Source organism: Balaenoptera ricei, chromosome 5, assembly GCF_028023285.1.
Source record: "Balaenoptera ricei isolate mBalRic1 chromosome 5, mBalRic1.hap2, whole genome shotgun sequence".
Classification (NCBI taxonomy): domain Eukaryota; kingdom Metazoa; phylum Chordata; class Mammalia; order Artiodactyla; family Balaenopteridae; genus Balaenoptera; species Balaenoptera ricei.
The window spans coordinates 29,550,093-30,096,291 of record NC_082643.1 but is presented as its reverse complement, the minus strand read 5'-3'; the positions used below and the strand labels follow the sequence as shown (position 1 = coordinate 30,096,291).

Sequence of the window (546,199 nt, the reverse complement as noted above, 5' to 3'; positions counted from 1 at the left end):
ACATATCTAGAACATTTCATCCAAAAACAACAGAATATATATTTTTCTCAAGCACACACAAGTCACAATAGGTCACAAAACAAGTCTTAATAAATTAGAAATTAATTACAAGAAGAAAAGTGAAAAAAATCACAAACATATGGAGATTAAACAACATGTTACTGGGTCATAAACAACATGACCAATGGGTCAAAGAAAAAAAAAAAAGAAAAGCTTGAGACAAATGAAAATGGAAATACAACATATCAAAACTTATGGGATGCAACAAAAGGTGTCCTAATAGAGTTGTTCATAGTGATGAATGCCTACATTAGAGAAAGAAATATGTCAAACAACCTAACTTTGTACCTCAGGGAACTAGAAAAATAAGAACAAATGAAACCCAAAGTTAGTACAAGGAAGGAAATTTTTAAATATTGGAACAGAAATAAAAGAGAGAGTAAAGAGACAATAGAAAAGATGAACAAACTAAGATCTATTTTTTTAAGGTAAAATATACAAAGCTTTAGCTAGACTCAGCAACAAAAAGGAGAGAGGACTGAAATAAAATCAGAAATGAAAAATAGATGTTAAGACTGATACCACAGGAATACAAAACAGTATAAGAAAATACCATGAACAATTATATGGCAACAAATTGAGCAACATAGAAGAAATGGATAAATTCCTATAAACATACAACCTACCAAGACCAAATCATGAAGAAATAGAAAATATGAACAGACTGATTACTAGTAAGGAGATTGACTCAGTAATCAAAAAGCTCCCAACAAACAAAAGTCCAGGACAGGATGGATTCACTGGTGAAATCTACCAAACATTTGAAGAAGGATTAATATCAATCCTTCTCAAACTCTTCCAAAAATAGAAGAGGAAGGAACACTGCTAAACTCTTTTTTACAAGGCCACCATTACCCTGATATCAAAATCAGACAAGGACATCACATAAGAGAAAGTTACAGGCCAACATGCCTGCTGAACAACAATGTATTAATCATCAACAAAATATTAGCCAACCAAATCCAACAATATATTAAAAAGATCATATACCATGGTCAAGTGGGATTTATTCCAGGGATGCAAGGATGGTTCAACATCTGCCAGTCTGTCAATATAATACGCCACATTAACAAAATGAAGTATAAAAATCATAAGATCATCTCAACAAATGCAGAAAAAGCATTTGACAAAATTCAACATCCATTCATGATAAAAACTCTCAACAAAGTGAGTATAGAGAGAACATACCTCAATATATCAAAGGCCATTTATAAAAAAAACCCACAGCTAACATCATACTCAGTGGTGAAAAGCGGATTTTCCCTAAGATCAGGACCAAGACAAGGATGCCCACTTTTGCCACTTTGATTCAACATAGTATTGGAAGTTCTACCCAGAGCAATTAGGCAAGAAAAAGAAATAATAGGCAACCAAATCAGAAAGGAAGAAGTAAAAGTGTCTCTATTTGCAGATGACACGGTATTATAAATAGAAAACCCTGAAGACTCCACCAAAAAACTGTTAGAACTAATAAATGAATTTAGTAAAGTTGCAAGATAAAAAATCTACATACAAAAATCAGTTTCATTTTTATACACAAACTATCAGAGAGAAATTAAGAAAACAATCCTATTTACAATTGCATCAAAAAGAATAAAGTACCTAAGAATAAATTTAACCAAGATGGTGAAAGACTTGTACACTAAAAACCATAAGACATTGATGAAAGATATTGAATACATAAATAAATGGAAAGATAGTCCATGCTCAGTATGAGAAGAATCAATACTGTTAAAATGTCCATACTACCCAAAGCAATCTACAGATTCAATGCAATCCCAATCAAAATTACAATTGGCATTTTTCAAAGAAATATAACAAACTCCTAAAATTTGTATGGAAACACAAAAGATCTCAAATAATCAAAGCAATCTTCAGAAAGAAGAACAAAGCTAGAAGCATCACACTTCCTCATTTCAAACTATATTACAAGCCTCTAGCAATCAAAACAATATGGTATTGACATAAAAACAGACACATAGATCAATAGAATTGAATAGAGAGCCCAGAATAAACACACGCATACATGGTCAATTAACTTACGAAAAAGAGCCAAGAATATATAGTGGGGAAAAGAGAGTCACTCCAATAAGTAGTATTGGCAAATCTGGACAGTCACATGCAAAAGAATGAAACTGGACCACTATCTTACACCATACACAAAAATTAACTCAAAATGGATTGAAAATTGAATGCAAGACCGGAAATCATAAAACTCCTAGAAGAAGACATAAGGGGTAAGCTCCTTGACATTAGTCTTGGCGATGATAATTTTGGAATTGACACCAAAAACAAAGGCAACAAAAGCAAAATAAACAAATGGCATCAAAATAAAAAGCTTCTATACAGCAAAGGAAATCATCAACAAAATGTAAAGGAAACCTACAAATAGGAGAAAATACTTACAAAATATCTACCTGATAAGAACTTGTATTGAGAATATATAAAGAATTCTCATAACTCAGTAATAAGACAAAAAATGCGATTTAAGAAATAGGCAAAAGATTTGAACAGGCATTTTGCCAAAGATACACATATAGCAAATAAGCACATGAAAAGATTCTCAGTACCATTTGTTGTTAGAGAAATGCAAATTAAAACCACAATGAGATATCACTACACACCTACTAAAATGGCTAAAATTAAAGAGTCTGAAAATACCAAATGCTGGAGCAACTAGAATTCTCAAAATCACTAATGGAAACACAAAACCGTACAGCTGCTTTGGAAAAGAGTTTAGCAATTTCTTATAAATTTAAATATACACCATATGACCAGCAACCAACTCTTAATCACCTAAGAGAAATGAAAACGCATGTTCACTAAGACCTGTATGTGAATATTTATAGCAATTTTATTCGTAATAGCCAAAAACATGAAATTACCAAATGTTCATCAATGGTGAGTAAATAAACAAATTGTAATATATTTATGAAATGAAATACAACTCAGCAATAAAATGAAAACAACTAAATATAACAAGATGAACATCAAAAGTATTATGCTAAGTGAAAAAAGCCAATCACAAAAATTCCATTTATATAACATTCTAAAAAAGGCAAAAGTACAGAACAGAAGTCAGATCAATAGCTGCCAGTACTGGGGGCAGAGAAAAGGAAGTGATTGTTAAAGGGTATGAGGGAATTTTGGGGCCTATAGGAATGTTCTGTATTTTGATTGTGATGGTGGTTGTACTACTATAAACATTTCTCAAAGGTAACTGAACTCTACACTAGAGGATATATTTTACTGTATAAATTATAACTCAATAAATCTGACTTTTAAACAAAGCAAAAAACAAAGAGGATATGACTATGGAGTAAATTTGGTCTGATAACAGTGTTATTTAAATACAGTTCTGTGTATTCATGGTTATGTATATATTTATATGTGTATAGAAAAAGCTCTTAAATGTTCTAAATCGAAGTGTGAACTGTGATTATCTCTAGGGAAAGGGAAAGGGGGAATAATTTTAATTTTATACATGTATTGGTTTAAAATTTTCCACGTACATGACTATATATTGTGTGTAGGTGTTTTAACAATAAAAAATATTAAAGACAAAAAACATTCTGCCACCATGGTGTAAAAGTGATTCCTTAACCATTTTCATTTCAAATACCCCATCTCATCTCACTCCATTTAAAAAGTGAGATTAACCATGAGAAAACTTTTTTTTTTCCTTTTAAAAGAACAATTCTAGCTTTGAAATTCTAAATCCAAATAACACATCTTATTTTTTTTCCTCTGAAACTGTTTCTGTAATAACAGCATTTTCCTATAGTGTCTTCTTAAATTAATTTTAAGATACCTTAAAAAGATGTTTGGAAAGTTTTGTGGGAATTTTTATTTTTTTTTATTTTTTTTTATTTATGACTGTGTTGAGTCTTCGTTTCTGTGCGAGGGCTTTCCCCAGTTGCGGCAAGTGGGGACCACTCCTCATCGCGGTGCACAGGCCTCTCACCATCGCGGCCTCTCTTGTTGCGGAGCACAGGCTCCAGATGCGCAGGCTCAGCAATTGTGGCTCACGGGCCCAGTTGCTCCGTGGCATGTGGGATCCTCCCAGACCAGGGCTCGAACCCGTGTCCCCTGCATTGGCAGGCAGACTCTCAGCCACTGCGCCACCAGGGAAGCCCCTGTGGGAATATTTTTAATCAAAATGCCCACATCTTTGAAAACACTTAGGAAATTAGATGTATCCAACGTAAACCTGTCGGGAAGGTCAACCGAAAAAAGAATTTACAATCAAATGCTAAACGGCCGCACTGTTATCCCTTCTGATAGATTTAATCAAAAGGTTTCTTTGGTGGTTTCTCCTTAAATTTCAGTATGAGTCATTTTTATTTGTGAAACTGAAAACAAATCTGAAAACAAAATCAAGGTTTTATGATGACAGATGCAAATCACAATTGCATCAAATGCTAGTTCTTATCTATAAAAGGTCCTTCCATAAATAATGCAGTGAGGACCACTCACTGAGAAAGTATAAGTATTTACAATATTCTCGAATTCCTTTTTTATCAAAATGACAGTGCCTAAAATACAACATTCCCTAATGTACCACAATTACTTGAGCTTTCAGTTTCTCCTTTAAAAAACTGCTGTGGTATCATCATGCCTTTTCAGTTTTTCATACTTTCTAATAAGATTCCCAAAAAGTGGTAAAAAAAAAATTGTATCCAAAGTTACAGTAAGCAAATATCTTTGTTCCCCAACATTTTAGGTAACACTGATAGTATCCTGGTGTAGATATGCACTGATCTAATTTTTAAGGGACCCTTTATCTTTATTGTCTCCCCTTACTTCTTCTCTTCTAGGGGCTTTCCTTTCCTCTCATAAGATAGTGATAACATATCTGCACAGGAATGACGGTATATATAGAAATGTAGAAGACATATTTGGTTGACTTTCAAGAGCGTCATTTAACGGTGAAATATAGGGAGTACTTAGAAAAAAGAAATGAACATAATTTCCATTAAGGTGAAAAGCATTAAGTGCCTTCTTTCCAAAGTTACTTTACCCAGATACTTTTTCAAAGAATGTATTATATTATCATTATTACTAACTGGTATTTATCTCTTCTCCCCACCACCCTCACACACACACACGTACCACAGAAATTATAAAATGTGCCCTGGAGAGTAATGTGGCCATGCAATTATTTACAGATTCTTATTTTTTAAAAAAAAGATGACCCAAATTGACTGAAAATCAAAGAAAGAAAAAGATTCAAATGCTTTAGATTTCATTAATACTTCACTAAAAATTGCTTTGCTTTACAAACCTGTTGCTTTTGTTTCTAACTTCTTAAGCTCCATCTGAAATAAGCATTTCTTCATAAAATCATACCCATAAACTTCATGAAATTGCAATTGATTATATTGTTATCTCAAAAATTTTGAGTATATATACAATAACTTTATATTTTATATTTTATATAATTATATATTATATATATTTATATAAATATGAATTGTCTCAGTAGTTTAAGAAAACATTTTCATTGTTATTCAGAAAATCTAATAGAATTAACCAGGGTGAATAAATTTGGCATCAGAGAACAATTAGTGTGTCACCACTTTTAATTCCTAAACTTTAAAACATGTTCTGCACCCACTAGTGGTCAAAAAAATGCAAATTAAAACAAAAATGTAATCGTAATATTATACCTATCATATGATCAAAATTTTAAAAGAATAAAAATCACCAGTGTTCCAATGCTCGGTAAAATAAAGTGGTAAAAAAAACAATGTTTTTGATCTAAATGCAATTTGACAGCAGGTGCCAAAAGCCTTTAAAAACTTTTTGACCCTGCAATTTCATCTCTAAGAGCTTATCTGAGGAAATAATCAGACAAGTGAGAAATGTTGAAGGTGCAAAACTGCTTATTGAAGTTCCTTTCTCATACTGGCATAAGAACAAACGAACCAAACCAAGATTCAACCTAATACCCAATAATAAGTAATTGGTCAAATAACTTACAGTACCTTCATACTAGGTATATTAGTTTTCTGTTGTTGCTGCAACAATTTACTACAAATTTAACATTTATATTTACATTTATATTACTGAATATGCATAGAAGCAATTCCTGAAAGATATTCCATAAAATGTTAACAGTTATTTCTAAAAGGTAGAGTTTTAGAAAAAAAAGTCAAAGAAACAGATAGAACATGGAGTCCAATTTAGCTCTGCCCTGTGACAAATGAGATACCACACTGCGCTCTTCTCAAACTATCTCAATCAAGATTTAATGAAGGTTTCTGGACACAGTCTGGAAAAGAAATGCTCAAGTAAAGCCTGAAAGCTCCTCAGGCATAAGCTGCAGAGGCACCGAGAGGGACACCCAGCACCTCCTGAGGCGGGAGAGGTAGCGAGCTCAGGGGCTCAGTGGGAGGAGGACCTTCAAGATGGTGGAGAAGTAAGACATGGAGATCACCTTCCTCCCCACAAACACATCAAAAATACATCTAAGTGTGGAAGAGCTCCTAGAGAATACCTACTGAACACTGACAGAAGACCTCAGACTTCCCAAAAGGCAAGAAACACCCCACGTACCTGGCCATATGGCTGACAGGTCTTGGTGCTCTGACTGGGTGTCAGGCCTGAGACTCTGAGGTGGGAGAGCTGAGTTCCAGATATTGGTCCACCAGAGACCTCCCAGCCCCATGTAATATCAATCGGCAAGAGCTCTCCCAGAGATGACCTTCTCAATGCTAAGACCCAGCGCCGGTCAATGACCAGCAAGCTCCAGTGCTGGACTCCCCATGCCAAACAACTAGCAAGACAGACACACAACCCCACCCATTAACAGAGAGGCTGCCTAAAATCATAAGTTCACAGACCCCAAAACACACCACTGGACGTGGTCCTGCCCACCAGAAGAACAAGATCCAGCCTTATGCACCATAACACAGGCACCAGTCCCTTCCACCAGGAAGCCTACACAACCAACTGAACCAACCTTACCCACTGGGGACAGATACCAAAAACAATGGGAACTACCAACCTGCAGCCTGCAAAAAGGAGACCCCAAACACAGTAAGTTAAGTAAAATGAAAAGACAGAGAAATACACAGAAGAGGAAGGAGGAAGGTAAAAACCCACCAGACCAAACAAATGAAGAGGAAATAGATAGTCTACCTGAAAAAGAATTCAGAGTAATGATAGTAAAGATGATCCAAAATCTTGGAAACAGAATGGAGAAAATGCAAAAACATTTAACAAGGACCTAGAAGAACTAAAGAGCAAACAAACAATGATGAAAAACACAATAAATGAAATTTAAAATTCTCCAGAAGGAATTAATAGCAGAATAACTGAGGCAGAAAAACAGATAAGTGACCTGGAAGATAAAATAGTGGAAATAACTACTGCAGAGCACAATAACGAAAAAAGACAGAAGAATTGAGGACAGTCTCAGAGACCACTGGGACAACATTAAACGCACCAACATTCAAATTATAGGGATCCTAGAAGAAGAGAAAAAGAAAGGGACTGAGAAAATATTTGAAGAGATCATAATTGAAAACATCCCTAATGGGGGAAAGGAAACAGTCAATCAATTCCAGGAATCTCAGAGAGTCTAATACAGGATAAATCCAAGGAGAAACACACCAAGACATATATTAATCAAACTATCAAAAATTAAATACAAAGAAAATATATTAAAAGCAGCAAGAGAAAAGCAACAAATAACATACAAGGGAATCCCCATAAAGTTAACAGCTGATCGTTCACCAGAAACTCAGCAAGCCAGAAGGGTGTAGCAGGACATATTTAAAGTGATGAAAGGGAAAAACATACAACCAATATTACTCTACCCAGAAAGGATCTCATTCAGATTCGACAGAGAAATTAAAATCTTTACAGACACGCAAAAGCTAAGAGAATTCAGCACCACCAAACCAACTTTACAACAAATGCTAAAGGAACTTCTCTAGGCAGGAAGGACAAGAGAAGGAAAAGACCTACAATAGCAAAGCCAAAACAGTTAAGAAAATGGTAATAGGAATATACATATTGATGATTACCTTAAACGTAAATGGATTAAATGCTCCAACCAGAAGACACAGACTGGCTGAATGGATACAAAAACAAGACCTGTATATAAGCTGTCTACAAGAGACCCACTTTAGACCTAGGGACACATACAGACTTGAAAGTGAGGGGATGGAAAAAGATATTCCATTCAAATGGAAATCAAAAGAAAGCTAGAGTAACAATTCTCATATCAGACAAAACAGACTTTAAAATAAAGACTATTTGAAGAGACAAAGAAGGACACTACATAATGATCAAGGGATCAATCCAAGAAGAAGATAAAACTATTGTAAATATTTATGCACCCAACATAGGAGCACCTCAATACATAAGGCAAATGCTAACAGCCATAAAAGGGGAAATAGGGCTTCCCGGGTGGTGCGGTGGTTAAGAATCCACCTGCCAATGCAGGAGACATGGGTTGAGCCCTGGTCCAGGAAGATCCCACATGTCGCAGAGCAACTAAGCCTGTGCACCACAACTGCTGAGCCTGTGCTCCAGAGCCCGTGAGCCACAACTACTGAAGCCCACATGCCTAGAGCCCATGCTCCGCAACAAGAGAAGCCACCTCAATGAGAAGCCCGCTCACCGCAACAAAGAGTAGCCTCCACTTGCCATAACTAGAGAAAAGCCCACGCACAGCAACAAAAACCCAATGCAGCCAAAAATAAATAAATAAATAAATAAATAAAATACAACATTAATGAAATTTTAAAAAAAGGGGAAATAGACAGTAACACAATAATAATAGTGGATTTTAACACCCCACTTTCACCAATGGACAGATCATTCAAAATGAAAATAAATAAGGAAACACAAGCTTTAAATGATACATTACACAAGATGGACTTAATTGATATTCATAGGACATTCCATCCAAAAACAACAGAATACACTTTCTTCTCAAGTGCTCATGGAACATTCTCCAGGATAGATCATATCTTGGGTCACAAATCAAGCCTTGGTAAATTTAAGAAAATTGAAATCGTATCAAGTACCATTTCTGACCACAATGCTGCAAGACTAGATGTCAATTATAGGGGAAAAAAAGCTGTAAAAAATACAAACACCTTCAGGCTACAAAATACACTATTAAATAACCAAGAGATCACTGAAGAAATCAAAGAGGAAATCAAATAATACCTAGAAACAAATGACAATGAAAACACAATGACCCAAATCCTATGGGATGCAGCAAAAGCAGTTCTAAGAGGGAAGTCTATAGCAATACAATCCTACTTCAAGAAACAGGAAACATCTCAAATACACAACCTAACCTTACACTTAAAGCAATTAGAGAAAGAAGAACAAAAAATCCCCAAAGTTAGCAAAAGGAAAGAAAGCATAAAGATCAAATCAGAAATAAATGAAAAAGAAATGAAGGAAATGACAGCAAAGATCAATAAAACTAAAAGCTGGTTCTTTGAGAAGATAAACAAAATTGATGAACCATTAGCCAGACCCATCAAGAAAAAAAGGGAGAAGACTCAAATCAATAGAATTAGAAATGAAAAAGGAGAAGTAACAACGGACAATGCAGAAATACACAGGATCATGAGAGACTACTACAAGCAACTCTATGCCAATAAAATGGACAACCTGGAAGAAATGGACAAATTCTTTGAAAAGCACAACCTTCCAAGACTGAACCAGGAAGAAATAGAAAATATGAAAAGACCAATCACATGCACTGAAATTGAAACTGTGATTAAAACTCTTCCAACAAACAGAAGCCCAGGAGCAGATGGCTTCACAGGCGAATTCTATCATACATTTAGAGAAGAGCTAACACCAATCCTTCTCAAACTCTTCCAAAGTATAGCAGAGGGAGGAACTCTCTCAAACTAATTATACAAGGCCACGATCACCCTGACACCAAAAGCAGACAAAGATGTCAGAAAAATAGAAAACTACAGGCCAATATCACTGATGAACATAGGTGCAAAAATCTTCCACAAAATACTAGCAAACAGAATCCATCAGCACATTAAAGGGATCATACACTATGATCAAGTGGGGTGTATCCCAGGAATGCAAGGATTCTTCAATATATGCAAATTAATCAATATGATAAACCATATTAAACTGAAGGAGAAAAACCATATGATCATCACAATAGATGCAGAAAAAGCTTTTGACAAAATTCAACACCCATTTATGATAAAAACCCTCCAGAAAATAGGCATAGAGAGAACTTACCTCAACATAATAAAGGCCATATATGAAAAACTCACAGCCAACATCATTCTCAATGGTGGAAAACAAAGCATTTCCACTAAGATCAGGAACAAGACAAGGTTGCCCACTCTCACCACTATTATTCTACATAGTTTTGGTAGTTTTAGCCACAGCAATCAGAGAAGAAAAAGAAATAAAAGGAATCCAGATCAGAAAAAAAGAAGTAAAAGTGTCACTGTTTGCAGGTGACATGACATACGTAGAGAATCCTAAAGATGCTACCAAAAAATTACTAGCGTTAATCAATGGATTTGGTGAAGTAGCAGGATACAAAATTAATGCACAGAAATCTCTTGCATTCCTATACACTAATGATGCAAAATCTGAAAGAGAAATTAAGGAAACACTCCCATTTACCACTGCAACAAAAAGAATAAAATACCTAGGAATAAACATACCTAAGGAGACAAATGACTTGTATCCAGAAAACTGTAAGATACTGATGAAAGAAATTAAAGATGATACAAACAGATGGGGAGATATACCATGTTCTTGGATTGGAAGAATCAACATTGTGAAACTGACTATACTACCCAAAGCAATCTACAGATTTAGTGCAATCCCTATCAAACTACCAATGGCATTTTCCACAGAACTAGAACAAGAAATTTCACAATTTGTATGGAAACACAAAAGACCCTCAATAGCCAAAGCAATCTTGAGAAAGAAAAGCGGAGCTGGAGGAACCAGGCTCCCTGACTTCAGATTATACTACAAAGCTACAGTAATCAAGACAATATGGTACTGGCACAAAAACAGAAATATAGATCAATGGAACAGGATAGAAAGCCCAGAGATAAACCCATGCACATATGGTCACCTTATCTTTGATAAAGGAGGCAAGAATGTACAATGGAGAAAAGACAGCCTCTTCAATAAGTGGTGCTGGGAAAACTGGACAGCTACATATAAAAGAAAGAATTTAGAACACTTCCTAACACCATACACAAAAATAAACTCAAAATGGATTAAAGACTTACATGTAAGGCCAGAAACTATCAAACTCTTAGAGGAAAACATAGGCAGAACACTCTATGACAAATCACAACAAGATCCTTTTTGACCCACCTCCTAGAGAAATGGAAATCAAAACAAAAATAAATAAATGGGACCTATTGCAACAAAATCTTTTGCACAGCAAAGAATAACATAAAGAAGATGAAAAGATAACCCTCATAATGGGAGAAAATATTTGCAAATGAAGCAACTGACAAAGGATTAATCTCCAAAATATACAAGCAGTCCATGCAGCTCAATATCAAAAAAACAAACAACCCAATCCAAAAATGGGCAGAAGACCTAAATAAACATTTCTCCAAAGAAGATAAACAGATTGGCAACAAACACATGAAAGAATGCTCAACATCACTAATCATTAGAGAAATGCAAATCAAAACTACAATAGGGTATCACCTCACACTGGTCAGAATGGTCTTCATCAAAAAAATCTACAGACAATAAATGCTGGAGAGGGTGTGGAGAAAAGGGAACCCTCTTGCCCTGTTAGTGGGAATGTAAATTGATACAGCCACTGTGGAGAAAAGTATAGAGGTTCCTTTAAAAAGTAAAAATAGAACTACCATATGACCCAGCAATCCCACTACTGGGCATATACCCTGAGAAAACCATAATTCAAAAAGAGTCATGTACCAAACTGTCATTGCAGCTCTATTTACAATAGGCAGGACATGGAAGCAACCTAAATGTCCATCGATAGATGAACAGATAAAGAAGATGTGGCCAATATATACAATGGAATATTACTCAGCCATAAAAAGAAATGAAATTGAGTTATTTGTAATGAGCTGGATGGACCTAGAGTCTGTCATACAGAGTGAAGCAAGTCAGAAAGAGAAAAACAAATACCGTATGCTAACACATATATATGGAATTTTTAAAAAATGGTTCTGAAGATCCTATGGGCAAGGCAGGAATAACGATGTAGATGAGACATAGAGAATGGACTTGAGTACACGGGGAGGGCGAAGGGTAAGCTGGGACGAAGTGAGAGAGTGTCATGGACATATATACACCACCAAATGTAAAATAGATAGCTAGTGGGAAGCAGCCATATAGCACAGGGAGATCACCTCGCTGCTTTGTGACCACCTAGAACACCGGGATAGGGAGGGTGAGAGGGAGACACAAGAGGGAGAGGATATGGTAATATTTGTATACATATAGCTGATTCACTTTGTTATACAGCAGAAGCTAACACACCATTTTAAAGCAATTATACTCTAATAAAGATGTTTAAAAATTACTATTAAATTACTATTTAATTACTATTAAAAAAATAATAATAAAGAAATATAAAATAAAAGGTAGAATTTTAGGTGATGTAAATTTTTTTTTTAATTTTCTGTATTTAAATCCATGAACATGTACTTTTGGCATATTAATACATAAATAAATATAAAACAAAATAATGTCTGGACTTTTTCTGTTGTGACCTTGGGGGGAAAAATTCCCTCATTTTTGAACCTCTGTTTCTTAATCAGTAAAATAAGCTACATGATATTTTTCTCATCCTATCCAATTCCAAGGGTTTCTGATTTTTAATCGGCCACTCAACTCGGTACTCAGATTCAATCTAGGTTTAAAGAAAAAAGGAAAGAAGGAGGAGAATCTTCAGGAAGGAGGGAGTCCATTGGTATTACAAGAAATTGTCTTCATTTTGTCAATTTCACACATTGTAGAAAACTATAATTGCTTTTTAAGGTGACAGTTCATTCAAGACTGAGGTTCCCAATGCAGTTATTTATTCACCTCTGCTAATTGTCCAGATGCTGTAGTTTATTCTAGCTTTAAAACTACATGTCCTGAACTGTCATTATTGAAGCAACAAGCACTGAGGATATTGTAAACTACAGTAGACAAGACAGAGAAACTACATCCATGAAGCCAATATTCAAGATGGAGAACACAAACGATGTCTTATCAAGTGAGTACATAAACAAGACAGATTGTTATAAAAATTTGAAGGATATAAATGAGATGCACTAGATAATAATGTAGAAGGGCCATAAGGGAAGGACTCTCTGGGGAAGTAGAATTTGAACTGAAACCTACACGATCACTTCACATCCATTTGGATGACTATAACAAAAAAAGGTAGACAGTAACAAGTTGAGGAGAATGTAGAGAAATTGTAACCCTCACACATTGCTAACAGGAATATCGAATGATGCAGCTGCTTTAGAAAACAATTTGGCAGTGCCTCAAAAAATTAAATATAGAGTTAACTTATGACTCAGCAAGTCCAGTCCTAGGTATCTTCCCAAAAGAAGTGGAAACATACGTTCAAACAAAAACGTGTACATAAATGTTCACAGCAGTATTAATCATAACAGCCAAAAAGTAGAACAACCCAAATGTCCATAAACTGATGGATGGATAAATAAAATGTGGTCTATCATACAATGGAATGTATAATGGTTGCACACCTTTGTGAATATTCTAAAATCACTGAACTGTACAATTTTTAAAAGGGTAAGTTTTATGATATGTGAATTGTATCTCAATAAAGCTATTATTTTTGAAGTAACAATAAAAATAATACGGGATAATGATAGTACCTATCTCACCTATCTCATGGGTTTTATCAAATTTAAAATGAGTTAATGTGTGTAAAGTGCTTAAAGGAAAATATTTGACCCATTGTAAGTGCTACATAAGTGATAAATAAAATTTCCTGTCAAGGTAAAAGTTTATGTTTTGGTATACATTCCCACTCCTTCCAGACACATAGTATTAATGGAGTAAATATAAAAATAATTTGCAGTATATACAACCAATAAAATGTAAGTATTTAGGATGTGATAAATCATATAAAATCAGTAAGAAAAAAAACACAACAGAAAAATGAACAGAGTATAAGAACAATTTATAGGCAAAGAACTCCAAATGGCCCATAAAAATATGAAAGTATAATCAGCTTCACAGTTAATCAGGAAAATTCATAGTAAAATAAGAAGATACATTTTATACTCACCCACTTTGGCAAAAAATACAAAATTCTAATAACCTCAAGTGTTGATGAGGATATGGAGAAATAAACATTCTAGAGAACAATTGGACACTATCTAGTAAATTTGACATGACACTAGATAATAAAATTGAAGATACTTAGAATGTATGAACCAGAAATTCCATTTCTAAGCACATACCCTAAAGAAGTAAGGAGACAGACTGAGAATTTTTATTGTATCCTTGTTTATGGTAATGAAAATTGAAAAATAACTATTAAAATGAGAATGGATGCACTGTGGTACTCCTACAATGGAAACCATATACAGTAGTTGATGAATGAACTACAGCTGCATGTATTAACATGGACAAATCTCCAAAAACATAATTTATACAAAAAGAAATGTTTCAGAATGATTTGTACATTATATGTATATATATAAAATGATGGGTATAGTTTAAAAAAATTTTTAACATGTGAAACAATGCTGTATATTTTACATATGCATATACATGTGTGTAGCTAAAAAACAAAAATAGCATGAAAATAATTAACAACAAATTCAGGTTAGTGATTACTTCTATGGAGGGAAGGAGGAAAATGGGATCATGGAGGGATACACATGAGGCAGCAATTATATCTGTAATTTTGTATTTCTTTAAAAATTCCTAACTGAAGTAAATACAGAATAAGGTAAAGATTTGCTAAAGGTGACTGGTAGGAACATGGGTATACATTATATTTTCCAAACTAGCCTATATAATGTTAAAAAAGAAATAACAAGGTGGAGTTATTCCACAGACAGCAAACCAAGACTTAATGGTATTTTCAATGTCTCCCAGGAACGTGGCATTTAAACAGACAATCTGAGATTTCCTGATCTGTACTAGTGAAGTAATCTGTATAATAAGACCCCTGCCGTTCCTTTTCCCCAAAAAGAAGATGACCTGGCCTGAAATAACTCTGTCTTTTCTTTTGTTAATAATTTCCTTGCTCCACCTACTGCTTATAAAAACCTTCCATTTCGTACAACTCCTCGAACTGCCCTTCTAAGAACTAGATGGGATGCTGCTCGATTCATGAATTGTTGAAAAAAGCCAATTAGATTTTCAAATTTACTCAGTTGAATTTTGCTTTTTACAAGATTTGGTGGCAGTGACGTGATCAGCATTTGGGGTCAATGAGAAACACAAGTGTGGCACCCTGAGAACGCTTTTTGTGTTCTCTTTCTCGCTATTTCCAAGGGGCCATCGTTGAGTTCCTCTTGTTTTGAGCTCTGCTCTTCTTGCATTCAAGCTCCCAATCTAATTGGTTTTCCTTTACTGAACAGGTCAACTTGAGCTGGTAGATGATTCTGCCTGAAGCCCAGTTGAGCTGGCAAACCATACTGCCTAGACTCAAGCCCCTAGCCTTTCAGACTGAAATTCCCGGGTTTTTGAGTGGATAACCCCAGCCCTTGATTCTGCTCCCAGATTCCACCTTGGGAACTGCTGATGGTTTAGTCCGCAATTCCCTATTTCTTTGAAATCCATCCCCAGATTCCACTCTTGGAACTTGGGGGCAGCCGCAGTTCTGCATTTTGTTTCAAATCAGTCCACAGTTCCCAGTCCTTGGGGTTTATTGGTTCAATCCTTTTCCATGTCCAAGGTTCCACAGGCATTGGTAGTAGTACACATAGGGCCTTCTTTTGGCCAGCATGAAGTAACATCTCTTGGTTCCTTCCAGTATATTCACATGTTCATATTTCTTGTTTCATGTAGATAAAGGCTAATTGATGATGGGATCCTTTATATTCAGAGTTGGGCACTCCACCTTCTGGCACACCTGCTTATTTTATGACTGGAACTGTGGTGCCGAAAACTGTGGATATCTACAAAAATGGCAAAATTTTACTCCAATTAGACAAGATCACTCATTTAAGAAATGTACTTGAGAGCAAGGGATCTCAAGGTGAACAAATAGAATGGGATGCCTATTTTAACTGGTACACAGACGCTTACAAAAGGCTTCAGGGTTCCAAAATGTCTTCATTGAAAGATTCGTTACAAACGGCTAATGAAAAATTAAAGATGCAAAAGGCGTCTAAAACAACTCCTAGGTCTCTCCCATTACACCCTCCGAAGGGTTTATCATCAAAACACTGGCTCAGAAATCGAGATTGTCCTCAAAGGCCCTATGCAAATTCTTCAGTGCCCTCCTATCTACCTTCAGAAAGGCCCCAGATGGGCTCCTCCCAAAGTTGATGGGACTCTGAGGGTTTTTCTGGTAAAACTGCTTTGTTATTCCCTTAAACAGAGAAAGGAAACTAAAATTAAAATTTACGAGGTTATTTAAAACTGCCAGAAATATTTATTGTTTGTCCCAGCTGAAACCTGACAAGATATTTGAGAGGATTTAATAACTTTATGATCAGAAATTTGGCCAAATTGGAAGCTGATAACCAGAGCCTGATAGAAAATTTTTTCAAGCCCTCTCTTCTAAGCTAAAATAAAACTATGTGCCCAGAGGGAAAGAAGTAAATTAGAGAAAATGTAGTTGGAAGGGTGAGTCAACCTCTTTATCATTCAGGCTGCAATCCATTTCTTTGGGGAATTGGAAGCAATTGTCTTTGTCTTGCAAATTTCTGCTGCAGGGCCAAACGTGTGGCTCTAAAAGTTCAAAGGTCATCTGCATTTTTTTTTTTTAACCAATTCCCCAAACCTTGCCTATACCTCTCAAAATGCTAAAAAAAAGTTCAGAACATCTTTAATGTTTTTCCAGATTTAATGAAATCTTTTCTCTGAAGCTATCGATGATTTGGTAAGATATATCTTTGGGAACAAAGATGAAACATTTACTTTTTTCTCCCTATCTGGTCCCTCCAGAATTCAGAAACTCTCACTGAGTATTCTTATTACCAACAAATCAGTCTTAAAAAGAACTTATATGACCAATCGCTATTCTAGCTGCACTTATATAAATAATCAGGCCAAGTTTAATACAAATAAATTAGTTTTACTGTGATTATCTTTGGTAAAAAATGGGGCTAATTGTAGAGAGAAAAATTACAATTGCACCTTTGTATATATAAGATTCTAGTCCTGTTAATTGTCTTCAAGGTTCTGTTACATACCTGTAAACTGGACTGGATCCTAAATTCTTCTGGTTTCCTCAAATATCTGGCTATGCTTCACCAAACTAAGTTCCCATCCTTCTGATTTGGAATCACTAAGAACAAAGATAGCTCTTGAGCCCTGTCAGAAGGGATCTTACCAAGTACTCCTGAACACTGATGCTGCTGAAAAACTAGAAAGCATTAAGCCTTTTATATACATCTCACAGCTAAAGAAGGCTCCACCTAATATCTGATACAGACACTGAAGAACTCTGAATCAAATTGATGGGGAAAGGAAATAGCTGACAGGTAGTCTACAAGGTAAGACTGCCTCCACCCAAGATAATGGATCAAAACTTTATACTTTAACTGAACAGGAAACTCTTTCTCCTTCTTTTCCTTTTCTTTACTCCAGCATTTGCTTGGAAAGCTAACACCTTCATCTGTATCTCCCAGGCCATTGCTAAGGGCGGGGGTAACCTTTCAGATTGCTGGATTTATCATCAAAGATTCTGATCTATCCATAATTATCTAGATCATAATTGTCCCCACTCACTAAGAGATCTCACCAGCAGCTCCCATCTTTGCAAGGGATTTAGGATGACTCTTTATTTCAGGCTGTGAGATTCTCTTCCCATACTCACTAAAAACCTGACTATCTCCTGGACTGAACAAGTAAACACAGAAATACCTGTGACTAAATACATTCCCTGGTTAAGAGTAAATACAAATGAAAATATACTAAGAAACCCCCTCTTAACTCTTGACGATATTACAGATTCCATTGCTAAGGCATTGGCTTGCCAGAATAGATCACTAGCCTCTCTGGCCAAAGTTGTTCTTGATAAAAGATGGCCCTTGATTATCTTTTACCAAACAAAGAGGTGTCTATTCTGTGGCCAACACCACCTGCTATACCAGGACTGACACTTTTGGGGAAGTTGAAACACAGTTATGTAAGATCACTTGATCAAGCCACTTGGCTTAAAGGGGTGACTCCTTCAATGGGGGTCTATCTCTGATTGGTTTGGGTCTTGGGGACTATGGCTCCAAATTGCACTCTAAATGTTGGAAATTATCCTGCTTATTGTAATCATAATAATCCCCCTGGCATGTTGTATTCTCTCAAAAAGTTTAAATGCTTGTGAAGCCACTAACCACCAAGCAAATAATCTCTCTAAGACTGGAACATCAGAAAAGAAACAAAGAGAATGACGGATTTAAGGATAACGAACCTGACTCGTGAATGTCATAGGGATTATGGAAAAGCATCATGACCTATGGATATCACATCAAATATGAAGAAAAATGAGATAACTACAGAGAGGTATGAGAATGGTGTTAATTCTTTAATTTTTTATCACATCTCTCAGGCTGAGAGTTTGATCAAAAGGGGGAATTGTTGAAAAGAGAAGAAAAGAATAGAAAAAGAAAAGAAAAGAAATAACAGGTTCAGGGTGGATTCATTTGTCTCCACAACAGCAAACCAAGGCTTAATTGCAGTTTCAACCTCTCCCAGGAATGTGATTTTAAACAGATAATCTGAAATTTCCTGATTAGCTCTAGTGAGGTAATCTGCATACCTTCCCCCCAAAAGGTGACCTGGCTGGAAACAATCTTTCTTTTCTTTTCCTGATAATTTCCTTACCCCACCCTCCCTTTGCCTATACAAACCTTCCATTTTGTAAGGCTCCTTGGAGCACCCTTCTGTTTACTAGATGGGATGCTGCCCAACTCATGAACTGTTGAATAAAGCCAATTAGATCTTCAAATTTACTCACTGAAATTTTAGTTTTTAACAATAATAAAGAATAATTTTTAAGAAGTAAAACTTTTTAAAAATTCATGCCTTCCAGCCCACAATCAAAAAGATTATTTTTGAGTCACAAGCACTAATTTTTTTTTTTTTTTTTTGATATTTCATCCATTTTTGGTGGAATTTCTTCCCTAATAGCCTCAATGACTAAGTACTTTTGGTTGTAATTAAATAACCATTTAATTAAGGATATTTTAAACATTTAAAAAATGAAAATATACAAGATAATTACAAGTTTGCAATAAAGTTCCTTTCATGCACTAAATTTTTACTATGAATGTATCAATAATATTCTAGTTGCTCTTCCATTTCTAGACTTACTGCAGAACTTTTTTTTTTTAATCAGCTTAGACATTTTTAAAGTCATGCAATGATTCAAGGGGGAAATTGTTCAGTCAAATTTTAACATCATTCTTTAATCACAATTTAGTCAATTTAGGTTAATCTACCCTTTTAAAAAGGTATTATTGCTATAATCAACTTCTAATATATTCTTAAACCTCTGACTTTTTGATAGACATAAAAAGAAAAAGGAATAGTCTTCATTCTTCCTTTACCCAGTTAATCCACAAGAACCAAATTATGTGAAAATAACTTAGAAACCATTAAATTCCCAATAAAAAACTTATGGAGAAACATAAGCTTCAGAATTTAGTACAATAACTTAGCTAACAAAGCAAATAGAATGTGATTAGGAAAATCAAGCTCACTCTCAAATATATACAGGATGAACAGAACTCTCCTTTTTTCAAACCCTCCAGATTAACAATTTAATATTTTCTTTTTAAAAATTAATTAATTTATTTATTTATTTATTTTGGCTTCATTGGGTCTTCGTTGCTGTGCGTGGGCTTTCTTTAGTTGCGGCAAGCGGGGGCTACTCTTCGTTGCGCTGAGCAGGCTTCTCATTGTGGTGGCTTCTCTTGTTGCGGAACACAAGCTCTAGGCATGTGGGCTTCAGTAGTTGTGGCTCGTGGGCTCTAGAGCACAGGCTCAGTAGCTGTGAAACATGGGCTTAGTTGCTCCGTGGCATGTGGGATCTTTCCGGACCAGGGCTCAAACCCATGTCCACTGCATTGGTAGGTGGATTCTCAACCACTGCACCACCAGGGAAGCCTGTCACAATTTAATATTTTCTAATGGTTATCCAGTTAGTCAAAAAGCATTAGAGAGAGATTGTTTTATGAGAACAGTGTAATAGGCTGTGAGTACATATTTTTTAATAGGCCACAATCTCTACTCTTAAGAAGCATATATAGGAGCTGAGGAGTAAAGACTGCATAAGATACACTTTGTAAATACAATGCAACACATTAGCAAATTATTCAACTCCAACCTCTTATTTCTAATATACACTTCAGATCTTAAGAATAATGACACATCATTATATTTTATATCTAGCTTACAAGATTATGGCAGAATCAGGAAGTACTCAGAAAGTTTGGCTTTGCTGCCCCAGACACTTGCAATTCTATTCCAGTCTTTCTTCAACAGCCAGACACCCTCAAGATCTTATTTATTTATTTATTTTACAATATGTGTCAGATACACTATGCATCAGTTTAAAATAGCATGTTTAATAATAAGCATGCTAATAATAATTATCATTTTGTATCAGTAAGATTAGGCTACATAATGCAGCAATAAGAAATCTCAGTGGCTCACAACAACAAAGTAGATTTCTCACATATTATATGCTGGCTTTGTGTGTTGTTCTTCTTCATAATCTCTTTACTCCAGAATCCAAGCTGAGGAAACACCTAACTGAGACATCACTATTCTCATGACAGAGAGAAAAGAGAGAGTGGTGGACATATACGGTGGCTCTTAAAAATTTCTGCTTATAAGTTATATATATATATATATATATATATATATATATATATATATACACATCATATCCACTCACATTTCATAGGCCCTCCTTCTGCACCTGGGCCATGGAGAGGTCAGAAATCCAGACCCTTCAGATCAGGGTTTACTGTCCTCATTGATTGGGATGAGGCCCAATTCTGATTTTATTTTATTCAAGTCTATTTTTCTTCCTTCTACCATCAATCCCAAAGCTCACTTCTTTCCTTAGGCACATCACCCCCTACTCTAGTGTGCCTTAAGGTGCATGTCCTTGACAAACATAAAGTGTTGTTAGGTGTATGTTTGTGTCTTCAATGGACAGAGAGGAGACTGTGCCGGATCTTGTGTCCACCACATTATAGCTTTCCATTCCCCTAGGATTAAAATTGTTTCCAATTTCCCATCCTACAATCTTCGATGAGGACGCTTGTACAAACCCCTCCAGGACTATGTATAAGGGTCTGAAAGGTATGCTCCAGAGTAGGGGTATCAGCCAAAGGGCACACAGGTAATGTTACAGAGGTTTGCCCAAAGGTTCTCTAAGGGCACTGCACCAGTCACCCTCCCCCAGTAGTGTGCTGGAGCCACCTTACACAGCTTTGCAAGAGCTAATTGTTAAATTTTAAGAATTTTACAAGTTTATCATTAAATACAGCCATTATTAAAAATTAAACTTCATTTTATTGTATTCATTTTACTACTTTACCTTTTACAATGTATTTTACCTCATTTCACTGTTACCCATGCTCTAGATGTTATTTACATCTATTATAACTGAACAGTGGAAATGCTATATAACACTGTACTACTGTACATCTCATCCCAATTCCACTTTCATTGATGTCACATTGGCAGCTTGAACTCAGCAACACTGGAACCATTTACACCATGGATATTTGCAAATGCTACCAATCAGGGCTTGACTGATTGCTTAAGGTCTCTGCTAAAATATCACCTACTCAGACAGGCCTTTACTCACAACTCTATTTTTAAAAATACACATGCATCTTCATCACAATAACTACCTCCTTTACTCTTTATCTTCATAGAATACTCACTTTATCTATGTGGTTACTTGTTTATTTCCTTATTATTAGTCTCCCTCACTGTTAAATTAACATTTGTTAAGTAGAACACAGAGTGCCAGATGACAAGGAACAAAAGACCACAAGAATAATTGAAATAAAGAAGTTTATTGCTCACAGGTCTTGTGCAGTACACAGCACATTTTGAAGGGCCACACTGGGAGGCCAGGCAGGGTACAAGCAGAGAGAGGGGCAGGACCTGAGGCACATGCCTTTATGAGCATCCATGGGTGGAGTGCTCTAGGGTTCTGACTAAGACCAGATTGGTCAATTCAAATCAAAATAAGCAGGGTTTCAGTAAGCTCCACATAGGTTCTTATCTAAGAGGCACACAAGGAGAAGGTCCTGGGAAGTAGAGAAGACTGTTTATCACAAGGGCTGTTGGGGAAATCATATCAAGAACTTAAAATTACTTGTGACTCTGTTATCGAGGGCATGCTTTTGCATAAAGGGAATAGTGTCCTTTTAAGGCCCCTGCGGGTTGGTTAGCCAAACAAAATGGATGCCAAGCCAGGAATACCTTGGAGTAGCAAGGCTAAACTCTCAGTACCCACTAACATTAGTTCTCTGAGGGTGTGAACATTGTTCATCTTATTCACTGTTGTAATCACAGCACCAGCATAGGAACTGGCATATAGTAGGTTCTCAATAAATATTTGTTGAATGAACAGATTAATGGATGTATGTGAGTGAATGAATGAATAAACTCAATGTTTGATACTCATAAAATTGGAGTAAAACTAGGTATGGAAGAAACACTGGAGCAAAGCCTAAAGGACCACAGCAAGACATCCTTCATATTCATTAAAATAATAACTTTTATTGAGTGCCAGCTGTGTGTCAAATCCCGTGACTACAAAAAGCTATAAAATGAAGATCCATCCCTGAGGCTCACAATGTAATTAAGGAAATAGAATATACTTACAAAGAAATTAATAATAATAGAATGTAATAATTTCATGATTAGTAAAATATCTTTAAGTGGTACAAGATGTTTCAGCTTCATGCAAATTGGTGTGTGTAAATATATATATGAGAGATTTTTGTAATTTTCACAAATAAGTGTAATATAGGGAAAAAAATCAAAGCAGACTTGTCAGAACCAAAATGATCTGCCAGTAATTTGTTGTGTCTTACAACACAATACTCAACAGCATTCAAAAAAAAAAAAAATCTAGTCTCTCAAAAATGTACCATAGCAATGTCCAGCATACAATAGTGAATTATTAGATATATGAAAAATTAGAAAACTATGGCTGATAACCAAGAAAAACAGCAGGTAATAGACACAGACCTGAGATGATGTGCATTTTAGTATTAGCAGACAAGGGCTTTAAAGCAGATATTATAAATTTGTTCATGCGCCTAAAGGAAGAGATGATCAAAATAAGTAAGCATATGAAGAATCCAGCAAAGAAATAGAAACTATAAAAAAAAAAGAGCTGAATGGAAGTCTTATAACTGTAAATTATGCTGATATATATTTTTAAATTCCCGGATGGGTTTAAGAGTATATTGGAGACTGTAGAAGAAAGTTATAATGAACCTGAAGGCAAATCAAAAAAAATTATCCAACAGAACAGAGAGAAAAATAATTGAAAAAAGGTAACAAACTTAGTGACCTGAAGGATAATATAAAATGGTCTAATGCATATAGTATAAATAGAGTCCCAGATGGAGAAGAGAGAGAAGACAAAGGAAAAAATATATATACATATGTATACATAAACATATATATATGTATATGAAAAAATAATGGCCAAAATTTTCCAGCTGTGTTGGAAAACATCAACTTACAGCTCCAACAAGCTCAGTGAACCCAAACACAATAAATACAAACTGGACAACACCTGGGTACATCATAGTCAAATTACTGACAATCCAAGTTAAAGAGAAAATCTAATAGAGAGAAAGGTACATAATATACAACAACACAAGTCATGGCAGACTTCACATCAGAAATAATGGAAACCAGAAGACAATGAAATGATATTTTTAAACTGCTGAAGGAAAAAACTGTCAAAGAGAACTCTCTGTCAAGTGAATATATCCCAAATGATTGGAATAAAGACATTTGAGGGGACTTCCCTGGTGGCACAGTGGATAAGACTCCACACTCCCAATGCAGGGGGCCCAGGCTCTATCCCTGGTCAGGGAACTAGATTCCACGTGCATGCTGCAATTAAGAGTTTGTATGCCACAACTAAGGAGCCCGCCTGCCACAACTAAGACCTGACGCAACCTAAATAAATAAATTAAAAAAAAAATTTTTTTTTAAAAGACATTTGAAAATGAACAAAATCACAGACAACTCAAGATCAGCAGCGCTCAACTGGTAATGAAGACTATTATGAAAATAAACTCAAACCACAGATTGGGAGAAACTATTCACAATACAAATATATGAAAAAGGTCTTATACATAGAATACAGAAAGAACTCATACAACTCAATATCAAGACAATTCCAATTTACTAAATAGGCAAAAGACTTGAACAGACACTTCACAAAAGAACATCTACAAATGAACAATAAGCACATGGAAAGGTGCTCAACATTACTAGTCACCAGGGTGATGCAAATTATAACACAATGAGATATTACTTCACACCCATTAAAATGGCTAAAATTAAAAAGATTGATATCCCTAAACATTGGGCAGGGATGTGAGCAACTGGAACTCTCATGCATTGCTGTGGGAATGTAAAATGGAAACTATTGGAAACTATTTGGAAATTATTTGGCAGTTTCTTATAAATTTAAGCTATTTGGGAGATTAACCAAGATGGTGGAGTAGAAGGACGTGCCCTCACTCCCTCTTGTGAGAGCATCAGAATCACAACTGGCTGCTGGACAATCATCGACAGGAAGACACTGGACTTCACCAAGGAGGATACTCCACATCCAAGGACAGAGGAGAAGCCACAGTGAGACGGTAGGAGGGGCACAATCAGAATAAAATCAAATCCCATAACTGCTGGGTGGGTGACTCACAGACTGGCGAACACTTATACCACAGAAGTCCACCCACTGGAGTGAAGATTCTGAGCCCCACGTCAGGCTTCCCAACCTGGGGGTCTGGCAACAGGAGGAGAAATTCACAGAGAATCAGACTTTGAAGCCTAGTGGGGATTGATTGCAGGACTTTGACAGGACTGGGGGAAACAGAGACCCCACTCTTGGAGGGTGCACATGGAATAGTGTGCGCATCGGGTCCCAGGGGAAGGAGCAGTGACCCTTGGGGAGACTGAACCAGACCTACCTGCTAGTGTTGGAGGGTCTCCTGCAGAGGCGGGGGCTGGCTCTGTTTCACCATGGGGACAAGGACACTGGCAGCAGAGGTTCTGGGAAGTACTCTTTGGCATGAGCCCTCCCAGAGTCTGCCATTAGCCCCACCAAAGAGCCCAGGTAGGCTCCAGTGTTGGGTTGCCTCAGGCAAAACAACCAACAGGGAATGAACCCAGCCTCACCTATCAACAGTCAAGTGGATTAAAGTTTTACGGAGCTCTGACCGCCACAGCAACAGTCAGCTCTACCCACCACCAGAGCCTCCAATCAAGCCTCTTAGATAACCTCAACCACCAGAGGGCAGACGGCAGAAGCAAGAAAAACTACAATCCTGCAGCCTGTGGAACAAAAACCACATTTACAGAAAGATAGACAAGATGAAAAGGCAGAGGGCTATATACCAGATGAAGGACCAAGAAAAAAACCCAGAAAAACAACTAAATGAAGTGGAGATAGGCAACCTTCCAGAAAAAGAATTCAGAATAATGATAGTGAAGATGATCCAGGACCTCGGAATAAGAATGGAGGCAAAGATTGAGAAGATGCAAGAAATAATTAACAAAGACCTAGAAGAATTAAAGAACAAACAAACAGAGGTGAACAATACAATAACTGAAATGAAAACTACACTAGAAGGAATCAATAGCAGAATAACTGAGGCAGAAGAACGGATAAGTGACCTGGAAGACAGAATGGTGGAATTCACTGCTGCGGAACAGACTAAAGAAAAAAGAATGAAAAGAAATGAAGACAGCCTAAGAGACCTCTGGGACAACATTAAACGCAACAACATTCGCATTATAGGGGTCCCAGAAGGAGAAGAGAGAGAGAAAGGACCAGAGAAAATATTTGAAGAGATTATAGTCGAAAACTTCCCTAACACGGGAAAGGAAATAGCCACCCAAGTCCAGGAAGTGCAGAGAGTCCCATACAGGATAAACCCAAGGAGAAACACGCCGAGACACATAGTAATCAAAGTGGCAAAAATTAAAGACAAAGAAAAATTATTGAAAGCAGCAAGGGAAAAATGACAAATAACATATAAGGGAACTCCCATAAGGTTAACAGCTGATTTCTCAGCAGAAACTCTACAAGCCAGAAGGGAGTGGCATGATATACTTAAAGTGATGAAAGGGAAGAACCTACAACCAAGATTACTCTACCCGGCAAGGATCTCATTTAGATTTGATGGAGAAATCAAAAGCTTTACAGACAAGCAAAAGCTAAGAGAATTCAGCACCACCAAACCAGCTCTACAACAAATGCTAAAGGAACTTCTCTAAGTGGGAAACACAAGAGAAGAAAAGGACCTACAAAAACAAACACAAAACAATTAAGAAAATGGTCATAGGAACATACATATCGATAATTACCTTAAACGTGAATGGATTAAATGCTCCAACCAAAAGACACAGGCTTGCTGAATGGATACAAAAACAAGACCCATATATATGCTGTCTACAAGAGACCCACTTCAGACCTAGGGACACATACAGAGTGAAAGTGAGGGGACGGAAAAAGATATTCCATGCAAATGGAAATCAAAAGAAAGCTGGAGTAGCAATACTCATATCAGACAAAATAGACTTTAAAATAAAGAATGTTATAAGAGACAAGGAATGACACTACATAATGATCAAGGGATCAATCCAAGAAGAAGATATAACAATTATAAATATATATGCACCCAACATAGGAGCACCTCAATACATAAGGCAACTGCTAACAGCTATAAAAGAGGAAATTGACAGTAACACAATAATAGTGGGGGACTTTAACACCTCACTTACACCAATGGACAGATCATCCAAAATGAAAATAAATAAGGAAACAGAAGCTTTAAATGACACAATAGACCAGATAGATTTAATTGATATTTACAGGACATTCCATCCAAAAACAGCAGAATACACGTTCTTCTCAAGTGCGCACAGAACATTCTCCAGGATAAATCACATCTTGGGTCACAAATCAAGCCTCAGTAAATTTAAGAAAATTGAAATCATATCAAGCATCTTTTCTGACCACAACGCTATGAGATTAGAAATGAATTACAGGGAAAAAAACGTAAAAAACACAAACACATGGAGGCTAAACAATACATTACTAAATAATCAAGAGATCACTGAAGAAATCAAAGAGGAAATCAAAAAATACCTACAGACAAATGACACTGAAAACACGACAACCCAAAACCTAGGGGATGCAGCAAAAGCAGTTCTAAGAGGGAAGTTTATAGCTATACAAGCCTACCTAAAGAAACAAGAAAAATCTCAAGTAAACAATCTAACCTTACACCTAAAGAAACTAGAGAAAGAAGAACAAACAAAACCCAAAGTTAGCAGAAGGAAAGAAATCATAAAGATCAGAGCAGAAATAAATGAAATAGAAACAAAGAAAACAATAGCAAAGATCAATAAAACTAAAAGCTGGTTCTTTGAGAAGATAAACAAAATTAATAAGCCATTAGCCAGACTCATCAAGAAAAAGAGGGAGAGGACTCAAATCAATAAAATCAGATATGAAAAAGGAGAAGTTACAACAGACACCGCAGAAATACAAAGCATCCTAAGAGACTACTACAAGCAACTCTATGCCAATAAAATGGACAACCTGGAAGAAATGGACAAATTCTTAGAAAGGTATAACCTTCCAAGACTGAACCAGGAAGAAACAGAAAATATGAGCAGACCAATCACAAGTAATGAAATTGAAACTGTGATTAAAAGTCTTCCAACAAACAAAAGTCCAGGACCAGATGGCTTCACAGGTGAATTCTATCAAACATTTAGAGAAGAGCTAACACCTATCCTTCTCAAACTCTTCCAAAAAATTGCAGAGGAAGGAACACTCCCAAACTCATTCTATGAGGCCACCATCACCCTGATACCAAAACCAGACAAAGACACTACAAAAAAAGAAAATTACAGACCAATATCACTGATGAATATAGATGCAAAAATCCTCAACAAAATACTAGCAAACAGAATCCAACAACACTTTAAAAGGATCATACACCACAATCAAGTGGGATTTATCCCAGGGATGCAAGGATTCTTCAATATATGTAAATCAATCAATGTGATATACCATATTAACAAATTGAAAAATAAAAACCATATGATCATCTCAATAGATGCAGAGAAAGCTTTTGACAAAATTCAACACCCATTTATGATAAAAACTCTCCTGAAAGTGGGCATAGATGGAACCTACCTCAACATAATAAAGGTCACATATGACAAACCCACAGCAAACATCATTCTCAATGGTGAAAAACTGAAAGCATTTCCTCTAAGATAAGGAATGAGACAAGGATGTCCACTCTCACCACTATTATTCAACATAGTTCTGGAAGTCCTAGCCATGGCAATCAGAGAAGAAAAAGAAATAAAAGGAATACAAATTTGAAAAGAAGAAGTGAAACTGTCACTGTTTGCAGATGACATGATACTATACATAGAGAATCCTAAAACTGCCACCAGAAAACTGCTAGAGCTAATTAATGAATTTGGTAAAGTTTCAGGATACAAAATTAATGCACAGAAATCTCTTGCATTCCAATACACTAATGATGAAAAATCTGAAAGAGAAATTAAGGAAACACTCCCATTTACCATTGCAACAAAAAGAATAAAATACCTAGGAATAAACCTACCTAGGGAGACAAAAGACCTGTATGCAGAAAACTATAAGACACTGATGAAAGAAATTAAAGATGATACCAACAGATGGAGAGATATACCATGTTCTTGGATTGGAAGAATCAATATTGTGAAAAGGACTATACTACCCAAAGCAATCTACAGATTCAATGCAATCCCTATCAAATTACCAATGGCATTTTTTATGGAACTAGAACAAATCATCTTAAAATTTGTATGGAGACAAAAAAGACCCCGAATTGCCAAAGCAGTCTTGAGGGAAAAAAACGGAGCTGGAGGAATCAGACTCCCTGACTTCAGACTATACTACAAAGCTACAGTAATCAAGACAATATGGTACTGGCACAAAAACAGAAATATAGATCAATGGAACAAGATAGAAAGCCCAGAGATAAACCCATGCACCTATGGTCAACTAATCTATGACAAAGGAAGCAAAGATATACAATGGAGAAAAGACAGTCTCTTCAACAAGTGATGCTGGGAAAACTGGACAGCTACATGTAAAAGAATGAAGTTAGAATACTCCCTAACACCATACACAAAAATAAACTCAAAATGGATTAGAGACCTAAATGTAAGACTGGACACTATAAAACTCTTAGAGGAAAACATAGGAAGAACACTCTTTGACATAAATCACAGCAAGATCTTTTTTGATCCACCTCCTAGAGTAATGGAAATAAAAACAAAAATAAACAAATTGGACCTAATGAAACTTCAAAGCTTTTGCACAGCAAAGGAAACCATAAACAAGATGAAAAGACAACACTCAGAATGGGAGAAAATATTTGCAAACTAATCAACGGACAAAGGATTAATCTCCAAAATATATAAACAGCTCATGCATCTCAATATTAAAGAAAGAAACACCCCAATCCAAAAATGGGCAGAAGACCTAAATAGACATTTCTCCAAAGAAGACATACAGACGGCCACGAAGCACATGAAAAGATGCTCAACATCACTAATTATTAGAGAAATGCAAATCAAAACTACAATGAGGTATCACCTCACACCAGTTAGAATGGGCATCATCAGAAAATCTACAAACAACAAATGCTGGAGAGGGTGTGGAGAAAAGGGAACCCTCTCTTGCACTGTTGGTGGGAATGTAAATTGATACAGCCACTATGGAGAACAATATGGAGGTTCCTTAAAAAACTAGAAATAATATACTTAAAGTGATGAAGGAGAAGAACCTACAACCAAGATTACTCTACCCAGCAAGGATCTCATTCAAATGTGATGGAGAAATTAAAACCTTTACAGACAAGCAAAAGCTGAGAGAGTTCAGCACTACCAAACCAGCTTTACAACAAATGCTAAAGGAACTTCTCTAGGCAAGAAACACAAGAGAAGGAAAACACCTACAATAACAAACCCAAAACATTTAAGAAAATGGGAATAGGAACATACATATCGATAATTACCTTGAATGTAAATGGATTAAATGCTCCCACCAAAAGACACAGGCTGGCTGAATGGATACAAAAACAAGACCCATATATATGCTGTCTACAAGAGACCCACTTCAGACCTAGAGACACATACAGACTGAAAGTGAGGGGATGGAAAAAGATATTCCATGCAAATGGAAATCAAAAGAAAGCTGGAGTAGCAATTCTCATATCAGACAAAATAGACTTTAAAATAAAGACTATTACAAGAGACAAAGAAGGACACTATATAATGATCAAGGGATCGATCCAAGAGGAAGGTATAACAATTGTAAATATTTATGCACCCAACATAGGAGCACCTCAATACATAAGGCAAGTACTAACAGCCATAAAAGGGGAAATCGACAGCAACACAATCATAGTAGGGGACTTTAACACCCCACTTTCACCAATGGACAGATCATCCAAAATGAAAATAAATAAGGAAACACAAGCTTTAAATGATACATTAAACAAGATGGACTTAATTGATATTTATAGGACATTCCACCCAAAAACAACAGAATACACATTTTTCTCAAGTGCTCATGGAACATTCTCCAGGATAGATCATATCTTGGGTCACAAATCAAACCTTGGTAAATTTAAGAAAATTGAAATCGTATCAAGTGTCTTTTCCGACCACAACGCTATGAGACTAGATATCAATTACAGGAAAAGATCTGTAAAAAATACAAACACATGGAGGCTACACAATACATTACTTAATAATGAAGTGATTACTGAAGAAATCAAAGGGGAAATCAAAAAATACCTAGAAATAAATGACAATGGAGATACGACGACCCAAAACCTATGGGACGCAGCAAAAGCAGTGCTAAGAGGGAAGTTTATAGCAATACAAGCCTACCTCAAGAAACAGGAAACATCTCGAATAAACAACCTAACCTTGCACCTAAAGCAATTAGAGAAAGAAGAACAAAAAAACCCCAAAGCCAGCAGAAGGAAAGAAATTATAAAGATCAGGTCGGAAATAAATGAAAAAGAAATGAAGGAAACAATAGCAAAAATCAATGAAACTAAAAGCTGGTTCTTTGAGAAGATAAACAAAATTGATAAACCATTAGCCAGACTCATCAAGAGAAAAAGGGAGAAGACTCAGATCAATAGAATTAGAAATGAAAAAGGAGAAATAACCACTGACACTGCAGAAATACAAAAGATCATGAGAGATTACTACAAGCAACTCTATGCCAATAAAATGGACAACCTGGAAGAAATGGACAGATTCTTAGAAATGCACAAACTGCCGAGACTGAACCAGGAAGAAATAGAAAATATGAACAGACCAATCACAAGCACTGAAATTGAAACTGTGATTAAAAACCTTCCAACAAACAAAAGCCCAGGACCAGATGGCTTCACAGGTGAATTCTATCAAACATTTAGAGAAGAGCTAACACCTATCCTTCTCAAACTCTTCCAAAATATTGCAGAGGGAGGAACACTCCCAAACTCATTCTACGAGGCCACCATCACCCTGATACCAAAACCAGACAAAGATGTCACAAAGAAAGAAAACTACAGGCCAATATCACTGATGAACATAGATGCAAAAATCCTCAACAAAATACTCGCAAACAGAATCCAACAGCACATTAAAAGGATCATACACCATGATCAAGTGGGGTTTATCCCAGGAATGCAAGGATTCTTCAATATACGCAAATCAATCAATGTGATACACCATATTAACAAATTGAAGGAGAAAAACCATATGATCATCTCAATAGATGCAGAGAAAGCTTTCGACAAAATTCAACACCCATTTATGATAAAAGCCCTGCAGAAAGTAGGCATAGAGGGAACTTTCCTCAACATAATAAAGGCCATATATGACAAACCCACAGCCAACATTGTCCTCAATGGTGAAAAACTGAAACCATTTCCACTAAGATCAGGAACAAGACAAGGTTGCCCACTCTCACCACTATTATTCAACATAGTTTTGGAAGTGTTAGCCACAGCAATCAGAGAAGACAAAGAAATAAAAGGAATCCAAATCGGAAAAGAAGAAGTAAAGCTGTCACTATTTGCAGATGACATGATACTATACATAGAGAAGCCTAAAGAGGCTACCAGAAAACTCCTAGAGCTAATCAATGAATTTGGTAAAGTAGCAGGATACAAAATTAATGCACAGAAATCGCTTGCATTTCTATACACTAATGACGAAAAATCTGAAAGTGAAATTAAGAAAACACTCCCGTTTACCATTGCAACAAAAAGAATAAGATATCTAGGAATAAACCTACCTAAGGAGACAAAAGACCTGTATGCAGAAAATTATAAGACACTGATGAAAGAAATTAAAGATGATACAAATAGATGGAGAGATATACCATGTTCCTGGATTGGAAGAATCAACATTGTGAAAATGACTCTACTACCCAAAGCAATCTACAGATTCAATGCAATCCCTATCAAACTACCACTGGCATTTTTCACAGAACTAGAACAAAAAATTTCACAATTTGTATGGAAACACAAAAGACCCCGAATAGCCAAAGCAATCTTGAGAACGAAAAATGGAGCTGGGGGAATCAGGCTCCCTGACTTCAGACTATACTACAAAGCTTCAGTAATCAAGACAGTTTGGTACTGGCACAAAAACAGAAATATAGATCAATGGAACAGGATAGAAAGCCCAGAGATAAACCCACACACATATGGTCACCTTATCTTTGATAAAGGAGGCAAGCATATACAGTGGAGAAAAGACAGCCTCTTCAATAAGTGGTGCTGGGAAAATTGGACAGCCACATGTAAAAGTATGAAATTAGAACACTCCCTGACACCATGCACAAAAATAAACTCCAAATGGATTAAAGACCTAAGTGTAAGACCAGACACTATCAAACTCTTAGAGGAAAATATAGGCAGAACACTCTATGACATACATCACAGCAAGATTCTTTTTGACCCAGCTCCCAGAGAAATGGAAATAAGAACACAAATAAACAAATGGGACCTAATGAAACTTAAAAGCTTTTGCACAGCAAAGGAAACCATAAACAAGACCAAAAGACAACCCTTAGAATGGGAGAAAATATTTGCAAATGAAGCAACTGACAAAGGATTAATCTCCAAGATTTACAAGCAGCTCATGCAGCTCAATAACAAAAAAACGAACAACCCAATCCAAAAATGGGCAGAAGACCTAAATAGACATTTCTCCAAAGAAGATATACAGATGGCCTACAGACACATGAAAGAATGCTCAACATCATTAATCATTAGAGAAATGCAAATCAAAACTACAATGAGATATCATCTCACACCGGTCAGAATGGCCATCATCAAAAAATCTAGAAACAATAAATGCTGGAGAGGGTGTGGAGGAAAGGGAACACTCTTGCACTGTTGGTGGGAATGTCAATTGATACAGCCACTATGGAGAACAGTATGGAGGTTCCTTAAAAAACTACAAATAGAACTACCATACGACCCAGCAATCCCACTACTGGGCATATACCCTGAGAAAACCATAGGTCAAAAAGTGTCATGTACCACAATGTTCATTGCAGCTCTATTTACAATATCCAGGACATGGAAGCAACCTAAATGTCCATCAACAGACGAATGGATAAAGAAGATGTGGCACATATATACAATGGAATATTACTCAGCCATAAAAAGAAATGAAATGGAGGTATTTGTAATGAGGTGGATGGAGTTAGAGTCTGTCATACAGAGTGAAGTAAGTCAGAAAGAGAAAAACAAATACAGTATGCTAACACATATATACGGAATCTAAGGAAAAAAAAAAAAAGGCCATGAAGAACCTAGTGGCAAGACGGGAATAAAGACACAGACCTACTAGAGAATGGACTTGAGGATATGGGGAGGGGGTGGGGTGAGATGTGACAGGGTAAGAGAGTGTCATGGACATATATACACTACCAAATGTAAAATAGATAGCTAGTGGGAAGCAGCCGCATAGCACAGGGAGATCAGCTCGGTGCTTTGTGACCACCTAGAGGGGTGGGATGGGGAGGGTGGGAGGGAGGGAGATGCAAGAGGGAAGAGAAATGGGAACATATTGTATATGTATAACTGATTCACTTTGTTATAAAGCAGAAGCTAACACACCATTGTAAGGCAATTATACTTCAATAAAGATGTTTAAAAAAAAAAAAAAAAAAAAAAACTAGAAATAGATTTACCATATGACCCAGCAATCCCACTACTGGGCATATACCCAGAGAAAACCGTAATTCAAAAAGACACATGCACCCGAATGTTCATTGCAGCACTATTTACAATAGCCAGGTCATGGAAGCAACCTAAATGCCCATCAACAGATGAATGGATAAAGAAGTTGTGGTACATGTATACAATGGAATATTGCTCAGCCATAAAAAGAACGAAATTGAGTCATTTCTTGAGACGTGGATGGATCTAGAGACTGTCATACAGAGTGAAGTAAGTCAGAAAGAGAAAAACAAATATCGTATATTAACGCATGTATGTGGAACCTAGAAAAATGGTACAGATGAACCGGGTTGCAGGGCAGAAGTTGAGACACAGATGTAGAGAACAAACGTATGGACACCAAGGGGGGAAAACTGCGGTGGGGCGGTGATGGTGGTGTGCTGAATTGGGCGATTGGGATTGACATGTATAAAGTGATGTGTATAAAATTGATGACTGATTAAAAAAAAAATTAATCTATTTGGCATTTTCTTATAAATTTAAACATATTCCTATGCTATCACCCTCCAACTCCACATTTAGGTAATTACCAAGAGAAATGAAAATGTATGTCCATACAAAGTATGTGAATATTTAGAGCGGCTTTATGCATAATAGCCAAAAATTGAAAACAATGCAAATGACCATCAACAGAATGGACTAACAAATTGTGAGATATCCATGCAGTGGAAAATTACTCAACAATTTTAAAAAAAGTATTTGTGTGTACAGATATACACAAAACATGAATAAATCTCAAAAACATTAAGTTAAGCAAAAAAGTCAGACCGAAAAGAGTACATACCAAATGAATTTATTTATTTAAAATTCAGTAACATGCAAAACTAACCTATGATGACAGAAAACCAGAACAGTGGTTGCTTCTGGCAGGTAGGGATTAACTGAAAGGGATCACAGGGGAACTTTTGAGGTGATAGAAACATTCTCTACCTTGACTGGCTACTGGCTATATAAGGCTATACACTTTTCAAAACTCATTGAATTGTACATTAAAAATCTGTGTTTTATGGTATGTAACATTTACTTCAAGAAACAAAAATCACTGCAAAATTTTCAAAAAAATTGGCAACCCAAGTTTTAAATTTATGAGGAGAAGCAAAGCATACAAATAGTGAAGACACTGTTGAAGAAGGAGGAAAGGAGTAAGTTAGGAAAACACTTTCTGCACTAAAATCAAGACATTATAAATCCACCGTAATTTTAAAATGTAGTATTTATAAATGAATAGCTAAATTGACCGATGGAATAGAGAGGCCCAAAGCAGAACCACACACAGATGGAACCTTGATTTATGCCAGAGATGACATCGAAAATCACTGAAACAGATTACTCAATGACTAGTACTGAAAGAATTGGCTATTCAAATGGAAATAAAATTGGATCCTTACCTTAATACAGACACACAAAAAATAAACTCCAAACTGACTGAAGATTTACATGTGAAGGGCAAAACTTCAAAACTTTTAGAAAAACATATAAGAGAATACTTTTATGACCTCACGTTAGGAAAGAACTTTTCAAACAAAATATACCGATAAACGTGACACATTAAAATTTTAAATTTCTGTTCATCAAAAGACATCAAAAGCAGAGTGGGGAAACAAAAGCCACAAAATGAATGATAAAACAAGGATAAACAGAATTTGTGAAGCACTCTTACAAAACTGTAAGTAAAAAAGATAACCATCACTCCCTAAAAAAAAATGGACAGAAAGCAAATAAACATTTCAGAGAAGAAAAAATTACATAACAAATAAACAACAAAGAAAAACACAGAGGAAAGATGTCCTACTTCATTAGTAGCACTATTAGTTCTTCCTTTTTCATTTATTATAAAAGGGGGTGGGTGACGCTTTAAAAAAGTAGAGATGCACCAAATTACGTGGTAACACAAAATAAACAAATGTTAAAATCAACATTCAGCCAAATCTAAGACCAAACCCTTAGGTGACCACCATAGATTGAACTTCTCAGATGTCAGAATCTTGGGATTTTACCCCAAAAGTGGTTTTTAGTATAATTTTTCATTAAAGCCACTAGTAAAATTTTTTAAATTTGACATAATATAGGAAAATCAGTTCCTCAATACTGTCAGCTGATGGATTGATCCTGAGTTCACCATACACTTCATCTGTTATACTAAATAGATTCACTCTTTCAACTGAGGTTGGTAGATGGACATATTTAGAAGTTCTTCATTTTTGTTTAACACTGTCTTCCTTTATTCTATATATTCTTTGTTATGTCTAGATCAAAGATGATCTATTACAGATGTTGTACATGATTTGGGTTGTTTTCCCACCTTGTCAAATTGAACAAGGCAAATTTAACATTTTACTTTTTATCCATCCTTCAAGATGTGAAGAATTTCTAAAGAGAACTTTTTCCTGAAAGACTCATGGCCTAAATGGAATTAAATAACTAAAAAATACTGTACAATAAGAATAGTTTTAAAGGTAATTTTCATTAATATTTGAATACTAATACAACTTCAAAGATTAATTCTAATCTCTATGCTATGATTTCTATTATTCTTTCTTGTATTATTTAAATTTTATAAATATTCACTGGCTCTAAGAAGATATAATATTCTTCCTAAAGTTATTTAGCTAACATATTCTATCTTAATATTAATCTTTATTTTATATCTATTTCCTTATATATTTATTATTTGAAATATTCTGGTTATTTTTGTATATAAAATAATTTCTACAATCATTAATTATTGTTGCATTTTACTTTTGCAATATCATTTACATTTATACTTCAACAGATGGATAGACTATCAACATTTAGAATCTACAGAGATGTTTTTCATCCCAAACTACATATAGAATGTAATCTGTTTGAAAGTGAATATGCAGGTAGTAGTAGTAAATATGAATTATATGCTTTGTTCTTGGCATTGTTATGCTGATTCAACATGGTTTAACTTATATGACCACATTGCTGAATGTTTAGGGATGACAGTTGAAGTAGACATTTGTCTAGTCATCCTTCCAAAAGCCTTAGCCTGAACCAAAGACAAAAACGTTGGCCAAATATTTTAGCTAACACCAAACTATGGTGCATCCCTAAAAGGAAGTATGTAACCAAACATCTGTCTCCTAGACAGAACATTATACCCCATATCCACATAGATATATATAGAAATTCTTTATCTCCAAACTAAATTTTCCCAGATACAAAAACATAGAGATGGAATATAAAGATGCTCAATGGATTGTCTTATGGTTGTTTTTGTTCTTGTTGATAATGATGACTTCTTATCCATAACCCTCTGCCACTTATAAAACTTCATAGCAGCCTCTCACCACACATAGCCATATCCCATGCTCAGTGTACTTCCCCCATGGTGATAGCACTGCTTCAGAATAGAGTGGACAAAGTAGGCTTCTTGGTGAATTCTGAATAAAAGACTAAAAACAAGATTATTTAAGGCATAAAAGGTATCGCTATAAGTAGGAATCATTGGGCTAGAAGCAAAATGGTAAAAATAGAAAGAGAAGAGGAAAAGAAAAAACACGTTCACAATAGTTTAGCTCAGTTTGTGCACTATTCTAAAGCGAACAAACTTCCACTTGTATCAATGGAGACATGAGAATTAACTCAGAGAATAGATCATGCACATTAAAAAAAAAGAAAAAAAAAACCACCCTAACGAATGATTTGCCTTGAACCTTCAGACCTCACCCATTTTCAAATTGCCCAACCCTAACAGAGAAGCAAGAATATGATTCTCAAGCATTTTGGTCTCAGGGGGCTTCAGATTCTGAAAAATTATTGATGACCCCAAAGAGATTTCGTTTATGTAGGCTATATATATTGATACTTACCATATTAGAAATTGAAAAAGAATTTTTTAAAATAAATTTATTTATTTATTTATTTATTTATTTATTTATTTATATTTCTGGCTGCATTGGGTCTTTGTTGCTGCGTGCGGGCTTTCTCTGGTTGCAGCGAGTGGGGGCTCCTCTTCATTGCCGTGAGCGGCCTTCTCATTGCAGTGGCTTCTCTTGTTTCAGAGCACGGGCTCTAGGCACACGTGCTTCAGTAGTTGTGGCACACAGGCTCAGTAGTTGTGGCACGCGGGCTCAGTAGTTGTGGCACGCGAGCTCTAGAGCACAGGCTCAGTAGTTGTTCATGGGCTTAGTTGCTCCGCGGCATGTGGGATCTTCCCCAGCCAGGGCTCGAACCCATGTCCCCTGCATTGGCAGATGGATTCTTAACCACTGCGCCACCAGGGAAGCCCTGAAATAGAAATTTTAAAAATGTTTATTTTAAACGTTTTAATAAACCCATTACATGTTAACACAAGTGGTATGCTTTTATGAAAACAACTGCATTTTCCAAAATAAAAAATTTAGTGAAAGTGTTTTAAAGTTTTGCAAGTATCTTTAATGTCTGGCTTAATAAAACACAATTGGATTCTCACATCTGCTTCTAAATTCAATCTATTAGCAATATATTGCTTTGAACTATTATAAAGAAAATCCAACCTCACATAGATGTGCAGTTGAAAAAGGGTGGAGTATTTCACATTCTTCTCAGATAATTGTGGGTATTCTTCTTTGATACTATACCAAAATTTAACAAATGATGATTTCATAAAAGTTGGAGGATTGACACTACTCGACTTCAAGTCTTACTATAGAGTAATCAAGACAGTATGGTATTGGCAAGATAACAGACAAATTAGATCATTAGGACAGAATAGAGCACCCAGAAATAAACCCACATAAATACAGTCAACTGATCTCTGACAAAGCAGTAAAGGCAATACAATGGAGCAAAAATCATCTTTTCAACAAAGGTGCTAAACCAACTGGGCATCCACATGCAAAAAGATTAATCTAGACCCAAACTCATACCCTTCACAAAAATTAACTCAAAATGGATTATAGACCTAAATGTAAAATGCAAAACTAACTCCTAGAACATAACATAGGAGAAAACCTAGATGACCTTGGGTATGATGATGACTTTTTAGATACAATAGCAAAGGCATGATCCATGAAAGAAAGAATTGCTAAGCAGAACTTCATTAAAATTAAAAACTTCTGCTCTTCAAAAGACAACATCAAGAGAATGAGAAGTCACAGACTGGGAGCAAATATTTGCAAAAGACACATCAGATGAAGGAGTGTTATCCAAAATATACAGAGAACACTTAAAACTCAACAATAAGAAAACAAACAACGTAATTTTAAAATGGGCCAAAGAACCAAAGAGATACCTCACCAAAGAAGATATACAGAAGGAAAATAAACATATGAAAAGATATTACACATCATATGTCATCAGGAAAATGCAAATTAAAAAAAAAAATGAGGGGGCTTCCCTGGTGGCGCAGTGGTTGGGGGTCTGCCTGCCAATGCGGGGGACGCGGGTTCGAGCCCTGGTCTGGGAGGATCCCACATGCCGCGGAGCAACTGGGCCCGTGAGCCACAATTACTGAGCCTGCGCGTCTGGAGCCTGTGCTCTGCAACAAGAGAAGGCCGCGCGATAGTGAAAGGCCCGCGCACCGCGATGAAGAGTGGCCCCCACTTGCCGCGACTAGAGAAAGCCCTCGCACAGAAACGAAGACCCAACACAGCCATAAATAAATAAATTAATTAATTAATTAAAAAAAAAAAAATGAGATACCACTATAACTATTTGGTCATTCTTGGCCAAAATCCAGAAAAACGATAACACTAAATGCCAGTGGGGATGTGGAGCAACAGGAATTCTCATATATTGTTGGTGGGAATGGAAAAATGGAAGACAGTTGGCAGTTGCCTACAAAACTAAACATACTCTTGTCATACCACCCAGCAGTCATACTTCTTGGTATGTGGAGTTGAAAATTATGTCCACGCAAAAACCTGCACGTAAGTATTTATAGCAGCTTTATTCATAAGTGCCAAAACTTGGAAGCAAGCAGGATGTCCTTCAGTAGGTAAATGGTTAAATAAACTATGGTACATCCAGACAGTGGAATACTGTTCAGCACTAAAAAGAAATGAACTATCAAGCCATGAAAAGACATGGAGTAATAGTAAATGCATATTACTACGGGAAAGAAGTCAATGTGAAAAGGCTATATACTGTAGGATTCCAAATATATAACATTCTGGAAAAGGGAAAACAACGGAGACAGCAAAAAGATCAGTGGTTGCCAGGGGTTAAGGGTGGAGAGAAGGATGAATAGGCGAAGCACAGAGGATTTTTAAGGCAGTGAAAATACAATGTATGATATTATAATGGTGGATCCGCTTCATTATACATTCGTCCAAGCCCACAGAATATACAACAGCAAGAGTGAACCCTGATATAAACAACAGACTTTGGGTGATAACGATGTGTCAATGTAGGTTCATCCATTGTAACAAATGTACCACTCTGGCAGGGGACGTTGATATTGGGGGTCTATGCATGTGTGGAGGCAGGGGGTATATAAATCTCTGTACCTTTCTCTCAATTTCATTGTCAATTTAAACTGCCCTAAATATATATATATTTTGTTTTGTTTTGTTTTGTTTTGTTTTAATTTTTAAATTTAACTTAAGAAAACAAAACAGTGGAAGGTTACACACAAATCTAACAAAAGTCGGTCTGGGTAATAGGGAAAACAGAGACATGAATGAAAGCTAGACTTGGAAACGTATACTTTAGTAGATTCTTAAATTTTGTGTCACAAAAATTATGTATTGCCAACTCATAACAAAATAAAGTAGCAAGTATATAATATAATCTTTTTTTATAATCACACAGATAGAATAGAGCAAAATATGAATGACACTTATCTTTTTGTGATTTTTTTTCATTTACTTATTTATGATTTTTATTCTCTTTGTTTACTTATTTGTACTTTGTGAGTTTTCTACAATAAATATGTATTATCTGTGTAATTTTAAGTAGTATCAAAAACTTATCATCTGACTTCCCCAAATTAATGGAGAATAATTCAGTAGTATCTCAGTATAAGCACTTTGAGCAACCTCAGGAATGCTTATGAATACCTGGCTCCGCAAAGTAAATTTTCTCTATATGTGTTCTGCTGAAGATCCTGTCAGTGAAGAGTACTCAGTACGAACCTTAAAAGAGCAAACTGCTTATTATTTTCAAACTACCAAATGTATTTTTAAAAATTTTTATTTTTTCTTTATTTTCATTTTTTATTTGTTGAAGTATAGTTGATTTACAGTATCATGCTAGTTTCAGGTATACAGCACAGTGATTCAGATATATATATATTCAGATATATATACATATCTATAATAGATATATATATTCTTCTTCAGACTCTCTTCCCTTATAGGTTATTACAAAATATTGAGTATAGTTCCCTGTGCTACACAGTAGGTCCTTGTTGGTTATCTATTTCATATATAGTAGTGTGTATATGTTAATCCCAACCTCCTAATTTATCCCTCACCCCACCCCATTTTCCCCTTTGGTAACCATCAGTTTGTTTTCTATGTCTGTGAGTCTTTTTCTATTTTGGAAATAAGTTCATTTGTATCTTTTTTTAAAAATATATTCCACATATAAGCGATCATTTTTTAAATTTTACACCAATCTACTTTCTTTCCCAGAAACCAATTTCACTACTTAATATCTAGTTAATGGGTGAAAGTTGCATTATATGTCCATTCACATTTATTTTTGTGTTGAAAGATAAAACAGAAATATTTCGTTTTCACAGACTCCCCTAGAATATGTTTTATCGATAGTCTCGTCTTTACCGCTTAAACTCATTTGGATTCTCTTCCAATACTTGTCCATTCATAAGATGAAAAGCGTAAAACTATTTTATTAGAAATATTGATTTTAAATTTAAAACTGTTGAGAATAAATTGCTTGTTTAAGAAAAGCTGGAGGGGAAACAGCAAACTAGGGTGTTCTGTGTAAATAAGCACTGTTAGGGCATGCCATTCTTATAATTTCTGTGAACAGATAGTGTGCAATCAAGTGTAATTCTCTGAACCTCAGCTGCAAAGAATAAGGAAAGCTGCAGCACAGTATTGTCATAGTCAATGTCTATCAACAACTTAAATTCATGGTACATACATAATACTAGCACATTCATTGTTCTCCCTCCTTGTCCACTAGATACACTGGCAAATAAGCATTTTGCCAGAGGAAGATCACAAAATGCTTTCAGAAAATGTCTGCAACATACTCTAAAGGAAATAAAAGGAGCCTTTAATCAGGTCCAATAAGCAATGATCCAATATCCTTCAACAAACACTGCTCCAGCTCCCAAAAAACTGGTCTGTCAGTGCGCAGGAAGGATTCTCCCATCAAGTGCTAAAGGAGCCCTTATCAAGGAATGACCTGAGTTCTTCCTAGTACGTCCTTCAGTGAAGAGATAAACACTTGTCTCCAAAGAACTTCCTAGAACTCTGCGCAGTGTGGGTAAGAGAAGGCTGAAAAAGTACAGCCTCCTTTAAAAGAAAAACAAGTCATGCTGTGCGGCATTTTAAGTGTAAGCGTGGTAATTCGTATGCTGGTGAATGCCATTAATCTGGAAGTTTTCAGCAAATACTAAATACATTCATTTCTTTGTTAGATATTCCACATAAGTGAATGTTACTAATTACAGAAGCCATTATCTCAAAGCAGTTTTTTTTCCATCCTAAACATGTACAAAGAGTCTATCGCACCACATTATCATTTTTTAAATAAAGAGTATTATAAACATAATTTCACTCTTTAAATCTATGGAGACTCATGTAAAGTCCTATGAAGCAAGGATTGAGGGGTGTAAGGCTGTCTGTTCCTATACGCTACATGCCACTGATGGCTGGGCTGTGTTTTTATAGTTTTTCTGTCAACTTTTTGCACTCCTCTCTTCTCCCTGCTATCTGCTATTAATTCAACTTACTAACAGTATGTGCTGCCTGTTTTTCAGACACTGGGTGAGACCTGAATGGTAGCGCTCAACTTCTCTTACAGATCCCAGTGTGCTCTGGGCAGGTCTTTGGTGTTCAGAAGCTTTTGTCAATTACTTCCAGGCTTAAGACAAAATATGTTATAGGTTAAATCTGACTTCTGGAAAAGTGGTGGATTAATTTAATATAATTCCAGAATTTTTTTAACTGTTTCAACATTCTAACCTGCATATTGTCACAAAAGACAACACTATAGTTAAGTCAAAATTCTATGGCTTGGGGACTTCCCTTGTGGTCCAGTGGCTGGGACTCTGTGCTCCCAATGCAGGGGGCCTGGGTTCAATCCCTGGTCAGGGAACTAGATCCCACATGCCACAACTAAGAGTTTGCATGCTGCAACTAAAGATCCCGTATGCTGCAACTAAGACCCCCCAAATAAATAAATAAATATTTTTTAAAAACATTCTATGGCATGAAAAAAACAAAACAAACAAAAACAAAATGAAACAAAATTCTATGGCATAATCTTCTCAAGGTTGTCACTGCTTTCAAAATGATGAACTCCGTCAGGTTCCCAAAGCGCATCCCTCAGAACACAGGATATTCATAGGTGATATAGTGAGTAGTACTACTTAGAACCAGCTCCGGGGTCTCTATCCTAGGCACTCCCCATCACCCTCAGTGCTCGGGGCTTCCTCAGGACCAGGAGGGTAGACTTTGGATGAAGAGACTGTGGTGTCTGCAAACATGCAAGCAAAACTTCTCCTGGGGTGGGAAGAGAAGTGGGAAAGAGACTCAGAAAGCAGAGAGCCAGGGCACAAAATGCCAAGGAATCCAAAAATTCTAAATGAAAGTCTGCATTCCAGGTCATTTTGTAGGTATGTCAGTCAAGGTAAGAACATGGAACACATTTTAACAATTTGTTAGCTTAATGTATAGCTCTTAAATATATTGGCATATGATATATAGGTGTTCATTTGTACTTATGTTTCAGCAAGGCAATTAACTGATCCACTGTAATTTCTACAAATTCTGTGAAAGCAGAGAAACTTCTTACCTTGTTCACTGCTATAGCTCCAGGACCAAACACATAACTGATGATGAAAAAGGTACCCCAGGGTTAAAAAAAAAAAAGTTTGAGAAATGCTACCTTTTGCAGTCTCCTTTGGAGGATTAACTGTGCAAATTAGCATTTTAAAGGCTTTGAGAAGCTACAGTTTTAAGCAAGCCGTGCCCACCTCCCCACCCCCCTGCCCCCCACCCCTCCACCCCTCCACCCCACACACACACATCTCCCCACCCCCCGGAGACCTTCTCACATCTACTTTATGGTAGAAGTCTTTTAGGAATTGATCAAATCGATGACATATATCTACCAGCCCACTTTGGGAGCAACTCAAGACACCTGGAATGGACATAATTTACCCTCAAATACGGTCTCAGATACAATCCAAACATTACAAAAAGCTAAGAAATATACTGGATACTCTTGAAGGAAATAAATATAAGATTTTCTTCTTCATGAACAAATCAAGAATTTAATGATAGCAAAAAAAATAATCTTTTCCTGGAGTTTTTCTACCTGAGAATAGACAGTTTAGAGAGGGATGCAGAGAGAAAAAGTAACAAACCTATCATATTAAATTCAAGGTGAGAATAAACATCCTATAAATTTTAATACTCATTCAACACCTCGTTTATTAATTTAAAGGGTAATTTATTTGTTGTCACTAATCTGGATTCAAATGCTGACCAATTCAGCACTTTTAGTTTAAGCATGAAGATCTATTGTAATTAATACCGATGCTGATTATGATTAACACTTGGCATCAGAGCAAGGCAGAGTGGGAAATTTACATTATAGGCCTTTAGTTTAACCTGGAACTACAGATAAAAGTGGGGATGTATATTAGGACTCTTTCAGAGACAAGTCAAATATATCCTATTCAAACTGGCTTAACTACATAAAAGGAGTTACTGCCTGATGTAACTGGGAAGCATATGGATGCCATTGACCTTGGAAATAACTGAATTAAGGAATTCAACTCACTCCTCCCTCCTCTGTTCTTCTGCTTCTTTTCCCCATTCCCTCTCCCCTCTCCTCATGTCTCTTACTCTTTCACACAGCCCCAAGTTATAGCGTCACAGCTCAGAAACCCCAAAGGACAGAGCACTTCAACTTTCGGTATATAAAAACTCAGGGAAAGAAGTCTCATTGGCCAGGCTTGGGTCACATGTCCCATTAGATCAACTGCTAAGACCCAGACAGGTATGCCACTGCTTGACATCAATGACATCATAGGGTGAGATAAATCAACACATGGCAGGTAGTCTTACCAGAAGAGGGGAAAGGAATGCTTGACATACAGAACTTCAGTTGTCCCAGGCAGAGTGTAATTCACAGCACTCTTCAAGTGTCTACAAAGGAGGATGAGAAAGATCATTAAGAATTAACTTCTAAAAAATAAAATTAGATTTAAAAAAATAGGATAAAGATGTGATACATATATATACAATGGAGTATTACTCAGCCATAAAAAGGAACAAAATTGGGTCATTTGTAGAGATGTGCATGGACCTAGAGACTGTCATACAAAGTGAAGTAAGTCAGAAAGAGAAAAACAAATATCATATATTAACACATATATGTGGAATCTAGAAAAATGGTACAGATGAACTTATTTGCAAAGCAGAAATAGAGACACAGACGTAGAGAACAAACGTATGGATACCAAGCGGGGAAGGGGTGGGTGGGATGAACTGGGAGATTGGGATTGACATATATACACTACTATGTGTAAAATAGACAACTAATGAGAACCGGCTGTATACCACAGGGAACTCTACTCAACGCTCTGTGGTGGCCTAAATGGGAAGGAAATCCAAAAAAGAGGGGATATGTGTATACGTATAGATGATTCACTTTGCTGCACGGTAGAAACTAACACAACATTATAAAGCAACTATACTCCAATTAAAAAATAAAATTAAAAAAAAAAGAATTATCTTCTAGTCAAGAGGTCAACAAGGCAAGTCAGGGCAATAGGGAAGAAACAGCTTCAGAGACAGAGGCACACACAACAGCTACCCCTTCCTAGTTATGCTACGGAGACAGACTAGACTAGTTTCTTGTCATGGTCTCTCTGAGTTCAGCCTCACAGTCAGAAAAATGAAAAACTGCTTTGAAAATAATTGTAATGAAGGTGAAAATACATAGGTTGACATTGGTAATTATTTACTTTGCTTTTATGTTATCCTGATTTCTTATGAGGTCATTATCTGATGAAAAGGCACATAATAAAAGCTCCTTCTACCCGAATTCCAGCACAAACTATTGCTAACTCGCTATGTGACCTTGGATAAGTCGCTTCATCTCTTTGTTCCTATAATGTAAGAAGTTTGGACTAAATCATCTCTCAAACTTCTTTTGACTATAACATTTTATTATTATGTGGAAGTGTTTTTACAAAGCTTTAGCTACTGTGCTTCAAAAATATAGGGCACAATAAATCCAACCTCTTTTGTTAGTGCTTGCTGGTTCTCTTCCCCTTGAGTCCTTCTCACAGGATGAATTTGAAACTTTTCAGTTTACCAATGTGCTTCTTATATATACCAAGACTTTAAGCTCAGCTCTAAAATCAAAATGCTAGTATAAAAAACAAAAAGAATCGCTTTCATTTAACACCTTCACAGAAAATTTTTAGCTATTAAAATTTAGCTATATAATTAAAACTTAAATAACCATTGTAATGTAAAATAGATTTCAGATAAAATCTATCCTAAGGAAAAGGCAGAAGAGAGGTTTAAGGGAGAGATTGAAAAAGAGGAATAGGATGTATGGGGAGGGAGAGGAAGCAAGGAAGAAGTGAAGGAAGGAGAGAAATAAGTTGTTTAGCTTTAGGTAATGTGGGAACAGCCTTTGGAAACCAAAAGCTCAGTGAAAACTGTAATTTGAATTTGAAAAATACAATCAAGGAAGGCAACTTTTATCATCCCTTATATCATATGTAATGTCTACTAAATCTCCCAGACAATAAACAGAGATCAAATTATCTTTATTATACACACTCGTGCTCCTCACCTTCCACCCCAACCTCCCAATACAATACAAAAGTCCCAGGCAGCTGACTTAGCCGCCAGCCACCTACACTGTGGGCTGGGCTGCATGCGTTAAGGAGTCTGAGATGCAAATGACAAATTCTGCTCTCTAGATCATGCTTGACATTGCACTAAGCAGTATGGTTCTTCCTGCTTTGCCTTCAGGGGATAAAATTTTGCTTTCACATTGGGTGAACCAACTTCAGAGTGCCCTTTCTCAGGACTTCCTATTATGTGAGAACGATAAACATTTCTTATTATTAAAAATGTAAAAGTTGACTTCAGAGACGGTGGTCACTTGAGTATATGACCACTCAAAACTGTAACCTATAAGAATTGGGGGATTTAAAAGGAGATTTGTATGGATAACATGCCCAGACTAAGGACCCTACAAGGGCTATAGTCCATGGGTGTAAATAAACTGAATGTCTGGAAATACCCAGCTTAGCTGCATACAAATATGTAAGTGGAACATGTTCAAATGTCTTATTACTTTGAAAGCAACTGCTTTCCATGCCCAGAATGGTGGCTACAATTGACTGGAGCAGAGCTCCCAGCTCCTTGAGGTGCCTCAGATCTCTCATCTCTATACAAATTCTTGCAGGTTCCTAGGTCTGCTGAGTATCTTTTTAAAGCCTTGCTATACCTCTGTACTCTCATACCTACAGCTCAGTAAACTGTGTTATCGCTTACTTCAATAAGTGGGCTTATTGAGCATTTGAAGGATAACTGAAGATTTGAGTCTCTACCCATCCCTGCAACAACAAAGGGTGAGTTAATTAAAAGCTTAACTAATTTTCCTCACCCACATGGCCTTTTCTTGTGGCCTGGCTCCCAGCCAAGTCCTGAAGGGCAGCCAAAGCTGCCAAAGCCAGCTCCCCAGCTGCTGGGAAATGTGGTGCTCAGATTATTACATAGTGGCCAGATTACTATATGTTAAAAGCAAATAAAACATAGGTTTTTAATAGATAACTGACGCTTACTAACATGTTATCATTTTCTTAAGTTTATTAGCAGTATGAGGTTCTCATCACGCAAAACCACCACTCTTCACATCCACAGTTGTTAAAGCATGCAGTGGCTGTTTCTCGCCCCAAAACATTTCCCCAGATATTGAACTGACATGTTTTGCAAATAATAAAGGTGAAACCATCTTTGAAGCAGTAGCACAGAAAATACAATCATACAGCTCCACAAAGAGAGTAGAAGAGAAAATTTGCCCAGTTGGTGACCTATTAAATTTCTCAAAACTGTGTTGATTCTAAACATAAAACCATTTTACCATTTTTGTAAAATAAAGGAAAATCTTTTCTAGTTCTAATATTCTGCTTTCTAGAAACCAAAAGAAATGATCGATTCTCATTAAAGGGATAGGGGATGGAGCATTGTTTTTGCTGAGCCAAGAATGTTTACAGTAAATGTGGGTAAACCTAAAATTCTTGAGCAAATATATGTATCAAAAAGCATGTTAGGGACTTCCCTGGTGACTCAGTGGTTAAGAATCCACCTGCCAATGCAGGGGACACGGGTTCGAGCTCTGGTCCGGGAAGATCCCACATGCCGCGGAGCAACTAAGCCCGTGCGCCACAACTACTGAGCCTGTGCTCTAGAGCCCATGAGCCACAACTACTGAAGCCCGCGTGCCTAGAGCCTGTGATCCACAACAAGAGAAGCCACCTCAGTGAGAAGCCCGTGCACTGCAATGAAGAGTAGCCCCCACTCGCTGCAACTAGAGAAAGCCCGCGCAGCAAAGAAGACCCAACACAGCCAAAAATAAAATTAATTAATTAATTAATTAAAAAAAAATATGTTAGTTGAAATGGCAAAGGCATACAAAGTTCAATGGCAAAACAGAATCTTTCCTTGAACCTCCATGACAGTTATCTCATTTCTCCACTTGACCTTAGCAAATAATTATAGTTTCACATAAGCCAAAATAAGATCCAAAGAAAGGAAATTCTTCATCCTACCTGTGTCACTTCAGGGTATGTGCTGCAGGGTGAAGGGAAGAGTGGGTTGGTATAAACCGCTATCTGATAAAATGTAAATTGCTGCTCCAGCTTCCCTCCTGCCAGAGCACGTGGGACTTGACTCCACGGCTCTCACCATTTGCTCATCATCTTCTTCAGGTGTCTCTCTCCCCACAAATCCATGAACTTTTCAAAGATAAAATATGTCTTTTATCCCCAGCATCTTTCAAAATACCTGAAACTCAAAGTTTGTTAAACTAATGATTTCAATGTTCAATTTACTCATTAATATAGTAATTCCAGGAATCTTGGTTTAAAAAATCATATAATGGGAAAAACAAGGTCTCATATCTCACTCAAACCATAAATATAATAGCAGAATTCCCTAAATGACAATTACTTCCAGAATATACCTATAACCACAGGTTCATATATAAAGCCCAAAAAGTGTAAAGGAAACTAGAGAAAAATACTCTGTTAATTTCCTTTCTATGCATCTGTTGATGGAATCATATTTTGAACTACCTTCATACTCTACACATTGAACTCCTGGCTACCTGGAACATCAGATACTAGTGTCTCATTCCCTGGTTATCGACCTCCTGGATACCAGACATTTGACTTGTTTCTGATACCTGGTTCTACATTATAACCATTTAGGATAGCATAGAATGTGAATTATTTTATCTTCAATTTTCTCAAGAAACATAAGATGAATTTCCACCTAAAACGCTAGTTTTTAAAAAAAATACATTTTACGTGATTAATACAAAAACCTAATTATTGAAACTAGAAATGACTTTCTCAGCATATCAAATTATCTCTTTTATCCTTTTCAAGATTATCCTTGAGACAATAGATGAGCATCTTCAAATATTGTACACATCAATAGTATTAACAAATAATTCCCTGAGGTAGTATATAATTATTATTTTCTTCATTTTGTAGATAAAGTGATTGAGAGAAACAAGATTATTTTCCCAAGTTCTCAAAAAAAATAGAAAATGTAACATTAACACACCAAACCCTCTGGTTATCACGGATCCTATTTACCTCCCTCCAAAAAGGATTTGAAGTTATACACCATAAATGGTACTCAGAACTAATGTTTTCTGAGTACCTAAAATGTGCTGAACGCTGTGCTAATAACTCAGATAATAATTAAAACAATGAAGAAAGTAGTGTTGGTCTCATTTTACACATGAGAAGACTAAGACACAGAGGGGTGTTTTTTCCAGGATCACATAGATAGGAAGTATTACCATCCAAATTTGTTCAGAATTTGAACCCAGGTCTTTCCAATACCAAGGCTGATACCATTTCCTCTACAGTATTCTAACATAGGTATAATTAAACCAGACGCACATAATCCCAAATGAATGAATGAATAAATTAAAAAAAAAAATAAATAAATAAAAGACAAACCATAAAAAAAGCAAGCTATAAAAGGCTGGAGAAAGAGAAGATAAATACATATTCCCAAAATACACATATTGAAAAAAACCTATTGCATTTTAACCCAAATCTTAGGTCTGCATTATGAGCCAAGACAAAGAGGGAAATCAGAGGGGTAGCAGCTCTTATTTATTTAATAAAAAGAACACTGTCAGTCTATCAAGAAGGAGAAACAGCTTACAAGTTCTAAGAGGGATTTCTTATGTATGTCACAAACTGAACCTCATACAGTAGAATCCATTTTCTCCATAGCAGTTATCCAAAGATCCGGAGGTGTCATTCACATAGCTGTTTCTTCACAGACACACTTCCATAGCCAGGTACAGGCAAACCAAAAATAAGGCGCTGATAGCACAATTGAAGAAAAACAACAATGTCCCCATACAAAGCTCTAACTTCCTCAGATCATAAGATCTGAGTCTTTCTTTCTCATCTCACATTCATTAGCAAAACACCTTTCTGATAACAAGTAAGAATGGGCCTGCTGCCTCTGCCAGAACTACTGGTCATTCTTTAAGTCATTTAGCCTGTCAATCAATCAGTCAGTCAACAAATATTTATTGAATGCCCATCATGTGCCAAGTACTGTGCTCGGTACAAGTGAGCTCGACAGATCTTGTCCACTTTGAGGAAGTTGACTCTTTCGTGGAGGAAACAGTTTACCTAGTCACCCAAATACTTATATTCAAACTCCAGTACTTGTTATGAAGGCATTAAAAAAGTGCCAGGAGAATAAAGCAGAAACTAACACACCATTGTAAAGCAATTATACTCCAATAAAGATGTTAAATAAATAAATAAAATGAAAACTAAATAAATAAATAATAAAATAAATAAAAATAAAATGCTCTGAGAGCCAGTAATAGGGACATGATCTAGCTTAGAGCAGAGGCAGAGAACAGGTTTAAGAAATGCATCACTCCCTGAGTTGAGTTCCACGCTCCATGAAGGCATTTGACCTCACCCAGCTGCCTGAGCTGCTTAAGCTTTATTACCAGAGGCTCTTTCCCTAAGCCCAGTACTATGACTGGCTCAACTATGGCGGAGTGGTAAAGAATTACTTGCAACATCATGAATTTTCATTCACACTGAAAGGTGATATTTACATTCAGTACCAATCCTTCAACAACCAGAGTGATTTGGAAAAGGAGATGCAGAAAGTGAATCCATACAAGATTGATATAGGCTTAGTATATTCCCACAGACCAAATCAACACAATACAGTGCATCTGGGAGCTTTCCAGGCTCAGGAAAAAGAACTGGTGTTTGACATTGACATGACAGTCTATGACGATGTGAGGAGACACTGTAGTTGTGCAGACATGTGTTCTAAGTGCTGGACCCTCATGACGATGGCCATATACATCATCAACTGAGCATTGAAGGAGGACTTTGGATTTAAACATCATCTCTGGGTATATTCCGGAAGGAGAGATGTTCATTTTTGGGTCTGTGATGAATCAGTTAGAAAACTGTCCTCTGCAGTACCTTCCGGGATATTTGAATATTTGAATCTTGTAAAGGGTGGTCAGGACGTTAAAAAGAAAGTTCATCTAAGTAACAAAAATTCACCCTTTTGTCAGAAAATCTATAAACATAATGAAAAATACTTTGAAGAATATGCTTTGGTTGATTAAGATATTCTTGAGAATAAAGAAAACTGGGTTAAGATTTTAACCCTTGTTCCTGAAACAATGCATGATGAACTTCAACAAAGCTTCCAAAAGCATTACAATTCACTTCAGCATTGGGGGCATTTGAAGAAAGCAGCCAGCAGATATCAGAATAACAGCAAAAATGACCCTAGCTTGAGTGGGAGATCATGCTCCAGTACTGTTTTCCACAACTGGATTTTAATGTTAGCAAAGGAATCAATCATTTACTGAAGAGCCCTTTTAGTGTTCATCCTAGAACAGGTTGCATTTCTGTGCCTATTGATTTACAGAAAGTGGATCAGTTTGATCCATTTACTGTCCCAACCATAAGTTCCATTTGCCATGAATTGGATGTTAATTCCACTAATTAAGAAGAAAAACAGAATAGCGCTGAAACTGATATCAAACATAGAACCAGAGATTATAAGAAGACCAGTCTAGCTCCTTTTGTAAAAGTTTTTGAGCAGTTTCTTGAAAACCTGGATAAGTCTCGAAAAGGAGAACTTCTCAAGAAGAGTGATTTATAAAAAGACTTCTGAAAATAACTACTCCCTTTATACCAATGTGGATATCTTCTACCTTCAACCAAGAATCAAATACTTCAAGAGCCATTTAACAAATATAGCAGAACTAAAAAAAAAAAAAAAAAAAAAGAAATGCATCCCTGAAAAATGACATATGAGCTGAGATCTGACTTGCTTGCCGATTAGTCATTATGTGTACAGTGTCACCTTAGAGACCAAGAATTAAGTATACAAAGAAGCCTAACATTCACAACTTTGAAGAAGTTTAAATTCAATTACACAGAAAAGACGTGTACACATGAGAAGTTTAATACAAGAAAGCATTAGAAAGGCATCAAATATGTGGCACAAATAAGTGGTAAAAGGCAAAGGGACTGATGAATCATTAGGGGCTGGTGTAACCCAGAAAGAGTTCTCAGAGAAAGCAGGACAGGATGTAGACCCTACAACAATGGTTTTCAAATGTTTTTGACTAAAACACACAATAAGAAATACATTTTACTGAGTCAACTTTGCTGTTCAGTAGAAATTAACACTGTAAATCAACTATACTTCAATAAAATTTTTAAAAAATTGAAAAATATATATTTTAAACTATGGCACAATATAAACATACAGATATAAATAAAAGTAAAACAAGTTTCATGAAGCAAAGCTTGTTCTCACAAAATGAGATCCAATTGATTGTTTCTATTCTATTTCATTCTCTTAAATTTTTCTTTATGCTGGTCACAATCCACTAAATTAAGTTCATTACCCACTAATGAGTCACAACCTAACATTGGAAATTTCTCTAACAGAAAATATTTCTGCACACAGTAAAGGTCCTTCATGAAATAAAAGGAAACCCAAAAGTAATTCTCACCTCTTACAAAAGTGATCCAAGCCAGCATGACCTCTAACTCTTTTCCACCATTCCTTCTGCTTCTCCTCATTTCCAGTTGCATAGCTACCTTAGCAATAAGAAATCCACACCCAGAATGTGGCTACATCACATATTTACATGATAACCTACCACCTTCTAGCACCACCAGCAGCACCAGCCTGATTCTTAGTCGGAATGTATGAAGCTGCTTCACAAGAGCATAAGTGAAGGTTGCTATCAGAGGACTAGATCAAGATTTCAGATCAGACCTACATTTTAGGTCCTGAGGCTACACATAAACACAGGGAATTTATCCATTAGTCCCATATGTTTCTTCATGAGCATTCGTTTTTGACCCAATTCAGTTTTCCAAGGTCAGACTTTTTAAAATTGATCAGACCTCCAGTTACTAAAGATAGAAAAATATATATCATGCAAAGCTGGCTACCAATTTTCCACAAATTTATGGTGATCCCTCATCAATACCCACCAATGTTGATAAACTTTTCATCTGGGAAGGAGCTCTCATTCTTTAGTCATGCCTAACTGAAATACTCACTTTCATCAAGTATAGACTTAACAAAAGCCTCCAAAAATTTGCCCTATAGATTTGACCTAAGAGCCTAAGAGGAACAGTGCTCGTCATCACCAGCTTCATAAACAGTTCACAGACATTCCTCAGTGTTTTCTTTTTTAAGGAAGAGAGAGTTGTCTAAAAATAAAATGTTAACTCAAAACAAAATAATAATCAGTCTGAACCAGGCAGGAATCAGGTTCAGAAATGCATCCATTGCATTTATTGATACAAATGATGAAAATATATTTATTGATCAGGTATTAAAAATTAAAACCCAAATTAATAAATATACATTTCTCATTTTGCCCTACCATTTACAAGCCTCCTTTAAAAGTCTGGAAGAATGGTCATCTTAGTCTGCTGATAGGCATAACTAATGTTAACAATCTGGGAAGGAACAGGGGAATTCCTCAGCTGACATATATGTCACTGTGTTTCATACGCACCTGCTAACCTACCCCAGTACCAACATTACCAGGGGAGATTGGAGATGCCTCCTGGCCAATTTGGCTCACTCAGGAGTTTTTTGTTTGTCTGATGTGTGTGTGTGTGTGTGTGTGTGTGTGTGTGTGTGTGTGTAATCTGAAGAATACTGATGGCATTTAATGCTCTAAAGCTAAACCAGGAAGGTGAGGATGAATGCTCATTTATGTCTACTCTTAACCAATGCCACTCCAAAGGGCAGCAGTGTCCCTAGAATTGTCATTTTCCTTAAAATGAATCTTCATACCTGCATAGGCCCCAATTTTAGGGCTAAGGCTCCTCTAAGAATGAATAAGAGGTCTTTCTGTAAAGCAGACCCGTAAAGTTATCTATGAGGTTTTCGTGACTAAACGACCTGTTAATGAGATTTGGATGAGATCTGATTATTCTTCCTTCTTTAGCGCCAAAGATAGTGGTTAAGTAGGATTTACATTTTTAAACTTCCATATAACAAGCTGGGACCAGGCTGCTCCGGTCTATTTAAATTATTGCGAAGGAATGAAATGCATTCACTTACTAATTACTGTATTTGCTCTCCTACGCGTCTCGCTGTTGATAGGTCAGGGGTGGGAAAGGCAAACTGCTGCTACATCTTTTAATCAAAAGGCAAGGTGAGTTGCTTTTCTCCGGTTCTTCGTGGCGTAATTTGTACATTTACAACAGGAAGGGCTGGCTTCTGCCAGGGGTGGCCTTGGGGAGTCCAAGGAAGCCCTACAATGCACTTCCAGGGTGGGAGTCACCGGAGGAAAAGGGCCTTGGAGACCCCGGCGCGCAGTCGGGCCGCTTCCAGGGCATCGGGCCGCAGCCGTATGGCCAGCTAGACGCCTGGGCGGGCCCGTCTTCCTCCGCCAAAGTGGGCGGTGAAGGCACCTCCCAGGCCTCTTCGCTCAGGTTTGGGAGAAAAGGCGACAAAGGCCCGAGGGCAGCCGGCCGGATGGGAGGACGAAGCGGCTGCGGCGCTCAGCCATCGCGCCCGAGGTCCCCGGCGGGGCGCAGGCGGGGGCGCTGCAGGCAGGCGCGGACTGCGCGACCGGGGGCTGCGGCGACCTCCCAGTCCTGGCGGCCAGGGAGGGACCCCGGGAAGGCCCTGGCACCCGACTGGCGCCCGCCTCGCGGCCGATCGGTGGGTGAGCCTGTGGCTCCCGAGGCTCGAGACGCCCCCCGCGCGGCTGTCCAACCCGGCAGCCGCGCTGCGCCTCCCGAGTGCAATTTGACCGGTGTGTCCCCGGTCGGTCGCCTAAGGCCACGGCTGGGAGGACAGCGAGGCCGAAAGAGAAAAAGGGAATGGGGTGGGGGAGGGGATCGGGAGCGAGGAAGCGGTGTCATTTACACCAACCGGGCTCTTTCCTGACCCAGCCGCTCATCTGTCACCGCTGTCTCATTCCTGTTATTTACATCTGTCTTTAGCATTCTAATTACTCGCTTTATTACTTTAGCCTGAAGGAATCCTGTAAAAAACAACGGAGATGAGGATCCTACCACACAATAAAACTGCCCAAAATCCCCACTGCACATTATACAGAGCACTTGAGAATATTTGTGCTGTTATATGACCTCAGTATGTCCTTAGATTGATCCTATTATATCTTTCTCTCTTCTCTTTCTCCGTGTGTATGTGATGAACTCTGTTAAGGTGTGGAGTGTAAGAATAAACTGTTTAACAAATGATGAAAATAAGATTATTCTTGGAAGAGGAGGTAAAGGGGGAGATGGGTCTTCCCTAAAAAGACTTTGAGGTATTTGAACCAACCCCATCCAGGTCCAGTTCCTAAACTCTTGGTTTTATTTTTTACTTAATCTGATAAAGTAGCGCTATCTTCACACACAAGCTAAGGCTGAAAGAATCTTAGAAATTTGGAGGAGAGAATAAAATGCCTAATGTCATTCATTATCTTGCATTAATCTCTGAGTTCCCAGAAGGTCTCAGGAGGGGAAGTGAATTTAGAGTAGTGATAAGAAGTGGGGTTAAAAAATCATGGTGGTTGGAATGCTTTTCTTTTAATGTGAGATTTAGAATGGGGTGCAATATCTTACAAACAAACCCCTGATAGCAAGGTTCACAGATACACTCAGTACTTGAATCCAAAGGAGGCTGATCTAACCTACCAGAAAATTCAGGACAAAATGCAGCTTTCTGTTATTTATTCCTTCTAGTGGAATTATCGTTGCACTCACTTGCAATTTTCTGGCTGTACTAATGTTTGTCTTTATTGTGTTACACTAACATAATCTCCTCCAGAAAATAAAATGACAAAATATATAGATTTTCAGATAAATAACTGAGGTAATTTATTGGCCTCCATGCTCTTCTGATGGTGTGGTTGATAGATAATGTAATAATATGTACATAATTAAGCGGGTTTACTATACCTGTGTCAAAATAGGTTCAGGGGCAGTAGCTCTGTCTTTAGGCCTAGGGTTTTCTCAATGGATATTTACTTCCTCCATCCTGTGGAATAAAGGGCAGAACCTCAGGAAGTAAACAGCTAGGCACTAAGTGAGGGATGGAGGTATGAAGAAAAAAAAAAAGAAAAGAAAACTGGCAAATTCTCTTATAAAGGATTTTAGATTAGAGCCCATTTTTTTCATACTCCCCATCCCAAACCTCATAAGGTTCAGTGAATAGATGAGAAGAAAAAAAAAAGAAAGAAAAGAAACATTGAAGACAAACATACTCCTTCCCAGAGAAATGAATGACTTACATCCAGGTCAAGGAGCGGTGGGGGGGCTTCCAAAACACCTTTGCAGGATCCAGAAATCTTCCTTCAAGGGAGCATGAAGGCTTCTGGGAAATCATTAATAGCGAACTTGGCCACCACATGCCCCCTTGCCCTGGCTTCTGGAGGTTGCCCATTCAAGGCATGGTGTACTTGCTCTTCCAAACTCATCTAAATTACATCAATAACAGACCGCACTCTTTAATGAGCTCTCAACTTTAAAGACTTGAAAGATATTAACAAGCCGCTTGACAAATGGTGCTTAGAAGCACATTAAAGACGCTGCTAATGGAGCGCATAATGACGGCTAATTTTCGATCAGATATAAATTAGAGCCCCAACAGTTATTTGCCTTAAGGACTTTATGTAAATGATTCTGTTCTGTATAAACTGAAAAGCGAAGAGAGCCCTGCCATTTTGGCAATCCTTGTGGATATGATTAATAGATCTGCAAGAGAACTGGGCAGAGACAACTGATGGCATTTCCATCTAAAAGTCAATGTGTTTAGGTAGTAAATATGATAGCTTCTAGAGTCAATGTGTGCTTCTTCTTCAACCGAAAGAGTAAAAGACGTCCTTGGCATCTCCTCCACATGGTTAAAGAGGTACACAAAAGAAGATCATTCAGCCTCATCTCCCTAGACCTGCACCTCACACCCACCGAGATACCCAGAACAGCCACAACTTTCTCCTTCACTGGGACCCACATCTGCGTTATATGCTCCCTAAACACACATCCCCGCATCATCTTCAAAGACACCGTCAACTGTACTGGGATCTACGCTCTATTGATCACTTTTTAGAATCCTTTCGCTGTGAAATTGCTTGAGCTCTCATTCCTAGCTTTGCACACAATTCAGGTTCTCTAAGACAGTGCTGGGAAGAGGAAGGGATTGGGAGGAGGAAAGTGAAGAGGAGGAGGGGGGGGAGGAGGAAGGGGGAAATGATGATGGTAATGGTGAGGTGGGAAGAAGGGGAGTGGAAAAGAATGTGAGAGCAGAAGAGTTCAGATAGGAAAGATTGGAGGAACTCTAATACCTACCTAACTTAAAGTGGAGGAGACATCTGTAGCTTTGCTTTTTCTTTCTTTCTTTCTTTTTTTTTCCTTCTGTGCCTTCCACATTTTAAGAGTTAAGTCTCAAGCCATCAGAGGGTATAAAAGGGTTTGGGGACTGATTCTTCAAGTTGATTTCCTTCCAGCCTATTCCTGCTCTGGTGGTTCATGGGAAGCTTGGAAGAGGAGTTACCCTAAGACTGTGTTACCTGTGTCCAGTTTCTGCTTTATCACGTCTATTTGACATCAGCTGGGGTGATTGCCACGTTTAACACTGGGATTGCTTAGAGCTATTTCTGGTTGCAGTTTCAGAGATAACATCCTTTCCTGAACAAGGGGAAAGAGTTTGCGTAAGAGTGAATTTGCATAACCTGAAAAACCAGCAAACTCTAGCTTGTCAATGACTTGTTTATTATGAATTACAAACAAACAAAACCTCAGCCTTTCTGCTGCAGGAAATTCAAGCATTACTGCATCTCAGGGCAGTTTTCTCTGCCTTACATACACAATATAAATATGGATTTGGGGGGAGGGGGTCGTTTTTTCATAAGCAATTTGTGGGCGGTGTTAAAGTTAATACAGAAATCCTGCCTCAATAAGGGAGCTATTTCTACCAGTGACACCAGCTTCTAAGATTTCCTCATCCAAGCCATTTGAGAGCTAAGAGTAATGAGAAGAGCACAGGGGAGGGGAAAATGGAAGGGTGAGGCGTTGAGCATTAAAGAGATTTCTCCTAGACTGATTAAATCATTTTATCTTGCAGTAACTGATACCTAATAGCCAGGAGTTAAATGGTGGAGAGTAAGGATGCTTCTTAACCATCATTACTGAGTTATGAAGTAGTTTTAAATTGGGGTACAATAAATACGATTGCTCTCATCTTCCATTAATCCGTCTACTCTTCCCTCTAACCCTCCTCCCCAATCACACACACTTCTAGGGCTAACAGGACACGGGGGAAACATCTGGACATTTCTTCTACCCACCAGTGTAAGATTCTGCAGCAATGGGAGCAAGTAGAAAGAGCAGACTCAGCTCTCATTTTGTCTGACAGCAACATCCAGCCTCCCCTCTGTTTTCCACTGGCTGTTGGATGCTCCGTGTGATGGCAGAATTGGATGGTAAAAACTAACTTGGAAAAATAAAACTTAGAATTATGTGAATAGCAAAATTAATCACAAAACTGCAGAACTCTGATCTCACTGGGTTGGGAGAGAGAAAAGTGGCTGAGCTTTTTAGAATGCCAAGCGATGTTTGGCACATTACAGTTTAGAGAGCTGGATTTGCTTCTTCTTCCACTTTTTCCTCCTGCCCAGAGTGGATAAATCATGTCACCTTTAGGGAATTTTGTGATTTTACTTACAGTGAATGAACTCATATTCTCAAGATTAATTCCCAGCTATGTGGTACTTCCACTCCTCCTGGGGACACATAGAGGATACCTGACCAAATGGGGCCGCTCTGGCTCCCTGTGATGTGCCCTTTCTATTTCATTATAGCTCTCTTTTCTCTTTTGGGCATCTACACTATCTAAGATAGGGAGACGGCAGATGTGGTCACTCTGCATGTCTTCCTCTCCCCAGGGAAAAGTAGAGATCATCTCCTATTAACCACCCATCTCCCCCCATACTCCCTCTTTTTCCTTGTTCACCTCTCAAACTCTGAGTGAATCCCAAGGGGGATAAAAATAAGTCTTACTGAAAAAGAAGGCAGCATGAGGGGGAAAAAAATCAATGAAATGATTTAGGAAATGGAAGAATGGGCCCCTCTGACAATACTGTAATTAAAAGCTCTCAGGGCTCCAAAGTGAAAAGTTGATGAAAGAAAAGTGCAAGTTGCCAACTGATTCTTATCTAACCCATTTAGGACCATTTCGCGGAAGTTAGAGACTTAATTTAGGGACGTGAACCCCACGTCCTCAGAAACGACTTTCCTCTCAAAAGGAATCAGAAATCCTAGCTGGGCAGCCAGGGTCTGGGTTCTCTTCCCCACTCACCACCCAACCCCTAACCCCACCCCAAAGACCAAAGACTCTGGAGGAAGAGGAGAAAGCGGTTGCCCTCATTCTGGCTCCAGGTGAAGACGTGAGTGGCATTGTTAATTAGAACCTCGAAGATGGTACCAAAATGACACTTACAACCGGTGAGCCAGGCCGCCCTCTCCGGAAACCACACTGAAGTCCGGGAGAGCCCAGAGCCTGAAGCACTGAATCCTGATTTCGCAGGGAACCCTCGATCTAATTCTGGCTCCTCACCCCCGCTGAGTCCAGCCACAGGCCCTGTCCTCACGCCCATCCTGGGAGCCACAGACCGCTTCCCTCTCGGAGCCAGAGGTGCTGCCCCAAAGACACCATGTTTGAGCTCCGCGTAAAGGCAGGATGGGCAGGAAGTACACCTGTGGCAAACAGAAGGTCAGAGCCTGTTGGTGCACTAAGAAGAGGCACGCACGGAGTCTCGAGAATCTTCCCAGGCGAATCGCGTGTCTTGGATAGACTAAGAAGGAGAGATTTTGAGTGAGTTTGAAAAGTTTCACCAAGGCATGCGGGCCCCAGGGAATGGCTCTGAGTGAACCTGTGTGTTGGTGTGTGAACGTCCAGCTACATGTGTGTTACTGAATGACAAACAACGAAGAAAATGCCCGCGTTGCAGCAGGGGATCTCCACTTCTCTTCCAGTCTGTGGCTTCAGGCCAAGCCTGCAGAGGCTCGGTGTACTCTGGTCAGAGGTGTGCCTCCCCCGCACCGCAAAGTGATTTGGTTCGCCTAGGATTGGAACAGAAAAGGTGACTATTCCGGGCAAGAGTCAGGGGGCTTCCTGTGACATCTACCCTTACCTATATGGGCCCTGGACTGCTGTTGAACTTGGAGCATACGGTGACTGCCCCCCACACAACAGGATTACTGCCTTCCGCCACCTTCGCCTCCAACACCTTACACAAGCAGGCCAATAACTCCCCAAGCCAAGGACCTACTCTGTCCCTAGAAATCAGGGAGCCTCCACCCCTTTTAACCAAAATGCACAAAGATGCAGACTGCCATTTAGCAAAGCCCTGGGGGCCCACTGGGAAAGTCGGACTGTCTGGCCCTGTGTGTATTAACCCTCCATCTCCTGGTGAGTCCACCAACCTCCGAGTCACACAGGCCTTCTGAAAATGCAGTCACTACCCCAGCCACTCGTGCAGAGGGTGTTGATTTATGCCTTCCAATCACTTACAAACCCATCAATTACTTGTTTGATTTTTTTAAACCAAATCCTACCGATTAACAGGACGACTTTGGCATCTTACAAGTATTCCAGAAGCCAGTTGACTTCTTTCAAAAATATTGGACGCATACTTCTCATTTTCTTGTAGCCTCAAATTATTTAGGGAAATCTGGAAGCTACAAGAGAACCCGCCCATCAAAAACAACAAGAACAACAACGACAACAAAAAACTCACCAATAGGCACACATTAAGACTTTGAATATGCTCCCAAGGTCCAGAAAATGGGAGGGTTATGGGGAAAGAGGAACTAATGTGTTTATGAAGAATTATAACAAAATTTGAAGAACCACGACTCAGACCCTAGGGGAGGGTGAGCGGACGCAGGGTTCCGTTGGCTACTGCGAAGTCTGGGGATGGGGGAGGGCTCTTGCTTTCCGCCGAGTGACAGCTGGAGTAATGGCTGCAGACCCAGTGCTGGGGCGGGGGGGTGGTGAGGCTGGGTGGGGGCAGTAATTACGATCCAGGCTCACCCGCCTCCCTACTTTAGAGCGAATGCGTTCCTTTTGCGCGTCCAGCTGCGCGCTCGGCTAGCTGCTCGGCCTCGGGGCATCCTGGAGCCTGAATCTCTGGGAGAGCAGGGGTGAGTGCTAGAGAACTTTAAATCGAGGTTCCTAAAAGGCTTCTGAACTAGAAAGTTCCCAAGGTCTCAGCCTTGCAGGGCTGTGGAGTAAAAGAAGGCTGAGCAGAGACTGCTCCGCGCCCAGCAGCCCTCCACCCCTCGGCCCGCATTAGGGAGCCGGCAGAAAGTGAGCGGTGGGGGTCGGTGCTGAAGGGGGTAGCAGCCCGGGAAGCAGCGATCCATCTGATCTGGCTGCACAGGACCGAAACCCTTCCACGCGGGTGGAAGGAAAAGCGAGGCCAGGTGCCAGCCTAATCCCACCACCTCTCCTCCCGGTCCACAAAGCTCAAACCCTCAGAAGGCGCAAGCGCTCCCTTGGGCCCCGAACCTGAAGTTAAGCGTACACCGAGGGATCCGCGCTGGGGAGGGCGGAGAGGAGGGGAGAGGGGTAGGAGTTAGGTTCTCCACCTCCTCCCGCCGCCTCCCTCCCGCAGGCTGGAAGCCTCACGTAGTCTGGGATTTTTTCAGAATAATTGATGGGTCCAGTTCTCCAGAGCTTTCCCGGAGAGAGCGCGGCGGACCGCGCTAGAATTTAAATAGAAGTGATTAGTAAAATGCAAGGGGGCGAGGCGCCCGGGCCTCTCTTTCTCGCAGGTTCCTGGCTGCGCGCCTGGCAAGGCGCCTGCTCCCCGCAGGCTCTGGGGGCCACGCGGGGCCAGGGCAAGCTCGTCCGGCGCAGAGGGCGGCTCTGCTCCCCGCCCCCTAAAGCTGTGCACTGTAACAGTCACCCCCTCCCAATCAGTGTCTCATCAACGTGCACCCGGACCTGGAGGAGAGGGGAATTGGGACTGGCAGGCAACCCAAGGCCGGCGGGTGTAAGTGATGGTAAGCCAGCGGGTGGGTGCAAAGACCTTGATTCCTGTGCACCGCCAGAGCCGGCCAGGCAATCACGAAGCCTTAGCCTTGAACAGAGAGGAAAGCCTCTCGGTGACCACTGACCCCGCGCCCTGGTTCTCACACGCACAGTTCCCTTTCGCTACCGCTGCCCTCACCGGTAGGTCCTCGCTCCAGGCTGCCAGGGTCGTGGAACTCAAGGCGCCCCTTCACTTACCCAAAGCTCTAAGAAGGTCCCCTCCACAAAGAAGTGACCTAGGCTGGGGAAAGCCTTCGCCTTCCCTCTCTCTCTCACATCCCTATCTCATCGATTTGTTCCTGAAAAGGGGGCTGTGCATTCTTATAACGTCTACAGCCAATTAATATTGCATTAACTCTATTTAAAAAAAAAAAAACAAACAAAAGCACCAGAATACTGCACCCTATCAAAGCCATCTATTATTCACGGAAATGTAATTGGAGACCTAAGATATGTGTGTTACAGGCCAATGGAGGAAAACAGAGTCGTGACAATATTTCAGAAAGGAAGGGGGTCCGAGGGTATCTAATATTTAATTTCAAGTCTGTGGTTTTCTAATTCGAGATTAAAAGCAGTCACGTCTTTGAAGCCAGACAGTTGGTATAAATGTACAGTTAAAATATTCTATTCCACAGTCCCTAGACAGAGCTCTCTCCTCGTCCCAGCCTTCATTAAATTTTTATTATCATCCCAGACTAGAGCAGGGAATGAGCGGAAAGACTGTCCATCTAATTGCAATTGATAAAAAAAAAAAAGCTCTTAGATTCCCCCCTCATTTTAATATATTAACAGTAGTTTTCTTCATACGTCCAGTGTTTCCCAGCCCTGTGATACACACACTTTATCACACAGATACGTTTTCCACTTTCCAGCAGGCACCAGGCTTGACTGTCTTCTCTGCCCTTTGAGAAGGCCTAGGGGTGGGGTGGGAGTGGAGGGAGAAAGGGTAGTGGAGACTGGTTTCAGAAAGTGATGCTATATGGGGGAAAAAGAAAAAAGGTGACATCAGTTCTTGAAGCATCTGGCGAAAGATCAACGAGAGACAACATTTGCACTAAGCTGGTTCTTCCTGTAGCAAGATGAAAGCATATTGTTACCCAAACAAAACAAACAGATTATTAGACCAGGCTGCATTTTTCGACAGCCTTTCCACTGTGTGGGATGAAAGCAAAGCGTACTATTTTCATTTTATTTCTTTCTTTCTCACTGCTGCCCCCAAACACACACACGCACACACGCACAAACACACAGACACCTCAAAACGTTTGTTCTTCTTGAGCCTTCTTCATATGCTACTAATCGGACTGTCACACCAGATGCCTGTATGTGTGTGTGTGTGTGTGTGTGTGTGTGTGTGTGTGTGTGTCAGTGTGAGTATTCAGGAAGCCTGTCTCAACAAGGGTACTTCAAAAATTTTTGAAACTGGTGTAAATAAAGCGTTTCATCTCTAAGTAGAATAAAACCCACAGTTTGCTTTCTGAGCAGCTTCCTATTATCACATCGCCACTTAATTTTATTTCTATTCTCTCCAAGTTAAATAGAAAGACTGGCTCACAAGGGAGCTGCCATGTGCCTACAGACTGGGGATGTCAAGCAGAGAGACTCACTGTGCAAACTTAATTTCAATTCCCGAGGAGGATTTCACATTCCGGCTGGCTGTGACCCACAGTAATTAGCTGAGATAACTAATGATTACTTACTTATTCCTTGTAATTATCTGGATTTAATAATACGCTGTGTAATTTATTAATTCGCTCATAATAGCCTTTCAGGACAGGGAATGTCTCCTTTAAAGGAGAAAAGCAGGGAAATTTTAGTGATTATTTTTTCACATTGTCATAAATCTGTCTCCTGACAAATGCAGACTTCAGGAATATTTCTATCATCATAACTATCCGGGAACCTTTGTCTTCCTTTTCGTCCTATCAGGATACCAATCCAACTTCTTCTTCTTTTTTTCCTTCTGTTGCAGCCCCTCCCTCCAAGGCTAACTAAAAAGTAAAGCGTAGTTTTGAGTTCTAATGTGGGCCATTTACCTAGAAATATAAATTGTTGTTGCCAGACAATTGAAAGGATGAATTTCTAAACTTACTGTTATGGCTTGCTTAGAAAAATTTGAGCTTCATCTTCTGAATAATATACCTTTTAAGATCAAGTGAATTTTTTAATGCCTTTTCCACCATCTCCTCAAGGGCTTCCCCAACAGATAGATCAAAATGAATTGATTCATTTAAAGTTTAAAATAAAGCATTTTTACCCCCCCCCCCCAAATTCCAATTCTCTTGGCAAAAAGAGGTCCCAGAATCTGTCCTTGATAGTAAAAAAAAACTTAGTTACGTATTGTTATTTATTTTTAAAATACATTTTATAGAAGATAGAAGAGTGTTACATTGAATGTAAAGCCCAGTTATTTCATTTGCTTTTTCATATTTCCATTATTTTTCCCCAAGCTGTGTATCAATGAAACTTAATCTATAAAGAACTGACCAACTGATTTAATGTCAAATTTCAAAAAAAAATTGCAGATAATAGTATTATCCAATTGGTGTAGAGAGTACTTAGCTCTCAACCAGGCCACAATGATCTTTGCTATTAGTCACTATTCCATTCCATTTTAGACTTAAATGATTACCCATTGAATCATTTGGATCATTTGCCTTTAAAGAAGTTAAAAGAAAATAAACTACATAATTCTGAAACGTCATATTGAGGAAGATTAGGTATGCAGCTAAGTCAATTCATAAAATACCGTTTTCTGATAAAATAGTCATTGTGGACCTTTAGGGGAAAAAATTAGGAAAGGAGTCATGAATGCCAATGGATTTGATTGATATGACAAGGGTCTTCAGACACAATTTGCTATTTATCTATCTGAGTATTTTGAAATCCAATACCAAATGGATATTTCTCAACAGTTTATAAACAGATCCTTCTAGTTTTACCTTTAATTTCTTCTTTAAGACCAATCCTCTTCAAATCTCTTTGTTTTGGTATATCTCTGCAACTATCATTCACTTAAAAACTTTCAGAATATATTTCTTTTTAAAGTTCTGCTTTTCTCATAAAACAAACACATTTAAGCAGGCTTAAATAATGGATATAATTTCCGTTTTGTAGGCAAGAAATTTTTTTTACCCTTGTGATAACATCAAGAAGATGAACTTAAAATGTGATAGTTGTAGAAGTCCAGGAACACAGGAGACAAAGAACAGTTGAGGAATGAAGGGGGAAATATAGGTGTTCACTATCAACTGTTGAAGTAAATGGATAGCTGCTTTCCTGTCATGTTCCTTACAAAAATCTAGGACAAACGTGCATACATGCAAGCTATCATATATTTCAAAATGCACTAAAAAGAACACCTATTTTATTTCTATCCATTATATTTCTTAATTTCTACTACTTTTACAGTATTTCTCTCTTCATTTAAAGATGTTATATTTGTAGAAAGAAAACACAAGCACACCTGTCTTTCCCCTAACTGACTCCCCTTCCTCCTAACACACATTTCCTGGATGCTTAGTTAACAGCCACATATGGGAAGGAGGAGGCGTTATTTACTGAAGATAATTTTTATTCTAGATCAGAAAGTCTGGTTTGCTATACATTCAAGCCAATTAATTCATTTTCTGCACTCCAGAAAAAGTAAGCAAGCAGAAAGTTCTCCAGTTGGCTAGAACTGTATGGTCAAACGTGTTGGAGCAAGACTGAGTGATGTGGTTACTATCCGTGGTGCTGAAACCAGTACCTAGTACAGTGAGATTGGAGACTGGCTGTTTGAAAAGATTTTCAGGAAAACTGAATCTAATAGTAGGGGGTAAAGTGGAAGAAAGGACACTCAGCCTTCACAACACAGAAATAAAATTGAACTATCAATATCACTATATATGAAATTACAATTCTTTCTTTTAAATCTCCACAACTTTCTATATTTCCTTAGATATCTATGCAATGTATCTCATTATTTCTAAATGGACATATGGATTTTGTTCTTTCAGATGCCTTTTATTCAGTTATAGGGAAAGACGTCCCTCCACCCATTATCCATCCAACTTTCAGAACTCTTTTTGTTACATCTGAAAGTCATAATCAGTTTTCCAACAACATTTCATTCCAACTTGAGCCACTATAACAATTTTCATTGACTCATGGGATGTTTCCTTACCTCATCCTCAAAATAAGAAATATTCCAAGACAGTTCCATATTAGAGAGGTAACAGCTCTGGTTAGCAGAATTACCCATGGAGGATGGCCTGATTCCTCTCTCTTGTTGTACCTATAATTAATATGATGCTTTCATCATTAATAATGTAAATATCTAAACCAGAGCTTTCCTGAAAAATAAAAACTTTGAAAACTTAACTTGTTGCCCAAATATTGTAGGAAGTCTGAAAATTATTAAAATTTGTGAGGAGGTTTTTTTAAACTAAGATCAGAAAAATAAAAGTCAGTGTATCAAATAGGCAAAATTTCTTTGTGCCAAACCACCAGTAGACAGACTTCCGCCAACTCTGGCGTCTGGATGAGTCATAGAAAGGGGGCAAAATTTTGCTCCCTCTAACCACCCAGGATTTCTTCCTCAGCCCCACTCTGCCTCTTGCAGAATGTGAGTTTCCTTAAAGGTCATGGCAATGGAGAGAGAGAGAGGGCAAGAGGAAGAGAGAGAGAGAGAGGTGCTTTACTTCATAACCCAGTAACCTAGGTGCTTTGTGCTCTGGCTGTGGGCACTGCTCTCCAGGAGTGGTGACTGAACTGAGAACTCTGGTGGGCCCTCCCCTAGGTCTCAGCCAGGGTGTCCTATTCCACCAACCAGGCCTTGACACTTGCCACACCCATTCTCCCAGTGCTGCCGAAAACTGAACTGGGTTCCTTTCTTTTACCCATGCAATACCTCTGCTCACAAAGATGGTCTTCGCAGAATTTTGCTGATCTGGAGAAAGAACTTCAAGAGAGGTATTTGGAGCCAAATGTTGTGACCTCATCTGGGCAGAAAAGCAAAGCACCCTGTGAGATGAGCTCTGGCTATGAGAAGGCTATTATAAACCCTGTTCTTTTATATTTTCCTAGAGAAACACCCTCTACTAAATCCAAGCCAGACTTTGGCAACAACCACTGCATTATAAACCATTAAAATGTGTTTCTGCTTTAAAAAAATCCCCCATCAAAATAATTCCCATGTAAATGATTTAAAACAACATCACATTTTAAAAGCCATTTAATTTCAATAGCATATTTTAATGAAAAAAAAGCAGCATACTTTGCCAATGAAACATTAAAATCATCTCTTCATGAAAGACAATCAAACAACACCAAAAATAACTTAATACATTACCATAGTAAATAAACCATCTATTAACAAAAACAAGAAACCAGGTCATATACAGAACTCAAGACTTCAGAGAGCCTTAAATGGAACAGCAATACAGCAAAATTTGTAAGAATATATCTATATGTGCATCATTTTGAATGAAGTATTTACAGTAGATAAGGTACCAGTCGTCATGTACCTAATTTTTGTTGTTGTTTCAAAAGAATTCTACCAAACAATGTGAATTTACAAGCAGTGCACTGTCTTTCTTATAGTTCAAATTTGTTTTCCTACAAACAAACCTCCGAAAGGAAAAACGGAAGGATTCTTGTAAATGTTAAAATGTAGTCAACAGAGCAATTGAAAACTAGAAGACTGAAATACCTTGGTGAAATCTTAGAATCTGGAAGGGCAAACACCAAGTGACAAATGCACCTAAAGCTAGAAAATGATGTATCATAGTCATGCTTCCAACTGCTTGACTTCTTCTCTTCCATTAGAGGTGTGTGTGTGTGTGTGTGTGTGTGTGTGTCTAAGAGTGAGTGAGAGAGTGCCTGTGTAGCAGGGACAATGTGGGAATCCCCATTAAATATGTAACGAAGTAAACAATACTTTGGAGAGTGAATCAGGTCTACACGATTAAGACATCCATTACTGAGTGTCGACTCACAAATCAGAACACTACCAGTAAAAACAAAGAAAAAGCAATCTTCATTCAAAGTGAGAATATACAAATGGGCCAAAAGGAACATAGTATAAGAGGAAAGCTGTAAAAATTCAGTAAACTCATCAAACAAAAAAAATTTTTTAACTTCACTAGCCATACGTTCTCCCGTTTTTGAAGAGTAAATAAGTTTAATTAATTAGAATGTGCACAAATTAAGTTGCTAGAGAGATAAATTAATAATTTACAGAGGGTTGTTCAGCAATAATCTAATAATAGCTTTCAAGATCAGTGAACACAGCAGGCGCAACTCCTTCCTTAAGCATTAACACTTTAGAGAAGGAAGAAGGGGGTAAGAACCACAATAAAAATATATATATAATATACAGTGTAAATGCAGAAAATCTGCCATCTTTTTTTTTTAAATTCAAAATACTTTAGAGATGTCTCTATCACATTAAGCATCAACTCTAGTTTAAAGTTTCAGTCCTGAATCAATTTCTATTTCTGAAAAATAGCTGCAAAGTGTACTTTTAAACTTGAACAAGGGTGATGTCTTTAGGAATAAAAACAAATCTTACTTGATCATTCTGGGGGCCTTTTAAAAGGCTGTCTCGTCTGCCTTCCTGCAAACAGCCAGCTCCAGACTTCCTCTGAAGAGGCCGAGGTGCCTTTTCCGGGTGGGGTGGGGTCGAAAGGGGCAACTTTGCTACAACTTGACAAATCCCTTCTTTTGTTACTCTTTCCCTTGAGAAATCGTTTCACATTCTCACCGGGCTTGGGCTCAGTGGCTTGCTCGTTCGCTCGCTCTCCAATCCTCGCTTTCTCTGGATTCACATTTAATGGAATTGTTTCTCGTCGCGAAAAGTGGGGGGGTGGGGGGTGGGTGGGGGAGAGGCAGGAGAGAGAGGGAGGGAAAAGAGGAGATGAGGAGGGGCCTGTCCCTGGAGAGGCCGTGGGTCTCCTAAATGCCCGCGGAATATTTCATTCTTTTCTGTTTCTGCCTCTGGTTGCAGAACCAGACGCGCACCACGTTCTTCTTAAGGTCCAGCTTCTCAGCGATGGCGGCGATCTTCTCGGAAGAGGGCCGCGGCTGGATGGCGAAGTAGGCTTCGAGCGAGCGCTTCTCCGGCGCCGCGATGGACGTGCGCTTGCGCTTCTTCTCTGCGCCGTTGAAGAGCTCCGGCTTGGTGAGCTTCTCGCGGTGAGACTTCTCCGCCTCCTCTAGCCACGCTTGCAGGATGGGTTTGAGCGCGATCATATTGTTGTGAGACAACGTGAGAGACTCGAACCTGCAGATGGTGCTCTGGCTGAGCGAGCCCACGCCGGGGATCTTGAGGTTGGCCAGCGCGGAGCCCACATCGGCCTGGGTCACCCCCAGCTTGATGCGCCGCTGCTTGAAGCGCTCGGCGAACGCCTCCAGGTCCCGGGGGTCGGCGTCCACGTCGCTCATGCAGCCCATGTGTGAGGGCAGCCCGTGCGCGTGGGCCATGCTGAGAGCGGCTTGGTGCATGGGGTTCATGGTAGCCATGGGCGGCGCGTGAGCTGGAGTGGACACCACGGCGCCGTCGGGGCCCGCCATGGCACCCAGCGCTAGCCCGGGACTCAGGTGCTCCAGCAACTCGCCCTCAAGCGCCTGATGCGGCTGATGGTGGTGATGGTGGTGGTGGTGGTGGTGGTGGTGCGTGCCCGCCAGCGCGGACGGGTGCGAGATGGGCACCGACGAAGAGGAGGCAGCCGACGTGCACGGGATGGTATTCATGGTGTGGTAGGTGGCGTCCGGCTTGAAGGGGCTGTGGTGGGGCGGGTGATGGTGGTGGCTCTTGCTCTGGGAGACGATGTCCACCGCCGCCAGAGCCTCGGCGCGGGCCAGCAGACTCTCATCCAGCCCGCCGAATATATTGCTCTGCAATTGCAAGTAAAAGGCACACATCACTCTCAGCGGGGAATTGTGCGCACTCTCTCCGGAAGCTCCGGCCCAGAGCTCGACACCGCCGCCGCGCCTACAACATTCCCAGAACGTTAAAAATAAATTTAAAAAATAAAAAAATAATAATAACAATCCTGAAACTAGCAGGTGAGGAGGAGAGAAGGGAAGCCACGGAGAGAAGCCACGAGTGCACGAGGAGGAGGAAAGTGAGCCTGCAAACACAACACAACACAACACGCGCACAGGCAACATTCCAGGTCTTAAAAATTAATATGAAAGGAAAGACCCGCTGAATACATAAGAGAGAGAGGGGGGGAAATGGGTTGGAGGTGCGGGGTGATTTGCTGTGCAGACATGAAAAAAACATCAAGCAGATAAAGGGGGCTGTCAAAATGTGCCTTTAAGCGGTGATTATGCAGAAATACGCACCGGTGGGGTTGGAAGACACGCTCTGCGCATCGCCTCGGAGCCCCCGCCGCTGCCGCCGCTGCTGCCACTGCTACTGGAGCTGCTGCTCCGGCCTCCACCGCCCCCGCCACTGCCGCCACCGCCGCCAGCATTGCTCGAGCTGCTAGGAGAGCTGGCGGAGGGCGCCGCGGGTGCAGAGGACCCGGGCGAGGCGCTGTGCAATGCCGAGTACTTGGGCTCCACGTGCAGGCTGCCGCCGTGCGGCATGCTGAACGCCTGCTTGCTGTTCAGGGACATCATCATCATCTTCCCGGCCTGCCCGCGCGCTTGTATGTGGCGCACGCAACTGGCCCCGGTTGCCGGGACCCTCCGCAGAAGCGCTGGGCGAGAGCCGGAGCGGGGAAGGGCGAGGCAGAGTTGCTCTCACTCGCCGGCGCTCCGAGCTCGGCGCGCCTTGCCCCGGCTCCGCGCTCCACCGCTGGCTACGAGGTCAGTCTGCGCTGATGCTGGGCTCCGCTTGGCGCTGGCTGCAGACCTGGGCACGCGAAACTGCCCCGCGCTTCGCGGCCGCCGAGTTATACTCCCCTCTCCCCGCGCCTGCCCCCGCACCCCCGCCCGCCCTCCCTCCCTCCCGCGCGCCCCCGCCCTCCCCTGCCTGAAAGCGCAGGCTTCTCCTGCTCGGATTCTGGCGTCGCCCCTTCTCCCTCTCGGCTTCCTCCAGGCTTTGGTCCTTTCTGCTCTCCCGACACCCGCCTCCCGCTCCCCCGCCGCGCCCTCCACCTCGCCTTCCTGCCCCCGCCGGCGCTCTGATGCCGCCTCCCCTTCCCTGCGCCCCGCAGCTCTCACTTACAGCAGTGCCCCTGCTCAAACCCACGCCCCCCCGGCCAGGTCTGCGCTCCAGTCGCGGGGCACTTCCTACCTAAGCGCCGGCCTCCTGCCCCTCCTGCTTCTCCCACTCCGTCTCCGTCTCGCGGGGAAAAGGAACTACTAAATAAAGTTGCGGACCAAGGCAGCCTTGGGTGGGATTTTCCCTAGACTACAAGGAACGCCTCTTACCTAGCTGCCTCCCCCGCCTCCTGCTTACCGCTAAGTTCCAGGCCTCCGCCCCCAACTCGGCCCGCCTCTCCCCGCAGCTCGGGTGACCCTGATCCCTGGCTCGCCACCACAGTGGAGAACGCGGACCCTGCCGCCGACCTGGATCCTCTGCTCTGCTCTGCGCTTCCGGCTGGTACGAGCAGCCCTTGGCGCTTCTCTCTGCGCCCCCTCGGCCTGGCGGGTGCCTGGTGCCAAAGAGACCTGGGGTCCGCAGGGCTGCAGGGCTTTCTCTTACTCGGTTTCTCACAGCTCTCAGCGGATTGGACGGCAGAGGAGAGTGCTCCGGTCGCCTGTGCGCATGCGACTCCTCCCCCCCCCCACCCCCGCCAGCCAGACCCCCGTGTACTCCCCCAACGCCACCACCGACAGACACTCCTCTCCACCCTCTTTTCTCTTCCTCCGGATCTTCCTCCTCCTCCTCCCTGTCTCCAGTGCAGTGTGAGTTGGGTCTTGGGCGGATCCACTGGCAAACCCTGCCACATCATTAGCCACAATCAAAGGAGGAAGGGGCAACTGACGGAGAGGCAGGGCCAGAGATCACAGAGCGCATGTGCCGCAGAATATCCCCCCACACACTCACCCTAATAAACACACACACACGCCCTCAGGGGCTGGCACAAGCCCCACTTATCTTCATTTCCACAGCCGCTCGGTGCAGAGAGCCTATTTTTAGCCAACACTTTGCTCGCACTTTTGTCCCATCGTGGACCACTTTTCTTAGAAGTGGACACACACTCTTAGTTCCATTTGTAAAAGAAGCAGACAACCTCTCCTACACACACACGCGCCGCCTTCCTCTCCTCCCCGCTCCGGTCTTCTCTCTACTTTCCTCTGTGCTGGGGCTGCTGTCACCTCCCCAGAGCGCGGGAGGAGCGGGGTACAAGCGAGGGTGGAAGGCCCTAAGACCGGGACGCTGGAGCCCGCCGGTGGCCCGACCCGGACGGGGATGGCTGGGAGCAGGTGCAGGCACACGGTGCCTGGGGAAGGCGAGCAGGTGCGAGAGCAGGCGGCAGGCCTGAGAGGCGCTGGCGCGCGCTGGGACGAAACAGAGTGGGAACGAGCGTGGCGAAGGGGGACCCTCGAGTGGCCAGCGCCTGCAAGCCCCGCGGCGGCGGCAAGTAGGGGGTCTCTCTTTCACCCATGACCCCTGCGGGGCGAGATGGCAGGTTCAAGTCGGGAGCTCAGTCCTCGGGAGTCGCCAGAGTACTAGGCAGGCTGCCGCAAACGGCGCGCGACGGGCTCTGTCCAGGGTGCTTAACCCCCTTGCAACCCCAGGGCATGCCTTCCTCCTACCTTATGTGGAGGAAAATAATAAATAGCAGCCGAAGGGAATTCCTACCAGCAGTGTTCCTGAGCAGAAGCCCGGAGAAGCCTGGACGCGGGACTGGAGAGGGGGTGTTGACATGAATGAATGTGTCTTGCGCCGGTCGGTTCAAGTAAGTGCTTAGGTGTTTAATTTCTACCTCAACAACAGCCAGGGTAATTTCAAGGAAATAAAAAAATGACATTGCACAGCTCTCTCTGTCTCAAGATTCGAGAAATGAAATAAATCAAAGTTAAAGGCTTGAGTATCATTTAATTATAGTGCGAATAGCGCTTTGAAAGAAGTAGAACAACATCTCTAAACAAATTATGACTGGGCCAGGAAGGAATTATTAGATTGAAATTTCATTTAGGCTCGGGAGACACCGCGCTTCACTGTGTAATCTGCTATGCCTCATCTGATTTGTATGCTTAATTCAGCTTGACGAATTTATTAGTTTTCATAATAGTGAAAAAATTGAGCAGTACTATGGGCTAATGCATTGTGTGTACTATAAATTGTATGTCATCGTGGAAAGGCTAAAGTCTATAGAAATCTTGTATTAACGTCGGTATAGGCGGGAGGATTTTCGTGCAAACCTTGGAGAGGTTCACGCCGAACTCCAGTGTTGCTGGGTCTCACTGGTCCATTAACGTATCGTCATACTAATTAGACTACTTCATCAGTGATATAATTTCAAACTTCAAATTATGTTCTAATTAACAAGGGTTGTCCAATCTGCTTAATCTTCAAAAGGCTTTGGATGGTCTAATTAGTATAAACTGTTGAGCATCTCTAAAGCCTAAAAAAAAAAAATCCATTAAAATATTTTCGGTATGTATTCTATCAATACTGTGTAAGAACCAAAGGGCTAAAAGTGAGAGTGGAGGAGGAAAATAAATGGAAGGCAAAGGTCTGCATCTACCAGTTCCCCCAGATTATAATACTAAGTGAATCACGGGAGAAACTTTTGGGTATTGCACCTCCTAAACAGGGTGTTTATGTGTTTAAATAAAGGCATAAGAATATCAAGGAGAAAAAAAAACCACAAGGGGAAAAAATTCTTCTCTTTCATTAGGTGCCTAATTAGATGTAAAGTGAAAAGCAACCCTGAGGAGTTTCCCAAGCATTATTGTGGCATCAGTCAGCTGGACTTGGATTGCAAAATCAAATATTTGGGGGTGTTTTGAACCTCTCCCTCTCCCCTTCCCCTTCATTGAGCTTAATTACTTGCAATAGTTGTTTTAATGTATGTTGTCACCCGGGAGTATTGAGAAATGCATGTCGTTAATACGAATTAATCTTGATTTTAATAGCAACTGACAACTGATCTCCAAAATGCTAAACACTTGTCACCACTTCATATGGTAAATAAGGGAGTAAAATAAATTCATGAAGTAAAGAGGGCACTGTTGAAATGACTGGACAAACTTCGTTTGATGTGGAATTTAGTGATGAAAACTATTTTAAGCAGGACAACTCCCAAGAGAATATTTTCCTGGTGGCTGAAATCAATATATCATTAAATTAATTCAATATAACTTTGAAAAATCTTTCAGATACTTCTCAGTGATATCTCTAATTCCAGACAGAAAAAAGGAAGCCCTTTATTCTAATTATCAAGGTGAGATAAATTAATATGTAGTTGTAGAGCAAGTCAAGAGTTTATTTACCCGTATTCACTTCCTCTTAGAAAACATACATGTTTTCAAAAAGAGGTCAGAGTTCGATTTCTCCTTTTCTCACTCAAAGTGAAAAGTGAATAGCAGTGATTGTGTTGTATTAGAGTGAAAATGCAATTCTTCTTTCATCACCACGACTTGCAATCTTGCAATCTCTTCTACCAGAAGTGCCCAGAATACCAACGTCTTTGCGGTGATATCAATAAAACCCATTTCGGTTTTGTCCACAGGCAATGTTGCGAAGTGCTCCAGCAAGCGTGGAAGCTGCTTTCTGAGGAAGTAAAACTCCAGCCCCCCAGGTAGCGGAAACCATCTAAACAACCGAAAGTTGGGAATAAACCCAAGGGGTGGCAACAAATGGCCCAACATTGGAAATCTGCTTCATATGACTTCAACGTACACTTTTATGTCCCAGCACCTATCTGTGCTGGCACCTATGCACACCCTCAGATCTACCTAATAAACTGAAAACAGAGAAGTGATTTTTTTTTTTTTAAGTAGAGAAATGGAAAATGAATCAACTGTGTGTCTACACGAGGGGCGCCTTTTCTTCTCGCCAAGCCTCTTTGTTTGACAATAGCTTCTGTCCCACCCGCTGCCAGATGTGGAGAGACATGACAAGCTTCCCTTCCGACAGGCGAGGAATCGCTTGAGGTTCCACCCAAGCTCCCGGGCAGCGGGGTCCCTGCAGAAGGTGCCCCCCACACCCCGAAATCGGCCCGCAGCCATCCCGAGAGGAGAAATCACTGTCTCCTCTCCTGTATCTGGGACCTAATTTAGTACTAAAATTTTAAGCAGTGCATTCATATTTTACTGGACCTAATGTGTTTTATTAAATTTTAATCCATTAAGGGCAGTGTGATTTCTCCGTATTTCAGACAGAACTGAGTTGGATTACAAGGAAGATTTCTTAAAAGAGAGATCTGACCTTACTCATGCACCATGTCCATCTCGGGTAAACAGGGTTTGAGGGAGGAAAGAGGGAAAGGATGGATTCTCCCCCATCCCATCTCCTCAAGGTCAATCGGCTCTGGATTCTGAATAGAGTCAGATCGTCTGAGCTCTCTGCACTCTGTAGCTTGGGGCAGAAGGATATGGGATGATTAAACTCCTCCATGGCCTCAGCGGTACCAAGAAAGAAAAAAAGGAGGGAATTATCCCTGAAACTGAGACCTCTGGGAGCGCCCAGAGAGCCTGGTACAGAGCAAAGGGCCGGGAGGGAGAGCTCTCCTGGGTTTCGTACATCCTGGGGCTAAGTTCGGGGAGTATGGGTGCGTTTTGCTCAAACACCTTTCCTCTTCCGAGCACGTCCACCTCTGCTCTCGTGTTTGTCTCTAACTTTCTCTCTCTACTGGCTCCCCCGTGAGCCCCAAGTCCACCTCGCTTAGAGATTCTAAGGAGCCCCTCTTTCGCCCAAAGCTGCCAGGCACCCCCTGTGGCCGAGGGCACAGCCTCGCCTCAGTGCTTTCCTGGGTAACTCTCTCTCTCTCCGCCTCTCACTGCAAGCACTCAGCAAGTGTCTCCGGAAACCTCTGCATCCGGCAGTTCCCAGGCCCTCCTGGATCAAAATTCGGGCTCGCCAACTCCTGCCCTCCCATCAAGGCCTGGCAGAGCGAAGCGAGGGGCGGGGGTAAAAACAAATGGCCACTGGCGATCGGGAGGACGCACTTTGAGGGCAGGGAGAGACCTGCGCCAGGGCCAGGCCCCTGTAGTCGCCGAATGAGCCGAGTGGGGCTCTCTCTAGATAATTGTGGACTGAGGACAGTGGCCGGGCAGGGGACAAGAGGATGAGAAGAGGCAAGGTAGAAAGGAAAGTAACGGCTCCCTCTTTCCCCGGTGGAGGGAAAGGCGCAGAGCTGAATTTCAAAAAAAGCAGACTGGGAAGAAGGGACGCGGGACGCAGCCAGCCCCAGGCCCGCTGGATGCCTGCGAGGTTCCTAGACGCCTTCACGATTCCGCAGGGTAGGTTGGCTGAGGCCGAGGGTGGCGAGGAACCCGCACGCGGGGACTGCTGACTCACCCACTGGAGTCGACCAACCTTTGGAGCAAACACAACAGGCGCCGAGAAATTAACATCGGCCGGAGGGAAAGCGTGAGTCCTCCGTTTCCAACTCCGCACTCCCCAGAGCGCGGGGACGCACGTACTCAGGCACGGACACACACACAGGCACGCTCACACCCGCGCATGCAGACACACAAGTGCTAACACTCACGCACACTCACTCAGATTCACACCTGTTTCTCCCCTCCCCACCTTCCGTGGAAGGGGCTGGGGGGGAAGAGACAGAGCTCCGCGTTCTTGTCCGCATGCAAGAACCCCTGTGTTTACTTTCCCCGACGAAACTGTTATTTTTCGTCGTAGTGAATTTCCTTGGTCCGTGTGTTTCTCTTCCCAAAGTTAAGTCCAGTCACGAAATCAAACTTAAAGCATTGGAACAATCAATGAAGACTTTTGCGATCCATGGCGCCTTGCGCTTCCTGGAACTAAAATAAATGCAAGAAATCGAAACTTAATTACTTGAAAGAAATCCAGAAATCCCTCTGCATAATTTATCCAGTCATTTTTCGGAGCGTTGGTGTTCGGTGCAGTGTATGTTAACGCTATACTTTGGGCCAAGATCTGGCTTCCTTCGTTGATTCCTTTGAGGTGGCTGCAGCCGGCCTCAGCCAGGAATTTTGCCCTGCACTGGGCTCCTCCTTCTTCCCACTCCTCAGAGCTGATCTAGTAACTTTTTTCAGAAGTCACCAACTGTAACGGTACAAGAATCTCTGGGGCTGAGTGTTGCGTGTAGTTTAAAAATAAAAAATCTCACCCGTTCTCTCTTCTTTTTGCTCACTGGGGCTGTACTTGAATTTGTGTGAGTTGCTTAACACTAGATCTGAAATCAGTACCCTTAGTAAATACAAGGCAGGAACATTTCTCTGAAGGAACAGTGCCCCATCAAAAAGTGCCATTCTGCTGGTGATGGAAAAATTGATTAAAAGGTGGACTTTTTTTTTTCTTTCTCTCCAGGGAAATTTTCTCTCTCTCTCTCTCTCTCTCTCTCTCTCTCTCTTTCGTCTTTATCTTCCTAAGGCACACTGCTTGAATATTTGTTCTGACTAAACTACTCTTCAAAGTATTTTTAGCTGGACCACAAACCCAGGACAGTAGTTTCTTGCTCTGATATCTGTTCCTTTCAGAGTCACTCATTTTCTCCTCTCCTTTGGTTTCTAATTACTTGAGAATCTCCATATCTATAAAGTGCCGAAAGATCTTCATGTGGGAGCACTAAATAAAATAGATGCTCCTGCATTCAGCTTAAAGATACTGGCTAATATCAAATGACTTTTGTACATGTTGTGACTCTGACGTTACGTACCATTGGGAATTTAGAAATTTCGTGATTACTAAAGCTATGGCTAGTGGATTTGCAGAATAGAATGGTCCCTGAATCTATTAGCATGGTGAGGTTGATTCCAGAAAGACAAGCTTTCTCATAGACACCTTATAGAAATCTGAAGTAATGTTATGAAAGAATGAAAAAATACACTGAGGAACAGCTTGGAAACTGAAGTACATTTTGATTTAACTTACATTAACAGAAATGTAATGTAAAAGTGAAAGGATCTAACAAAACCATTAATAATTAAAAAATAATTACAGATAGTCTATCCTTACTATTCATAACCACTCAACACTTTAGACAAAGAAAACGGAATACTCTTAATGGGAATGAGATGTGAACAGACTGCTAATGAGAAGTTAACGAAGGACTGTGCATTTGTCAAAGGAGAGGAGTTTCCTTGTTTCCCACCCCCCCACACACTGTCCCCACATATTTTAATTCTCTCAGAGTTAGCTTGGATCTTCCTCTTCATATACACTGAGTGTCAGAGTTTATGCAACAGAAATCTCTTGAGCAATTACAATACAGACCTTATCGAATTGTGGAGATCAGGGGCACCAGATGGCTTGTCTATTAACTATCCTCACTGACAAATATTTATAGGTGCCTAAGAGATCCATGCTTCTGTAATAGATTTTGGGTGGACAATCCCATCCCACAAGGATTTCACAAAATAATGACCCTCTAAAGACAGCAGTTTGTTCCCTGTTCTTGCTTGTGATCACTTTTTTAAAAAAGATGAGTCATCCTTTAAGGATTCATTGTCATCCTTTTTCTTGTACTTCTCACCAGAGGTGTTACGTTCCAGTATTTTTTTTAAATGTGTGTGTATTTTTCTTTTACCTAAATTATATTTATTTTCTTTCCAGTATGTGTTTTTCAATGTTCCAAGGCTTTAGAGCAGTTTTCTACACTTAATCATCCAGTAAACTTTTAATCATGCACTAGAACTTTAAAAAGATGTTGGGAAGGAAGATACAGTGACTCCATTCTGATTTTCACTGCATATTCTTCTTTATTTTGTTTGAGAGACACATGGGACTGCCCTAGAGTGCTCCGTTGATGTTTGGAGACACTGGGAGGAAATCAAAGCAGCCTGGCGGAAAGCAAACTTCACTGCCTCTTTTCAGAGATAAAGGGAATTCTTAAAAAAGGAGAGATTTGCAGACATGCAACTGGAATTCAATGAAGTCATGGCTGAGGCATCTGCTGGGAAGCTACCAGGAAGTGGAGACCTACAGCCCATGTCAAATCTTTTAAATCTAAAGAATTTGAAGCTTCCTTCCTTCCCCATCCCCAGATAAATTAGAAACGAAACAACATGCCTTTTATAGGAAACAGAAAAACCTAAGGAGAAATGCTAATAGATTGCCTACAAAGATTATAAATACTTCTTAGCTGTATAAATATGACCTGAGTGCGTAAAGCATGATAGGGTCCGTGTAGGCATCCACTCTGTTTTTGTTTAAATGCAGCAGAAGGACACCATGACAACAATGACAACAAACTCACATTTAAACATTTTATCCTTTCTTAAAATTTTACATATTGCCTATGATTTGCCTGTAAATCTCATATATATAGAAGTGAGCAAATCAATCATAGAATTATAATATTTGTACCTAAGGATGTGTTGTTGTCTCTGTTTTCCTTTCTCTCCTTTATACTCATAATTAGATCATCAAGGTAGAGTTCAGCTAACATGTGCTCTGGAAGATGTTATAACTTTGTGCCTTGACTAGTTTTTCCTGACATGCACTTAAGACATGAAATCGCTCTAGCATTATGACAAGCAAGCTGTATTTGAAAGCATTAAGATCTCTCCTCTTCAAAACACAAAATCTATATATTTTGTGATGTCATGTGCTTATTACACCCCTTCTTTGCTTGTCAAAGCAAGGCCAAAGAAGGCATTGTCAACATTGTGCTTATCTGGCATATTCCTATACTCATGTTCCACTGGTTTCTCCTGGACTCCACTGTCTAGTCTGGACCATATGACAAGTCATTTCTATAGTAACCCTGCTAGAACCCTTAATCTCTTTGCTCCCTTACCTTTCCCATATCAACCTTACCTTTCCTGTTTTCTCCACTTTTGCCAATAGGCTGCTGATTTCACTGGCGATAGGAGAATAGGCTAGTTTCTCTTTAAATTATAATTTATTGTATATTCATGCTATCCATCTGAGATATATATATATCAGATTTATACAGATATGTATATCTGTAATAGCTTGAAACTCAATTTCATTCTGATGTGCCTTTCTCTACTGCACAGTCTGTGAAGCTAAAAACTACATTTCCCAGGCTCTCCTACAGTTCAGGTACTGGTTGTGACCGAGAGGCAGAGGTGTAGCTCAGTTATTCTCTTTTGGTGTGAACCTAAGAGGAGTGGTACTTCCTTAGAGCCAACAGTTACGTGCTGCTAAGATGGTATATTCTTGAAGTCTGGAGTTTCACCAGTGCCTTTCTTATTCTCCTCCTTCTTAACTGTGGGAGAGCCCACAGCTTTCCTGGCAGACTAGTTCTGCACTGTGGCTCTGGGTGTTGTTCCAGAAAGTTCAGTGTAGAGTTTGTGACTTCGTTCTTTCCAAAGATGTGTAAGCACCTGCCTGTATGAAATCTCTCTTTGTTTAAAATAAAGTAGTTTCTGTTATTTGCAGCTACCCTCCAACCTATATTCCAGCCTTAACCTTATTTTCTCTACTGCTTAGTATCCTTTTTACTCGCTGTTAATTGACTCTCCATCTCATGCCCTACAGTGTCTACTGCAAACATTTTCTACCTCTGCCATCATGATTTTGAGCATAAAACCTCACCTCACAGTTTACAAATAAATTATTTTACTGCCACACATTCCCTTAAGTTTTCTACTGCCACCTAGGCATGTTTTCTGTGTTTTTACCCAGTGTCTCCTCCTTCGATTCTCCCATAAGTGTTCGCCTCCTCCTTCAAGTTAACCCTTTAATGTGCTCGTGATTTCTATCCTCTCACCACCTTCCGAACCTTGGTCTGTCAATTTATTCTTTTTCTTGCATCTTCAATTTTTCCTCTCCAGTCTCTCCCTCTTTACCCTACTAATACATTCAAGATGTTTTGGCCATAAAATTTAAATAAAACAAAAACTCTTTACATTTCTTTCCTCCAATATCTCTCTTCCTTTTGCCATCAGATTTTTGCAAATGGTAGTTGCATTTACTACCATTCATCTGCTTTCATCTTATTACCATCCAATCATTTCTTAATTTCTTAACTCTCTACTGATGCTGCTGCCTCATAGGATACCAACGGTCTCTTAGTTTACACACTCTGCGGTACTTGTTCCAAAAGCGTAGGCTTCAAACTTGGAATTTTGTGCTAGTTCTACTACTTATTGACTCCAATTCCCATTTTACCCCTCTGAAAATCGTGGATAATAATAGCATATTCTTCCCCCAGAGTACTGAGTGGATTAAACAACACATAACATGTAAAGGGCTTAGGATATTTCCTTGTATGTGATAAGTACTTGATAAATACTAGCTAATAATACAATACCAATAATAGTCATTATGGAATGTGAGGGCTGGCAATTCTCTCTTTCCTGAAATGGATTGGCTTGGATCTCAGCCTGTGGTCTGTAAAGGCAAGATTTACCAACCTCAACAGAATCATCCTTTAAACCAGGTTTTGGCCTTTCTCGTTATTCTTGTCCTATCCTCTCCTGCCCATCAAACAAGGCCATCACCCCAGTGATCCATCTCCCCAAGGCTGTTCTATCAAAAATGTAGGCTTATATATCATTTATTCTTTAACTCAGAGACACATTCAGAGAAACCAGGGATTAATTATTATTGATTAAATGCTTTATCTTGCTCAGAAGACCCAAAATTTTGTCACCAGGCTTCCCCTACCATTTTAACATGATTTCTAACTTATTTCCTTAAAAAGCTAATAAATTTTGAAAGAATAACATACCCAGTATCTACACCTAAGCATATGGGTCCCTTTCTCAAGTCAAGAGTATTCTGTACATCTACCTTCTGAGACAGTTTCCTTTCTTCTTTTCCTTGGCTACACTCCCATTTTCTGAAGGTAGTGATTACCTAAGGATCTATAAACTCTATTTCTGCTTCTCCCTTGCTAATTAAAGCATTTTCATAGCTTCTACTCTCACCCAAATGCCTCCACAAACGATATTACTCTGATGTCTTCTGAAAGTCAGTTTCATATTCCAACAGTTTACTCAATTTCTCCACCTGGATGCCTGCTCTACCTTCAAACTCAGTCCCTACAGACCCATACCACTTTATAATAATTCACTTATGAAATGTATTACTTTCCATTTGTATAATTTTTTATTCTTGTCTGATCTCCTAGATGAGACTGTGAGATCCCCGAAGACAGAGTCTATGTTTAACTCCTTCCGTGCCCTTAACAAGCTTATCATCGCATCCTGTATAGAGTAGGTGCTTGATACTTATTCGCTGGCTGACAATGGATGATTGTTATGATAGCAACTGATGAGACTGCTGTGCATTAAAATCTCACCAATGCTTATTCTTTTCTGAATCTTTTTAGAACCTGACCTCAAATTAACAGGTAAATGAGAGACTGGGAGAAAACATTTGTATTGGCTAAAAACGACAAAGGAAAAACTAGATCATACAAAGTACCCCTGCAAACTAACATGAAAAGAAATATAATAGAAAAAGACATAAATAGGCAATTTATAGGTTGGCAAAGCCAAGCGCTAACTAAGATTGGAGAAGTGCCAAATCTCGCTTAAGTAACCACACAAATGTTAGTTAAAACAGTGAGGTGGGGGCTTCCCTGGTGGCGCAGTGGTTGGGAGTCTGCCTGCCAATGCAAGGGACACAGGTTCGAGCCCTGGTCTGGGAGGATCCCACATGCCGCAGAGCAACTGGGCCCGTGAGCCACAACCACTGAGCCTGCACGTCTGGAGCCTGTGCTCCACAACAAGAGAGGCCACGACAGTGAGAGGCCCACGCACCGCGAAGAAGAGTGGCCCCCGCTCGCCACAACTAAAGAAAGCCCTCGCACAGAAACGAAGACCCAACACAGCCAAAAATAAATAAATAAATAAATAAATTTAAGAACAGTTTAAAAAAAAACAGTGAGGTACCAATTTATAGCTATCATCTTCATAAAATTGAAAAGTTAGATAATACCAAAAGTTATTAAGGATGTAGAATAGAAATCATAACACAATATTGATAGAAGTATAAGTATTGGATGGCCATTGTGAAATGCAAACTGGTAATCTTTAGTAACACGACTATGCAGATAACCTCTGACCTACCAATTCCATTGCTGGGTTATACTCCAAAGAACTTTTCCTACAGATCCAAAAGGTAATATTTGAAGATGTTCCTATCAGTGTTGTTTATAATGTCAGAGAGGTAGAGGCAGCAGATAGAAGCAATGACTCTTATGGCAATATAGAAAGGCTTTAAAAGGTTGAGTGAAAACTGAACACTGTATGTAATATAATGCTATTTTTATACTTGAACACAAAAAAAAAGCTGTGTATTTTTCAAGGATATATATATATATACCCACAAAGATAGATTCAACTCATTAGCATAAGTGTCATTGTCTAGTAGGAATGTAACTGGGAAATAAATTCATTAAGATACATCAAAGGCTTTAAAGGTTCATTTTCTCCTATGAATCCCACTTCTAGGAATTTCTCTTAAGAAAACAATTTGTTTTCAATGCCCACAAAGATGTAAGGCAGCTTTGATTATAAGAGTAAAAACTGGAGAGTGTCCAGTAGCAGAGAAATAGTTTAATAACTATAGTACAGCCATATTATTAAATAGTACTCAGCCACTGCAATCATGTTTTCAGGGAATTTTTAATGACATGGGAAAATACATTCTTTAAGAAAGAGCAAACATGATATAAAACAAAGATTCTTTTTGTTCAAAAGAAGTATATAAATACACAGAAAATAGTGAAAAAATAAGTAATTTGAGTGTTGCATTGTGAGAGATTTTAATTTCCCAAATTGTCTATGATGAACTGTATTCCTCTTATTACCAGAATTACATGTGTGTACAGATTTAGATGTAGTTATAGATATCTTTCCTAGGTTGTATACTTTTTCCTATAAGATTCGTTGCACCTCTTATTTAAAGTGCTGTAGCTAAGTGATCCATCAGCTGAACTCATTCACTAACACTAGCTGTAGTGAATATTTATAGATTGGAAATGGTATTTAATTGACTTGAGAAAGATGAATTTTGCCATCTAAATTTTATAGTGCATCTCTGAAATGCGGAAAAGCTCACAGGATTACATAGAGAAGCCAGCCTTGACTATCACATGCTTAGCTGGGGACCCCACAAAATGATCCTCTAAATATGGCCTAAATCATTTCAACTGCAATCCATATCGCCTCTCTTTGCCTAAAGCAGGGTCCAAGATGCTCCCTAGGTAGCTAAGAGACAGGGACAAGAAGGGGTATGTTATCAGACTCCTTATTTTCACCCTTTCCAATATTTTATTAGGGAAAAAAATACACACTTGATTAGTTTAAGGGAAAAAATACACTTTATTGAGAAAGTATTAAAATAGCATCTCTGTTCTCAGAGGCAAGATCCATTATATTCTCTACCTTGGTTCCCTAGCTGATATACACAAAGGAGAACTTTTGCAAACTAGTTGTTTTTTTTTAATTGAAAAATTAACACACAATGATGATTAGATTTATGCTCAAGATGGTGCAGTAACTTCAATCTTTGACTACCCCATTAGTTGCCAACACGGCAATGTTAGATAAAACATAAGAAAAGAAAACCTCATAGGGCTTTGTCTTTATAAATAATTTGATTGAGAAATGTATTATGAGATTCATGGGCTCTTGTGAGATGGAGGGATTTACTGATGAAAATTCAGAATGATGGCTAGAGAAGAGATACTTACATAGTGTTTATTGTCTAATCAGTATGTGTGAAGATTCTTTCTTCATACTATGCAGGCACCATCTCTTCCTGTACATGACCAGGACCATCTCTTCACATTCTTTATTGTTAAATATGCTCTTCCTGGCTGATTTCATATCTCCCATGATAAGAAAATGATAGCTCTTTAGAATCTGTTTGTGTTCATGAGATACAGATTTTCTTGTTCTGCAGTGTCTTAATACCATTTACTTAATGTTAGCTTCATCATTACTCATGAGTCTGCATTCTCCATCCTGCCATCCATGAATACTGATTTCCGTTGACTCTCTCAAACATTGTGTTGTGCTTTGTTGATGATGACCTCAAATGAAAGTCATACTCAGAGCATGCTGAAAAATGTGAATTATAATTTGTTTTCTGATGATGTTAAATTTACCTTTCAGAATTTTATAGAACAAAGGTAGAATAACATATTTTCCAACCCTGTTTTCTCTTGAACTTTTTAAGGCCATAAACAGTGCCTTTCTAGATTGTACAGTGTTAACTGTACCCCTGCCTTCCACATACCACCACTAACAAGGAGGATAGGTGAGGCCCCTATGGGCAGAGAAAAAGAGTGGTCTTATTCACTCAAGGATATCCATCCCTAGTTCAGCATGGCATAAAACCAGTCCAGGAGAACATGGCATCTACCTGGGAATAATGCCAAGAGAGGACATTGATCAGAAGAGCTTTAGCATTGTGGACCCATGATTTCAAAATCTCTCAGAGGAGGAAGGCATGGCCATCCAGAGGATGCCTGACAAGATGGTAAAGATGGTGAGATAACCACTTTTGGTTTCAGGGACAGAAGACAATCAGTAAAAGCCTGACACCCTCCCCTTCTCCACTGCCCTTGGGTGTTGCACACCAGAGATGACATTGTGGTTAGAAGACAGATGGGCAAAAGTCAATACACAGTATGAGACACCTGACTCAAGCCCCAAATCAGAGTGTCAACAGCATTCTGGTGACCCAATCTCATACTATCCTGTGAAAGAAATACTACACAGGTCAGCAGTAATAATCCATTTACTAAGCTGCCCTCCTGGAACAAGAATAAGGCCACAGTAATTTAGGATAACCCATAGGCTCCAGTCCTGGGGGTCTTTGGTGTATCTGGTTGAAACCATGCATAAAGTAGAAGGTAGAAGGTCTAAAACAAGCTGAGGATGAAAACTGGGACCAGGGTCCATGCAGATCCCAGTACAGGCATGAAGACAGCCCTGCTGGCTAAGTCCCATTTTGGCAACAGAAGAGGAATTAGAATTTTTCACAAAGTGCTTCTGGCAACTAGGACCCATGCAAGACAGGGTCTGAGCATGGCAAGCCCTGTCTGGATGATGCTACTGGTCCTTGCCAACTCAAGGCATCAGAGGATGACTTTAAAAATTTCAAGGAAGGTAGGGAAGTCCCTGTCCAGTGGTTAGGACACCACGCTCTCACTGCTGAGGGCCTGGGTTCAATCCCTGGTCAGGGAACTAAGATCCCGCAGGCTGTGTAGCACAGCCCCAAAAAAAATGTTTTTTTCTTTTAAGGAAGGTACACCAAAGCATAAGGCTCCTGAAGTGTGGGCCTGGTATAGTTCCTAGTTTGCCCTGGTTTAAAAGCAGTATTGCCAGGATGGACTGTGCCTGAGAATGGAGAGCTTTTTTTAAACAATGTAAGGCATTCATGAAAAAAATTATCAATAATACAAGGAAATAGGACCAAAAGACCAAAAAATAAGGAGAAAAAAACAGATGAGAGAATGGACCCTCTAGATGATATAGATATTTGATCATCAGACAAACACTTTTAAATAACTGGGATTAATAGTCTTAAGAAAGTAGATGACAGTTATAATCCATAAAAAATCAAATGGAAATACTGGAGGTGAATAAAATAATAAAATATGTTTAATATCAGGTTAGACACATCAGAAGAGAGGATTATTGGCCCGGAATATGGGTCTGGACTGAATCATGGAGAGAAAAAAGATGGAGTATGTAGAAAAAACCTGCAGCTTCAAAAAGCTCTATGAACTTCCAACAGGATAAATACAAAGAAAACATTATTTAGTCACTTCATAGTAAGACTGCTGAAAGCAAAGAGAAAGTCTTAACATAGCAAGAGGAAAAATGTATATGAACTTCAAAGGAGCAACAATAAGACTTACAGCAGACTTTCTGAAGAAAATATGGGATGAGATCTTTAAAGCACTGAAAGATAGTTTTCTGCCAGTCTGTAACCCAATAACTGGGAAAGGTGCTTTGAAATGAAGACTTTTCAGACAAATACCAAAAGAATTTTTCACCAACAGACCTCTACTCAAAGAAATTCTAAAGTGAGTTCTTCAGGAAGAAGAAAAATGATTCAAAAAAAGCAGCATTTAAAGTCATGAAGAATTGATGAGCATTGTAACAGATTAACACAGAGTGAATATAAATGTATGCAGAATCAAAATATATGACAACAATAACACAAAAGAGGGGGAAGGGATTAAATAGAGTTCAAGTGTGTTAAAATCCTTGCATTATCCAAGAGAGGATAAAAATCTTAATGTATAGTTAACTCTATTAAGTTAAGGATGCGTGCTGTAATCTTTAGGTAACTACTAAAAGAATAATAAAAGCTAGTAGAGAGGGGTGATAGAATTTTTTAATACCCGATTGACCTAAAAGAAGTATGAAAGTAAATAATAAGGAACAAAGACCAGAGGCAACAAACAGAAGATAAATAGTAATATGGTTGATTTAAACCAAATATACCAGTAATTACATCAAATGTGAATGGACTAAATATTCCAATTAAACAGGCATCCTCTAGACAAGACAAGAGGTTGGCAAACTTCTATGTAATTGGTCAGGTAGTGTTTTAAGTTTTGAGGGCCACCTATGTCTCAGCTGCATATTCTTCTTTGTTTTTTGTTTTTAACCCTTTAAATGTGTAAAAACTATCTTTAGGTGGCAGGCAATATTTGGCTCCCAAGTTTGCCAATTCTGCTCTACACAATCATGATGATGATAATGATGATAATCATAATAATATCTACTTAGGGCCTACTATGTACTGGGAACACTTATCAGAACATTATACGTGTAAATTCATTTAAATATCTATTTCACATTATTATAATGCTATAATCTCCATTTTACCGAAGAGGAACTTGAAGCATAGTTATGTTAACTAACTTGCTTATGTCTTACAGTGAGTAAAATAACAAAACCAGGCAGTCTGGCTACAGAGTTAACCTTCTTATTGAGTTGATTAGTAGCATGCCTGGCTAATGTGTGTTCCACAGGAAAACAGTAGCATATGATTAGAAGGATCTTGCATCTGAAGGCTAGAGATTAGGGCCAGTTGGGGACTTGAAATATCCTAAAAAAGGTCCAGATTCCAGTAAGAATTATTGAGTTTTTCAATAATCAAGGCTGTTGATTTATGCCACTTTTAGTGGTAGCTCAGAATCTATTTTCCTTTATCAAATTTAAATTATTTTTAGTCTTCAGGAAAGGACATTTCTAAGATACCCGTTGTCCCAGTATGATGCTGATCTGCATTGGATTTTAAGACAATCTAGTTAACTGCCTGTTCTACTTCTATGATCTTACAGATAGGCCTGGATCAACTATAGCATGTTGGCCTATAAATTTCTTGTAGCAAGTGGCCTAGATTAATCTCAAAATGGTTTGGAAGTTTGTAAAGCTGCAGTTTATGTCTCGACTAATAATGTTTTCTGTGTGTTTTTTAAAAAAAATAACAACTATAAAGTCATTTCTTGCTCAAATTACAGGTTAATGTCTTTATTAGCTAGTGTGTAATGTTTAAATGTTTATCCAAGATCAATACACAAATGGTCATCTTCAAAATCTTTGAATTTTTTTATTTCTCAAAGATCTTATAGAAGAAAAGTGGATACAATTAAAATGTATAGTTTACAAATAACTATAAGTGTGAAGACTAGTTTTACCCTTTTCTTTCTTTTAGAAAAAGGCAGATGAAAGAAAATGTTTAAAGTAAACATTAGTGGACTTCCCTGGTGGTGCAGTGGCTAAGAATCCGCCTGCCAATGCAGGGGACACTGGTTCAAGCCCTGGTCCGGGAGGATCTCGCATGCCGCAGAGCAACTAAGCCAGTGCGCCTCAACTGCTGGACCTGTGCTCTAGAGCCTGCGAGCCACAACTACTGAGCCCACATGCCACAACTGCTGAAGCCCACGTGCCTAGAGCCCATGCTCCGCAACAAGAGAAGCCACCACAATGAGAAGCCCGCACACCAAAATGAAGAGTAGCCCCCACTCACAGCAACTCGAGAAAGCCTGTGTGCAGCAACGAAGACCCAATGCAGCCAAAAATAAAATAAATAAAATAAAATTTTAAAAAAGTAAACATTAGTGATAGCAGGATGCAATGAATTTTTAGTTGAGGTTCAAATGTCCAATTAAGCATTTTATGTACTGTAAGTATATTGAAGACCCTGAAGTATATTGTCTGAGAGTTATAAATTAGGCATTTAAAAAGTGTCCTAGTAAAATTTTACCATACAGAGTCTAGGATACAGACTATTTCCAGAGCCAATTTTACCAATAAATTAAAATATATTCAGTAATATCATGTCCTTATTGATTTCTCCCTGAGAGTTAATTTAGCTCTTAAAATAAGCACTAGTGTTATATTTTAAAATATTATTTTGAACAGAAGTAAGTCTGAAAAGAGATACTATAGCATCAGAAAGAAACAAGTCTCCCCTTAAATCTCAGTTCATTTTGTGCAACACTAAACCCTGTAAGTAAATCACTTACATATGTGAAACCATTAAGTGAATCAAGCATTACTACAGTGAACACACACACAAAAAGTCTGATTCCCTTTGGCATTAAATATTTAAGTGCAAGTTTAAAGTTTCCATCCCCTTACAGATGGGATGTTTAAAAGCCCCAGTGGTAAATTCATTTAATTTTGCTTGTTTCCAGTCTTCATTACTCTGGCAACTTCAGTCTCTTACCAAATAACTGTCCCTATCATTTGGCTGAGTTTCTTCCAGCAACACAAGAAGAGAGGAGGAATCACTGGAGATGTTCTTACTGAGACCAAACATTTGGGGTTGCAGTAGTTGGCAGCTTTTAATTATTCTTCAATAACAAGAGCCCTCAAAGAAGTTTCAGGGGCAGTACATTTTGTTCACTGAAGATTTCCCTATAAAGACATTTTCCATAGGAAAACAACCTGCACACCTCTTTATTTTTTTAATTTATTTGTTTTTCCTCCAGTTTTATTGAGACATAATTGACATACAACAATGTATACATTTAAGCTGTACAGCATGATGATTTGACTTACATAAATCATGAAATGATTATCACAGTAAGTTTAGTGAATGTCCCTTATGTCATATAAATACAAAATTAAAGAAATAGAAAAACATTTTTTCCTGTGATGAGAACTCATGACTTTTACTCTCTTAACAACTTTCACGTATAACATACAATCTACAGATTCAATGCAATCCCTATCAAAATACCAATGGCATTTTTCACAGAACTAGAACAAATAATTCTAAAATTTGTATGGAAACACAAAAGACTCCCCCCGCCCCTGAACCTGAACAGTCAAAACAATCTTGAGAGAGAAGAACGAAGTTGGAGATATCACACTCCTTGATTTCAAACAATATTACAAAGCCACAGTCATCAAAACAGTATGGTGCTGGCACAAAAGCAGACACATAAATCAGTGGAACAGACTAGAGAGACCAGAAATAAACCCACACTTATATGGGCAAATAATCTATGACAAAGGAGGCAAGAATACACAATGGAGAAAAGACACCTCTTCAATAAATGGTGTTGGGAAAACTGGACAGCTACATACAAAAGAATCAAACTGGACTGCTCTTTCACACCATGCACCAAAATAAATTCAAAATGGATTAAAGAATTAAATGTAAGACCTGAAACCAGAAAACTTCTATAAGAAAACACAGGCAGTACTCTCTTTGACATGGGTCTTTAGTAACATTTTTTTTGGGTATATCTCCTCAGGCAGGGGAAACAAAAACAAAAATAAACAAACATAATTATATCAAACTAAAAAGCTTTTGCACAGCAAAGGAAACTATTAATAAAATAAAAAGGAAGCCTACTGAATGGGAGAAGATATTTGCAAACAATATATCTGGTAAGGGGTTAATACCAAAAAATACAAAGAACTCATACAACTCAGTAGCAAGAAAGCAAACAATCTGATTTAAAAATGGACAGAAGATCTGAATAGGCATTTTTCCAAAGAAGACATACAGATGATCAACAGGCACCAAAAAAGATGCTCAACATCACTAATCAACAGGGAAATGCAAATCAAAACCACAATGAGGGGCTTCCCTGGTGGCACAGCGGTTGAGAATCTACCTGCCAATGCAGGGGACAGGGGTTCGAGCCCTGGTCTGGGAAGATCCCACATGCTGTGGAGCGACTAGGCCCGTGAGCCACAATTTCTGAGCCTGCGTGTCTGAAGCCTGTGCTCCGCAACAAGAGAGGCCGCGATAGTGAGAGGCCCGCACACCACAATGAAGAGTGGCCCCCACTTGCCGCAACTGGAGAAAGCCCTCACACAGAAACGAAGACCCAACACAGCCATAAATAAATAAATAAATAAAATTTAAAAAAATAAAAACCACAATGAGATAACACCTCACATCTGTCAGAATGGCAATTATAAAAAAGACAACAAATAACAATGTTGGCGAGGATGTGGAGAAAAGGGAACCCTCATGGACTGTTGGTAGGAGTGTAAATTGGTGCAGCCACTATGGAAAACAGTATGCAGATTCCTCAAAAAATTAAAAACACAATTACCGTACGATCCAGCAATTCCACTCCTGGGTTTCTATCAGCGGGAAAGAAAAACACTAATTCAAACAGATACATGCCCCCAGTGTTCATAGCAGCGTTATTTGCGATTGCCAAGATACGGAAGCCTCTGCCTGCACACTTCTTTAAAAGAACTGTCTGGATCCTCTGTCTTTTCTCTTTCTTTATCCTGATTGCTTCATTTCCTTCATTCCCTTTTTCTTTCAGGGTCTTCTGCTCCCATCATCCTCAAAACCAGCTCTCAGAAAAGGCTCTGATATATTCGTTCACACTGAGGTGTAATTGACTTGCTACTCTATCAGGCAGGTATCATGAATCACTTTTTCTGGGAAAATCTGCATTTTAATAGAATTTCTCAAAGTGAATGTCTAGTTGTAAAGGGTCCAACATTAGCAAAGAAGACAATGGTGGAGAAAGAGAAGCAGCCCTGAAATCATAGTATGCAAATTGCTGTTTAGTCTACCTACTTGTTAGGGTGGACATGACAAAAAGAGGCTAAACTACTTAGGATCACTTGGTAAAATAAGCAGTTAGTTGACCTATTGCCAAAAGAACTTAAACCTGTGAATAGGCAATACGTAAAACTGAAGACAATACTGAGGTATTATCTTCAATAATTCAACGTGCATGTAAGTGTCCACATGCATATAAGATTGATAAGATAACACACTTGTCAAAGGAAATATACATTTAAATTTAACCCATGTTGGCCTTATTACCTCACAATTACTCTTTGCCATTTTTATGGATGGAACAACAGAGCTGAAGGAAAACATGGCTTTAAAATGGTGAAGGGAATTCCCTGGCAGTCCAGTAGTTAGGACTCTGTACTTTCACTGCCACACAGCGCAGCCAAAAAAATAAAATAAAATAAATAAAATGGTGAAAAAATATCAGGGATATAGCTGGAATTCTTTCTTAAGGAAAGCGATTTTTTGCGACTTGTGCAATTTGAAATGGCAGCAATTAGTTTCTTAGTGGGACTAATCACTTGCACAAAGAGAAAACATATCATTTTAGATACAGAATCAGCATTTGATTTGATCAGCAAATTCCTAATTTGAAGAAAGAAAAATAGCTTCAGGGCCTGGGTGGGTCAGAGTAGTGAACCATGCATGTAAAATGCCAAGCCTTTGATTAAGAATATAAATAATTATTAGCTTATACCACATGGTGTTTCTCCTTTTTTCTCTCTCATGCTCTATATCTGCAGGGTATTTTACAAAATTTAACTGTGGGGAGGAGGACAAGCTAGGGAAGGGGCCCTGATCCTCGATTATCTCTTGTTAACACAGAATTCTGAATGCCTTATTAAATGCAGATTCTTGTTGTTAGAAGGGTAAGGAAAATCATAGGTGTCAGCTGTGGACAGAATGCAGTAACATTCGGGAGATGCTAAGACACCTTGTTTCTTTTTCTTTTTTGCTTGTTTTTGTCCCCTTTACTATTGTGTAATTAAGCAAGTAATATATATTTATTTTTTGAGAAAGTACATAATGCGGATTAAATTTTTTTTAGCCATTAAAAAGAATGAAATAATGCCATTTGCAGCAACATGGATGGACCTGGAGATTACCATACTAAGTGAAGTAAGTCAGACAGAGAAAGACAACTATCATATGATATTGCTTATATGCTGTCTAAAAAAAAAAAAGGATACAAATGAACTTATTTACAAAACAGAAACAGACTCACAGACTTAGAGAAGGAACTTATGGTTACCAGGGGTGAAGGGTAGGGGGAGAGATAGATTGGGAGTTGGGGATTGACATATACATACTGCTATATTTAACATAGATAACCAATAAGGACCTTCTGTATAGCACAGGGAACTCTGCTCAATATTCTGTAATAACCTAAATGGGAAAAGAATTTGAAAGAGAATAGATACATGCATATGTATAAGGGAATCACTTCGCTGTACACCTGAAACTAACACATTGTTAATCAACTACATTCCAATTTAAATTAAAATTTTTTTAATTTAAAAATACTCAGCAACCAAGATAATAGTTTAATGCACTATTTTATAAAACTAAAAATTAATATAAAATCCATGATACACAAAATATAAAAATGTTTAATAAAAGTGTAGTCCAGAGTGATATCCACAAAGAAAAAAAAAAATCAACCATAATCCCCCTACACTGATATACTGATGGTTAGTTGAAAACTTAATGTCTAATCTCCATAATGTGTTAAAGCTTTTCTTTAGGAAATCAAGTCTGTGTTCTTTAGCTTGTTTATAATAGGAAAAAATAAAAAGAAACATCCTTAATGTTCAGCCATAAGGAATCCAGTAACGATAAATGTTGTTATGTATAAGTACATATGTGTTTATATGCCTGAGGCTTATTTAAATGGTATCAGACTATATGTATTGTAAGACACCTTGTTTCTGGTTCCTTTTTTCTAAAAGGACAAGTAATTCTATATTTGAAAACTAAATATGGACATATTCAGTTTTAGGTAATAGGGCTTTCATGTCAAAATTACCATGGAGATTTTGCAGACTTCTTTTTTCCAGATTTTTTATTTATGGAGTTAATTTTAATTAAGTAATTCTTATTCATCTCCAGTGATATAAAGCACTACTATTATCTCAGTTTCTTAGTAAAAGAAAAAAAGTGTATTTTGGCTAAACTTTTTTTCTGAGAATCAAAACATTGAAATTTGATGGAGTGGCTTTTTGGACTTTAGAAAAATGTATTAAACTTGAAGAAACTGCCTGAATATACAGACATACAGAATAATGTGGGAAATTTGTGTAATTATTCAGAAAAATTCAATATATACTCTCAGTCTGTTTCCTTTCAAGGAAGAATTAGTCTAAATACTAAATAATCCAAATATATTGTGTCAATTGAGGGGACCAATCTCCTAAACAGAAATGAGGGTTAAAGAGCCATTTTACACTTATATTTCTGTCTCTGAGGATGCAAATGTCAGAGCAGACCTCCCAGTTCACCTCTTTAACATCTAAAGGAATTGTGTTTGCTCAGTTCTTTACAGAGACAACAAATGGATAAATTAACTGCAACCCTATTATGAGCAGTTTATTTTCAGGTAATTTAAAGAAGGAACCGGCCACGATGCCCAGTGTTGACCTGTAGTTTACCTCCAAGCCCCTGTCTTGAGGGTGTAGTAATTTATGAGCCAGTGTCCAACAGGATGTTCATGGCTCACTGTCTTAGCTGTGTGCCTCTGACCCACCATGTATTCCTCATTTTACTTTGACCCACATTTGTCTGGCCACTTTCAAATACTAACATTTATTCAGTAGTTGTAGAGAACTTGAGTTACTTTGACTGCAACTGTTCTAAGTTCTTTCCTTAGATTATAGGCTTTCTGTTTCTTGGCAGAGTTCATTCACTTTTGCCTTCTTTGTTTTAATCTTGTCCCTAATTTCCATTGTTCAAATGTGTATAACTCAAGACATGCAAGAAGAAGGCTCTCGTGGGTCACGCTCTTTCTACATGATATTTTTCTCCTCTTGTCTATTTCCTAAAACTTGGAGAAGGATTTTATAGTCTACCATGGATATAGGTAGGAAGAGAAAGAAATCTTTAAACCCAGAACTGTGTGGAGGTCTTTTCCCAGTATTCAAATTTTTCATTTTTTCTCATTCACGTTAAAGGTCCTTGCTGCCAAGAAAATGTTTTCCACGGTGGAGAGAATTTCTTGGGTAAGTGTATAGGAATGATCATCAGTAACGCGATTCATGATCTATGTCCTTACCCCCAAAATAATAATTTTCTCTGGAATCCTTTATTTCAGAAGTAGAATGCATCTTCAGAAAGTTCAACTTTAGATGTATGATACAGAGGTTTTGAGGTGTGGATGTATTTTAAAATATAAAGAACAGACTTATGTTTTAAAACATTCTCAGTTTGGCCTGGATTGGAGGGAAGATGAAAAATGGAGGTTTACAGTGCTGTATATTCTTCATACCAGTCATTCAACCATACATGCTTTGTAAGACAAAAAAAGTTCATTCATTTGAAAAAAATGTATCGAATGCTCACTAAGTGTTATATATCATTTTAGGTGCTATGGAATCAACAGCAAAGAAGATAAACTCCAGAACTCACATTCTAGTGGGATGACCAGATAATTAACAAATAGCTAAATAGATGTATAAAATCAGATGCTTAAAAATAATGAAGAAAAATAAAAGAGGGTAAAGATATAGAGAAGATCAAGGGGTGCTATTTTAGGTAAAGTGGGTTTGGGAAGGCCCATCTATAGAAGAAGAGAGTTCCCGGAAGGTGGAAGAGTTGCACAAAGGCCAGAGGCAGGAGAGGGCATGATTCTTGAAGGACAACAAGGAGCCAGTATGACTAGAGTGGAGTGAAGGGGATGCGGAGGAGGATGAGGAAGAAGAGGAGCAGGGCATGAGCTCAGAGAGGTCGCCAAGGGACAGATCATGCAGAGCCTTGTAAACCATGGAAAAAATGGATTCATTCCCAATGTGACAGGAAACCACTGGAGAACTGAAGTCAGGGTAGTGAATGTGATTCAAAGTAAGTTTTGGCTTTAAAACATCAGTCTGGTTGTTGTGTTGAGAGTCGCCTATAGAAGATCAAGCTGGGAGTGGGGACACTAATTGAAAGCCTATAGCTGTAGTTTGGACAAGAGATGAATGCAGCTTGGATTAGGATATCAGCAATGAAAGTAGTGAGAAATGGTCCGTTTCATTTGCAGGATATATTTAGAAAGTAGAAACCATAGGATTTGCTAATAGATTGGGTACGAGATGAAAAGAAAAAGAGTCTCAAGGATGACTCCAAGATTTCAGCCAATAAATCATCTAAGATAATTCTCAGATGATCAGGGCGGAAAAGGTCTCCTGGTGTTTCTAGCTCATCTGGGAGCACTGATTGCAGACCCAGAGCATTCCCTCTAAGTCTCTGGTGTTTACCAGCTCTGTTCTAAACACATCTGATGTTGGCATGGCAGCTGTCTTTTTCGGTAATCTTTAACTGTGTGAGCAGCCAATGATGCATTAGGTCTTGCATGGCAGAAGTTTACACTAATTCGGGGGTCCAGACTTCTGTATGTGTTTACTAAATAAAGCTTGCTAATTGTGTTCTTCAAGTCTTATTTGCTTACTAATTTTTTGTTGTTTTATCTGTCAAGCTTCAGAAGAAAGGTGGTGAAACCTCCCATTATAATTGTGCATTTTTCAGTTTCTCCTATAGCTTCATACATTTTTCTTTACATATTTTGAGGTCAATTTATTATTAGAGGTGTATCACTTAAGAATTGTTATATCTTTCATTATTAAGAAGTGAATTTTTATCATTATATAATGACATCTCTTATCCTTAAAAATAATTTCTAAGATAAAATCTATTTCGTATGATATTGTATAGAAACTCAGCTTTCTTTTTGTTACATTTCTTTTTTTTTTTAACATCTTTATTGGAGTATAATTGCTTTACAATGGTGTGTTAGTTTCTGCTTTATAACAAAGTGAATCAGTTAAACATATACATATGTTGCATCTCCCTCCTTCCCACCCTCCCTATCCCACCCCTCTGGGTGGTCACAAAGCACTGAGCTGATCTCCCTGTACTATGCGGCTGCTTCCCACTAGCTATCTATTTTACATTTGGTAGTGTATATATGTCCATGCCACTCTCTCACTTTGTCACAGCTTACCCTTCCCCCTCCCCGTATCCTCAAGTCCATTCTCTAGTAGGTCTGTGTCTTTATTCCCATCTTGCCCCTAGGTTCTTCATGACCTTTTTTTTTTTTTCCCTAGATTCCATATATATGTGTTAGCAAACGGTATTTGTTTTTCTCTTTCTGACTTACTTCACTCTGTATGACAGTCTCTAGGTCCATCCACCTCACTACAAATACCTCAGTTTCATTCCTTTTTATGGTTGAGTAATATTCCATTGTATATATGTGCCACATCTTCTTTATCCATTCATCTGTTGATGGACACTTAGGTTGCTTCCATGTCCTGGCTATTGTAAATAGAGCTGCAATGAACATTTTGGTACATGACTCTTTTTGAATTATGGTTTTCTCAGGTTATATGCCCAGTAGTGGGATTGCTGGGTCGTATGGTAGTTCTATTCTTAGTTTTTTAAGGAACGTCCATACTTTTCTCCATAATGGCTATATCAATTTACATTCCCACCAACAGTGCAAGAGGGTTCTCTTTTGGTTACATTTCTGACTTTTAAAATTTTTATTTTAATTTTTTTTCCTGTTTCTTTGTTTTCTCAATTCATTATTTACTGTTTTATTCTGTTAGTAGTAATCTTTGAAATTTTACCATGGTTACTTAACAACTTGAAAAAGCTTAAAGTTAATCAATATATTAACTCCTCTTCCCCAAAAATAGAAGTGCCTTAGAACAATTTTATTTCAATTGTCCTCTCCCCAAATTATATTGATCTATCTTTAACATGATAACTTTGGCTTCTGTGAGGAGAATGGAGGGTAGGAAGGGCAAACGTGGATATGATGAAACCAGTCAGGAGGCATTGGCACTGGTCCAGGAAAGCAATCATGGAGGCTTAGATTGATGGATTGGGTGCAATAAGAAAATTAGGTGCAGTTGCTTCCCAGCATAAGATGGAATCAGAGTACTGTCTCATACAGTGTAGCTGGCTTCAATGTGTGTTAACCATAAATAATAGCTAATATCAATTGAAGGTCTCTATGGGCCAGGGCACTGCAGTAGGACTTAAAATGGATTTCTCCTTTAATCCTCATAAGAATCCTGTCAGATAGATTTTTTGCTTCACCTGGAGAGAGACCCAAAGTTGCAGACTAAGTGCTCGGACACCTAACGCATCAGGAAGGTGAGAAGTCAGGCCACAATGTGGATAGCTGAGCCAAAGGGCTATGATTCAGAACAGGAATAAATCATCCCTTCAAGAACCAGGGATCTAAAATCACCTTGCTTTTGTTTGCTTGTTTGTTTGTTTGTTTTGGCCACGTGACATTCAGGATCTTAGTTCCCCAACCAGGGATCAAACCGGTGCCCCCTTCAGTGGAAGCATGGAGTCCCAACCACTGGACCACCAGGGAATTCTGTGCTTGTTTGTGTTATATTTCAAAGCAAGTTTAAATATCCTTATCTTTCTGTTCTTGAAACTACAAAGCATGTTACAAAATTGGAATAATTGTAAAGATAGAAACTCCTTCTTTTTTCTTTTTTGCTATGTTAGGGTAGAAAAATATTCAATTTTTCTATGAATATACTCCATTGTTATATAAACATATATAGTATCTATTCTGCATTTCATGATTACAACTCTAAGTTAATAGCTGTTGAAAACTCTGTATTAAAAGGGTGAAAGATTTGAAAGGTTGTCTCACATTAAACAGCTTTTTTATTAAATATTAAGAGTGATAAAAAATGTTAGTGAAGTATTGATTATGGGTAGTCCCAATTTATAAATAGGTGGTGTTCCCAAAATTAGTTTGAAATCTCATTTGCATTTCCGTATAAAAAAATAATTATAGTCAGCATTTATAAAGTGTCTACTATGTATTGGGTGCTTTACAAATATGATTTTCTAGTCTCCCACAAAATATTTTAAAGTGTATAAATTACTCCCACTTTACAGATGAGGAAACTGAAGCTGAAAGAGGTTAAGTAACTTGCTGACGCTCGCACAGCTTACAAATAGCAGAGTTGGGATTTTAATGCAGGTCAATTTCAAGTCTTGCCCTCATCACACCATTCTTGGCAAGCTCCAAAAGGCTATTGAAGTCATAAATGCAGCTTCAATATTACTCCTAAGAAGTCAGAGTTTACCTCCTCCCCCTAAGCCTTTCCAAACCCTGAGCACTGTTTTAACTTTGAATCTTTCTCAGTCCAAAGCCCAATTTCCTGTAAGGTTGGAGCAGCCCCCAGACTAGCATTTCTCTAAACCCGGATATGATGTAGAACAGGATCAGGGCTGGTGGAGAATCAGCATCTGGGTGGCTCCCACAGCATGCTGTGGGTTAAGAGGAGGCTCCAATAACAGCTGGGGCATGAAAGAAGTGAGAAGCCTGGCCCAAGAGTTTATAAGTTGGGTGTGGGAGGCGGAGGCAGGGACTTGGGTGGGGGCAGACCTGTGGCAGGTACCGGCTGGAGCGGGCTCTGTTTACAGGTGGCATAAATAGGATGTTAGAGGGAACTCCCTGGTGGTCCAGTGGTTAGGACGCGGCGCTTTCACCGCAGGGGGGGATGGGTTCGATTCCCGGTCAGGGAACTAGGATCCCCGCAAGCCAGGTGGGGTGGCAAAAAAAAAAGAAAGAAAGAAAAGAAAAAATGGGATGTTGAGAAACATTTTGTGTCATATGGATAGCAGTTTTCCTTAGATTCCAGGGGTTTGTTTGTTTTGCTTGTTTGTTTGTTTTTTGTCTGCGTTGGGTCTTCGTTGCTGCACGCGGGCTTTCTCTAGTTGCTGTGAGCGGGGCTACTCCTCGTTGCGGTGCGCAGGCTTCTCATTGTGCTGGCTTCTCTTGATGCGGAGCACGGGCTCTAGGCACGTGGGCTTCAGTAGTTGTGGCACGCAGGCTCAGTAGTTGTGGCTCACGGGCTCCAGAGCGCAGGCTCAGTAGTTGTGGCGCTCAGGCTTAGTTGCTCCGCGGCATGTGGGATCCTCCCGGATCAGGGCTCAAACCCATGTCCCCTGCATTGGCAGGCAGATTCTTAACCACTGCGCCACCAGGGAAGTCCCTAGATTCCAGGTTTTACGTATGAGATTTGTTTGTATATTTTCCTTTTTTCTCCCTCCAAAGATATCCTATTGGGAAATAAATGTATTTCAGCAAAGAGGAAGGTAAATGAATTTTGGTAAGCTAATTCAGAACTAGGCCTCCCTGCCCCATGTGACCATAAGATTATTGTTATACAATTTTTGTTGCCTTTGGTCGTACAAAGTGAAAGACCATGTCTAATTTATTTTTGTACTTTCTGTAATGACCTAGACATAATAGGGGTTCAATAAACACATGATGAAGGGAATTGAATTCTTGATGACCAACATGATAAAATCAGAAATACATTTTCCTAATAGACTGCACTGAAAATGTTTGAAGAAAACAGGATTACAAAGGTAGACAGCATTGTAACACATTTACAAGGCTCTATCCGCTAGGTTTTTACTTTAAGCAAGTGTTTCTAACTACTTCTTAAAATCACCAACAATCTTAGATCTTTCTGCTGAAACATCTAAGAATAGATGCCTAAAGAATAAAGTCCAAACTGTTAATCATAGCCCACTTGGCTCACCAAGGTCTGGTCTCTTACTTAACTCTTCAACCTTCTTTCTCATTGTGGTGTTTGCCTGAATCTGTCAACAGATGTCCATGACTTTACTCCTGCTGTTCTCTCTGCTGGGAAAAAACCTTTCAAGATCGTTGAGGGCTCTTGCCCCCAGATGAAATCTTTGTGCTCCCTCCATACCCTACCTCAGGTTCAATAGCATATTTTACTGACCTTGCTGTTTATAAGCCTGTTTCTCTGTACTAGATGAAGAACTTCTTAGCGACACATCTTCTTAAAGATTTGTATTCTCAATGCCCAGCATATACAAGGTCTTCAACAAAGGTTTTATTGTATGTCAGTAGCTTGTTAGGTAAAAGAGGAAACTATGTTAGCACTGGGAATTAGAAGAACTAGTTGTTTATTTATTACTTTTGTTGCTGTCTCAGAAGCAGACTAATGCAAAAGTTTAATATTAAAAACTGGAAGAGTTTGAATACTTTCTTAATATGATACAAAATATTCTCTGGCAAACCAATGGCTGCATGCTTCATTCATTCACTCACCAAAAAGGATTCATAGATCACTTGTCCCAGGTGCTGGGATATCGTGAAAGAGAGAGGCAAGGTCCTGCCCACATGGGCCTCACAATCTCGCAGAATAAACAGAGATAAACGTTCATTCAGATTACTATGTCAACACTTATGTTTCATGTGAGGAAGCAGAGGGTGCTCTGAGAAGCTGTAACAGGATGACCTAAACTAATCTGGGATCCAGGGAAGGCTTCTCTGAGGGATGCTTAAGATGGCCTCTGAAAGCTGAGTAGAAAGTGAGGCAAATTTATAATATGGAGCAAGCATCTTTTCTACATCTTGGCAAATCGTCATACTCCTTTCTAAGTATGGGCCAGCTTCCAACATTTTGTGCTTTCAATGTCATGGAATTATTGGAGAGTTTTTTTAATGAAAAAACAAAAATGAGGCAGAAGGAAGAGCACACATGAAGACCTCCCAGGTGAGGAGGATCAAAGTGCATTCTGTGAACAGAGGGAGGTCAGTGTGGCCTCTCAACATTACTAATAATCGAAGAAAAGTGGGTCAAAAATTTTAAAAGATTGATAAACCGTTTTAGATGAAATGTTTGGAAAGTGGGAAAACACACAATGTTGGCAGGAGTGTAATAATTTTCCTGAAGGCAGGTTGGCAATATGTATCAAACTTTGAAATGTATGTAGTTTTGACTATGAAATGCCCTGGTTAAGAATTTAACCAAAGACAAGAACCAGCCCAATGCACAGAGACCCAGGTATTCAAGGCCACTCACTGTAACGCTATTTTTATTAGCAAATATTTGGAAACAATTTAAATATCAGTAGGGGATTAGTGGGTTAAATCACGGAACTAAATGGGCTTTAGAAATGAATCTGTAGAACTATATTTATCATTCAACAAAAAGAGAAAATTTCAACACTACATTTATAATATAATCTCATTTTGTGGAATATGTGGTGTGGATTTCCAGTCAAGAGGACACTGAAACTTCATGATGATCTGAAACAACAGTGAAAGAAAATAATTCAGGGAGAAAGAAATTGGATCCAGAGAAATAAACAGGGAACATATAAATTGGAAAAATTAATAATAGCAATTTGTATTCGTAAGTTAGAATTAAATTCCAAACAACAATAACAGGAAAGATGACAGAAGGGTTTTCAGTGTGTGGTTAGAGCAGACCAGGGTCTTTGTCTTGAGGAGCAGTGCAGAGACAGTGGATAGCCTGAGATGACTGGAGAAACTTATTGTTGAGTATGCATATTAAAACGTTAAATGGGGGCTTCCCTGGTGGTCCAGCAGTTAAGAATCCACCTTCCAATGCAGGGGACGCAGGTTCAATCCCTGGTCGGGGAACTAAGATCCCACATGCTGCAAGGCAACTAAGCCCGTATGCTACAACTATTGAGCCCTCATGCTCCGGATCCCGTGCACCACAACTAGAGAGAAGCCTGCACACCACAAGGAAAGATCTGTGTGCCGCAGCTAAGACCCGACCCAGCCCAATAAATAAATTAATTAATTAAAGAAAACACTTTAAATGTATGTACCACCAACTATAGCTACATAAGTCTAGGAAACATAATGTTAAGTAAACAAAGGGCAGGATAATATAGAGAAAAGAATACCACTCATCTAAAGCTTAAAAATTTACAAATCCATATTATATTCCTTAGAGGTTCAAAAATATGTAGTAAAAAATATAAAAACATGGGTAAAAACAATGCATACTAACCTCAGATAATCTAACTTCCAGAAGAAAAGGAGAGAGTAAGGAGCATGGGATCGTAAAAGGGTACAAAGTTCACTACAGCACATTTTATTTCCTACAATATAATATATATATATATATATATATATATATATATATATATATATATATATATATATATATAAAGCAAATACAGTAAAATGTTAACATTGATTAAATCCTTAGGTAGGTACATGGATTTTGCCCTTGGGCACTATGGCCTCCAGTTTGAGCAATGGGATGGCCCTGAGTTGAATGAACTTCATCACAGCCGTGGATACCTTCAAAATTCTGGGTGTGCACTTGTAGTTAGAGTGAAATGAAATAGAGATGTGATTTAGGGCCTCACTCACCAGGTGCTTACCTTGGTGGGGCTAGTGTACTTCAAGTCCTGTGCTTGGCTCTGTAGGTCAAGAAACATGATTTTTGTCAGTTTACCCTGAGGTAATGGTCAGGTATAGAGTCCCTGAGTCACACTAACCCAGCAGAGAAGAGCCAATGCATTCACTTAAGAAACTTATAACTATCAAAGGGGCCAGGAAGTTCACTCAGAGAGCCAACTCTGCTTCTGAGTGAGTGTGAAATTGGAGCTAGGGATATTCTTGGGTTTTGTTTTTTAGCCACACCACGCAGCTTGTGGGATCTTAGTTCCAGACGAGGGATGGAACCCGCGCCCCCTGCAGTGGAAGCACGGAGTCCTAACCACTCAACTGCCAGGGAATTCCTGAGCCAGGGATGTTCTTTTTTTTGTTTGTTTTTAACATCTTTATTGGAGTATAATTGCTTTACAGTGTGTGTTAGTTTCTGCTTTATAACAAAGTGAATCAGCTATACATAGACATATATCCCCATATCCCCTCCCTCTTGCGGCTGCCTCCCACCCTCCCTATCCCACCCCTCTAGGTGGACACAAAGAACCGAGCTGATCTCCCTGTGCTATGTGGCTGCTTCCCACTAGCTATCTATACATGGAATCTACAAAAAAATAAAAAATGGTTCTGAAGAACCTGAGGGCAGGACAGGAATAAAGATGCAGACATAGAGGATGGACTTGAGGACACGGGGGTGGGGCAGGGAGGAGGGTAAGCTGGGATGAAGTGAGGGAGTGGCATGGACATATATACACTGCCAGGGATATTCTTAATGGTTAGTGCTATTGCGTTGTAGTAAGTTAATTTATCCATTTCAAATAGAATTAATTTAATTCAGTGATTGTCTCCTGAGCATCCGCCAAAGCCCCACAAGGAAGACCTAGCAATTGTGATGGCCTGTTTGTGCAGCCTCTTCTCTGACAGCCCTGGAGACGTGATGACAGATACCTCATCTCTGCCTCTCCACTCTCTGACCTTCCTACTGCCACACCTCTGGTGGTCCTTCCCTTGGACCAGCAGGGTGCAAAATGTTAGTTCAAAACTTTCTAGATGCTATTGCATTCCGGCTGTGCCTTTGTGTGACACGTGTCCACATCACCCAAACTGAACTTGTGTCTGCAGATCTTTTTTTGCCACCCTTCACAGATGGTCGCTTAGATTACTAGCACAGCTGGTAATTTTATTCTATGTTGGCGCTTACTAGATTTACTCCTTTAAAATAAAATGATTATTCTTTTAAAAAGTTAACTTCTTTTTTTCAATTTTTTTTCTTTTCTTTTTTTTTAACATCTTTATTGGAGTATAATTGCTTTACAATGGTGTGTTAGTTTCTGCTTTATAACCAAGTGAATCAGTTATACATATACATATATCCCCATATCTCTTCCCTCTTGCATCTCCCTCCCCCCCTCCCTATCCCACCCCTCTAGGTGGTTACTAAGCACCGAGCTGATCTCCCTGTGCTGTGTGGCTGCTTCCCACTAGCTATCTATTTTACATTTGGTAGTGTATATATGTCCATGCCACTCTCTCACTTCATCCCAGCTTACCCTCCCCCCTCCCCATGTCCTCAAGTCCATTCTCTAGTAGGTCTGCATCAAAAAGTTAACTTTTTTATATACCTAATACATGCACATAGTATGAAATGTAACAATACAAAAGGATGTACAGTGAAACCTCCACTTCCTTCCCACCTCTGTCTCCTATTTTTTTTTAAATCTTCTTCCAACTGTCTTCTTCCTGCTGCCAAAAGCTGAGGAGGTGCTTAGAAAACACATTCTGGGTTAGGTTCTTCTCATGCATGTTCTCCCAGCAATCCATACTTTCCTATCATTAGCACATAATTTCTTGCTTACTTGTTTGTCTCTATTATAGATTGTCAGCTTCTTGAAGGATGGGATATTCTCTATCTTGTTTTATTCCCAGCATCTAGCACAATAAATCTACCTTAATACATAGTACAATATATATTTGTTGAATGAATAAATATCATCAGTAATTGATATTTACCAAGTGTTTAGGATAAATTGGAATAAGTATTGTACTAAGATCATTATTTATGGCAGTAGATGGATATGCCCCACCCATATTCCCCATGCCTTTACTATTTCAGTACATACAGGACCAACTTCCAAATGTATTTCTTTGCCTGAGGGTTTTCTCTGATCACCCAAGCCCAAAATGCAAGGGATTAATGATCTTCTCCCACCACCACCAGTAGCCCTCAACAAATGACTGATGGGAGGTGGGGTAAAAATACCCAATTCCTTTGCCCCTAGGGTGGGATAACTCTGAGGTTTGCTTCCAGGATTTCAAAGCAAGATTAAACCCCAGTTACCTATAATGGTAACTTGTTTGAAAATGTACCAGCTGATACTGATGATGTCCTGAAATTAACATTGTTGTCTCTAATTGGTCTAACTTGGATCATGTTCCTTTTCTGAACCAATCACTATCCCCAGTCTGACTGGCCAGACTTGGGTCACATGTCCACCCTTGGAATATATTTCACCAGACTCGCAAAGATTGAGAATGAGAAAGAGAAGAAAACCAGAGGCCATTTTCAGAAAGTATTGTGATTAGATGTGGAATAGACAAAGAACAACTATATTCCATTACAGACAGAGGACTGAGACTCACTGAAAAAGAAAAAAGATTTTTTTTCATTAAGATTTATAGCTAGTCTGAATTATTTATCAGGCCTTCTAAGGAAAATAATATTTCTCTATTTTAAACTTTCCCATAGAGCATAAAATGAAAGATTTCTTTTTAAAATAAGATAGATATTTTTCTTTGGTGGGAGCATGAGAACACCCACCCCCAGTGAGGCCACAGGCCAAGCATTTGGCTTTTACAAACATATTGAAATATTATTCACCTCTGCAAAGATACCTGAATGGACAGAATTTTTTGAAACAATATTTTAAGGAGTTTTCATAAAGAGATAAATATTTTGAGCAGCTGGCCATAGAAAGTTTGAGGTGTCAGCAATCTGACATACTTGAATTTTCTTACATTAAATAGCATAAAACTGAGATTTTCTCTCTAAAGTGTCCCTTTTCTACTGCCAGTAAATGCCTCAAACCTAAAGGATTAAGCTTCTCAGCAAACATTCCTATTCTTTTACTCTCTTACCTTCTGCCGTCCTAGAAACACTAAATTTCTCATCAATTCAGTATGCTCAACTACAGGAATACTAATACCCCCTGCCCACCATCTTCAATGTACAACCTAATTAGCTAAGGAATCACCAGCTCTGGGGATGGATGGGGAGCTCAGTCTTATCTCAAGACTTGTTGTTTGGTAAGTTGTCTCTTAAATCAAGATGCATAATAAAGACCTGTCCTCTGAGCACACACTCTGAGTGTCTTTTTTTTTTTTTGGCCGAGCCTTGCGGGATCCTATTTCCCCAACCAGGGATGGAACCCAGGGCCTTCGGCAGTGGAAGTGTGGAGTCCTAACCACTGGACCACCAGGGAATTCCCCTGAGTGTCTTTCTCTTAAGTAGGAAAAGCAGGATGTGCATCTAAACTATCCCTAAGATGTTCAGAGAGGAGAAAAGCCAATTATTCTTTCATTGACCCATTTTTCCTAATAATAGCTCACAATAGAATATAAAATGTTGGTGAGGAAATTGGAGAACTGGTTGAGTGGCACTCTTCCTCTGTCTTTGGAGAGCAGCATCAAGGTGGGGCAAAGGAAATGGCTGTATCTTTTTTCTGTTAATTTTATTGGAGTATAGTTGATTTACAATGTTGTGTTAGTTTCAGCTGTACAGCAAAGTGATTCAGTTATTTATATACATATACTCATTCTTTTTCAGATTCTTTTCTCATATACGTTATCACAGGATATTGAGTAGAGTTCCCTGTTCTGTACAGTAGGTCCTTGTTGGTTATCTATCTTATATATAGTAGTGTGTGTTGACTGTATCTTAAAGACTAAGTCTCCTTCCTGGCTCTATAGGGATCAAGAGAATGATTAGAAAGAGAGGACCAGAAAGAAAGATCAGACCATTCTTCCAAACCTGATATGACCTTTCTGGGGGCTGGGTTCAATCCCTGGTCAGGGAACTAAGGTTCAGCGAGCTATGCGGTGAGGCCAAAAAAAAAAAAAAAAAGTCACTCTCCATTACCTCTTCCATCCAGCTCCTGAAAAAAAAATGTTGCTTTATCCATACAATGGACTATTATTCAGCAATAAAAGTGGATGAAGTATTGACACATACTATAACATGAATGAACCTTGAAACATTACAGGAAGTGAAAGAAGCCAGATACAAAAGACCACATACTGTATGAGCTCACTGATATGGAATGCTCAGAACAGGCAAATCCATAGAGCCTTTAGCATTTTTTTTAATTGTGGTAAAATACACATAACACAAAATTTACCATTGTAACCAGTTTTAAGTTCAGTGTTATTCATTTCATTCACATTATTGTTCAGTCATCACCACTAACCATCTCCAGTACGTTTTCATCATCCTGAAATGAAACTCTATACTCCTTAAACCATGACTTCCCATTCTCCCCTTCCCCCAGCCCCTGGCAACCACCCTTCTACTTTCTGTGTCTATGAATTTGACTCCTCTGGGCAAGTCATATAAGTGGAGTCATAACAGTGTTTGTTCTTTGGTGTCTGGTTTACTTCACTTGGCATATGTAAGATACATGCACACTGTAGCATGTGTCAGAATTTCCTTCCTTTTTAAGACTATATAATATTCCGTTGTATGTATACACCGCACTTTGTTTAGCCATTCATCTGTCAATGGACATTTGGGTTGCTTCCACCTTTGGCTATTGTGAATAATGCTTCCATGAACCTGAGTGTACAGAGAGCACAAGTGTCTCTGAGATCCCGCTTTCAGTTCTTTTGGGTATACATCCAGAATGGACTTGCTGGGACATAATGTAATCCTATTTTTAGTTTTTATAAGGAACAGCAGTACTCTTCCCATTAGCATTTGTAAGGAGTCACAGGAGCTTACAGTAAATGAATGCTTCAATCCTATCCATCACTGGTGGGGAAGCAGGACAAAACTGTGTGACAATAGTTTAATTCCAGGCTCCCAAACAATGAGGTAAGAAACAAGCTTTCTACTCCTCATCACTTGTATTTCTCTTCATAAACTATCAAGTTAATAAAATGTCTCATTTTTCAAAATTCAGTGACTAAAACTGATATCATTCTCAGCATATTATCGGCTAACTTAAGGAAAAATTTAAAGTATTGTTTCATTTTTAATAATCCTGTGAGTCAAACTTTTCTCCTTGCTTGAGCAGAGCCTGCCTGTGAACGTTCAGAGGAAAAGCCCATTTATGAATGGATGGTTTCTGCATGTGGCCCAAACAGTAAGTTATACACTGAATTTTAGTCAGAGAGGATTCAATTTGCATCCCCTAATGGTTTAGTTATAGTCATGCCTCAAGGCATAGGAATATACTGGATTTTGTATCACTTTATTTTTCTGACTCATGAGGGAAAAGGCAGATTGAAGCAGTTTCTGATTTGGAAAGAGGGAGAGAAGTCCTACCCATTTTCCCTTGCCCTGCAGTGCTTTCCTTTATTTTCCATCCTAAATGTCATTCTCCTTGAAAAGAAGATATTCAGAGTCTTAAATTCCTCAATTTACCATTAACATTTTCTTTGCAGAAGTAATGGGTAGAAAACCACCAGATGATCTGACTGGTATCAGTGCCCTACGGGGAGGACATCCAGCAACACAGATAAGCTTCCTGTGTTGGGAAACACTCTTCCAGGCCCTGCTAAGATGGGCTCCAACTTCATAAGCCTGTGAACATTTTCCATGAAAAAGTCATCTCCTTCTCAATGAAACTCATATTAAGCCATCTCAGAGTTATTCATCTCCCAAATTCTAAGCCAACAAAACCAAGAATCTTAAGTGTTTTTGGGGGGCTTTTTGTTTTTGTTTTGTTTGTTTCATTTGTTTTTGTTTTGTGCTGTTTTTTTATTTTTTGGCCGGGCGGCGCGGCCTGTGTGATCTTAGTTCCGCAAGCAGGGATTGAACCCTTGCCCCCTGTAGTGGAAATGTGGAGTCCTAACCACTGGACCATCAGGGAATTCCCCAGTAATTTTTTAAATGAACTAGTTTGCTTCCATTATGTAGTTTGTGGAACATGCATCTTCCTTTTTTTTTTTTTAAATAGATCTTTATTGGAGTATAATTGCTTCACAATGCTGTGTTCGTTTCTGTTGTACAACAAATTGAATCAGCTATATGCATACATATAGCCCCATATCCCCTCCCTCTTGAGCCTCCCTCCCACCCTCCCTATCCCACCCCTCTAGGTCATCGCAAAGCACTAAGCTGATCTCCCTGTGCTAAGCTGCTGCTTCCCACTAGCTATCTATTTTATATTCAGTAGTGTATATATATCGATGCTACTCTCATTACGCCCCAGCTTTCCCCTCCCCGTGTTCTCAAGTCCATTCTCTACGTCTGCGTCTTTATTCCTGCCCTGCCACTAGGTTCATCAGTACCATTTTTTTTTCTTTTTTTTTTTAATATTCCATATATGTGTGTTAGCATATTGTATTTGTTTTTCTCTTTCTGACGTACTTCACTCTGTATGACAGACTCTAGGTCCATCCACCTCACTACAAATAACTCAATTTCGTTTCTTTTTATGGCTGAGTCTGACCCGCCCCGCACCCCGGTTTCATAGAGTGATGTGTACGTTCCCAAGAGTGAACTCCAGGGGAAACATTTGTTACATTTGTTATTCTTTTAGATGGAGAAAACTATTTTGCCCATACTGATGGAAGGCCGTCAAGAACTTCCCTCTGCCCATTACTAAGGCCCCATTGCATACACTGACTCTGTCAAAGTCCCCAGGGTCCCTGGTGCCGCTACATTTGCGTCAGCCTCAAAGCCACCGTCAGAATGACTGAACCGTGAACCCTCAGAGCTCTACCTGCTGTGGGCAGGAGCCCTGACTTCACTCTTCGATGCACTCCCAGCCTCTGCACCTTTATCTGCCCAAGAATCCACTAGGAAAAATCCCATCATATTCTCCATCCCTATTAACTTCGGCAAACTCAAGAAAGCCAAGACTCCCAGATCATGCTGCTTTACTCCAGTGCTCACTTCCTAAGGCTCTGGGAATCCTGTAATAATCTGTCCCAATCTTTCTTCCCTCTGCAGTCACGGTCACTTTTGCTGTAACCTCCAGAATTCAAATCTGTATCAACAAAATCATCTAGGGAATTCCCTGGCGGTCCAGTGGTTAGGACTCCATGCTCTCACTGCCAAGGGTCCGGGTTCAATCCCTGGTCAGGGAACTAAGATCCCGCAAGCTGTGTGGTGTGGCCAAAAACAAACAAAAACCCCGCAAAATCTCCTATACCCTCAATCTCGTCTTGCTGCAACTCTAACCCAGCTCTCCCCTGAAAACACTACTTCCCCTAAAATCCCCTCAGGTAGTGACTGTTTTTGTCTCCTATCCCTGGGCCCAGAAGGGGTAGCTGCCCTTTGTGTACTTCATGGCCACTTCCAGACCATGCTTTCTCCTCTTCCCTAAACCCAGCAACTCCTTGGAAGCTCATACTTTTGTCAGTTCTGCCACTATGCCTCCAAGTTGCCGTCACCTACAGCTCTCCAGGTCACTCTCCATCAGTGCTTAAAGATTTTAGCTCTTGCCTCACTGTCAGCCTCTCCAGTCATCTCATTATCACTGAGATGATCCTTCCATTAAAGTGAGTTCTTGGTCCCTTGATTGCCTCTATCCAAGGATCTTGTCCTTCATGCCATTCAGCCACCTAACTCCAGGGTCATCTAGACCTCATCACCGCCTTTGCCATAATTCATTCTCAAGCACTTTCACTCCAACTCTACTTCACTCCCTCTGATATCTTGACACTGATGATTCATCAACCCCATTGGAACCTCCAATTTGATTGTTTTGGCCACCTTTTCACTCAGCCTCACTCCCCTCATATCTTTTTTTAAATTTTTTTGGTTACACAGCCCGGCTTGTGGGATCTTAGTTCCCCGACCAGGGATTGATCCTGGGTCCTCAGCAGTGAAAGCAGTGAGTCCTAACTGCTGGACTGCCAGAGGATTCCCACTCCCCTCATGTCTTTTCTTCCCTTCTGACATAGTTCCAACCCAGTTATCCTTCATTAAAATTATTCCTTAGGCATACCTTTAAATCTCTTGCTTTTCTTTCTTCAAGCAGTGGTTATATGGGGAAATGCCCAAGTGGTTAAATCCAACCCCTCCTCTCCCCTGCTGGTCTCACTACAAATTCATCATCGCTCTCTCAGTGTCCACTTAGTACTGTTCTGTGATCCCACCTCACTGACCCAGTCCAATTGCTCTAAGTTCCCCCAGATCATGGGTTCTCAGTCCTTCCTCTTTCCTTTCCCTGTCCTTCCTCAACACTCAGCTGATGACCTTGACCTTTTTTATTTCATTGAGAAAATAGAAATGATCAGAAAGCATTTACTATTTGTTCTTACAACCAAATTTACAAAGCCACCTGTATTGGTGCCCACCTATTATGCTTTCTCTCCTGTTGTGAGAAAACCAAACCCAAAACGGTGAGTTTATATTTATTTATCCTATTTAAAGCCAATCCCCAATTCCATTTCCATTCCTTCTTTCATCCAAAGATCTCACTCTCCTAGTGGTCCCTTCTCCTGCATCATTGACTTTTTTCCCTCTTTACTGCATTATTCCCATTGGCCTATAAACGTGCAATAATATTGCCCAACTTAAATTTTAAAAAGAGATCTCTTGATCCTACATCTTCATTCAGCTATAGGCTCATTCTTTTCTCCTCTTTGTAGTAAAATTCTTAGGCTAATTTGTCTTACTCTCATTGTCTTCACTTCCTCTTTTCCCATTCTTTCCTGAACTCTTTTTAATCATGCTTTTGTCTCCCCATTTTGTGAAGCTGCTCTTGTCAAGGTCACTAATGGTCTCTGTGTTTCTCTGTCCTCCTCTTACTGTCTTACCTGTCAGACACAGAAAATCTCTCCCTCCTTCTTGAAACACTTGCTGCACTTGGCTTATGGGACTCTACCCTTTCTAGATTCTCTTTCTAACTCCCAAGCTTCTTTGCTGATTCCTTCTCATCTTTGATATTTCTTCAGATCTTGTCTCTATTATATTCACTCTCTGGAAACTTCATGGCTTTAAATACTATCTATTGAGGCCCTCAAATTTGTATCTTCAGCCTCTATCTCTTCTCTGGACTCCAGATCCATACAACTAACTACATACTGAAACTCTTGGCTTGAGAGTTTGAGAATCTCAAACTTAGCATGAGAAAAAATTATTGTTTTGAGGTATCTACCCCACCCCTCAAAGTCTGCCCCTTCTTATGACATGGCAACTCCAGTCTCCCAGCTATTCAGCCCCAAATGTTGGAGTTGTCTTAAATCTTTTCTATCATATTCCACATCTAATCTCAAATTCTGTTGGCTCTACTTTCAAATCATTTCCAAATTTTACCACTCTCTATTACTTTTACTAATACCATCAACTCCTTCTTGACAATGGCCATTGGCTTCCTTGTTGCTGCCCTTAACTCCCCACATCCTATTCTCCACTCAGAAGCCTGGGTGATCCTTCTAACATGTAAGTCTGATCATGACTGTCTTCTACTCAAAAACTCTCCAATGGCTTCCCAGCTCACTCCAAGTACAATCCAAAAGCTTTACCCCAGCCTACAAGAACTCAAATGAGCTGAGTCCAGGGTATCCCTTGACTTTCCTCAACGTCCCTCTCTCTATTTCAGGCTCTCTATGCCCCATCCTCCTTAGCCTAACTATGGTCACCTCAACGCCCCAGTATACACTTGCCTCAGGGCTTTTGTACTTGCAATCTCTTCTGTGTGAAACACATTCACCCCAAATATCCACTTGGCTTCCTTCCTCCCTTCCTTCAGGTCTCTACTCAAACATCACCTCCTCTGAGAGGCTTTCTAAAATAGCACATTCATAATGTACAGCATGGTGACCAGAGTCAATAATACTGGTGTGCATATTTGAAAGTTGCCAAGGCAGTAAATCTTAGAAACTCTCAGCACCGGGAAAAAAAATGTGTAACTTTGTGTGGTGACTGATGGTAACTAGACTTATTGTGTAGATCACTTTGCAACGCATGGAAGTATTGAATCATTATGTTGTACATCTGAAATTAATATGATGTTATATGGCAATTATACCTCAACAAAATAATAAATAAATAAAGTGCATCCACACCATGACTATCTTTCCCTTTATCCACCATTTTCTTTTTCATAGCATTTATCATTTGGTGTACTAGTACTGTCCTTTATCTGTTTGTTGGTTGGTTGGTTTATTTATCACTATCTTCTCCCACAAGAATAAAAGTTATAGTTCATCCTAACATTTCACTCCATAAAAGCAGTGACTTTTCTGTCACCATTACTTTATATCATAGTCTCATCACTTTTATTATCATCATTTGACATTTCCACTCCATCCACTTAATAAATATCTGTTGATTGACGTGAATAGTCCAAATGCTACAAATACAGGAGACGCTCTTATTCTCTTACTTTAATGAGCCTTTCTCCAGAAATATATACCAACTATGACAGGAATGATCTGTGTCAACATTTCAAAGAATTATTTAGTCAAAATCCAGCAAATATGTATTGAGCACCTACTATGCGCCAGACATAGGTGCTGGGGCTATAATATTAAACAAAACTAGAAAATACTCTACTCTCATGGCTCTTCTAGAAGAGGATATTTTATAAACAAGACAAATAAGTAAAATATTTAGCATGTAAGATAACATTAAATGCTAAAAAGAAAAAATAAATTAAGGAAAGGAGATAGAAAATATCAGGGGTTGAGGAAATTGACATTTTAAATCGGGTGGCCAGGGAATGTCTCAAAGAGAAGGTCATTTTTTTTTTAATATAAATTTATTTATTTATTTATATTTATTTTTGGCTGTGTTGGGTCTTCGTTTCTGTGCGAGGGCTTTCTCTAGTTGCGGCAAGTGGGGGCCACTCTTCATCGCAGTGCACGGGCCTCTCACTGTCGCGGCCTCTCCTGTTGCTGAGTACAGGCTCCAGACGCGCAGGCTCAGTAGTTGTGGCTCACGGGCTCAGTTGCTCTGCGGCATGTGGGATCTTCCCAGACCAGGGCTCGAACCCGTGTCTCCTGCACTGGCAGGCAGATTCTCAACCACTGCGCCACTAGGGAAGCCCGAGAAGGTCATTTTTTGAAGGATGTGAGAGAGCTAGCAAAGTGAGAAAGCATATGCAACGACCTTGAGAGCATAAATGGCATGCTCTAGGACCAGTAACGAGGGCTGTGTAGCTGCTGCAGAGAGGAAAAGGACAGGGTAGGTGATGAAGCTTAGAGAGGTGAAGGGGCCGCCTTGCAGATAATAGTGAGCAAGTTGTCTTTTACTCTAAGTGATGGGAAGACACTGGAAAGTTTTGAGCAGATAAACGACATTACTTGCCTTCAGTTTTCCAAGTTAACTCTAGCCACTGCACTGAGAATAGCTTGCAGAGAGGTAAGAGCAGAAGAGAACAAGGCTTTTAATAATCCAGATGAGGGATGAGTGGTTTGGGACAGAAAGATGGTAAAGCAGGTGGTGAAAAGTGATCTTATGCTAGATATATTTTAAAGGTAGAGGTGCCAGCTTTTGCAGATGGGCTTGTGTGGATTGTTAGGAAAATAAAGGAGTCCAGGATGACACCAAAGTGATTGGCTTGAGCAACTATGGGGAGGGAATTGTTATAAACTTAGGTGATGAAGACTGCAGAAGATGACAAGAACTCAGTTTTCAATATGTTTACACTGAGATGACTATTATATATGTATCCAATTAAAATGTCAAGTAACACTTGGCTATGTGACTGTGGATGAGAGAGTTTTGAACATTAAGTCTAGACTGGTATATTTTTTTAAATCATTGTTTGTAACTAAAAGGAGAAGGTTGGAAGTAGCCTGTATCAGTCATAATAATCTAGGGATTTTGAGCAGGATTGAATTATTCCAGGGAGTTAGAAGCTCATATAATTATTGAAAGAAAGAAGAGTGAATGTCTACTGATGATCACCTCTAGTTTCCTGATGAAGTAGGACACAAGGTAAAGTGCTGAGAAGAAGAAGGGTAAAGAAGGCTGAGTAAGGGGTTTTGAGGAATTAGTAAAAGTTAAATGGGTCATCAAAAAGATTCCTCTAAGCCCGCTCATGATATGTCAGACGAAGAGCTAGGTTTGTGACATAATGATATTTCATACTGTTTGTCTTCTCTGCAGACATTTAAAGTAGTTCTGTTTAAAAGTTCTTTTGGGAGCACAGCTGCACACTAGTTGCCAATAGGAGATGTAAGCAAAGATTCAACTCTGAGTTTGTAAAATGCAGATTTTCAGCCCGTCCCAGTGATCCCGATTCATTATGTCTGGGGTAAGGTCCAGGAATTTTTAACAAATACAATGGATAATTTTGAACACTGTGATAAACACTGCTCTGAGTTGCTTGCAGACTGGAACTGTTGATAGAAATAGCTGCTGACCGTATGGGGTGCCCTTGATTTGTTCTAGAAGACATTGCCGCTGAAGAGCAGCTTTTGTTCAAGGTTCAGAGACAGAAAGTTTTATTATAGCACATGCTGAAGATCTCCATTATTCTAGAATGTCCTCCATTATTCTAGAATGAATCACACTTAAGGAAGAAGTAGGTCAGGCCCCACTGTCTACCTAACAGTGGGGGAAAAGTGAAGATTTCTGGTCTTTTGTTGTAATTTTTAATAAGGAGAAGAAATAGCAATTCTCTCCAAAAAATTTCCTGGCGCTTAGCTCATAAACACTAGACAAATTTTAAAATAATAACTTGGCCCTCAAATGCCTAACCAGGATGATGTACCCAGGAGAAACTAGAAAATAGTAATTTTTCCCAGGGCTAGTGTTATTAACTTTTGACTGTATTTGGCCAAATAAGAGATGTGGGCAGAGATAATCATATAACATTTTTAATGTGCAAATAAATCCCAAGCGAAGCAACTTCATGTGATAGTTGCAGATTTTTTTCTTAATAAGGCTGATTTCATTGTAAAGGAGTTTGTTGGCTTTTTTTTTTTTTTTTTTTGCCTTAGAAGATTGTTTAATCAAGGTGTAACTGTGTTAACGTTAAAGAAGAGCTTCAATCATTTAAATAAAATGTCAGTATGTACTTGGAATATTTTCCTAAAAATTTAAAACTTCTCCTTATTACTAGCAGCCACTTAACAGCCCTTAACCATTCAGCTCCATCAATTAAATTAATCCCATGAAATAAAATATGCAATAGAGATGATATCTGAAATCATTTTTATTCATGGTTAGAGACTATGAAGAGTCTTTTGACAAGCCCTTAAAAATCTTGTGGGTGATGTTGAAAACTTCAACGTACAAGTGCTGTTTCAGTTTGAGGAGTGAGAGCCTCCTGGTCTGATAAGAGGCAATTCTACACAGAGGGCACGAGAATAGCAAACCCCCAAGCTATACAAAGGCTGCTAGAGTTTTCACACGCTCATTACTGGAATTTTCTAGTGCTGAGCAACTGAGGAATATGAATATGCGAAGCTCATGGTCTCTGATCAGCAACTTCTTCTCTCAGCCGCGCCTCCTTCTGAAAAGGAAGTCGCTGTGCCCCTGGCTTTCTAAGCTCTGTGTTCTGAATCCCCAAAGCAAGCAGGAGAAGAGCGAAGAGAAGGGGAGAGAGTTTTGTTTGTTTGTTTTTATATCAAAAACTGAATTTGCCTTTTACGGAGCTTGTGTTTTCAGACAAATATCAGGATTTAGGCAGTGATTTCTCTTCCAGTTGTCTACCAGGGTTAATTGCACATGGTTGTCCCAGAGGTGAAATAAGAGAAATCCCAATGGCTTGGCATCCTGAATTGTCTTCAGTGGTTCTTGACGTTTGTCTCTTGCTCTGTTTCTAATTTTTTAATCCAAAAGATAAAAAGCAAACACACCATCATGTTCACTTTATATATTTCCATAATTGTCTTTATACTCAAAGGTTTTTTTGTTTTTTGTTTTTTTAAAGTCCCAGTCCTTTCTGAGAATCATTGCTTGTTTGTCTACCCTACAGAAAATTAATTTTGTATAAGAATGATTAATTCAGAAAGGGAGATCTCTTAAGTCTACCAGCAACCTCTGCATTTTACCTCGTGGCAGATGTACTGCCTTCTCCCCATCATACCCAACCTGTGACCTCCTTCCCTTCCCTTCTCTATGCTGAAGAGCAAGCAAGCTATCTTGGGCCAACAGCACTGTCCACCGGTCGTGGTGGTAAATTGTCTAAAGAAATGGCTTTAGCACACACACAAGCCATATTCTCCCATGTTGTCTACATTCGAAACTCAGTAAATCATTTTAGAAATTTTTCTTCAGTTGCACATCACACACCCACATGCTATCTCAGCCATCAAGAGAAACCCCAACATGACTCATCTTTTAAATCACATCCCCCTACAGCTCTGTCCTTCCTTTTATACGACCCAATCTCACACTCTTCCCAAACTCTTAATTGCACATGGTTGACACAAACTCTTCACTGTGCCCTCTGGAACTCATTGTCTGTCATCAGCAAAATTTCCTGTATCCTCAAGGTCTTCTCCATGTTACCTCCACCTCTTTATTTTAAATGAAACCTGTTCTTCCTACAGCTGTGAGTACTCACTGCCAGTTCCAGATGCTCCCCCTTTTCTTCTCCCTAAACATTCTTGCTTCCTTTGAACCTCAGCCATTGGTCATCCACTTCTCCATGTGTCAAGCATCTACAGACTTTACTTGAAGGGTCTCATGCATGACCCACTGTCAACCTCTCCAACAGCACTCTTCTCATAATTCTTGGTGATTTCAAAATCATTGGAAAGATCATTGCAATAAACTCACCTCAGGCTCTTGATGTCCTCTTCTCCTCTGATCTTATTCTCCGTATCACTCCAGCCACCTGCTCCAGGGTCACGCCCTAGACGGTATTGTTACTAGTAACTGCATCCCCTGCATAATGTTAATTTCAGACATCATGCACTCCCACTCTCATCATTTTTTTAGCCCAAGAGGAACACCTATCTATTGACCTCAGCATTTGTCCCCCACCTCCCTGGGTCCTATTTTACCTCTTTCTTTAATTAAGACTCAGTGGCTCAACATGATGATCATTCCCTTGCATACATCCCAATTTCCTGTCCTTCTCTCCTGTCATCAAATGTACTCATTCTTTTTTTTTTTTTAAGATAGTAGTCATCTTTTCTTTTTTAAATTTATTTATTTATTTACTTATTTATTTATGGCTGTGTTGGGTCTTCGTTTCTGTGCGAGGGCTTTCTCTAGTTGCGGCGAGCGGGGGCCACTCTTCATTGCGGTGCGCGGGTCTCTCACTGTCGCGGCCTCTCTCGTTGCGGAGCACAGGCTCCAGACACGCAGGCTCAGTAGTTGTGGCTCACGGGCCCAGTTGCTCCGCGGCATGTGGGATCTTCCCAGACCAGGGCTCGAACCCGTGTCCCCTGCATTGGCAGGCAGATTCTCAACCACAGCGCCACCAGGGAAGCCCCACTCATTCTTAATTCAATCAAAACTTCCACCTACTCCTCCCTGTCCCTGAACTGTTGAAGATGGCTGAAAGAAAATACACTTGTGCTGGCACATATTACTTCAATTTCTTATCATTAATCTCAGGTGAGCCCTTACTGTTGCCAGGAAATTTTACTGCCTTTGACTGGTCCCTTTCCTCTCTGATTCTCCCAGACAACTATTTCTCAACTTTCTTCTCTCCTCAAACCTACAGCACTTCATCCTTTACCCTCACTCTTACTTGTAATGACCTTGCTTTTCATTTTACTAAAAAAATAGAGGCCATTATAAGGAACTTCCTCATGCTCCCACCACCAAATCCACAGACTTTCCTCCCTCGATGCCCAACCTCTGCCTTCCCTTCTGTTACACTGAATACATTGCTCCTAACTAAGGACAACCTCCATCCCCCACGAATAAAATGGCTTTTCTTCCACTCAAGAGCATCCTTCCTGCAGTTGCGTGTCTTCTCTGCGTTGTTGATATCTCCCTCTCTAACTAGATCTCTTTCATCTTTAAAAATAAAACCTAACCTTGATCACACGTGCACCTCCAGATACCACCCCATTTCTCTGTTCCCCTTCATAGCAAAAATCTTCCAGACGGTGAACTCCATTTGCTGTCTGCTTTTCTTCTAATATTTCCTGAGCCAATTCCACTTGCAAGCCCTAGCTCTCAAAGATTAACAGTGATTCCCATGTTGCCAAGCTAATGGTTTTTTCTCAGTTCTCATCGTCTGCATTATCAGTAGCATTTGTGTCAGTCGATCACTTCCTCTTAAAATGTTCTCTTTGCTTGTCTCTTTATCTTCCTATTTCTCTGGTCATTCCTCTTGTCATATTCTTGCTGGTTCCTCCTCATATTCCAGACTCCAAACTGGAGAGTGCCAAAGTATTCCTCCTCAGATCTCTTCTTTGTCATTCACTCTTCACATGATCTCACTCAGTCCTCTAAGTTTGAATGCCAACTAGCTGTACATAACTTAAAATTTCTATCTGTAGCTCACACTTCCCCCTTTGAATTCTAGACTCAAATAATCAACTTCCAACTTGGTATCATCACATGGAAGTCTAAACAGACATCTCAAAAATAACATATCACAAATTGGACCCATGATCCCACCCTCTCAAATGTGTTCCTCTCCCTGGTTTTGCTAATAACAATAGATGGAAACTTGATTCTCTTAGTTTCCTGAGCCCAACATCTTGAGTCTTCCTTGACTCTTTTTTCACTTTTGTTATGGACATTTTTAACATACACAAAAGTAGAGTGAACCTTGACTCCATTTTTTTTTTTTTGCTCATACTCTACATCTAATCCACCAACAAATCCTATTTGTTCTACCATCAAAGATTAAAAAGACCACTTCTCAGCATCCCTACCATTATTACCCTCCTGACCCAGAATTAGTACTGCAAGAGACTCTTAACTGTTCTCCTAACTTCTGCCCTTGACTCTGTTTTCAACACAACAACCAGATCCTTCTGAAATTCATGCAAGATCTTATCATTACTCTGATCAAAATTCTTGTCTCTTTCAGAGGAAATGCCAAAGGTCTTGGGATGGCTGTTGTATGGTCAGGCCACCCAAGATGACTGTTCTCTTGCTGTCTGTACATCCCCTGCTTGACCAGTGCCTGCTTCACCTACACGCTACTTCAATGACTGACTTCCTATTGATACATACTTGCCCAAGGCCCCAGCTAGTGATTGTTCTAACCTTTAGATCAGAATATCTCCACCACCAGAGCTTATCAAAGGGGCTGTGTGAGTGTGCCCCTCTGCTAGTTTCCCTGGTAACCAATGAGCCAACCTGACATCAATTCCCCCTTTAACTGGTAACTTCCCCTTTCCCTGGAGCCAAGACTGCTGCAGTGTCCTGCCCCACATGGTGGGGTGTCGCTCCAGGACCTTGTTTAAGATGTGTAAGATCCTCCATCCATTAAACTGTTGATGTCTCTGTCGCTGACTCCGGGCTCTTTCTTCAGTCCTGAAGCTGGGCAAGTATAGGCCTTGTAGGCCTTTGGGGTGCAGCCTAACAGCTGTGCCCTACATCATCTGGCCCACTGCCGCATGTCTTATCACTTCCCCACTCATGCTTTCTGCCCCCAGCATGGTCTCCTTTCTCCTCTAACTCACTGCCCATGCTCTGGCCTCAGGACCTTTGCACTTCCCATTTCTCTGCCTGGAATGCCATTCCTTTACATGCTTTAAGTCTCTGCTCAAATGTAATCTTGTCAAGGGACTTCCTTGGCGGCACAGTGGTTAAGACTCCACGCTCTCAATGGAGGGGGCCCGGGTTTGATGCCTGGTCAGGGCACTAGATCCCACACACATGCCACAACTAAGAGTTCGAATGCCACAACCAAGGAGCCCACCTGCCGCAACTAAGACCCAGCACAGCAAAATAAATAAATTTTTAAAAAAATGTAACCTTGTCAAAAAGTCCTTCCCTGACCACTCCACATATTAGCATCTTTCTTTATCCCCACCATGACTTATAGCTCTTATTTTCCTTCATTTTTCTTCATGTTTCTTATCTCCACTGACAATACTGATTTGTTTGTTTTATATTTCTTTCCACTAGAATATAAACTCCATGAGAGTAGGGACTTTGTTTTATTTATTTTTTCTTACCTAGTGTTTTGAACAGTGCTCAGTGCAGGAAAGGAACCAAATAATTATTTGCCATGCAAATCTCCTTTTATCTTTCTCTAACCCTTGCATTTCCATCTCTCCCCTCCTGGTCTTCTGTCTTTCACTGCTTTTCTTAACATTTCTGAGTTCCAGAGTAACATAATCTAGGGCCAAAAAATTCACCTCAGGACCCCAGTATACTATAAACGTGTGAAGCAACTAGGAGTAGAAATACAGGGGTGGTAGAGTCTGTCTGCCCCGCCCCAAACTATTCAAATTCCAATTTTAAAAGGTTAAACAGCACACCTCTCAACACACCTCTTTTTTTAATTTTTAAAATTTTTTTTAGGGGAGTAACATTTATTTATCAGCTATATTGTGAATATTATTTTTAGACAATCAGATATAGACACTTGAAAATTTCACAATACTTTAGAGACCCAAAGGCATAGATACAAGTGATTTACTATGTTTTTAAACTGTGGCAAAAGGGAATATTGATTCTTGGAGATTTTTAATCAATTCAACACTATTATACACTAGAGAAAAAAAAATTCACAAACATCCCCTTGCAAAGCCAGTAGTTTTACATTCACATAGTATTATTATAGCAATTTTAAATGTTAATCTATGATACAATAATGTTAGTTCAGAAAATATAAAAAAATACAGTTTTTGGAGCCAGGCTCCCAGTTTTGATGAAAGCTGGTCAGTTCATGCTAATGTTAGTTTGACTCTAAACTTTGGCCTGAAGTCCATGTGTTTGCCATCCTTGCCCTGACGGTGCTAGGCAACTCTTGTATTAAGAACAATTTCATAACTTTTGAAATTAAACATAGTCACTTTCAGAATTTCCTCACGTTTCTCCCCAGTATTTCATCCACATTAAACCTACTGTTCTTCAAGTTCTAGCATCTGAGGTGTTTTCTTTTTCTTTTTCCTTTTTTTTTTTTTTTTTTCTGCTCAGAGCAGCTTGCAGGATCTTAGTTCTCCAACCAGGGATTGAACCTGTGCCACGGTAGTGAACACATGGAGCCCTAACCACTAGACTGCCAGGGAATTCCCTGAGGTGTTTTCTTTAAGTTTTCACTGTTTCCGTGCATTTTGACTAATATAATAAAATTATTTTTCTAGTATTTTCTATATGAATGTTAGAATTTATTACATAGCATTTTATAGACATTTTATAAGGCCTCAGACCCCCTAACACAACTGTATAGTGACTCTTCTTACAGGAAGTGAGTAGGATTAATGAACTGGATTACTGTAAACAAGGTAGATCCAAATCTGTGCGCTTCTTTTCAGAAGATAGATCACAAGGAAAGAAAGTGTGTTATGTCTGAAAATTCTCTGCTTAAAGCTGCTTTATGCAAAAACCTTGCTCATTTCTTTCTGCATTTCTATAAAAGGAATGCGGAACCATCTCCCTGCAGTGTCCCCAGACAGGGTAAGAGAGCTGTGTTGGAAGTTCACACAGGACCATCATTTCTGCCCTAATTTACTACTAAAATGAGTCAAAACCCAACCCCTGATCCTACCTTTTCACCTCCTCTCTCCCAATCATCACCCAGTTATGCAAATCAGTCATGAGTGACCCTCTGTTGTTCCGTCAAAGCTGAGTCTCCTCATCAGGCCAAGAGGGGCTCAGGGCTATCTGCTTATCTCTCAGCATTTGACAGGGAATAAAGGTCAGGGCTTTTGTCCAGTATTTTCTGTTTCACTGAAATCTTTAAAAATCATGCACATTCCTCCCTGCCTACTTCACTCTTGCCTGTTCCCAAACACCTGTGTTTGCATTTCGGCCTCTGATTTTTAACACTGTTTTCATTGGACAGTGCATTCCAAGCAGCTAGCTAACAAGTGAATCTGTGAAATACAATTCAAGTAGAAATTGGGAATGTTGCTTCTTCTCAAATAGGACCAAATTCGACAAAAGAATGTTCTGGTCTGGCTGGGTCGCTACCAGTGAAGGACTGGGGAGCTGAGCACTTGTCTGGATGTTAGCAGTGTAGACAGCACCCCTCCCCCCCCCTTCCCCAGTAACCAATACTTCTGAAACGCATGGGTTTTTTCCCCTTCAAGTGCATGGCTCAATGTTGGAGACAAAGACATTTTGCAGAACTAACCAGATAATACTCAAGAGTGGATTATGGGGAGAACTATACAAACATGTCACTCCAAAACAGACCGTAAGAAGAATAGGATTCAGATGTCAAGTCCTAAGTAAGGAAACTGGCTGAGTTGTGAAATACGTTGACAGCAAAACTTCACTTGATATTGGCGCTGACCCCCAAGCTCAGCTTTAAGACTTTCTACTTCTGAGCGGTGTCCAAATATGCAAACAGAAAAGGCAAACTATAAGGCTAACAGGAAATTGTACCTTCTCAGAGGCAAATTTGCTGAAATTTTTGAATAAGATACAAAAGGGCAAGAGGACCAAAGACCCTGGTGAAATCAGGACCCTGTCTCCTGAAGCCAGTGACTGAGTGGGAAAATAATTTCATATCCTCATGCCTGGATTTTAAGGGCAGAAAGCAATATAGTCTGGCAAAAATATGGGACATACATTTAATAAAATGAGTTTTATGAGATGGGGCACCACAGAGCTTCCCTAATTAAACTTTATCCTCATGTTAGGGCAATTTTCTTCGTTTTGAGACCAGCCTGTCCTTTATTTCTTAACTTCCTGTCATTCTTCTTATTGGTAAAGCAATTATTTTTACTAAAACCTGTGGACAGAGCTCATAAAGTGACACTGTTTTGCCCACACTCTGCATTGTTGAAAGATATAAAGAATAAGTATACGTTTTTGGAGGGGAAATAAATCACCCAAATAAGTATTACTCAACATAGTAGATTGTGCCCATGATTGTAATTTTTTAAAATTTATTTCATTGAAGTATAGTTGATTTACAATGTTGTGTTAGTTTCTGGTGTACAGCAAAGTGATTCAGTTATACATGTATATAATAGTTCGCATTTGCGAATCCCAAACTCTCAGTCTATCCCTTCCCCCTGCAACCCCCATGATTATAATTTTAAGCTAGTTTTCTGAGAACTTCCGTGGCAGTCCAGTGGTTAAGACTCTGTGCTTCCACTGCAGGGGGCACGGGTTCGATCCCTGCCCCCTGCAGTGGAACTATTCTGCAAGCCACAGGGAGTGGCCAAAAAGAAAACAAAAAAACAAAAAAACCAAAAAACAAAACTACATTTTCTGGATGAAGACTGGAAAATTATCCTTTTTAATGAAGGAAAACAATGTCTGCTTTGGGAGACATTATATAAAACAGATTTTAGATTAAAATATTAACTCAAAGGACTGAAAGAAGATATCCCCCAGAGGTCCTTAAATATATTCTTAGGTCAGAAAACTGTACCTAAACCAGTCATTACTGCTAAAACTCTCTCATGAAAGTTACTCAAAGTGATTTGGTATGGGTGCATAGCTAAAATTGCTACCTGTAACTATACTTGCAGGCAAAATAAACTTCTGACACAGGTCACTACCAACTTCTATTATTTAAAAAATGTATATCAAGTTTCATTAAATATCATCATCAAATATCTTTTTTGGTTATTGAAAAGTCAACCAGATGTATACTGAGCACTATCCATTGGTGAAGTACCAGTAGCAATAGAATTTCATAGTGTAAGGTAAAATCTACATGAAAAGATTTGGTGACAAACTTTTACAAATCAGTGTCTTATTATATTGGGTTAACTTCTGGATAGGTAGAGAGAGAGAGAGAGAGAGAGAGAGACAGATAGATAGATAGATATCTAAGAGAAAGTTAAGAATTATGAGCTTCTAGTCTCTTCAAAAAATGTTGTATTAGGCTTCCCTGGTGGCGCAGTGGTTAAGAATCCGCCTGCCAATGCAGGGAACACAGGTTCGAGCCCTGGTCCGGGAAGATCCCACATGTCGCGGAGCAACTAAGCCTGTGAGCCACAACTATTGAGCCTGCGCTCTAGAGTCCGCGAGCCACAGCTACTGAAGCCCGCGCGCCTAGAGCCCGTGCTCCAAAACAAGAGAAGCCACCTCAATGAAAAGCCTGCGCACCGCAACGAAGAGTAGCCCCCGCTCTCTGCAACTAGAGAAAGCCCACGTGCGGCAACGAAGACCCAACGCAGCCAAAAATAAATAAATAAATAATTTAAAAAAGAAATGAGTTGTATTGTCACTTGTAGAAGAGGGTGGGGCAGATCATACCATTAGGTACAGTTTTGATGTTTCTTTAAGCTGAAAGACCCTAAGCTATGAGTATAGTGATGTAACATATCCACAGAAGAAATTATAACCACATTCTCTGAAGTCAGTATTCTCAAGATATCAGTGTATTCTACCTGCTGGGAGTCTACAAAGAAAGCGCAATGATGCTGGCGATAACCTTAGACTATTTTCCTTTGAAAAAAAGGAAAATAGGGCTTCCCTGGTGGCGCAGTGGTTGAGAATCTGCCTGCTAATGCAGGGGACACGGGTTCGAGCCCTGGTCTGGGAAGATCCCACATGCCACGGAGCAGCTGGGCCCGTGAGCCACAACTACTGAGCCTGCGCGTCTGGAGCCTGTGCCCCGCGACGGGAGGGGCCGCGATAGTGAAAGGCCCGCGCATCGCGATGAAGAGCGGTCCCTGCACCGCGATGAAGAGTGGCCCCCACTTGCCTCAACTAGAGAAAGCCCTCGCATGAACCGAAGACCCAACACAGCCAAAAATAAAATAAAATAAATAAATAAAGTAGCTATAAAAAAAAAAAAGAAAAGTGCTTTAAAAAAAAAAAAAAAAAAAAAAAAAAAAAAACTTCTTTAAAAAAAAAAAAAAAAAAAAAAAAAAAAAAGGAAAATAGTTTGAAAAACTATTAGTTTGAAAAACTAAGAATTATTCTGATCTATGACCCACCAGAAGCCATGTGGATACCATGGTTATAAGGAGACCATGAGAACTCCAAAGCTGCAGATCCAAGATGGATTCATGAGGTAGATTCTGTAAGATTAATTTACTTTCATTATTTGTTTTTCATTAAAAAAAAAAAAAAAGCTTTCAGAGATTTTGCCATGGAGAAGAGGGTAGAAACTGTGCAGGGAGAAAGTGGAAGTAAAACTAGGAGGTAGATTGAAGAAGCAAACCTGAAGAAAGGGACTCTATTCTTTCCCATTATGGTTTTTCTCCCAGAAATAAAAAAACTTTAATATAAATATAGGTAGATTATTTACTTTGGGCTATGTTAAATACAACCTAAATAAAAGGACACCAAGTGTGGATTCAGTCAGTGTCTTTTAGCATCACAATATAGGCTTTCTTAATTTTCAAAAGCAGAATAGGAAAATTTTAAAAGTGATCCAGTGTTCAGGAATATTTTACTTACTATTTTAATAAACCTTTGTTTATGCCTAGAGGTGCCATTAAATTACCAAGCCAGACATTAATACACAGCTCACTGGGGACTGGCGTATATGCAATGATTATTGCTGGGCGTTTCATTTGGGGCTCGCCCAGCTGTTTATAAACAGCTACTGGACAGATGACTTAAAAAAAAAAGTCTGGGCTTCATTTATATACCAAGATTGTTTTTCTATCATACTTGGAGATGAATTTATGATGTGGATCAAATAATCACAATAGCAGGCTTTTAAAAAGAAGGCATCTTTTAACCAACAAGGACCTACTGTATAGCATAGGGAACTCAATCCAATATTCTGTGATAACCTATATGAGAAAAGAATCTAAAAAAGAATGAGTATATGTATATATATAACTGGATCACTTTGCTATACACCTGAAACTAACACAACATTGTAAATCAACTATACTCCAAGAAAATTAAAATATTTAAAAAATAATAGGGGGGCTTCCCTGGTGGCGCAGTGGTTGAGAATCTGCCTGCTAATGCAGGGGACACGGGTTCGAGCCCTGGTCTGGGAAGATCCCACATGCCGCGGAGAAACTAGGCCCATGAGCCACAATTGCTGAGCCTGCGCGTCTGGAGCCTGTGCTCCGCAACAAGAGAGGCCGCGATAGTGAGAGGCCCGCACACCGCGATGAAGAGTGGCCCCCACTTGCCACAACTAGAGAGAAAGCCCTCGCACAGAAACGAAGACCCAACACAGCCATAAATAAATTAATTAATTAAAAAAAAATAATAGGGCATCTTTAGACTTTTTTTTCTGTGATTACAGTAGAAGGTAACTTAATTTTTCCTACTTGAAGAAGTGACTGAAAATATGGTGTTTGATGATGAATAGTCTTTTGCCCTTTTTCAGTTTACAGTTCAGAGCTTAGCATAAGAGTCAGGTTAACAGACTGTTATATCTGGGAGGACCACTGAGGAGACACTGATTTCCACCTGTGCAAATACATGCCAGTGATTGTGTATTTCAGAAAATCAATCAGAACATTGTTGTGAAACCCGAGCCTGAACGTGTTTGGTGCGTTAATTCTAATTATAATAATTAGGTTATAAATAATTTATCCTGTATCAGTACAATGGGTTAAATGGCATTACATTTCTTAGATGGGTGATTTTAATTTTTTTTTTCTAGCACTTAAAAAATAAGAATGCTACCAAGATGCTGCTATTCATACCTCTAAATTGTCTTTTTTTAAAAAAGTTTGTAATGCAAATCAGAGCATAGAAATTCTAGTCAATGATTTAAAATGCATTTTTATAGTGCTTTCAGGTGCTAGAAGCAAATAGCATAGCAGCAGGATGAAAATCAGAAAGCAATGCTGGCAAAATGGAGCTGTTGTCCTCTGCTAAATGGGATGCAGAGAGCATTCTTAACTTCAAGAACTGGTGGAGGTACTTCCCTGGTGGCGCAGTGGTTAAGAATTCGCCTGCCAATACAAGGGACATGGGTTTGAGCCCTGGTCCAGGAAGATCCCACATGCCACGGAGCAACTAAGCCCGTGCGCCACAACTACCGAGCCCACGTGTCACAACTACTGAAGCCTGGGCACCTAGAGCCTGAGCTCCGCAACAAGAGAAGCCACCGCAATGAGAAGCCCATGCACCGCAACAAAGAGTAGCCCCTGCTCGCCACAACTAGAGAAAGCCCGCGTGCAGCAACAAAGACCCAACACAGCCAACAATAAATAAATAAATGAACCGGTGGAATGAGTGAATAACTTCCCACTGTGGCTCTCAGAACTGTTGGCGGTTAGAGCTCTATTTTGTTACCTTTCAGAGCTTCAGAAACATGGCTATTGAAGGCCTGTTGCACTTACTTTTTTTTTTTTTTTGGCCATGCCATGCAGCATGCGGGATCCTAGCTCCCCACCCAGGGACTGAACCCATGCCCCCTGCAGTGGAAGCACGGAGTCTTAACCACCAGACCACCAGGGAAGTCCCTCACTTACTTTTAAAATACAGGTGACAGGATCAATGAGCCTGGTGAAACTCGAATAATCACTGAATTTTTCTAGCATCAATAAGGAAGTAATGTCTATAGTAACTACCCCCAATTATGTATGCATATATGCATATAAACACTAAAAATAAACATTGGATAAAACAAAAGGGGAAATGTAAACTGTTAATATCTTTTGAGAATGCAATTCTGGACATCTCTACTAAGATTACCGTACACACACCCCCTCTCCTAGCAATACCATAAAAACTAATCTACCAGCCCGTAAGGGTGCATGTGAAAGATGTTTACTGTAGCTTTTTTCATTGGGGTAAAAAACAGGACTATAAAGGGAGTGCTGATCACTAGAGGTATAGATAAATAAACTGGGGTTCATTCATACCATGAAATGGCATGCATTCACTAAAGAAAACATGTTAGGTCTGTATTAGTTGATTGGAGGGATTTTCACACTGTGTGTTCAAGTGAGAAAAAGAGTTTTCTAACATTTTTTATAGGAATGGTGAGGAGGGATGGACAAGAGAGGGAGAGGAAATACATAAAGAACTTAAAATGCTTTAAAGAATATTCTTAATAAAATACATGTATAATATGATCCTATTTTTTCAGAATTTAATTGTATTTATTTTGGCCGCACAGCATGGCTTGTGGGATCTTAGTTCCCCAACCAGGCATCAAACCCAGGCCCCTACACACACACACACACACACACAGTGGAAGAGCAGAGTCCTAACCACTGGACTCCCAGGGAATTCCCTCAACATTTTATATATAAGTCTGCATATATTAGTCTGAAGAGATATGTTAAAGGATGGTTACTAAAGTTTTAATAGTGGTTATCTCAGATGATTTTTAGTTTCTTTCTTAAATTTTTTTGCCCCAGTTGATTACAACATAGCATATTTTACTTGTACAATGAGATGGAAAGAAGTGTAAAGAATTCCAGTAGCAATTTTAATGTTCAATTTAAGAAAACACTTTTCAAATCCGTAAAATACAGAATATATAAACAGGCTTTCGAAAGGCCAAAAATTAATATTATGTTTTCAAATATAAGGCATCATATATGCTCCAGATAACCAGTAAGAAATATTTTGATTTGGCAAATCTTTAACATTGCATCAAGGATTTATATTATGCTGATATGTTATGGTCCAAGTACAAAAAGCAGACCATTTGCAAAGCCTAATCCTGTTCAAGGGTCATTAAAACCAACTAGAATATCTGTCAAAATGGGGTATGCAGGCTTTGAAATGTTGGGTTTTGATATAGAAAGTCAGAATGTATAGCAGATCCTGATCCTCCGGGGGCAGGAGTTAAGTCCTCCTTCCTTCCAAGGATTTGGAGCACGCAAGCCCAAGGTTTGCAAAAACCCCCAAAAGCCATCTAGAGATACATATGCATCATAGCACCATGGACTTGTCTCGGTTTTGAACATGGTGAATAAATATCTTGGTTGCCATCTATAGAAATAACAATAATATCTACTATAGGAGAGGAAAAATATCTTTTTCTTCTGCCCTTCTAAGTTCTCGACTTGGGTCCCTGTCCCAAAAGATTAACAAGAGAAAGGCATACAAGTTTATTTAATGTAGGTTTTACAGGACACTGGAGATTTCATAAGGAAATAAGACCTGAAGAAGCAGTTAAACCTGAATGTTTTCATGCCGGGTTTGATGAAGAGAGGAGAGTAGTGGGAAAATGTGATAAGACCAAAAAAAGGGGTGGGGGGTTCTCTTGGTGTCCCTCCGTTTTTGGAGATAAGGATGTTCCTTTCTAAGGGAGGCACCTCTCATATGAGGGTTTTGTGACCTGCCTCAGGGGAAGCCAGAAAGTCCTTCCTTCACCTGCCATTTCTCATATTCCTTCAGCTTGAAATATTCAATATGCCAAGGGATCACATTTTGGGATGTTGTGTCCTGAACCTCAGCACTACCAGTTGCTGATCACTGAGATAAGTGCTTTCTATGCATCATCTAATTTAATGCTGCAACAACAGGTAGGTCATACTATTTTTGCTTGGCTGGCTCTTTCATTTCATTCAGATCCCAAAGGGCAGCTCCTCCTTCCCTAGTCACTCAGGCTAAATTAGAATACCTCTGATATCCAGCAAGACCCTGTGGGGCCCCTGGGCACAAAAGCCTTTCTCTGTCCCTCATTTCTTGATTACAGGAAATAGGCTTCATTCAGCCTCCATGACCTTCCCTGAGTTCCAATGGGTGGGTTCAAACAGTTGCTCATTAGGGAAGGGAGGGGATACAGAGACAAGGGAGGAACAGTTAAAAGAAACAAAGGTGCAGTCTTGGGGCAGGATCCTGGTTCCCCCTCAAGATACACATAACAATATCTTTGAGCTGTTTTGCAGATACTGAAACGCCCACCAGGTGGGAGAAGTTAATGGTATGCTGCCCACAGGCACGTAGACCCCAGACCGGTTGGGGTTGACCCCCAGAAGGTTGATGATGTTGACTCCCACTTACCACCAACCAATCAGAAGAATGGCCACGAGCTGATCACACCTTCTTTGAACCATTACTATAAAACTTCTCACTACTCCCTCCAGGTTGGGACACACAGTTTTGGGGGCATTAGCTCACTCTAGCCTCCTTTGCCTGGCAAAGCAATAAAGCTATACTTTTCTACTTCACCCAAACTCTGTCGCCAAGATTTAATTTGGTGTCGGGGTACAGAGGCTGGATTCGGCTTCACCTCCCCCTGGGCAGCCGTAGGGGCACGGTGGTCCTAGTCCAGAGCCTCTGAATCTGTCTAGAACTTCTTAGGCCTTCAGTCAATATTTGCCGAATAAATGAATTCTTTTTATTTCTCCAATAACGTAAGGTTGCGAGCCTCGACTTTGTCTATTTCCTTTGTTTGTTCATTTATTAACTCAACAAATATTTATTAAGTACTTACTATATTCCAGCCCTGTTCAAGGCCTTTGGAATGTGCCAGTGAACAAAGAGACAAAGTTCCCGCTTCCTTGGAGCTTACTTTTTAGTCACTAAAATCTTAGGTTCTTTTTTTTTCCACCTAGTTTGACTAATTGCCATAAAAATAGTAACAAATGTAAACACTGTCCTGATTTCCTTCTGTAGTATTTAAAAATGTAGATATGCTACTTTGAGAATTAGAGAAATCAGAAAAAACCTTTACATTTCTTTTTTTGTAAATATTTAATTCTATACGTAAGTTGTCTCAGATGGCTGAAAAGGTAAAACAGACTTCTTATAAGCTAATGATAGATGTGTCTAGTTAATAAAACCATTGTTCTTATATACAAGGTCATGATAAAGAAGTCAAGGAAGAATTAATTTTGAGCCCATATTTTCTATTCCTTGGTATTATCGATAGATTTTAACACTTGAAAAATGGTTTTACCAAGCTTAAAATACTATATCCAATACATTTCCTTCTTAGAAAAAAAGAATGCTTGCAACTGCCTATGCACCAGCTCTTCTCAGGAACCAGATAACTTGATTTGTTTGTTTGTTTTTGAATCAATGCTAAGCCTGGGCAGAGACTTCAGACAACCCTGAGTTTCCTTTAAATAAAATGAGGAAATAATACCTGCTCTGTCTATGCCACTATGAGAAGTGAATGAATTCATGTGGTTTCCTTAACTGTAAACTACTGCATACAACTATATGTAAATATAATGTTTACTTGGTGCAATTTTAAGAATATAAAAATGGAGCCTCTTAACAACAGCTGATACGTATGTAAATAGTTTTAGAATGAGAAAAATTAAATTTAGTGATAATTTCCAAATATGCTCCACCTTCATGAAATAAATGCCAGACACTAAGAATAACCAATTTCAAGTTTACATTGGTCTTAGAGATGGTATAAGCATAAGAAAAACTTGAGAATTCACTTTGCTGCCAGACTGAATTTATAGTTCTTGTAGAAGGCCAAAAGGCAAGGTCAAGCTGCTGGGAAATTGTAAATCCTTTGGTATTTCCCCTTGATAATTTAACTGGGCAGATTAATATAAATACAAAAAAATAAGGTGATATTCAGTGTGAATAAAGAGAAGATTCTGATAAAAAGCAAAAAGCACAAGATTAAAACTGATTCTAGAGAATTCCCTTGCAGTCAGTGGTTAGGACTCTGTGCTTCCACTGCAAGGGACCTGGGTTCCATCCCTGGTCGGAGAACTAAGATCCTGAAAACACACAGTGCACAGTGCGGCCAAAATAAAAAGAGAAAGAAAGAAACGGATCCTCAGCATTTATGGGATAATCCCCCACAGAGCAGGAATTCCCTGGTGGTCCAGTGGTTAGGGCTCTGAGCTTCAACTACAAGGACCACGGTTCGATCCCTGGTCAGGGAAATAAAATCCCACAAGCCACGCAGCACAACCAAAAAAAAAAAAAAAAAAAATCTCCACAGAGGATAGCTTAGGCAGGGAGGATGGGTCCCACTGTTGGGTTTTTTTTCCTGATTTGCTCTCCTCGAGTCTGCAGCTGCTTAGACACTGGTCCAGCACACCTGATTCCCCAAGAGCACAGTGACCTTTGATCTTCTCCATCTATTGTTGGCGAATTCTCCTTGGCTTCTTTGCACATGGTGTTCCCCGTATCAGAGGCTAGGTGTATGGGGGTTGGAGACAAAATAGGAGGCAGACCTCACTTTCTGTCCCAGGGGCGTCAGCAGTACTTCATAGAGGAGGAGACACCTAAAGTGAGTCCTGAAGAGTGAGTAGAAATTGTGCAGAAGAGCAAAGCTACTGGGGGAAGAGAAGATGAACCATATCTATAAAAACAGGAAGAAATCCAGAATACAGAGTGTTGCTGAACCTAAGTTTGTGTGCCCAACACACATTGAGGTCAAACAAACCGAAACGTCAGAGTTTGGAGCAGAGAAGTTTTATTGCAAGGACCATACAAGGAGAAGGGGTGGCTCGTGCTCAAAAACCCCAAGGGGGTTTTGGGGAAGAGTTTTTATAGGCAAGATCTGGGGGAGGGGCTGGAGGGTGTGAGACCTTCCTCTGATTGGTTGGTAGTGAGGCAACAGGGCGGTGTTCCAGGAATCATCCTTCTGGTTTCCACCAGTCTGGGGTCTATGTGCCTGTGCTCAGCCTGAAGTTGCCATCCTCCACCTGGGTGGGGGCCTTAGTTCCTGTAGAAGAACTCAGAGACACATATCAGATTGTTATGTATATTCACTAAGGAGGAACCAGGACCCTGCCCCATCACTGAGCCATTGTTTCTTGACTGCCTTTCTTCTGTTTCTGCATTCCCTCACTCCCCTAATTAGTAACTGTTTGAAGCTGCCCTTGGAACCCACAGAAAGTCTAGGAGGCTGAAAGCCTTTTTCCTTCAAACAAGAAAAGAGGCACATGGAGTGGCTTTTGTACCCAAAAGGGCCCACAGGGTCTTGCTCAGTTTGTATTTCCAAAGCATTCTAGTTAGTCTTCATAGAAACATAAACCTCTTTCTTCTGTATTTTTATTTTATTAGTCCAGAAGGGTGTTATTAATTAATTATTTAATTAAATAACATAATTCAAATAACAAGTACAAAAGACAGGCTGGTTTGGGAACAAATACAATTGATTCTTGGTAAGAGTATTTCTGCTATATTCTTGAGTAACTTCACATTAGCATATAAGGACAATCCCTAAGCAGCTCTTAACCGGAGTTTAAGAATTAGAAAGGTCTGGGGACTTCCCTGGTGGCAGAGTGGTTAAGAATCTGCCTGCCAATGCAGGGGACATGGGTTCAAGCCATGGTCTGGAAAGATCCCACATGCCGTGGAGCAACCAAGCCCGTGTGCCACAACTACTGAGCCTGCGCTCTAGAGCCTGTGAGCCACAACTACTGAGCCCGTGTGCCACAACTACTGAAGCCCATGCACCTACAGCCCATGCTCCACAACAAGAGGAGCCACCGCAATGAGAAGCCCGTGCACTGCAATGAAGAGTAGCCCCTGCTCGCCACAACTAGAGAAAGGCCGTGAGCAGCAACGAAGACCCAATGCAGCCAAAAATAAATAATATAAATAAAAATAAATTTATATTAAAAAAAAAGAATTAGAAAGGCCTGGGTTGAATCCAGACTCTGCAGTTTACTTTCACTAACTGTGTGACCTTGAGTAAGTCATCTATTTTTTCTGAGCCATGGTTTCTTGGCAGGTAGCATAGTAATTATAACTCTGAAAATTCAGTGAATAAATGAGCTCATCTAAAAGAGCTACTGGTACAATGTAGATACTCAATACTCTTTTCCTTACTTCTCAGTAAAAGAAAGAGATAAATTTCTATTACCTTCACCCTTCCCAACTTTTTTTGTCAACACTCTGTACAGTTATCAAGACCTCTACTAAACAGTCAAATCAGACTCGTTTAACCCTTGGAAATAAAAGGTTCTTAGGATATGTTTAATGGACTATCCTAATTACTTGTAAGTGATGCCGAATAAAAATGTTGGTCTCTGATCTAGAGACAGGTGAGTATTTCAAATAACAGGACCAACATTTTAAGACAGGAAGGGGGCAGGGCACAACCTTTAAAAGAATGACACAGCTGTTGAGGACACAATATAAACTGGTTAGAACCAACTAGGTCCAAGATGGTGGATGAGTCGACTTCCACTAGACCTTGAGCTTCCTTATGTGCTCCTTGTAATACATTAGCCTCTAAATGACACACCCATCAGCACCATGACAGTTCCAAGGCCCACCATAAAAGGCCAAAAAGAGGGCGGTGGCCCAATTCCTGGAAATCTCCACCCCTTCCCCCAAATTGTTGGAAAAATCATCCCACTCATTAGCCTATGAAATCACCCACCCCTATAAAAACTGACAATCCTGTATCCTGGGGCCTCTCGCCTCTGTCTATGGAGTGTGTATGGCCCACACTCTGTCTATGGAGTGTGTATTTCCCTGAATAAACCTTCTTCCACTTTACTATGGCTCACTCTTGAATTCTTTCCTGCACAAAGCCAAGAACCCACACTTGGCAGCCATCCAGGGACTTGCCTGAGACCTGGGACGTGGTCATCCTCTTGCACCCCACTTTCTTTCCTGCAGCAGTTTCACAGGTTCACGGTCCAGTTGGCTCCATGTCTCCCTGCCACTCTTTTTCTATAGTGATAATAATAACTGGTAACTGGAGAACCAGAGAAACAAGAAATCAAAAAGAAAGTGTCTTCAACACAACGGGCACATTTTGTAGTGAGACCCCTTTCTTCTGCCCTTAAGAACACTTAAGAAAGTGTTATTTTCTTGGGTTGATAGAATTATGCCCCAAGCCTTTTGCTGGAGGCTGAATATTCATATACAACCCCAACAGGCCTACTCTTGGGTCCACTGTGAGCTCTGTGCTGCTCTCTAGAAAGCCTTTGTGTGCTTTCATTTGAACACTAAGCCTGGTGATGATGCGAAGGATGATATGGGCTACTTTCCCTCACAGAGGTGTCATAAAGATAAATGAAATGCTATTCATACAGCACTTTAGGATGTTCTTATAAAATGCACCTTTGTAAATATGACTTATTCTAAAAGACCAGTGACTGCAACTTCTATTTAAAATAAAAATTGCTGACAACAATTTCAGCCTTGGAAAGTAAACCCATCAGCTTGAAATTGAAGTGCACTTTGCCAAGTAGCAGCAGGCTGATGGCCTATCTGGGTCCTTACTGCAAATAAGGCTAAGTGTTCACGTGGATCGTTGTGTACGGTTCATCCTGCTCTGCTATTTGGAAGCATCAAAAGGCAGTGGCCTGGTCCCGTGTTCTTTGTGATCCATGAACATCTGGAAGCATGGCTTGGTCTTAGAACCTCCAAGGATGTCTATCTCAAGAAAACTAGGATTAGAGACATCTTGAGGATACTGAACTGCAGCAGGATCCAAGCTACAGGGGTACACTAAAGCTATCCCATCAGGGACCCTCTGAAACTAGATCAAAGTGACTCTCTGGAAAACCTTCAACCTTGAGACAGGAGCAAAATTCTCATCCCTCAGGTGGCCATGGTCTGAGAATGAGGCCACGTCCTGGAACATATTTAGAGATCTTTGCATGCAAACACTGTATGTCACCCACTTACAGCATTCTGGGGGATGTTCTAACACTGCCACAGGGCATTGATGTGTTTTATACTCTATCAAGCAAAGGGTGTCCTAGGACTAGCAGAGATCATACGGTTAGCATCCTGGGTGCAGAGGGCAATAACCTGGCAGCAGTGAAGCACGTGTAAGTTGACAGAGGGCCAAGCCAGCAAATGCAATAGGGAGAACTAGGAAGAGAACCAGTCTTGAAGAGTGCAGTCTTGGGAGAGACCCCAGGCAACTATGCAAGTGGGACCTGGCTCTAAAGTAGCAGAGAATAAAGTTTCACAGACTCAGCTATAGAAACACAGGAAGTTCAGTAAGAGGCAGAGGAGAATGATATCGACTACTGAAACAAAACAGCTTTTCCACCATGACAGCCATGGCAGTTGCACCTGTACTTGCTTGCTTATAGCCTCATTCTTTCTCTCCACTGTGGGTCTCTTTAGGCCCTGTTGCCTTCCTGATCTAAACCTGTAATGAGATATCCATTTAAAAATGCACAGAAGAGGGAATTCCCTGGTGGTCCAGTGGTTAGGACTCAGCGATTTCACTTCTGGGGACTGGGTTTGACCCCTGGTTGGGGAACTAGGATCTCAAAGGCTGCGTGACACGGCAAAAAAAAAAAAAAAAAAAAAAAGAAAAGAAAAGAAACAAAAAAGCACAGAAGAAAATCACAACCTAAAATTAACTAGTGATTTCACTACTGGTTGCTGACACACATACAGTACACCAAATAATATCTTAAAAATAATGTATTTGGTTTTAGAATTTTGAATTTCAATTTGGAGATTTTGACATTCTTTTTGTATCTGATCTTAGGTAACTTCAGGGAAGGTATTAACATTTTGATGCTTCTTTGTGTTTTCAAAATGAGGGAAATCGTATGATATTTTCCCTGTGCAAAAGGCATTAGAAAGGCATTATATGTCTTGCTATCATTTTATGTTTATCATTAAAAAGTCTGAGACTTTCCTCTTATTCTGTTTTTAAGTCCATTCCACAAATATTCATGTCTAGGATCACTGCTGACTTTTCTCCTTTTTAAGAACGGGAAGAAAGAGGGACTTCCCTGGTGGTACAGTGGGTAGGACTCTGTGTTCCCAGTGCAGGGGGCCTGGGTTCAATCCCTGGTTGGGGAACTAGATCCTGCATGCATGCTGCAACTAAAGATCTTGCACACTGAAACTAAGACCAGGCGCAGCCAAAATAAATAAATAAATAATAAAATAAATAAATAAATATTAAAACAAAATAGAATGGGAAGAAAGACAAAACACAAGGGGATAAGAATGAACATTTATTGACCATTAACTCTACTGCTAGGTAATTTATCTAAATCTAACTGTCATGACAACCTTGTGAAGTAAGTATTATTAACCATAACAAGTTTCACTGGGGAATAAGAGGGTCACGTGCCTCTCAATTGAGATAGCATGAGATTTTTATACAATTTTTAAAAGTAACAACAAAATCATGTCTTCCCTATGATTTTTGAGAACTCACATATGCCAGATAGCAACCTTGCTCCTTGACGACTCTGTTCTGCCAATGAAGAAACAGACCTATAACTGTGGTCAGGTAATTTACGCAAATGGTGGATGTGGAGTTTGAAGGCTCCAGGTTTTCACTCTCTCGCATTCTTGTGTTTTAAAGTAAGGCATTTCAAATGGGTGATTCATCTGTGTAATCACCACTTAGCCTTCAAAATAAATCTTCAGGTAGATGACTAAAATGATCATGAGAAAGTCATAAAGCATGAAAATGGAATCATTTAGAACATGTTTACTCTTTCCTTCTTTATTGCTCTTAGAGTGTTTGGTTTTAGGACATTCAACAAGTGGGAATAATACCATGAGAAGTGATAGACTCCAGCTGTTTGCAACGTGGTACCAAGTGAGGAGGCATATGATTTCAAGGAAAAGGGGGTGCAGAGAAACAGACTATTTACAAAGTACTTTTTTATTGCTTATCCCCATGTTCTTCTAGAAAGCAATACAAAAAAAGATTTACAATATCTTGCTTGTGGTTAGTTATTTCTTAAAGCCCCAAGGTTTATACTTTGCTTTCTTGGGCTAGGTAGTCAGTGGGGTTAGGCATGCTTCCTATAACATATATCTCAAGTATAGGGACCCAAAATATTTGTCAGATATTCCCAGCTCTTCACGAAGTCAACCCAATAAAGACATGACACATAACCAGAGGAAATGAAGATCTTATTCTTTGAGAAAATCCCAGTCTTCTTCCAAGTCAATCGAGCAGAGAGCCAGAAAGAGCTTTTTAAGAAGATATTTCAGTTTAAAACACAGCAGATGACAAATTCAGTCCTAGAGCCCTCGGGGGATTTGACTGCCACACGCTGATATATCACAGAAACATTTATTTTGTAAGTAATGTTAATGATATTCTCAGAGCTCTGTGTTTACTGTTTAACACTGCTATTATTTATTGATGACTAATGGCCAATAAACAGAGCCTCTTGCCTTACTCTGGCTTCCAGTCAGTATTTATGGAGTAGTTCCGTCAGTCTCCTTTGGAAAGCCACTGAGACAATGCAGCTGGCACCCAGCTGAAGAGGAGACACAAAAAATACTACCTGGGCTTCCCTGGTGGCGCAGTGGTTGAGAATCCGCCTGCCAATACAGGGGACACGGGTTCAGTCCCTGGTCTGGGAAGATCCCACATGCCACGGAGCAACTAAGCCTGTGCGCCACAACTACTGAGCCTGCGCGTCTGGAGCCTGTGCTCCGCAACAAGAGAGGCCGCAATAGTGAGAGGCCCGCGCACCGCGATGAAGAGTGGCCCCCGCTTGCCGCAACTAGAGAAAGCCCTCGCACAGAAACGAAGACCCAACACAGCCATAAATAAATAAATAAATAAATAAAATTAAAAAAAAAAAAATATTACCTGCCACTCAAGGTAAGACAAAGAAGAGAACTTGTAAGGAAGACGTGCTATTGCCACCACAAAGAAGCATTTAAGTATTATTACGACCTAATTAATATTCCTATATATCTAGTAGCATGGTTTACCTTTTTATTCTCATTTCTATCTCTAAAACACTCCATACTCTCTAACACTGTTCCATAAAGGACTATGGGAATACAGTGATTGAGATCACTTTAAGAAAAATAAAAGCTCAGGCATTTAAGAATGTGGAAATACGTACTTGCCTGGTGGTCCAGTGGGTAAGACTCCGAGCTCTCAATGCAGCGGCCCTGGGTTCAATCCCTGGTTGGGGAACTAGATCCTGCATGCATGCCGCGACGAAGATCCTGCGTGTTGCAACTAAGACCTGGCACAGACGAAATAAATAAATAATAAATAATTTTTTTTAAAAAAAGAATGTGGAAATAAAGAAATGATAAGAAATTTTAATTACTGGAAGTAGATGGTAAAAGGAAGATGGCACACCGTTCAGGGAAATACATCAAAAAGTTACAGTAATTAAAATACTCAAAATTGTTTTATTAATTTGTTTACCACATGAGGAAAGAGGAAAAATATTAGTGGAGTTTACCCCTTCTCTGTTCTTAATCTGAAGATATATTTGGGTTATCAAAGTCCTGTTACATTTCATTCATTTTGCAGCTAGCACAGGTACATTAGGAATTGACTTTATCTTTCAAAGGAACTTCTAAAGGCTTATCTTCCAATTGTTTAAGACAACTCTAAATCTCCAAAGGTTTTGTACTTTCTTTCCCCAAACTGAATTCTGTGTCTAATAATTTTCACCATTAAAATAGCTTTCTGGGAGGGTATATGTCCTACTGTAGTGTGTATGGGAGAAAGCACAGAGTGACTGAGGGCTCCGATTACTTGTCCCAGCTCTGTCACCATGCTGTGATTTTCAGCAGGTGTACAATTGGTTCTTGTTGGTATAATCAGCATGTTGGACTAGAATTATTTTTACTTTTAAAATTTAGTTTTAGGGCTTCCCTGGTGGCACAGTGGTTGAGAATCTGCCTGCCAATGCAGGGGACACGGGTTCGAGCCCTGGTCTGGGAAGATCCCACATGCCGCGGAGCAACTGGGCCCGTGAGCCACAACTACTGAGCCTGCGCGTCTGGAGCCTGTGCTCCGCAACAAGAGAGGCCGCGACAGTGAGAGGCCCGCGCACCGCGATGAAGAGAGGCCCACGCTCGCCGCAACTAGAGAAAGCCCTCGCACAGCAACGAAAACCCAACACAGCCAAAAATTAAAAAAAAAAAAAATTGTTTTAGTTTTGAAGCCGAATCTGGCTTTTGTACCCCGACACCAAATTAAATCTCAGAGACAGAGTTTTGGGTGAAGCAGAAAAGAATAGATTTGTTGCTTTGCCATGGGGGCCACAGCGGGCTAATGCCCTTAAAACTGTGTGTCCCAACCTGGAGGGGGTAGTGAGGAGTTTTATAGTAATGGTTCAAAGAGGGCATGATCAGCTAGTGGACAATTTCTGATTGGTTGGTGGTTAAGTGGGAGTCAGTATCATCAACCTTCTGGATCCAACTGGTCTGGGGTCTGTGTGCTTGTGGACAGTATACCTTCATTAACCGTTAACCTCTCCCACCTGGTGGGCGTTTCAGCATCTGCAAAACAGCTCAAAGATAGTGTTATGTGTATCCTTGAGGGGGAACCAGGACCCTGCCCCAAGGCTGCACTATTGTTTCTTTTAACTGTTCCTCCCTTGTCTCCGCATCTCCTCCCTTCCCTGATTAGCAACTGTTTGAACCTGCTCACTGGAATTCAGGGAAGGTCACGGAGGCTGAATGAAGCCTATTTCCTATAATCAAGAAATGGGGGACACAGAAAGGCTTTTGTGCCCAGGAGCCCCACAGGGTCCTGCTTGGTATCAGTTTTACCTTCAGTTTTAAATTTCTAAAATCCCAGGAAAATGGTGACACATCCAAATAGGGTTGATCTTTTTTGGGTAAGCACTCCTGCGTTAGGGGAACCACTGACCGAAACCACCCAGCCTGGCCAGGCTGATAGTAACCACTTGCATGTGATATCTTACAACAGGAGCTCCTGGTAAGGAACGCGGAACTAACAAGCTACCACCAACCAGAAGGATTCGGGGAAAGGTCAAAAGGAGAGAGGAGACTCCAGTCCATATCTCCTACCAACCTCCCAGAATCCTTCTTGCTGGAATCCATCTTGGCTAAGAGATGCGCGTGCCACTGGGAAGGACCCTGAGTCAGAGTGATTGGCCAGAGACAACCTGGAAACTAACCTCATTACCATTAAACCTGAGACCGAAAACCATGTGGCAGAGCAGTTCTTCTGGGTTCCCTTACTCTGCTGCTCTCCACCCAGGCACCCCGTCCCAACAAAGTCTCTTGCTTTGTCAGCACGTGTGTCTCCTCGGACAATTCATTTCCAAGTGTTAGACAAGAGCTCACTCTCGGGCCCTGGAAGGGGTCCTCTTCCTGCAACACATGGAAGAAACATGTGAATAACTTTCAACCAGAAATGAATGACTTGACCAGGAAAGTCTATTTGCCTTATCGGAATTATTTCTGCCTACCTTAATATACCTCCTTGCACTGCTTTTCTTCTATGCTATTTTCGATGGTCCTATCTTTAACTTTACTTCTTTCCCTCAGCCATATATTGTCAGCTGAATCCTTTTTCTGTTTCTTTCCTTGATCATTTGTTGGTTTCATTTCCTCTGCATTTTTTTCTACATTCCAGAAAGGAACAAAAATTATGTCATGACATCGTCTGGCTACCCAAGGACATAACTTTCTAGATGCAAGTACTAAGTTGTATAGATACCATCTTTGGCTTCAGGTCTTTATATTGTCGGGAAGTGTGGCAGGCAAATTTGACAGTGAGACTTGACAATAAATTTCTACTCATGCCCTAGCAAAGCATGTCAGCTGCACCCAGAAGTAGACAGAGGTGGGGAGTTATCTTAGCATAGGAGGGACTTAAAAGTCAAAGAGGAATCTTAAGAACCTTAAGTTTTTCTTATCTAAGGCAGTGCTGTCTGGGGAGGGAGAGGGCAGCAAATATTTATTACAGAGACAAATGTCTGGAACAGGCCAGATAATATTTTTGGCTTTGCTGGGTAAGGAGATCATTGTGCAACTACTCAACCCTACTTTGCAGGAAAAACGGCCATAGATAATACCAAACAAACAGGCAGAGCTGTGGCCATGTTTCAATAAACTTTATTTATAGCCTCAGGATTTGTTTTATTTACAAAAAACAAACAAACAAAACAAAACACAAGGTGTGGGCTTTAGTTTGCTCACTGCTGGTATAAGAGAAATACTAGGCTAGTAATTTGGAGATGTGAATTTAAGAGCTCCACTTTGATCAACTGAACGAAGTAGGACATGCCATTGGTCCAGTTATTCAATCCTTTGTTTCTAGGGAAACACAATTGCCACAGCCCTTCCAGTCGAAGAATAAAGTGACACTTTCCTCGGAGAATGGTAGTGGCACCTGTTTTCCTCCTCACTGTTCAAGAGTTTCAATACCAGTACCCAGGCCACTTAAGAGATCATGAGTCAGCCTCAAAAATGATGCTAGGAGATGCAGTGTATTCAAAAATAATATTTATAGATGCCTGGTCAGTGTGGCTTTAAAGTGTCTTCAGATACAGCTTCTGGCCCCTAGGTCAAACTTTTTCTTCCTCCAAACAGTATGCACAAATTGGATCCACCAAGACAGGTAGGCCAATCACAACAGCAAACTCCAGTCTTAGTTTCCTACTTAATAATCTATTGCTTTTCTGCAAAGCTGCCAAGGAAGGAAGGTGTATGAGGCACCATCAGTCACATCAGCCAGGCAGCAGGAGAGCCTTCAAGGTGCAACAAAGCCTGAGTTTTGAAGATGCATGAAGGTCATTGGGATGTTTTCCAAGGACTTGTCATAGAGGAGAGCTGTGAAAAAAGCACTAGGACCACAGCTGCATGTAAGGAGCACATAGGTAGCTACAGATGAATGTCCAGGTTCTTAGCTGTGGTGTTCAGAAATTCTTCATTATCTCGAGTGTGGCACGCAATGTTTTAGAAGGAAAAATGAGGAACTGGATCAGAACAGATGAACAGAAGCAAGTGATGAAAATCAATATTTTATCTGACATTGATAACCTCACAATAAATTATGTAGAAAAATAAAACCAAAACAAACAAAAAAAATTAATTTATCACTGATGATTCAGTTTCTACTATGTGTAAATTCAAAAGATTGTATGAGCGGAAAGCAAGCAATTAGGCATTAGGGTTAGCAATTCACTTTTTTGATCACTCATTAGGTCAAGAGATCACTGCTTACTTTTCAAGTTTTCAAAAATGTATGGCATATTAATTAAAATTAGGCTTGGCTATAAGCAACAGAAAACTCACAATAATAGTAATGACCACAACAGAAGTTTGTTTCTCACTTACACACATACAATCTGGTCTAGAGCTACTATGGTAGCTCCAAGATGCACCCGCTGTCTTGCTACTCTGCCAGTCTTGGTGGAAGCTGGCTCCTGGGATTTTAGCCTTTACATCTGCATCATAGCCAGCAAGAAGAAGGGTATAAAGTGAACATTGCCTTCCTATAAGAATCATCCTAGAAATCAGGTACTTCCAATCACATTCTATTCCTGGAATTTAGTCTCATGCCCATTTACTAGCTGCAAAGGAAGTTGTAATCTTTATTTGGTGGCCATGTGCCCAGCTGGAATCAGGAGTTTTGCCACTAAGAATGGGTCCTAGCACCCATTCTAATTACGTACACAGCCTTTATATTAATCAATTCTATGAAACGTGCAGCTTTGGGGAGCTCCATGAAACTAGTGTAATACACACAGGTCTCCACATCACAGAGACTTAAGGCTCTCTGAATTTCTTTTAGATCTTTGCTCTTTTTTTTTAAATAAATAAATTTATTTATTTATTTCTTGGCTGTGTTGGGTCTTCATCGCTGCGTGCGGGCTTTCTCTAGTTGAGGCCAGCGGGGGCTATTCTTCGATGCAGTGCACGGGCTTCTCATTGCGGTGGCTTCTCTTTGTTGCGGAGCATGGGCTCGAGGCACGTGGGTTCAGTAGTTGTGGCACATGAGCTCAGTAGTTGTGGCTCATGGGCCCTAGAGTGTAGGCTCAATAGTTGTGGCACATAGGCTTAGTTGCTTCGCGGCATGTGGGATCTTCCCAGACCAGGGCTCAAACCCATGTCCCCTGCATTGGCAGGCGGATTCTTAACCACTGCGCCACCAGGGAAGTCTCAGCTTTATTTCTTTTACTCTTTCTATCCTTCATCATTTATTAATGACCCAGATTGTGTGATGAAGAGTTGTCAACATTATCATTTTTCTATATTTACAGGTATAAAAACTGCATTGAAGTGGATTTGTCATCTAATAGCCTTAAATGATCCCTCTCTTTTGGGCTGCATTTCCCTCCATTATTTACTGGGCCTCCCCATAGGTTATCATCCATGGCTGTTGACTCCCCTCTCTGTCCTTAATTTCCTGAGACAGATTTCCACTTAAGAGACTGAGAAACTATTAGAGAGTTTCCACAAACCACAGGAGCAGAAGGTCTTCTGCAAAGAGACACTTCACCCACTATGGGTTAAAGAAAGTAGCATTACATCTCCACCTGACAAACCCAGTCCCTATCAATGTGAAGAGGGCAGAAACACATTTAAATTGAGGGAATCTACATGCATAACTCTCATTAACACAAGTACAATAGGAGCTAAGTGCCTAAATTCCTGTGCAGGAAAAACCGAAGTGGTTATACTTCTAGTCTAATGTAAAGCATGGCCTCCTATATTTGAGTTGGTTTTCATAACTGTTTAATATTAGTCTGTGAATTGTTCCAGGGAGAGCCAATAGCAAAGAAGAAAATAATACTCTACCTCCATAAAGCATTTTAGCAACACTCAGAGAAGCGGACTACCAGATATTTATTTTGGAAATTAGCTAGCTAGCTACGATATATTTTCAAATTATGCATGTATTGGTAGTTTTCTGCTGTAATTGGCGAGGCCACTATTTATCTCTCTCTTTGCTATATTTAGAATACTGTACAGGAAAATAAATCAGCATTTCCTTTCATGGTAACATTTTGGAGCCAACAATATTCACTAGTGTAAAAGTATTCTCTAATCAAAACAGTTGCATTTGTTATATACATTTGTGGGAAGATTACATGACATGTTGAAGATTATGTCCTTATGGATTTTTCATTTAATTTGTAATTACTTCCAATCATTAAAAAGAATACAAATGACTTAACTTCTCAAAAGAAAAATATAAAATATCACTACACCCTATATAATTTTCACAAATTATTCATCAGTGATAAATTACATGGGTTGATTATTGAACCGGACACTACCATCTAAATTGTTTCTGTGCATTGCCAGGTGCCTTTTTATTAAGCTTTTATTCTGTGGGATATATGAAGCCATTGAAGATCTTTGAGTCGAGTGGGGCCATATTTCTGGAAAGAGGGTGAGATTTCTAGTTGGTGGTAGTTGACTTATAGTCCTTTATTTAAACTTTTTTCTGTTTGGGTAATCTTATCCAATCGCATGGCTTTAAAGACCACTCACGCCTATGACTCCTACATTTTTCTCTCTAGCTTTGATCTCCCTCTGTGAACTGTTTGGTCAACTGCCTGATCTCCCTCCACCTGAATTTCTTTCCTTTTCTTTTCTTTTTTTTTTTTCTGGCCGTGCCACGTGGCTTATAGAATTTTAGTTCCCGACCAGGGATCGAACCCAGGGCCCCAGCAGTGAGAGGGCTGAGTCCTAACTACTGGACTGCCAGGGAATTCCCTCCACCTGAAATTCTAACAGGCCCCTCAAAGCTATCTCAAAATAAATCTTGATTTTCCTCACTAAATCTGCTCTGCCCTAACTCTTTCATCTTTGTAAATGGATACCAATGTTCACCCAAATAAATAGTGGATTTAGCTAAACCTTAGGTTTAGCTAAATAAATAATAAATCCCTGATTCCTTTCCCTAACTCATCTACATCCAGTCCAACAGCAAATGCTGTCTCTGCCTCTGTGACATAACTGGAAATGATTGTCTTTTCTCCTCCCCATTACCACTGCCCCTCCAGCACAGGCCAGCAGGATCTCTTCTTTTAACTACTCCAAAAGCCTCCTATCTCCTTTTCCATCTTCTTTAAAATTCCTCCTCCACACAACAGCCAGAGTGACCTAAGAATGATTTTTCCTTGCTTAAAAATTTCCTATAGCTTCCCACCACACTTAAGTAAAATCTAAATTTTATTACCTGGTCTACAAATACCTACATGATCCAAAGGCTCTGGCCCTGCTTCCTCTGGCTCCCCAGCACACTGTATCCCAGTCCTTTGGCCTTTCTTCCTTTAACATGCGGTAGTAGGTAGAATAATGGCCCCTAAAGATGACCATGCGGTAGTAGGTAGAATAATGGCCCCTAAAGATGACCATGCGGTAGTAGGTAGAATAATGGCCCCTAAAGATGACCATGCGGTAGTAGGTAGAATAATGGCCCCTAAAGATGACCATGCGGTAGTAGGTAGAATAATGGCCCCTAAAGATGAACATGCGGTAGTAGGTAGAATAATGGCCCCTAAAGATGACCACATGCTAATCCTCAGAACCTGTGACTATGTTATTGCTATTAAATTAAGGATTAAACTAAATAGGAACATCACCTTGGATTATCTGGGTATACACATTGGAATCAGAAGGGTCTCTGTAAGAGAAGGAGGGAGGCGGTGCCAGAATGATTCTTCATGAGAAAGACCGGATGGGCGGTTGTCGACTTTGAAGATGAAGGGAGCCCCTAGAAGCAGGAAGAGGAAAGATTCTCCTCTAGAAACCCAGAAAGGAATGCAGACTTGTGGACACATTGATTTTTAGCCCAGTGAGAGCCATTTTGAACTTCTGAGCCCCGGAACTGTAAGATAATAAATTTATGTTGTTTTAAGCCATTGAGTTAATTTGTTACAGCAGCAATAGGAAACTTAATACACATGTCAAGATCATTTCCACCTTAGGGCATTTACAAAGGTTGTTCACCAGTTCTCCCTCTGCCTGAGGTGCTTATCTCTCAGATATCAGCATCATGAATGTTCCCCCATCATTTGGGTCTCTGCTTAAACGGCATCCTTCAGAAAGGCCTTCCCTGACCACTCAAAGTAGCCTCCTTGTTACTTTCTCAAGCGACCTGTTTTATTTTCATTGTGGCAGTTATCACTACTTGTTAATTTTCTTTTTTATGTCATATTGGAACACACAAGGAAAGCTGAAACCTTGTCTCTCACTTTTCCTTGTAACCCCAGTATTTACGGAATAACGCCTAGCACAAAGTAGGAGCTCAATAAGTATTTGTGGAATAAATGAATAACTCAGCATTTTTTCCACGCAAAGCAACGTACACACAACGTACGTCCCACTGAATCTTTTCAATAGCCTGATGGGATACGTTCAATCACAAGGTGTACTCCTATTCTTGGCATATAGTAAGCATTCATAATTATAAGTAAGTGCACTATATTCAGAGATTGAGTAACCAATGTGACAAAGTATAAAAGTAAATATATGCTACATTAATGCCTATGATTTCCATAATCTATTGTTGAAGAATCCCAGAGCTACAGCAACTCTGTACTCATGAACTCAAACATCCATTCTACCCCCTCTGGACATCTCTATTTGTATGCTCCAATGGCCTTGAACACAAGATATAAACTGAATTTATAATCTTCTCCCCATATCTACTATATAAAGTTTCCCTGGCTGAGTGACTGGCACGAGCATCTGTCTGACAGACATACTCTGGGAGTCATTTTAGACTGTTTCGCCACTCCCCTATAGGCAACTGGTCATTTATTTTTGATTCTTCCTGCTTAACAGTTCTTATACTAATTACCTTTTCCGGCTCCACTGACTTAGTCACTTCTTTCTGAACTATTTGTTCAGAGACTGCCTCTAAAGTAATCTCTCCAGCAAAACTGGACAGGACTTCACTAGCTAGTTTTAATCCCTTTAGTGGCTTCCTACTGTGTTTAATAAAATCTAAATCCTTTACCACAGCTTCCAGTTGCCCCACTTCTGCAACTTTCCAGCTTCTGGTGGTTGGTTCCAAAGTGGAACCCTTGGCATTCCTTGGCTTGTAGACACATCACTCCAATCTCTGCTTCCATCTTCACATGATTTCTTCTTCATGTCTCTTTTGTGTGTCTTCACGTGACCTTCTTATAAGAACATGAGTCATTGGATTTAAACCCATCTTAACATAGTATGAGCTCATCTTAACCAATTACATGGGCAAGACTCCATTTCCAAATAAGGTCACATTCTGAGGTTCTGGATTGACATGAACATTTGGGGGACACCAGTCAACAAAGTACAGTTACCTAATTTGGTAAAAGGATATTTGCAGATACAGTTAAGGATCTTAAAATGAGATCATTCTGGATTATCGGGTTGGGTCCTAAATCTGATGACAAATGTTTTTATAGGAGACACACAGAAGAGCAGGGGGCAATGTGAAGACAGATGCGAAGTCTGGAGTGACGTGGCCATAAGCCAAGGAAGCCAAGTTATGCCAGCAACCACCGGAAGCTGTAAGAGACAAGGAAGGATTCTCTCCTTAGAGTCTCCAGGGTTAGTGTGGCCTTGCCAACACCTTGATTTTGGACTTCTAGCTTCCAGAACTATGAGAGACTAAATTTCCATTATTTTAAAGGCCTCCAGTTTTAGGTATCTGTTACAGTATCCGCAGGAAACTAATACAGAATTCACAGTGCACTGTATTCTTTCCCTTTAAGTAACCACCAAAACAAAAATCATTTCCATGAGTTTGATTCTGCTGTAAATAGATCTGAGTTCTTAGTAAACTGTAACACAGCATTTGCCTGATTTATTTGGGTGCATAATGGAAAGAGTTGATGTTCCTGCAGGGTCTGTGGGTAGGAAGTCCATTCATGAAACTATCAATGTCACTGGTTGGCAGAAAACACTTCAAGGGAGAAATGGGGACGGATAGGATCTAGCACGTGGGGCATGGAAGGCAGAAGCCCTGTCTCTACCCGGTCCCTCACCACTTTTGCCTTGGGTATCCTGACCTCCTTCCCACAGTTGCCCTGCTGCTTGGGTGGGGCAAGTTCTGGGGGTCAAGAGAAAGCGTGCACGCTTCAGACTCGCCAGCTCAGACTCCTACCTCGCCCCCGCCCCGTCAGCTTCGCTGTGAGGTAGGGAGGGAGCTCAAGCACTCACCCACCATCCCCAAAGGAAGATGTGGTCCCCGCTTCCCGGTAGGGGGCTGAACCTCTGCAGTCCCCACTCCGGGGCTGGTGATGGCGAAGGGGGTCGGGGCCCGGCGCCCACCCGCGGATGACCGACCTGGGGGTACCGCCCACCCTCCCGGGCTGCAACGCTGCTACGTATGTGGGCGTCGGCTCGGTGTCCAATTTTCAACCCATTTCCGGGGCTAAAGCTACCCGCACTGGGGTGCCGCTTTCTCGCGCCGGGGCATGACCATGGCTAACTCCAGAGGCTCGGGCCGGGACTAGGAGACCGACGGCGTCCTCCCCTTCCCCCCCCGCGTACACGTCAACGCCGGCGTCGAGGAAGCGTCGTAATGCCTCGAAGAAGCTCGCCACCGAAAAAAAACCTGAACCCCGCCGCCGCAGCTGCCGACCGAGAAATCCCTGCCCCAAGCGCACGCTAGCCCTTACCGCAGGCTCAAGGCGAAGCCAAAAAGAGTCTCTCCATGGATGTATTCCAGGGGCGCGGGGGGCTGTGTTTAAAGGTTTGTTGGAGCCGGACCCTTGATAGAGCTGGGAGGCTGTGGCGCCTCACGCCACTCCCCACCCCTGTCATTCCTAAGGTTCCACAGGTCTTGACGGTGGCGAGTCTGTCAGTCCTACTCGGCGGCCAGCTTCCCTTCCTCAATCGCTTGCGCCGGCCGGCCTGGCCCAAACGTCCGCTTCAGAGAGTTGGGAGGCGCAGCCGGAGCCGCGGCGGCTTGTGCGCGTCTATTAGTAGGCGCACGGTAGTGATGGCGGCGCTCAGTGAGACTTTCCTGTCACTGGATACTACTACTCCCAGCCCTCCTCAAAGCAGCCGGAGCAATCCCCCGGTCTTTAATTTACGAGTAGCAATTTGACTTGCTCTGCTGCATGTCAGGTGGGACCGTGGAAAGTGTGGAGACGCCCCGGGGATTAAGCGATAGCAGCTTAAAAAGAAAAAAAGCCAAACAAATAAACAAAACCCACCCGCCCTAACAAACATGAGGCTACTGGAGAGAATGAGGAAAGAATGGTTCATGATTGGAATAGTATTGGCGATCGCCGGAGCAAAGCTGGAGCCGTCCATAGGGGTGAATGGGGGTAAGTGCTGCACCTCTGCATGCTCCACCGCGATTCCCACTTCAGAACTAATTTGCGAGTCTTGGGAAGGAGGGGAGACCGGAATCGGGGAGTGTCTGCCTCTCTTAGGGGCACTGACCAGTCCAAGGTGTCTTTTGGCCCTCTTGCTGATTTTTTAATTGCCAGCCCCAGAGAGGATTTATAATTAGGAACGGGGCAAGGGAATTTGAACGCAGGTTGCCTTTTCCGCGAACAATCAATGAGTATCCTTAGTGTCAAGGAGTGAGGTTACCGAGAATGAAACTTATTTGCCTTCAAAGTAGCATCCTATCCCAAGGGACGGTAGGTTGCCAGGAGCTCCTTATCTATCTTGGAGTGGACACCATTACCTTGTCTGTTTCCGACACTCCCCTCCCCCATGTTTAAAAAAAAAAAAAAAGGAGTGGAGGAAGAAAAAGGGACACCCATGCCTCTTCCAGCTCAGATTTGTTGGCCCACATGTTGGAGGGTGATGATTTGCTGCAGTTGCTGCCGTTCCACAAACTCTCAAACCGACTGACACGTTGCACTCAACTGCTTCCGTGTGCTGCCGGGACTCAACTGCTACCTTTAGCAGTCTCACAGATCCAAGCTGTGTTAGACCATGTGTAGTGTGTATTTTGGCAAGGAAATGTAGGCGGGCTAAAAATCACACCCAGATCTCTGAATTGTGGGATCCTTGTCATGTGTGGATGGGCACTGGTGGAAACGACTGGAAATATCGTTAGCCTTTCATGCCCCCCGACCCCCTCCTCCCACCCTTAGACAATCATGTCCCATAAACATTAATTGAATTTCTTCAGTTCATTGTCTGTTTGACTTTGTTTAGCAGTTTTCACGCTTACTGACAGGTTTTACACATGCAAGGACAGATAAGAACCGAAGTGAGCACACACAATCTTTATGCTAGGAAGCTGTCAAGAGGATATTTGAAGTTATTTGAACCTTTTTGTTCAAACATGATGGAAGTGAATGAAATGATCTCTCAGGAGAAGAGTGGTTCCTTCTACCCTCTACCCTCAATACCTCCATTTAGAGGTAGCTTCAGAGAACATTTAAAAGGAATTTTTTGGACAAAGGTAGTGGGGATTCAAACTTTTTGGTTTATTTTATGTTCTTTTCTTCTATGTTCAACTTAGTACAAAATGTGGAGGGTGGGTAACTGTGAGAGTAAAGCTGTTTGGGGTTACCCCGCTGAAGATACCAGTTTCTCATTTGACATAGTTTCTCTGTGAGCTTTGGGGAAACTTGTGAAGGTTGGTATTTAGGTTCTGTCCAATGAGTTCCCCTGTCCCTGCAGCTAGCCAGGTAGTAAGAATGTTAGAGAGCATCTTTGTGGTGATCTGGAATGTATATTTCACTAGCTTCATTTGCAGACTTTATAGCTTCTAGGGTTAGATATCTGATTCGCTCAGTGTTAAGGTGAAATTACAGGTGATGTGTGATCTTTAAGTTGAGATCTGCAGAGACTAGGTTTGATAAAATTCCTTTTCTCTTATATTCCTAGGCTGCTCAGTGGGAAGGAGAGCTGTCGATTGCTGAATCATTTCCCTAGGGCTTCCCCACAGTGGCGCGTGTGAGATGGATTCTGTAATCTTATTTGTTCCCTCAGACTCTGCTTCTTGAAGTTTTGGGGATTATTGTATCTTAGAAATATTGTTTCCCATTTTCACTAGTCCTTATGCCATTGATCTAGGAGAGTTCATTTGTTTGTTTAATTATAAAAGAGGAGACTTAAGAGCTGAGGGAACTTTATTGTAAGCTAACATGCTTCTTTTACAGCTGAAGATACTGAGACCTCAGGTCACGTGACTCACCCTAGGTCAGGTTAGCTAGCTTAGGGAAGAGGAAGGACTGGGGACCAGGATTCTCCTTTATTTCATACCAGTTGCAACATCCATCCAAATATTCTTGGAAAAAATCACTAAAAATGAATAACCGTTATAAAGAAAGGCTCTCTGTAATAAAGACGGTTTCCATGCCCTGATTTTTAGGCCAAAAGAAGCTGAGCAGAATCAGGTAATATTAGACAACCGTGTATTCATGTGATTTTTTGAGATCTGTCCAAGTGTAAAAGTTACTGTTTCTAAAAACAAAAGTTAAACAAACAATTGTTTGGGATTTCATATATAAGCTGTCAGGCTAAGTTCTTCGTACTTCAGTTGACCTTCCCACCTGTAAAACTTCTTCAATAAAAACAAACTTCCTAATAGTACCAAATAACACTTTGACCCCATCAGTTAAAACAACAAAAATCTAAGAACAAGGAGAGTAATGGTGGCTGAAAGTGGTCTGTCCTCTTCTGCTCTACAGAATGATCTAAAGCACCTCTTTTTGCTTGTCACTTTTAGTCAGAAGTTCCATTTTTGAGTCCGTACACTAGAATGCGTGTGCATTTTTAATGTGCTCACGTTGAACAATTTTCAGTCTAACAGTTTTCTAGACATTCTTTTCTCTTCAGTAGAAAGTTTTGATTGTTTTCAACTTAAGATGCTCACTTCACCTTTACCTGGATCAGTACCTTAATGACTCTATTTTGAAGTGTAAGACTTCTACACTTAAAGGATCACACCTTTGCTCTGCCCTCCCTTTAAAAACAACCTTTATAGCCAGTGGGTGAGTTATGTATGGCAGGAAATTTATAGAGGTAGGAACCCTGAAGTGAGAGAGGTTGAATGACTTTCCATATGGGAAAAAGTGTAACAGGTACTAGCATGGAAAATTTAATTTTTAGTTCCCTGTTCTTTTTACTCAGTTACATTTCATTTTAAAATATATAGAAGGTTGAAAGTAAAGAGCCACAGGAGATGTAAATTGTAGATCCTGAGGTGTAGATACTCTGTTTCATTTCCACCCAGGGGAGCCCTGAGCTATGCACATCTTAGAGTTTACCAGAGTTCAACACTGTGCCATTCATTCTCCAAGAGAAAGGCTTACTTCTTTGGAAGTACAGATTAAGCGTCTCATTTCTACCTGCATCTTAACTAAAATTTTTGCCATTAATAAGACATAAATCCTAAAAAGGAAATTGCTTCATTTTTGCATTAAGAAAACATAACCAGAAACATGCTACTGTATAAACTTAAGAATATTAGCATGAATACCTTAGATTAGGTTTAGGAATGAAATTTACTAGATGATAAGTAGATTTGATGAAACAGTTCCTTGCATTCCTAAACATTCCAGATCATCTTCTTTCCCCACACTCCACTCCCACATTAAAAAACATGGATTTGAAGTCCCAAAATCGCTTCATTTTTTACGGCCAATTTTTCTTTTGATGTTGCTACTCCATTCCATTTTCACTGATAACATTTTTTTTTTTTTTTTTTTGCTTTGGTTTAAGGAAGAGTTAAAACTTATATTTCCGCTTTGCACTTTGTAGCCTTCTCAAGATCTGAATCTGGTTATTTTCATGACTTGGAGGATATAATCATTACCTTGGAGAGGGGCCACATAGCATTTCATACCGTAGTTTCAACTCTCACCTCTGTGCAAATATTTACCATCTTTTTATTTCAGCCCTGCCTGCTTCTAGTTCTGCATTCATTCACACCGTGGGCAATCCATTAGCAGCTGTCTCAAAGGGGCCTTAGGTTTCCCCAGATCAGAATTAATTCCTCCTTCCCTTTTAAAAAGATACATTGTAAGAGGGAAGAGAAATGGGAACATATTGTATATGTATAACTGATTCACTTTGTTATAAAGCAGAAGCTAACACACTAAAAAAAAAAAAAAAAAAAAGATACATTGTAGGTAGCCCTGGAAGAGCCTCACCAGGTCCTTTCATGGATTAGTTATCTGGATGTGCATCTAATACAGAAAAACAATATAAAAATAAACAGTATACCCTGTCTCTAGGATTTAAAACATTCAAAGTAAGGAATCATTCCACTGAATTATGCCAGTTACTTAATAGCTGCCATGTGTATTTATATATATATGTGCATGGAGTGTAGGAAGAGTTACCTTCTTAAAAAATCCAGTTGTTGGCTAGCTAAGGTAGATGCTTTAGCTGCCCCGAAGAAACATGTGGTCTAAGTCAATGCCATGTGCTTGCTATGGGGATGCATCTTTGGACACATCGCCTAGCTCTTGCTTGCAAATATACTGCTAACTATAACCCATCCTATACAGGAAATCTGGGGTACCACTGTGGATGGAAGCACAGTTGACAAAAATGGGTCTCACAAAAAGCAAGGGGTTGGAGGAAAAGAAAAAGGATATGAGTTTGTAAAAAAACCAAACAGGATATTAAAAATTCCTGGAAGGCATTTACTTCCAAAACAAGCCAGATTCCTTGACTTTCAAATCTGCTCCTGAATCGCCTTCCTCAGCTTTTGAGGAAATATTATTTTGAAGTGTGAGCAGCTGAGACAGATTCACTCATAAGTATGGGGGGAAAAATGTACTTCTTTTTAAGTTTTTGAACCACTTTCACTGCCGTGAAGTGTAATGCCTCTTGCCCTGCCTTCTCCCTTTTGCTGCCTTTTCTCAGATCACAGCAAAATGATTTGAGTAAATGCCAGGTATCTAGAAGAATGTATTGCAGTGTTTTTTTTTTTTCTTTTTTCCAGCTTTATTGAGATATAATTAACATATAACATTGAATAAGTTCAAGGTGTACAATGTGATGATTTTAAATATGCAAAATGATTACCACAATCAAGTTAGTTAACACGTCCTTCACCTCACATAATTATCTTTTTTTTTTTAACATCTTTATTGGAGTATAATTGCTTTACAATGGTGTGTTAGTTTCTGCTTTATAACAAAGTGAATCAGTTATACATATACATATGTTCCCATATCTCTTCCCTCTTGTGTCTCCCTCCCACGCTCCCTATCCCACCCCTCTAGGTGGTCACAAACCACTGAGCTGATCTCCCTGTGCTCTGCAGCTGCTTCCCACTAGCTATCTATTTTACGTTTGGTAGTGTATATATGTACATGCCACTCTCTCACTTTGTCACAGCTTACCCTTCCCCCTCCCCATATCCTCAAGTCCATTCTCTAGTAGGTCTGTGTCTTTATTCCCGTCTTACCCCTAGGTTCTTCATGACCTTTTTTTTTTCTCATAGATTCCATATATATGTGATAGCATACGGTATTTGTTTTTCTCTTTCTGACTTACTTCACTCTGTATGACAGACTCTAGGTCCATCCACCTCACTACAAATAACTCAATTTCATTTCTTTTTATGGCTGAGTAATATTCCATTGTATATATGTGCCACATCTTCTTTATCCATTCATCTGTTTATGGACACTTAGGTATTGCAGTGTTTTAGGAGCTCTTTGTTTCTTTTATTCACTGATGTGCTACAAATGCCTAAAGTGTAGCATTGTGGTTGCTCAATGAATATTTGTTGACTGACTGAGTGGTGATTTTTCCCCAGCTTGGTCTTATTTGCTGAGCAGTATCTATTGGAACGGTGGAGGGTTACAGGCAATGGAGGAACCATGATGTGGTCCTGTTGTTTGGCTTGAGGGAATGTGTTCATTTCCTAGCTCTGCCACAATAAATTACCACAAACTGGGTGGCTTCAAACAACAGAAATTTTTTTTCCCAGAAATTACTCTGGTGGCTAGAATTCAGAAATCAAAATGTCGGCAGAGCCGACATTTACTATGGCAGATAAAATTAGAGGACCTAATATGGAAGGATGTGGCCTATTTGCTCTCCCGTGTGAGAGCAGCATTTATTTTCATTTTTCTGCTCTGAGGATACTGTGCTGCACTGGACAACCATGGTCTTCGCCTTCTGGAAAATCCTCTCTGGAGTTAGGCTGCATCACAGCAAACACTTAACTCTGTCAGGACATTAGTATGTTAGCGGCGACACCGAGATTTAAAGTACCATTTATTCTCCTCAAATGGATTCTCCTTTCATATCAAGTTATCTACAGGAAATGCCTATCTAACAGTGACTCATTTCTCTCTCTTTAGGACCACTGATGCCAGAAATAACTGTCTCCTACATTGCTGTCGCAACAATATTCTTTAACAGTGGATTATCATTAAATACGGAGGTACTGTCAACTATGGGGCACATGAAAAGCAGGGAGAAAAATTTAATTCGTGCTTACTCTTTTGAAATTTCAGATTCCTTTTGTAAAGCCGTGTGTAGGTACAGTCTGAAGCTTCACTATCACAGAAGAGAACTTGGACTGCAGCAAAGGACTTGCATTTTGTACCTATGTATTATAGATACTGCATAGCTGGGCGGCATGGAGAATAAGGGTGTGTTTATAGCGGTTATGTTTTCAGTACAACAACTGAACTGAAACATCTACTTCAGGTCTTCCTCAGATTGTGGTGGTCACTATAGCGGCACTGAGGCACACTGGAGCTATTGATGTTTAGTTAGGTTTCCACAACTTGTGGATTATCTTTTGCTTCTAGGACCTATGCTGCTCAAGTGATGCTTGTTATGTTATAATTTTTAACTAATTTTTTTTAAAATATATTCTTTGCTGGTATATCTGTTACATATTAATAAATGTTTTAAGAGAAATGCTGGAATTTTTCATACTAAGCCACAATCTATTATGAAGACACACAGGTAATGTTATTTACTGATCTAGGTGTCACTAAATATGGGATTCTTAGAGAATTAAACAAATCCAGGCATTTTTACATCCAAGAGAGGAATGCGTAGAATTTATGATTCTCTTTTGAACTGTAGTAGAAGAAAAAAAGAGGAGAAAATACCTATTTACTTCTGAAGAAATTACATTGAGTTTCTAAAGTTGTCATTCTAAGATGCTTATTCTTATGTAGATAGGGAAATCGTACTATGTCAGGATTTTGGGTTTTTTTGGAAATGGCTGTAAAATTTGTTTCAGCATTATGTCTTGCCTTTATTTATTTTAAGTTTATTTTCTTTGAAGTGTGCTTTGAATGAAGACCAAATTTAGTTACCTTCTTCTCTGACCATCCTAGTAGTGACGTGGAAAAAGCATGGTTTTACTAAATTTATGTATTCTGTAGTTGTCAGGTTGGTATAAATCTTATCAATGGGGCATTTTTGATGTAAATGGGATCCCCGTGTAGTGTCTGAGAAATTTTGTCTCAAGAATTTGAAATATTCTCACTAATTACTTGCTCTTTTGAAAACGGACCTAGAACGGGATTTCCTAAATATGTTGAATTCTAGTTTTTGGAAATTATATTGCCACGAAAGGACTATGATTAGTGCTGAAGGGGGCCCAGGCTTTTTCTGTCAACACCTGAGTTCTCCTACTGGTTCTGAAATGTGAGACCCGGTGATACAGAAAGATAGTTGCCACTCCCGTGGTGCTGGACTGATCTTCCCTGGAGGTCTTCCTGCTGGCCTTGGCTGATGCTCTTTGTGGAACAGCTGCCTTACCCAAGTCCTCTACTTGGGACGTTGCTCTAACTACATCCCCTGATGGCTGCTTAATGGCTACAGCTGTTCTTTATACCATGGGAAATCCGGCAAGATTTGATTCTCTCACTCCTTTAGCTTCTTGCTTAATGCTATTCTGTCAAGCAGCCAACTTTGCGGGATGCAGGAACTGAAGAAGGAAGAATGTCATATTTACCAGCATTTCTCTAAGGACCGAATTCTTCTGTAAGCACCTGGGAAACCTTCAGAATCATCCAGCTAATTTGGATCTAACGATGAAATGCCTTGATCCTGTGCTTTATTGTGGTATCTAAGTAGCCATCAAAGCCACTTCTTCCATATTAAAGGCCCTTTACAAACTAATACAACATTAAGTCATTTTCAACATCCGTTTAACTTAAGATGCCCTAGATTGCATCATGATGGAATGTTAAGCCATCTCTAAGCCCTGTTAATTTCCCGGGCAACCAAACAGTTGTAAGTTAGGAGGTAGTGAACTTCTTGTTATTTGTTTTCTAGTTAACAATCTTAAACTAATTTCAGCTCGGACTACTATTTTTGTATCCTGTTAGGTCCTGGAACAGTGCATTTTTGCACACAGGAGACAGTAGGTTATAATTAACTTGCGTTTATTTGAAAGCATTTACATTGGCCCCACTCAAGTTTGATTTATAGTGAACATTTCATGTAGTATTACTTATACATTGAGGTAATGATGTGTATTCTAAAATTTGTTTTGTTCATTTATTAAAGTTATAAAGGACTCTATGTTAATACTTCATGCTAAAAAGCATGCTAAATCATTTAATGCTAAATCTTCGGTTTTATGACTGTTGATTTCTAGTTTGTGACATACCTGTTGAAATGGTTTCTGAAATTTTGCTGTAGTGAAATGAAATAAGGTCACATTCGAAGTATATTTCATATTTAGCTAACTTCAGACCTACAGTTTCAGAGGATTTGTTACTTAAGAGACTGTGATAAGACCAATCTCATTTAAACAAGTACCTATTTAGCGCCTGTGGCCACAAGGCACTGCCACCTTGTGCACTTGTACTTGGCTCGACACAGAAGCAAAGATGAGCAGGAAACTCCGGGCCTGAAAAGGGTCCCCACTAGGCCAGAATATACCGGCTTTCCTTTATTTTCCTAAACAGATCATTTTTTAAAAATCCCATCAGCTTAGAAATAAATACAGCAAATTCTAAACTTGAGGCTCTTGCTGCTTGTCTCCAGCCCAGAGCTATGAGGCTGACTCTCAGAAAGCAAATCCAATAAAGGTCAAATAAGGGTTAGGAGGGAAATTGGTATGTAATGAAAATATTTCTAAGTCCCAGTCAGAGCCTCTGATTTTAAGCGATTCTTGATGCTGTCAGTGAGGCCCTGGTATGTGGAGTATCTCCTTAAGTTTATTTTAATGGAATTCGACCTGTATTACATGTGAATAAATAAAATGTCATGTGGAATCAACTCTTCAATTATTCATGATGGTATTTATTTGAGTATGTGGCCCTCAATTCTACATGGATATGTATGGAATAATACTATTTTGAATTTTATAGTGTTTACTTGCTTTTTCTTTTCCAGGGCAAGCTTATTTTATCTTTAAGGTTGTATGAAGAAGATATAGAAAATATAGAACACTGGGTTTTTGTGACAGTCTTGAAAATCTTTCTTGGAAACACTTCCTGTCTGTTATTTGCCTGTTGTTAAGAGGCCCCTGAGGACCCAACATAGTGGCCCCTTGTGATTCATTTTGCTGGGTTCTTTACTGTTCCATTATTTTGATACAATATCAGTTGTTTCTACTGTCATTTTTCAGATTAACTAGTGTTTTCTAACTACATTTTATTTTTTATAACTTTTTTCATGATTACAAAAGTAGTCTTTCCCCATGTAGAAAGATTAGAAAGAATAAAAATAACTGCTATTAACATTTGTGTGTATTTTAGCCCATTTTTCCCTAAACGTATTTTTTATATAGAGACTACTTTAAAAATAAAATATTTAAAAAATTGTATATATGTATATATGTGTATATATGTATACACATACTTGCATAAATATACACTTACATACACACATACAATTTTATTTTTAATACATGACAGTGTATAATAGTAATTTTCCATGTAATATATTTCATTTAATTTTTCTTCATATTTGAAAATAAGATAATTTATATTTTATTTACTTTTATGAACATAAATCAAAAGGTACAAAAGTATATACGATGAGAAGTCTTCTTTTTACCCCTCTACTAAATATTCAGTTCTCCTCTCTGGAGGCAACCAATGTTAACAGTTCCTGTGTATCTTTCTGGAGATAGTCTATGCAAAACATACATATGTGTATCACCCCCCACCCCTATCAAACTGTGGTGTTTTATACTGTTTGCCACCTTACCTTATTTTACTCAAAACACATATCTTGGAGGTTGTTTCATATCAACACGTAAAAAACTCCCTGTTTCTTTTTGGATGCTGAAAAATATTCCATTTTTGAATGTGTCTTGATATATTTTCCTCATCTTCTCTTGAATGGCATTTAGGTAACTTATGGGGTTTTGCTATTATAAACATTCTGCAAAGGATAACCTAAAAATATGTCATTTCCTACATTTGGGAATATGTATGAAGGATTAATTCCTCGAAGTAGGATTGCTGGGTCAGATGATATGTGAAGTTTGAGTTGTGAGAGATAGTCCAAGTACCTAGAAAGGAGGCAGGTGCTGGGTAAGTGTTTGCCGCCTGAAGGAATGAGTTGCTAGGTTGGTCTCGTAGGCTGTGCCAATGAGACACCTGTTGGTTAAGTAGGGAGAGACCCTGAACTTCTACATCCTTGTCTACACAGTTTTAACATAGTTTCTAATAGCTCTTAACACTCTGTTGCTACCTTAAGTTATTTAGTTATTTCCTCACTTTTGGACATATAAGTTTAAAATCTGTTTCCAGATTTTACTGTAATAGATAATGCTGTGACTATCAACCAATTCTATATATAAATGCTTGTAACCACTTTTTATATCCTTAGGAGAAATGCCTAGACATAAAATTTCGGGGTCCAAGAATATGAATCCTATTATAGTCCTTGAGATATTCTCCCAAATTACTTTTCAGAAAAGTTAACAGCGTTTTATATTCCTATGAGAAGTGTATGCAAATGCCTTTGTTACTGCCTTCTGGCTAATCATTTTATTTTCATTTTTTGAAAATAAAAAACCCACTGATATTTATTTGGTTATTTAAGAATGCCTCTGAGTGTATTTGAGTGAGATTTGGTTTCAAGACTGCTGAGAATTCTTGGAACTACTGGTGCTCAAGTTTTCGCTGGGGTGCAACTTCTGGTTCATTGTAAAGATGGCTCCTTTTATGTTAGCTCTGATCCACGGACCCAGTGTGGCCTCCAGTCTGCACAGTGTTTTCCAGTTGCCCTGCATTCGACCCAGATTTCCAGAAGTTCCATAGATGCCATTAGAGACGTATTGTGATTAAACTGGAACTGCTGTGTGACATGAAGGGAGATTAATGGTGGGAGCTAATGAGACAGATTGCAGAAAGTGGTGACCAGTGAATGAGTCTGCATTAACCTACTGTTTATCACACCATGAACTTTGGCTAATGTCTGTGAGGCTAGTTCATGACTTACTTGAACTAAGGGAGGTGGGGGACATGACAGTGCTATGTTTATAAACCAGTGAATCTCTGGCAACTTTGAATGTGTTTAATGACTGCCTGCATGTTTTATATTCTACTACTTTCTGAATTTGTTTTATTTTTGCTGAATAACCACATAACTCAAAGAAATTCAAATATAAACGCTTGTTGGTTTGTACAAATCCCAAAGTTTACCGGAGTATCCTTTTTTAGCTGTGAGACTTACAATATGTGCCTGGTGTGTCATGATTCATGCAAATCTTTTCTCTCCTGGGGCAGTGGTGTGACATGGTGGGAGAAGCAGGAGTGAGTGGGTTTGATAGATTCTGAGCTTCACTCTCCATTTCCTCATCAGTACAATGGGGATAATAATACCTTCCTAACTGGGTTGTTTTCAGGATTAAATGAGATAACATACATAAAGTGGCAAGCTCAGAGCATGGCACAGAGCTGCTATTCAGTAAATGTTAATAAAGAAATCTAGTGAGTAGATTTTGGGGAAAAAGCCCTTTTGAATTGTAGAATATTGTTGGGGAAAACATTTTTAAAAATTATGATTTGTGTGTAGATTTAGTAACATCTTGCCAAATTGAGGCCTTGCTAGGTCTGGTGTAATGAATAGAGGTTAATTATCAAATTTAATTAAAATTCTAGGTCCTGCCAAAATTTTTAAACAAGATTTTGTTTTAAATAGTTAAACATACATGTTTGTTTGCAGTGTCAACAATTCTGAAATCTATACTAGTGTAAAGGTAGTTAGCTTAGTCCTGTTCCAGAATTTTACAAATCTGAATTGTTGGGGTATACTGTATTTGAAAGAAATTAGAATGCTTCAGAAATTTTATAGAAAAATACTTTATCGTGAACAACTTTTTTTTTCTTAAAGTCTGTCTCTTATGCATATGCTTATAGGTAAAAATTTTAGCTATGAAATAACTCCACATTGATGGATATTAACTAGACTTATTGTGGTGATCATTTTTCAGTATACACAATGAATGTTCATGTTGTATACCTAAAATTAATATAATGTTATATGTCAATTATATCTCAATTTTAAAAAAACCTAATTCATGTGATGTTGTTTTGGTAGCAGTCTGTCTTCAGAAATAGTTTTCTTACCTTTGTTATTTTGTGTCCTTCATTTTCACAGGAGCTGACAAGTGCTTTGGTGCATATAAAACTACATCTTTTTATTCAGATCTTTACACTTGCATTCTTCCCAGCAGCAATATGGCTTTTTCTTCAGCTTTTGTCAATCACACCCATCAATGAATGGCTTTTAAAAGGGTATGTTTAAATATTTTGAAGGATCCACTTTTAATGGGGTATCTTTAGTAACATTATTATTTCTGTGGCAACTATACACAAAAGGGCTTATGTGTCATATAAGGAAATAAAAACACTTATAACATTATTATTATTCTTTAAAGTGATAGTGTTTCACCAAGGAACTTCATTAAAGAATTTTATAACAAGAATCTTAAAATATACACTCTTGCTAAATGATAAGGTTCTAGGAGAGACAATTTTCTGTTGGGAGAAAAATGGAAGGCACTACAGGATGTAAGGTCTGTGTGCATGTGTGTAATGTAGGCTGTCAATTGGGTGCTTTACCTTTTGTGTTCTATATCTTACCAAACGTATACAGATACTGGCTGACTATAATATGTGTTTTTAAAATGCATAGGAAAGAAAAAATATATAGAGGGGACAAACATTTACTTTTTCACTTGTTCTGTTTTATGTTTGATAGGATAATTGAATTAGCAATAGATTATTTTTCATGTTATTTTTTTCATTTATTTTTTTAACATCTTTATTGGAGTATAATTGCTTTACAATGGTGTGTTAGTTTCTGCTGTAAAGCAAAGTGAATCAGCTATACGTATATGTATATTCCCATATCTCCTCCCTCTTGCGTCTCCCTCCCACCCTCCCTATCCCACCCCTCTAGGTGGTCACAAACCACTGAGCTGATCTCCCTGTGCTATGCAGCTGCTTCCCACTAGCTATCTATTTGACGTTTGGTAGTGTATATATATCCATGCCACTCTCTCACTTCATCCCAGCTTACCCTCCCCCCTCCTTGTGTCCTCAAGTCCATTCTCTACGTCTGCATCTTTATTCCTGTCCTGCCCCTAGGTTCTTTTTTTTTTTTAATTTTTTTTAGATTCCATATGTATGTGTTAGCATATGGTATTTGTTTTTCTCTTTCTGACTTACTTCACTCTGTATGACAGTCTCTAGGTCCATCCACCTCACTACAAATAACTCAATTTTGTTTCTTTTTATGGCTGAGTAATATTCCATTGTATGTATGTGCCACATCTTCTTTATCCATTCATCTGTCTTTGGACACTTAGGTTGTTTCCATGTCCTGACTGTTATAAATAGAGCAATAGTTTTTTATTAGAATCTTTTCTCCCATTTAAAATGTTGCCATGTTTGTTAAAAGGATTTAATGATTTTTAAAAATTATTTGAAGTGGTTTAAAACTAACCACATTTTAGCATCATGGTATAACAACTATTACACTGAACTTAAAGCCTAAAGATTGCACTCTGACCTTGTCCCTAAGTTGCTATGTGACTTTGAGGAAAGTCATTGAATAGTCTTGAACCTCAATTTCCCTGTGTATAAAGTAAGGATAATCATACTTTTATTGCCTGCTTAGTAATGCTGTGGGGATATCAATTGAGATCACTTATTCATTCATTTATTCAAGTCATTTGTTCAGCTCCTTCTATATGCCAGGAATTATCATAGGTATTGGAGAAACAACAGTGAACAAAATTGGCAAGTTAGTTTTGCATGTCAAGGGCACTCTAGGTGTGATTGTCAATAAATAAGTAAACAGATGATCAAGATAGAGGTAAGTGATCTGAAGTAAAACTGTGTGATATGGATGGTTGAGGGGACAGGCTGGTGATTAATTTAGACTGCAGAGTTCTGGGGGCAGAATGTTCTAGGTAAAGAAAACAAAATGTGTAAGGACTGGAACAAGCCTGGTGTATTCTAGGGTCAGGAAAGTGAAAATGATGGCCAAAGCCTAATGATATAGAGGACGAATAATGTGACTTGGGGTTGGAAAGATGGATAGGACCCTGCTCATGCAGAGCCTTGTAGGCTTGTAAAGCATTCAGTTTTTATTTTGAGTGCTGCAGGAAGCTACAGGAGGGATTTAAATGAGAGAGTAATATGGTTCTGATTTATGTTTGCAAATGATTCTTCTAGTTCCTGTGTGAAGAATAGATAGTAGAAGAGCCTGAGAGAAAACTAGGAGACCAGCTTGGCGGCTAGTGTGATGAGGGAGCAGCTCAGAAGAAAGAAATGGATGTATGGAGGATATATTTTAAAATTAGGGCTCTCAGTATCCATGGCTGGATAGGTTGTGGAGAGAGAAGGCCAGGGAGGAGTCTGGATTTGGGGTATGAACCACTGCCTGATTGGCGGCATCATTTTCTTAGCTTGGGGAGAAATAGGTTGGGACGAGAGCGGGAAATCAAGAGTGCTGTTTTGGCCAGATTGAGTTTGAGAGAATGAACATAAAATTTCACCAGAAAGCGTAAAATGCTACATAAATGTGATGACATCATTTTAGAGCAACAAGGTATGATGCATATAAAGAACCAGTATTTACCAAGTATCTGCCCTGTATAGAGCACTCAAGAAATTGGAAGATATTAACTCATTTTCATTGTATCCAGGGAACTTCCAATTTAGTTGGATAGGTAGGATATATATACATATATATAAAACAGTAACCAATAAAATGGGGCAGCATATGATTTGTTAGATAAGTGGTGTAATCAGTTAAAGGGGAAGAGGTTCAGCAGGGGTTGTGTACTCCTAAAGAAGAGAATTCAAACATGAGACATTAGTGGGAGACAAAGATAAAAAGTTTCCTTAAGGCCAAGTTGCAAGAGACTGGAACTACTGGGCTGAGGAGTTTGAGTTTGAATCTGTAGATGATGCAGAGTTCTTAAATGTGCTAAACAAGAGAACCACATGCTAAAAAATGGTCATTAAAGAAGATTATCTGATAGTATTGTCCTGGGTATATAAGCAGAGCAGAGTAGAGTTTGTAATCACAGTATGCTAAATAAAAAAAAAGCATACAATTCTCAGCTCAGTATATTAAACTTAATGGAGTACAAACTTAGTCTACCTCACTTAGAGAAAGCTCTTCCTCACTCACTTTTTCTCCCTTCCCCTCGCAGTTTGAGAGTACACACTTAGTATGTTAACTGGAGGGAATTGCCGACTTCTACATCAAGATCCTGTTTAAATCACTGAGATAAATGTATTCTGAGCACACACTCCTTACCTTGCTGTGTTAAAGAGGAAGAGTGAAGGTAGAGAGAGCACTGAGTAAGCGTTTAGAAATGTCCAGACTTGGCGAAAAGCATCTGAAGGGGGATAATGACAACAGTCATGGAAAAGAATGGAAAGTTGGTTGTGGTGATTGTTTGGTTTATTAAGAGTGAGTGGAGCTCCACTTAACTCCAAAGTTTCAGACTGGATCATTAGGAAAAAAACTGTCCCATTGGCAGAAATAGGTTAATTGAGAGGCAAAATTGATTTCTTAGAAAATACATAAATTCAACATTAGACATGTTTTGTTTATGGTGGCAGTCATAGGCAGCTATGGATTTGGGAATGGAGGTTAGGGTTAGCAATAGAAATTTGTGAGTATTCATATAGATTCAGATTTGCAAATAATATTGAGAAGAAGACAGGAAAAAACTTGAATGGGCTGGTTTAAAAGACAGGAGATAAATTAGAATGATACTGTACTATGGCAACCAAGAGAATAGAGTGCTTTGAGAAGCAAGGAGGTAAGGAGAATGAATATAGGGAAAAGGATGTTGGATTTGATGATTGAGAGATTGCTGGTTACTTATAAGGTTACTGCTTTTACTAGAAGGGGCATAAGTCAGATTCCAGGGGAGTAAAGAGAGAATGAGCTTTGGGGTCATGGAGGTAGAGCACAACGGTGAGCCACAGTGGAAAAAGTATGATTACATCCTGAGGAGGCAACAGTACTAATTTTGAGGTTAGTTACCTACATTTGTGTGTCGAATATTCTGCCTCCTTGAAGGCAGGAATGATGTCTTATACTTTTTTTTATACCCTTGTGTAGTGTCCTACCTGTAGAAAGTATATGTATTCAGTATATATCTTAGAGATTTTTTTTTTAAGATATGGAGAACTCTCCTTCTTTGTACATAGAGGGGAAGAGGCCAGATGAGAGGGAAAGATTGAAAAAGTTAGATTGAAAATACCTGAGAGGACCTGTTCCTTGTATTGGTGGTAGAGAAGCCAGAAGGCAGAGAGCCTGGAGGGGTAGGCCATGGTAAGGCTTCAGCCCTGGATTACAGAATAAAACTTTAACCCAAGATAGGTGATTTTGTGAGTTTGGTCATATTATTTAACTCCTTTCTTAACTTCAGTTTTTGGAAAAATGAGAATAATAATAGTATTTATCTTAAATACTTGTGAGGAATAAATGAGTAAAGTGTCTAGAGCAGTATCTACTACAGATGGTAAAATCTCAGTAATATTAGTGATGTTGATGGTAATGATCACAAGGAAGGCTCAGAGACTGGGAATTCATAATCAGATAGACTACTTCATCACTTGGGAACACAGACCTTAAAAGAAGACCACGTTAAAGTGAATTGAACTGGAAGTTCCCCATAAGTTTTTTTCTTAAGTTTTCAGTCAAAAATTAATGACAACTTTTTATTTTTTCTTACTTCAGAGCCAATATAAATTCATTGCATAAAGATTAGACAATATATTATTACAAAAGTGAATAAAAATGACCTGTGATCCTACATTCAAAATATTAGTCAGATACTCTGTGTCCTTGATTCCTTGTATAAACTTTCCACTTTAGTTGGGCTTTGTCCCCAGAATATATATTCTGTATGAATGCTGAGGAATGTTTTTTATCTTTAATACTTGGATTTACTACTCATAATTTCATTTGCTTGTCATGCAATGTGTTTTCTATTCTAAACTAAGAGAATAGAATTCTTGTCACGATCTTGGGAGTATACACATAGTTTAATAAAAACCAAATTTAGAATAGACACTAGAATTTTCTATAGGGTCTGAATCTAAGAAGTACATGATTGTGTCATGCCTATTTTTATAATGATATTACAACAGCATGAAAATGTCTTTTATGAGATGAAAGTTTGAGAATTGCTGTTATATGGAAAAGAATCTGCAAGAGGTTTTAAAGTTTTATTTTTGCCAAAAACCTTCCTATAAAAAATGTAAGGAAAAGATACCTGAAAATAACTGACTATATACACTTACCAAATGATTAACCATTTTGGTTATCTTTCAATGACTACACTCACCATAACCTGACTGTTTTTTGAATTGTATAAGAGCTTAAATAATTTAAAAAATAAAATCACCCAAGTCTGTGGAATGGAGTGAGAGCTTCTATTAAGCCACGCTGCCTCATATAGAATTGTCTAAACTCAAAAGGGCATGTGCATCAGTAAACGTTCTCCTATTTTCATTTACTCAGCTCTGCTATTTTAGAATGAATGTAGTGAAAACTATTTATAATTGAAAACAAAAGCCTACTTATAGTTGCTTATTTTTTTCTGTTTCAGGTTGCAGACAGTAGGTTGCATGCCTCCCCCTGTGTCTTCTGCAGTGATTTTAACCAAGGCAGTTGGTGGAAACGAGGTAAGTCACAGGGCTAACTTTGTTTAAACATAAGTGGGTGCTATGCTCTTATTTTATATTTTATTTTATTTTATTCTATTCTTTTCTATTCTATTCTATTCTATTTTATGATGGAGTCATGTCACAGAAAACACATAACCAGAGCAGCTTATGAAAGAAGTGGGTGGATTCATGTATTAGGATGATGCTAAAATTGACAATAATGAGTGGAGTTTAGGATTTCAAAGAGAAGAGCAAGGGAGGTGAATGAAATAGAGATGGTGATTTTTCTACCTCAGTGGGAAATGAGGAGACAGAAGACAGTGAATCCAAGGCAAGGGACTTTTACATCCGAGACTCATGAACTGAGGACACCCGCTACGGCCATTCCTTAGTTCTTAAAAAATTTGTAGCAAGGGCTTCCCTGGTGGCGCAGTGGTTGAGAATCTGCCTGCCAATGCAGGGGACACGGGTTCGAGCCCTGGTCTGGAAAGATCCCACATGCCACGGAGCAACTGGGCCCGTGAGCCACAATTACTGAGCCTGCGCGTCTGGAGCCTGTTCTCCACAACAAGAGAGGCCGCGATGGTGAGAGGCCCGCGCACCGCGATGAAGAGTGGCCCCCACTTGCCGCAACTAGAGAAAGCCCTCGCACAGAAACGAAGACTCAACACAGTCATAAAAAAAAAAAAAAAAAAAAAAAATTTGTAGCAAACTAAATTCATGGGAAAAGGGTCAATATAAGTTTAATGGCAAATGAAGATGATATAAAAAAGGAGAAATTAGGCCAGGTTTCTAAGATGAGTTCAAAGAAATTATTCAACTACTAGGAAACTGTGGCCAAAGAAGAGTGCTTATATATTGGGATGGCAGTTGTCCATTTCGGGAGCTACTTATAGGTGGTTTTTCTTGGCTGAAAGACCCTACGACTTTATACTGAGGGACTCTGCTTTGTAGTAGCTTATTCCTCCTTTTCCACTAATATTTTATCATTCAGAAAAGAATACTATTGAATGAGGGAGGATATAAATGTTCCCACTGCAATTTGTTCTTAGGATTTTGCTTTCTTTGCATCTGTTTTCATCTTTAGTCACTTTATTCAGTACCTGCTATATTCCTTTTATAAAACAGTTTATTGAAGTATCATCAACATACAATAAACTGCACAAATTTAAACAATTTAACATTTTGACATATGTATATACTTGGGAAACCATCAACACAATTGAGATAGTGAACGTGTTCATCACCCTCAAAAGTTTCCTTGTACCGCTGTGTAATCCCTCCCTCCTGTCATCTTCCCCAGGCAACCTCTGATCTGTTTTCTGTCACTATAGATGTTTGCATTTTCTAGAGTTTTATATACAGTAAGTCCCCGACATACAAACCTTCAAGTTGCAAACTTTCAAAGATGCGAACGTGCGTTCCATCGATGTCAAGTGTGAGTGAAATTGCACCTTGCCCTCCGTCTCCTATTGCTGACAGCTCTATCCTCTCCCACCTCCTCTCCCTCCTCCAGTCAGTAACTCTTCTTGCCTGTTTACTCGATGCCAGCCCCTGTATGCCAGCTGTTGTACTGTAGTATTGTACTTTTCAAGGTACTGTAGTGTAAGATTAAAAATGTTTTCTTTATTTTTGTGTTTGTTTTTTATGTACTATTTGTGTGAAAAGTATCATAAACCTATTACAGTACAGTACTATATAGCTGATTGTGTTAGTTGGGTACCTAGGCTAACTTTGTTGGACTTACGAACAAATGGACTTACGAATGCGCTCTTGGAATGGAACTTGTTTGTATGTAGGGGACTTACTGTAACGGAATCATACAGTGTGTACTCTTTTTTTTTTCCTTTTCTTCTCTTACTCAGCATAATTATTTTGAGATTCATCTATGTTGTGTGTATTAGTAATTCAGTCCTTTTTATTGCTGAATAGTAGTGTTTTGTATGGATATGCCACAATTTGATTATCCATTCACTTGGTGATGGACATTTGGGCAGTTTCCACTTTTGGGCTATGAACGTTTGTGTACAAATCTTTAAGTGGACATATACTTTCTTTCTTTTGAGAATACTTAGGAGTGGAATGGCTGGATCATCTAATAGGTGTATGTTTTAGCACCTTTCAGCCAAGGGAAGAATCACCAATAAATATAAGTCATCTATAAACAGCTTCTGGAGTGGACCATATCTGTCAATATATAAACACTCTGCTTTTACCACCAGTGTATGTTTAACTTTTTAGAAATTGCCACAGTATTTTCTGAAGTGGTTGTATCATTTTACATTTTAAATAGCAATATATGAGAATTGCAGTGTTCTACATCTCATCAATACTTGGTATTGTCATTCTTTTTAATTTTAGCCATTCTAATATGTATGTAGTTGTATCTCATTGTGGTTTTAATTTAATTTGCATTTTCCAGTGACTAATAGTGGTGAGCATTCTTATCTTTCCATGTGTTTATTTGCTATTCATGTCTTTCTTGGGGAAATGTCTATTAAAATTTTGTTTTTTAAAAAATTGGGTGTTTTGTTTTCTTATTGATGAGCTTGGAGAGTTTTATATATTCTGGATACAAGCCCTTCATTTTATCTATATGCTTTTAAAGTGTTTCCTCCCAGTTTGTGTTTGTCTTTTGAAGAGCAGAATGGTAGTGGAAAAAGTAAAGGGTGGTTGGATTCTGTATGTATTTTGAAGATGCAGGATATGCTGATGAATTGGATGTGGGGTATGAGAGAAAGAAAGGGGTCAAGAATGACTTCAAGGTTTTTGACTGAGCAGCTAAAAGGATGGAGTTTGCTGAGATGGAAAAGACTACTATGTGAGAGCCGCTTTTGGGGAGTATTTAGTCTGGGTAGGCAAGGCTATACTGTGATAACTAAGAACTCCAAAATCTCAATGGCTTGTTAAGCATATAAGTTTATTTCTTGCTAATGGTACCTGTTCCATGTTGGTCAGTGGGAAGGTCTTTGCCATCACTAAGGAAGCCTGGTTGGTGGAGGCTCCATGTCTTGAAGTACACCATCTGGATGGCACACAAAACATTTTCAGTTGCCACAGCAGGGAAAGAGAGAGATTGGAGAATCACAATGGGCTTTTCATGTCCAGGCTGGAAATGATATATGGCACTTCTGCTCACATTACATTGGCCAGAACAAGTCATGTGGCCTTATCATGGGTTGTCATTCCTGTGCCCTGAAGGGGAGGGGAGCTGGACGTTGATGAACACTTGTAATGTCAGCCATATGGTAAAGATCAAGAGCTTATTTTTTTGATGTGTCAAGATGCCTATTACATATCCAAACAAAAATGTCAGTGAGCAATTAGAGATACAGGGGTTGAGAGTTGAGAGAGCGGCCTAAACCTGGTGACATAAATTAGGGAGTCATCAGTGAATGAATTGTATTTAAAGCCAAGATTGAAGATGAGATTCCTTAGGGTGAGAGCATGGGTAGAAAAGAGCAGAGGTTCAAGGACTGAGTCCTGGCACCCTCCAACATTAAGAGGTCAGGACAATGAGGAATAACCAGCAAAGGCAACAGAGTATAATTAGTGAGACTGAATCAAAAACAAGAGAGCATGGTATCCTGGAAGCCAGGTGAAGAAGGGGTTTGAAGGAGGAGGGTATGATGAGCGGTATCAAATTCTGCTGATGTGAGTTGTGTAAGATTAATTCCGAGAATTGGCCATTGAATTAAGGTATGTGGAGGTTACTGGTAACCTTGACCAGGGTGGTTTTGGTGGAGCATAGGGGCAAAAGCTTGTAGAGTGGGTTCAAGGAAAACAGGAAGAGAAGAATTAGAGACAGGAGGTCTAGACCACTGTTATGAGGTCCTTTGTGATAAAAGGGAATAGAGAAATGGGACTATATTTAGAGAGAGATGCAGGGTCAAGATATTTTTTTTTAATGCAGAAAGGATAGTGTATTTCTATCATGATGAAAATCGTACAGCAGAGAGCAAGCTGTGGATTTAAGAGAGAGTGCTGGAGTAGTTTATTTGATCAAGTGGGAGACAATGGTATTGGGTTGTATGAGTTTCAGTAGGAGCTTGGACCATTTATTCATAATAACAGGAGGGAAGGCAGAGTGCTTGGCTATAGATCCACGTAGATGGGTAGAAAGGATACACTTGGGAGTTTTTTCTGATGACTTTCATTTTTTCTCAGCAGCAGAGAGTGATGATGGGGATAAGTGCTATTAATGTTCGAGATGAGAGGAGAGAATGTGGAATTGCCATGTAGATGGGGAGAGTGAGTCAAATGGAGAAGATAGTAGCATTGCCAGGCAGCACCAAGGACCCAGCTGAAATCAAGCCATGCATTTAAAGTGAAGCCAGGCATCATGGATATGTGTTTTCTCTAAGCCACATTTAACTTCTCGGTGTAGGAATGGAATTGGCAGATAGTTGGATTTAACCAGCATTTCAGTATGCCAAGTAATTCTTTCAGTTTCCACATAATTAGTGAGGTAGAGAAGTTATTGGAGTCTTGGATTAGCACCTGCTATGATTATCTTTCTATTGCCTTGAAAGAATTTGAGGAAAGGGTCTCCTGTGGTATATCTGAGACTAATGGTAATTAGTTTAAAGGTGTCATTTATCTCTTTCTTTCTAATGTGATTCCCTTAAAAAACTTTTCTTTCTCAAATGACTTTTGGCAGAAGTTCAAAGTTCACTCATTTTCTTGACATTAACATATAACATTTGAAATTGTATCTATATGTTCATTCCCCAGTAGATATTTAAATTAGTTACATTAATGTTGCATGTTAATAATGTTGAATTTATGAACATCTCCTTTGTTTTCTAGTATCATTGGTCTAGTTCTTTAAATGTTTATATTGTGCAGCTTCATGATTGTCAGTTTTTAAAAAATTTTATTTATTTATTTTTATTTTTGGCTGCGTTGGGTCTTCGTTGCTGTGTGCAGGCTTTCTTTAGTTGCGGCGAGTGGGGGCTACTCTTTGTTGTGGTGCACAGGCTTTTCATTGCGGTGGCTTCTCTTGCTGCGGAGCACAGGCTCTAGGCATGCGGGCTCAGTAGTTGTAGCTCGCAGGCTCTAGAGCACAGGCTCAGTAGTTGTGGCACACGGGCTTAGTTGCTCCGCAGCATGTGGGATCTTCCTGCACTAGGGCTCGAACCCGTGTCCTCTGCATTGGCAGGCGGATTCTTAACCCCTGTGCCACCAGGGAAGCCCTGTCAAGCATTTTTGAAGTCCTGGGGAATAAGACACAATTTTTCATAAATATTGAACACTGAGCTTCAGAAATGAAGCTTTCAAAGTCCATTTTGGTCATGTCTTCCGATGTGCAGTGAATAGACTATTTTATATTTATGTCAGATTATGGAAGAAAATGATGTGTAGGTAAAAATATTAGATAATTTTAAGTTTCATGGTTTTCTAAAATACTGTTATAAGGTAACCGAATACAGGCTTTTGTTGAAATAAATGTAAGGGAATGTTAATCTTTTGTATCATATATTGGAAAAATCTAATCTAAGGATAGAAAATGAATTTTTTGGTGCATGTAAATGAAAAGATCCAAAAGCTGAGCGCAGTGTCAGGTGCCATTAGGTGAAGGTTTCGATTCTACTTCACCATGATTGTCTGCTCTGTCTCACACACAGCGGCTATGTACCCACATGGATTTTAGCATGGGGGGAAAATTACTGGGGCACATTTCCATGTTACACTGTTCTTTCCAGCTGACTATTCTTTGCAGTGTTTATACATGTAAGAAAACTTTTTTCTTTCCAGATTTTGTGTTATTAAACTTATTGACCTTGAGTTTATGCTCTCAAATACTTATATATACATCTTTTAATACCTGTACACATGTTTAGCATATGCTCTCGTGTGTTAAAATGTGCGACTGTGTAGCATATTTGTATTTAATGATTTTGGGGACGTATGCAGATACAATAGTGTCATTTGAAATGATTCTCTTCATTTTATTTTGTAAAGTTGCTGTATAACTTAGAAGGAATTTTTTTTTTTTCTGTTACTTATATACCTCTCATTGTAAATGCTTTTTTCCGTAAAACTGTTACTGAAAGGTTTTTGTCATGGATTGAAAGTTATTGCATCCCTTAAACTCACATCTTGTACTTTGGTGAGAATAGCCTTTTTACTTTTTGTTAAAGTTAAAAAACAATTTCTGTTTTTATAACTTAGATTGCTTTTCTTTCAGTGAGCCAATTAAAATTTATAATCATTTTTAGCAGCAGAGGGAACTCAATGTACGTGCATAACAACGCATGTACGCTGGAATGCCAGCATATCCTTTAGGTATTAAAGTGAGACTGTTTAAGGGTGTAGATGACTGGCAGTCTTATTTCGTGGCTTTTAAATTTTAAACTACTTTCAATTAAGTATTGGAAACTTGGTTAGGTTCCTTTTTGTGATTGTTATTTATTCATTCCAGTGTTTTAAATGCAGTTTTTCAAACCTGCAGGATTGTAGTGTGTGATGTTGACATGGTCTGATTGGTGGTGATAGTGGTAGTGTGTGTGTGTGTGTGTGTGTGTGTGTGTGTGTCCTAATTACACTGCCAAGTATAAAAAAGAAGATAGGTCAAAATGTTTTTTATTCTAACATGGGAGACATAGTATAAACACATATTTTTTGTTTAAAACTGTATACAGCTCCGTTCCAAATGTAAAGTTAGGTTGTAAAAGACATGATTTTTTTCCCAAAAGACTTACATAGGTTTTAAACTTTATGGGATTTGCTAAGAAAATCATTGTACTTAAATTCAAGTAACTTCTGCCTTATAGTAACTACCACAGGGATTTCTTTTATAAAAGGCGTTTCTTTTAAAAAAAAAAAAAAAAACTGGAAAATTCTTTCCCTAAGTTTGGAGAGAAGGTATCATGTGGTTTTTGTGTTGTTGTTATAGAGGTATTTTTATTTCATTTGACACTTACACTGTTGTTTAATGAAAAAGCAAGAGAGGTAGGGTTTGGGAAAAGATGCACTGTCTCCTTTTACCTCTATTTCTTTTTTTGCAAACTGAGATAGGGAAGGATTCAGCTAAAAGCCCTTCCTCAAAATATGAAGTAAATATGAGGTCTTAATTCCCAAGTAAAGTTGCAAAGCTGTATAACTTTGTAAAATTTTGTGAGTCTGGGCAATAAACCAAGTAGGAGAGAAATGTAATTAAGGATTTCTACCTTCAAATATCTGAAGGAAAAAAGAAAAGGAAAACAAAAGCATTAAGAATTATAATAGAGGAAAATCAGAGCAAGTTAGGAAGGAATTTCCAGGCATATCTGAGAGTAATATTTTATGCTAAATACTATATTCTCTGTGTTTAAGTCTGAGCCTGATAATTTGAACCAGGAAAGTAAAACACCTTCACCACTAATAGCAGTGTACTGATAACAGGCATGTTGTTTATGTTGGTCTGTTTATTTATTTTTTGTTGTTTTTTTTCTCAAAGTGAATTCTATAGATCGCCCACATCTGCGTTACCTGGGGTGATTAGAAAAAAAAAAATCCCTTTTCTCCACTTTAGACCTATTGAATTAGAATGTGTAGTGGATGGGCCTCAGGATTCTCCCTCTTTTTTAAAATTATGAAATATCATATCTACAAAAAACACACATATGTCCAGTTTAAAGCATAATAATAAACACCACCGTGCCCATCATACAGCTTTAGAAATAGAATGTGCTAGTCAACGGTAGTTTAGCACCCACTTTATGTAGACACTGCCTTTTACCATAGGGAATAAAAAAGGAGAGTAAGATCTGGGGCCTGCCTTCAAGGAGCCTACATTCAGTGTCATGTTACACTATTCACAACCTCTATTTCACATTAAAAACCTCACAAAGGTAGGCAAAACAGAGTAGAATGGCTTTACATTGGCCCATATCATTAAAATCATTGTTTTTCTTTCTTAGTGTAGAAAAAAACCAAAATGTACCCCAAGTGAGTTCAGTCTCATTCAGCTGTGTAGGGTAGCCAGAAGTTCCATTTGGGGTTGTGGACTGTGGTTGCTTCCTGTAGGCATTAAGCTGTCCTTTTGCTTAGTCTAGAGTTAAGCTGGTGTGTTGCTTTTAGTGTAAACAGATTTAGCTGACGTATTTATTGTGTTTCAGTTAACAGGCTGAAGGATTTTAGAACCCTTTGGTAGTCATGCAGAATTCCAAGTACATTTTAAGGAAAAATTTTGATTTCAGGTATGGTAGAAAGGTGACAAGTTGAAAATGTGTGTGTGTGTATGTGCGCACGTGCGCTTAATTTCATCGATGGAGTTATTGCCCAAATCTCTTCAAAGAAAACTTAAGAATGTCTCCCGAGCAAAGAAAATTATTACATGTGGTGAACTCTTTAAGTCATTGACGAAGGTCATGGCAGTCTGAGTGTATTTAAAAAAGGTGTTCTGTCTGCTTGGAAAGCAAATGAAGCACTCATTACGAACTTTAAAATTATAGCTATGAGAAGATTTTTGCTAGAGGTGAAAGATCAAGATCATCACAGTCCAAATGGAGATGGAAAGTTCAATTTCTGGCTGATCAGCAAGGCATGAAACACTTCAGGGTTATTCTGCATTATCAGTGGGGAGTTGATCTTGCTAATCCAATGCATGAAGATAAGATTCACTGAAACATTTATAAAGGCATTTAGAGTAGATCTGATCAGCAGAAAGAGGACTTGAAGTGAGAAGGAAATCTGATCTGTCAGTCACTGTCTCAGCTTCAGCCATCACTGGGCTTTTGTGTGCCTTGCCTTTCTCTCCTGTTAAATGGGCTTGGTCACTGCTTTTGCTTGCAGTGGGAGTTTACTGGCCTCCTGGAGCAATCTTGTACAGCCTGAAAAAGGCTGTCAGTGTTGAGCCCTCTTGCAAGCTGGCCTATGTGTACTTTCTACCCTCCAGCCTCCTGTGCTCTCAGAGAAATGGTAACAGTTTTTCCTCTTTGACAGATGAAAGAACAGAAGTAATAACAGCCAGAAATTCCATATCCCTACTAGTCTTCCATTTCTACCTTTTAACTTTAGTCTCATTGTCTGGATTGGGTTAGCATTCTTAGGAGTCCTCAGAAGAGTGGACTGGGTTTGTTTGAAGCTGCTATAAAACTGGCTTGAAACATACCTAGATTTCCCAAGATTTTTGTGTGTAACTTAGAATTCTCTCATTTAACCCCTTAAAGCCTCTCAAATTGTCTTCCATTTCTACCACTCCAACCAAATGGGTCCTCTCAGTGGTTGGCAGTGATGTCTGTTCACCAAATCCAGTGTCCATTTCTCATCCTTCATGACCTGACTTCAACCTGTGACACCACACCTATTTGCTTCCAACTTCCTTTTGCTTCTCTGACCCTCTTCTCTCCTAATTCTCTTCCTATGTTTCTCATCACTCCTTTTCTTCTTACCTGGCTCCTTTCCCATCTGAATGGGAGTGTCTTCCAGGGACTTGGTCTTGAAACACCTTGTTCATCATCGCCAGATTCCTGTTTCCGAGCCCTTCTTTCTATAGCTGAAGTCATTTGACCCCCACCTTTGGGTCCAGCTCTGCCTCAGACATAAGGACCAGTCCTGATCTTGGGTGAGAAGTATTTAAACAACACTAGCCTAACATGCTGGGCGCAGCATCACACCTGAGCTGCTAGGCCACCTGACCTTTTAGCAAAGGATACACTTGCCGGGAAATCAAAGCAGGTGTTTGATTCCTGCTTTTGCCATTACTCACCTAGTGGTCTGAGTGGTCACCAGGTAAGCCCTAGACCTCTCTGAGCCTTGGTTTTCTCCTCTGAGGATCAATCGTGTTTGCATCCTTATTTCGTAGAATTGCTTGCAAGGATCTCATGAAATCATATGCAGAAGCACTTATAAATTGTGAGGGCACGTATCAAGCAAGCATCAACGTTATCCTCATTGTAGAGGTTTGTCACTGATGAAATCACCTAGTTTTCTGAGTCATTATCATTGCTTCGTCAAAGTTTGATCTAAGTCCATTCATTTACTCTATTCATTCATTCATTCAAAAATATATGTTGAGTACTTACTATAGCTTCCTGTATATCGTACCTTCATAGAATTTTCAGTTGAGTAAGTGATCTAAAACATAAACAGTAAATTGCAATATAAGAAGGTTGGGGTTTAAATAAATTTACAAGATGGCAGGTGTCTAAATAAATTTAACAAACTGGGTAATCCCAGTTTATTAGTTTGTATTATAGATCCTCAACATTTTTGTATAAATATTTCTTACCATAACATGGAATATTCATGTCAGATATCCGAGATTACCCCCTCTGGGAACTAAAGGGCACGGGAAGTCAAGTTACTTATGGAAAGATTGCTTTGGGAATTTAGAACCAGATAAAGAGGACTGAACAGACCTGCAGGATGTTTCCTCTAAACTGTAATGCCTGGAAAACCACCCCGGGTTCCATTGTAACTAACAAACAAACAGACCACAGAAACAATCAGGTACCATGTGTCCTTTGAACAATTCTTCATAAACATTGGACATTTGTTATCTAATTCTTTTTCAATGTCAGATTGTCTGCATATATTATGACTAACATAAAACATTTTTCAATAATTTGGTTTATTTCTATTAGTTACATTTTAATAATCAAACTTCCTTTTTTAGGGAGGTACCCTGGGTCCATTAGTGATTTTGAGGAAACACTAGTCTAAACAACAACGCACTCATAACTTTTTTCTTAGTTAATCTTATTTGATTAATGTTCACATTTGTTGTATCTCATTATAGAGAATTTGATTATTTATAACTTCATTTCCAAATTCTGGGCAAGTACCTTTTTTAGGTTCTTTGGCTTATCTGTGCATTGACTACATGCCAGTTACATATATATTTGTATGTGTTTATAAAGTTGTTACTATTGAAAAAGGAGACTTATTCTCAATAATTTGTTAAACCATGGACTTATGGTAATACTAATAAATTAAATCTGAGAAGACTTAGTTTCTTCTCTTGGCCCCATCGCTAACTAGCTCTGTGATCTTGGGTATTCTCTTTTTCAGCTTTTTAACCAGTTGTATGTAGGCAGGGTTGTTTTAGATGAATATACTTTGGGAAAAAATATATAAGGACTTATATAAATGAGAGGAGGTAATCTGTCCTTTTAAGCTGTTTACTTCTTGGTGAAATATGATCTACTTTATTGTGTTAATTGTAGATCTTTATGCTTTCTCAATTTATTCTCCCTATGAGATTATCTGCTTCATAACAGAGAATTACGTTATCCATGTATCTTTCATATGAAAATGCTTAGCATCTGTCAGTCTAAAGGAAACAAGCATAATCTTTACTGCATTGCTATGAACTTTGGAAATGACTCTTTTAAACTTTACTTGCTTTATGAAGACATCAGACTGTGTCTTCTAAGTATCTAATGAGAACATCTTGCTTAGTGCAGTAAGATTTTTTAAGTCAATTATTCATGACCAAGAACACTTAGACCCAAACTAATGGTCTGAATATATTGAGTGAGACTGAGCTGCATTCTAATCAAGTGCCAAGATATTAGACCTGAAGGGCCCTTTAAATGAGTGAGTTTCATTTTTTTAAAAAAAACACAATCCACAGCTAGAAACTGAAAAGTTACTCTATGTGTCATTCACTCTCTCCTCTCCTCTCTTGTCTTCTTCCCTTCCCCCTCCTCCTCCACCTTTCTCCTTTCCTTCCCTTCCTTTGACTTCACTTTCTTTCATTTTGTAAAATAAATGCCAATTTACTAATTGGTTTTGGGAACTACAGTGTGAGAAACACAACCCTAAACTGTAGTGGAAACGTGCCACCTGTATTTCCTCCTGAGTCAGCTCCTCTGATCCTCTGGACAGATTTTCTAGCCTTTGGTCTATTCTCAAGGAGATTCCTGGCCTCCTATTACTTGCAGACAGTTCCTTTGGTGTTGGCCCTCAGACCAGTGTGAGAACTTTGTGTTTCTGAGAAGGTCTTCTGCCGCTTGTGATCAGTTCACTTGAACAGTCTGCTCCTATAACAGAGACCTCCTCATCTTCCAGTACCTGCTGGTGGAAGTCCTGCCCATCAGTCAAAGGCCCAGCTCAAATAATCATTTCCCTCTTAAGAAGCCTTGCAGATGCCCAGGCAGAAATATTAATCTTTCTTTTCCTTCCACAGGAGAGACTGTTTTTGTACCCTTAATCAGATACTTTTGCATGTATTTGGCTCTTTAATCAATTTTTGACTTTTCTTGGCAGGAACTGCTTTTCTTTGTATCCCTTTAATGCAGTACAAGAGTATCCATAATAAAAATGGCAAAGGATTGGGGAAGCTAGAGAATGACTCGAGCTTTGTACGACTCTTAGTCATGCAATGGTCCCAGCAGAGTTGTTCAGAACAATGTGAGGTCACTTACATTGCAGTAATTTTCATAAGCATATGTTCTCAATCTCTCTTTCAAGTATCTTTTTGTATTTACTGTGCCAGATTAAAGGGGGATAGAATTGAACAATGTTCTGTCTAGATTAGACATATTTTCTCATTGATGCACGTACATTTTAGATCCCATTAAGAGCGCTTATTTATGGGAAGTTTTCAGAGTTTATGCTCCATAGTGTTTCTCATTAAACAGTCCTTTAGATCTGGACTCAGAGACAGTGTTATTACAAACTTCCAGTCTTATTACAATTACATTAAGTTCATGTTTGAGAACGGTATAGTTTTTCAAATAGGGAGATCATGGTACTTTAATTCTGAAAACCAGTCTGAGAAACTAACTATATGAGGTAGAGTATATTTATATATTTATACATACTAATCTTTTTTTAAAGTGCATAATGAGTTAGCCTATGAAAAATGCTTTTCAACTTTTGTGGCCCTCCTTATCAAGGATAGCGGGGACTGATATGCCTTAATTCTTGTTTGAGTTTAAGTCCTTGTCAAAATAAGCCATCGTAGACACTCATTGCATTTATGCAATGGAGTTGCTGACATGCGTTATTCTTTTAGTTCCTCCAGTGTTTGATGTTTCCAGTTCCCAGATAGTTTTAATTACCAATTATTCTGCTGTGTGCTTGCACACTTGCTGTTAAACGTGAGATACATAGTCACATTTTCATATGAAAAATGGAAGCTGGCATTAAAATTAAAACAGGATCTACCATGCTCAAGTAGTTTATAAAGAGAGACAGGAATTCTGTTGGTTTGATATCGTTATCTTTTTATGGATAACCAAAAATGAAATTTTTTTTGGAGGATTATGTAGCTCTCTTGAAAAAATTTTTATTTTCAAGTTGTGTTTGAAATACTTCTGAGGGTAAAAAAAAGAACCTACTTCAAGAAACAATTTGCCTGTGGTTGATGAAGTTTTACAACTTCAGGCCCAATTCATTATAAATTGATTGTCAATATAGAAAGAGGAAAGAAGTTAATTGAGTTAGAAGCTTGTTTGTTTAATTAAAGGAGCCTTTTATTGGTTGGAAGAAGCTTGACCTCAGGTTTTACAAAGCCTCTTAGACATGTGAAGAACTGCTAACGTTTTTCTACGCTTTCCCAATTTCTGACCTGGAAAAGAAAATAAGGGCACAGCAGGACAATGGAATGACACAGGACGGCAACAACGCACAATTCCGGGAAGCATTCTTAACTTTTGGGGGCAATTCCTCTGCCCTAAGTGGATTTATTTAGCTGCTGACCCACACAGCAAGAGATAACTGCAATCACAGTAAAGTCTTGCCATCAAAATAATAACATCCCAGTGCGTTTATAGCTCACGATATGTGTCAATCCTTGTTATCAGTGCTTTATATTATATATTAACTCCTTTAAGCCTTTTAACAACCTTTTGAGCTAGGTACTATTATTATTATTATCTCCATTTTATAGATGAGAACACTGAGGCAAAAAGAGATTAAGAAACTTGCCCAGGGTTATGTAGCGCAAAAGAGGAAGAGCAAGGATGTAAGCCCAGGAGCTCCTCTTCCAATGCCTGCGCTCCTAGTCTTCCCTTCAATACTAGACTCTCAGTTAACACTGGAGGTAGGACCCATGGTACTAAAAGCTCTCCATCTACACATGGCTTAGTGCCTGAACTACTTAGGTAAGAAAAATAAGGGTTGATCCACGAGTAGACCAAAAAACCAGTAGTTAGCAAAAAAAAAAAATGGAGTTAGGTAAAAAACTAAGAAGTTGTATAGGTATTGACTTTCTCACTTGACTGCAAGCCTCCCTTGAGGAAGCTTTCCCATCTCTCTACCAGGGCTCTGTGGTACTTACCCCATCAAGGCACGTATAGCACAGAGTATTGTAAATGCCTATGTATCTCACTGTCGTCATGAGATAACAGGAAATGTGTATTTCTTATTCACAGTTGTGTCCTCTGTGTCTGGTGCAGCATTTGGCATGTATTGGGGCCACAGTAAATATATTTGAATAGATTAATATTCTTGAAGGACTTTAAATCTGGCCCTTTCAGTGTCTTTTTTTTTTTTTTTTTTTTTTATTTATTTATTTATGGCTGTGTTGGGTCTTCGTTTCTGTGCGAGGGCTCTCTCTAGTTGTGGCAAGCGGGGGCCACTCTTCATCGCGGTGCGCAGGCCTCTCACCATCGCGGCCTCTCTCGTTGCTGAGCACAGGCTCCAGACGCACAGGCTCAGCAATTGTGGCTCACGGGCCCAGCCGCTCCGCGGCACATGGGATCCTCCCAGACCAGGGCTCAAACCCGTGTCCCCTGCATTGACAGGCAGATTCTCAACCACTGCGCCACCAGGGAAGCCCCCTTTCAGTGTCTTGATTTAAATGTCTTATTAAAGTAATATCTGATATCTAGTTTTACTTTGTTGTATGTTAAATAAACTTTTATAGAAAAATCATAAATTTTTGTAAAAAATCAGGATACATAATTGGCTGTCTCTTGTAATATTTCTGCTTTTCTCCGTTATTCACACCTGTTCTGCTTTGTCTAAGCATCAGCAGTCATAGCCACTTACATGGTGGCAGCCTCCAAAATGGCTGGCATAATGCCCAGAAGGAAATACAAGATTTCTAGTGCTTGGAAGGGAATGAAAGACTTTTATATGGTTGATCTGGCCTGGAAGGGAATAAAAGACTTCTATAGGGTTGATCTTGCATTTTCAAACCTATTAAGTGATGAAAAAGATACACAGACATTTTAGTAGCTGAATGGGACCTTTTAGTCTATTTTCTTCCCTTTTAAATTTTGGATGCTCTTAAATTAACTAGTCTAGTAAATATCTCATGTGGGAAAAATGATTTTGACATTAAAGACATTAGTAGATACTTAAAATATATTTTTTTGCATGAATGATAAGGTAAAATTTCTTTCCCTTATTTAAAATAAATAGTGATTTCTGTATGGAAGTTTCAGTATACAGTTGACCCTTGAACAGCAGTTGACCCTCCTCAACATACAGTTGACCCTCCTCACAGTTGAAATCCATGTGTAATTTATAGTCAGACCCCATACCCTTGGTTCCTCCATATCCATGGATTCAACACCATATACACATCCACGGATTCAACCAACCAATGACTGTCTAGTACTGTAGTACAGTAAATACTGTAGTAGTTACTACTGAAAAAAAATCTGCATATACGTGGACATGGGCAGTTCAAACCCTTGTTGTTCAAGGGTCAACTGTATATAGAATTAAAACATATGACAGTACTTCTTTAGATCATCTCCTATTGTGATAAATATATTTATTTTGCATATCTTATGAAATGCTTTTACCTGTATTTTCTTTTTCTAACCTCCCAACAGTTACATGAAGTAGATAGGACTGGTATTATGTTATCCTGATTTTCGTCAAATTAGGATTTAGAGGTGAGTTGACTAAAGTCACACAGCTGGGAAGTATAGACTCCTTCTCCAGGACCCTTTCATCCAATTATGCAATATCTTCAGCAAAACCAACAAAACTCTAGAAATCAGTCACATAAGAAGGAACACCTAGATCTTGTGTTGGCTCCTCATTAAAGGTGGATGGCTTGATATTTTTCTGAGAGATGAATGTCAGTGTACAATTAAGTTAAAACAAATTAGCAAGCATTTGCAATTTACAGAGCACTGAGCTAGTATTTTGAGGCGTGGGGAGGTGGAGTACAAAGAGAATGCAATGTCGTGTGCTTTCACAGAGTTTGGTAATGAAATGGGGAAAACCGGGAGTGTTAACAACAGGTGCGTGTGAGTGAGCTAGTGGGTAAGTCAGGAGGGGGCAGGGGAGGTCCCTAGAGCTTGAGCTGGGCCCACAGGTCCTGGTTGGCAAGTTGGTTCTTGGAAGTGATAGGCTTTCAAATTCTCTCCTAGTGCTTAGGGTATCTTTTTGAAAGGCCTCCCCCTTAGGGTTAAGATAATACACTGGTTGGAAGATCCAAGAGAATGGATGGGTCTGATGGAAGGGGTGCCGCTCACAAATCCTGTCCCAGTGGCCTGATCAATGCAAAATGCCTGACCTGCATGTGAGAGCCGGAGTGCAGACTGACCAAGGAAGCAATTGCATTGTGGCTGCCAATTTGACTGCAAATGTTGCTTCCTTTTTACTTAGTGAGCTAGTGGCAGAATCACTGCTTTGCTATGCCACATAGGTACCAAATCTGAATGGAATAACCAAACGCTTGGGTGGTGTGGGTAGGTCAGTGGCACAGGGAGGCCAAGCCTGTGTGCCCTGCTTCATGGCAGTTGCAGAGTTAAAAGAAAAACTCACCACTGCCCTAATCACAGGGAGATTCTTCACATATATCTCAGCAACTTCCATTCCCTGCAGGATGAAAAGGTGAAAAGCAAAGCTGAGGTTTCCTTCTACGCCTCAAACATGAGAGGCCTTTTGTCTTGAATTTGTTTTGGTACCACAGACCCAAACTCTACCACCAGGAAGCCAGTTCCACCCAGAAACACAGCAGCAAATATATCCCTTTCTAGCTAATGTTATTCCAGTATCTGAAACTGTAAGATACCATGTACATGCTTTTTCTTTAAAGGCTATTTAAGTAGAAAAAATTAATTTCAGTGTTAGAAACCCTATAAGTACATACCCACTTTCCCCCCTAAATCCACACCATAGATTAAGTTATATAAAATATCTCCCAGCAATAGATACACAGTGTTAGCTTGTTAAATGATTAAATTAGCATAATGTGTACATGCTTTGCAAATTACAAAACATTATATAATTACGTTATTGCTATAGATGACTGGCTTTTAGAAATTTTGTTGATTGGAAAGTCTATTGGATATAGCTAATTGTTCATAAATTAATCATTGCTCTCTTGACAGCTTATTTGAATGGCCTATAGTTTCTAGTTGAGTATTGAATGTCTTATTGAATGTTGTGTTATTACTTTGGGGGTTAGGAGTTAAATGTGGTATTTTTCACCTTGGTTGATAAAACTAGTTTTATCATGATACCTGAAAAAACATTTAGTATTTATTATCTCTCTTACTTGCCTAAGTTGCTTCACATATTTCTTTTTGCCTCATAAGCCTGGGAAGAGAGGATGCCATGATAGTCTACTTGATTTTTTAAAGCTTATTCATTTTTTATATTTATATTTTAAAAATCTGTACATCTATCATCTGAGCTTCTCCCTTTCTCTTTCCTGTCCTTCTCTTTTTCTTTCATCACTGTTTCTCTCTCTCTTTGCTGGTGAATTTTAGTTCCTCCACTAACTAGGTCTTAACCCAGCTAGACTGTTCAATAGGTTCCTGCATGGTCCTCTGGTGCCCTTGTTGTTGTCACTGCCCTCATGGTCATCTCGCCATTCTGTGGTCTCTTGGAAGCTCTGGGCGTAACTGTTTTTCAGCCCAGAGTGGGACATCCACTCAGGTTTCCAAATCCTGAACTGGGCCTTATAATGACGAAAGTATCTACTTTCCTGGCCCTATGTATTCTTCCAAAAGCTGTTAGGGTCTGTCAGTCTGCTCCGGCAGTGATAGTCTTTGAAGGTCTCCTGGGACAGGGGATTGCCCTCCACACCAGCTCTGTGTGTAGCAGGTGTTTTCAGGGTCCGTGGGACTCTCAATCATTCTGCCCTCAGCACCAAGATATTAGGAAGCTTCCTTTAGAATGTGTGACCCTATTGTGCTTGCTGCTACTGTCATGCTGCTACTGTCATGCACCTTTGGGCCTTTCTCCTTGGCAGCCACTTACTCTTTAAAGTGCTGCTTCCAAAGCCTTCTCAGAATGAATCATTGCAGCTTTATATGGATGTTGCAGAAGTCACGGAGATCAATAGCCAAATGAGAGGAATTTGGGCTATAACTGGAACTCTCTAAAATCTCCAGTCAGAGTCAAATCATATAATCTTCTTAAACTCCCTCCTCCATGATTCTGTACAAATAATTCTCCATTTGATCTGGAAGATATGCCTTAAGGGGAATTGGTTTGGTTATTCTGATTTTCACTCTTTTGCTTCTTTTCCAACATTTTTTTCCTCAGTAGTGGCAAGGGATGGGGGTGGGGTGATGGAAAAACACTGTCTTCAATCCAGACCTAAAGTTATGTTTTCATCTCTACATTGACTCAGTCTAAGCCAACACACAATATTAACTCATTGGGAGAATCTGCCTGATTCATTTATTTAGTTAGTACTCTATTCATATTTAAGGAAATAAATGAAATTCACTGTGTTGCAAGGAAATGAATTGATTCCCTGTCTCTTTAATTGGATATTATTGATATTTTCTCAAACTGAAAACTAATTTCAAATTTCTTTTTTTCATCATGGTGATTTGTTGATAATTCTCATTCTTTTATATGAATTATACTAGTCAGATACCAGTAATAGTTAATGAATTTGTTTTCCCTTTGTTTCGACTTGTTTATTTACCTACAATAGTAGTTGTATTTAAGTGAATATTCTGGTTAATATATGTGTCAGACACCTCTGGTTGCTTTCTAATTTCCTTTTCCCTTCATCTTTAGAGCAGAACCCAAACTTTCAGGTGGGCACACTGCCACCTAAATACTGTGTTTACTAGACTTCCTGGTGTTCTAGTGGCCACGTAACTAAATTCTGGCCAGTGAAATGTAAGTGAAAATATTGTATATCAACATCCAAGACATCTCTTTAAAAGTAGGTGGTACAGCCTTCATTTTTCCTTCCTCTCTGCTTACTGGAATGTTGACTTGATGACTAGAGCTTGAGGAGAAATCTTTGGCCATGCTAATGATTTGACCTGCTAATGATAGCAGAGCAGCAAGAATAGGATTCTGGGTCCTTTTGTCTGTGGAGCTGCCATTCCAGCCCTGGATTGCCTACTTCTGGACTTCCTTCACGTGAAAGAGAAGTGAATTTCTCTCTTGTATAAGCTACTATTATTTGGAGTTTCTTTTTTAGTGTGTGTATGTAGTTAAACTTAATCACAATTAATATAAAATATATTTGTATAATTTTCAAATGATAGAATAGAATAAAGTAAGCTTAGCACTGGAACTACACTGAATATAATTTAAAATAATATGATATTTGGAAGGCACTTGGAGAGCCGGATTAATTCCTGGGTCCATTATATCTTAATAGTTCACAGTATTGTAAAAAAATCTCATTGGTTGTCTTGAATTTTCTACCTCTTTTGATTCTGGAAATGCAGATTAATATTGAGAAATAGTTTTGTTACTTAGCAGCAGTATTCCTAACGTGAGGTCCCAAACTCTAGACATCTAGGGGAAATTTTGGAAATATGTTTTTTGGAATCCATTCTGCTAATGTGCTCTGGAACTGATTTGAGGCTTTTGTTTTGTGTTTTCATTTCTTGAGTGATGCTGATAAGAGTATATAAATTAAAACGTGATTGCAGATGCTTCTCATTTATGTATCTTTGGTCAAGGAAAGACATTCAAAATAAAAGACCTCCAAATTTTCATTATCTTGGAGTTTTCATATTATTATATATCTAACATAAATCTTTTAAAAATTGTTGTAAAATATACATACATAACATAAAATTTACCTTTTTAATTATTTTTAAGTATACAGTTCATTGGCATTAATTACATTGCTATGTAATCATTACCACCCAGAACTTTTTCATCATCCCGAAATAAAACTCCATCCCCATTAAACAATAGCTCCCCATTTCTCCCTCCCCCCAGCCCTCAGCAACCAACTTTCTTATTTTGTCTCTATACATTAGACTGCTCTAGAAACCTCATGTAAGTGGAATCAGACAATATTTGTCTTTTTGTGAGGGGCTTATTCCACACTAACATAATTCTTTTGCTTTACTTGATAATAAATGAATCGTTATTGCTTAAATTGTATTTCTTACATTCATCCTCTGAAAATTTTTGTCTCTAGTGGTAATTATAATGGATGTTAACAGAGTAGATAGTGTTAGGATAAAATAGGATATTAGAATCGTTAACTTATGAAGTATAGTACAAGGTAGAAGTCTTTATATAGTTATGTGTTTTGAATATTATAAAAAAATTGAAACATAAAACAAGGACTTCTTTTGACAGGTATGAGATGAATGCATCAGGTATTTTAGCCAGTCTCATGAGTTTTCTGTCACCCTGTATAAGAACATAAATGTCATATGTAGTATAACACTTGATCTCATATATTATCTGAATGTATTGCAAATAGGTAAAATGTGATTTTAGGATAAAATATTGAAGTTCACAGATTAAGCCGTTATCCCACTTGGCTTATATTCTATTTGTGTAATAAATGGTAAATTATTTTTTTTTCTCAGACTGTATAGACTTGGGGGATTAAACAATAATCCTTAAAAAGGAATTAAGATGATTATTTGTTGCCTTGGGGGGAAAATATTGATAATCTTTGTCATTTCAAAAATAACATTTTGTCCTTGACTGAATTGTTTGGCTTTTTGTGTTTGTTTTTTTTTTTTTTTTGCTTATATCACTTCTTGCACCCTCTTGCTTTCCTCAGAGGCACATTACAGAAGTATACTTTAATCAGACCTTTCTGGTAGATTGGCAGCTAAGATTCTTTCAAAAAAAGTCCCAGTTAAAAGAAGAAACATGATAGGAAGTTGGCGTAATGAGAGGCATGCAACTGTATTTGCAAATCTTAGACATTATCCCACAGTTTTGGTGTAACCCTTCAGCTGACAGTTAAAATCTTTGTTTTATCAGTCATCATCCAACCCTAACAGATGGGTGAAGAATTAATCTGATTTGTATTTTTCCTCACAACTTTCTCCTACACATTGTAATATTCTATGATTAACATTCGGTGAGTTCTTAAAGATGATTGATGGGCCTTAAGGATATAATATATACATCCTATTTAAATTATGCTGGAGTAAAACCACAGAACAGAAGCACTCCTAAGACCACTGTAGAAATTTGAAGACAATTTTGATACTCTCGTCCACTCAAAAAGAAATCTGCTAATACTGTAATGTTTTTTCCCTTGCCAGGACCCTCCTTGCCTGGTGTCATTTCTTGAGCTCTCCTGGGAGGAGATTAGTCTAAAACAACAAAGTAGCCAGATGTCTGGTTCTGAGAGAGTCCCAGAGGCCAGGCTACGGTAGGCAACAGAAACCGCATGGGGCTGAAGATCAAAGATACCTGAGAATTACTTATGGGCACATAGTATGTGTCATTCCCATTATTAACAGTCTGAGAAAATTTGTTTCTCTAATTAACCCTTTTGTTGGAGTAACCTTAAATTTTAGTGAGTATATTTCTTTTTTGATATGTATTCTTTTGTGGAATTTTGAGAAGTGCACGTATCAAAAAAGAGAAATGAAAAGGAAGTCACATGCTTGATTGAAATCTCTAAGCCTTTATCCGTATCCAAAATAGATACGCTATCCAGTGTGTAATCATTTATTCATGAAATAAGTGGGCATTATGGTTCTAAGTTAAAATTACAAATTAAGAGTCTGGAACTACATGGTTTTTACGTACAAATAGCTGTTCTTAAAGCCCCAATCCTTAAAGTACCGTTATTTCAACTTTTAACCCTTTCAGAGTGGAGATTTTTAAGATCACAGCTTTCTGGTCTTAAAATGAATTCAGAATAAATCCCAGTGGTGGGAAATCTGTCCCTTATTAATAGTTGACCTCTTTCTTTTCACATTGGTATTATAATGAAATGCTAATTAAAAATTCTTGCCATCCTTTACCTGTTTGCTTTATAGGTATAATTTTATATTGTTTAGACATATGCAGATTTGGACAATATGAATACATTTGCTTTTTAGAGTTAGTCTTAATCCTAAAGCCTCTAAAGCCTTTTAGCTGAATTTATTCTAAGGCACGAGGAAAAATCTAATGATAACTTCCCATGTCTTAGCCCCTAGAGGAGAGTATCAAAAGAGAGAACAAAAGATTTGGGTTGGCCTTGCCCCTTGTTTTTGCTTCTGTTCAATATCATCATGTAACAACAAAATCGTGTAAATGCCTTCTTCCTGCTTTCCTTGAGATATAATCATAAACCATTGTTATCAAGAGCGTGATTAGCCAGCTTTAGCGCTTTTAAGTGCTACCACACATTCTTTAACATCTGGTAATATAAACTTGGCATAAAAATGTCCTTAAACCTAATTGGAGCTATGTGTTTGCTATATAGTGCAGAGATTTCATCTCCTTTGTGTGATGGTCAAGGCTTCTGTAAACTCCTTGAGGAAAAGGAAGCTCCTAGGAGCAGTTTATAAGGATTAATAGATCTCTTTGTCTCTAGATTTAAGCATGGAAGCAAGAATAAAATTGGCTTCTTGCACAAAGAACTGGAGAGGAAACTATTTTTTTTCAGAGCAGAATTTGTTGTTACTTCCGTGACAAAGGGCGATCTGCGTTTTCACTCTTTCCACCTGTGTTTCTCTTACTGGCTACCATTGTGAACACCATTTGCTATCACCAGAGGCTGCTTATTTGTCTTTCTTTTTTTTTTTCTCTTTTATTTATTTGCATTTATTTTATGCTGAATTTATTCCCAGGCCATACGTTTTTGTTTCCTCAATTTCTTCTGGGATATCTTTTTCTCCTGTGCAACCTCTTCTTCTGCTTTAGGAACAACCTGCTGTGTTTCAGTGAGGGTCAGCTCAGCGTGGCAGGGAAAGCTCACGCGCGGGTTGTCTGTAGGTTCTGTGCCGAGGCTGTGTTCACCTGGATGTGCTCAGTGATCAGATAATCTGCTTCTAGGCCCTGTAGTTCAGCATTCCTCTCTGCTTTTTTAAGCACGTGCAGTAAAAATTCAGCACTCTTTGTGGGCCATTGACCCTGCGTCCAGCCCCTCTGTCTGGCCTGGGCACACCTATCAACTCCACCATTGTGACCACAGCGTGGCACACATTGCTTCTGTAAAGTGACGTCCTTCACATACGTGGTGGCTTTTCGGATATGCATACCCTTCATGGTCTGGGTGGTTTCACGAGTGTTCTTAGAGTGAACACAAAGATTTGAACCTCTTGACTTGTATGACTCTGTGGGGTTTTCTGGATCAAATGAATAGTGAACCGTTTTCAGAGGTCACCTCGCCGCTTATGGGAAGAGGAAGCTCGGTTTTCCTATTTTGAATGCAAGTTGTCAGCTATGACCGCTATATCGTAAATATTTCTCAGCCCCAATTAATGGCTTACCTTAAGCAAGTAGTATTCAGAGTAACAAAACACCTCCTAGTACCATAATATTAGTCAGTTCCTTGGAGTTGGTTATATGGCAAGATTTGATCTGAGGGAATGAGAGTCATAGTTCCAGGACTGAGGTCCAGTGGTAGAAGTAGCACTCCACCCTTTGTAGCCCAGGGGGCTGTTCTTTTTTTTTTTTTTTTTTTTTTTTAAATTTTGTTTTTATGTATTTATTATTTTTGGCTGCGTTGGGTCTTCGTTGCTGTGCGCAGGATTTCTCTAGTTGTGGCGAGCAGGGGCTACTCTTCGTTGCAGTGCACGGGCTTCTCATTGCGGTGGCTTCCCTTGTTGTGGAGCACGGGCTCTAGACGCACGGGCTTCAGTAGTTGTAGCACACGGGCTCTGTAGTTGTGGCTTGAGGGCTCTAGAGCACAGGCTCAATAGTTGTGGCGCACGGGCTTAGTTGCTCTGCGGCACGTGGGATCTTCCCGGACCATGGCTTGAACCCATGTGCCCTGCATTGGCAGGCAGATTCTTAACCACTGTGCCACCAGGGAAGCCCCCAGGGGGGCTGTTCTTGTTTCCCTCTTTCCCCTCATCCACAAGACACACAGACTCATGTACACACACACACACACACGTAAAATAAGGATTTGCTAAGGAGAAGACAAAAAGGTAACTCCTCTTTTTATCTTTCAGAAGTTACCAACGCTGCTGACCATGAACCTGTGAATGCCTTCACCTTGGGTTGCTCCACTGACATTTGGGGCACTCATCTCACTCCCTGCCCACCTTCTTTGCCTCCTCTCCCCCTCACATAACTTATGAACCATTGCTGTGTGTATCAGCTCTTCGTGGGGCATTTCTCCCACAACACTGTGTACAGAGATGTGTTTAATTATGTTTTTTAAAAATTAGATATTATCAAATTTGAGGAGGTGAAGAGTGTGGGTTTTCTAGTTCCTGCTTTTTATCTATTCACTTGATCTTCTCAGTCACATATTTCTTTTTTTATGACCTCCTCCTCTACCCTGTCATATTTTCTCTTTTTCTTCATCTTTTACTTTTCTTAACTCTGTTTCAGCATTCTGCCTACAGCTTTCTAGGATGGGTTCTGATTTGAAATAAGAACTAAGTTGTTAAGAGCAGGCAATTAAGACCTATATTAAAAAATTCTTTTAATAACTTAATGCATAATGATTCAGTACTTGAGTGGGCATGGAGGGAGTAATCTATAAACTTTTTGTGATGGGATTATGTGCTAAATAAAAATGCTTGCAATATAACTCAAGTTGGCTTTGTTAGAATGTGATGATAATATGCATTTTAATTCGTCTTAATTTTAAAAGCTTTGAGGTTAAAGGTAGAATCTTAAACTTTTCTTTTTAATTTATGATGGTCTGAAAGATCTTAAGAGCTCCTGACTTACTTACCTTTTTACTTGCTTGCTAAATTTCTTTAGTTTTAATTTAAAGTTGTATTTATCCTCACCTGAGGTTTGGAGTAATAGCCTTGGAACATCTGTTTACTGTTTAAAGCGGTGGTCTTTGACTTTAAGTTGCCTGAGAGTCTGAGGTTGCAAAGTGATAGGATTAGATCTTAGCAGATGGGAAGGTCCTTTCCCCAGTGGCAAGTGTAGGGTAGCACGCTGCTAGAGAGGGCAGTCCTAGAAGGAAAGTTATGGGTTTGTTTTTTTTTTTAATTAAAAAAAAATTTATTTATTTTTGGCTGTGTTGGGTCTTCGTTGCTGCACGTGGGCTTTCTCTAGTTGTGCGGAGCAGGGGCTACTCTTCCTTGAGGTGCGCAGGCTTCTCATTGTGGTGGCTCCTCTTGTTGTGGATCTCGGGCTCTAGGCGCGCGGGCTTCAGTAGTTGTGGCTCACGGGCTCTAGGGTGCAGGCTCAGTAGTTGTGGTTCACGGGCTTAGTTGCTCCGCGGCATGTGGGATCTTCCCGGACCAGACCTCGAACCCGTGTCCCCTGCATTGGCAGGCGGATTCTTAACCACTGCGCCACCAGGGAAGCCCCAGGAAAGTTATGTTTTGAATACAAATGATCAGTTCTTGAATCCTTGTGACTTCTAACTCTATTACTAAAATAAAAAAAAAAATTTTTTTTAAGAAGTTGTAGAAAACTATGTATCGTCATTGAGGGTATCCAGTATGAGCAGTTGACTGAAGAGAAATGTTTCCAGTGGAGTAGTTTTCCTTTTTCAAGTAAGATTTACATGATTCACTATGAAATGAAACTACAGCCCACAGATAATCAGATACCTAAGAATAATGTTTGGGAACCTGGGTTTCCTGAAGATATGAGACTTAGTTATTTTAGCCTGGGGATTTTGCCTGGGGAAAAATGTATGTGCCTCAACAGCTGAAGGGCTATTCAGGAAGAAACAAAGTAAAATGGCATCTATTTTAACGTGTAATTTCGATATTTCATACTTAATCTTATCCTTGGCGGAAATGTCAGAATATACTAGCTGCAAACCATCTCTGAAGCCATATCTACACTATCAAATTGAACTGGGTAAAGTCTTTAAGAATCAAGTAGTTTTCCACGGGGGGAAGAGGGTCCTTTCTAGGTAGTTCTCTGCTGGGAAGGGACTACTCTAGTAGAATAAAAATGAAGATGTGGTGTATTTCAAATATAGGAATATACAACCTAAAGGAATGGCTGCAGGGAGGTGGGGGGGAGATTTTAAACTTTGGTGTATTTTTTTGTTTGTTTGTTTGTTTTGCATTATTTTCTATTTCTATTTATTCCCACTTACATTTGAAATAACACTTTCTTTCATTTATGCTTAGGTGTTTTTTTTTTGTTTTTTTTTTTAACCTCATGCAAAATTGAATATCTCATGCTAGAAATGATACTACAAGTCTGTCCCTTATTTCCTTCTCTACTATTCTTTAGAGGCTGAGTTATTCTAGCTGTATAAGTTGCTGTGTAAGTTAAAATCAAGTTCTTGCTAATGGAATAGCTAGATTTCTATTTTCTATAAATGCTTTTCTTTTGTTTATGCTAGAATAGAAACATACCCCTTGAAGGAATTAAAATGGTAAAGTCTAGGCTGCCATTTATTCTGTCACCATGTGGCTGTTGTTTATTGTTTTTTAATCAAAAATCAAGTTTCTGTACTTAATGACTTGGAAGATGCATTACATTTTGTCAAAATATAAGAATTTATGAAGAATAAAGAGCCTCTGGAATCCCCAAAAGATCAAGGAGGGGATGTGTATAATTTTGCTGTTTAACACATATATAAGCATTAATATTTATTATTGAGTTTAGTATTTTGTATTTACACTCCCATCAATGTATAATATATTATAGCGTATTGTTTAGAGGCCGTTAAACAGCTCACGATTTATTCACAGAAGAGGAAAAAAAAATGTTAGGTTTTTTTTTTTCTCTCTTTTATTTGAATTTTCCCTAGGTTGTTTGGTAAAGAGCAAACAGATTTCTTCCTGATGAGGGGACTTACATTATATAAAACCTGGTCTGGTATGTGTGGAAGTAATCAAAGAACTGACAAGTTGCTGCATGGTCACCATCATCTGTTAATGTAATGCACAAACTGTTCGTCCTAAGGTAACAGAGGTAACCTTGACAGTGAAAATCCGTGGCATGTGCAGATATGACCCTTGTACTTAATTTTTACTTAATTATTAGGACACACGTAAAGCACATCAGGTTGGTTGGCTTAAACAATAGTATTAGTTCCGTATCATTTAAAATTCATAGAAATGTTAGATAAATGCACTTTTGTTTGACTAGAGGATTCATTTTTTATTAAAATAGCCATTAAAAAAAAACAAAATATAACATTTCTAGAAACTCAACTTTTTTAAGAAATACTTGACCAGTAGAAAATGCTTCTCCAGCCAAATTGGTAGTGTCATGATCTTTTAAATAGCATTATTTGGAATGCTTCTAAAAGTACTTTTTCCCATATTAAATTAAATGTCAAATTATGCACCTTCCTTGCAACCTTTTTTTTTTTTTTTTTCCCTTGCAACCTTTTTAAGGAGAAATTTCATCAGAGAATGAGAGTACTGTGTTTAATTCACTGAGGTGAATTATAATTTCAAACATATGTTTATGACGTTTTAAAGGTGATCTTGTGTAACGTATAAATAATATCTTTTTAGTGGAATATACCCCTGGGCTTTTCCTTATTTGATAGATATTGTGGCTTGGAAAGAAAACCACACATAGAGTAAATCAAAGACTCCAGGAACCGAGCAGCATTAAATCAAAACATGCTTGGGTCAGAATTAAGAAAAACTACATTTCGAGAAGACATGGGGGTAGGATTCCCCCCAACTCTGTCGCCTCGAGGAAATAGAGATGGCGGCCTTTCAGGTCTTCCCCACATCTCTAGTGCTCTGTATTGATGAGGAAAGAATCTTTCGACAACTGGTGACCAAGCAGTTAGGTTTACCAACCTGGGCTCTTGTATTGGAAATTTGGTTTTCATTCTCATTCCTTGCCTACTGCAGTGATACGGCCTTTGGACAACTAGACTTTCAAAAGTTAAAAGGCAATAAGTCAATCCCCTGGAAACGATGCAGAAACGTAGATTCAAATCGTAAATAAGGAAATGCATTGAGTACATTAAATAGACGTAGAAAAATGGATTTCTGTCTTTTGTAGTAAGGTAATTGGGCACCACTGCTTGGCAGGAGCTGGTGCTATTGAGCCCACTGTAGCTGCCACAGGTTGATAGGCAGGTGATCCGGCAGCTTCCACCAGGGTCTGCACAGGAGGCCTACCTAATATGCTGTCTGCCCTAAGGGCCTATGGGAACACAGTTGGATTATTATGTTAATGCATGAGCCTGCTGCCCTCTTCCTATCCCAGCTGGGTTCCCTGTTGTTAGGAACTGCTCTGCACTGACAGTGGAGTAATATGCTTCATGATTGAAAGGGCAAAGGGGCTTGGAAGGAAAAAAAAAAAAGAATAGACCTGCACAGATATGTAAATGAGGGAAGGCAATCGGTAGGAAGATTTCACTCTAAGTGTAGAGAGAAAGTTTATTACAAAGTACTTTCTCTCATAGCACAATGAGTGGTTTTACTCATTTCTTAATTAATTTCTGGGTTTGCTTTCCCCTAACACTGGTATATACAGCACAGGCAATGTTTTCCAAAATAGGCACTTAGGTTGATTTGTTTTCAAATAAGATGCTCTAACACATTGGTACCCAGGTAGAGTGCTGACAGTAATGCATTTTTTTCACACCTTCATTATTCTTTAATACTCGTCCCTTAGTTATTGCACTATATTTTATAGAAACGTTATTTTTTTAAGATGCTGAAGGATTTATATTTTGTGTTGACATCACTTTTATTTCTCTTTATTTTTGATGCAGCTTTAGAAAACTGCCTAAACCTCTTTTGGGAGTAGGTAGGGGTGGATGTGAGGAAATGATTGAATGAGCTGGAGGGATATTTTGGCGGGTTATGAGTTTGATATGAGTAGGGGTTCAAATTGCAGTAGCATTTTGTTTTCAGTTGAGATTTTTATTTTTATTTTTTAAAAATTTATTTATTTGTTTATTTTATTTTTTGCTGCATTGGGTCTTTGTTGTTTCGCGCGGGCTTTCTCTAGTTGCAGCAAGCGGGGGCTACTCTTCGTTGCAGTGCGCGGGCTTCTCATTGCGGTGGCTTCTCTTGTTGCTGAGCATGGGCTCTAGGCGCATGGGCTTCAGTAGTTGTGGCTCGCGGGCTGTAGAGCGCAGGCTCAGTAGTTGCGGCGCACAGGCTTAGTTGCTCCGCGGCATGTGGGATCTTCATGGACCAGGCCTCAAATCCGTGTCCCCTGAATTGGCAGGCAGATTCTTAACCGCTTCGCCACCAGGGAAGCCCTCAGTTGAGGTTTTTAATGTTGCCATTGTAACATAATAAAACGAGTATGGGCTTTGGTGTGTCCAGACCTATACAAATCCCAGCTCTACTAATTACTAGCTGTCTAACTTTAAATTACTTTACCACTCATCTACCTCACCTGTAAAATGGGTGTGATATGAATTTTAAATGAGAGGATAATGAATATAAATCATTTAGTCTGACCTAGAGTGAGTACTCACAAATGCTTGCCATAATAATGATACTTAATTGCCATCATAACAGTAATAATTTTCAGTTATTAGATGATTATTTTAATATGTATGGCTCTATACTTTCAGTAGATTTCAATGGATTGAAGATTTTTTATCTTTCTCCTAGATTACCTACCTTTTTATCACCAAGCCTCACCAAGTGGGAGTAACTTTAGCTTCAACCAGAATTTGAGACAGAAAATTATTCAGATAGACATTATTTAACTGAAAGGGTTAATGCTAGAATATGCTCTTAAACAACTAGTTTTATAATAAGTCATCCTTCAAATGCTAAAGAATATTGAATGGAAAAGAAAATCTAGTTGGGCCAGTGTTCTAGACAGTTCTGGAGGTACTTTTAGTGTTTGCCTAAATTCGGGAAAGTTTCCAAATATTCCTGTATGTGTAACTTGCTAATACATATATTTAAACTAGCTTAAAATGGCAGTATTTGATTGGGAACTATTTTAAATATATCTCTTGTGTTTATTACTTAGCACCGTACCTATTGCACGAGATGACTGTGTAACGATGATCTGTGCGCAGTGCCTGACACACATGGTGGGATTGGGAGGTGGCGGTCACTGATATTAGTGGTAGTGCATGTTCCATACTGACAGACCAGCCTGTGTTAGTAACTTTGCAGATTAAAAAGGGGGAACTTCAGGGAGATTCTCAAGGTCAGCAAATGCAGAAAGTCTGGGTCTAGTATAGGCTCTTCAGGCTAGTAAGACAGTTACCATATATATCTGGTGAAAAAGGGTCTCCATGATTCTTTGTAATTTTTTCAAATCATTTTACTACTCCATTGAAAACTTTGTTAAAGGTTAAGATAGGTACCTTGTGTTATATTAGCAAAAAGATTCTTTTCTAAAAAGATAATTGTGCATTTACATACACAGAATAAAGGGAGAAGGAACCAGTTCTAAGCAATCCTTTGTGGTTATAGCAAAATTTTATAACATGTCTTCACATTGTGGGTAATGTGTTATATATGTTATATGTAATGTGTTTTATGTATGGGGTGTGTGTAGAAGCAGTAAGACCACGAGGTAAGTAGAGAAATAGTCGAAGGATTACCCCTTTCTTCACATCCTTGTTTTCCCACCAACCAACAGTTCAGGCTGTGTACACTGCCTATTGTCAGAACACAGTTATACATCCGCCCCAGACATAGCCACTGTGCACAGAAAGAAGCCCATCACAGAGTAAATAACAAACTGTTGTAAAGGAAGTCGACTTTGAAGAAAATCTATGCATCTATTTGTTTTAAATAAACATTTGTCCAATGCCTGCTTTCCTCTAAAGTAGCTTTGGATTTGATACATCCTATACTCCCTGGTAGGTTGAAATATTCTTGAGGACAGGGGTCACAGCTTATATTTTAAACAAGGAATCCCAGTTCCTTATACACAGAAGGAATTCATCAAACACTTGTTGCCCAGATAACTGGGTTGGTTTTGATGGTAATACTCAGATTTTAAGTCCATGGATCTGAGCATTCCTTGCTTTCTCTTACCTTTCCTTAGTACTGCTTTCAAGGAAGCATTATCCATGTGCCCTTTGGCAGCTTCATGAAGCTGCTGACTGAGTTCAATTTTCAACCTTTCTGACGCCAGTGGTAACTTCTCCTGACCACCTTCCTACCTCTACCGGCCACGTGCACCTCCTTACCCCCTCCCCACATTGTTATTTTATCAGAGGTGCAAGAAAGGCCAGAGGTGGAGAAATGATGACTGGATTGAGATTCACTTCCTAGAAAGATGCAAAGATCTTGCCAGATGGGGTGGTTTCTGTTCTCCTGGAAGCCATTAGCTTCTCCAGTGACCGTGCCATCCCTCTGGCTGTGTTCCCCATTCAGCCTTTGGCTTTCGGGAGACTTTATGAGCACTGTGAATGATTAGTTTATTCCAAACCCCAATCCTAATTAGGATTGTTAGGACCCACTCTGCTATAAAGGTTCATTTCCACCTCTTCTCCCAACCCCATTCCAGGACTTCTTTCAGGTTTTTACCCCAAAAGTGGTAAAAAAAAAATTCTGTTGTTGAATATTTTCTGAGGTCTGACAAATCTCTAAATATTAACAAAGAATTTTACATAACAGGTTATAATTCTAAAACACAGTGAGTTATGTTGTAAAAAATAAACACTGTATTGTTTTTTAACATCTTTATTGGAGTATAATTGCTTTACAATGGTGTGTTAGTTTCTGCTTTATAACAAAGTGAATCAGCTCTACATATACATATATCCCCATGTCTCCTCCCTCTTGCGTCTCCCTCCCACCCTCCCTATCCCACCCCTCTGGGTGGTCACAAAGCACCGAGCTGATCTCCCTGTGCAATGCGGCTGCTTCCCACTAGCTATCTATTTTACTTTTGGTAGTGTATATATGTCCGTGCCACTCTCTCACTTCATCCGAGCTTACCTTTCCCCCTCCCCGTGTCCACAAGTCCATTCTCTACGTCTGCGTCTTTATTTCTGTCCTGCCCCTAGGTTCTTCAGAACCTTTTTTTTTTTTTTTTTAGATTCCATATATATGAAACACTGCATTTTTAAAAAGGCTTGCTTGTCTCACATCCCAATGTTCATCCTTCCTTCTTTTTCTGACCTTAAATTGTTTGTCTCTATTTTTTCAAATTTACCAGAAATTTTATCTCTATTTCTGGATTTCTAATTTGGCAAGTCATTGATTAATGGTTCTTACCACTTAATAATATGATAATATTGATGATATTATATATCATATAATATATGTAATATAATAATATAACATATATAATAATAACTAACCTTTATTAAGCATTTACTGTGCTAATACTTTACATGAATTGTCTGATTTAATTCTCACTTAGTACTCACAAGTAGATACTAATATTACACCTATTTTTGAGATGAGGAAACAGGCATGAGATGTTAAAACTTATCTTGTTGGAGGTACCTCTGGCTTTGGTGCTGGATTCGGACCTAGGTCAGTTAAGTCTAGTGCCCTCTTGTGTGTGCCTGTGTATCTCATGGCTATTTTAGGTGGTAAACTACATTCGGAAAACATAGCCCTCTTCTCCCACCTGTCTCCCTTCAGTCTTTGGGTTCTGTCTGTATCTATTTTTGCACAGGAGGTTGTGTCACATTAGGCATAATCATGTCACATAGGTCTAGGAGGATGGATCATGGATAAATAAAAGGAAAACCACGTTAGTAGGTTTTTTTTAACCCTACTTTTCCGGGTTGACTGGGTAAGCAGTTTAGGAACTTGGTATTATCTCATAATGATAATCTCAAAGGAAAAACTATGAGCTAGGCTAACTAGTCCCTCTTTTACTAGCAAAGCTTGACAGCAAATGTTGTGTGGGTAGTAAATAGCTAACAGGAAGCTGACAGTTGAAGGGAATGAAATTTGTATTAGTTTCCTTAAAGATAAACCTCACCTTGGAGGTAACAATCTGCTAAGTGCACAGACAGACCTTGAAGAGAAAAGTTATCAAAAGGAAACCGTGTATAAGTTAATAAGTCAGATCTTGACTTCCTGATAAAGCCTGTCCTGATTGCCGGACACTGATTGAAAAGTCAGTGAAGTAAGCCTGGCTTTCAGCAAGCTTTTGGATTTTGCAGAAAAAGCCCTGAGAGTCCCAAGAATGAAACTTTTTGAATCACTTTATCCAGGCTCCTAACCCGAGAGGAAGGTGTCTGCTGGGGTGCCTGAAATCCCAGCGGCCTGTTTGAGAGGATTCTAGTTAAAATGGACAATTGAAAACAGGTGCTCTGTCCTAGGCTTTCTTCCTAAGGTCTCACATTTATGATACTGTCCTTTTACAAGAGCATGGGTTTAGGAGTCCCAATGTCACCACTGATTCATTGCACTTATTTCTCTCAACCACTTTACTTCTCTGAGCCTTATTTTTCACAATCTATAAAATGGAATAATACCTCATAGGGTTATTTTGGGGATTATGTGAAATATCACTTATTGTTTGGCACATAGAAGATGCTCAGAAAAGGTCAGCTTTTTTTTTTTTCTGCTTATGAATTGCTATTTTGAAGGAAAAGTAAAAAAGAGGTCATTTCACTGTAAATTCCTGGGTCAGAAAACAGGTTTGATCTCCTGATCTTATAGAATATTATGCGTCATCTCTCATTTAAGTCCCTGTGAGCTCCTGATGTAGGGGATAAAATGAAATTTAGTTTGGTTAATGAAAACTCTTAGAAGGTAGTTTTTAAACTGTGATGAAACTAGGTTAAATGGTAGCCAAGTGGGGCCATTTCCAGGGGTCTTGGAGGTGAAACAATTTGTTTTTGTACTTGTATCTGTGCTTTTACTCTTTTAAATCTCATTTCTAGTCCCTTGGGTTCCATAATAAAGTCTTCAGTACTATACATTTTCATTAAACATCTTTTTTGGACTCCAATTTGCATGTCAGATAATATAACAAAATGTATGTGTTTCAAGTATTCACTGCCTAATTGTGATTAGAACATGTAATCCCTCAAAAGATGTTAATTGCAATTTAAATTCACACTGAATTTAATTGAGTTGGGGATTAGAAAGTAGATGTAAGGAGTAGTTAAGGGAATACATTTTGAAAAAGCATCCATATTTTTTCTGAAAAATGTAAACCTCTTTCAAGTTTAAGGTTAGAAAGATAAACGACATTTGGAAGAGAAGGGGAGGAAGCAGGTTAAAGGACATATTAGAAAAATTTTAAAACTGTGTTCACAATATGGGTCCTGAATTTAAGCTACTTGTGGTTAAAGAAGGAGGGGTGGTTTGAGTAGCCTTCTCATTTATATCCCTAGAGTCTTCCAGTACATATTAACTTGCTTGGTGTCTGATAGAGACTTCAGTTAACCTGAGCTCTTTAAGAACTGCCGAGAATGATTGGGAAGGAAGTCGATAGAAACAGAGGTCTTTCAATTCACCTGTTACCTGATGCTTCAATTTTCCTTACAATATTCTGGTCAAGGGGGTGCCTTATGAATAATTAGGTGTAATAGACACTTTGTGCATAGACAATTCAGATTTAAGCAGTGCTTTTCTATGATAACTTCATTATATTAATGGAAATGAAGAGTAGTATTGGAAGAAAGAAAAATACCTTATTTTTTCCCCCTAGTTTCTATAGAATACTAAAATTTGAGATTTAAGGTCTTAAAAAATGTTGAGCAGTCATATGTCTCTGATTGGGAGAATGAAGTATAACAATTAATTATTTGATATTGAATTTGAAAACAGTTTTTCAAAAGGAGTAACGTTGTGCCTCATTTTATTCTTAAAATTTGCCAGGAACACATTTTATTTTATTTTAATATTTATTTATTTGGTTGTGCCAGGTCTTAGTTGTGGCAAGCTTGTGGCTTGCTGGCTCCTTAGTTGTGGCACATGGGCTTCTGAGTTGCGGCTCACCGGCTCCTTAGTTGTGGCATGTGAACTCTTAGTTGTGGCATGCATGTGGGATCTAGTTCCCTGACCAGGGATGGAACCCCGGCCCCCTGCATTGGGAGTGCGGAGTCTTAACCACTGCACCACCAGGGAAGTCCCAAGAGTTTGTTTTAAGATGATCTAAAGAGTTTTTTTTGTTGTTTTTTTAAATTTTCTGTTTTTATTTTAATTTATTCTTTTGGCCATGCCAACAAAAGAATTGTGGGATGGCTTGCGGGATCTTAGTTCCCCAACCAGGGATCGAACCTGGCCCCCCTGCAGTGGAAATATGGAGTTCTAACCACTGGACTGCCAGGGAATTCCCTAAACACAGTTCTAAATGCAATGGTATTATTCCTACTTTTAAGTCATTTCCTTATTTTCACATGTGTCTAGAAGAGGAAAATATTTACTTCATAAACCTGTTTTGAATGAGTCATACCATAAATGTGATACACAAACCACAGTGTGTATGTGTGTGTATGTTAGTTACACACATTGGCTACCTAATATTTATTGGACTCTATAAACGTAATATAAAAAAACAAATTTCAAAGACTTTTAGATTGTCTCTTAGTAGAAATATTTCATGTGAAAATTCATGTGGGAAGCTCTGTCTTTGTTTCATTAGAAGTTGAGCATCCTTAAAATAGAAACATGAATCTGACTTTACATCTGGAACAGAGTTCTTTGACTTTGTGCTATATTGTAAGGAGTATTTAAGGGAATACATTTTTTTAAATGAGTAAATACTAAACTCTGTTTTAAAGGAAATAAAAACTCTGTTTTTACTTAAGGTACTATTTGTGACTTTAAGTATTTAAATCCTCATTTATTTTGCTTGCAACCTAAAATCATTCCATGTAAATGTCTTCATTTATTTGCAATTTAATTTCCCCAAAGTGACTACTTTGATAATGACTGTCATGGTTTCTTTTTCTAATAACATAAAATTACTGTTATTCTCAATGAAATGATTATTTTTCTTTCGGGTTAGATTCTCACTATCACATAAACATAATTTTTTTTCACATAAACATAATTTTTGACCAGTGGCATATCAAAGGAAAGGCTTACCATTCATTCACTGCCCTAAAGCACATTGTATTGTGGCATTTTGAAGTCACATACAATATTCCAAAATGACTATATAGAATTTTATGGTCTTGTACTGTTTAAAAAATTTTTAATAACTTGTTTTTTTCTTATTACAAAAGCAGTATGTATTCCTAGTGGATAATCGAGAAAATATAGGTAAACAAAACAAAGGAATATCATAATCCCACTGGTCTGACAACCATAGGGATATTTGAATGTGTATTTTCCAAACCTTTTTATCTGTACATATGTTTAATAAAATGAGATCATATAATATACACCATTTTGTAATCCTATTTGTCCACCTAACAATACATTGTGAACATTGTGAACAGGGTTCTGAAACATTCTTTTTAAAGACTACTGACCGTTCTCATGTGTGGCTGTTCAGTGGTTCATTTCAGCCCTGGATAACTTTTGCTATTAAAAAAATAATAATAACGTTAAAATGAAGACCCTTTTAGTAATCTTTTTTTGTATCTGTATTATTTTCTTAGATAAATGTTTTAAAGTGGAATTCCTGGATTAAGTGGTGTGCACGGACATAGTTAAGGTTTTACTACTTACTGTAGCACGTCCAGTATGGTTATAAAGGACGCAAGGTGTCTTTTCCCTGAACTCTGATCAATCATCAGCATTATTAATTTTTTAATTCTTTGCTCATTTGATATTTTCTTCCCACACGACGTTCGTTTTTCTCTTCCTATTACAGGTTGGTCCATGTTGTAAAGGCGAGGAGTCCATGTAATATTTTATAGAACAGTGTATTTAATAAATTTTCTCATTTCATCCTCCCCAGTTCTCTCCCAATTTCTACGGCTCATATTTTAGAGTAAAATCTTGAGGGCAACATTTAAAAAGTTGTTCTCTTTCTTTTATTTCAACCAGAAGAAAGACACAGTGTGGTTGCTGAATGAGTTGTTTAACTAGATCTCTAACCATGTTATAAATGGTGCCTGTAGAAGGATCTGGGGACAAGACCTTTAAGCTTTTTTTTGTTTTTAATCACATCTTTAGATCTCGAAGAATCTGAACTTATATAAGAATGTTTGGGCTGCTGTTATTACAGTGAAACCTTCTGAGAGTATCTTCTCAGGTAGTTTTTTTAGAGAAAGTCACTTACAGACATAAAACATTTGACCAAAAGAAAGCCTCAGGTTGTCAGAGTTACTTATACACTGTTGTTCAGCTGGGCCTCTTTATTAAATCATCTCTTGGCAGTCCATTAGCTGTGGTGCTACAGCTATTGCATGGCCCACTAAGCTAATATACCTTCAATCACTAACAGAAGGATAACCTTAATAAAACTTTGAAGTCGATTTAGTGCTTCACTGCTTGTTGACTAGTGTTTTACGCTTTAGTGTGTCTATATAATTTCCATTCCATGTATTTTTTTTTTTTGATATTCACATAGATCTTATCTACATAATATATTAGAATCAAATAAAGATTAATGGCCTAGAGAAGGAAGAGTGTTTGGGAGCTCTTATAATCCCAGCTTGGCCGCTGCCAGAAACTGTGTGATCTTGAGCAAGTCACTTCCCACGCTGGGCTTCTGTCCAAACCTTATATGTAAAATTTAGGAAATTGGGAAGATATTGGCTGATATTTCTTCCTGCATTACTCTATTATTTGTAGAAAATGTAAATTACATTCTGCTGAATGTAACACATTGAAACACTTTTAACCTCAGCGATGCTTTTATAGGAAATAAAAAGAATTGCTCTATTCTGCCCCCCCATAAAAGTTTGAGTAACTAGAATGAAAAAAACATCCAATTATTCAATGGTAAATGACACACAAGAAAGCTCACTTAAAGTCAACTAACTTTAAAAAAAGAATTAGCATTTAGTAATAATTACTGAAAAATATTAGTTTTTAGTTTGAAAAAATAGAACTGGAAATTATGGAAATAAGCTTATTTATTTATTGAACAAAATTCATGTTATATTATAACTGTCTGCTAATTCTTGGACTGAATGAAGAAAGAATCAAGTGTTGTTTTGGAGGGCAGGGATCGATGTAATTTTACCAAGGAATTGTATGATGATGACATGATGTCACATCTTTTTCTCCTGTTTATTTTTGTAACACAATCATAAAGATACAAATTTGCAAAAAAAAAAAAAAAAAATGAGGCTTCATCAATTTTCACAAGTGCTCTCACTTAAAAAAATATTTCAATTACTTTCCTTTTAATACCTATCCTGTCATTTTTTTCTCACTTGTCATTGACTTTGTTCTGATTTCACTGACTAATGAAATCCTGCATCTTCTATAGGACTTGCAATTATACTTAGCAACCTATTTGTGTTTTATTTGTGTTGTACTGTCAGGTGGCTTAAAGTACCAGACAGTTGGTGAGAATAAACCAACCAAAGCTGAGGTACAGAGATAGATATTATTGCAAAGTAGTTGGAGTGTGAGTGTGGGAGGAGAAAATATTTTCTTGAGAATCATTTTAGAAATGGTCATGAAGAACCTAAGGGTAAGACGGGAATAAAAACACAGACGTACTAGAGAATGGACTTGAGGATATGGGGAGGGGGAAGGGTAAGCTGGGACAATGTGAGACAGTGGCATGGACATATATACACTACCAAACGTAAAAAGTGGGAAGCAGCCGCACAGCACAGGGAGATCAGCTCGGTGGTTTGTGACCACCTAGAGGAGTGGGATAGGGAGGGTGGGAGGGAGGGAGACGCAAGAGGGAAGAGATATGGGGATATATGTATACATATAGCTGATTCACTTTGTTATACAGCAGAAACTAACACACCATTGTAAAGCAATTATACTCCAATAAAGATGTTAAAAAAAAAGAAAAAAGAAATGGTCATTTCATTTGTGAGTCTTTCCTTGCTGTGATGTCTCTGGTTTCCCTGTACAACCTAAACCTAAATTCTTCAGGGACTTGGAGAATGAATACTTGTATGATGAGGGCTTGCTGGGCCGTTTGTATATGAGATTTTCTATGGCTGTAGAATACCCAGGGGGTCTATATTTGTCATCTTATTTAATCCTTACAAAAATTTTACGAAGTGGATGTTGTTATTCCCATTTAATAAAGTGAAGAAACTGAGATTTAAAGAGTTTTCATAGCCGAGTATGTGATCAGGTTGTTTTGAAACGAAGTCATCTGACTTCATTATCATTGCTTTTTCTACTTTTTCAGATATGTCTCTGTGATTATTTTATTTTATTTTTTACCATTCCTTTTTTAAAATTAATTTTTATTGGAGTCTAGCTGATTTACAATGTTGTGTTAGTTTCAGGTGTACAGCAAAGTGAATCAGTTACACATAAACATATATCCACTCTTTTTTAGAGCCTGTTCCCATATAGGTCATTACAGAGTATTGAGGAGAGTTCCCTGTGCTATACAGTAGGTTCTCACTAGTTACCTATTTTATAAATAGTAGTGTGTATATGTCAATCCCAATCTCCCAATTTATCCCTCCCCCCACTTTTCCCCTTGGTAACCATAGGTTTGTTTTCTACGTCTGTGACTATTTTTGTTTTGTAAATAGGTTCATTTGTGCCATTTCTGTCTCCGATGATTTTAAATTAAAAAGGTTATTTAACATGATATCTTTATCATCTTTAAAACAAGGGTATCTGTTTTGAATATCAGATAAGCCCATAGAGTCTTTAAGTATCCACATTATGTTAATGTTTAAAACAGTGACTTGGAAAGACATTTTTACAAATAACAAGCAGAGCTCTGAAGCTTCAGTTTTCATAGGTAGTAAGTAGTAACAGTAATTCTGTGGTTTTGATTAATTTATGTTTTTATTAAGAAAAGACCTATTAATGCTTATTTATTGAAATTTCCTCTGTAAACCTCAAAACAAAGTAAACATGAAAAAGCTAAATCATAATATTATATAGTTACATTTCTCTACTTTTTTGTTTACTTTCAAAATTTTTATAAATCTACAAAGTCAGGTTTATGGATGTATGACTTATAGATATTAAAATTCCCTCTTTTAAAGTATGTAGTTTGATTAGTTTGGAAAATAAAGTTGTGTAGAACATTGCTATCATGCGAAAAAATTCTTTTGTGCCTCTTTTCCTTTTCCCTACCTGCAGTCCCTGACAGCTAGTGATCTGAATTCTGTCTGTATAGTTTTGCCTTTTCCAGAATATCATATCAATGGACTCATATAGTACGTAGCCTTTTGTGTCTGGCTGCATTTGACCAGCAAAATGCTTTTGAGATCCATCCATGTTGTTGCATTTATCAGTAGTTCATTCCTTTTTGTTGCCAAGTAGTATTCTCTTGTACGGATGTATCATAATGTGTTTATTCACCAGTTGATGGATATTTGGGTAATTTCCATTCATGAGCTATTACAAATAAAGCTGCTCTGAATATTTGAGTACAAGTTCTTGTATGAACATATTAATATCTGTCTCTTGGGTAAATAAATACCCAGTGGTGGGATAGCTGGGCCATATGGTAAGTATATGTGCAACTTTAAAAGAGAATGCTAAACCTTTTCCAAGGTGGCTGTATCACTTGGATTCATTCTAGAAATATATGAGAGTTCTATCTGGTCCACATCCTAACCAGCCCTGAACTATCAGGGTTTTGTTTTGTTTTGTTTTTAAGTTTTAGCCCTTTTAGTAGGTGTGTAGTGGTATCTCATGATTTTAATTTACATACCTCAAATAACTAATGATGTTGAGCATCTTTTCTTGTGTTGATTTTTCACCCAAATGTCTTCTTTAGTGAAGTGTCTGTTCGAATCATTAGCCCACTTTTTTTATTGGATTGTCATCTTATTATTTACTTGTAAGAATTTAAAAAATATATTCCACCTACAAGTCCTTTATCAGATGTATGTTTTGTAAATATAGTCTCTCAATATGTAGCTTGCTTTTGCATTTTCTTAACAGTGTCCTTGAAGGAAAAAAAGTTTTAAATTGTGATGAAGTCTAATTTATCATTTTTTAATTTTAAAGTTACAAGTTTTGTGTCCTGAGAAATGTTGTCCTAACCCAAAGTCACAAAGATTTTCTCTATGTTCTCTTCTAGAAGTTTTATAGATTTAGTTCTTACATTTAGCTCTATAATCCATTCCAGCTTATGTTTTGTGTACAGTGTGTAAGGGTCAAAGATCTGGTTTTTGTTATTGTTGTTTTTTGCATAGAGATGTCAGTTACCACTTACTGAAAAGATTATTCTTTTCCCATTGAATTACTGTAGCACCCATGTCAAAAATCAATTTACCATTTCTATATAGATCTATTTCTGGACTTTCTATTCTGTTCCATTGATCTATATACTTGTCCTTAAGCCAGTACCACACTATCTTAACTGATATAGCTTTATATTAAGTGTTGAAATCAAGTTGTGTGAGTCTTCCAACTGTTTTTTCTTTTTCCAAGAAGAAGATTTCCAAATACATTTTAGTTGTCTTGTCATTTTCTTCTAAAAATCCTGCAGGGATTTTGATTGGAATTACATTAAATCTATAGATCAATCTGGGGAAATTTGACATCTTAATAATTGAGGATTCTAATACATACATCTCTATTTAGGACTTTAAATATTTTTCAACTATTTCATGGTTTTGGTGTGCTATTGTAAATGGTATTTTTATTAATTTCAATTTTAATTTAGTCCTTGCCAGGATATAGATGTTCATTGATTTTTACACCTTTTATGCCGCAACATTGCTAAATTCACTTATTATTTCTTGGAGTTTGTTTTGGTTTTTTTTTGGTCAAGGTTTTCTAGGATCATATAATTCGTGAAAAAAATGGGTTTATTTCTTCTTTTCTGATCTCTCTGCCTTTTATTTCTTTTTCTTGCATTATTACATGGCAAAGACTTTCAGGCCAATGTTGGGTAGAAGTGGTAGTAAGAGTAGAGGTCCTTATCATGTCCCTGATTTTAGGGGGAAAGCATTCAGTCTTTTCTCATTAAGTATGATGTTATCTGTTTGGTTTTTGATAAAGATGCCCTTTATCAGTTGGAGGCAATTCTTATCAATTCTAATTTTCTGAGAGTTTTTATCATGAATATATATGGAGTTTTGTCAAATACTTTTTCTCCATCTATTGATCTGATCATATGTTTTTTCTTTTAATCTGTTGATGAGGTGAATCGCCTTGATTGATTTCAAATCTTAAACCAAGTTTGTATTCCTGGAATAACTCCACTTGGTCATGATATATTATCCTTTTTGTATATTATTGAGATTAATTAGCTAAAATTTTGTAAGTTTTGTGTTCGCCTGTGTGCATGAGAATTATTGTTCTGCAGTTCTTTTATGATGTTTTGACTTGGTTTCAGTATCAGGCTAATGTTGGTTTCCTAAAATGATTTTTCCCTCTTCTTGTATTTTCTGGGTGAGCTTTTACAGAATTAATATTATTTCTTCTTTAAATATTTGGTAGAATTCACCAGTGAAGCCATTTGGTTTTGGAGATTTCTTTTGTGGGAAAATTTTAAACCACAGATTCAATGTCTTTAATATATAATGGGCTATTTTTTTTTTTATTTTAAAAAAAATTTATTTATTTATTTATTTGTTTATTTATTTATTTATTTATTTATTTATTTAGGCTGTGCCAGGTCTTAGTTGTGGCATGCAGGCTTCTTTTTAAAAATAATTAATTAATTAATTAATTTGGCCACGTCAGGTCTCAGTTGTGGCACTCGGGATCTTCACCGTGGAATGCAGGATCGTTCGTTGTGGTGCACGGGCTACTCTAGTTGTGGCCTGCTGGCTCAGTAGTTGCAGTGCATGGGCTTAGTTGCCCCATGGCATGTGGGATCTTAGTTCCTTGACCAGGGATCAAACCTGCATCCCCTGCATTGGAAGGTGGATTCTTAACCACTGGACCACAAAGGAAGTCCCTATAATGGGCTATTTGGGTTATTTATTTATTCTTGAGAGAGCTTGGGTTACTGGTGCCTTTTAAGGAACTTGTCCATTTCATCTAAGTTGTCAAATTTGGGGGCATAATGTTGTTCACAATATCCTTATTCTTTAAATATCTGAAGGACCTCAAGATGTCACTTCTTTTATTCCTGAAATTGATCATTTCTATCTTCTCTTTTTCTCCTGGAGCAAAGATGGGCAATCTATGGCTTGCAGGCTAAATCAGGCTTGCAGCATATTTTGAACAGTAGATGACTTAAGAATGGTTTGTACATGTTTTAAATGGTTAGAAAAAAATCAAAAGGAAATAAAACTTCATGACACACAAAAATTAAATGAACATGAAATTTTAGTATGCATAGATGAAGTTTTATTTGAACACAACCACACTTGTTATCTTGTACATTATCTATGACTGCTTTTGTGCTATAACGGTAGCACATATGGGCTGCAAAGCCTATAACATTTATGATGTTGCCGTGGTATGATAACAAATATATCTAATCTCTGTTCCAGGTTCTTCGTACAGACCTTCAAAAACCCTCGGAATTTCCTGAGTGATTAGAGTGTATTTGTTATTCTAATTAGGTGACTCTCATGGGCCCCTAGATAACTCCAGGAAGGAGGCTGGTCATAAGAAAGACCAAACATGTGATTAGGGTATTGAAACTTTTAACCACTTGACCTCCTGGGAATGAGAGGGGGCTGGAGATTGAGTCCAATCACATAGTCAATGATTTAATCAATTATGCCTACATAATGAAACCCAGATTAAAAACTCTGGACACTGAAGCTCAGTGATGCTTCCTGGTCGGTGAACACATTGATGTGCTGAGAGTGTGATGTGCTCTGAGTCCATTGGGGCCCAGCCTGGAAGCTCCCAGACCTCACTCTATATGTACCGCTTATATAAAACTATGTTTGGAAGTATAGCACTTTCATTGAAATCCATGAGTTGTTTTATTGAATTATTGAATGAGAGGGGGTCATGGGAACCCCTAAATTTATAGCCAGTTGGTTAGAAGTGCAAGTGGCCTGGGGACTCTGAAAGTTCAGCTGCCATTTGAAGTGAGGGCAGTTTTGTGGAGGACTGAGCCTTTAACTTGTGGGGTCTGCAATAACTACATGTGGTTAGTGTCAGAATTGTATTGCAGTATATTCAGTTGTGTTAGACCAGTTGGGTTGAAGTGGAACAGTAACCATTTACAGAAAAAGTATGCCAATCCCTGTTCTAAAGGTATATTAGTTTTATTGATTTTTTTCCCCCCAGAGAACCAGCTTTTGATTTCATTGATCTCTATAATCTTTCTCATTTTGATTTCATTAGTTTCTGCTCATATCTTTATTTAATTTCCTTCTTATGCTTATTTTGTGTTCAATTTGCCCTTCTATTCCTAATTTTTACGCCTTTGGAATTATACCATCTCTTTCCATCTTGGTGTTCAGTGACATCATGTTTGCAGCTTGAAATTGGCCATGGTGGGAGCACTTATAGCACAAAAATCAGCAAATATTGCAAACTGATAGTTCTCCCTTCATCCTGAGAGCCAGTTGTTAAACTTACCAGCATACTACTTATAATAGCGATAACACAGCTCTTTTTTTTAATAAAAAAAAATTTTTTTAATTGAAGTATAGTTGATTTTTGTTGTATTAGTTTTAGGTGTACAGCAAAATTATTCATATATATTTACATATATTTATATATTTTTTCCAGATTTTTTTCCATTATAGGTAATTACAAGGTACTGAATAAAGTGGTCCTTGTTGTTTATCTATTTTATATATAGTAGTGTGTATCTGTTAATCCCAAACTCCTAAGTTATCCCTCCCCCCCTTTCCCCTTCGGTAACCATAAATTTGTTTTCTATGTCTGTGAGTCTATTTCTGTTTTGTAAATAAGTTCATTTGTATCATTTTTTTAGATTCCACATGTAAGTGATATCATATATTTGTCTTTGACTTACTTCACTTAGTATGATATTCTCTAGGTCCACCCATGTTGCAGGAAATGGCACTATTTCATTCTTTTTTATGGCTGAGTAAATAATATATTCTGTTGTTTATATATACCACATCTTCTTTATCCATTCATCTGTCCATGGACATTTAGGTTTCTTCCATGTCTTGGCTATTGTAAATAGTGCTGCAATGAACATTGGGGTGCATGTATTTTTTCGATTTATGGTTTTCTCTGGATATATGCCCCGGAGTGGGATTGCAGAATCATGTGGTAGCTCTATTTTTAGTTTTTTAAGGAACCTTCATACTGTTCTCCGTAGCAGCTGCACCAACTTACATTCCCACCAACAGTGTAGGAGGGTTCCTTTTTCTCCACTCCCTCTCCAGTATTTATTTGTAGACTTTTTGATGATGGCCGTTCTGCCTGGAGTGAGGTGATACCTCATTGTAGTTTCGATCTGCATTTCTCTAATAATTCGTGATACTGAGCATCTTTTCATGTGCCTGTTGGCCATCAACACAGCTCTTTTTTAATCTTCTCAGGGCACCTAACATAAAAAGATGATCTTAAAAGTTAATTCAGAAAAGGAAAAGACTTGTTAGTGAAAAAATGTGATTTAAAATATAGATTTTAAATCTAAAATTCTAAAAGAGATTACGCAGTCTTGATCCTGAAGTCATGAAGAATAGGATAGTAGGTTCCATTTGTTAGTGATTTCAGTGTAGTCCTTTTTGAGGAAAAGTGCCTTGATTAGATGATCTGTAGAAGTCCATTGCAGTTCTGTGAATCTATGGCAAGTTATTTCCCAGAAGATGGTAGGAGAGCTATTTTATTGCTAATGAAAAGCTGATGAGTGAGTTATTGCTGAGGGATTGATCCATTGCCCTTTTAAGAAGCTCTGAGATTCCCAGACCTAATGGATGGAAAAGAGCAGAAATAACAGAGTTTGGTAGCTCAAGCCTAAAATTTGTAAGAAACATTAGATGGTTTGACATAAGTTGTCACTTATGTTTTGTGGATGCCCTTCTAAGCAAAGTGTTAGGAGAATTCTGGGCCAATTTCTCTGTTGGTGTGCTGAGAGCTTAGTTCATGTGTTTGGCATTAAATAGAGCTTCCATTAATTGATCAGAAAAGTGTTTGTATATCACTAGGAGGTATTGAAAAAGCCCACTTAAAAGGAAATTTTAGTAGTTAATTTCTGTGCTGCCGTAGCTTTGATCCCATTGATCTTGTGTTATAGCCATTATGATGTCTCTCTTCTAGCCCGATACTCTGAGCAGATACTCTATTGTATTTGTTTTTTTATTCTCAGTGCTTAGCGTTGTAAACTGCTTAATAAATTTTTGTTGAATGAATGAATAATTAAAGGAACATTTATTTTATTCCTTTTTGGCAGGACATAGGGAACCCAAAAGATTAAGCACAATTAAATTTCAGGAATATCGAGAAAATTGGCATTAAAAAAAAAGATGTAATGTCAAATTGTGTGTAATATTTCAAGTACATTTTGTTCAGCTTCATCCTAGATATTTACAAGTGTTTAATAAGCTATTAATAAGTAAGTAACATATATTTTCAATTTAATAGTTGATATTCTGAGTTACAATCACACTTTGTTCCTCTGAGTATTCAACATTAATATAACAAGTAGGACTGTTTAGGTAGTTTCTTCTACTTTAGGTAGTATTATCTTCAGTATCATTCAGCTTTTAGTTAGATATCGATTGAGTGCAACATTATTCAAGGTTTGCCTAAAGATTAAAGAGAGAACCTCTAAAATGCTAGTTATATTTAACATATAACATTTATTATATGCTTTTTTTCTAATAAATGCATAATCTGTACAAAAAACCTTGAAAATCTGGGAAAAGCATGAAGGAAAAAAATATCCATAATCCTATTACCCCAATATAACCACTATGAGGGTTTTGGTGTATGCCCTTTTTATACTATAAATCTACAAATATCATATTAAAAATAATATATAAAATAGGTCGTGTGGGTGTTATAGAGAGGGTAGAGGGAACATCTGGAGATGAGTTCTATTCTGGCTTTGCCACTAGCCAGTATGACCTTGGGAAAGATCCTTTATCTCTAGAGTTCTGTTTCTTCATTTATAAAGGGATTGTCCCAGTATATAAGGGCCTTTTCTCACTTGAAAATTCTGATTTCATTGAAACTGAACACCTTTGAAGACAGATTTCGGAGGATGAAATCGAAAGTGTTTAAGTCTATATTCATCTTAATTATGAGGCAGATTTAAAAATCTTAAACTGGTATAAATATTTCTTGCTAATATCATTAGGTTTTTGTTATTATGAAGCAGTTATACTTAAAGTAGCAAATTTCTCTTGGAACAAGAACCACAATCTGAATTCCAGATGAAGGTATTTGAGCTGATAAATATGTTTGTAGGAAAGTGTTAAAATAATTCTCATCAGCCTTTAGGTATGTGACCAGAAATAAGATATACAGTATCGCCACTATTTCCAGTACATGGTATTTTATCAAAAAAGCATACCAAGGAGAAAAATCAAAGCAACTATTTTACTTGATTATTTTTGCACCTCAAGAAAATTGATTTTGTCTCCCCTTCCCTCCTCCATGCATATTATAAAAATGTAGATTGGTATGCAAGAACTATTGCATATGATGCACCAAAGCTTTAAAAGTGTTCCAAGGTGTCTGGTTTATCTTACAAGGGTCCGTTTTCACATTAAACAGTTTTTGTTGAACAGTTAAGATGTCCTTTTACTTTTACCATTTCTTAGTAGGATTTTTGGTATGCATTTTAACTGTTATTTAAGAGTCCCCATATGCTTAGAAAGGAATCAGAATGTATGTGCCTTTTTTTTTTTTTAAAGCCTCAGCACAATGTAGGTTATTCCATCAATACCATCAAATGACTGGGAGCTGGAGTTGGAACAATATGTAAAAATACAGCTTGCAAAAGATTTCCTTTATTAGCTGTCATCATCTGCAGAATATATGTTCAAATAAACGTTGTGTAATAACTAAATTTGAGATTAATAGGCCCCTTAAGAAACAGCGAAGTCATTCAGAATTGTCAGTGAAAAATAGGCTGTAAGACTGTAACATGCACATATTGTCCTGCTTACATGCTCTCTCTGGTGTCATTCCCATTTATCACTGTCGGCGGGCTCGGTTCTCATTAAAACACTCTTGCACAAAAGCAACTTAATTTTCTTAAGAGGAGAGGACACCTGATTCAATTTGGCACCCAGAAGCGGTAACGTGAATATATTTTTTCCTTGCCTGAATTGAGATGAATAGTTACAAACAAGAATAGCCATCCCCCCACATTCACCTCAAGATTAGGGATGTTAAATATTTTTTTCCATTGATATCAAGAAATGGACCCATAGAAATAGGTAAGAAATGTTGCTTACTCTCAGAAAAGCAGCTGGATGGCATTTTCTCATAACTTGCATATAGATGAACGTCTCTTCATTCCTGTAGTGTTTTCAAAACAAAGAATGAAAGCGGTCATTAAGATGGTGAATTTTAATGGTATATTAAATAATCTTTCTTTAAATTGGAGAATGCCTTGTAGCAGTTCTGTAGTCTTCATTTAGATGTATTTGTTGAGAAGAAATATTCAGTAATGACTTTAAAACAATATTCTACTTTTTAGCCATTGCTGCTTAAAAAATACAACACAAATAATGGAATCAAATGAACAATGCTCCTTTAATATTGAGCATGGTAAATAAACTCGCATTTAAATTGATGTCTTATATATATACTTTTGTGTCGTATGGTTCAATAATACTTAAAGGTAATATAGAAATGTATAACTCAAATTTTACTTGCTATGAGATTTATACAGTGAAAATAGTGGTAATTAGGTAGTACTAAAATGTCCTAGCAACTAAGGTGCTTGTCAGCCAATTATAATTTTTAAAAACAGGCAGAAAAAGCTTTTCTTAATTCTTTTTTTTTTTTTTTGGCCTTTCTATAGCATTTTGCAAAATACCTTACAAGTAAAAAGAAAATGTTTTGTATTTCCTTATTTAATTGGAGACCAAGGATAGGAATTCAGTCTTTGATGTCTTTATGGTTTTTCTAACTACACCGAAGCTTAGAAAGGGAATAAATATTTAGGCTAGTTCTCCTTCTTGTGACTCAGAGGCAGGGGGTGATATAAATTCACATAGTTGAGGAACTTTTCCAGGTTAGGATAATGCAGCTTTGATCTCCAACAACCGTCACCAATAGTCAATTTTTTTTCTGTTGGTTTTTCATGATGTGTTATGCCATATGCAATGGGAACAAGAGATTATGCTAAATAAAACTTAATAGCCTAGTCAAGTTTATGTCTTGGAAACGCTTTTGATTTATCTAACCTGCCTCATTAGTACTTTATTACTTACTCCTTTGTTTAGGAACATGATTGTATCAGTTAGGCTTCAAGTAATAGGAAATCAGACTAAAAGTAGCTTAAACAAGCAGGGACTTATTTTTCTCATATACCAAGATGCCTGGAGGTGCGGCTGGCTGGCATTTGTTCTGTGGCTTAATGATATGAGAGTGGTTATCTCTGCGTTGCTCTTGGCCTTTCTCTGCTGGATGCAAGGTAGCTTTCGCTGCTCTAGGCAGGAAGAACGGAAGAAGGGCAGTGCCAGAAACTAACTTCCCTAACCCCCAGCCATCAAGCAGAAACCAATTTATATCTCACTGGCCAGGAGCTTGTTGCGTGGCCACCCTAGCTTTTCCTATTTCACGTGTACTTTTTGTGTCTTATTTAAAAATTTTTTTCCTTTTCAGGAGGCATACAGTGAGTCTCATATTTTCTTCTAAGAGTTTTAAAGTTGTGCCTTCCAATTCTAGGTCTCTGATTTATGTCGTATTTTCTTTTCTAGCATATTGTGAAAAACTCAGTTTCTCCTCCTTTCCCAACTGTGTTAGGGTGGAGCTGCTGTCATATACAGCTTTCTCACATTGTCTGTACTTTTTTTATTGTAAACTCCTGTTCACTGGGGGGTAGTTTAATTGGGCATCTGCTTTGTTCCAGATTATTGAAGTGAATCCAAAGAGAAGTTCTGCGTTTGCTTCTTTCCTGGCCTCAGGGGTTCCACCGGTCTTTGATCCGTTTTGTCTTTTCTTTTCTCCGAATTAATCGTTAAGTTTGGGATTCTTGAGTCACCTGGGTGGTGTAAATTCCATTCCGTGCCCACCCTTGATGCCAGGCCCTGTGTTACCTTCGTGACTGTCTGAGGAGCGTTTTCTAGTTGCCCTTGCCTGGTGGGCAGCCCCTTCAGAACCCTGCTCTGCTGGCCGCAGGTGCTTCAGCTCCGGTTCTCACCCTTTGCAGCCAAAGGCAGTGCGTCCTAGTGCTTCTTCCGCATGCGCCAGTATCGCCTGGGAGAGTGCAGCCTCAACCCCCCTGTTTGACCACTCTGTCTTTGACTAACTTCCATATGTCTCCTACCAGGGTTTTTCATTTGTTTTGGCTCAACTGTACATTTAAAATGTTATGTTCTTATTATCTATTGAGTGGTGTGAATTTGAGGATTTATATACATGAAACGCCGTCTTACATACTCCTTTTCCCCACCCTTACCCTCTCTTTGGGCAACATCTCTGACAGATCTCAAGGTTTTTCTGGTCAATTTGTTACAAAAACAGTCATATATTTAGTAATTAAGTTTAACTTTCTGGTATTATATGATTCGGGGCAGTCTAGCTTAAACAAGTTCTCTTCTTTGCCAACCTAGGCCTAATCTGTGTTTTTTGTTTTCTGTTTTTTTTGGGGGGGGGGGGGTTGGGGAGAGAAGGAAGGATTTATTACTTGCAGCAAGTAAGGAGAACACCGGGGCTCTTTTCCCAAAGCAGTGTCTCCCTGAACTGCAAAATTGGGGAAGTTTTAAACTACGGGTACGTGCATATTCATAAGGGGGCTTGAGCAGAGAAGAATTCAGCCTAGAATTGGGGCAAAGATCGACAGAGTCCAAGCTTTAGTTTATTGAAGTCAGGAGAGTCAACCTCATCATTCCATCCTCCACCTGGGTGGGAGCCTTAGTTCCTGGTGTCAGGACTTTACTGAAGCTCAGGTTCTTGGTCTCGTTGCAGAAAGAATTCAGTGAGAGACAAAGTGATAGGTAGGAAGTGGATTTATTTGGAGAGGTCACATACCATGGACAGAATGAGGTCCTTCTCAAAAGGTGAGAGCGGCCCTGGGAGACACACGCTCCACAGAGTGAGGACCAGCTCAGAAGGCAAGAGGCCCTAATCTGTGTTTGTAAAGCGCAGAAAATTGTACTTTTTTCTTAATGAATACATACACATGTACAAATATAATCTTTTTTTAAATAAACAGATAGGTAGAACCAGTGGGGAAGAAGGTATGGTCTGTTTCACTATTTTTTTACTTTCTCACCCTCCTTACTCTGTAGAGTCAGGGATGAGAGTAGGACCACTGGATTAGAGGAAGAGAGTCTGATCTTACTGGTTCTGTTCTAATCTGACCCCTTAGTGCCCTCTGTCATAGCAGGTGTCCACCTTCTATTTCTTTTTCCAGGACAGGTTGGGGAGGGAGTTCTTCAAAGTACACCTGCAGCTTCCAACCCTCAACACAGCCCTTCAGCCTCTCATTGCTGGAGTCTCTTCGCCCTGGAAGGCTGCTATGTAGGGTCTCTCACAATGAATCAAGTTTTATGGCAGTCCTGAAGTATACTTTGCCCAACTGCTTACCTCTGGCCTTGCCCTACCCTAGGCAGCCTCCCCAGCTTTGCTCTTTCTAGTCGGGAAGCAAGTACCTGTCTCTGGTTCATTACACACCCTCCCTGTGCCCCCAGCGCAGTTCTAGGGAAGAGACCGTGATGGTTCCACGAGCGCTCACAGAGTGCGCTCCACTCCTGTGGCAGCCTGGCGAGCACTTTCTCCCTCAGTAAACATCCACCCCCAGTTTGGGAGGCATGGCAGGCACATCAGCTTTCTCCCCTAGAGGAAGAAGAAAAAGTCAAAAACCCCACTACTCCTAGAAATTTCCTTTTATCAATCTCCTCCAGAACGTCTAGGCTTTTCTTATATAGGCTGCATATGAAATGGTCCCTAGCTTAGTTTTCATGTCTTTTTATAAGCTCTGCCTTGATATGTCTGGAATATTACTTTAGACTAGTGGGATACTTGCCACACATTCTCCTTAGCTCGGAGCATTATTAGAAATTCCGAGACAACCATAAATGTTCCATTTTAGCATTTTAGTAAGCATTGCTATATACGTTGGCTGGGGAAACAGGTTATGCAACGGCGAACACCAGACACCACACAGGAAGTTTCATAAATTAATTTGTTAACAGATCATTCACACTCAGTGTAAACAATGGATCTCATTTGTTTTTTTTTTTAGTGGACTGATGAGGGAAAGAAAAAGAGGGTTGTTGGGCCAGCATTATGAAAACTGTAGATATAGTGTTATGAGGAGAAGACTTGGGTAGGGGCCAACAGTGTCATATATTTGGAGTGCAGTCATTTTATAACGGGACCACATGTTTATGTAACTCCAGAGCATGGAACATGGTCAGTGCACAGCAGTTACGGAAGGTGAAAGTTTTGGGCTTACTGTCAGGTAGGACTTCATAACATTCAAGGGCATTCAGCAATGGAAGCACTTGATTTCCTGAGTTAGAGAACACTCTGTCGCCATGCTTTTCAGTATTTTTTTTTTTTTTATTTACCTTTTTATTTCAAATAATTCCAAGTAAGTTATGAAGAAATTAATTTGTTATTGAACTTGCTCAATTTTCCAAAATAATTTAATAAAGCCATGCTGTAATATATAATGAAACATTAGTAAAATACCATACATCAAGTAAAACTGGGCTGATACTAAAAGCAATATATTATCTAAAAATGTACAATACAAAGGAAGCCAATCTACTCAGTATTAAAAAACCACCTCAATATGAACTTTTTTAGTTAGCATTGGTCAAATTATCCATCGAACATGATTACACCAAGGTATGTACTTTGCACATGGGATTCCTGAGTTAATAATGAAAACATTACTGTTCAGGACATTCAGTTAACATAAAAACTATTGATTGATTCATTCATTCATTCTTTGGTTCAGTAATATTCGTTTAGGGTTTACTACAAGTCAGGTGCTGTTCTAGGCAGTAAAGATACAATCTTGTACAAATTAGACAAAATTCTTCTTGTGATGGAACATTCTAGAGGGGGAATGGGTAATTAAGTTGTTTCTGGCAAAAGAGGTAATAAATAAAATGCACTATTTAAAAATCAGAATGGATAAACAACAAGGTCCTACTGTATAGCGCAGGGAACTATATTTAATATCCTCTGATAAACTATAATGAAAAAGAATATGAAAAAGAATATATATATGTATAACTGAATCACTTTGCTCTACAGCAGAAATTAACACAACATTGTAAATCCACTATACTTCCAAAAAATTTTAAAAAATCTTTAAAAAAATAAATAAAAATCAATGGACTCTCTCAGGTATGGCTTCTAGAAGACAGAGGAGAGGAAACTCATATCCTAAGACAGTCTGGTCATATAAACTGAGGGGTCCTCCCTTCAGAACAAATTGTCTTTGGTGGTTCACGTTTGATCTCAGTACATGAAGTTTGTGCACAGCCATGTTTGTTTTAATATAAAAATGAAAGTGCATTTTTGGTTTATTTTCAAAACCAAGTATTCGCACGCTACAGATACTTGTGGAAGGTGTCCTCTGTTCATCCTGTGGCTTGTCGTGCCCCCAGCACACTGATGTATATTCCAGAGGGTTCTCAACCTCTAGCTCGTCATGCAGCCAGCAAGAGATATCACTAACGTGCAAAGTAGGGATTGAAACCTTAATTTTATTTAAAAATAAAATATGTATTCCATTTTTAACACAAAGGCATTTAAAATGCGGACAGTAAATGGCTCAACATATTCCTGCCCAGATATAGACATGCAACACGTTTAAAAGAAGAAGACAAACAGGACAGACAGAAGAAAATGAAAAATAAAAATGACCCCCACCCAATTCCTTTCAAACAAATTTAATGAGAGTTAAGAGGTTTTTTCTGTGATCCCTTTCAGAAAAAAAGTGTTTTTTTATACTTGTCTATGTATATGTGTGTGTGTGTACACATTTACACAATAGGAATGTGATATTATGATTATAATAAGAAATATATATTTGGTCTTTGTCTCAATTCCTGGCACAGAGCTCCTAAAATGATTAGATTTCCTAAGTGAAGAGAGCTGGAAAAGGTGTCTTTTGTTATGCTAAATAGATGACTTTTGGAAAGCCCCTAGCTAACCTGAGTATGGGGCTGGTTGCCAGGGGAACCAACCAGAGATTAGAAGTTTGGACCTCTGGGGAGGGGAGAGGGGCTAGAGACTGAGTTCAGTCACCAATGGCCAATGTTGAAATCAATCATGCTATGTAATGGAGCCTCTATAGAAACCCAAAGGATGGGTTTGGAGAGCTTCTGGGTTGGTGAGCACTGGAGGTGATGAGAGAGGCATGCGATCAGAGGGCATGGCAACTCCACAGCCTTACCCCGTACCTTGCCCTCTGCATCTCTTCCATCTGGCTGTTCCTGAGTTATAGCCTTTTATGATAAAGCAGTAATCTAGTGAGTAAGCTGAATTCTGTGGGCTGCTCTAGCAAATTAATCAAACTGGAGGGGACTGGGTTGTGGAACCTCCGATTTATAGTCAGTTGGTCAGAAGCACAGGTGACAGCCTTGACTTTTGATTGACATCTGAAGTGGGGACAACCTTGTGGTTCTGAACCCTTAACCTGAGGAATCTGATGCTATTTGAGGGTAGATAATGTCAGAAAATGAGTTGAATTGTAGAAAACCCAGCTGGTGGTGGGTGAATTTCATGGTGGTGTGGAGAAACACATACTGAAGGAATTACACACACTGTTTTGAAACTTGCTTCTTTTACTTAAAATATCTTAGCCTGCTTTAATATCAGTATATGCAGATCATCTTTTTAATGGCTACAGAGTTATTCCTTGGTAATTCTAGATTTTATTTAACTAACTCTATTGCTATATAGTGGTGGCAAATTTTAAAACTTTTTTTTATATTACATTAAGCATATGTATATAACTATATAAGAATAGGGAGGTTAAGAGAAGTAAAATACGATGCTGGGAGAGAGATACTTATACTGGGTGAGAGACCAAAGTCTAAATGTCATTTTCACTGCTTGGCTGTGGTGCCAGGTGGCAGATCCAGTCTTCTTTGTCTGCCAATCCTTGGATTCTGCCAAACACATAGAATAATGTAGTTGGAGAAGTAGACTTTGGACATTTCTGGGAAGCCTACTTATTTTAGAAACCCAATTAGCAAACACGGAGGTGTTCAGGATGAGCTTCATCAGATTCCTTCCTTAGAAGACTTGAGTCTCTCGTGGGGCAGGGAGGCGTGTAGATAGGTCATTCAATAGTGTGACAAGTGCCAGGGCAGAAGTATGCCCAGGATGTTGTGACAGCAGGTATGGGGACACTCAGGCCACCCAGAAGTATGGATGTGTGAGTGTTGAGGAGATGACTGAAAGCTTCTTGGAAGGACGAGCTTAAGCTGAGTCACTAAGATAAACGGGAGTTCCCTGGCAGGCAGAAGGGCATTCCAGGCCAAGGCGCAAAGAGGTAAGAAACAGCATGATGAGTGTGGGGAATCACAAGTAGTTTAGTGCTGTCAGAATATACATTTTGAGGCAATAAATGAGATGGATAGACACCTGTTCATGGACGGCCTTGAAGTTCTTGCTGAGGAGCTGGGAATTCCCCCTTAAGTCAAAAGATACGCCTGTCTTTATATATCAATTAAAAGCTCTCTAAATATTTGTCATCATTTTTTGGAACTCTGGAAAACGTAATGGCTTCCTATGCTGCAACGGCAAAATTGAGCCAACTGTTAAGCTTAATTATCTGTTGCTGTTGAGCCCAGGATCCTTGGTTCGGTGTCCGATTTCACATGGTTCTTCAGAGAACCCAGAACCTTAATCAGCCAAGTCACCAATGGTTGCCAGAGCCCACTGCATGGTGAGTGATTTCAAATCCATCACCACTGTCAGGAAAATAGCTAAGAAGTTGGCCTGCAGCATCTTTGGATACCTAAGATATCTCATCACTGTCATCTCCATCATTTTATAAAATGCAAGAACATAGCCAATCCACATAAAATATATTGCTTGGGTTTGTGTTAAAAGAGAACAGGATGGGGTGGGAGTATAGCGATTTGATCTAATGAGTGGTAGTTGATACTTATTTTACTTAGACGTCTGAGTCTTTTTGTTTCTAATGTTCCATGTTTGTTTGTTTTTTTAAATGCTAGGCAAAACTATTAGTGATCTAGTATAAGGCTGGTGAAAGGCACTGGAAAGAAACAAATTTGGAAGAGAGGAGCTCAAACAGGAATACCTCATTTCTTTACTAAAAAGACAGAAATTCGTTCTAAGCACAGAATAGGGTCTAGAAATAAACGTTGTTTGTGGGGAAGGTACATTTTTATCAAAAGGAAGGCAGTGTTGCCTATTGATCTCCCCACAGCTCATTTATTTATACAGTTTTACTTATTTTTCTCTGCACATAAAACTTTTTCCTGAATCATCCATAATCGGATTCTAGGAAGAAGTGTTAAATATGTTGCTACAGTTTACATTTGTCATCTGTGATGTTTTATTTAGCCGAATCTTTTTTTTTTTCTTCACTGCTCCCTGTACAACATGAAATACCATATGCCATTGTCCCTGTCAGGAAGCAAAGGTTTCCCTGGTCTGTGCCCGTGCCTATGTTTATGCCACAGCGGAGCTGTGGTCCAGTGCCATCTTTTATTGATAAGGCCAGCAAAGGAGAAATCTAATGAAATTATCAAAGCTTTGAATTAATTATGAACTTGAATAGGAGAGCTAAGCTCTCTGGAGCCAAGGATCTCATTACCCATGCATTCTCATTGCATTCTCTTCTGGGGCAGAAGGCATTTTCAGCTACAGCTCTTAGCCTGGCTTTGGACTTTATTCAAACTTGCTAAACTGACATCCTCTTCTTACTACAACGTGGCTGCTAATGTCCATGATGATTAATTTAATTCTGCTCTGGATCCACAGGAGATGTCAGTAGGTTTTCTCTGCCCCTCCTTCCGCTTTTTATTATTTTTCTTTCTCTCTTTTTTTTCATCAAATTGGATATTATACGAGTTTTTATCTTTTGGAGGTCATGTGAGAAGCTTTCAGAATTCAGGTGTAGCTTCATGGACTATAGTGATTGAATTAAAGTTAAGGACTATATTATATCTACTATGTATTCCCGGGATATTTAGGTAAGCTCAAAGTCAAGTATTTCTTCTTTGAATTTTGAACACCAAACAGAAGTTTCTCTTGCCTGTTTCTACTTTAGAATTAATCGTGTAGCAATAACTTCCATGGTCTTAACAGCATTGTTCATATTTCTAATGTGTGTTGTATGGGAACTACAGATCTCACTTTGTGGGCGTAGCTCATAGGTCTTATGCTCCCTGATGGAGAGTAGTTAATGTTTGCTTTATAATTCTGGTATTCCTTTTCCAGGTAATGTGAATTTTCTTCCTTTCTTTTCTTTTTGTTTTTTTTCTTTTTTTTCTTTTTTGGTGAATAAATCAACCTCTGATTGTTTTAAGTCTAGTAGCAAAATCAATAACAACAATGTTTCAATTTGCTATTGGGGATGATTCTTCAGTACTGTCATATAGGTTCAAAGCATCTTATGGCAAGCCTTTTCTGCTTGCTTTTGAGACCCATTATTTATGAATTCCTAAGCTGTAGCTCATCTATCTTAGTAAACTACAGGCTACTGGCAATTTTTGTAAGCAGTGACTAACTTTGCTTTACGGAGTCAGTGTTTTAAGGTTTTGAATAGTGGGGGATGGGAGAATGATTGTCTTTGCTTTTCCTTTTCCTATTTACTTTCAGTGAGTTTTTTCCCCCCATTTATTTTCTCTATAGGCAGCTGCAATATTTAATTCAGCCTTCGGAAGTTTTTTGGTAAGTAAACATGGTTTAATTTGTCTTTTATAACTTTTGTTGTGATATTTATATGAAATATTTAGTGAAAATTGGACTTTTTTTTTTTACTATTTGGTTAAATATAAAAGTTCTTGAATCCTGTCATATGCCATTATCCATACCCTAAAGAAAATTAATAAATAAAGGAAATGTTCTCTCATAATATAATTTGGAGGCTTGGGTTTAATATTCCATTTAATGGATTCAAGGAATCAATTAAAACACTATGTGTCTCCTTATAGAGGTATGTCAATATATTGATCATTTAATGAGGTCTTTTAGATTATTATTATTTTGTGTCATGGGACTGAGGATTTTGAAAAGGAAACATGACCCAGCTGGTCAGAAAGGGAATGCTAATTTACTTGTTGACATGTCATTTATTTTGTACATTTCACTGTTAAAGAAGCTACTGTCTTAGATACTTCTGAGAAATCTATGTGAAAAAAAATTTGAAATGAGGAAATAACTAATGAGTAATTTGCAAGAAAATACAATATTTTTTGACATGTGAACTATCAATTGTATATAAAAAGATTAAAAATAGTTCATCTTTCATAAGTAGAACCAATATAATTATAAGGACAATACTATTTTAGCATTTTTTAATCATTATCTTTTAAACAGATGATATAAACAAAGACTTGGTTTGTGTTATGAAAGAATGAGAAGGAAACTGAGTTTTCTGTCAACTGAATATTTTATTTATACCCTCCCTAAAACTTTGCTAAATTGATGAAAACAAATTAGAATATTGTATTTTTAGATATATAACTCATTAACAGATATGTGGTTACAGTGATTTACAAAAAATTGAGAATGAAATCAGCAAGGTGTATAAGCTGGTTCATGAGTCTAGGCAAAATATCAATTACTTCTGTTTAAAATGCTCTTTATGTCACTTATTATTGTATGTATTTAAATGTAGTTGAAGCTTTAAAACATATTGTTACACAGTGTTAATTCTGTACAGTCCTATACAGCTTTTAATGTCCCAATGTTACAGAGTTTTAATGATGTAGCTTCTGCAAAATACATGCTTAGATTCTATCTTATTTTTAAAGAAGTAGTAATATTATTCCCGATGTTGTATTATTATTATTGGGTTTTAGAAGAGAGGTAATAGAGTCCATTTAATGCAAATGATCTCTTGAGCTACTTATTTTAGACTCAGTGATATTTTCTTGTCATTATTTCACATATCCAAGTATTATTTTCTATATGTTGTCACAATTGACAAAATAATGTCTGTAAGATATGTTCTTGCTGGAAGCCGGTTTTTTTACAAGGTTTGGATTTGTATACATCCACTATCGAAACATGGTTTCCTAAGCTGGATCTCCTACTCTTTAAAATGTCTGGTGTAATTGAGAAAATAACTTTGAGGCAATTGTCTGAGTAACTAAAGCAAAATACAGTTCTTTAGTTGGAGGACAAGCTCACTAAGTACAGTTTGAGCTTTGCACTGACTGACTGTATGAACAATAAATGTATCATGTTATTTGTTCTACCAGGCACAATTCTTTGGTAAGATCCAGTGAAGTAAAACTTGTTCTAGGGATTCTTTTGGATTTTTGTTATGCTCTTTCACTTTTAAAACGTTATGCATTCTCACTCCTGAGTCTTTTTCCTCTCTTCACCTTTTTTTCTTACATTAATGAGTCAATCGAAAGTATTTATTGATTTCCTGCACACAGAGGTGGTTTTCTAATAGCTGTAGAGGTGCAAAAAAATACAACATGGTCCCACTCTGCTGTAACACATAGAAAAAGAAATACAATGTAAAAGCTAACAAATCAAACAAAAGATGTTACTAGGTGATGTATGATTGTCAGATATGAACTCTGGGTTGAAAGGTCGGACAGAAACAATTTCGCTGTTGGGCCTTGAAGTAGTCGAGAAGAGGGGAGAGGAAAAAGGCATAAACAGTGGCAGAGAGACAGAAGTGTCTTCCATTTTTTCCCCTTCCCCTTCCTTTCCCTCCTTTTTCTTTCTGAAAGCTGAAAATTACCAGAAGGGGTTGAGAATAAAAATTATGATTGGAGATGTTTTGCTCCAGTGTTATAAGGGAAATAATTCTATTTCTTTTTCTTCCCTCTCCACCATAGTTACAACAAACCTTGGATTATGAACTATGCGCAAGTCTGACCTAAATCAGTTAGACTTAGGCTCAGCTTATTTACCAGAAAAAAAAAAAAAAATAGTGGCTTGGACAAAGGTAAATGTTTATTTCTCTATTATGTAAAATCTGGAAGGAGGCTGTCATGGGAGCTTCCTGGTCTCATTGTGTACAGAGACACCCATCTTTCTCCTCTCCTGCACCATTCACAGCACACAGCTGCCTTCATCAATGTTACCTTATGGTCCAAGATAGCTGCTGGAGCTCCAGCCAAAAAGAAACCTGGATAGCAAGGTCTTTACCTTGGGAAAACACAAAAGAGCTCCCCTAAAAACTAAGTCTGCTTTCTTTAAACAGCATTCCTGGAACTCCAACACCATAGTTGCAGTAATATCTTATTGCAGAACTTAGTCATATGATCCTACCCAGCTACTGGAGAGGCTGGGACATGATTTGGCAATTTGGTAAGAGCTACAAACTGAATTTCTGTAACTAAGGAAGAAGAGAATGTATAAGAGGCAGCTAGTGCTTTGTGCAAAAGAGCAGTGTATAGCATTTGTCAAGAGTTTGAAGAAAGAGATTAAACTTAGTTGAATGATATGAGAAGGCTTCAGGGAGAAGTTGGTGCTTGAGTTGGGCTTGGGAAAAAGGACTTATTTTAGAGGAGGAAAATTCCAAACTATAACCTACATGTTTTATTTTGTTATTCCTGAAGGGTGGTACTTGTTAAGAGTTTTTTTTTGTTTTTTTTTTTTTGGAATTTTCTTTATAAATGAAAAATATTCACCTATCCTTAAAATTTAGGATTATTGGTAGTAGGATGGTGTCTAGAGTCAGACTGGGTTTAAATCCTTACTTGACTGAATACTATTCTAACCACAAAACCTTCCATATATATAAAATGGGGTAATGATAGTACCTAAACTATACAGTTGAGGTAAGGATTAAATGGGATAATCTATAAAAAATGCTTGAATGATGTAGTAGAAATAACTGGTCTAGGTTTTGTGCAAGTTCTACCATGAATTTTTTGTGCATGACCATGGACATTCATAAAATGAAGAAATTGATTATCTGTGACTAAGCCCTGTAATTCTAAGATACACTGATTCAATGATTATTCTCTGGTTATGAGTGACCATTTCTTTTGTATTTACAGCATAGAGTGTGAAAAGGCTATTTATTTTGGATTACATTAAAACTTTGAATGAAAGCCTTTTACGAGAAAAAAATTTTTTTTTTTTAAACTTTGGGTTTATTTATTTATTTTTATGGCTGTGTTGGGTCTTCGTTTCTGTGTGAGGGCTTTCTCTAGTTGCGGCAAGTGGGGGCCATTCTTTTTTTTTTTTTTTTTTTTAAATAAATTTATTTATTTATTTATTTATTTTTGGCTGAGTTGGGTCTTTGTTTCTGTGCGAGGGCTTTCTCTAGTTGCGGCGAGCAGGGGCCATTCTTCATCGCAGTGCGCGGGCCTCTCATTATCGTGGCCTCTCTTGTTGCGGAGCACAGGCTCCAGACGCGCAGGCTCAGTAATTGTGGCTCACGGGCCCAGTTGCTCCGCGGCATGTGGGATCTTCCCAGACCAGGGCTCGAACCCGTATCCTCTGCATTGGCAGGCAGATTCTCAATCACTGCGCCACCAGGGAAGCCCAAGAATTTTTGAAGAAAGAACTATTTGAGCATTCTTGTTGATTTTCAGACATCTGGGTATACCAAATAAACTACTGTACATATTTATAGCTAGTTTAATAATGTCCCAGGTCTAATTAAAACAGTGTTTTTAAGAACTAATTGTCATGGAAAACTATTTTTTAATGTAGCTAGGCTGATAATAACTAATGATAGATGAATTCAATTTACATAAATTTCAGGCCAAGAAAATATTTTAAAATTATGCCACAGAGGATTGCTTTAAGTTAAGAAGTTAATGTTATTATCTCCTCCTCTCATTTAAATTGTTTGGTTTATAATAATTGTGGAGCATAATAAGTGTTTTGAGATTTCCCTCTTGATGAGATTTTAATAAAATTTGATAGTCAACCACCCTGAATAACGAAAATGTTATGAAAATTTATATGTATATCTATTTTTTCTATGTAAAACCATGTATTTCAAGTTCAACCATTTCATATGTTGCTTCCTCATCAAAAGAAAGATTTTTAAAAAATACATTTAGATATTGGCAACTTTTTGAAAAATTCCAATTGAAAAATCATTTCTTTAACTTAAAAAGATTCAACTATGTTGAAAAAAAATTGATCACATTATTTGTTAGACCCTGAGCATTTTTGGTTTGGAGGCTAAATTCAGTGTTTCCATGTCCTCAAGAATTATAAGTTAAAGTTTAAAAGGAAGAAGTAGAATTTTTTCTTTTTAGATTCCTTAGCCTATTTTATTATTTTTGGTAGCTCCTAATCTTAAAGGGAAACCCTAGTGAGTAACAAAGTCGATATGTCAAATTGAGTTTCGAATAACTATGTTATACAGCATTATAGCAATTCATGGCAACATAAATGTAAGGAGTTCTGAAACAGCAGCAAAGAATTCTAAGCAAAGTTAAATCATTTTTGTGAATTGATAACACCTAGTCTAAAGAAGATCTTTAAGAGTCACTGTTTACTTTCTAAATCTCGTCATTTAAAGTATCAAGAAATGGGTTTCTTCTACATAATTCTCCTTTAAAAGTCATTGCCAGAACCAGCAGAAGCTATTCTAAGATGAATAATTTTATTTTTTTTAATGCCAGACCAAGGGTTAAAAGAAACTCCTTACCTAGAGCTGAAGAAGTAGCCAGCACATATTTTTCTTGCCTTACCTAACTGTTCTGTCTTCCTTCTTTGCTTTGGCTGATGCTCCATTACTACCCATCTTTGTAGAAAGATTTAATAGTTAACTGATGCTGAAAGAAAATAGTTGCTGAAAGAAAAGAAGTCTCAAACACAAATGCCATGTTGTAATAACTTGGGATATATGTTTATCACTTTCTTTATTCTTCCTTTCTTGTAAGTACGAAAATGTGCTCAGCCATACTCAGAATGGTTAGAGAGGAAGCACGTTAACTTTGTAACTTGTTTGATTGCAGTGCAACCCTGTTTTTTAAAACTCAGATCAAGAATCTCAAATATTAACGAAGAAGTTTAAGGGTGGTACCATACAAGGCTTAATTGTTAATTTGGGTTTCCTTTCATCTAAATCTAGGATGTCAGTTTTTAATTCAGTTTATGTTTACGGAATACTCATTTTGTGCAATACTGAAAACTATGCCAATTTTTTCCTTAATTTGTTTAAAATCTTAACCAACCTGTATTATTCAGTTGAGATCTTTGTTTCCCCTCAAAAGTTCATGACTTGTTTAAAACACAGGTTTTTATTTTCATTAAGCTTAAACACCAGAACAAACAAACAACTGAATTTTTGAGCAATATTCAGTACTACCTTACAGGATGTTATTTCTTACATTTATCCTTTTATTGCAAAGGACTCAATAAAACCAGGATTTTAAATAACCCATCCTGGGCTTTAAAGTAACTTATGAACTATGTTTGGACAAAAGGAAGCTAGTTTCTACCTTTATAAAACAGAATCCATCATCATTCTATGCCTTTCATTTGTTCATCTCTTTGGGCAGATGGACACCATGAAAGGTGAATTGCTGAGAACAGACTACTTTCTCTTTAAAAAATACTATTGGGTCAATTAGCAGTATGGCACAAAATAGGAAAGTAGCATATACAATTAACACACATATACTGCGTCAATTAGATTCAAGGCACTTTTCCAGATACTGAAGCAAGTGCACAATACATAAATATGTGAAAAAAATAAGTAACAGTAAAAGAATTAAGAGGACAGGAATTGCCTTGAAGGCTGTGTCTTCCAAATTTCAGGCACCTTTATGACTTTCGCCATGTCAACATATTATGTGTATTATTAAGTTAAATAAAACTTACTTTTTAAATTTAAATTTATTTTAGAGTGAAACTCTACATCAGCACGTCAAATAAAAAACCAATCTTGTCATGAAGAGAAGGTAACTGAAGTTAAATCAAATAGGAAAAAGCTATTATTAATTTGTACTCTGCTGCCTACACAAGGCTCTGAGTCCATGCCTACCCTCCTTTTGATAAGAAGTGGAATTAGCATCAGTACCTAACCAAGAACTGTCTCTTCCTTCAATCTGAAGGATTGAAAAGGATTTTTTGTAAAGAGAGTAAGTTTTATTACTAATTCTCTGTCTCTGTGTCATTTGCTTTGACTTTCACTTTGTGCTTCACTGTTCTTAGACTCTGGGAAGCACTGTTCTCTAGGGTCATTTCTCAAATCATTTCAGCAAAGAGGTGAATTAAAACCATTTGGGGAGGTCAAATGAGGAAACCCCCAGAATCAGGGACTCTGGCAACATGAATATGTTCGTGTTTCTTTCATTAGAGTATTTTCTACCTAACGCTTGTCCAGAAAAGCAGGATGCATGTGTGCCAAACATGTTTGTAGACGTAAAAGTATGCAATATTGCTTGATTAAGGAAAACCCCGTGATAGTTGCATCTGAATTCATTTCTCAGACAAATTCTTATCTGAAGTACAGTCACTGTAAATAAAAAAATGGTCTTCGTTACTTCATAAAAATGTATAGAATCCTTACCTACTCCATTATAGCAGCATAATGCTCTATGCCATCTGACAGGACTTGTGTAGCAAGTAAATGCATTAGTCACAGTGACCATTTTTCTTGCAAATTTGTGACATAGATTTAATTATAGGAATGACCAGCAACTTACAAATCTAATTTTGGTGGAGGCTGAGGCAACTTTTTTTTTTTTATTTTAATAATGATGGATTTTTTTAAAAGCAATGATTTCATTACTATTTAAAGAAATCTACTGGTGTAGAACTAGCCAATTGACTGAAGTTATTTTATTACCCTTTAACATATGCCATGTACTTTCATTTTTATTTTTATTAATTTTTAAAATGTCATCATTCCCAAACTGGAAAAGTACTTGCTCCTATACCGATTTAGGTAAAAATAAATAAATATAAATTTGGGGGGCGGGGCACAGGATATTTGTAAAGGACCTCCTAAGAAACACAATCCTAGTAGTTGGTTAAAAGCAAGACTATTTCCTTAATTTGAATCCAACCTAACTACAGAATTGCTTAGTCTATGGCCTTTAGTAGGAGATACCCACTAACTGCTAAATGATGATAATGTGTTAGATAGTTCTCATTTCTCTGTTTCTATTTCTCCAAACTAAAAATTTACCATGATTAACCCAGTTATTAAGCTAATATTTGGGGGATCTGGGGATAATATTGTGGTGAGCCAAACAATTAAGTTTCATGTCTTCATCTGCATTAGTGATTCTTAAGGTGAGAATATCATGTCCCATGGTGGGGGGAAGGGAGGAGGTAATCATTTTCCATTCTCAATATACCTCATTGATTCAGACCGAACTGCCATTCCAAAATAAATCTGGGCATGGGAAAAGAAGCAGAAGGGCATCTGAGCATGCATAAACTGTTTAAACTTGTGGATTCTACCAACCAGAAAGAACCTTCCCTTTAATTACTGGTCTTTAGGATGAAAGCAAAGTTAGACATCTAAACTCCATTATGGACTCAGGTTTTCAAGTAAACTTAGCACTTCTAAAAAACAATGGTCTGTGTTATTGGAAATGGCAGATTGTAGTTTGAAATTAAGAAATCAAACTTTTTTTTTTTAGCTCAATTCATTGTGTGTCATTGTTTGCCCTTATATCAATTTTATTAATGAAACATTTGTGGACTTCCTGCTAGGAAGTAGCCTACTATGTGCTAGGCTTTGGCTAGGTTTTAGAGCTAACTAACTAAATTTTACATATATATATATATATATATATATGAGGTCTTAGCTTCTAAATGATGATTTGCTCTCACGGAGTTTGAGGACCACTTATTCTGACTATATAACTTCAAGTAAAGCAGAAGATTAGCATCTCCAATTATTAAAATAAAACTCTTTCATTTTTATTGCAACTCCAAAGAAAACTGAATTTTAAGTGTATGTGTCTGCCAATATAGATGTTTTTAAAAAGCAGCTTATCAGATACTACATTCAGTTTGTACGTGTATCAAAAACTGACTTAGAAAATTACCTTACGATATATAACTTATTCTGTGGGAACATTGTGTTAAAAATTAACTTTTTTAAAGCTATTTTAATTGTAGTATAGTCAGCCCTCTGTATCCTCAGGTTCCACATCCAAGAATTCAACCAGCTGAGATCAAAAATATTCAGAAAATAAAAAAAAGATTCCAGGAAGTTCCAAAAAGGAAAACTTGAACTTGCTGCAACTATTTACATAGCATTTACCTTGTATCAGGTATTATATGTAATCTAGAGATGATTTAAAGTATATGGGAGGATGTGCATAGGTTATATGCAAATACTACATTATTTTATATAAGGGACTTGAGTGTCTGTGGAGTTTAGCATCTGTGGGGTTCCTAGAACCAATTCCCTGCAGATACTGAGGGACACCTGCATATGTTTAATATCATATGAAATCACCAAATTGTCTTCCAAAGTGGTTGTACCTTTTACCATTTCTATCAGGAATGTTTGAGGAATCTAGTTGCTCCATATCCTGGCCAGCCCTTGGTATTAGCAATATTTTTTATTTGAGCCATTCTAATAGGTGTTTAGCGATGCATCATCATAGCTTTAACTTCTAGTTCCCTAATGGCGAATGATGTTGGACATCTTTTTTTGTGCTTATTTGCCACCTGTGTATCTTCTTGGGGGTGTCTGTTCAAATCTCTTGTCTATTTTTTAATGGGGTTGTTTTCTTATAATTGGATTGTGAATTTCTAAATATGTTTTGAACACCAGTCATTTATCAGATATGTATTTTGCAAGTGTCTTCTCCCAGTCTGTGGCTTGTCTTCTCATTTTCTTAATGGTGTCTTGCGAAGAGCAGAAGTTTTAAATTTTGATTAAATCCATTTTTTTTTCTTTTATGGCTCTTAGTTTTTGTGTCCTCTAAGAAATTCTTGTTTAATCCAAAATCACAAAATTCTTTATGTTTTCTTCTAGATGTTTTATAGTTTTTGTTTTTATATTTAAGTCTGTGATCCATTTTAAATTAATGTTTGTACATGATGCCTTATATGAGTTGGGATTCATTATTTTGCATATAGTTGTAGAAGTTTAAAGTTTTTATGTCTGTCAAATGTATCCATCTTTCCCTTTATGGATTTTTCCAGTCTTTATACTTATAAAGCCTTTCCCTAATCACAGTATCAGATAAAATTTCACATGTATTTTCTTTTAGCTTTATAGACAAAATGCATATATAATATATGTTTAAAAGTAAAGCCTGTCATACAGGAGTTAACAAATACAAATAACAGTTTGAAAGTACTTCACCTGACTAAGGTATCATTGGTTAAAGAAGTCAATTTCTGTTGTTGCTGGCCCTACTGTTGTTTTTTGTTTTCTTTTCATGTAAGTCCATCTTTGTAGTGATACTCTCATACCTACATAGTGACATATATGCTTGTCCCTGAAAATAATTAGATCAGTATTCATGACTGTTAAAAATGGTTTCTCTATCTTAGGATATTACCCATGACATTAATATAATTACCTAAGATAAAATTATTCATTTGAAGTATAAAATGGAGATGTACATAGAATAGTGATTGAAAATTATAGAAACCTCATTTTGATCTCTATCAATTTAATTTGCAAATATTCACACAAACTAACAGTAAAATGTTTCTACTTGGAGGATTGTTGAGTAAGGTGAATAGCTCTCTTAGTTGCAGAGTTTCAAATAATAGAGGACTTTTAAAAAATAAAATATGATTTTAAAAACCCTGATCAATTTGATTTTAACTTTTTAAAAAAATTTTATTTATTTATTTATTTTTGGCTGTGTTGGGTCTTCGTTTCTGTGCGAGGGCTTTCTCTAGTTGTGGCAGGCGGGGGCTACTCTTCATCGCGGTGTGCAGGCCTCTCCCTATCACGGTCTCTCTTGTTGCGGAGCACAGGCTCCAGACGCGCAGGCTCAGTAGTTGTGGCTCACGGGCCTAGTTGCCCCGCGGCATGTGGGATCTTCCCAGACCAGGGCTCGAACCTGTGTCCCCTGCATTGGCAGGCAGATTCTCAACCACTGCGCCACCAGGGAAGCCCTGATTTTAACTTTTATAATTGAACAAACTGTACTGGTCGGGGGAAAGAAATTTTTCATGATGAGAACATGGTATCTTGGAAATTAAAGTCAAAGCATCACAGCTCTCCAGGCTCATGACATGAACATTGATTCGTATTTTACATGTCCATTGGTGGTTGTACTCCGAGTATGCAGTTTGTACATTTTCTTTGTCTTTTGACAGAACCACATACGTGTTTACTTTTCCTGGGTAGCTTTTTCTGTGATGTTTCTAATAAGTAGAGTAATTAAATTAAAAATGTCCACTGTGTTTATAGTTTTACTGTAACAGTGCTTGGTCTAGTGGTCAGTATTTGTGGTTTAGTTTTTCATTATTCAGGCAATTCTCTTAAAAGTAGTTACTTCCTAAAGTGTTCCTACGTTTTCACTTGAAAGCTTATGATATTCTTTTTATCCATTTATTTAAGAAGGATAATGTTTATTAACATTATTGTGCTTTTGGTTATTCTCAAGAACCAAAGTGTTGCATCCTATATTCTTTCTCACCATCCTATATGTTATTGTAAGATAAACTATCTTCACAAACTACTTTTATATGTTACTCCTATGCCTCAATGCCTTCAGTGGCTCTTTATTGCCCACCACCCAGTTGACCATTCTGGAGTCTTCTCAATGCAACCCCATCCCCTCTCTCTCCAGCATCCTTCTTACATTCACATTTTAACTGTTGATTTACTCTTTCCTCCCTTTCCTCCAACACTTGGGGCTCCCACCTCTTTGCTTATACTATCCCCATCCTTTCCATATCCTATCCATCTCTCAAAAGCCTGTCTGCCCCTTCAAGCAAGTTCTCCAGCTTTTCTTTTATGGTTATTTAGCTCTTGGGATGACTTTCCATCTAGACTGCAACTGCTTGATATAGTTAGCTTAAAATTCTGATCTTGTCTCCCACCTCTGGCTCCTCCTGTGATCCTGCTCTTATTATTTTTTTTTAAAATACTTATCTTCTAACATTATATATTTATTATTTTTATTGTCTGTCTCTCCTTATTCCAATAAATTCTCCACGAAGGTGGGTGTTTTTCTTCTGGGTGGTTTGGTTCACTGCACTATCCACAGCACATGTAGTACCTGGCACATGGTCAGCACTCAAAAAATATTTGTTAAATGAATAAGTAGGTTCAGTGAATGTTATTTTAACCTCTCTTCTTCATGTATCTAAGATTGTAAAATATCTTATGTATAATATGCACTTAAAATGCATGCTAATTATATGTTAAATTAGTTTGACAAAAATCCCAATATTACTTTAATTGATTATCCACCAAATTTTTCTTACTTATGTTAAAGTGATTTTTTTTAAAAATTTATTTATTTTTTTATTTATGGCTGTGTTGGGTCTTCGTTTCTGTGCGAGGGCTCTCTCTAGTTGCGGCAAGCGGGGGCCACTCTTCATCGCGGTGCGCGGGCCTCTCACTGTCGCGGCCTCTCTTGTTGCGGAGCACAAGCTCCAGACGCGCAGGCTCAGTAGTTGTGGCTCACGGGCCTAGTTGCTCCGCGGCATATGGAATCTTCCCAGACCAGGGCTCGAACCCGTGTCCCCTGCATTGGCAGGCAGATTCTCAACCGCTGCGCCACTAGGGAAGCCCTGTTAAAGTGATTTTAAATCATAAACTTTTAGTTTCAATAAAACATAAGCTATAAAAGAAAAAACAAATGCTATAGCCATAGAAATTCGTATTGTTTTATATTCACGGTATTGATTTGGAATGAGGATGCAAACTCATTCCCACATCTAAATTTGATATTGGGTGATTTGTAAGATTTTCTTATAATAACTCCCTGTGAGTAGATTAGGGCAGATCGTCTCTATGTAATAGATTACCAACCCATATGCTATTATGATTCAAATAATTTATTTTAAATATCAGAAAGTTTTCCATGAAAAATTACTACAAGTTTGATTACTACATATATATTTATAAAGAGCTGGAGATTTGTAAATAAGGGGCTATAATAAGTGAGTTCATTTTAAAGAATCGTTGCACTGTTGGTATTCAGGAAAAGGATTATATCATTAAAGTTTAACCTTTCACAACTTGTGAAATATATAATTAAATTGACAAATGAGAGCCAAATTTCTAGACAATGCTGAAAAAGAAATTGTACAGTATCCTAGAGAAGAAGTAAAAATGAAAGTAAGTCTGAAAAATAGAAGAACCAATTCAATGGTGTATAAAAACGAGGTCAAATCCACGACTGAGAGGCATTAGAAGTACTTAGGAAATAGAAATGACCAAAAAAAGAAAAAGAAAGAAAGAAAGAAAAGCCAAGGTGATAATGAGGAAGCAGATAGCTTGAACTTGCAATATGATATGACAGCAAATGAAAGCTAATGCAGTTCCTTCTTTAGAAGCATCATGTTACAGCCGTCTGCACTTGAGTTTGGTAGGTTCATGATTCAGAATATTGCTTTGATGTTGGTCTTATTATCTTGTCAGAGGTTAAAATTTGTTAAGTGAGATATAGAAAATAATGAAGATGTGACTTTAGCTAGCAGAGCTTTGGAGAGTGAGAAATACCTCTATATAATGGAGTAAAGAAGAGAGAATTTTAAGATACTAAAGGAAGAGATGTACAGTTAATCAGACATGATTTTTTCACAGAAGAGTTGGTTGCATTTTCTTACGATAACCTAAAAAATACCTTTGTGCCATTTATATTTGTTATAGCAGCCTAATAAGCCATTCAGAATTCCTGATCAGTAACTGCTGAGGTATACAAATTTGGAGCAGGACAGCTTTTCAATCTTTTTCAATAACTAAAGCAATAGGAAAGGTTATTTCTTCTTTACTGCCCCCCACCAAAGTAGACTTACATGTTACTTTTTTTTTCTTCATTTACTTCTACTTCTTTAAACTAAGGAGGAAAAAATGGGTAGAAATAATGGAAAATATTAGAGAAATGTATGTGGTGGCTCCCTGCCTTTTGCCCTTTAATTCATAGATATTTTCCATCAAAGATGGTTGAATCCTGATTCTGTATCATTAAATGTCTCTATAGAATTTGGATCCATATCTCATGTAGTTTCAAGCTACACAACTGTTGAAGTCAAAAGGTTAAATTTCCAACTCTTAAAAAAATTGAATAAAAACTCCCACCATAGCAGACAAGTGGTCTTAAAAAAAGGCTTAAATGTGTAACAGTAGAAAATATCTACATTAGGAAGAATGCTTCCTCTTAGAGTGCTTTTTTTTTTTTTTTTGTATGAAGCTTCAAGATACATTTGAAAAGTAGCATCAAGATCTCCCTAAGGAGCAATCTCAACAATCGTTAGTCTTGAAACGAATCTTCCATTATGTCTGGCTTTTTTCCCCAAATTCTATCAACCTGATGCCACAATCACTAAGGGTTTTCTAGTGACAAAAATATCATAAACTAATGGAAATCTAAAGTAGCATTGTGCATCGCTGTCTTAGATTTCCTAGATGTTGCTAGCCTTTCATTTCTATATGGGAACTATATGTAGTGAGTCACCTAACATATATGTTTTGATATGTGTTATAAAAATACAAACAAACTAGAAGGGGAAGTTTTTCTCCTTTAATAAGAAGTTGGGTGCCATATAGTCTTAAAGGAAGTTTTTCTTTCTCTGCTGGAAATCACTATTGTTGCTTCAAAGATCTGAGACCTCTTTTCTTGGGTTAAGCCTTTTCTTGGCATGATGTCACCCTTAAGCAGAATCATTTCCAGTAACATTACTGTTTTTTTCTTTGTCTATTTGAATCATCCACTTTTAAGATACTGAGCTCCTCATTGCCAGAGCTCTAAGGGACGTATACTTTGTAAATTTACTATGGTCCTGTTTCAGAAACTGATTTTGTGTCTCCAGCTCACAGGGATGGACTCACATTAATCATACTCATAGATAATGATATATCAAGCAGATTGCCAATTTATTAATTGAGAGTGGGAAAGATATTTATGAGAAGCTCTTAGACACTTGGGTTGATGCCTTCTCTCCTCATGGCTAAATTCACACGAGAAGATATTTTAATAAGAAGTTTACTTAAAAAAAAAAAAAAAAAGGAAGTTTACTTGGTGGGACTGGAATTAGAGGAAGGAGAGATAGGGAGATAATTCCCAAGTTTGATTCTATCAGGCTGTTGTAAGTGAATGTGTCTGGCTCCACAACGAGGGTTATGTTGCCCTTGGAAACAGACAGGTCCATCATTTGGATCAGGGATCTTCTTTCCTTGATGGTGCTTAGGTAAGTGTTCTTAAAAATTACTTTAAGGTACTTTCACTGCTTTCATTGCTGACTAGTTTCCCTTTTTATAGACTTACCATACCTTAAAGTGAAATCTTGCTGACATTGAAACCATTCTAATGTTTTAAAGTGATTTTGCATGTCTTTGCTGTAAAGGCATTTCCTTTATTTCCAAGTTCAAAGAGGGAAGAAATACAAATATAAAATCCCATTTTGTATCATCTATGGTTAAACTGACCGATAAGGTAGCTACAAGCTACATGCGGCTATTTAAAATTTAATTAGTTAAAATTAAACAAAATTAAACATTCAGTTCCCCAGTCACACATTTCAGGGATTCAGTAACCACATGTGACTGCTGGTTACTGTAATGAACAGTGCAGGATGCTGAACATTTTCATCGTTGCAGAAAGTTCTGTTGGACAACACTGAAGAGATGTTTAATTGACAAAATAGTTTGCATTATCTATTTTAATATAATTTGGTGTCTGATATCTTTATATGTCTTCATTTTTGTATATGTATTTCAGATATAGTCCAACTTACTATTCCGATCTTCTTTAGTGAATTTGAAGTCGATCAACAGGGATTTTGTTGTTGTTAAGATAATCGTTGGTTATATATCCAGCACTTAACTACTCTGCTTATTAACAAGTGCTCATGAATTTCATTTGCAATTCTCCTACAGTTACTGAGAGTACTGTTTACTTTGGAGTATTGGAAAAAACTCCAGTGCACAGCCAAAACATTTTTAAATGGTTATATTATAATTTTCATAATTTTGACTTGTAATGGTAGATTTCTTTCTTTTTCTAACACTTTGCTATTTTGATAAATTAATAAAGCTCATTCAGAAATGCTGACAGTGCCAGGAAAATAAATGTATAAGAGATATCCTTTGGAAAATAGTACAATGTTGTAGCTAGAGGGGCCTGAAAGTCAATCCATTTTCAAAGTCTGAATATGATTTTATTTTTAATTTGTGTGCCTTCCTCTGCATTTAACAACTGTTCTCATAGGATTCTTAGAATTTTTTAAAAATCTGCTTTACCCTTGCACATTTGAAAGATCATACTCAATAAGACTGGTCTTTCTTACATGGTAGTTTAACGAGGTCAGTGATTTTCGAACATTTGGATTTCTTGATCAGTAAAATTTCAAAAGAAATTTTGGAGAGTGCCCGGTGTCTTTAATTCTTTATTTTGCTAAATAAGAACTACCATTTATTATCATTTTCAATCCATGGAAGAATGGACATTTAAAAATAAAACCTGAAAGGATGTATTTCAGACATCCTTGAATAAATTTAGCTTTATGATAGTCATACTACATTCTTCTTATTTTTCCCATTTATTCTTTTAGAGCTTCTGACTAGTCACAAGCCTAAGCTCTTCACTGTTAAAATTACCAACCTTTGTTGGTTTTCTTCTTCTTTTTTTTTTTGATATTTTTACCACCTCTATCTGGTATTTTGAATTATAATTTTGATATAGATTCTATGCTATGAGTTAGGCAAAGACTGTCTCTATTCAAGGAAATCCTATAATATAATCAGGCCAGTCAGAACATTTAATAAGTGGTAGTAATTTATCAAAAAGTTATTTAAATCTCAACCATGGCAACTATTAACCAAATTTTCATTTGTGTGAGTTATACTCTAAGTTTGTCCAAGTTATAGTCTGTAGGGAGTAGGAAGAAATAGATATCTCTTCCAGAACTGGAGGAAGATGAAAACAAAGGAATAAAGACAAAGTAAATTCTTAAGTAGACCTAAGAATTCATTTTCAAAGAAAAGTCTATTTGGGGACTATTTGGATAATATAGCTCACTTTTTAGGAACTTAGAATTTTAGAAAAAAATATGTAGTTTGGAAAAATATTTTTTAAGGTAACATATAATTCATATATATATAATTTTTACCTGTGGAATTTTTATGTGCTTTGTGGACTTGTAAAAGAACTTATTGGAGAGTATGTATATACACTCAAATAAATATTTATTCATCCATATTCTTATACACAATTGTTCTTATCATTAGAAAAGGTCACTTGTTATTGAGTACTTTAGAGGTAATGGATTCAGTGTAGCTGCTGGGAGACCAAGATGTCTCCGGGCACAGATCCTGCTCTCAGAGGGCTTACACTGTAGTAATCAAATACATACAAAAGTACCTGTAAAAGAATAGCTACAGTATGCGTGATTGGGAATATTTCCTAGCAGGGATGGTATGAGAAGAAGCCTTGCAGAATAAAAAGAATTTGGGAATATAGTGATGCTCATTCCAGACCAAGGCTAAGGGGATCTTACTGTTACTGATTCTCTATGCAGAAGTCTACCTAGTAGGCTAAGTTTTTGATGAGTTATAATATTAGTGTCTTGTAGACAAAAATCTGGTATAATACAAAATAATAATCCAACAGAGACAAGTAATACATAGAAGGAGGCCTGGTCTAATATTTGTCATAGCTGAATTTCTGCAAGAAAGGTATACTTGACATGAAAAGCCTGCAAATTCATTTATTAGACTTTTTAGTTACACTTTTACACATGGTTTAACTGTCGTAATATTCTTTTTAGGTAAATATAAAAGACAGTAGTCTATATATAGAAAATGAAAATAGTCTCTACATGTAGAATATTAATCTTTGCTTGCTTTGAAAATAGTTTTTCTTTTAAAAAAGTTAAATAAGTAAAGACCTCATTTACTTTTATCAATATTATTGACATCTTAGTAGAACCCTATTAAATTTGGGCTATAGTACGGTCTCTATGTTATACAAAATAAATATAAAATACATGAATTAAAGAAAAAGAATGATGTTTCATAGAACTTATAAAGTATCACACATGATTGATTGGGAGACAGTTATACCATGTAGGAGAAATTTTTCTTTTTGTTCTTCTTCTCTTTTTTTTTATATAACTATATCTTTTATATACCTGTTCCTTCTCTAGAGATTTTCTTATATCTCTATTTGCAAAGATAAATTAGATCTTGGTCTTAGTTTGACTTAGTATTCTAAACTCTTTTCAATACCAAAAGCTATTGATTAATGACATGCTGTATACATATCCATGAATTCAGTTGAGTTACATTCAGTTGGGTGATGAAGAAAAGTATAAGACACAATTTCTGTTTAAGAGACTTAGTGTAATAGAGGAAATGGAACAGGCATAAGTAAAATGCTGGGAGAAAAACAAGAAAAAATATAATCAAGTGCTTAAATGTGTGGTACCATCAATTCAGAAAGGGAGAGCTAGACAGGGTAAAGTGATCAGGAAAGGATTCCTGGAGGATGTTCAATGTAAGATCTTTAAAATCGAGAACAACACAAGCAGAGAAGGTCAGCCTGAGAGTGGATATGGCCCAGCAAAGGCAGGGACTGTGCTTTTTATGCTCATTGCTCTATCTCTATATGTAGATGTAATGGCACATATAGTGCCTGGTACATAGTAGATGATCAATACATAATGAATAAATAAATGAATGGGTAGATGCAGGTAAAACACAGTGAAAAGAGAGGTGTTTATGGGACTAAGCCAATTCTTGTTGGTGACTGGTAGAAATTATGTGAGATAGGTTAATGAAGAGCCTTGAATGAGAAGCAAAACTTGAACTTGATACCAGGTGAGCCATTATTGAGGTGTCTTCTAGGAGTATATCATGCCAAAAGTGGTATCTTAAGGTAAGTAGCCTGGCAGCAGTGTGTTTGTTGGTGAGTTTGTATGCGAAAGACGAACGTACACCATTCTGAGTGTAGACAAACAGTGATGAACGCCCTGGCTAGAGCCTTTAAATTTTCTTTCAAAGAAAGAACCACAAGCACAAAAGAAAAAGGAAAAACTTTCTTAGCCATTTATTAAATTATTTAGACAGCTAATATTAACCTAGTGCCTACTCTATGAAGGTCCTGACATAGGAGTCTTACTACGAAGCTTTGAATCAAGGATACTTACCTCCTAGCACTGTTAAAAAGATTCAGTAAGATTAAGTCTCTGAGATGCTTAGCAGAATGTCTGGCACATTAGCAAGAATTATAAGTGGTAGTGGCTATTACTATTATCCAGCTTACTTTAGAAACCCTGACCCTCCTCATCCCTATGGCCAAAACCCTCTCTATAATCCTGTATTTAGAGTTTTTATCTAGTCCCTAGAAACAGTATTTTCCTAAACCTCTGAACCCTTAAAAACAACAACATTTTTTAGTTAGAAACTCTGAAACTTATACAAAGTAGATCAGATAATATTAATGAATGTTGTGTACACATCTCTCAGCTTCAGCGATTGTTAACTCAGCCCACTCTTGTTTCCTCTACACTCGCATCCACTTTTCTTCTCTCAGGTATTATTTTGAAGCAAACCCCACACGTCTTCTCATTTTAACATGAATTTAATAGGTAAGAGCTCTTTTTTTAAAACATAACTATGATGCTGTTTTCCCACGTACAGACTTTTACTGGTCCAGTTTTTCATGAAAGAGTTTGGGATATCTTTATGGTAGAAAGGCCAGGAAATGCAAGGAACATAGACAGGAGACTCAAGGATCTTAGGATTAAAGCTGTGGTGTCATGAAGAAAAACAGGGAATTTAAGCAAGAGACTAATTTTGAGTGAGATGACTAAGTTTGAATTGATACCTATTAGTTACATGGTGGTGGTGGGACGTTCAAAGGCAGGTGTCCAGGGATGGACATGATTGGAATCTGTTTTTCCTTCATGAATGGAGGATACATGGATCTTAAACCAATATAGATTCTTTGGGGTTGACCATTAATTCCCTTCCCTCTTTTTTTTTTTTTTATTAAACTTCTGATCTCATCCTTTCTGTATCCCAGCCTTCACCTCTCTATTGCCACTCCCCTCTACTCCTATACATTTTTTAACCTTACTTTTCTATTAATTGTGTTTATTTGAGTTGATTAGGTTAAAGTTTATTTTTTTATTAAAAATAGTTTGGCCCATCTGACAGTACTTAGAGTCAGTGATGATTAGGTAATGGATAAATATTCAAATGGGATGGATGATAGCTTCAATTTTGATTTTATAGTGATTTCAGCTTAAGACGTTTTTCAAAGGAAAAGTGTAAAATATTATCATAGCCAAAGTTCCATTCATTAAAGGGAGACAAATAGTTGCTACTGATTCCTGAAATTAGAACACAAAATGCTCATAAATTCATAATTTTAATTCTTTTTTTTTTAAAGTGCTTAGCTTTCAAAATACCTCTTCCTATTTCACTTTGAAAATAGTAAACAATTTAGCTCATAGGCCAAAATAGAGATCTTATTATTCTTTTTGATGCATAGGTGTCATGACATTAATGCTAATTTGGGTTATGTGTGTTCATTGAGAGTGAGAATCAGGCTTATTTTAGCAGCTGATTTGAGCCTGCAGCAGACTTTCATATTCGAATTAGAAATTTAGAGATGTGTATAGAAAGTGGAGGTATATATGGTTAGGACCTACTTCAGTTTTATAACAGGCTCATAATTATTAGCAACGGGATCCTTGCTGTAAACATTGGATGCTGTTTGAATGTTCTGTGATAATTTACAGGGTTGATTACTCCAGCTTCAAGTGGAACCTTAGAAAGAAGAGCAGCAAATGGTAAATCTCTGTGATGGTCCCTGGAGTAGCATTTCAGTTTGAGGCTCTGAGTTATGTGGGTCTCAACCTCTTTTCCTCCCCTGGCCTTTCCTGTGGCTCATCATCATCATCATCATCCATTCAGATCATGCCTGTTCGGAAATCACAGGTCCCCAGGGAGGGGAGAGTGGGGAGAGTCCTGTTATAAGCACACTCGCCGCAAACCTTTCACCTTGCTGTCAAGGTGACAAATGTTTATCCTTAAGGGAACACTGGAGGTTAAATCACCAGTGTTTCTCTCACTTATCTTCTTTCCCATACTACCAAAGCTCTTAGCCAAATTTATAGCAAAAAGAATCTCAGAAAATTAGGCTCCTCATAACCTTTATTCACCTTGTTCAGAGATATGTTTTGTGTAAGCTCAAAGTACTGACTACATTATGCATTGGGGGCTGAGTAATTAGGATTTCCTAAAAGTCATTATATAAGTACATTTTCTTTGCAGGGCTTATTCAGAAGGAAAACATATGGGAAAGAAACATTTAAATTTTGAGAGATAGTATTGGGAGCTTTGCAAATATAATTGTGATAAGGTGAGCAATACCTTCTTTTTACATCAGCATGTGTTAAGGGTGTACACATCCTCACATGAAGAGACACCAAAACATGCATTAACCCCAGAAGTGGAAGTTGCTCTGGATTTCTCCCTCTCTTTTTTGGCCCATTCCATTCTATTCTCTATATAGCAGTGAGAATGACCTTGAACCATGTAAATTGATATGACATTTTCCTGCTTAAAATCCTTCAGTGTTTCTTAGAATAAATACCCAAATTCCTTATATGACTTACAAGGTCCTGCATGATCTATGCCTTGCCTTCCTCTCCAGCTTCATCCCATGCCACCTTCTTCACCCACAAGGCAGCTTCCATGCGGACATACTTGAGTTTCTCCAGTTCATTCATCCAACTAATACTTTATTGAGCACATACTCTATATTGAGGCTATGGAAATGTATAAAACAGACAAAAACTCATGGAGCTTACATTCTAGTGAGGGACTATAACAACTAAAATATATAGATTTGTGACTAAACGTATATATTACATGCATATATATTCTATGTGTATATATATTTCATGTGATTATTACATATTCATTTTATATTATATATTTTAGTTATCTATATATTTTAGTTATATCTATATGTGTGTATATGTCATATGGAGAAAATGGAGAAAAACGAAGCAGGTAGGGAGAAAGACAAGGAGGAAGCTAGAGGGGTTGCAGGTTTTTAAAAAGGTGATAGGTGACGGTCTCACTTAGAATGTTTCAACAGAGACGTGAAGCAGCTGAGGGAGAAAGCCATGAGAATATTTGGGGAAATAGTGTCCATATAAAGAGAATGTCCCCAAAGTTTAAAGGGCCAGACAGGAGAAGGGCCAGAATAGGGTGGGCAATAGAGATAAATTCAGATATGTGACAAGGGACCAGATTATATGTGGGCCATTGAAAGACCTTTGAGTTTAAATCTAAATAAGATGGTGTATTAGTCAACTTGAGCTGCCATAACAAAATGCCGTGGATGGGGTGGCTTAAGAGAGAGAGAGAGAGAGAAAGAGGGATTGGATCTGGTGTCTCTCTTCTAATAAGACACTAGTCCTTTGGATTAGGGCCCCATCCTTATGACCTCATTTAACCTAATTACCTCTCAAAGGCCATATCTCCAAATACAGTCACATTAGGGGTTAGGGCTTCAACATAGGAATTTTAAGGGCACAGAATTCAATTCATAGCAGATGGGAAGACATTTGGGAGTTCTGAGCAGACCAGTAACATAATCTCATCACCACTTTGTTGAGAATGGACTATAGGATTAAGGGCAGGAGCAGAGGAACCAGTTAGGAAAAAGTTGCACTAGTTGAGCCAAAAGATGATAGTGGCTGGAACCCAGGTGATAACTACTGAACCAAGCTTGTTACAGCTTTGGGCATTCTCACAGGCTGTTCCCTGGATTGCTTATATGTATATAGTATCTTTTGAATGTCAGAGCTCTTGTACACATATTTTCTCAGGCAAGCATCATGCCTCTCCTGTGAGGCAAGCACAGTATTGTGAGACTGGAGTTTTGAATGAGACTAATTCTGGAGCAACTTCCTGGGTGTGTATTTCCTTATGTGCGTCCAATCCCTGAGAGTCGCAAATGTGCCTACCTTGTATAGTGTTGTGCAGATTAAATGAAACATTCTTTGTTAAATGTTTAGTAGAGTGGCACACTAGTAAGTAATAAATACTAGCTGTCATTATTTTTGTCGTTTAATAGATAATGAAATTAAGAGTCAGAAAAGTCCATTGGTTTGTCCAAAGTTACCTAGCTAGTCATGAGAAGAAACACAGCTAGAATCCAGTTCCTATTACTTCTCATAGAGTCTGCTTTCCATTATATTTTGTAGCTGAAGGAGTTCCATTTTAAACCAGAGTATAGTTTAAGTTATAGAAGGTAGTAAAAGTTTCTTTTAAAATTCTCTATAATTTGAACTTTGCAGTATTCCATCCTGACCCACATTCCTTCCTTCTGATGGCATGTCCCCATGTATCTAATTTTTCATAAAGTTTAGCTTTGTTTCCTTAAAGTAGTCCAAAAGTTTGAACCTCCTTTGAATTATCAAATAATTCCTTCTCTGAAAATTGCTTAATTTCTATTGTTTTCTGACTGTTCACTGTTTACTGTTTACACTCAGAATTAAAGTTCTGATTCTGTGAGTGTTAAATTAAGACTTTAAGGAGATATCTGCTCCCCCCATAGAGAAGTTCAAATGGTCCTTCAGAATCCCTTTCAATTCAATCTGGTAGAAAAATTTTTAATTCATTTGTTTAAGAAAATTTTACTTAGTATGTACTGTATGCCTAGGGCTAAGCTAGACATTAGGAATAGAGTGGTCAATAAGCCAGGCATGGTCCTTGTCCAGATGGAGTCTACACTCAAATAGGGAAATGAACAAGAGATGAAATAATTACATTATAATTTTAATTATGAAGGAAATAAGCAATGATAAAGCAGAAATTGTTCTATTTTGTCCAGTTCTTTTTTCAACTACTCCCCATTTTTCCTCTTCTCCGAAGATAATTTTTTTAATCAGAGAAACTCGTTCTTTTAAGTTTTTTTGCTTAAATCATCCATATGAAGTTGTTTAATACAGGACAAATAATGTGAGTCATTGTTAATAGATAGACAGTCAAAATTTGGCTGATATTTATGTTGATATACACAAAACTTTAACCTAGGTCACATTAGGGGCACTAAGCTAGAAGAGTGTCATTTTAATAGCAGCACAATAATAACTAGTTTAGAAGAGATATTTGTGTACTTTACAAATGGTATCAGTCATTGCATTTAATTTTTTACTTTCCTTTGTTCCTAAAACAGATACTCATTGCAGAAAAGTGTTGATGCTGTTATTTTTGCCATACAAAATTTGTGTTTCAAGATGTATATGATAAAGAATGATGATTAGTAACTTGTTTTAAAATTACCTTTGGATAAGGTAAAGGAAAATGCCTTTCAGAAGATCATGTGAGTTCCTCCCTATCTCTTTTAGGCCAAGTAATTACATTCCATCATGCAATTTTTTTTTTTTTTTTTTTTTTTTTTGGTTAGAGGGACAGAGTAAAGATAAAAGACAGCCATAGAAATAACAGCCTACTTCACAGCTGACTGAAGCAGGTGTTAGAAATGCAGATGAAGCATGTTGACTAAAGACTATACAAATTTGAAGTGAAAATGCCACTGGTCTGCACGCAGCGTTCTGCACATACGAAGTTTCAGGCAGTTCAATTATTCATTGCATTGTGTGAACTAGTTCAGGAGTTAGGGAAAAGGTGCCTTTTACATTTAAACTGTTTCTTCCCCTTCTTCCTTTTATCTGTACTTGACAAGCAAAATGAACTTCATTTTGTAAGTTTTGTTCCAGCAAGTGACTTACATCTCTATATGAAAAAAAAAAAATACACTGAGGAACAGATAACTCACAGGTTTAAGGGACGATATAAAACAATAGAAACTGGAAATTGTTTTTCTTTCTCATTTTTGTTATAATGAAAGCCACTAAAGACAAATAAATGTGAAAGTGGCTTTCTAGTTGTCGTTACCATCAACCTCACCATGAAATATTTCTCACGTCCCTGTGTGTGCATTATTCCGTGCTGGGTAAGAAGATTAAAAAAAAAAAAATAAGCCATTTGTTCTATAATCTTATAATTAAGAGTCCTGTTTTTTAAAAGGTAGAACTGAGATATTTTTAAACATTTAATATGTAATTTTAAAGCAGACTTACATTTTAAGGGAAATATCACAATTCCTGGAATTGTTTCTACTCTCATTTTGGCTCATTTTGCGTTTTGGTCTCAAAGGCTGGTTAACCTTGCTACATACAGGGTACCACACTGGTACCTAGAGACTGATACTAGTGTCAAAACACCTGCTTTTGGTGAACTCAGAGCACTTCAGGACACCCAAAGAGGTTTTCTGTATGTCAAGGAGAAAAACATAAACACCCCATTTTAAAGGTGAAGAAGCTAGGAACAAGGTATGCTGTTGTTTCTTTCCTTCTCTCTCTCTCCTTTCCTCCCTCCCTCCCTCCCTCCCTCCCTCCCTTCCTTCCTTTCTTCCTTCCGTCCTCGGTTGAGACTCAAAGTTTTGGAACTGCTAAAACTTTGACTCCATCTGTGCAGATGTATAGGTTTAAAGTATCTTTCTTTTGGCTCTGAAGACAAAAAGCTTCAGCATCGATGCTTTGTGGCCTCGTGGTAGCAAGACGGCTGCTGCAGCTTCAGGCATTGTGTGTTGTTCAAGGTAGGATGGAAGGGGAAAGGCATTGCTGGGAAGCTTTCTTCTCATCTCTGTCCTTTTAGTAAGTAAGAACAAACATTCCCAAGAGGCTCTCAGCAGACTTGCTCTAATCTTTCATCGGTCAGAGCTCAATCACAGGGTTACTGCTAGCTGTAAGGAAAGAAGACAGGTAGGGTATCAAAGGGAACAGAGTTTGGCTTAGAACTATGCTTCTTGACCCCTTCCCCTCATGACACATCCTAGGGGTAAAAAGAGTGTTCCTGCTCCTCTAGGTCCTGCACTTTTGCCCTGAGGGTTAAAGGGAGTCAAAAGTTGGCTATCTGTGGTGCATTTAAGACTCATATTGGTTGGAAATGACTAGTTTAGACTAGTAATGAGTCACATCCGAGATTAGACGTATTGTTGCTCTAAAGAAAACAGGGTTCTATTAACATATAAGAAGATGAAGTGGCTTTTAGATAACCAATTAATAGAGTCTGGCACAGTAGCTGTTTCCTTAAGTAAGTTACATTTGATCTTGGAATATGTTGTGTTTGGATTTGAATAAATGTGTATCTGTTACTCTCGGAAGTTACTTTTTTCCCCCTTTAATGGTGAAACTATTATATACTGTGAAGGAGGCTTGGAGCTGTAAAGTTGACTTCTTTTTTTCAGGTATACTTTCAGCGTCACTTGCAGTAATATGACTTCTGCATACGTTGAGTTATCTTGGCAGTTGTAAAGAGAAAGTGAGGGGCGGGAAAGGGCCTATCACCAAAGTGAACCAGGTTTATACATGAGAGACCGGAAGGGCATCGTAAGGAAGGATCCTAGGAACCAGGCACTGAGCAGATCGGTGGTAGCTGGCTGCTTACATGTCAAACTGCAACGGCTGCTCTGGCAAATCATTAGGTCTCCAGTGTAGTCAGTTCGGATGTTCCTTGGAAGTAGGCTGTAGCTGAGAGTGGAGATCAGGTAGAAGCTGCATCAGAAGTGAGTTTTAGGGGTTGACAAGGCTTTACTCTGCAAAGCACTGATGAAGAGCTTATGGATGAGGTGAAACTTATGGTGAAGCGTTAATTCTTCTATGCTCCAAAATAAATAGATGGAGTACCTAAGGTAGAGACAGATTAGTTTGTATATTAGGTATTTAGTGATAGTTTTAAAAACCAAATTTCCTCTAGAGCAAGAGTTTCTTAGCCTGAAGGCTTGGAGTCCTAGTACGTTCTGAAAATTTATATTCAAAATTTATTCTGTAATTGTATATGGATTTTTCTAGAGAGCAAGACCATAGCTTTCATCTAATTTTCAAAAATTAAAAACAGAGAATCCGTTGAATGCTTAAATAACCCAGACTTGAAGCAGTTTTCCAAGTCTCATTAGAGCTATTTAAAGAGAACTACAGCTTCTAATTGTTCTATGACCTGATAATCTGTTTAAACAGTAATTTCTCTTTGATGTATATGGTGCTTTACAGTATGTGCAGTAGATGGCATAAGTGGTTTTATGGAAAAGATGTGTTTTTCTGTAAAATATTCATCAGTCCTGAGTCCACGAAATTCAGTTTTTCTCTTGGGGAAGATAAAATATATTGCATGAGATGACCAAAATTAGGCAGTGTTTTTGTAAGTGATATTGCAAAGGAACCATAAAACTCTTTCTTTTACCTTCAAGATTATGTAGAGTTAAGGGTAAATTAGTTATAATAGTCAAATGCTTAATTATTTACTAGTGCTTCCGGAATTTGAATACCCAAGGTATCTGGATATTTACCTACTTAGACTTTTAATCATAGCAAAATAGTGGTAGATGATGGATAGGTAGGTAGCTAGATAGAAAGATAGATAGATAGATATAAAAAAGAACTATTTTTCTCTATTATAAAACAATTCTCTGTTCTTCATTGCCTTCAAAGTTACTCCTACCCTTTAGATGCATGTGTGTTTAAATAATTTCCCCCCTGTGGACGAAGCCGACAGCATTTTGCAAATTGATTTTCTATCTGTAATATTCCAACCATATCTCAAACCTCCTTAAAGCCCTTTTCATCATTTCTCTGACTCCATTATTTATGGCAGCATCTCAAAATTTAGTTTTCCCTGTAAATTTCATTATTGTGGTTACCAATTCATTATAAAATGATCAGAGGAGTAGGAGAGGGGGAAGAGGAATTGACATATGAAGACAAAGTGAAAGATTAGGACTCTTTGGCCTGGAAAGTAGAAATCTATCAAATCATGAATGGCATGGGTAGGGTGAACATGGACCAAGATGCTAGATCTGGAAACAGAAAGATGGAAGGACATTCTTGAAACTCTCTTGAAATATAAGAAGTGGAGCTACTTAACAGGGACAGAAAAGTAATTTTTAAAAGCTTGGGGTGAATTTATTTTCACACCAAAGAGAAATTAAGATGTAGCAAATCTTCCTGTAAACTCTGAACATATCCTAAGTAATTGTAAATGTTATTATGCTAAACAAGGCCTCCTGTTTTTTTTTTTTTAATCATGTTCTCTGGGACATCCTCTAGAAACAGAATTTTGTGCTGATTAGGCAAGATGAGGTCAAATCTGACCTAGAAAGAAAGATGTGGTCCTATGTTCTTTTCATATGCAATTGGCAAATGAGATTGGTATAGCCCAAACCACTGCAACGTACATCAGTGAAGACTACATCTTCAGTTTATTCTGACAGTGATATGTAACCAATTCATCCTCTGTAAAGAAAGTGCTTTCAGTATCCGAAGTTCACCATAACAAAGGGGCAAAATATACACAAGGATATTTTTATCTTTAATATATAAACAATTCTTATAGATAAAGAAGAAACAAATACATATCCCAGGAGGAAAATGAGCAAAGATCTTTAACTGGCCATTCACAGAGGAATAACTATGGATGAGCAATAAACCTATGAAAAGATGAACAACTGCACTGCCAGTCAGACCAATGCAAATAAAAAATATTTTCCGTCTATAAAATTGGCAGAGTCGAACAAGATTGACAAGACCTATTATTGGTAAGAATGGAAAGACTTAGAAATACACACTGGTGGTAGGTGTGTACGTATATACAATCTTTCTAGGTGGTAGTTTCACAGTGTGAAGCAAAATCGAAAACACTTAAAATAATAACAGCAATAATAATAGCATCTATCAAAGCTACCCTGAACTTGGAGCTGTGCTAAACATTTAGCATGTATTATATTTTTCCTCACAATAATTATTATTACTCCTATATTATAAATGAGGAAACCAAAACTTAAAGAGTTTGAGTTCCCCCTTCCCCCAGAGTGATATAGCTATTAAGTGATGAAGTCTAGATTTGAACTTATATCTTTCTAACTCCAGATTCCACAGTGATAACCGCTATGTAGTTCAGCCTGCTCTTGGTGGGTCAGTTCCAATGCTAGGAATTTATATCAAAAAGACAATCGTCAGGACTTCCCTGGCGGTCCATTGATTAAAAATTTGCCTTCCAGTGCAGGGAGTGCGGGTTCAATCCCCAGTTGGGGAGCTAAGATCCCACATGCCTCATGGCGAAAAAACCAAAACATAAAACAGAAGCAATATTGTAACAAATTCAATAAAGACTTAAAAAAAAATGGTCCACATCAAAAAGAAATCTTAAAAAAAAAAAGAGACAATCAATCATCAATGCCCAAGTTGTGTGTACAAGAATATTACATACCTTCATATTTAGGTGAGAAGTATACATGCACCCACATGAAATGTAGCTTGGGCATATTCAAGGCAATTAATGGGAACTGAGACCACTGAAGAAACTTGGGAACCTAAAAGGTGCCCCCTCAGTCAAAGGGGTACTGGAAAAAAACCTGCTCATTGGCCAAGATAAGTGATAGTGTTGTCCTAGGCTGGGAGTTTGAATGGAAGAAAAGGAATCTCCTGTGAACGATGGAAACTCAAAGCCTGTTCTACAGGTGGTTGTGGAGTATGAATTTATACTATTTTTATGGGCCCAGAAACTCCAAACCTAGAAATTAATCTAAAAACTAATTTCAGACAGGAGGTCCAAAAAGAGAGAATTTTTTAGAATTAGAAGATATGAATCCCCAGATTGAAGAAGTTCACCAAGTCCCAAGTAGGATGAGTATAAATGAGTCAGAATAAAAGTTCAATACAACACAGATTACTACGACTGCAACTACTACTAATAGTACTAGCAAACACTTATATAGTGGTCGCTTTGTGCTGGGTAATCATCTAAGTGCTTTATATACATATTAACTCACTTATTTATGGATAGTAACTCACAATTTTTCCTATTTTATTGAAAAGGAAAATAAGGCACAAAGAAGTTACTGAATTTTCTTAAAGCCATTCAGCTACTATGTGGCCAAACCGGGATTTGAATCCAGATAATCTGGCTCCCAAGTTTGTGCTCTTAACCACTGCACACAGTGCTCAAGGAGAAAATCTTCGAAACAACCGAGAGAAAACACAACTTTCTAAAGCAACAACAACAACTAGTCTGGCAGCTGACTTCTCTAAAGCAGTAAGAGAGGACAAAATAAAATGGAATATCTTCAAGTGCTGTGGGAAGTATCTTCAAGTGCTGTGTACCTCTTAATCCTCTACCCCTACCTCCCTCCCCCACAAGACTATTGACAGATAATCATTCAAGAGTGAGGCTGAGCTCTTCTTCCTGTCCTCCTCCTATTTCTCTTCCTTTCCTCATCATTTCTTTAAAAAATAATTTGGGTTCCCTTCCCTCCTCTTGAGGCAGCTGGGGTTGGGGTGCCTTCAGGTCCAGGGCTGAGGAGGCAGTCAGGACCAAGAGGGCTGGTCAGCGGTCAAGCTGAGGAGGCGACTGGGACTGGGTTTTGGGTGGAGGTAAGACTGAAGAGGCCGCCGGGGCTGAGAGGGCCAGGATACCCATTGTATGTAGGAGGTATGGGGATATGACTAAATTGAGGGTAATTAGTGCTAAAAATGTGTGATCTCACTTATATGTGGAATTTAAAAAGGAAAACAAACTAGTGAATATAACAAAAAAGAAACAGACTCACAGACCTAGAGAGCAAACTAGTGGTTCCAGTGGGGAGAGGGGATGGGGGAGGAGCAAGGTAGGGGTAGAGGATTAAGAGGTACAAACTACTATGTATAAAATAAGCTACAAGGATGTACAACACACGGAATATAGCCAGTATTTTGTAGTAACTATTAATAGATTATAACCTTTAAAAATTGTGAATCACTATACGGTACACTTGTAACTTATGTAATATTGTACATCAACTATATTTCAATTAAAAAAACTTAAAAAAAATGATGAGGCCATGTCAGAAGTTATACAGGAGCCAACTTGAAAGGACATGCACTGGTCAAATCTGGAATTATTTGAGCATCAAAATAAATAATGATTGTAAAAGATTATACTCCACTGAATAAAATAGGAACCCAGGAGTCCATACTAATATAAATAAATAACTGAATAAACAAATCAATGGGGAGAATTCCAGGCTATAAACATAGAAAGAATGATGGAGTTAGGAAATCACCCTTTGGCAACTACTGTATAAGTAATACACATAATTGATTCAGGCATGAATCATCCATGGAGGTTAAAACTAGCTCTTGAAAGTTAATGAAGGAACAGGGTGGTAGTATTCTCAAAGTATTTTAATTAAAAAGGGGAAAACAGTAACTTCACTGAGGAGAAACCTAGAAGATACCACCTTTAAACCAAATGGGCAAAGTGAACATCCCCGGTAGTGGGGCAAATGGACATCATTGTTGCCGAATGTGGTACATTAAGAAGAGTATAGCATCACTTCTGAGGCATTCCTATCAAAATGCATCACCTGAATTTAAAGATGAGAACAACACAGACAAACTCCTCTCTGACTGCGAAATAACGGGCCTGTACTCTTCAAAAATACCAAGGTTATAAAAAGCATGGAAAGATTAAGGAATTGTTCTAGATAAAGAGACATGACAACTAAGTGCAAAATATGACTAGATTGGGACAGTTGGGTGAAGTTTGATGGGACTGGATTGATGGTAGATGGTGGCATCATTATCAAGATAATTTCCTGATTTAGCAGGTTTTACTGTGGTTGTATATGGGAGTGTCCTTGTCTTTTCGGAAATACGCTCTGAAGTGTTAATGGTGTATCACGTCTGCAACTTACACTCAGTTGGTTCTGAAGATAATGATTGTGTGTGTGTGTGTGTGTGTGTGTGTGTGGTGTGTGTGTGTGTGTGTGCTCAAGTGTGTATGCCTGTTCATACCTCTTTTGTGGTGGTTGTGTAGATGTAAATTTTTATTTCATTCTAAACAGGTCTGCATGCTATGTAACCCTTTAACCTGGTTTCTAAAAATGTTTCATAAAGTTTCTATTGATCTAGTTTTGAGCTTAGTTGACCTTTGCAATCTCAACAAAAAATACTGATTCAGAGTACCCCAAATCACAAATTTATTACATTTATACATTTTTTACTTATTATTTTCACATAATTTCTTTCTATTTATTTGCTTTGTATTTTTTCTTTCTAATTTTTTATTGAGATATAGTTGATGTACGATGGTATATAAGTTCATAATTTCTCATTAGTTTAATATATTTTAAACATATGCAATCCACTCCTTGGTGTTTTATAATGAGGAAATAATGGTATTTAGAGTCAGACACACTTGGTTTCACACCCCATTTCTGCTTCTATCTAGCTGTTTGAATGTGGGCAAAATTCTCATTTTTTTTTTTTTTTGGTTCACAGTTTCCTCATCCATAGGCAACTCGGGATTGTTGTCAGGAAAAAATGTGGAAACATGAAAAGCCTAAGCAGAGTTGCTGGCATGTAAGAGACATGCAGTAAGCATTGCCTTTCCTCACTTCATTCTTCCTTCTCTCACCAAAAGCATCCACACAAGCCTCCCGGGCATAGGGAAGCGCAAAGCTTATTAATAAGGGACCTTAGGAAAGGGCTCTGTCCCTGCCCTTTTGTTCACATTTGGCTTCTCTCCTTGTAGCTGATTCTTGCCTTATTTCTGTAATTAAGTCATCCATCATCATCCAGAAGATGACCCAAGCCAGATGGTGATCACAGTTTGCGGGGGAGGATGGGGGTAGAGCACAGAGAGGATGAGAGGATTGCCGGAGAGGCTTACTGGGGACCAGCAGCCAGTGTCAGTGAGGAGGCTTGGATAGAGCAGAGCAGGTCTTTCCAACCTGGAGACTATTATCTCTGCTGCTACAGCAGCTTATGATCTCTAAGAAAAATACTGATTGATCATGGCCGAATGACTGTCTGATTCTCCTCTCTGACTCCTTACTCAGTAAGCAAATTTTAGCTGTTCTGAGTCTTGAGGCCATTCAATGTTTGCAGTTTCTTCCCTTTCATTGATGGCTTCCATTTTTCCTTTGTTCTTTTTGGGGTATTTTCCTTATTGCTAGCCTTCTTTACACTTTTATATGTAAATATATATTCCCTAAATGTCCACATACATTTTATGCAATCTTTATTACATGTTACTTCATTTCTGTTTCCTTCGTATTCTTCCTCTTTTTCTTTTAATATCTGTGGGGTTGGGGGGCGTGGTAACTGGGCGAAGGTGGTCAAAAGGCACAAACATTCAGTTGAAAAATCTAAAGAAAAAATATATATCTGCAAGGTCAGACTGATAAATGTTGTATGTGTGGGGAATAGGAGCTCTTGTTGACAGCCTGTCCGTTCATCTGTCATCAGACGTGAAGTACAGTAAGTCCAGTGAGACCTGAAGCCTAGCCTTCTTTTTAGGGAACCAAATTCTAGGGTTAGGGTTCTGCTGCCTGGCAAGAGCTGAAGTGCTGAAATTCCAAGACCATATCCCTTTCTTTTAATTAAAAAGATTTTTTAAATGAAGCAGAGTTGATTTACAATGTTGTGTTGGTTTCAGGTGTACAGCAAGGCGATCCAGTTATATGCATATGTGTATATCATCGTAGTTTTGATTTCAAGCCCATGTCCTTAGTTCTATTCTGACTCCTACCACACTGCACATCTTGCATCTAGATGTTTCACAAGTATTTATTGTATCAGTGACTCAGTAGGTAACTCAAGATCCTGCTTTCCATCCCAGATATTTATACTGAGCCTAGAAACCAGAATAGGATTGAGTGTGGGCCTCTACTGGAGCGTGCTCTTATAACACCTTCCAAGTTCCCTCCAGCCACTGCCCCATTTCACTGCTCAACTTCCAAGCAAGCAAAATTTGAAATAGCTGTCCCAATCTTTACTCCTTACAGCACTGCCTCTCCTCAGTTGACTCTAATCAAGCCTCCCTAGCACTCTACTTAGAACTTGACTCTGCTCTTGTCAAGGTCACCAGTGACCTCCATCTTGCGAAAGCCACTGGTGGCTTCTCTGTCCTTGTTTCACCCAAACACTTGGCACTACTAGACACAGTCAGTCATTTTCTCCTTGAAACATGTTTTCCTCTTTCTTCATTTCCATACTACCTCCTTCTCTTGAGGTTCCTACTGCACCTTTTCAGTATCCTATGTGGGTTCTCTGCTGTGCTTAACTTCTGTAAATGTTAGATTGTGTCAGGACAATCTAACATTGTCCTGTGTAACTCCCTAGGAAAGATCATCCAATCTCATGGATTTATGGAACATCAAAATGCATCTGCTACCAAATTGATGTCTTCAGCTCCAACTTCTCCCCCAAATGCCAGACTCATAGATCAAGATGCCTATTTGATGTCTCATTTTGGATATCTAATAAGCATCTCAAGCTTACCATATGCAAAATAGAATTCTTGATCACACACCCTCCCCGTCCTTAAACTGCTTCTCCCTTAATCTTTCTCATTTCAGTTAATGTCTCTACCCATTACTTGGATTTAAGAGTTTTCCTAGATTTCTCTCTTTTCAGCATTTCCCCCTCCCCGTATCTAAGTCATCAGCAAATCCTATTGGGTCTACCTTCAAAATACATTTTGAGTTCATCATCTTCTCTTCATCTTCACTGTCACTACCCACATGCAAGATGCCATCAACTCTTGCCTGTTATGCTACAATTTTGCCCTAATTTGTCCCCCTGCTTCCACTCTGATCCCCCTAAAATTCTGATTTCACATATCAGCTAAAGTAATCTTTTCAGAATGTAAAACTCATGGTGTGTCACCATACTCTCTCCCAGCTCTTCCCTGGTTTTAAGACATCTCTGGTGTCTTCTGTTGCCCTTAGGATAAAATCTAGACTCCTTATCCCAACCAATAAGGTCCTATTACCTAGCCCTGCCTTCCTCCTTGGCCCTACCTTATACCACACCCCATACTGAGCACACTTCAGCAGCACAAAGTTTCTCTTCCCAAACACACCAAGCCCATTTCTTCCTTAGGGCCTTTGTACTAGCCCGCTCCCCCCCCCCCCCCCACGTCTGGGACATTCTTTCCTCCAGTCTTCACTGGATTGGCTCCGTCTTGTCATGCAGGTGTCAACTCATATGGCACCTCCTCACTGACCTTCCCTGAGTGCTTCCCCGGTACTTTCTATCACATCAACCTGTTTTATTTTCTTCAAAGCCGTTATTATTATCAAAGTTATCTTGTTCATTTATCTGCTGTATGTCAATCCCCACTAGAGTGTAAACTCTGAGAGAGGAGGGTCCTTGTCTGCCCTTTTCATCCCAATATTCCTGCTGTTTATATAGTGCCTGGCACCTATACTGTGCTAAATAGCTATAGAATAAATTAACCATTTTCCAGGACTCAGAGTAGAACAAAAAGCCTGGGAATGTTCAAGTCTTACCAGTTAGCAGTCTGTCTGTGTTACGTATTCACAGGTAAGCTTTCACTTTTCCCACCTTGCTGTTTTTTTCTCTCCCTTCTTTTCTCTTCTTCAGGATGGACTTGTCTTTGTTTCCATCTCTAAACAGCCTTTCCAAGGCCACATTTCATCCTTCTGGTCTTTTGACATCACTCAGAGATTCGTTTCTGAAGGAAAGTAAGTCCAGCATGCAGTGGTCCATAAAGCTGTTTCTTATTACATCAAATTAAAGGACTTCCTGATCACTGGTCCAAGGCTTGTGTACTTTTCTTAAAACAAATGTTCCACTGTTGTTCCAGTATAATCTCGTATAGATTCTCCTTTGGAGTTTCTGATTTTCTTGATCTTCATCTGTCTTCTTTGACTTCTTTTGCGATGAAGATTCTTTTTGATACTCCTCTTACTATGCTGAAACTAGAAAGATAACCAAATATTTAAGCTGTAGTGGATGTCACACATTCACTGTGTGTGTGTATAAGTGTATGTAACTATTACCAGTTTTCACATAGCTCGTTCTACCTTGATATTTCATTGCTGAAATAAATATGAAATTGTAGGACACTGACTTACGTAAAGAGATTTATCTGTTTATTTTTTCAGTACAGAATCTTTTTCCTTTTTTGATTGAGAGGGTCCAGTAGAAGAGTTCCACTCTTTCTCAGGCATTTGTACATGTCCACACATTTCCACATATTTTCAGAAATCTCAGGGTGTTCTGATTACATGATGTTGCAGAAAATGCCAATGCTCTATTGTTAACACTTTGAAAACTTGTGCATTATATACATCTGCACTGCCTGAAGAGCTCACTGTGCTTTACAGCTCTACCTCTTAAACTCTGGTCCCTAGAGCCTCTGCCCAAAATGAACAACTTCTTTTGTTACTGCTTTATCCAGTTTTTTTCTTTCAGCTTTAGTTTCTACTCTGGTTTGTATTGTTAAATCATACTCCAGAGAATTCTTAAAGGTGTTTCTTCTGCTGTCCTATCTTGATGCTACCCCAGATCTACTCACTGTACAGTGATTACATCCTTGGGTATCCTGCTGCAATCTTTTATTTGTTCTTGAACAACCCACAGAACTTATGCCTCAACACCACGTCAGCATAAGAGGATGGGCCAAACTGAAGGACTTCTGTTTTACAGTCTCACTTTGAGACTTGATGTTCAGGAGTGATATTAGTGAAAAGCCCCATTAAGCAGGGTGTGAAGGAAAGCTCAAGCTGTCCAACTGCTAAAAATCCCAGGCTGCTGTGCAAATTCTTCCTGATGTAGACTAAAACATAGTCATGTTTTTTTTTTTTTTTCAAGCTAAAGGTCCCACAGCAAAAGCAGAAAAGTTACCTGTGATCAATTGTGTATATTTGGGAGGTTGTGTTTTGAAAGCAGCTCTATCTTATCCTGAAATTCCTGGATGACTTTGTTGTTGCTGGAACTTAGTTGTTAAGTTGGAAGAAATTCCCAGATGTCTGAAAACTTTTCTGACATTATTTTAGTTGACAAATAGTGTACAGGTGACCTGCTTTTTAAATGAGTATTATTTAATCCACATTAAACCATCTTTTAGTTCTTACAACCGTCTTAACTTTATTAAAGTCAAAAATAATGTTTAGAGAGGGTAAAATCGTAAATATGATTCATAAATACTTAAAAAAACAACAAATAGCACTCCTAGTTGAATGGAAATCTCACTTAGAACTGTAGTTTATCTTTGAAAGAAAAACTTCTGGGACTGAGGGTAAAGCAGTTTTAGAAAAGAAATCAAATATTATGGAATTTGAAAATCTAATTTGGCGTATATTAGATTAATGCCCTGTAAAACCCTGAAGTCTGAATTCAGTTTACAGAATGTTTGACTTAATTCTGTTATTTCTTTTTCTCTTTTTTCCTTTGTTACGTATGTATAAATCTTGGTGACTTTTCCTTTTATGGGTTTAAACATTTAGTACTGAATTCTAAAGGGGCAGGTCCCTCCCTGCTTTTTATTCTCAGTGAACTTTTGAGGAGGTAGTGGACAGGAATTTGTGAGTGTGAGTGAAATTACTTTTTCTATGAATATATGCATAATCCCACAATTTCACCAATGTACACATTTTTTGCTTGCCAATAGAAAGGGATTAAAAAATTTGGTATGTAAAAAGCAAGGTTGATAAAGACCTTTTCATATATTTGTGTCCTAATGTGTTTCTATTTTTTAAAAATATGCTGCAGCTGATTGAACTAAATTTGATTTTGACTTGTACCACACAACTATAATTCCTTCAAAAGCATGTCAATATGCAGTATATTTAAGGTGCTGTCAGCAACAATTCCTTCTTTATTTAGAGTAATGTAATCTGAAACTATCAACCTTTTCTACTCTCATGAGCTTTTGACTTTCACACCACAATGCATGAAATAATGCATTTTATTTAAAGCTTTCACTAAAATGTCCATCACTGGAGGGAAAATTTTTATTTAAATATGCCCCCTCCATTGAAATAGCCTTTTCTACCATTGTCTGGGTGTCTTCCAATATTCTAAGCCCTTTGGATTAGTTTGGATTAATTAGTTATCACTTTATTTATAATAAAACAACATAATGATCCCCTATTGTGGCCAAAGAATTGGACTAAGCAGGGTGATTAAACTGGAGAATAGAATATCAAATGATACCAGAGTCTAGTTACCTTATCAATTTTCTTCAGATAGAAATGATTAAGCAACCTGTTGGATAGTAGATCCAGACTAGAGAGAAGAAAGTATAATTAATATTGGAAGGATGTAAAGGGGGGGAAAAAACCCTGTAAATTGACCTATAATGAGAATAATCAATGATGCATAGCAAAGAGAATGTCAGTGTCTGGAATTCAATGCCAGCTTGGCTTACATTTATGAGGATATCTTATTCATTTTTATGAATATTAAGTTCTATAAAGTCCAAATTGAGCAAAGGAAAACAAATGACATATACGGTTATCTACAGGTACAGGGTGGGGGGAGCCCAGGGGATAGAAAATACATTGAAATATTGAATAATCGAAGTAGAAACACTCGTGTAGCAAGATAGTCATGCCATCCATACACACATTGTTTTGGTTTTTTACTTACGTTATAACATTTTATCAAGTTATAACCTCATCTCTGATGTTATTATATGTTGGAGCAAATATATATTAACACCTGTCTCTACTGCATGCACAGACGACCATGTTCATTTACTTGTGAAGTGAATTGTTCTATCGATTATGTGCATCCATTATGACAACTGCTTGGGGGAAGCAGGGCAGATTTTATTCAGGTGAAAAACCTATCCCCAAAGAGCTTCTACTTTAAAAGGGGAGACATGTACACATAAATATATGAAAAGCAAGATAGTAGAAACTGTGTGCTTTAACAGGGAAGCATATAACTGAGGGACAGGTACCATGGAAACAAGGAGTAGGAGCTCAGAGATTTATCAGGGAGGAGAGAAATATTCAGGGAAGGCTCCATGGAAGAAGTAGAGCTGTTGATCAGAGAACAGTACTAAACAATTCTGACAGCTGAACAAAGTTCATGTATGTCAATTAAGGCATGTGTTTTGAAAAATACAGATAATTCATTTTATACTCATAAGAATGAGAATACGAAGGAATGTGATCCCACAGATACATGAATGGAAAAAGGATTTAGAAGGGAGATGTCTTTGCATCTTTTCCAGGTCCTCCATATTTTCATTTGCTCATGTGGTTCATATTTAGCATATGTGTACATGGTGGGCTCTGCAGGCTGTCTAAGTAGGTACATTGCTAAAGATATAGTGACAGACTTCTGTCTTAGTGTCCTCATATAAGTGCTGATCTAGTATAATTAGCCTTTATACTATGTGATTTAAGGTATAATATTTGTACTCCTTGAAAATATTTTCATGGCAAGCTGCCTCATGCCTTTGGCCATGTCAGTAATCATTAACCACTTTGTTACAGAAAGGTAGAAAGGAAAATTATGAAGCAAGACGTATTTATTTTGCTTTTCAGTTGCAGCACTGGTAGATAAAAGATTTAATGAGGAGGGTGGAGTCAAGATGACAGACTAGGAAGACGAGGAATTCACGTCTCCGCACAACTAGTGCACCTACCAGGCACCGGTGGGGGACCACGGACACCTAAGGGATGGGAGGAACCCCCAGCGACCAGTTGTTTCAATTATATTTTTACCTTTCCTAATATATTCTTTGTCTTTCTAATTTTATTTCTTTTTTATTCTTTGATATTGTACTGCTCCTTTTCTTCTTTCTTTTGCCATGCCACGCAGCTTGCAGATCTTGGTTCCCAGGTTGGAGGTCAGGCCCAAGCTCCTGTGGTGGGACCACCGAGTCCAAACTGCTGGGCTAACAGAGAACCTCAGACCTCAGGGAATATTAATCAGAGTGGGACCTTGCGGAGGTCCTCATCTCAGCACCCAGACCTGGCTCTATCCAACTGCCTGCAAACTCCAGTGCTGGACGCCACAGGCCAAACAACCAATAACACAGGAATACATCCCCACCCATCAAAAAGAAAAAATGAAATGACAAAAAAATATGTTACAGACGAAGGAGCACCTACAAGACCAAATAAATGAAGATGAAATAGGCAACCTACCTGAAAAAGAATTCAGAGTAATGATAGTAAAGATGATCCAAAATCTCAGAAACAGAATGGGGAAAATACAAGAAACATTTAACAAGGATCTAGAAGAACTAAAGAGTAACCAGACAGTGATGAACAACACAATAACTGAAATTAAAAATACTGTAGAAAGAATCAATAGCAGAATAACTGAGGCAGAAGAATGGATGAGTGAGCTGGAAGATAAAATGGTGGAAATAACTGCCAGGGAGCAGAATAAAGAAAAAAGAAGGAAAAGAGTTGAGGACAGTCTCAGAGACCTCTGGGACAACATTAAACGCACCAGCATTCGAATTATAAGGGTCCCAGAAGAAGAAGAGAAAAAGAAAGGGTATGAGAAAATATTTGAAGAGATTATAGATGAAAACTTCCCTAACATGGGAAAGGAAATAGTCAATCAAGTCCAGGAAGCGCAGAGAGTCTCATACAGGATAAACCCAAAGAGAAACACGCCGAGACACATATTAATCAAACTATCAAAAATTAAATGCAACGAAAAATTACTGAAAGCAGCAAGGGAAAAGCAACAAATAACATACAATGGAATCGCCATAAGGTTAACAGCTGATCTTTCAGCAGAAACTCTGCAAGCCAGAAGGGAGTAACAGGACATATTTAAAGTGATGAAAGGGAAAAACCTACAACCAAGATTACTCTACCCAGCAAGGATCTCATTCAGATTCGACGGAGAAATTAAAACCTTTACAGGCAAGCAAAAGTTAAGAGAATTCAGCACCACCAAACCAGCTTTACAACAAATGCTAAAGGAACTTCTCTAGGCAGGAAACACAAGAGAAGGAAAAGACCTACAATAACAAACCCAAAACAATTAAGAAAATGGTAATAGGAGCATACATATTGATAATTACCTTAAATGTAAATGGATTAAATGCTCCCACCAAAAGACATAGACTGGCTGAATGGATACAAAAAAAAAGACCTGTATATATGCTGTCTACAAGAGACCCACTTCAGACCTAGGGACACATACAAACAGAAAGTGAGGGGATGGAAAAAGATATTCCATGAAAATGTAAATCAAAAGAAAGCTGGAGTAGCATTTATCATATCAGACAAAATAGACTTCAAAATAAAGACTATTACAAGAGATAAAGAAGGACACTACATAATGATCAAGGAATCAATCCAAGAAGAAGATATAACAATTGTAAATATTTATGCACCCAACACAGTAGCACTTCAATACATAAGGCAAATGCTAACAGCCATAAAAGCGGAAATCGACAGTAACACAGTCATAGTAGGGGATTTTAACCCCCCACTTTCACCAATGGACAGATGATCCAAAATGAAAATAAATAAGGAAACACAAGCTTTAAATGACACATTAAACAAGATGGACTTAATTGATATTTATAGTACATTCCATCCAAAAACAACAGAATACACTTTCTTCTCAAGCGCTCATGGAACATTCTCCAGGATAGATCATATCTTGGATCACAAATCAAGCCTTGGTAAATTTAAGAAAATTGAAATCATATCAAGTATCTTTTCTGACCACAACACTATGAGACTAGATATCAATTACAGGAAAAAAAACTGTAAAAAAATACAAACTCATGCAGGCTAAACAGTACGCTACTAAATAACCAAGAGATCACTGAAGAAATCAAAGAGGAAACCAAAGAATACCTAGAAACAAATGACAATGAAAACACGATGACCCAAAACCTATGGGATGCAGCAAAAGCAGTTCTAAGAGGGAAGTTTATAGCAATGCATTCCTACCTCAAGAAACAAGAAAAATTTCAAATAAACAACCTAACCTTACAACTAAAGCAATTAGAAAGAGAAGAAAAAAGATCCCAAAGTTAGCAGAAGGAAATCATAAAGTTCAAATCAGAAATAAATGAAAAAGAAATGAAAGAAACAGTAGCAAAGATCAATAAAACTAAAAGCTGCTTCTTTGAGAAGATAAACAAAATTGATAAACCATTAGCCAGACTCATCAAGGAAAAAAGGGAGAAGACTCAAATCAATAGAATTAGAACTGCAAAAGGAGAAGTAACAACTGACACCACAGAAATACAAAGGATCATGAGAGATCACTACAAGCAACTATATGCCAATAAAATGGACAACCTGGAAGAAATGCACAAATTCTTAGAAAAGCACAACCTTCCAAGACTGAACCAAGAAGAAATAGAAAATATAAACAGACCAGTCACAAGCACTGAAATTGAAACTGTGATTAAAAATCCTCCAACAAACAAAAGCCCAGGACCAGATGGCTTCACAGGAAAATTCTGTCAGTCATTTAGAGAGGAGCTAACACCTATCCTTCTCAAACTCTTCCAAAATATAGCAGAGGGAGGAACACTCCCAAACTCATTCCAAGAGGCCACCATCACCCTGATAACAAAACCAGACAAAGAGGTCACAGCAAAAGAAAACTACAGGCCAATATCACTGATGAACATAGATGCAAAAATCCTCAACAAAATACTAGCAAACAGAATCCAACAGCACATTAAAAGGATCATACACCATGATCAAGTGGAGTGTATCCCAGGAATGCAAGGATTCTTCAATACGCACAAATCAATCAATGTGATATACCATATTAACAAATTGAAGGACAAAACCATATGATCATCTCAATAGATGCAGAAAAAGCTTTTGACAAAATTCAACACCATTTATGATAAAAACTCTCCAGAAAGTAGGCAAAGAGGGAACCTACCTCAACATAATAAAGTCTGTATATGACAAACCCACAGCTAACTTCATTCTTAATAGTGAAAAACTAAAACCATTTCCTCTAAAATCAGGAACAAGAAAAGGTTGCCCACTCTCACCACTATTATTCAACATAGTTTGGAAGTTTTAGCCACAGCAATCAGAGAAGGAAAAGAAATAAAAGGGATCCAAACTGGAAAAGAAGAAGTAAAACTGTCACTGTTTACAGATGACATGATACTATACATAGAGAATCCTAAAGATGCTACCAGAAAACTACTAGAGCTAATCAATGAATTTGGTAAAGTTGCAGGATACAAAATTAATGCACAGAAATCTCTTGCATTCCTATACACTAATAATGAAAAATCTGCAAGAGAAATTAGTGAAACACTCCCATTTACCATTGCAACAAAAAGAATAAAATACCTATGAACAAACCAACCTAAGGAGACAAAAGACCTGTATGCAGAAAACTATTACACTGATGAACGAAATTAAAGATGATACCAACAGATGGAGAGATATACCATGTTCTTGGATTGGAAGAATCAACATTGTGAAAATGACTCTACTACCCAAAGGAATCTGCAGATTCAATGCAATCCCTCTCAAACTACCAATGGCATTTTTCACAGAACTAGAAGAAAAAATTTCACAATTTGTATGGAAACACAAAAGACCCCGAATAGCCAAAGCAATCTTGAGAAAGAAAAACGGAGCTGGAGGAATCAGGCTCCCTGACTTCAGACTATACTACAAATCTACAGTAATCAATACAGTATGGTACTGGCACAAAAAGAGAAATATAGATCAATGGAACAGGATAGAAAGCCCAGAGGTAAACCCATGCACATATGGTCACCTTATTTTTGATAAAGGAGGCAAGAATATACAATGGAGAAAAGACAGCCTCTTCAATAACTGGTGTTGGGAAAACTGGACAGCTACATGTAAAAGGATGAAATTAGAACACTTCCTAACACCATACATAAAAATAAACTCTAAATGGATTAAAGACCTAAATTTAAGGCCAGACACTATAAAACCTTTAGAGGAAAACATAGGCAGAACACTCTACAACATAAATCACAGCAAGATCCTTTTTGACCCACCTCCTAGAGAAACGAAAATAAAAACAAAGATAAACAAATAGGGCCTAATGAAACTTAAAAGCTTTTGCACAGCAAAGGAAAACATAAACAAAAGGAAAAGACAACCCTCAGAATGGGAGAAAATATTTGCAAATGAAGCAACTGACAAAGGATTAATCTCCAAAATATACAGGCAGCTCATGCAGCTCAATATCTGAAAAACAAACAACCCAGTCCAAAACTGGGCAGAAGACCTAAATAGACATTTCTGCAAAGAAGATATACAGATTGCCAACAAACACATGAAAGGATGCTCAACATCACTAATCATTAGAGAAATGCAAATCAAAACTAAAATGAGGTATCACCTCACACAGGTCAGAATGGCCATCATCAAAAAATGTACAAACAATAAATGCTGTAGAGGGTGTGGAGAGAAGGGTACCCTCTTGCACTGTTGGTGGGAATGTAAATTGATACAGCCACTATGGAGAACAGTATGGAGGTTCCTTGAAAACTAAAAATAGAACTACCATACGACCTAGCAATCCCACTACTGAGCATATACCCTGATTAAACCATAATTCAAAAAGAGTCATGTACCAAAATGTTCATTGCAGCTCTATTTACAATAGCCAGGACATGGAAGCAACCTAAGTGTCCATCATCGGATGAATGGATAAAGAAGATGTGGCACATATATATAATGGAATATTACTCAGCCATAAAAAGAAACGAAATTGAGTTATTTGTAGTGAGGTGGATGGACCTAGAGTCTGGCATACAGAGTGAAGTAGGTCAGAAGGAGAAAAACAAATACCGTATGCTAACACATATATATGGAATCTAAAAAAAAAAAAAGGTTCTGATGAACCTAGGGACAGGACAGGAATGAAGACCCAGAGGTAGAGAATCGACTTGAGGACATTGGGACGGGGAATGGTAAGCTGGGATGAAGTGAGAGAGTGGCATGGACATATACACACTACCAAACGTAAAATAGATAGCTAGAGGGAAGCAGCTGCATAGCACAGGGAGATCAGCTCGATGCTTTGTGTCCATCTAGAGGGATGGGATAGGGAGGGGATATGGGGATATATATATGCATATAGCTGATTCACTTTGTCATACAGTAGAAACTAACAACATTGTAAAGCAATTATACCCCAATAAAGAAGTTTTAAAAAAAAATAAGCTTATTGGAAATCCACCCAGTCTTTTCTCTTGTGCTAGTAACCCTTCAGAGAATTTCCTGTTTGGGGAGTATCTGACCTGCTGCAAACATTCTAGAAACTGACTGGAAAATGAGACTGAGGGTCATTATTCATTGTTCATAATGTAGAATTTCATTTAATCCCTTTGTTTTCAGTATGGTGTGTTATTGCTCACTCTGCATTGTACATGGAATCCCCTACAGTAGAATCATTCTGGTTCAATTCCATAGAAAATAAAAATCTTGTTTTCAGTCCCAGGGAGTATATGGGATGGGGGAGGGGATCTTGAATTCTAATTGCTTCTTATACAGGCTTTCAACCTGTTCTCCTATTCTCCCTCTCCTTACGCTTACTTTCTCAAGTACTGAGGCTTTCCTGGGTTCTGTGGCTCAAATCAGTTAGTTTCCAAATTTTTTCTTCCCTTTTTTTTTTTTTTGCAGTGCTTATACCAATTTTTATATTTACAGATGTGTTTATGACAGCATGTATATTTTATATTTTCATTTGTCTTGTTTACTATATATATTTATAATGTTTTAAATATTTTTCTCACTAATTTAGTACTGTAAAACTGCTTTGAAGCTATTGATTTGCTTTCATAAATTTGAGATATAGATGTAATATATTAATAATAAAGAAAATGGAAATGTAACCAACAACTATAATGTGTAAATTACATAAACTTGAGGTGAAAACTACATCTATTAAATGACGGATCATGTAGTTTAGCTGGAACAAACGTATGCAGTCTTTGATATACATGTGTAACATTAGGTTACGATTCTAAAGAAAAACTGTGATTTCTGTGAAAGCTGTAATTTGTTTTCTTGTGCTCTCGCCTCCTTTATTTATTATTTATTTATTTATTTATTATGGCCACAAAAAATGTTCTATTTTATTATACCAACAATTATAATAATATTAAAAAACCCTCGACAATAATAATAATGACCGTTTACCATGTTACGTAGAGTACGTGTCAAGCACTGTATTAGGTGTTTACATTGTCTCACTAACATAATTTTTAATTTAAAATTTATAAAATGTATGTACACACACACACACACACAAAAAGACTTAATGAGGTGAAATGTTGAAATAAATACTTAAGTCAGGTTTTCATTCATGTTATAACCATGGATTATGAGAATTTGGAATCTAGAGCTGACCTTGACCAATCTCCAGAGTCAGTGGTATTGGCCTTACATATTAAGTTCAAGAAAATTTGCAATTATTCTGAATAGATTTCCTGTTATAATATGAGAAATATTGTTTAGATGCTAGGATTAGCTATATTCATTGAGATAAATCTTCTGTGGGTCTTTGAGATGATTTTACCATAATTATACACAATTTTTCAATGTGATTTTATTTACCTACTTTTTTTAAAATAATAATCTTTTATTTATTTATTTATTTATTTATTTATTTATTTATTTATTTATTTATTTATGGCTGTGTTGGGTCTTCCTTTCTGTGCGAGGGCTTTCTCTAGTTGTGGCAAGCAGGGGCCACTCTTTATCGTGATGCGCGGGCCTCTTCACTATCACGGCCTCTCTTGTTGCAGAGCACAGGCTCCAGACGCGCAGGCTCAGTAGTTGTGGCTCATGGGCCTAGTTGCTCCGCGGCATGTGGGATCTTCCCAGACCAGGGCTCAAACCCGTGTCGCCTGCATTAGCAGGCGGATTCCCAACCACTGAGCCACCAGGGAAGCCCTATTTACCTACTTTTATTGAAGTATAGTTGTTGTACAGTATTACGTAAGTTACAAGGGTACAATATAGTGATTCACAATTTGTAAAGGCTATAATTCATTTATAGTTATTATAAAATATTGGCTATATTCCCATTGTTGTGCAATATATTCTTGTAGCTTATTTTATACTTAATAGTTTATACCTCTTAATTTCTTACACCTATATTCCCCACCCCTCCCCTCTCTTCACTGGTAACCACAAGTTTGTTCCCTATGTCTGTGAGTCTGTTTCTTTTTTGTTATATTCACTAATTTGTTGTATTTTTTTAATTCCACATATAAGTGATATCATACAGTATTTGTCTTCCTCTGTCTGACTTATTTCACTTAGCATAATGCCCCCCAAGTCCATCCACATTGCTGCAAATGGCAAAATTTCATTCATTTTTATGGCTGAATATATTCCATTCCATACAATGGAATATAAATATTCAGATGTGGTATATATATACATACATACATACATATATATATATATATACATATATACATATATACACATATATATATACATATATATATGTATATATATATATATATATATACATATATATATATATATATGTCATATCTTCTTTATCCATTCATCTGTTGATAGACACTTAGGTTGCTTCCATACCTTGGTAATTGTAAATAATGCTGCTATGAACATTAGGGTGAATGTATCTTTTCAAATTAGTGTTTTTGTTTTTTTCAGATATATACCCAGGAGTGGAATTGCTGGGTCATATGGTAGTTCTATTTTTAGCTTTTTGAGAACCCTCCATACCGTTTTCCACGATGGCCGTACCAATTATACTTTGAAGTTGGATTTGGGAGCTATCAAGCTGACTCTGAAAACTACAGAGAACTGAATTTTCAAAAAGTGCTCTGAGTAGTTGCTCTTACTAGTAGGTTTCAGTATGGAGTTAGATGTGTACACTGCCTTGCCTTTTTCTAACACATGCTTCATGCATTTCCTATTCAGATTATATTTACTATGGACTTGATTTGACTTCATACAGTACTTAATAATAAGTTATGCCTATTTCAGCATTCCAAATTCAGTGCTGGAATTGCATAGATAGCAACTTATCATGAGCATTTTGTTAGCCTTTCTTTTCTTTGTGTTCGAAATGACTTGATATGTCATGCGTTCATTCATGCAACAAGAAACATTTGTTTACCTCTGTGTTCGTTCCCAGTACCAGCACAGTATCTTAGTACAAGGTAGAACCCATTCTGCCTTTACTGCCTTTATGGAGGTTACATTCTAGTGTGGAAAGCAAACATTAAGCAACTGATTATGTGCTAAGTCTTAACCAAAGTGTATCGGGTGTGAAGAGAGACTACACCAAGGGAATGACATCAGTGAGTTCCTCTTCCACCATTTACAAGCTGTATGCTCTTGCATATTAATCTTTCTGGGACTCATTTTCGCATCTGTAAATGGAGATAATAATAACGCTAACTTCACGGGGTTGTTGTGAAAATTTGGGCATGGTGCCTAACACATAGGAACATTTAGTGATTATTACCTATTTGTTTTTGTCGGGGAGAGGGAGGGTCAGGGAAGGCTTCTGTGAGCAATTGACTTTTAAACTGAGATCTGAACAATGGTAGGGATTTGCTAAGTGGAGAACATTTTATAAGAAAGAACACCATGTTCAAAGGCCCTGAGACAGGGCACATGATGTGTCCAAAGAACTAAAAGAAAGCCACTGTGCCTAGAGCTCAGAAAATGAAGAATGGTTTTAAATGAGGCTGAGATAGGCTGGGGTGGCTAGATCACTCAGGGTCTTGTGGGCCTTTTTAAGGAGGATTTAGGCCTTTATTCTAAGGACAATAAGAAGAATTTCCACAGGGGAATGGCATGATTAGATTTGAGTTTTAGAAAGATTATTCTGGCTTAAGTATTGACAATGGTTCAAAATTTTTCATCAAGGATTGAAGGTCTGGCTCATCTGTAAAGGGACCTTTTGGGGGAAGTATTGGATTTTTCGCTAGTGTCACCTTCTTGGATGTTGGCCCCTGGGATACCAGTCAGTGATAAAATTGGCATTGCCAATTTCTAGGTTTTCAGTAAATCTGCGGTTCAGAATTATATGAGCGTGTGTATGTATGAGTATATGCATATATGTGCAAATATATATAAACACATTATGTGTGTACATGTATACACATATATACATATAAATATACACGCATGTATGTATGTGTACACACACACACACACATTCTGTCTCCCAAGAGAGAGACCAGTATGTTTTTCTCTCCTATCTTTTGCCTCTGACCATTTGATTTCGATGTTTTTTGAGTTACAGCATGTATGTTTAAGAGATGAGGAAGGGAAAATATATTTACCAATCTCTTTAATCTATAAGCTATAATGACGTATCATGATTACTCTTCATAAGAGATTGGGAATGTATTGTGTTGTGTGTAACTATTTTATAATATAGATTCCAAGTTTTCAGGAATTGCAGGGATATAGGAGAATGCTGTGTTCTCCACATCGTGATGAATTCAGCAGTTGTGCACATATACAGGGCTCGATCATACTAAGCATCCCCTGAGCTCCGTTTGCAGACAAGTCATATCTCCACCATGACAAAATTCCCACAAGATTTTGAATAATTAATTGCTTGGAATTTGCAGGATTCAGCAGATATGTTCAGCGTTATTGATGGCAGCTAACTTTATCTCTTTTATTTCTGAGACACATAATGAAATAGGGAGTCCCTCAAATAACCACAGTTAGCGTTGAGGCTAATTTTGTAAGGGCCAGTGGGCTTTTGCCTTAATGTGTATAAATATGATTTTTTCTCCCTCACAGCAGAATGCATGGTAGATAGAGGCAGAGTGAATTGGCACTAATTTATGAACGCTTCCAGCCTTCTCCGTGCAGTACACCCTGTGAGGGCAAGATGCTCTAATTACACTTACTTCACATAATGAGAGCTTTTAATGACAATTACTGATTGGAGTTAGGGATGTTTGGGGACCTTAAGAGCAGATGTATTAACTTTCAGAAGGAAAGACTTCATCTGTCTTTTGTGTAGCTCAGCCCCACCACTGACCAGTTAGTTACTCAGTGAAATCCAGCTCCACGGCCCCAAAGATGTGAGTGGGCTCTGAACCGAGGGGCTGAAGGACACTTTCTCAACGCAAATTAGGTCAAAGAGTTCAAGAATTCTGTTTGCTTTTAGCAGTGTTTTAACTTTGAGCTTTTTCTCCTTGTTGATGGTCACACTGGCTGTTTCCCTTTTTGGTAACAAGAATAACCCATAGTCCAGACTGCACTTTTTAGAGACATTGATTTGCACAGTCACAAATGGATACCTGACATTGTTTTCCTCTTTGCACATTTGTAGTGTTCAAATTTGGGGGGCCAGTATTTAAAAGCTCTGGCATGCTTTATATTAACATGGATATGAGAATTACAATAAAGATAAAAATTCTAGGTCGTTACTAATTGTTGTACTAAGTGCATGAGTTTATATGGTCTACATATCCTATTTTGAGCAAAGCAGAAATTTTCTTTACAAGTCAAGATGACATGTATACGTCGTCTTTTATAAACAATTAGAAATTTCAATTACATATCACATCGACATTTTACTAGTAGGATGATATTGCCCTTTCTAGCTTCAGTATCTATCTCTCTTCTTACTGAAAATAGATCAAGCTTTGTTTGTCTGTTTCCTTTTCCCTTTCAGGTCGCTCTGAGCATCAGTTTCTCCTAAAGCCTTCTTGCTTTTATATTCTCTATCTATACCACCATTTCCATTATTTCCTTTTTTTGCATTTTGAATTTTGTGTCTTTATGTCTGCTAAATCTGAAGTTAGAATTAAAAGCAAAAAAGTATTTGCAATGCAGGCAAGTTTAAACTCAGTAAATGTAAACAACTTACAAGTAATATAACTGGTAAAGTTGGAAGGGAAAATGGCTCATGTTTTCTTGACTCTTGCTACTCAGAACCTTCCCAGTTCTAGGATTCTGATTTAAATGACTATCTTTTATATATTCCATATCCTTACCCTACAACTCCCCAAAGCTAGCATAATTTAAGCCCTTAATAAGTACTAGCTTTAGCAATATTATCAGTAATTGAAACCATAAAACATTCCAATTGCCTTTTGTTAGTTTTAATACAGTTTCTTGTGAACGGGTATGTTTATAACCAAAAATCCCATTTTTCAGTCATGTATTCATTTGTTCATTCACTGGACACACATTTATTATTGGCTCAGGGTGAGGTATAAAATATGCCATCCTTCAAATAGCAGAATCTAGGATGTCTACAACAAATTTTACTAAAAGATTAAAACTCGAACACGTACACTTTAGTAATGCGTATGCTATTACACTTCTCATTGTCTTAATCCCTAAAAAAATATGTTTTGAGTCCCCATAGTTTGCGTTCAACCAACATTTATTGAGCATTTATTAAGCTAGGTAACTGTGTTATGTGCTTTCACACCCACAGTCAGAAATGCTATCAGCTGCCCCAGGGAGGAATGGACCCCTGCATTTTTTGTTGAGGACACTGAGGGTTATAGAGGCTAGATAAGTGGTGTGCCCAACATCTCAGAGCCAGAAGACCATCTCACCAGGCTTCCCAATTCCAAATCTGGAGTTTCTATCTATACAACAGCCATTCGCTTCCCCCTTCCCTGCCCCCTGCCACTATTTTTTTTTTTTTTTTTTTTTTTTGCTGCCACTATTTTTGAAGCTGATCCCCTGACCTTGGCCATAAAGACTGGACAAGGAGGCTGAAGTTCTCTCTGGAGGTGTTGGTCTGCTACTTGTCTTGGCTACTTACTGCTCTTAAAAGAGTTAATATAGCTTATTAAGCATATATATTCAAAACTAAAACATAGCCATAGTTTGGGAGAATGTCTATATAATTCAGGGAAACAAAATTTGATGCAAGTTGTTCTATGCACATAACTTTTTTTCTTTTTTCATTTAAAGAGCAAAACCTATCAGTTAATTTGGCATCAGAATTTAAGAGAACTCAAACTGTAGCCCAGTTATTTGAGGTTCCACAACGCTGGTCAGCCAGAAAGGTTGTATCTGGCCCACTGACTCTCAGACCTGTGAGAAATAGGCAGCAGATTCCCAGTTTGGTAACAAAGGGCCCTGACACTGGACTCTTGGCCTGAGCATTGTCCAAGGTAATATAAACTGTTTAATAGAGAAATCACAGATGCCCATCTGAGGGATTTTGGTGGAATTGCCAATTATAAAAGCAGAGCTAAAATTACCTAGCTCATCACCGGAACCCCCCAAAGAAAAAGCCCCTTAATTTTGCATATGTTTCAAGCAGTGCCTCTCTAAGTATTGCTGCTGTTCATGATAAATCAAAAAGTTAAAAGCCAAACCAACCTATCATAGAGTCCCAAAGATCAATATGTCGCTTTCTGTGTATAACAGAAAGTATCAGCTTTTCTTTAATTATCTGTTTGGGGTTTTTTGGCTCAATAGCATGAGTCATTGAATTCATAAAAGCCCGAGCAGGCACAAAGAAACACCCAATTTTATCTACCTGTCTTTCTATCTATCTATCTCTCTATCTATTTAGTTTTAGTTTTTTCCCCAGTTTCACTGAGCAATAATTGACATACATCATTGTATACATTTAAGGCATGCCGCATGATGGTTTGATTTACATATATTATGAAATGATTACCACAGGAGGTCTAGCTAACCTCCATCCTCTCATATAGATACAATAAAAAGAAAAGAAGGAAAAAAGAAAAAAGTTTTCTCCTTGAAGAAATACCCACTTTTAAACAAATCATTTTTCAAACATTTATTGAACACATACGAAAGGTCAGGCAAGCAATAAAAACAATACAAAGATGAACAAGACAGAAATCATAAGCCAACACCTCACCTGTGTGACCTTGGACATGTTACTCGATCTCTCTACACTTCTGTTTCCTCTTGTAATATGGTAATACTGTCTACCTCATAAGGCTGTTGAAAGGACTGAATGACACAGTATATGTAAAGTGCCTAGTCTTGAAAAAGAAAGAGCTATTATTTTATCATCAGTATTATCACTACTAAAGTTAAGTGACTTGTAGAAAATCAGAAAGAGTTGCTGACAGGATCAGAGTCTCCCTCTGCTCCTCTCATAAACAAACATTTATTCAGTGATCCTGCTGGTTGATTTTGCAGACATTTGTTGAGTGTCTCCTCTCTGCAAGGAGCTATGCTAAGCCCTGTGAAAATACAAGTTGCTATTGGAAACACTTCTTGTCCTCAGGTGTTTGTGGACTATTTGGGGATGTGAGACATATACATAATTAATTGTGGTGCCAAGAAGAAAGCAAAAAGTGGTATAATAGAGGCACAGACATCAGAAGGAAAAGTGAGAAGGGAAGCCTTCATGGACTACAGGATTTTGAAGGATGGATAGATATTTGGACATTCCAAGGAAAGGAAACAGTAAATGCATTATACCAGAAGTGGTGAGAATTCATCATGCTTGAGAAAGGATCTCTGAAGGGCCAGGATAGCAGAAGGTATTAATAGGCACAGAATACATGCTGTAGTATTTCCATGAGCAGTGTCGCAATGTCTCAAAGTCCCCAAGTAACAGAGAGAGAATTTGGGGGGGGTGGAGGTTTGAGAGAGAGGTGGCCAAGTGTTAATAATTGGTAGTTGGTGAATAGAAGTGAAGGGTCTCTGGGTGTTCATTATACTATCCTCGGAAGCTTTCTTGAGGTTTGAATTTTTTTTTTAAAGTTGAGGGAAAAAATAAAAACACATAAGAAACTCCTTTAATCAGTAAACAAAGAACAAATTACCTAGCTTAAAAAATGAGCAAAACATGACAGGAAATGCCACAGGAGATTATAGGAATAACCAATACATAAATGAAAATATGTTTAATCTCTGAGGAGTTAGAGAAATTTAATTCAAAACAATGAGATGTTACTTTTCACCCACCTGCTCACCGCATTTTTAAAGTGTAGTCATATTGTGTGTATCTGAAAAAAAAGAGATGTTAATACCGACCTTCTGTGATTGCTGTAGGGATTCAAGAGCAGAGCATATGAGGTACCTGGCACGCAAAAGAACTCAGTAACATCTCCTTCTACTACTACCATTATCTAGTTGAAGATACCGATCACCTGAACGAGGGGAGAAGCAGGGGAATGGGAAGAATCCATAGGATTTGGCAACTGATTGCATTTGAAGGAACAAGGAGGAGGGTAGAGAGCTCAGGAAAAACTCCAGGTCTTGTGTGTTTGTTTGTAGAAGAGAAATTGCTAAGGAAAGGAGAAGATGCTGGCTTAATTGAGTTGTCTGCCACACTGATTGTTGAACACGCTGAGGAATTCTTTTCAGGAAGGGTGGTTGATCCTTAGAAATTATTAAAGATAGACCCATAATTTAGAGACTTCTTATATAAATGCTCTGTTTTTAAGAATTATGTTCTTAAATATATATGTTACAGGTGCACACACAAAATAGAACGATTAATGAAAGTATCCTTCCCCAGCCTCTCCTTATGGATAGCCATTGTTAAGTTTCTCATGTTTTCTACCAGAAAAATATTTATGACAATACCAGTATCATATCTGTGTGTACACACACATGCATATGTGTGTACTTTCAAACATTCACATGAATGGTAATATATCTAGGGGTGTTGCTTTTTTTTTTCTTAACTCAATCCAATCTTCCTTTGTTCTGTTAAACATCTGTTTATGAGTCCACTGACAAGGTATATCATAATGGATTTAACTAATTCCCCGTGAATGACCATGTAAGGTTGTTTTCAGTTTTTTACTGTTACGAATAACTGGTCATGAACATTAGTGTACATTTATCTTGATGTTTTGTTGGTTGGTTTTGGAGCATATTATTAGCAACAATTCCTATAAGTAGAATTGCTGGGCCAGAAAGTGTTTATAGTTTTAATTTTGATAATTTCCCTCTTAAAAGGCTCTACCATTTACCCTCCTTTCAACAGTGTGAGAGGGTTTTTGCCACACCCTCACCAATAGTGGGTATTACTAACTTGTAAATTCATTAAGAGAAAATATTACCTTGTTTAGATGTATATTTATCAATTTTTTATTATGGCATTACTTATATTATTTATTGTTAATTATAAGTGAGGTTGAACAGTTTTTAAAATCTTCATTAACTTTTTCCTACCTTTTTCTTTTTTAATACAATATTCTGATTTTATATTCCTATAAAATTCTATGTGTAAAATTAACCTTATTATCTAAATCACTATATATATATATATATATATATATATATATATCTATCTCCATATAGGTATATCTATATATATATTATGTGCTTTAAAAAACCTAACAAAGAGGGATAATAAAATTACATAGTTTATGTATTTAGTTCAATTAATCATTAGCTTCTTTACCATTGGTTTCTCTCAAGGAACAGTGCTAGGCACCAAAGATAGAAAAATGTTCGTATCTTTTTACCAATTTTATCATTAATCATTTATATTGATTTCATAAGCTATCCATATAATAATAATCTAGCCTGTTACATGTGTGGCAAATATTTTTTTTTATTCATTTATCTTTTGACTGTATTTTTTTCACATAAAGTTGTTGTTTAATATGCAATTAAATTCAGCAGTCTCTTCCTTTATAGCTTCTAGGAATTTTTTTTCTAATTACTTAGTGTGCTCAGGCTGCCATTAACAAAATACTGTAGACTGGGTAGGTTAAAAAACATCAATTTATTCCTCACAGTGGCTAAGAAGTTCAGGATCAAGGTGCCAGCTGATTTAGTTCCTGGTGAAGGATCTCTTTCTTGCCTGTGTATGGCCACCTTCAAACTGTGTCCTCACACGGTGGAGAGAGAGAGAGACTGAGATCTCTGGTGTCTCTTCCTCTTGTTATAAGTCACCAGCACTATTGATTAAGACCTTACTCTTATGACCTCATTTAACCTTAATTACATCCTAAAGGCCCTATCACCAAATAGCGACACAGTGGGAATTAGGGACTCAACACGTGAATTTGGGGTCGGGGGAACACAATTCAGCCATAGCAATTACCAAGTGTAATATTGCATTCTGTGTTAATCCACCAAATGGCAGTTTTGAGCACTGTGTGAGATCTTTGTTAGTGTTCAGTTGTTTGACTTAGTATAAAACTTTTTTGAGAACAAGAATATAATTTCATTTGAGTACCCGCACTCATCTCAAGGGCCTCTTCTGTCCTATTCTGAGTGGGCCAACTATAAATATGATGTTAGACCTCAGAGATCATCTGGTACAATACCTTCAGTGCATATCTGTGGAAAATGAGACCCAGACTGGTCGAAGAGACTTCCTCCAAATTTTGGAGTTAATCACACCAGAAGTTGGACTGGAATTCTGGTCATTTTGACTTTCAGTCTAGTGTTGATTCTTCAGTAAGTGAATAAATACATATAAGTACTTAGAACATGGCTGGTACCTAATAAGTGCTGCCTAAGTATTAGCTATTATTGTTACTTCACTGTTGTCATCAGTATGTTCATCATTATTCATAGAGAACAGATTCTGGAAGCAGACTGAGATTGAACCTCAGTGAGATTAGCAGTCAGTTGTTAGTCTTTCTGAGCCTCAGGTGTCTCAACTATAATAGAGGACAATAGTGGAAGAAGCTATCTCATAAGGGAGTTGAAAGAAACAGTTTTTTTTTTTTAATATGCAGAACACAGAGCAGCACCTGTATCAAAATAAAAATTATGTAAATATTATATGAAATAATATTTTTTTCCATTTTTTTTTCCAGTTTATTAAAAAGGGTACAAATGAACAGTGGATGAAGAGGCACATAGGGTGAGGTCTGGAAGGATCCTGAGTGCAGGACCTTCTGTCCCCAGGAGTTAGGCTGTGCCCCCCTCCCAGTATTATTATAGAACCACTTAGTCTCCTAGAATCAGCTTGAGCCAAGTAATCTTGTCTAGTTGCTTCCCGCCTCCTTCTGGAGTCGTGATTGTAAGCACAATCTACAATGGTCACTGATACAATAAAAATACTTAAATTATGTGATGAGAGAGCAAAGCACAAACTAGATAAGGAGACAAATTGAACATTGAATTGTTTTTGAGGCCTGCTTGCAAAAACAAGTTAGAGGGCTTCCCTGGTGGCACAGTGGTTGAGAATCTGCCTGCCAATGCAGGAGACACGGGTTTTGAGCCCTGGTCTGGGAAGACCCCACATGCCTCAGAGCAACTAGGCCCGTGAGCCACAACTACTGAGCCTGTGCGTCTGGAGCCCATGCTCTGCAACAAGAGAGGCCACGATAGTGAGAGGCCCGCGCGCTGCGATGAAGAGTGGCCCCCACTCGCCGCAACTAGAGAAAGCCCTCGCACAGAAACGAAGACCCAACACATCCAAAAATAAATAAATTAATTAATTAATTAAAAAAAAAAAGTTAGAGCCATGCAAAGAGGAGGTGGTACCAAGAGGAGGTTAGAAGATATAAAGGAAAGTGTCATCAATATTGATTAGATTTAATCCTCCTTTCCATCCTTTCAATACTGATATAATTCTGTCTTGAGATATCCTGGGCTCATAAATGAGAAGAGTTTCATAAGTTGACTGAGTTTTGTTATTTTTCTTATGTGCAGAAATACAAATGTTATGAAAAGGAAAGTCAGGACTTATGGTGTCAATTTTATAAGAAATTTGAAATAAATGATGTAATTTTAAACACATCTGGAATTTTTTAATCTCTAGTTTTTGAAAGGTTTTTCCAGAAAGAGAAGTTACTATGTATTAAAAATCACTCCATACTTAACACTGCTTGGTTCCATAGAGAACATCTTTTGTGCCGGGTCTTTATAAAGCAGCTTCATTATTTGTTTTTCAAAATACCATGTTGATTCCTAAAATATTGGGCTCCCTGCCATTCACATTTAATTGAAGAGCACAATTCCAAGCCAATGTTTAAAATATTTAAATCTCGCCATTTACTATTATCCATTCCATGACTCTCCTTCAGTACGTTGAGCATCTACTATGTGTCTGCACTCTACTCATCACTCAGGAGACAAAAATGAATACAGCCCCAGTGTTCCCCCTGCACCCTAGCCCCAGAAGTTTATAGTCTATGGGTGTATCAGTCATGAGAAAAAGTAATTGCAGCATGATACAACTGCTGTGATAGTGTAAATCCAGTGATAGCACAAAGGAAGAAATGACCAATCAGAAACAGACCACTTTACACAGTGCTTGAGCACATTTAGTCCTTCTACAGGAAAATAAACAATTACCAAAATGTCAACATAACTAGAAATCTTTATCCATTCCTAGGGTCAATTTATACCACTGCTGTAGATAATCTCCATATCATGATAGCAGAACCCAAACAACCTAGTTTTTTGTTTGTTTGTTTGTTTTTGTTTGCAAAGAAAGAAAAAGCAACCCTTGTAACAAAGCCTTTTGTTGGATTAGAATTTTTTCTCATCCCATGAATTTAGAGAGATTGAATGCCTTCTCTAATGATAGGAGGCATTACTCTTTCCGGGTTTAGAAATCATTATTTTCTATGTAGTCTTCTGTAAACTATTGATACTACACATGCTTATTAAAGAGTTATGGAATATCTCCTTTTGCAGATTTTAGACTCTAGGGCTAAACAGTCTCCTTATGACAGGTGGAGAGTAGGCATAGAAAAAAGGATAAATGCTGTCTAGGTGATTGATAATATGGTTGTCTGTCTCAGGGGCTAGCTTCTGGAAAGGGCCGTCCAAGGGCAGTTTTAAGAACAATTGCCTACGGCTGTCTTGGGCTGAATGTGTGGCAGAAAAAAGAACTCACTCCTCTGGGGGAAGGGAAAAGAAGGCGCAGTATCCCAGAAGACTTATGGCTTCTATTTGTCTGATGAAAGAGTGGCATTGACGGAATACAGAATGGATGATAGCAAATCTTGCTTGTGTCTAGTGAAGATTTTTGTTTAGCGGGGTGGAGGGATTCAAATTGTGAAGTCTATTTGGGATGAGTTATCTGCAATCTCTCCCTATCCCTGGAGAGAAGGAGAATGACTAATTGAAGCATCCCAGAACAGTAATTGAGACAGATTGAAAGGGGAAATGAGTGATTAACCTTAAGCCTTCTCTTGACGCTGTGCATGGTAATGTTAGAGGTTTCTGGGCGGTGCCTTAGGAGCTCATTTTCACAAAAGTCCACATAGCTCCTATAATTAAATTTCAGAGAAATACGTTTCCGCCCCAACTTAAGTTTCAGATACTTGTTGCTCTGTTTTACATCATGTCACTAATAAAAGCTTGTTACTAATGGCTGAAAACCAGAGACAGATTTGCTGAGAAGCTAATGAAGCTTAAACTTTAGGACCCCTCACCCTGGAACTAATTTTGCATTCCTTTCTTAAAGAAAAGCCCCAGATTGTATAGGCCTTGAGTCCCGCAAAACCTATATCTGTCCCTGCTGATAAAATTCCAATAATAAATGAGTGATTGGCATAAATTGAAAAGTTCTCCAAAATGAAGGCCAGCATTTCTTCACTCCTTAGGGATTCAGGAACTAAGTTTCATAAATGCCTAGACCTATATCTGTTTACTCTAAATTATCAAGTTTTTGAAATTCTGGGAGTTGAGATGAACAATATCCTAACTAATTATATGTCTTTGTGAGTACAGTGATTACTTTATTCCCTAAATAGAGTGTTAGTAATGTTAAAAAAGGAAAAGTAGAAAAAAAATGTATGATATAATAATATAGAGGTACCATTTTTTACATATTTCTGTGTACTGGTACAATAATTATAAATAAGAATCAAATGGGTTAGTTTTTAAAAGACTCAGATTTCCCGTATTCTGAATTGTGATACAATTTATCCTTCTACCTTTTAGCAATATCTAATTTAGTGCCCTGTATGCAGTAGATGGTCAAAAAGCATTTGTTGAATTGAAACTAAGTGTATGTTGTGAATTGGATTGCTTTACTAAAAAGAAGAGCTAGCAGAATCTGGCTGATGTGAAAAAAATAAAACACTTAACCTAAATGTAGCTGTATGCACATTGATGGCAAGTAACTTTTACAAAGCAAAACTCTCTCCTTACCAGAAATTTCGGAATCATCCTTTGGCAAGTATAATTAACATAAGATCACAAACCCGCTACCACATTTTTATTTGATAAGTGGGTCCATGGTTAACTCAGGCATCCTATATGACTAGTCTGAAAATTCATGTATGCCCGAAATCTGGGGATATTTTTTTCCTTATTTTTTATTATTGTTGTTGATTTTTTTCCTGCTTTTGATAGGGTTGTAAATTGACCTGGAGAAATGATAACTAATGGAGTATACTTGGGTTTAGACAAAATTTTATTTGACTAGTTATATACTTGTATCTGAAACTTGTATCCTTGATAGTTTTCTTCCCAGTGGATATCAGTTTGCTGCAACAGCTTTCTGTAACAGAGGAAGTTAGCTCTCTTTTGCTTACTCACTCATATTCTTATACACACATTCTCTCTCTCTCTCTCTCTCTCTCTCTCACACACACACACACACACACACACACAAGCAATCCACACGCACAGATAGTTTTTTGACAAGCAGGTATTTGTATAGTTTGAGTCACTGAATGAACTATGAGCTATCAGTACATAGTTTGACAAGAGCTGGGGCCGTTCTCCAAACTCTCAGGGATTGTACCTCTCTCAGCTAGGAGTAATTCTTGACTCAATGCTCAAATGGTGGGATGGTCTAGAAGTACACAGTGAAAGAGTATAGTCTCTTATGGCCATGTTCTTTGGAGAGAATTAAAAATATAGAAAGAATACAGTGATTTTGAGCAAAGTACTTAATTGTTAGTATCAACATAGTATATTTAAAATTTTTTCTTCTGCCTGAGAGGTTGTCAAGATTGGGATTTTCATCTCTGAAGATGCTTGTTTCTCAGCCTCCCCATTGGGCTGATCCTCTTAGTTATTCAGGCAATGTCACAAGCAATCAAATGAGGTGAAATATTTGTTTCATTTTAGACCAGGTGTCATAGTTTTGAATATCATTTATTCTATCAGCAGCAGCAATTACAAAATTAAGGTAACCAGTAACTTTTTTATTGGAGGTCTTGTTCCTCTAAGACCTGTTTGTTCTGATGATCTTGCTGAATCTTCTGATAAATCTACATCAATAAAAGATGTTGTATTCATTGATCAAGCATAGAGCCGAAGCTGCAAACACACGTATTACACGTGTTAAAGATTGTCACTTTTGATAGGAGTAAAGGATAAGTAATTGTTGAGAACACCAAAGCCCTCTACAACAAAGACTAATATGGACTGTTTTGAGCTGGTGGGCCAGCATATATCTGAACAAATAGGATCCTAATGGTTTGGTGAACTAGAAGACAGAATGAAAGCAATTTGGGCAGCATTCCTAAGTCTGCAATTTTGTTAGGCCAGTTCATACCCTCTCCACAGGAAGCAGACATTGAGGTCAGAAGTTGGGTCAAAGCCTTTTAATTGTGAACCTCCATGATGCCTCTGGGCTCAGGTCAATAACCTGAGAGACTCTGTCTGTCGGCCTGGAAAGAGTATATTACGGGGGCTCAGGTGGCCCACTAGACTGTTCTAATACTCAATTGTGAGAAGCAGATTATCTGCTTTGCAGATTATCTGATCTTCTTTCATCAGCCTCCCTACTGGGCTTTCAGTTGCCAAGTATGGGTCTCAAATGTGAAGTGCAAGAAGTTGGGCACAGTGGACTCTGTGTGCAATCCCATTAGTAAACCAAATATAAATCAATCAACAGGCACTGCTTTGTTAAATGGCTTCAGGCTTATTTGCTTTGGCATTTTCTCTATCTTAATCTGTATTCTCTAGAGTTGCCTGAACCCCATTTATTTTGCTCTTATCTCCTAGAAATCTTTAGACTAGAGAACAGATGTATCATGAAATCCATGCAAAATGGAATTATTCCAACACCTTTCCTTTTTTTGTGTTCTCTGTAATGTAGATAGAGCATTACGATGTAATTTAATTTCTTCTCTGGAAATTCATAAAGTAGTTCCTGCCTAGGCTGTCTTTGGTGCCCTGGTAATCTTGCTTGTTTGTGCTCTTCAAGGCAGCTGTCGTTCAGACAGAAGAAAGATTGGTTCTCTGTGAGTCAGTTTTCTGTGGATTAGGAAATCAGGGCTGGATTGTAAATTATGTTTTTGTCAAAGACCAGACTATTATCATCATCCTCTCCTGTTTTCAGAAACAAAGAGAAAGAGGGACATAAGAAAAGAGGAAGGAAGAGATGGGGGTGAGAAAGAGAGAGGGAGAACACTAATGACATTTTGGCCTGCTATAAGTTATAATCTTCTCTGTAGCTAGACAGGTAGTATCCCTGATAAATTGTTAATAAGAAAGTGTATTTTTATGCCCTTCTTTGGCATATGAAAGCATCCCTGCAAACTTAAAAGCAAAATGGCAAACTCTTAAATCCTGATCTTTGTTTTCATCACTAGATCATGCCTCACTCCCAAAGTACTGTTTCCAAAGCTAGTTTTCCCCCTAAAACATATACTCTTTCCTGTTTTCCACTAGTCCTGGCACAGATGCTCTAAGAACAGCACACTGATTGGTACTAGTGAACAAAAATTTTTGGTTTCAACAACACCTTCACCTATCCTTTTCTTTTTTAACCAGTTTTGATGACTTGATATTATATTAGTCGCCTGCCTACTTACAATATTAGCATATACTTCTATGAATTTTGAATTTTGTTGGCAATTTTTAAATCTTTTATTATTCAGCAGATACTCATTTTATACCTACTTTGTGCCAGGCACTATTCTAGGTCCTTGGCACAATGATAATAAGTTAGTAAAACAATCTTAGATTTCTTCCCTCAGGGAGTTTACATCCTGTTGGGAATAGACAGACAATAAAAAATAAACAAATAGGTAAATTATACAGTTTGTTAAAGAGAGAAGAGCTACAGAAACAAAAAGAAGAAGAGTGAAAGGTTAAAGGAAGCCAGAAGTGCTGAGGCAGAGGTGGGGAGGTTGTGATTTAAGTGGGGTGATCAAGTTGGCCTCGTTTAAGGAGAGCAAAACCTTGAGTGCTCTCATGGGAGTTAGCTATGAAGATTTCTGGAGAAGAACATTCCAGGCAAAGGGAACAGCCAGTGCAAAGGCCACGAGGTGAGAGCATCCCTCCAGGTATTGAGACCCTGTGTTTATAAATTAAAACTAGAATGCTTTTCCTAAGATCAGTCTTTCATTATCAAGCTCTCTCTATCCTTACTGTTTGTTTCTGAAATAACTTAACAAAATTAGAAGCAGATTTCCCTCAATGTATCTGTGTTTCTAGAAATGATAGTAAACTATTTCCCGACATCCAAAACATCCTTTTTAAATGTCTTGCATCTTCTGAGAAGTAGAAATCATAGTATTTGTTAAATACTATGTTAAAATAATTTCATGTATTGAAACAAATTTAGTTCCTTTAGGAATTTAAATGGGACACCTGGAGTAGCTGTGTTATAATATGGAAGGGAAAAACATTTATTAAGCACCTATTATGTGACAGGCACTGTCCTAGGTCCTTTATATATGTTATCTTGTATAATCTCTACTGCTGTGAAGTGAGTGATATTGACTCCATTTTGTATGAGGAGTCAAAGAGATATTAAATAACTTGGCCAAAGGCTCAAAATAGAAAACGGACAAGCCAGATCCAAACCCAGGTCCAATAGAATTTAAGGCCAACGAACAGCATCACAATTTGCCCATTTTCCTGGGGTAACCTGTACGTAATTTTTACTTCATGTATTTCCCTCACTTGCCACAGGTAACCAATCAATACATCCTGTTCATTTTATCACCTGAGTATCTGCCAAATTTATTCATGTTTCTCCGTCTCCACCACCAGGGCCCTTGTTCAGCCATCGTCTCTCCACAGCCCTGCTGATTTCCTGGCTTCCAGTCTGAGCAGTAGTTCTCAACCCTGGCCATATAGTAAATAACTGGGGTATTTTTTTTACGAAGATTGCTGCTCTGTGGGCCCCACTCTAGACCAATTAAATTATAATCTGGTGTAGGGGGGTTTAGACACTGATATTGTTTTAAAGCTCCTGGGTGACTCGAATATGTATTCGGTGTTGAGAACTACTGTATTAGACCCTTTTACAATGTAAATTTTACCACTAAAATCCCTGAGTAGCTCCTCCTTACTCTCAGGATAAAATCTGGACTTAATATGGCAGTTCTTGACCTGGTCCCTGGGCTTACCTTGCCAGCCGTTGTATCTTGCCCTGCCCTTGGATTTATTTGTAAATCACATAAAATTACTTTAAAATTATAACCTCAGGGATGTTTATTTGTATTCCAAATCAGCCTTTTGCTTAAAACGTTCTTCCTCTAGGACTTCCTATCCAATAATGATCAATAAACCCTCAGGTGCACTAAGAAGCTATAAATGATCTTAATAAAATAAACAATTATTTTGTGAAGCTAATAGGGCTCTCTGATATGGCTGACTGATATTCTTTCAGACAAATCTATTGAAAGAACAAACGGACTCTGGACAATCAAAATTTGAGTCTTCCTAGTAGTAATGTTGAAACCATCATGAATTCCTTGGATTCTCATTTCATAATTTACATTCCTAAATGTATCTGAGGGTAGAGTAAATAATGGTGAAACAACTTATTTTGGAAGCGTTGTGATATTGAATCTGAGAAAAGGGTGTTTTCTTTTTTAATGTTTGATGAAAAGTTAACTTACCTCTGTCATTCCAAGCTCTTTCGTGCTATCATCCTTGCAAAATGCTTCAGTAACTAATTAACAAAGAAGTTATACTCTTATTAATGCCTTCTTTCAATGAATCAGAGTGTTTTTGTAAGATTAAAAATAAAAGGAGGCTAGCACTTTTATGAATCTCTTATTATTAGATAAGCTGGATGTTATTTTATTCAATGGGCAATAAGAGTAAAACATATTGACCTGGCTTCTGAGTAGACTACAGTGAAGGTCTCCACATTTAGGTGTTTATCAGAATCACCAGGGAAGCTTTTTAAAAAATGCAGTTTTCTCAGCTCCACCTTAAATTTATTGAATAAGAATCTCTAGGTTTAGACCCAAGAGTCTCTGTCTCTCTCTTTTTTTTTTTTTTTTTTTTAAATCAGATTCCCAAGGAATTCTGATGCACGGCCAGGTTTAGCAACCACTGGACCAGAATATATTTAGCAATGGGAGGAGACATAGAGTAGCCTGATATTGATAGAAGTAACCCATTCACCCAACTGAGATAAAATATTGCTTTTAGAGTACTAAGTAATCAGATGCCTGGTAGTCAAAAGCAAGAATGAAAAACACCCCTCTGATGACCCATATTTCTTCCATTTTCCTTAAACTTGAGCCATCCCCAACCCACTGAGACTTCTCTAACAATGATAGGTCTTTAGTAGTAATAGCTCTAACAATAACGGCAGTAACATTGATTTTACAGGAGGCCCTGTTTTATATATATATATATATATATATACACACACATATATATGGAGGATATATATATATATCCTGCATTTAATCTTCAGTACACCCTATGACGTAGGTGTTGTTATATGTGGGCAATACAAGAGGAAAGTGAATAAGCAAGTTACCTACCCCAGGTCATCCCAAGTAGGCATCATGATCCCAGCTCAGGCAGGCTGACCCCATAACCCCACTCTTACCCACTCTGCTCTGCTCCCTCTAATCATGCCATGTGCTTTTTTTAAAAAAAAAAAAAAACATGTACTTTATACAGTTCCATTTTTTTCCCTCATGATGCTTTCTTTGCCAAGGATCCCTTACTTCCCATTTTTCTCTATTGAAATCCTACTTTTTCTACAAAGCCAGCACCAACTCTGCCCTTTCTTTGGCCCCTTGTCCCATTATCTTCTCTGCCCTTAGACCGAATGAATTGTCCTTGACTTTGTATCCAAAGAGGAAAAGCAAACTGCTGTTTATTAACCATCTACCAAGAGTACTATGTAAGATAAATAATACGATGTCTATGTTATATTTGGGCAAAATGAAATTCAAGAAGGTAGGTGACTTCTGAGAGCCCCCCTCTGTATGGTGAAAGACAAATTTGAATCCCAGTCTGTCTAACTCTAGCTCTTTAGGCCATGATATGCTGTTCTCTCCCTTGACATGTGGTTTATGTCCTATCACAGCACGTATCATGCAAGCATATTATATCCATCTTTGAAACCCTTGTTCCAGAACAAGTGCTGTGCATATATGTGCTCTGGAAAGTGTTTGATGAATGAATTTTGAGGTTCTTCCAATAATCCAGATATTGGGAATTTTTATGGTGCTAAGCATATAGTTGACAAATGTGGTTAACTTTACTTTCTCCTTGTTCAAAGGAGAAAAGGATTATCTCACAAGTCATTAGGAAAACACCAGATTAAGCTATTAGGGGAGTTACTAGATCCTGTCTCTCCAGCCATTGTGTGCTTCAGTGACTTTATTTGCCTTATGATTTCTCTCTGTTTGGAGTAACCATTTGGATAGGTAAATAAAAGAGATGAAAGAAAGGAAGAAGAAAGCATGGAAAGTAGGAAGAACGGTTTAAAATAATTTTTGTTTTACAAAACGAAGTTTTCCTCCATGAAAAGTACCTCTGAACTCTGTGGGGGAAGATAAAACCATGAAGGTTGAGTGTTGGTATTTGTTTGGCATGCTTGAGAAATCTACATTCTTCCTGTCTCTGTGCCCTGCAGTTTTAATGTAGAAACAGACAATTCTGACTTGACCTTAAGTGCCTCACCAATCTACTCAGGGGACTCCCTTTAGGAATATGAGCTGACACCACCTTGCCTGAGTTTCTTTCAATCAATAACATGGCAGAGTACACATGATACGAATAGGCAGGCCGATAAGAAATAAAAGCATATCTGTTGATACAAATGGAGCGATAAATGGACGGGTTTCTATCCAAGGACTTTGAAGGGGAAATCAAGGAGGGACAAGATGATGGTCAAATGTGAATGTATAGCAAATTAATTTTTTTTCTGAGGGGCAGTTTCTCTTTCATTACTTACGTTCAGAAGAAAATGGTCAAGTTGTTCTGTGCCTAAAAGGAATTTGTTACTCTGATTCTTGGAATAAAATAAGCCTCTTGGGAGTGTGCATTTTGCGACTGTAAATCTACAGTGGCAAAATGGGGTTAATTTGACTGACTGGAAATATTAACCACATTATATCAAATAACTGCCAGAAAGAATTCTCTACCATGCCCTGTGACTTTATTTTAATTGATTTTTTTTTACTTTCAGCTTCTGTGATTTTTGTTTCTTCTGACACATGTTTATTAAATGCAGGAAGAAAATTGTTTTGCAAATTATTTTTAGTGGGTTTATCTTGTTTAAATTGGTGGGTTAACTCTTTTTCTTCAGAATTCCACCCTCTTTTATTTTCCGGCTCGATACTGCTGATTTAGCTTTTTGGGCCCACTAACAGCATTATTGTCCACGTCAGCAGTCTCCACAATTAAGCTGTATGCTTAGCAGTATCATTTGATGTTTCACAAAGATTTGAAAGTCAAAATTGAATATGATTGATTGCTGCGAGATATGTTAATATTAGGATTCCTGAGCTCTGGTGTAGAATAAATCATCCACTGTAATAACAAAGATAATGCCTCTAACATTACTCATTTTATGGTCTATCAGTAATCAGGCCTTAGGAATAAGCCTCATTTGTCTGCTGTAGAGCCCTCATATTATACGAATCACAAGGTGACTGTTCATAGAAACATCATTTAGGATAGTAGAATTTACCTGTCAGTATTAACAACAATGATATATTCAAAAGGATAACCTCATTTCCTTTATCAGCCTTTCTTTCTATTTACCCAACATTGGATGTTTAAAAATGAAGCTGTTTTATGCTTCACATCAGAGTTTCCATAATGCATCCCGCAATCCAGAAAAAAAAAAAAGTTGTTTTGTTATTTTTTAACTATACTCGTCCAAAAAAAACCTACTACTAATAATGTAAAACAACATCTTTTGAATACTTACTAAGTGCCAAGAACTGCACCATGCATTTAGCATGTATAAATTTATTCATTCCTTACAATAACACAAAGGCATGTAGGTACTGTGTTTATCCCCAGTTTACTGAGGAAACCTCGGCCCAGAGAGGTTAGATACCTTGCTAGGGTCATACCGATTGTCAGTGGTAGAGCAGGATTTGAACCCAGGATGTCTGGCCCCAGGGCCCATGCTCCTAACTAATACAGCAGACCTGCAGGAGGCATGTGTGAGAGGTTTAGTCCCTGTCCTCGGTGGCTCACTTTCTCATTTTGGTGATAATAATCATGAACAGGAAGTCATTATAAAAGATCAACTACTAAGTTGCAGAATACATCCCCCAGATCGGTGCTGCAGGAATTCAAGAAGGCAAAAGGACTAGTATAGGCTGGGTAGCATTCAGAACAACTTGTCATTATTTAGTTAAAACTGAGATGCCTAGAAAAGCTTTAAAATTCCCAAACACTGAATGTTAATACTGGAAGTAATTTTATAGACTGTGGTATCTTTATGTTTTACACGTGATTCTACGTACTGGTAGGGGTATCTCTTAGTGATTTTAATTTACTCCCAGATTATTTTGAATATTTATACTTTGGGGTGAACTTTGCATTTGTAGATCTCTCACCTGTGAAATAAATTGAATCTACACCTGATAAAAATGTTACACAACGCCAACTTGCTATCTAGCGGGTTTGTTCCAGAAGGAAGGAACGGGTACTAGTTGTATTCTTTCATAGTCTCTAGTCTTACTCCTTTAAAGTTTTAGGCTGAACGAAATGATCCTCCTTTTTCTTCAGTTAATCAAGTCAGTGCAGGGTGACTACCTATGTAAAAATAACTTGCTAATTTAATGTCAAAGTCTAGAGTGAATTAATTTCACATCATGGGTTGTGAACAGCTTTGCATATTTTGGCGGTTCTGGTGAAGTAAAGCCCTGTGTAACTGTACCAGTGACAGAACATTTGTACCATTAAGGCTTCAAACTCTTATTCAGCTGTCAACACTTGGGCACTTTCTGGAGCCAGATTCTCTCACGCTGTGCCCTGCCTGCAGCTCGCCGGAAGCTCAACTTTGACTAAAAGGGTTGATTTCTCTTCTCTTACCCTTGTTCTCATTTAGTGTTAAAACCTGCTTAAAGCCCACCCTTCATTCTGAAAAGTACACAGGCATGTGTCATCTCCTAAACCATGGTGACGTGGAGGTAAGGAGCTCCAAAGAAATGCTGGACATCTGAGCGAATAGTTAATTAGAGCGGAGTCTGGCAGTGTTAATTGTGAGCCGCAGTATAATGACTGCTGAAACCAAAGCTTTCTGGAGGTTTTCAAAACTTGAGTAGAGTTTTTAATACTGAGCAATAGGGTCAGTGTACTGTGGTGGAATTTAAAGTGGTTATTTTGACAGTGATAGGGTTTTGTTTTTTTTTTTTTTTTAGTGGAGTCTAGTTGATTTACAATGTTGTATTAGTTTCAGGTGTACAGCAAAGTGAATCAGTTACACATATATATATCCACTCTTTTTTAGATTCTTTTCCCATATAGGTTATTACAGAATATTGAGTAGAGACTTGGCTTTTGTCACTTGCCAGTTTTGTTGTCTGATTGCAGACTCATTTGCTATACTGACTATGTGTGTTGTTTGTTTTGTTTTGTTTTTAATGTTTGTCTGCCTGAAGCCACTTGGTAATGCAGGGTGGACAGAACAGCCTAAAGAACCAGAGAATAATAGATAGAGACAAATGTTGGATAAAGCGATGAATTCTTTAGCCAACTCCCACCAACATAGCACAATGAAACAGAAACTTTTATTCGTGCAGGCTCTGACAATTTGATTTTCAGTGATTCTTTTCAAGTAAAATTGTAGAAGAGAGCTCCCAAATTTTATCCAATGGATAACATTACAAATCATTTAAAAATAGAAGTGACGTTCAGTGTCTCCACTGAAGAAGAATTCATGAACAATTGACATTTGTGGACCTGCACTATCTAATACACTACTAACTAACTGCATGTGGCTAATTAAATTTAAATTAATTAGAAAATTAAATAAAATTTAAAATTCAGGTCCTTGGTTGCACTAGCCACATTTCAAGTGTTTAAATAGCTACATGTGGCTACTGGCTACTAGGGAAAGCCAAATAAGTTTTCATTTGTTTCTTTTGTTTTGTTGTTTTTGGTTTTGGCTTTTAGTTATCATTTTAAAATATTTTTTTATGGAGGCAGAGACTATAACTGTTTGGAGAATTAGTGTGAGAACTTTGGTATTTATCTTGGTATCTCACTGTTATGATATTAAACAGCTCACAGATCTATAAATACATTATTCCAGTAACTCAGGAACTGAAGAAATACCTTGTAGATTAGCTAAGCCATGTTTTTTAGGATGCGTAGCAAAAAAAGCCTTGCTTATAGGTTGCTCAGAAGAGGAAAAAATCTGAATATGGAGTCAAAGGCTAAAGTTTCTTTGCCCCTAATGTATTTATAACCCAAGTACATTTTCAACACAGGATACTCAGCAGAATTTTTGTCTTCATGATAAAAGGCAAGACCAAGAAAATCTAGAAGGAAATACTTAAGAAAGTAGACCCTTTTAAATGAAGGGAGAATAAGTATTTTCTTAAGTTGTATAAAGCTATTTTACTCTAAAAATAGTAAACTCTGAGGAACTCTGGATAAGAGGGGTGGATTGTATCACTGACAGTTTCCCAGTTGTGATATTGTAAATACTAAACTTGCACAAGATGTTACCATTGGGGAAAACTGAGTGAAGGGTACACTGATCTCTCTGCATTATTTCTTATAACTGCATATGAACCTACAATGATCTCAAAATTATAAGTTTAAAAAAAGAAAAATAATAACTTGCTGAAGTCCTCATAGCTATTAGGAAACAGAGCTAAGACTCAGACTCTCTGATTCCAGAATTTGAGTGCCTAAAGCATTGCTTCATTTGAATAAAATTACTATATATTGAGAAACAGTAAATATATACCTACCCACCTTTTGGAGCTGGAGCAGAACTTTCAGATATTGATAAGTTGGTAACCATCCCTATAATTTTGAAGCATTATTTATCAATAATAAGAAAATTTTGGTTTATTAAATATCTGAGGTTGAATTTAATGATTTAATTTAATTTAATGATTTAATTTAAAACTTCTGTTACCTGTGCTTTAAGTAAAGATAAACTTTAAACTCAGTCATAAAGTCAGTTACCATCAATCATGAGACACTAAAATAATATTTGGACATAACTTTGTGATTTTTAAATCATTATATGAGATTTTTTACTGTATTTTACACAGTAAAATACAGTTTAAAAAATCCAGATAAAAATTAAAAATAAAAATGCATATATAGATATTTGAAAAAAGGAAGCAAATATCTGACTTATTATTGATTAAATTCAGTGTTTATATAAATATAAGATAGTGTTTTGCTTTGTGCTTTCTAGGAGTACAAAAGATATTATTAGTGAACCATAATTTTTTGGCAAAATTTTATATTTTCTATATTTACTGGATTTTATGCTGTAATAATGTGATCTTAATATATAATAAGCAGAGTTAGAATTACAGAGTCCCCTGATACTTTGCTCGGTCCGTGGATCTCATGATGTCAGTTTCTGCCAAGGATCGGAAGTCTGCTTTTTGGGTGGGGGGCGGTTTACCTTGTTGGATACTCTCCAATGAAAGTAGTATTAAAAAGGAAATGGAAGAGGCTTCCACTATGTGTATTGGCTTTTTTTTTTTTTTTTTCTTAAACTGTGTACTTGTCAGGATCTTGGACAAGAAGCAAGAATCACTGACCTAAATCCTCTTTGTGATTTTGCTGTGGCAGCCTCATATTAATTGGCTCCATCAAAATAACTCTTCTAAAGCCTTCCAAGCCCATTCTTCCAACTTACCTACAAAGCACAGTTTTGACTTAGCTTGAAATAAATAGTGAACATTTGACCTACCTAAAAAAACCCTTCATCTGTCTCTCTGGCATTGGCTCTTTTTAGAAATGCAATAATCTCTCAACCTACCCAACTAATACTCATTATGGTCCAACGATGTGTGAGACATTATACCTGGCATTGTGGATGGAGGTAAAAAGATAATTAACACATTTGCTTTCAAGAAGTTCAGAGAAGAGAAGGATTAGTTTTAGTGGCAGTAGTAGTAGTATAAATAGTAGCAGCAGTATCATAGTACTTTCTCTGTGTCTGTCACTATTCTAATACTTTATTTTAACTCATGTAATCCTTGTATCAGCCCTATGAAGTAGGTATGTTGGAGGATGGAGGGAACAAAAAGTGCCCACTGAACTGAGAAGGCATCTTGAGACTGAAAAATGAGGCAGGCAGCTCCATGTAATCAATGGATCAGTGTATTATAGGGTAACTTACAGGGTGAGATTGGGCAGACCATGATGCAGAAGCATTCACAGCTGCACTCCATACTGCCAAGGGGCCATTGAGATAATTTTATAGTTAACCTACGGTATGGAGTAGGTGCTTGGAAACAGGATGTGCATTCCTAAGTCAAGACTCATGAATGAGTAACTAATCTTGTGGGCACTGAGAATTCCTCAGCAGTTTTCATCATTGTTTGGGGACTAACAGCATAGAGGCCACCTGATCCTAATGATTATTGAACAATATCTATTAACTGCAAAGCTCTTGACAACAGAAAACTGAATTACTGGGTAGGTTCACAGAAGGACGGGAGAAACTGTAAGGGCCCAAGATGGCGTCAGTTATGTTAACAGCCATCATACGTACAACTATTATGTCCATTTTACAGATGAAGATACTGAGGTACATAAGGGTTTAATCATTATCTAAGATCATACACCAGATGGTGCTAGAATTTGAACAGAAGTAGTCTGGCTCCAGAATTCATACTAGTCTGTATTTTCAAATGAGAGGAGTCTTGAGTGTGTCTTCAGTAATGGATAGGGAAGATCATCCAAAGAGAGGCATTGCAAGTAATTCTGCTTGACAGTCACTTAATAAATGCCCGTCGTGTGGAAAGCACTACAGAAATGAATAGGATACAGACGGTGCACTCAAGGAACTTACAGCAAGTTTACATACTTCCTGATGATCTATTTGGGGGCTGTTTGAGAAAAGAATATAATTTCTATTTGATGGTTTATTTCACAGTTTTGTGGTCCATTGTATTTCTCTTTGAACAATCCACAAATCACAAAATATTTTGCTGACATTTTTTTCTTTTAACCTTTATTGAGTGCCTACTAAAAGTTCGGCAGTGCGTGGTGAGGCCCGCAGGAACAGTAATAAACGAGATAGATCATCCCTCCCCTCACAGAATTTGCATCTAGTGGAGAAGACAGTTAAACAAGTATCAAAATGAAATGTGGGCAGTGCTATGAGAGAAGATAGGGAACTATCGGAGTATGTAAATAGAGACTTTAACCTTCAGGAACCTCAGGAGTGGTGATGCCTGAAAGATGAGGCGTCAGTCAGGAAAAAGGGGTGTGGGAAGTAGAGAGTAGGAAAAAAAAATGTTCCAGGCAGAGGGAACAGCACACACAGGGGCCAGCACGGAGAAAGAGCCTGGTTCATTTGATGAACAACTTAAAGGCGAGGAGCCTGGTTCATTTGATGAACTTAAAGGCGAGGAGCCTGATTCATTTGATGAACTTAAAGGCGAGGAGCCTGGTTCATTTGATGAACTTAAAGGCAAGGAGCCTGGTTCATTTGATGAACTTAAAGGCAAGGAGCCTGGTTCATTTGATGAACTTAAAGGCGAGTGGGGCGAGCAACCTGATCAGATTTGCAGACTCCTTCCGTGTCTGAATCATCGTGGGGAAGTTACTCGTCCTCTTAGAGCTTCAATGACTCCATTTAAAGGAAAGAGAAATACAGTACCTCCCTCTTAGGGTTGTTAGAAACATCAAACGAGATCATGCCTTATACAGGACCAAGTGCAGAGTAAGTGCTGTAGAAGGCTTCGTCATTATTAACTTAGAGGGACCACCTTGACTGCATATGGAAGATGGTTTGGAGCAGGGCTAGACTGGAGGTGTGGACTAATTAGGAGGCTGGTACCGTGATTCAAGAGAAAAAAAAAACATTGGCCTAGAGGAAAGTAGCAGTGGGACGATGAGAAGCAAATATATATTGCAAAGTTATTTCAGAGGTTGGATTGAGCCCTTGGTGGGTGTAGATGTAGCAGGTGAGAGGGAGAGGAGTTAGGGCTGACTCCTAGGTTTCTAGTTTGGGGTCACTGGGTGGGGACAGAAAGACAGGTTAGAAATCCAAATCCAACCTTGTAATGTACAGTTTTGGAAAATTAACCCTGTGGATGTGGATGAGCTATTGCTAGGTAGTCAGTGACAGAGTAGACTGGAAACCCTTCTGAATTCCTGCCCAGCATCTCTTCAGTATGACACTAAACTTCAATAGCAAATACCATTTCTAAGAAAACCAAATTATAAGAGAAGAAGCATATCTTTGTATGGAATGCCCTAAGGCACTCGATATATATTCAATAATGGAAAGCCTTGATTCTGTATAGCTATGTCATATCTATAATAAACTTAGCTAATAAATCAGGAGTGCCTCATACACTCACTGGGAGGATTGTTCATTTAAAAAAAAAAAAGGGTGCTATACCTTCTCAAATGAATCTTCTTAGTCAAGCCAAGTATAACTGACTTATTGATGAGCTAGACTCTTATTGGGTAGAAGCATAAAGCAATATTACTGTCACTCAGTACTTTTTTTTAACACTTGTTCTGTGAAATAATTCTTTCCCCTTTTTGGATAAAATTTCAGAAAAAACCCATAGTTTCTCCAGTCACTTCCAGGTATTAAAAAGTCCAGTGTACTAGGAGAAAACACGGGAGAACATCTTCTCAAGTCACAAAACCATAACTATATCTGAAAAGATTGATCAAATGGGCTTTGTTAAAATTAAAAACATCTGTTCAACAAAATCCACCATTAAGAGAGTAAAAGGCAAGCCACGAGTCAGAGAAAATATTTCGAGTACACACATTGTCGGGTATCCAACAAAAGACTCGTATCCAGACTATGTAAATAGCTCATACAAATCAATAAAAAATATAGATAACACAATAAGAAATGGGCAAAGATTTGAATAGACATTTCATTGAAAATGATATCCAAATCTTCAGAAAGCATCTAAAAAAGGACTCAACATCATCAGTCGTCAGGAAAGTGCAGAATGGCTAAAATTTAAAGAGATTGTCAATAGCAAGTATTAATGCAGATGCCCAGTAACTGAAATTCTCATATATGGCTGGTGGAAGTGGAAAATGGCTCTAGTACTTTGGGAAACTGGCAATATCTATGAATGCTAAATGCATGCCTACCCCTGACTCAGCAGTTCTACTGTCACGTATATACCCAACAGACGAGTGCACATGTCCACCGGAAGGCATGTTCTGTAGCAGCTATTTTTCATAAACCAAAAGGGAAAAATTCAAATGTCCATCATTAGGGAATGGATAAGTAAGTTGTGATGTATTCATACAATAGAACACAACATATGAATGGAAAAGATGGGCTACTGCACCACCCAAAAACATGGTTAACTCTTACAGACACAAGATTGAGCCGATGAAGCCATACGCAAAAGAGTTTATACGTATGATTTCATGTATATGAAGTTCAAGGTGAGAAAAATTAACCCATGGCGATGAAAATGAGAATAGTGATGACTGGCTGAGTGGGACTTGACTAGGAGGAAGCATGAGGATCTTTCTAGATTACTAGAAATGTTTCATGTTTGGATCTGTGTGACAGTCACCCAGGTATGTATGTATGTGTATGAGATATATATGTAAAAATTTATACTATGTTTGATGTACTTCAATAAATAGAGAAAAGGCCTAGTCCCGTCTAATGTCAAAACTTCAGTCTCTTATCTAATTGAAAGCTTTTCCCCTTTCTTCCCCTCCCCCATCGACTCACGATTAGCGATCTGCAGTAAGGAAGGGAGAACTGTGATAGGTTTCTTCTCTCATCCTTGGGCCACCTCCTGTTCTATTCTTGAGCCACTGTTTTTGTCCCCTCCAGGATCAGGTACATGGGGGGAAGGAAGGACCAGAGAGGAATGGACACAGTGATGTGTCTTGGCTTATAATCGGGCTTTGCTGCCCTCCGAGTGGGGCACATCTCCAAAGGCCAGCTCTTTCTCTCATGGGGATGCTTCTGCGGGTTTTTCAGCAATCCTGCTTCACTATGAACCTCCTAGTACAGCATTGCCTGGCATGGGCAGTGATCCTCTTACCACGCCAGCCGCAGCCCTTGGCCTTTAGTGATCTACTCCTCTGGCTGGAGTCCTATTCAGAAGGACTCAAGTCCATCTCTTCCTTGGGTCACTTGACCCAGAGGAAAACTAACACGTCTTTGCCTGGCCAGTGGAGAACTTGCAGTTCGCTCCCATTTTAGCCTCTCTCCCTCCCAGCCTCTCAGCTTTAAGCTTCTCAAGGAGGGAGCCAGGGCCCGTTCTCTTGCTTTATATTATTGCCATGAGGATAAAATAGCAATGAATTATATGTATACAGAAATAGGCATTCAAATACACATGTGCACATATACACATATTATACACATATTACTTAAAACAAGGTAAGTGTGCAAAAAGTATTAACTTCTTTCTTCTTTCTTCCTGGACTAGGTGACTTTTCACTCCCTTTCTTTCAGTAAAACATCTTTCTTTAGTTATAGGCTTTGGGTAGAGCAGAGAGGGACAGGGTTTTAGGATTCATTGTAAAGATGTATTGTGTCCTTGGAGTTTACTATTTGGAAACTTTTAATAAAGGTGCGCTATATTTGAAATTAAACCAGGTGTGGTAAAATAATCATATCCCTAGAGTTTAGAAAGACCAGAATTTGAATCCCAGGTTCACACTTCTAGCCATTCAGTCAGCATATTTATTGAGGGCCACCTTTGTGCCAGGCACTGTTGTAGGCACTGAGAATACAGGGGGAAATAGACAAACAAGATCCCAACCTTGGGGACCTTCGCTGGGGGGTAGGAATAGGTGAACAGTAGGGGTAATAAACACCATAAGCAAATAACTAAATATAATATCAAGTGGTGATAAATTTTGTGAACAGAAATAAAGCAAGATAAGGGAATAGAAAGTAGGTGCAGGTTGGGGTAGGTAAGGCAGTCAGGGAAGGTCTTCTAAGAGACCTGAATTAAGTGAGGGAGGAAGATCTAGGGGAAGAAGGTAAAAGAGGAGTTTGTAATATTCCACAAGCCAAAGAACAAAGTGTTTCAAGAAGGAGGAAGTCATATGCTGTTGAGTGATGGCTAACATGAGGGGCTATCAGTAGCCATGTGACCCCTGGACAAGTTGTGTACCTTACTGGAGCAATATTCAATAATAAATTTCTAAGGATTGAGATAATTTATGTAAATCACCTGTCACATAGTAGACGGTAACTGAAGATTTTCTTCACATTTCATGTGTGTAATAAAACATGAATTTAAAAATTTACAGTGAAAGATATTTTTTAAATGGCCTCAATTCCATTTCTCACTGAATTTGCAATATCTTCAATTAACTGTACATAAGCCAAAATATGGAAGTCAGTAAGTTAAAGTATAATTGTTGTGGAAATGTAGCTTTGTCTCTTTTAACAGACTGTATTAGTAAGTAGTTAATTTGATATGTCATGTGTTTAAATGTGTCAGAATTTTCACATTTAAACTGGCAGAGATCATGTGTTAAAAAATAAGAGCTAAGAAAATCAGGTATTTTAGCATTCACAGGAGACTGTTTTGCTAAATTACAGTTTCTATGAATGATCAGCAAATTATTTCCATGTTAAATCTAAGAAATAAGGAAATTGATTTAGTTCTTATCTGTTTCAGGCATTCCCTAATGACTTAGCATTGATTTTTAAACATGCTTTCAATTTTATAGATTTGGCTAAATAATATGACATTTGATCTAACCTCTATAGATATGACAAAATGAGACTGTTAGATACTCTTTAAAGTAATATAAAATTATGACATCTTTTTCTAGCTACTTCACAATATTTATATGTCACCTAAATTATTTTATAAAAGTCAGGCATTAAAAATTCCACCCAGATAGTGCTGAACAATCAGGATATACATTCAAACATGTGCATTTAAATCTACATAAATGTAAATATGTTTTTATGCACGATAGTTTCCTGCAGAAGAAATCTGTATGCTTTTTGAAAGCACGACTCTCACTCTTAGATGTTTAAAAGCTTGTCGTATATCTTACAGGAAAGGAAATAGAGTCATTTTACTTATAAAGTCGATCATTTCTCCAAATTTTCTTGAGCACATTTATGTAGGTACTGAGAGAGATCTTTCTCACGTTTTAAGTACAAAACACACCAGCTGCTACCCCAGCTATCCACTAGAGAAAGGGAGAATAACTAAATTTCTGCAGCAATGTGTAGAACTACATTTATTGAAATCCCAGTGAAAGCTTTTGTGTTTGGGATAATAGGGCAAATTCCGTAACATATCTTAGATCTCATTTTCAATCATACTCCTTGTGATCTCTGGTCAGTGTCTAAATAATGCTTCATTCATTTAGAATGGAATCTCACACCTCAGAAGCCAGCCAGGTTTGGGGATTACAAGACATTTTATTTCAAATAACGTTGACGACTCCTTGTTGTAAACATAGAATCCATTGAATTTGGTTCAGAGAGCCTAGAGCTTGGTGACCCCATTTAGTTACTTTTCCTCAAATATGTAAGGAATGGATGTGTATTCTAAAGTGTGTGGTTTTAATGAATTAATGTCAGCCTTTCATATATCTATTTTTGAGACTTTTTCCCCTAGTTATATTTTTGGTTTCATTTCAAGTACTTTTTTTAAAATTCATTTTCCAGTTATTATAAGAAGTTAATTTATATATTGAAGATTACTCATATCTTCTCTCAAAGATTTTCCTCTTTTCACCTAGCCTGTGTTTTCTAAAAGAAGACACAGTCAAATGTTTTTGTTCCTCTTAAGAAATCCCTGACCGGCCCACGACACTGGCTACTGCTGTAGCTGTACATTTCTATACATAATTGATGACTTGAGGCCCAGCAGACAGCACCAGTACACAAGCCATATAGATTACCATACAGTGAGGGGTCTTAGGTCTTTGAATTTTCCAGTTTTGAATAGAAATAACTCCTTGCCAAGTAACAAAAATTCCAGAAGGAGTAAGTTTACCATACTAATAAATATTCTTCAGAGAACAAAACATTCGCCAGCAATAGAAGATTCGGACGGTCTTAAGCTCCTAACTTTACTACCCTACCCTCCACTCCAACCATCTCTCAACCTAGCAGCCCTGGAAATGTTTGGTTTGGCGAACATTTTGGTAATATATTTTTTAAAAAGTTTAGTGCTGAGGAAGGTTAAAATTCCAAATGGCACTTTTTGAGGTATCCCTTAATCTAATTGCCCTTTCTGGTTCTTTGATTTACTAGAAGGTGAGAAGGCTAGTAGATATAACTGGTTATCTTATGAGGAATTTGTGAGATTCTTGTCGCCAGAATGGTGCTTGTTACATCCCATTCATCCTGCCTATCCTAAATGCCACGAGCACACTTTCTTGTGTTTAGGCCTTTGTACACGCTGTCCCCCCACTTCCCAGGTCACTTCCAGAACCTTCCACCTCCACCCGTCTCTTGGCCCTTCCTACTCATCATTCTGGCCTCAGTTTAGACATCACCCCTTTCAGAATCCCTCGTTCGGTTAGGTGAGGTGAGCAGCCCTTCCTCCCCCCATTATCTGGCCTCTGGCTTTTTACTTTGCCACAACTAGACCTTAATTTCTTGTAAAGTAGAGACCAGGGCACCTTTAACATTGTTTCCCCAGCTTCTAGGATATGGCTGACATAGAGTGGTGTCCAATAGTTATTTGTTGAACAGAACTACAAAGATACTAACAATATAAAATTGAACTTAAACATAAAAATGATGGAATAGATTGTTAGGTTTTAGATGATAAGTCGTCGGAATTTGTAGTATTCCTAGATTTGCACTTTGTTTTTCTTATAGTAACATACGTTCTTAAGAATGCTGTGATAACAGAAAAAAATAGATTTGAATTACAATTATGTTTTGTATTTAAAGACTCATGAGACTAATTTGTAATTTCAAATGACCAGGTTAATATAAATAAAACCTGTGTTTGTTAAGAAATAAACATACTGAAAATTGTTAATGAAATTAAACCAGATTGGGGAGGAGGACATTTATCTATTTAATTTGGAGAGTTTAGGCTCATTGCTTTATTTGGGTTCACTTCCTTTTTAAAAAATACAATTTCTCAAAGATCAGAGATTTTTTTTTTCTAAATCCTAACATGTGTACTATCTAGTTCTAGAGGTCTAGAAGAGAATATCGTTTTTGTCATTATTTCTTGGATCTCCTTTTACTTTTGGAAAACAGAATGTACAAATGTCTTTTTTGTCTTTTAACTGATGAAACATAGAAAGCTACAAAAGCACCAATGCAAAAATGACTGTTTGTTGTTTTTTAGATACCTTTAATTCCAGAACATATTCCACAGTTCCCCATTAGAGTCACTCATCAATTTGCTAATTAGCTTCCTAAACTTTGTAAATCATTTGTTGATTTCTATGGGAAATAATTCTGAATGGCAACCTTATGAGTAGAAATTGGGCCCACAAACGACAGTTATTATATTACAGGCTCTAGAATCAAACTGTTGAGTTCATATCCTGGCCTCAAAAATGACTGTTTGACCTTGGCCAAATTGGCTAACCTCTGTGTGCCTCGATTTCTTCTTCTGTAAGTGGGGATAATAATTGTACCTATCCACTGGCTTATTTTCAGGATTATGTTACATTCGTGAAGTACATAGAACAGTGTCTATGCTCAGTACATACTCCCTATTATTGTTATTATAATTATTAATCAGTCCTAGAAGCAAGAAATCATTTATTCCTCCATTCAAAAATATTAATTGAACTCGTACTATGTCCTAGGCATTTTACTAGGTACAGGGAATACAAGATGGAGTAAAAATAAGAATGACCCCTACCCTCATAAGCTTACAGTCTAGTGTAGGACACACAGATAATAACTTAAAAATCATACAAATAAATGTAAAATTGCAACTATGGGAAGTACTACAAAGGAGATCCATGATACCATAAGAGTGCATGTTCAAGGGAAGTTGATATTGGCAGGAAGCCTTCCTTGATGGCTGAAGGAAACCAAAGTCTGCAGGTGGAAGGGAACATAGCCCAGTCAAGGAAACAGACCAGGGGCCCCGGGGCTGGAGCATGGAGAGCCCAGTGGAGAATGAGGAGGGATGGAAATGGAGAGGTGGGCAGAAGCAGATCATACAGGATGTTGTAGGTCATGCCTGGTCTTTAAAGACGAGTTGGAAACCAATGAAGGATTGCATTTCAGTGTGGAGACTGGATTGGAGTCTCCCAAAGTATAAGAGGTAAGAGAAGGTGAAGAGCAATGACTCCTTTCCAGATGTAGCATTGGTCCCAGGCTACATTTTGAAATCCAAACATTTGCCATTGCCCCCTCCTGACTCCCTCTCTGCTCCCTCTTCTACCTGAGTCATTTCACCTGGGCCCCAACTCTCCTGCCTCTGTTTACCCCTCTGCGTCAAGCTTGGCAGGCTCACCTTGACCAGATGAGTGCTTCCTACCCCCAGATGCTCTCTGCCTTCCCTGATTTCTAACAAAGCTCATTTCGATAGAAGTTTTACATTCATATTAATATTTAGAGGAAAGCACCCTAACAGAATTGATTTAGACTAAGATGTGAGCAGCTTACCTCAAGAACAGCGTTCTCAAGCTTTTTGGACCCCTTTACATTCTTAAGGTTTGTTGAAAACCACAAGGAGCTTTCATTTGTATCGGTTAGATCTGTCTGTATTTACCAGGTTTGAAATTAAAGCTGGGAAATTATTAATTCATTTTAAAATAACAGTAAACCCCGTGATAGGCAAACGTACATATTTTTTATGAAAAATAACTCTATTTTCCAAAACAAAAAGAAAAACCAAGTGAGAAAAATACCATTATTTTACATTTTGCAAATCTCTTTAATGTCTGGCTTAATACAGGACAGCTGGAGTCTCATATCTGTTTCTGTATAAAATCTCTCAGTATCACATGTTGGGTGGCCTGTGGAAAACTTCGCTGTACAACTGTGAAAGAATGAAGGTGAAAAAGGCAAAGAGTGTCTTGCTTAGTATTATCATGAAAGTCGTATTTTGTCTCACTGAGCCCCCAAAATGGTCTTAGGGACCCCCGGGTCCCCAGACCACACTGTGGGAACTGCTACTCCAGAAGAAGGCATGCAATTAAAAGAAAACCAAGATGCTTATTAAGTCAAAAGATGTTCATGTGAGATGGCATTTCAGGCAATCTAAAAAGTGAATGAAAAGAATTCGGCAGTGTGGCTCTAATCTGTTTCTGCCTTTCATCACCTCTTCTGTACATCTGGGTTTGAACGCATTCAATTCTCTAAAAATTCCAAATGATTTTTAGTGTTAGTAGAGACTCTCGTGGATGTTTAGACAATATCTGAAATTCCTGAAACATGCTGGTTTTGCCTTGGTTTCTGGTGTAAGGCTTATTCCCCATACAAAGTGAATTGTGATTCCCTCTTGGCTTCCTCTGAGGATCAGGTCACTTAACTTTCTACGGCACAGCCTCTCCTGGAGACCGCAGCTTCACCGTGTTTATCTTTCAAGAAGAACTGATTTGTGAGGTGTAGCTAAAGTAACAAGAGTATTGTTAACCTCTGTGCTCTCTTCCAGTTCAGGAATGACATGATTTTATATTATTTTCTTATGTGGCACACAAACTCTTTCTGAAGACAGCTAAAACTGTTTGGAATGATGCATCATTTAAAAATGAGTTTGGCTTCTCTCAATAACAAGCTCGAAGGACCACATTCCTTTAGATGAGTTTTGCTGCTTTTGTCAAAAATTTATTTTTGTTCCTTTTAATCACACCTTGTACCGTAATATAAATTCCACCATCACCACCTGCCCTTTTAAAATGTATGTTAATCATATATTTCTATGCATTCAATAGTAAATGCTTCACCCCTCCACCCACACCCTCAGTCTTACAAGTGGCTCCAGGGAGAGAAGACCCTGCCGCTAGAGGGAGTCTGCTAAATCTATGCTTTTCATTGAACCAGTAGCTCGTCGCAGAGAATTAACTCTCTTGACCGCTACAGTTTATCTCCTGAATCATTCGTGATTTCTGTTCTTTAAGGAGGGATATATATACAAGTGATGTAAACATTCTAGAAGGACAGCTGAAACACCACTGGCACTCCTTCATTCGAACTGAAATTCTTGGATTTTCTTTTCAAATATGTCACTCATAGATGAATGGTTAGGGATGTGTTGGCCTTGGTCGGAGGTCACAAATAAGTGGCCCACAGACTCCATGCAGGCCACAGATGTGCTTTCTTTGGCCTGCATAGTGGGGTGTCGGGGGGTGTGTGTGTGCACACGTGTGCTGGTTTTGTTTTTCATCTGTATTTGAATGCCTATACTCTGTTTTTTCTAGGGTGCCCTCACTCCCTGTTATCTTACACATGGCCTGATTCAGACATTTACCTTGTCAGTCTGGTCGCTGTCAGCATTTGAATTAACAGCTCTACAACAAGCAGTCACATCTAGGGAGAATAGAAAAATAGAACCCAAGAACACAGTATGTACTGTGAAATAAGGAATTGCCTAATAGAAAATTATTTGATAAAAATATATAATTGCTGATTTTTTTATTCTTTTTTTTCACACACATACACCGTATTTTATTTTTACAAGAGATAAATAAACTGACACCAAGCATTGTAAATGGATGACCACAACAAAAGCAACAATGATTGCAATTACCAAACACTAAACACACTCATACTATGTCATAATATTGACATTCAGTACAGTAATCTTCCACTGTAACAGCTCCTTTACTTTGCAGTGAAAACTGATTTGTATATTTTTTGCCTCTGAGTCCTTGTGAGATTTTTTTTTTTTTTAATTCAAACAGAAAATCACAAAAATTATAATCATCCTCATCAGTTCACTGATTTTTTTATTCTTGCACACATATGAAAAAATAACATTAAAGATAAGTGAAAAATAACTGATTAAGAAGCATGCCTCAAAAGTGACATTTATAATATAGAGATTTTTTAAATAGTTTAACATAGAAGCTAGAGTATGAAAGGGAGTCATGTCTATTTGAAAGAGGTCATCATCAAAACTTTGCTTTTCTATTATGTTATTTTTATTGTTTACATGGCATTAGTTTATCTAGAAAAAAATATGTAATGTACATTTAAATATATAGAATCAACCACACAACTAACTTATCAAGTGCAGGTTGCAATGTTGGTTTATCTGGAAGGTCCCACAGCACCACCTAGTGCCCTGTATTTTATTTTGCATAATATTTTTATAAATTAAAAAATTCTGATGATCACATTTTAATATCAAATCTTGCACTGAAATAAATATATGGTTTAAGCAGTATTATAAATAGAAAGAGAGGAAGTAATTCTTACATGTTTAATTGAAAAATTTTAAGTGGAACTCAAAAAAATGATTGTGTAACACAGAACTATTATAAAAATTGACTAGTAAAAAAAAGTATTAGAATTTCTATTTCACAACTAAAGATGTTACACTGTGTGTGATCTAATGGAGTTATTGGTAAACTTTTTACCCAAAGCAGATGTTGATTCCTTTTCTTTCATTTGCTGCTCTATAGGAAAGGTAATTTTTCCAGGCTTCTTTTTGAAATCCATAAATTCCCAGTCTCCACAAATTAAAACACACTAAGTAATGACACATTCCACAGCTCTTATCAGTTTCAGACAAAATTATATAACCACTTTTAAAACTAGAATTTTGAGGGTTTTAGAGATAGAATGTTATAAAATACTTCTACATTAAAAAATAAAATGAGTCAAATAAAAGAATGAGATACACTTATATATTCTTTTATGGAAAGCACTCCAAGAAGTATAGTGAAGTAGGAGTATAGCAAGTATTTTTGTCTGATCATATGATTGTCTTAAGAAAACTGTATAAATTTGAATAATTTAAGAAGACTAGATGAATGGGTGGAAAGAACGATGGATGAACACTGGTATATTCTTTTCTGGAAAGAGTCACAAGAAACTGTTAACATCTCTGGGGAGAGTGGGGTGCTAGAAAATTTTACTTTTCATTTTGTACTTTTCCATACAATTAATATTTTTCTAATCAACTTTATTACTTTATTTAAGGTCAACAAGTCTTTGAATATTAAGATTATGAAGCATTTCATTTTTCCTTGTAATATTTCTCTAAAAACAAAGCCTAATTTTCTAATAAAAATATGAAACTAGTGTTATGAGACGTGGTAAGCATCTATCTTATAAGCTTATCTTTTCAGAAGCCTTCATGATATAGTATTTTTTATTAGGGGGAGTGTAAGCTCCAAGAAAGTAAGGAATTTTGTCAGATTTGTCACACTGTATTCTTGACTTCTAGAATAGTCTCTGGCACATAGTAAGTGCTCAGTAAATAAATGTTGAATGGGTGAATGAATGAGAATATAACACATTATGTCCAAATCTCTATAGTAATGAGATGTGTTGTAGTAGAATTTTACTCTGTTTGCAAATACATAAATACCCATGTATAGTTGCATTCTTATATCTGACATCATTTAAAATATGAACATTGATACGTATTATTTCAAAGTTTATAGTAACAAAGGCAGTTAATTATACTTTGAGATGTTTATGGCTTTTTTTTTTTTTTTTGCCTACTCTTAGATTTTATGCATTCACATTAGCTATATTTGGAACTCAGTCATAATGAAATTCAAAATGTTTACTAAGGAACAGTACTCTCATCATTTACCTTTTATATTTCAGTTACTATCTGTCATAGTGACCTAAATGGTTGCTACTTTAAAGTTCCCACAATAACACTTATATTAATCATAAAATGCTAATTGCTCATTATTAAGTATATTCAATTTCTAATTACATATTTAAAATTTCATAACATTTTATAGCTACCTGTTAGTGAAAATCCATTCATAAACACAAATTGTATTATTTTAAACATACAGTGGTTCTTACTGATGTGGTGTGCATAGATTTTTTTTGACTGTCAAAGTGTGTAGAAGTTGCCCTCTACTGGGGAACTAGAAAAATTATGTTGACATAGATTTCCAATTTTCTTAGACTCTTAGTTAAGTTCATTGATGTGATTTACCTGATGATCACTTCTTGCTCTCGGGCACTTTTAAGTTCCAAAGATATTGAAGTGATTAACAGAGTACATTTCAAAATAAATATCTGATGTGAAGATACCTACAGCCGTTTCTGAGTGAAAACATTGGCTTTTCCTTCTTAAAAACCCCTTAGTGACAACACCCAATAGTGTAGCTCCAGAAATAACTGTATAAGATGAATCTTTACTGAAGCATTAAGGGGAATTAGCTGTATATAATTACATAACCAAAAATGAGTCAGGACTGTTTTAGCAACTCACCATAGGAATTTTGAAGATAAAAGTCTAAGCACTCTAAAAAAATTTAGCTAGCTCATTCTCATTTTCCTGGGTCATAAGATGAAATTTAATTGTGCATAAGTGATTTACTTGTTATATTAATTATTGACTTTTTATACCAAAAAAATTACATGATCAGAAAATGGCAAGGTCTATATACCACTTCTTATAAGCTGGTACGACAGTGTTCTTCCGCACCTCATCAGTGCTTTTCTATCTGCTTCCAGAAATCCTGTCAGGCTTTGGATAGCACTGCCCTAGAGAGGGTCAGGGTCTAGGATCCATCTTCTTCAGACCCCAGTATCACATTGTATGTTTTTCTTCTCCTGCCCGCTGGTATTTAATAAAACTAAACATGTTATTAAGGAGAAACCTGTTTAAAATAGACATCGATGGTGGGAGTTGTGTTAGGAAAGAAAAGACTCCCAAAAGTCATCCTGAATATCAGGATCCTACTGCCTCTGCCTTGGTGATGGTGGGAGGATTTGTGGACCAAGGATGCTTACATGAGGAACAGATGTTATTTAGGGGCCATCGGTTAATCCACCTGCATCCCTGAGCTGAAGCCTCTCTGAGTCATAAAGTTCAGGGCCACTTGGCTCTGGCTTAGGAATATTATAAAAACTAGAGTAAATCAGACCATTGATACATGAGACAAGGCAAGTGGACTGCAGCTGTCTCCATTCATTTTGTCCATCTTTATTGTCCATCAGTATTGATCATCACAGCTAGATTTAGTGGCAGCGTGTGCTGTCATTTAGACACATCCAAAAGAAATGGATGACCTATGCCAAACCCATTCATTTCACATGTGTACACATGGTCCGGGTTTTTTGTTTGTTGTTTGTTTATGATAAAGGTCTGTTATAAGTTTGAAAACTGGTTTTGACTAAACCATTAATTTGAATATCTTATTTAAAAGAAAATCAATGTACAGTTGTTCTAGAAGTTTATTTTAACATCCAGAGACCTGAATTAAAAGCCCCTTCCCCAAATCTCCCATAAATCGCCTTTCATTGCCTCCCTTCTCCATCCTCATTGACCCTCATACTCTCTCTCTCCTCCGTCTTCCACACCTCTTCCTTGCTTTTGCAACATTTTGCAAAAATGTTCTCCCATAGCCATGTTGACAATTCATAGGCCTTTGGGGAGGTGGGAAGAGCATCTATTTCAAGATTTGATTTCCTTCAAAAAACCCTTCTATAGTCCATTCTAGTTTTATTATCTATGTCTTTTTTGTCTTATGCATATGATAAATAAAATAATAAATAATTACTCATATTTAATAATGTAATAGCTTTCAAGTCTTCCATATGGGAGTTTTGCTCTATTCAGCTGGTTTATAAGAGGCAGTGTGGTGTCAGAAATAAAGAACTGGGCAGGGGATTTGAGACACATCCTGTCCCACTCCTGTTGTTTCCACCAACTCTGAAGCTATGGGTGAGAGACTCTGCCACCTTTGGCCTCAACTTTGCAATCTATTAAATGAGATAGCAAATTATCTCTAATATTCCTTTCAGCTAAAATTCTCTGATATCTCTAAATTTTCAGAGAACTCTTAACCGTTATGTAAACATATAATGATAGAGACCATGGATTCTGGAGCCAGATGCATAGCTTGCTTCCCATTCTGCCACTTATTGCTTGGGAATTTTGTATTCTTCTGCTGTACACACCTCAGTTTTCTCCTCTTTAAAATGGGAATCATAGCAGCACCTCCCATAGGTTTGTTGTGAGGACTGAACAAGTTAGTACATATGAAGAGCATAGAATAGTTCCTGACACATACAAAGTAGGCATTCAATAAATGTCAACTAGTCTTGTTATTATTACAAACATAAGGGTTTTAAAGCATTTCAGAAAGTGTGTGTTTCTCATCAAATGGATATGCTGCTCCCTGAGAGAAGCACTTGTGGACATACATTCATTCATTCATTCATTTGTTCAGCAAAAAAATGTATTGAGTGCCTAATATATGCCAGGTGCTATTCTCTTATAGGCATCAACAAGCGTAATGGTAGATACACATTAAATCTTTTAAGCCATTGAGTAGTAAATATTCAGTGTTTCCCTAGTCGCCCGAGAGAGTTACTTGGTGCATTCTTTTCATATATTCATACACCACTGGTAGATTGTATGTGTGATCTTTGACCCTATTTTTAATTTATATTACATATTTTGTATTGGTTTCTGACAGTCTATTTCCTGTATATCTTTTTATTTTCAGTTTTCTCTTTCCTCCTTTGCTTTTTTTTTTTTTTTTTTTTTTTCTAAACTTTTCGTATGTTTGGCCTATCTCTTGACCTCTCAACTTTTGTTTTTATTCCTTTGGCTGGGGTTCTGCCTCCTGGTATTTCCTAGTCTCTATAGGCCTCTTTTCTCACCTATTAAATTGGGATAATCAATTTACTTATTGGAATTTTAAACTAGGTAATGTTTGTAAAGCACTTAGCACAGTTTCTAGTACATAATACACCTTAGTAAATGTTGGCCTTTGTTATGATGGTGGTATTTGGTATTATTGAAGCAGTGATTCCAAAGTAAGAGATACTACAGGCTCCTATGTATAAGATTCAGACCATAGGAACTTGGGCTGACCATTGGGTAACGTGGGACCATCCTGTTGACATTTTGTGAGAGTTGTGCTTCTTGTGTAAAATGTTTGTTGTGCTACTGATGACCCTTAATAGGCTGCCACGTGCATTCCCAGGGAAGATAAAACTTGAACATTTTGGCTTGCAGCTGTGTACCCACAGTGGAGACCTACAAGCCAAAGTGAACCCTGGCAAGTCCTTCCTCAGCTATGAAAGCTTGTGTCATCAAAAAAGAAATTTTGACTTAATTTCCTTTTGCTGCATTTTTGGTCTAATATATATTCTACAGATAAGCATTTTTAAGAAAGTCCTTTGGAAAATATTTATTGCATGTTACGTCTATGCACTTAGAAGTCATTTACATGAAAGATTCTTGGAAAATACAGAAAATTCCCACATCCGTCTCACTGCGGGCTTTAGGTGAATTTCAAACTGTTCTTATCACTCTCAATCTGGATAGAAAAATCCAACTTAATAGTTAATAGTTTTAATACAGGTCTATGAGTTTACATAGTCTGAACAAAAGATTGACTTTTTCAGTTAAAAAGTAAAAGGAAAAATCATGAATTTGAACACCGTATTTCAGCTTTACTATATAATCACTATATAGTTCTAATTAGCAATGTACATGTTTTTCCCCTTTTGTGTTCTTGTGTTACTGTTTTTCTCTTATACAGCTCTGGATATTAGGACCCTAAACGCCACACATTATGCGTGCTGTTCAGCATCCTTAATTAATTTCTCCCTCCCTGCTGGCCCTTCCCTTTGCTTCCATCATCTTTGGCAAAGAGAACCATCTTAAGATTAGAAATGCTAAAGTAAATATTGGTAAAAGGAAAGTAGGCTCAAGATAAGCGGACTCTATCTGCTGGCCCAGACAAATTACTATGTAGGGTCCTGAGAAAACTAATGTTTGAGATTACAGAATCTCTGTCTTTGACAAATCGTAAAGAAAAGGAGTAGAAGCAGCAGCTGGCCATGTGCAAATGTCACTGCAAATATCAAAAAGAGGAAAAAAGTAGATTTTACACACTATTAACTGATAATTTTGTTTTCAGTCTGGAGAAAAGTTGGAAGGCCGGATGATTAAATAGTGTGTTATAAGCAGTTACAGAGGAACTGCTGTGATGTTTAGAAGCCAGCTTGGGTTCACTAAAAAACAAGTCATTAAAAATAAAAGTTTGTTACAATAACTTATTTCTTTTTAAATGTAATTGCTAATCTAAAACAATGCTTACAGCAGGGGTCCAAGCTACAGCCCTTGGGCCAAATTTGACCATGTCCATTTGTTTACTTATTGTTTGGGCTGCTTTCTAGCTACAATAGCAGAGTTGAGTAATTTTAACAGAGTCTGTATCGCCAGCAGAGCTTGAAATAATTATTATCTGACTGTATGCAGAAAAGGTTTGCCTACCCCTGCTCTAGAGCCTAAATCAGTTCTTTTTGAATTTTAATGTGTCGACAGATTATCTGGAAATCTTGTTTAAAATGCAAATAATGGTACAGTAGATCTGGGGTGGGGTCTCAGATTAAGCAATTCCTGACAAGCTTCCTGGTGAGGCGAGTGCTGCTGGTCTACAGACCACAGTTCAGTCTGGTGAGGATGTAGATTTTAAAAAGATTTAAAATTTCCCCATTTAAAAAAATCAAGAGAGTGAATTATGAGTTGGAAGTCAGTTCAGTTGGTTCGACTCTTACTTATTTGAATCATAGTGCCCAAGGACTGTTAAAGGATCAGTGTTATCTTGGAGAGAAGTTTTTCTGATCATTTAAAAATGATTATCAAGGGATGAATTGGGAGATTGGGATTGACATATATACACTAATATGTATAGAATAGATAACTAATGAGAACCCGCTGTATAGCACAGGGAACTCCACTTCGCTGTACAGTAGAAACTAACACAACATTGTAAGACAACTATACCCCAATTAAAAAAATGATTATCTAATGATCATTTCCTTGTGTAAGGACATTGGCTCAGTGATGATATTTGAAGGGAGCAATAATGAGCTCAATAGCTCAAATGTTTAGGTGTCCAGTATCAACTGGATTGGTCTGCTGGACATTTCCTCTGTTGGAAGACAGTTCTCCACGTGTCTCCTACATTTCTGTCCATCTTGTGCCCTGACTGCTCTTTGTTACCCAACTCTCTTTTCAAGGATGTTTGTATAGTGAACTGCCTTAAAAGATACAAATAGTATCTCCCTCTGGAACAAATGGCAAGTTTGCTTACTGCCCATTAAAAAAGATTTGGGTTCCCTAAACTCAGTATTCCTTTCCTGTAATGTAACCCACTATAGGTGCAGGCATCCACCCAAGCCCATCTGTACCACCCCCTTGACTTGGGGGCAAGGGGAACTGATGCTAACATCATGCTAGGTTGCTCGCTCTGATGTGTGTGAGTGACACAGTCCTTTGGCTCTGACCCGGGAGTCTTGTGTCTGCTTCCAGCATCCAGGAAGCTATGGCAGGCTAATTTGTGATCTTCAAGTTTGGTAAAATCTCAGCCCCTTCACAGTTTTAGATACCCTCTCCCATGAGTCACAGCCCAGGTTTCCAATCACTGACTTTCCCCTTTCTCTGAACCTGCCTTCACCTCATTTTAGTAAAACTCTTCACCTTCTACTTAATATAGGAAAAAGAAGCTTTAAATGAAAGTCCCTTCAACTTTCTAACATCAAGCATACAAGTCTATCTTCATCTGTACCTAATCTATCCTTTATTCTCCTTTTACAATGAAGAGGTGTCGGCCCCACCTCTTTTCCAAAGTTAAGCCCTCCAGCTGTACACTGGAACTCTCCCTGCTTCCTTAGGTCTACACCTAAGTAAGTATAACCCCTTTTCTTTACTAAATCTCCATTCCCCTCCCCCCTTTTAAAGAATTTTGTAAATTCTTAAGCTTCTCCTTTCAAAAACAAAGCAAACAGCAAGCTTCCTTTCCCTCATCTTTATTCCCCTTTGAGTTTCAGCTCTATTTCTCTCCTCTTCTCTACAGCCAGATTTCTTGAAAGAGTTGTCCAAACTCTGTTTTTCTTTCTCCTCTTCCTTCTCAGTCCTCAATCTACTCCAGTTGAACTTTCATTCTAGTCATCCCATTGAAACTGTATTCTTCTAGGCATCCTTTGAATTCTAATATATGTTCTATGTTCCTAAACTGCTTATCTTCTCTGTAACAGTAAACCACCAACCAAATGCTGAGGACTCACTCATCTGTAGCCACTGTCCAGAGTACTCTGAGCCTAAGTCCCGTATATCCAACTCCTTATAGTATCTCTAATTGGAGGCCTTGTAGACACCTCAAACTCATCATCTTCCCCAAGAAAAAATTAACCTATACATCCCAGTTCTTTCCTGGCTCAGTAATTGGATCTACAATCTACCTATTTGGTTAAAAATCCCTTAATTCAGAAGATTAAGATACTATCCTTCCTTTCTTTTTATCACCACTCCCCCAATATTTAGCTAATCTACCAGTCTACATTTCAAATATTTCTTGAATGTGTTGTCTCTCTAATTTGATCTCTAAGGTTCTATCTCCTTAGCCCAAATCAACTCCTGCCTGGATTACTGAACAACCTCCTAGTTAGTCTCCCTCCCTTTAATTTTTCACCACTCTAATTTCTTCTCTAAACTATAGCCAGAGTGGTGAGATATATATATATATCTTAATTTTGGTTTGAAAAAAAAGTCTCAATCTTTTGAGAATAAGATGGTAGAGGCATTTCTTAACAGAAACATTGAAGTTACAGAAGGACAAGGTAGAACTGCTTTCTATAATGGGAACTCCTTATGGGCATGGACCATCAATGAAAGATTAAATATGTACATATCAGAGACTTGGCTTGAAAAATCCAAAATCACTCTAAGTATATTAGTGAGGGTAAGCAGTGCTTAACAGTGGTTGTAGGAAAAGAAGAACAGAAAAGAAAGAACAAAGATCTTCCAAGACAGTCTTTAAAGACAACCCCAAGGACTTCACAGAAACTGTTTTCTGGAGTTTTAGGTAAAAGTCCACTTTAAAATGACTATAAAGTTTTATGTGTTTAGGAGACTTGGAATCTTTTCTCCCTCAGCGCCCATCATGTCTGTACACAGTTGACACTCAATAAATGTCTGTTTAATTAAATGTATGCCATTGAGACAAGCCAACTGCTATTGCTATGAGGCCTCACAGGGTGACATTGCTTTATGGGGTCACCAGAATCCAGGAATAGACCCTTAGCTTTGCGGGTCCAGAAACTCAACTATCATGAGCACACCCCAATGTGGTTGTGCTCTAGGAGACTGGTGTCAACTAGTCAGTGTCTTCTCTTCCTATCAGAAATACTATGTGGAAAACAAAATTATTATTCAGTGTTTTCTTGGCAAGCATGGGCTCTGACTAGAGAGAATTAACTGGATGTTTTCAGTGGCTGGTGTTATCAAGCTCAAATAGTCTGATGCATCTGAATTTACTATAGTGCACTGTGCCTGGTGAACAAGCCAGAACGCTCATATCAGCTGCTAAGATATACCGGTCCCCTGACAGAGCTATGAACATACTGAGAAATGCTTAGCTGGGCATTTTAAGGTACTGACTCTGTGAAGGCCCAGTTTTAAAGAGGAAAATATAGGCAGAAGGGAGGGAAGAGGCCCTCACCTACCAATCAACCACCACTTTCTTTCCAACTGCCCTTCCCTAGATTCCTAATGCATTTTTCTTTCCTCTATAAAATTTCCTCAACTACATATTTTGAGATCCATATTTATAAGGTGATATTCCCTGAGGCCATATAACCTGACCATTTTGTTTAATTTAGTTGTCTCCAAAATTCCCCATACCACCCCTTTTTAATTTATTGCTTAGGATGTGTTGGCCAATGTCACTCATTACATATTGGTTTGATACAATTTCATTCTTGAAGATTAAACTTTGCTACTACTTTTTAAGATATCACTACATACTGACCACAGAACAAAATATGAAGACAACCTGCGAGTTTAAGTTAGTATTAATCTTAAAAAAAAAAAAAAGAAGTGATCTTTGCATTAACATAAATGCAAGGTTCAGAGTAAAGGAGTTGTCAAAGCATAATCTTCAAAAGTTGAAAACACGACTTTTTTATAAATATAGAATGGACACCTGTCAAATATTTATTTAACTGAATAATGAGGGAGCTGGCAGGATGGTAAAGATGGTTTCAAGGAAATGATAGAAATAGGGGTTATTTGGTCCATCAGAAAAGCATACCGAAATAAGTTTGCTGAGTTAGAGACAAAACCAGCTAATTTCTACAAGGTAATTAAACCATAACCTTTGTGGTTGTTCTTCTACTAGATAGAGATCATTTCCATCTCTACTGGACAAAGCTTTGTAAGTTAACATGTAATTTCATAGTCTGGGATCTAATCACTAGTAAGTAGAAGTCAAACAAAGGTATATCCCTCTAGGAAATTAAGTAAGTAATCCTTGGATTGGCCCGTTAGACAATTCTCCAGGGTGACTTTGAAAGGACATGCGGTCCTCATTTGGCCTTATTTCCAAGTTTTGGTCAATTTTTATTAAGCAAGTGCTGTGGACTCTTAAATTCATCTGGATAAGATGATGTCTAAAAGAAGGCTGGGAATCCCCCCTCCCTGCCAGGAGGAACAGTGTGAGGGCCTGAGGACTTTTAGCCTGGACAAGACAGTGTGGGGACCCAAATGCTCACTGCAGCATTACTCTTAAAATACAGGCCTGAGGAAATAGTTTTAGAGTGCAGAGATTTTATGTACACCATTCAAAAGCAGCAGCTAAAAGGCCATCACAAGATAGGAGGGGTGAGATGTGCCCTAAGTTGCTCCAAGGGGAAGACAGGGCATCAGTGGAAGTGGTTTGGGCTCAGATTGAGAAAGAGCTTCTCACTGTGAAAGAACGTCAGCCGGGGCAGTGTGTGCCTTGAGAGCAGGGACAGTTGTCTGTCTGCAGGTTCTCTGGCAAAGGCGTGGCCGTCACAGCCTCACATCAGGAGCAAGTGAGGGAGACAGAGGAGGGTCACATTTCACATGAGGACTGGACCAGCCTCAACTAAGATCCTTTACAAAACTGAGATTCTGTTATTTTGTGAAAATTGAGCTATTGCTGTTTAATTAAAAAATAAAAAGCACCGTTTCCAAGGCTCAACATTTAATATCCTGGAGACAGAAGCCTTATGTTAGTTTTAGTAGCTGTGTGATCACAATAGTTAGTGCAGCGAAGCCTTTTGATAATTTTTCTCCTTTTAAAAATTGATAATTTACTTCAGTTTTGCCTTTTTTATAAGCCCTACTCCCGAGAGAAGTGCATTTACAGTTTTGTTGTTGATTTTGTTGTTATTTGGGGAGGGGGTGCTGGTTTGTATTTTAATGTGACTAAATATCAGTGTCTCAGGTTTGACACTTTTTTCTCCTTTCCACTAAAGTCATTGAAATATATTCACCTGGTCGTTCACATCAGAGGTGTAAATGGATTTTCTAAAGGTTTTTAAGAGATAATCAAAGTCAGACACTTTGTGACTTGACTTCTTTAGGTGTTGCAAAAAGAAAGCTTAACACACCATCTCAGTTGCAAGGATGCTAAAACTATGCTTGACCTTGAATCTGCAAGGAGTTGGGTAACATCTTTTGCTAGACGTGCCCATCTACCACTTCTTTGGTTTTAACCATCTGTATAGAATTTACTTGGGAAAGAGAAAGGAGAAGGAATCAGATATATTCAAGAGCAAATAGCATGTTTATTTGATTTTCCAGCTTCCAGTGACTATTGCAGTTACAGTTTAACTTTTTAGTTTACCCTTTTTACCATTGATATTTGCCATTGATATTTGCAAAAATGCGACTTGAAAAAAATGTATCAGCCATGTCACACAAAGGCTTATATCTCAATTTGTTTCATGTCATCAAAAAGACATACTGAGTTTGAAGCTCCTCTTAGGTTTACTCTTAAAATATAAATCTGGGGAAATAGTGTAAGATTGCAAAGATTTTATTTACACAATTCAGGATCACAGGCTCTGGAATCAGGGAGATAGAGATTGAATCCCTGACATTGCCTTTTCCTGATTCACTCAGTGTCTCTGAGACTCAGTTTCCTTCCCTAATAGATGGGGATAATATCAGTACCTACTGTATAGGGTTGTTGTAAGGATTACGTAAGATAACACACATAAAGTCCTTAGCGCGTCATCTAATACAAGTACTCCATAAATATTAGCTATTATTATTTTATAATAATTAGAACAACTTCACCAAAACTTAATTACGGTGCTCTTGTCAGGATTAACGGCACCATGGCTGACTCATTTCCTAATACAACTGAAAAGCAAGTTTCAGCTTTGTGCAACAATTCATTCTTAGTTAATGAACTTGAACAGCCATTCTTGAGAAAATAATGAGGAATTGTGAGTCTAGAATTAGAAGATACATCCTATTCACTAGGAAACTTAATGTCTTAGCAACAAATATCGTAAGTTCTTGTAAGAACTGTTGTGTGTTGGTGACCATACACTTGAAATATTCAAGCAGGAAAATCTGGAGATAATAGTGCTCTCCCTTCCAGAATGAGACCATCTCTAAGAATTGGTGATCAGCTGGAAGCCAAGGTCATATAGCAACTAATCATGACATATATGTCCTTAGCAGAACTCTGTAGGAAACTGTACTGGTTGTTAATCTGCTACCCAGGGACCAGTGCCGTACTGGAGTCAATTCAGGATTTGGAGCTGGACAAAGCAGGCTCTAGTCCAAGCTTTGACATTTATTTCCTGTGTGATTTTGGGCTGGCTGCTTGGCTTTTCTGAGCCTGTTTCATCATCCATAAAGTGGGGCTATTATGGAAACCAACTATTTCAGTAGAGGAAGGTCAAATTTTTAAACGTACATAAAAGTACTGAAGCAAAATACCATTAGTAGTACTGGTATTATTACTAATACTGTTACTATTCCACTATTGCAAAGGAAAATGAAACGGGCACCAGGAAGAATATGGGTGCCCACGTGTTATATATATGACACCAGTGTGGGTTCGACCCCTCTAATACAAGACAGATGTTCCCAGAGTGGTGACAATGCTCAACCTTCTTCCTGGGGGAAAATTCTTATCCTATCACAGATATCATACTGTTTCTCAGAAGTGTTATTAGTGCTATTGAAATTCCATAATTAACATTAATATAAGTTTCTATTTTCTTTTATCTGAATTTAGGTGAACTGATAGATAACAAGGGTAAAAGTGGCTAGGTTAGAAGCAAAGTCAAATTCATTCTCCATTTACTAAATTATTTTACTAACTCATTATACCCCCCCCCTTTAATATTGGGTTGGCCAAAAAGTGCCTTCAGTTTTTTAAGTAAAAATAAAAGACACGTTTTTCATTTTCACCAGGAACTTTATTGAACAACATATTCACCCTTTTGTTCCACTACCTTCTGCCATTTTTCAGGCAACTTCATAATTCCGTCTGCCCCAAACTTTTTATCTTTTTGAGCAAAGAACTGTTCCAGGTGCCTTTTACAATCTCCCAGGGAATTGAAATTTTTTCCATTACGAGAATTTTGTAAAGATCAAAATCAATGGAAATCCGAAGATGCAATGTCTGGTGAATACGACAATTGAATCAGAACTTCCCAGCCAAGCTGTAACAGTTTTTGCCTGGTCATCAAAGAAACATGTGGTCTTGCATTATCCTGTTGGAGGATTATGCATTTTTTGTTGACTAATTCTGGACACCTTTCGTGGAGTGCTGCTTTCAGTTGGTCTAATTGGAAGCAGTACTTGGTGGAATTAATTGTTTGGTTTTCTGGAAGGAGCTCATAATAGAGGACTACCTTCCAGTCCTACCATATACACAAATCACCTTCTTTGGATGAATACCAGCCTTTGGTGTGGTTGGTGGTTGTTCCTTTCGCTTGCCCCATGATCTCTTCCATTCCACATTATTGTACAGTATCCACTTTTCATCGCCTGTCACAATTTGTTTTAAAAACGAAACGTTTTCATTATGTTTCAGTAGAGAATTGCATGCAGAAATATGGTCAAGAAGGTTTTTTTTGCTTAACTTATGTGGAACCCAGACATCAAAGCAATGAACATAACCAAGCTGGTACAAATGATTTTCAGCATTTGATTTGGATATTTTGAGTATGTCGGCTCTCTCCCACGTGGTATAACATCGATTGTTCTCAGTTAATGTCTCGATTTGATCGCTATCAACTTCAACTGGTCTACCCAACTGTGGAGCATCGTCCAGCGAGAAATCTTCAGCACGAAACTTCACAAACCACTTTTGACACGTTCAATCAGTCACAGCACTTTCTCCATACACTGCACAAATCTTTCTTTGTGTTTCAGTTGTGTTTTTACCTTTCTTGAAATAATAAAGCATAATATGAAGAAAATGTTGCTTTTTTTCTTCCATCTTCAATATTAAAATGGCTACACAAAAATTCACCAATTTTGATAAGTCTTTTTTAAAACGCACGCTGATATGACAGCTGTCACAATAAAATCTAACAAAATTGTTTCAAATGAAGTTAAAGACAACTAAGTGCTACTAGAGCCATCTTACAAAAAAAACCAAACGAACCTTTGGTCCACCCAATAGTTTGACATTGTTGGAAGGATCAGCTCCAAGCTCTCTCTCCTGGCCTCCAAGACCTTTGATGATCTGGTATCTGAATCCTCCACTTGATACTTTTTGTCCCTCCCTGCTCAACTTCATAGCTTTGCAAATGCCCTTCCTTCTTCCTGCAATATCCTAACACCCCTGCTACCGGATCAGTTTTCATTAATTCTTCTAATTATTTGGAACCATGCCTGGCATGTAAGTGGATATTCAATAGACATTTTAACAAATTGACTTGAAATCAGATGGCTCCCACCTAGACTGAAACAGTCAGATATTTCCATTTCGACATGACCTCACAAAGTTCGGAATTCCTCCTAGAGTCTGAATAGATTCCATGTTATTGAAGGACAGTAACTCTTAAAAATTATTTTGGCATTTTGCACATTGAGCTCTTCTAAATGGTGCTGATGAGACCTTGCTTCAGAGGCACCAATGGAGCTGATAAACCACAATACATGTTTTAATAAGTAGATTTTAAAATATAACACTTGAATAAAAATGCGGTATTCCTTATTGCCAGCTAGCTGTGAAAGTTTGCACAATAAAGAAGCATTTATTCTATTATTTAACAATAAAACAAGTCTGTGTGTGGATATTCACATGTGTATATGCCTAAGAAAGTTATGGCAGCAATATTCATATATGGTAAACCATTCCCTTTGGGCCACATCCAAAAGAATTTAGTTACTGTAATGACAAAAGGGCTTCCATATATTAATACCAAAAGGACTTTTTCCCAAAAGTAATGAAGTGGTCCCAGACCTCGATCCTGGGCACAGTATAGTCTCTCTGTCTGTCTGTCTGTCTATCTCTGTCTCTGTCTCTGTCTCTGTCTTTCTCTCTCTCTCTCACACACACACACACACAGACTCTTTGGAATTTTAAAGTTCCAAGTAGATTTCATTAATAAAAATATGAACTGCTTTTTCTTGTATAAATCATAATAAAGTGTTGAGAGATAAAGGAACAACTAACGGGGCAAATCATCAGCTGCTGCTGTAAAACCAAGACCTGTCATGTTAACTCCCAACTCAAACACCTGGTTTTAAAGATTTACCTTCAAGAATCCTAAAATCTTGTATCCTGCCTCATCAACAACAGCCTCAAACTGTTCCCTGTCATCGAAGAAAACAAATCTTTTGCTCCTTCCTGCCTCTGGAGGCAGAGGGACTGAGGTGGTCCTGGGTGGCTGAATTAGATGAAAGACTTGCCTTCCACCATGGAGACATAGAGTCCAATCAAGTGAAATGAGTTTTGAGATCCCAGCTCATTTCCTAGGGGAGATCAGTTCACATTACAAAATCATGACATCCCATTCATCACAACTGACGTGGTCTTTGCTCAGGAGAGGACCCCAACTGGGACTAAACCACCTGTCTTCTCTTGAAAAGGGGCACTTTATCCAAGTTAGAGTTGAAAGCCTTGGAGTGAGAAATCTTGCCAGCTTCCACTCAAGTGATGCATATGCAACATGGAAGGGAACTTAAGCTTAAAAAAGGCAAAACGAGTTTAAGGAAGATTGGTGGTTGTACTTTAAATGATGCCAGATATGAATAATTATACTAGAGATACTAAGGCATTATGGTCGGGAGAGCCAAGAGTGGGGCTCCCTCTTCTTTATCTCCTAGATTTTATTAAACAGAAATGAGAAGGATAAGTATTTCCATGCATCAGAGTTTAAAATGGCAAAGAAAGTGTCCTGCTTTCCAGGCTGATAAATGATCATCATCTCTTTCATTTCTTTCAGGGCATCGTTGTAACACCCCTGCTGCTGCTGCTTTTTGTGAGTATTTTGATGTTGTTTTTAATATCCTTTATTAAAAGCCATCTACAACCCTTTAAGAAAGGTCTTTAGAAATAAATTGAAATTTGAATCTTGCATCATATTTTGAACTGTTCTTCCAGTTGAGCTGTACCAAGTCATAACATGGAGACACAAAGAATCTCTGTAGTCTCATGGCCCAAGGAGAGCAACAGGACCCAGTTCTTGGGCCTCTGACTCCTGGCTAAATCATTAATTATTACAAATGAATAACCTGTGACGTAGGTCAAAAATGTGCTGCGCTTTATTTTCTCACTAGTGAGACTGAAGTGATTGCTAGTGACCAAGGGTTTCATTGAAAGAACCTTGGTCCAGGGGACCAAACAAAGCTTAGTTTCCTGTGCTGGTACTGATAGGAACTGGCTTCCTCACTTTGGGGAATACTGCCTCAGTGTTTTCATCTGTAAAATGGGAAACAATAACACCTACCCCAGTCTGTCTCCCAGGGATAATGAAATGTGCTTTAGAAGGAATAAATACAAGCTACTGGCAAACCAAGCAAAAATTGTTCTGAAAATAAGAAATGCTAATTAGCTGTCTTATTTCTTTTGGCACTAAGCATATGAGAAATTAGATGAGAGATTATAATAGAAATTAATGTTATCTCATGCTGAGAAAAGCATATGTAACCATGAATGATACCTAAAATATTTTATGAACTGTGCATTTTTCATACACACATCTCCCAAATATAAATCACTCCACTCATCACTGAAATAGAGCAGGGATGCATTTCTGGGAGTGAAATGTAGCTGTTTGACTAGCACTATTTGTCAGTGAATTAAAACTATGGGGCAAATTTATTTAATTATAGGGTAATTACCCAAGTTGAAATTCAATTAGAGTAATAGAATGTGGGACTTCATTTCTTACAAGCTGTGTAGGAAGTGGAGAGGGAGAGATGCCCTACTAAACAGTTGGATTTTGCATCTTTTATGAAAGACATTACCTTCCAGTAATAACCCTCAGCCTTACCATCCCTTCTGAAATGCTAGCTCCATCCTGACAAGGTAAGGAGAGTCAAATAATCAGATCACTTCCCCCAGCATCACAAACCTCATTAATTGAGACTCAGCAATTCAGAATTTGCAGTGAGTCAAATTGAAACTGAAGTGAATGTCTCTTTGGGAAAAAAAGACTTGATTGGTATGTACCTACCTGGTCACTAGATTTGAGGACCTGGGATCGTCCCTCAGTGTTTTTTCCAAGCCTTGGGATCATAATTTCCCAGGGGCAGCACTCAGTGGGCACAGGATGCAGGCCAGTCTGGGGTCCCCCCTGGCAGTGAGTCAGAGGAGTAGCATAGAGCTGGCCATATAGAAAGTGTCCAATAAACGACTACGTAGCCTAGGTTTTCTCCATTGCAGAAGAGTAGCATCTCCTACTCAGGGGACTCTTTGAAGAAGATCACGAGAGAAGTCACAGCCACAACTAGGGGGCTAAGACCTAGGTAGCACTTTTGAGTATCTCAGAGTCTGGAATCCCTGAGACACTGTTTCAGCTGTGACTAAAAGAACCAGATGCGTACTTTTCTCCCTCTCTTCCCATCTCCATGCTGTAACAAGACATTCCCAGCTGGTTAATATTAATGGCATCATGCAAGCTTGCCTCCACTCTTAGACCCTAGACTTGTGAGCTTTACTTGGTTCAACCTTTTTAAATCATCAAGCTACAGGAATAGTGAAAGAGACCCCAAGACCCTCAACTTAAAAGTTTAATGCCTCCCTTTTGAGCTAACTAGGCTGTCCCACTAGGTTCAATGGCACCATCACACGACATCAATAGCTACTTCTGTGTTACATGACTTGAAATCGCATGCACAGTATTTAATACTTTTTGCCTGTGAATTTTACGAACAATGGGAATTGCTTAAACACTTGGGTGACCAGGCTTCACTTAGGAGAGAAAAGCCTGAGCAACTTAAAATATGAACACATTTCATTAAAGATGTAGTGTTTTTCATCAACACCCCTGCTGTGGCTTAAATTGTGATTCTCCAAAAGATAGGTTGAAGTTCTAATCCCTAGTACATCCGAATGTGACCTTATTTGAAAATAGGGGTGTTGCAGATGTAATTAGTTAAGATGAAGTCATAGTGGTACAGGGTGGGTCCTTAATCCAGTATGACTGCTATCCATAAAGAATAGGAGTCAGAGAACCACAGGGAGAATGCCACATCATGATGGAGGAAGAGATTAGAGAGACGAGTCTACAGGCCAAGGGACACCAGCGGTTGCCGGCAAACATCAGAAGCTGGAAGAGACAAGGAAGGATTCTCCTCTAGAGATTTCAGAGAGAGCATGACCTTGCTTGATTTCAGACTTACAGTTTCCACAACTGCGAAACAATACGTTTCTGTTGTTTTAAGCCACCCGGTTTATGATATTTCATTACAGAAGTCAAAATAGCTAATACAACCCCTGAAAATTGAATTGTCTTTTTTTTTTTTTAAAATCGTATCTTGAAAGTGTAAATTTCTGGATAGTCAGGCACAGTAGCTAGTAAAAGCCATTTTTGCTGATGGAGTCTCAGTTCCCTGTATTCTTAACATCTTCTCAGAATGTTCCCTTTACCACCTTGCTCCAACTGAAACCTGTCTTCTTATTCATGTTTTTGCTGCTGGCATCTTTCATATCACTGAGCCTTGAAATGGGATAAGGTGTCTTTCTTGTTCCTCTTTACCAATCCCAGATCAGTTCCCATGCCTTCTCCATAAAATCCCGTTACCTTTAAAGGTTATGGCAGGACACCTATATTATCTGCTGCTGCTCTTTGTTGTAATTGTCAGTGGAACGCCAGGTCACACTCTAAGAGTCCAGAAAAATGTTAGCATCTTTCCATTGTCTTCTTTTTAACAATACACTTGGATTTATTCTTCGTGTTTTCAGTATTCACATAGTTGACCTTCCCAATACCCTGGCCTCTAAATTCTTGACTCCCTTCACCAGTGAGATTGCCTTTCCCCTCACCTCAGCCAGTAACCCCTGCAGTCAGACCTTTGACTTATTACTGCCAATAATAGCATCCTTCCATAATCCTATTTTCAAATGTCTTCTCCTACTAGCAGCTGCTATCTTTGTGACTTACTCCCCAGATTAAGAATTCTTCAAACTTGCCAGAGGGCTCATTTATTTACCTTATCACCTTCAATGCTTCTAACTAATCCACCCTACCCTCACCCTCTTACCCTCAGATTCCATCTGACCTAGCCTAGATCTCATGGTCCATCATTGTAATTACTTTATTACATACACCGTCAACAACCTTGCTCATCTCTTACTGCTTCCTATTTGTCTGGCAAGTGCCAGGCCTGCTTAATCCAACTCTATACCTTTCTGTATTTGTACCTGAACACGCGGGAGCACCCACTCTCATGCTGACTGATCTCATTCGAAATTCATGACCACTAATTGTAAATGAGCCTAGCAATCCTACTCCCTTCCCCGAACTGACACACATCCCCAATCTCTAGAGAATCATTTCACACCTTCTCCTTGCTTCTCAATTTTCCAGTGCCTCTTCTCTTTTTTCATCCCAACTGATGCAGAAAGGAAACCAGCTGATGAGGAAGTCAGAAGCAATCAGAGAAATTTACAAGATCCCACCTACTTGCATCTATATTTTTCACCTCTCTCCTCCTTCCGTAGATAAACTATCTTTGCTCCCATCTAAGGCCAGTCCCTCCAGTTGTGCCATCCCTTATTGCCTACTTAACAATAGGAGCCACACAAATTTCCCTCTTTCTCCTATGTCATTAAATTTTCTATCTCTGCTGGATCATTTCTATCAGCATGTAAGCATTCTGTAATATTACACATCTTAAAAATTAAATTTCACCTTATCCTACCTGCACTCCCTTTCTGTGCACTCTTTTATGGCACAATTCCTCCAAAAAGTTATTTTAACTTATTCATCATTCATTCAGTAATACGTATTGAGTTCTTCCAATATACCAGTCACTTTCCTGGGTGCCAAGGATACAGCAGTGAGCAAAACAGATACATCTTTGCTCTAATGGAGGTTATATACTAGTGGAAAGAAGCAACCAACAAATAAGTAAAAATATATTGTGTAAGATGGGTGCTAAAGAAAAAATAAAGTAAGGAAGGGAAGTGGCTTGGGAGGTTGTAGTCACTGAGAAACAATATTTGAGCAAAGGCCTAGAGGAGATAATGGAGTGAGCTTTCTGGTGGTAGAATGTTCCAGGTGGAAGGAACAACAAGTGCAAAGGTGCTGAGAGTGTGCCTGGTGTCTAAGGAACAGCAAGGAGGCCAGTGTGGCTGGAATGGAGTGAGCAGGGGGAGAGTAGATGGAGATGAGGTCAGAGACATAGCAGAGGCCAAATGATAGAGGACCTTAAAGTCCTTTGTAAGGATTTTGAATTGTAATTCAAGAGAGACAGGAAACCATTGAAAGAGTTTTGATCAAGGGAATGGCATGTTCTGACATTCCCTTTAAAAGGGTGACTCTGGATGCTGGGTTGAGAGTAGATTGTTTAAGGGGATCATGGTGGAGACAGGAAGACCAGTTAGAAAGCTAGTGCAAGAGATGCCGTTAGCTTGGGCCAGTGTGATTGAATAAATCTGGTGGGAAGTAGTTCTTTATTTTCTTGAAAGAACTGAGAGATTGAATGAAAATTATGAGGGAAAGATAAGAATCAAGGATGACTCCACGCCTCTGCAACTTGAAGTATGGAATTGCCATTTACTAAGATAGGGAAGGCTATAGGGTCGAACAAGTTGATGGAACTCACAACGAATTCAGTCTTGGACATGTCTGGATTAATATGCCTTTCAGACATCTAAGTAGAGAAGTCAAGTAAGCAGTTGACTATATATCTGGAATTCAGGAGAAAGGGCCTGGACTTTCTGTGTGTATGTATCTCTAGAGATACACATTTGGGAGAGTTCAGCATAGAGATGGATTTTGAGTTAGACTGGACGAGATCACCAAAAGAGAATAGAGAAGGAGAGGTATCAGTGGACTGAATTTAGGGCATTCTAATATTAAGAGGTCAGCAAAGAAGACCAAGGATATCCAGTTTGCTTAGGAAGAACACCAAGAGATTGTAATGTCCTAGAAGCCTAGCAGAGAATGTGTTTCAAAAAGGGGAGCATGGTCAACTACTTCAAATGCTGGTAATAATTCGGATAAAATGAAGTCCAACAATTGGCCATTGATTGTAACAAGATGGAGACCACTGGAGACCTTAACAAGAGCTATTTCAGCAGAGTTGTGAAGGTGAAAGCCTTATTGAAGTTGGTTCAAGAAAAAATGAAGAAAGAAGAGTTAAAGACAGAGTTCATTTTGCTGTAAAGTGTGCAGAAAATGGGAGAGCAACAAAGTTAATGAAGGACCGAGAGAGGATTCTTTTTTAAGTTGGGAAAATTATTAGCATATTTGTATCGATAGATTAATCCAGTTAGAGAAGGAAAATTTGATACAGAAAAAAGAGGGGAGAATTCTTGGACCCGTGTCCTTGAGTAGGAGAAAGGGATGAGTTCTAGTGTGTAAAGGGAGTATGGCCTCCTAAGCACAGATAGTTCATCCAGAGTCATGGAAGGGAAGCCATGGGATATAGGCAGGGATGCAAGTAAATTGGATGATGTAATTATAGGAGCTTGTTAAGTTCTCCTCTGGTTCTGTTTTCTCAGTGAAGTGGCAAGCAAGGTTAGGGGTAGAGGACAAGAAAAGGCAAGGAGGTGTTGGAGATTTGATGAGAAAGGCAAAGACATGAGACAGTCGTGCGGCAGAGTGAATGGAATGGGCAAATGCAGTGCTATGGTCCAGCAGTACCGAGGACCATCCTCAGAGTCTTTACACTTGGCATTGACTCAGCATGGATTCTCCCCACCCTGGATATCCACACAGCTCCCTTCTTCACTTTCATCAGGTTTCTGGGGTCAGATGTCATTTTAGAGGAGAAGAACAATAATTCCTATTATTTAGGAATAATATATTCCATCACTCTCTCCCCACCTACCATTCTTAATTGTTCCTCTTTAGCACTTCTCACGTGACATCTTAATCACTGGTTAATTTGTTTATTATCCATCTTCCCTAACTAGAGCAAAGCATCACAAGATAGCAGAGACTTTATGTTTTGGTCACTGCTAAAACCCCACTGCTCAAAATAATGCCTGGCTATGGAAGCCACTTGAAAGCATTTTTGAATGGATGCTTGGTAAAGAAAAACTGTTTCTGTTCTCACAGTACTTCTAACACCAAAGGTGTGGGTTTTCCATGCCAAGCGATCCTCCAATTCTCTGCAAATACCAACCGGGTATTCTACAATTTAATTCATTCTGACACTAACTTCCCAGAGTTAATGCAGACCCCACAGGTGGAGAGCTCAGTCTGCCAAGATTGCCTCTCACTTCAGGTGCCAATCAGAAGTAGTGGTTTCCAGGTTACCCACACTTCTGTCCGACTTGGCTACAAATCAGGGGGCTCCCACAACCCCCTCCTCAGGTCCAATAATTTGCTACCACTGTTCACAGAACCCAGTGAAACACTTTATTTATTATTACCGGTTAATTATAAAGGAAACAAATAAACAGCCAGATGAAGAGGTACATAGAAGAAGGTCCAGAACGGTCCCAAGTGCAGGAGTTTCTGTCCCATGGAGTTTGGGGTGCGCCACCCACCCTGCATATGGGTGCATTCACCAACCCGGAAGCTCTCTGAACCCTTCTGTGCCAGGTACTGGGGACAAAACCCAAATAATGTAACAAAAGACACTCTTATCATCCCATCCCTCAGGAAGCTCTGAGGGTTTTAGAAGCTCTGTGCTAGGAATTGGGAACAAAGACCAAATATATATTTCTTACTATATCAGTACATCACAGTTGGACAGGTGGACAGGTGCCTCTGTTCAAAGAGTCGGGCTAGGACCACTTTTAAGACTCGTACGTCCTCATCACATCCTCTACCTTCAGGGCCACATTCCTTATTGTAAAGCCATTTTGAAGGGACTGACTTCACTTCCCTCACAGTCTGTTGTGCAGGGGTGGCGTGGTATGGGGAGAAAGCATCCCGTTTTGGTTCATTCTGCAGCCAGTATTTGTTGTGAACAGTGGATTTTCTTTCACCCTTCTTAGCCTCGGTTTTTACCTCTGTAAAGTGAGAATTATGAGAAGATGAAATGAGTTCATTTATGGGAAAGCCTGTGGTGAACTGTAAGGAACCAGCAAATGCTAGTTATTTAAATTTGACACTTTATAAAGGAAAATAGAAAATAATACCAGGAAGGATGTCAAGGTTTTGCAAAAGCACTTATCTGATGAAATGCAGCGATGGTCCCTAGTCCAGACCTTAATGATGGGCTGAGTCTTAAAACTTTAAGATTCTATAATCATCTATAATCTTATAAACTTGTGTATAAATGAATCCAATATTTACCATGGCTGGCAATGAGTGCAGTGAAACTTCCTGAAATAGCACCATTAACTCCCAAGACTCAAAGTGTTTTTTACATATATCACCTCAATTTTCTGGATAACATACCTTTGCTATTGGGCGGGGGCAGAAATGATTGTCTTTATTTTGTTAGTAGATGTGTATCAGACCACGAAGTTCCAATCTGTAAGGGTAAATAAAGGCCTTGTCTAGCAAAAAACTATACTTATAAGTTCAGTACTTGAAATTCCATGTGAATTGTCCTTCTGAAACAATGTTCCCAGTGGTAAGCAGCCCCTGGATTTTGTCTGCCTGGGCCAGGAACCGTGATTATCTTATTCATTAACTTATCTCTGGTGCCAAGTATTCAATAAATGTTGGAAGGAGGGGAATAGGAAGATGGGTGAACAATGATTAGAATGATTCACATGATAAATAAGTGGTTCGCAGGTTAGGATTCCAGCCTGAGCCATAAAATTTTACTTTATATTTGCTATGACAAATAACTTACAACTTTTTTCAATAATATTAAAACATTCATTCTTTTATTCAGTGTTTGAATGCCTACTGTGCACTGTGAATATTACAACAATCAGTCTGACATTGATGCTTCCCTCAAAGAATTTATGATTTAACAGAGAAAATAGAATATATTCACAGATAATTAAAATCCAAGGTAGAAATTGTATCACAAGTATCATAATATTTCAAAGGAGGTTACTAAAAAAGAAAACATTTTATTTAATAGGAGAAGTGGGTTTTTTTACAATAATTTTTTACTGAAAGAAAGCTTTTTTAAAAAGTATATTCAAGTATAGTTGATTTATAATGTTAATTTCTGCTGTACAGCAAAGTGATTCAGTTATATATATATACACACACACATTCTTTTTCATATTCTTTTCCATTATGGCTTATCACAGGATATTGAATGTAGTTCCCTGTGCTGTACAGTAGGACCTTGTTGTTTATCCATCCTATATGTAATAGTTTGCCTCTGCTAACCCCAAACTCCCAATCCGTCCCTCCCCCTCCTCCTCCTCCCTCTTGGCAATCACAAATCTCTTCTCTGTTGTCTGTGAGTCTGTTTCTGTTTTGCAGATAAATTCCTTTGTGTCATATTTTAGATTCCACATATAAGTGATATCTTACAGTATTTGTCTTTCTCTGTCTGACTTACTTCACTTAGTATAATAATCTCTAGGTCCATCCATGATGCTGCAAATGGCATTATTTCCTTTTTATGGCTGAGTAATATTCCTTTGTATATATGTACCACATCTTCTCTATCCATTCATCTGTTGATGGCCATTTAGGTTGCTTCCATGTCTTGGCTATTATAAGTAGTGCTGCTATGAACACTGGGGTGCATGTATCTTTTCCAATGAGAGTTTTTGTCTTTTCTGGATATATGCCCAGGAGTGGGATTGCTGGATCATATGGCAACTCTATTTTTAGTTTTTTAAGGAACCTGCATACTGTTCTCCACAGTGGCTGCACCAATTTACATTCCCACCAACAGTGTAGCAGAGCCCCCTTTTGAAAGAAAACTTTTAATTTGAGGAAAACTTTTAATTTGAGAGGTAGATGGAAACTTCTAATATTTCTCCAGGGATCTCCTACTTACTTCAGGTTTTTTTCATGTGCGTGGTTCTGATTCTCGGTCATATCTAACATCACTTAAAACTTGTAGATCTTTCCTTTCCTTTGATGTGGTTTCTCACTAACACTCTGTTTACCAACCGTTATTACAGTTTTTATTCAGCAGCAAATAATAGAGAAGACTGAAAGAGAGATATTTGAAAACTTGAAATGGAGTGTTGTGGGTAATGAAGATGCAGAGGCCCTGGTGCCGAGTCAAGCACTTAGGCTGTGAGGTCAGGGACAGTCCATTGGGCAGCGTGAAGCTCCTGCCTTTGTAGACCCCTGTCCCCCCAAGTCTCCTTAGCAGCTCCCTCACACCTTCTTCCCAACTACATCTTGGTGACTGTGAGGAATGAAAAGAAGCAACGTCTAAACTTCTCTCTTACTCCCTCTAAAGTTAAGACAAAGAAGGTAAGATAACTATGTTCACACCATGGAACAGGTCAATCTAATTCTATGCAATTATGATCTAAGGAAGCCAGATATTAGCTGGTATTGTCATGGCCTCAAGCCCCATAATTCTGTAGACCACCACTTTTATATAAATAAGTTCCTGCGTGGCAGGGGAGAGTCAGTAGCGCTTTGAGCTTGTGCCATTGGAACGACAAATCAAGGCCTCGCTTCCACCCCAGCCACAAAGGTCAGCTCAACATCAAGACCCCTGGAAACACATAGGGCGGAAACTTGGACCACTGCTGAAAGTCATGTTCTCAGAGTTACAGATCAGCCCATCTTCATATGTGGCGATGGTCACATCAGTAGCTTAGGATATTTAATAAACATTCACCCTCATGCTTACCCATTCAATAGTAATGTAAGCGCCCCTTAAGTAAGTGGGAGCACCACCAGCTCTGCTGTTATATCAATTGATTTTATGTGACTTGATTTCTTAGAAAGCTGGCCCCTCATCAAGTAGATATTTAGAAGGCATTGTGATACGTGGACATATATACACACATGTGCACAACACGCAGACATGTACGTGCACCTCCATGCATGCACACCAGGCCCTGTTTCTAGGCTAACTGTATGCTCCATTCGTTGGACTGTCTCTTCTGTTACTTTCCATTTTAGCAGTTCTTAAATCCAATCAGCTGGAATTCTCAGGACACTTTAAAAGAAACCTTGTTTTTCCAGAAGGGGAGGGGGACGGTGGGGAGAGGGGGAGAATAATTTTTATTGAGTAGGTATAATGGGTACTCTATGCATATTACCATGTGAATAGCATGAGTAGCTTTAGAGGTAGGTAGTATCCTCACCTATATGAGAAGACTTAGGTTCAAAGACTAGTCAAGAACACGGGGCGCTTTCAGGCAGCGTTCCTTCCAGGTTTTGCTTACAAAGCATGCCTCCTAGGAGACAGGTGATTTTAAGACATTTTATCAGCACTCAGTTACTACTTCCTGGACATATATATTTTAGGTAACATAGGAAAGATAAACAGAATAAGGCATAATTATTGCCTTGAAGAAACTTAAACCTCATGTAGGTAAAGAAGAATAAAGACTATGGAAGAAATTTAGAGGAAAAATTAACTACTAAACTATGTGATTCAGACTGAATTTCATAAGAGTTCACAGAAGAGCAAGGTCAAGGTCGGGGAGAGACGTCAGTGGCAGCTTTCAAGGCTACGGTCATCATTAGTTTCTCTAGTACTTGGCTACCTGTGATAGAAAGTCCTTCAACTTTTGATCCCATCACTAAAAACAAAAACAACAAATACAGACATTAGTGTCATGTACAGTACTCTGATTATTTTTTGTAGTATGTTCCCAATGATGGGAACTGATGGTCACATACATGTGCGACGTATAAAATGATAATAAAACATAAAGCACTTGAAAAGAAACGATCCCATTGATTGCCTCAGTTGTTCCACACAGAGCCGGGCTCTCCACCATGTGCCCAGGAGCGTTTGTTCCTAAAGCAAGTAAGACCGGATCCATCTCCTCGAGCCTGAGAACAGCTTATCCTCTGACTGCGTGTATAAATCACGCAGGGATGCTTCTCACGCAGGGAGAATTTTGTAACGCAGAATAATCTGTGGCGTCTTTTGTAAATGCTCGTCCCGGGGCTCCCCCAGACCTTGTTGAAATCATGGGGAAGCAGGGGAGCACCTGGTAAGCCACTTTCAAATGCTCTAGAAGCAACATTGATAAACTCCCCCCACCTCCATCCCCCTTCAAGGACCATCGACCCAGAGAGGCCAAGTCCACCGCTGCTCTGGGACTTGGCCGACTTATCTGAAGGGATGAGCTCAGGTGCAGCGCCGTCCTAGCCAGGCTTCTCCCTGCACCTTGGTCCCCCCTGCAACACCAGCGGCTGCTCCCCAAGCAGTTACGATCTGGCTGAAGTGAGAAGGACACTGCTTCCTTACACCACCCTTGCCTGTTGGTCCCTTTTCTGGAGGAACTTAAAACTTCATCTGCTTAAGGGACTGTTAGTAACAGCAGGAGCTGTGGTTCCTGAACCAAACTCAGGATTGACAAGACCGAGTCCTGTGGTCAGGGAATAAGGGACAAGGCTTGTTTCTAGATGCCTCTGCGTATCTCTGCCTCTAGCCCGCCATGTCCTGGAAGCCCATCTCTGCACAGCTTTCCTCTGTGGGCGATAAGCCGATCTACAGTTCATTTGGGCACATTTCACTACAATTTTTGTGTTGTTTGAATAAAGAGAACTTACAATTGTACGTAGTTTCCATCACTTACTTATTGGAAGGTAATCTTTTCATCTTACATTTTAAATTAGCAGATAACAAAAAGAAATGTTTTACATATTTTTTAATCTTTAAAAAAATCATTTAAAACCTATTTTTTTCTTTGTTGCTCAGAGAAGGAAAACTACCATGCATCTAGATATATAAATAATAAATAAAAGGGATCATTTCCTCAACTACATATATACATTCCATGCCGTAACCCATCTTTAGTTTGATACATGCAGCCAAATCAATATGGCTTTTTAACAACCATATTCTTAATTTTCATAAAAATGACAGTCATTTTTCTACTGAGCCTGTCAGCTGGTATACTTAAAAGTCATTGATTTTGTGTAAGTAATCAGTTCAGTTCGCATGGAATGAGAGACAGACTGGACTATAGATTCTGGGGAAAGACGGGACTGTAGAAGGGCTCAGGGGATCAAGGCCTAGGGACACTCTCCCTTCTTCTGTCTGAATGCCTTGTCTTTGTGATGGGAAGAGGATAGTATTTATGAACATCCATAATGTCTGTGTATGGGTACAAGAAAGTTAGATCCAATAGTAAGCAAGTCCCCTCCTTCTTTCCCTCACCTGGGGCTGGACTCTGGGTAATGTAGGTGAGGGGCCAGAACTGGGCCAGAAGGGAACTCATCCTGCTCTCTATATAGGTCTGAAGTGGCTTCTTCCTGATTCCCTCACAAAGGAGATTTAACATTCTTTACTCTACAGTATAAACTATAAATATCTATTCTTATTTTTCTCTGAATGTGGTACTCATGAAAGCAAAGACCAATCATCAAGGGTGAATTATATAATATAATAATGTTTTAATAGCTGAGAAGGGACACAAATAGTTGCAATGCCTGTGGCTAATGGATTTCCCTGGTAGGAGATAAAAGGCTGATTACACAGAGAGCAAGTGAGGACCTGGTGCGTTAATGACGACTTACAGGTCAGCTCACTTACAGGAGTGATTTAAAACGCACTATCTGTTTTCTAACTAGGCTGATAACTATGATTTTACAGATGGTCAATGTCTCTTCATCAAGAATTTACTTATTTGTCTTTCTGAGTCTGCTTAGTCTGGCCCTGTAAAATTTCACTGACTGGACACCCCCCCCCCCCCAGATTCTTTCCAAATCAAATAATTTCTAAGTTGAATGGATCGATAGCAGCCAATCTTGCTTCGTTTGACTCAGCCTTTCTCTGCCAGGTTAGAAAATTAAATCCTAATGCCCTAAAGCAGGCCTTGTATGTACTGGATTAACTTCTTTCTGATACATCTACCCTGGTACTAGTGATGTGCCATCCTTGAGGGAGTTAAGAAAAGAGTTACTCAAATAATTTTCGGTGTCCTGTGGTTCAAATCCGGAAACCCAGGTGAGAAAGGCTGCACCGTCGTCCACTGCTTATCTAGTTTCCTCCCATCCCCTTTTTTTTCTTTTTTTCCCCTCTGTCTTTTTGCTTCTGCCCTCCAGCTCCCCATCTCCTTGCAGCCCTCACAAAACACACATACAGACACACAGACGCTCTTCGCTTTCTCTCACATGGACAAGATAAGGGGAGGCCAGCTTTGGCCTCCACTCCTGCCCCCTTCCCCAGCTCACTGCTCCGTCCCTTCTGTCGTTAATGTGCGGTGGAATGCAAGGATTACGTGTGAGGGTTGTGCAGCCAGCCTTCTGGGTTGAGATCACGGCTCCGTCACTTTCTAGGTACGGTGACCACGTCCAAGCTGTTCAAGTGTTCTGTGCCACGGTTTCCTCATATGAAAATGGGGGTACTAATGAGACCCGCCTCAAGGGGTCGCTGTATTAAATCGTTCAACGCATTAAGCATTCAGAGCAGCGCACGATAAATGTTACCATATCTGTAATTATACGAGACGATTGGGTGGGAGGCTCCTGGTCCTTTCTTGGGGCTGTGAATTCCGCAGGGCTCTGTAACTTACCGAAAGCTGGAAGGATGGAAAGAAGAAAAAACATTGTCAAGCCCCTCTTTCTACCTGTGTGTTGTGGCCATTCATTAGGTGAACACACGTTCTGGAGCACATACTGTGTACTAACTCCGTGGTTCTCAAAGGTAAACCCCAGCCCAGCAGTAGCAACGGCATCACCTGGGGCCTGGTTAGAAGTGCAAATTCTCCCCGTCCTCCCCTCGTCCTTCCTGCTAGGTGTTACGAATCAGAAACTCTGAAGGTGGGACCAAGGAACAGGTGTTTCCACAAGCCCTCCAGGTGTGTCTGGTATGTTAACGTTTGAGAACCACCACCCTAGATGTAGAACGTAGTCACTCTGCTGGGCACCCAGAACATAAACATGAAAAGGACCGCGTCCCTGACCTTCAGGAACATACAGTCTACTGGGAGAGGCAGATGTATAAACAAGAACAACCAAGGATTCTGAGCGGTACAGTGGCAACACAGAGCCAAAAAAGAAGGGGTGGCCGAGTCTGCATTTGGGGAGGAGGGTTTGGAAATAATCCCCAAAGAAGTGATGCTTGAAATAATTCTTAGGAAAAGACTAGAACTTTTCCAGTTATAAGCAGGGGAAAGAAAGGAGTGTGCACTTGGTGATGGGTGGACCCACATACAGACCTCAACTTTGAAAAAGCAGCTCCTGGAGAGGGGGGGGTTGGTTTTTTGTTCACTGTTGGATCCCTGGGGCTGAGAACATGCCTCTGGCCCACAGGAGGCACCGGTTACCATTTGAATGATTGAACACAAAGGTCTTAAATTCCCACATATTTAATTTTCACTGAAACATTTCTTCGCAGCATGAGATTAAAACAAATAAACCTAATTGTGAGTTCTCTGCTTTAAAGCACTATATTCCTGAAAGAGATTAGCCAATGCCTGGATTGTTTATTTCACATGCGATATCTTAAAGCGCGGGTTGGCAATGGGAGACGTAGGACCTTTAAACCTGCCGGGTGGCTCAGCGAAGCCCAGAGCACTGGCTTGACACAAGCTTATGCTGAACCCGCAACTTTATCCAAACGTGCAAATTATTGATGCTTCAATAATTGATGCTTCAGAGACCAAACACATTGGTCTCTGAAATAGAAACCACATGAGGTTCCTCATTAAAATGTGAAGAACCAAATAGCCCAGGCAGCATATTTCCTTCTGCTTTAGTTAAAATCAACTCTGCGTGCAAAAGGACTGGGTCTTGTAATTTTCTGGTCATACTCTCAAATGCAGATGCTCACTCTTCTTTCTTCTGGATGCCAGGGCATACTTCATAGCGTCAGGAACCTCCCCAAGGGGACCTCTGCATCTTCAAACTGACCACAGCGATAGGTCTGGTGGCCGATTCAAAAGAAAGGACTTATGCCAAGTTAGACCCCAGGACTGAGATTTCCTTCCTTTCAGAGCCACTTCTAAGGAAGCCATCCTGCAGGACTTCCTCCCCAACGTCTCCACCGTACTTAGTCTGGTTTCGTGTACCCAGCTACTTACATCCCTGGCTAGCTTGCTCTGGCCTCTGATCTGACAAAGCCGCAGAGGAGGGCTGCTCTAACCTGTGCTACTAATCAAGTGGATCAGAGATGATGGGTGTTTTCGAGGACAAAGGGACCTTGGGGATCATGGACAACCTCCCACCCTCCCCCTCACCCCATAGCCTTTTCCACTGTCTTCTAGGAACAAGAGGCTCCCAAACACTGAACGTGCAGGTGGTCTATTACGTGATGGATCTAGAAAGTGAAACACAGAATATTCTTCAACACCAAAGTTGAAATGGGTTTTCCTCTACTTCCCTTTTAGATTGAATTAGGATGGAAAAGAACCCCCAAAATGGACCCAATATATGAAATCACATTTTAACTTTTCTCTCCATTTGATCTGAGTTTGCTGCTCTGCAGTAATACTTTATGGTTAAACTAACCAGCCTTCCCAATGTGGATCTGGCTTCTATCACAGAGCAGATCTGGCTGAAGAGTTGCTTGCATGTGTTTGAGAAGCACTGCCAATTTCACATCATAACACAGGTATTAGAAGTGTTCATTACAAGCTGCTTCTCTCTGGACCTCAGTTTTCAATCTTTAAAAAGAGCTAATGGGACTACAAGTCTCTTCCCAGTTAGGATTCTGTCAGTTTTAGGTCTTCCCTTCCAGAGCAGCATTAAGGAGCTAAGGAGGGGTTGGAGGAGAACTGAGGGAGGGAACATGCACCACCAGGCTCGCTCTGTTGTTTTACACGGGCACACGTGCGTGTGAGCTGGTCCTTTCTTCACTTGGTTTTTATCACGAATAGATGCCCTTAGTTTCCAGGTGCACATTCGAATTCGTTTTGTTACTAGTGATAAACAAGCAGTGAAAAGAATAATACCAACTGATTTTGTAATGCTACGTGATAATAAGAGATTTTTAGATATACTTAAGTTTTGTGTGTTTTTTTTAGAAAAAAACAGGGATATGATTTTGGATAAGAGTGTTTCTCTTTTTAGCACCCCATGTTTACAAATTAGTTCATCTGTTCATTCTGCACAGGTTTATGCTTTCTGCAAACATATTCTCTGTGCCAGTTCCTGGAATAAGCACTTGGCTGACAGAGGGAATATAGCTTCATATGATTATTCATGAAAACATTTAAAAAATACATTAAATAACTTAATAAAGTTGCGATAAAAAGAGGAACAGAGATATGTGAGATCACCCATGAGATTTCAGGCAAGAATTGAGACTTTTTACTTGAGGGTTATCACCTTGAACCCTACTGCGTATCTTCAAACATTGTGAACCCTATGGATAGAGCATTGAGCTGAACATTTCTGAACTTGAAAACTTCGTTCTTTAAGGTTTATTTTTCTAATTTTCCAGTGCCTCTGTTTCTTTGTAAAATATATTTTTCCTTATTTCAGTCCTTGCCCCAGGAGCATCCTTAGGGTTAATATTTGTGGAGAGAATAGATTTGTTAAATACCTTGCACTTCAAAGACATCGTTGCTCTAAAATAGGGTGTAATCATTAGCTTTTAATACTTTGGTTTTGCCTAAAAAGAAATATCTAACAGCCATGTAACATTTAACACACCACAAATCCTATGTGTTCTTCACCAGTTTCATTTTTTCTGCTTGTATTTCTTTCGTTTATATTTGTTCTAGAGGAAAAAGCTAGAGGCTACACTTTTTGTGGGTGAAACTGACAGCCAGTGGTCAGTGTTGAAGGCAGTATTAAGTGGATGCAGGCCATTGATGGACAGGGCATACATTCTTGACCTTCTGAGTGCGTATAGATTGGGGCCAAGGATGGGGGACAGAGTTTTATAAAATAAACCAGGGCATAGAAAAGATTTCGGTAAGCCAGTTCACACAGAAATCAGAAATCAGTGAAAACACTGGTCCCACATCACTTCATTCTGAGCTATTGACTTCACTTATCTAAATATTTTATATGTTTTATTTAATATTCTCTGCCCTCCATCATTACCGCCTCCACATCTTTCACAAAAATTACGTTCCGAAAGATATTTCCGAGTTTAACTAAACTTAGGTAAATATGAAAATTGAGGTGTGGTCTGCAGGGGAAGGTGCAAGTAACTTCCAAGGGCCAGGGGGATCGTCACTGATGGCTTGGGAGAACCTGTTTGCAGAAGGGACTCGTGAAAGGGATAAACAACTATGGAACACGCTACTATCTGTCCAGAAAGGAGATTTTGAAAAAAACATTAGAAGGTTAATAGGAAGACAGCAGGCCTTGGCAGTTGAGATTAATGTGAATGTGTGACTGTGTTCACAGAGAAACACTGCCTTGTGCTGCTGGCAGTAGCATCTTTATGAAGCTGAGACTGCAATCATTAGCAAAGAAAGCATCAAAAAGTGAGGACAGAGTCAAAACAGGAATTCTGAACAACATTAAGAACGTACAGATTTAGGAGCAGTATATTGAAATTTTAAGTTGAAAAATAAGTTCCGTTTCAGGATTTCCCATTTCCAAGATTTTGTTTAAGAATGAATTTTAAAGGATATGAGAATCACTGCCTTTGTTTTGGAGGAGTAGGAAAGTTAGAAACTATTTCATTTACATAAATTAAAATATTATCTCGATAATAAAATAATGAGACACACTCGTTTGTTTTAGGTATCTGCAGATGGGTGAAATAGAAATCACATAAACTATAATTACAGGTGAAATATGCCATATGAGTACAGACGGTATGAACACAGAATGACTTTACAGTTCAGAAATGTATTTAATAATAAGAAATTTAAGTTAATTGCAAAACAATGGTTATTTTTCTTCAATCTTAGTCTCCCAATAAAAATTATATATTAAACTACTCAGTCTATTTCGTGCTGAATTTCAAAAATAAAAGTAACTTCACTTGCTCTTTGTATATAGCTACCAAATTTTTGTGCATGTGAGAGAATTCATTTATGACATTAATTAACAGCAGTATTGAGAACTGATTTAAAGTAATTCTAACTCCTCATATTCTTGTTTTACAGCTTGGCTCCTCCTCTTCTGTGCCTTTTACATCTATTTTTTCTCAGCTTTTTATGACCGTTGTGGTTCCCCTCATTATTGGACAGGTAAGGTCTCCAATTCTCTCTGCTCTTTTCTTTACAGATCAAATTGTGAATTCTTATGTAATGTCAGGACAATCGAGAGAAAAGATAGAGGAAGAGATGGTTAAATGAAAATCTAAGACTGTCAAACACAAGGTTTCCTCAGCCACAAAGGTCTCATCTTTTTATTTTTTTAATTAACATCAATCTGCTTTACAGATAGCTCTATATAGGGACACCAGCACACAATCTTGATTTTTTACATTTATCTTCCCTTCTTTGTAGCTATGTAGCTAGCTTGGAAACATCTAGCAGATCATTACCTTGATTTCTGATAAGGTCTCAGCAATTATGACCATTTGGGGGACAACCATCTGCATTTGACTGGCTTCTTCTTATTCTTAGGCTTCTCTGATAGCAGTGATCATATTTGTGACCCTGTAGTTGATAAAATAAACATTTAATTCTATTAGCTCTTAAAATTAGACCTTAGAAAGTTTAGTTTCCCTTATCATTCTTACTGAATTAGACTCGTAGAAGAAATTTCTAACTTCTTAGAACAGGCTGATGATGAGCATATAATTCAATTATGAGCATACAGATTCAAAAACAAGGTTGTCATTGTTTTCATCATAGGTAGCCACAGTAACAGCGTACAGAATTTAATGTACTGCTGAAGTGAGTGAGTCTTAGAAAAAGAGTACATTAGGATGGCAGAGAGCACAGATGTTGGGTTAAGAGCAACTAGACTCTAGCTCTTAGTTCTGCCTTTTACTTGCTATGTGACCTTGGGCAAGTCGTTTAATCTCCTTAGCTCCAGGTTCCTAATTTATCAAACTGTGTAATAATGGGACCTATCTTGAAGGGTTGTTGTGAGGGTCAAATGAAATATGACGCATGTAAAGTTTCTGTCCTCATAGAACCTGATACAGGTAAGTGCTCTATAGTTTCATCATCGTTTTCAAATTCCCTGTAGATACGAAACAGGAAGCAACTCTTTGAGGCACTAACAATAAAAAATGGTGCGTGTATAGACATGTAATATTTACATGCTGTCTTAGGTTTTCTGGGAAACCAACTCTGAGACAGAGGTTTCCATGCAGGAAGCTGAATGGGGGAGAACCCTTGGGATCAACACCTGGGAGAGTGGGACAAGTAGGACGGAGATGAAGGTGCCACAGCCTCAGGCTGGACCGCTCCCTCAGAGTTGTGCTGCCTAAGACACGCATGCCTGGTTTCTCTCCTCTTGCGCTGAGCCGTCATCAGATGCTGGCTTCCTTGCCCCTCCACGGTATGCCCCTGGGTGAGTCTGCCCTCTTAGCAGCAGTTCCCAAAGAGGAAGTCAACTGAGATCTTTCAGTCGATCAACATGCCCTGCAGATATGGGAATAAGCATCTCGTTCCTGAAGAGATGGGTCTGGGGGGCACAACACACCATCCACTACACATGCGCTATTTTTTTTTTTAATTTTAATTTTAGTTTTAGGAAAGGGACTAAACTTACAGGAAAGGGGGAGGGTTTAAAAGCACTCAGAGAATACCACTTAATTAAATATACGATAATCCTTGAAAAAATATTCCCACAGTGCTGCTCACATAACAGGTATTCTGAATAAATCTTACGGCGTCTAACCTCTCTAACTCTTTGCCCATTTCCTAAACTCTAGCCTTGGCTTTTTCTCAATTGCTGCTTAATTTTTCTGTTTAGAATGTCTTTCTACCCACCCTCCCACTGCAACTCATTGCTCATTGGGCTCTTTTAATTCACACCTTCTTGGGACCACCTACCTGAAGTATGTTTCCCTTTTACTCTTTATTGTGACACCTTTTTTGAGTCCTTTCTTGGCCTTTGTCACAATATATACTTATCTTTTGTTTGCTTGTTAACGGTTGGTCTCCCTCATTAGACGGTAAGCTTTATGAGTACAGGAACCACATTTGCTTTGTTTGCCATTACATACCCAGACCGTAGGCACCCAATAAATACGTGTTGGATGAGGGAGGGAGGGAGGGAGTGCGTGAGAGGTCTACGATCACTTAGGGAAACGCTGTGTCTTATAGAGGAACCTACCTGCCCTGCTCAGCTCTGGACTGTATTAGTTTAAACCCATATTTATTCTCTTGGTTCTGACATTAATTCCATATAATAACTCGGGGCTCACACATTCTTCTCTTAGTGGATCTCAGAAACAATCTCTCTTAATAATAAATGTTTGTCTTCAATTATATGGACAAAACAAACTTTGTCTACACTATTCAATGGATTTTTTAAATATATAGTGTTATATTATTTATGTAATTAAGACTATTTATCCAGAGAGAATAATGAATTGTTAGATTGCTTGCGTGCCCAGTAGTAAAGTATTACAGTAAATTATAAAGCAGTAAAGGTAGTCAAAAAGCAAGAGGGCTAGTTTTTAAAAAGTTCTCTAGTACCAAAGTACCCTAATGTCTTTTTTCAAAGAGGAAACCTTTATGTTTGCAACTGCTTACAAACAAACAGTTCTCTGTGTTTGCATCTACCTCTTATATTCTAGTCTTGGGAATTCACAGTCACACCCCCGGTCTCTCCCCCTAGAAGCCACCCTGCCTCCTCACGTCCTTACTCCCTCACATCCAGGCAGGCACTAAATGCCACCATTTCTGCCTCCAAAATCTTTCAGCAGCCTCGTGCATGCCAGAGAGGGTGCCACACCTTCACCATCTCTTGTCTAAATCACTGCACCTCCCAACCCTGTCTCTCTGCTGGGAACCTCTTCCAGTCCGCATCTAATGTGTTCACCGCTCCAGGGTAGTCCTAAAAAACAAACCAGATTATGTTATTCCTCTCCTTAGAAGCTTCCCTCGTGGTTCCCTGTCGCCCACTCCTCGTGTGGCCCGCAAAGCCCCTCACAGTTTGACCCCAGCCTGTCCCCTCCCACGACCCCTTCACATGGGCTCCTCTTCTGCCATGTGGTGTGCCCACTACCCCGTCACCCGACCGTGCCCCTTCACTGCTCCGTGCCTTTTATCTCGTTGCCATCGTCTCTGCCAGCAAACTCTTCTTCATTCCTAAAGACTCAAGACAGAGATGCCCTCTGATGTGCTCTGACTCCCTGCGCCTAGAGTAAACTCCAGTTCTCCCATCTTACTTCACCCGTCGTATTTATCAGGAGAGACAGTAATGTACCCGTGAGCTTCCAGGAAGCGGAAACTCTCTCATAAGTATATTTAATAGCATACTCAGTAGTTGGGTGTAAGCTGTATAAAAACATTGGCTGAAGAAAACTTTGAACCTATCCCCTCAGTGCCCCCAGCAGCCATTTTCCCTAGGTCTCCAGCTTCACTAGAGAGAAACATACGATCGGTTCTCATCTTGTTTTCAATTCATGACCCCACATTTAAAATGTCATTCAGTACTTTCCAGATATCTTACTCTGCTTCCTTACAGGATTATTTCACCCTGTCCTCTATTTTCAAGTCCCTTTTACTTCCCCTAACACTCTCCCACTTGCCCATTACCCTTGGGTCTCACGGACTTTGCTTCTGTTTTCTGAAAGCGGCCAGCCTCGATGCTGCCTTAGAACCTTTGCACTGGCTGGTACTTCTGTTTGGAGCACCTCTCACCTGTCACCTCCTCAGAAAGACCTTTCCTCGCCCTTCCTCCAGAGGCTACCCACTCGATCACTCGTGTATCATCCAGTTTAAACCTCTACTGTGTATGGGTCATTATCTGCCTCTCATTTATTTGTTCTTTTTGCTTTTTATTTATCTCCTCAAAAACATGAGCTCCATGAGACCAGGGACCTTGTCTGCTCTTTTATCTCTCTGCTCATTTGTAATTGACTGACAGACCTAACCTCTGTGATGCAATCTTTGAAGCCCTCATTAGAAGTGCTCAGTGTACTATTTACTTCAGAGGAATCAGATTCCTGGCAACGTAGCCTCATTTCTCCACTGTAATCACATCATGGTTACAACGCCACACTGTGAAAATAAACATCTCCATAGACTTTTACATGCATCTTTAAATGAGGTTTTATTGTTACCTTTTAAATAAACAATGGGAACTAGAGGGAGAAGAAAAAGACCAGGAAGGGTGAGTTGAAAATATTTTCCATAATCTTTTAGTGATGATAAAACTTCATCATTCCATTTTTTTATTTATATTTCTGAGAGTGGATTTTCTTTTCTTTTTTTGGTGTGTGTTTTCTCCAAACAGTACTTCTTTGGGGTTGAAATCATTATTGACTGACTGTGATGTGACGTGAGGTCCAGTTTGGTCTTTGCCACTGCTTGGCTATACACACGACTTCTACGACCTCACTTACCTCATTTGTAGGATGAGGAGTTTAATATCTTCCAGCTTAAAGATGCTGTGACTCTGTGAGATAAGATTAGTCTTTCCATAGATGGTTGGGAGATTGTTGCTTCTGTCAATTCTAGAAAGAAATAAAATGTGTGTTATTGTAATATTTCTTCTCTTCTGATAAAGCCTTCAATATATCTAAGTGCTTGTGACAAATACTTACTTTATGCATTAAATTTGAGAGATTTATGAATAAATGTTAATGAAATTGAATTTCCAGCACCTTTGAAAAATATTTTTTAAAACAGCACGCTAAACCCCACTTTTCTTTCAATAAATTAATAGTAAAAAAAAAAAAAGCATATTATTTATCATTTATGCATTCTCTAGTCTTTCATTAGTGATTTGTTTCACAGTTTGAGATTGGTTTTTCATATTAAATAATATCCAGCTAAAGCTGCAGTTAACGTTATTAATGCTAGTAAAATTTTGCATTTATAAAATTAGATATGAACGGTTTTCATGGCTTCACTTGAATTGCTTTGAGAGAAGAGTGACTTTTACATTATGCAGTGGGATGTATTGCTGAACAGTGCTGTGAGAGAAACATCACCAAACTGGGACTTGGAAATAAGAATAGCCACCATTTACCGCGTACAGTCCCTGGTTCTAAAGCATTTTGTATTTATTTAATAACTTAGTCCTCACTACAACTACTATTACATCCGTTTTAGAGATGAGGCGTAGGGAAGTTAAGGAATTTGCCCAAGATGACAAAGTAAGAAGCTCCAAAGTCTGTACCTTGAACCCCTACGCTATTATTCCCTCAGGAAATAGAGGTCAGAGCCCTGCTCATCCACCTGACTAGCTTTTTAACATTTTATTCAAGCTGTTTGGGGTCTCTCTGCCCTTGTTTACAACTGTAAACTGAGCAGGGTAATATCTGCCTGACCTTGCTCCTGAGAATGGAAGTAAATAATAGAGGGAAAGAATTTTTGAAAAGTGCAGTAGATGATGGGTGCTTCTTGTATTCACCTATTATTATTGTTTCTCCTTTTTTTAGAAAGTGTACAGATATTATTTTGAATCTACTCAATATTTAATAAGCGTTACATAATTGGATTTGATATCATATCCCTTACTATACATTTCAACAGAATATTAATGAAGAAACAAAGCAGTTTATGAAAATGTATGGATTCAGTGGAATAGAGGATTAAAAATTGAAGATAACAAAAAAGAAGCAGAGTCACAGATATAGACAACAAACAAGTGGTTACCAGTGGGGAGGGGGAGGGGTAATATAGGGGTGGGGGAATGGGAGGAACAAACTATTGGGGGTGAGATAGGCTCAAGGATGTATTGTACAATACGGGGAATAGAGTCAATATTTTGTAATAACTGTAAATGGAAAGCAACCTTTAAAAATTGTATTAAAATATTAAAAAAATGTTTTTAAATAAAAACACACGAAGAAAATAATCTTAAGAAAATTGAAGCCACCTGAAGAAATTTTAAAATTCAGACTTAACATGAAAACTTATCCATTATATATCCCCACTCAAAAATCAATTTATAAGTGTAGAGACAGAGTAGAAAGAAAAACACAAGAAAATACCCTGAGAAAAAAAATGAAGAAAACAAAATGATGGCTGTTACACTTCCCACTTACCTCTGCATATCAACCTTCTTCACCTAAGATGTGTTATTTTTCCAGGGGTTCAGCTTGGAGGTCATGCAGTAATTGACATGTCACTCAGCCTATCAGAAGTACAGGGATTCAAATTTTAGTTCCCCTTTAACCTTTCCTTGTGCTTAATTTTAAATAAAGAAAATCAAAATGTAGAAGATGAGACAATAAAATAAGTTTCCTGAGGAGGATTTTTTTTCCCCTTCTCTCTCCACAGGGAAAAGCAAAAAAGTCATTTAATTTTGAATGCATGCGTTTCTGTGAGCTAGAGTTTAGAAGAAAGGCATTTTGGCTAGGAGGATGCAGGATGCAGGATTTGGAGCCCGTGTTTCTTGCCTATTGAAAGAATCCTAATATACTATGAGACTTTGAGTACTTTGTAATGAAGAAAGAGGTAATAAGGTTGACTAAGTCAAATCACAGCTTATAAAGTTGACTGATGAGTACAGATTTGTCTTGGTTTTTAAAATGGCTTTGACTTTCGAGTTACACCTCATTCAAATTTATTTGTTTATTTTGTCAGAGGGGTCGATGGTAGTGGAAGAAGACGCTTTTATCGGGTTGGCCAAAAGATTCATTCAGTTTTTTCTGTAAGATGGCTCTAGTAGCACTTAGTTGTCTTTAACTTCATTTGAAACAATTTTGTTAGATTGTATGTGACAGCTGTCATATCAGTGTGCACTTAAAAAAAAGACTTGATGGGAGGAGAGAAGATGGCGGAAGAGTAAGACGCGGAGATCACCTTCCTTCCCACAGATACAGTAGAAATACATCTACACGTGGAACTGCTCCTACAGAACACCCACTGAACGCTGGCAGAAAATGTCAGACCTCCCAAAAGGCAAGAAACTCCCCCCGTACTTGGGTAGGGCAAAAGAAAAAAGAAATAACAGAGACAAAAGAATAGGGACGGCACCTGCACCAGTGGGAGGGAGCTGTGAAGGAGGAAAGATTTCCACGCACTAGGAGCCCCTTCACGGGCAGAGACTGCGGGTGGCAGAGGGGGGAAGCTTCGGAGCCACGGAGGAGAGCGCAGCCACAGGGGTGCGGAGGGCAAAGCGGAGAGGTTCCCGCACTTCCCGCACGGAGGCTCGGCGCTGACCAGCACTCACCAGCCCGAGAGGCTTGTCTGCTCAGCCGCCGGGGCGGGCGGGGCTGGGAGCTGAGGCTCGGGCTTCGGTCGGATCGCAGGGAGAGGACTGGGGTTGGCGGCGTGAACACAGCCTGAAGGGGTTAGTGCACCACAGCTAGCCGGGAGGGAGTCCGGGAAAAAGTCTGCAGCTGCCGAAGAGGCAAGAGACTTTTTCTTCCCTGTTTCCTGGTGCGCGAGGAGAGGGGATTCAGAGCGCCGCCTAAACGAACTCCAGAGACGGGCGCGAGCCGCAGCTAACAGCGCGGATCCCATAGCAACAGGGGCGCAGAGGGAAAAACGGAGAGACTCCCGCACAGAGGCTCGGCGCCGAGCAGCGCTCACCAGCCCGAGAGGCTTGTCTGCTCCCCCGCCGGGGCGGGCGGGGCTGGGAGCGGAGGCTCGGGCTTCGGTCGGATCGCAGGGAGAGGACTGGGGTTGGCAGCGTGAACACAGCCTGAAGGGGTTAGCGCACCACAGCTGGCTGGGAGGGAGACCGGGAAAAAGTCTGCAGCTGCCGAAGAGGCAAGAGACTTTTTCTTGCCTCTTTGTTTCGCGGCGCGCAAGGAGAGGGGATTCAGAGCGCCGCCTAAACGAACTCCAGAAACTGGCGCGAGCCGCGGCTATCAGCGCGGACCCCAGAGACGGGTGTGAGACGCTGGGGCTGCTGCTGCCGCCTCCAAGAAGCCTGTGTGCGAGCACAGGTCACTCTCCACACCGCCCCTCCCGGTAGCCTGTGCAGCTCGCCACTGCCAGGGTCCCGTGATCCAGGGACAACTTCCCCGGGAGAACGCACTGCGCGCCTCAGGCTGCTGCAACGTCACGCCGGCCTCTGACGCCGCAGGCTCGCCCCGCCTCCTCTGTACCCCTCCCTCCCCGTGGCCTGGGTGAGCCAGAGCCCCTGAAGCAGCTACTCCTTTAACCCCGTCCTGTCTGGGCGGGGAACAGATGCCCTCAGGCGACCTACACGCAGAGGCGGGTCCAAATCCAAAGCTGATCCCCAGGAGCTGTGCGAACAGAGAAGAGGAGGGGAAATCTGTCCCAGCAGCCTCAGAAGAAGCGGATTAAAACTCCACAAACAACTTGATGTGCCTGCATCTGTTGAATACCTGAATAGACAACGAATCATCCCAAATTCAGGAGGTGGACTTTGGGAGCAGGATATATTAATTTTTCCCCTTTTCCTTTTTTTTTTGTGAGTGTATATGTATATGCTTCTGGGGGAGATTTTGTCTGTATAGCTTTGCTTTACAATAGCTTTATTTTACTTCACTATATTATAGCTTCTTTCTTTCTTTTCTTTCTTTCTTTCTTTCTTTCTTTCCTTCCTTCCTTCCTTCCTCCTTCCTTCCTTCCTTCCTTCCTTCCTTCCTTCCTTCCTTCCTTTCTTTCTTTCTTTCTATTTTTTCTCCCTTTTACTCTGAGCCGTGTGGACGAAAGGCTCTTGGTGCTTCAGCCAGGCATCAGGGCCGTACCTCGGAGGTGGGAGAGCCAACTTCAGGACACTGGTCCACAAGAGACCTCCCAGCTCCACGTAATACCAAACGGCAAAAATCTCTCAGAGATCTCCATCTCAACATCAAGACACAGCATCACTCAATGACCAGCAAGCTACAGTGCTGAACACCCTATGCCAAACAACTAGCAAGACAGGAACACAGCCTCATCCATTAGCAGAGAGGCTGCCTAAAATCATAATAAGGCCACAGACACCCCAAAATACACCACCAGACGTGGACGTGCCCACCAGAAAGACAAGATCCAGCCTCATCCACCAGAGCTCAGGCACTAGTTCCCTCCACCAGGAAGCCTACACAACCCACTGAACCAACCTTAGCCACTGGGGACAGATACCAAAAACAACGGGAACTACAAACCTGCAACCTGTGATAAGGAGACCCCAAACACAGTAAGGTAAGCAAAATGAGACGACAGAAAAACACACAGCAGATGAAGGAGCAGGGTCAAAACACACTAGACTTAACAAATGAAGAGGAAATAGGTAGTCTACCTGAAAAAGAATTCAGAATAATGATAGTAAGGATGATCCAAAATCTTGGAAATAGAATAGACAAAATGCAAGAAATATTTAACAAGGACGTAGAAGAACTAAAGAGGAACCAAGCAACGATGAAAAACACAATAAATGAAATTAAAAATACTCTAGATGGGATCAATAGCAGAATAACTGAGGCAGAAGAAAGGATAAGTGACCTGAAAGATAAAATGGTGGAAATAACTACTGCAGAGCAGGATAAAGAAAAAAGAATGAAAAGAACTGAGGACAGTCTCAGAGACCTCTGGGACAGCATTAAACGCACCAACATTCGAATTATAGGGGTCCCAGAAGAAGAAGAGAAAAAGAAAGGGACTGAGAAAATATTTGAAGAGATTATAGTTGAAAACTTCCCTAATATGGGAAAGGAAATAGTTAATCAAGTCCTGGAAGCACAGAGAGTCCCATACAGGATAAACCCAAGGAGAAACACGCCAAGACACATATTAATCAAACTGTCAAAAATTAAATATAAGGAAAACATATTAAAGGCAGCAAGGGAAAAAAAACAAATAACACACAAGGGAATCCCCATAAGGTTAACATCTGATCTTTCAGCAGGAACTCTGCAAGCCAGAAGGGAGTGGCAGGATATACTTAAAGTGATGAAGGAGAAGAACCTACAACCAAGATTACTCTACCCAGCAAGGATCTCATTCAAATGTGATGGAGAAATTAAAACCTTTACAGACAAGCAAAAGCTGAGAGAGTTCAGCACTACCAAACCAGCTTTACAACAAATGCTAAAGGAACTTCTCTAGGCAAGAAACACAAGAGAAGGAAAACACCTACAATAACAAACCCAAAACATTTAAGAAAATGGGAATAGGAACATACATATCGATAATTACCTTGAATGTAAATGGATTAAATGCTCCCACCAAAAGACACAGGCTGGCTGAATGGATACAAAAACAAGACCCATATATATGCTGTCTACAAGAGACCCACTTCAGACCTAGAGACACATACAGACTGAAAGTGAGGGGATGGAAAAAGATATTCCATGCAAATGGAAATCAAAAGAAAGCTGGAGTAGCAATTCTCATATCAGACAAAATAGACTTTAAAATAAAGACTATTACAAGAGACAAAGAAGGACACTATATAATGATCAAGCGATCGATCCAAGAGGAAGGTATAACAATTGTAAATATTTATGCACCCAACATAGGAGCACCTCAATACATAAGGCAAGTACTAACAGCCATAAAAGGGGAAATCGACAGCAACACAATCATAGTAGGGGACTTTAACACCCCACTTTCACCAATGGACAGATCATCCAAAATGAAAATAAATAAGGAAACACAAGCTTTAAATGATACATTAAACAAGATGGACTTAATTGATATTTATAGGACATTCCACCCAAAAACAACAGAATACACATTTTTCTCAAGTGCTCATGGAACATTCTCCAGGATAGATCATATCTTGGGTCACAAATCAAACCTTGGTAAATTTAAGAAAATTGAAATCGTATCAAGTATCTTTTCCGACCACAACGCTATGAGACTAGATATCAATTACAGGAAAAGATCTGTAAAAAATACAAACACATGGAGGCTACACAATACATTACTTAATAATGAAGTGATTACTGAAGAAATCAAAGGGGAAATCAAAAAATACCTAGAAATAAATGACAATGGAGATACGACGACCCAAAACCTATGGGACGCAGCAAAAGCAGTGCTAAGAGGGAAGTTTATAGCAATACAAGCCTACCTCAAGAAACAGGAAACATCTCGAATAAACAACCTAACCTTGCACCTAAAGCAATTAGAGAAAGAAGAACAAAAAAACCCCAAAGCCAGCAGAAGGAAAGAAATTATAAAGATCAGGTCAGAAATAAATGAAAAAGAAATGAAGGAAACAATAGCAAAAATCAATGAAACTAAAGGCTGGTTCTTTGAGAAGATAAACAAAATTGATAAACCATTAGCCAGACTCATCAAGAGAAAAAGGGAGAAGACTCAGATCAATAGAATTAGAAATGAAAAAGGAGAAATAACCACTGACACTGCAGAAATACAAAAGATCATGAGAGATTACTACAAGCAACTCTATGCCAATAAAATGGACAACCTGGAAGAAATGGACAGATTCTTAGAAATGCACAAACTGCCGAGACTGAACCAGGAAGAAATAGAAAATATGAACAGACCAATCACAAGCACTGAAATTGAAACTGTGATTAAAAACCTTCCAACAAACAAAAGCCCAGGACCAGATGGCTTCACAGGTGAATTCTATCAAACATTTAGAGAAGAGCTAACACCTATCCCTCTCAAACTCTTCCAAAATATTGCAGAGGGAGGAACACTCCCAAACTCATTCTACGAGGCCACCATCACCCTGATACCAAAACCAGACAAAGATGTCACAAAGAAAGAAAACTACAGGCCAATATCACTGATGAACATAGATGCAAAAATCCTCAACAAAATACTCGCAAACAGAATCCAACAGCACATTAAAAGGATCATACACCATGATCAAGTGGGGTTTATCCCAGGAATGCAAGGATTCTTCAATATATGCAAATCAATCAATGTGATACACCATATTAACAAATTGAAGGAGAAAAACCATATGATCATCTCAATAGATGCAGAGAAAGCTTTCGACAAAATTCAACACCCATTTATGATAAAAGCCCTACAGAAAGTAGGCATAGAGGGAACTTTCCTCAACATAATAAAGGCCATATATGACAAACCCACAGCCAACATTGTCTGCAATGGTGAAAAACTGAAACCATTTCCACTAAGATCAGGAACAAGACAAGGTTGCCCACTCTCACCACTATTATTCAACATAGTTTTGGAAGTGTTAGCCACAGCAATCAGAGAAGACAAAGAAATAAAAGGAATCCAAATCGGAAAAGAAGAAGTAAAGCTGTCACTATTTGCAGATGACATGATACTATACATAGAGAATCCTAAAGAGGCTACCAGAAAACTCCTAGAGCTAATCAATGAATTTGGTAAAGTAGCAGGATACAAAATTAATACACAGAAATCGCTTGCATTTCTATACACTAATGACGAAAAATCTGAAAGTGAAATTAAGAAAACACTCCCGTTTACCATTGCAACAAAAAGAATAAGATATCTAGGAATAAACCTACCTAAGGAGACAAAAGACCTGTATGCAGAAAATTATAAGACACTGATGAAAGAAATTAAAGATGATACAAATAGATGGAGAGATATACCATGTTCCTGGATTGGAAGAATCAACATTGTGAAAATGACTCTACTACCCAAAGCAATCTACAGATTCAATGCAATCCCTATCAAACTACCACTGGCATTTTTCACAGAACTAGAACAAAAAAATTCACAATTTGTATGGAAACACAAAAGACCCCGAATAGCCAAAGCAATCTTGAGAACGAAAAATGGAGCTGGGGGAATCAGGCTCCCTGACTTCAGACTATACTACAAAGCTTCAGTAATCAAGACAGTTTGGTACTGGCACAAAAACAGAAATATAGATCAATGGAACAGGATAGAAAGCCCAGAGATAAACCCACACACATATGGTCACCTTATCTTTGATAAAGGAGGCAAGCATATACAGTGGAGAAAAGACAGCCTCTTCAATAAGTGGTGCTGGGAAAATTGGACAGGTACATGTAAAAGTATGAAATTAGAACACTCCCTGACACCATGCACAAAAATAAACTCCAAATGGATTAAAGACCTAAGTGTAAGGCCAGACACTATCAAACTCTTAGAGGAAAACATAGGCAGAACACTCTATGACATACATCACAGCAAGATTCTTTTTGACCCAGCTCCCAGAGAAATGGAAATAAGAACACAAATAAACAAATGGGACCTAATGAAACTTAAAAGCTTTTGCACAGCAAAGGAAACCATAAACAAGACCAAAAGACAATCCTTAGAATGGGAGAAAATATTTGCAAATGAAGCAACTGACAAAGGATTAATCTCCAAGATTTACAAGCAGCTCATGCAGCTCAATAACAAAAAAACGAACAACCCAATCCAAAAATGGGCAGAAGACCTAAATAGACATTTCTCCAAAGAAGATATACAGATGGCCTACAGACACATGAAAGAATGCTCAACATCATTAATCATTAGAGAAATGCAAATCAAAACTACAATGAGATATCATCTCACACCGATCAGAATGGCCATCATCAAAAAATCTAGAAACAATAAATGCTGGAGAGGGTGTGGAGGAAAGGGAACACTCTTGCACTGTTGGTGGGAATGTAAATTGATACAGCCACTATGGAGAACAGTATGGAGGTTCCTTGAAAAACTACAAATAGAACTACCATACGACCCAGCAATCCCACTACTGGGCATATACCCTGAGAAAACCATAGGTCAAAAAGTGTCATGTACCACAATGTTCATTGCAGCTCTATTTACAATAGCCAGGACCTGGAAGCAACCTAAATGTCCATCGACAGATGAATGGATAAAGAAGATGTGGCACATATATACAATGGAATATTACTCAGCCATAAAAAGAAATGAAATGGAGGTATTTGTAATGAGGTGGATGGAGTTAGAGTCTGTCATACAGAGTGAAGTAAGTCAGAAAGAGAAAAACAAATACAGTATGCTAACACATATATAAGGAATCTAAGGGAAAAAAAAAAAAAAGGCCATGAAGAACCTAGTGGCAAGACGGGAATAAAGACACAGACCTACTAGAGAATGGACTTGAGGATATGGGGAGGGGGTGGGGTGAGATGTGACAGGGTAAGAGAGTGTCATGGACATATATACACTACCAAATGTAAAATAGATAGCTAGTGGGAAGCAGCCGCATAGCACAGGGAGATCAGCTCGGTGCTTTGTGACCACCTAGAGGGGTGGGATGGGGAGGGTGGGAGGGAGGGAGATGCAAGAGGGAAGAGAAATGGGAACATATTGTATATGTATAACTGATTCACTTTGTTATAAAGCAGAAGCTAACACACTATTGTAAGGCAATTATACTTCAATAAAGATGTTTAAAAAAAAAACAAAAAAAAAAGACTTATCAAAATTGGTGAACTTTTGTGTAGCCATTTTAATATTGAAGATGGAAGGAAAAAAGCAACATTTTCAGCATATTATGCTTTATTATTTCAAGAAAGATAAAAATGCAACTGAAACGCAAAGAAAGATTTGTCCAGTGTATGGAGAAGGTGCTGTGACTGACCGAGCATGTCAAAAGTGCTTTACGAAGTTTTGTGCTGGAGATTTCTCGCTGGATGATGTCCCATGGTCAGGCAGACCAGTTGAAGTTGATAGCGATCAAATCGAGACATTAATTGAGAACAATCAATGTTATAACACGCGGGAGAGAGCCGACATACTCAAAATATCCAAATCAAGCGCTGAAAATCATTTGCACCAGCTTGGTTATGTGAATCACTTTGATGTTTGGGTTCTACATAAGTTAAGTGAAAAAAACCTTCTTGACCATATTTCCACATGCGATTCTCTACTGAAACGTGACGAAAACATTCCGTTTTTGAAACATGACTAAAAAACATGATTTAACATTTAAACATTTAAATGTTAACATTTAAACATTTAATTTAACATTTAAACCCTCGTTCTCCTCCCACCCCTCCCAACCTTCAAGGTGTTGCACCTGTACTTCATACCAAAGTCTCATGATTTTTTATAAATGCAAAAACATTCCGTTTTTGAAACAAATCGTGAGGGGCAATGAAAAGTGGGTACTGTACAATAATGTGGAACGGAAGAGATCATGGGGCAAGCAAAATGAACCACCACCAAGCACACCAAAGGCCAGTATTCATCCAAAGAAGGTGATGTTGTGTATATGGTGGGATTGGAAGGGAGTCCTCTATTATGAGCTCCTTCTGGAAAACCGAGCGATTAATTCCAACAAGTACTGCTCCCTATTAGACCAACTGAAAGCAGCACTCGATGAAAAGCGCCCAGAATTAGTCAACAGAAAATGCATAATCTTCTATCAGGATAATGCAAGACTGCATGTTTCTTTGATGACCAGGCAAAAACTGTTACAGTTTGGCTGGGAAGTTCTGATTCATCCTCTGCATTCACCAGACATTGCACCTTCAGATTTCCATTTATTTCGGTCTTTACAAAATTCTCTTAATGGAAAAAATTTCAATTCCCTGGAAGACTGTAAAAGGCACCTGGAACAGTTCTTTGCTCAAAAAGATAAAAAGTTTTGGGAAGATGGAATTATGAAGTTGCCTGAAAAATGGCAGAAGGTAGTGGAACAAAAAGGTGAATATGTTGTTCGATAAAGTTCTTTGAAAATGAAAAATGTGTCTTTTATTTTTACTTAAAAACCGAAGGCACTTTTTGGCCAACCCAATACTTTTGGAATTGGGATCATACATTCTATAACCTACTGCAAAGAGAGGACTTCTGTGTTTTTAACCATTATATATTAAAACAAAATTGGAGGACAGTATCAATTTCAATAACTCTGTGTAATTTCCATTTATTTTATTTCCTAAAGAAGTTGGGTTGCACTGAATTGGACCAATTACCAGCTTTATGCTACCAGAAACAACAGATTATGAAATGACCTTTTAAGTGAAGTCTCTGTAGCCTTCTATTAAGCAACTACCCCCATGGTGACATATCTGAACATGGGACTATCTGGGTCCCTCAGGCACCAAAATTTGTGTGCTAATACATCAGTCCCTAATACTATGTGACAGACCTACTCTTATTTCTCTCTACCTCACTACATTTAAACTTTAAAGAAAGAAATGAACACTAGATAAATTACTATGGTTTCGGATTACGTGCAAAAACGAAACATGATTTTTTATAAATGCAGCTGTAACTTTAATTACAAGATCTACTTTTTAAAAATATTTAACCACTATTTATCTCTATATGTAAAACCCTCGTTCTCCTCCCACCCCACCCAACCTTCAAGGTGCTGCACCTGTACTTCATACCAACTGGTCAGCTTTCTGCCAGGTCACCCTTTTTCAACACTTATTTTACTTACTGAGTCCTTGAGATCGGAGGAAATCGATCCAATAGCCGTTTGTTCACAGGTTCTCTGGAGAGTCGTTTATTTGTTCTTGAGTATCTGTGAAGGCATGCCTCATTGCGAATTAAGCCTTTTTAGTGACAGAGTGGAAGATGACAGAACCCCATCAGCCTTGTCAGGAGAAGTTCCCTGACCTCATTATTGCTAATGGATCATGGTAATTCAGCCTGTTGTGAAATCTCATGTTCAATTATGCAGGATAATGAGTGACTCAAAACTTAATGTCTCTCAACTCTAGTCTTCATTATCGGGTTTGTTCAGCTTCTTTCAAAAGCCAAAGGTTTTAAATAGAGTGGTTCCCTTTTATATCCAAACTTCAAGTTATCGCCAATGTTCAGGCTGTCCTGATTTGAAACATCTGACTTGATTTTAAAATATGAGAGGATTGCCATATAACTTCATATTTCACTCATCCTTTTGTAGGAAAGTTAGGACAGGTTTATTCATTTTTAAGTGTTAATTCTGGAATTCTAAAAGCATGCAAATGGCATTTGTCTTTGGATTCACAAAAACTCTAGATATTCAGAGTCTGAATTATTTAAACTCCCACAACACATGCACTTTTGCTTTTCAAGCATGAGTTATAATTTAATTAAAAACTTCTGGTGCATTGCTAGCATTTTAAATATTAATATGTTCCATGGATCATTTTCGATTATCTACTGTCTTGAAATTCTTGAAGATGTCAGATTGTTAAGATTCCCAAAGTTGCACTTGGAATTGTCCATCGAGGCAAAGGGGGCTGTGATAATTACACACATCCATTAGGATCAGCAGAGGAGATAAACTTTGGGGAGGCTTAATGGGCATGTCTCAGTGACAGCTAGCAAAGAGCATTTGGCATGATTAAGGATGGGTTTGAATGCAGTGGAAAATATACTCTCGTTATGGACACCAGTGGAAGTTGCACTGCAAATGTTAAATGCCCCAGGAGAAGAGTGGTGTGGCAGGGAAGCTTTGAAATCCACTGTGGCCATCATCCAAATTATTCTCTTTCCTTTATGTCTTTCTGCTGTCAGAATCACTTTGCAATGCCCAATTCAACTCCCTCCATCTCTGAAAAGAGGCAACCTGTTGGTCTCTGTGTTTCAGATTGTCCGAAGATACATCAAGGACTGGCTTGAAAGAAAGAAGCCTCCTTTTGGTGCTGTCAGCAGCAGTGTACTCCTCATGATCATCTACACAACCTTCTGCGACACGTTCTCGAACCCAAATATCGACCTGGATAAATTCAGTCTGATTCTCATACTGTTCATAAGTAAGTTGGAAGGTGGGATATCCTTGCTGTCTCCTCAGCCTCCTCAACAGCAAAGCAAAGCCATCTGTGGTCCCTAAATTCATTGCCAATGTTCATTTGATTAGAAAAGGATACTTGGTTTTGTGTTGCATGTACGGACTCAGTGACTTTATCGTATGTATCTGTTCTTGAAAAAGACATCAGTTATGCACTTATGACCTAATCTCCTTTGTTTTTTATGTCTGATTTACAATAGTTGATGCCAGATGAAAGAAGCCATAATAGCTGTCAAATTCAAATGCTAGATTGAGCACTTTTTTGCCAATTTATTTTATTGTAACTTGAGGCTAATCTTACCCTTTATTGTGAATTAAAAGTAGGATTTATAATATATGGTACTGTTGTTTTCTAAGTATAGTAATTGGCTGCATTGGTTAAAATGTGACTATTTACATAATGTTTTCTATTAAAATATACCCAAAGTAATATCATTTCATTTTAAGAAGCAGCAGGCTATAAAATGCAAGTAACTGCTAGGGTCCAAAAGTAACCTCTTGTTCTATTTACCCAGTAATACCAAAGACTACTTTGGTAATTATAATATCAAAGAATGTTTTGTTATTAAAATCAACATGAGTCATTCCAAAATATATGTTATATGCTACCACATTTATGCTATTTGCTATTATTCATAGTACAAACCAGCTCTTCCTAAATTGAACAAATAACCAAACTTTAAATAAAAGAGGGTTTTAGAGTTACCCTGAGTAGCAAATATCATAGGTTATATCTGAGGATATCTTCACTAAGAACAAGTTGAGGGACTTCCCTGGTGGTCCAATGGTTAAGACTCTGCGCTTCCACTGCCGGGGGCCCAGGTGCGCTTTCACTGCAGGGAGCCTGGGTTCGATCCCTGGTTGGAGAACTAAGATCCCGCATGCTGCGAGGCGTGGAAAAACTAGAATAAAAAGAACAAGTTGAGTCCCACTAGTTTAAATGATTCTGTCAGTTTAGCAATGTGTGTGTGTTTCACTTATTCGTTTGTTTATTTTTCTATTTGAATTCCCGTAAGTTTCAGATAAAACGAAGCATACCAGTAAGTATGCTACAGATACTGATTTTACAGTGCTAATTTAGATTTAATCTTTTTTTTTTTCTTCAGTCTGTTCCATTCAGCTGAGTTTTATGCTTTTAACATTCATCTTTTCAACGAGGTAAGTGATTTGGTATCTCTTGTTGTTAATTTCCTAATTGACGAATCATGCTCTTGACTTGGCTTCTAGGCCCCTACATTCTTCTACCTGGTCTCCTGTCTCCTGACTGTTCCATCTTGCTCCTGCCGCCCTCAAGTTGTAGAAGTTACCGAAGGATCTGTTCTTGGCCCTCGTTTCATTATTCACATTTTGTGCTTAGGTAGCCTCCTCCGTTCTACTGGCTCGAGCTCTCAGCTTCCTGCTGATGAAGCCTAGACCTTCCACTGCACTGTTTTCTGGAGCTCTGGCACTGCTCGTCACTTACCATTTGGATATCTTCACCTGACTGTCTTAACAAGACCTCAGACTCAAAATATCCAAAATGGAATTAATCTTTTTCCCCAGTACTTCCTCTTTCTCTCATATTTTTTAATGGAACTACCATCCACAGAGTAACTCAGACTGGAATCCTTCACATTATTATTTTTGAAATGTCTTGATCCTACCTCAGTAATAATATTTCTTGTGCTTTCAAAGCCTTTTCCCTAATTCAGGCTCTCGTTGCCTCTTTCTCCCTAGACTATTGCCATGGATGTCTTACCGTTATTCTTCATTTCCAGACTGAACTCTTCTTGTGTATTTCATACTACTTCCAATAACTCAGGGTCCTGATAATAGGTCTCCTGTTCAGAGACCTTCAATGGTCATCCAGTGCCTGCAGAATGAGGTTCATTTTGGGGGGGGCTAAGTGAACCACTACTAGCATTCACACTATCTAAGTTTTAGGTTGAGGTAAAATCTTTGCTGTTCCCTGGAAGAACCTCAAGCATTCTCATTTCTGTCCCTTGCTTAGGCTGACCCCATGTCAAAATTGGTCTCCATGTCCTAGTTCATCTTTCCTGTTCTTAAAGCCTCACTTCTTCCACCAGTATTATACATTCAACAGATATGACTTAAGCCTTTGGTAGGAGAAAGTTACCATAGTGAATACCACAAATAATGATTTTGATCCTGTATGAGTTTATAGACTAGATATATGCATTGGTAACTGAGTGTTCTCTTAGTGCGACAGTAACACAACCTGGAGTCAATTCAAAGAAGAAGGCACTTCCAAAGAGAGTGGTAGAACAAGACTCCATGGAAGAGATGGGATTTGACGTGAATCATAAAGAATAGCTAATTATTCAGCAAACACTGATGCAAAGAGGGAGTTCTTAGGAGAAGAAATAGTAAAGCAAATGTAGACATGCAAACACACACACACACACACACACACACACACACACACACACACACAAAGACCTGGTGGAACAATAGGAGTAGAGGAAAATTAAAAATAATAATAGTAACTGGAAAAATAAGCTTGGGCCAGATTGCGAGGGCCTTGAATGCCAGGTGCTGGCAATGAGCTGCCACAAGGGAAGGGGCCTGCGTTGTTTATGGGGCCTGAAATAGCGTCAGAGCATGGATGGTTCAGGCCTCACATTAGGCACTTGGCTCTTAGAGCACTTGCTATAGCACGAGGCCAGTTGTAAACAGTCAATAAAAATTTATTGATTGGTGTAATTTGAAGCATTTTCCCAAGCTTGTGGTTGTGATTTATGAAGTAAGAGTAGAGCCTGGAGCCATTAAGTCACAGAGAAAATGTGACTTAATTGGGTAAGTCTGAGAGTAGGAGCTATTTTAAAGTTCTTTTTGTAAATGGCTTGTTACGTCACCTTCGAAAAGATGTTTGCCTTCCGCTGGCTGTTTGTTTGCTGGTCCTTGTGGCAGAAGTAATCCTCAGACCCAGTCATCCTATCAAATCAGACTGTCAGTGACTGAAAAATTCCTTGAAAAGCACAGAACAGCCACTACTTGGATTGCTGAAGGAGGGCTGGGGGAGGGGCATATCACAACTAGTTGAATTCGAAGTGAGAATTTTCAGCATGGAGTAGGCTGGACTTTCATAAAGCCTTGTGGTTTTGAGGCCCTTCTATTCTGCCTTATTCTGCCTTCACTAAAGTTCTGTTGTGTTTTGAACTTGCTTGGCCCACGGCCAGACATGCATTTTCTTTGGTAAACAACAGAATATGGAGTAGATGTAATCATGCTCCTGGGTAGTGGTTGTGTAGCCCCAAAATATGCCATTAAAATTCGGAGATGTTTCAATTAGACAAAATTTATGATTTGCACATTCTATTTTCATGCTGGAAGACCCCATAGCACCTGAGGATTTTATTGGAGGAATGAAAAATACCAACATTTATTGAACCCTACTCTGTGCCAGGCACTGTGCTAGGGATTGTGCATATATTATTTTGTGTAAGTCTGACAGCCAAAGACTAGGTTACTATGCATTTTTGTTGCTATTTTGCAGATGATGACCCACTCTTAGAATAGTTTAGGGACTTGCCTAAAATCAGATTTTAGTAGTTTAGTAACTTACCCAAAATCAGATGGCAAATACTGCACTTAGAATTGAAATTCATCTCCATTTGACATTTCCAAAAGAATTCACCCGTGCTTTTTCCACTGCACTAAACTACTTCAATTAATTTTAATGTTCACAATACTTGTTTTGGTTGGGGAATTTGTAGAGAGCATATAACTGGATTCTCCAAGTTCACACACACACAAATTAGTCAAAGATACCAAGAGTTAGAACTAGGACCCATTGGTTTATTCTTTGAGTTCTTTCTTTTCCTACTTTTTGTTCCTTCCTTCTTAAAATTAGTGAAATTGGCCTGTGGTGGGTTTTTTCTTTTCTTTTACTTGCCAATTCAATAAAGCTAAAACCAATCCAGATTTCCAGAGACAAAAATCTCAACATAGAAATCAGTCTGTCTTTTTTTGTACAGCATGCCACTGACCTCTGATGATGGAAGTTTAGCATAAACCAGGAGAGACCCAGCCTAGAAAATTCAACTTCCCTGCAACACTTGTTTACCTGGTTAATATCTCTTAGGTTTACAGACCTGACATGTTACCATTGTGTAACATGTCATTGTGTCTGGTAGGGGAGCCTCTTCTACTTTGAGTATTTAAAATACATTTGAGAGTCGTTATTCTGTGTTCTCATTTATCTGCCCACAGAAGAGCGTCAGGGTTAAAAATTCCAACTCTGGAGTCAGACAGACTCAAGTTTCAATCCTGTTTAATAACTTTGTAACTTTTGTCAGTTTCCTCATTGATAAAATGGAGATAGTAGTAGTACCTATCTCATAGAGTCATTTGGAGAATTAAATAATACGCACATAAAGCCCTCAGCATAATACCTAGTATATAGTAAGTGCTCAAGAAATGTTAGCTACTGTAAAATATTTGTTATATCACAGTAGTGTATATTATTTCAAAAACTAATTATGGAAGAGAGAGAATTAGCATTTCTAGTTTTGCAATATATTCTTTTGGACATTTCTCTGTCACAGTTGCTTGGAATGGGGAGTTGATTCATCAAACCAAGAGTCCACTGTCCATAGTGACCTAAGCTTTCTGCAACTTTCAGAAGCTTCAAAGGTAGAAGAAACAAGTTGAAAAAGCTTAGAAAAATAAAGCAGTAATTGGGAACCTTTTAAAAGTATATACAAGATAGTTTGGTAGATTGATAACTAGAGTAACAGAAACCTAGAGTGTCCCTAGAGTGACAAAAGAAACTATTAAGAAAGGAAAAGGAAGAAAACAAATATAAATATTTGCATTAGGTGCTTTAGCCCTTATCAGTACATTTTCAACCAGATGTCTCACTCAGCCTCAGGCCATAGCCCTGGGAGAGAAGGAGGGTGACCTGGAGGGCAGGAGAGGGAGAAAGGGAGGGAAGGAGAGAAGAGGAGCATTGTTATTCCTGGGAAGTCTCCTACCCATTTCAGAGATGGGCCGACTAAGCCAGAACTCTGGGTAACTTGTTTAGTGCCACACAGCTGGTGATAGATGAGGTCTCCTAAAACAAGTAAAGACAAAAATGGGACCTATTGAAACTCAAAAGCTTCTGCACGCAAAGGAAACTATAAACAAGACGAAAAGGCAACCCTCAGAATGGGAGAAAATATTTGCAAATGAATCAACAGAGGATTAATCTCCAAAATATATAAACAGCTCACACAGCTCAATATTAAAAAAAACAAACAATAAAAAAATGGGCAGAAGACCTAAATAGACATTTCTCCAAAGAAGACATATAGGTAGCCAAGAGGCACATGAAAAGCTGCTCAAAGTCACTAATTATTAGAGAAATGCAAATGAAAACTACAGTGAGGTATCACCTCACACCGGTTAGAATGGGCATCATCAGAAGATCTACAAACAACAAATGCTGGAGAGGGTGTGGAGAAAAGGGAACCCTCTTGCACTGTTGGTGGGAATGTAAATTGATACAGCCACTATGAAGAACAGTATGGAGGTTCCTTAAAAAACTAGAAATAGAATTACCATATGACCCAGCAATCCCACTACTGGGCATATATCCAGAGAAAACCGTAATTCAAAAAGACACATGCACACCAATGTTCATTGCAGCACTATTTACAATAGCCAGGTTATGGAAGCAACCTAAATGCCCATCAACAGATGAATGGATAAAGAAGTTGTGGTACATATATACAATGGAATATTACTCAGCCATAAAAAGGAACAAAATTGGGTCATTTGTTGAGACGTGGATGGATCTAGAGACTGTCATACAGAGTGAAGTAAGTCAGAAAGAGAAAAACAAATATCGTATATTAACGCATATATATGGAATCTAGAAAAATGGTACAGATGAACCAGTTTGCAAAGCAGAAATAGAAACACAGATGTAGAGAACAAACGTATGGACACCAAGGGGGGAAAGCAGGGTGGGGGTGGGTGATGGGATGAATTGGGAGATTGGGATTGACATATATACACTAATATGTATAAAATAGATAACTAATAAGAAACTGCTGTATAAAAAAAATAAAATAAAATAAAATTTCAAAAAAAAAAAAAGATGAGAAGCCCAGGTAAAGATTTTTAAACCATGTTCTGTTAAAAAAACAAAAACAAACAAAAAAAAACCACACAGGTACAGAGGTTAACAAAGGAAAGTATTTCACATGGAAGTTTCCCCCTGTAAAAACAGTGGACTTAGACGGGACTATCTCAGAGGACCTTTTCTGCTCCACATTCTGTAATTCTGCTAGTAAAACCTTCTGACATGTTTTCCTTTGTGGGTACTCAAAGGAAGGCAAAATAAATATTATGTGGAAAACACTGAATGAAAGCTTTGCGAGAGAATAAAAAGACCAGTTGGGAAGAAAAGGAAATAAACATCTCGAGGGAAGCCAAAGTAATCAAAAGAATTATAAAAACAAGATAAAAAGAAAATCAATATTAAATAGAGATAAGGTAGAGTTTGAAAATAAATAGTAATGCAATTCCTTTCAAGAATGTGAGCAGACACAATAGAGATGATAATCACAGAAAATAATTATAGTCATTACCACTTAATATAATGTGCAGGTTGCTTTGTTTTTCTGTGTGTTGTCATGACTTTTCACCATTTAACCACCCCTGATCAGAGCATGGGTGAGGGAGGGTTAGTTACCGGGATAGCTGCTGTCATCCACTAAATTGTGTGGTGATTTTGGTTATGGTTTTGAGTTTTTATAATGCTCTTCTCAGAAGGCAAACTTGTCTTCACAATTTGGGGCAGCCTCCTTATTAGCTGTGTGGCTTGAGGCAACTGTGCTTCAAGATCCTTTTTCGGAAAAAACAAGACAAAAATACTGTTACCGTATAAGGCTGTTCTATGAAGAAAGAAGAACTGGATGCAAAGTGCTTAGAAAAGTGCTCAGTAAATGTTGACTGCAAATCAACTATACTTCAATTAAAATATATATATATATATATATATATATGATAGAAAAAAATTTTTTTAATGTTTACTGCTGTGGTTACTCACCATCCTCTTCCTCCTCCTCCTCATCTTGGATGGAAGGTTAAGTGAGCACGTGCTCTGCTGGCTTCTCCAAGATCTGTGATGTGGAACAGTCTGTTACTGTAGACATAGAGTATAAGTCAGCCCTATTTAGGTGGAATATTGTTTTTAACCTCAAACATTCCATCTTTACGTCCTGATTCTCTCTCCCCACTGAAGGGCTTTGTGTCAGTAGGACCTTAGGGCAGTGTTCCAACCCACACAGGCCAGATACCTCCCCGTGTGGGCTTACCTTCGGTCTCCTTACCCCGGAGCTGAGGACAAGTAGGCATATCTTGCAAACATCCTCTTTAGCCACACTGGAAATACTGCTCCAACATGGCAGCCAGCGCCAGATTAAATCAGAGCTTTCTTGGCCAGAGAGATCTAGACACATTAGAAATGGGTCAAGCAGAACAGCGTTCACCAAAGAAGAAGTGTATTGCCGGACTCCCTTGGAAGAAAACCAAACTGCGTAAATCCAGATGCAGCAACAACTGGTTACAAACAAGGGCAGCCGAAGACCTCAAAGGCCTTTGCAGCGTTATTGACACCAGAGCATTGCTGGAGAAAGACCCCAGACTAGGCCAGCTGGCTCTGCCACGTGTTCCACAGTCACAGCTGGGCGTTCATTTCTGGAGACATTTTTTAATCATTGTGAATTGACCGTAGGTCATATTCCCCAATCTGCTTATGTCAAGTTTTTCTCATTTCTTAGGTTCTCAGGCCTCAGTATTCCCTCAGACTTCTCTGTAGACGAATGAAGTGCCTCACGCTTTGCACAGAAAGTAAACTCTGATGTAAATTACCTCCACTTCCTTATTCTCTACCTGAAAAATTTCTGTATTTTGCACTCACCTTGTCTTCTTTTGCTTACAGCTCACAGACTCTCAGACTGTAGGATACTCTCCTCTCCGGCTAATCTCAGTCTCATCCTCTCAGGCCCCTTTGAGGACGTGGTCTCGTCCATTATTTCTACCTGCTGTATCATCACTTTCTATGTATAAACAGGTTCGTCTCCATGGCCCTTTTCTTCTCTTCACCAGATTTCTTGAAAACACAGCCCTCTTCACTACTGCAAATTCAGTAAACTTAAACCTCAACTCCTGGGTCTCCTGCCCAGACCCTACTGGGCTTCCTCTTCCATTCCTTATTTCCATTAATGCTTTGATACTTCTCTCAAAGTTTCTAATTTCTCTTCAATCTCTCTTCTTCTCTCAAGGCAACAATAACAATAAAAGTGTAAACTAGCATTTTTAAACACTTGCTATGTGCCCAGCTCTTAACAGACATTGGCATTTATCCTCACAATGACCCCAAGAGGCAGACAGTATTATCCCCATTTTATATCTAAGCAAAAGGATGGTCTGGATTTAAATTCCAGTGTGTTTCCCGCACTGCCTGTGCTCTTAAGCTGTTGGGAGGGAATATTTCGTAGAAGTGACCAGTTGACAAGTTCTTTTAATTCTGTCTTCGTGTCCCTTACCACCAGCTCCTGTACTCACTGTGATTCTTCAGGCCCTCATAGCTTTCTGCTCCCTGCCTGGGCTCATCAACTTCAGCCTTATACTGGGCTGTGTGACTACTCTTCCTTAAGAACGGGTCTGACCATGCCATTCTACTGTCCCGTGTCCTTCAGTAGTTCCCCTTATCCTATCTTATGGAGTCCACGCTCCTGGACGTGAGCGAGTGTCCCTGCACACAAGTCAGCCCGGAGAGTCTGCGCTTTGCCAACTGCCTCCTGCACTTGCATGCTTCCGTTCTGCTCTCCCTGACCGAAAATCCACATCCGCGCATGTCTAAACCTGTTCTTTAAAGCCTAGCTCAATTGTAATTTCCTCCAAGAAGTTCTCTACAGGCTTCATCATCATCCCCCACCCCCCTGCCAAGCTTGAGATCATCCTCTCGAGACACTCTCTCTCTCTCTCTTTCTTTCTTTCTCTCTCTCTCTCTCTCTCTCTCTCTGTCTCCCTCCCTCCTTCTCTTTCAACTGAGGTGAGACACCAAAAATTCAGTTTGGAAAGATGTTATTTAAAAAAAAAAAAAAAAACGGCTGCAGGTAAGACTGGTTAGGAAGCATGAGCTTACATGATTTTTCAAAGGAGAGGAGACTACAGGGCAATTGAAATATTCTCTTAACATATGTACAGAGGAGCAGGTGGTGGAGGAGAGGGTCCTGCCCCCCTCCGGTGAGTACATAACAAAGAAACAGGGTGTGGGATCTGTTGAGGGAAGCTTTTTCTCCCAGTGAAAGTTGTGGATAAGGATGAGGTTACTAAGGGAAATGGTGGGGTCTCTTTCTTTAGAGATCCTTGACAATTGGATAGATTGTTACATCTACAACTATATACATGCAGTCGGGTTCTAGGACATTTTTCCGTTTGCTAGCTCTCTTGTCTGTGTTCAGGGTGGGAATGAACAGACTCACTGTATCTTCAAACACTGATCCTGCAGGAAGGAATAGTTTCTAACATATTAAGCATGCAATAATAATAGTTACATTTCTAACCCTTTCGGTTCCTGGTTCCCTAAATCTTTATGATCTAAAATAGGAAATCTGATTATGATATTCACCAGTACTGATCCCCATAACATTTAATGGATTTTGACTACGCAAGATTTTTTTTATCCTTAACATATTATATAACAATAAAACAATAGCAGTTAAGCGCAGGCACAGGAGCCAGACTTGATTTAAATCCTGGCTCTGTCACTTCCTAGCTATGGGGTCCTGGGCAGGTTACACAACTCCCGTGTGCCTCGGTTTTCTCATCTGTAAATAATGATATTGTATTGCCTACCTGATAGGGTTTTTGTCTTTATATGCAAAGACCTTAAGGGAATACCTGATACACAGTAACGGATAAAAATTGGTAATTTATTATTTTTACTAAAACATATGATGTTAAACCTTTGTTCATACTGTGTCTTTCTCAAAGGTGTTGTTTGCTGCCAAAGGGATGTGTTGCTCCTTGAGGGAAGCCTTTTTGAGATACATTAACTCTTTCAAGCCACTGGGTTAAAATCAAGTGATTGCCTAGTGACTGAGCTAACTTTCCTTGCTGCGTGATTTTTATAAAGTCTTGTGCCACAAGCTGATTACATATGTGATTTTAGAAGACCTCCACCACACATTTTTAAGACTGTCTCCTTTTCATGGATAAATGACTCAGAAGTTATTCTCTAAAAAGAAATTTGGACATTTCTGTACATTTGGGTATAGAATTACTTCTGTCACCAGGACTGATCAAAGGGATGTTAGCACAAAGGTAGGTACTACATTTGATTGAGGATGTATTAAATATGCTTTTTATTTGTAAAACACTTTTTTCTTTTGCCACTAGGAATAATTCAGGTTTCACACCAGCAGACACTGTGGCTGTCATGTTCTGTTCTACACACAAATCCCTCACATTGGGTAAGTGACCCACAGACTTAAAAACCAACTTAATATTACCCTCAGATAATTGCATCTTATGATTTTGAAATTCAAACAACTCTTCAAATTAAATGGAATGGGGGTATTTTCCACTCTGTGACCTAAAGAACAATAGCGAAGTGAGGATGGGTCATAGCTTTGAAATACCATCATTGGATTGAACCCATTTTTGAGGGCCTAAATTTAATAGTGTAGGATTTAGCTTTATTTGTAATCATGTTTTCGATTCTCATCGAAGATTTTCAATGTAGAATGTTCACGTTAAAAGTCTGGGGGTGTGTAGTTGGGGGCGGGGGGTGCAGTGAGCACAAACTTGGCTTTGGAAGGCTCTAGAGTGACCCCTGGAAAATGTCACCGTATGTTTTCTGGAAGCTTGGAGCAAGGTGGAAATAATGTTATTGCTCTCGTTTGATATTGACATTAGTTTGAAGTTCGTTTCAGAATGTTATTTCTATAAAGAAACACAACATAGTTATCATTAACTCAATCTGATCAGAACCTAAAATGAAATAAGTACGTATTTAATGGACAAAAATAGATCAAGAAAAGTGCTATTTTCTACTTAGCTTTATCCAGTTTAATGACATTATCCCAATAACCTGTCCAGACATCTGGAATCCATGTTTTTAGTCATTAAAAGTCATTAAGTAATGAGAAACTTTATTGAAATATACATCATTAACAAACTCCTTGCGGTAGTAGGCACATTGTGGTAAAACTAGTTTTAAAACTTCCATTACATTTTGACGTGCGACTGGCTAAAGAGAATGACGTTGCTGTAAGTCTGCTCGTGTTAAAGTTCAGTCTGTAAACTAGGAAACAAAGAGATTCCATAATGGTTTTACTAGCCCCAAACATATTTGTCTGATAGAATTATTTTCAGTCTTGCAAAGTTTGGGAAATGATTTAGAAGTTGGACATACTCTTAAAGAAGCAATTGCTATCTAGGGGTTCAGCTTATTTGAAGAAATTATATATATATACTGTCTGTCCCTATGTTGCATTATGACTGTTAGGTTTTCTTTATAATCATCACCAAATAGAAGTTGAAAGAGCTTTTTGGAAGCCACATTCCAGTCCTGATTTTGTGATCCTGGACAAATCCCTTAAGCTCCCTGAACCTTAGCTTTCTCACTTTGTAAGCCATTTTCTTACTTTTTCTTAATTCTTAAGGCTGCTGGAAAGATTAAAGATAAAATTTGGTTAAGTACCCAGCACAGGACTTGTACCTAATACAAGTCAGTACATGACAGAATGTGTTCAGTAATTGTGCTGTATGTAGATTGCTGTGGACGCAATGAGAGTGCCCACCTAGAGAGCTCGGTGTGCTGCCTGGCACATAACACATACCCTTAAAGCAGCAGCTGTTATTAGTTATTATTAACTGTATTGGTTATGACGGGTATTACCATTCCCAGGGTTCCGGTCCCCTGACCCCGGTCCTGCAGATGTTCATGTAACAGGTGTGGTTTAACTGTTGGCCTCAAAGAAATCATCTCGCCCTTCTTCCTTCATGTGGTCGTTGTGATGTGATGCCCGGTGCTCCAGGTCTGCTGAAAAGGAAGGGGCTGTTACAAAGGTAGGGAGGCCAGAGGCGGATGCTGCCAGGCCCCTCAGAGGTCACGAGTCAGGGATCAAATGAGCCTGTGTCGTTAGAGCAGATGCTGAGTCCTGGCTGCACCACGTATGCTTCCGCATTTCTGCAGTGGCCTTTCAGACCTGCCCCACCCCTAGGATTTGCTTTTGTCAGGACAACCAAAATGGGTTGTGTTTGTTTCTCCATGATTTTCTCCTGTGCTTGGAGCTGGTGGTGGTGAACAAAGCTCTACCCGAGAAGCATATTGCACCGTGATCAGTATTCTTTTCTTTTCTGTAAGCAGAATACCTACCCATCCTATCTTTTTTTTTTTCTTTTCATTTTTTTAATCTCAAAGCCATATCCTTCTGTCCTTGATGCTTTCTAATTTTCAGGCAAACAGGTGCTCTGAACGTCAATCAAAAGTAGCTGTTGTGCTAAAAATGTTTGGGTTAACTTGGACTTCTGCTTTTGCACTTTGCTTTTGCAATGTCCTCCCATGAAATAGATACTTGGGTCCTCCAATAAGATACTAATGTGGTATCTAAGTAACCATCGTAGTGTAAATCCTTAGTTATTTCCATAACATGGTAGACCTATGCTTTCCTGGAATTGCAAGACCTAAATACTCATCCTGACTCTTCCACTGAGACATCCCCAGGCCTCAGTTTCCGTAGCTCTTAGATTAGGGAATTTTACTTCCAGCTAGGCTATTCTATCATGCCTGGATTAGACCCGGCTTCCTGCCTGCAATCTCCTAGGTAGCATTTATAAAGGTGACCTCTTTGCTGCTTCCTTATCTCAGTGAGATGGCACGAATCACTCTTGTCCCAGGAGCACCCTTATTTCTACATACAGCAAGGGGTGTTTGGGTCCTGTTGCTTGAATGGACTTGTTAAGCCCTATAAATTTAGTGTATCAGTTTTCATAAGATCCAATGCATGTTTCTCTCTACTGGTGACCTGACATCTCTGGTACAGAGCATATGCCTGGCAGTGACCTGAGCTACAGGCCGATAATTATCCTAATGGAACTTCTCATCTGCATAGCAATGAAAGAACATCACAGTAAGTGTGAAGAATTCATATTCCAGAAAGCAGGGGGCAAATTTCAGGTAATATCACTCAGAGTTATACTTTCTCTTACTTCTCACCAAGATGAAATACAGCAGATTAAAATGCATCTATTTGGCATGTAGAAAATATATCTATCCCTTTTGTCATCACTGTCAAAATATTTCTTCTAGTGATTTTAAACACACACACACACACACACATAACATCTCAAAAAGAATACATTAAGAAAACCCTATGAAATAACATGTTTTATTATTATATCCAGTATTTGTAAGAATAAATTATTGCAGGCCCGGTGGTACCCAGGTAACCAATGAACCAAAGATGAAAACTCTGGCTTTGAGAAGGCTTCTGAATAGTCCCTTGTACATACACTTGAAATTTATTTTATTGTTCTTGCTTTTGCCCTGTCTCAATCTCTTCAATGTACTTGCCTCTACACACATGCTGAATTTGATTCATTGCTTTTATTAGTGCATTTGCCATTGATTGATTAGTTCTTCGTATTAGTACTTTTTCTACTGATTGATTGCAGATGAAGTGACTATTTGACCTTTAATTATGAGGCTTCCTATTGAAAATGACATTGAGCTATGGCTTCACATAATCCATCTGGAAAGCCTGACATGATGCCATTCCCTGGAGTTCGTTCAGGAAGAAAGAGGAGGCCTGGAGGAAGTGCAGAGCTTTCACTGTGCTTCATCTGAAACAATACTACAGGGCTTGTTTGCTGCTCTCCTGTAGTTGCACCTCAGGGTTGGAGATAATTATATTTTGTCAAGACAGCATCACTGGCTATGGGTTGCTCCAAAAGCCATGAACTCTCCCAAATTATTTTCTAGTTTGATGATGATTTTTGTATAATGATGAGAAGATATTTTACATAGCAGAGGTGGGAGAACAGCTTGCACCCTAGTTACCAATGGTTCAGTGCTCACTCAGTCAATAGAGCTCATCACAAAAGAAATTCGATCTGAGGGACCCTGTGGAATTAGTATTTTACTTTTATTTTATTTATCTTTTTCTCTTGAGTGTTCAAATCACTTTGGTATCTAGAGTTCTAATATATATAGAAAGCTTTCTCACTATTCCTAGAAAGAGAATGTTTAAGGATGTTTGAGATCCTTAAGTTGAGCATATGTTTATATTAGTTTTTCATGTTTCCAAATGGCAAAATGAAAGCATATACTCCTAGAGCATGTCAACTGACAATTGGCAATCAATTGTAAGACCAGTTGTTTGTTTCCAAAAGCTTTTCTGAATTGAAAGAATGCTCTTTAAGTTTTAAATAGAGTGTCGTGATCAATGTGTATTAAAAGTCCACTATGGGTCTTACCATTTATAGACATTTGTGTACAAAGACCAATCAAGGCATCTGTTCCTCACACTGAACTTCATTATGAGTCTACGCTTGCAGTTACACAGCTGAGCTGTGATAAGAAACTATGCATTAAGCAAAAAGAATATAGCTTTTTGGTAGACATAGAATTCTGGAAAGAGTGGAAAGAATACGTACCTGATTCTAGTTGGGATTGAAGTTGCAGTTCTCTCACCAAAAGCTGAACAAATCACTTAACTGCTATCAGCCTCAATTTCCAAATCTGTAAAATGAGAAGATGGGCAAGATGATACTTGAGATTCCTTCCAGCTTTAAGTTCCTATGAGTCTTGTGCTCAGTGACTGATATTACCACCATTCTATAAGATAACAGTTTCCCTGCTATGTGTGAAAAGGAAAAGAGTTCTTGAAAGGAACAGCTATGTAAATAATGTTACAATATTACAAGAAAGGAAATATGACTGTTACATCTTCCTAAAGAGGCTAAAAATTGTCTTCATACTCTCCAAAGAGTTTCATAGGAGACACAAACTCTGAAAAGGATCTCGTTTTCAATTTTACTTGGAAGCTTTTCAAGAGTGCTAAAGGATTACCCTGCAGCTTGGGCTGAAAAGATCATTTAATAACATCTGGGTTACTTTCTCCAGAGGAAATGGAATTGAAATAGGAAAGTTTGCATTTCTGTTTTTCTTTCCCCCTAAAGCTTCTCTGCAATTCTATTTGGCACATAAAGACTATTATCTTGATGAAACTGCCCTACAATTGGGAAGCACTTTTTTAAAGCCTTTAACCCATTAACTCGTGTTACTTAAATAACCTTGAATATTAGCAAATCAGTAATTATTATCTTATTTTTCATACAAAGAAGTGAAGCGTAGAAAAAATTCTAAAAATTTATGCCAGGGCATATAACTAACAGAGACTAGATTCCAGGTCTCCTAACTTCCACAACTGCATTGGACGATAGGATGTGAAAGCTCTTTGAAGACCCAAAAGTGCTAGACTGATTCTGAGTATTCTAAGTGTACACTCTCAGTGTGGGTTTGAATCATTTTATTGATGGTTTAAAAAAGAAAATTACTTCTGATTACATTGCTAGTTATAAGACAGTTTAAAAATCTTCGGTATCCGTAATTGTGGCCATATGTATATATTCCTTATGGCCCATCATAAACTGGCACACAGTCCTTATATTTTCTTTATTAACAAAAGGTTATATTGTAGTTACAGTTGTGTCTTGATGAGCCAGCCCTTACCTTTCGGGGGCATCAGTGTCTGCACCCTGTTCTTGCAAACTGAGTACCACAGTGCTGCTTAACAATAAACGATCAAAGTAGAAATCGAAGTCCTGGGTAAAGACGGAAAATAGAAGTTCATCTCTGAGGCATAAGCGTAAATATATTTTTTTGTCCTGCAGTTTGCTCTTGGCGTTTCAGTTCTGTAAGGAAAGACAGTATAGGGTCCTCTACCACCTGACGGATTTTTTTTTTTTTTAATTGAAGTATAGTTGATTTACAATGTTGTGTTAGTTTCAGGTGTACAGCAAAGTGATTTAATATATATACATATATCCTTTTTCAGATTCTTTTCCATTATAGGTTATTACAAGATACTGAATATAGTTCCCTGTGCTATATAGTAGATCCTTGTTGTTTATCTATTTTATGTATAGTAGTGTGTTTCTGTTAATTCCATACTCCTAATTTATCCTTTCCTCCCCCACTTCCCCTTTGGTAGCCATAAGATTGTTTTCTATGTCTGGGTGTCTGTTTCTGTTTTGTAAACAAGTTCATTTATATCATATTTTAGATTCCACATATAAGTGATATCATATGGTATTTGTCTTTCTCTGTCTGACTTACTTCACTTAGTATGATAATCTCCAGGGTCATCCATGTTGCTGCACATGACATTATTTCATTCTTTTTTATGGCTGAGTAATATTCCATTGTGTGTGTGTGTGTGTGTGTATATATATATATATACATCTTCTTTATCCATTCATCTGGCATCTGACAGAGTCTTAAAGATGCCACTGAAATTAAAGGCCCATTAGGATTTACCACCATAGTGAAAACAAGTTGGGTAGTGTCTGTCCTTTTGTACTGTTTTCTGATCCACATAAAGAAAGAGAGAGATGCAAGTTCTCAAACAAAGTGATACACTTATGTTTGGAGCTTTGCAGATTATTTTGGTTTGAATTTTTGATTCTGAATTTGGTGTCTGAACTTCATTACTAGCATATCCAGCCTTCGTAATAAAAATTTAGAAAGTCCCCAGGTTCCGCGTAAGTATCAAATAAAAGATATTAAAACCTCTTTGGGGATTCCCTAGCCTGATGCTCAGGTACCATTCTTCTTAACGATACCGCAGGAGATGTTCGCAGTGTGCAGTGTTCACCAGGACCAATGCCCTGATACTCTCACATTTCTGCTCCTTCTCCATGTTTCCTGTGCCGGGGACTGTCAGACATTTTTAACCACAACCTGTAGTTAGAAATATATTTTACAGTGTGATCCAGAAAACATTTGCATGTGTGTAAAAGTTTGACAAAACAACATTCACTCTCACTTCCCATGATACATTCCATCTTCTAGCCAAGTGCTAGATCAAAACCCATTACATTGATTTGGCAACTCATTAATGGGTCATGATCCAAGGTCTGAAAAATACTACTTCACATCTTGCTTGATGAAATTTTACCCCCTTTCTCAAATAGTTACCATATAGGCTTTGGCTACTGCTGTCCCTTTTTCACGGAACTTTAACCCAAATTTCTGATACCATGTAGGAAACAGAGCTAATTTAAGACTTGGAATAATTCTTGATTTGCAGTCAGATCACCTCCATTTAGATTTTATTAATCCAGCTTATATAACAGAGTTTCTATACCTTTTGTTGATTTATTTTTTAAATTGTTTCTCTATTCAACATGTTTTCAATTAGTAACAATAATAATAACAATGGAGATTAATTGGGTACTTAATAGGCTACATGCGTGTTACAAGAAGTAATTTACTTGAAAATATTTTATGCTGATGGTTAGTGTAGACTTTGGCGCCCAGGACAGCCCACTACTCTCATGGAAAATTCTCACTGGAGTGTTCAGCTATTATTTTATCAAAAAGAAAGTACTCCAGAGGCAGCTACAACGGATGCTTTTGTTATCTATATCTCTATCAACCAGAGACTTTACTAATTAGCATAATGAATTCAGAAATAGGTTTTTATTGATGAAATTACTGACTTGTTGCCTTGCATGATAAATGTAATAAATGGACCCTCACTGATATGTAGCCTGCCTTAAAACTTTAGAGACACACTTCCTACTTGCTAGAAGAATCTAGCAAATCCCTTATCCTGAATGTGAAGTCCCCAGGGCTGTGCTGAAGGCCTGATCCCTACCAGTTCGTGCTCAGCCTCTGTCCGTAGGCCCTGTAGTCGCCTGAGGCTGACCGTAAGGGTTACTGAATCCTGCTTTGAGAGACCCTCTCGTGCAAGGTGCTAGTGACAGCACTGGAAAGGTCAGAGCTGGGACTTTAGTTGACACTTTTACTGCTAATATGTGTTAACCTAAAAATACCTGTACCTGTGGCAGCTTGCTTTCATTCAAAGCTGCTGGCAAGGTGGTGGGAGTGGAGAGTACAGGTAATTTTCACCTACCCTTCAAATGTCTTCAGCCGCTGTACTCTATCTGCTGGAAGAATCTGGAGCTTATGCATGACCAGCCTGGTGCAGGTCACATTCCAACAGTCCTTTCCATGCACCAGCTCACATCACTACCACAGTCACCCCCCCCAAGAGAGGTGAGGTCCAGAGTGATAAACAACTTGCCCAAGTCACATGACCCCAAATGGCAAAGCCAGAAGTCAAGCCAGGTCTGACTCTTAGCCACTGTGCCGAGCTGTAATGAGAGTTCTGGGGAAGGTCCTATGCTGTGAAACCCAGGCTCCTGTATCAGCCCTTGGTTGCTAACATGAGAAGTCTAGGCTAGATGATCTCTGGGATCCTTCTAGTTCTAACATTCAATAATTTTCTGATTTTGAAAGACTTAAGTGTTAGCTTTAGAATCTTGAGTCATTCAGAGGGACAGCATAAGATCAGCATTTCTCAAAGGGTGGCCCTTAAAAATATAGCAAATTGCTTCCAAAAAAAAAAACATTACGGGGCCTCATCTGAGGCCTACTGATTCAGAATTTTTAAGAATAAGACCCTGGAGCCTGATTGTAACACATCGCAAAAAAAGGGTATTATGCACGCAAAAGTGTAAGAGCCACCATATCATATACGTCCATAATCACCTCTCAGCTTCCAGAGAAACTAGCTCACCCACCCAGGTTCTTAGGCGAGCATTTGACCTAGCAGAGCATTCGGTCAAACTTTGTGTAGGTGCTTAGTGATGATAGTGGGAACCAGTTTGCACCAACCAAGGTTGTTGATTTTCTGTTTTTTGTGTTTTTTTTAACTTTAGCCTGGCCATGGTGTGCCCTACATTCAGATACTTTTTTATCTCATCATTAGCCAAAATGAGATGCTTAGGACATAGAGGCTTATGACACACCACTAAGTACTATAAAAAGATAAACAACAAACATTTTTTTTAAAGAGTCAGTAGGCCTGGACCCTGATTTCTAGGAATCACTCACTTCATTCCATGGCCTCATGGTCATGTCTAGGAAGGATAAAAACCTGTACTGATTTTTCTATTCTGTAGCTGGGGTTCCCATATTTCTGCCTTCAGATGTTCTCTTGAGTCCCCTTTCTACCAGTCTGGTTAAACCACTGTGCTTGGATGTGGAAGTGTGCCAGTATTTCACTCCAAAAGAGGGGGCCTTCTTCCTTTAAAACTGTGTCTTCCTGGCAAGCTGATGGTCAAATTTAAGCCTATTTAAAAACAATTTCAGAATGCCTTACTATTTGAAAGTTATCCTTTTAAAAAACCCATTATGAAAGGAAATATATATGATTTTCCCCAAAAGTCTCACAGTGTAATTGATACTGTAGAAAGATTTAAAAAAAAAAAACACACAAAATAGAATCATGGGGCTTCCCTGGTGGCGCAGTGGTTGAGAATCTGCCTGCTAATGCAGGGGACACGGGTTCGTGCCCTGGTCTGGGAAGATCCCACATGCCGCGGAGCAACTAGGCCCATGAGCCACAACTACTGAGCCTGTGCGTCTGGAGCCTGTGCTCCGCAACAAGAGAGGCCGCGATAGTGAGAGGCCCGCACACCGCGATGAAGAGTGGCCCCCGCTTGCCACAACTAGAGAGAAAGCCCTCGCACAGAAACGAAGACCCAACACAGCCAAAAATAAGTAAATAAAAATAAATTAAAAAAAAAAAAAAAAAAAGTTAGTTTAAAAAAAAAAAAAAAATAGAATCATGCTTTCCAGAAGTCAGTGCTCCAAAAGGGACAGCAGGCCAGATAGAATCATAAGCACTTATCAAGAAGTTGTAAACAGGGCTTCCCTGGTGGCGCAGTGGTTGAGAATCTGCCTGCCAATTCAGGGGACACGGGTTCGAGCCCTGGTCTGGGAAGATCCCACATGCCACGGAGCAACTGGGCCCGTGAGCCACAACTACTGAGCCTGCGCATCTGGAGCCTGTGCTCCGCAACAAGAGAGACCGCGATAGTGAGAGGCCCGCGCACCGCGATGAAGAGTGGCCCCCGCTTGCCGCAACTAGAGAAAGCCCTCGCACAGAAGCGAAGACCCAATTAATTTGAGCAGATGTGGAAACCGAGGGTATTCGGGTCAGGTCACCCGATCACGTAGCTGGTGGGTAGCACTGTCAGTATTGAAAACCAGGTCTCTGACATCAAAGCCCAGGTCCTTTCCATCACACCTCTGAGTCCTCTAGGAATAGCTCCAGGGGTGTGTCGTCTGCTGCTCTCTCGGTCTCAGGACTGGAGCAGGAACAAGAGCGGCCAAGGCTTACATGCGGCAGCTTCACTGCAGCCGAGCTCGACTCGCCGTTGTTACCCTACAGCTCAATGGCAAGGAGACAAAAAATCCCACATATTATACAGCGGCCCCTCAAACTATACACCGAATCCTTATCCCTGTGTGTCTCTTAATGTCAGTTAGTGGTGGAAGCTTTTAATTCCGCAGTTTCATATTTCTTTCAAAATAAAAACCACCGTGTCATAGTTAGAAGGAGCTCCAAAGAGATTCATTTTACATGTTAATAATCAACTCACATGCCCGAGGCCATATGCACTCTGTGCTTCTGAAAACAGGAAGTGAGGGGACCACATTCCGTTGTCCTGGAGCTTGTCCTTTCTGAGGAGGCCTTTGCCACATCCAGGAGGGCCGACCACAGCCCGTTTCCCAGGGCTCTCTGTTCATCGCTGCACCTGCTGTCAGTTGCGGAGGGGATTGTTTATTATTATTAATATTTAGAAAGGTTGCCTCTAGCGGTACTAAAATGTGCATCACAGAACAACAGTTGTTTACTGTGTTTGAAGTGAAGGATCTCACCCAGGAGAGCTCCTTCACTTGAAGTTTCTCTCTCTCCATCTCTACTTGCCAACAGAGATTGATGAATAACAATTATTGTTTCAGAGTTGCATCTCTCACATTATTTATTTGGTCATAACTCTTCCCAGAAATTCCCTTAATTGAACCAGACACTATAAACCAGTTTGCATGGATTTGATGACAGCCAGCTCCATGCTTCTTTACAATAAAGAATAAAGGACTCCACGGCTGCAGAATGAGGTGACACCCACTGCCTCCTTGTCCCCATCTATAGACCTATCCAAACAATTCCAGCCAGATATTAAAGTTAGCTGCCCACTTTTTAAAGCCATGGGGGACGCAGTAGGTTTTTGACAAATTACCCTGGAGGCAGGAGGAGATATAAAATTGGACATAGGTCTTCCCTGGTGGCACAGTGGTTAATAATCCGCCTGCCAATGCAGGGGACACGGGTTCAAGCCCTGGTCTGGGAAGATCCCACATGCCACGGAGCAACTAAGCCCATGCGCCACAACTACTGAGCCTGTGCTCTAGAGCCCGTGCACCACAACTACTGAAGCCCGTGTGCCTAGAGCCCATGCTCCACAACAAGAGAAGCCACCGCAATGAGAAGCCTGTGCACCGCAACGAAGAGTAGCCCCCGCTCGCCACAACTAGAGAAAGCCCGCCCGCAGCAAGAAAGACCCAACGCGGCCTAAATAAATAAATAAATTTAAAATTGGACATAACTCAAAAGATTCCTGGGCCCCAGGAAGCCAGCTCGTTTGGAATGTCACCTCTCCTGAAGCTGAGCATGCTTATGGTTTTGGAGCAGTGACACTTCCCAGAGCTGCCTTTGCTTCAGGTTTGCTCTACGTACTCGTACCCTACTCTCTGTGCTAGTACTCCTACTGTACTCTAGTACTGCTAGAGCAAGCTTTCTAAATATTAATAATAATGAAAACCAACTCCTCTGCAACTGACAGCGAGTGCAGAAATGTGCAGGAATAAACGGTGCCAATGCAAAGATGCTTTGCCAACGTCATTTGCTCAATTCATGCGTTCATCCAACAAGTGTTTATTTCATGCCTACTGTGCACCAGGCACTGTGCTAGGCCCTAGGGTGGTACAGCAGTGAGCAAAACACGAAAAAGCACTCCCCCTTATCCAGCTTCCTTTCTAGTGGGTCCAACAGACAAACACTCAGACATATTGCACATCAGATGATGGGAAGTGTGTGGAGAAAAAGAAAACCAGAAAGGAGAATAAGGAGTGCCAGAGGGAGGTGGGGACGTTTTAGGCTTAAAGGGGGCTTTGGGTCAAAGACCTGTAGGAAAGAGGGAGCAAGCCACGTGATATATAGAGGAAGGAGGCTCCAACCAGGGGGAACAGCGAGGGCAAAGGACCTGAGGCCACGGTGTGCTCGGCAAGTTGGAGAAAGAGGAAGGCGCCAGTGTTCAGGGAGCAGAAGGGGTGAGAAGAGAGTTCTAGGAGGCGTGGTAAAAGGTCACGGGAGAGGGCCGGTGATACTGTGTGAGACCTTATCGACCCGTTGTGAGGATTTGGCTGCTATGTTGAACAAGGACTGGGCCTGGCTGGGGGGAAGGATGCAGCAGGGAGAAACAGGAAAGCCAGTTAAGAGCCTTTAATCCAGATGAAAGCTGGGGTGGTGTGGTTAAAGGTAATAGTGGAGTGGTGAGAAGCATTGGATCCTGATTGTATTTTGAATGCAGAACTACTGGGATTTGCTGACGAATTGGATTTGTATGTAAAAGAAGGAGGAATTAAAGACGATTCCAAGGCGTTTGGCCTGAGGGGCTAGAAGGATGGAGTTGCCATTTACTAGACTGGACGAGAAACAGATTTTACTGGTGGAAGAGGGATGTGGGGCAGATCAAGAGTTCCATCTTGACTGTGTTAAGTTTGAGATGTCTTTTCAACATCCAGAGAAGAGTTGTCTTATGAGTCTAGAATTCTGGTCTAGGCTGGAATTTTCAGCATATAGATGTTAGTTTAAGCTATCAGGCTCCATGAGATCACTAAAGAATGGGTAGACAGAAGAGAAAAATGCTTCGAGCACTGGGCCCTGAGGCCCTCCAGAGATTAGGGAGGCTACGAAATTACTTTGAGAGTAAAATGATAATGAAATTAGAAATCAGCCAGACATATAGACGTCCAAACTGGCTAGCCTATATTTTTCTCCCATCTCACAAGGTTGAGGTGACGATTGAATAAGAAAGTAGATATAAAACCACTTTGAAACATTAAAAGGAAAAGGGTCTGGCATTCCTATGGCACCTACTACGTGCCAGGCACTGCATCAAGCACATGGGTTGCCTTATTATCTCATTGGATCTTCACAACAGCCCTGCACAATAGCTATTATTGATCCCACTGTCCAAGAAAACTGAGCTTCAGAGAGGTCAAGTAAATCACCCCAGTTTACACAGTGAGGAAAACGGCAAAGCCAACACACAGTGGCCATCTGTCTACCTCCAGAAACCCCCAGAAACCTCTAGAATCCTCTTGCTCTCCCTTATTACCAGACCGAGCTTCTCAGCCCAGCTCACACTGGAATCACCTGAGAGCTATGCAAAACTGTGCCGGGACCCTCCCCATACCTGTTTGCTCAGAATCTCTCAGGATAGACCCAGGTATCACAGTTTTTAAAAGCTGATTCTAATGAGCAGCTGCCGCTGAGAACCACGGCATCGTGCTAATTCCTTTATTTGTGCGCATGCGTGCACCACTGTGTTCCAAAAGGATCCAGGTGGGATTACACCTGCTCATTTGTTAATAAAAACAACCATTTGTGCTGATTTGTGAAAACCACAATTCTCTGTGTTGTGATTAGATATGTTAAACTGTTCGGAGTTTAAAGAAAACCAAGGGGATTAGAAAAACATCGTTATTTACAGAAATGGCTTCCAGGGTTCTCTTATTTTCTTCCTCTGCCTAAAAGTCTTCTGAATGACGTCTTCACTCCCCAATTTTTATATCACTGAAAACAAATGAGGGCAGAAGTAGGTTACCGGGACAACATGTAGCCAAGCTAAACCACAGAAACGTGAGTCAGACTTTTTTTTATTTATTTATTTATTTATTTATTTATTTATTTTAGTTGTGTTGTTTCTATTTTTTTTTTTTTTTTGACTTTTTTAAACATCTTTATTGGAGTATAATTGCTTTACAATGGTGTGTTAGTTTCTGCTTTATAACCAAGTGAATCAGCTATACATATACATATATCCCATATCTCTTCCCTCTTGCATTTCCCTCCCACCCTCCCTATCCCACCCCTCTAGGTGGTCACAAAGCACCGAGCTGATCTCCCTGTGCTATGCGGCTGCTTCCCACTAGCTATCTATTTTACATTTGGTAGTATATATATGTCAATGCTACTCTCTCACTTCGTCCCAGCTTACCCTTCCCCTCCCCATGTCCTCAAGTCCATTCTCTACGTCTGCATCTTTATTCCTCTCCTGCCCTTAGGTTCTTCTTCTTTTTTTTTTTTTTTTTTTTTAGATTCCATATATATGTGTTAGCATACGGTATTTGTTTTTCTCTTTCTGACTTACTTCACTCTGTATGACAGACTCTACGTCCATCCACCTCACTACAAATAACTCAATTTCGTTCCTTTTTATGGCTCAGTAGTATTCCATTGTATATATGTGCCACATCTTCTTTATCCATTCATCTGTCGATGGACACTTAGGTTGCTTCCATGTCCTAGCTATTGTAAATAGTGCTGCAATGAACATTGCGGTACGTGTCTCTTATTGAATTATGGTTTTCTCAGGGTATATGCCCAGTAGTGGGATTGCTGGGTCATCTGGTAGTTCTATTTTTAGTTTTTTAAGGAACCTCCATACTGTTCTCCATAGTGGCTCTATCAATTTACATTCCCACCACCAGTGCAAGAGGGTTCTCTTTTCTCCACATCCTCTACAGCATTTGTTCTTTGTAGATTTTTTGATGATGGCCATTCTGACTGGTGTGAGATGATACCTCATTGTAGTTTTGATTTGCATTTCTCTAATGATTAGTGATGTTGAGCATTCTTTCATGTGTTTGTTGGCAATCTGTATATCTTCTTTGGAGAAATGTCTATTTAGGTCTTCTGCCCATTTTTGGATGGGTTGTTTGTTTTTATGATATTGAGCTGCATGTAAATTTTGGAGATCAATCCTTTGTCAGTTGCTTCATTTGAAAATGTTTTCTCCCATTCTGAGGGTTGTCTTTTCATCTTATGTTTTCCTTTGCTGTACAAAAGCTTTCAAGTTTCATAAGGTCCCATTTGTTTTTTATTTTATCTCCATTTCTCTAGGAAGTGGGTCAAAAAAGGATCTAGCTGTGATTTCTGTCATAGAGTGTTCTGCCTGTGTTTTCCTCTAAGAGTTTTATAGTGTCTGGCCTTACATTTAGGTCTTTAATCCATTTTGAGTTTATTTTTGTGCATGGTGTTAGGGAGTGTTCTAATTTCATCTTTTACGTGTAGCTATCCAGTTTTCCCAGCACTGCTTATTGAAGAGGCTGTCTTTTCTCCATCGTATATTCTTGCCTCCTTTATTAAAAATAAGGTGACCATATGTGTGTGGGTTTACCTCTGGGCTTTCTATCCTGTTCCATTGATCTACATTTCTGTTTTTGTGCCAGTACCATACTGTCTTGATTACTGTAGCTTTGTAGTATAGTCTGAAGTCAGGGAGTCTGATTCCTCTAGCTCTGTTTTTCTTTCTCAAGATTGCTTTGGCTATTTGGGTCTTTTGTGTTTCCATAAAAATTGTGAAATTTTTTGTTCTAGTTCTGTAAAAAATGCCATTGGTAGTTTGATAGGGATTGCACTGAATCTGTAGATTGCTTTGGGTAGTAGAGTCATATTCACAATGTTGATTCTTCCAATCCAAGAACATGCTATATCTCTCCATCTGTTTGTATCATCTTTAATTTCTTTCATCAGTGTCTTATAGTTTTCTGCATACAGGTCTTTTGTCTCCTTAGGTAGGTTTATTCCTAGGTATTTTATTCTTTTTTGTTGCAATGGTAAATGGGAGTATTTCCTTAATTTCTCTTTCAGATTTTTCATAATTAGTGTATAGGAATGCAAGAGATTTCTGTGCATTAATTTTGTATCCTGCTACTTTACCAAATTCATTGATTAGCTCTAGGAGTTTTTGATAGCATCTTTAGGATTCTCTACGTATAGTATCATGTCATCTGCAAACAGTGACAGCTTTACTTCTTCTTATCTGATTTGGATTCCTTTTATTTCTTTTTCTTCTCTGATTGCTGTGGCTAAAACTTCCAAAACTATGTTGAATAATAGTGGTGAGAGTGGACAGCCTTGTCTTATTCCTGATCATAGAGGAAATGGTTTCAGTTTTTCACCATTGAGAACAATGCTGGCTGTAGGTTTGTCATATATGGCCTTTATTATGTTGAGGTAAGTTCCCTCTATGCCCACTTTCTGGAGGGTTTTTGTCATAAATGGCTGTTGAATTTTGTCAAAAACTTTTTCTGCATCTATTGAGATGATCATATGGTTTTTCTCCTTCAGTTTCTTAATACCGTTTATCACATTGATTGATTTGCATATATTGAAGAATCCTTGCATTCCTGGGATAAAACTCACTTGAGCATACTATATGATCCTTTTAATGTGCTGTTGGATTCTGTTTGCTAGTAATTTGTTGAAGATTTTTGCCTCTATGTTCATCGGTGATATTGGCCTGTGTTTTCTGTCTTCGTGACATCTTTGTCTGGTTTTGGTATCAGGGTGATGGTGGCCTCATAGAATGAGTTTGTGAGTGTTCCTCCCTGTGCTATATTTTGGAAGAGTTTGAGAAGGATAGGTGTTAACTCTTCTCTGAATGTTTTATAGAATTCACCTGTGAAGCCATCTGGTCCTGGACTTTTGTTTGTTGGAAGATTTTTAATCACAGTGTCAATTTCAGTGCTTGTGATTTGTCTGTTTATATTTTCTGTTTCTTCCTGGTTCAGTCTTGGAAGGTTGTGCTTTTCTAAGAATTTGTCCATTTCTTCCAGGTTGTCCATTTTATTGGCATATAATTGCTTGTAGTAATCTCTCATGATCCTTTGTATTTCTGCAGTGTCCATTGTTACTTCTCCTTTTTCATTTCTAACTCCATTGATTTGAGTCTTCTCCCTTTTTTTCTTGATGAGTCTGGCTAATGGTTTATCAAGTTTGTTTATCTTCTCAAAGAACCAGCTTTTAGTTTTATTGATCTTTGCTATTGTTTCCTTCATTTCTTTTTCATTTATTTCTGATCTGATCTTTATGATTTCTTTCCTTCTGCTAACTTTGGGGTTTTTTTTATTCTTCTTTCTCTAATTGCTTTAGGTGTAAGGTTAGGTTGTTTATTTGAGATGTTTGTTCTTTCTTGAGGTAGGATTGTATTGCTATAAACTACCCTCTTGAACTGCTTTTGCTGCATCCCATAGGTTTTGGGTCATCGTGTTTTCATTGTCATTTGTTTCTAGGTATTTTTTGATTTCCTCTTTCTTCAGTGATCTCTTGGATATTTAGTAGTGTACTGTTTAGCCTCTATCTGTTTGTATTTTTTACAGATTTTTTTCCTGTAATTGATATCTAGTCTCATAGCATTGTGGTCGGAAAAGATACTTGATACAATTTCAATTTTCTTAAATTTACCAAGGCTTGATTTGTGACCCAAGATATGATCTATCCTGGAGAATGTTCCATGAGCACTTGAGAAGAAAGTGTATTCTGTTAGTTTGGGATGGAATGTCCTATAAATATCAATTAAGTCCATCTTGTTTAATGTATCATTTAAAGCTTGTGTTTCCTTATTTATTTTCATTTTGGATGATCTGTCCATTGGTGAAAGTGGGGTGTTAGAGTCCCCTACTATGATTGTGCTCCTGTCGATTTCCCCTTTTATGGCTGTTAGCATTTGCCTTATGTATTGAGGTGCTCCTATGTTGGGTGCATAAATATTTATAATTGTTATATCTTCTTCTTGGATTGATCCCTTGATCATTATGTAGTGTCCTTCTTTGTCTCTTATAATAGTCTTTGTTTTAAAGTCTGTTTAGTCTGATATGAGAATTGTTGCTCCAGCTTTCTTTTGATTTCCATTTGCATGGAATATCTTTTTCCATCCCCTCACTTTCAGTCTGTTTGTGTCCCTAGGTCTGAAGTGGGTCTCTTGTAGACAACATATATATGGGTCTTGTTTCTCTATCCATTCAGCCAGTCTATGTCTTTTGGTTGGAGCATTTAATCAATTTACATTTAAGGTAGTTATCGATATGTGTGTTCCTATTACCATTTTCTTAATTGTTTGGGGTTTGTTATTGTAGGTCTTTTCCTTCTGTTGTGTTTCCTGCCTGGAGAAGTTCCTTTAGCATTTTTTGTAAAGCTGGTTTGGTGGTGCTAAGTTCTCTTAGCTTTTGCTTGCTTGTAAAGGTTTTAATTTCTCCATCGAATCTGAATGAGATCCTTGCTGGGTAGAGTAATCTTGGTTGTAGGTTTTTCCCTTTCATCACTTTAAATATGTTCTGCCACTCCCTTCTGGCTTGCAGAGTTTCTACTGAAAGATCAGCTGTTAACCTTATGGGGATTCCCTTGCCTGTTATTTGTTGTTTTTCCTTTGCTGCTTTTAATATTTTTTCTTTGTATGTAATTTTTGATAGTTTGATTAATATGTGTGTTGGTGTGTTTCTCCTCGGATTTATCCTGTATGGGACTCTGTGCTTCCTGGACTTGATTGACTATTTCCTTTCCCATAATAGGGAAGTTTTCAACTATAATCTGTTCAAATGTTTTCTCCGTCCCTTTCTTTTTCTCTTCTTCTTCTGCGACCCCTATAATTCGAATGTTGGTGCATGTAATGTTGTCCCAGAGGTCTCTGAGACTATCTTAAATTCTTTTCATACTTTTTTCTTTATTCTGCTCTGCGCTAGTTATTTCCACTATTTTATCTTCTAGGTCACTTATCCGTTCTTCTGCCTCAGTTATTCTGCTATTGATTCCTTCTAGAGAATTTTAAATTTCATTTATTGTGTTTTTCATCATTGTTTGTTTGCTCTTTAGTTCTTCTTGTTCTTTGTTAAACGTTTCTTGTATTTTCTCCATTCTATTTCCAAGATTTTGGATCATCTTTACTATCATTACTCTGAATTCTTTTTCAGGTAGACTGTCTATTTCTCTTCATTTGTTTGGTCTGGTGGGTTTTTATCTTGCTCCTTCATCTGCTGTGGGTTTCTCTGTCTTCTCATTTTACTTAACTTACTGTGTTTGGGGCCTACTTTTCACAGGCTGCAGGTTCATAGTTCCCGTTGTTTTTGGTGTCTGCCCCCAGTGGCTAAGGTTGGTTCAGTGGGTTGTGTAGGCCTCCTGGTAGAGGGGACTAGTGCCTGTGTTCTGGAGAATGAGGCTGGATCTTATCTTTCTGGTGGGCAGGACAGCATCCAGTCATGTGTTTTGGGGTGTCCGTGACCTTATTATGATTTTAGGCAGCCCCTCTGCTAGTGGGTGAGGTTGTGTTCTTGTCTTGCTGGTTGTTTGGCATAGGGTGTCCAGCCCTGGAGTTTGCTGGTCGTTGAGTGGAGCTGGGTCTTAGCACTGAGATGGAGACCTTCGGAGAGCTTTTGCCATTTGGTATTATGTGGCACTGGGAGGTCTCTGGTGGACCAATGTCCTGAACTCAGCTCTCCCACCTCAGAGGCACAGGCCTGACACCCAGTCAGAGCACCAAGACCGTGTCAGCCACATGGCTCAGAAGAAAAGGGAGAAAAAAAGAAAGAAAGAAAGAAAAAGTAAAATAAAATAAAGTCATTAAAAAATAAAAAAAATTAAATATAAAAAAATTAAAAACTAATTTAAAAAAAAGAAAGAAAGAAGAGACCAACCAAGCCAAAAAACAAATCCACTGATGATAACAAGCACTAAAAACTATACTAAAAAACAGACAGACAGAACCCTAGGACAAATAGTAGAAGCAAAGCTATACAGACAAAATCACACAAAGTCCACCATCTCTGTTTTGGGATGATTCGTTGTCTATTCAGGTGTTCCACAGATGCAGGGTACCTCAAGTTGATTGTGGAGATTTAATCCGCTGCTTCTGAGGCTGCTGGGAGAGATTTCCCTTTCTCTTCTTTGTTCGCATAGCTCCCGGGGTTCAGCTTTGGATTTGGCCCCGCCTCTGCATGTAGGTCACCTGAGGGCGTCTGTTCTTCTCTCACACAGGACGGGGTTAAAGGAGCAGCTGATTCGGGGGCTCTGGCTCACTCAGGCCAGGGGGAGAGAGGGGGACGGATGCAGGGCAAGCCTGCGGCAGCAGAGACCAACATGACGTTGCAGCAGCCTGAGGCGCGCCGTGCGTTCTCCCGGGGAAGTTGTCCCTTCATCATGGGACCCTGGCAGTGGCGAGCTGCACAGGCTCCCAGGAGGGGCGGTGTGGATAGTGACCTGTGCTCGCACACAGGCTTCTTGGTGGTGGCAGCAGCAGCCTAAGCGTCTCATGCCCGTCTCTGGGGTCCGCGCTGATAGCCGCGGCTCGCGCCCGTCTCTGGAGCTCATTTAGGTGGCACTCTGAATCCCCTCTCCTCGCGCACCAGGAAACAATGGTCTCTTGCCTCTTCGGCAGCTCCAGACTTTTTCCCGGACTCCCTCCCCGCTAGCTGTGGCGCACTAGCTCCCTTCAGGCTGTGTTCATGCCGCCAACCCCAGTCGTCTCCCTGCATCCGACCGAAGCCCGAGCCTCAGCTCCCAGCCCCCGCCCGACCCGGTGGGTGAGCAGACAAGCCTCTCGGGCTGGTGAGTGCTGGTCGGCACCGCTCCTCTGTGCGGGAATCTCTCCGCTTTGCCCTCCGCACCCCTGTGGCTGCGCTCTCCTCTGTGGCTCCGAAGCTTCCCCCCTCCGCCACCCGCAGTCTCTGCCCACGAAGGGGCTTCTAGTGTGTGGAAACCTTTCCTCCTTCGCAGCTCCATCCCACTAGTGCAGGTCCCATCCCTATTCTTTTGTCTCTGTTTTTTCTTTTTTCTTTTCCCCTACCCAGGTACGTGGGGAGTTTCTTGCCTTTTGGGAAGTCTGAGGTCTTCTGCCAGCATTCAGTAGGTGTTCTGTAGGAGCAGTTCCACATGTAGATGTATTTCTGATGTATTTGTGGGGAGGAAGGCGATCTCCATGTCTTACTCCTCCGCCATCTTGAAGGTCTCTGAGTCAGCCTTTTAAAAGAGAGATGGATTTATGGGTAAATAACTCTAATTTCTAATCCCCAAATCAAAACATCCTTGTTTTTCTGTGTCAGAAGATATCTCTTCTGAGGTTTAGGTTTATCATAAACATGGTACCACCAAGAAAAAAATTACCACCAGAGGGTGATTAATGGCCATGTTGACAAAACAGAAAGAGTATGTGCAGTTGGGTCACAGTTTACTCCCATTTACAACTTAACTACGATTTGGATGCCTTCCAGAAGTTCCTCTGTCCATTGTTAAGAACATTATCAATGCAAAATCTTAGGGAAAACTAAGTTTAGGGGGTTGGAAGCTGTGGCAGAATCAGTGAAAGTGCATGTCACACTCATCAGCCTCTCATTGGCTCACACTTAAAAAGTTCCAAGTGTTTTTCTTCATTTATATAAAAACACATCTTAAAAAACAATCTGTAAAACTAGGCAAGGCTTTCCAGAGCCAGTCAGATGGGGCCAGCCCTGTGTTGGTGATGACGTTTAATCTATTCTGATGACTTTGGGTTATTTTTGTCGTATGAAGCTCTCATTCTATTTTTGAGGTTTCACATCCTGTGATTGTGAACATTAGGCAGATTATTCTCTTTAGAAGACAAATGACTCTTCCTTCACAGCCCAGAGAAGGAAAAAGGTAAGCTCACTCTACTTCCTTCCCACCTGTCTCTGTAAATATGGTGACCCCTCCCGGAAGCCACCATGGGCATCTGAATGAAGCCTCCATGGCTCAGCTCTTCAATGCATTATTGAATTCCCCGTCTGCTAATTACTCCTACAATGCTGTCAGATAGGTGAGGACGTACGTAATCTTCCGAGGCTGAACCCTTCGATTGGTAGAGTTAAATGTTTCATCGTCAGCATCTGGTGAGACGGCTCAGGCCATTCATTAAACATCTTTTCCAATCAGAACGTACCTGCTTCAAAAAGGAAGTAATGCCAGCTGCTCATTTGGGTCTTTTCTTGCATCTTTATGCAAGTTTTATTACATAAAACTTGCAGCAAAGGGGTACGGTTACAGCCCAGGTGACTGAAGGCTAAACCACCATCTTTCATTTTCTGAATGGGCTGACAATGGTCAGAAAATGGTCATCGACCAACTTTTTTTTTTTTTTAATAGTAATCTTATTTATTTATTTATTTATTTTTATATTTATTTTTGGCTGTGTTGGGTCTTCGTTTCTGTGCGAGGGCTTTCTCTAGTTGCGGCAAGCGGGGGTCACTCTTCATCGCAGTGCGCGGGCCTCTTCACTATATCGGCCTCTCTTGTTGCGGAGCACAGGCTCCAGACGCGCAGGCTCAGTAATTGTGGCTCACGGGCTTAGTTGCTCCGCGGCATGTGGGATCCTCCCAGACCAGGGCTCAAACCCGTGTCCCCTGCATTGGCAGGCAGATTCTCAACCACTGCGCCGCCAGGGAAGCCCCATCGACCAACTTTTATTCAAAGTGAGTAAAAGCTGGTCATATGAGCTCCTCTGTCAAAAGGAATGCCTCTCTTCTTTGCAGACCTTTCCTGTGTAAATATTTTATTTCTTACGTTCTGTATTCTATTCCTTTTCACCCTCCATTATTCTGTGTTAATATCATCAAGCATCTCTTTTTCTCTCGGGTTCCAGGTACTCTGACAAATCACCATTTGAGGCACGTAATGTGGTAGAGGGCCCAGAACCAGAGCCAGGCTGTCTGTGTTCACATCCCAGCTACACACTGTTGCTCACTGTGCGTGGCCTTGGGGAGATTTTTATTCTTCTGCTGCCTCAGTTTTCTCATCTGAAAAATGGAGAGAATAACGGTAGCCTTTACTCACATTGTAGACATAAGGAGTGAATGAGCTAATGTTGGCACACTCTCAGAATAGTGCCTGACCCATAGTAAGCCCTGTGTAATGATTTTCCACAATCTGTATTCCACCTACCAACATACCGATAAGAGCCAGAAAGGTCCATGAACTCCAGATATGGCTTCTGAAGTCCTGCCTGAGGTGGGATGACCGAAAGACTACAACATGAACACTGCTCTTTTTTTTCTAAAACTCTCAATTACTGGAAAGATTGTTCCTTCTGTTATTAATGGCCTCGGACTTTTAGTTTATACCCTTGTATTTGTTCATTTTCCTGCTTTTCCAGGCCTAACTCTGCCTTTTGGATAAAGGGAGATGTATTTTTATATATTATCATAGTCTGTATTTTATAATATATAAAAATGTTATGTTTTTGAATTCTGGTTTTGAAATATGAAGGAAGGATAAATCTCTTAGGAAAGTTTTACATAAACATCAATTTAGCATAGTTATATTAATTGCTCCTGACTACACCGAAAAGAAATAGAGCTGTTGAGTCTTCCTAACCGTGGAGGGGAGGGTGGCAGGAGAGCCCCATCAGGACCGCAGAGGGGATGTCTGAGTTCAATATGTGAAGTGCATTTCTGACACCTCCTGTGTTGGAGTTCCACGTGTCCCTTTCCCTCTCATGTGCCATCTACAGAGATAACCATGGGGCATTTTTCAGGCCTCAGAGGTTGGAAATTAAAATTCCATTTATACTTACCTGTGAAACTGGTAGAAGATTGTCTTGTTTTTCTGCCGGAGGTCTAGCCAAGGGGGTTGGTTGTTAGCCATCCCTGAGCTGCTGCTATTGCCTTTGTGTTCAGCGATTTAGAAATGCCCTAGTCTATGTGGGTTCCCTGAACCCATCACTGGGACACTGAGAAAACTAGAGAGTTCTTATTTGCATATATTATTTAGTTGTACATCATTTTGGATGACTCCTTCTACAGAAAGGACAAGAATCTTTCCTTCTGTGTCTCATAAAGCAACATTGGAGGTTCTGATGGTGGAGTCACATCAAAGATAATATGGCGGGCTTCCCTGGTGGTGCAGTGGTTAAGAATCCACCTGCCAATGCAGGGGACACGGGTTTGAGCCCTGGTCTGGGAAGATCCCACATGCTGCGGAGCAACTAAGCCCGCGTGCCACAACTACTGAGCCTGAGCTCTAGAGCCCGCGAGCTACAACTACTGAAGCCCATGCACCTAGAGCCTGTGCTCCGCAACAAGAGAAGCCACTGAAATGAGAAGCCCGTGCACCGAAACGAAGAGTAGCCCCCGCTCGCCACAACTAGAGAAAGCCCGCGCACAGCAACAAAGATCCAACGTAGCCAAAAATAAATAAATAAAATAAATAAATTTAAAAAAAAGATAATATAGCAGTTTTCCGTTACAGATGGAAAGACACGAAAAGAACAGGGAAGTAAATAAAATGGAAATCACTGGCAAGGGTAAGGCAGCCCAATCTGTGTATTAAAATACCCTGGAGAATTTGAGCAAAAGACCAGTCATTTAGATGGGAGTGAATGAGAGCAGGTCACATGATCCATGACATCCTGTCTACCTTCCTAAGGGAATCTGCAGGAAGTAGACTTGCCAGCCTTTGGAACATTCCAGAATGGGTTCCAGGGGAAGTCGTAGAATAGCCAGCATCATGAGCAGAATGTAATTCTGGGGGCTGTGCAGACGTACCACCTGCTCCAACAGGCCACACGTTAGTGGCCCTCTCTCTGATGGACAGCAAGCCAAGCCATACCCATCAACCTGGAAGTAGGTGGCCTTTCTTTTTACCCACTCTAAAAGAGAGACAAAAATTAGAATAACCCAAATGTTCACTGCATCCATTTTGCCTAACAGCTTTGCAGTGCTGCATTTCCTCACTGCCCTGTGCCATGATTCTGTGGTTGGGTGGAATTTGCTCTTCTCCCAGCTTTGGCATGGTACTCTCCATCTTCTCTCCCTAGTCAATAGGAGCATAAGTTCCATGAAGGCGGGGTTGGAGGAGGGGTATTGGTTTACCCACTTATTCACTGCACCTAGAAGGGTATCTGAAGACTTACTACTTACCAGACATTGTGTATTGTTTCATTTACTGTTTATTAAGAAAAAAAACCCTACAAAGTAGGTACATTTTACAGATGTGAAAACAGAGGTTCAATCACTTGCCTAACCAAAGTAACACAGGTGGTAAGTGGTAAGCATGGGATTCCAACCCAGGGCTCTCTGTGTCTTGTATCAGGCCTCGTAACAGCTACCTGTACTGCCTTGTGTAGGCTACTGGACATAATAAATTATAAATTGCTGCATGAAAGGAGAGCTATATTACTGAAAATTAGCTTGCTTTAGGAAAATCCTAACTGAAGCCTTTTCTAAACAAATTCCAAAACTGTTGGTGTACCTTATCATGGCACCATTTCGTGTTCTAGAAATGGCATATAATTACCCCTTTGTTTAGTAACTGAGATAAATCAGCACCAGTGAGTTTGACTTTCTGTGGCTATTTGTCTCTGAAGAGAAAGAGTGTGTGTGTGTGTGTGTGTGTGTGTGTGTGTGTGTGTGTGTGTGTGCGTATGGTGGGGAAGGGGACCCAGACTGGCATTTAGTGATGCCAGAAAAGAGTGGCTATGTTCCTCTAACAGTGGCTGCCTTCTTCAATTACATTATGATTGGGGAGACCATCTATCCCAATGACTCTTAAAGGCAAACATGGGCTTTTGAACTGAGAGATGCACTAAGAAGGAAGAGATAGAATTCAAATAACAATGTGTAAGATGTTTGGAGGGTAAAATTATGGATGTTTCTAACTAAGAACAAACTAAACAAAAGTGGGAAATCTCCATGACGACTAAAGAGCTAAGCAGCTCGATGCCAGATTTGCCAGCAGCTCTCTCCAGAACTCAGTGGAACATCCGAGAAAGAATTTAAATGGAAAACAAGTCATGTGAATTCAGGCGAATGAACCTTTGAAAGACAGGAAATGATCCAGGTGATTGGCGTATACTCTCTCTTAGCGAAGTGGGAAAGTAAGTGACATATTCAAGTTCAAAAACACAAAGGGTGTTTTTCAATATATTTCCTCTCCTACTCCACTATTCAATACTCATTTCAAAGTTTGGTTTCCACGGTCAGTCCGGTTTCTTTCCTTCCTGCCATATTGAATATATTTTTCTCCTATGAAATACAACCCTCTCCCAGAGGGGTGTGCAAAGGATTCTCTTTTTAGTCCAGTGAAGCAAGTAGTATTTGTTCTTGTCCTGTCTTTTTTGATGGGAAACATTGTTTTAACACCTATTCTTAAATAATTAATCATTCATGTATTGAGTACCAGTCCTGTGCTTAAACACTGCAGGAGATTAAAAGAAAAATATAAGGCTTTGCCTATTTTCAGGGGAAAACAAAACCTACACAAAAGAAAATAATGGCAACATAAGCAAATGCTAAATTATGGAGTGCAACGAGGAAGAGAGGCTTCATTCTTCAAAAGAGGAAGAAATCAGTAGGGAGGCCACCTTCACCATGGAGAAAAATGTAAAGCTGAGCCCAAAACAACCCATAGGATTTAGTCACCCAGAGAGAAAGGACAAGATCGAGGCAGGGGCTCAGCTTTTACAAAGACAAGAAAGTGCTAGGCCTGAGCCAGTGACAGCAATTGGCAACTGAGAGTTTGGTTTAATGGAGTTAACATAGGTTAGTGATTAAAAGTAAATAGACGGTGGTCTAATTCTGCCTCTACCACCTACCGGATGTGTGATGTTAGGCAAGTCACATAACTGCTCTACCCCTCAGTTGCCTCGTGTTTCAGTGGGGAAATTGCCACCTACTTCTTAGGGCTGTTTTAAGGATTAAGTGAGATAATGCAGGAAAAGCACTTGGTAGGCAGGAAGCACTTACAAAATGGCGATAGTTGCAATCGTTCTTTACTGACGTTGAAGGGGTAGAGGATTTGATGAATGGGCACTGGAAAGTCATTGTAATTCTTGAGCAGGGTATTGGCTTTAATTAATGTGGGTTTTAGGAAGATTAATCTGGCTGTGGTTTGTAGGATTGATGAAGGGAAGAGTCTGAAGACAGGGGGTTATGTCAGGAGGCTGAAAGAGTCATTTGGCTTGATTTTATGAGGAACCGAATTAGGAAGGTGGCAGTGAAAACTGAGGGGGAAGGACAGTGCTCGATAGAGGAAAGAATCTCCAGAACTTGGTGACTTGATCTACAAGTAGAAAGACAAATGGGGTTAGTCAAAGATGATCCCCAAACTCTGACTTGTAGAAACTTGGTAAGCATGCACCAGGCCGGCACTCACCCTCTGGACGAAGGAAAGCCAAGGTGATTGGGGCAAGTGCTACAGAAAGTGGGCCCCAAGAAGGCAGGGGCCTTGTCTGTGTTATTTTCCTTATATCCCCAGCACTGGGAACAGTAAGTCACATACAGCAGAGGCCCAGAAAGTATTTTTTGAATGAATGAATGAATGAATGAATGAGTAGATGGTGAGAGCATCATGCACCTACAAGTAAACTCTGAACCACGATATAAAGTAGATGGTGTTCATACTGTGAGCAATAGAGCGGCCTTCCGTGAGAGTTATATAAAGGTCCATATTTAATCGAGGAAGCAAAATGTCTGTTTCTCAAGGAAAAATTTAAAAACTGTCCATCCAGTAGAAAGTAGTAACTGTTGAAACTTGGAACACTGATACAAAGGGAATTTTCTAATTCAGAGAACATAAAATAAACATTTAAAATAGGGGGGAAAAAACCCCACTTGTTCTGGTACGTATTGTTTTATCCTTTCCATCCTGGGTATAGGATAAAAGAAACCCTTTATTTGCTTGTTAGAAGAAGAAAGCTCTCACTTGAAGTTCTTAGTTGGCAGATGTCAGTTGAAAGCTCTGCTTATGGAATATGCCGCAGTGTCAAAGTCTGTTGGATAATTTTAGACGAATGTGTCATGTGTGACATGGAAATATGGCATGCCATACATTAGTGATTTCCCAAGTGTTTGGAGCAGGTAGTAATGTGCTGGGAAAGTGCTCTTTATCTCTCCACACAGTGTACTTGTAGAGCAGTGGGGAAATGCTTTTGGTGGAAATTACTTTAGTCAGAAGAAGAATCCATTTACAATATGCGCCTTCTAACATCTCTCAGACAATGCATTGTATTAAAGAGGCATTTTTTGATTAATGTTTTATAAACATTTTTCAGCATGACAGCTTAAAGTCCCTGTAAAATTGTAAATGCACGCATGGTGTTCACTTCCATAAAGTCAAACGCCGTCTCATAAAGTCTAGTCGGATCCTGTCAACCACGGTGACACAGAATCAGTACCTGGGAGCATTAAAATTAATTTGCTTCATTTATATTACTGCAGTGATCACAAGATGAAAAGAGTCCTATATTTAAATTTTACTTGAAAAAGAAAACTCTTTGGAGTAAGTTTGTTTGGTTTTTTGAAATTATTGCCCTTTTTTTCTCCCGAGTTAATGAATGGAGTGAAAATGGAGTGATAGTCTGCAGAGTAACTTTATGATGGGGTCTGGAAAAGCACAAGTCCCATCCTTCAGTGCTCTTCCTCTAAGCACTAAGATGCTCAGAGATGAAGACAAAACAGTCATTGACCCTAAGAAGCTAACAGCTTAGTGAGGGAAACACACACACACACACACACACACACACACACACGAAGCAAGCAGCGATAATAAATGCAGCAAACGCTAGGCCGGAACACGCCCCAGTTGGGTAAGCCTAGGCAGAAAGGAGCCTTGGGACATCAAGGACGGCTTCCCAGAGGAGGCGAGTTAGAAACTGCGGACTAAGGAATCGGGCAGGTCAAGAAGTGGGTGGCGAGCATCCTGGGCAAAAGGAACTCATGTGCAAAGACCGAGAGGTGAGACTTCTAGAGCCTAGAGCGTGGGCATGGGCCCGGGTTGGGGAGAGGAGGGGAGGAAGGGGCACCACACTCTTCATGGCTGGAGCACAGAGAGAGCCCAGGGGAGCGTGGTGAGACGTAGAGAGATTTTGTACTCAGCCTGGTTGCAGACTGGAAAATACCCTGCAGAGGACAAGCCTGAAGGCAGAGAGACGGGTTTGGGGCGAGGGTGTGGGGCAGGTGAGGGCTGACCGAGCCCTGAAGGAAGGTCACAGGGAGGCGGTGGGAGTGGTCACAGAGGGGCCGGTGAGTTACCTCAGTGAGGGTCGTGGCACATGCCTCGCCCTTTAGTTACCCTGTGAAGTGAGTGCTAATCGGATGAACGATTGAGTGAATTGTTGAAAGCGTGGGTGAAGAGGATGAAAGGGTGGTGCATTACATGGGCTTCTGGAAGAAGACATAGCGATGCTCTCTGATTTGACTTGAAGGTCAAGTTTTGCCAAATTCGTGGCCAGGTGGCAGAAATCGCAGTGTGGTGAGTTCCACAGTCCCAGGACTCTCTCTACTGCATTCCCAGCGTTCGTCCTGATAGTGCTGGAAACACGGCAAAGATGCCCTAGAACAGAGATCGTAAACTCGCCGCTTCCAAACGTTGCCAGGGTGGCCTGGACCACTCGGACGTGGAACCGTACAATAGTTACCTCCCCCTCCACCCCCCTCCCACTTCTCCCAACTTCTCTTCCTACTCTGACCCTCGAGAAAATGAAAATGCACAGGGTGGGAGCTGCCAGGGGGGCGGATGGGGAGAAACTGAGGAAAAGCAGGGGAAAGACTGAGATATAAAGAAGAGATTGCGAAGAAACGAATAACTGAAAAGGAAGGTGGATAATTGAATGATCGAGAAGTAAGGTAGAGTTTCAGACAGAGGGAACAGAAAGGTTCCCAAAACAAAGAGCTTGACTTGAATCTCTGGAGTCCCCCTCCCCTCATCCGGGGATTAGCCGGTGGTCAATCCACCCTGAGAGAGTGACAGGCAAAGACGCAGCAAAGGGACCTGGCCCCTCATCTCCGGAAGCTAAGTTTTTCTCTCTGATGTGATTCTCAATCATACTTTTAACATTAGTCACTGAGAGTGGTGGTGATAGGAAATCTGATTAACAATCGACAAGAAGGTACTGCAGGTGCACAAAGTGGTGAAGAGAAATCCCTACTTCATTCGACAGCTGTCTACAGCGGCGGCCAGTCATGGGGGAGCCCTCTCTTTTCCAGGCGAAGCGGATGACTGGGATGAGAAGCCAAGTGAGGGGGGGCCTGTGTCTCCAGGGTGAGTCAGGCAAACACACCACGCCGTCAACGTAGGGCACTAAAACGGTGTGGGAAAGCGGGGAGGGGACAGTAAGGAAATGAAGGAGTCATAAGTGCAGGAAGTAGCCGGAGCTGCGGGAACAAAGGAAGAAGCTGCGGTTCTCAGAACCTAGAAGTCTGGAGAGGAAACAGGTCAGACCTTCAAGGAGGGGCACGATGGGCTAGCCGCTGGGGCCGAACCCCAGGCCCCTGCTCCTTCTCCAGCCTTCCTCTAGTGTCCAGGGGGCCGCCTGCTGACGAGAAGGCCTGATGTTTGCAGAGTCCCAGCCCGGTCTGTACAGAAGGGTGTGTTCAAAGATGAGATGGAAGAGCTGAAGAACCAGCCCAGGACCAGAAGAGAACTTCATACAGAGTGATAGCAGGGTCCACAGAAGGTAGAAGTTCACTTGTACACTGGAAGTTTCTTGAAGGCAGTGTCAGTCTGGGGTTCCCTTGCCACTGTTGGGGTAGGCCTCGTGGGTACTGAGCTCCTTGCCGCTGTGAAATCACAGGAACACCCCGCTGTGGGTAGCAGGGGAGTGTGAGGTCTGCTGCCCCCGGAAGTGCTGCTGGGAGGGTTAGGGGCCCAAGGGGAGCGCGTTCCGACAGGACTTCTGGACTAGAAAGCTCTCTGCATCCCAGGCCCTCTTCTGCTTCATGGAGCTGCCATGCCTGTGGCATCTTGAACTGAAGACCTCGGAGGCCTTGACCCTTACCTGACACAGAGAACTGGAAACCCAGGTGGCCTGAATTGCAGTAAAGAATCCACCACTTGGGAAAGTTTTCTAACCACTAATGAGGCGTTTCAGTCTCCTCGTCAGTAACATGGTGCAAACAATAGGTTTCATCAACCACCAAGAGTTGTTGTCTGTTCATATGGGAGAGCCCTTGACAGCACCTGGCATCTAGTAAGCACTCACTGCATACAAACCGTTATTATCATTATTACTGCTATCTTTCCATCACACTACAGTGAATTGATGTCGCTTCCATTAAGATACCTTGTGAACTTGCGTATTGGAACAGCAGTCCTGTGACCATATCTGTGAGCTTGCTTGAGCTTGCTGAAGAACGACCCAGAGCCAGCCTGAACTTAGCCAAGAAAGTGTAACTCAGGTGATTTAGCCCAGCAGCCATCGTCCTCGAATTTGGGGTCAGAAACCCCTGCTCTGATCAGTTTTTAGAGACAAGTACCTCCATATTTCTATCATTTGCTCCCTTTAGCCCCACTATTACTCCACCCCACCCCCCAACTCCTTCACATCATCCTTTTGGGCCAAATAACACTTCCTAAAAACTGGAGTGGTATATGTTCAGGTCTTCTTCATTTCTCATTGTAGTAACTTTCTGGGACTATAATTTTTTTTTTTTTTTAGATTTTATTCCTTTCATTTTATTTATTTATTTATTTATATTTTGGCTGCATTGGGTCCTTGTTGTTGCGTGTGGGCTTTAGTTGTGGCGATTGGGGGCTACTCTTCGTTGTGGTGTGTGGGCTTCTTATTGTGGTGGCTTCTCTTGTTGCAGAGCACAGGCTCTAGGCGCATGGGCTTCAGTAGTTGTGGCACGTGGCTCAGTAGTTGTGGCTCACAGGCTCTAGAGTGCAGGCTCAGTATTTGTGGCACATGGGCTTAGTTGTTCTGCAGCATGTGGGATCTTCCCGGACCAGGGCTCGAACCCGCGTCCCCTGCATTGGCAGGCAGATTCTTAACCACTGCGCAACCAGGGAAGCCCTCTGGGACTATAATATTAAATGCTGCTTTTCAACATCTAACACTGATCTAATTCAAATCCAATAAGTGGATTAAGCATATTACTTTTAAAAAGAAAACTCCTTTGTTCTTTATATTAGTGAGAAGATAGAAACTGTGCAAAAATCTAAATGCGTACGCTTGAAGCTTTGAGAGAGACTTTGTTTGGGAAGAGTTAAGTGTTTGCAGTTTATGGCAATGATATGTGAGGCTATGAAAAAGAAAGCAGCCGTGAAATACATTTTTGCATAAAGGTTTGAAATTTATTAGAAGGTAAAAATAATTGAAAAAGCAGAGCTTTCCTCACCGGGCTATCCTAAAATGTTATTTATGTGCCATCATTGTGTGTATTTAGGAGCCTGGGTCCTTTTCAGTGATTGTTCTCAAAGAAACAAAAAGAAAGCTAAGCTGTTAAAACTATTCAGTTGAAAAACTGATGTACATACACAGCCGTACTGCCAACTGGACCACATTAAAGCAATTGGTGATAACAGTCAAATCACCAGTGTCTGAATTCTGTTACAGAAGCTTAATAGTTACATATGTTAGGCAGCTGCTTACAAAATATGCACGCCTTGCCCTGGATATAACAGAGCGGTAGACTCAAAAGTAACATTCATTTACCTGAGTTCCGTTACACCCTTCACTGTGGGATTTAATCATTCAGCACACATTTTAGAATTCATCTGCCGTATACAATACTGCTTAAAGCGCTTCGAGATTCTTGGCCAAAAGAGAATGTGCAAAAGCCTTTATTAATGTCTATTTGGCTAAAGTACCCTCCTACTTATACCCGTATATACCATACTTTATCTTACCATATCCTTTCAGCCCCAAAGTGAACTTGGGGGCTGTGAAATGGTGCCAGGCAGGCTTCCCTAAAGACCAACAGAGTGTTTCACTACTAAGCAAGAAAAGATCCTTTTTTTTTTTTTAATTGTGGTATAGTTGCTTTACAGTGTTGTGCAGAAAAGATCCATTTTTAACCTCTACCTTACTAGTATGCCTCAGCCTTCTCAAAGAAACTCTATTCCCAAATCTGAAAGAGAAATTAAGGAAACCCTCCCATTTACCATTGCAACAAAAAGAATAAAATACCTAGGAATAAACCTTCCTAGGGAGACAAAAGACCTATATGCAGAAAACTATAAGACACTGATAAAAGAAATTAAAGATGATACCAACAGATGGAGAGATATACCATGTTCTTGGATTGGAAAAATCAATATTGTGAAAATGACTATACTACCCAAAGCAATCTGAAGATTCAGTGCAATCCCTATCAAATTACCAATGGCATTTTTTATGGAACTAGAACAAAAAAATCTTAAAATTTGTATGGAGACACAAAAGACCCCGAATAGCCAAAGCAGTCTTGAGGGAAAAAAACGGAGCTGGAGGAATCAGACTCCCTGACTTCAGACTATAGTACAAAGCTACAGTAATCAATAAAATATGGTACTGGCACAAAAACAGAAACATAGATCAATGGAACAAGATAGAAAGCCCAGAGATAAACCCACACACCTATGGTCAACTAATCTATGACAAAGGAGGCAAGGATATACAACGGAGAAAAGACAGTCTCTTCAACAAGTGGTGCTGGGAAAACTGGACAGCTACATGTAAAAGAATGAAATTAGAACACTCCCTAACACCATGCACAAAAATAAACTCAAAATGGATTCAAGACCTAAATGTAAGACCAGACACTATAAAACCCTTAGAGGAAAACATAGGAAGAACACTCTTTGACATAAATCACAGCAAGATCTTTTTTGATCCACCTCCTAGAGTAATGGAAATAAAAACAAAAATAAACAAATGGGACCTAATGAAACTTCAAAGCTTTTGCACAGCAAAGGAAACCATAAACAAGACGAAAAGACAACCCTCAGAATGGGAGAAAATATTTGCACACGAATCAACAGAAAAAGGATTAAGCTCCAAAATATATAAACAGCTCATGCAGCTCAATATTCAAAAAACAAACAACCCAATCCAAAAATGGGCAGAAGACCTAAATAGACATTTCTCCAAAGGAGACATACAGATGGCCAAGAAACCCATGAAAAGCTGCTGAACGTCACTAATTATTAGAGAAATGCAAATCAAAACTACAATGAGGCGTCATGTCACACCGGTTAGAATGGGCATCATCAGAAAATCTACAAACAACAAATGCTGTAGAAGGTGTGGAGAAAAGGGAACCCTCTTGCACTGTTGGTGGGAATGTAAATTGATACAGCCACTATGGAGAACAGTATGGAGGTTCCTTAAAAAACTAAAAATAGAATTACCATATGATCCAGCAATCCCACTACTGGGCATATACCCAGAGAAAACCATAATTCAAAAAGACACATGCACCCCAGTGTTCACTGCAGCACTATTTACAATAGCCAGGTCATGGAAGCAACCTAAATGCCCATCGACAGACGAATGGATAAAGAAGTTGTGGTACACACATACAATGGAATATTACTCAGCCATAAAAAGGAACAAAATTGGGTCATTTGTTGAGACGTGGATGGATCTAGAGACTGTCATACAGAGTGAAGTAAGTCAGAAAGAGAAAAACAAATATTGTATATTAACGCATATATGTGGAACCTAGAAAAATGGTACAGATGAACCGGTTTGCAGGGCAGAAATTGAGACACAGATGCAGAGAACAAACTTATGGACACCAAGGTGGGGAAGGCGGTGGGGGTGTGTGGGTGGTGCTGTGATGAATTGGGCAATTGGGATTGACATGTATACACTGATGTGTATAAAATTGATGACTAATAAGGACCTGCTATATAAAAAAATAAATAAAATCAAATTCAAAAATTAAAAAAAAGAAAAAAAAAGAAAAAAAAGAAACTCTATTCCCCACTATCTTCTCTCCTCTTCTTGTTGGACAGGCTGCTAACTTGCAGTGAGAGTTACTGGTGCCCTTGAACCGACCACCTTTTCAGTTTTAATCTGTTCTAGGTAGAGCTTAGAGGTTTACACAGTGAAAGGAAGATGGAAAGATTTGGTGAGTCGTTCCAGACCTTCCCTTTTTAGTTCTGTGAATGTACACAAGGGAAAGATGGCGCAATCCGAAGTCCAGTTTTAATTGCGTTATGTCTTTAGTTTGATGACAGACTGAATTTGCCTCTAGGTTTTCTGTCTTCTTTGTTCATCAGGGATTCCAATGCTGAAGATCGTGTTTGCAGGCCATGAGTACCTCTCTTTAATATCCGTCCCCTTGCTGATCTACCACCCGGTGCAGATCCTTCTGGGAAGTGTGTTGGTGCCAACAATAAAGTCTTGGATGGTGTCAAGGCAGAAGGTGAGACTCTAGAAGAATCTTATTTGGATCCAAGTCAGATTGAAATGCTCTTTCTGAATCTTAGCTGTTCATATGCTTTAACTTTTACACATATAGCCTTTTTCTCAAGTACACATTTTCTTAACTAAATACGATAATAATGACGCATTAATCCAATTCAATTTGAACAAGAGGATTGAGGGCTAATTGTTCTATATTGTTATAAAAGCACGATGATACTTAAAAGGTAGTTTTTAAAAGCCCTTTTTAATTTGATCATATTGAAGGGCATATTGCAGTGGATTAAAGTTTCAGTAAATATACTCAAAATATATGTGCCCCTCTGCTCGGGTGCCCACCATCTTTGCCCACCTGATCATTTGTATGTGTCCTGATTTCACATGCCTTTCTAAATATGATAGCACCTGGATTTATCCAGAGTGTCTACTTTATTTTTAATTTTCCAGACACATAATAACTTCTTTGTACTATGCGTTTGGGAATTAAAAAATAAAATTTCAGTAGCAAAGGAGGCCACACAAGGACGTCAATTTCGCCACACTTGGCTCAGAAGTCTTGTTACTTATTTGATATTTGTGGATTGGATTTTCTAAATTATCAGCCAAAATAAAATAAACTGAGTGACTCATACAAAATTTAGATGCAGCACATACCAAGGAAGTGCCCATAGAGCTGGCTTCTTCCCAGAGGCTCAGACTTCGCAAGACTTCTTTCACCCGCTCACAAGGTGGCAAGGAGATAGCCAGTGACAGAGCACTGTGTGTCATGTCCTTAGTGTCCTGAAAACGGAATAGCCCCACTACAGCCTGTTAAGCTCTGTGTTATGCTAAGCATGTGCCAGCCTTCACCAGCTTCGGAGTGTAGGCCCTTGAGCTATCCTGCAAGCTCTGCCACCTTACCCCCGTGTGACCCTGGCCATGTTACTTCACGACTCTGTACCTCAGTCTCTGCCACACTAAGACTCATGACAACATCTACTCTTTAGAGTTGTGGAGGATTACGTGGCAGGTGTTTGACAAAAGCTATCTGATATAATCACTGTTATCATCACTGATGTTCCTGATTTTCTACAACACTGTTTGTAGCAGGCTCTGCTGTCCCCATTGAACACGTAGGAACTAGGCCCAGAGAGTTGAGCAACTTGCCCAGGGTTATGGGGGTGGGTTTACTCAGTGCTAGAGTTAGGACTTGAACCCTGGTCTATGTGTCCCCCGAAATCTTTCCCCTACACCACAACGATGCTCCAAACAGAAATACAAGATTGCTTTTGTTTAGTTTTTGGTATTGAAGTGCAGTTAATTTACAATGTTGTGTTAGTTTCAAGTGTACAGCAAAGTGATTGTTATATATATAAGAATATATATAAGAATAAAAATATATAGGAATATGTATATATTCTTTTTCAGATTCTTTTCCATTATAGGTTATTACAAGATATTGAGTATAGTTCCCTGTGCTGTACAGTAGGTCCTTGTTGTTTATCCATTTTATATATAGGGGTATGTATATGTTAATCCCAGACTTTCCTAATTTATCTCTCCCCCCACCACCCCCAAGATTGCTTTTAGAAGGAGAGCCCTAGGTCCCCAGAATCCTGCCTGAGAAGGTAGCCCTCCAGCAGCTTCCCTCCTCTTGTTATTGAACAAAATGTTAGCAAACACCATTCTGTGCTGGGGACCACTCCAGGCTGGGGTCTTCCCACTCAGAATTGGTACAGGAGCAGTTTAGTCATTTTCTTTCTTTTACTATTTATCCCCTTTGAAAACTTCATTTGTATGTATGCTTGTGTTTAACAATGTGTATGTGCATGATAGACCAGAATTTATACATATAAATTTTGACAAAGAATGAAGAAAAAGTATTTGAAAATCCTAATACTCCATCAATAATATACAGTCATAGTGAACAGCAAATTAATCAGAATGAAGTTTTCTTCTAAATGTTTAAAAGCTCCGGGATTTATCCTGCAGAGTAACAGAAGCATTTCCAAAAGGGAAACTAAACTGGACGCTGTTCATTTTTCCCTTTGCACAGAAACCCCTCCAAACCAGGGGGCCACTGGCTAATGTAGAATAACCCAGAAGACCTGGAATATTTAGCCATTCCCACCTGGCCACAAAAACAAAGTGTCCATCGTAAGGGTATCCTTGAGTGTCTCTTCTGCTTTACAGACAATACTGACTGAGACCCACAGGCACCAGCTAGAGCACAGCAGATGGGATGAATAGCCATGCCGGGCGCGGGGGAGATGCCAGATTCCGCAGGCCAGTGAGGTGGGCGGGTGAATTTATTTGGATCCAGGGGTTTGGATCATGGGTTATATAATGCTATCTAGGCGGGCCTCTTCTTCCTTCTCGTAGCATAAATTATCTGGTGTTAATTGATGCTCTCACGTTGCTCGTGGATACCGTCCAACTCTGATGTCATGTTTTCCTTTCTCCTAGGGAGTGAAGTTGACGAGGCCAACAGTATAAGGAAGGAGGTGGTCTTTCCGCAGCGATGTATATACGTACAGGGTTGTACATACAAACAGTTCTGAAGACGTGTATTTGTGAACGTTGCTTCAACGCATATTTTATTTTTTTACACAAAAAATATGACATAACTGTTTAAGTGCCTTAAAATGGATTTAACGAGAGCGTTATTTCTAAAACCTACTTTGTTGGTTACTGCCAGGGGTGGTTCAGTATTTTGGAGTTGTTCTTTTTTTTTTTCCTAACACGGGAAACAGTCATCATAAGTGACAAAAAGCAAACACGTTTTCCTCGTACCACCTTCTGTGCAATACAGCTCTCTACCAGCTACTGTACTGTTTGGAATGAGGTCACACCATCAGGAAAATGCCCTTCTCATGACAGTGAAGATTTCCAAAGTCTTATTCTCGGATACTTTGATTTCCCGTGTGATTCTTTTTTTCTGCAACTGTGACATGCCTCTTCCTTATCAACTCAGCAGGGGTCATAGATTGAATAGATGCTGAAAAGCATAAGTCATCTGCATTTCTTGACATCAGTTTTTAAGACATTCCTTCGAATAGTTTCCACTCAGAAATTCCTCAGTTCCATTACAAGAGATTGTGGTGTTCTATGTCTTAAATTTATTATAAGCTGCTTCAAAGAAAGGGCCTGATGTTTGAGTTATGAGTCAAAGTACGTGCAGTTTTCAGATAAACTACAGGATTTGGGTTTCAGGATTTTTAAAATTATATTTCAAATGTTTTTCGTTTTTCTTCCATTATTTCTTTCTTACCTGTTTTCCAGCACACTTGCAAACTCATAACAACCAAATGTGAGACCCAAAAACGTTACAATTAGTTCGAGAGCAGCAACAATTAATGATGGATTATTTCACATTCCACAACGGAGACCAAAATTTGTTTCCTGTTACACAGATGTGCTGAGCACAAATTTCCCCTTTTAGCCAGAAGCAGCCTGTTACATCTTTGAATTAAGCACACTTAAGGCATTTGAGACAAGTTATTAATGAGAGTTTCCTTGGCAGATTTGACAAATGTTTGCAACATATTTTAAAAAAAATTAAATCACATTGCTCTTACAAATAAATGAAAATATAAAGGTCATAGAGGCAAACAAATGTACATATACACATTCTGTCTAGCTAGATGGAAAAAAAAATAGACACAGAAGATGCAAAACCATTCATCAACCAAAACATCAAGTAAAATTAGCTCCCAATTGGGCATCAGCTTGCCATGGAGTATCCAATATTTGCTTCTACTATGTCTGGAAGAGCTTTCACGACCCAAATAGAGAATAAAGCAATGTACAGAAATAAGGGAACACTTTTTCTGTTTCCTGCACACCATTCTGTCACATCCTCTCTACATGTCTTTTCGTGATTTGACAGATGATATTGGCATCATGAGTCACACCATATCTTCAGCAGCTGTTTTGTTGTTTTATCAACAACAAAAAATCATTCCTTAGAAATTCACCATGTTTATCAGTATCGTAAATTTACATTATTGTTACTACCAGCTCCCATCTTGTGTTACTCCTGACTCATTTCCATGTCACTGAACCTCATAAATTTCATAAGAGTTAGCCTGGGTGTAAGTTTTAAGGCTAGTGCCAGACCCTGCAAAAAGCTATGCTAAACAGGCTGTTTGGCAAGGATTCCTATTGTCAAGAATTTCACTTGTGTCTAAAACTACAGTAATTTTGCTTGATACTTTTGATGCTTACATATGGAGCACAGAAAGGTTTTCATGTTTTGTTCCTACAAGCTTCTTTGAATTTCAGAGTGAATGGAATTGTCTGTCTGAGCTATCATAAAAATCTTTTCCCTAGCATTAGAATACTGATTTTTTTCCCCAACTTATCTACCTCTATTATCTAACACCTATAGTAGGTGTGACTATGGGATAAAATTCAACTGAAAATGATATAACATTTTACCTTTTGCTTTAAAAAAAATGTGTTCTGTTTTCAAATAATCTTCTTTACATAGTGAATTTTGGTGGCTTTATTGATATGTGTATACCTATTTCTTTTTTACACAAATGCTGTGCATATTTTTCCATAAAGGACAAAAAAATAAAATCAAAATATATTTTTAATTCATGCTTATTGGGGTTTAATTATTCATATCTTAAAATATGTTGTTATATCTATGCTCTATCTCTTTTATGCATTTGTTTTGTCTGAATGTATTTATGAAAGAAATACGTTAGATTATATTTATGTTTGCTTGTTTTTCCACCTGTATTTTGTTAATGGTTGTTATGAAATTTGATCTTTTAAATGGATACGAATGCTCATCTTTTCATGTGCTCTTTTCTAAGTTTTAAAATTTTGTGGGTTCTTCTTTTTATTCTTCCCTCTTCTGGTTAAAACTAACACACCCCTGGCTAATGTTCAGTGTTTGTTTATGCTAAATACCAAATTTTTTCAAAAGGATTGGTAAAGTAACGAAATGGATTATTTATGATGAATGGAAGATGGACATAATTCTATGATTAAACAAAGATGTTTCAGAAATCACAAGAGAACCTGTGGCTTATTTTTAACCTGATTTCAGATATACACTCATAATGCCTTCCAAGTATCTGTAGATTTCTTTTAATTCATTCCAGTCCTCTTATACTATTTGTGGTTAGCTGGACATAAGTTTTGTAGTCTTCTCAGGTATCCATCTCAATACTTCCACCACACCATAACGTTAAAATCCAGAACTAGCCCTTGCTAGTTAGAGATTTTCTCAGCATCAGGGTTGAGGACCAAAAGAGAAACATACCCAACAGAAGGGACAGAACATAGGTGATCTGAGTTTTAGCCACCTTGTCAATTTTTTCAGGGATAGAAATATGAACCCTTAGAATGCAGAATGCCTTTTCCAAACCCTGAGTTTCTTCATGGGTACGTTCCCTTTTGTAGAATTCCATACCTTTGTGCTCTCATTTTGCTGTCTTGACTTAGCAAGCCTCTTCTCCCTGGAAGGCTGACAGAAATGTCACCTTGTCCAGGAAGCTTTCCTGCTCCCCCAGTCGGTTCTAGACTTACTCCCTGTGACGTGCCCTTAGAACAAGTCCCTCAAGTCTTCCAAAACCTTTGCTTGTCTAATCATCCCTTTACATTCCTGTCTCCTCCAATGTGGTCCTCATTTGTTTTCCTCCTGTGCCTAGCACAGTGCCTGACTCAGATTAATAACCAAAAAAAAAACAAAACAAAAAACCATTTTCCAAATTGTGATCTTAATGGGTAAGACATGAACCTTCATAATTATGAAAGCTCTTCCCTACATAGAGATCATTACTCCGTTACAAGAAAAACTGATTTTTTTTGCTACTATTCCTAGCTAGCCTGAGGGAAACTGTGAAGTCACATGGTGCTGCTGAGAGAAATGCATGGCTTCATAACTGTAAATACTAGCTCTCCAAGTTGAAGCTGCAGATGTGATATGCAAATAACTTTCACCTTTTATATTTTGACAGAACAATAAACCCTCAATAATTCAGGCTAAATCAGCTTGGGTTGATCTGAATTAGTGAATACTTTATATGCATAAAAAATAAAGGGTTTTCCTTATCGGAATTCTGACATACTTACTATGAAGACTAGATACAAATTATTATGATTATCATCATATTATTGGTTTATGTAGATACATACGAAAGGTCTTATAAGAGTACTCTCTTTAGCAAAGCAGCTAATCTTATTTACACTATAGGACAGTTTCTCAAATGTGAGTAAAATACTAACCTCATGTAAAGGGAAAACAATTTCTCATAGACCCTGGAGAACTTGTTTACAGAGCCGATGATGAGAAACTGTATTAAACATTAAACGTCACTCTAACGATCGGTTGGTGCCAATGTGCTTGTAAACACAGGTGCAGACGAGAGCACTGAAGTCACAGGGCTGAGCTGAGTCACAGGGGGTCACCCAGAAGATGCCCACAGGCCTCTCCAGACCACCCTCCTCCACCGAACTCTCCAGCATCTCAGACTCCACCACCCACACATGGAATGCCACTCCAGTTCCTTGATTTCTACCAAAGTCTGGACACACTGGGTTTGGGGGGATAGAGAAACTTAAAACGGAACGTTAGGAAAAAAATGGAATGTTAGACATCCTGTTCCCATCAACCTCCCAGCCACCCTCCCACCTGGAATTTCTCACTGACCGCCCTTCCCCGCAACCCCAGATACCTGCCCTGTTACCAGCTCTTCCTCTCCCCTCGCTCTCTTCTCCCTTCTCTCCCCATCCCCCAAGTTCACAGAAGTTCAGCCACCTCCTTGTTCATTCTCTGACTTCCTGAACTTGCCCTGGGGCCAACGGCTATATAACCTAACAGAAACTTCCTCATTTCCACTTTCCTCTCATTTCGCCAACTGGGCGTTGGAATGGGGCAACATGAGGATTCGTGTATGTCCTGGATGGGGTGTAGCCCAAACGTCGGGAAGGAGATGGAAAAGGAGCTGTGACTTCTCTCTACACTAGCAAAACAGGCGAAGTTTGTGAATGGGTAATTTATACAAAATGGATAATAGACATATTTTTAAATATTCAGTCTTACCAGAGATCAGGGAAATATACGTTTAAATGAGATACTATTTTTCACCTATGAGATTGACAAAAAGTTGAAAGTTGGATAATATTCAAATATTGATAAAGGTTTGGGGAGAGGGACCTCATGCCCTTCTAGTTGGAACATAAATGGGGATGGAATTTTCTGGAGGGCTATTTAGCTGTACCATCGAAAGCTTAAATATACGTGTTCTTTAGCCCAGCTCTTTGGCTTCTGTGAATCCAGAAATAGATAAGTGCCCTAGAATCTACTGACAAGGACATTTCAGAACATTGATAAGGCTGAAAGGCCACCCAAATTCCCCAACTCAAGGAAATGTTTAAACACTCAATGGTATGGTCTTATCATAGAACATTATTTAGGTATTAAAAGAAATGAGGGTTACTGTGTAATAACAATATATTGTTGAGTGGGAAGAAGAATAAATTTCCGGGAAGAATATGCATTTTGTCATACTATTTTTATATATCCTATTTTTTCATTAGTTAAAATATATGTTACATATGTGTAGGGACACTCCACACATAAAAAATGTTTAGAGGTATAATTATAAGTAACATTATTGAGGTTTTTCTTTAGGCCTGGCACTATTTCACACACTGTACATTATTTCATCTAATCCTCTCAACAACTCTATGAGGTAGGTGGTATTATCCCCATTTTACAGATGAGAAACTGAGTCCCAGACTAAGTGGCTTGCCAAGGCCACAAAATTAAGAAGTGGGCGCATTTTAACCACTCTTAGACTACTTAACAGTGATGATTCCTAGGACCAGAAATGCAGAGGTGTTCATACTTTTAATTGTACCTTTTCTTTTAATCACACTTTGGAAGAGTTCTAACAAGCATAAAGCACAAACTGGGGCTACTTCTGCTACTTCTTGAGCGAACGGCATAATTTATTTCTGAGCCGTGGCGCACTTGTCAAGCAAAACCTTTTTTGGTTGAGAAAGATGGGCCTCTAGGCACATCCTAGGGGGGTAAGGGCCGGACAAGGGAATCTGACTGCCCCATGCATTGAGGTGAGAGGAATTTTGAATCGGAGTCAACAGCATGGGAAAGGGGGCTGAGAGGTCCAAACACTGGAAGAAGAGGAACCAGAGAGAAAGTGGGCCAAAGAGAAAAGACAGTCCAGTGGGAAATGTGTGATGGCCTAAGTGATAGTGGTGGTGGTGGTTAATTATCATTATCATCATTTTTATCTTTTTCCAGCTTTATTGAGGTGTAATTGACAAAGTTGTAAGCTATCTGAAGTGTACAAGTGATGATCCAATATACACATACATTGTGAAAGTATTCCCACCATTAATGAACACACCCTTCACCTCACACAGTTACTTGTGTGTGTGTGTGTGAGGATGCATAATACAGTCTCTTAGCGAATCTCAATTATATGATACAGTTATCACCTACAGTCACCACGATGTCCATCAGATCCTCAGACCTTATTCTTCTTGTAACTGAAAGTTTGTACCCTTTTACCAACCTCTTCTCATTCCCACACCCCCAGCCCCTGGTGACCACTATTCTACTCTCTGCTTCTATGAGTTCTACTTTTTTCTTTTTAAGATTCCACATATAAGTGATACCATGCAGTGTTTGTCTGTCTCTTTCTGGTTTATTTCACTTAGCATAATGCCCACCAGGTTCATCCATGTTGTCACAAATGGCCGGATTTCCTTCTTTTTAAAGGCTGAATAATATTTCATTGTGTATATATACCACATTTTCTTCATCCATTCATCTGTTGATGGACACTTAGGGGCAATGTGAGATGCACCACGTGTGAGATGGTGAGAGCAGTGGGTCCCAGGGTAGGAAGTTGCCGTAAACATTTAGCAGTGGATGAGCTCTAGCTACGTTGGCAAAACCAGCCCGGGAGGCCACACTGACAGCAGAGCTCTCGGTGAACACCTAGCATCAGGGTCTAGAATGCCCACTAGGGACCCCAAATCAATGTGGTTGTAAGGATTTCTAGTCTGGAATAGCCAGTAACAAGGGAACGACCCATGTCTAGGGCTGAGGCCAAGACTTGTTTCCTCCGTGTGTGGTCTTTTCCTATCAGTGGACTCCGAGGCCTGGCATGTGTCAGAAACCCTAGGCTCCTTCCTGCCAATTCTCTGGAATTTCTGAGTTGTGGGGCTTTTGAGTCACTCCAGTGAAGAGAAAACAACACCCTTTATGAAAACCTTGGTTGCAGAGTTCAGGTAGAATTCAGAATCATTGCTAGTTTCTAGAATTTTAGAATATGAGAGAATAAGATCTTGCAGGGGGCATGTAGTTTCCGAGGTGCAGCAGAGTCTACTTAGTGGTTAGCAGTGTGGACTCTGGAATCAGGAAAATCTGAGTTCAAATCCCAGCTCCACCACGTAAGCGTTGTGAGGCTTGCACTCACTACGGATCTTTTTCGTCTTGGTTTCCTTATCTGTACATCGCCGATAATAATGGTACATATCCTCCTAGGAATGTTGAAATAATTAAATGAAAAACTGGAGTAAAGAACCTAGTATCGACGTGGGGGGCAGAGGGATTTTCACACCTTGGCTACTGTGAGTAATGCTGCAGTGAACACGTAGGTACAGGTATCTGTTTGAGTTAGTGATTTTGTTTCATTTGGATATATAACCGGAAGTGGGATTACTGGATCATATGGTAGTTCTATTTTTAATTTCTTGAGGAACCGCCATACTGTTCTCCACAGTGGCTGCTTCTGCAGTCTTAAAGCACCTGCTGCCCATCACCCCCCCAACAAACAAACTTTTAGTACAAATCCGTTTTTACAGCAGGTATTTTTGTTCATTTGGAGGAAAATGAAGTAAAAGTTTCAACATCCACCAGGAAGTTACATAGGGGAGAAAAAGAACAGTCCAGTAATACAGACACCAAGTCACAAGCAGGAATTCTGTGCATGAGATGATAAAAATGGAAACTCCTGGAAATCTTGGGAGGCGTAGAATGCTTCCCACAGAACGTGGAATTCATTCTCAAACCATTATATCTAAATATAAATTAATATGTATTCAGATGGACTGGGGGATTGCAACAACCATAACTAATATTCAGTGCTCTGATCTGTGGCACTTGCCAATTTCTGGGGTGTAAACAGTTCCACCCTTGCCAATTTCAAGCTACCAGCAAGCTGTTCCTGGGTTGGCATCGGGAAAGGATGCCCTCGACTGGCTCTCAGGAGATGATACAAGCCGACTCCAGCCTACCTCTGCCCCCCAGGTCGATACTAGGTTCTTTATTCCAGGTTTTCATTTAATTATTTCAACATTCCTAGGAGGATATGTACCATTATTATCGGCGATGTACAGATAAGGAAACCAAGACGAAAAAGATCCGTAGTGAGTGCAAGCCTCACAACGCTTACGTGGTGGAGGTGGGATTTGAACTCAGATTTTCCTGATTCCAGAGTCCACACTGCTAACCACTAAGTAGACTCTGCTGCACCTCGGAAACTACATGCCTCCTGCAAGATCGTATTTTCTCATATTCTAAAATTCTAGAAACTAGCAATGATTCTGAACTCTACCTGAACTCTGCAACCAAGGTTTTCATAAAGGGTGTTGATTTCTCTTCACTGGAGTGACTCAAAAGCCCCACAACTCAGAAATTCCAGAGAATTGGCAGGAAGGAGCCTAGGGTTTCTGACACATGCCAGGCCTCGGAGTCCACTGATAGGAAAAGACCACACATGGAGGAAACAAGCCTTGGCCTCAGCCCTAGACATGGGTCGTTCCCTTGTTACTGGCTATTCCAGACTAGAAATCCTTACAACCACATTGATTTGGGGTCCCTAGTGGGCATTCTAGACCCTGATGCTAGGTGTTCACCGAGAGCTCTGCTGTCAGTGCGGCCTCCCGGGCTGGTTTTGCCAACGTAGCTAGAGCTCATCCACCGCTAAATGTTTACGGCAACTTCCTACCCTGGGACCCACTGCTCTCACCATCTCACACGTGGTGCGTCTGACAATGTCCCTTCCCCTCCGCAGCCACGCCAGCTCCACATCAAAGAGCACCTCTGTACCTGTGCACGTTGAAGATGGGGCAGAATACCATCTGTATCACTTCTCTGCTCATGAAGCCAAAGTGAAAAGCGTGTAATGCCACAGGTTCGTTATTAGGAATGAATGAGAGAAGCCTTGCAAATGGCTTGTCACAGTTTCTGGCACTTGGTAAGAACCCAATCAGTGACAGCTATTGTTATGGTTCCACAGGGATGGGACCTGGGTAAACTGTATCGGATGTATGGGGTCAGCTGTCAGGGTCTATTCTGCGTGACTGGTAATCTATGCAAGAAATCTATTAGGCAGTCCATTAAATGTCACCAGTCAAGTCAGGACCTGACCAGGGCATGAATGCCTACTTCATCAGTTAATGAAGACACCTGATTCTGAATTGTAAGACGACTGCAGTCATCCCTGGCCTCCAGCAGGAATTGAAAGGCCTTTCCAGCCCACCATTGCTGCCTGGGTCTTGCCTTTTTCTACTTACTCCAAAGAACTCCAAGCAGAAATTTTGCCCAACTCCCCAAAAAGCACTGAGTCTGGCTGAGATCCACCTGATAATGCAGCTGACAGAGCTGCCCCATACGGACCCTGATTTGCTAACGCCCGGCTGATCTGAGTTCCGACTGTACAGCTGCTCCAGGGCTGTCCCCCTGTGACCACACTCCTCTTGGGCAGCCACTCAGTTCCACCTCGTCAGGTGCCCCCGTGGCCCTGGAGCATCTGGGTGTCCCGTTCACAGGCCCCCTTCCCACTCACACCTTTAATGTTGACATTTCCAGGCACCCTGGTCTCCGATCTTTCCTCCCACCCCCCATGCACTCCCACAGGGAGCCTGTGGGCCCCTCTCGCAGCGCCAGCCACCACCGTAACTCAGCCAGAGCTCCCAGTCCTGTAGCCCTGAGCTCACATTTCCAATTGCGTTAGGAGACCACCCCTCCCCGCCACTCCCCCTCCCCCAACCGCCCCCCACCCCCACCCCCACCCCCGGGCATCCTCAAGGCACTCCTGGCCCTGCAGGAAAAGTCAGTAACATCTTTCCCTACACACTGTCCTCCACAACCAGCTTCCTGGCTTGTCATAGCAACCAGGCCTGGGGTCCTCCCCTCAGCCTTTCCATTTCACTCTTCATATTCAGCTAATCACCAGATTCCCTTGATTCTATCTGCAAAACCTCTCCTTAATCTCGACTGTCTTGTCCACTGGGCTGCTGTCATTTACTATTCTTTTTTCCTCCAGTAAAGCCTTCTCCAAAGCAGGAAGCCCTTGCTGACATTTATCAGTCACCTACCAGGTGCTGGGTGCTCTGCTCAATGCTTTACATGAATGATCCTATTTAATCCTTACGAAGATTTTTTATATTGGTGTAATTATTCCCATTTTACAGATTAGACAGTGGAGGCTCCAAGAGAGAAAATTTCAGATGCCTTAGCTTATAAATGGCAAAGCCTGGCTTCCCACCTGGGCTCTGACCTGGCCAGAACCTGTGCTTCCCTCCCCCTCTGCAATGTTGACTCCTGATCTGTGGGCTCCAGCTGTGTCCCCGACACCCTCTACCCCTAAGTGAGACATGGCCCTTGGTTTTCAAATGTGTACTGAATTTCTTCATTTGCTTATTGATTACCCATCAGATTGTGCCAAATCATTTTTGTCCACATGCCTCTCTCCCTCTAAATGATTCATTCCTTCAACGGGGACCTTGTCTTGCTTATCTTTGTAACCCTGATAGCTAGAAGAATGCTTGCCTGACAGCAGGAATCTCAATAAATGTTTATTGAACGATGGGTTGGCCCTTACTGTCCCCCAGGTTGCTTTTCTGATTCTGGAGAAGACATCTTCAGATTATAAAACACTATTTTTGGAGAGTGGCATGTGACTCGTTTATCATTCAGTGAATGGGAATCATCATGTTAATCAAACTATGAATGCTCCTGAAAGGACTTTTTTTTTTTTTTTAAACATCTTTATTGAAGTATAATTGCCTTACAATGGTGTGTTAGCTTCTGCTTTATAACAAAGTGAATCAGTTATACACATACAGTATGTTCACATATCTCTTCCCTCTTGCATCTCCCTCCCTCCCACCCTCCCCATCCCACCCCTCTAGGTGGTCACAAAGCACCGAGCTGATCTCCCTGTGCTATGTGGCTGCTTCCCACTAGCTATCTATTTTACATTTGGTAGTGTATATATGTCCATGACACTCTCTTACCCTGTCACATCTCACCCCACCCCCTTCCCATATCCTCAAGTCCATTCTCTAGTAGGTCTGTGTCTTTATTCCCATCTTGCCACTAGGTTCTTCATGGCTTTTTTTTTTTTTTTCCTTAGATTCCGTATATATGTGTTAGCATACTGTATTTGTTTTTCTCTTTCTGACTTACTTCACTCTGTATGACAGACTCTAACTCCATCCACCTCATTACAAATACCTCCATTTCATTTCTTTTTATGGCTGAGTAATATTCCATTGTATATATGTGCCACATCTTCTTTATCCATTCATCTGTCGATGGACATTTAGGTTGCTTCCATGTCCTGGCTATTGTAAATAGAGCTGCAATGAACATTTTGGTACGTGACTCTTTTTGACCTATGGTTTTCTCAGGGTATATGCCCAGTAGTGGGATTGCTGGGTCGTATGGTAGTTCTATTTGTAGTTTTTTAAGGAACCTCCATACTGTTCTCCATAGTGGCTGTATCAATTTACATTCCCACCAACAGTGCAAGAGTGTTCCCTTTCCTCCACACCCTCTCCAGCATTTATTGTTTCTAGATTTTTTGATGATGGCCATTCTGATCGGTGTGAGATGATATCTCATTGTAGTTTTGATTTGCATTTCTCTAATGATTAATGATGTTGAGCATTCTTTCATGTGTCTGTTGGCAATCTGTATATCTTCTTTGGAGAAATGTCTATTTAGGTGTTCTGCCCATTTTTGGATTGGGTTGTTCGTTTTTTTGTTATTGAGCTGCATGAGCTGCTTGTAAATCTTGGAGATTAATCCTTTGTCAGTTGCTTCATTTGCAAATATTTTCTCCCATTCTGAGGGTTGTCTTTTGGTCTTATTTATGGTTTCCTTTGCTGTGCAAAAGCTTTTAAGTTTCATTAGGTCCCATTTGTTTATTTGTGTTCTTATTTCCATTTCTCTGGGAGCTGGGTCAAAAAGAATCTTGCTGTGATGTATGTCATAGAGTGTTCTGCCTATGTTTTCCTCTAAGAGTTTGATAGTGTCTGGCCTTACATTTAGGTCTTTAATCCATTTTGAGTTTATTTTTGTGCATGGTGTCAGGGAGTGTTCTAATTTCATACTTTTACATGTACCTGTCCAATTTTCCCAGCACCACTTATTGAAGAGGCTGTCTTTTCTCCACTGTATATGCTTGCCTCCTTTATCAAAGATAAGGTGACCATATGTGTGTGGGTTTATCTCTGGGCTTTCTATCCTGTTCCATTGATCTATATTTCTGTTTTTGTGCCAGTACCAAACTGTCTTGATTACTGAAGCATTGTAATATAGTCTAAAGTCAGGGAGCCTGATTCCCCCGGCTCCATTTTTCGTTCTCAAGATTGCTTTGGCTATTCGGGGTCTTTTGTGTTTCCATACAAATTGTGAAATTTTTTGCTCTAGTTCTGTGAAAAATGCCAGTGGTAGTTTGATAGGGATTGCATTGAATCTGTAGATTGCTTTGGGTAGTAGAGTCATTTTCACAATGTTGATTCTTCCAATCCAGGAACATGGTATATCTCTCCATCTATTTGTATCATCTTTAATTTCTTTCATCAGTGTCTTATAATTTTCTGCATACAGGTCTTTTGTCTCCTTAGGTAGGTTTATTCCTAGATATTTTATTCTTTTTGTTGCAATGGTAAACGGGAGTGTTTTCTTAATTTCACTTTCAGATTTTTCATCATTAGTGTATAGAAATGCAAGAGATTTCTGTGCATTAATTTTGTATCCTGCTACTTTACCAAATTCATTGATGAGCTCTAGGAGTTTTCTGGTAGCATCTTTAGGATTCTCTATGTATAGTATCATGTCATCTGCAAATAGTGACAGCTTTACTTCTTCTTTTCCGATTTGGATTCCTTTTATTTCTTTGTCTTCTCTGATTGCTGTGGCTAACACTTCCAAAACTATGTTGAATAATAGTGGTGAGAGTGGGCAACCTTGTCTTGTTCCTGATCTTAGTGGAAATGGTTTCAGTTTTTCACCATTGAGGACAATGTTGGCTGTGGGTTTGTCATATATGGCCTTTATTATGTTGAGGAAAGTTCCCTCTATGCCTACTTTCTGCAGGGCTTTTATCATAAATGGGTGTTGAATTTTGTCGAAAGCTTTCTCTGCATCTATTGAGATGATCATATGGTTTTTCTCCTTCAATTTGTTAATATGGTGTATCACGTTGATTGAGTATATTGAAGAATCGTTGCATTCCTGGGATAAACCCCACTTGATCATGGTGTATGATCCTTTTAATGTGCTGTTGGATTCTGTTTGCGAGTATTTTGTTGAGGATTTTTGCATCTATGTTCATCAGTGATATTGGCCTGTAGTTTTCTTTCTTTGTGACATCTTTGTCTGGTTTTGGTATCAGGGTGATGGTGGCCTCGTAGAATGAGTTTGGGAATGTTCCTCCCTCTGCAATATTTTGGAAAAGTTTGAGAAAGATAGGTGTTAGCTCTTCTCTAAATGTTTGATAGAATTCACCTGTGAAGCCATCTGGTCCTGGGCTTTTGTTTGTTGGAAGGTTTTTAATCACAGTGTCAATTTCAGTGCTTGTGATTGGTCTGTTCATATTTTCTATTTCTTCCTGGTTCAGTCTCGGCAGTTTGTGCATTTCTAAGAATCTGTCCATTTCTTCCAGGTTGTCCATTTTATTGGCATAGAGTTGCTTGTAGTAATCTCTCATGATCTTTTGTATTTCTGCAGTATCAGTGGTTACGTCTCCTTTTTCATTTCTAATTCTATTGATTTGAGTCTTCTCCCTTTTTCTCTTGATGAGTCTGGCTAATGGTTTATCAATTTTGTTTATCTTCTCAAAGAACCAGCTTTTAGTTTCATTGATTTTTGCTATTGTTCCCTTCATTTCTTTTTCATTTATTTCTGACCTGATCTTTATAATTTCTTTCCTTCTGCTGGCTTTGGGGTTTTTTTATTCTTCTTTCTCTAATTGCTTTAGGTGCAAGGTTAGGTTGTTTATTCGAGATGTTTCCTGTTTCTTGATGTAGGCTTGTATTGCTATAAACTTCCCTCTTAGCACTGCTTTTGCTGCGTCCCATAGGTTTTGGGTCGTCGTATCTCCATTGTCATTTGTTTCTAGGTATTTTTTGATTTCCCCTTTGATTTCTTCAGTGATCACTTCGTTATTAAGCAGTGTATTGTGTAGCCTCCATGTGTTTGTATTTTTTACACATCTTTTCCTGTAATTGATATCTAGTCTCATAGCGTTGTGGTCGGAAAAGATACTTGATACGATTTCAATTTTCTTAAATTTACCAAGGCTTGATTTGTGACCCAAGATATGATCTATCCTGGAGAATGTTCCATGAGCACTTGAGAAAAATGTGTATTCTGTTGTTTTTGGGTGGAATGTCCTATAAATATCAATTAAGTCCATCTTGTTTAATGTATCATTTAAAGCTTGTGTTTCCTTATTTATTTTCATTTTGGATGATCTGTCCATTGGTGAAAGTGGGGTGTTAAAGTCCCCTACTATGATTGTGTTGCTGTCGATTTCCCCTTTTATGGCTGTTAGTATTTGCCTTATGTATTGAGGTGCTCCTATGTTAGGTGCATAAATATTTACAATTGTTATACCTTCCTCTTGGATCGATCCCTTGATCATTATATAGTAGGACTTTTTTTTTTTTTTTCATGAAAACTACCAGCAAAAAAAAAAAAAAAAATGATGACAATGTTGACCTCAGAGTAGTTGAGTGAGACCCAGAGCATCTAGGTCTCAGTACCCCTCAGATGTACATTTCTTGCTGTAGCCTTTGCTGTGGAGGCCAGCTCTATATGCGTGCAAAGGTCCTGAGGTCAGGATCAGGCACCCAGCCTGGGAAGAGCACGTGGCTTTTGGGCCCAGGCTAATCAAGACGGCCCCACCCCTCTGCCCTCCAACTGCCTTCCATCTCCTGGCCCCCCCAGGACAGAAATGCACCCCTGCTTGCCCTCCTGGGACATTAACCACGCAGCCCCAAATGCTAAGTTAGGATCCAACCAAAACTCAACTGGATGAGGAGAACACAGGAGCAGAGGAACAGAGAGCACAGGGCCAGGCAGAGGCAGGCCAGTTATTGCAAAGGGAGCCCTGCATCGGGGCCTTTTACCTCTGGGTCACTGGTTCAAATCCAGCCAGGCCTTGCCTGGCAAAAAATCATTAGCAGCTCTGTGTCAGGCTGCTTGACAGATGGAAAATGAGTTTCCGTCACCATCCAGCAGGCAAGGGTCCACATCACACTTGGCACTAAGCAGCCCTGGACTCTGTGGAGACGGAGGAGAAATCATGCGACCGGCCCCCGGCCCTGGCAGGTCTCTGAGGCCAGGCCAGCCCGCGTCTCAGCAACCTCCGCTCGGGGGGCCTGACAGCTTTCTCATCTCACCCGCTTCATGAGCACTTTATTAATCTAGGTTTGTTTTTTCCCTCTGAGGCCATTGTTTAGAAAGTAGTCAGAAGTAATGGGACAACTGAGAAAATCTGATTCTGCAGCATCAAAAGAAGAGCGGCCAAAATCACAGCAGAAAAATACCGAAAAGACATTTTTATCCTTGGCCGCTGCGCAGTGCGGGGCTGGGCGGCTGAACGCGTCCCCGAAAGGTGTGAGTTACAGGGCAGGGGAGGCAGGGACAGTGGCTTCACCACTAGCTCCCTGGATGAGGGGCACGGGGGACAATCCTCTCTAAGGGTATTTTATTTTCGCCTCTCTTCTTCCCTCGTAGAACTATCTAAGCCACCAGCCTAAAAGCATCTGAAGCTAAGAAAGACCCGTCCTCCCTTTCTGGGCGCAGACAGGCCCTGCCAGACTCTCGGAAGACAGTCTATGGAACGCCCACAGACTGGACCCTCCTCACCACCAAGGGGGAGGTATTCCCACCCACCCTGGATTGTTCTGGCGAATGCACAGTGCGCTCTGACTCGCTGCAAACTTCTAAACCCCTCCTCTTCGCCGGGTGGAGAAACCTACAGCAGCGAGCATCCCCGGTCTGGGCCTCGGAGAGTTTCCCCGTCCGAGCTGCACTTCCTCTGACCCCACCGGGACGGCTGCAGTGTGGCCCCTCCTGGGTCATCCCAGGAGCGCCCAGTCCTCTCGAGACTCTGGGGCTCCGAATAGAAGGCGCCCCCTTGGGCTGTTGAGGAACAACCTCGCCAGTTCGCCGTCCGCATCCCCTTGGCTGGCAGGGGGCAGACCGCACCCACCGCCCCTTCTACCGACCCGCGGCGGCCGCAGCGCAGGGGATGGGCCCGGAGGATGCGAACCATGGGTCCCGCGCCTACGGAGCTCACCTGGCTTTGGGAAACGCGGCCAAGGTGTGTGGAGGGACCTTCTGAGCCACCTGTAAGAGCCATGAACCAGGAAATCCACTGCCACATTTCTGTGCCCCGAGAAACCCATTACCTCCTCCTCTCCGGGTCCCTCCAGCCCTGCTTGTTAGGACAGGAGCCTGTGGTTCCTAGACCTGAGCTTGACCTCACCCTTTGTTTGGATGAATCGAGAAAAGACCAGAGTTTGGGACCACTCGCAGCAGGCCAGAGCCTCTGCTCTCCCTTCTCTCACTCCCCCAATCCTCCTACCCAGCCCCTCTGACGGGGTTCTGAAGCAGAAAGAAGCCCTCAGGTTCCCAATTTGCGTTTTCATTCTGTTGCCATGCTTTTAGACACCTTGGTATTATCAAATGGAGACAACCTACTGTGTCTGTTTCTGTCCACAGGTATCAACAGTTTTAGTATAGATTCCCGGCGGCATCCAAATGTCGGGGGCGGGGGGATCTATCTGTAAGCGCAGTCGCTGTTACAGCAGATGGTGTTACTCGCCCTGACAAACTGGACGGGCTGGTTTTCACAGCTGCGTGAGTGTGTGTGTGTGTGTGTGCTCGCACGCGTGCACCTGTGTGTTTAGTTATAAACTAATACGTGCTCACGGAAAGAAGTCCAGAATGGGGCCAAGGGAAAGCCGATCTGCCGAGCACACTTTGGGAACCACTGCCCAGAGCCCTGCTGTGCTCTTTGCCTCTCCGACTTTCTCTACCGCCCTAGCCCGTAGGCCACAGGGGAGCTCTTCAGGAGTCACTGCGGCCACCTTGCTTCTTGAGAACCCTAAGGCTACTTTCAAATGCAGCTTCCCTCCAGACAGAGGAATTAGAGAGCAAGAAGCCTGAAGCGCAAACCCCTGGACAGAGAAGGCTTCTGAGGTTGCTGTCTGCCCCCTTGGGATTGCACAGATGGGGCCAAGGTCATTGGGGTATGGCCAAGGAGTGGACAGATGCCTGCCTTCCTGCCTGGAGGAACCTGGAGCAAGCTGTGGTCTTGGGCACCCGGCCTACCCTGATCGACCCGGGATGCCCCGAGGAAGGGGCACCCCCTGCTGGCCCCGCCCAGACCGACAGGAGCTGTGACTACGGGGGAAGATGCCCACGTGGACAAAGGAAGCAGTTGCCTTTGTACTTCTCCCTTCCTTCCCTAGCTGTGCTTCTGGAAGAATGAGGAACGGTTCATTCTGGAAGAATGGAACGGTTCCAAGGAAGTCAAAGACTTGCCTTGACATTTGGAGAGCCTGTTTTTTGAGGAAGAGCAAGAAGCAGCGGCAGGTTAACACCTAGCGCTGAGCTTGGCCCACGGCGCATGCTCAGTAAAACGTTACAGCTGAAACTGAACTGTCTCTACCCCGGGCTCTGTGCCGCTGCTGTGTGCCCTTGTTCCTCCCTGAGTCTAGTTTCCGTCCGTGAGACGGGATGTTGATGGTAATACCCACCTCACAGAGCTGATTCCAGGATGAAATGAGGTCACTCACATGAGTGAATAATGTCAACTCTAAAAGGTGACAGAAAAGTCAGGGATGGGAAGTTGAATGCTGTGCATCAAATATGCTCCAGAATTAAAGTTATAGTGGCTAAAAATCAGTCCTAATGTATTCATTGACATTCTTCTATTCATTGAGTACCAACTTTAAGCTGTAAGAATAATCTCCTGTCCTCCACCCCTACCCCACCAGTGGAACTCAGTGAAGCTATTTTCTTTTTGGGTGGGAAAAAAAAATTTTTTTTTTTTTTCTAAATTGGGTTGTGTGCAGAATAAAGGCCGCCCACCACGGCCCCGGACAGCCCTGGCTGCACAAAATGTGCACAGCGTCCCCCTAGCACCAAGGCTTGCTCTTATTTACACTTATTTACATATCAAGCCAGATCTCCATGGCTGCCTGCCCGGAAGCCCTATTTTTAATTGTTTGACGCTCCAGCCACCCCTCTGACCCTTCCTGGCACTTTTCTGAGGATTTCTGGCCACTGCTGGCTCGTAAGGGAAGGCCCCCAACCAAACCAGAGGCCCCCAAATTCAGCATCGTTAAGCCCCTTTCCACGGGGATTCTCCAGGCAGGCCAGGGGTGGCCCCCTATAGCGTGGAGGGGATTTGGGCCGTGGCCCGGGGGTGGAGGGAGGAGAGGGGGTGGTCAGCGGCATCCCATGTGGACAAAAGGACAGAAGACAAGGGTAGCAGCTGCCTGTGGGCTCTCCAGCTTCCTTCTCTAGCTGTCCTTCTGGAAGGATCAGGAATAGTTCCAAGTGAAAGCAAAGGGCTTGCCCTGAAATTTAGACTGGGCTGCCGGTGGTTTTTTCTTCCCCCCTTCTTTTTACAAACAGCATTTCCTAAACAGAGCAATAAAATATATATTTATAAATATTTTCCAAGAGTGCCCTCTAGTGGAAATCTGAAGGCAGTGGCACGTGTTACAAATTGAAGTGACTTGGCTCCCAAACTCCTGAATAAAAATAAAGCACCTTCCACCCAGACCTTCTTCACACGTGACCTGAAAACAGAGCCAGTTTCTTCCACGAGTCCATAAAATGTCACATGGCCTCGATTGGAAATGAAGGCTGCCTTAAGTCTTTAAAAGGAAATGGTGCTCCACTTTTAGAACTGGAAATTACACACAGTGTTCAGGAACTTTCCGTGCAGGGAAGTGTGTGGAAGGGGACAATGGGAGAGATCCCTGGGTTGTATTCCTAGGCTGCGCCTGGGTTGCTGGCCGACGGCTTTTATTTTGGCTGCGGAGGGAGCCAAGGCTGCAATAACGTCCAGCCCCAAAGGCCACACACACTGCTGGGTTTTTACCTTGGAGGATGTGGGACAATGAGTCATTTGTGCCTCTTCCTGGTTCTTCCTGCCCAAGGTCAGCTTTCCCACTGGAACCAAGCAGCCTGGCGCAGCGCCCGAGCCGTCTGGAGCCTTCCACTGGTGCCGAGCCCAGGAGCGGGTGTGGCCCCCCCCCCCGCCCGCTCCCCCCAGAGGGCCCCAGTTCAGGCTCCGAGGCAGCCTTTGTCCACGTCATAAAACCCCATTCACGCGGCTCAGTTTAGCATGAAGGGCCCCCTGGCGGAGGCCTGAGGAAATCGCCGGCCCTAAAGAAAGCTTCCCTGGCAGAATTTTGTGCGGAGGAAACTCAAAGGGCTTCTGACCATTCCCATTCCCTTTCTGGTCCGCTTTCCAGAGTCAATGAACTTTTCTCCGTTTGGATGGATTCCAATTCATCCTGCAACCATTGCTACCACGAGTAGTGATAAAATAGCTGCCGTTCCTTCCTTTCCCCATTCAAGAAGCATATTTGAGCATCTACTCGGCACCAGGCACTCTGTTCTAGACTCTGACCACCCAGACAGACAAGGTCCTGATCTCATGAAAATTACAGTGTAATTTGGAGATAGATGATACACAAGCAAATATATCATTTTGAGGCTCTGAAGGAAACCAAGAGAGTGTAATGAATAACTGGGGGATCGCAAGATGAAGCGTTTGGGCAGACTGCTCTGAGAAGGTTACATTAAGCATCTATTATGTGCCAGCTGTTTGCTGTGTTAGAGGTTAAGGATACAAAGATAAAAAGACAATGCCGTCTGTACCTTCAAAGAGCTCAGAGCGCAACGGTGAAATGATAATTCCATAAGATTCAAACAGTGAGATTTCACAACAGCCCTAAGATTTATTGCTCAAGATAAATCTGCCCAGTAAATTGTGTCATCCTCATTTTATAGCTGTGCAGGTCTGAAAGGACTGGCCAGACGTTGTCGAGTTCATCAGTAGCACTGTCAAGTTTGGAATTGAGGCCCGTCTTACTCCCAAATAGCGTCTATCTTTCTTTTCCTATGCCCTGTTTCTTGGTGGAAACGGGGAGGTAAACAATGAGATCCCAAAGTCTCTCCCAGCCCGAAGGTTTCGAACGGGCATCCCACACCGTCTGAAGTGGGTTCACAGTACGCGGCTCCCTGCCTCTCAGCATCTGCTGCAGGAGTCCCGCGAGACTAGAGGAAGGACCCAGACCATACACTGGCTCTAGCTCCAATCAAACGTGTCGCTTCTCTGGCTCTTGACCGTGGTACACAAGTCTGGCAGTTGATGTCAGACTCCCTCGACCTCGGTCCTGCAGAGATGCTGATGAGATGCTCCTCCACCAAACTAACTCAGACCCAAGTCCACACCCGGGGACCCTCCTTAGCTTCCCTTCGCGAGGCTTCTCTCATCCAGCAGCCAAAGGGACAGGTTTCCTGCCTCTGGGAAAAGGTCACTCAACACTTCTGCCGAACTAATCACTGACCGGACCTTCCTGCTTCCTGACCGGAGCAGGAAGAGGAAGGAAGAAAAGTCCACTGGAAGTGACCCTTGTCTATTCCTCAGTTGCTGGTGGGGAAAGATTAATGACCCATAACGGGCTGCCTGCAGATGGTGGTGTGATGGTTTGAGCCTCTTCTCTGAAAGCCATGTTGTCACACCAGGGCTCCTAGGAGAAGAGAGGAAGACAACTGGGCCAACTCCTTGGGTGGTAGGGCTGTTGATTTGCTGTCAACTAAACCACACACACCCAGAGTCCAATATCTGTGTGTCTGCTTGCGCTGGCACAACAAGAGACAAACGTGCCCCCGAGACCATGGCTCTTGGAGGGCTGGGAGGTAACTCCTCTGCACAGATGCCCTACATGCCCTAATTATATGACTTGTTTCTATTACAGAAATGCCGTGCTTTACCCACTATCCTTTCATGTAGTAAATCTATATTCAATTTCTACTCTGTGCCAGGCACTGTGCTAGATGCCAGAGGATACAGCAGAAAATAAACACACAAGAGTTTGTGGAGTTTATATCCATCAGAATCTAAAGCAGCAGTTCTCAGCCCTGGCAGCCCATTGGAGTCACCTGGAAAGCTTTAAAAACTATGGATGTGGGCCCTACTCCTAAGAAGTCTGATTTAATTGGACTGGGATCCTGATGTCAGTGTTTATGTCTGAAGGATTTGGGTCCAGATGGGAGGGTCTCTGAGGGTCTATGGAGAAGTGTCTAGTGTTTCCAATTGTGCAGTGAATCAGACTCCCTCCTGGGTTACTTGTGAAGCTGGACCTTTCCCCTACTGCCAGGCTGTGGGAGGGGAAAGCAAGAACACACTCGGGCTCTGTGTCTCCTCCAGAATTCCACTGCATCTGTGTGTTTTACTTCTATTTCTTAGTTTCCCACATCGGGAGTCTTTTCTTCTGAAGCTAGGACCTTGCCAGTTCAGGTCCTGAAATCCGGATTCAGAGATGCACAGCCTTTGCCTTCTATCACCCGGGGCTGCAAATCAACTGCCTCTGACTTTTCCCCTTCTCACTGACTTCCTTTTCTTTGTTGCTTGATTCCGATCTCTTTTTGTCTCCACCTCTTAGATCCGGGAGCCTTCTCAGTTTGCTTTATGGCTCCGGTAGATAGCAGGGACCCATGCCCGGGGCTGAAGGACCTTTCCCCTCCTTCAGCCCTTTCTTCTCTAATCTCCTGCAGTATCTCTCTCTTTTCCATCCTCACCATTTTCCACCCCCAGATCTGTCCCCCTCTCCTGCCCCAGCTTCTCTAAACACTTCTGTCACCGGGGCATAATTCCTGCAGGAGACAGGAGAGGAAGCATCTGGGGGTGGAAATTAGACGTTGTGAAACTCTCACCATCTTCCCCATGCCTGGCAGACACCAGACATGGACAGCGCCCCCTCCACAAACATTAAAGAGAGAGAACAAAATATATTTGTTTGTTTAATTGTTTAATATCAAGAAGAGTTGATTTTCAGCCCCAGAGGGTCTGGGCAAGCAGAGACTCAGCTTAATCAGAGGGCTCGGGCTTACATCATGCCCTACAAATAATAATAATCATAATAGTACTAATGCTTGTGCTACATTTGGAGCTTGAAATGATCAGTGACATTTCCCCTGATGAGGTTAAACAGCCCGGCTGGGGGCTGCACATTTACATAATAAAGATCAGAAGTCACCGCCTTCTACAGCTCTCCTGGCACAAGCCTCATGTCCTTGGTTCAGGGACACCACCACGACCACATCCTAATGTACTCCCATCTGTGGTCCTGTGCTGTGATTCTAATCTTCGGCTTGCAAGTGAAATGTCAGGGTTTTTTTTGTCTGCGAGAACAACAAATTATGTTTCTAAATGAGAAGATGCTGCCTGTAATGGATAATACAATCTGAAAATGCAGAGGCAACATCTGTGACCTGTGATGTTAACCGGGCAAGCTGTAGTCTATTTTTCTAGCCTATCAGATGATAGGAAAACATCACTTTAGGTATAATAATTAATCATTAGTCAAAGTGGATATCCCCATTGGTTCCTTGCCTCTCAGACAACCCTGCCTAGCCTGACTATAAATCAGGAAAACACATTCTTTAATATCCAATGGAATGTATCTCCAGGCAGCTTCTTTCCTCGACGAAGTAACTAACAAAACCCTTGGCAGAAACCATCTCTGACCAGCTGATGGGGGGAAGAGTCTCCCAAGGGGCTATTTGAAGGAAGGAAAATGCAGGAGCCCAGGGGAAGGGAGGCAGTGAGTTCAAGATGGCAGCTGTAAACCAAGGAAACATCTTCAAGTGTTGTCTCTTAGCTGCGTAGTGGACGGTGACAGCCAGCACTTTCCCTATCTGGGCCTATTGGTCTCTTTTCCCTCCGTTATGTCTCCTCCCCTTGTAATAGGGAAGAATCTTTTGTATTCTATTACAAGTTAATCACTAAAGGGATGTTGCCTATAAGATTAAATTGCACATTGTGGCCCATCTCTGGGAACCCTGCCTCCCAGGTCATGAGCATTAAGCTAAAATACCTTTGTTTAGCTCGCAGGAAACATCCTGCCCAGGCCCACCTGTGAATGGCTGCAGGGAGGAAGAAATTAACACATCCCTTCCGGAGGCTGATGGGAACCAGGAAGTGTCTGACTTTACTCCCTCCCCCTTTTAGTGTAAAAGAAGCCTGAATTCTGACTCAGGCAAGATGGTTCTCTGGGGCACAGAGCCCACCTCTTCTCGGTTTGCTGGCTTTCCGAATAAAGTCGTTATTCCTTGCCCCAGCAATTCATCTCTCCATTACTGGCTTGTCGTGGGCCGAGCAGGATGAGCTTAGACCCGGTAACACCCTCAACCCACCACAGTGGCCATTGCCCAAAGTCCTTTCATCCTTCTGGTCCTAATGGCAACTGTAGATTAATCATTCTAGGCCATTTTTCTGCTTGATTCCAGGCTCTCTCTGGATCTACTGAAATATTTACAACACCCAACATGCTCCAAGAAAATAAATGATCTGCCGAGTATGGCGAAAGAAAAGTGCGTTGGTAGTCGAGCTGAGAGGCAGGAATCCGAGGACCACCTAGACCCTATCTTGCTGTTTGACTGTGACGGCTCGGGGGCCTTGCTCGCCTCATCTGTAATGAGGAGGTGTTGTTAATGGTTTCCGTCCATGCTTGTTGGAGCCCTGCATTTCTCAGGCAGTGCCTCAAGGTGAGAGAGAAGGCGGGGGGTGGGGGGGGGGAGGGCGGTGCTGGGATAGGGTGAGGAGGAAGGGGAAATATACTCAGCCTTCAACTAGAGCATTCAACCTTTACTGTCGCACCTAATAGGCAAAATTAAATATTCAAACCCACTAAGTCAGATTATCTTTAAAGCCATGTCCAATTTTTGAATCCTGTAGTTCTCTATTGCAATACTGCCCACTCCATCACTCAATATGGGAATGATTTAGGAGATGCTGCTTCGTCTTAGGGCTTATCGTTGCATCTCTTAGTTGCTAGGCCAGTGGTTCCCAACTGGGGGTGATTCTGCCCCCTAGGGGACATCTGGCAATGTCTGGGAATGCTTTTGGTTGTCACGCCTGGGGGTACCACTGGCATCTCAAGGGTAGAGGCCAGGGGTGCCGCTAAACCTCCTACAATGCACAGGACAGTCCTCCACAGCAAAGAATGATCCAACCCCAAATGTTGATAGCATGGAGGATGAGAAACCCCATGCCAGACCACATAAACCGAAGAAAGTATGCTCACAAGTGAAGTGGGAAGACTCCTTTCAGTTTATCTTCTGCCCAGCCAAGGTTGAAAGGGTTAAGTCCATTCTCAACTCCTCCCTACCAAGAACTCTCCAAGCCTTGGATCTGAGACACAGAATATTCCCCTCCTGGGGACAGTGGCACACAGCACTCTTTAGTTCACCTTTGGAGAGAAACTCGTACTGCTTGACACCCAGGCACCTGCAGCGGCCCAAGGTGCTGCATATTCAAGTTCAATCCAGACCAGGCAGTGGTGACAGTAACACGAACCCTGAACTTTTCACTCACTTGTTATTTATTGATAACTTACTATGTACTGGGAACAATTAGCAATGAATAAACAATGTCTCTGCCTTTACAAAGCATCCTAGTCAAGGCGAGTCAGAAAATAAACACACAAATGAATGCATAGACTCAGGAGGTAAGAAGTGCTGTCAATATTGTAAAGCAACCAAGGGCATAGAGAGTGGGGCGGGGGGGGCGGGCAGTGGACAGTAGCTGCTGCTCAGATGAGGCAACATGGGAGCAAAGTTCTGAAGGCTGCGGATGTCTGGGGGGAACCAGCTTCCAGACAATATGGGCAGCCAGACCAAGGGAGCTGGATAGAGCTGTGCAGCAGCCGTGAACCATTCTTGGAAACTCAGGGAATGTGCAAGAAGGTGGTCGGAGGACCGGGTCTCACGGTACCTGGTCAGCCCAGTCCGGATATTGACATTTTATTCTGAGCAAGATGGAAAGCCATTAGAGAATGTGGAGACAGCGTAGCATGAACGATTTATGTTTTAAAAGCAAAATACAAAAACCAAAAAACATTTGCCAGACTTCAGTTGTCTCGGCCACTCCACCCATCTGCTCAAAGGAGCAGAGTCTCAAAATGTTCACTTTTCCTTCTGCATTTAAAGAACAGAACAAACCCACAAAACATCAGCCAGGCTTTCGACACAAAGGCCCTCCTGATATTCTAAGCCAGAGATGATTATGGCTGTTTTTGCAAACCCCTAATGGCCAGATGGAGCTGAGTTCTGAATAGCTTAAGAAAACGGAGAAATTCTCAAGTTTAATAAAACAAATTAATGCAAATTCATTTCACTTGAATAGAAGAAATTCCTTGCCACACACCATTTTTAGAAGAGGGGAATACGTCGGGGTGACATGAAATCAAATCACAGAGCCTGCATTCCAGAAAGGCTGGGATCACTTTTTAATACCGGAAGTCCAAGACCGGGAGAGGGTATGCTATCTGTAATTTATTCATAAGTTGCCAGCTCTTCCCAGACAACATTTCAAATAAAACGTGACACTTGTTTAAATATTTACTGGCTTGTTGACCCATTTTTTTTGTTGTTGTTAATTAGAATTTTTTTAAAAAAGAAAACAAACATTGTAACAGCAAATTAATGCAGACAGCCTTGACAGTGAGATAGCTCGGCCAGGCTACAGTTAAGCGTTAAGTTGTGATTTACCAAAATTATTGTATCCAAGGGGAGAAATTAATTAGAAATATCAAAAATAGTCTCTGAATGTAAAAAGGTTAAAGCCCACCCCTAGCCCCAATCTGTGATTATGAAATTAGCACAATAGATGTAAAACCATTTGTTTAAAATAGAGTTTTTAGCAATTGTTTTTCTGTTATTTTCCCTGAAATGTGTCTTTAGCCCCAAACTTCCTTCTCCAAGAAGTGGTTGGCTGAGCAATTCTCTAGCTGTTCCCACAAAACAAAAAAGTTATTTTAAGATGCTGCATTTGAGCCCTTTGCCTTTTTATAACTTTTAAGGGCTTTGTGCTTTAGTAAGTGCCTTCAGGTTAAATTAACACTGCCTACTCACTCCCCTCTGGGGCGTCTCTGAAGCCAGGCTTAGAGAACCTTCAAGATCACAGTGACCGAGGGGTTTTATGTGTCCTGAATTCAGGCCTGGGGATTCCAGCCGCCCTTCCCAAAACGGAGTTTACTCAGAATGTCTCAGCAAAAATGCCTGACCCCCAGCAGGAACTGTAGCCAGTGGCTGCCATGACAACCAACGTGATGCCTCCACTGGCTGGGCCGCGGCAGTGAGGGCACAGGGGAGAAATTGTCACGGACAGGGAATCACATCTTTGGTGGCCATGGGATTTCTCTAAATGGACTAGATTTAAAGATAGTGTTGCAGCTGCAGGAGGATGTTAATAACAATGGCATGTCGGTTAGAGGCAGCTAAGTATTCAACATGCATTTAATCTTCACAACAGCCGAAAGAGGTAAATCATTTTGTGATCCATTTATCTCTGTTGAGGAAGCTGAGGCTTATAAGTCTGGCTGACTCTTCTGCACCTGTCACTATCGTGCCTGACCTGGAGTTCCCAGCTGGGGAAGAGGAGGTGCCTAATCCCTAAAGCCTGGGCAATTCCCTGGCCATCCAGTGGTTAGGACTCAGCACTTTCACTGCCGTGGGCGTGGGTTCGATCCCTGGTCCGGGAACTAAGATCCCGCAAGCCTCGCGGTGTGGCCAAAAACACAAACAAGAAAACAAACAAAAAAAAAACCCTAAAGCCTGGAGAGTTCCCTCGGCCCCTTTGATGCTTTGCAGGGAGGGTGACCCATGGCATCTCCTGAAGGTGAGCAGCCTGTCTCTTCTCACACAAGCCCCGTGGCAGGCCAGCAGTCTAACCAGCGATGCAGTGAATCAAACATAACTTCAACTCCTTTGCCACTTCTTCCTTTGAAAACTGAAATCTGTTGCCCTTCCCCTGGAAGAATGAGGGCTGTGACATGCTGTGACCACCAGAACGTGGCGGGAGTAAAACCGTGTTATTTCCCAGGCTAAGCCTTACAAGATGCCCAGCTTCTGCTCTTGTCTGCCTGGGACACTCCTTCTGGGAACCCAGACGCTATGCAGTAAGAAGTCACAAAAAGGAGAAGCAAATTGTTTCCCACACTCACCCACGGCCCCAGTGAGTACCCAGCCGGCAGCCAGCATGAACTGCCAGCCCCGTGAGTGAGTCATCTCGGATGTTCCAGCCCATTTGACAACAGGCAGAGCAGAAGAGCTGCCCAGCTGAGCCCAGGCAACCCCAGTGTCGTGTGAGACCATCAGTGGTAGGCGTTGTTTTAAAGCACTGGGTTAAGGGGTAGTTTGTTTCACAGCAATAGATAATCAAAACAGTCTGTTTACACAGGATAATATCCGCTTGGACAGGAAAGATCCGGAAGGTAGTGTATATGTGGTGCACCCAGCTCTGATGTGACCTGGCCAGATGGGCGCTCTCCACTAGTGAGATGGCTTGTCTTCTTCATCTTGGCGGGGGGCATCCCTGGGGAGCGCGGGGTATGTAGGAGGGATATCTGTGGCCCCCACTGGAGTACAGTACATGTGTCTCTTTCCACGGCATTCCCAGAACACCTTCATTTGTGAACATACAATTACCTAGGTCTCCACGTGCCCAGTGAGGCGCTTGACTGAAGTCAGGGGACAGGTCTGTCAACCCCAGAATCCAGGAGGAGAGAGTGTTGGAATTGATGCCCAGTGAGCTAACAGGGGCTGGAAAAACAGAAGCAGCTCTTTCCTACACACCCAATTTTTTTTAAATGTTTTTGTTGAATCGAGATGTCACGAATGCCTCCTTCTATTTAGTGATTTACTGAACTTATTCCTCATGAAGTTATTGTGAGAATTAAATGTGAAAATAAATGTACAGTTCTTAGCACAGTACCTGCACGATTTAGGTGCTCAATTAAGAAATACCCTTTCCAAATTTATAGTGGTTTTTGTTTCCACATTTAAATGGATCGTGACTCTGTAATAGGTTTATCTTTGAAAAGGCAGCTAATTCCATTGTGTTATATTAGGTGAGCATATTCGAGAGTTATATTCAAACATGTTGTTTTGACCTCATGTAGTATCTATGGGACTCCTGCTAAATCAAAGTGATCTTCATGAAGTCACGAGAGCGGGTAGATGGTCTTCATCCATCTTGCTTTCTTAGACAGGTAAAGACTCTTCTTAAAACTGTGCTGGTATCATCATTTTTTTCAGCCTGACCTTTCGCAAAAGGCAAGATGTCTGCTAGTCGTTGGGATACATAAATCTCTCATCAAGTGTAAATGGATGGGCAGTCTCAGATCCATTTACCCCTGATGAAGAGGCTTGCTTACCCCTCTCTGGTGTTTATGGCCTCCTGCCGCATGTATGTTTTCCCACAGATGTGGGTAATCAAACTCTCTAAACGCTTCCTTGCTTTGGATCAATTTCCATGGCAGATTTGCCAGGCTTCTGAGTGTCCAAGAAGGCTGAATACCCTTGCACTCACCCAGGCAAAGACATCAGAGCCACCTTTGAGCTCCAGTTTGGAAAACAGAACTTCTTTGGGGGTGGTTTGAAGAGGCAAAGGGAGGGCTGCAGTCCTTTTTCTTGCAAGAGACTCAACCTCGACGTTACTTTTTTTTCAAAGAGAGTCGATGAGGCTGACACGCTGAGGAGGGACAGAAGTTCTACTTCTGCAGGTTCCTTAAGGCAACGGAGGAAGCTCAGTGGCCACGGGAGTCTAGTTAATGAGCAGGTTATACAATATTCATTGTGTTGAGTTTAACTCTTCAAACAGAACGTCTAATTGCAAAAAGAAAAAAAGCTGCTAAAAAAAAAAAAGAAAGAAAGAAAAAAAAGCTGCTAAATTACAGATGTTAAGACAACAAAGCCGGAAAATAATTCCCTCTGTTGATAAAACTGTCCTTTTGCTGCTCCCTCCACTAACTGCTCCCTGATGGGAGGCACAGTGAATCCCCATCCTCATCAGCTAGTCTCAGTAGCTCTATTCTGGCTGAGACACTCTACAGGGTCTAAGGGGGACACTGAGACGCCTTCTCAGAGGACTGTTTTCTTGCTCCCCACAGTGGGCGTGATCCAGTTGTATTCTGCTTCAACAGAAACAAAACTGTTCTCCCCAATCCTCCTGACATGCACGATCTTGCCTCCGTCACTCCTGGCAGCTGCGTCCCCAGCAGGCTCACTAAAGGATACTTCCGTCCGCTTGTGGCAAGACGGGGTATGCAGGTAGCGAAGGCCAACAGCCACGGCCATGCCCAAAGCAGCCGAAAGGCAAAGCAGGATTCCCAGCTGCAGAGTCCCGAGCTGGATCCCCAAAGGGGCCCTGGCTTCGTCTTGCCCAAGCTCAGGCCTTGGGTTGGTCTTCCTGGGGTGTCCCACGTGACTCTCTCCATTGCCCTCGCTCACTTTGGGCTCCTTGTGCTGTGACTGAGGCAGGAAGCTGGCAGAGGGTCTTGATGCCTCTGACTGGCCACTGGCAGTGGGTGGCCTGGAGGTGGCAGAAGTGTGGAGGACAGGGGTTGGATTGGCCGCCCTGGCCCCATGTCCAGTGAGTGCCCCAGAGGACCAGAGGCGAGGATAGGAAAGACGGACAGTGTACAGAGGAGGCCTCATCACCGTCCTGTTTGAGGCCTTCACCTTGTCCTAGAAAAGCAAAGGGAAAAAGAGAAATCAAAGGGGCTGGTCTTCCCCCCAAGCAGCCACTGAACTTTGCAACTAACCTGAGTTCCTTAGAGAATCCCAGATCGCAGCTGAAAACCCAGCCTCATGCCTGCTCTTAAAAGAGCTCAGAGGGGGCTTCCCTGGTGGCACAGTGGTTAAGAATCCACCTGCCAGTGCAGGGAACACGGATTCGAGCCCTGGTCCGGGAAGGTCCCACGTGCCGCGGAGCAACTAAGCCCGTGCGCCACAACTACTGAGCCTGCACTCTAGAGCCCGTGAGCCACAGCTACTGAAGCCCGTGCACCTAGAGCCCGTGCTCTGCAACAAGAGAAGCCACAGCAATGAGAAGCCTGCACACCGCAACGAAGAGTAGCCCCCACTCACCGCGACTAGAGAAAGCCTGCGCACAGCAATGAAGACCCAACGCAGCCAAAAATAAATAAATTAAATTAAATTAATAAATTAAAAAAAAAATAAAGAGCTCAGAGGAAAACGTCCATGCAGATAAACATGCACTTGTTATTGATGGGGACGGGGAAGCTAATGGAAACTCCACTGAGAGAGCATGGAGGCCACTTACAAGAATAAACTTAGGGTCCTTTAAGAGGCTTCTAGACCAATATGGGTGACAGTCATCTCCAGTGGCTGAAAGCTTTGAGTGTGTCTTTTTATGCAAGAGGGACCATTGAATCTTGCTGTAAGTTCCAATAAATTTGAGTAAGGATATTATACCATGTTTTATTTTGTGTTCCTTTTAAGAGTTCAAAGGAATAGTATATCATTGGGCATGTATATTTTATATTGCCCATTGATCTAACCTCTGGGACCATACATGGTATTTTGAGGCCAATGTTGTGAAGGACAGGGTGGGGGGAGGAGAAGAGAGGGCTTATTAACCCAAGCTAAGTGGGAAAACAACTCACTAAAACCATCAATTTCTACAATTGCAAATAACTTCAGAGACGCTGTGTATAATGAAAAGGCTGATATTGATTGGAAAAAGATGCTGTGTATATATCATACCCTTGCCTCCTCCTCTCTGATTTTGGCTGCTAGTCTAATAGCTCTGATTTCCCAGCCTGGAACTTCCCACTCTGGCGTCAAAAATACCAAACTCACTGCTCATGCACAACTTGGCTGTTACCTGTTCATCCCTATCCGAGGGTAGGCAAGTTTCCAATGAATCAAAGCTTGGATCATTCTGAGTCCTAAAGGGAAGGGAAAAAAGGCTGAGAAGGAGTCCCTAAGTACTGGGGTTTCTTTTCTTACCTTTTATTATAAAAAATTTCAAAAGAAACAAGTAGAATAATATAATGAATCCCCAAATATTTACCACCCAGCTTCAAAAATTATTAATTCATGACCAATCTTATTTTATCTTTATTCCTACCTACCTAATTGCTGCCAGGTTTTTTTGTTTGTTTGTTTGATTTTTCCTTCAGAAATTAATTTATTTAATTTATTTTTATTTTATTTTGGAGTAGAGTTAATTAACAATGCTGTGTTAATTCCAGGTGTACAGCAAAGTGATTCAGTTTACATATACATATATCTATTCTTTTTCAAATTCTTTTCCCATTTAGGTTATTACAGAGTACTGAGCAGAGTTCCCTGCACTAAAACCTTTTTGGCTATCTATTTTAAATATAGCAGTGTGTACATGTCAATCCCAAATTCTCAATCTGCCCTTCCCCGCTGGTAACCATAAGTTTTTTCTCTAAGTCTGTGAGTTTGTTTCTGTTTTGTAAATAAGTTCATTTGTATTATTTTCTTTAGATTCCACATATAAGTGATATCATATGGTGTTTGTCTTTCTCTGACTTGACTTCACTTTATATGATAATCAAAAAGCAACGTTTCTGGGGGCTTCCCTAGTGGCGCAGTGGTTAAGGATCCGCCTGCCAATGCAGGGAACATGGGTTCGATCCCTGGTTTGGGAAGATCCCACATGCCACGGAGCAACTAAGCCCGTGCGTCACAGCTACTGAGCCTGCGCTCTAGAGCCCGCGAGCCACAACTACTGAAGCTCGCATGCCTATAGAGCCCATGCTCCACAACAAGAGAAGCCACCGCAATGAGAAGCCTGTGCATTGTAACAAAGAGCCCCGCTCACCACAACTAGAGAAAGCCTGCGCACAGCAACGAAGACACAACGCAACAAATAAATAAATAAATAAATAAGAGCAACGTTTCCTGTCACTGCTGTGTATACTGATAAAATTACATTTGTTGGAACACCGGAGTTTGGAGTTGGAGAGGGAATGGGGGTGGGTGGTGCGTGAAGATGGCAGCAAAGACTCAGTGAATGCTTTTATTGATTTATATAATTTATATTTATATATTATATATATTTACATATTATAAATGTATGTATCTAAAATATAAAACCTATATTTATATTTTATTTTACTTATAGCAGCATCTCAAAGACCTCACCCTGTCCAAGACAGTACAGATTCCCCAGGTAATTTATATATCCAGCCCTTCTGACCAGTGGCTCTTCTACAATCAGTGTTTCTCACGCACTAAAGAATAAATATGGTTGAGATCTTTTTCTGTCTGACTCCAAGAAGGTTCCATTTCCTCAGCACCCTTGTGTTTGGCCTCATCCCACCACCTGTCCCGAATGGCCCACCCCCTGGCCCATTACCTGTGGTGGGTGCTACGGCTGGAAGCAAAGCTCTCTGAGGAGAATCCCCTGATGGCCATGAACCTCTCCAGCCCACGAACGTCCAGGGATGGTTCCAGGGTTGGGGTGTTGTCCCCGCTGGGTTGGGGGCCATCGCTGACTACGGCAGCTATGTGTGAAGATGCTTGGAATGGAGTCTCTGCAGCCCCACGAAATTCTGTCACCCGAACATTGGCAGGAACTGGATCTAAGCTGTCCTCTTCTGCAGCTCCAGGGACGGCCACAGCAGAGACATCTGTGCGCTGCTGAGGAAGAGTGACGGGCACCCTGGGGGCCAAGCGGAGGCCCAGAGACACTACAGGGAGAGAAGGAGAAATCGTTCCTTTTATCGATTAGCACACACAGCCAGGACAATGGGCTGAATGCCAGAGATTTTAACGTGCCTGAGGACAGACCGTTAAGTGTGAACCACTCAAAAGCATCACCATAAGGATGATCTGCTCAGTAGGAGAAACTCCTGACCAAGCAGCAAAGCACCTGAATTCTCATGTCTTTTTAAAGAGTAAGCTCCTAGCCCTTCTGGGCTTGTGCATTCTTAACAGTCACCAATCAGCGAACATAGAAACCGCTGTGACCACTCTATGTGTTCTCACTTCTGCCAAAACCTGCTTCTAGCTAGAAAATAAAATGGAACCCCACAAATCACGGATTTTTTAAAGCCCTAGATCATTCTTGCCATAGTATATTAACGCAAAAATTTCCCCAGTGATGGTAAGGACTCGAGCCTCTGCTATGGGCAGAGGTGGGATCACTGCCCTCCACTGTCTCCTTTCCCATCGGTGATTAGCTGACATGATGGCCCAGAGCATTAGAAATAGCTTCACAGAGGGCAGCAAACAAACAAGCACAGGTTTTGGAATCATTGTCTGGGTTCAGCTCTTCACTCTGCTAATTCCCGATTTGGGGTAAGTCCTCCAGAGTGTCAGTTTCTTCTTTTGCAAAATGAGACCAGTAATGGTACCTACAGCCTAGGACTGTGGCAGGGGTAAAGTGAAATCATTGATGTAAACGCATGCAGCACAGTGCCTGGTACAGATACGACGTGCACTACGTGTTTACCACGATGATGAGTAGGGCGACCACGATGTTGTTCACAGAAAAGTGCTGTCAGAAGTTTCTCTGGCCAGGGCTCCAATTGGGTTGGATTGAATTCTTTCTTTCTCTCTCTCATTTTTTTTTTTTTTGGTGACACTTTGTTCTAATGTCTTCATTACTCAAAAATATCGAGATTGAAGTGAAAAATAAAGAAGGCTTACACAGACACGCAGAATTTAGCAAAAATTCTGACAGTTTTAACTCCTGCCTGAACTCTAAATGCTTTCAGACACTTTCTGCAGACCCACTGTGTGCTGGGCATCATTCCAGGTGCTGGGAATGAAGTGCAGAAGTGATGCCGATTGCTAACTGTTGTTTCTGAATTCAAAATCTAGGGGACAGACTCCTAGATGCCCAACCTTATAAATCACAGTGTGATGAGAGCTTCAATACCAGAGCTAAAGAAAGCAATTACATTTGCCTACCAAGAAGTAAGGGGAAAAGGCTCACAAAGGAGATATTTGAACTGCTCCTGGAAAGGTAAATAGTTCATCCTGAGGAACAGTTCCGTTTAAGGAAATATCAGAAGGCAAAACATGGAGATATAAAAGTAGGTCATGCCTGGTGCGGTTGGGTAGGACCCCAAAGTGTTCCAAGGCTCTGCTGGAAAATAAGTTTGAGAGACACAATATACTATCTTCCCAATGGGACAATGTGTCACTCACATTTGGCAGCTGAAGTCTTCTTACAGTTAAAAAATCCATTTAACTTTGTTAGATGACACCTCCCCCAATGTGTGTGCATGTACACACGCACTCACACACACATTCATTTTTCCCTTGGGGAGCGCTGGGGTTTGCGTAGAGGAATGGGTAAGAAAACAGGCAGGAGCCAAGCGGACGAATGTGAGAAGCATGATAAGGAGTCTACCCTGTAGCTGCTCAGATTGGCGTCCGCCACCCCGCAGGGGACAAGGTGCCAGCGGGGTCAACCATTGGAGAGACTTTACAGTACCAACGGGACCCGTCTTCCTGAAGCCTCACTACTATTCCTATTCATCTTAAAACAAACATGCCTGGGATCAGAATGCAACATTTCGCATGATTTATAACATGAAACAGGAGACTTCAAACCCATGTTGGATTTGCAGGGTCTTCTTAAGGCCACGCTCTCAGACCCTGAGACCTTTTCTCTGCTTTTAGGAGTATCTTGGTGAAAAGGTTGGAGGAGCAGTGCTGGGCAATGTGGAGAAGACAAAGGTTTTGGTCACAGGCAGAGATGGAGGGTGGCCCAGGGTTGGCTCTGAGCCTGGGTCTGCTAGACTAGCAAAGTCAGGGATTCATATCGGATCCTGGCCTCACCATGTTAGCCTGGAAAGGAAAGTGGAATTGAATGGATTAAAGGTTGGATCTTCTGTGCAGGTGATTGGATGCCTTTATGAAGGCATCAGAGCGCTTAACTAGAAATAAATAATGAAAATGAGTTCAATTTCACCAGGAATTTTCAGGTGGGTCAGACATTCTCTAGCTGGTTAGGGTTTTTTTCATTGTCTATTTTTGTTTGTTTGTTTTCTCAGAAGTTCATGGGCCAATGGAATCTAAAGTCACGTGGTGAGCCAGGAAAAACATCCATTGCCATCGAAACAGCCTCGCGTTCCTGATTCTGTTCTACAATCCAAGCTGCAAAGAGCCATCTACCTACCTCGGAAAGTAACAATCAAAACTGGATGAACTTACATAAAAAAAGAAAAAAGGGTTATTTCTTTCTGGTGTTCCCTGTGCAGCCTCAGGGGACTGGGGAAAACAGCTGAAATATTGTGGTGATTTGTTAAGCGTGGGAGTGGGGGAAGGTGTATGGCTATTTTTTGGTTTTGCAGCTCAGTTCCAATGCTTCATGGCCCACCTTCACCTGTGAGATTGAGCCGGACAGAGCGTGTTTGCTGCAGCGAACGCTGAACTTGCAAGTGTCCTCTCGACCCCCACCCATGGCTGTGGGATCACGTCCCCAGGAACTGTTGACACTCCCAAGGCAGGTGTCTATTGGTTGGGTCTCAGGAACTGGAAACTGGCTGGAGTCACTCTTAAGTGAAAAATAGTAACTGTGAAAATAATGCTGCCAACCAGACTGGTGAATGCAGTGGCAAGCTGTACCTGGGGCAGTTCCTTCCATGCCCTCCGGCCTCTGCCCAGGTGCTGGCATAGGTGGGCCAGGCTCCACGTGGCTGTCGGAACTAGCTCTACTGTGTGTCTGTTGAGACACGACAGGTGATTCAATCCTCGCCCAGTAAACGAAATATGACTGGACCACTGATAAACTGTGGAGAAAGAAAGCAGAGTGATTCGAGGATTTAGTTTCCCTTAAATCATACCTCGGGCTGTCCTGATAGAAAGGAGAGAAGAAACAAAAAGATAAAGAAGAACCCAAGTCTACATGGATAGAACTTAGAGAGAGATGATTGTGTTACTCCCTCGGGTGACTTCATTCTTTTTAAAAACAAAAGCTCAATAGCAGCAAATAATTAAAATAAGAGACAATAGGTACAAATCAATTACCCTCCTGAATAAATGCAATCATTAAGAATCTCCTTTTGACTAAAAGGTGTCTTCTAGAACCGTTGACTCAAAAGGTTTCATCTTCAACTGTGATCATTCGCCATTACTGGTATGTCATGAATTGAATTACAGCTTTCATTGAAAATTTTATAAATCTGTTGTACAATTGTATAATCCTATTGGAACTGTAAATGCTATTGAAACTGAGAGATAAATCATTCATATTCTAAATAATATTTTGAATACATAATGCCTTTCTTCAGTAAAAATCATTTGCACCAACATGATCTCATTCATCCCCCCCAAATTTCACCGAATTAGGGATTATTGGCAAGTACCATTTTTCTCACTGTAAGTATTCAGAAGGCAGTTATAAAAATGTGATGAATTTAGCTGAGATCACCCGGAGAGTTAAGGGGCAAGTAAAAGTCTTGGTTCGTTTTCATGTCAAGGTTATGGTGGGAAAGGATCCTGGGAGATGAGAGAATGTAGGAGGACTTGAGAGATGCTTCTGTCAAAAGGAAATAACAGTTTCTGAACTACTTCTTCTGTAGCACAGAGCAGCTATGACAGTAAATCTAAAAATACAAACGGAGGGGCTTTGAGAAATAAAAAGTAACTGTACAGATTGAAGGCCTTCAGGCACCACACATCCCTTGCATTGGAACCAAAGTCCTGGCAGGAGCCGGTTACACCAACAGTCGAGTGGGTCCTGGCATTTCCAGATGGGCAAAGTCGTCAGGGCACAGTGTCATCCTCCTGGTTTGTCCTTCCTGCTGTGTTAGGCCACCAGGAATGGATGGAAGGAAAGAGGACCCTGAGGGGCAGGGGACACACACCTCATCTCTCACATTCCCCAGTGCAGAGGGGACAACCATGGGGTCTGGATGTCTCCACCCTTGGGCACAACCTCCCTCTTCTGTATATGAGGGTGTAGGGGAAAGAAACTGAGGAATACATACCCTTTCCTAAAAACCAAAAAAAAGAAGTTTGCTTTCTTGGTACATGTGAGTGAAAAGAGGGACAAAGCCCCGGTTTCATTTTGGGGACCGATGATGTTTGTATGATGCTTACAGTTTCCGGGAACTGGTCCACGCAGTTGGCATATACTGGCTCCTTCGTCCTTATGCAGCACTACGAGGTGGGTGCTGTCATGATCACACCCATCTGGTGGACATTAGGCCGAAGCACGGAGCCCTCAGTGGCTCTGCCCAGGCCCAGGAAGTGCCCACTGTCTGCCTGCCTCTGTCTCTCTCTTTCTGGGCTCTCTCCCGACTCTCCCACCAGCAGCTCTTTTGTCCTTATTGATGTTAAAATATATAATGTGTTTCTACATTAACATCATTAGATCAGATCATTTCTTAAAATGCAAAAAAGATTGGAAAGGTGGGCCTTATCTAACCTTTGGGTTTTAAGAATGTCATTGTCCTTCTGATTTTTGAAATGTATATGTGAAGGTCAGTTGTGTGTGGTGAATTTCATAAAGTACTTGGTATACATAAAAAAAAAAAAAAAAAAGAGAAGCCGCTGCATTGAGCGGCCGACGCACCACAACGAAGAGTGGCCCCTGCTCACCGCAACTAGAGAAAGCCCACGTGCTACAGCGAAGACCCAACGGAGAGAAAAATAAATAAATAAATAAATAAATGTATTTTAAAAAAAAAGAAAATACTTTTTTTTTTTCTAAACAAAAAGCATATGTATTTTTTTAAATTAATTAATTAATTTATTTTTGGCTGCGTTGGGTCTTTGTTGCTGCACGTGGGTTTTCTCTAGTTGCGGTGAGGGGGGGGCTACTCTTCATTGCGGTGCGCGGGCTTCTCACTGCAGTGGCTTCTCTTGTTGCGGAGCATGGGTTCTAGGCGCATGGGCTTCAGTAGTTGTGGCACGCGGGCTCAGTAGTTGTGGCTCGCGGGCTCTAGAGTGCAGGCTCAGTAGTTGTGGCACACGGGCTTAGTTGCTCTGCGGCATGTGGGATCTTCCCGGACCAGGGCTCGAACCCGTGTCCCCTGCATTGGCAGACGGATTCTCAACCACTGCGCCACCAGGGAAATCCCAAAAAACATGTGGATGTTTTAAAAACACCAAAATCCCACCAGCATAGAACCAACCATCATTGCATCTGCACTTGAAAGCTGTACCTGGCAGATATCAGCAGACAACGCGAGAACACAGCAGCTCTTGTGCAGCAGTGGGAGCCCCAAATATTGGCTGGCATCAGCTTCTGGGACACTTGTAATTTATTTTTGCTGGGGGGAGGGTGTGGATTCTATAACCAAAGGCTACGAGGCCAGCACCTAAACCCCCAAGGAGGTCACATTCCTAGTGAGAATTTCCTGGAGAGACTGGCCAAGGTTCATCTGTGCACAGGGAGGAGGGACGTCACACATTCCTGGACCATGTATAACAGCACAGAGGGGAGTTAGGACAATTTTTTTTAGTCCCCCCCATAGAGACACTCCAGTTGGGGCAGCCCCAGTGACCCTGTCCTTGTTATAAGGTGGAGGGTGGGAGGTAGGAAACAAGAAGGAAGAGAGGAGAAGCCCCTGTCTTCAAGGTGGAAGCTCAGTTACCAAGAACCAGAACTTGACTCTCTTACAGGAACCTGACGTCCCCTACAAGGTGGGCGGGGGCCTGCCACGCAAAGGACAGATTTCTCTTCCGGGACTTGTCCACGTGGGTGACTGTGTCAGCCTCTTCAAAACAAGCCATCGGTTTGGAATGAGGAGGAATGAAAACAAAAGTGCCAGCTATCTGATGATCAGACTCTCTTCGGGCCTGAAGTAGAAAGCCCATGAAATCACGACTGCTCCTCACAGCCACTTCAACAGAAAACATCCATTCAAGGTCAACACACTTGAGGGAGTTCCACTTGGTGACTTTACATGTGTATTTTCAAAATGAAAAGCTTAGGACCAGCCCAGCCCCCTAAAAGTAAACAATTCATTAGGGGAAAAAAAAAGGTTGAAGTGCTATTTCACACCCAAAATAAATTCCATTTGTAAAGATGGAATATAAAAGATATGTAAAAATGAAGTACAAAAGGACTAGAAACAATAGTTTGGCTTTTTTTTCATTGTTGTTGTTTTGTTTTGTTTTTGCTTTTGTTTTTGTTTTTGTTTTAATATTGGAGTTAGGAATGCCTCTCTAAGCAAATTCAGTAGCCATAAAGGAAAAGATGATTTCTTAAAATTCTCAATATAGAAGAAATAAAAAAACAAATGATAAAATGAGAAAGGTATTTGTAAGATACAACAGACAAATATACAAAGAGTTATGGTGAATTAACAAAAAGATGGCCAAACTGAAAATTATCAACAGACACAAACAGAAAATAAACAAGCTCAATCATAATTTTTAAAACAATTATAAATGAGACTATTTTATACCTATCATGTTAACAAATTTCAAAATGTGTAATTATAACCAGTATTGATAGGCCAACAGAAAAACTAGGGCACTCATTCAGTAGTACTGGAACTGTAAACTATGCAACTCTTTGAGGGGGTAACCCGACAATATTTTCCATATTTTTTTATTCCTCACACTAATCAGTAGAACAAAATGATTGGATAAAACCATATAGAGAGGGTAAATTTCATTTCCATTTATCACCTCTAATTCCCATCAAAAGAGTTAGCATACATCAAAAAGGAATGGAGCCAACCCTGCTGATGTGTTTGAGTTCACTGTAGCTGTTAAATAGATACTTTCCTGTCTACACTTAGCTACTATCTTCAACATCAGTAGCTTTCTTTTTTTTTTAACTTTATATTTTATATTGGAGTATAGTTGATTAACAATGTTGTGTTAGTTTCAGGATGGAGGAGGGGTATTTATTGGTTGAGGGTAGCCCCCCCAGGGGTGTGTATATCTATGTATAACTGAATCACCTCAGTAGCTTTCTTTCTTTTTTTTTCTTTTTTCTTATTGGAGTATAATTGCTTTACAATGTTGTGTTAGTTTCTGCTGTATGAGGAAGTGAATCAGCTATATGTATACATATACCCCCTCCCTCTTGGACCTCCCCCCCACCCCCTGCCATCCCACCCCTCTAGGTCATCACAGAGCACTGAGCTGCGCTCCCTGCACTATATACCACAGGTTCCCACCAGCTATCTGTTTTACACATGGTGGTGTATATATTTCAATCCCAACCTCCCAAACCATTCCACCCTCCGCTTCCCCCACTGTGTCCACCTGCCCGTTCTCTACGTTCGCCTCTCTATTCCTGCCCTGCAAATTGGTTCATCTGTACCATTTTTCTAGATTCCACATATATGTGTTAATATACGATACTTGTTTTTCTCTTTCTGACTTCCTTCACTCTGCATGAGTAGCCGTCTTTCCTGCTTTTTCCAGCTGGCATCTTGGGATCTTGGTCCAAGGTGGGCAGGTGTGACTCTGAAGTGCGTGTATGTGTGTTGGGAGGTGGGATGGATGGTGGAAACACCCCTGGGGGGCTACCCTCAACCAATAAATACCCCTCCTCCATCCTCCCAAGGGATGATTCACAGGTGTGTTTCCCGTGGTTTCTCAGAGGGTCCCCACTGGAACTGGGCCCCAGTGCGTTGCCCACAGCAGTCACCCACTCTATTTGACACCTGTTATTAGTGTTTCGTTATTCCCTGTCACCCTTTCCCCTCTCTCTCATCTATGCTTCCTGGATCACTCCGCAAATAAACCACCTGCACTCAAGTTCTCGCTCTGAATTTGTAGGCACCTGACCTAAAACAGCAGGAAACGCTCTTTTCACTCCTCAAATAATTTTAGTTTTAAATAAGGAGGAAAAAAGCCTATTTCTCACACATCCTTGATATGTGACGTTTGTTCAGGGTAACTATATTTATACCTTATAATAAAGACAAAATAATTTTTTATTATAAGGCCGTTTGTGCTCTCTTCTCTTATAAAGATTAATATCAATATAGAGATTAGTTATATGATTTTCATGATACAAATATTTCATGCTTCATAGCTGCAACTAGGGATTATCATACTAAGTGAAATAAGTCAGAAAGAGAAAGACCAATACCATATGATATCACTTACATGTAGAATCTAAAATAGGGCACAAATGAACCCATCTACGAAAGAGAAACAGACTCACAGACATAGAGAACAGACTTGTGGTGGCCAAGGAGGAGGGGGGATGGGGGAGGGATGGATTGGGAGTTTGGAGTTAGCAGATGTAAACTATTACATATAGAATGGATAAACAACAAGGTCCTACTGTAGAGCACAGGGAACTATATTCAATATCCTGTGATAAACCATAATGGAAAAGAATATAAAAAATAACGTATATATGTGAATAACTGAGTCACTTTACTGTACAGCAGATATTAATACAGCATAGTAAATCAACTATGCTTCAATAAAAAAAAATTTTTTTTAAACTCACAAATACTTCATGCTTGTTTTTGTCTACATAATTTCTTCTTAGGATTAAGCCAAACTTTAGCCCAGGAAACTCCTACCTGGGACAAACACAACTTGGAATTTGTCACTAGGGCCCAGGGGCTCCTGGGGGTCTCTCAAAGCCTCTCCCATACATACCTGAAGCCGTGTCACCCGGTGAGTAGGAAGAGCTGCCGCTGAGAATGGCGATGTGGTGGGTCCTGGGGTTCTGAGGCTGGGCTGGAATGTGCTGGGGGTGCATGTCCACACAGGCCACCGAGCCGGCCCCATGGGAACAGGCAGAGGCGCTGAATGCCAGGCAGAGAGTGGCACAAGCCCAGCCTGCGAGGGCAGCGGGGACCCTCATCCTGCCCTCTCCCGGGGACCCTCATCCTGCCCTCTCCCGGGGACCCTCATCCTGCCCTCTCCCGTGCCCTGATGAACAGCAGCTGCACTTCAGATGCCATTTAGGAAAACGATACGCTGTCTTCCTGAATGGGCCTGACCTGAATCCCACACTGCCTTTAAACCTGAAATACCTTTGGTCTCACCTCCCCAGATCGTAAGCACTCAAGGTCAAGATCAAACAGATGTGCCGCATTACTATACATAAAATAGATAACCAACAAGGACCTACTGTAATAGCATAGGGAATTGTACTCAATATTTCATAATAACCTATAAAGGAAATAATCTGAATAAAAATAGATGTATATGTATAACTGAATCAGTGTGCTGTACACCTGAAACTAACACAACCTTGTAAATCAACTATACTTCAATTAAAAAAAAAAAGTATATCTCTTTAAAATAGCATTTAAAAAAAACAAAAAAAAAATCAATGTGGACATGATCAATAAATATAGCTAGAACAACTTTTAACTAAAAGGAATTTCAATTGAATTAAAGTTTAAATGTGAAAAATGAAACCACAAGAAAAAAAAAAAGATGTGCCAGACTGTAGGAAGTATTTCATTTCTAAACCCTTTTTTTTTAAACCTCTCTTCTTGTAATTTTTTTGTAAGGATGTTTCTTTTTAAAGAGAGGCTATACTAATTACATCAAAGAAAAAAGACCAGAAAATGTTTGAATCCTAATGTGGACTCCTTACATCCTGATATCCAAGGACAATGTGAGCTGTAATATATTATTGCTGAAATGAGACACCCAATATTCCAATATGGGCAGGCAGCTTGGCATATGGTGACTTGGTTTATCTCTCTAATTGCAGATTACAGAGTTAACTGCTACATATCTTCTGCCAACTGTCAGTTATTTAGAGGAGACTGCTAAATTTGCAATGCTTTGATAGCCCCTGTCCTTTCTCCTGTTGATGATTTTTAATTATTTCACTCCTTTCTCACAGAGAAGATGAGCAGAGAAAGTTATACCCAAGCCCATCCACTCTATACTTTGTTAAATATACTGGAAAAAAAGAAAAAACTGGCTCAGAAATAGAATAAAATGTTTGGGCAAAATAACATTTATAGAGTAAATATTTTTGTTTACACCTCGGACGCCCATCCACGGAAGGAATTAAAAGTTGATTGTCAAAGAAGTTCACAGATGAAAGTAAAGTGGGAAATAGCAAATAAGACAGATGAAAACCTCTCTGAGTAAAAATCCAGGACTAGCAGGCATTTTTTAAAAATAACCATTTGTTTTTATAGTCCTATGTACATGTATTTTAGAAGTTCTGCTAATATTGTGATCTAAGGAGCAATGCAAAGCAACAACAACTCTCCTCTCTAATAAGCTGGTTTTAAAAGGTAAAAATAAAATGTAAAACTTTGGTGAAATTAGCAATAAAAGCAGTAGACTAAGGAGGTAAACCATACAACCAAATCATCGTGTCATCTACGCCATCCTATCTGCACACACCACCGCCACCTTTACACCGACCAGACACAGGGGACCAGAGTATGATCTATTGTATAATGGGAATCTCTCGGACTTGTCCTAAGAGTCCTCAGACAATACCTTTCTCTGCTAGGTTTGTTCTCCATAAGGCAGTAAAAGTCAAAACCCTTTCACCACAAGGGGCCATTCCTACCGATTTCCAGACACATTAGAAGATGATGAACAAGGAGCTGTAAAAGCATATTCTCAGCTGAGGAGACCCAGGGCCCTTCTCGTTTCCTTTCAGAGGGGCCACGTAGACAGTCCCGGGGAGCTCTTGTTGATGGCGGAAGCTGGTCTCCTCCCCACAGAGGCAGATTGAACACAGATGCCTACGGAGGAAGCGGGGTGAACACCATATCCCGCAGATCACCACCGAAGCCATAAATTTCATCCTCCCCCCCCTTAGATCTCGAAGTTTCTTTCCCACCAGCACTTTGTTGTCTACATAAACCAGAAAAACATCCACTTACCGAGGAATACACTTTCCTCCAGGATTGACGCAACAGTTTCCACTCTCAGAGCTGCAGAGACACGTCCTTTCAACAAGTCCTTTCTTCTCCCTTCAGTTTCTCCTCCAATGGGCAGGATAACAGCTGTTACCACTAATCCTCAGCGTCCCCAGGAACTCTCCTTCGGAGTCCAAATCCAGCCTTAATCGCACTGGTTTCTTTAAGATCAGAGACACATCCTCATGTACAGTTTCCACATCATCATTGTTCAAGCCTGTCTGAAGAACTAGAAAGAACTGGGACTGGTTTTGCATACGACTTCCTTTGGCATCCTCAGCAGGAGCCGGATGCCTTCATCTTGGTCCCCCCTGCCAAGGGGAGAATGATCGAATCAAACAAATCTCAGAGATCTCTGCTTCTGGGTCAACGTGGGCTAAAGAAGTTGTCCCGGGTGAAGTAGGATTGAGGTCATGGCCAGGGTACAATGTTTGGTACAAAAATGTCCCACATAGCACGCTCCCTCCCCATCAGTTGCACTTAAGCTGGAATTCACACATGCGCATGCGTATGAAGATCGTTGGAGACACTTGACACTAGCGCAGAGCCGTAGATCATCGGATCTCAAAGTGGGATCCCCAGAGCACAACGCTGGCATCACCTGGAAACTTGTTAGAAGTGCACATTCCTGGACCTCACTCCAGACCCACTGAAAAAGAAACTCTGGGGTGGGACCTAGCAATCTGTGACTCAGGTGATTCTGACACGAGCATAATTTGAGAAGCACTGGTATAGATTCCCCAGGTTTCTTTCCAGACCTGTGAAATCAGACTGTGTAGGAGAGAGTTCTGGAAATCCATATTTTTACTACACACCCAGGAGACAGAAGAGTCTTTGACCAGGCAAGTTAGGAAAACACTGAGTTGAAGAATCACCACCAAACTTCTAGAGGCTCCATCCCACCTGGAGGTTTATTAATAAAGAGTCAGGCTTCTGAAAAGACATTGGACTCACTACAAGCGTCATGCATATGGGTATCTGAACTCTAAGTTGGTGTTAGGCACTTATTTAGGCAAAAACAAAGATGAATCAGACACGAATCCCAATCCATAGATATAGCAAAATGGAGGAGAATCACAGGACTACGGAGTGCATGATTCTATTTATATAACATTCTGAAAAAGGCAAAATTGTAGAACAGAAACAGGTCAGTGGTTGCCAGGGGCTGGGGTCAGTGGGGAGGGGTGACTCCAAAGGGCAGCAGGAGGGAATCTTCTGGGGGATGGAACTACTGTGAATCTGAATCAATTGTGGTGGTAGTTACACAACTGTACCACCTTGTTAAAACTCACAGACTGTGCACCAAAATAAGTGGATTTTACTGTATGTACATTAAAAAAGTAGAATAAGCAAAAATGGACGTGACAAATCTACACAAGTAACTATTAGGCAAATGACACGTGGGATTCCAGAAAGGACTTATGAGATTAACTCTAGGAGAACCCAACATCCCTGTGGACATTACATTTGAACTGCACCTTAAACAGTGAGCAACATTTTTCCTGCCAACAAAGAATGGAGAACATTCTAGAATAAGAAGGACGTACTGAATACTGTTTATGACATCTCCTGACTACAGCCCATTGTAGAGTCTCACTGTTCAAAGTGTGGTCCAAGGGCCAGCAGCACCAGTGTCACCTGGGAGCTCATGAGAAATGCAGAATCTCTGGCCCCCATGGCAGAGCCACTGAGTCGGTTTCTGCATTTTCACAGGCTCCCCAGAGAACCTGCCAGATCTCAGCCCTTGGAAGAGCCCCTTTATACTGTATGACATTGCCCCCTCCCTACCATGACTGATCGGTCAGAGGTGGTCACTTTACCCAAGACGAGTCAATCACCGATGGGGAAGCAACCGACCAGGCTGCCTTGAGAATGCAGACTTTTCAAGAAACACATCATCTGAGCTAAAAGGATACAGAAAGTGAGGACTGGAACAGGTGACATGCCCAGCCCAGCCAAACTGCACTTCTGAGAGCTCTCTCTCTGTAACGTCCTCCTTCCCCTTTATTGCAACTGTGTGAGAGCGCTTTCGTGTGTTTGCTTGTTTGTCTTTGTTTTTCCGCCTCTGAGACTTGACCGTGGAGTCCTGAGAAGGGCCTGGCATGTCTGAGAGATGCCCAGAAAGAAGGCCCTGAGGGAGAGGAAAGCAAGGCTGAGAACTGTGGTAGCAACCGAACGCTGAAGGGATTTGCACATCATAGTATTAGGAGGTTCAGCCGCATTCAGTGGGAAGTAAGGAGCTTCCATGGCTGTTTAAGCAGTAGAGTAGGCAGGCAGGCAGTGGGATCCCTTAAGACAACTTTGGAAGAGAAGGGAGCCCAGGGGCTGTGGAGGAGGCCACGGTATTGCAGGTCAGTCAGAAAGGGTGAGGTGAACAGTCACAGTGGGGATAACGGGAGGGAGGGACTCAGGAGGCCATTTGGAGATGGACTTGGTAGCATCTGGTGACCGACTGGATGCAGGGTGTCCTACACAGAGAACAGACTTGTGGTTGCCGAGGGGGAGGGGGGTGGGGGAGGGATGGATTGAGAGTTTGGGGTTAGCAGATGCAAACTATTATGTACAGGATGGATAAACAACAAGGTCCTACTGTATAGCTCAGGGAACTATATTCAATATCCTGGGATAAACTATAATGGAAAAGAATATGAAAAAGAATGTATATATGTATAACTGAGTCACTTTGCTGTACAGCAGAAATTAACACAACAATGTAAACCAACTATACTTCAATAAAGTTTATTTTTAAAAATTAAAAAGAAAATAAATGCAGGATGTCCTAGAGAGAATCTTAGCATGGGTGGTGCCAGGTAACAGGAGGTGGGGCTCCAGAAAGGGCAGCAGTTGGACCGTTAGGCCTAGTCTCCGCTCCAGGTAATGAAGTGAGTGACTTAATGGGCAAAGCACCTACTCGGAGACCACAGTTCCAGGCCCGTAATGTCGGTTTGGGGGCCAAGTTGCTCAGGCCGTCACGGCAAGTGCGAGACCGTCTGCCCTGCAGACACCAGAGGAGGTCGAGCTCCCTCGGCCAGGACGCCGGTGCTCCCCGTGCAGGGTGAAATCACGCTGATAGACTCTGACTTCTCCAAGCCTCTGTCCCACCAGGAAGGAGGAAATCTCAATCTTCTGTTAAGTCAGCAGAGACTCTGGGGGCTCAGGAACCTAGGGTGAGGGTCTTCCGTCGCTGCTGCTCACAAGGTCATTTGAAGGCTCTGGCTCAGATGCTCTGGTGCAAAGAAAGTCTCAAGTCTCCAGCCAGGCTGGGCTTCGACCTCCCCAGATGCACCGTGTGGCCTTTGCCCTCTGAGGGTCTCCCACCCCCTCTGCCGGGTCCCCCGTGAGTGGGGCACAGATTCCTGCTGCTAGGAAAGAGGGGGTGTGGCCAACCTCTTCACCCCTCTCCGCTCCCTTCCTAGCCTTGGGGATAACTGGCTATCTCCCCTCCCCCGGCCCCTCCCCACTATCCCCAGCCAACTCCCCACCCCGGTCACCTGGTATAATCTACCTACCACAGAGAGAGGGGTAAGGTGCCAACACTTCTGCTTTAGCCCCGTAACAAATACGCCCTCTGATGTAGTGATTCTCAAAAGGCCAGCCCCCAGGTTAGAGAGGGGATGGCAAGCAGCTGAAGAGAGCCCACACACGGCTCAGTAAATAATCCTGCCATTCACCCAGGTACTAAGTGTTACTGTTGGTGGAAACCAGGAGGACACCTTATCCGAGGCATGACCTTCATTGCCTGTCTCACTCACAGCCTCCGCTGGGTTGGCAGGACTCCCTGTGCCACATTCTGGACATTTAGCCAATTAGCTCGCGAACACTCACACCACCGGAGGGCCGTACTACTGTTAGCCCATTTTACAGGGGAGGAAACTGAGCCCCTGTGTCTAACTTGCCAAAGGTTCCAGAGCTTCCAGGCTGTGATAGACGCGGTCTCTCCCCACAGCTCTGCCACTGACCCCCTTTATAACCTCCTCCAAACATGAGGACAACCGTCCTTCTTGTACCTGCATCCCCATGTTCTGTGAGGTTTCAGTGAGGTGATAAAGAGTAAGCAGGGAGCCCTCGGCACGGGTTGGACACAAAGGAAGGGCTCAGAGCATGTTTGTTTGGGGAAGGAGAAAGCGGGCTGAGCTGCAGAGAGGATGGAGCTGGTTCACAGAGAGGAGCGGCTTCCTGCCAGGCAGCCCTCGGGGGGCAGGGGTGTTAGGGGTGTGATTGTGAGGAAGCGAGAACCAGAGTGGGGCTGAGAAAGAGGGTATCCAGCATCTGGGCTCCGCGGGCGTTCCTATTCCCATTCGGATCTGGGTGCACAGGGAAAGCAAGAAAACATTGCTTTCTGTTTGAATCTGCTGGAGTCATTTCACACTGGCAATCTGGCTGGACTTGATACATTAAGTGACTAAATGGTTACATTAACGTCCCATGGCCCCCGACTAGAAGAGTTACATTAACGTCACACACAAGAAAATTCTCTTTCATGGTGGGTTTTATGGTTATAAATCGGCAGCTCTGTGTCCTTCGGTAAAGCATTTAACTTCTCTGTGTTGCCTCCGGTGTAAAATAAAAGGTTTGAATTAAATGATCCCTCAGATTTCTTCCAGCTAGAAAATTATACATATGTTTACTTTTATTTTAGTCATGAAGGCATAGAATGAGCTATACTTAGAGCCTCTTGGGATGACGTGGACCAAGTCTGGCACATGATGATGGCCACAGCCACACCACCTGCATCCTCCAGGTATGGGAGCAGCCTTGGAAAAGTGTTTCCCAACCTCCATGGAATCCTCAGAGAGGAAGGACCTGCCAAGTTCACCAGCCCAGTCCCATCCTTGGGACATTTTCTTCATGTTTAGAGGTCTCTGAAAGGGAGAAATGGAGAATGTGCCTTTGGTAACTTATTTTTTTAAATATTTATTTATTTATTTAGGCTGCGCCAGGTCTTAGTCATGGCATGAGGGATCTTTTAGTTGCAGCATGTGGGCTCATAGTTGCAGCATGCAGACTCTTAGTTCTGGCACACGAACTCTTAGTTGTGGCATGCATGCGGGATCTAGTTCCCCGACCAGGGATCGAACCTGGGCCCCCTGCATTGGGAGCATGGAGTCTTACCCACTAGACCACCAGGGAAGGCCCTGCCTTTGGTAACTTATTAACACCCTTTGTCCCTTTTTCATGCCTTGGTCATGAATTTCCGTTGACATTGATTGGTGTTTGTAGGCAGATATGGTTATTCTAGTATTGTTACTGTGGTGATCATTGTAATATTCAGAAATAAAAATTTTATTAAAAAACCTACAGATTTCTGGAGTTCTGGGACAATCAGTGTAAGAAAAGAGAAAAATTTTCACAATTTTCTTTGAACTCAACTTTAATTTACTTAAAAATGGGAAATTGATGGACATTTATGTAAATGTCGCAGGCTTGTCAACTAGCTTCCTTCTCCATGCCGCCATGCACTTTCTTCCATTGGAAAAAAAGAATCTTTCGGTGCTTTTTTTCTACCCAATTATCCTCTCCTGTATTCTCCCTGTTAAAGAACAATACAGACGAACAGGACTTTAAAACAAATCAATAGTTGGATAGTTGAATTTGCAAAAAAGTACTCACAGAGAGTTGGCTAATGTAAGAAAGTATCAGCAGTATCTCTTCTCTCTAGGAGTTAACGTTTTACTTGGGGTGGGGTGGCAGGATATAGAAGAAAGAAGTCAGATGGCAAGTTAGTTGTGTGGCCTTGGCAAGCTAATTAATGTTGATGAACCTCAGTTTTCCCATCTGTGAGATGGGGAGATGATTAGATTTCTCACAAGGATACTGTAAGGACTAGGTGTCCTTGTATAATGAGGCATAGCAATAATCACAGCTGTTATCAGAAGGGAGATTAAAGCCAGGCTACCAGAATTTAGAGCAGAGAGGGGTATTTCAACTAGAAACAAGAAAAGATGGTGGATCTTAGAGGTTAGGTGGGGTTTGGATAGATAGAGAAGGGTAGTAGAACATTCAAAGCCGGAGAAAGAGATTGAACAATGGTGTGAAAGTGGGAAAAAACGGATTGCGTTAGTTGTAATTATCCGGAAATAAAATGAGGCACGCCTGATGTAGGGTGATGGAGCCAGTGATGCTGTTGGGAGGAAATGGAAGTAAAGGGAAGAGTCAGTAAGATTTGGAGACTGTTTGTATGGAGACAAAGGAGGAGTTTTTAAAAATTGGTATTTTGGGCTTCCCTGGTGGCGCAGTGGTTGAGAATCTGCCTGCCAATGCAGGGGACACGGGTTCAAGCCCTGGTCTGGGAAGATCCCACATGCCACGGAGCAACTAGGCCCGTGAGCCACAACTACTGAGCCTGTGCGTCTGGAGCCTGTGCTCCGCAACAAGAGAGGCCGCGATAGTGAGAGGCCCGCGCACCGCGATGAAGAGTGGCCCCCACTCGCCACAACTGGAGAAAGCCCTCGCACAGAAACGAAGACCCAACACAGCCAAAAAAAATAAATTAATTAATTAAAAAAAATTAATAGACTGTATATTAAAAAAATTGGTATTTAGAAAGCCTGAACGAAAAATATAACCTACATCTGAAATAGGGAAGATAGCGTTCAATCTTAGACATGCTGAAAATGCCCTCTCAGCATCATCCACTCCTCAGCCAACCTTTCCTAAATGCCTACTAAGTGCAGGCCATGTACACAGGGCTGGGCTATCAAGATAAATAACACAACATCTGCCTTTGTAATGCTGGAGATGGAGACTAAAGCATCAGCAGATAATCACAAAACTATGGGATAAATGATCAGCAGAGATAGAATCACATATGACTATGGAAGTACAGAGAAGGAGTATCTGGGGGTTGGTGAAAAATTTCCTTTTCCCTTTTCAAAAAACCCAAACACTCACATCTTGTGATTGGATGCCAAAAATTAGTCTCAAAGATCAGTCTTCAAATAATTCGTTTATGACTGTTCTGTAGCCTTTTGTAAGTATCCTACACCATGTATACTCTTTATCCTCATGTGGCCACTTGGTCCCCCTCACTGCCCTGCATTGCAACTGATCGGCTTTGTGTGTCTTATCTTCTCTACCAACCAAGCGCTAAACCCCTGGAGGGTAGGATTCATCTTAAAGTTGCTAAGCTCCAATACATAGCACAGTACCATGCTTATTGTGAGGCTATCTGTTAAATAATTTAGCACAGACAGAAGCTAAGGAAGATCAAGGTGCATGCATTCTGTGCTCAGAACTCTAAGTGTTTCATTTATTTTAATCATCCTCTTCCAACCTTCCCAGGGAAGGAGGAATAATACCTCCCAATTGTTGAGTTCTTACTATGTGCTAGGCACACATCTAACTCTACTTGTATGAGCTCATCTAATCTTCACAACGACTCTATAAACTATGTATTAATGCTCTCCCATTTTACAGATGAGGAGCCTGAGGCATAGAACGATTATGACAACTTGTCTGAGGTCACATTGCTCCTAAGTGGAGGAGCTCTGGAACCTGTGGCCCAACTCCTGTGCTGTTACAGCTGCCATCAATGTTCCAGAAAACTGAAGTATACAGAGAGTGAGGGTTGTGATGGTTCTAAAAAGTAAATTAAGGATAAGGATGGCAGCGAGACTTCAATTTTCTGCTTCTTGGACCAGGGTTTGGAAGGCCCTCTGGGTAAGCAGGACACCCCGTGAGAACTTCCCCTCACGGAGGAACTCGCATCCTGAACTTGCAAACCTAACATAAACGGGCAAACCCACTCCTTCAAAGGATGCAGGTAAAAAGGCTGCAGCATAACTGGAGGTAAGGGCGCCCCAGTACTGCACATTGTCAAACGTTTTCCATCCTTCCATCCATGGCAGATGTTCTCAAGTTAAAGAAATTTTAAAATTCTAAGGATATATTTTCTTTTTCCCTTTTTTCTCTCCCTCTTTTTAAAATAAAGAACATGCTTAGTCTAGTACCTAAATATCAACCTTCACTTTCTCGCCCTTCACACTTCTTTTTTCTGTCCCATCACAGAAGCAGTCCCGACAAGGAGGGTTCTCTAAGTTTCCTCCTTACAGAAGTGATCCAAACCTCTTATCCAGCCTGCATCAAAAAGAAGCAGATTGTTTGATTAGCACTCTCTACCCTGCCCTCCCTTGGCAATGGAGAATACCAGAATCTTTGAATGTGAAGGCCCTTCATCAAAATTGAGAAAATGTTAAAAAATATTTTTCAGGGCACCTACAAAGACCAAACTCCAAAGACGATTCTCTGGTTCACTTTTTATAGACAATTTCTGAGGACAAATTCCTTCTTTGGCTTTATGACCCCCAACTCCGGAGCCGGGTCCAAATTCCCCCCAGACCCACTGGAGTTCTGTCACATTCTGTTAACACAGCCCTTTCTTCTACTAAACGGGCACCTGAAATGGACAAGCCTCGCTCACTGGCCTCCTGTTAAATCGCAGTAGAAGTCGGCCTCTAGGGTAGTGCCGTACAGCTGTTAATACTACACCTGCACTTGCTACTGGGAGACTGGCCAGTGTCTTTAGCGAATCATTGAAGTCCTCTGCACACACCTCTAATACGTGAGGGGGGCCCACGTCTGCATGAGTCTGAGGCCTCTTAGAGAAATGTACTCATTTGCTTCCGATCAGGAAAGCTGGAAGGAGAAACACCAGCCTTCCCAATTCCTAGGCCAGTACTTAATTCTTCCTTCCCATAAAAACATTGATGTAAAGGGGACAAAATCCATGTAGCAACCAGCACTCTTCAAAGTTTAATGAAAGGTCTACCTTGAGCTGAGCCAATAATACCACTTTAACGCCATCATTTCACTAAATCTCCTGCTGATTTGTTTGCTTATCTCACATGATAAGATGGTGCATCAGTACTAATTCCTCCACCAAAGCACCTCTATCTCCCTCCCAAAGTCAAATTCACACGTGTGTTACTGAAGGATCTATAGTTCAGCAGAAAATATTAATTATTCGAACATAGTTTTTGTCTAAACAAAATTCAAATATGGCAGCTCCTTAGTGTTTTGCTTTTCTGTGCCATGTGTATAAAAATAACCCAATTTGAAATATACAAGATAGGAACAGTCCCAAGTGGAATTTATATAGCCAGATTCTTTTAAATTACATATATTATAGAAGTGCATCATTTAAAAACAAAAAGCTTTTTACCACACATGTTATTAGTTTATTTCTATCGATTTTGAATGGCTTAGACCCATTGAAAATGGATAATTGGCCCAGGCTCTGAACTTCCTGGCAGCTAAGTAAGAAAGGTAAGTATAACCAGTTGCCTACTTATTATCTTTATGGGCCATAAGGAGAAAAATGGGTTAAAATAACACAAGGATAACTAGAGAGATGATAAACTGGCTGCAGGATCTCTCCGCAAGGATGCTGATTGTCAGCTCCTTCATGTCATCTGACGAGGGGCTCCCTGTGGCCCCTTCCCCCAGGGCTGAGGGAGGGAGGTGTGGCGGGCATGTAACTCTGGCCTGTAGGTGACCAGCCCTGGGATGAGCAGGCAGACGACCACACGACAGAATAATAATGAAAAACGATCTTGACAGGCCGGAGCAATGAGCTGAATCTAACAAGATGAAATTAAACAAGGACAAATGTTAAGTGCTTTTCTTAGGTCAGAAAAAAACCAATGGCACAAACCCAAGATGGTAGAGATATGGCTCACCAGCAGGCATAAAAAACAAAACAAAACAAACAAAAAAACTTTAGAGTTTTAAACTACAAGCATGTCACTAAAAACAACCCAAAACTTCTTAGCGCAATTTTGTTGTTTGAACAAGAATATGTTCTTCATATTCTGAGATCACTAGTCTACATTTGGAATTAGATTCTGGGCACCCTGCTTTATTTCTGTGGAAGATGGGTCTAAACTAACATGAAAAACAATTTTGATATTGTAAAGCAATTATACTCCAATAAAGATGTTAAAAAAAAAACCAAACAATTTTGAAACAGCAAAGTCATTGTCAATAAGTTCCTTCACCCAACACGGCTATTTTCATTGCTTGCATGGCACTTTTCACGTTGCATACTTACTTTAAAATGAGTATACAGAAGAAAATAAATAAAACAGAATAAACATATGCAAACTGGAGTGCATTTAGAAGAGAGTGGCCGGAGTGGCCTGTGGACTCTGAACCTGCATTTCCGAAGAGCAGTTGGACGGACAGGGGAGAAGATTTATGAGAGGTGTTTTCAAATAGCTGAAGGGTTGACAAGAAGAGATTAGGTTTGTCCAAGGTAAACTTAAGGATTATGAAGAAGAAGAGCACTTGTGAAACCTTGAGTTTTTAAAAGTGTCTTCTCTTAAAAAAAAAGATTTTACTGTCACATTAAGTTTGGAAAGCATTATTGCTTTGTTATTAGTAATATTTGTATTTTTACAGGTTTGGATATCTTGGATTAAAGACGTAAAATGGTTTCAGCAAAGATCTTCTGGCCAGTATGTGGCAGGGCTGAGAGACAACGAATGTGCTCAAGCTCAGAACAAATTTAAATTCAATATTAATAGAAAAAAATCCTCCTATGAGTCAAATCTGTACAAAGACAAAGTAGAAGTCTGTAGATTTTCATGTAGATAGTGTCTTACTTACGAAGCAATGAAAGAAAGGTATTTAAGAATGGGCCATAGCAGTGGCTTTCAAATTTTCAACCACAATCTTCAGAAAATTTTATATATATATATTATACATAGTATATATTACATATAGTATATACATATAGTAGATAATATATTTGATATCACCACCATATACATGCATACGTGATTGAGAATAAAATGGAAACAAAAGTCTAACTACTACTACTACTAATTGCTATGGTGCACTTTGGGTTTTTCTTTCTATTTTACTTTTTTTAAAAAAAATATTTATTTACTTATTTTGGCTGTGCCAGGTCTTAGTTGAGGCATGCATGCATGATCTAGTTCCTCGACCAGGGATCGAACCCAGGCCCCCTGCATTGGGAGTGGGGAGTCTTAGCCACTGGACCACCAGGGAAGTCCCTCTATTTTACTTTTTTAAAATGCTGAACTTCATCCACTAAATTGATTTCATCTCCAGTGCCATATCATGCGGACTGAAAAACATTGGCCTGGAGAACTATTGAGTGGGACTGTTTGGGTGAGCTAGAGAGCCAACAATTCCTTCCTACAATGAGATTCAATGATTCAATAATACAAACTGTGTTATGTAACTTAAAAAAAAAACCAAACCCTAATTGAAGTGCTTTTTTGTTTCCAGTTTATTGCTTTCCTTCTCTTATTCTAGATTATTAAGCTTTTCAATTCTTGATTCTATTTTTAATATTATCTGTTCCTACTTATACTACATCATCTGAAAAATCTTTGATTCTTTTACCTGAGTAATTGATGAAAATATGAAACTGTATAGAACCAAGAACAGAAGGTTGCAACTCATTTTAAGTGTAGTTGCTCACCCACGTGTGTTTACGTAGTTTCTTTTCCAAGAATCAGTTACAAATCCTTCAAGCATACCAGCAACTTCTCTATTTTATTTTTGTCCACAAGGTTGAGAAATTTTGTTCAGTGTGGTAAGATTAAGAGACCATGGAAAGACAAATACCATATAATATCACTTATATATGGAATCTAAAACATGACACAAATGAACATATCTACGAAACAGAAACAGACTCATAGACATAGAGAACAGACTTGTGGTTACCAGGGGGAGGGCAGGTGGGGAAAGGAAGGGCTGGGAGTTTGGGGTTAGCAGATGCAAACTATTATATATAGAATGGATAAACAACAAGGTCCTACTGTATAGCACAGGGAACTATATTCAATATCCTGTAATAAACCATAATGGAAAAGAATATGAAAAAGAATATATATATGTATAACCGAATCACTTTGCTGTAGAGCAGAAATTAACACAACATTGTAAATCAACTATACTTTAATAAAATATATTTAAAAAAAGAGAGAGAGAGAGAGACCATGGCTATGCCCTAGGGTGGCTGGTTCTGCAGATGAAATGAGGTGATGTAAGCCGAGTGCTCTAGACAGTGCCTGGCTGGATGGCTGTTAGCTGGGATGACATTGATGGTGATGATGGTGGTGTCACAGTGATCTTCCTCTAGTGTAGCTGCTCAAAACCATACTAATGTGGTCTTGGCATGTCTTCTTCAAGTGAACCCAAAGTGCCTCCTAAAAATCACCCCTTTTTTTCCTCTTTTTCTATTTTGAGTAACCTCAGAAGAATTTGAAAGGTTGTAACCTCAAGTCACGGATCCGTTGTTTTCCTAACCTTTTCTTCCTTTTTTAAAACCAGGGCAGTTGCTCGCCTCTTGTTTTCTTGGATCTCACAGACTCCTAACAGCATTTCCTCAAGGTCACCAGCAAGTTGTTATGTGCAGGGGGACATAATTCAATGAGTTAACTTGGATGAGCTACAGTCTCCTGTATTTTGGTGGATTCTCTTTCTCTCCTAGGAATGTTTTCAGCTTGGAGATTTTTTTTTTTTTTACGAATAAAGAATAGCCTGGTCTTCTTACCACCTGGTAGCACCCCGTTAACAAGTGGCCCGTCCCTTGGTGGTTCACTTTATTCTGAAAAGCCTCAGCTCATTTGTGGTTTGGGCTTCTCGACATATTCAGGTGGTGGGTTAGGGTCTTTGAAATCAGACTGCTGGGTGGAAATCCCACCCCTGCCACTTACTAGCTGGGTGATGCCGAGCAAGTCCCTCTTTGTGATTCAACTTGCTCATTTGCAAAAGGAAGAATAATGTCGATCTCGTGGGGTTGCTGTGAGGAGCTTAGCACTGCCCAGCATGAAGTAAGATGCTCTTGGTATCAGTATCATGGGGAACTCTCTGAAGGCCGATCCTTCACTTTCTCTTTGGAGTTTCAGTACAGGAAACAACTTTACGAAAGTTTCTAACCTTCTGGAGTCTCCTCTCACAAGATGATGTTTTCTCTGAACTTTTGGATATCTGCCTTCCTAAAGGCTGGGATATGTGTCTGACTACATTCATGTTTATTTTATGTGACAAAGTCACTTTCCCCAATTCCCATCACTTCTCTGTCGGTGAGCATTTCCTCCTCCGAGCCCAGCATCAACCCTCCTTGGTGTTTCTTCTGATTTCTAAGCGATGAAACTGTCAGCCAGGCAAGCCAAAAATGTGTCAGATGGCCTCCTTGTAGCGGGATGAACTGCCAGCAAATGTTAGAAAATCAAGGAATAGCGCCGTAACCTGCCTTTGCCAGTGTTTTCAAACTTTCCAGTAATATATAATAGAAGGCCTGATGCTGAGGATGAGAGCATGTCTATCTGGAAGCAAAAATGCCTGCCAATGACCCAGGTAAATTATTTAAGGGCGTCAGGACTGTGTTTCTGTGTGGTTACTTGTCATCAGGAAGACAGCAAACAAACACCAAAGAGCCAGACACTTTCAGGCACTGGAAATACAAAGCCAAACACAGCCCTACCTGCAAGGAGCCTCCAGTCTACAATGGCTCTAAAATCCATCTAGTCTCCTCGCTGTTTTCTATCTAAACTGGAGTGGTGTGTCTCTCATGCGTCCACACGTGCCAGAGAGGAACTTCTTTCTTCATGTTTTGTTGAATTCCTAAAGCACCCACGTCAGTGACGCTCACCCACCAGCCCCCCAAAGGGTCACTGCCTGTGGGATGGGTCCTTCCTCCACTGAAGGTCAGCCGTGACTTCGGCACATCTCCCCCCCCCCCCCCCCCGCACGGAAAGCTCGAGGTAGGGTCAGCTTGTTCGAAAAATACAGAAATCGACAATGACATTCAGAAGAAGGGCAACTTGGAGAGAAATGATGCCTGTATAAGCTGGGAGGGGTGGTGTCAGGAACAGGAACTGTAGTCTCAAGGCTGGTCTCTCCCACAACACAGGAGAGATGGTGCAAGAAGAGAAGAGAACGCCTTAGTTTGGAGTTAAGTTTCACTCCATTAAAGGGGAATGAATGACAATAATAAAAGGAATCATATTAAGAGTCTGTTCTGGGTTTTATTCAATAATAAAAAGAATGGTTTTTAAATTCTCTGTCTGATGGCTTGATTATTTACCCTAGTTTTCCTTTTCAGTTAAAACAATACTTTCATTTCTCTGAACGGGCAAAACAGGTTCATTTGGGAAAACACTGTTCTAATCAGGCGAAAAGCATCTATTCTCACTCAGCCTCTCACCCATTCTTAAGAAGTATTTTAAATAGTTCTTAAAATAGAATGTTTCTCTTTTTTTCCAAAATGCAAACACAATAGGACATTTTGATGGAGGCCCGCTACATCTCTCGACATCCTGGACTTTTCCATCACAATTCTCAAAGTGATCATCTTCAGTGAAAAGTTTTTTTTTTTTTTTTTAAGTTATATAATAAAGTGAAAGATGGTAAGGAGAACAGCAAAAGAGGAGTCATCAGTAAACTTGTCAAGTAAAATGTATCTAACAGGAAACACAACACGACCTGGTTGGATTCTGAACCCCATGTGTTGGGGGCGGTGGTTTCATGGGGAGGGTCTTGCTTCAAGGGGTGGGGGGCGAGGGACCCCTGAGCTCACACTGTGGGGGTGACGGGGTGCAGAGGAGGGCGGTCAAGCGGCACGGCAAATCTCACTCTGGAAAGGGCACCAAACTGTTTCAGTCTTTATTTGACATCTGAGCGCATGTACCTGTGACCAAGGACAATGGATGCAGCCAGAGTTGGGTCGGGGAGGAAAAGCAGATCCCACTGCACACAGTCTTGTCTCCATCTCTCTCATGTACTTACTGGGTCCGACGATGCAGCTTCTAACATGAAGAGGCAGCAAAGGGCTGCTGGGAAACAGCCTGGCGTGTAGAAATTAGGATTCAGGAGACTCCGGGGGTCGGGCGGGCGGGGGAACAAATCCTAAGAGACAGTCATCTCAAAAAACTCAAGATGCAGCACCTGCAGACACAGCCAAAGGGCAGCTTGTACCTCGGCCAGGGTGTAAAGGGCTGCTGGCTGCCTATTGATCTTTCCTGTCACACCCAAGCGGAGCGCCAACAAATCACTGTCAGCAACATCATCTCTGAATGCAGAGGACCGCAGTCTGTGCACACACCTTGGGACCTTCTTATTGCGACTACTGGGAGGATGAGTTAAGAGAACATTGATTTATTGATTAAATGCACAATCAACAGAGGAGTCGACGGAACTCAGCACTTAAGAGCCTGATCAAATAGCAGTGGGAACTGTTATTCTAGTCGCAGCCACTCCCCAAGTGACCCAGGCAAGTCTCGGAACTTCTTTGCTTCAGGCTTCAGCGTCTGGGAAAGGGGACTGCCTTGTTCAGTGACCACAAAGGGAGACCGCGAGGATTAGCCCAGTCGGCTCCTGGGATCAGGGCGGAGGCGTGATCCCCGTGGGGATCCTCTACCGCACTCCCAAGGCGGGGAAATCATCCCAGAAATCTTTGCATCTGTGCTCATGCCAGAGGGACTGGGAAGAGGGTGTGAGGCAGACCTGCCCAACTCAAAGGTCAGGTCCTACCAACCGGACAAATAGGAAGCACATTCGCTTTCTCAGGATAAAGATACTTAAAAAGGGTTTCAAATATACTGAAAGTGAGAGCCATACCAACCTAATGTTTGAAAAGTGATGAAGTTCAGTTTTAGATGTAATATACCCTGTGCCTCTGAGACACAGCTGACACACAGTATGGCTGGGATGTACATGAAAGTCTCCATGGCTCTCCACAGCATGTGGACAGAAAACATATTTGTCTGGCTTGGGGTCATGTTTACCTGCTCCATGGAAAGGATTTTCTTACCTTTTGCATTTTCTTTTAAAGCCAGAAATATAGGGAATTTTGAAGTTATCCTGCAACAAAACCAACCCAACCTACCCACAACCAGCTTCAGAAACTATGGAAGGAACGATCACTACTGTCCTTTGGAATCTAGTGAAGAAGTAGTTAAGGCATTAGAACACAGGTCCCTCAACCCCTGTTGGCGAAAAAAGGATTTTTTTCAAGGCAATAAAAATCTGAGACTTTGCAGTCTGTAAGAAAAATTTATAATGCAAAGGATGTAGTTAACATTCTGGGATGGCTAATTTTATGAGTCAACTTGGCTAGGCCATGGTACTGAAGTTTTTGGTCAAATATTCTAGATGTTTTTGTGAGGGTATTTTTTAGATGAGGTTAACATTTAAATCAGCAGACTCTGAGTAATGCAAAATTACCCTCCATAATGTGGCCAGACTTCATCTAATCAGTTGAAGACCTTAACAGAAAAAAACCTGACCTCCCCAGAAGAAGAAATTCTGCCAGATTGCCTTTGGACTCGAACTGCAATTCTTCCCCAGGTCTCCAGCCTACCCTGTACATTTTGAAATACCAAGCCTCCACAACTGCGTGAGCCAGTCCTTTAAAATAAATGTCCCCTCCCTGCCCCCCATGGATGGATGGACAGACAGACATACACACACACACACATACCCTATTGGTTCCGTTTCTCTGGAGAACCCTAATACACATACTGTAATAAATATGAACATTGTTCACCGATATTTCTGGCTTCTTCTCCGTCTAGGTCCATGAAAAGATTATACTTTACTGAAAACTTAAGGTAAACCTTGGCCATGTAACTTCATTTGGCTAGTAAGATGAGAGTGGGAGTGAATGGTGTCACTTCTAGGTAGAAGCATTTAAGAGCCAGGGCATGATGCTTTATGCTCTTCTGCCAGGGCACCAAGCCTCGAATCACGCTGAGATGCTAGAAACATAGGTGCTGCCTCCCTCTGCCTGGGGCCCCAGGTGACCACATAAGCAGAGTCCCACCTACAAGCCCCTGTGGATGTACAGCATGAGTGAAATCATTTGTTTCAAACCACTGAGATTTGGGTGTTATGACTGACACACCACCTGGAAAAAAAAAAAGTTGTCTGGTATCCTAGCAACATCCACTCAACATGCTGATTACAAATTTTTTCTTTTTTCTTTATTACAAGTTTAGTAGGACTTCTATTTGATGTAAACACTGAATAGTAATTTGGAATCCTGCACATGATGGTAGTAAAACAGTTTCTCTAAAATTATTTTATGTAAACTTTTCACAAACTGGCCTCGCCTTAATCCAAATTATTGGTAGAATATTTTGCCAAACCCACCAGCATCCATTCCATTATGAAACTTGGAATAAATGGAGTCCATATGGATTTGAACATTTTGTAAACAAGACCTATCTTGTTTACAAAATGTTCTATCTCAACTGTTCCAGTGTTTTATGATTTTATGAAGGTCCTAGAATATGTCCACCTTCTATTTGCTATAACTCCCAAATTACTACTAAGAAGAGATTATCTTTCAATAAGACAGATGAGTCGAAACCAAAAATCTGGCTTTTGCTAGATGGAAAAAAAAAAAAAAAGAGTATAAAGATGGGAGTTTGAACCATATGGGTCTGTGAGGAAATGGGATAAACAGATGGAGACAATCAGATTTCAAAATTATCTAGTCCTGAGGTTATCTGGAATTTCAAGATACGAACATACAGTTGAGATTATCAAATCCATCTAAAGTGTTCAGATTTTTAAAAGAATTCTCAAAATTTGGCTCAATTTAAAAAAAAAAAAAAGGATGGCACTATTTTCTCCCATAAACACCTAAACCTACACACTTCGTATGGAGAGCATGAACAGGGTCACGTTTACTTTACTCTCCCCACAGTACCTAGCACAGTGCCTGCCTACTGTTGTCATTCCCTAAATGTGAAACTGACTTCTGCTACCACTTCCGCCAACCCCACTGCCTGGCCCCCTCGCCCATCCCCTAAATCAGGGAAGCAGGCTAAGAGAGGAGCAGAGCAAGTATCAGGGTCACAACCGCTGTCCCGCCACTTGGCATGTGCCACTCCTGCCCACCCACTTCTGTGGTCTCTTCCCCACTTTGGCTAACTGGACTCCAACTGGTGAGGCAAAGCTGGTCGGTCAACAACGGAGACATGCGTGGGTGCCGCATGTCTGCTGTGTACTGGTACAAACTGGAATAAAAGTAGCTGCTGGATATTCAGACCCCAGAGGTCAAGCCTGACTCTTAGGTGGAGTTTAGCTCAACAACGATGGGGGCAATCTTAGTAAAGGTAGTCAGAGCCATGCTGTTGAGTGCAGGCCCTCCAGAAACAAGGTCACGGAAGATAAAAACTGTAGTTTGTTTTCCTTTCACCAATGATTTCTTTTCGTGGAGAGAAAAAAGGTAGTTAATGCAGTTTGGCTGTGGAGACTAGTCCTGGCCACAGAATGGGCCAGGATTTGCCTCTGAGTAGAAGAGCTAGCCAATACTTTGAGGATCATTTTCTATGAGGACAAAGGTCAGTGTCAGCCCACGGTAAGAGGACAGACTGGCCCTTCGGCCTGGAATGCTGTACTAAGGTCACTCGTGAGTCAGTGTGATTATCGAAGACAATGTTTCCCCCAGAGGTCGCTTTTATTCTTATAAAGTAGATTATTATAGCCTCCCAGGTGATAAGCCATACACGCAAGTCATCGCCGCTGAGTTCTCAGACCTTACGGAAATCCCTTAAACACTGACTATTTGTCACGTCATGAAGCACTCCCAGCATGCACTCCACATCGCCCTGAATAAAAAAAGCTGAAGATGTAAACCATCTCTCAATAGCATTCCCTTCCTGAATGCTGAGATGTGAATGTGGAAATCACAGCACATGTCTGCCATCTGTATTTGTACTTGTCAACAGCTCTGTTTTGGGATAAACAGTTTTGAAGTAAGAATCAATTCGACTTGTTGGAAGATTAACCAAGGAACAGCTCAGAAGACCAAAACAGAACATGAAGTCAGATAGTCTTAAAAAAAAAAAAAATCAAGCACAATTTTCTGCTTCTCAATAAACACTGTTTTGTCACAGCCCAAGAGACAGAGCCTGGTGGCCAAAGTTTGGGGGCAGAGAGACAGGGAAAAATGTATTTACTCAAGTGAAAAATTCTTCAACCCAGAACAAATGTCTTTGCTACGATGCAACTGGAAATCATTCACTGACCTCTAGGAGACTCCAGTTAAGAAAAAAATGTCATTTTAGCTTTTATACTTTGTTTCGCGGTTCTACTATGTGAAGGTACACACAGGGGACAACTTGCATCGGTACAAGTGAATAATACAGTCCTTTATTACCATAAAAATGGTAGCATTTCCCAAAGTCGATCATGATTAAAAGTAGTTCCATGGTTGAAAACACTACTCCACCGTACAGATATTAGAATAGAGAGACGGCAAGGGGAAAATAAAGACACATACCGAAAGGGAGGTCAGGGAAAAAGTTAGTAAAAACAGGATGCTACAGATTGGTGGGAGGTAACAATGGAATTGCTTTTAGAAGCAGCTGATGTGAGTAAATGAAGGGATGCAGTAACCTGGCAGCCCCATATTCTACAAAACAAATAAGAACATGTATGCTCCACTTGGAGGGACATCCATTTTCCCCTTAGAAGAAGTCATTTATAAAAGAGCAAATTGTTGATTTGTACTTACAGACCGGACCCTTTTCAAGCCCCTGTCAAGGAGTGATAAATTATTGAAGCATAGTTTTATTTTTGGTGTGCACACTCTAATACCTTGTGAAATGTTTCTGTTCACCTTTCCAAGTTATTAATTAAAAAATAATTGTTTCCAATTACTCTGTGATCTTTAAGCTAAAACCAGACAAAATACCACACATGCCTCTCCAGACCCAGCACCGCCCCTCCCCTCCCCTCCTTCCCCATCCTGCCCGCACATCCTTCAACCAGGAAACTGTTGAAACTCACACGGCGCTCCTGGAACAGGACTGCTGCCTAGAGGGGGGAGGGGCGGAGGAGGAAGGCCACACAATTGTCTGGTGTTCGTTCAACCGCAGTGCCCAGATATTTGTTGTTCTGAGAGAAAGCGTGAACTGTTCAGGGAATACAGCAGGGCGGTGGAAACGTCACGAATAGAGTGGGAAACCCTCTCAGCAGGAGCCACATGACGCAGAGAGGCTGCCTCGTGCCAAGCAACGTGGATGCTTGTGCTCTGCTCCTGAATGAGGTCACATCAAACCCAGCTGGGACTGGAGAGAAAGGCTTCCCAGGAACCCCTCCCTAAGCCAGAGCGCAGAGAAATTCTTCCAGCCACAGCGGAGCAACTGGAACCTGAATGAGTTTACAAACTCCAGGCCTCGCTTTCCACCGTGTTCAGGACGGCGTGGGTGCCCGGGCTCCAGAAAGGGAGCAAGAAAACCCACCGCGTGAACCGCCCGGGGGAGATGCGAGCTGAGCGCGCACAGACTTGGCTTAAAAGGAACGTTTACACCTACACCTAGCAGGTTGGAACCTTTAGGATCGCTCCCCCAGCTCAATTCGGATTCCCACTCCTTTTGTGCAAGTGCCACGGTTAGATGTCCAATTCTATTTCCTATCGAGAGAATGGAAACGGAGGCTGAGCATCTGGTCTCAGGGACCCTTTTCAGCCTGAGACTGAAACTGGATGCCTCGTGGAACATTGTCCCTCAAGCATTTTGTACGGCGAGCAGAGCAGGATAGAGGAAACCGTCTCTACAAATGTTTTAATTGTCCTCACGTCCATCATTCCAGTCAGTCCCACAAGCAAAGCAGGCAAATCAAATGGTGTTGTTTGAGACTTCAGTTACAAATCATGTAGGGAGAAAAAGATCTCTTTTTTGAAAATTCTTTTTGCTTTCTGCTCACTGACATAGAGGTAAAAGAAAATGACTGAAACTTAAATATGAAAGAACTCTTTACAATTAAATCCACAATTTTATACATTTATCTCACTCACATGTCAGTGAAAAATCACCAACTATGACAAAATAGGACAAATTATATGACAGAAGAACCAAAAAACTTAATAAAAAACATATCCAAGTGTGAAAAGTATGGTACTCTCGGTGTCTTCACATCCTCCTCTTCTGTGTACTTATGTACAACACTGAAAAGAAAAAATGAACAAACTGAAAAAAACTTTCCTAAGTATCATAATAGCAAGTTTTAAAAGCAAGCAGATTTTAGTCTGACACCTCTGCATATTTCAAAGGAATTCTCAAACCACACAATAAATTCTAGAACTATTGTAAGACCAATTTTATGACTCTAGACCTGGGTTTGATGTCTTAGAGGGCTGTGTTCTGACCTTAGCTATACATCTGACTGGATTTGCACATCGCAACCAAGGGGATAAAAGAAAATGTATGTGAAAGTCTCCGGAATCTTCGAATGTTTTATAATTCTAGGTGTAACAATTATGACTGTGGTTAAAGTAAATCAGTAAATCTACCAGGCCAGACTTCACATTAAAAATAAAGAATAAATAAAAAATAATTATTTTCATCCATCTCCTCGATATAATCACTAAACTTCCTGTTTACTTTTTTAATTGCATCAGGATAAACAAGAGGTGAGGAGTTTGTTATTTTGTCCTTATTCTGAATTCCCTGTAAAGTATCAACCTTGGGTTTATCCGAAGTTTTGCTCAGCTAGTCCTCTCGTGACCACCCACATGAACTCTTCAGGGTATACTGAATACGTAGTACATGAGAATCAGACCACATCTAATGTCTTGGTCACTAGAGGCAAGCTTTCACCAGAGGTGTACCTCCCCTCCTACCCCCCACGCCTACTCAGACTCTGACAGGTTTGTGCAAAATGAGCATTAAGAGATATCCTGATTAAAGGACATAGCACAGATTAATCAAATAAGCCAGGATCCTCTTCAAGAGCCTAGGATGTGAATTATGGAGCCTAAAGATAACTACCTACCACCGATTACCCCACAGAAAAAGTTACATAAAGGAAAGCATCAGTATGACAGTAAAAACATCCCTAGGAAACTGGCCAAGTCCAAGATGTAGTCTGTATATGACAGGATGCATCCTATCACCTCTCACAGAACCTGCAGCTAGCTGACTGTTGTTATCAGCTGTACTGAGATGGGGAAATATCATTAACATTTCTTATTAAATGGAAAGAGTCAAATAAGAACAATATTAAAAATAGGAAAAGAAATTCTACACATTGGAAGGACTAAAAAGGTATATATATAAAGACATGATGTGACCCCAATGTTCACAGCAGCAATATTTACAATAGCCAAGACATAGAAGCAACCCTGGTGTCCACTGACAGAGGAATGGATAAAGAAGATGGGGTAAATATATACAGTGGAATATTACTCAGCCATTAAAAAAAAGAATAAAATAATGCCATTTGCAGCAACACAGATGGACCTAGAGATTATCATACTAAGTGAAATAAGTCAGACAGAGAAAGACTAATATCATATGATATCGCTTATAGGTGGAATCTAAAAAAATGATACAAAATGAACTTATTTACAAAGCAGAAATAGACTCCCAGACAAAGAAAACCAACTTATGGTTACCAAAGAGGAAGTGGGGGGAGGAATAAATTAGGAGTTTGGGATTAGCAGATATAAACTACTATACATAAAATAGATAAACAACAAGGTCCTACTGTATAGTACAGGGAACTATACTCAGTATCTTACAATAAACTATAATGGAAAAGAATCTGAAAAGAATATATATATTCAGTTATATATGCACACATATATGACTGAATCACTTTGCTGTACACCGGAAACTAATACAACACTGTAAATCAACTATACTTTAATAAGAAATTTTTAAATAAAATAAAATGAAGACATAATATGAAGCAATATGGTATTGTAAGGACAGGAGATAGAATAACTACAATAAAAGTCAGGATGTTTAGTTCACAGCAAAGAGATCCAAGTGTTACGGGGGTTGAAGAAGTTATCCAGAACTAAAGAATGCACATCAATAAAAAACCCAGAATCAAGAGTCACAGAGCTCCATTTGGGGGATGGGACCAAAAAGTGGGGATGAATCAAGGGATAATTCCCACAGTTTTGATGTCTTCCTCCCAACCCCAAAATTCAAATATGACTTTACTGATAATGTGTTTTTAAACCAGGTACTTGAAAGTAACCATAATAATCATAGCAAAAAGTTGTTAAAAAAGCTGGGTAACTTCAGAACCATATTTCCTCTTTTGTCATTTTTGCCAAACTAAAGGATACAAATCTCCCACAGAAAAAAAGCATTTGAATGCTTAATAGAGAAACAAGACAAGCTAACTGCCAAATGAGGTAAACCAAAGGTAGCAGGCAAATAGTGGCCATTCTGAGAGCACCAACTGCCAGTGTGAGAGGCCGTGTTGGGGGAATATAACACACTGTATTCGAGAACAGAGCTCTGGGTCAATGTACCAAGACCCCTCAATTTATCATCAGCAAAGGGAGGGAAGAAGAGAATTTCTAGTTCCAAAATGCCATGAAGCACCCAAAAAAGAACTAGCCACAATGAAGATCTGAGTTGTAGTAAGAATTTAAAGACAAAGCAAAACTAAAACTGAACTTTTAAATTATCTAGAAAACATGCTGGTGATCCTATTTTGGATGCTGTATAACTGTAGAGTGAAGGGCTATTACCATTGTTTCCTCGGATAAATGCATCCCCGTACTTATTCTTCAGCTGTCCATTTACATACTCCTCTGTCTGCTCCAAGGCTATATTCATATAGCCATCCAGGCAAGCCAGGACCCCTGGAGATGGATTCAGACAAAGAGAAGACATACAAAGCAAAGAGTTGAAAATTACAGGGTATACCTTAGAGCTGACAATCTCTTTACTCATTAGCTCTTACATGCTTAATATAAAAACTCACACTGTAAATGAAATTCAATAGAGTGAAGCACACAAAAAAAAAAGTCTTTGCTCTCTGCCCGTCTGAATGAAAGGCGAAGACGTGTACAGCATGAAGGCCGTCATGCACCCACTGCTGGCAGGGAAAACAATGGGCTGCCGCCTCCCTCATGGCATGTGTGGCAACAACGGCAACTTGTAAAGCCTTCAGAAAAGTAACACGGTAAGAATATTCCAAGTAAGATACCATTCTTTGAGAGCTAAAGACAGGAGTGGGCGATTATGCAGGAACAAATGATCACTAGCCGTGACTCCTCATGCCCAGTGGCATTTCTGACTTTGGCCACTAAGGGAAATACGGGTCTGGCAGATTGATCTCGTTCTTTCACAACATCTCCTGCAGCAGATGAATGTACTCCAAGGTTAAGAGGAAGGCTCCACAGTCTGTCAGAATAACGGAAAAGAGGAGACAGCAGGTGCTCCTGAAAGAACATCTTAAAGCTGTTGACTCCCAGTAAGGAACAGCTTGAGAACACGGGCACCATATTGCTTTATAGCACATCCCTCTCTGCGCTGTTCCAGTTAGAATATTTGCAGATCCACACTAATAAGAAAAACAGTAAACATTCCAGGCAGCTTTCGAGGAAACTGTTCAAGTGAACCTTTTTAATTGTGTTAAGATGGTATCAATTTTGCAAAATTGGACCTGATGATCCTTTTTTAAAAAAGACGAAGATATGTAAACCATTAACTCTGAGCCTCTAACTTCAAGTGGTATTTTCTAGATAGACACCTTAAGTAAAAACAAATACTACAAATCTGATTCAATTAACCAAGTCGATAGCTCCATGTAGTCTCAACTTCATTAATATGCTTCTCACTCCCTGCCTCTGCCCCCATTATCCTCTCAACAAAAGTTTCTTTTCAAAATTGTGTGTGTGTAATGAGAGTGCAAGACAGTAAGCTAACAAAATTCTGCTAGAAGCTGCAAACTTTCGAAGCATCAGAATGCATTATGAATAATTAATAATAATTATTTCCTATCAAAAGAAAGCTGAAGCTACAACTTTAGTTTCATTCCTGCTGTATTACTTTATATCTAAACCACCATCATAAATGAGCAAGAAACTTCTGAGACATGATATGCAAATGTTTGAAAACTAATTAAAAGCATTTAAAAATGAAATGTTCCCTTCTAATAAAAATATTCTCATAGCAAAGGTTTTTTAAAGAAAAAGGTTCTTGGAGGTTGGGATTATAACCCCCTCCCTTCTCTAAGGGATTAAATTACAATGAATAACAGAAAACAAGTTTCTTCAAACTTGAAGGGAAATTGCTACAGAGAACTGGGTTGTTTCCTTGTTTGTTTGTTTTTATTTAACCACATTCTTTATAGTATGCTCTCAATAGTGTACAACGTTTTGCTTTAATAGTATAGAAGCCATGGCCAGACAATCATAAACAGAGAAAAATTAGGGTTACTACTACCCATGTGAAAGGTTGTTCAAACGTACTAGTAAACAAAGAAATATAAATTAAATGAGATATTACTTGTTGCCAATTAGAATGGAAAAGTTGACATTAAAGGCTAACGCAAGGGTTGATGAGAATGTAGAGATGAATGAGCCACCTGCCCTGATGGAGGGCCATCTGCACCCTCTTTGACTCTGAAACCAAACCCCAGGGAATTTATTATAAAGAGACACTTGGACAAGTGCTTGAGATACATGTTAAAGGAGCAGTCATTTACAATAGAAAAAAGACTGGTAAACACCTAAATGTCCATTAATAGGACACTGGTTAAAAACAAAAACAAAACTGTAGTCCATCCACTCATGGTATTCCTATGTAGCCATTAAACACTCCATGTTGTCAGAGAACTGAATGAATTTCTTTAATGTTAAAAAAAAAATCAGAATGCATGTACAATTGATCCCACTTATGTAAAATTATGCTTATATAGAGACAGATCTAAATGGGTAAGGGTGGTTATCTCTGGATGGTAGAATTTGGGGAAGATTTACCTTTCTTCTATATACTTTTCTCCATTATTTGCTTTGAAAATTCTTTAAAAATATATATATATACATATATTTCCTTTAAAAATAGAAAATGTTCCCCTAAAGAGTAGGCTGGTGGATCTCCTCAATGAAGGGGGTACTGAGAAGATACTGAACACATGTTGCCACCCTAATCAGCTGCTGGATATTCTCTACGAATCTATTACCTCCTCTGGGCCCATCAAAAGTCCAGGGGTGAGAAGCGGCACACAGAAATGTTATAATAGCTCAGTATTCAGTATAAATCCATTGATTCCACTGTAAAAATCAAATTAAACTGGAGCTACATTATTAATGTCAAGAAACTAAAGCAGTACATAAAAAGCAGAGTCTTTTTTAGCAAGGCTTTTGAATCAAGCTTGAGTTTGAGTCCTAGCTCCTCCCTTACTAGGTGGAGATAATCAACAGAGATCTTAAAGGATTTATGTGAAGAGAAAATGAAAATTAAAGTGATTCATGCACACTGGACCCACAGTAAGCTCTCAATAAAATTAAGTTTGCACATGTGGAAAGTGGAAAAATCTCAAGAGATTTCGATCATTACTCAGGAAAGAGACCATGAATTATTCAGGAAAGAGGCCAAAAAAGGCTTTAAAACTTTGCTAATCAATTAGTTATCCATACCTCTGAAATATTCCCAGTAATTTAACATATCTTAATTTTGGAAGATTAGGAATTTAGTTACTTCAAAAAAATGGAATTGGATACCATTCCTTACACAAAGTTAGTTTCAGTAGTGTCAAGCCTCTTAAAAAGAGCATTTCATTTTCTACAAGACCAGAAAGGTGTCTTTGGATACCCCACATATTATATGAGTGAGAAGTTTACACTGAAAACAGATACTGTCTAAATAGTTGCTTGCCAATCAAATTTTTTTAACACCTTTATTAGAGTATAACTGCTTTACAATGGTGTGTTAGTTTCTGCTGTATAACAAAGTGAATCAGCTATACATATGCATATATCGCCATTTCTCCTCCCTCTTGCATCTCCCTCCCACCCTCCCTATCCTACACCTCTAGGTGGTCACAAAACACCAAGCTGATCTCCCTGTGCTATGCGGCTGCTTCCCACTAGCTATCTATTTTACGTTTATTAGTCTATATATGTCCATGCCACTCTCTCACTTTGTCCCAGCTTACCTTTCACCCTCCTGGTGGCCTCAACTAAATTCTCTACATCTGCATCTTTATTCCTGTCTTACCCCTAGGTTCTTCAGAACCTTTTTTTTTTTTTTTTTACATTCCATATATATGTTAGCATATGGTATTTGTTTTTCTCTTTCTGACTTACTCCACTCTGTATGACAAACTCTAGGTCCATCCACCTCACTACAAATAACTCAATTTCATTTCTTTTTATTGCTGAGTAATATTCCACTGTATATATATCCCACATCTTCTTTATCCATTCATCTGTTGATGGACACTTAGGTTGCTTCCATGTCATGGCTATTGTAAATAGAGCTGCAATGAACATCATGGTACATGACCCTTTTTGAATTATGGTTTTCTCAGGGTATATGCCCAATAGTGGGATTGCTGGGTCATATGGTAGTTCTATTTTTAGTTTTTTAAGGAACCTCCATACTGTTCTCCATAGTGGCTGTATCAATTTACATTCCCACCAACAGTACAAGAGGGTTCCCTTTTCTCCACACCCTCTACAGCATTTATTCTTTGTAGATTTTTTGATGATGGCCATTCTGACTGGTGTGAGGTAATTCCTCATTGTAGTTTTGATTTGCATTTCTCTAATGATTAATGATGTTGAGCATCCTTTCATGTGTTTGTTGGCAATCTGTATATCTTCTTTGGAGAAATGTCTGTTTAGGTCTTCTGCCCATTTGTGGATTGGGTTGTTTGTTTTTTTGATATTGAGTTGCATGAGCTTCTTCTATATTTTGGAGATTAATTCTTTGTCAGTTGCTTCGTTTGCAAATATTTTCTCCCATTCTGAGGGTTGTCTTTTTGTCTTGTTTATGGCTTCCTTTGCTGTGCAAAAGCTTTTAAGTTTCATTAGGTCCCCTTTCTTTATTTTTGTTTTTATTTTCATTTCTCTAGGAGGTGGGTCAAAAGGGATCTTGCTGTGATTTACGTCAGAGTGTTCTGCCTATGTTTTCCTCTAAGAGTTTGATAGTGTCTGGCCTTATATTTAGGTCTTAAATCCATTTTGAGTTTATTTTTGTGCATGGTGTTAGGGAGTGTCCTAATTTCATTCTTTTACATGTAGCTGTACAGTTTTCCCAGCACCACTTATTGAAGAGGCTGTCTTTTCTCCATCGTATATTCTTGCTTCCTTTATCAAAGATAAGGTGACCATATGTGTGTGGGTTTACCTCTGGGCTTTCTATCCTATTCCATTGATCTACATTTCTGTTTTTGTGCCAGTACCATATTGTCTTGATTACTGTAGCTTTGTAGTATAGTCTGAAGTCAGGGAGCCTGATTCCACCAGCTCTGTTTTTCTTTCTCAAGATTGCTTTGGCTATTCGGGGTATTTTGTGTTTCCATACAAATTGTGAAATTTTTTCTTCTAGTTCTGTGAAAAATGCCATTGGTAGGTTGATAGGGATTGCACTGAATCTGTACATTGCTTTGGGTAGTATAGTCATTTTCACAATGTTATTTCTTCCAATCCAAGAATATGGTATATCTCTCCAACTGTTTAATTTCTTTCAACAGTGTCTTACAGTTTTCTGCATACAGGTCTTTTGTCTCCTTAGGCAGGTAAATTCCTAGGTATTTTATTCTTTTTGCTGCAATGGTAAATGGGAGTGTTTCCTTAATTTCTCTTTCAGATTTTTCATTATTAGTGTATAGGAATGCAAGAGATTTCTGTGCATTAATTTTGTATCCTGCAACTTTACCAAATTCATTGATTAGCTCCAGTAGTTTTCTGGTAAAGTCTTTAGGATTCTCTATGTACAGTATCATGTCATCTGCAAACAGTGACAGCTTTACTTCTTCTTTGCCGATTAGGAATCCTTTTATTTCTTTTTCTTCTCTGATTGCTGTGGCTAAAATTTTCAACACTATGTTGAATAGTAGTGGTGAGAGTGGGCAACCTTGTCTTGTTCCTGATCTTAGTGGAAATGGTTTCAGTTTTTCACCATTGAGAACAATGTTGGCTGTGGGTTTGTCATATATGGTCTTTATTATGTTGAGGTAAGTTCCCTCTATACCTACTTTCTGGATGGTTTTTATCATAAATGTGTTGAATTTTGTCAAAAGATTTTTCTGCATCTATTGAGATGATCATATGATTTTCCTCCTTCAGTTTGTTAATATGGTGTATCACATTGGTTGATTTGAGTATATTAAAGAATCCTTGCATCCCTGGGATAAACCCCACTTGATCATGGTGTATGATCCTTTTACTGTGCTGTTGGATTCTGTTTGCTCGCATTTGTTGAGTATATTTGCATCTATGTTCATCAGTGATATTGGCCTGTATTTTCTTTCTTTGTGACATCTTTGTCTGGTTTTGGTATCAGGGTAATGGTGACCTTGTAGAATGATTTTGGGAGTGTTCCTCCCTCTGCTATATTTTGGAAGAGTTTGAGAAGGTTAGGTGTTAGCTCTTCTCTAAATGTTTGATAGAATTCGCCTGTGAAGACATCTGGTCCTGGGCTTTTGTTTGCTGGAAGATTTTTAATCACAGTCTCAATTTGAGTGCTTGTGATTGGTCTGTTTATATTTTCTATTTCTTCCTGGTTCAGTCTCGGAAGGTTGTGTTTTTCTAAGAATTTGTCCATTTCTTCCAGGTTGTCCATTTTATTGGCATATAATTGCTTGTAGTAATCTCTCATGGTCCTTTATATTTCTGCAGTGTCTGTTCTTACTTCTCCTTTTTCATTTCTAATTCTATTGATTTGAGTCTTTTCCCTTTTTTTCTTGATGAGTCTGGCTAATGGTTTATCAATTTTGTTTATCTTCTCAAAGAACCAGCTTTTAGTTTAATAGATCTTTGCTATTGTTTCCTTCATTTTTTCCATTTATTTCTCATGTGATCTGTATGATTTCTTTCCTTCTGCTAATTTTGGGGGTTTTTTGTTCTTCTTTCTCTAATTGCTTTAGGTGTGAGGTAGGTTGTTTATTTGAGAAGTTTCCTGTTTCTTGAGGTAGGACTGTATTGCTATGAACTTCCCTCTTAGAACTGCTTTTGCTGCTTCCCATAGGTTTTGGGTTCTTGTGTTTTCACTGTTATTTGTTTCTAGGTATTTGCTGCTTCCCTCTTTGATTTCTTCAGTGATCTCTTGGTTATTTAGTAGTGTACTGTTTAGCTTCCAACTGTTTGTATTTTTTACAGATTTTTTTTCCTGTAATTGATATCTAGTCTCATAGCATTGTGGTCAGAAAAGATTCTTGATACAATTTCAGCTTTCTTAAATTTACCAAGGCTTCATTTGTGACTCAAGATATGATCTATCCTGGAGAATGTTCCATGAGCACTTGAGAAGAAAGAGTATTCTGTTGTTTTTGGATGGAATGTCCTATAAATATCAATGATGTCCACCTTGTTTAATGTGTCATTTAAAGCTTGTGTTTCCTTATTTATTTTCATTTTGGATGATCTGTCCATTGGTGAAAGTGGGGTGTTAAAGTCCCCTACTATGCTTGTGTTCCTGTCGATTTCCTCTTTTGTGGCTGTTAGCATTTGCCTTATATATTGAGGTGCTCCTATGTTGGGCGCATATAGATTTACAATTGTTATATCTCCTTCTTGGATTGATCCCTTGATCATTATGTAGTGTTCTTCTTTGTCTCTTGTAATATAGCCTTTATTTAAAGTCTATTTTGTCTGATATGAGAATTGCTACTCCAGCTTTCTTTTGATTTCCATTTGCATGGAATATCTTTTTCCATCCTCTCACTTTCAGTCTGTATGTGTCCCTAGGTCTGACGTGGGTCTCTTGAGACAGCATGTATATGGGTCTTGTTTTTGTATCCATTCAGCCAGTCTGTGTTTTTTGGTTGGAACATTGAATCCATTTACATTTAAGGTAGTTATCGATATGTATGTTCCTATTACCATTTTCTTAACTGTTCTGGGTTTGTTATTGTAGGTCTTGTCCGTCTCTTGTGTTTCCTGCCTAGAGACGTTCCTTTAGAATTTGTTGTAAAGCTGGTTTGGTGGTGCTAAATTCTCTTAGCCTTTGCTTGTCTGTAAAGGTTTTAATTTCTCCGTCGAATCTGAGTGAGATCCTTGCTGGATAGAGTAATTGTGTTTGTAGTTTTTTCCCTTTCATCACTTTAAATATGTCCTGCCACTCCCTTTTGGCTTGCAGAGTTTCTGCTGAAAGATCAGCTGTTAACCTTATGGGGATTCCCTTGTATGTTATTTGTTGTTTTTCCCTTGTTGCTTTTAATATTTTTCCTTTGTATTTAATTTTTGATAGTTTGATTAATACGTGTCTTGGCGTGTTTCTCCTTGGATTTATCCTGTAGGGGACTCTCTGTGCTTCTCGGACTTGATTAACCATTTCCTTTCCCATATTAGGGAAGTTTTCAACTATAACCTCTTCAAATATTTTCTCAGTCCCTTTTTTTTTTCTCTTCTTCTTCTGGGACTCCTATAATTCGAATGTTGGTACGTTTAATGTTGTCCCAGGGGTCTCTGAGACTGTCCTCAATTCTTTTCATTCTTTTTTCTTTATTCTGCTCTGCAGTAGTTATTTCCACTATTGTATCTTACGGTTCACTTATCTGTTCTTCTTTCTCAGTTATTCTGCTATTAATTCCTTCTAGAGAATTTTTAACTTCACTTACTCTGTTGTTCATCACTGTTTGTTTCCTCCTTAGTTTTTCTAGATCCTTAGTAAATGTTTCCTGTATTTTCTCCATTCTATTTCTAAGATTCTGGATCATCTTTACTATCATTACTCTGAATTCTATTTCAGGTAGACTGCCTATTTCCTCTTCATTTGTTTGGTCTGGTGGATTTTTACCTTGCTCCTTTATCTGCTGTGTATTTCTCTGTCTTCTCATTTTGCTAAACTGCAGCCTGCAGGTTCATATTTCCCATTGTTTTTGGTGTCTGCTCCCAGTGGCTAAGGTTGGTTCAGTGGGTTGTGTAGTCTTCTTGGTGGAGGGGACTGGTGCCTGTGCCTGTGTTCTGGTGGATGAGGCTGGATCTTTTCTTTCTGGTGGGCAGGTCCGCATCTGGTGGTGTGCTTTGGGGTGTCTGTGAACTTATTATGATTTTAGGCAGCCTCTCTGCTAATGGGTGGGGTTGTGTTCCTGTCTTGCTAGTTGTTTGTCATAGGGTGTCCAGCACTGTAGCTTGCTAGCTGTTGAGTGGAGCTGTGTCTTAGCGTTGAGATGGGGATCTCTGGGAGAGCTTTCACTGTTTGATAGTACGTGGGGCCAGGAGGTCTCTGGTGGTCCAGTGTCCTGAACTCGGCTTCCCACCTCAGAGGCTCAGGCCTGACAGCTGGCCGGAGTACCAAGACCCTGTCAGACACTCAGCCAGGTACGTGGGGAGTTTCTTGCCTTTTGGGAAGTCTGAGGTCTTCTGCCAGCATTCAGTAGGTGTTCTGTAGGAGCTGTTCCACATGTAGATGTATTTTTGATGTATTTGTGGGGAGGAAGGTGATCTGCACGTCTTACTCCTCTGCCATCTTGAAGGTCCCTCCCGTTGCTTGCCAATCTTGACTGCTTCCACAAAAACAAATGCTGCTCGGCCAAGGAATTCTTTAGTATCCGGTTACTCAAGCCTGGCTATCACCAGGGGATGCAGGCGCACCAATCTCAAAGCGAAGACAGGAGACAGAAGCCCCAGATCACGCAAGTCAGAGGCACACGCTCTGCTGTCAGAGTTGTCTCTCTAAAATGAACCATCTCAGAGGTAGAAAAAGAAATGGGTATAGAAACTGTTGACAACCAGTGATTTTTTGGTCTACTGGGTACTTCAAAAAGGTTAATAAAAAGCAGTTAAGTCACCTTTACTTCTTTAGTGAACACCAGTAAGGATGAAGCATGGAAATCTTACCTCGGTAATCCACTCCAGAATTTAATTTTACCACAACTGGTCGTCCGATGATTTGCTTCAGGAAGTCACTGGGTGTTTGCTTCCGCAGACTCATTTTAACAATCCTGATCAGAAATCTGAAAGGGAGCAATAAAGGTAAAGACAAAAGTTAATTATTCAACAAAAAAGCCTGGAAGCCCTTAATGTATTTGTAGGAAATCAAGTGTCAAAGGACCACATGCAAAGAGCCAACACTACTCCACCACCACACCCACAGCACGGCAGCTAATGCTAAGCGTTTGACACAAGTTACCTCATTAGGCCCACAAGAATCCTCCGACACAGCCTCACCACAGAAGAGCCCTGTGATTCCAGAGCCCCTGTTCTTAACCACTTGTCACCACTGTGTCCGCAGTCAACATACCCACGACCACCATGACCACCCCCACCACTTACCCAACGCTCACTTCATGCTGAGCGCTCTGCTAAGATCCCTAGAAATACTATCAAATTTAATCTTTACAAGAACCCTGGGAAGAAGGTCTTCATATCCCCACTGTGCTGATGAAATTAAAGGCCCAGAAGGATGAAATTACGTGCCCCCCAAATATGAGGGGATCAACATTCAAGTTCCAATCAGGCATGTTTTAAAGCCACTGTTTACATAATGTTTATATAGTATTTACAACAGCTGATTGTAAATACTATATGCCAAGACAGTATCTCCAGAAAGAATAATAATCATAATTGAGAGCCAATATTTGAGTGTACTACAGGCCGACACTTATGTAAGCACTTTACATGTATTAATCCACTTAGAGCTCACTGAGGTAGGTATTGTTTTGACCTCATTTTACAGATAACTAGACAAAGAAAGGGCTAAACATCCTGGTCAAGGTCACATAGCCAGTAAGTAGATGGCCAACCCATGTCTTAATCACACCTTTATGCAGCCTCCTGAAAGCTGCTAATGTAGCCAAATATTTTTATTATATTATGTATATTATAATTATAGCACATATACACTCTCTATAACAAAGAAAAAAATCTTAAAAATCAAGTATACGAGGAATCTAAAATAGGGAAAGAGCATTACACACCCAAATCAATCACAGACATACATAGCTACCCATCACTCCTTTCAAAACTCATCCTGTTTTGTAAGTTCTCTCTCTCAAAATACTTTGGTAAACAAATGTAACAAAACGTAACTGTTATTTAAGTAAAAACTTTGGAAATTAATTATTCTGTTTCAGTCAAATTCAGCATCATTTTATTTAGTAGCCATATAAACATTCACATTTAAAAATTAGTATGAATACAATACTTGAAGGACTCTCCTCAAGAACTCAAGTTGTGGGGCTTCCCTGGTGGCGCAGTGGTTGAGAATCCGCCTGCCAATGCAGGGGACACAGGCTCGAGCCCTGGCCTGGGAAGATCCCACATGCCGCAGAACAACTAAGCCCGGCACCACAACTACTGAGCCTGTGCTCTAGAGCCCGCGAGCCACAACTACTGAGCCCGCGTGCCACAACTACTGAAGCCCACACACCTAGAGCCCACACGCTGCAACAAGAGAAGCCACCGCAATGAGAAGCCTGTGCACCACAGTGAAGAGTGGCCCCCGCTGGCTGCAACTAGAAAAAGCTTGCACGCAGCAGCGAAGACCAAACACAGCCAAAAGTAAATAAATAAATTAAAAAAAAAGGAATCAAGTTCTTTTTTTTTGTTTTGTTTTCAATCAAAACTTTCACTAAACATTCTATGGTAAATAGCACTGCTTATTTCACTCCAAGTCCATCCACTCAATGATCTGAATTCAGGTTTAAGATCACTGTTTGGAGATTTTCTCAACGTAAATCCATGCAGATTCAGCAGTTTGGATAAACTGGAAGGCTAGAGTATTGGCTTTTCATTTGTTTAACAATTATGTGTATGGACACGCCCTGCAAGAAAATTTTTAAAATGTACACACAGGCTCTGACCCTAAAGAACTTAGAATCTAGAAGGACTCAAACTCTTGTTTAAAGGGAGTGAGTAAACAAAAATAATCGTAATTTAAGTAAAATAATTTTCTTTAAACAAGAAAAGTCAACATCCCAAGTTAAACAAAAGAAAATACAAATTTCAAAAACTATTCTTGAATTTGGGGCTGACATTTGGTCCATCCATCATCCATTCCATCTCCTCAAGGTTTGAAGGATTTTTTTAATGTGATCAAATAATTATTTTGCGTGGCAAATTTTAATTTTTCCACTGAATTGCCAGTTTATTTCTTTAGCTACACTGTCTCAACAGATAACTGAAATTATGACTACTATTCAGGACAATCACTATTCATTCATGACACAGACCACACAACGTTATTTATGGTGTTTTGAGCTCAAGAAAAAAATTACAAAGTAAATACTGTAGCAGATTCAATACCATTAATGACTTTAGTAAAAGGAAACAAATCTTCCCATTCATCTACAAAGTGCTTTATTTCTGTCTTGAACATGCATTGTTCTGTAGTTGGACAGGTTTACAGAGACATACTGAAGGCCCTACAGAGACTCATTCACTGAGACTTACATTCACTTCCCATCAGATGCTAAGTCCCATTGTGCCAGCTTCTTCATCTACAAACTGGAGAGAAAACTAGTTGTTTATTTTGTGCTAAAAAACCCACTAAGATGCATTCTGATGTGAAAATCTATTATTAACTACCTTGTCCAAAGTTAAAAGTTAATGACAGCAGATGAAGGAGCAAGGTAAAAACCCAACAGACCAAACAAATGAAGAGGAAATAGGCAGTCTACCTGAAAAAGAATTCAGAGTAATGATAGTAAAGATGATCCAAAATCTTGGAAACAGAATAGAGAAAATACAAGAAACGTTTAACAAGGACATAGAAGAACTAAAGAGCAAACAAACAATGATGAACAATACAATAAATGAAATTAAAAATTCTCTAGAAGGAATCAATAGCAGAATAACTGAGGCAGAAGAATGGTTAAGTGACCTGGAGTATAAATAAGTGGAAATAACTACTGCAGAGCAGAATAAAGAAAAAAGAATGAAAAGAACTGAGGACAGTCTCAGAGACCTCTGGGACAACATTAAACACATCAACATTCGAATTATAGGGGTCCCTGAAGAAGAGAAAAAGAAATGACCTGAGAAAATATTTGAAGAGATTATAGTTGAATACTTCCCTAATATGGGAAACAAAATATATAATCAAGTCCAGCAAGTGCAGAGAGTCCCATACAGGATAAATCCAAGGAGAAACACACCAAGACACATATTAATCAAACTATCAAAAATTAAATACAAAGAAAAAATATTAAAAGCAGCAAGGGAAAAACAACAAATAACATACAAGGGAATCCCCATAAGGTTAACAGCTGATCTTTCAGCAGAAACTCTGCAAGCCAGAAGGGAGTGGCAGGACATATTTAAAGTGATGAAAAGGAAAAAACTACAAACACGATTACTCTATCCAGCAAGGATCTCATTCAGATTCGACAGAGAAATTAAAACCTTTACAGACAAGAAAAAGCTAAGAGAATTTAGCACCACCAAACCAGCTTTACAACAAATTCTTTGTTGTTTTTGTTGTTAAATTTATTTATTTATTTATTTATTTATGGCTGTGTTGGGTCTTTGTTTCTGTGTGAGGGCTTTCTCTAGTTGCGGCAAGTGAGGGCCACTCTTCATCGCGGTGTGCGGGCCTCTCACTATCGCGGCCTCTCTTGTTGCGGAGCACAGGCTCCAGACGCGCAGGCTCAGTAGTTGTGGCACACGGGCTTAGTTGCTCTGCGGCATGTGGGATCCTCCCAGACCAGGGCTCGAACCCGTGTCCCCTGCATTGGCAGGCAGATTCTCAACCACCGTGCCACCAGGGAAGCCCATACAACAAATTCTAAAGGAACTTCTCTAGGCAGGAAACACAAGAGATGGAAAAGACCTACAATAACAAACCCAAAACAATTAAGAAAATGGTAATAGGAATATACATATTGATAACTACCTTAAATGTAAATGGATTAAATGCTCCAACCAAAAGACACAGACTGGCTGAATGGATACAGAAACAAAATCTATATATATGCTGTCTACAAGAGACCCACTTCAGACTTAGGGACACATACAGACTGAAAGTGAGAGGATGGAAAAAGATATTCCATGCAAATGGAAATCAAAAGAAAGCTGGAGGAGCAATTCTCAGATCAGACAAAATAAACTTTAAAATAAAGGCTATTACAAGAGACAAAGAAGAACACTTCATACTGATCAAGGGATCAATCCAAGAAGAAGCTATAACAATTGTAAATCTTTATGCACCCAACATAGGAGCACCTCAATATATAAGGCAAATGCTAACAGCGATAAAAGGGGAAATTGACAGGAACGCAATCATAGTAGGAGACTTTAACACCCCACTCTCACCAATGGACAGATCATCCAAAATGAAAATAAGGAAACACAAGCTTTAAATGACACATTAAACAAGATGGACTTAATTGATATTTATAGGACATTCCATCCAAAAACAACAGAATACTCTTTCTTCTCAAGTGCTCATGGAACATTCTCCAGGATAGATCATATCTTGAGTCACAAATGAAGCCTTGGTAAATTTAAGAAAACTGAAATTGTATCAAGTATCTTTTCCAACCACAACACTATGAGACTAGGTATCAATTACAGGAAAAAATCCGTAAAAAATACAAACAGATGGAGGCTAAACAGTACACTACAAAATAACCAAGAGATCACTGAAGAAATCAGAGAGGGAATCAAAAATATCTAGAAACAAATGACAATGAAAACACAACGACCCAAAACCGATGGGATGCAGCAAAAGCAGTTCTAAGAGGGAAGTTTATAGCAATACAATCCTACCTCAAGAAACAGGAAACTTCTCAAATAAACAACCTAACATTACACCTAAATAAATTAGAGAAAGAAGAAGAAAAAAACCCCGAAAATTAGCAGAAGGGAAGAAATCATACAGATCAGATGAGAAATAAATGAAAAAAAATGAAGGAAACAATAGCAAAGATCTATAAAACTAAAAGCTGGTTCTTTGAGAAGATAAACAAAATTGATAAACCATTAGCCAGACTCATCAAGAAAAAAAGGGAAAAGACTCAAATCAATAGAATTAGAAATGAAAAAGGAGAAGTAAGAACAGACACTGCAGAAATATAAAGGACCATGAGAGATTACTACAAGCAATTATATGCCAATAAAATGGACAACCTGGAAGAAATGGACAAATTCTTAGAAAAACACAACCTTCCGAGACTGAACCAGGAAGAAATAGAAAATATAAACAGACCAATCACAAGCACTCAAATTGAGACTGTGATTAAAAATCTTCCAGCAAACAAAAGCCCAGGACCAGATGTCTTCACAGGCGAATTCTATCAAACATTTAGAGAAGAGCTAACACCTAACCTTCTCAAACTCTTCCAAAATATAGCAGAGGGAGGAACACTCCCAAAATCATTCTACAAGGTCACCATTACCCTGATACCAAAACCAGACAAAGATGTCACAAAGAAAGAAAATACAGGCCAATATCACTGATGAACATAGATGCAAATATACTCAACAAATGCGAGCAAACAGAATCCAACAGCACAGTAAAAGGATCATACACCATGATCAAGTGGGGTTTATCCCAGGGATGCAAGGATTCTTTAATATACTCAAATCAACCAATGTGATACACCATATTAACAAACTGAAGGAGGAAAATCATATGATCATCTCAATAGATGCAGAAAAATCTTTTGACAAAATTCAACACATTTATGATAAAAACCATCCAGAAAGTAGGTATAGAGGGAACTTACCTCAACATAATAAAGGCCATATATGACAAACCCACAGCCAACATCGTTCTCAATGGTGAAAAACTGAAACCATTTCCACTAAGATCAGGAACAAGACAAGGTTGCCCACTCTCACCACTATTATTCAACATAGTGTTGGAAGTTTTAGCCACAGCAATCAGAGAAGAAAAAGAAATAAAAGGAATCCAAATCGGCAAAGAAGTAAAGCTGTCACTGTCTGCAGATGACATGACACTGTACAAAGAGAATCCTAAAGACTCTACCAGAAAACTACTAGAGCTAATCAATGAATGTGGTAAAGTTGCAGGATACAAAATTAATGCACAGAAATCTCTTGCATTCCTATACACTAATGATGAAATATCTGAAAGAGAAATTAAGGAAACACTCCCATTTACCACTGCAACAAAAAGAAAAAAATACCTAGGAATAAACCTACCTAAGGAGACAAAAGACCTGTATGCAGAAAACTATAAAACACTGATGAAAGAAATTAAACAGTTGTAGAGTTATACCATGTTCTTGGATTGGAAGAAATAACATTGTGAAAATGACTATACTACCCAAAGCAATCTATAGATTCAATGCAATCCCTATCAACCTACCAATGGCATTTTTCACAGAACTAGAACAAAAAATTTCACAATTTGTATGGAAACACAAAATACCCCGAACAGCCAAAGCAATCTTGAGAAAGAAAAACAGAGCTGGTGGAATCAGGCTCCCTGACTTCAGACTATACTACAAAGCTACAGTAATCAAGACAGTATGGTACTGGCACAAAAACAGAAATATAAATCAATGGAACAGGATAGAAAGCCCAGAGGTAAACCCACACACATATGGTCACCTTATTTTTGATAAAGGAGGCGAGAATATACAATGGAGAAAAGACAGCCTCTTCAATAAGTGGTGCTGGGAAAACTGTACAGCTACATGTAAAAGAATGAAATTCGAACACTCCCTAACACCATACACAAAAATAAACTCAAAATGGATTAAAGACCTAAATGTAATAAGGGCAGACACTATAAAACTCTTAGAGGAAAATACAGGCAGAACACTCTATGACATAAATCACAGCAAGATCCTTTTGACCCACCTCCTAGAAAAATGAAAATAAAAGCAAAAATAAACAAATAGGACCTAATGAAACTTAAAAGCTTTTCCACAGCAGAGGAAACCATAAACAAGACAAAAAGACAACCCTCAGAATGGGAGAAAATATTTGCAAATGAAGCAACTGACAAAGAATTAATCTCCAAAATATAGAAGAAGCTCATGCAGCTCAATATCAGAAAAACAAACAACCCATCCAAAAATGAGCAGAAGACCTAAACAGACATTTCTGCAAAGAAGATATACAGTTTGCCAACAAACACATGAAAGGATGCTCAACATCAGTAATCACTAGAGAAATGCAAATCAAAACTACAATGAGGAATTACCTCACACCAGTCAGAATGGCCATCATCAAAAAATCTACAAAGAATAAATACTGTAGAGGGTGTGGAGAAAAGGGAACCCTCTTGCACTGCTAGTGGGAATGTAAATTGATACAGCTACTATGGAGAACAGTATGGAGGTTCCTTAAAAAACTAAAAATAGAACTACCATATGACCCAGCAATCCCACTACTGGGCATATACCCTGAGAAAACCATAATTCAGAAAGAGTCATGTACCACAATGTTCATTGCAGCATAATTTACAATAGCCAGGACATGAAAGCAACCTAAGTGTCCATCAACAGCTGAATGGATAAAGAAGATGTGGTACATGTATACAATGGAATATTACTCAGCCATAAAAAGAAACGAAATTGAGCCATTTGTAGTGAGGTGTATGGACTTAAGAGTCTGTCATACAGAGTGAAGTAAGTCAGAAAGAGAAAAACAAATGCCGTACGCTAACACATATATATGGAATCTAAAAAGAAAAATTGGTTCTGAAGAACCTAGGGGCAGAACAGGAATAAAGATGCAGACGTAGAGAATGGACTTGAGGACACGGGGAGGGGGAAGCGTAAGCTGGGACAAAGTGAGAGAGTGGCATGGACTTATATATACTACCAATATAAAAGAGATAACTAGTGCGAAGCAGGCACATAGCACAGGGAGATCAGCTCGGTGCTTTGTGACCACCTAGAGGGATGGGATAGGGAGCGTGGGAGGGAGACACAAGAGGGAGGAAATGTGGGGATATATGTATATGTATAGCTGATTCACTTTGCTATAAAGCAGAAACTAACACACCATTGTAAAGCAATTATACTGCAATAAAGATGTTAAAAAAAAAAAAAGTTAATGACAGAGAACAGTTCTGAAAGTTTCTGAGATGCTCTTCCTGGGTTAGGATCCTCAAATTCGGCTCAAATAAAATTTTCCATTTTTTAGAAAAAAGAAAAAAGTTAAAGACAGATAAAAGAATACAAACCTAGACTGATAGTTGCTTAACTGATGATATTAGTTATTTTTAAAATGTTACTAATACTATCTTTCCTCACCTTTTAAAAAGGCATGGACATATTCTTCTTCTAAACTCATCAAAGATCATGCCTCTGCCATGAAGTCTCATGTCTACCCCAATTAACATCAATCTCTTCCTGAAGGCATTCAACGTTTCAAATTTTTACGCAGCACCTGCCTGTCAGGCACTTAGGCTGGGGATGTAACACCCATAAGACATGGCCTTGGGCCCTCAGAGTTGACACTCCAAAGGGGACAGAAACATACAAATGGAGAAGTCTTTAAAAAGCTGTATGCATTTGGATAAAATGATGCAGAGAACAGCACATACGGAAGAGTGGCTTAGATCAGGCCTTGGAGATGAAAGAAAGATTTCGGGAGGTGAACCTGAGCTGAGTATGGAGGAAAAGGAGTCCACCAGCCTGAAAGGAGAGAAATCTTAGCAAAGGCATTAGACAGCGTTTGGGTGTGAGGGGAAAATGCTTCCTAGGCAAGGAGGACAAACAGCTGCAGAAGGTAGCAGGGCCACCATCAAGGGAGCAGAGCAAGTCAGGTTGAGAGCGCGCAGCCCTGAGCCTCTAGGCCCGTTTCCCAAAAGTGAGTCATCGGCATCACTTGGAGATCCTCATTCGGTAGTTCTGGGGCAGGACCTAGAATCTGTTTGCAAAAGCCTAGAAGAGGCCTATGAACTGGCAAGCAAGGGAAACACTTGTGTCAGTGATGGGGACCCTAGGAAGGTCTGAAGCAGAGACTTGCATGCTTGCAGATTGGAGACAGGCCCTCTCACTGAGTTCTGGAGTCAGTTTCCCATTTGGTTACCTGTCACTATTTACTCTCTTTTATATGCTTTACTTTTTTTAAATAGGAGTCTTTTCTCCCTCAAAAGACTGGAAGCCATGTGAAAGGAGAGACTAGTACCAAGCTTCTCATTTACTCTCTAGGACATTGACATTGTGCTAAATCTCTTGAAAAAAAATTTTGTTTTAAGTTATTTGTAAAGAGGATGGTTGCTTCAAACACATTTTATCCATTACTTTAGGAGAGCATATCTTTTACATTCATCTTCATTAGGCTTCCATGGTACTCCCTGTTACTTAATGACTCGCCCATAAATCCATTTTGTATGAGTCAATTGGTCTCGACACCACAATTTTCCCGACTTGGCTCACGTAAGTTTAAGTTTTCATCTTTTAAATTGGATAAGGCAGAAGGAAGAGTTCTGTTTCTGAAGGAAGAAAAAAGCCTCTCGAACCATAAACATATAAGAGGAAAAAGGCTTTCTTGCTTCAGGGTCACCTTGATAAAACTTCTCTTCAAAATTAAAGCCATAATCACCCTCTAGGCCTCCTCTCCCTTCCCTGACTCCTACTCAGGCTTTTAAATGACCTATTTTCATAAATGGCTATTAAGTCAAAAGCAGTATATTTTCTGGTAGAAGCTACTGAGAGGTCTGGTACAAGAATATCTGCCTACTGCCTTGCAGAGATTTTTTTAATTAGAAGAATGGGGAGGAAAAAAGAACCAAATTTTATTCATCCACTATGTGCCAGGCCACACTACATTCCTCAGCAATTCACATAGCAACCCTGAGAGGGGGTGCACAGAACTAAGGCTTGACCCCAAAGCCGAAGCCCTTTCAGAGGTACAGCTGCCCTTTTGAATAGGTGTTAAACCTGGGGAATGGCCATAGAGACAGTGAGAGATCTATTTGGAGAGTAGCAGTACTGGGGGGGGGGGGGGGGGGAACACCGAAAGTGACAAAGTACTGTAAATTAGCCTGTGACGATATTTTAAAATGGTCAAACAGAAAGAAATATACAAGGAGACATGCAAATCCTTGTTTCTCGGCAATGTTCACTGTAAACTTTCACCTACTCTTGAAGTATTTACAGTTTAGGGTGAAAAAAAATTGAAAAGGAAAAAACTGCAATGAAACCCAACACTACAACCCAAGTAAACGCAGCTGTAGACTAACACGTCATTGTCAGAGAGGGCATCAGACACGGAGAAACACAGCTCTCTGTATATCTCCCTTCCGAGACAGCGGATACGTTGCCCTCTTCCGAAGGCTTCAGACCAATCCCTCCTCCCCACCCACAGGGGGCTACCTGCCTCCCCTCTCTCCCAGGGGCCACGCTGAGTTGGCCCTCTGCGCGCCCAGAGCACCTCTCTCCACTCGCAGTCATTGCCCTGGGCGGGCTGTTCTGCAGTTTTCCTGTTTGCTGACCAGTCTCCCACACGGGGTACTAAGCTTCTCGGGGACAAGGAAAATGTGTTACTCATTTAGTAACCCTGGTACCTAAGCACATTGCCCAGGCCTAAGGAAGCAGCACTTAAGGGCAGTGCCAAGGAAAAGCCCTGTCCCTTCCCCTCCTCTCCCAGCTACGGGCACAGTGATGGGGACGGCATCATCCATGCATGTAAACAGCTATAACCTAGTAATATCTCTATTACTGACCATCAAATTAAAGAAAGATGGAGAAAACAGAAATGTTTCTGTGTTGTCCAAGAACCAGCTGCACCCGAATCAACACAGATGGCTTGTTAAATGCAGATTCCTGAAGCCAACTCCCAGTCAGACTCTCTAGGTAAGGAGCACTGTAATTTATGTTGTATAAAGTTCCGCAAATAATTTCCATAAGCAAGTGGTTCTCCACCAGCAGCGATTTTAAACCCCACCCTCAGGGACATTCAGAAATGTCTGAAGACATTTTGGATTCTCTTGACTGCGGAGAGTGGTGCCACTGATATCTAGTAGGTAGAGGCCAGGGATTCGGCTTAACACTCTACACAGCATAGGACGGAGGTCCTCCACAACAAAGGATGTCAGCTGAGGTTGAGAAACTCTGTTATAAGCCCTAAAACCATTGTTCTCTGATCTTAAGGCAACAAGGAGTTTTTAAAAAACCTTCAAGGGTTAACAAATGAGAACCAACAGCTAAGTTCTAACCACATGACAGAGTATAAATCATAACTTATTAGATATTTTATTCCAACATATAAAGAATATGAAAACAACTGTCAAAAAAAATCTTGACGGGATTGCCATTCCAAATAATGAATTGCTAGTCCTGACCATGAAAACGTCACTTTTCCCATTTTTCAGTGCTACAGATCACTCAGATGATTACAATCTCTGTTACCTGACCCAAATCTGAAACCGTAGAATATGAAAAAATATATATATACATATTATATATAGATACAAATTATATATACATAGCTGAATCACTTTTGCTGTACACCTGAAACTAACACAATATTGTAAGTCAACTACACTTCAATAAAAAAATAAACTGTTGAATAATCCAAGTGATGTAAACATCTTTTAAAATTCTAATACTAAGTATGTCACAGTTCAGTGAGAGACCACCTGTTGCAGCATAAAGAGTACTCACTTGGGATGCGGGAACCCTGAGTTCTAATCCCAGCTCTGCTACTTAATTAGCTGTGTGCCTTGGATAACTCATCATTTCACCTCTCAGGCCCCAGGTTCCTCACCTGCAAAATAAGGGAGTTATGCCAGACGATCGCTTGAGGGATCATCCTGCTCTAACATTCAGTCAGGGCCTATGCAGTAACTCCAATAATACAAATACACACACACAATAACATCCTCTGAAGAATCCTGCACAAAATTCAAGCAAGTGGAATTGCCACATACTACTATATAAAAAAAAAAAAATCCAAAGAGGCTCAACCTTGCCAGTTGATATCCTAGAAAAGAATTACTTTTGGTGAAAAAGGCACAAACGTGAATGATGGAAACTACTAAAACTTTTTTTGGCAAACAATCTGGCCATGTGTATGAAGACCTAAAAAAGACACCACAAGATCACAGCATCTATTCTAATAATTTCACTCCTCAGAATCAGTCCAAGTTAATCATCTGAAATATTTTTTTTTAAAGTGTTTATCAAAGTATTACCTGGTATACTAAAATGAAGCAAAAATTCACAAACACCCTAAATGCCCCACAGCCGGGAAATGGTTAAATAATGGATACGACCTACACAATGATGATTTAGGCAGCCAATCAAAAGAAAGTACAAAATTAGAAATTATATTTAGGAATGATTTCTAAATGAAAGTGAAAAACTAAATACACTGTTAAGTGATAAAATGGGTACAGCCTTAGCTCAAATACAAACTAGCCCAGAACAGAGACTGTAGGCGGAAGGGTGCCATCAAAGTTATTTTCTTCACTAAACGTTTCTGTATTTCCATTTTTTCTATAACCGTCTTGTACTAATAAGGGGTAGGGAAAGAACACACCAAATCACTCTCGAGATTATCTGCATCATCCCAGTTCTAGACACCTTAAACGAAAATACGGGCTGACCGCGCGCGCACACGCCTGCTCACAAAAGCCGTGGTGACAGGACTTAACACCATGCAACTGTGGGCATCCCCAACCTGACAACTCGGGAAGGTGGGCTAGTCCAGCCCTTAATTCCTGGGAGTCAGGCGCAGCCACCCCGATGCAGCGGAGGCAAGGCAATTCCAGGCGAAGCCTGACCCTGTGTTCGGGTCCGCTTTCCCGCCGAATCCCAGGGCTCACGTCGGGCTTCCCAGCGTACTTCGACCACCATGAGCGGCCTCGGAAGCCACCTCGTGGGGCCCGACCGATGCCGTTTCTCCCCGCGCGATCTAGGCTGCCCTTGGGGTGGGGTTCTCAGGACCGAGCTTGGGAAGCCCGGCGCCGGCGGTCCCAGATCTCCCGGGCACGACAGGCGCCGAGGACCGAGCGTGAGCGTGGGGACCCGCCACCCGCAGGCTCCGGAGTCCGCGCTCGCTCCCGCTCGCTCCCGGGCCCTCCAGGGGCTGCAGGCCCGGCTCGGCTCGGCTCGGGGATGCTGCTCACGAACCCTGCCCGGGGCAACGGAACACTGAGGCCTCGGACTGCGCGCGCGGCCGCGTGGCTCACCTCGCGGCCGGAATCGGCACCCCGACTCCGGGCACCCCACAAGCCCGGCTTCAGCCGACCAGCCAGGCGAAAACGAAACTGAAATCGCCGAGGCGGCGGCGCTTTTCTGTCTCAGCCAATCATTGCTTTCCATGACTACGGCAGCCCGAGAGGACCGAAAAGGCCCACCGCGCCAGAGCGCGCTAATCCCAGAATCCTGGTTTGCCTGAAGGCGAAATTGGCGCCCGGAGTCAAGGTGGAAAGCGCTGGGGCTCTTTTCTAACAGAAAGCAAGCACCACCAGTCCTCCCTCCCTGACTCCCGCAAAGGAAAAAGCAACACTGGAAGGGATATTTTAACCAGGATTTCTTTTAGGCAGAAATGTTAAAAAATAACTTGAAGGCATAAGAAACTGGAATTCACTGCGAAAGTAATATCTATACATACTCAAGAAATGCCCTGAATTTGAATAATTAAATACAAATAAATAAATAAAACAAACAGTCTCGGACCTTTAAATCCACTTTTGGATTTTGCTTAAATGTGTGAAAACGAAGTCTTTCTTAGCAAGAGATTGTTTCCATAGCAACGATAATCGACACAAAAAATTAAAATCACTGAAGTAACTCGTATTATAAAGGCATAAAGTGCGTTGCATTACAAACTAGCTCTAATTGGAAATGGTGTACAGACATTATTTAAGTGCTGCTATGGGAACTTGGTTTGGAACTTTGCATGAATTCTCAATATTCTTGCCATTCAAGGGAGAGGAAAAAGAAGAAAACTAGTATGCCAGGACTTGATTCCTTTTTCTCCTACACACATACCCTCATCAGCTTAAAATTTATACTTTACTTCTATTCCAAATTTGTAATGCTATAAACAAAGCGATGATATCTTTAAACAGATCTTTAACCCTGTTTAAGTGTTACAGGATCTAAAATACAGATTTTTTTCCTAAGACAAAAATGAGTTCACCCTCTTGTAAGCTTCTCTTAGCTAAAGGCAGAAGAAATGAACCTTTGATTGACACAGGGGACAGAGAATGACTAGGTGTGATTTGGTAGAAAAGAGGGACTTCCTTATATGATTTTATAAGAGCTCCCTTTGGGTAAAGACCACATAATTGTAGATTTATTGAAAAGAGCTGTATTTGAAGTTCTTGCAATATAAAATATAATGTAAATTTTAAAAATTTAGGTAAAGTGTCATTTAAATAAATTAATTAGCTGCCCCCGAAAACCCCACAACATAATAGGATATAAAGCCCCATCCCCAAAAGCCTTCACAAAAGACATCAAATTGTACTATATTCTGCACCGATTGTTTCAATTATTCAAAACAGAATTTTATATTCATAGCCTCTTTCCCTTTACCAAAGAGCCTTCATGGAGTCATTATGACTGGTGGGCAGGGGACAAGGAAGAATTTTAAGGACACGTTTCATCTGCAGAGCAGCTGCAACCTTTTCCAAGGAGCAAAGATATGTAAGGGCCCAAGCAGATAAACAGGGTGGGCACCATGAATTAGTTCACAAGCCAAAAATGTTTACCAAAATGTAGTTGTGCCCAGAACCCCCTCAGCAGCTTAGAATTGGCTTTTACTAACCCACAAAGCAAACTTCCATATTTTACAGGGTTTTTTTCCCCCAGCATCTTTTATTATACAAAGAAAACATGTGCAAGACTTTTTCGGAATACTGGTCCACTGAGAACAAGTCTTCAAAACCCTGAACACAAACATTAATTTATTAAGGAGTTTTAAAGTCATAAAAATAGCATGACAAGATTTAGTTTAGCTTACATGGTTTAGTTGTAAGAACTGATGAACCTACACTGACACATCATAATCACCCCAAGTCCATAGTTTATATTAGGGTTCACTTTGATGGTGTACACTCTATGGGTTTTGATGAAGATATAATGACATGTATCCACCATTATCGCATCATACAGAGCAGTTCCAGGGTCTCCAAAATCATCTGTGCCTCGCCTGTGTATTTATCCTTCTCTCCCCACTGACCCCTGGTAACCACTGATTTTTTTACTGTCTTCATGGTTTTGCCTTTTCCAAAATATCATTCAGTTGGAATCATACAGTATGTAGACTTTTCAGATTGGCTTCTTTCACTTAGTAATATGCATTTATGGTTCCTCCATGTCTTTTCATGGCTTGATGACTCATTTCTTTTTAGCTCTGGATAACATTCCATTGTCTGAATGTACCACAGTTTATTTATTCGTTCACTTACTGAAGGATATCTTGGTTGCTTCCAAGTTTTAGCAGTTATGAATAAAGTTATTATAAACGTCTGTGTGTGGGTTTTTGTATAGACATAAGTTTTCGATTCACTTGAATAAATACCAAGGAGCGCAATTGCTGAACTCTATGATAACAGTGTGTTTACTTCTGTAAGAAATGGCCAAACTGTCTTCCAAAGTGGCTGTACCATTTTGCATTCCCACCAGCAATGACTCAGGGTTCCTATTGCTCCACATCTTCAGTGTTTGGTGTGTCCAGTATTTTGGATTTGGGCCATTCTAATGGGTATATAGTGGTATCTCTTCGCAGTTTTAATTTGCATTTCCTTAATGACATATCGTCATATGCTTATTTGCCATTTGTACATCTTCTTTGGTGAGGTGTCTTTTCAGATCTTTTGTCCATTATTCAATCCAATTGTTCATTTTTTAAAATTGAGTTTTAAGAGTTCTTTGTATATTTTAGATAACAGTCCTTTATCAGATGTGTTTGTTGCAAATATTTTCTCCCAATCTGTAGCTTGTCTTTTCATTCTCTTGAATTTATTATTCTTAAAATAGGCAAATGCTAACATAACAATACTGAGATGAACTTTTGCCACTTCGTTTTTTTGTTCCAAACTTCTATAGTTCTTTGTACTTATGTCTTTGAAAAACTATGTCCTTCAGTGTTTCATGTGCGTAAGAGAAGGTATTGAAATCAAGGGCAGTCGTCAATTAGCCATTAATAAATAATAAACTGTAACCTGCCTTCATTGATCAAACTCACTTTGTTTTTACAAAAACTTGCATGTCCTCCAAGCATCATGCAGCCTAAACAATAAGATGTTTGCCCAAGTTGTTTTTTTAGGAACTTGGAGTCACCTGTGTCTCCAGTTCAAGCTCAGGTAGGTTAAGACTGGTTAGGACCACTGACCTTCCCATTAAGCTGTCCAATAGGTGACCTGTTGACATCAGAGGATCCAAAACTCCACCCTCAAAACATGCTGGCACCGCCATTCTCTGAACATGTGTCCCATGTAAAAGCCTGTAGCATAGTTGCGCTTGCGCAGAATGATGATCACCTCACCTTGTTCTTATCTCCAGTCACCTCTCTCCACGCTTCCTATGCCTCACCTTTATCCCATAAATATCCTGAGCCCCTCGCCTTTGAAGGAGGCGGTTTTAAGATTTACTGTCCCTTCTCCTCACTTGGCTGCCTTGTGAATAAACTTTTCTCTGCTGCAAACCTCAGCATCTGAGCATTTGGCTTGCTGAGCCTCAGGCAAACAAACCCAGTTGGGTAACAATATCACGTCTAGCTTATTTTATGAAACACCCAACAGCCCTGTGGACATGTGGGTGATTGTGTTATGTTCATGACACTGATGATGAGAAATGCAAACATGAAACTGGATTGGTCAACAGTCTCCAAAGCAGATTTTAATATCTAAATTAGTGTTATGCTTCTAGTAACTTTGGCTATCTTGTTCCAGCGATGCATTAACTCTATGAAGTGCTGGCTTGCACTTGGAGCTTCAGACTGGACAATAAAAACACCTGTCACATCCTAGATTTGGGTATTTGGACCACTGTTATCTACCTTTTATCATGGAATGTGAAAATTTTTTGTTAAAGACAACAAGGAAAAAGATACTCTTGTTGTCGAATATCTTCTGAGAAGTAATATATGCTTATTGACTGTGGGCCAAATTTCTCAGAAAAAACAGTGGTGTGCCTTTTATTTTTCCCAAAAGATGTGATATATTCTACATCATGGGCACTGGGTTTCAGATATAACATTTGAGATGTTTAAATAAATGTTCAGACGTCATCGACCATCATTTTGGTATAACTTGAATTTCAGAAGAGATGGGCTCAGGGTCTGAACTCCTATGAGGAAAGTCTTCCAAATGCAGTGATGCTTTATGCGCCACTCTGAACTCTAGAAAACCGCTCTCAACTGTAAAATTCAGTGAAATTGGTGTGACGCTGCTCTTGTATTTTAATCAAGATGAACTTGAAAGGTGAACAGTATAAGTGGGAGAAATTATTTATAATTTAGTAATAAAAGTTTATGTCTAACACTCCAAATTTCATACATCTGCTGTGTGCTGGCCCTGAGATATAAAACAATTGAAGTTGCCTTTACATTTGGCCTTATATGAAAGGTCATAAATTAGAATGTTAGCGTTCGTCTTCTTTCCTAGCTCACAAAATCTCCATATTAACATCTTCACCTCAGACATAAATGGTTACCCAGCCACAAAGAAAAGAGTTGTATTGGCCTTTTATGAATTATAGTTTATGTTGGAAATCTGTGGTCCATAAGGCTGCTGTTCATCTTGCAGTGGAGTGAATCTACTTCAATGAACTAATTCTACCACAGTGGAACTAATTAAAACTGTACAGCCATTTGAAATAAACAAATTACAGTCTATAAAAATTCAGGAATAGTTTAGATATCAGCAGATGATTTCCAAGGTATGCGGTTCTTTTCACTCTTAAAAATGCACATCTACATCTCTGAGGGATTTTCTCTGCTTGAATACTTGACACCACATTTATTTAAGATAAATTCAATTTTCAAAATGTTTCTTACTAACGTGATTTTAACTGATAATGTGAAAATTTTGATCTTTTCAACTACAAAAAAACACCACAATCCATTTCTATTATGGCACATAACTAAATTCATTCCAAAATATTAATGAATTGGACAAGTGCTTTATGTTTAGACTTTCAAAAAATGTTTACAGCAAAAAAAAAACAAAACAAAACAGGTGTCCTTGATTTCCCAGGGTGGGTTATCAAATCCATATGCTTTTTTGGTGTAAAGGCTTCTTTCACCAGCACTGTGGTGTAGTTAAAATACAGCATATTATAAATTAACAGGGTCAAGTTCAAGAACAACTTCAGAATCTCAGGCCTTCAATACAGGGAGAAAGCAAAAATTTAAGACCAGATGCTACCTCTCTGTAACTTTTAGCATTAGAAGCTGTTTTTTCCCAGTTCTGGATTAGTGAACATAATACAGCTGGAAATTACCAATATGGTAGCATAAGCTCTTTCCTTCCAATTTTGTTTTTCTTAAAACAAAAGAGAAAAAGTTGCCTTTTTCTCTCACTGAAGTTACTGCAATAAAAAACACATCTGTGGCTACCTAAAACTCTTGAGGAGCAGACTGTGTAGTTCTTTCTGGTGTAACAAGACCTGCACCAACGTCTGGACACATTTCTAGAAGGTCACCCATAGGTAGAAGGTGAGCAGCTGCCTCAAAAACACCACACTGTCCTCATTTCATAACATTCCCAAAAAAGAATTTGGGGAACTGACAGCCATTTTATAAATTGTAACTAGAGAAAAGAATAATACCCTCTTTCCCTGAGGGTCTTCTACAGACTCAGCTGAGGAGAATCCTTTCTGCCTTTTTATTTATTTATTTATTATTATTTTTGGCTGTGTTGGGTCTTTATTGCTGCACGAGGGCTTTCTCTAGTTGCGGCGAGCGGGGGCTACTATTCCTTGCGGTGCACGGGCTTCTCGTTGCAGTAGTTTCCCTGTTGCAGAGCACGGGCTCTAGGCACGCGAGCTTGAGTAGTTGTGGTATGCAGGCTCAGTAGTTGTGGCTCGCGGGCTCTAGAGCGCAGGCCCAGTAGTTGTGGCGCACGGACTTAGGTGCTCCGCGGCGTGTGGGATCTTCCCAGACCAGGGTTCGAACCGGTATCCCCTGGATTGGCAGGCGGATTCTTAACCACTACGCCACCAGGGAAGTCCCTTTCTGCTTTTTTAGAAGGAGAAACAAGGCCTTCGGATTTACGCTGAAGAATTGAGACAAATAGGTTGCAGAGGACACAATACATGTTGAGGACATTCACAGCTTCCAATTTAGTCAAGAGCCAGGATGTATATTACAATTGCTGGATATACTCTTCTCACACCTGGTGGGGGAGATACTGAAAAATTAATGTAGGCATTTGCTAGATTAGGATCCATCCTAACATTATATCCAAATGACAACCTGTTCCCTTTTAAAGTTTTATGTCTTTGTTCAGTGCCTGGCAAAGAAAAGGTACTCGTAAATATACATGGATGAATAAATGCGACTACGTGGGCGCATCCTCAGTTGGTCCCAGAGTAAGACCCTCAGAGAACCACAGCTTGAATAAATATTAAATAAAATATGAGAGAATATGAAGTTCCTTGATGTGAACTCTATAGGAATCAGAATTTCAACACTTCTTGAGCCTTATTCTTCCATCCCCAAATCACACAATGAGTTAATAAACATTTCTTCATAAATGACTAAGTACTTGAAATGGGTAATGGCTTTCGAATCTGACTTTTTGCATCCATTCCTCTTCAGGGGCAGCAAAGATCGCAGAACCTTCAACGAAGCTTACTTTTCACTTTCCTAACTGGACAAAGACCACACCAGTGCCTCCTCCAGCACATAAGTTACTTCCTAATTACATGTGAAGGAAAACTAGAGTCTTACGGATGCAAACTGCCCCACCCCAAATAACTTAAAGAGGCTTTTCAAGAATAACTTACTGTGAGCAAAATTCAATAGTACACTCCTAAAAATTCAAAAATCAAGAGAAAAAAAGATTCTGGAGGAAATCTATTACAGAGAAAATTGATTGTTCTTTCAAAATACAAAGGTAGATGACTTTTGTATTCTTAGAGTGTATGCATGTGTTTTAAACAATAATATTTTATTAGTCCCCACTAGCTGGAGTAAAGGAAGCCTTGGCTAAGCTCTGTGCACGGTCTCTTTCCATCATTGAAGTTCCTTCATTCCTAAACCTCTGGCAACTTGTCATTGGCCCAAGAGTGCTCACCTAACTTAGAGGTATTGATTGACAAAGTGTGAGGCTGTGAATTTCACACAAACCTGCACCAAGTGCCATATTAGAAAGAGTGAAACTTTTTGCCTGGAAACAGCTGCTGGACAAAACTCGGGCAGGGATTAATTTTCGCCTTTGACCATTTGCAAGACTTATCCCAGTACTAAAGCTGAGTATTTGCATCTGACAGGGATTTGCAAGGATGGTTAAAAAGGTGGCAATGGTTAGGTAGGCCACCATAGCTCACCATGCCTCAGTCTGAGAGGGACCTGGCAAGTCAGATATGGTGCCACAGAACAAGATCGTCCACTGGAAGACACAATAGAAGCAAGGTTTCTGTAGAGAAGGGCGTGAGGAAGGGTTAAGCCTTGCCTCTCAGCTGGGGAAATAAGCCTCTGAGACGGCACCCTCAGACTCCCATGTGAATAGTGGAAGCCAAGGGAAGAGCTGTCTGAAGAAAGTTGTTGTCTTTGACGTCTTCCCAAAGTCTCCTTGCCAAGATGCTCCTCCTTCTGGTGTCCTAGGCCATCCCCTGACAACACTGGAATTCTTATCGGGCTGTTTCTCTCAAGTGTCCCCAGGAACAGAGTCTTGGCTCTGAGTTTGCACTTCTACCCTCTAAATGTTCCCCAAGGTAATTCCTGTGCTTTCGGTCTCTTCCCCAGTTTTTCAGCTAAACGTTGTCATAGCAAAGACCTTATAAACTCATTTTTGATAAAGTGATAATAGCAGATCCAATATGTGATTTTGCTCGTGTGCATTTGTAAGGTGGAGTTCTTTAATAACTTAGAGTCATAAATCTCTCAGGAAGCGTTGGCATCAGTGCCAGGCGTGGGGACAGAGTGCAGGTATTTATAGGTGCAATGCTTTCCCAGACAAGCAGGAGACGTGCCCACTTGCCCAAAGACACAGAGCAGCCTGACTGGCTAGCGCTCCTGTTGTATAGGGCTAAGAGTGGACCACAGTAGACTCTGTCCGTCTCATTCAAACCAAGGAATAAAACAGCACCTGTTTGCAAAAAAAAAAAAAAAAAAAAAAAGAGGGGGTGGAGAGGAAGGACATGAAGGTGGCATGGCATATAATTTATTTAACTCGAACACTTTCAATATTTATAAGCCCAAAGATTTAAGCCTCTTATGCCATCCCCGAAAAATGAAAGGCTTCTGCCCCCCAGTTAGAATAGTGGCAGCTGTCACGATGGTGAGAGCCGCGAAGATGATCGAGATGAACGTGCCTGATTACTTTCAAGGAAATCGATCCAATTAAACCACAGAGATGATGCGTTATTCTCTATCAATACTGTTAGCATTTTATATCACACTTCAGATTGTAGATACGCTCCATTAGTGACTCTGGATGTGGAAGCACAGAAGGTCTTCCAGGAAGGGCGTGTGTCTTCTTAGCTCATGTCCGGTCCTGGCTAACAAACTTGCACTTCACCTCCTGTTCCAATACATCTCCATCCAAGCCAGAAGGTGATTCCAAGTCTGCAAACACTAATGCTTTATCAAATATGTGTTTTTATTTAAGGTGGACCAAGAAGTGAGGGCAAATACGAATATTTAATGAGATGCGTTTGTTGCTCTTCAAGAAAAAGCACTTAGTGAAATGTAGTCATTCTTTTAAAAAAATTTATCTACTTTTTAAAAAACACAAATATGACATGTTTTCTGTAGATAAATACAGATGAAAAAGAGAAAACTCAAAATTTGCCTGTTATTTCACCACTTCCGAGCAAACCAGTGTGTGAGTACAGAGCTCCCCTGGGCCACTGCCATTGTCTGTGTCTCTTGCTCTCTCTTACTCCGGATGATACTCACTCTTGTATAACTTTTTTCTCATTTAATTAGACTTAGTGAAGCTCTTTACATGTCAGTGAATATAAAATCATTTTAATAACAGCATAATACTCACGCCACAATTTAGTTAATCCTGTCATTATTAAACAACTTTGTATTTTAAATTCTTTGCTACAATAACAACATATATTTAAATATGTGTGTGAGGTTTTTTGGGTTTTTTTTGAATGCTTATCTATTTCCTTAGATAAATCCCCCAATGTAGAATCAGTATTTCCAAAGATTTGCGTGTTTTAAAGGATATTTTTCTTCAGTTGTTGCCAGATGTGTCTCCAGGAAGGCCAATTTATACTCCTCAAAAAATAAATGAGAGTGCCCAAAGATAGATGTTTTCCAAAATAATCTGACTCACTTGTAAATTTCTGTTTATTTTCCTGCCTTCCCTTGTTGTGTATAAGCTCCTGGAAGACAGCGAGATTTCCTGGTTACTACTATGTCCCTAGCTCCTGGAACATGCCTAACCCTGAGTATGTCTAGTATTTGTAATTTTGTGTATTTGGGATTAAGAGAAACCAAATTGTATATGCTTCAGGCCCCTATATAACCTGGACTTCTCCTACTAACACTTACTCTTTGCCAGGCACTCTCCTATGCATTTTATGAGTATGAATTAATTTAATCCTCACACAGACCCTGTGAAGTTACTACAGCTTTCATCCCCGATTTGTAAATGAGTTGACTGAGGCTCAGAAAAATAATTTGCCCAATATCACACAGTTGTGGATCTGAGATTTGAACCCAGGCAGAGTCCATGATCTTTAACTACCTTGATTTCTTTTATTTTTTTATTATCTTTTTTTACACCTTTATTGGAGTATAATTGCTTTACAGTGGTGTGTTAGTTTCTGCTGTATAACAGAGTGAATCAGCTATGCATATACATATATCCCCATATCCCCTCCCTCTTGTGTCTCCCTCCCACCCTCTCTATCCCACCCCTCTAGGTGGTCACAAAGCACCCAGCTGATCTCCCTGTGCTATGCGGCTGCTTCCCACTAGCTATCTATTTTACATTTGGTAGTGTATATATGTCCATGCCACTCTCTCACTTTGTCCCAGCTTACCTTTCCCCTTCCCCGTGTCCTCAAGTCCATTCTCTACGTCTGTGTCTTTATCCCTGTCCTGCTCCGAGGTTCATCAGAACCTTTTGTTTTTTTAATTCCATATATATGTGTTAGCATACGGTATTTGTTTTTCTCTTTCTGACTTACTTCACTCCATATGACAGACTCTAGGTCCATCCACCTCACTACAAATAACTCAATTTTGTTTCTTTTAATGGCTGAGTAATATTCCATTGTATATATGTGCCACATCTCCTTTATCCATTCATCTGTTGATGGACACTTAGGTTGCTTCCATGTCCTGCCTATTGTAAATAGTGCTGCAATGAACATCATGGTACATGTCTCTTTTTGAACTATGGTTATCTCAGGGTATATGCCCAGTAGATTTCTTTCAAATTGCAGATACTAATCTGTGCACTGCAGTAGTCATGGGCTAAATAGCTAAGTTCTTTTCTGTTATCTATTGTTTTATAACAAATCACCCCAAAACCTAGTTATGTAAATCATAATCATTTTATCTCCCACAGTCTCTGTGGGTGAGAATTTGGGACAAACCTGGGTGTTCCTGGCTCAGGGTCTCCCTCAAGTTTGCAGTCAGATGGTAGCTAGAGCTAGAACTACAGTGGGCTTATGCAGCTGGGGATTAGCTAGGCATCTCTCTCTCTCTTTCTCCGTTCATGTGGTCGTGAGTCCACTCTATAATGGTCCCTGAGCATGAGCTAATTGTGCTTCCTCCCAGAATGGCAGACAACTTACAAGGTGGTTAAAGACCTTTTGAGTGAGTGTTCCAGCAAACAAGGCTGAAGGCTTTTATGAACCAGCCTCAGAAGTCACAGCGTCAGTTCTGCCATAGTCTATTGGTCAAAAGTCACAAAGCACCTCCACTTTTAAGGGAGACTCCTCCCCTCAGTGGGAGGTATGTCAAAGTCATATCTCCAGAACACATGGGATGGGAAATCTTGTTGCTGCCCTCTTTGAGTTATTTGTAGTGAGGTGGATGGACCTAGAGTCTGTCATACAGAGTGAAGTAAGTCAGAAAGAGAAAAACAAATACCATATGCTAACGCACATGTATGGAATCTTAAAAAACGGTACTCATGAACTTAGTGGCAGGGCAGGAATAAAGACGCAGGACACGGTGGGGAAGGGGAAGCTGGAAGGAAGTGAGAGGGTAGCATTGACATATATACACCAGCAAATGTAAAATGGTTGGCTAGTGTAAAGCTGCTGCATAGCACAGGGAGATCAGCTCAGTGCTTTGTGACGAAGACCTAGAGGGGTGGGATAAGGAGGGTGGGAGGGAAGTTCAAGAGGGAGGGGATATGGGGACATATGTATACATATAGCTGATTCACTTTTTTATACAGAAGAAACTAACACACCCTTGTAAAGCAATTATACTCCAATAAAGATATTAAAAAAAAGTAAATTTAAAAAAAGGGAAATACAATCTGCCACATAACTAAAAATTTCTTTGCCCATAAAACATGCTTTAAAACTCATACTTCATATAGAGCTGATTGTGTGCTGATTCATTCTTGTTTGTCAGCAACCCACTCTTCTGATTGATAAAACATGCCTATAAAATGGCACATTGGCAGAGTATTTACAGAATGGAGGTATAGTTTACGGCTCTGGACCAAAGAGAAATGACCAGACTTTATATAAATTGAGCTTGGGACCCTGACCTAATGTCCAGGATTTTAATGCAGAATTTCAACTAAATGGGAAAGATATACTTTTTCTGCTTCTAAAAAATTATCCTTATTGCAAAACTGTTTTTTATTACATACACGAATTAGATTCAGTGTAGCTGACTTTACTGTGCTGGGCTTTCTATATAGGGTCACTGGTGTCCAGGCAAGTGCTGGCCTCTGGCAGCAGGCCAGCAATAAAGGGCTGGGAGCAGAAGGGCGAAGGCAACTTGACCACCTCCCCATGCAGTGATGCCCACTGCGACGGCCTGTCCCCTTTCAGCTGTGATTTCATTTACCAAACAAGGCTGATTTAGGAAGACGTTAGGAGGCCCAAGTAGTGACAGCTAGAGATTTCAATCCTATTTACTTCTTGGCTGTAGGTAAAGAAGTAAAAGTCCCCCCAAAGGAAGCCAGCTCGGAGTGATTAAATCAGCCCTCCATGATGGCCTTGGGGATATTGGGTACTTACTGTTTGTTTGTTTTCTAAAGCCTGTCATTGATTTCAAACCGGTGGAGTCTGAGAGCACTACGTTTCTGCGTAGGTTAGTGTCTCTGGTTCATAAGTCACTACTGCCTGTCTGTGCTAAATTATCCCACCCATCCTGGACAAGTCCAAAACACTCCAGTGCGTGACTATGTTCAGTGGCACAAAGTGGCTTAGGCCCATTTTATGTGAGCTTGTGATTGTGACTTCAAAAGGAACCAACAACCAACATCTGTGAGTACAGACTGCCTGTAGCGCAGCTAGGGAAAAAAGCATCCCAGCCCCAAACCAAACTCCGAGAAATCCTCAAAAGGCCAAGAGTCTTTCCCCCACCTCTCCTTCAACAGAAGGATTATAAAGTAAGGGATCCCCTTAAATGCTCATTGGATCTGATGATGAGTGAAGGTTTGGTCTCCTTTTGAACTGGGACTCCCCCCTTGGCACAAGGCACACCACTATTGGTGGGAAGTTGTTAACTTTTGTAACATGGTCTAAATTTTCTAAGGGCGGAGGTGGAGAAACGACAGAACTTGCCCTTGAGAATTTTGCTGATAACTTAAAACATCACTTCGCTTCACTAGATAGTTGAGTGCCCCAAATTCCTTGACTTATAACATTGCCGGAACCAATTCTTTGCCACTAGGAACTACAGAGCCTGTTCCCTGACTTAGTTTTATTTCTAGGTATTTGCAATCATTGACTAATCTCACCTAGATTTCCTCCTCTGCCGAGAAAGCCACAGAGCAGGCCCCAGCAAGCAAGGCTGGTGTTGAGACACACTACACAGAACACAGCAAACAGAGGTACAGTGGGATGTCTGGGCTTCAGCCACTTCCCTGGAGGTTTTCTTTTTTGCTCATGGTAATTGGATAGTTTTTCTCATATCCAAGCCTTTCCTGGGCTTGTTGAGTCTGGTTATTTTCATTTGAATTAATCCACAGAATGTCACCAGTCATAGGGCCTAGACTTACTGAATTACAGATAAACACATCCATAAAATCATTTCACAGCTTACCTTGGAAAGTGATAAAGTACAGTCCACAGCATTGTGTCGAAAGCAAGAGAGGAAGCATTGTGGCATTTCTATTCATTTGTCAGTGGGATGAATATAGAGATATTGATATTTTAGCCTTTTATGAATGAAAGAGGAGTTAATTCCGTCCTATGAAAAGTTTTTGATTTGTCAGCTTTGAGAAGCTGAGTTCTCTGAGTCTTTATGAATACACAGGGTAGCTGACTGCCAAATACAGCTGTGCCACTTTTTTTTCACTAATGGGATGCCCTGAATAACCCAGCATTGATCTTAATGGTCACTTCTGCAGAGAGAAATGATAGTATCTGAAATCTAAGTTCCTCTTCACAAACTACCAAGTAAGAATAAACTTCGGAGATGAACCTAGAAGCCAAACTGAGAATCACTAGTTTGCTTCACAGACAGCTGATCAAACCCCACTCCTGAATGCAGCGGTGTTTGAGGGTTTCATTTAGGTCTTTGATTGTAAGACCTTTCAGAAAATGCAAATGTCCCTGCCTGGAAGTGTTAATTTGGAACCTGAAGCCTCACAGAGGCAAAGGGTTATACTGTAGTTTCCTCAACCATTTTTCTCTATTTTATGTGTTTAGGTAGAAAGGAAACCCCACCTTCCACGGATAATGCTCCCTAAACTCACTTTTGTCAACTGAAAAAAAAAAAAAGCACAACATGAGAGTTGTGAGTTAAGTTTTATTGGGGAAAAAATGAGGACAATAGCCCGGGAGACAGTATCCCAGATAGCTCTGAGAAACTGCTCCAGAGAGGCAGGGGGGAAGGTCAGTAAAGATGTGATTTTGGTGAAGGGGGAATACATGCAATCAAGCACATATTTTTTGCAGGTTTCTGCCAGTCTCGTGAAGGTTACTGCGAGTCACGAGGAGCAGACCTCACCAGGAAGGGTTTTAGTGCTTTTCTATGTACAAGGAGATTGCAAGAGTTGGGCTCATAAAATCTTCTCCTGAAAATATCTAACTATCTAAAGACCTGTTCTACCAGTTTCTCCCAGAGCACAGAGTGCCTCATTCCTGATCTCCACCCTGAACTCCTTCCAGGGGGTGTTGAAAGTCAGCAGCTGAAGCGGCTCATGATTTAATCCTTGTAGAGGTAGATGGCAAGTGCCAGTCTGTAGTTGGCACCATCTTTTTCCCTGTGTTGGCGAGAGGCCATCGTCAAATAAGTTCTACGAGCAAGAGATGATTTGGCAAGTCTTTAAAAATGTTAAGGAAAAGCTTAAATCCAACACAACGGCTACTTCATTTGTGAATTACAAGTGACTGGTGGATTAAGTATTCTTTGGTCACTTTCTAGACTGGACAACAAAAAAGGAAGGGCTAAAATCATTGAAAATGTCTAATGATTTACTCTAAGAGTAAGTGTGAAAAGCATGCATTAATAAATCTTACTCCAGCTGTATCTGAGCTATGCCAGCCCGCTTTCTAAGCCTGAATTTTTAAAACTTAAAAAAAAAAGGGGGGGAGCTATCTTTTCCAAATGTGCTCCTATAACACTCAGTTAAGAAAATGTATATTTATTTTTTAAAGTAATGTCATTACCAGAAGCCTTACCTTTTCCCCTTTGACAGGAAAACAGAGTGCTTATCTTCATATTTTCATAATGAAAACTCCCCAAGCTCAGGAGACTCTGGCAGATTTACAACCTTTGAGCAGGAGAGCTGACAGGCATTTTAATATGAAAGGAGATATGATGTCTTTAGTGTACAGTGATGTCACTTCTAACGAGGGAGAAGCCGCTTTCTGCAGTGCCATCACCATAACAAGGCCGACCTGCCTGCTTCGCGTAGGAGACCTTCTCACCTAGAGAAAGGTCACAAATAAGACAGAAGGAAGGGACTCTCCAGATTTAGGTGGAAGGGCGCCCTGCAAGGTCCTGGTCACAAGTCTATTGTGAGTGTGCTTTAGCTACCAGAAGTTGAACTGTCTAGACAGAGCTGACCTTGAGAAGGGAAAAGGTAAGTCCTGATACTGAAAGGGTAATGAAAATCCTCCGGGGAGTGTTAACATGAAAGCTGGATTGCCTGTTGACCATCTCGTCTCCCTGCTCTCCTACCTGGAAGAGGTCTCATCACTTGAAAATGATATTGACAGCCCCTCTGTCATTAGGAGGGTGCATGATTATTGTGCCTGGAGAAACGACAGTAAACAAATGCTAGAAACTCACAATCTTTTTGTTTGCAAATGAGGCCTGAAAGGTATAGCGTTTGGTGTAGAAAATACTGGTTCTGGTTTTGAAAAGAGCATTGCATTCTCAGAGGCAGATACTCAGATGTCCTTGTCCTAAGTCCTCTAATTAACACTGCTACCCACTCCTAACTGAGCAGGAAGGATTTTTATCAAATCATCTGAGAACTGCTACGTTGCTAAATCCTGTGTACCTGGGAAAGGGGAGAAAGGGCCTCCTGCAAGTTACTTCCCCGTGAAATTCTAAAAGCAACCTCCACCACGTCAGAGAAGAGTCTGATGCGGCTTAGCAAGGAAAACCCTAATACTGTATTCCAAAACCAGAGGGGCTCTCACTCTTCAAATAAACTTTCATTCGTTAAGCAAAATTTCTGGAAGTCTGAGGGTTAACTTAAGAACTTAGGAGATTTTGCCAGCTCAGAGGATAGCCGAGCATTTAAAATTTGCCAGCGCAATTAAACGTACTTCTCTTTAATTAAATGGAGGCACATTCAGCCATCTACACACTCAAAATTAAGTATCAAAGATTTATCGTGTAAAGGAGCCAAACAGTAAAGGCAAGGGTTAGAAATGACGAATATCACAAAGGGCTATAATTTTTTTTAATATGTTATTATCTAATTAATTCTACTGCAGTGAAACAGTGGTTATGAGCCTGGGCAGGCAGTCCTGGGCTGTATTCTGTCTCTGCCACTTACAAGTTATACGATTTGGAAAAGTTACCTAATTTCTTTAGGCCTCAGTTTCATTATATGTGAAATGGGAATAATCGTTTTACCTACCTCACAGTATCTGTGAGAATTAATTGAGATAATCACTGAAACCCACTTACCGCCATGTCTAAAGCATGGTTAAGCACTCATGGGAGGGCATGGGAGTTTGGGATTGACATGTACACACTGTTACATTTAAAATAGATAACCAACAAGGACCTACTGTATAGCACAGGGAACTCTGCTCAATATTCTGTAATAACCTAAATGGGAAAAGAATCTGAAAAAGAATAGGTACATGTATATGTATAACTGAATCAGTTTGCTGTACACCTGACACTAACACAACATTGTTAATCGACTATACTCCAGAATAAATAAGTGATAGCCCCTATCACTACTATTATTGTTATTAAAATAATTAAATTAAATATTAGTTTAATTTTAATCAATTAATTTTATTTGTTAGATATTTAAGTTAAATTATTAAAATAAGATATTTATCCTAAGTAAAAAAGATACATATAATAAGATATTGATCTTAATTAAAATAAGATAAATATCCATATTAGTCTTGTGTCTTGCACTAAGATCTCATTTGTAATACTTCAGAATATATAAGATTACCTTATGTGTATAGTTTGTAATGGAAATTTTTTCTTCACGGTTGCTCAAAGGATCATACTTCAGGCTCTAAACAACTACATGTGGCCCTAGGTCTATGGGCTACTGATCCTTGAATGATGACTTTGACATAAAAATGTGTACCCATTCAAATATTAATGGCGACTACTACCCCACACGCCTGCCCTTCCACCCCCATGCTGCTATAACCCAGTGGTTCTCACACTCTGATGTGCACAAGAGAATCAAGGGAGCATGTTATTAATGTAGACATTCTGGTTTGGTAAACTTGGACAGAGGCTCAGGCATGTGCGATTTTAGTAGGTAGACCATTGATTCTGAGGCAGATGGTACATAGAGGTCCTAATAGCTCACCGGAGAATGATGCCCTGCCCCCCACATGTCAAGGATGAGAGGATGGACCTTTGGAAGGATATGTAGTTTCCCTTCTCTTTCTTGGTAGGATTGGTATTGCCTTATGCTTAGGAGGTACCTTCAGATCTAGAGGCTTGAAGGGGGCCAGGTGAAGGTCGAGAGAGAAGAGACAAGGCAGATTTCTCAGGCCACCTCTTTCCTGTGTTCTGAGGGCAAAGGATGAATGGCTTCTTGATGTCTCGCTGGAGTAGGAGAGGAAATGAGGACATGAGTGGAATCTTGGCACAATATTCACGGCTGTGCATATGGCTGGAACATCTTTTGTTGTTGTCTCTTAGTTTCTAAGTGTGACAGGAGGTAGTGGGTGAGATTTTGGATTCAGTCAAGGCATGGGAACCAAACAATATCCTTGGAATATAGACAGCAAGGTCATAATATACTACAGGGGCTCCTAAACTTGGACCCTGGCTCACTCAGGCAGAGCGCAATATTTCATGGCACACATACCATACCAGTTCTTACCTTTCATGTGTTATTAGTTCCATTTTCTGTTTTTCCTCATCTGCATATGTTTATACACACACAGGAAGAATTTCGCAATGTTGCCAGGCATGGGAGGCAGGCTTATTAGTAAAATATTGAGTCAAAACTTTCGTTAAACTTTATTAACATAAATAAAGCAGAAGTTATCATACCTATCCACAAAACAAACAAACAAAAAGCACTGAGCAAATGGAAAATCAACAACTGTTCTTAGATCCATCAGAGAACTGAGGTCACAGGGCAAACCTTTGCCCGGAAAGTTGGAGAGGCCGACAGGTGGATAGAGAGTCACAGCTTCCCAGAGCAGAGAGCTTTGCAAAACCAGAGCAGGGGTCAGGAAACCTAAACTGTAAGTAGATAATTGCTGGCAGTTCAGTGTGGACAAGTCTGAGAGTTAAAAATGCCAGGGTTTCCCAGTCTTAGGTGGTCTCCACACTTTGGTGAGTTTTACCTCCAGAATCCTGAACCAGTTTTCACAGTGAAGAGTAGAGAAAAATCCCCTTGTGCTTCTACCATGGAGAGGGCAAATGTAGCCATTTCGAAACAGTCCAGAACTCCCTGTTCTTAGTAAGTCCTGCCCTCAAGGAAAATATTTTACAAAAGCCTAACCAACATGGCTTTTACCAGAGCCTAATGACCTAGGAGTAGGGAAATACCCAATGTCAGTCCCATCTAGCCTTCCTGTCTCATCTAAGAGGGAGAAAAAAAAAAAAACTGAGAAGCCCCTGTGAAGGTCACAGCCCAGGGGCATGGGCTCATTAAAAGACTAAGACCTAATCCTAGGACCATAGAATGCTTTTCCTTCCCCCACATCTTACCAACACATAAGTAGGGCTCCGGTATAATATCAGGGGATTACAACTGAAATAACTGCACACTTCAGACTTTATTTAAGAAGAAGTCTCTAGGAAAACACAGAGGGGAAAGCAACAAAACCACCAGAGGAAATTTTAGCCTCGGATACCTACAGCTATAGCAAACTGTAAACATAGCCTAACTCCTAGCCAGCTAAACATAAAACTTTATACTAAAGGTCTATTTACTTTAGTCCTTTTTATCCAGCAAATTATGTTCTTCTTTAAACAAAAAAATTACAAGGTGTACTAAAAGACAAAAAACACACCCTGAAGAGATAGAGCAAGCTTCAGGTCCACACTCAGATATGGCAGAGACTTTGTTTGTTTGTTGTTTGTTTGAAAAGAGGTATTAGATGTATTTATTTATTTATTATTATTTTTTAAAGAGTTATTTATTTGTTTATTTATTTGGCCGTGTTGGGTCTTCATTGTTGCGCCCGAGCTTTCTCTAGTTGCGGAGAGTGGGGGCTCCTCTTCGTTGTGGCGTGCAGGCTTCTCATTGCGGTGGCTTCTCTTGTTGCAGAGCATGGGCTCTAGGCGCGCGGGCTTCAGTAGTTGTGGCATGCGGGCTCAGTAGTTGTGGCTCACGGGCTCTAGAGTGCAGGCTCAGTAGTTGTGGCACACAGGCTTAGTTGCTTCACGGCATGTGGGATCTTCCTTGACCAGGGATCGAACCCGTGTACCCTGAATTGGCAGGCGGATTCTTAACCACTGCACCACCAGGGAAGTCCCTGGCAGAGACATTGGAATTAGCAGATTAGTAATTTTAAACAACATAATTAATATGCTAAGGGCTCTAATGGAAAAGTGGACAACGTACAAGAAGAGACAGGTAATATAAGCAGAGAGATGGACATTCTAAGAAAGAATCAAAAGGAAATGTTACAAATCAAAAACACTGTAACAGATATGAAGAATGCCTTTGATAGGCTTAGCAATAGACGGGACACAGCCAAGGAAAGAATCAGTGAGCTTGATACTTGAGTCAATAGAAACTTCTAAAACTGAAATACAAAAAGGAAAAATAGTGAAAAAGATAGAGCAGAATATCTAAGAACTGTGGGACAATTACAAAAGGTATAAATGCCAAGCATTAGTTACCATGGTGAAAGGAGGATAAAACTCTCCTGACCTCACATGTCCTTGATGCAACATAGGACAGAATCTCTCCTGGACCGTCATTGCCCCTTGCTCACATGTCCCAATAGGAGGAGAAGTCAATAATTAGATTGGTGAGTTTGGGAGAAGGAATTAAGTATCTCTGACAACACCACTTTTTTCTGTGTTCTACACTTCTCTACCATGAAAAAGGTGGTCTGTCTCAACTGGCAATACCATATTTTTCCACTTCTGCCTTTTATTGGATGGGTAAATTTTATTCTGATAGAAATATTCAGAAACTTAAAAAATATATTTATTTATTTATTTATTTGCCTGTGCCAGGTCTTAGTTGCGGCACTCGGGATTTCCATTGCCCCTTGCGGGATCTTTGTTGCAGCATGCAGGATCCTTAGTTGCGGCATGTGAGATCTAGTTCCCTGACCAGGAATCGAACCCAGGTCTCCTGCATTGGGAGCATGGAGTCTTAGCCACTGGACCACCAGGGAAGTCCCCAGAAACTTATTTTTGTTGCAATTTGTTTTAGCATGAGTTTCCTAGAAAACAGAACCTGAGATGAAACCTACATGCTAACTTTTATTGGGAAGGGGTGCAATCCCATGGCAACTGGAATGAGGGAAAACGTGTGACGAAGGGAAGAAAGGAGAACCAATATAAAGTGGTAGGTGTATCACTAAGCTGGCCATGGCGTTACAAAAAAATTAAAACACAGCCAATTACCTTGTCACATGTCACAAACTGTGTGGAACCAATGTCTCAGAAAAGTTCTTTGGTGGGAGAAGGGAGAAAAATTATTTACTAGTTCATCCCCCTCCCATTCTGTATACTGTTTCGCATTGGTCAAAGTTTGCTCCAGATGGCATGTACTCCCTAACACTTGGATTGTATCACCCACCCTTCCAGGCAACTGATGGGGAAGTCAGATCCCACACCCACTGGGTGAGAAGAGCCAGATCCTCAGCAGGTCCTATCAGTTTAGTTCTAGGGACCAAAGCTGTCATGGCTTTCATTGTGATGCTCATGACAGAGGTAGTGTCAGAGCCTTAGAGGCGTGGTGGCTGAAGCAGAGACACCACATCTGGCACAGTAGCTGCGCTCGGCTCCATCACTTGTTAAATTTACAGTAGTTCACTGTCGTGCCCTATGATCTCTCTGATTTTTACAGAAGCCAGAGAGTTGACTCAAAAGAGAATGTTATGAGAACCCCTCCATCTTTAATGATGGTGTTAATCTCTGTCATTCTTCAAGAACTGTGGTGTTACTCCCGCAAATGGCAGGGGATAAGGGAGTTTCAGGGGCTTACACATAGCCAGTGGTTCTCAATCAGGGGCGATTTTGCCCTTCTAGGGGATATTTGGCAATGTCTGGAAACGGTTTTGGTTGTCACAACTAGGTCTCACTGGCATCTAATGGGGAGAGGACAGACATGCTATTAAATATCCTACAATGCCCAGGAAATACCCCACAGCAAAGAATTGTCTGGTTCCAAATGTCAGTAGTGCTGAGTTTAACCCTTCCTACCACAATCACGCTAATTCACAGGACAGGCCATTGATCTGAGGATGCTGCCAGAAGCTAAGTACATCTGTCTTGATTATACATTCAGAAACCAGGGAAATAATCACAAAGTGGGTATCCAAAACCACTGGACCCACCATTAGATGGACTTGGTCTTTTAAGCCTCTGTTTTAACCAGAGGACGGTGTTGGTGATTCAGGTCTCCTGATATCAGGATCATCTCATGCACTGTAGCTAATGGCCCTTGAAAAGTCTAGGTTTGACCCTTTCCCCAGTGTATAGTTACCCAGGCAAATTGCCTCAGTTCCCTCTGGGGAAGGGTCAGGTATATATACCTGTATATCCTTTCAGTGGCATTAGAGGGTCCTTCCTCAAGGAGATCCAGCATCTCCTTCAATCAATGGGCTCTGGGTTTTTTTAACTGACTTAGATCTAGAAACTCAATGATGGAGTACAGTTTTCCCTCGTGGAAGGCAATGATAGCCTCCTGCTCAATAATTATTGATTTTTTAAATTATTCAAATCAACAACACCCTAGTCAGCTTCCCAATGCCATATATCCCTGAAAGTAGGCACCCTCGTTCACACTAAGGCCTTACTGCTCTTGATGTTAATTCGGGCTCTCTTTCCTTTGATGGTAAAGGGCTGCCACCCGGTTTTTGGTAGTCCCGATTCCTTTTACCACCATGGATTGGATTAGAGGGGGCCCAATCCCATAGTAGCATCTTCTACTGTGATCCCTAACCACTGAGCTTCTCAAAGGTGTTGGTACCATTCCCCTCGGCCCCCCATCATTCCCACAATTTCCCCCCAGGCCTTCTGGGATACATAGTCAGGTGGTAGGTCTTACAAAATGAATCCATTCTCACATGCCCACCTTCTTGAGACTTCTGACTTCTTTATCTAAACTATGTCAAGGAAATTCCAGTATCTCCACATCATCTCCTTTAGGCCATCGCAGTGACTAGGCTGGAAGGAGCCTAGTGCAGTGAATAAGGACCAGCTCAGGTGTCTTGAATCCAGGTAAGTGCCCGTGGCTGTCCATTCTCACCCATCCAGCCTCTGTCTGCCTCCTCCAGTCAAATCATCTCAAGATCCACACCTGCGGCGTTCCCACAGTTCCTGCCAGGACATTTCATCAGGCTTGACATTTCCTTCCCCAGCAGGGCTTGTACTAATACTTCCCTTTGTATTAGCCCAGGGTCAGGGAAGGGAGGTCAGAGTGGGTCTTGAGGAAAACTTGAGAACAAGCATCATTTGGGGAGGCACCTGCTTCTGGTGACATCATTGCATGCCGTCCAGGCAAAGGGGTGATTCTTCACCCCTGACAGGGAGAAACAGGCTGTTTCTGCCAGCCAGGGAGATTCAGGCTTGTCTACACCAATGTCTCCATCCTTGGGTTCAATTTCCCACTCTTTCCCTATCAAGGCCCTGACCTTGACCTAGGAGACCTGTTGAGGCTGCACTGTTAGTTTTCTTTACAGCTCTGCCACCCTGAACTGATTTTCAGTACAGATGTCTTTCAGCTGCAGAAGATGCGAGCCTCATTTAAAGTAGCTCTCAAGGTCCTTTGGCTTTCAGAGTATGACTTGAGTTGGCAATAGGTGCCGTGAGCCTATTTATCAAGCCTTTATCAAGACCTCAAATTCCTCAAAGCGGCCACCCCTCCACCACAATCTTTGCCCCTTCCTGATCAAATATGGTAGCACCATGATTTTCCCAAGTTTAGCCGTCCACCTATACTTCATCCCAATTAACCACAGGTGAAAGAGTTGGTTACTGTGATGTCACTTCGCAGGGCTGTTACCATCCTACTTACCTGATTGTTTTTAGACAATCAAGTATAGAATCAATTCCAAAATCTCATTCTGAGGGTCTTCTTTCTAGGATACCTCTTCTACAAACTTTCTCAGTAAACGAAGCCTGAGGCAAACTCGTGTTCAAATACTTTATTTATTGGTAGTGTAATCCCAGGACAGCCAGGGTCAAGAAAAAAGGGAAATGAGGCAGGGAAGGAAGGGCAGCAAATACACAGAAGGTAGTCCATCACTGAGCTGGCCACAGCTTCGTAGGAAAACACAGCCAACTGCTTGATCAAATGAGAAGTATCTGTGTTAGGAAACACCTTCTAACAACAGTCTATTGAGGGCAGTGTTCCAGTTTTCTATTGCTGTATAACAAGCTACCCGAGAACCTAGTGGCTTAAAATAATCATTTTATTCTGCCCCGATTTTGTGAGGAACCTGGGAAGGATGGGAATGAGTGATCCATCTCTGATCCACGTGGCATCAGCTCTGGTGGTTGGAATAGACGATCCACTATCAAGATGGCGTCCCCACTCACATGGTCTGGGATAGCTGGTAATTGATGCTAGCTCTTGGCTGGGAGCTCAGTTGGGCTACATGGATTCTCCATGTGGATTCTCCATGTGGATTCTCCAGCATGGATTCTCCATGTGGATTCTCCAGCGTGGATTCTCCATGTGGATTCTCCAGCACGGATTCTCCATGTGGTTTGGGCTTCTCTCAGCATTATGGTTCCAGGAGAACCAGGCAGAAATTGCAAGACGAAGTCCAAGAATGTTGCTTCAACTACATTCTCTTAATCAGGCAAGTCCCCAAGGCCAGTGTAGATTCAAGGGGAGGGGAAATTAAACTCTACTTCTCAATGGAAAGCATAACAAGAATATGCCTCCATCTGTAATCTACCACAGGCCACAGGCAGGGAAGAGGGATGGCAAATATAAGATGGTACATGACTGAGCTGGCCAGGGTTATACAAGAAAATACAGCCAGTTATTTGAACATTTCAGTCTCCAGATAGGGTGTTTGGAGAAAACCACCTCAGAATAGTCTGCTGGGAAGAAAGAAGACTTTATCTGCTAGCTCCTCACCCCCATGTTGTCTGTCGTCTTTCACTGTCAAAGTTTGCCCTATGAGTTGGCAACCCGTACACTCCCAGGTGGCTGCTGGGGAAGCCATATTCCGTAATCCACTGTGTGGCCCTTCATCTGAGTCCAGAAGTAAGTGGGATGATCCAAAGCCCCCAGCCCTTGGTGGTAAAGTTGCTGTAGCTCTTGCAGTGGTAGGCAGTCTGGGTCACTCTATAGCCAGGGGGGCAAGATAACTAGTGGTGTTAGAAACTGGTGCTGGTTAACTTAGGTGACAGTGGTGGTGAGCAAGGCTCTCCAATGAGGGCAGGTGAGGCTGTGAATCTGGGGAGATGCGTAAACCTGGTCCAATGCACACATCAAAACATTGTCACTGAATGCAGCTTTCATAAGTAATAAAGCAGATATTTTTATATCCATCTAAGGTCTCTCGTGGTTGATTTAGAACCATCTGTGCCTCTCTCAATTGGTTCCAAACTTGGGAGAGGTAGTTGGATATTTTCTGTTGCCTCTCCAGATCTCCTACCCATGTTTATCCAAATGTCTGAGCTCCGGAAGGCTGCCTATATAGACTATATCTAGAGGTTCCCCAGTTTTCTGGCTTCCAGTTGGTTTAGCCAATGGGATACACCAAGAGATCAGAGGATAGGACCAGAGTAATGTTGCCACCGTTGGCTGTGTCCCTTTAACAAAGAGCACAGCTCCTATCAAACAATCTTCTCCTACAGCAACTCTCAAATAGTTCCAAAACCACCTTCTTCCTTGCCCTATCTGGTCCAGGAGCTCACCTCTGCTGCTGACCCTGGGATACCCACCACTCCTTGTAGGTTTCCTTTAACACAACCCACACATTTGTAGAGTGTCCTTTTTAAAATTCTCTTTAATTACAGGTTTGTGTGTGCCTTCTGTTTCCTATTGGGATCCTAACTAATACAGGTGGAGACAGGAATGTAATTAATTATCACCCCTAGATCCAGAAAAGTAAGCCCTACTAACTGTTAGTAGATTACTAGTAAACACTCTTCAGTCATATATAAAAATAAAAGTTTTACTATTGGCTCATTGTGCTCCTATAAGTAGAAAATAAAGGACTTCAGTTTTTTAATCAGTCTGAGGCTCATCAGGAGAGCCCCCAGGGCTCAACCAGACTATTACTTGGATGGAGTGAAGTGCCAACGCAGTCTCAGGGGAAATAGATGAATCTCTCATTTCCTACCATCTGCCAGGGAAGAATTGGAAGTAAAGAGGTAATGAAAACAGGTAATTTACTCTTTTTGGGAAATTTGGCAAGTCCCAACATTGATTTTATTAAGGCAAAAGGAACATTACTAAGTGGCAAATATCCATGAATACTTTTATCTGAATATAATTCAACCGATTATAACTTTAGAGCTGTGAGTTCAATCAGTGGCTACTGGACACACGTGGCTATTTAAAAGTGAATTCATTAAAATTAAATAAAATTTAAAATTCAGCTTCTCAGTCACCCTAACCACACTGTAAGTGCTCAACCGTCCCAGTGGCTAGGGCTACAGTATTGACAGCACAGATATAGAACTTTCCCATCTTCGCAGAACGTTCTATGGATAACATTGCTCTTAAGAACTAAGCCCAAAAAATGTTGCATTTTTTTAAACTACCATGTTTATTAAACTTTGGGGGCACTCAATAATCAGATGCCTGAGAACTCTATTAAGTGTGTGTCATGTTATACGGAGAAGTAAAAAGAGTTCTGGGTTGTGATCCTTTTGAGGAGAAAAGACTTTGACCTACTTCAGAAATTTTTAAAGTATGTGCTTTAAATTTTGTTAAACTTATTAAACAAAATAATGAAAAAAGATAGTCGCCCTAATTGAATGAACTACGTGTGCTTTTTTCCCCTCAGATATTGGGATCAGCATTATAGCAATTTGTTTTAAAATTAATTCTTGGGACAAAGATAAAAATCTTAAAAGCCATGTATAATATATTCAGAATTACTTCTGTTTTAGCATATTGAAAAGGAAAGTACTTTTTTTTTTTTTTAGAAATTCACGTTCTTTTTTATTTATTTATTTATTTATTTATTTATTTATTTATTTATTTATTTATTCATGACTGTGTTGGGTCTTTGTTTCTCTGCGAGGGCTTTCTCTAGTTGTGGCAAGTGGGGACCACTCTTCATCGCGGTGCGCGGGCCTCTCACCATCGCGGCCTCTCTTGTTGTGGAGCACAGGCTCCAGACGCGCAGGCTCAGTAATTGTGGCTCACGGGCCCAGTTGCTCCGTGGCATGTGGGATCTTCCCAGACCAGGGCTCGAACCCGTGTGCCCTGCATTGGCAGGCAGACTCTCAACCACTGCGCCACCAGGGAAGCCCGGAAAGTACTTTTTAAATAAAAACTTGAAAATAAATAAGTAAAGACATATACCTACCCCCTCCAAATAAGGTAAAGAAAAACGAACATTTTAGGTACTTAAACTTGAAATCTATTTGAAAAAAAAAAAGGCAAAGTTAATCATTAAGCATTCCAGCCATAATAAGACCACTTATAAAGAAAAAAAGGGGGGAGAATCCATGCAGAAATGATAAAATATCTAGGATATTAGTATGGGTTGGGTATACAAATAAATCCAAATAAATAGTAAGCATAACTTAGTTAAGAGGTCTTTAAATTATTTTTTTCTGCATCTCAGTATGCATCCTTTATATATTTTGAGATTAAGCCAGTTTGCAATTTTTACTTTTAAACTCTCAGGCAGAGTAGCCAGGGTTTTCTTAGAAGTGTTGTCATCATGGTTGGGTTGTACTGTCTTCTCTTGGAAAATATGTCGAACGCCAGGCCACACGGATGAGCACGGAAAGCACGCTATTGACTAGTTCAAATTGACATGCTGTTCTTCTGGAAGGAAAACAAAACTGAGGGATGTGGAAAAGAGATAAATTGAGGTCATCTTGGATATAAGTAGACTAAGATCGGTCAGTCTAGTAAGCTGCCAAGATTTTCAAATAATTTTTTTAAAACCACACTTTTTTACTTATTATAAAAATAATTCATATTCATTGTAGACATGTTAGCAAACACAATTAAGCAGATAGAGGAATATGAAAATGACCAATTTATTCTCCCTAGGGATAAACTCGATTAATAGTTTGGGATGTATTCTCCCAGAATTTGTGTTTCCTTGTATAGAAAAATATACTAGTGTCACCACTTGAGGGTGTCAAGGTGAAACTTTTAATTTGCAACCTGCTCTTTTTTGTATTACAACATCTTGTATCTCTAGAAATTTTTAGAAGTCTTTTTTTTTTTTTTAAACAGCGGTCAGAATTTTTCTGATCTGTGAGGAAGTCCACTGTAGTAATATTAAGTATTCCATTTTCCCAAGTCAATCAACCACCTGATTCAGACTATTTGATGTAATGATTCCCTAAACAGTCAGCTCTCAATTTTCCATGGTCAGAAACGAATGACTAAAAAAAATAATAATAATAATTAGACATCAGTAATGCTCCCTACTTTTCTGCTTCCCAAACCTCACTTGAATACTGTTGACGTCTTTTCAAATCCAACAGAGACACATTTGCATCTCCAAGGAAGGTAGAGGATTTTTCTTTAAATTACTCAGGAGGAACAAAGAAAACTTTAGCCCTTCATCTTAAATTAAATGTGCAACACCATCCACGATGAGAGTTGTGACATTACCTGGAGTCAGCAAGGAGCCACTCGTGGGTGTGGACCACGAGAGTCATGTCATCACTTTGTGTTTGAAGACCGTCTTTCTGGAGGCAGCGGAAGCAGCGAGGAGATTACTGTTACAGATAAACAGAAACCGGAGGGCAGACGGGAAGCAGGAGCAGCTTGGGTGGAGACGGGGGCACACAGGACAGTCTGAGAAGGTAGATTCAACAGACCTAAGTAAGCAAACTGGCAAATGGGGAGCCACGAGGGGAGAGAAAGAGTCTGCATGGTCTTGCAGGTCTTGTTTTTTGTTTTTGTTTTTGTTTTGGACAACTCAGGTACCGACTATGAAAAATAGATAAGGATTATAGGAGAAAAGGAACATAAGAGGAGACACTTTGAGTCAGGCAAAATAATGACATTATTTTTTGTTGTGGTTTGGCCATGCCATGTGGCATGTGGGATCTTAGTTCCCTGACCAGGGATAGAACCCTTGCCCCCTGTGTGGGCAGCGCAGAGTCTTGACCACCAGGGAAGTCCCAAAATAATGTCAGTTTTGATCATTTTGTTTTTGTTTTTCTTTTATTTTTACTAATTTTTGGCCATGGTATTTTATTTATTTATTTATTTATTTATTTTTGGCTGTGTTGGGTCTTCGTTTCTGTGTGAGGGCTTTCTCTAGTTGCGGTGAGTGGGGGCCACTCTTCATCGCGGTGCGCGGGCCTCTCACTATCGTGGCCTCTCTTGTTGCGGAGCATAGGCTCCAGTCGCGCAGGCTCAGTAGTTGTGGCTCACGGGCTCAGTTGCTCCGCGGTATGCGGGATCTTCCCAGACCAGGGCTCGCACCCGTGTCCCCTGCATTGGCAGGCAGATTCTCAACCACTGTGCCACCAGGGAAGCCCAGTTTTGATCATTTTAAATTTGAATTGCATGGGGCATCTAAGTGTAACATACAGTAAGCAATTGGAAGCATCATTCTGAAACTTAGGGCACTGGGGTCAGAATGCAGATTCAGGACCGTGTTTCCCTGTTACTGCAGGACTTCACAGAGTCTTTAGTTTGACAATACGGATTGCAATTCTCCAAGAACAAGAGGTCTCTAACTAGCATTTCTCAACCTTATTTATACATGGAATCTAGTGTTCCTTGGAACATCATTTTGGAGACACTAGCGTCGCTGAAGGCTGGATATAGATCAGATCCCCAAAAAGATAATGTTGCATGGGAAGAAAAGAGGGCTGAAGATGAAACATGGGAAACTCTAGACATGTCATGTACAAAAAGTTTAAAGAGAACAAACAGTGCCTTATTTTGAGTCCTTATTTTAATTTTCTATCCCAACGAAAGCTATGCTGCCTCAGAACAAATAAAATCATGTCTTAAGTTTCACCATTTACTTAGGCATATTATGTGCTTTTCACAGTTCTATGTCCATTCACATATTTATAAAATTTCTTTTAACTCTTAAAAACTGTACCTCAAATTTAAATGCATACTGGAGAATATCAACATTTAAAAGGGGTCCAGCAGAAGAAGAGGCTGGCAAGAGATTTAGGAGGAGGGACCCCAACAGTCAGGAGGAAGGAAGCTGTGATGGTTAATTTTAAGTCAACTTGGTGAGGCTGTGGTGCCCTGTTATTTGGTCAAACACTAGTCTAGATGTTGCCATGAAGGTATTCTGTAGATGTGATTAATCTTTACAAACTTTAAGCAAAGGAGATCACCCTGGATAATATGCATAGGCCTCATTCAATCAGTTGGAGGCCTTCCTTAAAAGGAAAGACCACGGTTTCCTGAACAAGAAGACTAACAGAAATCCTGCCTGAGTTTCCAGTCTGCTGACCTGTCCTACAAATTTCAGATTTGCCAACCTCCACAGTCCTCTGAGCCAATTCCTTAAAATAAAACCCTCCCCTCCTCCTCTCTCCCTGACTGATGCGGAAGCTGACCGAGGAGAATATTTCAAAGAGGCCATGACCGGCACTATCCAACTGTCCGATGCCCTAAGGGGTCGAGATAAGGAGCAAAAGAAATGTCATCAAATTGAATGGACATTTAAACTCTCCCTAAAGTTTTTTTTTTTTTAGAAGTTTCGAATAGCTGCTTTTCATTTTTTAAAATTGGGGTATAGTTGCTTTATAATGTTGTGTTAGTTTCTGCTGTACAACAAAGTGAATCAACTATGTGTATACGTATATCCCCCTCCCTCTCGGACCTCCCTCCCACCACCCCACCAATCCCACCCCTCTAGGTCACCACAGAGCACTGAGCTGAGCTCCCTGCGCTACACAGCAGGTGCCCACTAGCTATCTGTTTTACGCATGGTAGGGTATATATGTCAATTCCAATCTCCCAATTCATCCCATCCCCCCTTCCCCCAACCCGTGTCCACATGTCCATTCTATACATCTGCGTCTCTATTCCTGCCCTGCAAATAGGTTCATCTGTACCATTTTTTTTCTAGATTCCATATATATGAGTTAAACAGGCTATGTTTTTTGGAGAAGTATTTCAAGCCAATATTATCACTGCTGCACTTTGATCATTGTCACCCCTTATTCTTAGGATGCCAAATGGAAATGCTGTACTCTCAGGTATGAGCTCCTGACAGAAGTTATTCTTCTCTGTAGTCCTGATTGTTCCTAGTGGGGTGAAAGATTGTGAAACTGAGTTATCTTGGACTCAATCTTCTCTTTCATCACCTGTAACTAATGAGACGTAAAGCATCACCATTTCCTCCTTCTTGCTCAGATCTGTCCTGTTTTGTTTTTTCCTCTTTTGTTCCCATTGGCATCACTGCAGCCTGACCTTCCCTTCACCCATCGCCTCGGAAGCTTTTAGGCTAAGCAGAACTTAAGGGTTGGTGGCAGAGTGCGTGCCCACGGGGACCTGAGGAGCCTCCTGGGGAAGGTGGTTCTAAGAGAGGAGACAACACACCGGGTGGCCCTTGGGTTCAGAGGAAGGGAGCTCCGAGGACATTGTGGTGTCATTTCCCCCTCACATCCCACCCAACATCACATGGATGCCTGAGTCCTCAGGAGAGAAAAAAGACTAAAAGCACGTTTTTCACCACCTCTTTGGGGCTCTGGAAATTCAAAGCAAACCTCAGCTTTGGGAAAATGCAGCCAAAGAACGTAGAAGGTGGTGTGAAGGAGGCTGGTCACTTGATTACAGAACACGGAAGTTTGGCTTTTGTGGATTTCAAGCAGTGGTGTGCCAATACATTTGAACAATCAGCTCTCTAGAAAATAAAAAAAAAATAGTCCAAATGTGTAGAACTTGCTGATTTTCACGGTGTAAACATTCCCACCATGGCCAATTTCAAGCTGCCAATATGATGTCATTAAACATGGAGGTGGGAGAAGATAGGCAGTAACCCCTCCTCACATAATAATTTCACTCTACAGATTCGATAGAGTCAGGTAAACGTTACGATCGTAGTAAAATAATTAGGAACTGAGGAGTTTTGAGAATGTATTGCTTTTGTTTTTAATATAATTTATTTAATTGCAAGTTTATGTTATTTAGATTTTAATAATGCCTGTGTTTGATGACCACAGACAAAATTCCTGAGTATGTCACCACCAGCTGTTGTCCGTCTACATGGTTCCAGCACACCACTGACTCAGGGACCCAGAGCACAGCCCACCTGGGGCATCAGGAGCCTGCGGTATCAGCAGCACCCAGAGTTGAGGCGCAGACAGCTTCCGATGCACAAGGTTTGCGTTGGCAAATATTTACTAAGTATAACTGGAAACACTCCTGAGCCCGGTGACTTGTGGCCACAAGTCCCCGAGTTTCATTCATCTCTGTGAACGAGGGCTCCATTACGTCTACTCTATGACAGACTGCAAGGCACAAGCTCTGGGAAGTCTTCTTGCATTTCATTAGCGATTCCTCCTCTTTGCCAATCTTCCTTTTATTTGAATGCTTTTACTTGTCGAAAATGCCTAGTGACCTTTGCTCCTTTCTCCCAAATTCCTTTGACAATAGTTTGTCTCATTTTTATACCTTGCCGTCTTATTTTTCTGAAGTGAGATTTTTATTTTTGTATTTTTTCCTTGTTAAAAAAAGCAATCGTACATTTATTTCAGGAAAATATGGGAAAACAGAGTTAAATAAAAAATTCATACAGCAAACCTCTTCACTAAAAGAGAAAACACTATTAATATTATTACCCTTGTTTTCCTGCATCCAGATGGCTCCAGGCCACTCACCTAAACTGGACTCACTACTAAAAAAGTTCATTCCACCTTGAGGACACTTCTTACACGGAAAGGCTTTTTTATGTCTTTGCAGGGGGGTGGGGGGCAGTCAGAACAACGCTTCACAGATTTTTTTTCTTTGTACATTATTTAAACTAATGAGAGGTTATCTTGCTCATCCTACTCCTGTATTCTACCTGTTCTTTCTGCTCTTTTAGCATCTTAATTCATTTGAGGCCTTTCTTCATGAGCCAGAGGGGAGAACTTCTTGGGAAAGGGCAACTCTACGGTACTTTAACAATAATGTTTCTCTCTTCTCTAGCACCAAGAGAGTCACCTTTTCTAGGTTCCAACACCAGCACACAGAGGGCTTTGCTGTCTGTCTGTGATCCTGCTTTCCTGTCTGTCAGGGCAGTTCTCAGCTTTGGGGAGGAAGGATGACCCCACACTTCTTATTGTGACCTTCCATGCTTGGTAATACCCACGTTTCTATCTTCTGGTTGTACAAGAGAATTTTCCAGAGTCTTGGATCCACAGTATCCGATACTGCAGATTTCTTTTCTAACAAGAGAAAGGATAGCGTGGAAATGATGCACAGTGATTAAAGATTTCCACGGTGACAGTTCCTTGGAGAGAAACACAAGGTCCCACTTTGGCAGCTCTGTCCACCAGCAAGGATCTCCATGGACATGTTGTGTCACTTGCTTCAGTCCCTGTCTGAGCCAGGATGGGATTGGCACATCGCCTTGTTGAAATTGGCTCCATACCTAGTAGAAGTGGGCATCCTGCCATACTAATTGTTGGGTATGAGCGCAGACATGTCAGAGAACCAGTATGCACAGCAGATCGGGGTAGGAGAAGGATTTCAGGCCAGAAATATCCAAACAGTCAGTTGTGCTGAGTTCCTGTTCCAGGGAGAAGGAGAAGATGGTATCAGTGTGACTGCTGCAGCCCAGAGTTGGATTAATTTTTAAATGCCCCAAATAGCTGAAAAAACAAGGAAGGTATGGGCCTGAGGAGGAGCGGGAAGGGTTCAAGGTTATTGACTTCCAGGAGATATAGCTATTATCCGCCAGCTGGGGTGCAAGAAGGTTTTTTGATGCAAGCAGCAGTTCCTTGATTAGAGTAACTTTCTAGCTGAGTACTTTGAGCAGATACAGAGAAATCAGAGCCACGGCATGGAGGGTTTCTGGGTTAATCACAGTGGGGACTGCTGAGGGTGGTTGCAGATAACTGCCCCCTACCTGGGGAATGGCTCTTCCTGCTTGTCCTTGATGCCCCAGCTGCCGTATGGGATCAGCCATCTCCTCGGCAAGTAGGCCCAGCAGGCCAGCCATCAAGAGCATAGCTATCAACACCGTCCTCTTGTTAACTGCATATTTGGTACAGATATACAAAGTCTTCCTCCAACAGAAGGGCAGCTCAGTAACAACCCAATTTTAGTGTAGAAAAGAGAAACCTGACCATATTAGAATAAGAAAGACTTTGGGAAGTATTCTAAAGGTACATTAGCACAGATTACCCCTGTTTCCCTCTACTGCCGGCAGTGACCTTCTTCAAATTACCTGGTGATAAACAGCCTAGGAGAAAATTAAGGCGAGGGGCTCCAACACTTAATAACAGAGATGCTAGGTCATCAGATGCAGGACCTAGGTGACAACTACACAGATAACTGGAGGAGATGAAATTTGTACCTCAATGTAGCTATATGTCCCAGGATAACATACAAAGTCAAATATAGAGCTTTTTTTTTTTTTTAAATTAATTAATTTATTTATTTTTGGCTGTGTTGGGTCTTCGTTTCTGTGTGAGGGCTTTCTCTAGTTGCAGCAAGCGGGGGCCACTCTTCATCGCGGTGTGCGGGCCTCTCACTATCGCGGCCTCTCTTGTTGCGGAGCACAGGCTCCAGACACGCAGGCTCAGTAGTTGTGGCTCACGGGCCCAGCCGCTCCGGGGATTGTGGGATCCTCCCAGACCAGGGCTCGAACCCGTGTCCCCTGCATTGTCAGGCGGATTCTCAACCACTGCACCACCAGGGAAGCCCCCAAATATAGAACTTTGATTAAACTTCAAGAAAGTACCTGTCTGAAGACTTTTAAAATGCACTCTTTGAATTGTTGCATCATTATTTGAATTCATTGACAACAAACCAGAATACGGGCCCATCAGTTCAGCCTCCCTCAGCTTTTGAACTGACTCCACTTTATTAAAAATTGGATTTCTTCACAGAGTAGGAAGAGAGGAAGCCATTGCTCAGAACCCAATTTTACATCATCTTTCCCCTTCTGATTGTAAAAGTGTTCATGTTTTTCTAATATCTCAATCATAAAGTTAAGGTGAAGAATTACATAGTGGTCAAAATAAATGTGATCATGTGTAACTCATTTTCTTTTGAATGTATGCACTCTCCATGCTAAGTGAGTAATGAGTTAGTTTTTAATTTATTTATTTTATTTTATTGAAGTATAGTTGATTTACAGTGTCCTATTAGTTTCAGGTGCACAGAAAAGTGATTCAGTTATACATAGATATATATATTCTTTTTCAGATTCTTTCCCATTATAGATTATTACAAAATATTGAGTATAGTTCCCTGTGCTATATAGTAGGTCCTTGTTCTTTATCTATTTTATATATAGTAGCATGTATCTGTTAATCTCAACCTCCTAATTTATTCCTCTTAACTCACTTTGAGCTTCCCCTACTTTTTTTCTTTTTTGTATAGCATTTTTAAAAAGTCAACCTAAAAATAACAAAATCAGGATAGGGTGACGGGAATGAAACCAAAAGCTTCTTAGTCTCAGCTAAATTAAAATTATCGAAACTAAATTTATTTGACTTTTACCAAAAGGCCCTGACTACTCACTTGAAACCAATGGAAAGCTTTGAATTCAGAAACAAAAACTAAAAGAAAACCCTTTGGAATATTCTTGGAAATTATACTTGGAGATGGTACTGAAAGAACAGACTTGAAGTGCATTTATTGAAAGGTAAGCAAAATCATTTGAATTTAATGATTCGTCTTCTAATGGTGGGTGTATTCTAAGCTTCTTGCATAGAAACACGTGTCCATAATCCAGTGGTGCTCATAAGAATGACTTATACATGAGGATATTTCCTTATCTGGGATTCAAATCACATTAATTTTAGTCAGTCCAATCAACTTTCTAAACTGACTGTCGGGAATTCCGTGGTGGTCCAGTGGTTAGAACTCTGCGCTTCTACTGCAGGGGGCACGGGTTCAATCTCTGGTCGGGGAAATAAGATGCCGCATGCCTCCAGGCACGGCCAAAAAATAAATAAATAAATAAAAATAAACTGACTGTCACTGAGAATCTTTCCACACAAAAAGCACCGTTCATGAGGCACTTTGAAAAGTTCCAGTTTGGTGGGAAAGACACAGGAATTTTTCAAACGTTGTCTTTTCATGGCTAAAGGTCAGCGATGGGGAGGCAGGTCATTTTCCTCCTCAGTTTTCCTCGAGTAATCTGTTTAATTTATTCTGCCTAAATAACCTTGAAAAATCCTAATTCCACAGTTATCTCTGACATTGCAAATGCTGCTCAGAATAGTGTACTGGCTGGCTTTTCCTTTCATTATTTCTACTTCTGAAACAGGGGTGGTGCGTGATTGAATACTCATTCAGGTTTGAGTGTTTTCCTTCACAATCCTGATTTCTCAGACACTCAGCAGCCAACTCTGTGCTGAGTAAGCAACAAGTTCTTTTTCCCCAAAGGGACCATTCTCCGCGCTGCTGAACTCAGTGGTCTGTGGTCAGGCATGGTGTTTTTCAGGCACAGCCCGTTGGATTCACCAGCGTCTGTTACCTGCAGTTTCATGCATGCATTTCCTGATCCTGTCTTGACTCAGGAGCAGCCCAGGCCACCAGCTGGTGGGGTCTGTGAATACCTTGTAACCATGTACCATCTGGGATGCTGGGGGTGAGTGAGTCTTTGGTACCTGAGACCCACTTGTGTTAGTTTCCTAGGGCTGCTGAAACAAAGTACCACAAACTAGGTACCGTAGAACAAAGTAAATTTACTGTCTCACGGTTCTGTAGTCTAGAAGCCGCAAATCAAGGTATTTACAAGGCCATGCTTCCTCTGAAACCTGCAGGGGAAGGATGTTTCCTTGCCTCTTCCAGCTCTGGTAACCCCAGATGTTCCTTGGCTTGTGGCAGCATAATTTTTACCTGGAGTTCTCCTTGTATCTGGTCACATAGCCCTCTGTGCATGTTTGTGTTTCTGTCCAAATTTTCCCATTTTATCAGGACACCAGTCATATTGGATTAGGGCCCACCTCATCTTTACTTACTACATTTGCAAACACACTGTCACTAAATAAGGTCACATTCTGAGGTACTGGTCATTAATATTCCAACACATCTTTTTGTAGGGATGCAATTCAACCCATAACTCTCCCTCTCTACCCTCCACCATGTTGGCCCAGTTCAGTTCATCTGTTTTCGTTCTACAAATATGTTTAATTGTGTACCTACTATGTGCCACACACTGGTGAGATAGTGTGTAGCACATAGTAGGGTAGTGAGGAAGACCAATGGGTTTGCTGCCCTCATTAGACTTACATTGTAACACCAAAGCAGACAATAAACAAAATGCAGTGTGAGCTAAAGTTTATGAATAAACAGGGTCTCTGGTTGGAAATAACAAGGGCATGAGGAGACACTGTTTTAGAAAAGGAATGAATGAAGGGCAGGGGTAACCCTGTCCTTCCTCATGGTTTGGTTTTTATTGTTTCTTATGAGACACCACAGAAAATTTCCTTTGCATGTAACCTCATTTGAATTGCCTTTTTATTACAATCCAGAGTACTAACTACTAAGAATGTAGTGTCCCATTTTACAGATGAGGAAACTGAGTCTTGGAGAAGTTAAATAATTTCTATGAGGTCACATGACCAATAAATGGTGGAGTCAAGGTTTAGGTCTGGGTCTGGGAGATGCCAAAAAATTTCATTACACACCCTATAGACTTCTTATAGCTGTTAGACCGAGCTATGTGCTATTTCCATGAAACATACATAAAGCAAACTGTAATTGGTTGGACATAAAAAGCAGACAAATATATATGTCAGCCAAATGTAAACTAAATGGCATGTAAAAATACATTTGTCAAAAAATTATATTTTAAGGCGGAAATCATTAATGCAATGGGAGATATTTTATATTGACTTAAAAATACTATACACAAAGGAGATAAAAGAGCCAAGAACTATTTTATTCTAAACAACAGTAATCAAAATATATATAAAAACCAAAAGGTTAGAAATGCAAGGAGAATTGTCAAAACCACAGTCATAATGGGAGAATCATACCTCCAGAACTTGGCAGGTCAAGTAGTCAAACTCCATAACATTATAGAGAATTTGAATCACAAACAATTAATAAGCCAGGCAAGATACAAAAGCTATACATTCTTTCCAAGTCCTGATGGAACATTTAAAAATTTTATTATGTACCAGACCATGAAGAAAATCTCAATAAACTCCAAATATTATATACAGCCACCTTCTCTGATCATTATGCAAGGAAACTAGATGTTAAGAACAAAATACATCTAAAATAAATCTAACTACATGGGAAGAACAGACTATTTTAGTTATTCTTTAAAATAAAAAAAGAAAGAACTATTAACAATGAGGTATATCTATGTGTGTGGCTAAAAATACATCTCCAAGTTATATTAAATTAAAATAATATAGGTTATAAAACAATTTAATTTTTTATATTTAAAAAGGATATTCACATATATGATATTAAATATATAAATTTTTTTTCTGGAATTATGCACCAGAAACTGTTGACATTGACTATCTTAAAAGAAAGGGGATAGAGATCAGAGGCAGAGAGGGGAATGTTATAGAGAATTTAAACTACACACAATTAACAAGCTATTCAATACACAAAATTACACAATCTTTCCAAATCCCTGATGAATATTTTTTAACCTTTATTATGTAGCAGGCCATGAAGTAAACCTTAATAAATTCCAAATACTATATACAGACTGTGTTTCTTAAATGAAGTGAGCATAACATAGAAAGTTTAACAAAGATCGCACATAAAAGAAAACTACAGAGCAAATTCACTTATCAATATCAATTAAAATATCCTAAATAAAATATTAACAAACAGAATACAACAACACACTGAAATTATGATACACAACTAAATGGGGTTTGTTTTAAGAACATAGGAATACCCTAATAGTTAGAAATCTTTAATGTAATTTCCCATATTACTACATATAAGGAGAAAAACCATATGATTATCTCTACAGATGCTCAAAACATTTGATCAAGTTCAAATATATTCTGGGCAAAACAAGATTCTTAACAAAACAAGGGTAGATGGCTAATTCTTCAACATCATGTATCTATGTATCTATAGATATAGATAATAGATACATATATAGATGTCTTTCCTCTAAAAACAAGGATTAGACTCAATTATTTGAACTGAACTGGGGCCTCTAAGGTTTACCAATTGGCTAGAAGTCCACATTAGAAACATTATCAGCCTGTGCCCCCAACTGATGTAGGTCCCCTTTGGGGGTCCCCAACAATTGTAAACAAAACTTCCTTTCCAGGGTACCATGTCCATCCTCAAGACTGTACTTTTTGTGTGGAAGTCAGACATTAACTTGCTTCCCTTCCCAAAATATGATGACTTGCACTTTGGGGGATGGGGCATCTCAAGAGACCTTCAAGTGTTTAAGGAAACACTATATTTTGGGGTGACCTGACTAAGCAAGGTGCTGACTGTACTTCAAGCACCCCAAGGTGACCAACCCTCTAGTCAGGCTGCTCCAGGTCCCTCTAGGATTCCATCGTTCCTTCCAGAAACTCCCACACTTGCATGATTTGAAGAAGAGGTGGTGACACAACACGTGTCTGTGTGTGTTTTTCGAAGGATATTTCCTCCAAATATTTTTTGCCCAGACACTATCAATGAAATTCCCTTTTTATCTAAGCCTTTGTGTGAGAGGGCTGTCCTTTAGAAGCAACCCTGGTCTGTAATCACTGGATGCCAGGAGCAACTCCCCTGCTCCCCAGTGTGACAACCAGAAGTGTCTCCAGACATTGCCAGATGTCCCGCGTGGGCTGGGGGGAGCGAGGGGTGGTAGTGAAACCATTCCCGGTTGAGAACTGAGGATCTAACACTTTAAGTCCTCTTACTAAAATGCAGGCGACATACATCCCTGCCATTTTCAGCTAGAGCACCTCACAGGAGTGTTGGTTTAACGGGATTTAATTCTCAGTATCATGAGTAGATCATAATGCCTTCAGATGGCTGCAGAGACCTGTCCAAAACAAGGCTAGGCTTGGTTACTTGAGCTTGCTTCTCAGATGTCTCCTTCCTTATTTATGCACACTTTGCAGGCAATAATCTCTATGATAGGAGACGGGAGTGATCCAATTAGAAAAGGTAGTATAAAATTTGTCCTTTACTTTAGCTGAAATTGTCAATGATACCACCCAGGCCCTGGAAGGCATGTAGGTCAGACCTGTTATGGATGATAGAATTGCCGTAAACTTCCTCCTCATGGGCCAAAGAGAAATCTGTGCAATCACTAATACATTCTGGTGTACCTGGCGTAATGCCAGGGCCAAGTGGAAAGGTCAATGCTGAAACTTAAGGAGAAAGACACCTGGCTTTCTAAGGTAGACCTTGATGGTTTACTAGATTTGTTAAGCTGGTTGGCCCGGCACTCTGCACAGCGTGGCTGAAGTCAGCACTGTAGGATGCCCTCATCCTGCTGATTGGAATCCTGTTAATAGTAGCCTTAATTGTGGTAGCTTCATAGTAGCCTCGTAAGTGCTATGTGAGACAGATTCAATGGATTTGGTGCCAGCCTTCATCAGTCCGGTAATGAGAGTAGCCAATGGTGGCATACTTATGGGAAAATTCTCCGGTAGACAAGATAATATAAAACTAGGGGTGGATATTGTTTTTTTTAATTGTGCACAGCATATTTTTTCTTTCTTACAATATTATATTAGTTTCAGGTGTACAACATAGTGATTCAATTTTGTTGTACATTACAAAATCATCAATATGATGTCTAGTTACCATCTGTCACCATAAAGTTATTACAATATTATTGACTCTATTCCCTATGCTGTACATTACATCCCTGTGACTTATTTATTTTATAAAAGGAAGTTTGTACCTCTTTAATCTCCCTCACCTATTTTACTCATCAACCACCAACCGCTCCTCTGGCAACCACCAGTTTATTCTCTGATATGAGTCTGTTTCTGTTTTATTGTTTGCCCATTTGTTTTATTTTTTAGATTCTACATATAAGTGAAATCATGCAGTATTTGTCTTTCTCTATGTGACATTTCACTTAGCATAATATCCTCTAGGTCCATTGATATTGCAAATGGAATGAAATATTAAGTACTAGGACATTAGTTCAGATGATTTCATTTTTATTTCTACAGTGTTAAAAGTGGGCTTATATTTTGGTTATTTCTGTCTTGGGAAAAGGAGACTGCAAATTGAAGGGAAGATTTTTACTTTTTCTTTTTTTTTTTAAAAAAAGGTTAAGGCAGATATTAAGACTTATAAAATGTTTAAGAAATTATAAACAAGGTTAGACTCTTTGAAAAAAAAGTTTCAAATGTTGTTGCAAATTTTGTTCCTTTTTATGGTTGAGTAATATTCCATTATATAAAACTATATAAATATATATGTTACATCTTCTTTATCCATTCATCTATTGATGGATACTTTAGATTGCTTCCATATCTTGGCTATTATAAATAATGCTGCAATCAATATAGGGATGCATATATCTTTTCAAATTACTGTTGTCATTTTCTTTGGAAAAATACCCAGGAGTGGAATTGCTGGATCATATAGCAGTTCTGTTTTTAATTATTTTGAGGAAACTCTATACTGTTTTTTATAGTGGCTGTACCAATTTGAATTCCCACCAATAGTGCATGAGTGTTCCCTTTTCTCCACAGCCTCACTAACACTTGTTATTTGTTCTTTTTGATAATAGTCACTCAGACGGTTGTGAGATGATATCTCACTGTGGGCTTGATTTTCATTTCCCTGATGATTAGTGATGTTGGGCATATTTTCATGTCTCTATTGGCCATCTATCTCTATGTCTTCTTTGGAAAAATGTTTATTCAGGTCCTCTGCCCACCTTTAAAATGGGTTGTTTGTTTCTTGATGTTGAGTTGTATGAGTTCTTTGTATATTTTGTATATTAGCCCATTTTCTGATATATCATTTGCAAATAACTTCTCCCATTCAGTAGGCTACCTTTTTGTTTTGTTGAATTTCCTTTGCTGTGCAAAAGCTTTTTAGCTTGATATGGTCCCATTTGTTTATTTCTGCATTTGTTCCCCTTTCATGAGGAGACATATACAAAAAATATTGCTAAGACTGATGTCAAAGAGCATGCTTTTTTTCCTGAAAACTGCATATGTTTTCTTCTAGGAGTTTTATGGTTTCAGGTCTTATATTTAAGTCTTTAATCCATTTTGAGTTTATTTTTGTATATGGCATAAGAAAGTAGTCCAGTTTGATTCTTTTGCATGTAGCTGTTCAGTTTTCACAACACCATTTATTAAAGAGGCTGTCTTTTCCTCATTGTATCAATATATTCTTGCCTCCTTTGTCATAGATTAATTGTCCATATAAATGTACATTCATTTCTGGGCTCTATTTTGTTCTATTGATCTCTGTGTCTATTTTTGTTCCAGTACTATACTGTTTTGATTACTATAGCTTTGCAGTATAGTTTGAAATCAGGGAGCATGATACCTCTAGCTTTGTTGTTTGTTCTCAAGATTGTTTTGGCTATTCCGGGCCTTCTGTGTTTCCATACAAACTTTAGAATTCTTCTAGTTCTGTGAAAAATGCCATTGGTATTTTGATAGGGATTGCATTGAATCTGTAGATTGCCTTGGGGAGTATCATCATTTTAACAGTATTAATTCGTTCAATCCATGAGCATGGTATATCTTTCCATTTGTTTGTGTCATCTTCAATTTCATCATCATCTTATAGTTTTCCTAATACAGATGTTTACCTTACTGATTAGATTTATTTCTAGGTATTTTATTCTTTTTGATGCAATTATAAATGGAATCATTTTTAAAATTTCTCTTTCTGATAGTTTATTGTTAGTGTATAGAAATGCAACATATTTCTCTATATTAATTTTGTATCCTGCAACTTTACTAAATTCATTTATTAGTTCCAATAGTTTTTTGGTGACATTTTTAGGATTTTCTGTACAGAGTATACTGTCATCTGCAACTGTGACAGTTTTAACTTTCCCTTTCCAATTTGGATTGCTTTTATTTCTTTTTCTTGTCTGATTGCTATGGCTAGGACTTCCAATATTATGTTGGATAAAATTAGCAGGAGTGATCATCCTTGGGTTGTTCCTGATCTTAGAGGAAATGCTTTCCACTTTTAACCATTGACTATGATGTGAGCTGTAGGTTTGTCATATATGGACTTTATTATGTTGAGGTGTTCCCTCTATACCCACTTTGTTGAGAGTTTTTATCATACATGAATATTGAATTTTGTCAAAAGGTTTTTCTACACCTACTGAGATGATAATATGATTTTTATTCTTCAATTTGCTAATGTGGTGTATCACATTGATTGATTTGTGGATATTGAACCATCCTTGCATCCCTAGGATTAATCCCACTTGAGCATGTTGTATGATCCTTGAAATATATTGTTGAAATTGATTTGCTAATATTTTGTCAAGGATTTTTGCATCTATGCTTATCAGTGATGTTGGCCTGTACTTTTCTTTTTTAAAGGTGCCCTTGTCTGATTTTGGTATCATATATGATTATTTTAAGTTGGTGGTCTCTTAGGTTCAAACACATTCTAACAACCTTGCATTTTTACTCCCATGCCCACAACATTTAATGTTTTTGACATTGTATTTTACATCTTTTTGTTTTGTGTATCTCTTCATTACTTATTGTAGATATGGACAATTTTACTCCTTTTGTCTTTTAAACTTCCTACTAGCTCTATAAAGGGGGAATGGATATTGTTGGGAGGTAGGTATCATTTTTTTCTGGAGCTATCTGTCTCTGCTTCATCAGTCCCTCCACTGACCCCAAGTAGGTTACCCACCTCAGCAGCTTTCAACCAAGCACTTGCTCACTGAGGGGCACATCCCTCTCCCTGCTGATTTGCGTACCCTGAGCCCAATTACTCATGCAAACTTTATTGATTACTGCCTCTGTATACCTCCCCAGATTCTCATGCTATCTCATCCCTCAAGTGACTTTTAAAAAATGAGAGTCGCGTTAAGCTTTATCATACAATATATCTTAAAAAGGCAACAGAAATGCCAGAACTAGGAAAATAGAATACCAACTCCTCACAGGGTCATTTGTGAGCCCAGCAAATTCCTGTACTAATTGACCTGGCATTTTCCTGAACAAAGTAAATAGAGAGTTAGCCAGCCACAGAGAAATGCCTGGTGGCCAATGGTAGGCCTCATTTGTTGTAGTGAATACTGTTACTTTTAATCATATTAAAGTAGTTGCTGTTTCCTCTTACAAGTATTGGCATTGCAAAATATTACTTACTGACCACTCTGTAACAAAGTGTAGAATATCTGCTTTTAAACATCCTCCTTGATCATTTAGATCAGAAGACAGATGGGACTTTGAGTGGGGGAAATACGTGACTGACATTGAACGTGGCATAAGCTTATCTCATGTTCAAGCTCTGGTATGGGGCTGGAGGAAGCACCAGTTCTGGTCAATGCCAGCCAAATTTGCTGTCAATAGTAAGATAAATCCACGGCAGGGGGAGAATTGCTGTCTACTACAGAAAACTGCTTCTTGTTAGTGGCATTACTTTGCTGTTCTATGACCCGCTTCTAGGGGTGAAGAATAATATGACAGGCTTTTTGTGTGCTTGTCCAGTAAAATTTATAGTTTCTTACAGCAAAATGAAACTGGGTGTTGAAGCTATGTACAGTGCATAGGCTGATATCTTCTTAGATAATAACTTGAATTAATCCTGTTATGATGCTAGTTTGATTTGAAACAAATAAACCATGATTGCTTTTCCAGGATATGATTTCTGTGTCTCTGAGGTATTCTTCACCCAGTATTTCTCTCTCTGGATTATAAGTCCAACACTGAATTCAGTCACTCATGATTGTTTGAGAACCTCGTGTCTAGGGAGTTTATATTTAAAATTTTATAGGTCTTTAGTTTCAAAGTTGCAAACATTAAAATAAGTGCTAATGTGAGTGGTGATTGAAAGAAGATTCCATTCAATGTTCTCTTAACGTTAATATGGAGTGACAAGAACTAGACCATGACA

At 39.5% G+C, this 546,199-nt stretch overlaps 4 protein-coding genes and 1 pseudogene across 6 annotated transcripts; 2 read left to right on the top strand and 3 right to left on the bottom strand.

Annotated features, from left to right (window-relative positions):
* The first annotated feature begins 52,139 nt into the window (after nucleotides 1–52,139).
* On the top strand, nucleotides 52,140–53,389 carry LOC132366367 (DNA primase small subunit-like; annotated as a pseudogene).
* Nucleotides 53,390–70,741: 17,352 nt separating this feature from the next.
* Nucleotides 70,742–72,421, bottom strand: POU4F2 (POU class 4 homeobox 2). The gene is made up of 2 exons (XM_059923938.1): nucleotides 72,137–72,421; nucleotides 70,742–71,683 (listed from the first exon to the last, which is right to left on the bottom strand). The coding sequence occupies exons 1-2, from the start codon at nucleotides 72,419–72,421 to the stop codon at nucleotides 70,742–70,744; spliced, it is 1,227 nt and encodes a 408-aa protein (XP_059779921.1).
* An 80,534-nt stretch (nucleotides 72,422–152,955) lies between these two features.
* Nucleotides 152,956–414,179, top strand: SLC10A7 (solute carrier family 10 member 7). The gene is made up of 12 exons (XM_059923937.1): nucleotides 152,956–153,240; nucleotides 159,208–159,290; nucleotides 165,440–165,576; nucleotides 170,928–171,003; nucleotides 228,945–228,983; nucleotides 328,686–328,721; nucleotides 346,949–347,032; nucleotides 364,317–364,482; nucleotides 365,624–365,675; nucleotides 374,916–374,989; nucleotides 409,655–409,800; nucleotides 412,245–414,179. Exons 1-12 carry the CDS (start codon nucleotides 153,141–153,143, stop codon nucleotides 412,272–412,274), a joined length of 1,023 nt encoding a protein of 340 aa, XP_059779920.1. The 5' UTR covers nucleotides 152,956–153,140; the 3' UTR covers nucleotides 412,275–414,179.
* A 27,007-nt stretch (nucleotides 414,180–441,186) lies between these two features.
* On the bottom strand, nucleotides 441,187–453,913 carry REELD1 (reeler domain containing 1). Its single transcript, XM_059923936.1, has 6 exons — nucleotides 453,706–453,913; nucleotides 450,746–450,968; nucleotides 447,745–447,908; nucleotides 444,521–444,854; nucleotides 443,015–443,078; nucleotides 441,187–441,852 (listed from the first exon to the last, which is right to left on the bottom strand). Exons 1-6 carry the CDS (start codon nucleotides 453,911–453,913, stop codon nucleotides 441,247–441,249), a joined length of 1,599 nt encoding a protein of 532 aa, XP_059779919.1. The 3' UTR covers nucleotides 441,187–441,246.
* A 7,423-nt stretch (nucleotides 453,914–461,336) lies between these two features.
* LSM6 (LSM6 homolog, U6 small nuclear RNA and mRNA degradation associated) lies at nucleotides 461,337–502,012 on the bottom strand. Of its 3 annotated transcripts, none has more exons than XM_059923934.1 (5): nucleotides 501,926–502,012; nucleotides 500,397–500,499; nucleotides 488,704–488,819; nucleotides 479,437–479,550; nucleotides 461,337–461,484 (listed from the first exon to the last, which is right to left on the bottom strand). In XM_059923934.1, the coding sequence occupies exons 3-5, from the start codon at nucleotides 488,795–488,797 to the stop codon at nucleotides 461,456–461,458; spliced, it is 237 nt and encodes a 78-aa protein (XP_059779917.1). In that variant the 5' UTR covers nucleotides 488,798–488,819; nucleotides 500,397–500,499; nucleotides 501,926–502,012; the 3' UTR covers nucleotides 461,337–461,455. The 3 variants fall into 3 exon arrangements, with proteins under 3 accessions (XP_059779917.1, XP_059779915.1, XP_059779916.1); XM_059923932.1 differs by lacking the exon at nucleotides 461,337–461,484 and adding an exon at nucleotides 476,496–476,892; XM_059923933.1 differs by lacking the exons at nucleotides 461,337–461,484; nucleotides 500,397–500,499 and adding an exon at nucleotides 476,496–476,892.
* Between the last annotated feature and the right edge of the window lie 44,187 nt (nucleotides 502,013–546,199).

Bases quoted from the DNA above. Each gene is read 5' to 3' on its own strand.
- POU4F2 (XM_059923938.1), bottom strand. From the start codon at position 72,421: ATGATGATGATGTCCCTGAACAGCAAGCAGGCGTTCAGCATGCCGCAC. The intron at 71,684-72,136 runs GTGCGTATTTCT...TTGCAATTGCAG, and splicing joins CGTGTCTTCCAACCCCACCG to AGCAATATATTCGGCGGGCT.
- SLC10A7 (XM_059923937.1), top strand. From the start codon at position 153,141: ATGAGGCTACTGGAGAGAATGAGGAAAGAATGGTTCATGATTGGAATA. The intron at 159,291-165,439 runs GTACTGTCAACT...TCATTTTCACAG, and splicing joins GATTATCATTAAATACGGAG to GAGCTGACAAGTGCTTTGGT. The intron at 347,033-364,316 runs GTAAGGTCTCCA...TCTGTGTTTCAG, and splicing joins TTCCCCTCATTATTGGACAG to ATTGTCCGAAGATACATCAA.
- REELD1 (XM_059923936.1), bottom strand. From the start codon at position 453,913: ATGAGGGTCCCCGCTGCCCTCGCAGGCTGGGCTTGTGCCACTCTCTGC. The intron at 450,969-453,705 runs GTATGTATGGGA...TTTCTGTTGAAG, and splicing joins ACCGGGTGACACGGCTTCAG to TGGCTGTGAGGAGCAGTCGT. The intron at 443,079-444,520 runs GTAATGGGCCAG...CCTTCCCTTTAG, and splicing joins AGCCGTAGCACCCACCACAG to GACTCAGAATGATCCAAGCT.
- LSM6 (XM_059923932.1), bottom strand. From the start codon at position 488,797: ATGAGTCTGCGGAAGCAAACACCCAGTGACTTCCTGAAGCAAATCATC. The intron at 479,551-488,703 runs GTAAGATTTCCA...ATCCATCTCCAG, and splicing joins TTCTGGAGTGGATTACCGAG to GGGTCCTGGCTTGCCTGGAT. The intron at 476,893-479,436 runs GTAATAGCCCTT...TTTTCTTTTCAG, and splicing joins ATTTATCCGAGGAAACAATG to TGTTGTACATAAGTACACAG.